Genomic DNA, 576,716 nt, shown 5'->3' on the forward strand with positions numbered 1-576,716 from the left:
ACTGAAGCTCCTAGGATATGTAGTATACAAAACTTTCTGAATAAAGTTGTAATTTAAAAACAGTCTCTCAGTTTACAATGGCTAATCTGAATTTAATTTACTTGTAAAGCAGCATTTCAGCTCGTTTGTTCAGTAGAATACTGGTAACATAATTAATGTAATGCATATCTAGAACTTTTCATGATGGATTTAGTGTAATGACCACTTCAGAAAATAGATTTAAAGCATGTGGGGTAGACAGCAGTGCACTGTTGGGAGCTGTACTAAGGTTTGGTGCTTTATAACTGATAATGATTTGTAGACTTTGCAAACACACACCTGTCATTCCTGTGCTACCACATGATCTGTGAAAGGTTCAAAATTAGAATTTTCCTTTATAGCCTTACAAGGCCACACAAGAACTAATCAATGAAATATTGCAATTCTATAGAAGGTGGACAACTATAAGCATATGAAGAGTGAAGATTAATGTTAGATTCGTTCTTTAGTGTTCAATTGCATTGATGCAACTAAGCTTCATCTTTGAGTTTGTGAACTTCAGGCAACAAATGGCGTATTATAGGTAGAAAATCTCGTTATATTACTGAATATGGTAAACCATACTTGTACAGCTGTGGTGTTAAGCAGATTGATTGTTTAGTTATTACATATGGATGTTCATCTTTTTTTTTTTTTTTTTCTTTCCTGCTTCTCTTCTTGCAGGGTTTTGGCAGGCAGCAATTAAACTGTCCTTATCTGTCAACTGCAGAAGAACCAATAGAAAATTGTTCTATAATTGAGACTATCATCACAGAAGAAGTAAATCAAGCTGATTTTACAGAATACAAGCATTCTAAACAGAGCAGTCGAGATTCAGGGAATTATTCTAACGATGATGATACTTCAGGGAGCAAAGCATCAGAAGAAATGCTAGAAAAGGAAATAGCATAACTTCTAAGAAAATTAACATATGGGACTGACAGAGTAATAAACACTTAAAACTTTTTTATGAAAGTTGCAGCCTAAGGAAGACAGTGTGACTTTGGGATCTTTGTCTCCAGGTTTCCAAATCTGCACTTTGTTAGTGGAAACTTCCACACCCTCTCTGCTGCAAACTGACTGGAGTTAAAATGCAGTTTACTCTTTTTGTGCCACTTTGACTGACTTTTCATCATATGATAAAAAGAATGCCATCTACATAAAGAGGAGCAGATCTGTACACTTTATATACTGAAACCTGGTAACCTCAGCAAAAACCTACTCTGTTCCACAAGCATTTCTCACTGTCCTAGAGGTTTATTTTGAATGCCAGTATGTACTGTGACAGAAGCCTTACATTCCAGGATTGGATCTTACAGTGTTTACACAGGCAGAAGGAAGTTGATGCTGGATACAATTTTAAGAACTCTTCTGACATTCTCTTCCAGCCCCCTTGGGGGAGGTGCTTTTTGGCTTAGCAATTCCAGAGCAAAAGATGCAAAGAAATGAACAGTAGCCTCAGTAAGATGGCTTTTCTGAGCCTTCTTGTAGAATTCCTTGTGGCCATGGCTGCAGGATGCTCCCAGTGCTCTCTTGCTTGTTCATGTATCTGTGTCCCTGCATCAGAGTGCTTTTCTCCCACAGCACACAGTAATCTGGGCAAGTATCGGGAGGAAAAAAGGCAGGAAGGAGCTTTGTTTCACTTTACTATGAAGAAAAAATTCATAGTGGAAGTTCTTTGTAAATAGAGGGTGGGGCAAATTGTTTTGTGCTGGTTTTAGGGTTAAAAAACCCCAACAAATATCCAACCCAGATGTACACCAAGAAGAAACTAAAGAATACTGTTACCTGAAATGACAAGGCGCGTTAAGAGGCTTGTTATTGATTATATTCCCTGCCCCGTCCTGCCCCCCCCTCCCCCCCCATGGCTACATAACTAGAATTGCAAAGTATTTACTTCCAAATACAATTCAATTAGAAACATGACTCTTTGAACAAGGAAGAAACTTATTTCTGTAATTAGAAGGATCCAAGTTGAATTTATAAAATGGCTTTTAACAGACTGGTGAGGATGCTTGTCATTCAAAGCTTTTTCACCGTAGTCTCGTTTTGTCGACAGACTTTTCTTTGTACAAATTATAAGGATACGCTGCAATACTGTTTCAATTTGCATACCACTTTCTTCTGAAGGAATTTTTTAAGTAGCTTATTTTTTTATGAATGGCTTCGAGCTTCATGTGGGCTGTTGTTTATTGTAACAAGCAACTATTGTTTATATATAATTTTTTTAATTTTGAAGATGTGATCTGATTTTACAAATGTTATGCTCCTGTGTACATTGAAGAACATAATAAATTTTGCACATTTACTTCTTTATACCTTTCTTGGTTCCATATATTTTTGACTTAATGACATTGAAGCTACACCATGTATACTTAGGAAGTTCCCGTAAGTCATCTTATTGTCCTTCCTAAAAAACCCTATGTGAAGAATATCATATACAAACTTAATTAGGGCTTATTTTGGGGGTGTTGTGTGATTTAGACAAATCAGAAAGAAAGTGCTAATCTACTTTCTAAATCGGAGCTTAAAATGAGACCACTGAACATGAGCATTCCAGTCATTGTGGTCTTTGCTAAATAGCCTCCATCTCTGAATTCTTGCAACATACTTAAATGAAAGATGATATGAAGTTATCTGTATTTGTGTGGTCTACTTCAGTATTACCTAAATTTGCTGTGGTGATGCAACTTGTTAATGCAACTGTTCCTCTTGGCTACTTAAGCTGTAGCTGGCCATCCTGGATGTGTTTTCTCCTGGACAACTTCAATTTCAGTCTATTTCTCTTATTTGTCACCTACTTCTACAGTAGAGTTTGGGGACATATTTTCATTTGGGGGATTTTCAAAAGTGAAGCTACTCTAAACATGTTTACTCAAGTAAGGTGTGGTGAGTTTTGGGTTTTGAGGTTTTTTTCCTTGCTCATCTAGATCAAAATGTTTCCTCTGATATTTCTGCAGGTAACTGTGGGCTATGATTTTAATAACTTGGTTTCTGTGGCACAAGATTTTGTTTGCCTTCTGGAGTTTCAGTATTCTGGAAGAAAGCTATTTAACCTGAAGGATTTCACTGTCAGATTTCAAATGATGGCAAAGCAGTCTGCAGTGGATGTTTCTGAAACAGGCAGAATTCATAGTTTGCAGGCAATCCATATGTTTCTTCAGAATGTAGAACCAAATTAGTAATGAATATATATATATGCTTGAAATTTGGTTATAAGACAGGTTACAGAAAATCTTGTATAGGTTGTTTTCAGTGTTGCCAGAAGAATCAAAACCAGAATTGTAAGATGGAATTACTAACTTTATTTAGAGAATATCTAGTACTTAAACTGAGACAATCACATTCTGATATTTCAGATGTATCCAGAAATACTAGAAAAATAAATTGACATAACTTGTACAGTTCACCTTCTAAAAGCAGTTTATTACAGTGCATAAAGGACCTTTGTTTGAATGTCTCTTCTCAATTTCCAAAGTTTTTCTGAAGAATAAGACCCTTGAAGTGTTTTCCCTGTTCAAAATATTTCTAACAATAGAAAGCTAATGCTTGTTAAGTGGTATGGAAGAAGTCTGAGCAGGAACTATATTTGACTCTTCACTGAACTTATCTGTGGGATGAGATACAGCCCTGTTAATAGTTGATACTTTCAACTGGACAATGTAGAGTTGGATTTCTCAGTAATAATGATAAAAATAACAAACAAGTTAACCAAATGTTGTTGAAACTAGAAGCATTTAACCAATGTCGATATTGTGGAATATGTGTAATATAATCAGCTTTAAGACTTGATGTGGGGAGGGGCAATGAAGAAGTTTCCTTTCGTGGGACTCTTTAGTTAAAAGGAAACCAGCATCTGGCAGTAATTTTGCACATTGGGTCGCACATGCTGTGACTTTCCCATGACTTCTGCTTTTGGAATGGATTTTGTTACTAGGATTGGGGGGGGTTAATTTATTTATTTAGGATCATATCCTTGATGTTGAAACCCGGGTAAGAACATACAGATATAAACATAGCCAGTAGAACCCTTTTGGTAAATCTTTATGGAATATTGAATCATTTCTGTATGGATGCTTTACTGAATGATGATTGTGCTGTGCTGTTAGCACTAGGCTGTACTTTGTACTAAAGTGCTTGTCATATTTGTGTTACGTCCTGCTGTTTGACTTCGGGATTTTCAAGGAAAAAAATCTGAAGTTGCATGATGGTAGAATTATTTCTCACTTTGCTAGGAATTTCAGTGTCTTTTGGGTCAGGGAAAGCAAAGGAGATTGATAGAGGAGGAATTGTACATAAACACCTGGAGGGAGGGTGCAAAGAGGACACAGCCAGACTCTTATCAGTGGTGCCCAGTCGGACCTGAGGCAATGGGCCCAAAGCGAAACACAGGAGGCTGGTTCCCTCTGAACATCAGGAAACACTTTTTTACTGTGGGGGTGACTGAGCACTGGCACAGGCTGCCCAGGGAGGTTGTGGAGTCTCCATCCTTGGACTTGGCATAGTCCTTGATAACCAGTTTGTTAGGGTTGCAAGTCAGCCTGGAGAACTTCTGACAGATAGGCTTGTGGCACTGAGAGAAATCATTTTTAAGGAAAAATATTGTCTTGTTGCAGGTTGATGGTCATCAGAATAAAATGAAAATTCTGTGACATTTAACTTGCATTTCTTAACTTTCTGCCTATCCTTCCCCCAAATTTCCCTATCCATAGCACCCAACTAAGAAGCGCAGTGATATGCATTAAGAATCCTAAGTCATCAGAAATGCCACTTTTTGACAAATGCATTGTTTGCCATTGCTGTCCGAGACAGGTATCTGAACTTTCAAAAGACTTGCTTAAGTGACTGATTGTGTGCTGAGTATTTTAAGTAAATTTCTGGAAATGTACGCAAGATTCTCTTGCTGGAAAACTTGCAAGCATCTTTTCCTGGGCTATCAACCTTTTATTTACTCCAAGCATTTGGGTTATAGAGCTGGGGATATGCATGCAGTAGAAAACACAGATGGGTTTTGTAGACCTTTTTCCTCTTGACATTGCTGGCATGTCTGATACTGCAGCTAGCTGGCAAATGAATTTCACACACATCCCAGTGATGAAGGCTTTCTGACTGCATTAGAGTAATGGTGGCCTTAGTCAATTTTTGTTTTCATCACAGATAATATTTCCTGCATATCTTCTTTCCCACTGAGGAAAACACAAACAAACAAACAAAAAACCCACAACCAAAAACCCTCCAACCTTTAAAACTGTCACTGTAACTAATATTCTATTTAAATGAAAATAACATGACATTGTAGGCAGTCAGGACAAATTATTTAGTTCCTTGGAAAATACTGTGGCAAACTTTACACTGGAAAAATTTCTATTGTCAAAGTATCTTGATTTCACAACAGAATCCAAAAGGTCTTGAAATCACTAACAGTAGCTTGTTGTCTTGTTTTCTTTGCAAAGAAAACAACTGTAATAACAGGAAATCCTATTTTTAAAGTAGATGGGTATGGACTGTGGGAGTTTATTCAGTGATGTTGAATTGATGGAGCCAAAATGACATCAGTTAGTAAGTGCAAAATTGTTGTAGTTGATGGGAGCTCCCATGGTGTAAAGAAGGCTTGATGTAGTTAGTCTGACAGGAAGTGGCATGGAATCAAAGGAACTCGTGCTTGACCATGTACCGATGTGTTGTCATGGAGACATCAAACTTGAAAAATCCCATACTTTTAACTAGTTTACTTTGTGCAGTGTCTGGCATCCTGAAATTATCTCATAATTCGTACCAAATCAAATTCTGTTGCCTTGCTGCTGCTTTTTTCCTAAGACAGCAAAGAGTACATGAAAAGAAAATGGTGGCAGTGGCAGCTTTGCTTAGCTTCCAGTAACTATATTTCCTTTCCTTCATTGAGTGTCACGTATTTACTAAACCTGCCAAGTATTGTTATCCAGTTATGTGAAAAGCGATTTTATCCCCCCCCCCCCGCCACCCCCGGCATCCCTTGCCAGAAGCAGTGCTTGTACCTCGTGTTTTGCGCTCCCTCTACTGGTTTTATAACAGCAAATTAAAAATCCTCACCCAAGAGTGAAGACGGGACGAGGGCAGGGGCAAATATTCAAACAGCCTTGTAAAAACACTTTTTTTCTTTTTTTAAATTCATTACACAGTCTCTTAGAAGAAGATCAACTTAAAGTTTAAATATCCAAACTATTTAGCCAGTAATTTTGTGCCACAATGATTTTATCCTTAGATCCTTGCCCATAATCCAAATATATGTATATACTTGTAACCGACTAGCTGCGTAGTAATGCAAGCTGTTGATTTAAAGTAAATCAGAATACTGGTATTTTTCTGAATTATTTTTTCTCTCCTCTATTTTCAAATGAGATTCAAGGTCAGTGTATAAATGTATAATTTTTTTTAAAAACACTTCTGAAAGAAACCTGTACTTTATGTATGGCAATTGTCTCTGTGCTCTGCACATTAATATCATAAGTATCGACAACCAGAAGGATGTTATTTTTCTATATTACCAAACAAAGAATGTTCAGGAATAAACAATAATTGACATAAAGCTCTTTGTCAATTATTTGAACATCATGTATCTGCTTAGGCACGTCTTGCCAATTTGTATCTGACTCTTAAGACTTTTGACTCATTAATGGATGCTCTAGCATTGTTTCTTTGAGGATATCCATTGAGGATTCTAATATTAACTCTCCCTGAAATAACATTTAAACTAGACTGATTGTTGAAAACACTTAAACTAGACTGATATGTATGTATCCATATTAGCTGATACCTACAGACGCTTCTCAGCCCTTTTGCTTCAACACTGTCATTTCCTTGGGTGTGGGGTGAGGTGGGGTGTCTGATAAGCATTTCTGCAGAAAACCCAGGGCAGTCCTTTTCCAAAAAAGTGTTTGTGAAATGAGTTGGTGTGCCACATAGTGTATGACAAAGGAAATTAAATTTCTGTGTTCATTAATGCTGTAGTAGGTTTCATGTATGTAGTTCACTTAGGTTGGCCAGTTTCTGTCTTTTGTTTTGTTTGGGTTTTTTTTCCAAACCCTTTTCCAGCTGCTCTGTCTCAGCACTCCCTCCTGCCCAGCTGCTGGAGCCCAGCCGTGGGACTTGGAGTCTCTGCCCAGGCTGAGGGATGTGGCCACTAGTCTCTTGTTTGCAGGGTCAACCAGTAGTGAAGCTGAGCACGCGTCCCAGGGGCACACACAGAGGACAGTGACATGGCTGGTTACACAGACTGCCATGAATGAGGTGTGCCTACGTATAGGACTCATAAAGCATAGACAGCCAATTCCTCTTCCTCCTCTCCAGCTAGCACAGACAGAAGCTTACTAGCAAAAGCACACATCCATGCATTGATCACCCAAGTACCAGCACAGCCCCTCTGCCTTGTTGGTATACCCCTACCCTGGTCCCAGAGCATCTTACGTCCTTCATCGCTCCTGCTCCTTGGCTAGTCCAGCCTCATGTTTGCTAGCACACTCAAATACTCATTTCCAAGTCTCCCTGGATACCAGCAAGAACCCTTGCCCCACAGCTTGCTGGCTGGTCTGGCTTGGAGTTTGCTGGTGAATACACATGCACACCGTGATTAGGGAAGATACAGACCGGTGTCACATCTGCCCCCCAACACCAGGCACATAGGCTGTGGCTCACTGTCCTGCTCCAGCTGCTGGTGCTGAGCCCCTCACTTGTCTCACTCTTGCTGTTCCCCCCAAGGAGCTGTACCATTCCTGCCCCGGTGGCTGCTGGAGGTTAAAGACTCCTATTCCAGTAGCTGACACCACAGCCCCCGTCTGACTCCAGGAGCTTGTGTCAAATCCACTCTCGCACAGCTCTCACCAGTAGCCGGCACTTAGTCCTCACCCTACATATACAGACGAGATAGACAATGGGATTACATGGAGAAATAAATAGTTAAGAAAAGATTTAATAAGACACAGGAAGATAGGCTAGGCTGCAGTGATTAGGCCCAGGCCTCAGCCCGACAAGCGCTGTTTTACATGCAGCCAGCACCTTTTATCTCCTTTTCTGTCTACCCCCAACTTTGTTCCTTCCTGCTCCCCCTTCCCCCTGCGTGTCCTTTCTACAGCTCTGTTGATTCCTGAACGCAACCCAGCCCAGTGTCTGGGATCTCCCTGTTTTACAGTCATAATCAGCTGCAAATTCCAAGTTGGGACTTCCCAGTCCTGGGAGAGTGCCTGTAGTTTCTGAAGAGCCCATCTATTAGTGTGAGTGACAAGGTTTGTTTTGTCAGGTCTTTGTCTCTGTGTACTTTGTTTCTGGTTTTCCTTTTTTATCCTTTGTTTCCTAATTGACAAGGTTCCTGATCAGATAACTTTGGTGGAGCAGCTTCTGGACCAGACACCCTTAAAGGAGCAGACACTCTCCCTCCATATAACCTTACACTGAGAAGATGATTAACTTCATAATATACAGAACAAACATCTACTGAGCTCCTAAATGCCTACACATTTGAGGGAGGTTGTCATACAAGCAATCCTGGAAAAGGTCTAGCTGTAAGACCCTACTTGATATCCCAAGAAAGATGCCTGTTGGCATTTTCAGCCAAAAGGTCTTTTACGACCCATGGAAAATGTATGCATAACCTTGCCAGAAAAATACCTACTAGGTGAGCTACTTCTGTTTGACCCCTGGTGGGATCTAAGTTGCTACCCTCCAGTCATCCCCACTGTCAACCTGTGTCCCCCCAGCCCTGTGTTCTTATGCAACTATGCAACTTGAGAATTTTGTTGAAAGGCTAGAAAAGGGGGGAAGAAAAAGGCGGGGGGCGCGGGGGGGGGACGATTTTGTAGCTCTGTATGATAACACATCTCTTCCTTCCTGCATATGACAAAGATCATAGTGACCACACAGTTTCTTATCTTTTTGTGTTAAAGTAAAACACACAGAGGAAATTTCATCATTGAAAAGCTGCAAAATATAGCAGATGTTAGCAGTTTTGTGTCTTTTCCCTATGGGAATGATGGTACCTCAAAACTTGTAAATCTTTCCATGAGAAGCTCAAAAAGATTTTTCTTAAACCATTACCTCTCTATAACTGTGTGTGGTGTATGTACATGCATACATACACCAGTATATCTGCCTTTTCCTCCACTGAAAGTTTTTAGGAGCCAATTTCTTCCTTTGAGTATACAGGTCATCTAAGGTTTTTTGCTGTAGCTCAGTCTGCAGGACTCGTGCCCTGTTCTTTTTTAATTTTTTAATTTGTGCTGGCATTAAGGTTGTAAACATATAAATGGGATACAATCTAAATTCTCCTTCAAGTACAAACCTAGATTTGCAACCACAGAAAGCAGCCTACACGTACATGCTGTACTGGCTAGACTACTCTTTACCATGACTGCATCAGTCATTCCTGTCTGTACATACCCTATAAATTTATAAAAGGAGCAGTGTGTGCCTCCTCTCAGTTCTTCTGAATTTCTTGACTGAGTCATAGCAAATTTCCTTTCATGCCTTCCTAGCAAACAGCCTTATTTTTTTGTAAGGCCCTTTTTGACCTCCTAAAAGCTTATTCACTTTGCTATTATGACCAGTTTTCCCTCATCCCCCACTTTCTCTTCATACTGATTTTTCTGCATGGGTTCTGTGTACTGCTCTGAAACTCTGGCTGCCTGTAGACATGTTTCTTGTGGCAGAAGGGTCTCCTCTCCTGCGCAGCCGCTGCCATGACTTTTACTGCTTAGATAAGGAATATCAAGCATATATTCATGTCCTGGTTTCAGCTGGGATAAAGTTATTTTTCTTCTTAGTAGCTGGTGCAATGATTGGATTTGGAGTAAGAACAATGTCGATAGCACATTGATGGTTTTGGTTGTGCTAGTTAATGTTTACACCAAGCCAAAGACTTTTCAGATTCCTGGGCCCTGCCAGCCAGAGGGCTGGAGGGACATGGGAAACTAGGAGGGGACACAGCCAGGACAAGGATCCGAACTAGCTAAAGAGGTATTCCATACTATATGATGTTATGCTGAATATATAAACTGGGGGAAGAAGAAGGAAGGAGGGGACATTTGGAGCAATGTTGTTTGTCTTCCCAAGTAACCGTTACGCGTGATGGAGCCCGGCTTCCCTGGGGATGGCTGAACACCTGCCTGCCCATGGGAAGTGGTGAATGAATTCCTTGCTTTGCTTTGCTTGTGTGCGCGGCTTTTGCTTTACCTATTAAACCGTCTTTATCTCAACCTATGAGTTTTCTCACTTTTACTCTTCTGATCCTGTCCCCCATCCCACTGTGAGGGGAGTGAGCCAGCAGCAGCGTGGTACTTGGTTGCTGGCTGGGGTTAAACCACGACAGTCCTTTCTGGTGCCCAACGTGGGCTCAAAGCGTTCGAGATAACAACTGATTTGATTGGAATGTGCTAGTTCAAATTCACAGCTGTTATTGCTGTTCAGCTGTTGGGGGGCAGGTCTCTGTGCTGGCCGTGGGGCTTGCTTGCCTTACTGTATATTAGGGCCCAGTGCTCATTAGTGGCTGCTTCTCGCTTTGGCTGCTTGCTGTGCTGCTGCACTGCTTATCATCTCACCGCACTGTGCCCGGGAACGTTCTGGTAACAGCCATGGCGATGTGCCTGGGCTGGCAGGTGGCCAGGGCATGGCTGCTGTTCTGTGCTGGACAGGCTGGAACTCCAGTGTGAACTCGGGTCAAGGGGACTGTGAGCTGTGGATGAGTCCACGTGGGAGCAGGACACCCCAAAGCCCCTGTGTCCATGAATAAGCCCATGCCTGAGCAGGTGTATCTCGGAGTGTCTGTGGCCATGGCTCTGTCTGTGCTGCAGCATGTATGCCTCTGAAGGAACTGTGGCCCAAGGACAAGCCCACATTGGAGAACGTACACCTCGAAGCATCTGTGGCTGTGGATAATTCCGTGCTGCAGTAGCATCAGTGGCTGTGCAGGAGGTCATGCTGGAGCACCTCAAAGTGTGTGGCCATGGATAAGCCCACGACACAGCAGGTACAGCCTTGAAGGGATTGTGGCCAGGGATAAGGCCATGCTGGAGCTGATTTACTTCTGAAGGGACTGTGGCTGTAGGTAAGGCCGTGCTGGAGCAGGTCTGTGGTGATGGCCCATGGATAAGGCCATGTTGGAACAGGTACACCTCGAAGTGACTGTGGCTGTGGCTGAGTCTGTGCCGCAGCAGGTACACCCCTGGAGAGACTGTGGCTCGTAGCCGAGGCGCCACTTGGAGCAGGTACAGCCCTAAGGGACTGCAGTCCGTGGGTAAGTCCAAGCCGGAGCAGGGGCAAGGGGAGGAGTTCACTGCAATGTTAAACCCTATGGGCTGGTACAAAGGGACCCATGGTGAAGATTTTAATGGATATATCTTAAATTGTTGTAAGCCATGATTGGAGTTTCATGATATAGGAATGACTATAGCAGGAACCACCAGAACCACTAGAGGACAAGCCTTACAAGAAGCAGTGCAAGTGCAGCAGTGACTTGACCTGAGCTGGCTTTGATGCCTGATCACCCCATACAAAACACAACTTCTCCTCTCCTGAGTGACCACCATAAGAGATCGTGTTCATGGACTAAATGAACTCAGTGGACATTTTGTGGACATTTGTGGACATTTTATAGACATTTTTACAAGGGTGGTGCATAGACTAGGGGAATGATATCTGTGTATTATATCAAAGGGCGTGAAGTGTGATGGTGGTTAATGAGGTTATATTGGAAAGTGTGGCATGATGTAAATGGTATAGAATAAAGGGTGGATACTGTCCTGGTTTCAGCTGGGATAGAGTTATTTTTCTTCTTAGTAGCTGGTGCAATGCTTGGATTTGGTGTGAGAACAATGTCGATAGCACATTGGTGTTTTTGGTTGTTGCTGGGTGTTTATACCAAGTCAAGGACTTTTCAGGTTCTTGAGCCCTGCCAGCCAGAGGGCTGGAGGGTCACGAGAAACTGGGAGGGGACACAGCCAGGACAAGGATCCGAACTAGCTAAAGAGGTATTCCATACTATATGACGTTATGCTGAATATATAAACTGGGGGAAGAAGAAGGAAGGAGGGGACATCCGACATTATGGCGTTTGTCTTCCCGAGCGACCATGACGTGTGACGGAACCCGGCTTCCCTGGGGATGGCCGAACACCTGCCTGCCCATGGGAAGCGGTGAATGAATTCCTCGCTTTGCTTTGCTTGCGTGCGCAGCTTTTGCTTCACCTATTAAATTGGTCTTATCTCAACCCTCAAGTTTTGCATTCCTTTCCGATTCTCCTCCCCTTCCCTCTGGGTGAGGGGGGAGTGACTGAGTGGCTGCATGGTGCCTGGTTGCCAGCCAGGGCTAAATCACAACACACCAGAGCTCAGTAAGCCAGCAGGAAAAAAAAAAAAACAAAACAAAACCAAAACCCCAGACCTGACAAAAGCAAATAGTTTCCTGTTATTTAATACACAGCTAAAAATGACCAGAATAAATAAGGAAAGAGAAGTAATGCAATAGCAGCCAGCAGCTGCATGGCCTTAGTCATGCTGCAAGAGGAAACACTTGGAGCAGCTTCTTTCCACCTTTATTTATGATGTCTGACTTTTTGGTAGCCATTATTTCCATTAAATGGGTAGGAGAGATTCAGGTCCTAAAGATGAACCTTGTTAGTCTTTTTCTTCTTCCTTTGTTTTTTTTTATAAAATATTTTAAGAACTATTTTATTTTAAGAACTAATTATCTGATACCAAATTTCAAACGGAACCTAAAGTGATGCCAGAATGTAATCATCTGGTTTAAGTGAACCCGTATGTTTTCCTCTGAAGTCTTATGAAATTTAAAGCTCTATTTTTGAGCCTTCCCTTACTTCAGGCAAGACATGCTTTGTCCTAGCTTGAACACAAGATGATTTAACCATCCCAGGCTGTTCCCAGAGAAGGATGCCCCAGGGGAAAGCTGCTTCTGAAAACTTTTGAGGGAGCCAAGGCAGAGTCTCAAAATCTGATCAGGACTTTTTTCATCAAGAACCTGAGCAGTGGTGGCAACATCCATTTGAAATTCCAGTAATAGGTGAGATCCAGAAGGTCATGCCATAGATCTCCACTTGTGCTTTTCAGCAAGCATTATGGTCTAGTTCAGGTATCAAAGAGGGATGTTGCTAAGGGTAAGGTAGTCCTGCAGGTTGAGATTTAACCTTACAGAAGAGCTAGTTTTACAGCTGTTGGACTGGATGAGTCTTGCTTCTCTTTTACCCCAGCCTCAAGCCTTCCTCTCCCAACTCCTTCCTCACTGCCTCATGTTGGATCTAGTAAGTGCATGGTGCTGGGATGCATCAGTTGTGTCAAATCAGCCAGGCCAGCGGGCCAGACCAGGGCCATGAGCCAGAGAAGGGGCACAGCCTCCTCTTTACAGTGCAGCTGACTGTGCGGCTGGCTTGGCTTTTGTTTGGGTAGGAAGTCGGGGATTTCTCCCAGGCATTTTAATGTGGTCACTGCCTGTACTTGCCTATAGTATAAATCTATATGTTAGACAAGAACTCAGAGGAGAAAGAGGAGTTATTTACATGCAACTGTTTGGGACAGTCATGTTTTCCAGAGGTGCTTTTGTAAGTCACCTCCCAGTGCTGCAAGCCTTCCATTACCAGAAATAATATTTGATGAAGTAATGTTCCTTAGGGTGTGCTCTTCAGAGAAGAATGACTTATGAAATTAATCTGTTTTAACCTCCCATCCCGTCCCCATGAAAATTCCCACACCAAAAGTTGTACCTTCTGAACAATTCTGCATCTAAACATCAATATTTGAAGAACTTGGTTTTTTTCTGTCACTGTGATCTTTCTGTTAATACAACTACCTACAACTATCAACAACATGCCCAGGCATCTTAAATTCATGATCAGTTTCAGACATCAGGACATGCCTTGTTTTAGAAGTAATGATCTGGAATACAAGTTTATCTGTAGCAGATACGGGGTGTTTAGCTAGTCACGTAAGCACATCTCTGTTTCTGCTGATTACAACTGCTCTAAGTAGGCATGCCATGACTAACTGATTATACTTCCTCTCTGTTTCTAGGAGACTTTATTTCATTAGACTGTTATGGAATGAATTGTAAAACTTGTTTTTTAAAATTTAAGCACCACAGCGTGCTGAAATGCACACACCGCAATGGGCTCAAATCCACTGGCCTCTAGGAAAGCCTATTCTAGCTCTCAGTTCACCAGTAAACACCCTAAATAATGCTCTCATCCAGAATATGCAAAAAAAATCAAGGGAGGGAGGCGTTTCTTTTTTTTCTTCCTGATCTCTTAGTCTTCTCTCCTTTTGAGAGGCACAAACGGTAGAACCTGAGTCTCACAGGAATACAGGTTGCTGCTGCACCTGTGAGTGGGAGAAGACAACCTGGAGAGAGTTTAGTGGGGCCAAGCTCCCACTGTAATATATTTATATTAAATACTAAACAAAAATATTTCCTACCTTTTGCCTGGATATGAACTAACTGATACGTCCTGCGATTAAAAACACTTTCCTGTGCTACAAGATTGAAATGCAAAGCATGACAGCACCAACTTTCCAATTAAAACTCAAAAACTATCTAAAGCAAATGTAGTAAGACATAACTTCCTTAACTCTCTTTTTCATTTTATAAACTTAGCTCAGAACATCTCAGAGAAATAAAGTAACTTTTTTCCCCCAAGGAGAGGGCTGATCTTTGAAACCTCACTTCACATGACTTGGGTGTTTTCTGGTTGTGTGACGCTGTGGGAATCCCCTTCAGCCAGCAGCAGAGCCTTCCTCCGTGGTGGCACTGAACCAATGAATTCCCAAACCAGTGTGCATCTACCTTACTGCTGGAGCTGCTGATTTCTGAGAGTCCTCCAGGTGCTGGCCTGGAAAACCTGTGCCCACTTGCCTGCTTTACCAGGGGCCTCATCAACACACACCCCCAGTCACCAGAATACCAAGTTTGCGGGGTCACATGCAAACTCAAGTATTCCTGACACTCCTCGAGGCAGGAGCAGGGTCAGACACTGCTGGTAGCTGTGGGGGCTCATGTCTCCTTGCAGGGTGAAGTCTGTGCTACCCAGCATTTCTTTCTGAGAACAGGCATTGCTACAGCCCACTTGCCATGGCTGTGCAGCAGTTTGTGCATGTTTTTTCTCCCAGTTGTGTTCCTGGCTCCTCTTTCCCAGTTTTGGATTTTTTCTTCTTTGCTCTTCCTCACCTTTTTCAAGAAGAAGCGTCAGAAATGGATCCTGCAGCAGCTGGAGGAGCATAAACACAGCTGGAAGAGCAGAAGAGGTGTGGATGCTAAAGAGCAACTGACAGGGAAGAGAGCTGTTGCACAGGGGACCAAGACTTAGGTGGCTGTATCAAGGGACAACAGAAAGAGAATAAACAGATGTTTATTAGCTCTCTAGCACCACCCCAAATGACCTCTTTCCATGCATTTGTGAGTAGATGGTAACACTTGTTCACTCTCAAACATTCAAAGACAGAGGGTGGTATATATGGCATGTGCCTGAATGCAACAATGCAATATAATCTTTATCTCAAATATCAAGATATTAGGAGCATTTTTTTAATATTGTGATTTGTTCTTAACTTTTGAGCTATTTGATGATAGCACCTCTGCCTTTACAGGCTGGAAATAAGAGCATGGGAAGGTAAAGAGCTCAATGTCTTCATCCATTAGCTATGCAATGATGTTTCCCATTACAAACCCCTTGTGAACAGAAGTGGGCTGCAGAAGGCTTACTCTGTCAGGTGCTGGGGACCAGAACATTTTAGTTATTGAAAGTTCCAGAGGGAATAGAACTTTTAAGAGAATGAAGATGTCTTGCTAAATTGGAGATGTCCCTTTATATGCCTAAATACCCTTCCATCTGCCTCCAAAAGGACCCAGGTTGCAGAGGAGGGTCCAGATCATTCCAGTTTTCTCCCACAAGTCAGTAGAGCTACCACAGCAAATTTTGCAGGGCGAAGAAGCTTTGTATCTGAACAGACCAGTACAGTTTTTCTATAAGATCTGGGGTTTGGTTTGGGGTTTTTTTTCATGTTAGGTAAGTATCAAACAAGTTAATTAAATTTCTCTTCCAGTAAGATTAAAAATCATAGCAGCAAACACCATGAGTTGGAAGCAAGGAGGGAAGAGTTTGAAGAGCTAGCTTTTGTCAAAGTCTTTAATTTGTTTAAGGCTTGCTGAAGTATAGTTTGAATAGCAGTGGGCTTTCTTGTGTGTGTTGATGCTTGTTTCCTGTTCTCAGTATACTTGTGTTGTTTCTTGCACATTAATGACATGTCTTGCAAGTGTCAATTCGTACTACTCAAAATATTGGCAGGGTAAATACCACAGATGAATTCCAGTGCCTGTTAAAAATTTTTTGTTATTTACAAACTGGGGAGGAGGGGGGATTCTTCTTTTTATCTTCTTCCTTTTTCTGGTTTCTTAACTGAGTTAGCCATGGTTCTTTACATAAGATGCCTAGAAGAGGGGTAATGGAGGAACACGAGGAAGTTGCTTGATCACTGCGACCCCAGAATTGTTCACCTACCAGTCACTAACTGATGTATGAGTGTCCCTGAATCTTACAGTGCATGCATTTCACCTCTATCTATGTGTTATTTTTGGAGAAATTCCTTATCTTTTGTGGATTCAAATGTGCCAGAAATTTGGCTGCAGGAAAATTATTGGCTTGATACTGATTAGCTGTCTTCTTATGGATGAGCTGGTTTCAGTTTTACAAGGGTGAACTCAAGCGTCCACATATAATAATCAGCCAGGCTGGGATTTTAGAGTAGCAAATAGAAAAATACACCCAAAAGTACTTACTATGCCAGTTTATTGCAGTTATGTGCCATAATGTATATTTTTTTTCTGCATATAAGACTTTTCAGTGATTTTAAAAGACTGTAACTTGCAGTGATAGATGGAGCTATTTCTCCTTCAAAATGTATTTCCTTCTACCTTCATTTGCTAGCTTCCACTTTCTTATATTGATAGTTTTTAGTGAGGGAAAGGGATCTGCAAGAAAAAATAATTTATCCCTTACTTTCTAATTTGACATTAACTTTGTTTTTTGCTCCCTAAGCTCAAAGAAAAGAAAACAATATAAATAATTATCTCTGAACCCCTGTAGGTACAGATTTCCCAGGTTAATGATTTTTTTTTCTTTTGGAGCCAATTGATAGGATCAGATGTTGCATTGACTCCAGTTCTATCTTCTCTTTGTCTTCATTAAATTAGCGTTTGTTCTCCGTTCTCTCCTTTCTCTCTTCAGCTCTCCTTAAGCTACCAGTCTTAAGAAGTCACCCTTTGTCCACTGATGGTGAAAACCATGTATTTCATAACCTTTTTCCATGAAGGCACAACCAGTCATTTCTACTTCCCTCCCAACAGCCTGCTAGACTGTAAGACAGTAATTTTTTGGGCTTTGACTTACTAGGAAGCTCCAGCTAAGAGAGAGATCAGCTGGAGCAAAACTAAAAGCCTGCAAGTTTCCTGTCTGGTTTGGCAATGGGAAAACACACATGATCGGTTATGGGATTTCTCTAACAGTTGCAGTAAATACGTGTCTTTCAGTGCAAGGGTAGAGGGGAACCCCACTTCAGAATTCATGTTTTGACTTGTTCTTTAACATAACTAATTTTCGTCTGTGAATGTGTGAATTAGAGATGCCACCAAAATTAACATGCCTTCTGGACATGCTGTTCTGATTTAAATTTCATACTTAGAAATTGCCAATGGCTTTCCCAGCTACCTGCTTGGCTACCTGCCACCAGAAATGCTTCACAAATCATGCAAACAGTGTGTGACTGAATTCCTCTGCTGTTTTCAGACATCACTATTAAAGGATCTGTGTCTCAGCACAGGCCTGGCACTGGGGAAATCCCAAAGAGAAGCTTGTGGAGTGGAGAGTTTCGGTAGAGCTCAGTTGCTCAACTGAGAGAGTTGAGTCACTTTTCCCAGAAGGGTTCAAAAACAGGTCAGGCGTGTTAAGTGCAGAGAAAACAGGCTTGGTCTCTAACTGAATTACTTTAATCTCTACCACCCTCTTCTAGCCTGCGTTATTTTGACAATCACCAACCAACCAGTTGTCTTTCCAGCATTTGCTTCCTCCCAACCCCCACCCCCACTTTGGTTTATACTCTTTTCTAGCTTTTATCATTTGTGTCAGTGTTAAAAAGCTTTGACTGAGATTCTGACCAGCTTTATTACTGTACCTCCCTGCAAAAGGAGGATCTTCGCCCTGAAAGCTTGCAGTTGGTAAGAGCAGGCCATAAAGGGCTAAGAGAAAGGGAGGAATCTCTCTGTTGGTTGAGGAAGAGCTGAACTACAGTGAAATCAAGTGATTCATCCAATCTTACTCAGAAATCAAAGCTGCCCAGTCCTTACCTAGTGCTCTGAATGCAAGATACTCTTGCTGTACTTGCCTGCTTTCCTTTTGTCAGAAATCCAACGGCAGTGGTGTAAACTTTGCTCAGGGAGCCTTCAGGTGGCCAAACGTCATCTTTATTAATATTAATTAAAGATGCGTTAAGTACCCTAACTCTGCATGGTTTCCTCTGTTGGTGGTTCTGCCAGTCATAGTTCTAATGACTGCCCAACCTTGTACTAATATATGAGAGTTTAATAGTATTTGACTTTTTTCAGGAGACGTATGAAACACTCCTCTGCTTTATGGCACTATTGTCTGAAGTAGAGTCAAAGCTCTTAAAAACAACAGACCCCTGCCTAGTGAATTTTAAAATAAGCAGTCGTTCTATTACAATAGTAGTAATCTGGGAGGAACGCTGTCCCCCGGCATCACCTCCACATTTTTCAATGGCAATACCGTGTGGAAGGTATGTGGTTAGGCTTAACCACGGGTTGGTGCTAGACGCAGCCAGAGAAAGCCGGGGAACTTGAACCACTTTAATGGAAAGATTTTTCCACATCAACCACACTCCATAACCGCGCAGGCAGCTCCCGGCCCCGCCGCATGCGGCGGTGACAGCAGGACCCCTCGCCGCGCCGGGCCGGGCCGGGCCGGGCAGGGCAAGGCAGGGCAGGGCCAAGCCGGGCCGAGCAGGCCGCGGGGCCACGCCGCGGCCCGTGGCCCAGCCCGGAGCGGGCGCCGCCGCCACCCGCCCGCAGCCACCCCGGCCCCCGCAGCGCGCCAGGCGGCGCCGAGGGCGGGCTCAGCCCCCCGTAGGCGGGGGTGGAGGCGAAGGCGGAGCGGGACCAGGAGGGAGCGGCCGCCCCGCTCGCCGTCAGCAGGCGCAGCCGAGGGGCCGGGCCGCGGGCGTGAGGCGGCCCTGCCAGGCCTGCCCGCCGCCGGGCCAGCCTCAGGCGAGTAGCCTCTGGCGGCGAGCGGGGCTGGGCGGCGGGGCTCTGCCGGCCGGGCCATGCCGTGTCGGGTGCCGCGCCTCTGCCTCCTCCGTCTCTTCCTCCTCCTGGGTTTGCTGCGGGCCTCGGGCGCAGGTAGGTGCTGCGGAGCGGGGGGCTGGCGGCTGCCACCGCCACCCAGCCGGCGCCTCTCTCCGCGCCTCCTCCCCACGGGCTTCCGGCCGGGCGGCGGCGGCCCGTGAGGTGAGGTGAGGTGAGGGCCCGGGCTGAGGCGGCCCTGGAGGCCTGAAGCAGCCCCGGCGGGTGCCGGAGCCGCCGGGGGGGATGCGAACAGGGCTGCCGCGAGTTTCCCCTTTCCTCGCCCGGCCCGCTGGAGCAGAGCAAGGCCGGCTTTGTCCAGCCGGCGCCGGGGCTGCCGCCGGCGCCCGAGCCGGCCCGCAGGCGGCTGCAGGCAGCGCGGCCCCGAACCGGCGTCGCTGTGCGAGAGGCCCGGGTGCGGCCCTGGGTGCAGCCCCGGGCGGGACTGGTGCGGTGTAAGTTGTTGATGTGGTACCCGCGCAACAGCCTCCTCCGTTTGGTTTTGTGAATTGACAGTTTAGGCGGGATTGGCTTTAGGCTTCGATGTAAATTTCTTGCCGTAAGGGGTGTGTGTGCGTGTGTTGCTCTTCAGGTCAGGTCTGAGCTATAGCTGTCTCAGAGTCAGAGGGTATAATCCTGGCTTCTGTATGTATTCCAGCAAGTGGGAAGAGCTGCTGTGACATGTTCTGAATGAGGTACGTGTGCGGCGTGGTCCTTGCTGGGGCAGGCGTGTGCCTCCGTGAGCTCGGCATGCCTGCTGCCATGCTCCCTCACGCGTGCCAGGGCCTGGCAGGGGAGCCTGGCGAGGCTCCCCGGCTCTCTGGGGTAGCTGCTGTTCCAGGCCTGCAGTCCGTGGCCAGACTTGGGAGCCCGAATGCCCATGGGTGGTTTGAGGGACCTGCTGCAGTCCGTGTTGCCCAGTCCCATCCCATCGGCATCAGTGGGATTTCACAGGGAGCCATTCCGGTGTTGGGCTTGAGCATGGGGCCCCCTCCCCCTCTGCACTTTCTCACAGGCATGGTGTGTTGTGTTTCTTCTGTTGCGAATGGAGATGCTAAAATCAAAGCCAAATGAATAGCCAGCTGTCGTCGCATGTCCCCACCTAGCCACAGGCTTCTGCTGTTCACCTTTTGCAGGCTTTGGTGCTTGTCTGACAGTGTAAGAAGCCAGTTTGCTGCACTAGAACAGCAAAAGTCCATCCAAAAAAAACCCCAGACTTCTTTTTTGCCCATTTAGGAAAACGATGTGTGCTCGGGCAGATGCAGGGGAAGGGATCAGTAACCATTCAGGAGCAGGAATGGAGGCTGCAAAACTGATGGCTAGACCAAGCTGAGCAGCTTTCACTCAGTGTAACTTGTGGCTTCACACTCTGCTATGTGGAAGCTTTGACTTGTGGCTTGAAGAGTCAGAAAGTCTGTGCATCAGGAAAAAACAATCTGAGCAGTGTTTGGCAGATGCCTTAGAAGAACTGGTTCAGCAAGACCACCTTCCAGATGAAAACAAAGGACAAGGCATTTGTACCTTTCCCTGACCTAGGTAGTTTTGGTTTTCTAGGATACTTGCATATGTAGGTGCTTTTTTCTGAAGAGTGCATCTTGTTACTTTGGGTCATACAAACTAAAATTGGTTAAGGAGTTCATTTTGTGATTTCAGAAATGTAAGTAACTTCCTTTGCCAGGTTGAGATATCTAACTGAAATACATATGTTTTCCCATAGTGTGCTATGAGACCAGATGCTCAGTGCAGCAGTAAATGCCTTGTGGCACACAGTATCTTGAGGATCAACTACAGTCATAGATCTGATAACATTTGCAGTGTTTTTGAAGCTGGTAGGGGAAATAATCTGTTTCTGAATGCTAATATAAGGCAAAATAATCAGTGTGTAGGCCTGACTGAGGAGGTGAACTAGCTGCCCTCATTCTTCATTTCTTTTTCCTTTTTTTTTTGAGAGAGAGAGAGAGAGGGAGAGAAGAAAGGAGAACACCAGTGCTTGTGTTTTGTTCTGAGGGGTTTCTTGAATTTTGTAAAATTAGTTTATAGTGGATGTCTGAGTGCACAGATTACTGATGGTGTGAGATACCTTGCCACATGCTAGACCAGCAGTGAGAGTGCAAGAAAGAATATGCATGACTGGACGGTGAAAACTTTTCTTGAATGAAGAAAAGGCTACTTGTTAGCCTTTAAAATACACCAGAGATTAGTGGTTTAGGTAGCCTTTGTAACTGTAAGGAATCTCAAATAGGTTTGCAAAGCTGAATGATTGGCCTGTAGCCTAAGGCGATATGTGTTTACTTAAGAGCACTGGTTAAAAGGTGAAGCTAAGGAATTAGTAAAATATGTAATTAAAACTTTGAGAGCTTAGCTAGTTATTTTGTATTTTGGGCTTAGGGTTCAAGCAGGTTTATAAAGATTTGTATCATCTCTTTCCTGCGCTTGGAGGATGTTAAGAGCCTGGCATGAGGCCTCTTCTGAAAGATAGTGCTGTCAGCATCAGTGTGCTTTTTACATCTGGCTTTGTTACACAGCACTAGAAATAAAAGAGAAAACTTTTTAACATTATCTCCATATTCCGAAAGAAGGATAGGGCCAGAATTTAGCTTAAGCGCTTGATCTTCTGATTTTATTTATGTAAAAATAAACAGACGATATTTTATTGTCTTAAGAACAACAAAAAAAGAAATCTTATCACATTGGATATCATATAATCTCTTGTCACAGTCTGTTTTGAGCTCAGAAGCTGTTGCCCCAGTATGTTTACTACATGGAGAAATAAAAGTCAAGTGTAGAAGGAAACCTGAACCTTTTTCCCTCATAGGGCAGGCAGGCAGTGAAGCTGTTGCCCAGCACGGCTGTGCAGGCTCTGTCCTCGGAGGTTCTGTGACCTGCCTGGAGAAAACTGAGCAGCTTGGTTTGATGCCAGAGCTGGCCCTGCTTGGGGCAGGGGCTTGGACTGGCCTTCCCACCTGAGTGACTGCAGTGCTGTGGTTAAAAATGCAAGGCTTTTCTGGTTTTAAAGGCATTTTGGTAACTGTGTTTTCCTGTATTCCTTGCCTCAGCCTCCTTCTCTTAATCTTAGTCTCTTTTGGCTATCCCAATTCCTTGCTGTTGGTCTCCTTGTCTTTCAGTGTTTTTTGGTTCTCCAGCCTGCTGTTTTGCCCACTTTGCCAGCTAACATCTCCTGCCAGCTGCTCTTCCACTTAACTTCTTTCTCATCTGCCTTCCTGTACTTCACCCACCCCCATTTCCCCAGCCCATGGTTCTCTGCCTTTTGGTGATCTGCCCTCCCACCCTCCGTTTGTTTTTTCTGTCCCTCTGCCCCCAGCTCGGTGCCTGGCCTTTGGCTGTGCTCCAGTCCCAATAGACAACTTCCTCCTCAGCTCTGCTCGGGCCGGCAGGGGAGTGGTTCTTCCCCTGTACTGGAGACACAACTGTTGGCTCTCCGCTTCTGTGTTGCTGACCTCCTGCCAAGCTGCTCAGAGTGGCTGCAGTCTTTGTTAACCCCCAGGAGTTTATAACTTGACCGAATTTGGGTGGACATTCCTACTAGTAGAAGGCACTCTCTAACAGAAGTTTCTGTCCTCTGTTTTGTGAGTTCTATTTCAAAAGTGATGAAACTTTAGGCTTGCAAGTGGAACAGCACACCATGTATTTGTGAATGTTTAAGTATGAGAATGCCTTTTTTTTTTCCCCCTTCACCTGTTTCTTTGAAAGTTTCAGTGAAGTGACCTCGACATTTTCAAACAGCTTAGCAGGAGGCAAATGGTCAGGGAAAACATGTTGCAAGTCGTTAACACAGTAAAATGTGAGATGCAGACCATTGAAACAGATGAGCTTCTGTGATGACAAGTGGCTGTAGACCTTAATTAATAATTTCATGAGGGAGCTGGGTGGGGTTTATTGTTTTGTGCTGGACTTGGTACTTTCAGTGCTGTGTTCTGTATGGAAAAAATAAAGGCAATAAGTTGCAATTCAGTGCTTTGTGGGTAGCAGCAATACTTAAATGTATTGGTACTAGTGCACCTAGAAACAGAACGAGGAGGAATGGTTTTGCCCGCAAAATGGTGAAAATGTAATGTATGATGACAGCATGTGGAGACCAAAAGTTAGTTACTGTGTAGTTGAATGTTTCAATAATTATATGGTTTCCTCTTCTTACTTTAGAATCTTCTTCCCATTTACTGGCACCAAAGGATGTGATGATTTATTCCTATAACTTTCATAGTGTGCTGAGGTGGTCTCCTGTTAAAGTGGATAGAGGGTTGGTGTTATATACAGTCCATTTTAAAACGTAAGTATATAGTTCTAAAAACAACCAAACTAATTTTGTTCAAATCCAGTAACACAATTGCTTTAAAACAATTCCCCCAAACCTAAAAATCAATAAGCACAGAAATGAAAGGGTTGTCTGTTACTGATGCTTTTATGTGTGTCCAAAAGCAGCTTCTGAAAACTGACAGTCTCTTAGCCTGGGATGTGTCCACTAAACTGCGAAAAGATTGAAGGCCTGAAGAGCACCCAGAAATGTTGCATAGTTTCCTGTACAATTTTAGCCTTACCAAATTCTCACTCACCAATTTTAATTTTTCCCAGATATTGAGGAGATGCAGGTGCTGAAATTCCAGGGCTGTGGAATTAAACCTGCATGAAAATGGTAGCTTTGTAACACATTCTTTTATTACAAAAATTGTCTAGGTGGGAGGGATTGTATTTTAGGTAGTTGCACTCTTCTGCTGATACTTTATTTGTCCTTTGTTTTGCATTGCAGGGGGGCCTTTAACCACTGGGATGAGATGAACTGCACCCGTATCGCCCAGACTGAATGCCGTTTGCCCTGGTCACTTAAAGAGCGGCGCTGGACTGTTGTTTTGCGCGTGAGGGCTGAGCTAGGGCACGTGACTTCTGACTGGGTGGAAACAGATCCATTTGTGGCAGAGAGAAACAGTAAGTGCTATTGATGATTTCAGTGTCTCTGTCTTAAAGGACGTTTCTTAAAAAAAAAAAATATCTGTTGTCTGTTCAAGACTTTTTTGACTCTGTTATGTACAAAAGCCAAGTGAGAGAATTGTAGGTGTTTGGTTAACGAAGACTGCAAGGCCTCAGTGTGTCACTAGGAATTTGATACTACTTAGTTCTTCTGTACTAGGGTTAGTAATGCACTCTTTCAACAGGTATTGAAAGAGATGAGTTTCCTTGGGTGGCTGAGCCTTGTATACAATGTTATTTTGGTAGTTTTCCGTTTTCTTATATCCTACTTAGCACTGCCACGTGCACGCATACACTCCCTTGATTTGTGGTAGTCTAAGTACAAAGTACCTGTTTCAATTGAAGAGATCCCTTTTCTAATAAATATAAATGGTCCTGACTACATGTGGAAGGGTCAAGAGTACACTTTAAATCCTGTTACATGTGTGAACAAGCGTATTGTTGTTCTGTATAAGGTCCGCTCTTTGCCTTGCTGTGATTGGTTTCAGGATTAGAAGTATGTAAATATTGAGTTAAAAAATATGTCTGAAATGGTAAGGAAGCAGAGGAACGGGTTTATTAACTCTTTAGCTCAAGCTCTCCCATACCTTTCAAGGAGCAGTGGTAGTCTCTGCTGCTATGACCATGACCAGATTCCCTGGGGACTGGTGGACTTCAGTTCTAAAAGTTGGATTTTCTCTAATAGTAGAGAGTGTGGGGTGAGGACTTGCCTGAATCCTGAATTGAAGTTTGCAACTGACGTATCCGTAGCTTGTGATGCAGGGCTGTTTAGGAGTGGCACGCTTTGGGGGTTGGGAAGGCACTGGGCTAATAGCAATACAAGACAAAGCAGAGGCTCGGTGTGGGAGAGATGTTTGTGTGTCTGTTCCTTGGGAGAGCAAGAGGTATGTTATGTGATCGTTCTTGTGTGACAGCCCTCGGGATCGGTTCCTAGGCACCGAGACCATGGACTACTAGTTGGGTATTCTCTTCTTTTAATGTTTAGATCAGTCCCACTCAAGAGGGGAGCTTTGGGAATCTGCGAGGGCACGCAACAAGGTGTTTAGAGTTGTACAGCAACAGGAAGTAGAAAGAAACTGAAATTTCTCTACCAATATAAAGATCATGGGGACCAGTTTTCTCTAAAGTAACAGTGGACAGCAGGTTCTGCTAGGTTTTTTGAGGTACAATAAGCAATGTTTGCATGCAAGGTTGATTTTTACTCTTTATAGTTACCCCTCTTTAATATGCAAGCAGCTGTTAATTACACTAGTATGTGCATGAGTGGGTTTTTTAAGATCCTGGAGTGCTTTACAAATACAAAGCTTAACTGGTGAAAGGAGTCAAGATACAACAGATAAATGACTGATGTCCATGTATGACCTGTGATCACACAAGTCTCATGCATTAGGACTGACAGTACTTTATAACATTTTTCATGGGTTAGACCTCAGAGTACTTCACAAAAGGAAGTTGTCACCTCTACCATTTAGGAAAGATGGATTCATGAGAGCAAGGAGGGGGAAACTAGTTATTCCTCTTCCAATGTATTGACCCAAACTGTGTTTTTTAGAGAACAAGGAATATGTATCAGGCTGTTTGAAGAAAAAAACCCACAAACAAAACAATATTTTATCACCATTAACTGCAGGTAAACTCAGATACATTCTAGTGAATATTTACTGAATATTCCAGGTAAAGTTAACAGGAAACTTTTGTATTTAATTATCTAGTTTCTTAGGCTTTTAAGTCTCTTTCCTTAGATTTGTAGTAAAGTAGGCATTTTAAATGCATTAAGTAGATGAGAAAATGTATTCGCTTTCTTGAGAAAAAGCTGTCAATGTTTAGCATGTTTGCTGAGAGCATCTAAGTAAAGCTGGAGATGGTATGATGAGCTGTTCAGCATCCCAGAGGTTCACTGTTCTTTCTGTGTTCATTTTCAGCTACTATAGGGCCCCCTAAAGTGAACAGCGTGATTGTAAGCTCTGACTCGCTTCTCATTAGTGTCACATCCCCTTTTGGATCTGAAGCAGGTGACTTTCTTCAGTATCATGTGTCCTACTGGGAGAACACAACAAGTACTACTAAAAAAGTAAGAATTCTCTCTCAATTATTTTGTTCATAGTGCCCTCATGACTAAGAGAGATGAGTCAGTGTCTCTTGGCAGTATCTTTTGGCAAAACAGCAGAAATGGAGGATGAAAACTAACTCTTTTCTCTAGCAGTGAAGACTACCATTTTGTGTCTTGAAAAAAAAGTTAATTTGGTCTTTGTACAAGTATTGCACATATTACAAAACTTCTGAAAGCACCTTCTTTTCCTCCATCTGAAACAAAGGTTAAATCACATTGCAGTTCAAGGGAGAGAATCCACAAAGTGTCAAAGATATCTTTAAATTTATATTTAGATTCCAAAGTTTGCTTAGGCAGTTTGGAAAACTCTGAAATCTCCTTCCTCCTTTCCTGCGCTGGGCTTGTTTGTGCTGGTAGCTTTAGTGACAGGCTGCTTTGGCCTCGTGTCACCTGTTCCTAGGGCGGAGAAAGGCAGAGTTGCTAGAAACATGCGCTGGACACAGCTGGAATGAGCTATCCCTGTTCATACTGAGACTTAGAGGTGTTGGTCTCATTGTGCACTTATGCTGCTGTCTGAGGCCCCGGGAACTGTGTTCTTGAGAGGCTAGCGTTGCAAGGGAGGGCTTAAGCTGCACTAAAAAAACCCCAAACCATCGTTCTGAAGTCAAATGTTTGAAAAACTGAAGCAGAAAAAAATAATTTATTAAAGAAATTTTCTGTTTCAAAGACCTTGCTAAATCTGAAAGACCACCACTTACTTCCTCTCTTGTACCAATGTGTATTTTTCTGACACACATAAAATACCTTCATGCTTGAGATTCAGACAAGAAGTCATGCTTGTAGGCTCCACCGAGGCCCTTATCTTAGTCCCTTACAGGTTAAAAATTCACAAGAGGCTGTGGTGGCTGTGTGGGGACTGTGGAGGTTTTGCACTGCCCATCAGCTGTTTTCAGTAGAAGGAGCTAAGATGGTGGAAGCTTTTCACTGAACTACACTTCCGTCAGTCTCCTCTGATGGTGGAGGCACTTCTCATGGCTTATTTTTTCCCTCCCACTTCCTATATTGTGCTCACTGCCTGAGCTGTTACAGAGGCCATGTCAAAGCATCCAGCAGCACATTGCTTCTCTTGTTTGGGAAAACTGAATTATGAAAAATAAAATCTGTGCTTTTTGAATGAGAAACTTAAACTGGGGGTGTGGGGTGGAGATTTGTGTTGAAGATAGGTCTGGTTTTTACAGTAACACTTTTTTTTTTCTTGCCTTTTAAACAGGAGACAAAGACAAGCAATACACTATTCAAAATCAGAAATCTAAAGGAGTTAACACTTTATTGTTTTAGAATCCAAGTAGAATTGATTACATATTCGGATTTCCAGTTGCTTGGGCTGCAAAGTGTCCCAGAGTGTTACAGGACTACAATGAGTGGTAAAAATCAAATTTTGTTGTTTTTTATATATAGTGGGGTGAGTGTAGACCATGAGTCTTAGATCATTTAACTGGGCACTTGCATACCCGTATTTGTCAGGAGTGCTAAGAGAGCGCCGCCAATAGTAGTTCACCATTGTCATTAATGGCAAAATAATAAGGAATTTTTTAATCGTTAATTGAGGGTCTGTGTTGTACTCTTTCCCCTTGTCCTTTTCCTTCATAAATACTGCTATGGGTAATGGGTATTACTTTCTAGAAATACGCAAAGAAAGAAAATACACATACTTGGTCTTTGGAGGAGGTCATTGATGGAGAAGATGGTATTACTCTTGCAAATCGTTTCCCCCATGAACTGCCTCCTGCAGGACAGGAATGTCCCTCTCCTCTTTCACCTGCTTCCTCCTCCGACATTTAAAGCTCCTTGTTTTTGTCCAAGATAGAGAAGGTGAGGGGAGGAGAGGGTGTGTGCAAGGTAATGGGAGTTTGTCCCTCTCTTGAATCTCTCTGTGTGATTGCCAGCACACAGGTACAACCGATTGTTAGCATGCTTTGAACACGCTTGAAGATGTGTAGGTGAAACATGCTGATGCAGTTTCGGAAGCCCCACAGGAGCTGACCTCCTGGGTAGTGTTGACCAAGTACTTGATCACAAGCCCCTGAGCTGTGATGTTGGAGTCTCTGATGCTCCCTTTGCAGAAAGGTGATGCATGTTCTGGAAGAGAAGCCCCTGGCGTTAATGGCCCTTGCTGACAACAGGAGGGTGGAAAGACAGATTGCATTCCCCACGGGCTCTCTGCCCGCCAGCGGCGATTCCTCCAGCTCTGCATTTGCCCTGCTAGCGTGTACAGTAGAAGCTTGCCTTAGGCTGCGTGATTAAGGGGTGGAAGGAAGCTCGTGGGAGCTGGTGACTTCAATGTGGAGTCACAAAACAAGCTACTTCTGAACACCGGTGTTCAGAGTGCATCTGTAGTAGGGTTGTGATCTTAGCCTTGGGAATTACTATACTTGGTAATCAAAGTGTAAATGTCAGCTTGCTGTATGTTGTTTTACATTTGATGATGTATAAATATGAACCTACCATATGTACATACATGGGGTTTTTTGTGGGTTTTGTTTGTTGTTTTTTTTTTTCTTTTTCAGAGGCAACCAGAGCTGGGTATAGTATACTAGTACTTCTGTTGGGGTTGCTTTTTGTAAGTCTGGTGGCAGTTGGTTTGCTTCTTCTGTGGAAATACCACAAAACAATTAAATATTGTTCTCAGCCACCTCTAGAAATCCCATCACACTTTGAAGAGGTATGTGTAGACATTTTTTGTTTCTTTCCTCCTGCCCCACTCCCCCTATAAAAGACAGCAATGGTCTTGGAGTGAATATGAACAAAGCTAGTTGTTGCATAACAGAAATAGATATAAACAATTGTTGACTCAGTGTAAACTGTTCTTTTCTCACCTATGATCTCCCACTTTGTTCCTCTCTTACTCAACAGATTTGTTTTTCTCTGCACTAAGATACAAATGCTGTCGTAATCCTGTTATGAAACTGGAGTAAGATTCTCTGTTCCTTGACTACCCCTTGTCCACCCCTTTCTAAGTCATCAGGCCTGAAACAGTTGCTCACTTTAAGAAAAAAGCTTTTTTGTGCTGCAGAACATGTACTTGGAACCTAGGTCTCTGATTGGAAATCGAATATGGAAAAGCAAATACTGATTAATTGCAAGGACTGACTTGAAGATGATGGACCACCTAGGAGAATGTTCTTGGGCTTTTTTTTTTTCCTTGTAGGTTAAGCAATACTCAGATGAAAAAGTCATCCTGGGATTTTTTTTTTTCCTTTATAGCTCACACATTTCTATACTAAACAGTTGTTTCAGTCCTGTTCATCTTCCTCTTTTAAAACAGGAAGTAGTCTTTAGCGAAGTTGTTGATTTAAAAGTTCTTGTTCAGTAAACATTCCATATTTTTAAAAGCTTGTATTTGTTTGCAGGTTTTTTAGGTGTATTTCTCTGTATATACCTGCATGTCAGAGTAGTCTATGTATTCTGGTAGTTCTGTGATTGTGGAGCTGTTTTTCCAGACTTTTACAGATGTATGGGTGAATGAACCCAGACTTTCTGCAGAGCCTTGAGTAAATTTTCTTTCTTCATGCTTACACAGCTTCCGTTTCATGGAGGCTCATTGGAGACAGCTGTATCGCATATCAAGCAATCCTTGTACAGTGTATTAAAATAGTGCAGCGTTTCATGCAAAGGACTTGCAAGAATAGAGTCTGTCATTGTGTTCTGGAGTTAATTGTATTAATCTAGAAAACATGCAGCAAGAGCAGGTACTCTTTGAACAATGGTGAGCCTGCTTTTGGGCAAAACATTTATTTTGATTTTAAAATAAGATATACGTGTTTCAGAAGAGGATCAACCAGCTTGGGGGTTCTCCTCTTAAAACACTGATTATTTTAAGGTAATATCATATGTACTCTTTTAGATTTTCAGAAAAAAAACACATGCTTCCTTCTTTTACAAAAGGATCTAAGCTTCTGGTGCCTGAGTTACAGGGAGCAGTTCTGCAGAAACGCCTTCACATAGCAAAGCCACATAGTGTCTTGAATTTGCTGAAGTGGATGTTTTTGAGTTCCCATATGAAACATTTAAGATGCCTGAAAAAATAATCCTGTTGCTCATTAGCCTTGCTATGGTTACAGAGGAAGTGGTGCCTTAATCGAAACTAAGGTTAATTTTATCCCACAACAGCTCAAGTCGAGCTGCAGTCCTATCTCAGCCAGATTATGAACCTCCGGCAGTACAGAACAAGCTTTTGAGTAAAATTACAAGCGACATCAGTCTCTTACCAGTGCAAAAGTGTCTGTGTTCCAGACATTTTATTTTTTCAAATCAAGGGAAGAGTGGTGGCAGATGACTTTTTGTTGTTGTTTTTCAGTACATGAAGTGATAGATGGCTTAAATTCCCAGTGAAACACAAGATCAGCTTGGTGATAAGGAGGGGGGGGGGCGGGCAGAAAGAACAGAAAGCTGTGGCCTACATTTTATTCTAATGCTCCTTTCTTTGATTATGCACTCATTGTAAAGCTGAGGACTTAATTCTGGAGGAAAGGGGAGCAGAGGAAGTCAAAGCAAAAAGTAACTACAAGAGAAGAATGCCACTGGAGTTTTCTGGTAGCAGTAACAGATGCAGACTGGACTTGTCTGACACTGAACAAACCAGAATCTTAGATCTCGTTTGCTCTGTTAGTGCTTTAGCCAAGCTGTCAGTCGCTAGATTCCTGCAGTTGGAGGATTATGTCCCCAGCTGTGTAATAGAGAAGAGTTTTCTCTATGGTTTGTTCTTAACAAGTGGGAATTTGCTTAAACATGAAAAGAGTATTAGCCAAAATTTAGTAAAAAAAAAAAAAAAAAAATGCAGGCTGCTTTAACTCACTTAAATGGATGCTTGCACAACTGATTACTTTTTTTTTTTCCCCACAGAAATAAGGTATTTTTAATTTTCACTGTGAATTCTGGTCTGAAGCAGTTTGCCTATAGGTGGTGATACCTGCTCTGTCTTTGTAATTTCTAATACATCTGTTTTGTGGATAGATACCTAAACTGTTGTTTCTGGCTTTTTCCAGTATTTGAAGGACCCTAGCATGCCTGTTTTAGAGGGGCTGGACAATTATGCCGAGGATGATCCCCACGATTCCTTATCTGTTGTATCTTGTGGAGAAGGAAGCCAAGCCTGTGGCAGCAGTTTGGATGGTCGAGCTCATCATTCACAAAGTATCTGCAGTGGCAGTGAAGTCACCTAAGCGGCACCCTCGTGAGAGTGCTGTACCACACCTTTGCAGAAACTCCTGCCTGTGAGCGATGCCGTGTGGCTGCTGGCAGGACAGATGACAAGCTCTGGACAAAATATGGCCACTGACAAATCCTGAGTGAGATGCTGCTTCCTGAGACTAGCGCGGAGCCTTTGTTTAAATGGCTTTTGCAGAGCTACAACAGCAGCTGTGTTCTGCCAAACGGACTTCAAAGGTGGAGCATGAAAGGGAAATGAACACTAAATTGCCTACAAACAGACGGTTTTAAAACTGTTATATTGACATCATCATATTTCCCAGCTCAAATTGAAATGAAGCTTTGAGAAGTAATGGCACTTTATGGTAGGATATAGAACAACCTAAAATTTTTCAGTGAGTGAATAATTGCACCATGAATTACTTTTATAATGGCTTTTGTTTTGTTGCCATATTTGTGCAGCCTGTTAGCACTCAACGTATATTATATCCACCCTAGTATGCTTTTCTGAATCATTTTAAGTACATGCAGTTTTCTGTGGCAGCTTCTTCCCTCCAGATAAAATTTCTTTAGGCTGTCATTTTTATAGTACTTCCCTCAACATGAACCTGTGCAAAGAACTGCTCCAAGAAGGACTTCCTAATGTCTGCCTCCTAACACATTCATGAGAAGCATTAATCTTCTGCTCCTGCAGTGAGACAGTCACTCTCCACAGCAAAACAAACTTTTAAGATAACTTTGCTCAGAATTTATATAACATGTATCAATAATTATCAGACACTAAAATCACTTGTTGACTATCAGATTATCCTGCAAATGGAAGTTGACTGAGGGTTCTGGTTGCAGAAGCAGAAGTTGTTAACCCTCACATCACAAGCCTGTGGGGTCTGGAAGGTATCTAATAAAGCACAAATTAACCACTTCTGTACTAGAAAGATTGTTTTTATTTGTTTGACTTTTTTCCTGGGTTTGATACAAGTTATTTTTTGGGGGAAAAGAAAAATCCAAGCATAAATATGCTTGTTTATTTGCAAATGACTTGTTCAAGTTACCTAGGTCTCTTAATGAAACCTGGTCACTGTCAGAGCTGTGGGTTAGCTGAGGTAATGCTGTTCCACCCCTTCCAGGAATATACAGGACTGCATGTAAAATCAGTAACTTTTTCCAAAAGCTTTATGAGGTTGTTTTCTCATAGAACTAATCTAGTCACTTGTGATCAGGCAACACACTAACAAATGTAGTTATCTGAAGACTTAGTGGTACTTGAAGTCTGGCAAGAATTTTAAAGTTGGCCACAAGCTGCATAATACCTACTTTTAAGTTCATCCGTGTTCTTTTTTATATACGGTGCTGTAAACAAACGAAGAATGACAGTCTTACAAAAGGAACAACCTAGCTGCATAACAGAGGGTGTAAATGAGAAGACAGTTGAGACTCCTCCTGTGAGTATTTAGCAATGCAACTTCCTGAATAAGCCTTACACAAGACTTCTGTTAGAGATAGTTGTTAACTAAATATTTTTTTACACAAATAGGCCAAAGTTAAAAACCTTTTGTTGGGGATAATTCAAGGGTTATTTTCACAACTGCCAGTTGTAGCAGGCCAAGCCATTACCTAAAATGAGCCATCCTTATCCACTCTGGCCTGTGCTGGAACTACCCGTGGTGTAGAAGCAGACCTTGGGCTGTTCTGAATGGAGCCTGCCTGGTTCTTGCACTATGCCATTTTCAGCCTCAGCTAGCAGAAAAGACACACAGAATCATAGAATGGTTGGGGTTGGACGGGACCTCTGGAGATCTAGTCCACCTCGCTGGTACACCTGGAGGCAGCTGCACAGGATCACATCCCGGTGGGCTTTGAGTATCTCCAGAAGCAATACTTGCATATATACATGTTCAAAGCTGTTTCTTTTCTCCCCTTGGCAGCTTTAGAGAGAGCACAACCATTCTGGTTCTCTAAAACCAGAAGGGATGGCTAAAAAATACTTGGAAGAAAGCAAACTTCTGGTAGAAAATACAGGTAACCTCAGAAAGAAGCTCTTGCCCTGCTCTTAAGAAAACTCCTTTCTTAACCGGGAACTTGAGTTAAAGCACACTGTTAAGAGTCAAACCCTCAGCTTATGCTGTTCAAGTGTCAGGTACAAGATACTGTAAATGGTATGAGTTACAGGCCACACTTGTTTCTCACTTAGTAAAAAAGCCAACAAATGTTCCCAATCTCCTAAGCAAGAAATCAACCAGTCTGAAAACAAAAACCTTGCTTTTACTTAATAGCTGGTGTAAGGCTTGCTGAAAGTCAGTACTACCGGCCTGTTACAGAGAGTACTGCTGTACAATTACCTTGTGAAATTCACTATTTTGAGAACATAAAAGTTTATTGCAGTTTTCTGAAATTACAGCCAGGACAACTTATGTACAAAGCTATGATCAACACCAGTGAATATATTGTAACTCACTGCAGGATGGCAAAATCAGGATAAAGTTAGTCTAGCCAGTAGCACAATTTCAGCTGCAGTATTTGCTTCATATTCTGTCCACTGGAGAGATTCCCACAAGGGAGCAATTAGATGACTAACAGTATATGGTAATCATGCACAGAAGTTACATTCTGCAGTTTAATACTATTTGGTCAGCAATCTTGATGCATGGAAAGTTATAAAAGCTTTTAAACACAAAGATTCAAATGCTTTAAAAACCACATAGAACTCCTAAATCAACAGCAAGATGAATATACAAGATCAGTCCAAAGCTATAAAACATCGCTATTCTTCCTTTCTGTATACTCCAGCTAGAAGAAACTGGATTTTAATAACGGAAGCATTCCCATAAAGTGCCCATGAAATTTAGGAGATAAATACATTTTTAACTGGGGCAAATGGCAGTCCTAAAACTGGCAATTATTTCAAGGTAAGTTTGTGAGCAATAAATACATCTACTATATCCCCACTTGAAATGCTCGCCTTGTAAATAGAAAAGATAATAGGTAGCAGGATAACTGTTCATTTGTCCGCAAAAAGCTTCCCCTGAAGAAAATTATGCTAGCATAATTTTAAAGATAGTAGTCTGACTCATTTATTCTTTATATTCCTTAAGTATGACTGGCATCAGTTTGTTGGGTTTTTTAGTCTAGTATCAGTAAATACATTAAATACTAATTGGTATCTATTACGCTCAACAGCATGAAATTAATTCTAAGAACTGTGGTGCTGCCAAATGTAATTTGTGCTAGCAATGAGAAGTCAAGAACGGTTTGATTTGCCATGCAGAACCTGCTTAATATAGGGCCTTGTTAAAAATTCATAACCTTTTACAAAAAAATAGCTACTTTGTATTTTTCTGAACAGTTATACAAAATTCTTAAAAGCAGCTCTTACCTCAGCACACAACAGAATCTGCCCTCGTTAAATACAGGTTTAGCTGCGTCACTTCCACGCGCTGACTACTCCTTCAGGTTCCACAGGCAGCCCTTGCTGCCAGCCCTTGCAAAACTGGCTCTAGCTCACCTAAGCATAAAATTAATAACCCCTTTTACAGGGCACGGGCTTTATCTTGCTTGTTCACTAACAGTTCCACTGAAGTCTCTGACACATGGGAAGGTTTGGAAGATCAGGTCCTGGGAGCTGACAGAAACCCACATGTTAGAAGAAATATACCTGAAGATTTCAGAAAGAAAGCCTGACATTCCCTTTTTAAGATATATACAGTTGTATGTACATATTCACAAATCCATCCTGTGAAAAGAGGGAGCTTATTACAGAACCTGTAATTTGTCTCAGTTCATACAGTTTAGAAAGCAAAACAAGAACAAATAAATGTAAATATTTCTACATACATAGTACGACATAGCAACTATGGAATAGACAACACTATACGTGATCTCTCATCCCCATAACTCTTCTGTTCTTCCAAACTTGTAGATCAGAGTACTAGAGAGAAAAAAAAAATTTAACAAATCAGACCATACATAAGATGGAAAAGGTAATTTTAATAGTATCCTTATAATCATCTACTACGTACACTGCAAATCAACAGCACTCCAGTAACCTTAACTTTTATACAAGTCGTTATCTGGTGTTTGTACTTACATTTCATTTACGATGCAGTGCTAAACCTATGAGATCCAGCTGAAGCAACTGCTCAAAAAGCAACCATTCTCACAGTAAAAGCATCTGCCCTTCTGAAGGAAAAAATTCCAGTATATAAGAGATTCTAGGACCAATACACAGTTACAGAGCAGCAAGCCTCATCCAGGCATCTGACAATCAGCTGAACATAACTCATCATGCTAGGATGGAATCTAAGCACTTACATTTTTATGAGCAAATCAAAAAGAATATTGATCCTGTGGTGGATAAGTGAGATCCAGATTGCAATTTGATTTCCAAAACTCCTTTATAAAAAGTTGGATGCAATTATATATTGTCACAAATTAAAAAAATGTTATGGGAACAAAACCAAGCATAATTTCCTTATTGCTCCCCCTATTTTTTTTTTCTTACAGCCAACAAACAGGCAGTAAAGAAGGGCACAGTCATACTAAATCTTAACAGAATGAAAAGGGAGGGAAATGAGAAACACTGACACTGAGAACAATAACAAGCAATGATAAGTAAAACAAGCTAGACACCTGGGCAATTAACTAGAGAAAAGAACTACTAATACAGCATGTTAAACTAAGTTAAAAAAACTGGTGGAGTAACAACCAGGGCTGAAGCACAAGTCCTGAAGGGGACACATGGTTCAGGGAATACAGACATTAGGGAACAACACTGATGGAAGAGAACCAGATTCAATCAAAACAAAAGTTTTGGATAAGGACATTGCGAAGGGCATTGCTGATTGACCCGGGTTTGGTCTAAGGAAAGGAGTCTGTGGCAATAGATGGACTTAGCAAACGTTACTGCCTAAAGTGCAAAGCGAGATTAAAAAAAAAAAAAAAAAAAAAAAAAGCATTTTTTTGTTTGTTTTAATAAAAAGGTTGTCCTTTCATAGTGCATGCCTAGAAAACAAGTTTTAGAAGACAAAAAGAAAAATAAACCTAAAATAAATCTACATATGCAGTACAATAGAAAACTAGGAAAGACACTTTCAGAAACAGAAAGCAGCTTCGTAAGTTCAACTACTGAAATAAGACTAAAGATTTCAGGCATGGTGAAACTATTCTCAAAAGTCAGCCTTCCTCAGTATCCCATTTCAATCGGGTACAAAAGAGCAGAAGAGATTTAGGAACTGCTATTTTCTGCAAGAACATAACTCCAAACAGGGAAGCACAGTGGAGCCAGTCAATCTAGGTCACTAGCAGAGAATTTGATATGGTCCTAGAAGGAAAATTGCTAGCTCAGTAATTTAAGTGGGGAAGAACTTGCAAAAGAGGAGGTTATGTGAACTTTTTCAGTGACTGATCTGGGAACTTACACTATTTGATGCTTTCATTGTCTTTTATTAATTAAATTTATGGATTGCAGAATGCATTATACATATAAAAAGAGTCATTACAGAACAGATATGTTCGAAGTGTCATACGATATACTTAATGAAATTAAGCTACATAAAAGAAATTGATTTAAGTGTAATATTACAAAATGTACCACATCATGCTCTTAGAAAAAATAAATTATCCCTCTTAATAACTGAGAGCTCATCCAGTAGAAACAAATCTAGGTGTATCAATTATCAGATAACTGAGCCATTGGTATGAAACAGTCAGGAAAAGGGCAATAGGGTCTCCTGCCTAGTGCTGTTAGGACATATGCCAAAGTATTTGTAATACAGGGATGAAAGCATTATTGCCATTATCCAAAGACATTGACAGTATCTCACCCAGAACACTGTCTATATTCTTGGTCATCCACACTCTAGAGCTGTAAATTCAGTGAGATCAGAAAGAGCTGGACTAACAGGAGCACAAGGGGGACTGAAGAGCCTTTCCTGGGCTGAGAAGGGGCAAATAAAACATCGTTTCTAAGCATTGGAGCAAAGGGAGTAGTAAAAAGTAGCAGAGTGGGGAAAAAAAAAAAAGAAAAGCGTTTTTAAGAAACAGTTTCATCAGTCAAGGCATTGATTATCACCTCAGTTCTCTGGCCAATGTCAGTTTACTCAGCGACCTAAGGGGTCCCTTTGACTTACATGCCACCATCCTCAAATAAAGGCCAGGGTGGGTAATAAAGTGAAATACGAAGGGTCCTGCACTGACAGCAGCAAACTCCATGCTGTGGAAGGTCCAAGCCTGGAGTCAGCCTCCAGCTTTCAGAACTTCTTTTCCAGGAGTATCAATGTGTGTGGAAGCAGGTAGGTCATATACCCCCTTGGAAGGAGGGAAATTTGCTGAGACAACTTACCTGAAAAATATCAATGCATTTTGGAAAAACACTGCTAATCCAGGGTAAACATTAGTGTCTGCAAAGTAAGTAACAAAGGAAATATTAAGTTCTTTTGTATTGGAAGGTGTATTTAAAACACTATTCATACTATCATTCTCTGCCTACAAAACTAGATGGTACAGCTCTGCCAAGAACAGACCACACATTTCCGTTCTACTGGGGTTTCTGCCTTTTGGCTGACAGCAAAAGCACTTTTCTATATGTGAAAATAAATGAACTTACTCTGTGTAACGTACGCTCCAAAAAGAATCCACATTGAAGCAATAAGTGAACCGAACATCAACATAAAGCCAATGAAGAGCCAGATACGAGCACCTGCAGGAAATATTAAAACCTCTGAGAGCCATGTAGACTGTTATCCATGGGGACAGATGATCCAAGCTATGACTCTATTATGATACAATATGTTATCTTGCTGAAGGCACAAAGGGAAAGGGTTAAACCCTTGCATCATGGACAAGATAAACCAAATTTGCCTTCTCTAGTAAAGCACATAGTAGCTTGGATTCCCCTTATTTTAGAGAACAGATACAACTACCATAAATTTCCCCTTATCTGTAGGGAATGCTTATAGTATTATTTAACACAACTTGGAGTGACTAATGATGAGGTACTTTGCCAAAACTATAGTGTTTCTGAGCTAAAGATGGCATTTCAACAGGTTACATAAAGCAAATACTTCCTGTGTTTACTTCAGAAAGATATATTCAGACGGGCAACATCTACCATAGCTACTAGATATTGTCTGCTGAAAAAGGAAGATGACACTCAAAAATAATCAACCTGCTCACTCATGGGAAAGGAATAATACTTCTATGCAAAGATTCTCTTGAGCTGACTTGTGAATGACACACAGAAAAGCCTCATACGCTAGTTCAAAACTCAGTAAATCCTACCAGATTTCCAGCATTCTACAAATCACATGAACACAGATGCTGGCATCTGCATGAGAAACAGTAAAGGAATTATGAATGAAAGCAGAGAGAGGACAGCAGGTCCACAGACACCAAACAGTAGGTGACATACAATGGAAACTGAATGCTTGTGATACCTTCTAAAAGAAGACATTCTGAAGGAATGTCTGCTCCATAGCCTACCACAAGGCAGAAATAAATTTCTGCCAACAGCTATGGGGGATTCGCAGAAGAAAGCTTAGGTATTCAAGATATACAGATGTCGAGTTTTTCTAAGTTCATCTTTTAGACAATACTTATCTCCAAGTGTTAATTTTGTAAAGAAATTACCTTCACAGAAGTTCTCTCCTACTCCTTAACTTACGATTATGATTTGTTTAACTACCACTTGGAAAAAACCACCCAGCACCAAAATAATCATTCATTCAACTCAGCCTGATTTTTAGTTAGTTTACCTGTTCTTCCTAAACATCCATCACTGTAGCTGTCTCCTCTCACCTGTGCATTTGATACAGCATTTATCCTAGGAACAAAAAAACGTGTATACACTTCAGATTATTAGAAAATAAATTTGAAGTTATAAGTAAACAGCTAGCTTTTTTTAAGATGCAACAAATTCTGGGAAAATTATTTGGCATTCTGTCTAGTAACATGTTATTACATGTCCCTTAATGGAAGGATTTCAACTGGATTTCAAGCAAATCCCATATTTGTTCGTAAGTTTTACTTCAATTTTTACATTAACAGACCTGTAAAACAAAAGAATTGCCCTTTGTAGTGACTGAAATATTCCTGGTCACTTTCTGGCTGTTTAAGTTTTTAAAATATCTAAAGCCACTTCACAGAAATAATAATAGCCATTAACACTGTGCTCTCATGATTATGATACAAGTTGCTTTCCTTCACAATGAACACCCTAAGTATTCAAGTGAGGACCAATGTATTTTCTTAAAAAGAGTTACACTGCTGAGGAAATAAAATCAGAAACTTTCAGACACCAAGTGTCAAGAAGGTTTTATGTATTTAAATGCATCCTTTTTTCTCACCAATGCTGTACAATTCAATAAAAAATATTACTTCTTCAAGCCTGCCATATTTACATCTTTGTAACAATAGCTAGAATACTACCACCTCTCTTATTTGAAGAGGTCTTGGGCCAGAGACAGCTGTAAAAATTATTTTAAAAGCAGGGAAAATGTTTTATATTGAGGTAAGTAACTGGGCAACATTACATTAATTTTCATCTAGGAATCTAACTACTTATTATAGAAAGCCACTTGCATAAAAGAGGGTCTGCTTTATGTTCAGCCGAAGTACATAGGAAAAGCAATTTACCCTAAACAGATGGGGGGGGGGGGCGGGGCGCAGAACAATGAATCAATGAATGAACAGACCACAATCAGAAACAAAGGTCACAGGTAAAAGGTAAAAAGGGCTTTCATTGCCATGCAAAAAAGTACAAGAAGATTATTTACAAGTAATTTATAACAAAGTTATTCAAAGTTTTATCATATATCATATTGTCTAGTAAAAACTGTGTTTAACAGCTCATGTTTGTTTTATAAGAACTCCCTTTGTATACACTTACATGAAAAAAGCTAGTGTTGAAAACACCCCACAGGTATGGAACGCATGGTTCATTTGTTCTGGCTTAGGGTAAACTACCGCAGCATCTATCATTATCCACCAACCTGTGAAAAACTAGAAATAAAATAGACCATTATTATGAGGCTGGAAGGGTACAGAGACAAAAAGTGGCAAACGTTCATGCAAACCATTTGTTTAATTGTCTTTTAACAATTACAAACTATTCTAGAAAGTCATTAGCTTCAAGTCAGACTCTAAATCTGTTTGATATGCAAGCTCTGCATAAACCTTAACAATGTTTTCAGAGGAGCACATGAAAATCAGTCACATTTTCTATTCAAATTAAGTATCAATGTATGGTTAAATTCTCTGTACAGCTTTAAGAACAAGAATCCAGGGTCTAAACACATGAGATTCATCCACTAGGAAAATCAATCTTTTATAAAGAAGAGATAGCAGAAATGGTGCGTTTTCTCTGATAATGACGTAAAGTTATTGACTCTTAAAAGAGCTGTCTAATAATTACACTTTACAAAATTTTTTTAAGAAATATACTGGATTGAACTGCAGTTAGGAGTGAAACTTCACAAAATCTGAAACAAAAATGTAACTGTGGTACTTGCAAATTTTTCAACAGTTATGATTTACCTTGTCTTAAAACTTACCAATACACCTGCAACGATTGAAGCGATGGCATTTCTTCTTTCACTCCAGTCAATACACTCACATTCTGGCCACCTGAAGTTGTCTAGGAATCCTGCCATTTCCTCAGAGATTAGACTGCTCTTCTGGTTTTGTACTTACACATTAATTTTCCCATTAACAACTGTGCCCTAAATACCTGAAACACAGCCAAAGTTGCATTTAATACACAGTAGCAAAATCTTGAGATGCTTGACAACTCTCATGAGGAATTTTTACCATGTGGGGTTGTGGGGTTTTTTTACAGAATAAAGTATTCCATTTACTCTATGGATTCTATATTGAGCTATATTTTAAAAACAACCAACCTTGCAAACAGAATTACAAAATAAAATCATCACACAAGTCAAAAACCTATGTATTACATATAAATCATCATATCTGAAACAAAAGAAATTAAATAGAATATATTGTTTGTTCAACTGTATGAAACACAAAAATAAAAGCAAGCAAAAACCAGGAGCAAAATAAGTTTCATCTTCAAACCGTAATGCTCTCTCTGGCATTAGCAGTTAGAAAAAGTAAGATACATACAACGGGGCTTCATATACAGACCAGAACTTGGGTCTTTCAGTCAGGCCATGGAATCTTGCATAAGATACCTGTATTTCCAGTCTCCAAATAAGATTGATAAAATAGTGCCTTTCTAACACAGGGGAAAAGGGATCAGCTCAGTGAATCAACTAATGACAAGGGTAAAGAATGTCCTGCTTCACAAAGAGAGGATCACACAGAACTTTAAATACATGAAGAGGAACGCAAGGTTAATTAGTATTACAAAGTGACTACTGAAACAACACAGTTCTCCATCAGTTTGGTGAGCGAGTAGCTACAAAGGGTTCTGCACTACACTACATCTATTCTCACACTGTAAGAGGATTAGCATATATAGTTTGAGCGTCAGAAGTTAGAACGTTTACTCGTCTTCTGTTCAGCAGTGACTCACAGCCATTCTTAATGCTGTTCTGTCCTGTTTCAGTATTGTCAGCTTCCGTATTTTCCCAACCTGCCATAAATAATTTCCAGATATTTGCTAAAGGCTAACAACAGCCAAATGTCCTTTATAATTGTATTACAGAACAGGATGATGCAGAACATTTTTCTGGTTAATAACAGTAATTAGCAGTCTACGCTAAGAAGTTAAATGATAATAAATAAATAATAAATAGAGTTTGCCTACACTACAAACACAGGCCATCTCCTATGAATAAGATAAGAAAGTTTGCCCTCCTGAATCTAGTTCCAGAAATCCATCCCTATTTATGATACCTAAAAGCATTAAAATCAATGCCTCAATTCCAAAAGTATTTTACTTTTTTATAGTATCTGGGCTCAACCATATAGTTATTTTCCTAGATTATACTTCTACCCAGCAATTTCCAGACCCCTATTTTTTCTGCAACCTTCGCACAAAATTGCTGTGCAGAGCTGTCTCAGCTTTACAACTGCTCCAACAGCCCTTCCTTCTTTTCCACTTTTAAAATGGTTCCATCTGTACTTTATCTGTTCCTCTTCAAACCATGAATGTGTCTCTTCCTCATCCTGCAGCAATGCCCCCCTTCCCATCCCAGCCCCTTGCCCACCCGCACTGGAACACAGCTCGTGGTTCCCACTGCTGCAGCTACTACAGGCTAGAGGGTTCTCATCCCGTGGGGTGGCTGGCCACAGGTAGGAGTAAGCTAACACACTGCACTACTCCTCCTCCCCACTGAACACGATGGTGGTTACATCAAATCTACAAAAGTTATGACTTTGCCTGCAAATACAGTTTCAGTCATTTTTTGAATGACTGAAGGCATATTTCTTCATAGCTATATTTTCCTTCAGATCTTTTTCCCCATAATGGACCATCTAAATAATATTAACATCTCTAAATAAAATCACCTCCTTCAAGCGTAACTTAAAGTACGACTGCAATTCAGAGAGGAGGTCAAGCAAAGCCACAGGAAAAAAGTTATTTCAAATATGGCAACAACAACAATAGAAATTATTTTTCACCCTCTACTTGGATGCCATCCAGAGGTGCCTCAACAGGCTGGAGAAATGTGCCCACAGGAACCTCATGAAGTTCAGCAAGGGGAAGTGCCAGCTCTTGCACCCAGAAACAACCCCACCCACCAGTATGTGCTGGGGCCACCCAGCTGGAAAGCAGCTTGGCAGAAAAAGACCTGGGGGTCCTGGTGGGCACCAAGTTGAGCATGAGCCAGCAATGTGCCCTCGTAGCAAAGAGGGTGAATGGTAGCCTGGGCTGCATCAGGAGTGTTGCCAGCAGGTTGAAGGTGGCGATTCTTCCCCTTTACTCAGTGCTCCTGTGGCCAGGCCTGCAGTAGTGTGTCCAGTTCTGGGCTCCCCAGTAAAGAGAGGCATGGACACACTGCAGAGAGCCCAGTGAAGGGCCACAAAGATGGTGGACTGTAGCATCCATGCTGTGAGGAAGGACCGCGAGAGCTGGGGCTGTTTAGCCTGGAGAAGAGAAGGCTCAGGGCGATCTTATCAATGGATATAAACACCTGGAGGGAGGGTGCAAAGAGGATGCAGCCTGGCTCTTATCAGTGGTGCCCAGTCGGACCTGAGGCAATGGGCCCAAAGCGAAACACAGGAGGCTGGTTCCCTCTGAACATCAGGAAACACTTTTCTACAGCGGGGCTGCCCAGGGGGGCTGTGAAGCCTCCATCCCTGGAGATACTCAAAAGCCATCTGGACATGGCCCTGCTCAACTGGCTGTGGGTGGCCCTGCCTGAGCAGGGGGGAGTGGACCAGGTGCCCTCCAAAGGTGCCTTCCAACCTCAACCAGTCTGTGAAAATTAAGAAATAGCCTGTTAAATCCTTGGATGACTTAATGAAAGAAATCTTCTTACTTCTACAAAATTGCTCTAGTTCAAAAGGCTGAAACAAAATGAAAAAAATCATTCCCTTCTATGGCTTAAAGGGTATATATAGTTTGTTTTGTCAGCTAGTATAATTAAACCAACTTCCAATACAATGCTGAGTAGCGTTTATTCCAGCAAAACTCTTTCAACTTCACAAAGTCAGTAATGATAAACATTATGGATGCCATACACTGCACAAAACCCTGTCTTAATAATTAAGTGTTTTTTAAACATTAGGTGACAAACCAGAGGCATTTCACTTACAACAGAAACTTGAGACAAAACCTCTCCCAATACTTCACTGGATATCAAATGGAGTTTTCACAGCTGCATTAGTGACAAATGAGTGAAGCTAGGGAGACCGGAAGGCTGATTTTTACTTTTTTTTTTTTAATACCTTCTAAGATACAGAGCAGCCTTCTGCCAAAGCATATTATTTTACCAGAAATTGTATTTTTGGTGCTTAATACAGGCTCACAAACCTGCACTTTGTTTTAACCTTATCTTTGCGTTCAGAAGAGAAGCACCCATAATGAATATGTGAATAGGTGGCAGTCTTTCTACAGCAAGAACCAGTGACTGACAACACAATTCTCCTGTTTCACTGGAATAAATGACAAACATGAAGAAACAAGGTGCAGAGAATTTGCAGCAGAACACAGACAAGAAGGCTAGAATTATTTCTACATGTGCCTAATGGCAGAAACTAGCTTTGATTTCACAAAGAAAGCTTGGTGATAGTGTTCTTGCATGTCAGCTCTATCAGCAGTAAAAGGAAACGGAGGTGCTGATGTGGCTGCCCTTTTCTAAGACAATCTAAACATTAATCAATGCCATTCAGAATTCTGGAAAGGAGTCTTTCTTAGAGGTATTTCAAGAGAGCCCCACTTAACACTAGAAATAATTAAAGATATCTCTCACCACTGGCATAGCTCCATGTGTACAGGACACATGACTAAAAAGCAGTGATACACCGTTTCTCCCAGCATTACTGAACGTGCCTATGTTCTGTGACCAACATGCAGATACTCCTCTTTCTATGAGAGGACAATGCCAACTCTGATCAAAGACACACCTGATCGAGGGCTCCCACACGTAGAAGGCACAACAAATAAGGGCCATGCGGTTTCCAAAAAAAAAGGATGGCAAGAAGCAGACTGCAGGATGCTGGAACAATTCATCCAGCCTGAAGTTCAACCAACTACTTTCCCGTGCTCTCATTTAAAAAGTAGGCACAGTGCCCATCAGACTTACTGGAAGGATGTACAGAGCCAACCCAAATGCAACAGGTTGGCCATCCTCTCACAAGCTGCTAAATAGTTAGCTACTATACAGTATTGGTATTAATATGCTAGAGGGAAGGGCTGCCATCCAGAGGGACCTCGACAAGCTTGAGGTGTGGGCGCATGCAAACAACATGAAGTTCAACAAAAGTACAAGGTCCTGCACCTGGCTTGGGACAAACCTCAATATCAACACGGACTTTGGGACAAATGGAATGAGAGCAGCCCTGTGGAAAAAAGGATGCAAGCCTGCAATTCACACTTGCAGTCCAGAAAGCCAACTGTGTCCCGGGCTGCATAAAAAGAAGCAAGTCAAGGGAGGAGATTCTCCTGCTCTGCTCTTGCTAGACCCCACCTGAAGTGCTGCATCCAGCTCTGGGGTCCCCAGTACAAGACAGACACAGACCTGTTAGAGTGGGTCCAAAGAAGGGCCACAAAAATGGGGGCCTCCTATTTGGGAAGGCTGGAACACCTCGCCTATGAAGACTGGCTGAGAGAGTTGGGGTTGTTCAGCCCGGAGAAGTTCTAGGGAGACCTTTATTGTGGCCTTTCACTATATAAAAGGGGCTGTCCTGGGTTCAGCTGGGATTGTTACGGTTTTTTTACGGCTGATACAATGCTGGGTTTTGGATTTAGCATGAGAATAATGTTGATAACATGCTGATGTTTTAGTTGTTGCTAGGTAGTGTTTATATTAAGTCAGGGACTCTTCTAAGACCCTGCCAGAAAGGTGGCTAGAGGGGCACAAGAGGCTGGGAGGGAGCAGAGCCAGGACAGCTGACTCGAACTAGCCAAAGGACTACTCCACACTGCAGAACATCACACTCAGTGTATAAACTGGGGGGAGCTGGCCAGGGCCCGCCAACCGCTGCTGTGGGACTGGCTGGGCATCCGGCAGTGGGTGGTAAGCAACTGTATTGAGCATCACGTGGGTTTTTTCCCCTTTTGGATTTTATTTCTCACTCTCTTTCTTTTCATTACAACTGTTATTTTTATATTTTAATTATTAAATTGTTCTTATCTTAACCCACAGGTTTTACCTTTTTCCCAACTCCCCTCCTCATCCTTTGGGGGAGGGGTTGGTACTTAGTTGCAGGCTGGGGTTAAGCCACAACAGGGGCTTACAAGAAAATTCAAGAAACACTTTTTACCAGGGCATGTAGTGCCAGGACAAGAGACAACAGTTTCAAACTGAAATGGGTAGGTTTAGATTGGGTGTGAGGAACACATTTTTTACAAGGGTGGCAAGACACTGGCACAGGTTGCCCAGAGCAGCTGTGGGTGCCCCATCCCTGGCAGTGTCCAAGGCCAGGCTGGATGGGGCTTGGAGCAGCCTGGTCTGGTGGCAGGTGTCCCTGCCCACGGCAGGGGGCTTGGACTAGATAATCTCTGAACATCCCTTCCAACCCAAATCATTCTGTGACTCTATGATAACATTCCATATATATGCAGTTCTCAACATGCCTAGCAAAGGAGGAAGAAAATAATAAGCTGTATTTCAACTGTGAAAGACCAGTGACATTGTGAATCTGAGTATCCACCGAGATCACAAGAGCTGGGCTAAAGTTTACCCTCATATGGACACCTACCTAGGTTTTAGCCCAATTGTGTCCTATTAGCCAGAAGATTCTGATGCTTTCAGCTGGACTTTCTTATCTGAGTAAATGTACAACACTCACTCTCTTGGCTTAAACTTTTACATCCACATACTTCACAGCAAGGAAACAGGTAAAACTCCTTACATTAGCTGTCCTTCAACGCCCTTCCTACAATCTATCTCCTCCCCTTTTCCAAGGGCAGACAGGTTCTCCCACTGTTCTCTGGAAACATTTATCACTCATGTCCAATAAACAGAAACACAAGAACGCTTGCAAGAACAAACCGGAGGCTGGAGACAGTTATACGTACTGTAAAAATAATACTTGGTAGGCGCTAGCACTCAGGTTAAAACAACTAGGATATTATTCAGGCAGGTGAAATAAAAACCCAAGAATCGGAGATCAAAATTTTCATCAGAAAATCAGTTTCTCTCTCCCCAAATGAATTGATTTCACTTGAACAAAATATTAAGAGCAGTTACAAAAAAATACAAAAAGAATCCGCCAAAAGGAATCTGTCTTAAGCCGTGCTAGGGCCCTAGAATACCATCAGGTTAGCAAAGAATGGAACCTCCTCTTTTCAAAGAAGAAAGTAAAAGATAGACACGAAGAGGAGAAATTTAAAGTCAAGAAGAAAACCCTATTTTCCTCAAACAAGACAACTTCCACAAGCAACCGATCAGAATATGCTTGAAGTCACATACTTTCCCCATATGCGTATACTATGAAAAGACTGTAAGCAGCTTACCTGAACATTTCTACTAAGCCCACTGGATTTTTTAAAGGGGGATCTTCAGACACTCACTCATTTCAGTAATTACATGCAGTTTCACTTTCAGTTTCCCCCACACCACAGCACTATGATGTATCTATAGTCTAGTTCAAGTATTACAGAAAGACAGAAGAAGGAAAGAAAGGAACTTTTCAAATGAGCTTATACAAAAACAAGGCTGCGTGGCAAAATTACTCAAGAGGCAACCACTTCGCACAGATCAGCCCCAGAGCAGCGTGACTGCTGCCTGCAGCAGGTATTCTGTGAGTGCGACTGAAGTTTGAGGACCTGAGAGGAATAAACCGACTCGGTCCTGCAGTTACCCACAGGCCCGGCGCCCCTAACCGCGCTGCGTGCACCGGTGCCGCTCGCACGGGCTCAGGCCGTGACGGGGCACTATGAGGCAGCACCCCAGAGCCCTCTACCGAGGGCAGCATCGCTTGGGAAAAAATAAGTTAATGTTTTTGTTCTTGCTTTTAACTTCCCCCGCGGCCCGCCAGCTCCCCGCGCGGTCCCACCGCTCCCGGGTGCGCGGCCGATGGCAGCGGCCCTGCAGAGGGGAGGGACGGGCCCTGCCGCCCCCCGGAGAGGCCCTGACCGCCCGCGGCGGGGCGGCGCTACGGCTCTAGCTCACGGCTCCGGCGGAGGGGCAGGGGGCGGCCGCCCCCGCCCCGAGCACGCGGCGCGCAGACCCCTTCGCTGCCCGCGACCGGCACCGAGCGCTGCGCGGGGGCGCCGGGCCGGACCGACGGCGCCGCCCCGGGCTGGGGCGCAGGCGGAGGGAAGGGCCGCCTCTCCTCGCGGCGGGGCGGGCGGCGGCGGGTCCCGCGCTCCGGGCGAGGCGGCACCGGGACGCGCGAGGGCCGCTGGCCGGGGGAGGCTGGCGGGCGCGCGCCCCCGCAGGCTCGGACAGGGGCGTCCCGCGGGCCCTCCCGCCCGCCGCCGCGGCCGCCCCCGGCTCCGGCGCGCGCAGCCCCCCCGCCCCTCGCCCCCAGCGACGCGGCAGGAACGCGGCGCCCGCACGTACCCCCCGTCCAGGGCGAGAGCCTTCCGCCGGCGGCGCGCGGGCGTGCGAGAGGGGGGCTGAGAGACCCGCGAGCGACGCGGCCGCCCGCCAATCGGCAGCGAGGGCCGCGCGTCACCGGAGGCTGGGTGAGGACGGGGCGCCGCGGTTGGCCGACGCGGCGGGGCACGTCAGAGACCGGAGCGGAGACAGGAGGCGGGGTCGGCGCAAGACCCGCCCCCCGCCCGGGGAGCGCCCCGCCCAGCCCGCGGGTGCGGGTGACACCCCCCGGAGCGCCGCGGGCCGTCTCACGGTGCGGCACGGCGCGCTAACCTTGCCGCTGCTCATCCGTATGGGAGCGAACGCACTTCGCCGCCGGACGCTGTTAGGCCTTAGCCCGCCGTGATAAACCCAAACAATAACGTTAACGAACCCCGTGTCCCTCCCGCAGCCCCCGGGAGGAAGCGGCTCCATCGCCGCTTTCCGCCTTCCCGAGCCGCCTCCCGCCCGGCGCCGGCAGCAGCGGCCCCGCCGACGTTCCCCGGAGCCCGCAAGCGAGCAGGACCCGGGGCCGAGCCCGTGGGGAGCCCTGAGCGGCGCTGCTCGCCCCGGATCTCTCCGCGCCCGCCGCGGCCGGGGAGAGCCGAGGGGCTATCTACCCGTTTCAGCGCCCGACGGCCGTGAGCTGACGTCTGCCGGCACCGCGGCGTTGAACGTGCCCGAGCCGTGCTAACCCACCCCAGGCTTTAGATTCTGGGTAAATTCCCTTCACGCTTCCCACAGACGGGATCGGTTCTTTTTGCCTGGCTTTCCGGCCCATTGCTTTCCAAAGCATTGGAAAGGCCACACCAGCACCAGAGGTGCCTTAAGAAAGATCTTGTAAAGCACACACAGTTGCCCATTATAAAAGATTTGATGTCAAGATACCAAGGGAAAACGCTGCAACTGAATTAATTTAAGTATTGAAGTTAGGAAAGTGATTAGTCTTGAAAATTCACGCTGTGGTAAGATAAAAAAGTACAGAATCAATCTGAAAAGTGTGAAGTAGAAATTAAAGAGTATGACAAGGATAAACAAAAGAAAAAAGAGGAAGGCATTTCAAGGATATTGCTCACCAGCAAGGAAGAGCAATATGGGGCACTACGAAGAGGAGCCCGGGGAGCAAGGCCTACTGATGCTACCAAATGGCAACAATATTAAGTTTCTTGTGAAAAGGCAGTTAAGCTGTCACCCCATGAAATCCCACTAAAAGGTAAAAGCTGTACTCAAAGCCTCTCCTCCTTTTTTGCCTTCAGTTACATGTGCTCACTGTGTTCCACCAGCGCTGGAGCTAAGCCACAGTCTTCCTTCGAAGCAGCTCATCCTTTCTCACTTTATCCAACCCAGAGAAGAGGCTCTCTGCTGCACACAGCATCAATGGGAACAGTTGTTTCTTACTCATGATGCTCAGAACCATACCATGAAGAAAAAACTTTGTAACAAAACTCTTGCCTTGCTGTTCACTGAGAAGGATCACAGCCATTTTTTTCTTTTTTTCTTTTTTTTTTTGTTATTCACACATGCCTACTCTCCAATCTCTATACCTGTTAAAGTTATGTGCCACCATCTTCTCACTCTCATCTGGAAGCATTACGTGCAGTTTACTTTCCCCCTAATCTCTTCTCCTTTCCAGGTCCTTCCTATCACCCCTCCCACCCCCAGTGCGTGCACACACACGTTTCTGTTTTCCCAACAGCTGATCTCAGCTGTGGAAAGGTAAACTGTGTGATTGCCACATCCAGGGAAACACAACTGGTAGGGAAACAACTGCAAGGGAGACACCACACATCCCCTTCTCCCTCATGGAGGGAGTTTCTCCCACTAAGAACAAAGATTTACCGCTTGTCTTTGTCTCTTACAGCATGCCCTGCTCTTGCTTCTCGTGACTTTTATTTCTTCTCCTCAGAGCCTTCTCTGAAACTCTAGGTGCATCCTGAGAGGCATTCTTGCTCTGAAACAGAAGGATATTCAGCAGGCCTCAACACTTACAGCATACATCGAAACTCTTGAGTTTATAGGACAGCCTGAGACATCATTTCAGACAGCCTACAGCTATAGGTCTTTTCCTTTAATTGGAAAGCACTAACATGTATAATTGTAGAGCTTACTAATAGTGCTTGAAAGAGCCATCAGATTGTTGGGCAAGAAACAGATTCCTCACCCTGAGAAAACCTGATACCTCACTTAATATATCCTAATAATGCATATAAATAATATTTTGCCTTTGTATTCAGATGTCATCTAGATAAGCTGTATGGTAATTAGACAAACACATAGGGAGTTCTGGGAATAAGCAACATGTATTTGTATCTGGAATCAGCAGTGATTTTATCCTTTTGAGGTCAGTAATAAGATAACAGTTATAAAATTCAAATTAACGGTCTAGTGTCAGACAGAAAAATTACTTCTGAAGGTCATTCTCTCCTGGGTTTTTCCAATTTGTATGCAAGAACTTGGTATTACTTTTTCTAGGACTAATGACTAAATTCTGCTCTTAAGATTTTGTGAGCTCAGTGCAACAAAAAAATAGACCAGCCCTGCAAAAATATACTCCTCCACACACCTGGGGAAAATAAAAATTTAGATAATTTTTTTCATCATCATTGCCGTAAGTGCTGAAGTAGATTTTTGTGCCTGGCAATTTTTCATGACAACAATGTAAGGCTGACTTAAAGTGCTGAGAGTCAGGTCACATCTGCTCTATTTAAAACCAAGTCGTTTTAAAAGGAACATAAAATTCACTCAGTATGTTGACTCATCCATTATGGCAATTTAAATATTTAAACTGCTGATACTTATCTTCATTGTGAGCCAAAGTGGGTGCCATTAAAGCTGGACTTACTGCAATCTGGTTTCTACTTACTCTTGTACAATGAATTCAGTTTGCAATTAGCTCTTTTTAAATCTGTCACTGGATTAGTTTAAACAGCAATTCAGATCCAATTCCTATAGATCATAATGAGAATCAAAATCTGATCTTTTTAAGAGTACTGTGTCAAAACACTTCCATAAAAGTATGTTGAATTTACAGTTTCCGTTAAAAGCAAGAATGCATAGATAAGTTATTGAAATGAACAAACATTCATACACATACCTACTAAAATGAGTGAGGAGCTCATGAAGTCAAAGATTTCTGGTATCCCCTGGTCTAACACCACCATCTCAATGAGTCGTATCCGTACCACAAAGAAGAGAAGGAAAGGAAAGCAATCTGAACTCTTACCAAGCCCCCAGAAACAGAGGACTGCCGTGTAACCTGATTGCTCTCTCCCAGCATTTAGAATGAGGCTACTGATATGGCAGATCAAGGCGACATGCACATTTTGTTCCCACTTGACCACTGTGTAACACTTCACTCCTAATACGCAAGACAGACATTATTTCTCACCATCTTTGCAAACTTGGGAGAGCCACTGAAGAGTACATTAATTACTGGCTGGCACAACCGATGCACGTACCCCCGCCTCCCAACGGAATCTCAGCGGAAAGGAACGAATAGCCACGATCTAACCCTTTCAGCTAGCGCCAGGGCACAGCACAGCACAAGCTTCCCAGTGGCATGACCTGGGGGCAACAGATCCATCGGCACATAATGCCCTTCTTCTTACTTCTGCCACCTTCATTCTTACAAAAAGGTATGTTAAAGGAAGCCGAGATTAGCCCTATGTCCTAAAACATGAAAAAAATCTTGCCATTATTATTTATTCGCTGTAACATAAAGGTTTGAAAGACCTATGGTGTTTACCAATAAATAAACTATATTCAGTTATATTACTAGATTATATAATACCCTCTGACAAATGATGGTTCAATTAATTCATTCTACCAACAAATATAAATAATGTTCTGCCTGCATGTTAAGGACTCATCTAGATGAGCAAGAGCACAAAGACCAAAAAGAGCACATGCAGCATTATCCACCCAAAAGCGAACACATTAAGCCAGACTGCCAGCACTGGGGCATCTGCCAAAGGATGGTTGTGATCATCATCACCATCATCATCATCTAGCTTTCATTTCTGAAACTCTGAGAGTGTAAATTCCCCCTCCGTTGCATACCAGAGCCTGTGGTTAGACTGGCAGGGCACAGCACAACTCTTGCATGGGTGGAGACAGTGACAGGCTGAGTCACAGAGGCATGAGTGAGGAAGGGGCCCACACAGATACTGATATATCCAGTGACACCTTTTCAAAGGCAGAGTCCTCCAGGAAAACCAGATGGTGTGGGGAGCAGAGAGGTTACTAAAGATAAATAAATCTTTGGCATCATGGAGATTTTCCCACCCTCCAAGCCACTGCCCAGAAACTTTAATAGTACAGCAATATTTCACAGTAGGTGCTTTGATGCCAGTATCCTAAAATACTTAAATGGTGCAATTACTTTTGAAAATGAATATTCCCTTCTCTCGACTCCAACTAGAGAAGGGTACAGTTTTGGCCACTCTTACTTATTTGCTCAGATGCTTTCTGAAACCTCCCTCAGTGTCAAAAGCCAGGTCCAAAAATGGACTTCTGCAGGATGCACAGTCCAAGCCCAGACATCCAGAACCCTCCCTTCATTCCCATTTAATTTAACCTTGAAGAGACGAATGTACTTTAAAAAAAAATGCATGAAACCTGCCAACAATTTATGAACTAGCTGTAAGCATTTAAATAAGAAAGGATAAAGGTCGAACAGGGCATAGCAAGACTTTTTCCTCCACTTTGTCCATAATGTTTTTGTTATGCCTCAGTTTCACCTTTTGAAACCGTGAGAGTGATTATGCGAAAGTGAAGCATTACTTTTGATTTAAGCAGAAGTAAAATGAGATGCAAGAGGATAACCAATTTGTTGCTGTTGTGGTTTAACCCCAGCCAGCAACTGAGCCCCACACAGCTGCTCACACTCCCTCCACAATGGGATGGGGAGAGAATCGAAAGGGTAAAAGTGAGAAAACTTGTGGGTTGAGATAAAGATGATTTAATAGGTAAAGCAAAAGCCGCGCACGCAAGCAAAGTAAAACAAGGAATTCATTCACCACTTCCCATCAGTAGGCAGGTGTTCAGCCATGTCCAGGAAAACTGGGCTTCATCATGTGTAACTGTTACTTGGGAAGACAAAATGTTATATAACTCTGCACATCCCCCTCTTCCTTCTTCTTCCCCCAGCTTTATATGCTGAGCATGACATCATACGGCATGGAACATCCCTTTGGTCAGCTGGGGTCAGCTCTTCCAGTTGTGTCTCCTCCCAACTTCTTGTGTACCCGCAGCCCACTTGCTGGTGGCATAGTGTGAGAAACTGAAAAGACCTTGGCTCTGTGTAAGCACTGCTCAGCAGTAACGAAAATATCCCTGTGTTATGAACACTGTTTCCAGAACAAACCCAAAACACAGCCCCACACTAGCTACTATGATGAAATTTATCTCTACCCCAGTCAAAACCAGCACAGTTTCTTAACAATATTCACAAACAAATTGATTAAGGACATGCAAATGCACATCAAACAACCCAATTCCTTTTAGTTGGTGTAACAGTGGAAAGCTCAATTTTACATTTTCAGTGTACATGAAAATTCTCCAGTGCTACAAGTTTCATTAATAAAGTGCATTCAAAATCTTGACAAGACAGATGAATTTGTATTATCTTATTTCAGTGTAAGGTTTAACCACTTCAATAGAGAAGACTTCCACCCAAACCTTTTAACATTTTCTGCTTCATTTTCCTTTGTGTCTGAATTAGAAGCCTCTCTGTTTTCCATCAAAGCTTCGTAAGTCTTTTGTGCTCGAACAATTTCTTTGTCTGCACTGAAGTGCACCATTTGTCTGCTCAGAATAGGAACAACTAAGTTGAAGTTGTCAATTCTTTTGTTTAATTTCTTGATATCTTCTATAAATTGCTCACAAATACGATTCCATTGCTTTTGCGTATATGGTGTCATTGGCCCTCCAAGCTTACATCTAGACGCCACTATACTCTTCCTTAACCGCTCGATAGTTTCCCGTATTTCTTTCTGCATCAGGATCCACTCTGGCTGGTATCCATTGTCTATCAGAATCCTGTTCAAATTGTGAGTCATAGGGTCGATATGTGGACAGTCTGAAAATTTCTGCAAAGGTTTTCCTTTGCCGCTGAGGTTGTCAAAGTCTCCTTTCGCCATCGATTCCTGGATGAGGTCCTCAACCAACCGTTCAACTGCCTGAGTTATTTTCACCTTTTTGCTCTGCTTCACATCTTTGGCTTTCATTAGGTCAGTCACAGTATACTGGCTTTCAAGTCTCTGCTTCCGGTACTCCAACACTTGCTCAGTAGCACGGTCTACTCGAAATTGCATGTATTGCTTTTCTCTTTGGCTTGGTGTTCCCAAACCCACACCTTCAAAACTCAAGTAGTGTCTATGCTGTGGTGCTTTTAATTTGAATGGATCTTCCTCCTCTTCATTGTTCTCCTTTGATTTCTTTCTAGTTGCCACATCACTGAGCACGACTCTGTATGCTTGTTCTACTTTCATAAATGCTTCGGAATCAGCTGTGGCAGAACCACTGTCTGGATGGTATTTTTTGGCAAGACTTCGATAAGAGTTTCTGATATCGTCAAGGGAACATCCTTCCTCAAGCTCAAGAATTTTGTAAGAGTCCTTGATGTTGCTTTTAGGTTTGTAACCTGACAACATTCTGGTGCAACAAACGTAGGGAAACGGCTTCAGGTTTCTTGGAATCATTGCTTGGCGTACCATTAAGTGATGCCCTATGTTGTTAGTCAGCATGACAGAAAGCCACTTTATGTTTCTTCAGATGCAGCTACATTATAAACAATGACCTATAAACACATTTTTATAAAAATTGTTAAATATGCTTTTTAAAAGAACTTAAATGATTTGTTTGATCTTTAACTTGTTATTTAAAGAAACCCCTACAAAATTTCAGAACAGTATGCAATGTTATTTTCTTTTAGATTGATATTGAAATCGGCATTTCTTATTAATTTCTATTGAAGTATTACAATATGAATTAAAATTAATTCACAATATACTTTCCTCCTGGTATAGCAACAGTAGCATAGCTTTGTTCTGCACTGCAGAATTCCCGAAAGGCCAAAGCTTTACTGCCTTTCTGCAAACTCCATGCAGCATAATACTTTATAGACGATTTTGTGATGGTGTGTTGAGTGGTAACTGCTGAAACAAACTTCTCCCTTTTCCTCTATACACTTACATTCAGTCATCAACTGAATTTTCTATTTACATACATCCTTGCCTCAAGATCTACTCCCTGGTACATTCTCAAAGGATTTCATTACAGTACCCTTTTGGTGTTACAGATTCATTTGGATTAACTCTTGTATCCCAGCAGGGTGATCACATCCTAGTGGCCAATCTCCTTCATTTGTGCCAGGTAAGGTTATAAATCTGGAATTCAGAACAAATTAACAGCAGACAGTATATCATCCTGTCAGCAATACCAGTGCTTCTGAATTACTTTGGGAAACAGCAGAAGGAACACCTTTAGCAAACTACGACATACGTAAGTCTTCATGTAAAATCAAAAGTAGAAAAATACCATAGAAACTGCACACACAATTTACGCATCAGCTAATCTCTTTTTATTAATGAAAATCCTAAGACAAACACTGCATACACGGTGCTAAGGAGTCTCATAGATTCACCAGTGACTGAAATATATCCTTTGCTGGCTTCCTTTCCAAACAAAAAACTAGGCTAAACCAAGCTTAAGGAATCAAGAGTGTTTTTACGTTCCGCATGTAACAAACTGTCCTTCTGCCCTAACCCATCTGAAAAGGGAGGGGAAAGGAGCTGTACTTTGGCCCGAATGGATCAATCCTGCATGTTTTCAATTGATTTTGATCCAGGTAATATATTAAATCATCAGCTTGTAGTTATTATAAATGGACCTGATTAACATGTTAAAGCTTCTCATGTATGATATATAGCGATTTCTTTCCTTCTAGGCAGTTTGCAAGGATGCTTACTTAGTTCCGCGTGGCCATAAAAATCCCCGTAACTAGTACTTACATGGAAAAGATCAACGGATGCACTTAATCACTTTTGAAATTCCACGCACTGATCAGAAGCGCAGACTATCGCACAACTGTAGACTCGATTTCAATGTATTTGTGCTTAAAAACCGTACCAAGCTGTACGTGTAGCACCCCCCCCCCCCCCCCCCCCCGCACCGAAGGGTGCCGGCTGCCGGGGGACTGGTATTCCCCCGCCGTTGGAGTCCAGCTCCCCGCGGCGGGGCTGGGGGAGGGGTGCCAAACCCGAGCCCCCCGCAAGGCCGAGGAGGGCGGCGGCCCCGCACGCCTTGCCCCGGCCCGCCGCGGGGCCCAGCAGGCCGGCCCGGGCCGCCCCGTCCCGCGGGCTGCGGGGACAAGGCCGCGCTCGGCGCAGGCGGCCGGAGCAGAGCCGCTGGCGGCACGCCGGGCCCCCGGGCCCCCTCCCCTCCCCTCCCCTCCCCGGGCGGTTACGGAGGGCGGGGGAGGCTCCCGCAGCGCGACACGCGCCCGTCCGCCCCGAGCCCCCTGCCCCTCACCGCTGCCTCACCTGTTCCCGCCTCCCGCCCTCCCCTTCCCCTCCCCTTCCCCCGCCCACGCAGCGGCGCGGGCCCGGGGGCGCGGCGGCCGCCGGCCGAGGGGCAGCGGGCCGGGAGCGGCGGAAGAGGCGGGGCGGCCGCCTGCACCCTTCGCTCAAGGACGGGCGCGCTGCCCCTGCGGCGGGGGGCGGTTCGTGCCGCTCGCCGCCAGGGGGCGCCCGAGGCCCGCCGTGACCGCGGGGGGGGCCTGGGCGGCGGGGCGGGCCGGCGCGCGGCTCGGTGGCGTGTGACGTGGCGCCGGGGCGGTGGCTCAGCGCCCCCCGGCCGTGCGGGAGGCGCAGCTGTCCCCATCCCCCCTTCGAACGGATGCGCACCCGCGTCGCCCGTACTGGCTTGTTCGCCCCCGTCCGGGTGGATTCTGCCCCAGCGGGCGCGAGCCCCGCTGCCTGCCGGCGCCCCGCCCCCACCAAGGCCTCGTGCGCGCGCTCGCCGCTGCCCCCGCCGCGGTTCTCGGGGGGCAGGGTGAGCTGCGAGTGCCTGAGCTCACCCAAACAGCAGTGGCAGACCTGCGGTGGCCCGGAACTCCTGTCCTCGGCCCCGTTGCTGCGGGGGGCTGACTCCTGGTGGGTTTCCTGTGGCCGCGGGGCTGTCGGGGAACGGCAGCTTCGGCCGCAGGATCCCCAAGCCCTGAAACCGTTCTGGTCCTCAGCCTGGAGCGGAGGGCCCAGGTGCATGACTAAAGGCCCAGCAAGTGAAACAACAGTTTGTTTCCTCCCCAAACACCAGTGTGCATTATTAAAAACCAACCAACCAACCAACCCACCCCTTGTGTTTTCTATATGGTACTTGGTGTGACGGGGCGTGCTGCGCACCCAGCCAGTGGCACGGTGGCACTGATGCCTGAAAGGCAGCAACAGCCACACTGAGCAACCTGCTTTGGTTTACAGCTTCCAGTATTATATTCTGACTGCTTGTCCTGTAATGGCTTTGGGGGTATGCTATCTTTGCGAATAAACAACACTAAAATACATCGTTTCACAGAGATTTTCTCTTCTATTCACTAGGTGATGGTTTTCTGCATTTATTTTTTTATTTCAGGCTTGCTTTCTGTAAAAGTCAGCTTTTGGTATTGAAAGTTACCATGTATATTGTCTTTCTCTGCTGCGTATTCACTTCATCACCTAAGGAAAAAAAAAAAAGAGGTTAAATAATTGCAATACAAATTGACCTGCTGGAATGAATGCAAGTTTAAATTATCTTCTTCTGGCGAGTTAGGTAGCAGAGAGACATTTCAGGGCTGTGCGAGTTCTGTTTCTGACTTTATTTGTCACAGCCTCCTGATGAGGAGAATAAAATGTGAAACAGCTGTAAAAGAGAGGAAGTTTATAATCTTGTAAGAAATAGGACTCTTCTTTGCACGTGGTCGTTTGCTGTTCAGTCACAGGTAGAAAATGTAGAGCTGTGACTTTGCAAATCTAAGGAAGGCAGGCTATGGATACGTGGTAAGAGATGCTTAACATTGTAGCAGGCAAGTCTCCTTAAACCAGGAGGTTCAAGTACAGCATCTGTTCGACAGTACACAACCCATTAATTCCATAGTTTTAAACAAACGTTGCAGATTTCCTTTAATAATTGTTCAGTGGTGTGAAAGGGATACTCTTGTGTTTTTATTAATGTATTTTATTATTTCTCACTGCCTGACTTTCAAGACACAGATTCTGCTCGGTGCTGTGTTGAGGTGCGTTGTTTTCAGTAGAGCAGTAGCATTGCACGCTTGCCTAATGTTAACCAGAGCATTTCAGATGCTGCCATGAGAGGATTAGGCTGTTGAGGAGGATGGTGCAGTAACCAGGGGAGAATAAAATAACACTTACTACATACATTGTATCTCTGGCATTGCTTGTATTAAATTTCTTCAAAAAGTAAAAAGGGTAGTAATTAAGGGGGACACAATTTCAGTGTGTGCTAGGTAGTAAAATAACCTTTATATATACATCTAAGGATCTGTTCCACTACAAAGAATAGGTCTGTGGGAGTTATGTGTGCAGGTTTTAAGTAGAGTGTTTCTGCTCAGCTATATTTTTATAAGTAGTCTTTAAGATCCTTTACTTGTCATAGGATACAAAATCGGTCTTAACATCTGAACTGAACAAGGATGTCAGCTTTTTGATACCACATTGTAGCTTTTTTTTTTTTTTTTCCCTTTTTTTTTTTTTCCCCAAAGGTTGAATACTTGTAGGACCGATGGGTGGGGAGGAGTTCTTTTTGCTGTTAGCTGAGGAAAAATGAGAAGACAGGAGAATGGTCCACACTGCTGAAGCCTGTGGGGAGGGTCTGTTTTGAAGGGCGGGTGGCATTACGGGGATCTTGCTGGGGATCCTCCTGGTAGATAGGAAGATAAAAGGGGACAGGGCAGCATGCAGGTCTGTCTGCTTCTTTCACCCTCTCACCCTTATACTTGGCCTTAGGAGATCAGAAATCATTTGGATCTGAAGCCGGAGCTGAAGGAAGAACTTGGACTGGTTCAGGAGGACTTCTCAGCCTTTTGTGTAGGCAAACAGCAGGGTCTGACAAAGGTAAGGGAAGACAATTCAAGTGATCAGTCCCCTTCTATAGCCTTTCCTCCAGGACCAACTGTCTTACCAGCTGTCTTTTCTTTCAACACACTTTTGAATTGCTTTGCAAAAAATGTCTTTAGTGTCCTCACTATGTTGTGGAATGAAAATTGCATTATTTCCATAGGGTAGGAGGCACTGCTTGGTTTCACTGTCTTCCCAGTCACTAACTTTAATTTATTCTGCCTTAGAAAACTTCAGTGAATTGTGAAATTATATTTAAGGGAAAAAATAATTTTGCTTTTAAAAAAACTTCACTTCTTGTTAATAATGGTTGGATAGCCATGCCTAATGAAGCTTTTTGGACAGCATGTTGATGTTTTTGTTTGAGATAAAGCAGTTGTAACCCTTTATTTTTAAGCTCCTAGCAAGTTCAGAATTATTTGTCAAGCAGTGACAAAAGGAAAGACAAAGTCTGACATATTGGATAGTTATATGGTATAAACATCTAGAAAAGTCTTTTGCAAGGAAAAACAATCTGGTGGTTGATAGAGCATTAAGCATATACTCTGTGTTTGTACATCCAGAGCACAATACCTAAAACTCAAAATTAGCCTCTTAGATAATCCATAATGGTCTCTATTCCCCAGGGACATGCTACTTAAGGTAGTTACATTGTACTTGGACAATTTAATAATTATGAAAATATATATAGTTAAATTTTATTTTGTTGGTATTAGGTTAAGGCATCTTAATACTGTCTCAGGAAATCTAAACATAATTATTGATTTATCAATGTGTTCTATGAATATCTTTTCTGAAATATTATACTTCAGTGTCACCACGTAGCTTCTGTTTTTCTTTGGAAGTTATGTAATGAATTCAAACCAGTGGTTATGATTTCTTGGGAAAAGACTGCTGACATGCTTCTTGCAAAGCTGGTGGTTTATGTTATCTTTAATTTATTGTCTGTTTCCTGGGTAAGGACTGGTTTACACCATTAACATCGTCCTTAAAGGTCATGTTCTGGGGTGTTTTTTCTTTCTGACATTGGTCCACATTCAGCACATACCGAAAAATTAAGTTTGGCAGATGTGACCTATGCTGAGTATGATAATATTTCTGAAATAAATCAAAACTAATTTGCCAAGAAATATTACTGAGGATCTGTTTTAAATGTCAGTGTGCTACTGAAATTAACAGTTGTTCTTTTATTGAGCATGCTGTTCTGCTGAAGTTGCCCTCTTAGCAATTTTCAAAGTATAAAATCTGTTCTGAAAATTGTCTCTGCCATTTATTACTGAGAATGTTTACACTCATAAAAGTTCCTAGGTTGATCTGAGTGTTCAGTATGGAATATATTTATCTGGTAAGTTACCCAGAGCACTTGTGTGAAACTTTCGGTCCCGCCCTGTGTAGTTGTGCAAAGGGCTTGATGTGACCTTCTCATGACAAGATTATTTCAGTCTGGATACATAAAAGTGGAAATCTTGACTATGCTGAAACAAGTGGAAAAGATTCTCAGTTACTCCATTGTTGACAGTATTGAAACCAAATGTGAATGATTCATCCATCCAGTGACACTACTTGTACAGTCACTTTGTTAAGATGTCTTATAGGTACCTTTCTAATACAAACTGGATTGATATTACTTGTCAAGTATAAGTGAGAGATATAATTTATGTATTTTTTGCTTATTTTTACATAGGTTTGTGAAATAAGTAAGTAGTACTATATATGATAATTCTGGGTTTGCACAGGTTAATGGCTGACCGAGTGCTTGTGATTGGCAGTGGAGGGAGAGAGCATGCGCTGGCCTGGAAGTTGGCCCAGTCCCCACATGTGAAACATGTTTTTGTTGCTCCAGGAAATGCAGGAACAGCTGACAATGGAAAAATTTCAAATTCAGGTAAAAAGTGGGGAAAAAATTAATTATTGTGCCAAGCAATCAGTAATACAGGTGTTGGAACTGAAACAAAACTGACCATATTTGTATTGAGTTGGTAGGAGATAACAATTACTTTTTTCTTTGACTGGTACCACAGATTATGTAAGGCACATATTTATTTTTTCTGTATGTTTTGTTTCTGAATTTTAGAACTGCCTAATAAAACATCATACTGTACCTATTTTTAGCCTAGCTTCTTAAGACAGTGAGGCTTATGTGAGACTGTATTTCTACACCTCATCTCTTTCTTCCCACTGTTATGCTTGAATTCACTGACCAATTTCAGCAAAACTTAACAGAGGAATAGAAGGCTCAGAGTTATTAACTTCTGGCTAGAAACTTCTCTGGTGCCTGCCCAGGCTGCTCAGCTAAATTTAGCTACATCATGCACAAGCATTGAGTAAATCTTTGCTCAGGTGTGGAAATTGAGTTTCCTTGTAAACTTAGAGGTTGGGTTTTTTAAACAGTTTTATTCTGTTATGATAATTATATTGCTTACATATAGCAAATAAAATGAATTTAATGAGTTAGCAGATGTGTATTAAAAACAGTACTGCAAACTGGAAATGTTTACTGTTCTTTCTGGACTCTGCTATTATTACAGTGTTTGTTTTACTTCACCCTTCATGGGCTGTTTCATTATTTCAATCATACTTCTTAGGGAGATGGAACAATGACATTATCATATCCCATCTCTTATTTAGGCTTTACAGTAGTAACTTCAGTATATTTCCTTTTCAGCTGTATTAGTGAGCAATCACACTATTGTTACCCAGTTCTGCAAAGATCATAACATTGGACTTGTGTTAGTTGGACAAGAAGCTCTTTTGGCAGCTGGTAAGGCTGAAATAAATTAACTTCACAGTAAAAATCAGCACCTTGTATTCTGCTTTAAAATGACCTCATTTGGCTCTTAGGACACACACTGACTTAATTAAACTGAAGAGCAAGACACTTTGGATTATCTTGTAAATGTAAATTGTAGTCACTTAAAATGTTTGGCTTCGTAGCTGTATGTTAGAAATCAGCAGGGAAGATCACACAGGATCGAGAATCAGTAATGGTTATAAGTACTCTTGTGTCTTCTCCTCTGTTTTCCTTTATATAAAGAGTTTTCTTGCAGTAGTCCTAACATTGTTGCTGTATGCAACAGTACTCAGACCATCACGTGCATTTATTGTAATGTGGTACAGTAAGATATCTACCTCTTAAACAGTGAACAGAAGTACCAGAGAGTCCTAACATAGTTATGGGCTGGTAACTGTGACAGTGCTTAGTAATGTAAAGAGCTAAAGACCTCTTAAAACTAAATAATGAAACGGGTCATTAGATATGCAGAACCTTATTTTAAGGATGAATTGGCTGTTTGGGACAAGGAAAAGTGTAACAGAGTGCCAGAATGGTTGTGTGGTTTTCCTTTTGTCAAAATTACTTGATGTTTCCAAAGAAACAATTTGGTTCCTTTGCCATTTTTGATAACTAGGGATTGTTGATGACTTGAGAGCAGCAGGAGTTAGGTGTTTTGGACCATCTGCAAAAGCAGCTCAGCTGGCATCCAACACCAGTTTTGCCAAAGCCTTTCTGGATCGACATGGGATCCCAACAGCAAGATGGAAAGCCTTCACCAATCCCCAGGAAGCTTGTAGGTTTATTATCAGGTAAATATTTTGATACCGGAAGCATCTCTCTTCAGTTATCTATGCATTTGGCCTTCACCCGAGACAGTTACCTAGAACTCGGTAATTTTTCAACTGTTGTTCTTCTCAAATAGCTACTGAATGAATCAGTTTTGTAATTAGAGACGGACGATGAAGGTGCAGGGAACTTTAACAAGTTGATTTTTCTGTTCACAGATCACAGCTCTTCTTCCCTTTGATCAGCTTCTTCAGGATGCTAGTTAGCCATTTAAAAGACAAACAAATTGTGACAAAGTATTTCAATCAATCTTTCTGTAAGAGTAAGAATAATTTATACACAGACAGATACCAGGAAAATGCTATCTGTGGAGTGATTTGGGACTGGTCAAACGCTCATTACTTAAGGAGGATACTCTTACTTCTTCAAGGCCGGACAGCATCTCTCTTACGTGGAGAGAGAAATGTAACTGCAATTGCTTTGAGCAGTAATGCCTCTGAAGTCATTGAGGATCCTTTGGGAGAGTAACCTACCACTGTGGCTATTTTGGTCCAGTCTCACAGCAGCTGCTGTGTTCAACTGTGCTGGTCTGTGGCTGTGTGTTGGTTTCACAGACTTTTTGTCTTTGCTGTCACATGCTACACATGGTATGATCTAGTGGAACTTTTTTTTTTTCTAAATAAAACCAGCCTTTTCACTGACTTCACTCTGCAACAGCATTTAGTCTGTATTACTGCCATGTACAGAAGCAGACCAACAACTTCTATGTCTATAAGCATGCCTAAGACTTGAAAAGGAAAGCTGTCTCAGGTCAGCACACTGAGATGTGGAGAAAGGGGGCCTTGTGTGAGCCTGCTTTGGCTGCTTGTATAAATCTAGAGTTGAGATTTATCCTGGTATAAATCATAAAGTGGAAAGGAGAAATGAGATGTTGTTTTAGAAAACAGGCTAGTAGTGTGTAGAATCAGCTCTTCAAAAGGAACATTTTGTTTGACTGTCCACAAGCCAGAGAGAGGTGAATGGACAGAGTGTAGTTAGAATATGTTGTTGTGCTGTTTTGTTTTGTGGTTGGGTTTTTTTTTTTTTTCCTTCTATATTTAGCTTGTGTTTAAGACCAAGTGGAGCAATTCTGGGGGTACAGTGTTAATACACTTGTTCTACCATGTCCTTTTTGTGCAAGACCTAACTCAGTCCTAACCTTACAACTCTAAACAGAACTTCCATAGTGGTTTATAGGATTATGTAATCTGGTTTTGCAAAACTATACATCATCAATGAGTTCATCTTTCCAAACCTATGACAGGCATAAATAGTAACCTAGCTCAGGGAAAAGAGGAAGAAACTGTAAGGTGTTAAAGTTCAGTGATTTGTCCAAAGATATACATTGAGTCAGAACCAACAACAGAATTCATAGATTTCTGGTTCACAATCCGGTGCTGGGTGCTATAAGAGTCCCTTCACCTCTATGACAGATAGGCTAGCAGGGAATGCATTTTTCTGATGTGATACTTTTCAACTGTTCAGAAAACAAAGAAGAATGCGGGAGGCACTCAGCTTAAAAATTACAATTTCACTGGATGCAGTAGGGATGCTTGAATTTCACCTTTGCTTTCATTTAAAGCACAGACTTTCCTGCACGAGTCGTACGGGCAAGGGGTCCTGCTGCTAGAAAAGAAGTGACTATTGCAGCCAGCAAAGAGGAAGCCTGCAGAGCTGTCCAAGATATTATGCAGGTGATTAAACCTTTAATTGACCAGTAGGAATGCAATTCTCGATGTTCTGTAGCCTATGAGTTTGTAATTTCGGCCACAGGAGGCAAGCATTTTCAGGAGAAATCTGCCCATTCAGCTTGGGAATTTCTCTGGGTATTATCCTCAGATTCCTCATGTTTGCTTCAGACAGGCAAGTGGGGCTTTGTAGAGTTTGTGACTGAGCTCTTGTACCAGCACTGAGTCCTGCTGCCCTCCCCCCCTGACTTTTTCCATTTTTCATTGGTTCCCAGGGTCTGATAAGGTGCATTTCAAAGTCTTCCTTATTTCCAAATGAGATTTTGTTGGCTTTGCTCAACATACCAGAAATTCAAGCAAGCTTGTACTTTTCATATACATTGTTTTTTCTGTTAAAAGAAAATAAAGAGAGGATTTAGCCAGTAGATGTCATGTTTGCTAACTGCAGGATTTTTTTTTTGGTACAGGACAGAATGTTTGGAGATATGGTTGTTATTGAAGAACTTCTTCAAGGGGAAGAACTTTCTGTATGTGATCAATGGTGTGGTTATATCCTTTTATTCTTTGCCATTATTGCTATGCTCTATGCATAAACATACAAGTTTATTGTTTCAAATAGGTTTCTTGTTTTATTTGCACTTAAATAAATATGCAGTCTAGGCAATTCGATGTCATACTCATCAATGTTTTCAGTAGAATTTTCTTCTACATTAGGCATAAAATTGCAGTTATGGTGATCTTTGTAGGTAGAAAATTATCTTTTTTTTCCTAAGGTGACATAAACCATGTTCGTATGGACTTTGTATTGGTAATTCTTGTTACATCAGTAATTTTGTGCTAATATGTAGTGCCTGTTTTAATAGTTCCCTTACCATGGATTATTACTCAGTGGCAGGATAAAACTTAAGCATGTATATTATACGCCACATGAAAACTGAAAATTATTTCTTTGTGCAAGGTTTGTCCTGCACTGAGAATACTTCACACTCATTCAGGCCCCAGATCTGCAAGCACACAGGTTTGACTTGAAGTATATGAATAATTCTGTCAAGCCAATAAAGACTATTCACATGCCTTAAGGTAAGCTTATGTCCGCATGACTAACAGGTCAAAATCTAATTAATCAGAAAGGAATTGTTATGAGGGCCACCATTTCTCTTGATTATTTAAAAATGGGAACGAAAGCTCAATGAATCCTTTGGGACAGTCTGCTTGCAGCAGAATAAATGGGTTTTACTGATTTCTGTCTTTGATTCCTAAATTTTCCTGGCAGAACTGAGCCTCAGCCTGTGTCCAGCAGTGTTAACTTCCCTTAGGACAGAACTTTGTCAGTGTTCCTATGTTGTGTGCATCTCTTAACAGTGCTTGTGCTTCACGGATGGTGTCACTGTTGCTTCAATGCCCCCAGCCCAGGCCCACAAACGATTATTGGATGGTGACCAGGGTCCAAACACTGGAGGGATGGGAGCCTATTGCCCAGTTCCTCAGGTATAGCAGTTCTCCTCCTCAGCCTGCAATATGGCTTATCACATCTGTGGTTAATAGGTCTCCCTTTGGGCTCAATCTTACTTCTACCACATAGGCCCAATTTCTTCTGGAATTGATTGATGCTTTGCTTGTGTAAGTGCAATACAGGGCTCAAACTTTAGTAGTCATTCTTTGGTATTTAATGAGCCAGTGTTCTGAGGAATGATCTCTCTTTTACCTTTTCCATTTTTCCTAAACTTTATATTTTTCTGCTCCTAACTAGCATCATCTGCAATGTCCTTGCAAAATTCCCTGTGTGCCTGGAGTCTTTGTGTCTTGAACATAACTTTGGGTTTCTTGTTGTTGATTCTTAAAGCACACTGCATCATTCTAAATATGCTACTCGAGTACGTTAGGAGTGGTTTTTTTTCTCTAAGTACAGAAACATCCTTACTGTATGCAGCCCAGGTTGGCAGTGTCTCAAACCTCCTTAAAACTGGCCTTTTAAAGAAAGAACCAAACAAAAAATCTTGGGAGACAGATCAGTGTATCTGTCCTTCAGGCAGCAGCGCCCTAATGGAGAGAGCATACTGGTTGAGGGTGGGAGAGCAGAAAACAGCTGAGGCATTTACTTACCCCAGTCCTTCCAGGTCCTATGAGCTAGTCCAGCAAATGTCATCACTGTCTCAATAAGTTTGATGTTGATCGTCAGGTTCCAGAAGTTCTTCTAGAGAAAATCAATGATGCTATCCTTCAGCACGTTGTTGATAGTATGAGACAAGAAGGAACAGCCTATGTAGGTAAGTGGGCATTCAACTGAAAAACAAGGTAAAGTCTTAGCAAGGTTATTTTCATTGTTAGAAAGTCCTTTTGAATTCCAAATAATATTTAAAAAAAAAAAAATAGTAGTTGATTTTTCATGTCATATTAAGCCTTACTTGTTTGGTTTATAGCTCTTCCTTTGGAGAGAAGTTTTGTCTTTTCTTCATAAAACATACTGTATTTTTATTAAATATTTTTTACTAAAACAGTTGCAACCAGACTCTTTGTAGTTCAGGGTATAATATATACTTAAATTCAGTTGTACTGTTCAGTTCTGTATACAACTGTGTAAGTTTTCTTAAGATCTTTGTCTTAAGACTTTTGAAAAAGAAAGGTGATGCTTACAGCTGTCACTTAATGCCAATGGCTGCTTTTGGTACCAAAGAATGTCTAGATCACATACATGTAAAGAGTTGGGTTCTGGTCTGTGATGTATTCTCTGCTATTTGGTAATTTTTTTACAATGCTCAAATCCACAGTAAGAATGTAGCGGGTGCTGAGCATTTTTGTGATGATGCTGGAGGACCTGATGCTTTGTGGGTTTTAAATTTAACACTCGTTATTCTCTGGGGATTAGTTTTCTGATTATACAAGGAAAGGTCTGCTTTGGGTAGCCACGTGCATATATATGCGTTGCAGTAGAAATTACCCAATACCAACCTCAGGAAGTTTTTGTTTGTTAGTAGCAGTAGCGAATTGTGGTTTGGTATTTTTGCCTGAAATACAGAGTTATACATCTATATTTATGCATAACAATAGCACACTTAATGGTAAGAAAATCACAAAGTCTGTGTAATGAATAGGGGTTTATGGGAACTGGTTGGGGTTTTTTTCATCCTGTCAATTCCTTCTGGTCTTTGAACACCTGCATCTAGAGAGCTATAGCACAAGGCAGAACTTGACTTTCTGATCCAGTGATCTGTTGCTTTCTGTTGTGTTCAATATAAAATGCAGTGCAATGTTCCTCACACTGCTGCTTGCCACTTTGTTGTTTTTTGTGTCGTTACTATGACTTGTGTATAAGTGCTTGCAGAATCCTTGCTCCTAATTCCTTATGATTTGCAGAAATGCATCCCTCATTCCAAAATACTGTGTTGCATTTAAAGGAGTTCTTGAAAAATAATGGTTAAAATTCATTTGCTTGGCTGTGTTCTTTCTGTTCAGGTGTGCTGCAAACAGGTTTAATGCTTACCAAAGATGGTGTGAAAATTTTAAACTTTAAATGTCAGTTTGGTGATCCCCAGTGCCAGGTGAGTAAAAGATACTGAAAACTTAAATATGCTTCATTGATTTACTCTGACTGTCCTAGCTTACCTCTAGGGAAATCTGCATGCTATATTTGGATTTATGTCTTCCTTCCCCTGAACATGCAGATTTGAATGTGAATTTCTTAGACAATGTATGACATAACTTAACATTTTGGCTGGTCAGCTTCTGTAAATTATCAGTTAAAGATTTTAAATTAAAGAGCTGTTCCTCAGATTTTATTTTTCTGGATAGAAGCAGAATGGGAGGAGCCTAAATTCCTGTTCCTTCTACATAATCTCACATCTCATGTTTGTAAATTTATGACTTGCAAAAAGATGCTGCAAGTTAATAGTCACCTATAGTTTCCAAATCTACCAGTATAAGCAAATACAGTGATTTGAGTTTGGCAGGTACAGATTTTACTCTATTAATTTAATTTTCCCTAAGTGGAATTTGAACAAGTCAACAAAATAAAAATTAACTACTATCACTATGAAATTTTTCTGCAGGTAATTCTTCCACTGCTTAAAAATGATTTTTATGAAGTGATTCAAGCAACAATTGATGGCAAACTCTGCAGCTTCATGCCAGCCTGGTCAGAAAATAGTACAGCTGTGTGTGTGGTCATGGCAAGTCCAGGATACCCAGGAGACTATGACAAAGGCATGGAAGTAACAGGTAACTGCAGTAGGTTGAGTACTACTTAATTTCAGCGTAATACTCCAGTAGGTTTGCACTTACCTCGTCTTCCAGAGATCTGTATAACTTTTGTCCACCCCACCCCTCACACCCTAACAGAGTCTGCCTTCGTCTGTCACTCCTCGTCCCTCTGGAAGGGATAGCTGTTCAGTAAGATCTTCAAACTAGAGTGTATGCCTGTCCAAAGTAGCACAGGGGCTAAATGTTTAAAGTTACTTCATTCTATAAAGCTCTGCCTGTAGCTGGGTGCTGAGATAAGAAGGTGATGGGGAATTACGTCCTCCTGGAACAACTCTGGTGCATCCATGTGGAGTACTTCTGCAAATTGTGCTGGAAATATGGACCACAATGTTCTCAGTACATGATTGCTTTTTCCTAGCTTTGGTCTTTTATCAGGAGGTCACATTATTTTAGCTAATGCCTGACCAAGTGATAAGGGTGAGACTTGAGAACCTCTGGCCTTTAAAATTGGAGCAGTGCAAGCCTCCACCATCAGCATGGTTCCTTCCCTTGTGAAAGCCAGCCAGGGTCATTGCTGTGTAGTACTAACGAGGACCTCTTCTTCATGGGGCTTGAAGGGTTTTTGGAAAGGTGGGCACATGGGCTTTAGATCAATATTAATTTTATGTGTTAAAATTCTTGTGCTTTATTACCTCATTAAGATTTTTAAAATGTTTAAAAACAGAAGGAAGTGTTGCAGACTGTTTCATTCCCCCTCAGCTACTGCTGTGCCTGTCCAACACCATGCCCTGTGTAAAGCTAACCAGACAACTGGTCTTGTATCAAGGCCACCTTATTTTTGTCAGAACTCCAGCTACCCTACATCACCCAGGGAGAAGGTCATGTTATATTGCTTTTTCCCTTTGTCAAGATTTCTGCTGTCACATTCTCCGCACCCACCCTCCTCTTCCAGTTCCCTCACTGCATTTATTTTTTTTCATCAGTGATATTCTGTAGAACTCCGCATTTCTGTAACTGCAAAAATCCAAACAACATAACTGAATGAATCCTTCTAGTGAGCTACCTTTCACTAGTCAGATTTGGGAGCTTAACTTTTTTCAAACTGATATTCATACCTTTAGGAGTGAGATGGTATGACCCTCTTGCTTGTTAATCACAGAAAAAGATAGTCAAAACAATGAAATTCAATCCATTATTTTATTATTATATAATCCAGCCTCAGGAGTTTTGTGGGGTTTATTAGTTTTTTCCTCTTTTTCATCTTGATTCCCACATTTTAATGGCTTAGCAAACTTTTTATTCTGGAGTATTCCTTAAAACATGATGGGAAGGGGTTAGGTTTCCATTGCAGCAAGGACAGCTGGGGCTTAGCTTCGACCTTGCTGGGGCAGTGCTGTGGCAATGTAGCACACACTACCTTCAGCAAGTATAAATGTCCTTTTTACTCGTTTATAAAATCTATCTAGCTGATAGCAAAGAGAAAACCGTATTTTGTTTTGCTTTTTCCAGGTGATGGCAGCAGTTCCTCCTTTTCCCTTATCCTTTTCTCCTCAAAATACAAATCTAAAAAACCTCTAAACAATTTTGCTTTCCTCTAACAGGAAAATACATGGAGACAAACGAAAAGAACAAAATACATCACTTGTGGTTTAGCTATTGGACAGCCACCTGTGAGTGTTTGTGGAGCAGGCAGGGTAGGGAACTGTGAGGAGTGCGCACGGCCAAATAGTTAGGGGAGTGCTGCAGTAACGTTAGCATTAATGGTTTAGTGTCGGGGAGAGGGGAGAAACCAGACAGTAAACTGCTATGAATTGTGATTTCATACAGGAAAGCCCTGCAAGACTATTCAGTTACAATATATAGCACAGCTTTGCCCTGTCACAGGGTAGTTATATGTCCTGTTACGGCTCCTGGATCCCTTATTTCTGTTCCTGTGTGATCTGTGTCCTTACTGGACATCTCAGAAGGGGAGCCTTAGGGCCAGCAGAGTGGGATGCTCTCCACTGGTAATGCTATTTCTCAGAAGAAAGGTAAGGTGGGTAGTTTTAGGGTTTTTCTCCCTTGACTGAAGAAAAACTTCAATCTTCCCTGCTTTGCCAACACAGTATGTGATTTAAAATACTCAGAGAATTCCTTTTGCTTTTGTAGGGCTGCTGCAAGCCAAAGAGTTAGGGCTGCAGGTGTTCCATGCTGGCACAACGCTGAAGGATGGCAGAGTGGTGACAAGTGGTGGCAGAGTCCTCTCCATTACTGCTGTGAAGGAGGACCTGATGAAAGCACTGGGAGAAGCCAACAGGGGTGTAGCAGCCATTCGTTTCAAGGGTGCCACTTACAGGAAGGACATTGGCCATCGGGGTATACGGCTTCTCAAACAGTCTCTGTATGTAAGCAAAGGCACTAGCAGAAACAGATGCTAGTCCAAAGCTTTATATCTATTGTTCCCATTTGTGTGATGAATGATAGTCTATGTGGAAAATGTTGCTACTGCTGCTAGCATGTCCTTTACTCTCCACAGGGGTCTAATATACAAAGAGAGACACCTGGAAGCTGTAACTGGTGATGTTTTGTTTCATCAGCCAGAAACATCAATTGTAAGTGGTACCAGATCAGGTAAGATTGGGAAGAATCTTTGAATTTTCTCAGTATACTGAATGGAACAGAACTTTTTTTTTCCCCAGAGGTCACCGTGAAGAAAGAAAACTCTCATTTCTTTCTCATCACTCCTCTTTTGCTTAATTAAAAAATAGTTGGCTTACTATGGGGATGATTGTACTTTTCCAAGGTTAATCTAGTGAACAGAATAACTCCTGGATTAATGGAATGGTTTTGTCCTTCACTGGATAGAAGTGATCCTATTAGCTGTATATATGAGTACCATATCCAGACAGTTATTAGAGTGTGGCTAACAATCATTAAACTTGATATTTGCTCCTCAGACCATGTCCTTTTAGCAGTGATCTACTGAGGAAAATTTCTTGCTGTTTTTTTTTTCCCCATTAGACAAAGGTAGCTATGTAAAGAAAAAAGGCAATCTGTTAGCACTTTGGTAAAATGTTTAACCTTTGCTATACACAATCCATAGGCCACAAATACAGAATAATAAAGATCTTTTACAACACGGTGACATATGTGACTCTGGGGTCCATGCTTTATAAAGCTGTGCATGTTTCTGTCAGTGGACACAGTGCTGTCTTTTCCAAGAAATCATAATTTTCAGTACTCGCCTCAGTGAGTGTTTTGGGTCTTTTTATTTCCCCTAAATTTGATCCTTGACATATTTGTGCTTGGCAGGTAGTCATTCAGAAGTAGGAGGCTTTGCTGGTTTCTTTGACTTGAAAGCATCTGGCTATGATGATCCTATCTTGGTATCTCAAACTAAAGGCCTTGGACCTAAACTGCAGGTAACTTGCAACTTGACTGTAGCAAAGTTTATGTTATCTCCTGAAACTGTTTTAAATGCCACAGCCAACAGCACCATCTGCATCCTTCTGAGCATTATAAATACATCTCAAGTCCACTGGAATGGTCATTTGAACCCTGTGGATGATCAGTTGAGCAAGGCCTGAGCATATGTCATTGAGAATGTGTAGGCATTGGATATTTTGTGATGAAATGATATTAACCCAAAGCATTTAGCTGAGCACTTGAGGAACTATGAACCAGAATTTATGCTATAAAATAGAGACTCCATTGGCTTTGAGAAAGGTCAGTTCAGAGGAGTACAGGGGAGTGTTGAAATGATAGCTGTCAGACTTAGCTTAATAAATTGTATGCAGAGAGGTAGTGCAATTACCTCTGCCAGGGCACTGGGGATTAGAGAATGCTAATTACACAAGAACGCATAGGAGAAGTTGAGTCAGGAATATATTTATATATTGATTCATGAGAAGGCTTTCAGCCATCAGAGGAGTGGAGGTGTGAAGCTGCCTTTCACTGATCAGGCATAGCAAATTAACTTGTTTCAAGTTGGTGTAATTATCTTCAGTAATGGGATGATACGGTGTGGCTTCCTGCAACAGCAGGAGACTGAACATTATAATCCAGCCTTTTGCAGTCTTACAGCCTTGGACACCTCTGAGCATGAAAAAGTGATTGGTGCTGGCTCTTGTGAGTCTTTGTTCCAACGGCTTGGCAGAGAGACATTCCCAACTGTGTTTACACAGACTGTTCTCAAGACTCTTCCTTGGCCAAAAAAAGTTGGCCGATGCCTATAGGAATTGTTATTAGATCAGTGGGAGGGAAATGTTATAATACAACAAAGAACGTGGGATGACTGGTTTCCATAGCACTTCTAAATCCATCAGCCAGTGAAAGAAATCCAGTGTGTAATGCAAACTCAGAGTGTTTAGCTGCTGATCTGTTACCATTTTGAAGCCAGTGATTGTATTTATCTGCATTTTTCCCTTGTCCATCTTTCTGTACTAAGCTTTTCTGCACAGGTATGAACTACACTGATACAGCTGTATCAGTAAAAGGTGGTTACCTTGAAAATTTATCCATACGTATGCAATCTTTGTCCTGCTTCAGACCCTGAAGTGGCAACTGACAGAGATGAATTGCACTGTGTGAGCTGGTGCTGTGCATCTACATCAGCAGTTGGCACAGGCAGAACTGCTCTGGTGTATCCATGACAGTGTAGAAACATCTGCTTATAATAAAGGAGTGTAAATGTCACCATTTGATAGAAGCCATGATGCCTGAATCAGGTTTCATTACTTGTAGGATGTAAACACCTTGATACATTTTTAAAAATCCAAATAGCAGCCTTCCTGACAGACATATTATTGCTTGTTGAAAGACCTGTCTTTCAAGGGATCCTACAGACCAGTCCCAGGTTGTTGCCTGTGACATGAGATATCTGAGTTCAAAAGACTCCTTGGGGAGGGTGAGAGTAAAGAATCTCATTCCCTGTGGTCTTGTAGAAGAAGAAGAAAATTAACAACAACCCCAAATGACAATTTCTGGGTAGTTGGAGCTAGAATTTGAATTATTGTTTCAAAAATCAAAATAGATCTTTCTCTTCTCTGCAAGAAAATGAGCTGGTTTCTCTTGATTTAGACTAGATGATGCACCAGGTTATGTTCTGCATGCATGTTCTATAGTGCTTCTTTTCAGGGAAAACAAGTTTTCTGCTCATTTGACCGATTAATATCTGAGTGTTGTGTATTTCTTGTCACCACTGCTGGTTCCCACTGTGTTTTGCAGATTGCACAGGTATGTAAAAGACATGACACCATAGGTCAGGACCTGGTTGCCATGTGTGTCAATGAAATTCTGGCTCAAGGAGCAGAGCCTCTCTTCTTCCTCAGTTATTTTGCCTGTGGCAAACTTGATGTTGAAGTGACTGAAACAATCAAAGAAGGAATAGACGAAGCTTGCAGAGATGCAGGATGCGCTTTCCTGGGTATGAACACTCCTATCCTCTGAGATTTAAAGATTCTGATGTTGAAACAATTTCTAGTGAAACAAACTTTGTAGACAGAGGCAGTATGTGATATTAGAACTGTTAGTTTCTGTTTGGTGGAAAAAACAATCAAGCATTTGGGCTTAAACTCTTCCTTATATCTGTAAAATGGGTCAGCATAGAGGGATGTTTTTTACAATTTATGCATTTGGATCCTAATTCTTGCCTATTTATCCTTGTACAAAGGAGAGCAAAACTGGATGCCTCACGTTCTTGAAGCCTTAACATGTTTTCATTCCCTCTCTGATACTCAGTCATAGCAGGGAGGTGCCAGATAAGTAGCATGAAATTTTTTTAAAACGTTTATTTTTTCAGTAACCTCAGAAGCCTTGTTTTGTTGAAGTCTTGAGGTGAAGTGAGAAACCAAGAAGGATTTTAAAAATGTATCTGAATACACTTCTTAAGCTGCATGTCTCCACAGCTGTCCTGGATATGTTGCTTAATTTAGGAGATGCTGTAGATTTAAAGTTAACAATAAAACATACTCGCAGCTAGTGCTGACTGCTTTCTCTCCCCACTTAGGCAGGGAGGTGGCTGAGGTGACTGGCATGTATTCTTCTGGAGAGTATGACCTGGTTGGCTTTGTGGTTGGCGCAGTGGAGCGAGGGCAGATGCTTCTGGGGCTGCAGAGGGCTGATGAGGAGGATGTTCTTATTGGATTGGCCTCTTCTGGAATTCACGGCTGTGGCTTTAGCGTCATAAGGAAGATTCTCTTAATGTCCTCCTTACGCTACTCCTCACCAGCACCTGGCAGTTGTGGTGACAAGACTCTAGGTAAAACATCTTTCTTCTCAAAAGCAAACCTGCAAATTAATTGTGTTCAGACATTTTCATAATTAGGTGCTGCCAAGGGCTGTTTACTTCAGGGTGGCTTAGGGTTTATAAATCTTTGGGGTAGGTATATGGGCTTGTATCCACAGCTTTGGAAGCGTGGACCAGCACTTTTTATTGCTTTCCAAGGTAGTCTGCCACAAAGACCAGAAGGGAATCTGTTCAGAGAAGAATTCCCACTAAACAAATTGATTGAACTGACACTCTTGTTTGCAGGAGATATATTGCTGACCCCAGCAAAAATGTACAGTCCATCTTTGCTGCCTGTCCTTCGCTCAGGGCACGTGAAGACTTTTGCCTTCATTGCTGAGGAGGGGTTGCTGGAAGGGATCTCCAGAATCCTGCCAGAACATGTCAGTGCTGTCCTAGGTAAATATCAAGGATCACTGTTTCTGTTTGACAAAATTTATATACAGCGTGGACTTGACTTCTCAGCTTCACTTATAGAGATACTCAGAAATGTATGTGTCTACACAGTTAGAAACTGAATGACTTGACATTCATGCTTTTCAAAGAGCCTAACAAGTGCATTCCTGTTTCAAGTAAGCATCACTGATGAGTACCACTTTCCCTTTGGAGAAGGGAAATTTAAGGAGAGTTTGAGGGCAGCTCATCTCTAGGACAACAGGTGTTTGAAAAGACTGTGTGTTCTGCAAAACACCTCTCCACGCTAAACATTTTGACAAAATGGTGAAGCTTGTTGAGAGAATTAATTTGCATGATTTTCTCCACAGTACATGTACACACACACACAAACATATTTAATACAGTTTTATGGTAGGTGGTAGCTTCCCCACAACAGACTAGTATTTGACATCTGTAAGTAAGGTAGAACTTCTTCTTTTGAAGCCAAAATTGGGCAAAGTATTAAAAAGTTCAAAATACTGAAGAAAACCATATTCACGTGAGTCCAAAAATATTGTGGAGATGAGGAGAGGGGGAGGAAGGCGTCTGTGTGCCTGTCTGTATTTCTTTAAAATAAAATTAGAAAGGAAAAAACCAAACTTAGCTTACTAAGGTGGTGTCTAGCTTGCTTGCCAGTGCCTGGAACCACAGACAAGATAACAAGCCCAAGGGATTTTTAGTTCTCTAAAATGAAGTCCATATGGCAAGCCTGCACCATTAAGCTTTTCACAGGCCACCTAAGGCCATGTCTGTGGAGTAGGATCACTGTGAAAGTCCATCCATGTTTCCCATCCATGTGTTGAACAGTCAGCCCTGTTCCAGTCTGCTCATCAACATAATTAAATATACACTCTTAGCTAATTATTGATTCTTTGAAACCGAAACCCAGGATCTGCTTAAGTAGTCCAAAAAAGCCAGAAGACGATTTGTCCCACAGCTCCTTTATCTCTTATGGAAGAGATGTAAGTCATCTGTAGCTTTTTCCCTGTGGCCAATGGGGGATGAATACATTTTAATTTGCCATCATTCCCTACATTTTCTCATTAGAAAGCCTAGAGAGGCCTTGGCTTACACAAATTACGGCTAGAAACCTCTAGCTAAACAGCAGCTATAAAGTTGACTGGAACCTGGGCCAGTGTCCTTCATATACTTCAACAGTACTCTTAGAACAGCAAGAATTGTTTTCTTACTAGCTTTCGTAATGTACCACTGTCATTCTATATAATAAAAGATGGGTAGCAAACATTTGTGCTGACCGTATACATATTTCAATCATTTTCAGATGCTCTCAGTTGGAAGATTCCTGAATTTTTTTGCTGGCTTTACAAAGAGGGAAACCTCTCTGTGGAGGAGATGGCTCAGACATTTAACTGTGGGATTGGTGCAGTCCTGGTTGTGCAGAAGGACCTGGGTCAGCATGTTCTCAAGGATATACAGAGACGTGAAGAAGCTTGGCTGATTGGGAAAGTTGTTGCCCCTTGTCACACAGGTTAGCAGGTGATGGGAAATTAAGACACAAAAAGAAACAGACTATGGTTTGATTCAAAGTGTAGCAAATTCATCTGTCTCACTTTAGAGGGGCTTCCACTTAAGGATGTGCTATTTAATTTTTAAGTTGATACAGTGTGCTTCTATGAAGTGCTGAGCATCTCCCGGGAGGCACCAGTTGTCCTCTTGTCCTCAGTTCTGTAGGCACTGAGAAGACTCCCTATTGCAAAGTTTGTGTAATTCACATCTTCTTCCTGTGGTTTCACTAGGCTGGAGGCTGCTTGACACCTTCACATCTAGATTTCACTATTAAATGAAGTGAGAAGTGAATGTCTTGTTTTCAGAGTGACAGTACTTGAATAATGTCTTACTTAGGTACCTGCTTGAGACTTGAGTAAATCACTCTGATGACTCTCTGTAAGGTCTTAAACATTAGGTGATTATATTTTGCCACAGTTGTGGTAATCAACCCACCTCCTTTCCAAGCCCTTCCACACAGATTCCCTGTAAAGACTGTGGATAGGGCACAGCTGTGTATAGTCATATATGATGATAAGTCTTCATTCTGGCATGTCCATCGGGTGACATACAGCAAGACATGAACCAAAATCTCACTGGAAACCAAAGAGGTTATGGAGCAGTTCGGGCAGCCAAAATGCAACCTCAGTTCTGTCTGTGTAATTTTGCAACACGAGAGGAAGAGGGAGATGGTTATAAAAGATGGGGATAATCCTTTGAGAAGACCCATACCTGGGCCTTTGTAAACAATTCTGCAAGTGACTAACACAAAAGAGATCAGCACAACTAGGGTGAGTTGGTTTGTTCTAGTAAATACATGTTTTTGCAGTTCAGTCAGTGCTAGCACAAATTCATTGCAGATAAGTTTTCTCTTAATCGAAACAAGATTAATAAACTATACAAAGTAAATATAGATGGAAAAGTAAAATCTGAAGTATTTTAACATTTTCCTCACATATTTGGAGGAGGTTCTCGCATCGAAGTCGAGAATCTTCTAGAAGCTTTGCAGCTGAGCAGCCCCCAGCATCTGCTGAATAACGCTGTTGTTGAGAGTCAACACCAACCCAGAAAGAGCAAAGTTAAAGTAGCTGTTCTCATCTCTGGAACAGGTGAGCTTTCATTTGTCATCACACAGAGAAATGTCCTTACAAGGGAGAGACTGAATTCAGCCCTGATACAAGTGCATCCACTTTGCCTTTCTTTTCAGTAGAGTCCGTGGAGCCCTCTGAAACCAAGGTTGCATTTTGACTGGAAATCAAGAAGTTGCACTGCTTAACAAATGAGCTTTATCAGTGCACGAATTCCTTTGTCCTCTTCTATTTGTGCAGTTGTTGAAAAAAATTTTTGTTACATAAACAGGATTGAGAGCCAATTCCCCATGACATAGGTGCTCATCTATTTCATCAATGTTTGCTTTCTCTTCATTTGAGGCACAAACCTTGCTGCGCTCATCAGTTATGCAAAAGAGCCAGGCAGTTGTGCTCAAGTTGTCCTTGTCATCTCCAACAAGTCTGGTGTGGAAGAACTACGAAATGCAGCCCGGGCTGGAATTCCCACCAGGGTAAAGACACCCATTTCCTTTCCTTTTTGTCACCAACTCACAGATTCTGAATCCATAGGTCTTTATGAAATGCTTGGTAAGAATTCATATTTCGCTTCTGTTTAGAACTTTTACTGGGGATAAGTGCATGTAGCACAAAGCTGTCAGAGTTATCAGCAAAGGCAGAACTGAAAAGCTGTATGGGCAGTGCTCGCAGGAGGCTGTGAGTCTCCCCCGTCTCTTCAGTGACTGCAACAGTCCAGAGTTAGGAAGGGACTTAAAACTGCAAGTGCTTCGATGATTTGGATCTGAGACTGTAGCCCATGGAGCTTCAAGCTTTAACTGAAATCAGTAAGACTTCATGCTCTGCAAAACACGTAAACGTGTGGTCTCCTTGGCTCATCCCTCTTACAGAAAGACCTTTGTCTCATGTTGTTCTCAGTCACTTCCAGCAGCACTCCACAAGTCTTTTCTCCTGCCTGTGGTCAGTAAAGTAGCATTGTGTTACAGAAACCTTCACTGGTTCGTTTCAATAAAAAAAGCTATAGAAAGGGACTACCATCACGCTATCGTATTTGTCAAAGTATAGAACATGACTTTTGAAAACATTCAACAACTTGGGGTTTCAAATGGAGCCCACCACCAGGAACTCCTCCTTCTAATGGTAAATGATTTTGAGCAGTTACCATGTTTGTACAGCTATGCACAGATGGAAATAAATACTGTTAGAGGCTCTTCATGCATTAAAAAGTTTTCAGCAAGCTTCCTCAGCAGCTGGGTCGGACTCGTTATTTTTTTTCCTGGCAGTGTAAAGACACATCTCTAGAGAAAAAGTTATGTTGAAATTCATTCACATTTTCATAGGCAAGAGCATGACAGCTTTGTTAACACCTTATTTGAATGTCCTCATAAACAAGAATCGACACCATGGGAGCTGAGGCTGAGAGGTGGAGTAGAAATAAAAAAGTTCCTGACTCCTCCTCCCCTTACACAGAATGCCTGGCCAGTTTGTTGGTCTTTTTAGCTAAGTTTGTGATTTTCAGTAAGCCACTACAGACTAACTGGTAGTGATATTGTCAATGCAATGAGTCACTACTATTTTTACTTTAGTCTTTGGCCAGACATTCTGGATTAAGAGGTCCATATCTTCTGATGCATTCCCTCTAAACCACATTTTCCTTTTCATAGTTGGCTTCTCTTTGTGCAGATTTTCTACACATCCTAGAAAGCATCCTGTGTGATACGTGTTAGCTAGTGATTGAGGTGTTCCCAGGTATGTTTATATGAATATGAAAAATCACAGATGTCCTGAATAATGTACCAACTTACAACTTTTTAAGGCCTCGAGTGTCCTAGAATGAATCCAGTTTGCTTTCTCTTTGTTGCCCAAGTAGCTGCTCTCATTCACACGGTTATTTCCTTGATATGGCTTTTGATGTGTTTTAATGTTTTAGGTGATTGATCATAAATTATATGGGAGTCGCTCTGAATTTGACAGCACGATCGACCGAGTTCTTGAAGAATTCGCTGTTGAACTGATATGTCTTTCAGGATTTATGAGAATTTTGTCCAGTCCTTTTCTCAGAAAATGGAAAGGTAAGAAACTCTTAAGTGTAAAAGAGAAATTACAATATGGGTGCTTGGTCTCACCAGAATTACACAGTCACAGTTCTTATCGTTTGGTTAAATCTCTCACAGCCTTGCTGATACTGAGGTTTGCATGTTAGACAGTGGGGCTGCCCTATGTTTTAATTTGTTCCAGCCAGTGGGACTGTGCTAGAATTCTGACCGTGCGTTGGCAGAGAAACACCTTGTGTTGGCATAATGAGTAGCAGAGGGGAAAAATCACTGAGTTGGTCTGTCTGCCTTCCTTCTGGGAAGGAGGAATGCCTGTGGAGCAGGCAAGAGTTCAGGCAGAGTTAACCGTGTCAAGGAGCTGTGCTGGGGAGTTCTGCTGAACATGCTCCTGCAGTTGTTGCTCAGAAACAAGCGAGTGAGAGGCTGATTTCTCAGTTCACCTCCTGCCTGTGCTGCGTAGCACTACTCTGCACTGTGTGCTGGGAATACAGCCGTTACAGACCCCGACTGCTGTAGGGCAGGGCTTTCTTTAGATATGTGCCAGGCCAGTGGAGGGGGGAACGCACACTCCTCTTTCCTCCTGGCTCTGGATGCCGAGTGCCAGCTCCTGAGACCTTGCTCAGAAGTTACTCCCTCGCTATGCACCTGGTACAGGCTTCTTTGGGGATGGTGTTTCCTGTGAGAATCACTTCCACCTGCCCGGCGGCTCTGCAGGAGGCTGCAGTGTGAAGTCCTCTGCTTCTAAGCCCGTCATCTGCAGCACGAGGGCTGGGCACCTGGGAGGGGAGAGACTGACCTGTCTGTCCATTCGCAGATGCAAAAGCAAATGAGGTTCTTGGCCTTAACTGAAACATGCTTGCCTGGCTACTGCCAAAGCCTGCACGCCATCACCTGTGTTTCTGGAAGAGCAGCCCTTCCTCAGATTTCTGCAGAGATCCGTAACCCCATGTATACATTTTGCTTTTTAACCTGGATCTGAACATGCCCTGTTACATTCTGACAGTAGCTGAGACCATTTAAACTCCCAAGTGGTGCTCACTGCTGTTGTTTGGAACTGATGATCACATCTCACTTTCGTTTTTAAAGGAAATTCAGTTCAAACTGATTTTTTTTTTTCTATTTTTTTCCTCCTCTCACACCAATGCCCAGGGAAAATTTTGAATGCTTCCCCATCACTTTTCCCACTGGTCAAGGATGGAAATGCCCATCAGCAAGCTCTGCAAAGTGGATTCAAAGTCACAGGCTGCACTGTGCATTTTGTCTTGGTAAGTGTCCTCTTGCCTAACATTGAGTAAGTTATGAAAAGGAATTTGCTTTTTTCTTTTCTTTCTGAAGGCAGAAACAGGAAGAGGTAACAGGAATGTGTGGAAATATTGGGATTGTTACCAGTAAAAACAGGAAGATGAGGCAGTTACATTGCATTTGTGGTTTCTCGAGGTCCTGTCTTCTTCCTTCATATCATGCATGGGGTTGGGTTTTTTTCCCAGTTTCTCCTACTCTCAGCAAACTGCTCTGTGAATTTTCTAGCCCATGTCTCTCTTCACACTGTACCCCCTAGCATAATGTAGGTGCCCCTAATGGAGGTGGCAAGCCCCTCCTGGCATCCTTTAAGCCTCCTGCACACAACTACACATGTGCTTGTTGAGATCTCTCATGAGGCTTTCCCTGCTCCATCCACATCATCTATAATCTTCTTGAGACATTCCATAACCTTCCAGCCTCTTCTAAAAGACTCCCAATATCCCCATTTTAGGAGGAATCTAGTCCAAAAGCAGTGATCCACCAGGAGCTGGTATCTGTGAAGTCAGATGACACTGAGGAGACACTGTCAGAAAAGGTTAAAGAAGCCGAGTGTCGGGCTTTTCCCGTTGCCCTGCAGCTGGTGGCCAGTGGAGCAGTGCAGCTGAGAGCTGATGGTAAAACCTGCTGGAAACAAGAGAGCCAGAGTCTTTGTCATCAAGAAGAGAAGAGAGCCTGCACACCACCTCTTGTGGCTCTGGAGCCTCCAGAAAACGATGTGGTGTAGCCAGGTTTCTGAGTGGTTTGCTCTCTGCTCATCTTTCCCTCCTCCCTCCTCCTCCCTGCCCTTGATGTGCTTTGCTTTGACTGCAGACGTATCACTGTCACAGGTTTCCATTCTGGGCTGTGATCCTCTTCCCTCAGCTTGCAGCTTTAGTTACAGTCCTTTTGCAAAATCGGCAGTGGAAGCCAAGCGATCATTTCAGATTTTGAATTTCTTTGTTCTGTTTTTTCATCTGTAAAGGAGATACTGTTGTTACAAATCAAAGAGGGGGCCTAAGCTGTAAAAATGGTCTAGTGCTTTGGAGAGAAATCAGTCCGAGGTACCAGTTTTTGTTGGCTGCATCACATTGCAGAGCACGAACAGCTTCACAAAGCAGCTACAAGCAGGAACTGTTCTGCTGCAAGAGGGTGACCAGCTCCTGTTGGATGGAAGAGGCCAGACGTGTCGGGGCAGAGCCGTGGGTTTGGGGGTGAACAAGCATTAGGGATGAATGCATTGCTCTGGGAGAGGAGGTGGGAGCCTACGAGGACCTTGTCCTTGTGAGCCCCATCACTGAGGGAGCACCTCAGGGTAGAGAAAAGGATGTGTAAACGTTCACCTGTGTGGAAGCCAGAGAGTAGTGAGCTGCCAAGCAGAAGACCCAAAGGCCAAAAAGGTGGGGAACTTTCAGAGGGTAAAATAAAATGAAACAAGCCCCCCCTCACAGATTGTCAGTATGTGACAGTGCATACCGAACAGACACCTAGGCACTTGCCCACACTCCTTGAAAGGGAGTGGTACATAGACATTCCCGGAATTTCATATTAAAACATTTGGATCTTGAGGGATGAATATTTGATTAGAGGAACTAGAAACACCAGATTTCAGGCATTTTTCTTCCTTCATCATTAGAATACGCAGAACAAAGCATCCTCAGCTTAACTTGCAGTAGCAGGAAAATCTCAGTTTTCTTTGTTGACTGAGTGATTGGCTTGGTCCAGAGAGTTCTGCTGTAAAATAAAAGCTCTTTCTGTGGAAGCTTATTTTATATCTGCCAGAATAATGACTTTCACCCAAGTAACAAATTGGAGGAAGAAAGCTACCTAAGAAGTTACTTGAACAGACTAGAAAAGAAGCAGCCAGCGCTGAACTTTCTAGTGGAGGGATCACTAACAGCAATTAAATGCAGTGAAAAAAAATGTATTTTTGTTTTGGTATCACATGTACTGTCCTAGAAACAGAAATACTGCATGTCTCGCTCTTGGCTGTATCAGGTTGTTCAAGCACATGAGTCAGCTCCAGTGAAAAAGTCTAAATTTTTCTTTTTTTATATATATGTACCTAGTGATTTTATATATGTACCTAGTTAGGGAGGGGAGAAAAGATTCAGCTTCCTCCAGAAAGCTCTGCCATTTATGTACAGAAATCTACATTTGTGTCTTGCACTTCAGCAACTGGAGCAAGGAACATGTATTTTTCATGATCTGGGAGAAATAGGAAGAACTGTAACAAGGCAAGATTAACAAATATTTGGTATATATAGATAATATTTCTGATTAAAGACATTGCTGAGTTTGCTTTTGGCTTGTTGTAACTCTGTAGTAACTTCCTGTTGTATACTATTTGAATTGCATAGCACGCATGACTGATTGTTCCAAACTTAACAAATAAAATGTTAACAGAGAATAGGGTGCTAGTTGTTGTGCTCTGACCCGTCTCCAGATGATCATGTCTAGAACAACTCACTCTGTACCTGTGTTCCTGGCAGCCCTCTGAGGCTGGGTGTGGTGACAGTCTGTTAATCTGTTTATTTTTTTTACAGATTGGCAGTGGAAGTAAAGCCAGCTAAGATCCAGTTCACTATGAAATTTCTTTTTATGCATTTGTCGAAATACAGCTAGGGGCTCAAATCCCATTTGTTATCAGCCTCCAGTGGCAAATTACCTGAGCCCTGCTAGAGCCACCTGTGACGGAATGGGCTGTTGGATTTTCCAGCAGCTTGTTGGCTTTTCTGGCAGCTATCAAACAGCTTTTATCACTGACATTACATTTACTAACTGTACAGGTAGCGATTTCACCCCTAGCAGCCCTACTTCTTCTAACGTGTGAGTTCATTGAAGTACAATTTCTTTTGACTTGTAAAATGTTTACTTTGTCATGGCTAAGGCACTGGACTCGAGCAGGCTGAACCCCTGCCAGAGCTGGACGCTCCCCACATCTTTTGCATTCTCCGAGACAGGCTGCATTTCAAGCCTCGGTGGGCAGTTTGCCCGCGGGGGAGGCCCTGCTGTGGGAGGGCAGGTTCCTACAGAAAAAAGTTGGGATGAAGACTTATCTTTTATTCTTTGCCTTTTACAAGCAAATTAAATTTGACCGTGTCATTTTCCTCTGTATTTGCTTCAGCTTTATCCTCGGTGGCAAATAATGACGGGAATATTCTGTCGGCAAGTTACTTCATCACGGACCATCTGGCCACTGAAACAGTAAGGTCACCACACTCGGCGGATACCACCTTAAGCAGGATTGCACATGGCTGTAACCTCACAAACTGGTTCACAGTTGCTGTACTGTAGACTAAGTCAAATTCTGTTTCACAAACTCCTCCCCCAGCTTATACCCTGGGTAAAGGAATTCCAAGGAAGGATTTTGATATTTAAATTTTTAACTTTATTAGACTTTATTTCAAATCCAAATTGAGATTATGTCAACACAGAAGTACCGTAAGGACATCAGTGCACAGAATACAAATCAGCTTTCTCTGTATTAAAGGGGAGCTCTAAAACATACATAATCAGCTTCAGTCAGATGCTTCTGGTTTGTATGGGGGAAAACTGATGATTTTAGTATGTACCTTCAAATGTTTTCACAACTATAGTAAAACATTAAAAGAAAACCAGGTGCTTTTTCATAAGAGTTGAGCTGTGCAAAAACCATTCTTGCTTTCAGAATAACATTTACTGTGTTTCCATCAGTATTATGTTTTAAGAATAAAGGCACTTATTTCAACAGAATTTTTGTATCTAGTCCTAACTCCCTTTCTGCTCATTCATAAAAAAAACCCAAAACTGAAAGAAAAAACCCAACCCAACTCCTTTGGCTCTGAACAAATCTCTGAGGGGAATTCACATGTGAATTCACATGGGGATGCTTGAAGGCAAATGGTCAGCAGACATTTAATTCTATTTAGCATCTGATTGACAGCAGATCCAGTATTTGAAATCATGGGATATATTGAGAATCTGGGCCAGACAAGATCTACCAACATTAAACCAGAAATTATATGGAAAAAAGTCTATTTCATTATCTGCAGAAATAGTTAGTGTTTTGGGAGGCCGGTTTATCTTGTTTTGGCTAGAGGTTTTGGTGAGCAAAGTTTTTTGCCTTTAGCCATCTCTTCCATTGTACTAGTTCCATTACTTTTCCTCACAGCACATGACAAGAGGAACCCTTGTTACAGCCTGTATGGTCTGTTAGAGGGTAATACTGATGTTCCTAAGTCAATCTCAGAGATGCTCAGATCTCTCTGTAACCAAAGGAATGTTTTTTTTTGTTTTTAAAAAAGTGATTGAGAACCGAAATGTCAGCCAAGGAAGTGATCATGGTTAGGAAGCATGTAACGGAGCCGTTGCTGAAACTACTGAGAACAGCAGCCCCCTTGCCTCAGTATTCCCATTTGTGGCTTTCTCCGGATTGTACCTTGAATCTTTAGCCATTTGAGTGAGAACATGACATGGTAAACTCTATGTTGAAAACTCTTTGTGAAGAGAATAGTGTCCATGTTATTAGTCTGAGATCTCTGTTTTGATCAATTAAGGCACCCCAGCCGTCCCATCTGAGGACATTCATGGACATGCTGCTCCTACTTCCAGTAGATCTTGCCAGCTTCCCCCACCTGAACAGCCCCGCTGGCGACAAGCTGCAGGGCAGCTGGGAAGGCTCGGTGCTCGGCCTCCTTCACCCTTTCGGACAGGGTCTCCACTGTGTCACCAACCTTAACTGGAACTGCCTCTTGGAAAATGATTGCTCCAGCGTCGACTTCCTCCTGCAAAAGCAACAGCCAGAAAGTCTGTACGGTTGAAAGAAGAGAGAGAAGGGGGCCCAGCTGTACGGCAAGGAATGTAATCCAGCTGCCTCGGGGATCTGTTTGTCATTAAGTTATTACAGGAGACACGAATTTGGGCTAATGTGAGAAATGCAGAAAAGATGCTGGCACTCACTCTGGCCTGTGAGGAACTAACAGAAATGTAGGGTTCAAAGAAACAGAGGAGGTAGACAGAACACCAGAAAACCACAAAAGCCATGTTAACAGGGGGCATGATGGGCTAAATTGGACAAAACAATGACATTTCATTTCAGAAGAGTGAATTAGCCAAGCCTGGGCACAGAGCCGGACTAGAGGACCCAGCAGATCTTTCTTTTGCATATTAATGAGGCAGATCCCTGCTGTTTAGTTATTGTTTCTCAGTACACTGCCACACATAGAAGAAACTCTTAAGTCGTATCATGAAGAAAGGAATGCAATTTTTCCTTCTATCTGGAAAAATAGCTTTTGTCTTTTTTTCCAAGATCAAGGAAAAAACATGAGAACAGATTTCAGGAGCAGTGGAAAAGGGGAAGATAATCTGAAGAATGCAGCAGAGGAAGGGAGAACGGTTACTGTCAAGCCTGAGAACTGAACAAGATGGGAAAAAATGCTCCCTGAACTGATAAAAACAGGCACCTTCCAAGTCAAGAGATCTCTGGCTTTTGTTTTCTTTGTTTTTGACTAACATAAATTGCCAAGATTTTTTCTTTTCCCACAAACACGGGATTATTTCCTAAGAAAACTAAGCTTCTTGTATCATTTCTAGTGTCATTTTGTTTTTTTATTTTTTCTCTTTTGGGCAACAAATAAGGAGGTTGTCTGATAAAATCTAAGTTGTTGGTGCTGTGTAAATATTTTGGGTTAGCCAAGGCCTTATAGGAATTAGTACATCCACTCCAACTGATGGAAGGCAGCAGTAGGATGTTCAGGGAAGAAGTTAACCTAGGTGAAGCTTAAACTGTTGTATAGATTATTCATCTCCAGTTGCTTTTCCAGGGACAGCAAACTAAGGCACTGTATTGTCTAATAATGTTATGAACAAAGAAGAAAAGGTAATCAAATGTGATAGTATAATGGTGTTCCAAGCAAGCTCTGAGGTGAAAATCTTAAGACTAATAAATTGTAAAGGGAGGGAGAAGGAAGTACTTACAGCTACAAAGTGTACAGTACAGCCTGTGACTCGGACTCCAGCTTGTAACACCAATTTGTGGGCATTTGCTCCCTTAAAAGAAGGCAGTAGAGACGGGTGGATGTTCAGTATTTTTCCTGTAAAATTGTAAGTGAGGCATTACTTACAGCATTCAGCCTTACCAGAGTGTTCCATGTACCATAATCAACAGAAGAACAAAAAAATCTGTGAAAAAGATTCTTCATGACTTTCACATATGCTCACTTTTTGATGACAGTGACAGATAACCAACCCAAAGCATTTCAGAATGTCTCACTATTTCAGAAAAATCAAGACAGCAATCAGTTATAATTAATTGCGTGGCTAAAGCATATTTCTCCAGTGACTAATAATAATTAGTTTTTTGATGTAGCTGTCCTTTCCCTCAGCATGTTGTTCTTCTCTTCTTTGATCACAAGCACAATCCTCCTTCTTACAAACTCAGCACCCAGAAGAAACTTGGTGCAGTTTAAAATGATGTAACAGACACTCCACCCCCACTCACCGCTCCCATGACAAGGCAAAAATTCTTTAGCCTGGACTTTTCCTCCACACCTGTTTCGGCTTAATAAAAGACAACAGCTGCTCACATAGGAGCCCTTCTCTCTGCCCTTCTGAAAAGCACCTGTCTACCACTGCTACTTTCCACGCAGAAATCTGGCTGGGGGATCCTGAAGGTAACCTCTAATGCTCAACCAGGTGTGACCGTGGCTGTAACCCTGGGAAGCCTGTACCATACATTGCCCTTAAAAGAGAAAGCATATACCTGAGTTCCTACCCAGACGTACAGTAAGTGAGAGTGGCTGCCCATGACCTCAGGGTCTCACCACTACAGCAATGCGATGGTTAAACGGTAAGAAAACCTTCTTTCTTCTGCCAGACTTCCCCGTCTGCTTCTAATATGTCTGTGACAACTCTTCCTGCCCATTCTGAACCAGAGTGAAGTCAAAAGGTGCCTGACAGCCCTAGATCTTCTCTTGGATTCAGTACAAAGCCTTACAGGATAAAAAAAAAGTGGCCATCAATACTATTTATACCACAGTATGCTACACCCACGCTGTCTCTGCATGCCTCCTGTTTAGGAAGAGTGTATGTCATCAGGATTCATTGAACACCACCTAAATGCCAAGCAGCGAGACTGAGCTGACATACGCTGGCGGAGGCAGCAGTGTACCAAAATAGAGGCTTATGATTTCATAATGTGCAGTGAAGGCCATTTCTGGCAGCACCATATGAAACCCGCACTCTCACTGCAATAACTTGTGCAGATACTGACCTATGCAACTTAAAGAGGTAAATGTATCAGCTGATCTTCAACAATATCTCAGATGTGTATTGTATCTCAAAAATACCCCTTTTTAAGCATCAGCATCTCCCTGTCTGCTGCCTGAGTGAAAAGGTACTGGGGAAAGTGAGCTGGAAACAACGCTCTGCACTTCTGAGTTTCCTCAGTTTCTCGTTACGTTCTCCCAGAAACTGCTCTAAAGGAATGTGGTTTTCTGTTTGCTTGTTTTGTTTTAGTTATCATGTGTCCTTTATTTTAAGATTCAAAATTAACATTTCAGGGCCGTTAAGCAAGAGTTTCACAACTAACTTCACACTCTACGTCCTCGTGACTGTGAAAGAAAGAAAACGTAACAGCTTTTAAGAGAGCAGCAGCAAGAATTGATTACCCATGGGTAATTTAGGGTAGTCAGTGCCTAGGCATGTCTGGGTCAGAGTTTTACAGCAGGCTCCTGTTAGCTGGCACAGATCCCTGAGCTGAACTGAATGTTTGAGCTCATATCTAAGACCTAGCTGAAGCATACCCTTGGTCAGAGCTCAGGTAGGTATCTATTTTCAAGCTCAGTTCTGGACATCTAAAAAATGAGTTACCCATCCTGTACCGAAGAAAATATTTTCTTTTGCTCCCAGGGCAGTCAAATATGTAACAAATCCTGCAGTGTGCAGGGCAATCATCAGCACTGGAAGTCCTCCCTACATGAGTGGGAGTTAAGCTCATCCTTCATTTGCACAGGATCTCTGCACCAGAGAAAGCTCTTTTCTATCCTCTGCACAAATACTCTACTCAATACACATCTCTTGCAGTGAGGGATTCCTCTCTCCTAACTACAGCTGTCTACACCAGACATCCAACATCTTCATCTTCTGGACTCTGTAATGAATGGAAAAAACCAAAAAGAGTTCATCTGACTTACTTTAGCTGACAGAAATAGCATAAAACGAATTGCCTCCTAGGAACGCCTGTTTACTCCCCTGATTTTAAAGAGGTTTGAAAAGCAGTTCAGGTGTAAAAGGCCTGTGTGACAGACACACCCAGCTAGCTCAAAAGTCACCATGTGAAAAACAAAGGCCGCCCAGAAAGCTGCAATGTGTTGGCTGACCAGCCTGTAACTGGTATAAGCAAGAAGTAGTTTAAGTAACCGTGACTGAATCCAAAGCAGCGCAAACAGTGAGAAGAGCAGCTGCCTGTGTGTGATTCAGGACTCCCTAAACAAAACAATAAGAGATAAGAAGAGGAATGTAACAACTAGGGGAGGGAGAGCAGAGTAGGCAGAGGTGTAGTAGGCTGCCTCTAACAAAGACATGGAAAAATCGTAAAAGATGACCAGAATGGAGACACTGTGAACACTTTGGACAAACAAGAGCTGAATCTGCCTGTGAAACGTGCCACCCTTGGATTCAGACAGCTCCTGGGATTTGAGACCAGAGGACTAGCAAGGTCTTCTTAACAGGAACTGCATAGTGCTGGCCAGTTTTGCAGTTTTATATGCAGCCAAAGCAGAGAAGGAATTCTCAGTGGCTGGAGGCTCACCTCTCCCCAACCAACATCTACTGCCTAGGCAACAATTTGCCCCGCACATAACATATGCAGAGGTCTAAAGTCTTCACAGCCTTATTGCAAAATATTTTCTAATAAATCAAAGACTACAAGATCTGTATTTGCCCTTGGCTTCCTTGAATCTCTGCAGAAATTATAGGGGGAAGGGGAAAAATACAGCCTTTCTCTTTTTCATCCTTTTCCTCACAAGATTGGAACATTCTAGTTTCCTGCAAACCTAGAAATAACATGGTCCCTTTTCTATATTTTTCCCATTTTTTTTCCTGAGGATAAGCTATAAAATAATTTTTTTTAAAATGCATACACTACTATGCTGTGCTTACCTTCCCATTTTTTGACAAAAGGACCTGACAGTATTCGCATAAATCCAGCCAGACAGATCAGTTCAACTGAGAATTCTTCAAGGACTTTGTCAACTGCACTGTCAAATTCAGTGCGACTTTCGTACAATTTATGGTCAATAACCTGTGATAAGCCAAAAGACAAAGAAATTTGGACACTGTCAATTTAATCTAAAAGCCCTAAGAGCACAGTGAAATGGTACCCTGGAGTAATAAAAAACAAGCAAATCTCCACATGTGGCTCAGGTTGGGTGCACATCCACAGCAAGAACATTTCATGAATGCATGCAGCTAACAGCCAAACGTGCAGTCTTTATTCCTATTCCCAAAGAGCAATCATCAGAATAAACAAGAATTTTTTTTTAATTGGCCCATAGCTGCAGGCCCTAGCATTCTGACACAATTTAACAACCTACAAATGTAGGTCATTAAGACAACCTAAAGCCTTGCAATGATTCCAAACAATTTAAGGCCTCTGATAGCTGTAAGCAGTTGAATCTTGCTGAAAATTGTAACACAAAACCTTGAAAGAAAGGCTAATCGCAAACTCCTGAAACAGCCCCTACCACATAAGGTCAATATACTTGAGTTATGTATTTCTCATCCAGGATACATCCCCTAATTTAAGCAGGAAGAAGGCAGTGCTACATAACTTAAAACATCCACAGTCTTTTAAATAAAAGTGCCTGTTAATCCCTACCAGGTTTACCACACTAGTTTTGAATAACAGAACGGGTTAGGTGAAAAGGTGGCAGAGGGCACTAGGAACAGAGCCCAGCTCAAGACTGGGCTGAACTTTGCCAGGAGCTACCTGGTAGTAACTGGCACAGCAGGTACTCCTCAGTGCCTGTTTCACCATTCACTCTCCATCTTAACCACTGAGACCATCAGCTCTCCCAGACTATAATTTTTTCCTCATTATATGTTTGTTCTTCCCCTGCGTACCATGGACATATTTCACTTGTGATCTTTGTGTACTCCCAAATAAGAGACAGCAGCACTAACATTCAGATCCTGCTATTATTCAAGTTAATAACAAAGCTTGCACTGGGCCCAGATCTTCCCTGTGTCTGTAATTATCAGTGAAATGTGACTGTAAAATGCTCCTAAGTCAGAACAGTAACATTTCACATCTGTAATACAAATGACTGCACAAAGGGCAAAGCAATGCTGCGCTAGGTCTAGTGACACTAAGAGGAACAGTTTGCTCTGAATGAATCCTGGAGAGCCTGAAGCAATGCCCAGGGAGTCAGTGGAAGGTCCCACTGAGTTTGACCTCTCTATTTCTTTCAAATGAACTACCATGTCTGTTCAGCATGTAATTTTAAAATTAAATTCAGATAAAATAGCTTGTTACTTTAGCATAAATGCACTGCAGCTAAATAAATGGCAAAGTTTAGATTCTAACTGTGAAAGTTTTGCGTTGGTTTAATATAATGACTGCTCCCAAAACCATCAGGATTGCTGGCAGCATTTCTGAGAAGGAAAAAAGGAAGTATTTTGCTTCCCATGTTAGGTAGTTTGCCCAAAGGCACAAGTTCAGGACAGACCAAAAAAGAAAAGCTAAGGCCTTATCAAACCATCTCGTACCCTAGCAAAACTCACTATCTCACAGTACCTTCCTGCTACAGTCAGAGATAATGATGGCTAATTTTAAAAAGATGAGAAATACTTACCCTTGTAGAAATACCAGCTCTTTCAGCTTTCCTTAACCCCTCCACACCAGCTTTGTTAGAAACAACAAGAACTATTTGTGCAAAACTGGTGGGCTTCTTTGTGCTATTTATGAGGGCTTCCAGGTTTGTGCCTATAAGTAAAAAAACTATTCATGAATATCAAGTTGTTCCTGGAGAATAAATACAGTTAACAACTAGAATAGGTTTTAAATAAGCAGCAATGTGGGTGAGACCCAATCTAAAACCCATTAACAATAGTCCTATTTTAATTGATCTTACTGGGACTTGAATTTGACAGCTGGAGGCTACAGGGTTTTTACTAGCAATTACATTTTTAAACTGCAATTTATGGAATTGGAATGATGGTCTACTTCTTAGCAAGTGAGAATACTGGAAACCCTAGGAGTACCTATATGGCAAGAAGAAATTCTGATATTTTTGCAAAATAATGCTGTTGTCCCTGTAGTGCAACACAGTGGTTACCTGAATCTGGAGATGTGCAGAAATTTCTAGATAATATGAACATAGATGCAATTCATTATCAGTTTGCAGAAGAGGTTAAAGATCATTCTGTTTGTTACTGAAATTAATCAAAATATATTCTGCCTGTTACTGAAGGCCTGTTAGAAGCCTACCAGAGCCTCCATGGAGAATTGCAAGGACTTAAGAGATTTTAAATTTGAGCTGAAGTTCCTTTTTCAATAGTCTGTCTTACACTGTAGGAAAGAATATAACTCTCACCTGTTCCAGAGATAAGGACAGCAACCTTCACTTTGTTTGTTTGGATTTTGCCTTGGATATGACTGTGCAGAGACAGTGACCTATTGGCTTGCAGGGCTCGAAGCAGATTATGGACTTTAACATGGGCAGAGCCTGAACACATAGAGGAAAAAAACCAACAACAACAAAACAAAATGTAAATAAAAGGAGAAACAGAGAGAAAAATTCCCATGAAAAGAGATTAATGGCACTGCTTTACTTCTCATTATTTATTTATAGTTCTGGTGACATCTCACATTGCTAAGCACGTGTTCTATGGACTAAGAAGTTGTAAGGACTGTCATTCTAATATGCTGTGCAAAAAAGCATGGAGGTTTCAGTTAAGAGATTTTCAGCTAACCTCCATGGAGACTCACCAGCTAAGGAGTTTAGCTCTGCATTTTTTTTTAAGGAAAATAAAAATTTAATAACCTTTTTGCAGGGAGACAACTTTCCCAATCAGCCAGGCTGCCTCGTGTCTCTGTATGTCCTTGAGGACCTGCTGAGCTAGCTCCTTCTGAACTACCAAGACAGCACCAATCCCACAATTAAATGTCCGAGTCATTTCCTCTTCAGAGAGGTTCCCTTCTTTATGGAGCCAGCAAAAGATTTCAGGAATCTTCCAGGTAAGAGCATCTGAAGAAAATTGAAAATACAAATGAAGCGTGGAAATCACTACCAATGGGCAAATACTACAATTATTAGAGTATCAAGATCTGGATGGAAAGCACAGACAGAGTCCCACAGCAGCATTAAGTTGAGTGAAATCAGCTTCCATGCATGGAAACACAATGTTTTTTCCTTCCTCACTGAACAAGACTTGGGAATAGAAGGAAGTGTCACTCTGGGAGGAAATTAATCATATTGTTCCACTGCAATACGTTAATCAGTAATTCAAAATGGGCTTTGAGGCAGTCTTTGGAAAATACTCTTCTCAAAGGTGACAACTCTGCTTCTAGAGAAACTATTGTACCAAAACAATAGCCTTAAAAACTGTCACAACAGTCTCACACTGCACCCAATTCCAACAAGGTAAGAATGATTTACAGCAGCATGAGAAATGCTTCTGGACAAGCCACTGTAAAGGAATTCCAAAAACAATAAGCTGCCTTCTTGTTGTGTTATCTTTAAAATGGTGTTATCCCCATCTACCTATACTAGTGTCCACTGTGGACAAGTGGGAGAACGATTTACATGCAGTTCTGGAGTGCAAAACTCAATATTAGTTCTACATTTATTTATTAAATTATTAAAATAAATATTTATTCTACAACCCAATGAACACTGCATAACCTCTAGTAAGTCATTCGCCTTTCCATACTACACTTTCCCCCTAAGTGAAATACTCTTTCTAGCATACCTGATGAGCTCATGATGAGGATTAATTAAGGTATGTTGAATAGTACGAGATGTACTTGAGCTATTAAACATATCTGAATGCTGAAGACTTTGTGAATATCATTTAATTAGCAATAATTCTGTAGGTTATTGCAAATGATGACAGCTCATTTTGGATTGCTTTTAAAGTTGTTTTATTTTTGCAAGCATGGAAAAAGTTTCCTAGAAAATCCAAACCAAAACACCTTCAGGGGAAGTGAATTTGATGGGTAGCAGTCTTAAGACTACAAAGTGTTTTGACTGGCTCAGGTTCAGCAAACATTTCTAGACAGACAAGTCCACCTCTTACAGCACAAGTCAGCTGACATGGCCCCATGTACACAGGCTTGCACATCAGTCCATATTAACATGAGGATGTTTCCACAGCTTGTCTTTTTACCTCACCTAAAACGACACCAAAGGACTCTGGGAGAACTCTGGGGATGTTTTCCAGCAAGCCCCCTCCAGTGATGTGGGCATAGGCTTTCACATGGCCTGAGCGAAGGACAGGCAACAGAGTCTTACTGTAGATTTTAGTTGGGGTTAACAAGAGATCTCCTGTAAATGGAAAGAGATGAAAGAAGACCAGTTACAGCACAGAAAGAAATGTTAATCAATACTAAATTGAGGAAATCTCAAAATATTAATTTGCTGGAATCTAATGAGCATTGTACCAGGGAGAAAACCACAATGTTCTATCTACCTTTTTTAACATGCAATTTTTCATTTATCCCCCTCCCTTAGTTTCTTTCCTGCATATGTGATTCACAGGAAAAACCAAGATGAGAACATGTCAAATAATGGAATAATTTTTCTAGCACCTTAGAAAAGTTACAAAAGCAAAGGCACAGATAAAACGATAGTGTGATGTTCAGAAGTTCAAGTTATAATGCAAGAAACTACATTATCAGTGGTACCTAATGTCTGATCACCGGAGACACCAACTGGAGAAGAGAAATCAAACGATGACTTTTCCACAATCTTCCTCACAAGGCTGTACCCATTGCTGTGAACCCCAGATGAAGCTACTCCAATAACCAGATCTCCATCAGCAATTGTCTCCAGCTGGGGCAGCATCTGCCCTCGCTCCACTGCACCAACAGCAAAACCAGCCAGGTCATACTCTCCAGGTAGATACATGCCTGGCATTTCAGCAGTTTCTCCTCCTGTGGGAACCCAAAAGAAACAGAAAGGGGGTGTTGGAAAACCAGTGGGACCAGTAGGCATGCAATTTTTCAAAGTTTTAAACTCATAAGGCATTAACAGATTAGGTTTTTTAATTGGATAAATAAACATTAAAAATAATTAAAAACGTGTTTAATACAGGCCCTTCAACCGAACAAGCAAGAGCAGACTGGGAAAGAACACTTCCTCCCTCACTCTGACAACCAGTACCAAATCATTATGCATTCACATTTTAAAAACAAAGCATATATTTAATTGTTCATATTTCCAAATTTCTGCCAGGCTTAATATTCTCCATGAAAAACCTACAAGGTGCAAGAGATACCAAGACATTCATACAAGAGCATCAAAGGAACCACACAGCTATTAGTCTTGCCCTCATGACGATTTTGTATATAGCGCTATCTTGCCTGACACTCCTGCCCACGGCCTGGCCATCATTATCACACCGACTTTGAACATCTGAGGTTTATAGACTGTTTTGGGAGAACACTGTAAAAGAGGGCCTGTCCTACCCATCCATGCAGTTGAACTGTTGTCTAGGCTATTAACTTATATCCTGATTATTAGAACATATTCTTGCTTCGTCCTGAAAATTATGTTTTATCTGGCTGACCTCATTAGAGTGCAGTCTGAAAGGGTGATTTTCCTAGCTTGCTATTCTCCGATAATAAATTTTACTACACCCAAAGCCCTTTGTAGTTATAAAGTCTTCCAATTGGGAATAAAATCTTGAAATTTCATAGCAAGATTTCACATAACATGTACTTAGGCTGAAGTATGAATTGTTTGATTATATTTGATAAACTGAGAGAACACCTTAAGACAAATGTAAAGCTAACTGTTCATGCAGAAGAAATTAAATGAGAACATGAATAGCCTCTTGGTCAAAGCTTGCAAACTACCTCAAAATGACACACTCCCGCTTAGGAAAGACTTCTGTTACCAACTTTCTTACAGAACTGGAAAAAAGGACAGAATTACTGTATTACCAGTTATAAAATGGTACCTAAAGTAAGACACTTCAACTGTCAGTTGTAGTGTCAATTTAAAGGTCTTTTTTGAAAAATCATGGTAGTTTTCCATGTCTGTTTTTATATAAAAAGAACGAAAAACAAAACCTATGTGAACAAACTGAACTTCTGGGTTTCGTTGCTTTAAAATTTAACCCCATGTTGTACTTCTTTTCTAAACTAAAGACTTATACAAAAGAATGTATTTTTCACTGACCTAGAGATATTTTTATTGAGTTGAACAGTGTTAAAGCTGTATTTTAAGCTTTATGTATGTAAACTAAAGATTCTAGACATGAAATACTATATCATTTTCATGGATAACTAGATTACTGTATACCAGAATACATATACAATTTGTTAGTAAAATGTATTAAGTACTTGTATTATAAGTCTGAAAAGGAAAATGTTTAAATTTGAGTCCTAACATCTTGGTGAAATAAACCTTCAGCAAGTCTTCACTAGACAAATAATTTTGGTATTAGTTTTATAACTAACAAAACCTGGTTTCTTTTATGTTTCTGTCTTGTGGTTAATTTCTGTATCCAAAGTAGTGAGCTCCAGCTGAAGCTTTTGTTGCATTCTTAAAAACATTCTCAGGCCTTCTAGTTTTATGAAGCTTGTGGGAACACAACTGAGAGATCTTTACCTTTCCTGTCCAATTTTGTTAAAATCAGCTAAAAGGTTTGAAGTTTAGTTACGTACACACAGAAGGACATGTGCATGCACAGTGACGCATATAAATCTTGTTTCTAGAGGAAAGCTTGAGGATTTCCTTCAGGATAAAGGATAAAAATAAACAAACCTATTTGGCATGTTTTAAAATTTACTTGAAAAATACAAAGAATTAAAATACACAAATTGCTGTTTTCTAGGTAGCTGTTAGAGTTGCAAAGTCAAACGAAAATAAATGAATATGAACATTTATGTGCAAGTTCCTGAGCTAATGGCATCATTTGTACTGTCTCCTTTAAGTGGGTAGAGATTATGTCCTCTGAAAACAAAGACATGTGATGCTTTGGGGTTTTTTTCTAAGATTCTTCAACAGAGTAAGAAAACAAACACATTAAAACCAATTATAAAGATATTGGATAAGATTTTTCATATCCTTCAAAGAAAAGTGTTCTTACCCAAAAGAGCACATCCTGCTTTTTTGCAGGCTTCAGCTATTCCTGCAATGACACCCTGAGCCACTTCAACATCAAGTTTGCCACAGGCAAAATAGTCGAGGAAGAAGAGGGGCTCTGCTCCTTGAGCCAAGATGTCATTGACACACATGGCAACCAGGTCCTGACCTATGGTGTCATGTTTCTTACACACTTGTGCAATCTGCAAAACACAGCGAGAGAACCTGTTGGTTAGCTTCAAGAAACTGAATCACAAACAGAGAGTCTGCAATGGAAGAGGACTGAAATCATGCTGTTCCTCTAGATGCTTTTTGAGGAGCAGCCTAATTTATTATCATGGCTGTGAGCCTCTCCTAACATTTCATTTTAGGAACTGTTACTTCCTTAATTGACAACTACAAAAGGCACTTTATGGAAAGGGATTGAACTGGAAAGGGCTCCATTGCAGTTTGCATAAACACAATAGCAACCGTATAATTAAATGTTTTTCCCCATGAGTAATCTTTTTGAGGGTGGAGATTCTACCTTAATGGAGTCCCTGATTACATAATTAAGATTAAAAATTAGTTATTTGAAGCATCATTTCAAGTATGGTTATTTACATGCCAGAAGTCAAATGTATTCTTGATTTTTTTTGCCTAAAGGAAGGCAATTTTATTTTTCATTGCCTTTTTAGAAAGACAAATAGCTATTTCTAGAAGACAACTGATATTTTCTGTTAAAACGTTTTCCCTTCTGTGCTATTTTCCTTCCTTTACATAAATTTTCACATTACCTTGAGTTTTGTGCCAACACCATCAGTTCCAGATACCAAGATCGGATCTTTGTAACCAGCTGCTTTCAAATCAAAGAGGCCAGCAAATCCTCCAAGTTCTGCATTGCAGCCTGCCAGCCAGAAAACAGGAAAAAATAATCATTTTTTACTTTCATGGGTTTCTCCAGGATCTCCAACACAAATTCTCTCCGATGTTTGTCAACATGACTTTGCTTTGTCACCAGGAAACTTCTCTGACATTTAGAGCCTCTTCACAGAGGCACAGGAGCTCCTAATCTTCTTACATTTGCTTTGTCTTTTTTCTTCGTTATTACTTAAGGCTAATAATCCAAAACTTTTTGATTGAACATTCAATAATCACTGTGACTGATATATTTCACACTTGCACTTAGTATTTTTCCAAAAAACAGAAAAGGAATTGTGGTAACAGACTGAAGCCCACTGCCTCCTGGGAACAGGTGATAACTAGGCATTTACCAACTGAAATTTATCTCTTTGTTAATACTGCTACTTACAGCATATTAAGACTCCTTGTTCCTAAAATTGGTTGTGATAGGTAAGTATGGTAACCTGAAAACTAAAATTGGTTAAATCCTAGAAGTGAAACAAGCATAAGTGAAAAATACTGTGCATGGTAAGAAATTACTAGTTTTACTAGTGTGTGTATATGTATTTATATTTTTCTCTCCATGTTTTTCTGACATTATTTGAAGGTTATCAGTTAATTTGAAGTAAAAGGGTTATTTCAGAAATTAATGATATTTTAAATCTATCAAGAGAATTACAGGGACCTGCTAGTGCAAGATGTGCCTGAGATCACAACAAAAAAAGGATTAATTGATTCTGGTTTAACCAAGCAAAAGATGTGTCTTCCATATCTATCTAAAGTATTACTGTCTCTGAGGAAGTCTATATCTTGTACGCTTTTCTAAACATCCATCTACAAAAACTCTAGTTCACTCTGCAAGAAATAATAATCCATGTAATCAAAAATAGCACTAAATTGTAGGATTTCTGCTTGCATTTATCCTTTTAGAGTGCTTAACTCTATGCTCTATCATTCATAACATTCAGGAGATACAGATTAGTCATTTTGGGAAGCAAATCTGTAAATTTAACAAAGTAAGTTTTGAAGAAATCACAGGCATTTGCTTACTGCAGATTTCTTGTGTAAGCTAGAAACACACAGAACACATAAATATGAGCTTTCATATCAAGATCAAATTATAAGCTTTATTGCTTGCCATGAACTGACTGAAATAAGAGTAGAAGATACAAGTCTTACCTGACCTTGATGTGGCTGCAGCCAGGGGTTTAATTTTCTGAACCAAAGTATTCCCTGCTGCAATGTCTACCCCACTGTTTTTGTAAGTCAGGCCTCTGAAAGAACGTTAAAAATGTTACGGCAATTGATAACTAAATGCATAAACATATATTTAAAAATATTTACTTCTTTACATTATTGCATCATTATGGGCATTAACCATTTAGAATCCTATTCTGCTGTCAAGTACCACTATTTTCCCACACGTACAGTAACTTTGCTCAAATAAAAACATTTCTAAGTATTGCAGTACTCATTTCAGGCAAGTTCAATGGTTCAAAGGTTATTTTTTTTTCCTGTTTGGAACCCGATCTCACACATATACCTGAAGATAGGGAGTATTATAACTAAGGAACAAAACTTCATGGATTTGTACCACAGTCTGCCATAAGCATTTTCCAAATAGTTCCAGGTATCTTGAAGACAGCATCAGAGCATCAGTATCATACATCACCCAGTCAAATACCAAGATAAAACCCAACCAAATGAAAAAAAAACATCAACAAGGTAAAGTAAGTGGACTAATGGATCTGATTTTGCAAGGTTCAAATCCCTGGCCTGGGTACTGAGGTATCTGTAGTATAGTTCCTATGCTCAAACCAAAATGTATACAAAAATGCACTGCTGAATCAGAACACCTCAGCACTGTGCAGGATCAAGCTCAAGTTAGCTTTTCAAAACAGAATTATCGCATAAATCAATAGTCCTCTATGATACTTTGAGATTTACAACTGTAGCTTAAAGGTTGCCTCTCCTTATCACCTGGAATGATACCATCACAAAACAAGCAACACATCTTTTTTGCTTAAATGGAATTTCTATTAAAGTATATATTTTAAAGTTTATTTTAAAAGACCTATGTCCCTGAGGTCCATTTCAGAAATCTGGAAAGAAACGTCTATAAGCTCCAGGTGGTTTTTTATATACAGCCATACAACAGAGAAAACACACTTAGTACTAAGTGGTGTCTGTCCATACGACTGACTGGGGATGTTAAGTACCATCCCATATTTACAGAAGAACCTTTTCATTTTGGAGATAGTGAGTTGATGACTTTTCATCACTACCTGTACCAAACATATCTCGCTCCAGTTAAGCAACTGTTATTTCTATGCTGTGAGTGGCATGAACCAGGCTACCTGCTGCATTCCTATTTTAGGTTCATACCTATTTTAGGTCTCTTATTGATGTGGTTCAGCGTTAAGTTTAAATGCTGAGGGTGAAACACGCTGTTGATTAACAAGGACAAATACAGCAAAACAGCTGGCCAAAGAGTGGCGCTACCAGGAAAATACAAAGGTATCTGCACACACGTATCACTGCTCAAAAATCTGCAAGAGGAAAATAATCATAAGAAGCAGCTGTTCAGCCTGTGAGTAAGACTCAAGGAAATACTAGCCTGTGGTAAGAGACCAAAGTCAGGCTCTTTCAGTCTGAACATGGTAAATATTCACCATATTTTCACTTTATTTTTAAAAGCATGGTATTTACCTTGATTCTTTAAATGAATCTTTAATTCTTCAGATTTTCTTAAACATATTTTATTAAATAAATATTCGGATATTTTCATGAAGTGTGAAATGCATAGGACTCAAATCCTGCTAAGTGCCAAGAGAAGGTGCATCCTTGAACTTACAGAGCCAACCATCACCCTTCCTTAAGCATGCGCAACACAGAGTCCACAGTGAAATGTGCCTGACTGCCTGTTTTTCCAATTTCGGGACGTCTGAGCAAAAGTTGGTACAGACTCAAGGGCAGTGAAACAGGCACTGATTGTAAACAGGTCCCAGGAGTCTCCTTCATAAGCCAGGGATCCTCCCAGCATACAGGCACTCCAGTCAAGAAACTTGCTGATTATGGCCACTGAACTCAAGTGTTTTCAAGAACCTTATAATTTAAAGTACCTTACTCTCTTGCCTCACACACACTGACCTGACTTTTTTCTACAATACAGATACCAATTACATATTTTCACATAAATTTCTCAAAAGATGCACAGTACTTGAGAGAGAAAGAACACTAAATACAAACACCCTTGTTCATTTAGTAAGTTCATTGATTATAATTTTACAATATACTAATCAGTATACGCTGTCAGCAAAAATGGAGCTCTTACTAATATGCTTCATAGACCTCAAAATCACCTGTTATCGAAAGTTATGTTTTGAGCTAACTGGAGCATAGGCAGGAAGATATGCTTTGTATTAGGTAAAAATTAGTCTAAAAACCTGTAAGAAGTTCTTACCATTAGTAATACCATTAGAGAGACAGCTGGACACACTGCTTTAAAAAAAACGCTGCACCCATATAATCTCAAGACTGTTAAACTGAATACTGTGACAATAAAAGACATAAGAATGAGAAGGAGCAATAAATCCTACCCACATTGTTAGCCAGTTATTCCATTAAAACGCATATGCCAACAAGGTAGGTGTTCCAAGATAATTTTAACCATTTCTAAAAACTCTAAAATGAACAAATAATGAAACTTTCTTCATATATATTTCATTATATTAATAATAGACTTCTGGACAATACAAACCTAGAGCAAAAGCTATGATTTAAAGCCCAAGAACCAGAAGTTCACCTTCCCTAACACAGACGTAACAGATAGCAACAGTACAAGTTATTCCTATATGCTTGTCACTGTAGTTTAACTCAGACTTGGGAGAATAAGAGCATGGATGAGAGCTCCATCAGCCTGTTCCTTCCTTGGCTGGTCTTGCTTAGATTGCTTACAAGGATGGTAGTTAAAACTTTCTAGATTTACAGATAATATAAACATCAGTTTATTAATGTAAACTAGTGATGTCTTTAAGTCCCTTTTACACCAGTTATTTCCATTTCAAGTATTTCAAATATCTACCTGGATTGTCTCAGGAAAGCTATAGCCCGATAACCAATGTCCTTTCTATAAATGGCACCCTTGAAGTATATGGCTGCTACTCCCTTGTTGGCTTCTTGCAGTGCTGTCATGAGATCCTCTTTAATAGCAGTTACTGTAAGGACTCTTCCTCCACTAGTCACTACTTTGCCATCCTTCAGGGCTGTGCCTGCATGGAACACCTCCAGTCCTAGTTGCTTAGCCTTAGAAAGTCCTGTGATTGTTGTTTAAGAAAATAAATGCAGGAAAAATCAATTTATTAGAACATTCTCTATTAAATCACAAATTAATAGATACTCAGCACTTATTGACTGTGTCTAGAAACCACAATCAAATTCAGTGTTATCATGATGGGAAATAGGAATAAATTTGTAAAAACTACGTTTTGAGGAAAGACAAGTCTGCTAGTTGCATGCTCGGAGACACAGAAAGAGGTATTTGGCTGAAACATCTGCATACAACATCTAATTCCAGCTGGATTTTATACTTCACTGGCATACAGACCACAAAACAGACCAGCATCAAGATTATGTAAGAATTAGTGATCAGCCCAGAACTACTTTACTGTAACACGTATTAAAGAAATGCTACAGAACTTAACACAGTACAGAGAATTGAAAACACGACAGGTGTATTACCAGTAAACTCTGAAGTGTGAAAATCCAGTTGTCTCTTGCTGACCCATAACCACAAGATCTACAGTTTCTATGAAGCCGAGTTACAGTGACTCACCTTCATCCAGCAAAAGAGAAAGGAGAGAGAGCAGGAGGGGAATCAGACTTCCAGTTTCTCCTGCTATATTTACCTGTTATTTCCAAACCCTTGGGATATGTTCCTGGATATCCTTCGCTAGCCATGACCACTGTCACAGCTGCACTGTCTTCAAACCAAACTGGCATGGAACTAGACAACTTTTTATTGATAACCGCTTGCATAACTTCATACAAATCACTTTTCAACAGTGGAAGAATTACCTACAAAAACACAGATTAGCAAATTATATAAAACAATGTACGCTGTTACATTTTCTTCACTGAGCTTTTAAAAATACTAATGTAACTGTAAAAATAACATTAAATAAGTATGTTCATATACTGTATTTTCACATATATATACATACTGTGCAGGATCTATGTACCTTTAAAAATACTCTTCCTTAAAGTTAATTTCTGTGGGTAAAAGAACTGCTCATGTGGAGGGGAAAAGGTAGAAACCAAAGAACCCTATTTTGTTCTGAAGGATAGAAATTCAGTGTTTGGTTCCATTTGTCAACAGGGAGTGGGGAAAAGAATTGTTCACCTCTTTATTAAAGTAAAAAACCGAAACCAATCCAACTCCATTCCAGAAAAGATAGGAAAGTGCTGAGTTTCACTCAAGCTTACCCTTGTAAAGCCCATATTCGAGTATGACCTGCTGAAATCTTCTCTGGAATAGAATCATTTCATAACAGAACTTCTGTCTTGAATAAACAAACCAAATACTTTAAAACTCAGTGCAATTAGCTAATTCTTGATCTGAAAGTTAGTTAGGAATAATGGTAGATGGTAACAGACTTTTTTCCTCCCATAATGCCAAACTGTATCTACACACAAAATAACTTACCTGACATTCTGGGTCACCAAATCTGCAGTTAAACTCAAGAACTTTAGGTCCATCTTTGGTAAGCATTAATCCAGCGTAAAGCACACCTAGAATAAAAAAAATTATAAAAAGCTATCTAAGCAGCTGCATAGATCATTTCTTTTGAATCTATTCATAATATTGTTTAAAAGGATGACACCTGTGCTCATTTAAAAGCAGGATGTTAACACTTGAGAAAAAGATAAACCAGGCAAAAATAGTTGTGGTTACAATTTTGCAGCTTATTTTCAAATGCTTTCCTTTCTGTTCCTCCTTACTTGATGATTATCCACCATTAATGAAAATATATATCCATTGATTTCAATGAACTCTAAATCAAGCCACTGATACCAAACACAGTTTCAAAAAAAAAATATCGAAGTTATCTTCCTTAACTTACAGTGTAACTTAGGCCCATAAAGAGGACAAAGTGAAAAAATATGTCTTTCTCTTTATGATTAAAAAGCCCAGACTTTTGTACATACCAAAATAGGGGACACCTTCTTTCCTCATGCCATCAACAGTTTTCTGAAGAACAGAATCTCTTATTTTCTGCAGTAAATCTTTAGAAATCTAATAAAACAGGATTAGAAAACAGTGTTTGTAAAAAGGTAGTGCATGATCTTTCCTACTGTGATGGCTAGCATTTTTAAGAGCCAAGCAGAACACTTGGATGGTCACTTCAAAACATTTCATACAATGAAAAGCTAATGCTATTTCTCTCTCCTCAGACAACATACCACAGCATTAAAACAACTGTTTGCATTTCTTCAGACACTTTTCCATGCTTAGATCTACATGTGCAAGCAATCCCACTGCCTTCACGGGAACAAACCACTTGCACAGACACTTGAATTTAGATAAGGCCTCCCAAAGACAAAATCACAGTTGGAAAGTATAGTGATCAGTGATTGAATTTTATTCAATAAATAAAAAGAATAGCTTTACGGAGGAACAAACACCATATTTTTTTGAAAGAAAAAAATAAAAATCACTGACCATGACATAGGTGAAGAGAAAGCAAAGTAAGTCCTTTTGCAAACAGAAGTTCCTTGCCACACAGAAACGAAACTACCTTAAGTCACAGCAAAAATCTGTCATTAGCTTAGTTTGGCCCAAGATAAAAACATGGTTTCAAGCACAAAACCAAATCAAAATACAAGGTTGCAGAAATAACAGCACTTCCACCTTTATAATTAAAAGTAATGCAGTAGTAATACCCTCCTCTTTAGAGAAACAGATTTATTAAGGATTTGACTGTGTTTCAAGCAACTCTTCCCATCCACAAGACTCACTCTCTCCTGTTCCTCGCGGTAGAACTAAAAATTCACATATAATTTCAATACTAGAGCTGTAGTACAGCTGCACTGAAATGTCTCCTTATCAATACATTTTTACCTGAGGTGCTGGGGAATAAGCTCCCATCCCTCCAGTGTTAGGGCCTTCATCTCCGTCCATTAATCGCTTGTGGTCCTGGGCTGGTGGCATGGGAGCAATTGTGATGCCATCAGTGAAACATAAGCACTAGAAAACATGGCAATAATTAAAACTCCAGTGTATGATTAAAATTGAAGTACAAAAAGTGCAAATATATTTGATTTTCAGTGTTGCAAGTGGATATTTAAGAGTATAAATTCTGTCTCCCTGATAAAACAAACTATAGTATACTAAACATTTCCCTTTTCCCTCAGTACCCACAGGGACCAGTGCCTCATTTTGTATGACCTTCCTACAGAAATTACCTTTAATATAACATATAAAAATAACGTAACATCAGTAGTTGTACTGAAAAGAGATACTCAAAAGGTTAAAAAAAAACCTAAAATACTTCACAACGGAAGCTGCTTCTTCCCTCCCTCTTCCTCCCCCCTGCCCCAGAAGGAAGGCATTACATTCCTTTCAAGATTTCCTTTTCCTTGTTGATAAAGCTATTTACTTTAGAAATATTAATAAATTACTTATATAGCAAATGCTTTTATCCTCAATATCTTCATAATAACAAGCCTGCTGGCATCTTCTGTAACTGGATGATGATGTTCACTGTGCAGACTACTGCTAGCAGTACTCAAAAACATTTTACAATGCTAATTAAAAAACAAGCAAGGATTCTGCTACAAAACCTGAAAATGCCAAAATACTAATAAATTAAAAACTCCAGTCATTTGCAGAATGTGAATTATTTTGACAGGCAAGGCAAGCAGTATGTTTCCTTCATTGTTGTCAGTCATCATAGAATAAAAACCTTTTAAACTGCACGTTTATATTATTGTGTTATATTACAGTAAGCCTGCTAGCATTCTAAAAACTAATTAAGAGCATTACAGGTTTTCCACCAGAAAATTAAGATCTGGATAACCCCTTAGTTCCTAAAAAGGTCAAGCCGTCCAGGAAGGAATAAGGATTGTAAGACCAGTATCTGCACATCTAATTTCTTCATATTGGGCAGGAAACCAGATTATGCAAAGATTGGCAACAGTTCAAGATGATCGCTTACTTTATAAATACCACCACCTCCAAGATGAATGTTTACAACATTCAGCATAAGTCAATTCCAGCTCCAGGACCCAGGAACCTGAGCTGGTGCTTGGCTGTTCTACTTTGTGTGATGCAGGTGTCAAGTTGCCCTGCCACCTCAAAGTCTAGGCTCTAATTCTCCTTTTCTCCTTCACACTCTGCTAATTAAATCAGATACACTTTTTTAAACAAAGGACTGAATCAGCTTAAAATGAAGGAAATGTTCTCTCTACATCTGCAGAGCACATCAACACATTCTACAGCCATTTAACAGTTCCAGGTCCTTTGTCCCCGGGTGCACTTCCAAGTTGCAGTATCTCTGGCAATGAAACTGGTTAGAGGATCCTGCCTGCGCCTGTCTTGAGATGATTGTTCTCTTGCTCCAAAGAAGTCTACTGCTCCCTCACAATGCAGTTCAACGTTTTCCCTTCCTCAGCAAAGCTGATTAAAGAAAGTCTCCATCCTCCTTTACTCCCAGCCACTCCCTGCCTTGATCTGCACTTCACCATCCTGTTACTCATACTGATTCAAATGGCACTGGGCTCTAAACCAGAACACAGAAAAGAAGCAAGGTGGTGGTGTTGATTTCTTTGAAAAAAGGTCTTTAGCTTGTAGCTTCACAAACAGCTAACTAGTATAACTGAACTATCAAAAGCAAACAGCAGTGAAGAAGTAGCAAAGGGGAAGGGAAGGGACACCTTATACTGTCTTTGCTGTCAGAGAAATCATAACACAGAACTACATGCTCAATGACATTCAAAATTTTTAAGGTGGTTTTTTTTTTCTCATGTGGCAACAACCACTGATGACTGTTGGAGTTATTTTTACATAATTTGAATTATTTTAACAGACTGCAGGAAATTTGATTCTTAACACAGCTGCCTAATTAATACAACTTTATTTATAAACAGGTAAACTTTTTAATTTAAGTAATAAAATCCTACACATCCCTGCTGTAGGTACTTACAGAGTGTTTCCTAAATAGTTTAGAACAGATATAATCAAAGTGTTACACTGAGATGCACACTTACAGAAACTTCTTCTCCTTCAAGAAGTTCTTCAACAACAACAGTTTCCCCAGCTGTGCCAAAAGTCTTATCCTACAGTAAAAACAAAAGCTCTTTAGTTCTGTTTCAGTTATACTACTTAAAAAAATAACAAGAAAATAAATTTTTCATACAGCAAGAAAAACGCAGCACAATTTTAAGACTATTAATCCATTCTCCACCCTGCGTATGTTAGCAATGGTATAATCTTTGCTCCTCTTTTCTGTTTATTCTTAAATAAATGCAGTTTTATGCTTGAACATTTTTAAATTGCAGATGATATTTATGACTTAGCAATCCCTCATGCTCTACTTTCTTTACTATGCGCCCATGATACTGAGACTAATAGCAATGACTGTCAAGTCCATAATCTGAACTTTTACTTTGTAAGAAAGTGCAATTCTATAGAATACATTGGAAAGGGGCAATATTTTCATATTCCAGTGCAATGTCTGAACACTGACTGCATATTTAGACAATTAAGAACATCGAACCCACACCGACAAGATGATTTTGTGGGTCTGTAAGACTCTAATATACATTTTTTTGTTCAAGACATTGGGCCACACGTTAAGACATGTATTTGTCCATAAACCATACGCACACACATACAGCAAAGTGTGAGTGCAGACCCTATATTCTTGATTCTTGAAGTACAAGAGTGTCAGATAACATCTCCTATGAATCAGCATAGCTCCCCTGAATTGTAAGATGCTGTGCTGCTGGCACCAGCTGAGGACCTGGCCTGTATATGCCTTATTTTCCAGCTCCATGGTCTTAACTGTTCAGATGAAATTGCTTCTTTTTGCTTCTCTTCAGATTTTGAAGGTCCTAATTATTTGTTGAATATCCTACCTAAATGTATACTTAACTTGTAATCATTCCACTGGAATTTCACTACACATTTAAGTGCTGTGTGACTAGAATCCTAAAGCTGATGTTGCTTGTCAAGATCCAGCTCAATTACCGTGCTAATATTACAGCATTGTAGTACCTGTTTGGCTGCAGAGGTTTCAAATGGTAAAAAACCAAAACCAAAAAAACCCAACCACCAAACCATATGGAAATAAGCATGGGTTTTCATTCAGAATTCTTTTATTTTAGCCTACAGGAACTATGCCTAAAAAGAGTACCCTGCCCCAAGCAATAAATATGATGGAGCTTCATAACTGTCCAAATAATGGGTAAAAGATTTGGTATCTTTTAGCCAAGTTCCTATTACATAGAAATTAGTATCTTTGGACTCTGAGATGGTTAATAACTTTTTGTGAGAACTCCTTCAGTTAGTGTGTGACATTTCTACTCACCTGCATGATTTCAGTAACAGCTTTGCAGGCCTCTTCCTTGTTGGAAGCCACAATTACTCCTTTGCCAGCTGCCAGGCCACTAGCTTTTACAACTAAAGCAGGGAAGTTTGCACTTCAAAGACAGAGGAGAGAGATTCAACAGTAAACACTCTGTATTGCAAATATATTCTGTAGACATTTTGAACATTTCAACAGCTGAAAGATCAAAATACTTGTCAGTTTTCATAGCAACCATTCTACTTTGTTGAATAACACACAAACACCAGGCTTCTCTTGTTATGCTATGCCTGTGAAGAGTTTCTGCTTCTTGTTTTTTTCCCCACCACTGAATTTCATTGCTGTTCTGGTAAGGTTGCTTTCTTTTTAATAATTTACTGTTGTATCATTTTTGAGTCACCTGGATTGTATTCTGATCAGCAGTTGCTAAGTCAGTCTCCAATGCAGAATTTATATTTGTGGAAAAGGTACAAAGAAGGCAGAACATATGACTATCAGACTGCAAGCTGGGTTTCCACAGCAGGCAATTCGAAAAAAAAAGAAAGCTTGCCCTATATTCTCCTGTGAACTGAACACTGAATTTATTTTCATTTTAGAGCAGTAAATAAGAACCATTTAATTATCAGACTTATTGCAGTGTGATAGTGTCATATTAGACTATCCTTCAAAACCTTTAAAGATGTTCTATCACAGCCAAAAGCATTGATACATTAGTAATCATGTGATTGTTTTGGATACCTAGCACACCATACATTGCTGTAAACAAAAATATTTCTAAAATTACGGTAATTTTACCTATTAATAAAGCTACATGCTGCTTTAGGATCAGTAAAAGATTTCCATCTTGCAGTTGGGATCCCATGACGATCCAAAAAGGCTTTGGTAAAGCTCTTACTGGACTCCAGCTGAGCTGCCTTTGCTGTTGGACCAAAACACCTTACTCCAGCTGCTGTCAAGTCATCAACAATTCCTAAAAATGACAACACAAAAGAATTTTATAAATCATCAGATGATTTATAGGAGTGAGTAAGATAGTCCAAGTCTACAGATGTACTGATTTGTTGGAACAAGTATTTCAGGAAAAGTACGGCATACATACCTATGTGCCTGTTTTACCAAACGGGCGTTACATGCATTGTTCACTGTAAACAGGAGCAGGTAACTCTGCAGCATTCTGGGCTAAAAAGATCTGCTGCATTTGATGACAATTCCCCCTTGTTTATATAGCTTTTAGCTAAAAGGTCAACATTAGTCTTTTGTGAAGACGACAGTTGTTGATCACGTAAAAGGTTAAAATAGAAAACTTACCAGCATGTTTATAAATGTGGGGTTTTCTTACCAAGTCTCAAATTATTATTATTTCAAAAAATGAAAACTCCATAGGAAAATCAAAATTCTAGTTAAGGTTCCTATACGGAAACACTTTGACACCTCTTTTTCTAATCACAAACATTTAAAAAGAAACTGAACATTTCAGGATATTTTAACTGTTATATTGCTCACACAATACCCTTCAAAAATTAATTTTCATCACAGCACAACACTGCATTTCAGGCAAACTGCCATGGAGGAGCTGTTTCCATTCCTATTGAAGACACTGAGACACTGTTGAGTGGTGCACAGAAGATAGGGACTAAAATCTATTTTCTTCCTACATTATGAAGGCTATGATTTTTTGTTTGTTTTCTCTTACCAGCAGCAAGAGGAACCTCTGGACCAACCACAACCAGCTTGATGTCCTGATCTCTGCAGAACTGGGCAAGTGCAGCATGATTGCTGACTGAAACAGCTGTTGAAGATACAAAAGGGCGGTAAGACTGTATTAATTACTGTTGTTTAGCACTTATTTATCACATAACACTGAAGCAGCATTTTCACCAGTCGCATACTCTGGAACGGCAGGTCACTGTGAATCTGGAATAGTGAGGCGCACACTGATATACAGACTTACACACAAGGCTTAGAACAAAATGCACCACCAAACCCTCAAGCAAAGGCTGTGGTTTGATATGTATTGTCAACCCACCTTCTCTTGAAGGTGAGGAAAAAAAGTTTGGGGCTATACAGTAAACTGATCTCATATCTAGGAACATCCTGTTTCCAAGCCCAAGAATCATTGTGAAGGATACAAGTGGAAAATAACTCACAAGCAAAATTACATATTTTTATATGTGTGTATATATATATATATATATATATATGCATTTTTCAGCCACTCTTCTCCCTGAGTAGGGTCACCATAAATGAAGCTTTACACATGCTTGTGCCAGCACAGTGTAGGGGACAGGAATGAGTGGCTGGTGGTGAGACTGCAACTGCTTTCTTTTTTCCTTCTTTCTGTAGCGCCAGCTAAAAATTGCCACACTAAATGGACCCTACTGAAACAAAGGGGAATCTGAACATTATTTTGCTGTAGGCTAAACTTAATAAGGGCAGGTGTTGTAATTACAGGTAAGGATATTTGGTCTTAGGCTTTTATGACCGACCATAAGGCTTTCCATAGACAAACATTTAATATGACGGTACTTGGGATGCCAAAACCTGTGTAAACAAAAGAAAAAGCTTGCACAAAAGACAATAATGTCAAGTCTCATGATAAAAAGTTTATGCAAAGGCAATGCAATTCCACTGCTTTTATCAAGAATAAATAAAGCCAAGGTCTACAGAGGATGGGAACACGATCCCAGAGAGAGCCAAAAAAGTGGTAAGCACAACCCGGGGTGGACTGGCTGACCCTGCAGGAAGGGGACTAACGCATCAGGGCCTGAAGTTGGCAAAGGGAGCACAGTACAGCACAGCACAGACCCTCCTTGCAGCTGAAATACTTTGCTTTAAGTTTTGCCTGTGATCTCCTGTTAGTGACTGTACTGGCAAGCATGCCGGGAGCTGATGGTCTCTTCCAACTGGTTTCCTGGGAAGTGATAAAAGAGAAGGGAGAGGCTGTGATTCAGCAGTTTCTGCTGGACAGACATATCTTGTGTCGGTACCCACTGTGCTCCTGCCATCCTGCATGAGTAAATTGCCTCCTTCCACAAGAGAAGCAGCTATTTCTGCCTAAGAGATGTCATAAAAGCAACTGTCAGAAACCTACATTTTGGTTATAGATTTACCCTATTCGGGTGGAGTGGGGGAAAAAACCAGACTGAACACTAATAAAAAGTTTCTCCTTGATACTCATTTAACAGTTCAATTATTTTGTTTCACCAATATTTGTAAGAAGCCAAGGCCTTTGACTTCTGGGAGCAATTTATGCCAGTTAACTTCTGGCTCAAAACAGCAAAACCAAAGGCATAACACACTTGGCTTTAAAGTACAGATTAACATGAAGGTCAATTGTCTTTCAGTCCCATGGGGCTGTTGTGAAAGCTGCTGGAGAACAGGAGATCCCAACCAAAGACAGCGGGAGCTCTGGTGGGCAACTGCAGAGGGATGATCTCTGTTACCCATGAGATCTATCCATGCAAAGGGGAGCAGGGAAAGGAATGAGTCTGTAAGGTAATTGCGCTTTTCAACCCAAATTGTCTTGCCACAGATCTGATCTACTAGTGATATGAACAGTGAATATGGCAGAGGATTTATATGACGTGGAAATGTCCTAGTAACAAACAGAAAGGAATAAATCACATTGTTAATACATAATTTCAATGTTGCCCCCAAACATCATTTTCCTCAGGATGTAGACAGAAAGGGGACATTTTTGTAGCTGTGTTTCATTTCTCAAAATGACAGCTGAACACTCCTTTTGAACCAGACAGAAGGACCTTGGATCAAGGTTTACAAAGCTAGAGCTTAAAGTTAAGAGTGTACGTTACATGGAGAGCTAAAATGTGATGGAAGGAGGTGTCAGGCCAGTAAAGTCCATTCACAGACATTCATATGTCTATCTCTGGGTTCATCAGGACATTCTGTGTGCTTCTGGCACCAAAATTGCCCTGCTAATTACATATAAGTTGACTATAAAACTAGTCACTTAACCTAAATCTGCCTTTATTGTCAGAAATGATTACTGACTCAAATTAACCATAAAACTTTTTTTTTTTTTTTTTTACTTAGATACAGGCAAGTTTTGAAAATGTAAGGTTATTTATAATTTTAAGCTCACCTTTATATGTCTCAGAAATCATCTGAGAACTAGAGTTGCAATGCTAATTAAAGGCAATCTCATCAACCATGAAGGGAGGATGAACTTGCAAAGTCAAATCTTGATTATACCAAAAAACCCAGAAACAATGGTAGCAGTTTCACAGATGTTGCTGCCCAGGCTCACACAACATAACAGGGCTTCTATAAAGCTGTTTTCCATTTTCTCCCCTGACTTAAAATCTAAACCCCAGTGGTAGGACTAAAATGCCTGAGCAGATATTAAAAACCAAAGAAGTCAAACACTTCACAAATTTTAGATTCTTCCCACCTCCTAGTCGGCTGAGGATTTCTCTCCCAAAGTACATGTGAGCCCATATTCTAGAAAAAAAATATTTTAGTACATATGGTAGATTTCATGGACCTGGCTCAAGCATGCTCAAATATTTTCCAGTTGAGGGTTCAGTATTTTTTATGAAATAACAAGGTGAGAGAAAAGTGCAGCAGTTTTTAAAAGACACCACTTGCAAAAAAATGCTGAAATGAACATTCTGCAAGCCATACAGGCTGGCATTGACTCCATTTAGCACAAGGGTAAAAATCTTTGTTTGACTTTCTGGGATGAGAAGGAAATGTATGACTTCTCTGTCATGCTCTTCCCTTGGGCCCTCTCCTCAGAGGCCAAATAGAACAAATAAAAATACTTACGATACTGTGACTAGTCAAAGAAATTAAGGACAAACAGCCTGTAATTAAGCATTCCAATGGAATTGAATACAATAATTACCTGCTGTACAAAGATCTAACAGGATTCATGTTTCCACATGAGATGGTAACAAAAAAAAGATTTTACTCACAAATAGGAATGCAGAAAGATAATGTATATAATTCATGCTCATATGCATACTATGTTAACTTTAATTCTGTATGTTATCACATGTTTTGAAGTGGAAACTTAAGTTGCTTGCTTTAAAGTACCTAATTCAGGATCTGTTATATAAAGGACACAACACAGGAATATCTGAGTAATCCCCCTGGGTTTGTACTGATTCACCGTGTGCCTCCAGGCAAGCACCTTAGACCAGTATTTTTTTTTAAATGCAGCACGTAATTTTGGATGATCAATTTGAAATACCTTAAGCTTGATTTCTCAAAATTATTAACTATTAATAGTTTCAACTACAGCTAGTCAGAGCTTAACATATTAAGCTAGAATCTCAAAACAGGCAGTTACAGCACAAAGAGAGAAAGATTTGAAAATAGCCTTAACTTCTTAAGGACACTAAGACAAAGGCATGATTTTTTTTTTTTTCTGGTTGAACATTTCAGGTGAGAAAGTATTCCCATCAAAGGCTGCAGGGATCACAGGGCTTCAACGCACTTCTGAAAATACAGTAGTGAATTTAGTACTTTAGGTGCTGGCATTTGCTTCAGGCACTTTTCAGCTGCTCACCAACCAAAGTTGTTGATCTTTAGTGTGTACAAAGAAACCACCACCCCTTCCCTGCTAGGCTGCTGGGAGGCGGGAACCGGAGCAGCTACCCCGAGCTGTATTCCTGAAGGAACATGCAGCAGACAGACGGAGTTTTAGCTGCATCCTCCAAACCTAAAAAATTAAGTATCACAACTGAGATCATATAAAATGAATGGCTGTTGCACCAGGCTTTGCTCTTCTTAACTGCATCTGTATAATCTATTTCACATGTCCAAACCCTTAAAAAATAGTAATAATAATCCTTCCACATTAACAGTTGTGATTTCAGATTGATGACTAGAGAACTTACTGGTTAAAAAATTTTAAAATGGTATATTTTTTTTGGTTTTACCTGAATTTGAAATTTTTCCATTGTCAGCTGTTCCTGCATTTCCTGGAGCAACAAAAACATGTTTCACATGTGGGGACTGGGCCAACTTCCAGGCCAGCGCATGCTCTCTCCCTCCACTGCCAATCACAAGCACTCGGTCAGCCATTAGTCTGCATAAAACCAGAACACAAGCGGAACAGCCAGAATTAGCTGCGTGAGGTTAGGAAAGCAAGAGCTTCACAGACCTTGGTTTTAAGTGCTGGGTGCAACACAACTCACAACAGAGGTGAAAGTCACTTAGTTTCAGGCAACAGTATTTCTATAAGGGTTTTGTTGATCAAAAAACAAAAGAGAGAGATATGTACATGAAAATGGGTATCTGACTTAATCAGATATAAACTAAATGTCAAAGACTGAAACGCTCCAGAACACAGAATTAACCCACAGGGCAATCTGTCCTGGTTTTCCTTTAGTCAGATTGGCAATTGCTCTAAGTCATTCAGAAGGCTGTGATATAGGAAAACCCCTTACGAGGGACCAGGCTGTGATTTGTGGCCTACAGAAATTCCTGGAGAATCCAAGTCTGCAAAGGGCAAAGCCTTTCTGATGAACTAACTATATGAACACAGTATTACTGTGGTAAACGCTGAATGGGGCCACTCGAGTTTTTAGAGGCAATATCTGAAAGAGCTCTAAATACTTTATGAGAAGGAAAGGCTACGAGCAACGGGAGAGGGAAATCAGCTTCCAGCTCTAGCTTTCCTTAGGAGAGAATAACCACGAGGCAAACAACAGGGAAGACCAGGTGTCACTAATAAAGGAGCTCACTCTGGGAAGGTACTGCTGGACATCCACTCCTCCCTCCCGTTCTACTGAGTTTTACAAAAACACATTAATGCTCCTTTGGCCTGCAGAAAGTAGGTGTATGAACAAAGGCCACAATTTCATTACAATTTTAAACTGTCCAAAACCTTTTCAGCAGTTTGGAAACAAAATGGTCACAAAAATGAAATGAACTCTGTTTTGCCCTCCCTATGTCGTTATCTCTGTGTGTACACATAACTTACACATATTGGACTGACATCAAGATTACATTTTTTCCTTTGAGCAGCTTTGAAAGTTAGCCTTTGCTTTTTAAGATATATTCACTTCTATGCATATTCTCTACATATTTGCTGACGTATGTCACCTCAGAATTGCTATCCCAACAATGATACCACACAGCTAACACTTTCACTTACACTGAAAAAAACTACTGGAATTCAGAAAACAGTAAATAAAGAAATAAAGTAGGTACATAATTTATAAAATAAGTACATACGTCTTTATTTGTGGAGTTCATTGAAAAGCAAAGGCTAGCTTCCTAAGCTATTCAAAGAATAAGCTGTTAGAGTCACATTAGTCCAGCCATATATAAATTACATATACAAATGACGCCACTGCACTGGTTAAAGTAAGAGTTTTATTCACAGAAGTCAAATGGTCCCTGAAGAACCTGTTCAACAAAGCAGAAAGCAAGCAGCTACAATTTGACAGGTGGTCCTAAGCCCAAGTGCGACATGCACTACTTGCAAAAAATCATCTAAAAACTTTAAATCTTAGCATATGCAAAATAACAATCGAAACCTATAAAAATGGCTTAAACTGTTATGTAATCAGAATAAACAAGAACAGGTTTGTGCTGAAAAGGGCACAATTTGTTCAAAGGCCTTTGCACAGCCAGTGAAGAGGAATGATGTGTCCATCTGCTATACAAATCACCTCCCATTCATCAGGAGGAGGAACACAGTCCAGATAAGAGTTTTAGTCAAACGGAACAACCAGTGTCCCTGTTGTAATCCCAGCACACGTAACACACAACCCTTGGTCGCTCCCTGTGCTTCTTCCATTAAGGACCTGGTCCTTGACCTGTGCTTGCCCATGTGTACAGTGCCTCCCAAGGCCAGCTCAGAGAAAAACCCCTGACACAAAATGCAGCTTGAATACACACAGGTGACAGCTCCATTTCCAAAAGCAGCAAAAAGTCAGATCTCCTCTGCAGTCCTCTCCTTTGTGGGAGGACAGAGAGACAACTAGCACAAAACACATCTTAAATAAAAGGAAAAAAAAAAAACCCTCAACAGATTTCTAAGGGAAAAGCAAAAAGACATGATAGAAGGCAAATTTTCAGCCAACTGATATGTCAGGGGCACGTGCCTCTCCCTCACATCAGCCGCTACAGCCTGACTTTAAAGCTGTTCAGATAGCTGTGACCCTGGAGAAACCTGCCTTCCTGAGGACCTGGACTACGCAGGAAAAAGCTTCTGCTCTGAAGGCACTATGCAATGCATATGGTGACCCTAATTTTTAAATCCAAGCCCTCTGTAATAAACTTCAGACAGAAAGAGCTCACGTGTTTTAGAAGGTATTCCTATGCCATTTGCTAATGTATTTTAATCCATTAAGGAAGTAAGGATTTGTTCAGACCGATACTTTTAGGCAAAACATCCAGTCAGAATAAAGACAAAATACACATGAATAGAAGGATAAAATACAGAAAATTAGCACAGAGTTGTTAACTATGAACTAAACACACTGGAGTTAAAATTTGATTGTAGTTTCAGGCTGGGGGAAGACCAGCAGCTTTTTAGTCAAAGTGTTAGACAAAATGTACATGTTGCAGAGATGTTTTAATTACAAAACTCCAGGATTACTTACAAACCAAAAAACTACGTTGGGGTAAGAATTATGAGTTATGATATACATATTTGGGACACCAATTTATGCTAAACGTCTTTTATATTACAATTCAAGCAAAAAGAAAAGATAACAATAAAGGACTGGCTACAACAAAGGGATGAATTAGATGAAGGCAGTAACCAAGGACAAAAGAATGCAATATAAAAGAATACACATTTATGATGTATCAGGCAGCTATCTCCTACACTAAAGTTAAACCAAAGGAGCATGTTTCACAGCGCTATCCAGAGAGAGTCATCATTAAATAGTAATTTTTAAGACAGATTTTGTCAGTAAGAGCTTGAACTATACACATTGCGTATTTTTCTTACAGGTACCTCAGAACTGAGTGTAGAGATTTAAACGCAAACAAAGAACAAACTTACTCTCTCCTATGTGCTGGAAAGTAGTATTCAAGAGTTCAGATGCGCAAAGAGAATGGAGATAAGCAGCCTCTGGTTAAAATGTAGTACCGTGTTCCATCATTACCGCCCCATTGACGACACCCTGCCGCTAGCCAATGAACAGGAAAGTCCTGCTATTCCAGCTGGGAAGAGGGGACAGAAAGTTATAAACAAATGGTTTAGGAGTGAGGAGCAAAAACTTTGCGGAGCAGAAGCAACACATCCTGTTGTTTCTAAACGTGCAAAATAAATTCTGTACCAATCCAGATATTTTTTGCAGTTAAAAAACATCTACTAAGAAGATTGTAAACATTCTTTTTTTATCTAAAAAAGAGGCCATGCGTTTTTGCTGTGCATAAAAATGAGGCTATGCATGGTCCTTTGCATATCAACAGTATGAAAGAACAAGGTGCATGGTGCATATTCATGCTCCATTAAGCCTACCGCTTAAAAATAGTAGGACAGGCTTGAAGATCCAGTGACACCTTGCCAGCTAAATTAATTCACCATGCTGGCAATTTAGTCAAAGAATCACTTCCTTTTTTTGCCTGAAGTAACATATTCTAATAGTACTGTCAGCTGGAAAAAAAAAAAAGAATAATATATAGCATAGTTTTATATGGAACAAGTAAATAGAACAAGCTGTGTATCATACGTTCAAATAAAATGTAACCATTTATAACAACATGTGAGTAAAAACCAAGTTTCAATCATTTGTTTTGAAACTCAGTGTTATTTGTGCATCCCGCAAGTGGTATCCTAGCAACTTTTATTGAGAGATGTAGCTTGAGAACTTCTGGTGGCAGTCCCAGTTTAGGAGGCTCAAATCTAGCAGTGGCAGCATTTCTTTTTCACACTAACATAGAAAGATGTTGTGTAGGCCCTCTGCTGCCCAGCAAGATCTTGCATTAAAAATAAAAATTCCGAGAGGTGACTTTTCTTTTTATTTTGTCACTAATCCAGGAGTCAAAAAATTGTTCTCAAAAGACCTAAAGCCATTCACAAGGTAGATGATTTCTTCTGTGAGGATTATCACGCACTCAGTTTTTTTGGAAGCAATAGGTGAAATCCTTAAAGATTCCAAAATATGGTACAAAATTACCTTCAGCAACCTTTGTCTGCTATTGTAAACAAGGAAGATATGTTTGCTTAAAAGATGTTTTAAATGAAAGACAAGTGGCATTTCAGGCAAGGGTCTATTACTAGGTCCTTATATGAAGTAGGAACAGGAAAGCAGAAACAAGCTAATCACTTTGTGTATCCAAGAAGAGGACAAAAATGGAGTGAAGACAAGTCGATTCCCAGAGCCTACCCCTGAAGTTGCCAGTAGTAAGTCACCAGCCTTACTGGAAGAGCATCAGCCTAGAGACCTTTATCCTCCACAAAAGGTATGGCTCACCAAGAAGCTGGGCAACTCTTCCACTAGGTCAGGGCCTGTGGAGCAGAGAAAATAAAATAAGGAAGGCAAACCCAACAGTATCTGATAGCTTTCCCCATCCTGACTCCTCCACAAGGCACTATGCGATTTTAAGTACAGGTAGAAGTGAGATGAGGTGACAAACTAACAGGGAAGGGACAGGAGTCACTGACTTTTTCTTGAACTGATCCTGTACACAGCCTTGGGAGTTAAACTCAGCTCCTTGGTTGCATTTACAAAGATAACTCTATAAGAAAATGTAAACTTAAGCGATTTTTTCCCAAGTTTCAGTTTCACGTCATAAGCGTGTGGTGCAAGTTATTGAAATATTTTATCTCAACTAAGTGGAATCTCATACTAAATTATTGCCTTATTACATCACCCCCTAACTAAAGCAGTAAAAAAAGGCACAATTAAAATAAGATCTATGCAATATAGTACAGACAGTAAAGGGTATGACTAGTGGCAGCTCACTGCTTCAGATAGTGTCTTTTTTATTTTTTTTAAATTAAGCTCCAGTGCTGTTGGTTTTCTCTGTGCTCCTTGATTGAAAGACCTGGGTGGAGTGTGTTTTGCTTAGGTGACACAACTATGCCAAATATTGACAACATGTGTGAAAAAGGTGCCACAAAACAAAGTAGTATAAGAAGAGACTTTGTAGTGTCTTACTTTCAAAAAAATCTGAGCTGAGGGTGTGTAGAAGAATGAAGCTGGGTTAATTAGCATTGATAATATACAGCTGTAGGCTGGCTTCAGGGGCGGTGGGTTGGCTGATGTAGAACAGGTGCAGCCGTGGCTGTTCTGTTAAGAGGTTGGGCAACCAATGAAGAGGGAGCAGCTGAGGAAGAGAGGGGAGGAAGAAGCAGAGAGAAGAGAGAACGCATGTCCAGGATGAGGAGAGACTAGGAGAGGCAGCAGAGGGACTGGCATGAAGAGTATGTTGGTATGAGATGGTAAAAGACCTTGTTGCAGCTGGTTAGTTTAGAGAGTGCTGCAACAAGGGTGGAGGGACAATGGGACATATAGATATATTTAAAATGTACTGTTCAGCATCCAAAGCGCTGCAGCCCTTCACTAAAATCTATTTGCTGATCAAACAGGTTTACACTTTGCAGCAAAAATTTACCCATGTTGGATCCATTTATATACCTTGACTGTCATTGAAAGGGGATGTCATGAACTCAGATACACTTTCCCCTTCCTTGTACTAGCTCTGGTGCTGACTTGAGCATAGTCAATTAATTGAGACTTCATAGAACTAACCTAAGCGGGGAAAAAAAACAACCCAAAACCAGATTTCTTTAAGCTCAACTAGCTTGAAGTGCAATCAGCCAAGGTCTAGAGACACTAAAAATGAATGGATGAGACAACAGAGCTGAGCAGAAGAATTTGAGGGCAAGACCTGCCTTTCGGGCAGCAACAATCTACTGTATCGCTGCAACATGTAACATCTAATATTTGCTGCAGCCTATTTGAAAGCTGAAATACCTTAGCTTCCTAACACTGGGATTTAGGAAACCTGATGCAGACATGTAAGTTTCTTTATACAAAAGATATGGTCCTTGCCCAGAGCACCTTAACTCCTACTTTTCCTAGAGCTTAGTCTACAAAATGGCCCAGCAGTGGCAGCACTTACCCCAAACACAGAGAACCCAAGCCCAGAGTCACTGAGAAGGTTCAGACCCACACACACCCATCCCTGGAAAAGAACTCTTATCACTTGGCTTTTGTACCAAAGGAGAAGGTTCACTCTTCTTCTTGAAGTTAGGCAGGAGATGAAAAAGAAAAGAAGACTCACAGTGGACAGAAAAAAACACAAAACTGGGGAGGCTGTGCAATTCTGCCACCACCCCATCGAGTGTAGTATTGGTTTCTAGCCCTAGCAGTCAGGACCATTTATGTGTTTTTTTCATAGACCTGTAACGGGTTACAAAATTTGAAAGAACGGACTGGAGAAGAAGTCAAAACCTAGAACTTCCTCCTCCCAAATTCAACAGCTAGACTGCTGCTGTACTCCCTCCCAGGAACTAGCCATCCTTTCCTTGGCTGCTGAACTCACCAGCAGCCAGGTCCCATGGTCCCAAACCCTCTCAGGCTGAATCCAGCTCTTTTGCTTTCTGAATTAACACTCTAATCATCAGGCCAAGTAACTTCTTGAGTCCGCTGCACATTATGAGTACGCACAGATCTCAGTACACGTGAAATGAGCTCCAGGCTGGCCTTCTCGGTGAACCTCTGCCAACTGCTGGACACCATCCAAGCTTGGAGATGAACTGGGGGGCTGAAATGTGCAAACTGCAGGTTCATTGACTGGTGTTTCACAACTGGCTTGTGCTGCCCTTTGCTGGTGCAGCTTCCCATTGGTTCCACCAACTTCTCCACCTCCAGTCTCTCCTTCCCTCTCCCTCCCATGTGTGCCAAGGGTGTGCAGTCACTTGAATCAGCAAGACAATAAATGCTGGAAAGCCAGCACTACAACAGCAACCAAGTCAGTAAAGTAAATGATATCTATATGCACATATAAAGGAAGTAGTTTTCTGTCAGCTTAGTGAGCTAAACTAACTTCCTGAGGGATGAAGTAATCACCACAGAGAGTATGAGGGAAGCAGCAGCAGCAGGCAGCCAGAGAAGGTGAAAAGAGCTTGGTTATGCCACAGCAAACTGCTTGCCAGACCGGCTGTCCTGTGCAATGCCATCCTCAGATAATTTTGATTGATCCAGAGACTGTAATGCAATCAGTGGCAAATGCTGCTTCACAATTTACCTTCTCACCCAACTACTCATTCCTACCTTTTGCCCCAGCCTGTTTACAGTCACAGAGCAGGCTGGATCAGAGAATCAAATAAGGGCTGGGGACAGTAAGAGTTCCATGCCTTGTCATGTCTTTTTCCTATGTGGATCGGTTTCCAGAGGGAATTCAACGTGCCAATTGTGCAGGCAGCTCTGCTGGTGCAACTTAAGGTACAAACAAACAGCCATGGCACCCAAAGTGGCAAAACGGCCAAAATATGATGACAGAACTGCAAGTTTAAGCTAGGGCTGCATCAGGCTCATCCTGAAAGAAAACATGGCCTTAGATAACTTTTAATTTCTACAAGGTTTCAGCATCATGAAGAATTAATTAAGGAGTTCAGAGGCCTCCAGAATCAGGTGGCAATTACAGTTTTTAGTTATAGCTTTGGGTTTAAACAAGCTTCTTCTGCTCATGTGTTTTATTTAGGACTAATTCCTCTCTCACCTGGCCATATAGTGTGGTATATCAGATCACTTTAAAAACTATATCACTATAAAACAAAATAAACAAAGAAAAGTCATTATTATCTGTGTTTCACCCCTGCAGAAAGCAGAGCATCACACTGAAGGCCTGAATCACAGATGAGAACAGAACACATGTCTTTCGCGGGTTAAACTGAGGCTCTGCAAGACACGCACCTTGCCTTCTGGTGCAATCTTCCACACAGCCAGGTTGTGCATTTCCTGGGCAAAACATTACCTGAAGTTTCATTGCTAAAAATAAACAGGATCATAAAGTTTTACAGCCACCCTCAAAGTACTAAATTTTGACACGTCAGGTTCTACCTAGGAAGCTGGAAGTGCTCAGTGTCTTTAACCATCGATGGATGCCTCAGCAGAAGCTACTACCAGAATAGGGGTGGGTGTGTGTGTGATTAGGGAGGACAGGGAATGATAACACCCTCTCTGTGTCACTATTGCAGTTTTACACACACGGTGAAGTAAGTGTTAACTCTGCTCGTTACTTTCAAGGGGGTAGATTAAAAAAAAATAAAAGAGGGGGCCGATGTTAACGTTGGTAAACCCCCAACTCTGCAAACAGCAGACAAAGAATCAAAGTGAGTCAAAGTCCAAAACATGAGAGGTTGTAAGTTTAATGTTTACTTTAAAGCAAATATTTCACCACTTTTTCAAAGCCAAACAGAGCTGAGGGGAAAAAAAACCAAACTCGTAAGAATAAAAGCCATGTGCATTTTAAAATCTTTTAAAATGCAGTACATTTAAAAACGCTACACATCAAGCTCCCCAGAAGCAAATCTGAGCAGGAGTCCCACAGTTTAAAAAAAAAAAAAAAAAAAAAGTATTCATATGAATAAGCCCGTTAGCAACCCGTCTCCACACGCCCCTTCATCGGCTCAGAACGGGCCGCGGACCACACCGGCGCTTCCCGGACCTCCAGGCAAGGCCCCGCTGCCCGCAGCCGCCCGGGCGCAGGGGAAGGCCGCGGGCCGCCCCGCCCCGCCCCGCCATTTTACCGCGCGGGCAGCGGGGAGCATGTGGCCCCGCCGCCGCCTCGCCCCTCCCGCGCCGCCGCCAAGAAGCCCGGCCGCGGGAGGTTGGCTACGGGCACCGGCACAGAGCGGCCCGCGGGGCACGCCATTCTCCACAGCGAAAGAAAAACTTACTTTCCTTCAGGGGGATTTTAAGGAGCGGGAAAGCATCCTCCGCCGTGCCGCGCCGAAAACTACAGTACCCAGCGGGCGCCGCGACATGGCGGCGGGTCAGCCCGGGGGCGGGGGCCGGGAAGCAGGGCGGGAAGGAGGGAAGGAAGGAAGGAAGGGAGGGAAGAAGGCAGGCAGGTAGGAAGGAAGGGTAATCGATGTCTCATCTCGGAGACTCACTAATTGGCTTTTGCACGTAATTCCTCAAGTCTCGAAATATCTTCCGCTGGGGGTGGCTGCTGTCTGGGGAGCGTGCTGAGCCGGGCCGCGAAAGTGCTAGAACCAGCTGAAAAACCTTATCTATATGTAGGTTATTGTTTTTACTTTTATCTAGGAAGTAGAGTATCACCCCAGAGGGTGAAGGTGATGGTTGATGAAGTTGGCTGGGCAGGACTGCACAAAGATTGGTTCTGTTTCTGTGCCCTCCCAGGGGGAAATGCTTTTATGGATCTTTAAGTACTGGGTAGAAGCAACTCCTTAGTTTCTACCACATCGCACTTTCTACTTTATGAAACCAAAGAGTACTGGGCAACGTGTAGTGCAATTTGGCATTACAGTTGTGCAACAATACTGTTAATAAAACCAGATTTGATCCATGGTTTTGTTATACACACACCACCCCCACCACCCCCAAGAGCTATAATGTGAAAACCTCACTGTTCTTCATAAATTGGCTTATGAAATACAGGTTTAATAATATTATTTCCATATTTAAGCACACCATTGACTCTTGCTTTAAGAGGGAACAGTCATGTGAATATTTATGATTGCAGCAGAACTGCTATTACTAAAGTCCCATAATACTATGTTTACAAATTGAACACTAAATGTATTGGCAACAATCACTGGTCTTGGCAAGGTCAAAGTAAAAGACGTCATTGAATTAATCTGAAAACTACGTAACACCTACCCAAATAAAATAGTTTGACTAAAGGGGTTTTTATACAGCAAGCAGAGATGGGAAGGGAGAGCAAGAATAGTTATTCTCTTGTCACAGTGGGGCTGTGGATCCTCATTTGTATGAGTGGTGACTTTTGTAGTTACTGCTTTGTGTTCCTTTTTTAAAGACCGGGAGGGAAATATGCAGCACACGCTAAAATCCCTCTCTGGCTTTTTTTGTAGCTTTCCTCATGGATTTCCTTGCATAGATGGAGGCCTACGCTGGCAGGGATATCTGTGTAGTTAAGTTACTTTGAATGAATTAACTGCAGTTGAAAAGGGTCTCTTTCCTAAGGGCAGTTTCGTGATGTGGGTTCCCTGTGGCCTGCATCAAACCTGTGTTCCTAACTGGAACACCTTTTCTGTCTGAAGCCCCTAACACAGGCCAAGTTACACGAGTCAAACCTGCTGTTCTTTTGGTTACAGCTGTTTTTTTTGGTTGTTTGTTTGTTTGGTTTGTTTTTTTGTTTTTTTTTTTTTTTTTAATGGGTGAGTTACCATTATACCATGCTGAAAGCCTTTGCAGCTTTGTTGTTACATCCAGGCCCCTACTAGCAAACTTATGCCTATGTAGATTATCACTACTTGTTTCTGGGTAAAAGCATGCCTGGTCTAGACAAGGCTGTTTGCATCAGGGGAACCTCAATATGTCTGAAATTGTTGAAGTGAAACATTTTCATTCTTTTGCTCACTGAACACCAGAAATTACATACAGTATTCTACTAGTAAGATCTAAAATATATCAGTGTTGGCATGGCATGAAAGGTACAGGTTATTTGTGAAAGGGCCTCTTAAATATAACTACTTTCTATTTTAAATGTAATGAATTCACTATGGTACAAAAGTAAGCAAATTGATCCAAGTATCAGATCCATTATTTTTGCAAAGTTAATATTTAAGGCAGACTGCCTCCCAGCAATACGCAGTAAAGACCCATGCTGCTTTCGAAGGGTCTTGAAATTGGTTATTAAACCACACTGAATTTGAGGCTGATGTTGCAGGTTATACTTAGTTTCTGAGGTATTTAAAATTTATTACATGTCAACTCCCCCCCAAGTTACTACTTCATGACACCAGAAGAAACTGGGGGTTGGGGTGGGCAAAGAGTCTTCCAGCTGGAGGATTACCCAGTTTTACAGGACTGAAGGTGAAAAGTCGCATTTGCACATGTATACACCCCCTGAGAATCGGTTTTGGGGCAGCATGAAGGGGATCCCCAGGGTGTCTGCAGCCAGGACAAACTGATTTTAGCGCGTCCCAGCTAAAACACCCCAGAGAAGGCACGGCTTTGCAAGTGGGCTGAGGCCGGGGCCGGCTTTCACTCAGGTGTCATTTATTTATTCACGGCAGCGGCGGCGTTTTCCTCCTCTTCCTTTGTTCCTTTAACTTTCCCCCATCTCGCGGGGCGCCCGCCTGCGCCGCCCGGCCCCGCAGACAGCCCCCGGAGCACATGTGCGTGTCACAGCCGGGCTGCCTGCTCGCACGGCGGAGGGGGAGGGCGCCTTTCGCATGGAGCCGCTCGGCAGCTGAGGGCAGCGCAGCGCCGGGCCTGTGATGCAGCACTCGTGTGCGGGCAGGCCCCCCTGCTAGGCGCTGCCTGCGCTCGGCACACGGGGCGGCGGAGACGCGGGGCTTGGCCCCGCTCCATGGAGACCAATGGCATCGCTCCCACCCACCCCCAGCGGCCCCGAGCCCGCCGCCACGCACAGCCGCACGCTTCAGCCCACCATGGCCCCGCCGCCGCCGCCGCCGCTCCCGCCCGCTGCGAGGTGAGTGCTGGCCGCCGAGCTTCTCCGCGGAGGCCCGGGCGGCTCCGGGCCCTGCTGGCCGCCGGAGACGGCCGCGGTCGCGGCGAGGGAAGCGGGGGGGAAGGATGCGTGTGTGTGCGTGTGGGGGGCACGGGACGGGCGCAGGGCCGCAGGGCCCGGCGGCCACCGGCCACCATGGTGCCCTCCACCGACTCCCCCTTCCTGGCCTGGCCTCCCCTCCCCGCGCTCCCGGGGGCTCAGGCGCAGCCCTTCGGTGTACGGGGCGCGAGAGGGGCCGATAATGGCGGGGGGGTTGGGGGTGGGGGCAAAACGGCCGTTAACGTTTGTAACGGGGGGGAGGGGGCGGCGGGGGGTGGGGGGCAGGGCAGCCAACCGGGGCTTTGCCGGTCGGAGGGGGTGGGGGTGGGGAGGCGCGCGGCCGCCTGCTTGTGGGCGCGCGGCCGGTGGGGTGGGGGTGAGTGCAACAACATGGCGGCGCGGCGCGCTCCTGCGGGGGGAGGGGGGACGGCGAACCTCTCCGAGACACGAGACGTGCCCCCGCCCCCCCCGCCGGAAGCAGCCGAGGCTGGCGCTCCGTAGCTCTTGCTGGGCGCTAGAGCCGCCGTCCGGAGGCCCGGGTTGCCCCCTCCCCCCTCCGCTACGTCACCCGGTAGAGGGCGGCCAATCGCGAGAGGGTTTATAGCGCGGACGTCAGCAGCGGCCCTCGGCCTCTAGTCGCGGCGGTGCCTTGTGGGATATTGGAGGCCTCGCGTCTCGGCAGGAAGGAAAGCGGAGCGCGGGGGGGGGGAGCAGTGCGGCAGGGCTGTCATGGCGACTAATATCGAGCAGATCTTTCGGTCCTTTGCGGTTAGCAGATACCGGGAGATCCAGGAAGAGCAGCAGCACGGCGGGTAACGAGCCTACCCGGGGAGCCGACGCAGTCGCGGCGCGGCCTAGCGCGGGGGGGAGAGGAGGGGTGTACTGGAGGAGGGAGGGGAAGTGCGCGGGCCCCGCCTCAGGACGGAGGGAGACGGGCCGGGGCCTAGGGCTCTTGCGGATCGTTTCGGCGTCAACATGGCGGGGCCCGGGGGCTCGCGCCCTGGCGAGCGCCTTGAGGGAAAATACGGCAGGGGGGGTGGGTGGGGGTGGAGTGCGGGGGAGGGGAGGGCGACGGACGCACGCGTCGTCTCCTGGCGAACGAGCACCCGTTTTCACTCATGGGTTTTCTGTGTTGGTATCTTGTGCTGGGGCAAGAGGAGAACGGGTGAGCGTCTCGGCGATTTGTCTTTTTGATCTTACCACTTTTAAGCTGGCCTAGTTTTTCGCAGCCTTATCTCGGAAAGCAGACAAAACTTATTGGAGAAGAGTGAGTGATGGGTGCTTATTTTGTGAGGGGAGCCTATAAAAGTTCTTGCATAAAGCATGGGGACTGGCACATTCAAGAACCTGTTTTCCTCCTTTGTGCCTCATAGTTCTGTTGTGAATAAGTGAAAGTTAATCAAAAGATAGATGTTTCACTGAAAGCATGGCTTGTTCAGGAGGCTAAAATAATGTTTTGAAGGGTTGAGTATAATAAATGCTTATGAATTTAAAAAAAGGTCAAAAAAGGCTCAAAATTGCTTGTATTATGTTGATATTTTTTTTGGTTAGTGGAAAGGTAGAAGGCCAGCCCAATGGTGACACAGTCCCAGCTGAGCAAGCCAACCCTTCAGATGACACTGTTGCTGGTGCTGGGAGTCGTCAGAATGATCAGATAGTGCAGAAAATAGAGGAAGTGCTCTCTGGAGCCCTTGATACAGAGCTGCAGTGCAAATCAGGTAAATGAAAATACATTTGGCAAATATGTTCTTGTTTAAAAAGGTTGTCATAGTGCTTAAAACTGCATCAGTTTTACAGAGATGGGAAAGTACTTCTCAGTACTGCTCCTCTCACCAAGCTTCATCTGACAAGTTGTATGTTTATTGTAATGTTTAAGGGTTTTTTTTGTCTATTGTGATTTACAACCATAGATGGACAGAGAAATACATAATGTAAAAATTTAAGCTAGTTATTGTATGAAAGCATTACTTAGTGTGCAAAATAGTTAATTTTTCTTTCCATTACAACAATGCTAAAACATATAAATAATAGCTATCTATATATAAAATCGTGCTTTATTTTGTATATACTTATTTCAGGGTCTCAGTGAGCAGTTCTTACAGCTGTTACTGATGGATAGAAGCATTATTTTTTGTGTTGTCTTGGATTGGTTTGCAAGATGGTTTCCAAAAGTCACTTACTAGAATTCAGAACTGTATGATTTACTGCTCTGTCAGAGTAAGATATATTGTTGTTTTAAAATGAATAATGCACTTATCTTTAAAATGTAGATACTCAAATTGCAGTCTTCCAAAGGTTAAGAAATTTTTATGTAGCCATCTCATAACTTCAATAAATTACTGGATTAATTATGCCAAAAGTTGCATATGAGTATGACTTCTCATGGAACTAGTCTTTTCTGTAAAAATTCTGAAGTGGGACATTTAGTGAGATGAAGGCATAATTCCTGTATTTTTCTAATTTTTTGGAGTTGAAACATCTGTGTGCTTGGTAAGTATAGTTCCAGAGTGATTTATTTTTGTTTGTTTTATTTTTTTCTTCAAGAAGCAGTGTAGGAAACTATTTCAGAGATTGTTTGCGAGGTTCTGGAATTGCTTTTTCTTTCTTATGCACAGCAGCTTCTTTACCTTGAGCATTTTCAACAGTCTTTCATTTATCTGCAGCACTTTGGGCTGGAATCTGGGGGGTGGGGGTGTTGGGTGGGTGTTTTGGTTGGGTTTTGGGGTTTTTTTTAGTTGTATTTTTCTGGTGTGGAAGAATGAGGCAAGCTAACGTAATAAATAAGTAAGACCTATTAACCTGGAAGTTAATAAACTTAACCTATGATAAATGTTCTCACTGTTTATATCTGGAAAGGAGTTAGTGTAGCTGTTGATCAACAGATATTATCTGAAAATGCTGTCATTTGACTCTGCTTCATTGTACTTTTTAATTGCATTCACAACAGTGTTGGTGGAAACACTTTTTTCTTTGTTTATTCAGTAAAAATGTGTGTGTTTAAACCCCCCTTAAGGTACTTGTTTATGAACTTCTAAGTCACGTTCATTTAGTAGTATTGCAATTAACTAACATTTTTTTGATCGTTTTGCATTGTTCACTTGAAAGAGTATGCTTTGTAATTGTGGCCAGATTATAATTGGAGAATCCTTATTGCTGCACTGGCCAGTATAAATATGGTCGTTGGAGGTAACATGCAAGTGGATTTGAATACATAGCTCGTCTTTGACAGAATTTAGAACAAGTTGCCTTATAGAAGTGCCTTTCTCATGAAAAGATAGCAGTAGTTCTAGAGAAGGGTAAGAACCTAATACAGGTTAAATTCAAGGGTAGATGAGGTATAGAATTAAAAGAAGGTGATCACTGCAGTCCCCTTGAGAACCTTCACTCGCCTTAAGAACCTCAGTGTTCCTCTTTTCTTGACCCCTCAGTGATTGCTTGTCCTTGCAGTCACCTGAATTTATTAGTTACTTTCCTGTTTGAAGCAAAAGCTCTATTAGGTACTTTTTTGTGGCAGCTGCAGTCCAGTCTGAGCAGCTGGTTGCCTGTAGTGCCTCAAAGCTTGTTTGGGATTGGGAAAGTAGATGCTGTTTCCCTAAATTTGTTTGAAGAACTTGGTAAGGAACTTAATCACTAAATATGCTTAGATAATGTCAACACAGTAGTAGTATTGGGCTCACTCACAAGTTAAAGCATAGCAGGGGATAATGGGTTAGCCACTTTTTTATACAGTAAGCATACCACTGCTTAGGTAATTAGTCTGGAAAATGGGAGTTCTTGTTTCACTTCCATGTGCAGCTTGGTGTGGTTTAAGAGCGCATTTCCAGCCTCTTGGAAGAGTGCACTGCCCAATTGAATGTAGGTAGAAGTATATCCAACTACTTCTTGGAAAGAGTCTTGTTCCCACTGGAGCTGACCAAGATGATTTGGTTAACTTTTTGAAAGCAGAATTAGAGGTTTTTTTACTTAGTGACCCCTGAGGGGGAGAGTAAGAGGACTCAGAAGGGAGTGTGTGCTATTTGTGTATGGTAGTGAAGAAAGCATGGGTTTCAAGTTTAAATTTTTTGTCCCTGTGTATTTGGTAACTAGCCTAAAAGAATTTGTAAAATGTAGTCTTAATAACGTTTACAAGGAAAATATCATTTTTTCTAGATGTAGACAAAAATACTGTGAAAAATAGTACTCAGTCTACAAAAAGAAGCTCTACTGGTGAAGATGAAATTCCAAGGAAAAAATCAAAGAAGAACAAGAAACACAAAAGTAAGAAGAAGAAGAAAAAGAAGAAGAAAAGGAAGAAAGAGAAGAAGCATAAAAAGCAGCCAAAGGAGTCAAAGTTGAGTACGCGTCATGGAGAACATGCAGACTTGCAGCCTGCTTCCCACTTGATGCCAGAGAAACCGAGCTCCACGTTGAGTGTACAGCATGGAGGGTTTGGAGATGTGAATCTGGCTGTCCACGTGCAGCCAGAACTGTGCTTAAAAGCAAGTGAGGAGCTTGATAGACAAGCTTTAGGACTTGTTTCTCATTCAAGAACTGATTCTCAGCAATCTACAGAAAATCTTGGAAGTGAGAAGGGGACTTTGTGTGCAACAAATCCTCCATTTAATTTAGAAAGCAGTCAATCTGATATCCAAGAAAATGCTAGTATAACTCAAATTTGCACTAGAGAAGAACAAATTAAACAGTCTCATGAAAATATTTATCCTACAGCTGTTGATGTGAGTGAAAAGGGTGTTCTTGTTGATACTGGAAATGATACTTTTTCTAGCATCCCATCTGGAGTTGCCAATAGATCTGAAATTCAGAAAGATTCAGCAGCAACTCTAGCTTCAGAGGTAATACAAGCACTGAAAGATTCAGAAGTTACTTTGAAATCTAAAGACATTGGGGAATTAAAAGCTTTGGATACAGCTCTTGGGTCTGAGACCAGGGAGGTGTTGAAGTATCATGAAGCATCTCTACAATCTGTGGCACAGGAGGGAGCAAAAGAGGTAGAAGCAGCTTCAGAATCTGTGTCTTTGGCAAGGGATGTGACAGCAATTCCTAAACCTGCTAATCAGGCAGATCTGAATACTGTGAAGGTAGCTCACATGCCTATAGCCATGGAAGAAGTGAAAATTCCAGAAGCAATGGAAAAATCTCTGCATGTGGGAAATGTGGAAAGATCTTTGGAATTAGGGGATGTGAGCAGACCTTTGGAGCCAGCCCTGAAGCCCTCAGTTATATCTGGTAATTCGAGAGTGATGCAGTGCAGCCCCATGGAGGGTTCAAGTGTCTTGAAGGCAGATGTATCTTTGCAGCATTCTTTAAAAATACCTGCAGCAAGTGCTGTGACCCAGGTGGAAATAAGAAGTGCTGAAGTACCCCTGGGATCAGGAGCTGTTACAAAAGTGAAGGATATTGAACCAGCTAGAAGCTCTGCACATACGGAAAACGTGAAAGCTTTGGAGGAAGCTCTGCAACCAACTGCTGTAGGAAAGCCCAAAGCTTTGGAAACAATCATAGAACCTGTGGGTGTTACAGCAAAAGATGTCAAAGCAGCTCAAGGAGGTCTGCAAGCTGAAGTAGTCAAAGGTATAGAAGGTACCACTGATCCTGCAACAGTGCCGAGTGCACCAGCAATGTTCCTACAACATAAAGTCTTGATAGAAACAAGGAGTGTGGATAGAACCCAGGAACCTGCACGTCTGGCAGAATTGACAGGTGTTAATGTAGTTGCAGATGCGAAAGGTTTAAAAGCTACTTCAGAACCTGTAGCAGTTGTGCAGACCTTTGTTCCCCAAACAACTCCAGAAATCCAGATGGTAGAGGGTTTTAAAGGTCTACAAGCAACCATGGAAGTTGCAGCACTATCAGGAGTAAAAGATCAAGAAACAAATCAAGTTACTCTGCAACTGGAGAGTACTAATGCATCAAAAATTTCAGAACCTACTCTCAAGCCTGTAGCTGTAACAGAGGCAAAAGATTCAGAAAGTACTTCATTACTTAGACAACCAGAGGAGATAAGAGAATCTAAGTCTGAGACTCAACCAAATGTGAGAGGTTTGGAAGCAACTTCCCTTTCTTTGCAGAAAGATGATGTGAAAAGTCCAGGAGGGGTCCTAAGACCAATGGTCGTGGTGGAAGCAAAAACTTTGAAAACAGCCTCACTGGCTTGGCAAATGGAAGGTGTGAAAGCTTCAGAAGGAGCTGCGCATTGTGGGACTGTGGCCAGAGCAGCACTAGATTCAACAGTGGTGTCTAAAGGTTCAGAAATAAATCTAGAAGCAGGTTCGGATACCGGTCTCCTAGCGATGAAAGTCGGATCTGTGAGACCAGTGAAAAGTTTGGAAACAACTACAGGACCTGTGGCAGATATAGAAAGGAAAGATTCAGAAGCAGACCGTGACAGGGCTGGGACAGAGATGGAGACATCTGCATCACAGCTCTACACCAAAGTTGTGAGAGACTTAGGAGATCCAGCATCTGTAGGTAGGGCAAATGTACAAGCTTTGGAAACAGTCTTGCAGCCTGGAACCTTTGCAGTGGCAAAGGGATTAGGAGAAAATGTGTGTTTTGAAGCCAAAATGGGTAGCAGAGTCTTGGAAGCAAGTCCAGGACTTCTTGCCTCAGAAGAAAGGTCAGAAAGAACTCCTGAATCTGTGGTTGCATGTGCAAGCATGGAACCAGTTATAGAGTCTGAGGCATTAGCAGGGAGGATGCATTTGAAAACCACAGCACAGAGAGAACCAAAACATGCAGAAACAGTTGCAGAACCTCTTGGTGCAAACAAAACAAAGAGTTCCATCATTTTGCAGTCCCAGGTCATGACGCATACAAGAACCTTACAGACTGAGGGTGTAGGGGAGATAAAAGATACTGAAGTAGCTACCAGTTCTGCCAGTGTAGAAGCGAGAGGCTTAGACAACTTGTCAGAAGTTGAGGCAGTTGCAGAGATAAAAGATGTGGAAGTGAGATCAGAAACTTCACACTTAACACAGATGAAAAATTTGGAAATGGTTGTGGGATCTGAAACAAGGACGCTAACGCAAGGCTTGGGAAGGATGTTGGCATCTGACGTGGTTAGAGAAGTGGGACATTCTGAAGTTGCTGCAGAAGATCCAAACAAATCAAAGGCAAGGAGCAAAGAAGCAATACTAGAACCTGTGCAAACTTCAGAAACAAGTTCAAAATCTGACCAGGAACAAATAGTAGGTCATTCAGAAGCAGTATTAGAGCCTTTGTCCAGAGCGGAAGAAAAAACTATGGCATCAGAGATAGTGACAGAAGTGAGAAATCTGATTTCAACAGATCCGAGAACTCAGGGACCTACTGTAGAATATATAATTGCAACAAGGAGGACAAGCACAAAAAGAAATGAGCCCTCGCTTATCAATGTAAAAGATTTGGAGGATGCTTCAGAAATGGAGAAAGCAATGGAAGCAAAATATTTGGAGCCGGCATCAGAAGTTAGAGAAGCGAGGTTGTTGGAACATATGAAAGAGTCTGCAACAGTAGAAGTGAGAGATTCTGAAACAGTTGAAGAGCCTGAGGTACGCATGGATATCCAAGGTTTGGAAACTTCCCAGAAGACTGAAAGTGTAGGGATGATGAATGTTCTAGAAGATGCTTCAGAAGCTGTTCCAGAACCCTTGCGCACTGAAAGGGAAGAACATCTGCAGGCAGTTCTAGAAGCAAAAACTGCTGCAGAATGGAAGAGTACAGAAGGGGCTCCAGAGATCTTGAGTGCTGCTGAAATGAAATTCTCTGAAGCAATTCCAGAAGCAGGGGATGTGAAAGATTTGGAAACAACACAGCAGCATGAAGTTGCAGCAGAAGTACAATATGCAGAAGGGGTGCAGGGTCAACAAATTGAGGATGTGAGAGTTCCAGGTCAAGCTCAGGAATGGGAGATGCTGCTTGAGAAGAAAGATACAGAGCAAACTCAAGCCAAAGCAATAGCAGAAACAGTTTTCAGTTCTTCACATACAGCAGATGAAAAAGATTCAGCAGGGGCTTCTGAGTGTGAAATAATCGGAGACACAAACCAGTTGGAAGCAGCTCCGGCTGATGTGGCAGAAACAAAAGATTTGAAAATAGCTCCTCTTCCTGAGACTGTTGTAGAGCTGAAAGATGCAGAAGCAGCTGTGGGGTTGGAGGCAGAGGCAAAAGATTTGGAAGCAGCTCCAGTACCCGAGACTGTTACAGAAGGAGTTCCGGTACTTGTGGCAGAGGCAGGCCAGTCAGGAGTCATTCCACAGGCTGAGGCTGTCAAAGAAGCAACTCCAGAACAGGAGTCAGAGAAAAGAGATTCAGAAACATCTGATGTGCAGCCTGATGTGGCAGCACGAATGAGGGAGACTCTGATGAGACTTGAGAAAGTTATTGAGAAAAGTAGCCATAGAAGCAGTGATAAAAAACATGATGCAAAGAAACAAAAAAGGAGTCGCTCCAAGTCTCAGTCCAGGTCTAGGAAGCGGAAGAAAAAATCCAGGTCACGTTCTACTTCCAGGCGTTTGACATCTAAAAGAGCACGTTCTAGGAGCAGAAACTATTCAGTTTCCAGAAAAAAGCATTCCAAATCTAGGTCCCGATCTGTGGAGAAGAGAGAGAGAAGAGTGTCTTCCCGGAGGTCCAGGCGCAGACGTTCCAGGTCATCTGACCGTTACAGGTCTAAATCCAGATCAGCAGAAAAAAGGGGGAGCAGATTGTCCTCTGGGAGGTCCAGACGTAGACGTTCCAGGTCATCTGACCACTACAGGTCTAAATCCAGATCAGTGGAAAAGCGACTGTCTTCCCGAAGGTCCAGACGTAGACGTTCCAGGTCTTCTGATCGCTACAGGTCTAAGTCCAGGTCAGTGGAAAAGCGACTTTCCTCTCGAAGGTCTGGGCGCAGACGTTCCAGGTCTTCTGACCGCTACAGATCTAAGTCCAGGTCAGTGGAAAAGCGACTGTCTTCCCGAAGGTCTGGGCGCAGACGTTCCAGGTCTTCTGACCGCTACAGATCTAAGTCCAGGTCGGTGGAAAAGCGACTGTCTTCCCGAAGGTCTGGGCGCAGACGTTCCAGGTCTTCTGACCGCTACAGATCTAAGTCCAGGTCAGTGGAAAAGCGACTGTCCTCCCGAAGGTCTGGGCGCAGACGTTCCAGGTCTTCTGACCGCTACAGATCTAAGTCCAGGTCAGTGGAAAAGAGGGGGAGCAGGTTGTCTTCCTGGAGATCCCGCCGCAGACGTTCCAGGTCCTCTGACCGTTCTAAATCTAGATCCAGGTCTTCAGAAAAGAGAGGAGGCAAAGAATACTCGTGGAGGTTCAGACATAGAGGGTCTGGTTCCTCTGATCGTTCAAAATCTAGGTCAAGATCTGTTGAGAAGAGAGGTCGGAAGGCATCTCTACGGAGGTCTAAACGTCAGCGCTCAAAGTCTTCTGACCGTTACAAGTCTAGGTCCAGATCAGTAGAAAAAAGAGATCGAAAGCAGTCATCACGGAAGTCTAAACGTCAGCGCTCAAAGTCCTCTGACCGTTACAAGTCTAGATCCAAATCAGTGGAAAAAAAGAAGGAGTCCTCACGAAAATCTAAGCGTCGCCGCTCAAAATCTTCTGACCGTTACAAGTCACGGTCTAGGTCTGTTGAAAAAAAACGCAAGGAGTCTTCAAAAAAATCCAAACGGAAACGTTCCAAGTCCTCTGATAGTATTAAGTCAAGATCCAAATCCACAGAAAAAAGAGAGAGTAAGTTATCCTCAGTAAAGGGCAGTAGCAAGCATATGGAGTCTTCTGAACTTCAGGAGTCAACCATATGTCTTGAAAAAGAAGTTCCTGAACCTTCTTTGGCCAGTGAAGGAAGCTCTTCAAAATCCTCTAATGGTCCCATGTCTATAGCTTTGTCTGCTGAAGGAATAAATGGTCCAGAGCTGCCTCCAGCATCTGAAAGTGGGTTTTCCAAAACTTCTGACAGTCTTGCGGAAAGCTCCTCATCTACTGAAAAAACAACAGGTCTGCAGTCTTCTGTGATGTCTGAATTTGATAGCTCCAAAACCGCAGGTGACCAGGAACTGAGATCCACATCTGTGGGAAAAGCACAGGTTTCAGAGCTTTCTGTGACATCTGAAAACGGATCAGCTGAAAAAGCAGTGGCTCTGGAGTCTTCAACGCTACCTGAAGTTACATACTCCACATCTGAGTCAAGATGCTCATCTGTTGAAAAAAGGGGAGATCCAGAAACTTCTTTGGTAACAGAATTTCAGCTCTCTGCATCCCATGAAGAGTCGAGATCTACTTCCCTCAAAGAAATAGAGGGTCCAGAGCCTCTTCTGACACTTGAAAGTGGATGCTCTGCATCTTCTGATGATTACAAGACAACCTCCTCATCCCCTGGAAAAATGGAGGTTCAGGGGTCTTCTCTGATGTCTGAAAATACACCCTCTGACTTGGCAGATGGTCATGAGGTGAGACATATCCCGGTTGAAAAAACAGAGCTTCAGAATTTTTTGCACGTACCTGGAAGTGAATCTTCCAATTTAGCTGACAGCCCTGAGTCAAGGTCACTATCTTTTGAAACACCAGAGGCTCAAAAATCTTTTCTAGCACCTGAAGTTACATGCTCTATGTTCCCTGATGTCTGTGAGTCAGCCTCCTTGGCTGTTGAAAAGGGCCAGATGCAGGAGCCTTGTCTGGCTTCTGACAGCGGATGCTTCAAGTCTCCTGATGGACATGAATCAGGATCCAGCTTTGCTGCACAAGTAGAAGAGCTTCCATTGATGTCTGAAGGTGGGTCCTTTAAATCAGCTGATGGAAATGAACAAAGATCTTTATCTGTTGAAAAAGTCAAGGCCCTGGATGTTTCCCTGACATCTGAATACGGTCCTGTTACAATCTCGGGTGGTGTCATTTCAGCAGCATGTTTTGAAAAAAGGCAGGAAGTTGTACTGACAACTGTAGGACAAAGCTTTAAGTCTTCTGAAGTTCATGAGTCCAGAACACCTGTTGACAAAGACTTGGATGGTCCAGCACTTTCACAAGTACTTGAAATTGACTGCTCTGAATCTTCTGAAATGCATGAATCAAGATACCTGCCTGCTGCAAAAATGGAGGGTACAGGATCTTTTTTGATGTCTAAAAGTGGAATTCCTGTGTGCCATGATGGCCATAAATCAAAACACAATTACTTTGAGAAAACAGAAGGTGCAGAACTGTTGCTGGCGCCTGAACTTAGGCATTCTGTCTTCCCTGAAGGCTATGAATTGGCATCCACTGCAGTTGAAAAAATGGAGATCCAGAAGCTGCCTCTCCCACTGGAAAGTGGGTTCTCCAACTCTGCTGATGTTTGTGAATCAGTAAGCGCATCTGAAAAACCTAAGGCCCCAGTGACTTCTCTGACATCTGAAGGTGGGCTTTTCCTGTTGCCTGATAGTCATGAATTGAGAGGTGTCCCTGCTGAAAAAGCAGAGGTGGAAAAATCATCTGAACTGAAATGCATTGCATCCCCTGATGGCCACAAGTTGAGATCTGCCTATGATGAAGAAATACAGGTGCAGGAGCCACCTCTGATACTGGAAAGCAGAGGTTCTGTTTCCTCTGATGGTCATGAGTTGACACCCACCCCTTTTGAAAAAGCTGAGGTAGAGGAGCCTTGTCAAATATCTGAAAATGAATACATAATAGGGCTTGATGGCCCAGAATTGACTTCAACCCCTGCTGAAAAAACAGAGATGAGACATCTTTATCGGATATCTGAAGAAAGATGTTCGATGTCCGTTGAGAGCCAGGAGTTGCAGTCACCCTCTGTTGATAAGGTAGAAGTGCAAGAGCCTGATCTGGCATCTGAAAACGAATATGCTGTACCTTGGGAGGGCCAGCATTTGACATCTAGCTCTCCTGAAAAGGCAGAGATGCAGGAGGCTTGTGTAGTTCCTGACAATGAATATGCTGTGTCTTCTGAAGATCATGATTTGCCATCTTCCCTTGCTGAAAGAACAGAGGTACAGGAGTGTTCTCTGCTATCTGAAAATGAATATGCTGTATCTCCTGAGGCCCAGGAGGTGATAGCCAGCCCTGCTGAAAAGGAAGTGCAGGAACCTCCTCTGATGTCTGACAGTGAATATGTCGTCTTTGATGAAGGCCAAGGATTACAGTCTACTCTTGCTGAAAAATCAGTGGTGCAGGAGCCTTTACTAATATCAGACAGCCAACATGATGTGTCCCCTGAACGGCAGGTGTTGCTTTCTGTTCTAACTGAAAAAACAGAGGTGCAGGAGTGTTCTCTGTTGTCTGAAAATGAGTATGATGTGTCCCCAGAAGGCCGTGATTTGAGATCCAGTCCTGTTGAAAAAGAAGAAATAGAGGAACCTTCTGAAACATCTGAAAGTGAAAGTTCAATGTCCACTGATAGCCAGGAGTTGCAGTCTGCTGTTACTGGAAAAACAGAGGTGCAGGAGTTGTCTTTGATGTCTGAAGGTGAATGTGCCATGTCCCCTGAAGGTCAGGAGCTGCAGTCTAGCCCTGCTGAAAAAGTAGAAGCTAAGGAACCTTCTCTGACATCTGAAAATGAACATGCCCTGTCCCCTGAAGAGTATGAATCAAGATTGACTCATGCTGAGAAAACAGAGGATATGGATTCTTCTTTGACATCTGAAAATGACCATGTTTTGTCTTTTGAGAGCCAGGAGGTAAGATTCACCTCTGTACAAAACACAGAGGGACGAGAGCTTTCTCCAGCACCTGAAAATGAACTTGCAGCATCCCCTGATGGCCAGGATTTGAGATTCCCCACTGATGGAAGAGTAGGTAGTGTTGAACCATTGGTGCTAAATGATGGAGCTTCCATGTCCCCTGATGACAGTGACTTGAAATCCATCCCTGTTGAAAAAATGGATGATGCAATGCCTTCTTTAATGCCTGAAAGTAGGTGTTCTATGTCCCCTGATGGCTACAGTGTGAAATCTGGCCCTGGTGAAGAAACAGGGGATCTCGAGCCCTCTTTGATACCTGAACGTAGACATTCCACATCCTCGTATCAGGAAGGTCATGAGCCAAATTCTCCCATGGAGGAAGAGGGTCTAGAGTGCTGTTTGACTTCTGAACATAGAAGATCTGTGTCCCCTGAGGGCCATGACCAGAAATCTACAGTAGATGAAGAGATCGATGATCTGGAACCCTCTTTGACATCGGAACATAGGCGCTCCACATCCCCTGATGAACATGAGTCAAGATCATCTAGCATTGGTGAAGAAGCAGAGTATCTGGAGCAGCCTTTGACATCAGAACGTAGATGTTCTGTGTCTTCTGATGAACATGAGTCAAGATCTACTATTGGTGAAGAGGTAGAGGATGCAGAACCGTCCTTGACAGCTGAACGAAGAGACTCCACATCTTCTGATGAGCATGAGTCGAGGTCTACCGCTGGTGAAGATATAGAAGATGGGGAGCCCTCTTTGACAGCTGAACGCAGACACTCCACGTCGTCTGATGACCGTGAGTCAAGGTCTACAACCGGTGAAGAAATAGATGATTTGGAACCCTCTTTGACAGCTGAACATAGACGCTCTGTGTCTCCTGATGGTTGTGAGTCAAGGTCAACCACTGGTGAAGAAGCAGAGGACCAAGAGCCCTCCTTGACAGCTGAACGTAGACACTCCACATCCTCTGATGACCGTGAGTCAAGGTCTACTACTGGTGAAGACGTGGAGGATATGGAACCCTCCTTGACAGCTGAACGAAGAGATTCCACATCATCAGATGAGCATGAGTCAAGGTCTACCACCGGTGAAGAAGTAGAGGATATGGAACCCTCTTTGACAGCTGAACACAGACGTTCCACATCCCCTGATGGGCGTGAATCGAGGTCTACAACTGGTGAAGAAGTAGATGATGTGGAGCCCTCCTTGACAGCTGAACGAAGAGACTCCACATCATCAGATGAGCATGAGTCAAGGTCTACCACTGGTGAAGAGGGTGAGGATATGGAGCCCTCTTTGGCAGATGAAGATAAACAGGATTCCATGCCTCTTGAGAGGCTGGAGGAACAGGACTCTTCCTTTATACCTGAAAGTAGGCATTCTGAGTCTTCTGAAGGTGAAAAATCTAGGTCCAGATCTGTTGATAAAATATCTGACAAAGAGTCTTCACGAAGATCTATAAGTAGACACTCAAAATCTCCTACTCGCCAAAAGAGCCGATCCACATCTGTTGAAAAAACGGCAGACAAAGAATCTTCACGGAGGTCTAGACGTAGACGGTCCAGATCTACAGCTCACCAGAAGAGTAGATCAACATCTGTTGAAAAAACAGCAGACAAAGAATCTTCACGGAGGTCTAGGCGTAGACGCTCCAGGTCCACTGTTCGCCAAAGGAGTCGATCGACATCTGTCGAAAAAGCAGCAGACAAAGAGTCTTCGCGGAGGTCTAGACGAAGACGCTCCAGGTCCGCTGCTCGCCAAAGGAGTCGATCCAAATCTGTTGATAAAACAGCAGACAAAGAATCTTCACGGAGATCTAGAAGCAGACGCTCCAGGTCTTCTCAGCGTAGATCCCAGAGATATGATACAGAGTCTCGCTCTAGACGGAATCGCTCCAGATCAGTAACACGGAGAAGAGCATCAAGATCAAAATCTAATCGTCGCTCTCGATCTAGTTCGTTGTCGCGTTCAAGGCACAGAAGGAGAAGTAGGTCAAGGTCAGCATCAAGAAGGCGGCGTTCTTTATCGAGAGATAGGCGTAAGAGATCTCAGAGAAACAGATCAAGATCTACTGACAGAAGAAGAAAAAGATCAGATTCAAGAGATCGTAGAATATCACTCAGGTTACGGAGCAGGAGTCGAACACCTATTCGTCAAAGGCGATCAAGGTCAAGGGGAAGAAGACGGAGCTCTAGTAGGTCACCAATTCGACTACGGCGATCAAGATCTTCAGGGAGAAGAAGATACAGCAGATCACCTGATCGTCGTAGGTCAAGGTCATCAGAACGATTTTCAAGCAGGTCGCCTAAACGTCTTACAGACTTGGGTAAGTGATAATTTTATTTTCAGTAGTTCCATGGTTAGGTGATACTGTGTTGGTTTATATAGCCTTATTTTAACATATCTCAATAGTATTCATAAGGAATTTCTTAGAAGTTGTGTGCGTTACTTTTAGTAGAAGTAATGACTTCCACTAGGAGCTTTTATGTTGGAGCTAAATCAGTGCTTATCATTTAGGTGGTGTATTTAGAGGAGATCGTATCTTGGTTATGGAGCTTTTATACAAAAGTAGTATGGTACAGTCTTGATGAACCCTGTCCATTGTAACAGTTGGTAAAGACCAAATACTCTGTAAGAAACTTAAGAATTTCTAGTTTTCCTGAGAATGAGGGCATGAAAGAACATTTGAAAGTAAGTGCCAGCTGGAGAGTTCTTAGCTCTGTTGTCGGCTGTAATGCTTTTTATTCATTATTCTGTCTTGCCTGTTCCCCGCAGTAAGAACTTAATGAGAACGAGACTGGTTCATGAAATACTCCTGGACCTAGCTGCTAGGAAAATAAAAGATCCTAGTGAACTGCACCTTGCCTCTGTGAGTGGAGAAAGAGAGGCCTGGTAGATTTTTTAGTTAGTAAGTTAACATAAGGAGAAATAAGGTTCTAATTTTGAGTGACAAGCTCTTGTGCAGTGTGTGAGGAAGTGTCTTTTTGTGGACCTTGCGTTCTGACCTTTTTAGTCTTGTCTCGTAAAGTTACCATGGAATCGCCTCTACCAGAGAAGTATTTTTGTAGAGACCATGAGAATTGATGAGCATCCTTAAATCTGTCTTCATGCTTTGATTATGCAGCAAGTGTGTATTTATACACTTACTGCTTAAGAAGTAAAGGAATGTTGGCCTTACAGGATTTTTGTAAAGCTGTATACTTCCAGAGATAGTAGTAACTAATTACTTGCAGACTGGCAGATCAGTTAATGTGTAGTTTATTTTCATTCCCTGTTTCTGTGCTTTTTTCCTTAGTAGGCAATACTGTTTTAGGAACAGTGTTGTATGTAACTGCATTTTATGCAAACGCACATTTTGTTCAGTGCTTATGTTTTTCTTTTGGTTGGTTGTAAGTAGCTTTCAGGCTATGTACTGGGGGACTTGAGGGGAACTTCCTCAAGAGCTTTGAATGCTTTTCAGAGATGGCTAGGAGTTAGACTTTGGAATTTGTGTTGAAATGACTCGGTATTTCCAAAAGTGGAATAAATTGGTGAAGTAAAATGGGCATCAGAACTTCTGGGATTTGGAGGGTTTTGAGTGCTGTAATTTGGAGTCCCTGTACTTTGTGTTAAATTTGCAATTTCGCTCATCTGTTGGGTAGACCAAATTTTAGAAAGTCCAGAGCAATGAAGTACAGTTCTAGTTATTTTCACAGAATAGAAAAAATGGGCAAAATATTGTGTTTTCTTTTAGTAATTTGTTTAGTCTGCCAGAAATGCATATTTATTATTAAAACAAGAATCTGTAAAAATAATGATTTTTCTTAAAAAACTTTTTAGACAAGGCCCAGCTACTTGAAATAGCCAAAGCTAATGCAGCCGCCATGTGTGCTAAGTCTGGTGTTCCCTTACCACCGAGCCTGATGCCTTTGTTATCTCAAAAGAAAGATGACAAAGCCAATCAAAAGTCATCAAGAGATACACTGAAGGAGCTCACTGAGGTAAGTGAGAGCAATAGTATAAAGTCTGAAAATAAGCCAGTTGGTCTTTTGTGACTTCTAGGCCAGCTGTCATTCTGTGTTCTTGGTTCATGTCTAAGCTGGCTTGTGGTTTGAGCCCTTACTCTCTGCAATGTTTTAAGTCATGAAAACAGGCTTTTTAATTCAATGGAAGTGCATGAAATCCGTTTATTTTTCTTTTTTTGTTTGTTTTGATTCTGTTCTAATTTTGTACGAATTGGTAGTTCTCCTTGCAGCCCTGTTAATAAAACCCAAAGCTTTCTCGTCACATTTTCGGTTTTGTTGTTGTTAGTTACTTATATACTTAGTTTAGTTAGTGAATTTCACATTGTTGAATGTTACCTCTGGGTTAAAAATCTAGTGCCCACTTGATATAGTTCTATATATTTTAATACATACTCCCAAGGTACTTTCAGAGGATTATTGTTGCAATTCTATTGCATTGCAATTGAAGTCTACAAATGGGATGTTTTTTGTTCTGATTTTGGGGAAAAAATTGTGAGTTGTCCTTTTGTTGCAGTAATGTCGCCTTGTTCAATTTGCTGATTTCTCTCTAAGTTCCACCCCCACACACCCCCCTGAAACTGGTGAAAATGTGGAATGGATTAAAAAAAAGTGCTTTGGGGATTTTTAAAATTTTTTTTTTAAATGGCATCATTAGCGTCACAGTTCTGAAATACCTGTTTATGGCAGTAACATCCTGAAATTAAGCAATGTCAGACTGCTGAAAAGTAATCCTGTAGTTGTGTGTGGGCTAGTGGAAGCAGCAGTACTTGTTAGTGAAAAAGCTGAGATTGTGCAGATACACTGTGCAGACATCTTAAACGGGTTTTTATGTAACCTGACCAAGATCCAGTGTAGCTAGTGCTAATCTGGAAGGCTGAAATCTGCCCCTTTGTTGCCCTTTCTAACTGTGAGAATCTGTTGGATGATGTTCCTGTTCTGCTGAATTAAAATGGGCCACAGAAGCAGCCCAGGCCATAGCGATATGGTAGTGTGCCCCAGTGGAGAACCCTTGCAGAGCCTGTTCAGCTTCTTGCAAAACTAGCTGTATTGTCTTTGCTCTCTGCAGTGTAGCCTGCAAACTGGACAAACTGCTTCCAGTTAGTTGGGAGCCAGCTAATTAAGTATAGATAATACATCTTGTTGAGTAGCTCTCGAAATAGTGCAGCCTTTTCCTGTTGCCTAAAGAATGTGCTTGAGTCACTTTTTAAAGGTGTCAGAGTGTCTTGGTTTTTAGTGATGGAGCTACCTGTTTGCTCCTTATATGCCAAGTCAGTTCATCAAACAGATGTGATTTACAATGGTATGAACTGGAACAAGAACCACATCAGATGATGGCACTTATGCTAGTATTATTTCCTCAAATATTATGTCCTCAGATGTCTTGTAAGTGTACTTTTCATGAATGGGGACATAATAGAAGCATGATACTAGACTATATTATTCTCAAATGTGTTTTGGACTGACAAGTTATAATTGCTGCTGATAAACAGTCTGTGCAGATAACCATGATTAGTAAAGCATTTTTTCATCATAAAATTCTAGCCTCTCTAGAACGTGTGTTTTGTTTTGTTTTTTCCCTGGAGGCTCTCTTTCCATTTGACTAGAGTATCCCCATAGCACCTATATGTTTTATATTCAGCTTCTGTTGAATACAAAATGAGGGGTGTCTTGTGTACCTGGCCAACATCAAAAATATTTCAGAAGAAATTTGCAATCTTTTGGAGCCATTGCTTCTGACAAGGTCCCTGCACTACCAGTGCACTTAAAATTAGTGACTATTAATTGTTAGATTTTCCTGTGCAGTACTTTAGTGAGTTAGATTGACGTTTCTGTCAGATTGCAATATACTAGTTACATTTGATACCAAATAGCCAGTGAGTTCCTGCTCTGGAACATTTGCAGCCTTAGACGCACATTCTGCAATAAGCACTGTGTGGCAGGTTTTGCAGCGTGCTGCTGAAATCCTGGGTCTCTGAAATTATTCACTGCATGAGTGCCTAGCAAACCTAGGTAGGTCTAGGTAGGTGATTGATAATGTGTGTAAAATGTCAGAAGTACATACGTTGATGACATAGCTGAAAGATTTTCGTAGTTTATACATCCTGCTTTAGAAAAGAAAAATTGTAAAAATGTGTTTTTTGTACGTTTTGGTTCAAAGTCCCAATGTTTTTCATGGCCATCATGTTCTGTTGTGTGCCCCCCCCCCCTTTTTTTTTTTTTAGAAATGTAAGAAGATTGCTCAAAGCACAGATGATGTGATAGTTAACAAACCTCATGTTTCTGATGAAGAGGAGGAAGAACGTCCTTTCTACAATCATCCTTTTAAGCTCAGTGAACCCAAACCTATTTTTTTCAATTTAAGTGTGAGTACTTTAATTTTCAGTATTTTAAATTGTGACAATTTTTAAATAATGCAAGTAATTTTACAGAATTTAAACAGGGATTGATAATCTTGGTGGAATTGCACTGGGATGTTATTAAAAGTGCTCTTGCTGCAATAAGAAACTCACCTGCAGTCTGAAATTGTGGTAGTTCCCATAATTGGATTGAAACTTAATTTTATTAATGTCTGTACAGCTTTTAGAGCTTCAGTAACATAAAGAGGATCACATTTTCATTTCAAAAATAACAGTATGAATTTGCAAACAACATTGGAATTGGAAAATGCTTTTGGAATGGCACTGTTTTTCTTCTAAAGCACAAACAAAATACCCCCACCAAAATTCTAAAATAATTTTGAGGTGTTCTGAATAAGATGATGGCATCAGCTTTGTGCAGACTCCAAGTCTTGTATGTTTGCTTCTTCAGTAGATATTAAGTGCTTGCTAAAGAAAAAAAAAATTGTTAGTTTTGAGATTAACCAATAGAGAAGTAAATGCTGTGTTAAGAGTGAGGATCAGTGATGTTGCCTTTTACTAAGAGGATCTAAATGTCCCATTAAACCCCCTCCTTGGGGGACTCTTTTTTTTTTTTTTTTTTTTTTTTTCACTCTGTCAGAGCTGGTGTGAGCATGTTGGGAGGAGTAAAATGAGGGAGTGTTCCTTTAAATGCGTCTGGGTTTCATATGCTTTCAGGTGTGGATTAGAATTTGTCTAGGTTTTGTTTGTGGGTTTTTTTGCGGGGTAGCTTTTGGGTTGTTTTTTGTTTTGTAGTTTGGTGGTGGTTTTTTACAGTATCTTGGGATTTCTTTGTGCTCATGAAAGTGCTCTGATTTTGCAGGGTATAAAGTGCTATAGAAGTACTAATATGCTAAGTGAAAATATATAGTGTTTATATTTTTATGGAAAATATATATAGGTTGTGGCACACAAAAAATTAGCAGTAATACATATTTATATAAGATGTAAGGTAGAAGTAGATCTACATTCTATGTTGTACTGTTAGAAAGTGGTAAGAATGAAAATCATGAGACCCTGGGAGTCTTAAAGGCTCTGAAGAGGAATGTTCTTTAGTAGTTGTGGGCTGCTCTGCCTGTTCTCCACAGCTTTGACTCTTCTAGTATCATTCTTAGCATTCTTCCTGGATTCTAGTCTTACTACTATTCCCATCCATGTTCCTTTGATAGTAGAAGCTTGCCTAATATTGTGAGCTGTCTTGGCTTCATTTGTGTCTTGGAAGAGGTACCTGTTGGAGATTTCTGCACTCTTAATATTTAGTAATGCTGTTCCAAGGAAAACAAGCTCATAGACTTAATCTACTTTGAGATTCATGCTGCTATTAAAAATAATCAAAACCTAGAAAACAAAATGTTGAAAACTTTTTTCTCTATGCATAGTAATATAGAGCTTTTTGTCATGATGTGGATATCACAGCTGATGTTTTTTATTGCCCAGGATTTTTGTTTTGGAGCTTTCCATAGAAAAACAGATGTGTGACAGATTAAGATTGTTCTCTTTATGATGGGTTGGAGGGAAAGCAAGCAGGTTAATTACAAGAGTGAAGTTTTGCATATTTTTGGCTGCTGAAGCTGATTTAAGTGATTTTTTTAGCTTCTAGGTGTTTCACCTTCTGTTATACTGCAATTTGTTGCTCACTTGGGTGTTTTTAGCACTGTGCTAAAATTATTTGTGAAAAGCTTTTGGTTTGATGTTAGTAAGAAGGATAACTTAATAAAAATGTAATACTGAGTGTATGCAATAAATTGTTTCTGAAAGACATGTATTTTTTTTTCTTCAAGTTTTAACTCTATAATTTTATTTCTTTAAGACTCCCAGCATAAAACCAGCACCACCACCACAACCAAAAAATCAGGTCAGCCTGTCAAAGGAATTTCCTGTTTCATCTGGGTCTCAACATAGGAAGAAGGAAGCAGATAGTGTCTATGGAGAATGGGTTCCAGTTGAAAAAGGCAAAGAAGACAGCAAGGATGATGTTTTCCCCAAACCATCCATCGAGGTAAGGAAGGGAAGGAAAGCATATCATATAAGAAAACCAAAACCGTTATCTGATCAGTCTGGTATCAAATTGCAGTCTGTGGGGAAAAAAAAGCAAAAAAAAAAAAGCTTAAATAGATAATATCTAACACTTTAATAAGCTACTTATCTGAACCTCTGGGGTCTTCAAGTTTCATTGCCATGCTCACATGGGCCACGATGAAAGCAACGTACACCCATACTTTTGTCAACTAGTGTCGTCTTTGTCTCAATAGAATTTAAACTGTAGCTTGAAGATGAAAAGCAAATTTCTTGTCCAGTTTCCTGCAGAGGTTAATACCCTAAGTTAAGACTTTCATAATAATGCCTTTAATAATAATGGAAATCATCCTACCAATCTTAGAGCAATAACATCAAATTGAAATGTAATACGTTAAAAACAGATATGATCGTAGTTTCTGAAACTGCTATTTCATCTGGTTGTATCTACAGAATTTTTAGCTTTACAGTCACATTTTCTCACATAGTTGTCTTCCGTGTGGCCTTCCAAAGGAAAAAAAATGAATTGTATGTATAATAAAATGGGAAGGGGGAAAGAAAAAAGCAAGCAACTGTTTTTCCCCTTGAAATGTCTTCAAAAGGATATTTTCTGGGGGGGTTGTAATTACGTAAATTAAGTATTTAAGACAGATGTTAATTTTTTTCAAGTTGTTGTTACCTTACTCTTACCTGAAGGCTTGTTCTCATACCTTTCAAAGCAACTAAACAAAAAAACCTTGGCATCAATTTCTGATGAAACAATCTTTTCACTTGGTGAGTTTTGTCTTTCAAGAACTTTCTGAGATTGTGCAGTTCATTTCCTGAAACACAGAAGGTACTTTCTTCTGGGTCTTCTACAGCACCAAAAGCACAGCGAATATAACTTACTCAACAGACATTTTCTTGGTATACCTCAGTTTGACAGTCAGGCACCCAGTTCATTGTTCTCTCAGTGTAGATGGTAACTGCTGTTTGGTCTTTGTCATGAACCACTAATAAGACAAACATTTGAAAATGTTTGTGCAAAATGTCATTCCCAGCTACTAGTGTATATGTAAAAAGTCCAGAGCATAGAAACATTGTATACTAACATCTGGCCATGTTTTTGCCAGGTGGTAAAAAGTCTTGTCCTTCAAATAATTAACGATAATGCTCATAGTTCAGGCAGGCTCTGTAGATGTCTGCATCCAGGTTGCCAATGACACTAGACTTGTGTTTTCACAAATTGGGTTACCTAAGCGCTAATGGTTTGTGTACTGATTTTGTAGAAGAGGCCTTAAAGATGGATATTGGAGTAAATATATTTAACAACTTTCCTTTTTGTCACTTGTATCATTATAAATGCTTGTAACAATGTTGTCTGTTTTTATATTTTGTAAATAAATATTTTTATTTGCATTTACCTTAACTTGGTTTGTGTTAAGGGTGATTTCAAGGGTTGTTAGCTGACAGCAGAGCATACCATCCCCTTGGGTTTGACAATCCTTAATTTTGAAATAAGAAATACTCTTGTAGTAGCAGGATCCCTGTATGTTTCTTCACGGAGTCTGAAAGGCAACAGAGTGCTTCTCTGCTTGTTTTTTTCAAATGGTTATGAGGACTCTTTGTGGATTAAATGGCTTCCTTTGAGCAAAAGAAGTCAGATAAGCTCCCTTGCTGTTGCAGTAGGGTAGAGGGGGAGTGTGCTTGGATCCTCAGGAAGTTTGACATACAATTTGCCTCCATTCATTGTTGCTAACTTTGAAATCTGATTGTGACAACTCTGATGCAAGTCTATATTGGCATTAAAAAATACATAATTGGTTTTATTGTTACGTTTTTATTCAAGTCACAGAATTAGCTATGGGAATAAGCAGTCTGAAACGGCCCAGCTAATACATTAGAGATTGTTTTAATAAAACATTATGCTCTTGATACAGTTGTTTGGGGTAGTAGGAGATACAGGAAAAAGTCTTGAGTAATCTCAAGTATCAGCATGTCTCTAGAAGGCAGAGAAACCTATGAGAAAGAAGCTGTATTTGAAAGTTTGAGTACAGAGTTGAAGTATTGTATTTAAGTTTGGAGTATACACACGTGACTGTTTTGCAGAGAAGCCGCCGTGGTCTAAAAATGTGGTAGATGCATTTGGTGTATCAGTGGATCTACCCAGCATGGTCAAAAATGTCTGCTTTCTATTGTTAGTCTCTTCTTGCTTCAATTTCGTGATTTGTGTCTGTGGGGAAATGTTATTAAAAGTCAGGATCGGAAAGGCAGAACTCTTACAGAGAACAGCATGCTGAACTTGGAACTGTTTTACTTGACTTTATAATAACAACTTTTCATACTTCAAGCAGAGATTTTTTTTTTTTTTTCAAGATCCAAAGCTGCCATCGAGTGTCTTGACATAATACAAAGCCACGATGGTCTCCAAAATGGTGACTGACTATGTGGGGAAAGTGTATGGGAATTCTAACTAACCAGGGTATCTACTAATAGGCCCCAGTCCGGTAAAGCACTAAAGTACACATGTATGTTTAAGTATGTGAGTGGTCCCAATGTGGTTTCAGTGGACTACTTGCATGCCTATGTGTATTGCTGGATTGAAGCTTTTTGGTGAGTAGAATAACTTTTATTTATCTCCTGAACCAGTTTTACAAACAAACAGTTAAAATAATTCTTTAATATGTAAGGGAAGCTTAGTAACTCAAGAAAGTATGTATTTTAAACAGGCATTCTTTTACGTATGTGACCATCGCTTTAGGTGATTGTTAGAAAGCCTTTTACTTCTTCTTGTGCCTTGTTTATGATTGTGTTTTTGTCAGCTGGGACAATAAATAAACACTGAACCTCTGTTTCACAGACATACAGGACTTCCTGGATTTTAAGTCTGTCTTGGTCAGTGCCAGATGTTTCAGCAATGATCCTCCTAACAGAAATAATTTTTCTCCTGAACAGTAAAAATACTAAAAAATCCCCCATCTTACGTGAAGATTTAATAGAGCACAAAACCAATTACTCTGTTTCATGCAGTTGCAGATATTCAGGTCTGTCCCTTACTGTTTTCCAGTATTTTCTAAAATCTTGACCTGGTTTTTGATACAGAGGTATTGCGGATTAACTGTATTTTTCTGTTTAGCAGTCAATTTTAAATTCTTTTCAGTTTTTTCTGCTGCCTCTGTAGTATAATGTGTGAGAGGCTAAGGTTATGAGGTAGCGACTAACAAAAGGTAGAAGTCTTTCGTAAAACAATAAAAACAGTGAAATGATTAACTTTATGTCTATATGCCGCCTGCTGTTCTGATTTTTCTTCCCTACCTCAAACAGTTCCAGCCCTTTGTCTCCTTAACATGCTCATCTCCAAAGAAATGTCACTTGTTTCTGAGCACTGTTCTTTTTGTCCTTTCAAAATAGAATGATCTGTAAAATGTGTATCTTCTGAAGAACAAGGCACAAGTAATTTTACAGAATACCTCTATACTAGCCATAATTTATTACATCTTTATACCCCCAAATGTTTTGGATTTCTCTTTTGATTGCTGTGCACACAGAGTAGAGGTTTGCATGGAGCTTCTTGATTTGCTCTGTATTTTTTTACACAAGTGATTCTGATTAGTATGTGCGAGACAGTTTCAAATCTCTTTTTCTTTAAACTTCATTATACTTTAGCAGCACAGATCTAAATAATCCTTACCAAATCAGTCAAATTTTTGAGTCTGGTTTTACTTCAGGCTGAAGATTTAGGATTTGAAACACTAAAGCCAAGATCATGGCATACGTCTGATTCTTGCTGTAATTTTTTTGTACCTACAACTTTGAAGCTTAAGTGTGACTTAATGGTAGAGTGCTCATGTGAACAGCTCTCTGAAGGCATTTTTTTTTTTAATAACTAAATTACATTTAATTCTGTTGGTTAATAAGATTCTGTTGGACAATAATGTGCTTCTCTATTTAAGTATTACACACCAGAACTTTTGGTGCCCAAAGCAGTTCTTTGAAAATAATTTTTCTGATATTTTGTCTGTACAGGTGATGCTAAATTATCAGGGTGTTATAATTTAATTTCAGATGTTGTATTTGTTTAGGAAAGCCTGTATTGTATATACTTAACAAATAGTCCCAGGATTTTTTTCAGTGTTACCTAATTGTATATCAAACTAACCATTTGATGTGTAAAATAACTTTGTAGCATTTGTAGCACTTATTCTACAACAGCATTTTCCAGATCAAATGAATGTTATTGTGGTCTGATGTATTTTTAAAAATAATCTTTTTCTTCCTAGGGTGTGGACATAACTACAGCTATGAATGATCGAGCCGTGGCTCAGAAAAGGCTTAATGAAAACACATTTGATTTAGAGGCCATGTGCATGTTAAATCGTGCACAGGAACAGGTATGTTGAAAATTTTCATCAGCATTTTGATGAACTTAAGCAAAGTAAATATTTACCATTCATACCAGCTGATTTTTCTTAAGGTATTTTAAGTACACGTTTTTGGAAGCCCAGTTTATAGGCACTTGTTGAAGAATTCTACCTTTCAGTTTGCACTTCATAACAGTGATTTTGAGGATAAGCAAACCATGAACCATAAACTTGCTAGACTTTCTGCTCAGGCTTTAGGGTTAACTTACAAAGATGCTCTGCTTTCTGGAGCATCTGCTTATAAATGAGTGTTAATGGACACAGCACTAAACATCAGTGAGGCATTGTCATGAAAATGATTGAGAAGCAACAGAGAATTGCAAAGGAAAAATATGGAAAATTTCTATTTTGGTCTTACATTCGATTTTTATTTTGTAGATTGACGCCTGGGCTCAATCAAACTCCATACCTGGCCAGTTCACAGGAAGTACTGGAGCACAGATACTGTCCTCAGATGAGCTGACCAACAGTGGTCCCCAAGCATGGATTAGAAAGGTAGAAGTTACGCAGACATACTTGTCTAACTGTCTCATTTTAAATAGCAGTGGAAGTATCGGAAAATGCAAAAAATGTGCCTTAAAAACCTATGGTAATGCATGTGTCAAGTACAACAGGTTGAGTTAAATCATTGTCTTTGATCAATTTAGATACTTGCTCCTGCTGTGTCCATTTTGTTGTGCATTAAGGTGTTGCTCATGGCAGAGTACTTCGATAAGGTGTGCGTCTGGTATTTGAGTCAGATTGGTTCATATATACTGTTACCTTACACTGAAATGACATTCATGATTCTGGTATGGTTGCAGTGGTAGGTCCATCACTACTTTTGTGGTATTGGAACAGATCAGGCAAGGTTTGATCCTGATGTTGTTGAAGTCAGTGATGTTTTGGCATCAACTTCAGTGAACCAAGTCCTGAACTGCCATTTTGTTTGACTTGGTTCTACCTGATCGCTACTTTGCCTCTATTTGTATCACCAGGGTTTTCTGGGAGCCAAAGATTTGGAGTATTGAACCAGGAGTTGCAGTTGGGTTAATAAGTTTAATGTCATCCTACAGTGAAGTAGTTACCTCTTACTCCAGGGTAATACTGGCTTATTTTTGGGGTGTGGTGCGTCATACATACATGCGTTTTATAAGTTTAATAATTCATGATTCATCTTTGAAAATGAATACTGAACTGGTTCTCTTCAAGAAGTAGAACTGAGGAATTCAAGCAATATCCACCTTTCAGACAAAAAGAATAATTAATTATGGTGGTCAGTCTTAACTAGTAATATAGTTGAGTATATGCTGTATCTGCTTATCCTTCCAGAACGTAGCGTTAAGACAACCCTCAAAACTGGTAGGTTAGATTTGAGGCTTAGGGTAGAATTTTCCATAAAACTTGGTGTAAACTGAACACAGAAGTCTGGAATTACAACATCCTAAAAATAGAAATATTTTTGCCAAGATTCACTAACTTGTTTTTCCACTTTATATAGCCAGGCAATACAGAGAGCCAGGCAACACAGACATCCAAGTTACTTGCTAGATGGGAATCTTTTGAGCTCTGCTCAGTATTAATACAAAGCATACATGATAAAGTCTTATTTTAACAATTATTAATTTCTGAGATGGTAACAGAATGTTGGCTTTGATGATTGCAATAATCGTCCCTGGTAGAGGAACTTAGAAATACAAAGCACTCGGCAGGGATGTATTGGTGAGAAAAGGAGAGCTTTTCTACCACGAGGCTTGTGAAAGGGATCAGCAAGCCTACGAGGGTTCTCCCTTCCTTGAGTGAGTTCCCAAGGCAGTGGAAAGGGAGCATCTCTGATTATCTCTTCCCCAAGCCTCTTCACCTCACTTTAATTCTTTGAGGTTCTGTGGTGTTTTTCTGTGCCTTACAGTAACGGGAGTGTCCACTAACAAAAAATAAGTGGAGAAGACAAGTGTGTTTTCCTCGGTCTTTCAACGTCATTCTTTGATCTACTTTAAAAAACAAACAAAACAAAAAAAATCAACAAAATGCTTTGTATGGGGAAAATGAGAGAAGAGTCTGGTCTTTGGGTTGTGGACATGACTACTGTGAGGAGCAGAAGCATATTGGAACGTTTTGTTGAATCTAGAAATAAGAGTGAGCCAGCAGAAGCACTTCTGTCCTTCCCATAGCTGTAAAAACGCAGAGGTTTGCAGTAGTAGGCATCCTCCCTAGCAAGCGTCATGTGGTTTGTCAGAAAGGAGGCTGCTACTGGAAACAAGAAGAGTTGTTGGGTGAAGAAGATGAGGACACAGTCCTCTTTTTCCTGCTCTGGCATTCCTCAGCTTGACTTCTTTTGCTCTTTCCAGGTTCCATATTTGCACACACATTCCATCAAACACATGAAATGACAAGTAGTGATAGTCATGCGCTCTCTACAGAATGCGTTAGGGGCTACACAAGACTCAACCTGGCTTTTTTAGGATGGTGGGGTCTGTGAAAGCCTTCACAAAACCTAGGTTTGATGAACTTAATGAGTCACTTACTGTGGTTAGAGAGTAATTTCACAGAAAAAAAAGTGAAGTAGGGATAATGGGTTATGAATGCATGTTATCTTTCTCAGTGATACGAATGCAAACTAACCATGAAATGCAAAGCACAGGTTGTATTCTACTTAGGCGCTTGAAGTTGTATAACTTCGTTCCTGTTAATTACACAGTGTAGCACTGAAGTCGGATTCATACCCCCTTTTTTGTCCTAGGAAAATGCGTTTTAATGTTTTTTAAAAAAAAACAATTTTTTTTTTTAATTTTTCATTTGCTAGTAGGGCTGTGGAGTTTCTTGGGCTGTTTTGTATGTGTAAATTAGTGCAGTTTTCTGACTGTAGGTATTTGCCATTAAGGCATTGTGTGTCGGCAATTACCTTAAGCGATTCCCATAAGAGGACTTGTGGTCAAGCACGGTTTAGCAGAAACAGAGCCCGTGTCAGCTAGTTATTTGTGTATCATTAAACAAAGAACATGTGCAGACATTGTGATTGGCACAAAACTGGATAGATGTAACAAAAGAGTGCTGTCAGGAGAGGAGGAAAACTGAAGTACTTGAGGAACCTGTTTGATAAGCGCTGTCTTCACTTTGCATTTCTTGGATTTCAGCTCTTTTTTTGTACTTTAAAAATTACTCTGGAGAGGTAATATGTACTCAAACCAAAATATGCCTGCAGTTTCAGTTTTATCTCAATGTAATTTTTGAGGGATTTAGTTACTGAAGTGGTTAATGTGGCATTCTTGAATGATCGGTATACCAATTAGAAGTATGGTTTATTTTTCTAAGTAATGTGCTTATTTTTAATGTTTATGCCTAGGGTTCTGAGCAGTATTTATAAAGGCATAATAATGCTGTTAGGTTTCCTGTATCATTAAAACAGACTTATGAACAGTATTATCTTTTTCTTTTGAAAAGTGGTTTCTGTTTCAGTTTATCATCATTGGTGTAATCAGTTCACAAATACTACTTACTTACTCTGGAGGTTGCTTCTTTTGTTTCTTTCCTTGTTTCTTACAAATACACTATGCCGCTGAATAAACGTCAGATCAGAGGAAGTGGTCAATTTTTTTTTTTTTTCTCAAGCAAATTCTGTTGAGGTCTACTTACTCAGACTTTCCCAGACTCACCACTTCTGTTCTGGATTTATCAGCCTAGTTCTATAGCCTAAACTTGCTCTCCAAAACAAGGTTTCCGCAACATTTTATGTGCACAGGGTAATGCCTCAGGATCAGTTTCATTTAGTGTTGTGCTAAAGCACAACGCAGTTGTGCCATGTATGGCACATTAGAATGCTCTGCTTTGTGTAGTAGGTTCTGAGGAGTTAAAGCGTTCCTTCCGTTATTCACAGCCATAGCAGATGAGTAAAACGCATGCTAATCATGGAGGTAAAACTAAGTCTTGTGGTTGTCACTTGGAGAAGGACTGCTGACCTTCTGACAAGGCCACTTGTATTTTCACTGCCTTATACAACACAATGAGCTTTTCTTGGAAATGAAGGCCACACGGCAAGGCAAATCAACTTGATGTGATGTTGGACTGGCTCCCTGTTCAGTACTCAAAATGTTTTTTCCTCCAGCTATCCTCAGCTTAATTTCTGCTGATTGTATGTACAAGCTGTGAACAGAAGCTCCTGAAGCTGATGGTGAGCGTAGGCTTTGTGAGGCATTTGATGGGATTCTTCAGAAAGGTATTCTTCCTCTTATATGGGGGAAGGAATGTGGCTGCTGCTTAAAGTGCCAGTTTATTTTATGGAAAATTCAGTTACTTTGCAGTTTTGCCAAGATAGATGCTTGTTCCTGGTACTTGACTTGGAGAAATTCTTTGGAGTTAGTCTTAAAGTAATCTTTAAGACAGCCCATTCTGCTTTAGCTGAAACTGTCCACCTAGTGCCTTTAAGGCTTTGTTGTCTTTTGCTTAATAAATTATTGCTCAAAAAAAATAAAACTTCCTTCTGACAGAACTTAAGTTTTAGAGCCATGTCAGCATTTTGAGAAGGAATGGGTATTTTCAGAGAGCAGAAACTGATGATGTATTTCAATATCTCTTACATAATTACGGCTTTAATGTTTTGGATGTTGCGGGTGCTGTTAGATTGTTAAGTTTGGGGAAAGGACAGCGTACAGCATTGAAGACTGCTGTTGCAGTTAATAACTGTGACTGTCCAACTTGTGTTCCAGAAAAAAACCCTGTAAAATCATCTTTGAGGTGTGATTTTTTTTTTTTTTTTTTTTTTTTTATTATTTGCTTGTTTGAACCCTTAAATGCTAATTCAGGCATTCATGTCCTCCCAGATTTGTTGCCCTCACATAGGTCTAAAAGAGGAATGGTCTTAATTAAAGTTCATTTAAAACTCTCTTAAGCGATTGGTTTTACTCTGTAGCCTTCTTGTTAAAGAATAAGTGTTGACACAAGAGTGTGGCTTGCTTAGTTGTGTCCATCTGCTGGCAGAATGGAAGTGTGCTTTATTTGGCAGACCTTTCATGGATTTTTAGAGATCAAAAGATGAGAAAAATTGTATTAAATTCTCATGCAGGCTTACTCAAATTGAGATCAATGAATGAAAGAAAACAATTGTTTTGTGAATAATTAGTTGATTCTGGCAACAGTAACCAAATAACTTAGAAACCTGGGGGTTTATTGTATTACATACTTTTCAATTTTATATCCTCCTTATGGGCCAGATCTGCAAGGGTACATAGCTTGTAAGTAGTTCTGCAAGACTTGGCCTTTTATGATTTTTAAAACTGAAAAGAAACGTGTGTCTTCCCTGCTCTTGTTAACGTTTCTACTATTTCTATGTTTTCAAATGGAATTACAAATACAGCACTAGTTCTTACCCATACTGTAGTAAGTCATGGGCTGGGTGAAGTATGTCATTAAATTATAAAAAAGTAGTTAGACAATATAATAGTGCAGGTGACATTAGAATTTATATTCAGTTTATTATTTAAAAAGACCCCAAACAACCAAAAAACCAAAACCAGAATGGAAAGATGAACTTTTTCCCCTGCTGCTGGTCTTCTCTGCTTCTTCAGTAAACTGAATCGAAGTAGGCTTCTCCTGGCTCCTTTCATGTTGGTACCAGAGTTACTTCAGTTAGCCTTTTAGTGTGATGCACAAGTACAGCTTTTCTGTAAAGAAACAAAACTTACATTTCTAATTCCTTGTTGTCTTGGTTCTGCTGTATGTGTTTGAGAGTCAGCATAGTGTAAAAAATTCACACTAAAGTTACCAGATAGGATTCTGAATTCACACATTAGAAGAGGTGTTTTTAGTAAAGTGCACTTCGGAATGTAGAACTCTATTTACAGTATTTGGAATTTGTTCAGGCTCTGGTAATCCCTATACAGGAGCTCAGGGCTTTGATTTTTAACTACAAATAGTAGTATTTTGGTTCCATTCTTCCTACACCAATCCTAACCCCACATCAGTGCATTTCCAGGTGTGGTGAGAAGGCTGTGTAACATTAAAATGACCTCATCAAGAAATTGCACTCTTATCATTTGTGAACTGAATACACACTGGTGATAACGAAACAGATGTTTATTTTGAAAATTCTATCATTGCAAAGCAGGTACAAAAGAGGAATCGGAACCCAGGGTGACATTGACTGGGGTTTGTATCATTCTCGGCATGGTTGCCCTTTTCTAATGAGAGGTTCCTGGAAAAGAGAGGGGAGGATGAAAATGGAAGTAAGTAAAAGTCATTTTAGGTGTATAGATCGAGGCAGTTCGTATCAAAGAAACTGATTATCTCTGTGTACACACACACTGCATGGTCTGCACCAGTCAGAAAAAAAGTTGAACTGGAGAGGTGCACTTAGCCTCTACTCTTCCATCAGACCACTTTGTTACTAAGTGCAGCATCCAGTTGCATGATTGATAGGTATTTACTGTTTAATAGATAAATATTTGGAGGAGTCCTACCACAATCTTCAACAGCTACTTTTTTTTTTAGAATTTTTAGAATTTTTTAACACCACGTGTGGTGGGGATTACACACATGCACCATTAGTGTGTGTCAGTTGCCAATTTGAAATCCCCTTAAAAATACATTATCCTTAGTCTCTGCAAAAGTAAGACTTCTGGTTTTGTTTACGTACAAATCAAAACCAAGGACCTCAGTCCTTTGTCCAAATCTGGGAAATGCTTACTTTTGCAACCACAACTCAAACTAAAGGAGGAAAAAAAAAATGTTCTATTAATTTGCTTTGATAGTAAGTAAAATTTTCACAAAACTACTAGGCATTGTATCATCTAACCTACTATGCAAAATAACTGATGGACTTATCAGTGCCAGTGTGTAAACTTGTATATTTTAAGGCAAGCAATTTTTTGCTGTGATGGAAATGATTGACTTACTTATTGGGTCAGTGGGGGGGGCAGAAGAGAGATGATAGTTCACAGAATAACCTGTGAACTTTCACCCCTCTATATGGAAACTTGTTTCAGGGTCAAATCCTTGTAGCTGCCTTCTTGCCACGGTCAATGCCAGCCCTACTATTCACAACACTGCGGCCATCGAGGCCTAGGTACGTAAACATTTAAGGAGTTTTTAAAGTTCTTTACATCAAAACAGATTTTTAAAATTTCTGTTTATAAGCTTTCACCATTTAACAACTATTATGTTAATGATGATTTGAAAGAATGTGAAGACTGCTGCTGCTAAACTGTGTGGCTAAGCGCCTTTTTTTCCTTTTTTTTTAAAAAAAGAGAAACCTGTATGTTTCATGTGGATTTTCAGAGTAGAACTTGAATGTGCAACTGCTGTGTAATAAAATGGGGAAGGTTTTTTTTATATTTAAAATATGCCTAAACACTATGTGAATGTCATTGCTAAATGTGCTTGTATTTTGTTCAATAACTAGGTACACTTGGCACACGTGTTGCCAGTTAAACAGTTAACACTGCCTCCTTTCACAAGATGAGAAGAGATGCATTGGAACCAAAGTAGCGTGTTTAAAAATGGACGGTTATCATTTTATTAAATACATATGTCTGCAACGGTCACTTGCCACTTTTGGATTGCGTTAGAATTTTCTTAAGTTGTTCTTTTTTGAAAACATTGATTTGTCTCGTGTGTCTGCGTGAATTCTGGTTTATACAAAATGTTAATGCATATAAAGCTAAGGTGTATTTTTTTTTAATTGAATCTGTGAAAGGTTGTTAGAAACATTTTTTTGGAAGCTCCCACTTATTTTTTACAATCCGAGTGCTAACTTTAGGACTTGTTTTACTTTTCTTTTTCTGGATAGGATCAGTTCTTAAGAGCAGCCCCTGTAACTGGAGGAATGGGAGCTCAACTGATGAGAAAAATGGGCTGGAGAGAAGGAGAAGGGCTTGGGAAAAACAAAGAAGGCAGCGTTGAGCCGATAATGGTTGATTTTAAGACAGATCGAAAAGGTAAGCCCTTCCTTAAATGTCTTATGGCAGTATAAACTTACCATGTGTGTTTTGGAGGTAGGCAAAATAACTTTGAAATAGTAAGCTTTTTCTGGGTACAGCTTCACTGTAAAAGTTAACAGAATGATGCAGATGATTTTGGTACTAGTTTTTTCAAGCCCTGGATTATATATATAGGCTTTGTCCTTACACCTGTGAACTCTTCCAGACATTCTGTGCCTTTCCTAACTTTCACTTTCCATTTTCAAAAGTGCTTCTCAGTGGTCCTTTAATTAGAGATGTGGTTTAGTTGGATGTATGGAGAATGCACAGACAGGGAAGTGAATTGTGGAAAAGTTGCCATGGTTGTTCTGGAGAAAGTGGCTGAAGCCAGGAATGGGGCGGTATAGGAGACTGAGTGGTTCAGTTGGTTCTCAACTGGGGTGAAGGACAGAGGTGAGAGCTAGAGTTGAGTTCCTGCTGCCTTTCAGCTGAAGTCCTGACATAAACGGGCTGGCATATCGATGGTTTTAGGTCTTAGAAATGGATTGTTTCCTTTTTTGTCCATCTGATCTCACTGCTGTTCCATCTCCTAGTTTGATCCTGCTGCAGGCAAGCACCTCTGCTCAGCTACAGTGATGTTTCTCTGATTGTTTCCAAAGATTGCTTTAGCAGTTCCCTCCTCTTCTGATTTTGTTGTGGGTTTGCTGTTTTTTTTCTTTTTTGTATAGTCCATGGCCACAGATGGAGAACTGTTGCACTTGTCTCACTTGATTCAAAAGAACTGTCCTTTTAATTACAGGCAGCGTGCTGCCGCTTAAGCTGGGGCAGCATGGTTTGTATGATTGGCCATCTTGCCAGCATATGTAGCAAGAGTTCTGTTTTCAGAGTGAATGTTTACAAACATTTTCTATCTGAAATACCTATACAAGTTCTAACCATTTTAAATACAAGATGCAGAATTTCAGCAGTCAAGATTTATAATTTAATTGTTCTATTATGCATGTTACCAAAATCAACAACACTGTTTGCAGGAAAACAAATTCTTACTATTGTTCTCCTAAATATTTTTATAAAACTGGGAATTTATTACTATATTAAATAGGTCACATCTAATATCAGTGCATGAAAATACTTTGAATTATGAGTCTGTGTTAGCTTTTTTCAGTGCTCGTAATTGAGCTCAGAAGAAAACAATGCATGTAAATGTATATGTTCTGAAGTCCGTTTGCAGAGATACTGTTGGATTTGAAGGAATCTTTAGCTGTCAAAATGGCTAGATCTTAACACAGAGGTAGTTCAGTACTGCTCTGGTGACCAAGCTAGTGGTGAAAGTATAATTTAAACAGTTCAATATTAAATGCGAAGAGGTAGAAAATGAGAAAACAAGCCTAGGTTATGAAAATACTCATGGCTTTCTAAATTCTGAAGACCTCCTAGCATTTATAAATGGAGAAGTGCAACAGTCTCAGAGTACAGAACACAATAATACAGACGACTTTGTTTTATATGAACAATGACCAAACTTACTTTTCAGCTGTTTTTCTTCTGTGTGCAACCTTTCTGTTTAAAGAAAGGAGAGGGAACAAAAAAATAAAAAAGATACTTCATGACAGAATGATTGCCAAGAAAACTTTTGAAAAACATTTTGTTCCTGTTATTAAGTTACTGTGATCTTTGTAGATGTTGTCTTGTAAAGTTCTCACTGCTGGTAAGAGTTCCTTCAATTTAGCTTGATTAATATTAGTCAGAGGGAAGAAATGGAAAACAGTCAATTTCAGTATTATTTTCTCCAGCAGGATTTTTGTGGTGAGGAGGAAAGAGTTAGCTCTGTTCATTATGTTGCTTGCTTCTTGTCACATCATAGGAAAGAGACCATGTTGCTACACAACCTGTGATTGTTTTGAACATTAGAAACATTTTGGTGATACACACCTGTGTCACAGCTCAGGTTTCCAGTTCTAGAAGTGTGCCCTGGGATTCTCATGTGGTTTCTGATATAAATTTCCTTAATGTCTGCAGAATTTGATACTGAAGTTTCAAGCGTCAAGCCCTAAGGCCTGAGACAGGATCCAGTCAATCCTCAATTTGCTAGGCATTCTGTAACAGAGTTTTCTCTTTCTGCTTCAGAATGCTCGGTCTTCAATAACAATTGAAAATGTTAGATGGAGTTAAAGGATGCCTCTCCCTGGCATGTGACAGATTTATCTGAAAATACTGATAACCCTAGTGATGGCCAGGCTTTGCATAATTTCAGTAGTTCTTAAATATTACTATCGTATATGCAGCCTTATCCCATAATTTCCACAAATAATATAGAGGTGTTCTGTGTTGATAAAGAATAATCTTTCATGTTGAGCCAACCAAGTCTATAATATAGGGAGACAGCTTGCACTATGAAGAGGCAGCATGCATGTTTCATGCGTTACAAAGAAGCAACTGAATAGTGACCGTACACGTATGATGGGTAGCTGAAAAGGTTATTCAAACATTAGTGTTTTTTGATGCTTAAATATATAAAAAGTCAGTTCTATTTTTTTAAAGTTCTGTGTAGAGGTTTAAGGAAAATGCAGAAATTTATACAAGGAGTCTGTTATTAAGTAAGACTGTAAGGAGTATCTGCTATGAAGTAACTGTTACTAAGTATTGTTTTGTAAGGGTTTTACACACGTTTTTAGAACTTACCCCCAAATAAAATACTGTTTCTAGATACAGGAGCTGGCAGTTTGCTGAGGAGTTACTCAACAGGCTGCACTAAGAGGTGAACCGCAAGGTTGTCTGCCTTTGCTTTCCCTTAGACTCTGTTTTTTCCAGATGCTGAGTGAGACCTGTAGTTCTCTTGCAGGCAGCACTGAAAACAAACCCTCCTTGACCTTTGCTGTCAGCCAGTAAATTGTTGGTTGTCCGTGTTCAAAGAATCTTGGTCCGTCAGCAAAGCTTGTCAGAGTCCATTGCAGCTTTTTTGAAAATACCTTTTGAGGTACCAGGTGTGGAAGACAAGTGTCAGCAACTTAGAGTGAGTGGGACACAGTATTAATGTGAAGAATGACATGAGAGCTTTTTCTTTGGTGGAAGTCTTCTGTTTATTTTGGATATAAGATTCTGAAGGAAAAAACCAACAACTTTGTTTCAATGATTGTTGTCTGTGAGGGTTTCATACCACTTGAAAAGTCCCTAATTAGGAGCTGCGTGAATATTAGGATGAAAATCCGGTAAGGAGGGGAGGATTTTCTTGTAAAGCAAAACAAATCAAAATGCCAACCAAAGATGAAGGAACAGGAAGAAACTGGAAAAATTGCAGTATCTCCCTGTCTTTATTCACACCAGGAACAGAAACAAATTGAGGTAAGAAACAAAAGTAATATTGAAGGATTGAAGTCCAAGAAACTCTGAAAAAATGGACAGGTATTTTGTTTGTGTGTATTTAAGATGAAGGCAAAATGAATGGAGAGAAAATTGAGTTGCTTCCTACGCATGGCATGGTTACTGGCATGTGATACGTTTTTGGCAATTACTACATTTTATTTCTTACTCTTGTAAGATTTTAAGAAGAAAAATGTCCAGCTTCCATGTTTCGCAGTGACTTCCACTGGAACTTGTGCTCTTTGTACTGACTTGAGGCCCAATCGGATGCTTTGTATTCAGATGTGATTGAGATTACGGTAATTGGGCTGTGAACTTGTACATAAAGGATAAGTATATGAATACCATTAAGTAAAAAGGGAATGTTACAAGAACACTGTATCAGTCGTATCGCAAAAGAACATACTAGGTACGCTTTTTACTGTTCAATGGACATAATGTAAATGCTTAGCATGTAAGAGGCAAACTGTTAAGGTAGTGGATGAATTTTGGGTTGCACAGAACAAATACTGCGAGAGAATTTTTTTTAGGTGTATCTCTTTGTTCAGTGTTTCTCCAAAGAGGGCACTGAAAGCTGGGTGTTTCCTGACTTGCATAAGGTCAATTAAAGTTTTCTACTACCTGGTTTGTTAAGAGTCTGACTAGAGCAGTTGAGAAGAATGTTGTGTAGTACGGAGGGGGAAAAAATGCTGGATGAAAGGGAGGTTTGAAAGACTTCTGAAAAGATAGTTGTATGGTGTCTCCAGGTTTCATCTCCACTGATAGATGTTAGTGCTTTAGTGATGAGAATACAGAAATCGGGTGTGAATCGTAAATGTAAACTGTATTGTGTTTTGTTTAGGGCTTGTTGCTGTGGGAGAGAAGGCACAAAAGAGATCTGGACATTACGTTGTGATGAAGGATCTTTCAGGTAAGATTTTTACTCATCTAAAATTAAACTCATTTAAAATGACTGCTTTGATAGTGGCATTGAAATTTCAAATACATTTTATCTTTAAGGTAAACACCCAGTTTCTGCATTGATGGAGATCTGTAACAAAAGAAGATGGTCACCACCTGAATTTGTGTTGGTGGATGATAGTGGGCCTGATCATCGCAAACATTTTATCTTTAAGGTATGTTTTGAGTTTCCTCGTTTGCTGTTGGCTTCCAAATTTGTGTTTGTATACAAACATGTGAGCCATCTCGGGGGTGGCTGAGGACTGCTAAGCACTGTTTCGATGCTAAGTCCTGTTTCTGTGCAGGCCAAATCAGTGCTCTTGAGCACATTAACCTGAAAATCTGTCAAGAAACACACCATTTCACTTCTTAATAAAATGATTAACCGATGTGGTGTCATATTCTTGCAGGTGTGATGTTAAGTCTTACTGTTGTAAAGGTAATGAGCAAAATGTAGTTGTTCTTTGTCCTTCAGTTTTATCTTAAGACGCGGGCTTTCTTTTTCACATAGTATCTTGTATTAGCAGTTACTTTTTGGAAACAATTCTGCTTCCAAACCAGGTGTGGATTTTGTCTACCGCTAGAGAGGAATTGCGTAGAGAATGTGCTTAAAGGAGCTGTGCAGGGCTGGCTCAGAACAGAAGTGGAGAGGCACTTGCTGACACTTTCTTCTTTCCTCCCTCTTTCCCAAACAGGTGAGAGTCAATGGAAATGAATATAGGCCTACTTTTGCCAGCCTTAATAAGAAGCATGCTAAAGCCACAGCAGCAACTGCGGCTCTCCAAGCGATGGGACTTGTACCAAAGGAAAGCATGGTTAATACCACCATGTTTAGGAGTGCCTCACACCGCTAGATATTGTTTTTTATATTGACATTATTTCAGATAATTTTACTCTGCACAAAAAATGGTATTTGCCCTTTCATGTTGTAAATACATTGGCAATTCCCACGTTGTAAAAACTGTACAGACACCTTCAGGTTTTTCTTTTGTACCATCAAAATGTATTTAAATCATACTTAGTTTTTGGTATGTTTATATTGTTTACATTAGTGATGTAATTATTTCTTAAATGACTAAATCAGACGACAGACTCTGGAGGCATCAGTAATCTAAACCCTTGTTTTAAAACTCATGCAATTTCTCTTCAATACGGAATGTTAACACTTTCATACTGTTTTGTACTATGCTGCAGTTTTCCCTGGTCTCGGTAAAGCTACTCGTGCACTTTTGCCTACAGCTGGTAAAAGGTTGTGCGGCTTACCTTAGTCTAGTCGAGGCTGGCGTGTACTGCTGGACAGATACCGGGCCAGTACTGTGACCCCTGCGAGAGCGTGCGGCGCTAGCCCTGTTGTACAGCGTTAACGCTGCGGCTTCTCTTTGAATTTTGCTCGGGGGTTTAACTTGGCGGTGCACTGCAACTGGCCATACAGCCCATACTCTAGGACATACGTGATTAGGCAAAAAGACTTGCTTTCAAAGGGATGGCAGAAAGTCCAGCAATGGAACCGATCAGACTTGCAATGTAAAGGTGACTCTCCCTGCATGTTCTAAGAAGGGGGATGATGGAGTTGTCTATTCCAAACAAATTAACACACTGCCTGATGTTGATTGTATGAATTTGTGGTTAATGTGAATTTTAAACTCTAACAGATCTACAACTGGATTTGGGGGGGAGGGAGGGGGTAGAATGACGCTTAAATTGTTGTACCCAACTTGGTCAATAAAGCAGCACAAGTTCATAATCTTAATCACTGGTCAGTAAGCAGTAATTAAAATGTATGCCAAAACAACTTTTTGAAGAGACGCACAGTATAAAAGTACGCTTTATGAAGATCACCAGCAGCTGTTAGGGTTGCAGAATCAGTTTTAGTCATTCTTGGTTGCTTTGGACGATTACCAAATTAACTCCTTGGGCTTAAATTTTGTGTAATGGTACTCTGCCTTCAAGGAGACGGCCTGATCCAGAGTTTTGGCAGTTTGACAAGGGGGAGGATGTCGAGAGCTTTTCCTTCCTTTCCCCCCTTCCCTTTTTTTCTTTTTAATTTAAGAAGTAGTAGTACTTTAGCTATGTGCACTTTGAATTGGAAAAGGCATTGTACACCTCTTGCCAGATTTGTCTGAGTTACGAGTGTGTTGCCAGGATTTACGGATTCTAGTAGTTCAGGTGCTTATTTCAGAAGTCTTTTTGAGGTCTCCTGTATCACCTACTGACCAGAGCTTCATCTGGGACAGGAACAAAACAGTTTGTCCACAGTCAGGCTGTGCTCAGGCCTAAAGCCAATGATCTTTGCAAGGGTGGTAGGAACATGGAGGTGAAGAACGACTAGTACCTCTTCTTCCACAAAGGTGACTTGTGTGTATTTTGTCAACTGTTACGAACAAGGTGTCTTGTCTTTACCCTGAAGGGACGAGGATCGATGTCTCATGTTGTGTACAGCAGAGAAATGGTATTTGGTTCTCCACACACACTTCCAAGGAACAAAGCCCCTTACTAGTCTGTCAAAGTGCTCTAGAAATGCTTAAGTTAATCTCAATTTTCATGGACATAGTTGTCTTGAATTAAACTTTTTTCCCTTTGGCTTCTCGCCTTCAGTCTCTGACTAAATATTTGAAGATCTCCTTGCCTTGCTTGCCGAACTAGTTGGAAGGTGTGTCTAAAAAGCCAGAAGTAAATAGGGTACAGTGATGGGAAGATCTACTCTGGGGAGAACTGGGGTCATAGCTGAAGTCTGGCTTTTTGATGTACAACTCAAAGTAATTAACTCGGGATGTGGGAGCAGCTCCCAGTTAGCCTCGTGCTTAAATGTCTGGTTTGATAGAGCTGCAACACCAGAGATGTTGATCATTCTTTTTAGTCTGTGGCGTCCATGTCAGCGCTGGTCTCACAGCTGTACAGTATCAAATCTGGGAACATACAATCTCTTGTACTTGTTGTTTTGTTCTTTTTTTCTTGGTCTGTATTCCCCATGTATAATGTAAAGATACATGTTATCTCACAGCAGCAAGGAGCAGATATGAATTCAGTCCCATTGAAGACTCCATTTAAAAAATAACTATTTAGGAAAGTTCTGGATTTCATGCCTTAAAGATGTGGTACTGTATGTGGATTTAATCTTTGGTCTTAAGGAAGACTTGTAAAAAAAAATAATTAAGGTCTGTAATGCCCTAATTATGACAGTTCTTGATTTTGAGGTTTCTGTTTTAGTTTCATTCCTTGTTGTTTAGAATGATACATGAATCTAAAGCTAGTGCAGCAATGTGTTTCTGTTAAATATGTAAATTTGAATTGGTTTGAGTGTCCTTTGCATGCAGGAATAGATAAGTAGTGATATATTAAAAAGAACAACTAGGAAACACTCTCTTGGAACCTGGTTATTTATGCAGCACTTCAGCTGTCTTAAAGGTGAATAGTCTGTGACTCCCGCTGATGGAAGGTGTGATCTGTTTGGCCATTTGATTTCCTTTTGCTGCAGAATTATTTTCCTAGAAGTAACCTTGTTGAAAGTGCTTCTGACTTCCCCGTCATGCAGGGGAGGAGCATTTTGAAACAGGTGCCTGAGAACTTGCAGCCAGCTTCCACCAGAACTATTTTTTTGGCAGTCTTCTAAGTTGTAGGTTTTTCATAGTTAGGACTGGAGGAGCAGGAAGGGGGAGTTCTTCTGTCTTGGAAAATTTGAAATTGCTTCTTGAAGTGCAAAAACCTCTATGAAGTCCCAATCGGCCCAAACAAATCATAGTTGTGATGAATACTCAGCCATTCAGACAGGTTTAAATAAAACTTAATGCTCTAAGAGCATCTGGAATAATGGTAATACCTACTGCAAATGTAGGTGGAAGAGCAGCAGGCTGGCTGGTGCGGTGCTGTAGCTTTTAGAGGGAAAGTTCACCCACGGGAGCCAAGTATGCGTCAAGGGGAGCACTGAATCCCAGAGCCGTTAGCAGCTGCAGTACGCTGCTGAAATCACAGGTAAAGCTGTGACTTAAACCCAGCGCGCACAGTTTACAGTGCAAGGAGCTGCTACAGCTCAGGTGATGGTGCAGAGCATCTGGTAAAGAATTTGGTGGCGCATTTCTGAAATTACAGTTCTAGACTACAAGAATGTAATTGCAATTCGAATTTGTTTTTTAATGACTGCAAGCTATTCCTTGGTGTTAGTGTCTCTCTGGCACTCTCACAGGCTAGATGTGAAAATAGAAACTGGAAGTGAAATTAATAGAAAAAAGTATTTCCTAGAAACGGGCTTGAGTCCCCAGACCAGAATGGTTATTAACTTGATTAAAATTGCTTTCCTGTTGCTTTCAGTTCACCTGTCCCATGTGCTAACACGCTATGAGCAGGCCTGTTCCTCAGGTGCACCTGGGAGGTGGTGCCTGTTTCAGAACCGGGGTGGTGGGCTCTGGGGCCGTGAGCAGCTCTTGGGGGCGGGAGGGGGGGGCTCTCACCTACAACAGCCAGGGAAGCTGCTGTCTGTCAGTGCAGCAGAACGTGGTTGCTTTGGGAACTGCTCTTGGTGACCCGTAGTGCTGGGCTAACAGTTCGTTTACAGCAGACTGCAGAACCCAGCAGCAGAGGCTGTGACTGACGGAGGCAGACAAGCCAGATAAAAAAGGCATTGAGTTGACGGCTACTGCTCGTAAAAAGTGACTGGAAAGGAGTGTTAACACACCAGCCACTTCAGAAACCTGGTCTTCTGGTATTCCTCATGATGCCCTTAGCACTGAATTTTCACTCTTGGTGTCTGATACTAATCAAAGGGGAAAAGTTGAGCAATTCCCTTTTTGATTAGTTAGAAGTGTAAAGATTTAATGGATTTCACTACCCTGAACTCCACTGGAAGCAAAAGTATTTGACATTATCAAAGTACTTAATATTCTAAGGTGCCTTTTTCCATCAAAAGAGAGGGGCTTTCCTTGAGCTTTTCTAGATGTCCTGTTCAGTGTACCACAAGGTGGACAAGTGTCATGGTAGTTACTGTCAAGTAAGAGATACTAACATGAAGTATTCCAGTGTAATTGTATACACACTGTATTCTTGGGGTAGGATACTTCAAGTGGTGTCCATACAAAGTAACTGGGAGGCCATGCCTCAATCCACAGTAACTTCTTCACCTGCCCACGTTTTAAAGTTTACCAGTTGTTTCTTCAAGACCTGGCTCTGATCTCCTACTGTTTCAGAATCACAGGTGGATTCTGAGAGGGCAGGCAAATGGCCCTGTAGTAACGGTGACCGTGTGGTGTGAGCACGGCTTTGTTTGGCCAGTGCAAAATACTGGCCAAACTGAGAATCTTTCTTGGAGCACACCAGTGTGACAGTATTCTACATGTTGCTCTTCAGATGCAGCGTTTGCTGCTGCAGGAGTCTGATCCCCTAAAAGGCAGTGTACACACCTCCAAAAGAACAGCTTTGACTACTCAACCTGAAGTGAAACAGACTCGATTAAACCTGTCAATAGGCTTCGCTATTGCTGTGAACACGCAGCGTTGGATGAGCAGACCCTGCTGCCTCTCACATTCCACATCTCCAATCACGTGGTGCAACTATTCTGTTTTTCCCAGCTTGGTCTGATTCAAGTCATGGTTTGTACCAATAGCTTTTTAAAAGTTTGGCTCGTTTTAATGTTAAGTGTGGGTATGGGAATGCTAGACAGCTATGCCCAGCTGTTCCGAGGTATCTTAACCTTTTAGTCTGAGTCGGCTGCAGCCAGAACTCTGCTTGTGTCCAGCTGACTTTCATCTATCTTTGTGGAGGTCAGAGCCAACTAAACCAAGAGGTGCAACATACCAAGCTGCAGCTATCAAGCTTCTCGCAAGGTGCTGGAAGCAGTTTTGAAAGGAGATGGGTGGAATTCTTGGAAAAACCAATGTAGTTATGAGTTACTGCACAGAGCAGCAGCGGGAATTCTGTACTTCAGAATCAAATTTGCATGTGTGTGAGAAATACAACCTTCTGGACCCAAGTCAGACCAATAAAACAGGTAATTGTGTTTTATCAAGTTTTATTTGAAAAAAGCTTTCTAAAATACAAAAGGAGATTTCCAAGACCTTTTCCTCCAAAAGTCCTTTGAAGTGTTTTTTGACAGGTGGCATGCAATAGTTGTCTGTGATGTGCAATCCCCCCCAGTACCGCGTAGGTGCTGCCCCTGTAGTACAGCGCCAGCACACTAGAGAGTAGTGTTTTCCATTAAATGGAACAAGCATACCTAGGACTTCCAGGTGTAAGCATAATCCTTCATTTCCAAAGACCGGATGGAAGACTTCCCCAGTGTTGGACACTGCCTCAGTTGATCCAAAGTCTTAGGATGCAGTCCATACATAGGAAGATCTTTGTATGCAGTTTCCTGCAGAAATTCACATGAAGAGAGACGGGGAATAGGTATTTCTGTTTGAAGTGCCTCTAGTTCTTAACGCTCATTTGTGTACCTCTGGGGAATTCCTGGATATAGTTTTCTGATTTTTCCATTTCCAAGGGAATGACAAGCCATGAGGACTGCCAGGCAGGATCACAGTAACTGGGTGTAAACCCATTAAGGGAAAGTTTTGTGCCACTCAGTGTCCTATGGTCTGTAATAAGATACTCTTCCTAACAGGGGAGACTGCTGCTGCTAGTTCCCTTACCTTATTTAAGGCGGGGCTTGCGCTGTCAAGATTTGTGTTAAACACCGCAGTTGGCTCGTGTGTGTATAGCACAGCTGAGAACGCTCCCCTCTGTGCGGACCCAAGCAGCATGGTCAATGCATGCAGGGAATGAGGCATGACAGGGCCTACAACCTCCAAACTGAACCGGTCCTCGTACACCAAGTGAACTCTGGCTTTGGCATTTATACTTCTAGCCTGAAGACAAGATAACATAGGATTACATTTTGACACACTACATCAACCCCTAATTCTCACGTACTTTAACACTGCAGTGCCACCTCCCATTAAAAATTCAAACTACTTTTCAACATTGTCAACTTACTGGTCAATACATGGTTATTTTGATGGGTTTACCGACTTTGGAACAACTCTTAAAATGTACTGACTGCCATACACAGGAATGCTGGGCAGTACTAAGAAAGTTAACTGCAGAAGAACAGTACAAACAACTACTCTGGTGGAAGACTGCCGCGCTACCTGTATTAACAGCGTACCCTTGAGCATCCACCACCTCCTTACAGTAACAGCTGGCAAGCCACAGTTCCAAGGTTCCCTCATTGCAAGTAGCTGTGATGGTTTGAGACCCCGTATGATCTCAGGAGAGTCTCTTAAGAACCATTTTAGTATCTGGGAAAACCTCTTACGTCTCAGGGTGAGAAGGATGGAAGTACTGGGATTTCAGTTTAGCAGCACATATTATGTGGATAGAGATGAGTTGCAGCCAAAATGCTAACTCAGGCTATAGCAACAAAAATTACTCTGCAGTACCCAAGGGAAACTATACCAAGTCAGTGTCTAAATCTACGGGCCGAAGAAACAACTTTCTTTTCCTTAAGAGAAAATGGGAGACGGTTGTTACTTACTTTGAGTGTTTGCATTGTACCACCTCGGAAAGCGACAGGGGACAGCAAAGTTGGTGGAAGCCCTGTTTGTGGACCCGCAACAGCCACAAGGCTCTTACAGTTTATCAAGAAGTTCAGCAAGGTGAATGTGTTTGTTCCTTTGACTAATGCAAGGGATTCGGGTTTGTGATCCATCTGCACCTCGTGCTTCTCCTTATGCCTGTATTGACTGGAGTCAAAGGACAACCATGAGGGAAGTGAAAAGCATCAATGCATCACAGGAAGAACTGGAGCAGTGCAAATCCACAAATCACCCCCTTGCCACTGCCCTGACCAATCAAGTCATTTAAACAAACAAAACCAAATAAACCCTCCAAGCTTTACACTGATCCACATTATTTCTTCAGCTGTTAAGCAGCATCTTAAACCTGACTTCTGATCTCATTATTAAAAACTTCAGGTACTCCAAGGGCAAATGAAAACACAGGAAGACAGAGTTAATCGGTCCCTCTGAAACATTCAGGTTCTCAGCAACAGCTGTTCTGGTCTACAGCTGCATCCTCACTATGCCACACTACTACCGAGTGTGAGCCTAGCCTACATGAACATACACCCTTTTCTTTAAACATATAAAAAAAGTCTAATGAGTCTTTCCAGTGAGCCTACATGTGAAGTGACACAATCAATTTGTGACCTAACAGATCTTACAGAATTACATTAACAATTCACAATGGCTTCTCCTTCAAGAAGAGAAGCATCTAGAAATACTTGTCATAAAGAAACCCCAAAAGACATGCAGAGTCTCTTAATACACAGCAGTATGAGGATTATTACTTGGAAGTAAGTTCCCAAAAGCTTTTATAAAACTCCTATATAAAACTATCTATACTGCAAAATGGTAACATCTGCATGGTTTTCCAGTGTCATACATCTTGTCATGCAAAGAAAGGATACAGCTTAATGGAAATAGCATCTGGTTTTTTAACCTTGTCTTGGACTCCCATCTCCTCAAGCCAAGAGAAACTTTCATCATCATCATCATCACTTGGAGCTGGTTGTCTGGGAAACACAGAATCAGTAATAAGAAGGCAATACTGCATAGGAAGGTTTTCCAAATGGAACATACAGGAGTCTGTAGATGCCCTTGAATTCTAGCATTGTAGAAGACTTATTACATACTCTCCATCTTCCATGCTGTTACCCACTTCAAGGCTGTTGGCAACTTCTGTTTCCAAGTTCACTTCAGAGTTTTTCTGTTTCCTGGTTCTATGTTCTTCTACCAAAGGTAAAGAAAACTCAATGCCTTGAACAAAGGAGGAAAGAAAGCAATGGGTGGTTTTTTAACACCATTGTAAAGCTAATGCACTTTATCAGCTATTCAAATCATAGCTAGACTGGTTTCACCTCACCTTCATTTTTCATGGCTTCTCTTAAACCTCTAGTTGTGGGAGAAATTACAGCTGTGATAACATCACTTCCTGCAAGACCGGCTGCACGGAACAGAACAGTGAACTGGTAGGTACATACATAGAAGTAGGGACACAGTTTGGCTTTGAGCAGATTGTACAGAGAAGTAAAGCTGACAGACCTGCAAATTAGAAAAAAACAACTCTATTGACACATCAGACTGGATTTGGCTGGGTGTTAGTGATGCACACTGAATGATTAGCCAGATTTTCAGACATGCTCAAGATTTAGGAAGCTGCACTCCTCTGAAAGGCAGCCTGTTTGTCAGTGCTGTGCTCTTCCACCGTACTTGCTTTGTAAGCACGTGGTTCCAAAGGCATCCTGTTTGCCAATGCTATGCCTTTCCAGTGTTACTTGCTGTCCAGCATGTGGTTTTACATGAAGCAAAGACAATCTGCTGACAGGATTTATAGAATTCTACCCAAAACTAGAATTGGAGACAAGCATTTAACACAAGAAGGTTGCTTCAATCTTGCATTTCCTTAACCTGGTCCTCAAAATAATGAGGATTCTAGCTGAGGAAAAAAACCACCCAAAATCATGTAAAAAGTTTTCTCATAAAACTGCAAAGAGCTTGTGCATTAATAAAATCCCATTGTCTTATTCTTGCTAAAGACGCTAGTTGTTTGCTTCCACTTACCAGTCACTCATCAGCACTTGTTGCAAGGTTTCATCCTGTGACCAAGGACTAGCCTTTCCAACTATTTTTCTATCTGCTCCAATCCGAGGGAACAGCTGCAGCCATGGCAGTGAAGGGTGAAGCCAGTAAACGAGGCTTTGCTGGAAGGCACAACGCAGTTCTGTTGACAGTTTTGGTTCCTAGAAGTCAAAAAAAGTATTTTATGAGGACAGTAATGCTTTACTTAAGGCAGCATTGCAAGAGACAGATTAAAAAAATACTAAGTATTAAACACCACTGCTGCTTCCCTGCCCCCAACTGCTCCACAGCTAAAGTTGAATGGCCACTTACTTATCACTGTCTGCCACTTCAGGTACAAACCACAGATGGAATTAGGTTAGTAGTCTAAATGAGCCTTATTCTTAATGCAAGACCAAAATAAAAAAAGAATCAATCCTTCACTGCCAGCATGTTTAAGGAAAGGTGCAAAGGTACATTTTCCTTTCTGAAGGTGAGCTTACAGCTACCCTCCAACACATTACCTGCACACTCTGTGGTAAGTTTATTTCTGTAGCTCTACAATGCTGAGCAAATCCTTGAGCTTCCTCTTGTGCTTTTAAATGTTCTGCCCATGTAAAAGGGTGGGAAGACACAAATAGAAGTCGTGTTTTAATACTCCAGTCTGCAGGAAATTCATGTCTTGGTGCAGAGGGAATTTCAGGTACAGCAACAGGTAAATGAAGGTCCTTACAAAACAGAAACAGCACCAGTTAATTCATAGAAAATTAAAAAAAACCAACAAAAACAAACCACCAAAACCACCTATGTCGCTACTTATTTATATTTTAGCATGGTTAGCTTTCCTCCCGTATTAATTTAATATGACTTTTGTGGCAGGCAGACCAGATACTGGACTACCACTACTATATATAATGTCTTGAGTTTAGCAGCCTGTAAAACGACAAGACAAATCTGCTGTCTCCTGCACGTTTCTGGCCAGTTCAGTGCAACAGCAAAAATGCCAGTTTTGGATCATAATGCTCATTCGGATCCTAAGGAAGTACTTGCATAAGAGGCATGCTTAAAAAAATAGCTCTGGCAGGGAGATTCCAAGTTACATGAAGTTTGACTGTTCATAGGCTAACCAAAGTCACAGTTTATACTCAACTGATTATTTTAATCAGTAATGGATTCCAATAGAAATATGGCATTATATTGCTTCCAAAACCACAAAGAGGGTTTTTGTTCACGGCTGTCTTTCCAGAAGTCATAAACTAAGAATGGGTAAAAGGACGAATGATTCAAAAAAACCAAAAACTCAGCCTGAATTTTATGAAGACAAGAATTTTCATGCCAAAACAGTTATTTCCCGTCGTCCTCTCATGGTGATTGTGATGTCAGGCGTTTCCTAGAGGATGCAAAACAACCCACTGAGGAGCTCTAGGACAGTTTGTTCTCTTTGAGAGATCATTTTTCTATTTTGCTACGTTAGTTTGAACTTAAGTTTCTGAACCTATAACGTTAGATGTTGCCTGCTTGAAACCCTCTTGCAAGGACTGGCCTTCAGGTATTCCCTCTTCCCAGTGTGTCTGGTGAAGTTGTTTGTTCCCCTTCTGTAGCTGAATAAGACTGCAGGAGATTTATTACTTTGAAGAACGTCCTTATCTCAACAAAACATAAAAACTAAGAAAGAAGAATTATAGTAAGCATGGTAATAAAACTGGCAGAAGACAACAACCTTTGTCATTTAGAACTACAACAGCAGTAAAGTCAGGCAGAAGACTGTCACTCAGTAAACGTTAAGGCAATTTAAGAAATTTTCCTGATTATACAGAGACGCGTCATCAAATATTAAGTGGTTTTTTGTGTGAACTGAGAACGGCTAAAAAAGTTTTCAGCAGCTCACATGGGTTAGGGCGAGGACGTCCATTGTTTCCGAGGGCTCTGCTCTCCTGGGGGGCTCAACTTCACCCACGGGCTCTAAAAGCTGAACAGGAACAGGAGTGTGAGATGCAGTGCAAAATAAGAACTAGGTCGATAATTTCAAAAAACGTCCCTGGGAGGGAAACGTCGAGGGCGGCACCAAGCGCGTCCCCGCCGTCAGCGTCCACCCTCCGGCCCGGCCGCAGCGGCCGCTGCGGCCGGGCCGGAGGGTGGGCGCTGACGGCGGGCCTTGCCCCTACCTCCCCGCCGCCATTCACCACAGGGAAGAGAAAACGCGACCCCCCGCGGGGCCGGGGTCGGTCCTACCTGCCAGAACGGTGCTACCAAGGGGTCCCCTCCAGCCGGCGGCGGCGGCCGGGCCCGCTCCACCGTCTGAGGGGCGCCGCCGGCCCGCGGCGCGTTGTCCAGGCTGGAGAAAGGGTTGCGGCGGGCTGGCGCGGAGGGGACCCGCGGGGCCGCGCCGCAGTGGGGGTTCGCGGGAGCGGCGGGCTCGCACCTCCGCAGCCGTTTGCGTTTCAGCCGCAGCATCGCCGGCGGCTTCTTAAAGCCGGGAGAGTAGCCGGGTACGGCGGGGGAGGCCATGGCCGGGCGGCGTGGAGCGGGGCGCAGCGGCTGGGCGGGAGCGGCAGTCGCAGCTTGGCGCCAAAAGGGCCGAGCACCGCCCCTGGGCGGAGCTGAGGTAACGCGGACGCCGCCATTTCTGCCGGCCCCGGGGTGTCTGAAGCGACGTTTCCGTGAGGCGGGGCGGGCTCCTTCGGCAGCTCGCCTGACACCGCTCTCCACCCCGCGTTGGCTAGTAAGTGAGGGGGGGAAAAAAAAAAAAAAAGCGTTACCGCGAAAACCCACAAACAGATTTCGGAGTCCATTCTGAAACCAGCCTGAATTTCTCAAGACGGGTATTGAGATCGCCGCATGGCTGCACCAGGACAAAAATCACCTGTGGAGATAGTAGAACGCGGTTCCAGTTGTGTGAAACGTGAGACTAAACACACTCCGTGTGTGTTGGGGGTAGAAGACTAGTTCTGACTGCGGTTCATGGCACTGGCTAGGGCCCATGCTGCAGGATTTTACTTCAGACAACTGCAGAAAGCCCATCCTCTCACCACCAAAAAACAGGCAGTAGTTTTCAGCTACTAGACAGATTATCCTTGCCAAAACAGCTCCGAAGGCCATTAAATAAAGCAATGATGGATTATAGCACTAATTTAGACACAGTGCTGTTTTTGAAGACGTGTGGCTGCCCTTAATAGCAACCCACATTACCTGCACATTCTGGTTGTGCAGGGCTTGAGCTCACCAGAGCAGAAGCATCCTCAGCAAAACCTGGTCAAAAGCCTCAGCTGGTGCAGCTCCTGGCATGCCTCTCGACATTATTAGCACTATGACAGACCACAGGCAGCCTTCCACTGGGCTCTCACAGCAGTGTACAGGTAACAGCGATGCATATGTGCCTTGTCCAAGCTATGAAGGAACAGGCAAGTAGCTGGCAGCCTTTACCCCCACAGCCGGGAAGCCTTGCTCACATTCAAAACTAGTTTCTGCTTTCTTTCATCAGGGGATGTAGGAAAGAGGAAGTAATCGCTTAGGCAGCCTCGTGAATCCTTCCTGTTCAAGCACATACAAACCTAAAGCTAGCATCATTGAAGAACATCACAAAATGCCGAGACATCTCAGGCAACTAAATGCACCCATAGGCCACTTAACACCCAACCGTGCAGAGACACTTGCTTCATAACTTGATCCAGCTGAAAGACTTAAACTAAGGCTAGCTATTGCTGAAGTGGTCTATGGTACCACAGGGTTCAAAAGGCATTTATACATGTAGTTAGGAGCAACACAGCTACTGACAAAAGATCTCATAAAATAAAAACTGTACGATAAAAATCTTACTTTTGCAGTTTTGTCAGTGGTTGTTTCTGTTTTATTAAACCTTATTTTTTAACCTGTTTTCTTTGCTCTGATCGACTTAATTTTGCAAACATTTCAGCTAAAATGAACATAATCAGTAAAAAATAAGTGGTTGGGTACAAGGCTTCAGCTAACTAAGAAGATTCACATGCTTCGTATGTGTGTGTACACACATAAGAGCACTGCTTATCTTCAAGGCTGCATTACATCACATTAGTAGTAAAGTAAGATTTACTCATGCTTTTATATGCTTCCCTTGTATCATTTATCAAGAACCTACTACAAGTTCTCTGAATAACAGAAGATAGATTAATCATGCTTCTAAATAATCTATTTGCACTCAAATATTCCAACTTCTTACACTGGTTTAAAGTGTTAGTATCTGTTTGAGCCATCCACAGAGTGAAAATGAATAGCGCAGCTGAATAGAAATATTTTTGCTCTCAAGTAAGAGCAAGTTTGAAGCCACATGCTTTGAAGAAAGAAACAGCAGTTCCTTCCCTACTGCTGATTAGCAGATGTCAGTAATAGAGAATGTTGGATAAACAGATTTGAGCCGTGCTAGGCATAGGACTGAGGTTGGAAAAGGGGAAGTGGAAGTGCAGAGTGTAGGAAGGTCTTACTGGAAAGATTTCAAAGATAACATTACAGTAACAAGATACATAAAGTGCCTCAAACATCTCAATGACATGATCGTATTGGCTTATGGACTCTAGATTTACTAGGTTTACTGCCTGGTTGCTAAAATGAAGAAAATCAGCTTGGGGGCAGAACTCCTACAGTCAGTACCTTACCCTTCCCCTCTAGCATCCTTGCCAATTCTGATGGTTTCGCCTGTCTTTCAATTAAATAACAATTTAAAATGTGGATTAAATACTTTAAGAGTATGGCAGAGAGCACTCAGTCTCAATGCAGTCAAAAACAAAAAGGTAAAGGTGACTATTGGTAGGGGGGCTGGAGAAGGGAGGACTAATAAAAAACACCAGAAAATTATTTTTTTTCCTTTAATTTCTTACAGTTGAAAAACAACAGCAACTGAGTTTGCCTGTAGATGTTACTGACATTTGTAATTGAGGCAGGGCAGACAAAATTTCTAAGTCAAGACTGCTTCTTTAGAAGTTGCTGATGGGAACATTCTGCTCAAGTGGATCAAAAAAACCCCAACCCTGAAGTCACCGGAGCTTCAGAAACCATTTGTGTTGAGGTACAAAGATCTTTAAATTCTGGTTACAGATCTATTTGAAAATGTACACTAGTTTACTTTTCAAATACATTACGTTTCTTTGTCTTCCACAGGCTTAGAAATCAGAAAATTTTGTGTCAGAACTGGATGACTTGTCTTTTTCTTGCTTGATTCTTCTGAACTATTTCCATAGAAACCTTGGCTTCATACAATGGGATCGGTTCATCCAGTTGAGGCCTAAAATGGAACAGTATGTCAGAAGCATCTGGTGAGCTTGCTCAGATAAACAGAAATATTGCAGGACTACTGCTATAGACTTTACTTTCAGTATGTAAACTTTACTCTTTAAACAGAATAAAACTTCTACAGCTTTGCTTCGTTCACAGAACAAGGGAAGAGCCCTACAGCAAACAGGAAACAGAAGTTAATTAAAAGATCCCCTTCTTATGGGAGGAAAAAGCCACCCAGATGGTGAGGTTTTTGCTCAACAGCAGTACAGCTATCCTGCATTAGAGAAAGGATCTTCCATTCCCACATTATTACGGGAATCTTTGTATCTAGTGAAGCCGTCACTCTTAGCGGAATATTAGACAATACCATCTTTTACAGCCAACACCGTTTCTCAGATACACTGCTGAGCAGCCAGATATATGCTCTTCCTCCACCAAGAAAAGAATGTGCTGCCTCTATTAAATTTTGACATACAGCATAATCGTGGGGTTAGCAAATTTCCTTGTGCTTAGCCTGCTATATTAAAAACAGAAATAGACCATAAACAGTTCCACAGAAACTGTGAGGCATCTTTTCCTAAGCATCCCAATAGAAATTTGTAGCACAGTGCTCGCAAGAATTTTTTTAATTCAACATTAGAAATGTAAATAAACAATAATAATTAAAAAACAATAATAATCACATCTCTCACCTGAAAATGCTACTTGATAATTTCTCCATGATATCTTCTAAGATGGGTATCTAAAAGGATTGTCAAGGTAACAATGTATTTACAGATAAATCCTTCTATAATCACGTTTGCTGGCAATAGCCCTGTACTGATACAATATGCAAAATGAAAATTAACCTTAATTTCAATCTTTAGATCAGATTTATGCACTTTTATATATATCAAAAATGTCCTTTCCTGCATCAGTAAGTAGAAATGAAATATGAAAAATGGAATTTGGAAAAATAAGGCAAAAGGGTTAAGATCAACAAGTGCAGCCCACACTAGTACAACATTAATTAGTGAGAATGGTAATTGTATTTTTTGTACAGAATGATGATGACAGACTTCGGTACCAGTTAACTATCCCTACCATTCAGACAGACATCTCAAGTAAAAATCAAAACAAAGTTGGGAATACAGCTGAGTCTGTAAATTCTTGGAGCACTACTGTGCATCTGCAAGGGATCTTTGCGTTAATGACTAGCATTCATGTCAATGCAACAGATGAGGCTGTATTTAGTCTCTTTACATGAAACCTAAAAAATAATATTCCTTCATTTTAAGAGCAATCTGGTTAATATTTGAAGCTCAATTAATTTTGAAAGTGGTCACCCTTGTGATTTCTTCAGATGATATTAATGCCATATGCTCAAGAATTTCACAAGATATACAGATTTTTTTTTAAAAAAAGCCAAATCAAACCAGATTTTTCCTTTCAACTTTAAAGCCTGTTGTGCTAAAACATGCTGTTGTTATTAGAGATACCCCAGGAGACAACAGAAGAATCTTACTTGTTTAGTCAGCTTACTTTTTATGTGGACAACTACTCAGTAAGCATTCAACCAAAATACCAAACTATACAATGATTCATGATAACCGGCATCCCATAAATATTTCCTTAGTATTCCTGACCTTGCCTAATCTACTTTGCAGTTCAGTGGAGGAGGGGAGGACTTCCTGGCAGCACAGTTAGTCGTTTCACAAGTATAATGACTTAATCCTCACCTGCCTCTGCTGTTCTGTTAAACTGCAAAAGTGATTCAGCAGATCTCGATCTGCAGTGCAGTAGAGAACAGGGAGAGTCCTTAAAGCCATAAACAGACAAACCTTCCATTACCTGAAGTGGTCCATGGAAAACTGTCACATTAGTACAAAGCTCAGAGTCTAGCTGCTAAGACCAAACGTAGGTAATGCAAATAATGAAGGAGGCATTCCTCTTCCCACACCCACATATTTGCCTAATAAATTTTATGTATGCAACATTGCAAATGATGAAGAGGTTATGAAGCCAAAATATTGTAACTTTTATGGTTAAACTGATAGCATTAAGATTTACAGATGATCCATCTACTGCCCAAAAGAACAAAAAGTAATTCCCCAGACATCAAACGCATAATATAAAAACTTAGAAGAATTAAATCTTCAATTAATTGGTTCAGTCTTGAACCAAAACACTGCATTTTCTCCAGAACGTGTTTTTTCTGTTTCAGCACTGCTTTTAACGAAGTATGTAGACATGTATTTAGAAGGCATGTGGAGACTAGCTTAAGTAAAACATGAGTGCATGTTAAATTTTAGTTATGCTGTATGCTTAACCGTGCTGACCTTTGAGCCTGTGGTTACATAACTGAGTAGAAAAGAACAATTTTATTAGTTGGTTTCTCAGTTGCATTTCCATACATTAGCTGTCAGTATTCAAAATGTCCATCGAAAGGATATAGAGATACTTCCCTTGCTGTATATTGGACAAGTTCCATATCTCATCATTCAGAAAGGAGACTGTGGCTCCTTTAAGAAACAAGGAACGGCTATCTGGAGGATCCAGCTTAAACAAATAGAAGAAAAACGTTATTTACACTTTCCTACCCAAAAATAAAGGTTTAATGGTTATTTTATATAGATGGTTAAAACAAACAAAAAAACATCTCCTGTCCATTAAAACTTAGCGAACTTGTAATATTTACAGCTTTAAGTATTTTTCTGTCTTGTCAAACAGGTTAATACCCCAAGCTAGACAAAATAGGTCCTTTAAAATTTGTCAGTACAGCCAGGCTATTAACATAACTTACTATCATCTCAGAGAAGAGAGCCCCAAAATTGTCCAAAAGGAAAATAAAAACATTTAGTATTAATGCTGTATACTTCCCATTTTCTGGATGTGAAATTTTTTATTTAAAACTGATACTGTTTAACAGTGAGGAACCATTTGGCCACAGCAGAAGCTCACAGACACATCCATAAATATATGGTGGTGCAAACTAACCTTACTCACACAAGATCTTTACCTGAAGATTTTTTTCTGTTGTTATCCAGTGTCCCCCAACACCAAGAAGGGTAATGATATCATGCTTATGAGGCAGAAACTGTGATTTTGAAGTTGATTCATCTTCAGCACTATATAATTTCACTGGGGGAAGCAGGGAGAAGAAATTTAATTTGAGCTCAGAAGAAAACTCTATTCAGAATGAAAAATCCATCTCTTCCTGTACTGAAACCCACATTATCTTGGGATTCTTCACAGTCCTATGTCTTCAGATACAAACAAGTTGCAATGTATGCATATGAATACACACAACAAAAGGTGGCTGTTTGGAACAGCACTACAACTAAATTTTGCTGTTGGTCACATGAGAAGATTTAGGAAAGTAGATCTTCAAGTAAATCTTCAAGTAGAAGATTTAGGAAATTCAATATATATTTCTTTTAATTCAGCAGAACTTTAAGAAGTTCCTCAGTTACTTCAGCTAAAAATAGTAACTTCAGAGTTTACTACTATTATGATTGTTTGAGAATACAGGTTGATAGTACTGGCTATTACGGCATAATTTTTATATTAAAATAAGGTACCGTAATTGATGTAACATTGATGTCACAGCTCTACTCTTCAAACACATTGTTTCTTTTCAGTTTTAAACAGGAAAATTTCAGATAAATTTAGCAGATGACTAACAGTATTAGATGCTTCCACTAGAGGGTGACATGAGGAGATCTTAAAAAGATCTTGCTTGAGGAGATCTATTGAACAGATGATACATAAAATTGCATGCAAACAAGCAACTAAATGTTATCTTTTGAGGTGATGATCCTTCACCTATATTACCTAGAAATAATAATAAACTCCCCCCCCCCAATGGTGCTCTGAAGACCAGATTTTCTTCAATTACATACCTCCAGCATCTAAAACAATATCCACTCCCAGGCCCCCAGTTTCTTCCAAGCAGCTTTCTGCCACATCTATCTTCCCATTTGACACATCTATCACCCGAGCTAGAAAGAGCAGTACATTTGGTTAACCACAATAAAAATGTAGAGCTTAGATGCAGAACTGAACAGAGAGTTTCTCGTTTCTGGAAGTATTACATAAGCAAGTTTGCAGCTAAGTCAAAAAACTTAGCCAATAGTCAGGGGTTTTTTTAATTTTCCAATGCAGTGCAAGATCAACACCAAAAAATATGTATGAACTTTATACTGATGCAGAACTAAAACTGACAAGTCTGTGTAGGCCAAAAAGGATAAACTATGCCACTGTAAGAATTAGAAATCCTTCTGTAAAGTTCATTCTTTACTATTCTACCTTTCTGAAAGCACCTTCAAAACTAGCAAGTTCTGGAGTGACTAGCCATGTTACTGAAGCAAAAAAAGAGTGGCCAAAACATAAGAAGACACCTTATTTCACATCTCCCTACTTTGCAATTACCAATCAAATAACCATAGCAGTCATGTATTGGGAGAGTTTTCCAAGCATAGCTTTCTTCCCTTACTTGACATAGAAATAACCGCTTCCTTCCAGTCCCTTGCAGAGCCTTTCTCTTAGTTCCACATCGAGGGAAACAAAAACCTATTCTCCCTGACATGGAGCTCTGTCTCCCAGTGCAAGTCAGAAGTTAACATGTAAAAACACAAATTCAGTGAATTATGAGGCACTGACTTGAATTTTCTTATGATTCCAGCAAGTCAAATCCATTTTTTTCTTTAAAAGAATGCTTAGTAACCTTGTTACTAATCCATAGCCCAGATAAACTTGTATTACTTTCTACATGATGTTTTTAACCTCTAAATGGCTCTCTGCATCATTAAATAGTTAGACGGAAGTATTTACATCTGTTCTTGAAATAGTTCTGAAGTCACTAATACATTTTCTTCTTGTATCTGGGATGATATATTTATAGATGGTTATAAAGATAAATCACAGAATCAGGAATAACTAGGGCAGAGAAGTAGCAGCTAAGGGTTTTAGCTTTGTTTCATAATTACGAGGTAGAATAAACATTTAGAAACTAAAGAGGCCAAAGACTTCTCAGCAAAACGGTAACTGAAATAATGTCAAATAAATCTGAAGTCATATTTCCAAAGCATAACAGATTAAACTCAAATTTGCAATGTGTACTTACCCACTAAAGGCTGCCGTATACCTTCTTGAGTTCAATTGCAGGGAAAGAAGGAGAGAAGAAAAATTGCAAGAAAATGGTCATTAAGAAGAAATACTCAGTTAATGCTTTGGGGTTGTTTTTTTTTTTTTTTTCTTCCAATCAAATCACAAGATGCATTCAGATTCCTAGGTCAACCATTTAATTTTTTCACTGAAGTCAAATTATCTGGCTAAAGAGAACACACACGGTTGCAATTTAATAGAGATGTCACATTAAATTAATAATGATAGTCATATTCCCTATATGCAAATAAAATCCCATAATATCCTTTTCTTATTAGTTTCTTCAGTCAAAAAGTTAAAAGGTTTTTCTTAACAGGGCAATTTGACATGGTATAAAATTTCTGCAAATAGTTTTACTTTTTGAGAATAATCCTGATTTAATAGACTCAAAGCCTGACTATCAAAAAGAAAGGCAACAGTATAATCAGTTTGACTATCTTCTGTTTAGCAAACATTTCCAGTTTTGCTACTTAATACAATAGTTATTACAGTACTCTTAAAAATCCTCTTCACTTTCTTTCCTAGCAAATTGCTGTAACAATTTCTCTCCACTGTGGAAAAGGCAGAGCATCAAATTATAATTTTATATAACCCTTTGTCATTTATTCAAAATTTCTCACAAAACATTTGTAAATTAGTTCAGTTTCTTCTTCTGTGACTTGCACAACTTCTAAAGTAACATTATTCTGATCGGCACAAAGGCTTTGGTTTCTCTCTCCTTTCACTCTTGGTGAGAAGTACAAATACCAGTATTTCCACAGCTACCAGAGTTTACTCTTACGCAGTAAATTCAGCTACAAAAATTTAAAAACTGTCATACAAAAGATCTGCTATTTGGTTTATTGAATATGCTCAAAAGCCATGAGATCACTGATGAGTTCTTACCAGCAATGTATCCACTGAAAGCTCTGCATTGGTTTTGAAGAATAAAAAACCCACAAGAAACCAAAAAACCTAAAAAAACCAAAACCCCAAACCCCAGAAAACCTCAAACAAAAAAAATAAGGAGGTAATCTAGAGAACGGGAGAAATATATCTATTTTTTTCTTCTGTTCTCTAACAGAAACTCATCCCATTGTTTATATAATAGTCTGTCTCTAGTTTGAAATGTGGGCATTAAAATTTCAAAATTTGTTATAAACCCCTCCTTCATATTATTATTATTATATTTACTCCAGAGATTACTGAAGATATGCAAAGACCCCATGCTGTTGGTCTGAATATGAATCCTTAAACATTAACAAGAACTTCTACTTTAGGCACTGGAATCATATTTATTAAAAACCAAAACACAACAAAACACAAAACAACCAAAAAAATCCCACAACTTCCCAACAACAATGAAAAACCCGAAAATGCAAAACCAGTGCCTTTTTGTTTTAACCCTGTTTTCTCTTTTTAGTGCTGTACCCAGGTGATAGCTCTTTATTTGAGGCTGCAATTAAATTTTTCCCCCATATAAGCAATGGCCTTTTCAGTGCAAGAGATGGCTATTTCAGCTATTTTATGAAGCAGCTAGTTATGCCATACACTGATAACACAAATTGCTGCTCAGTGACAACTGATAAAAAAAATAAACAAAACCCACTAAACAAGTACAAAATTGAAAAAACCTCCACCCATAGACATTAGAAACCAGCTTAGATATAGCTACCTACACTTGGTTTACTTAGTGCATTTATTTTATATTAACATTCATATAACTTCAAAACAGCACCAAAAAGTAAATATAAATATGACTTTGGGTTCCTTGGCGTATGGGCTGACAGGAATAACATTAATTGCAAAGTCCTTTCTTAGCTAATAGTTAAGTTTTCATATCCTTTGCAAAATATACCCATAAAACATTACAAAGTGAAGTTTTAGGTCTTTTGTATTTACTCCTTTCACCCTGTAACAGCTGGCATAACAAATCTCTACGCATCAGCCGCATTCACAAAAATGCTTTATGTTCTTATGTCTGTAATGTCTATTTATACGCTAAACAAAGACTTTTGAAATAAGAAAACAGAAAACCAGCTTTTTTTGTGGAGACAATATAAAAATCTAGAGAAATAAGCCTGCCGTGTCTTAGAAGAAATGATTACGTTCCCAACACAACACTTTGCAGTTCCCTGTTGAAGATCATTAAGTTCAGGCAGCAGAAGAAACGCCTTTCTCCCTGCTCTTGTGTAATAACCTCTCTGCACGACACTCCACTTCCTGCTGCATTATCAGCACTGCAAAGCCACTACTGAAGAGCTAAATACTCACTTGGTAGGCTGGAAGTGAATCACTCCCCAGCACTGCAGATGTGTGTGAACGTGCAGCCCCAGAATGCACATGCACACTGTGTTGTCTCTGTGCTTCCACTGCCAGTTCTGTTCTTGGGAGCCAGAAAGGAATCAAAATTCACAAGAACTCTGTTCTCTCTGTGTCTAAAGAGCAGCTCTCTGGCTTATTTCATCCCTCTGCTAGTTTACTATTCTTGAGTCAGCCGGGAGAACACAAGGACAATACTATGTGCACCTGCATATCAGCAATGCCTGGTTTTAGTGAGTCACCAAGATCAAGAGAGATTTGAAAACTGCTCTAGTTCTCAATTTGGAAAGCCAAGATTGCTAACAATATTACTATGCAAAATAACAAAGGAGAAAGGAGTCAGAGTCACAGACAGTTAACTTTGACATTATCTTTTTAATCAGATCTCATCTTAATGCATATATATTTTGGCTGATATGACTGTAATATATGTAGATGTGATAACGACTACACAATTATTTCTCCCACAAAGGCAGTCTTACAAGAGACCCAGCTACTCTTACATATACTTCTTTGAATGACAATAAAAAAATAATACACTGAAAAATAAACTTGATGATTATACTGTGACAGTCTTTGCATTTTGAGGAGGAAGTATCAGACACTGGTTTTAACCTTTTGTTCACTGTACAGCAAAGTTCACAGACTGCAATAAAACAGGACTTTGCAATACCATCCTTTATTTTAAAATAATAAAGAAATATTCTACTTTCCTCCACTTTGCAACACTGAAATAAGAAAATGTTTGATTGGGAAAGATGCTAGTAGCTTCAACATAGAGTACTTTGCCACAGTCCAAACAGCATTGTTACTTCCAGGGAAAAATCCCCAAAGACTTAAGTATCAAAGAGATGGAAGAAGTCATAGATAAATGCAAGTATTAAGTCTAATGCAAAGCTCATTTAGGAAATAGGAAAATGAAGAGCATTTGGACATCCAGCTAGTTATGACAGTACTTGAAACTGGGCTGCCACGCAGCTTGACAAAATACTATTAGAACTAATTTGAGTCTGATGAATACTGTTATCTCAAGTATGTGATTACACCTGAACTCTTTCTCAGGTACCTAGATCACATACTGTGATATATTGGTGATTTAGTAATGCTTTCTTGTTCACAAGCAACAGTTTTATAAAATGAAGAGACATCTTGAGTAGCTGGGCCAAAAGCCAGCACTCAAGCACTATTGGAAAGTACCAAGAGACAGTCAATTAAATTGTAACAATTTAAATGAAGAATAAAAATGCCATTAAATACACCTAAACCAGAAATTAAATACCTATGCAGTACAGAGCAAGTTTTAAAACGACTATTTATAGATTTGTATTTCAGTTTTCAGCTACTGAAATACATCTCTAGACTAAAAAGAAAAAAAATATTTTGAGACACTCTTTAGTGTAAACTTTAGCACTGAAGAATGTAACTTACCCACAGGAGGTCTAAGCCTCTCCAGGTATTGCTTATCTTCAAGACTGTATGCAGTAGAGATTACTTTAGCTCCTCTATGTTGTGCTAATTGAATAGCTATTGTACCAAAAGGCTGCAGAGGAAAAAAGGTAGATGACTTTATTTACAGCAACAACGTGATGCCAATTAAGAAAGATTATATTGCAAGGGACATTCAGGAGAACTCAGGAGAGTATCCAGAAATAAACTTAGTCCTTCAACAAAACACATCTGAACCAAGGATTTGGATATTCACAGATCTGCTTCTGCTCTAAGTAAAGCCAAAAAAAGTCTTTTCATTAACTGGGAAGCTCTGAACAAACTTTTAGTAATGAACTAGTTCTCCTTTTCAACAAAAGAGCTCAGATTCTACTTTCAATAATGCAAGTACCATAAATGCAATTGTAACTTGGAGCTTGGGGGCTTGCTTGTTGAAGGAAGAAGTGCTACCAAGGAAAAAGCCCCAGCCACATTTACATTAACGAATCTTGGCTAGGGCAAGCTCCACATCTTCATTAGCAATAAAGATTGCAGTAATGCAAATGAAATTATTTATATCTAAGAGAAGTTAAAAAGCAGTGGTGGGAAAGGAATAAGAAAATCAAGGCACTTTCCTCCAGTTATACCTGAGGGCTTAAGGTAGAACTATGTCAATGTAAAACACCAGAAAAGAATTACCTCTCTTCACTACCCGCACAACATGTAAAGGACTGTATTCTTGGCTCAGTATCTTACGTGGGAGGGCCCTTCCTATTAATCCATATAAGCATAAGGGTGCTGCCAGGAATAAAATACAAGACTTAAGTGTAGCATGTTGTAAGAAATCCAATTGTTCTGGTGATAAGACAGTTATTTATGGCAGAGGTAATCTTTCTGTTCTGAAATTATTACTGCACAGTTGTTACCTACACTTGCTCCATCCATTACAAGGACAGTTTTTCCAGGAGAGACTTGGGAAAGGTAGTGTAAAGCTGTGTATGCTCGGACACCATCACGAACAGTCCCGGCTGCTTCAACCCAACAAACTTTTTCTGGTTTACGAACTAAGTTTAGGGGAAAAAACAAATAAACAAACAAAACAGATGGGGAAAAAAATAGCAGCAAGCCCCTGACATTTCACTATTTTTTTAGACTTCACCAATTTCTAAAATGAAAGAAAATTATACAAATCAAATAGTCTACAGGTGTAATTATAATCTAGTTCACACAGGCAATACTCCAATGTTGTGGCTCATGGCAGTGTTAGGTCAGCTACATAGAGTCAAAATGGGAAAAGCAATCATTGCAAGAATAATCAGTTTACTTCTGCACCATTCTTGTGAGCAAGTTCAAATACAAATACAGTATTTAAACTGTATAAAAGTATAAAAAAAAGAGACACACACTCCCTACCATAACCTTCTGACAGAAAAGATCTGAAGAGCTCTTCTCCTTTTCACCAAGATAATTCTGACAAGAACACACAACGTGGGTTCCAACCCATGAGTTGCTTATTCTCTTTCTCTATAAATTAGAATCTTCTACTTCATAATCCATTGGTATGAACAGCTTCAGAAGGTTATACAACATTTTAAGAGAGATAAAGATCAAGATAACATTATTTGTCATCTGTTTTCTGTTGTCTCTACATAGAAGACACTTGTTTTCCCATTCGATTCATGGGCTTAAAAGGGAGGTAATGTTAATGAAGTATTCTGTTAACTAGAAATCAGAAGCTCAAACACCATTTTTAATGTAAGCCATTTACATGATTTAGCATAGACCTTGATATTAAGCTAGAAAATCATCACAGCCCAGCTGAAAGTCTAGCACAGAACCACAGTAAGTAAGCGCAATCCTCTTGAGGCACACTAGAAAGGAAAGACTGGAAAAGTTTGGTCTGTCCCTTTAAGCATAAGAATTGGCAGTTTAGCTTGAATCAGGGAAGCTATAAAGCAACATAAGCAATGCAATTATTTATCAGTGTGCTGCAAATGAATTCTAGGGGTCATCACTTTGTGTGCCACTTCATACTACTTAGTACGAAGTAAGCTACTGCAGGTAATATAAAGTCAGAGATATTTACTGCCTATAGTTACTGTAACTAGTGATAAGGCAGCAGAGACCTCTAGATTTCATTTTGCTTGATTTGTACTTTTAAGTGTTAGAAAGAATAAGCCTTATTTTTTCTTTCTCCATGAGTCCATGACTTAGTTTGCAAAAACTGTCATAGCTAGTCAGGAAGATTTCACCTTCAAACAAGTCAATATAAATAATACTCGTTTACTTCTCATATATATTAAAAATACACGGAGAGGATATTTTATCATATTTTATGCAATAGAATTAGATATTCAGTTTTGGTATAAACAGATTTGAAGGAGTCACCTCATAACTACAGAGGCTGAATTCATGGACAGTCACAGAAACACAATACAAACTCATTTGAGCAAAAGAGTAGTTTACTCCAAGTAACACAATGAACTACTGGGAGAGGCACAGAGATTCCAAAATGTAGTATTCTACATATTAAAGCACTCTATGCCCAGAAAGGGCAAACTGGAAACTCCAAATTGAAAAGAATATTTCAATGCCAGGTTTTCCCTGATTCTTATACCCTGAAAGTTCTTTTCTACAGCTTCTAGTCTGCTAATTTTATCCCATCTGTTAGTCTGGTCACAACTGATGCTCCTGGATTGAGTCAAAATGAGGAAAAAGTTGCCTTTTTCCTCATTTAGTTTTGTAAGAGATGAAATGAGGAAAAAGTAGAAAGACAACGAAGCAACAACAACGGAAGGGGGTGGTGGTGGTGGTTGTGTGGTGCAGGCAAAACATAACCCATTAAACAAACAGCAAAGAAAAAGCCCTTGAGAGTACACAGTATTCAAAGCTTCTATGAACAGGTTAAGTAAACAGAATGTCTGAATATATATGTGTATATATATATATATTTTCAGAACAAGCTATAAAGAACAAGTTTGCCCAGAGGTCCAAGTTAATTAGCTGCCTATTAGAAAAGCTGAAGTCTGAAGATATAGTAAATACAAATATTAGTAAAATATATGAACTACATACCCAAATAATGCTCATGAACTAGAATAACTTCACAAAGACCTGACTCTTCAGAATCCAGGGGCAAAATTCCTGAAAAAAACAATTGAGCATAGACTTTAATTTCAAAGAAGCATATGCTACAAAAAAGCTCCTAATGAAATTGCTATTCCCACTTGGTCTATGGTTCAGTTGCCCTCTTCTCAGGTTTATGACAAATTAAGAAAACTTGGCAAAGTAACAGCCTGTAATCTCCATGGGCACAGTGCACAAGATAGTTCCAAAGGTGCTCCAAACAGCATTTTGGGGTTGGGGGAAAGAAAGAATGGGGACACTACTGAGTGTTTTTTGCTACTGGCATGCTTAATTTTTGTCAGGTCATGTCTGAACTCATTTCACACTGCTCTCCCTCTGATGAGTGCTCCTGTTTCTACTCTGGGCCATGATTAACAAAGAATAAAATTGAGCTACCATATTGCAGACGGACACAGACCAAGCTGTGCTGCAGATAACTCCTACTCTTCTATCCTGATGCCTGTACATGTGTTGTTAGTAAAGGCAGCAATAAAGGGACAGAAAGAAGCAGAGGAAGAACAAGGAAGAATGTGTGGGTGTAAGTTTTTAAAAAGTTGGAATAGAGAAGAATTGAAGGGAAAAAAGCCCCACCCATGGGAAACAGAGAAAGTGAACAGAACAGGCAGAAATAAAAAGAAGAAATCCATCCTGGTCATAACAGTGCTTATTTCCTCCACTGGCCAAAGAATGAGATTCATGAACAGCAGGTTCTGGTATTTGATCAATCTTCTGACTATATGTACCCTCTATCCTCATAAAACAGCATTTTCTTTCTTCTCCCATCCAAATCTTATACTCCATTTAGACCAAAGCAAAAGCTTTGGCTTAAAATCCTCAGGAAATTTAGCCGTTATTTCCAGTCTTCCATAGTTTCTATAAAAAAATGGTTATCCTACAGTGCTTTTATATATCTGCAGACCTCTCAAGGGTTTATCTATAGTATAACAGTAAAAATTCTAAAACAGCTATTTACAGCAGCTATTGTGCAATTATGAAATAACATAAGAAGGGCAAGAATCTCAGAACAGAACACACTTTCTTACTATCTTACTCACTACTAGTTCTCTCTTACTTCCATAACTTAAGTCATCCCCTAACCCAGGGGTCCTCAAACTACAGCCCGCGGGCCAGATACAGCCCCTCAGGGTCCTCAATCCAGCCCCCGGTATTTACAGAACCTCCCCACTCCGCGCCCCGCCCCGCCGAGGGTTGGGGGGGGGGGAAAACTAAGCAGCTGCAGATGACTGCCTGCCACTTAATCCACACGCTGGCCCCCTGTTTAAAAAGTTTGAGGACCCCTGCCCTAACCCTTTAACTTAGCATACAAAATACAAGCATGTATGAAAGAATATCCCTAAGAAACACCTCTTCTGTCCTAAAACACCATTCAGATTTTTATGATTAATAAACTATTCTATTTCAAATGTTAAGAAAAATTTCCTTATAGTAAACTAAAATAGCCTTGGCACCTAAACCAGTCTGCATTCTAACACCTTACTATATAAAAATGAAAACACAGAATGAGTAATACATGAAGACATTCCTTTTCCTGACAGACACAAAAGTTCAGAAACAAGTCACTTTATCTCTTAACACTCCAGACAGGCTCCAAGGAGTCATTGTACATTGCTGCCAACTCCCACTGATTTCAGGGTCTCTAAACCATTCACAAAACCATGGTCCTTATACTAAGGGAAAGACATGGCATCTTAAAGAAGCATGCCTCTTAGTATACCTCATAATGTTTACGGAAACTGCAGCGTGAAGTATAGACTTTCATTTTATACATGCTACACACATCAAGTATTTGACAGAAGTACAAAATCAGATTTTTCATCGTACTTGCCAGATATACTCCACATAATCAAATCCAGGAAAGCACTGGACTATTTATGTATTCAGTAACAGGACATGTGGAAGAACTGACATGCAAACTAGCTAACCACCTAAATCTAAGCAGGTACGTTTATATTTAGGTTCATGTCTCAAAGTATTTGTGGCCAAGTGAACTCTCAGAATATTTTTCCCTGCACTTACTTTAATGAGGAACATGGCATAATTGATTGCTAAAAGATTCTGAGAGCAACAAGTAAAACTGACTGTAACTTGAGATACAGTATATTTTGTGACAGTTTGATGTTATTAAGCACACAAGTAACCAAATCATTTGGCAATAGTTCATTTTCTTTTTAAATCCACTCATTAATTAACTGTGGACAAACTTACAGCAATAGTAACTGGGAAGCGTGCTTGTTAGGAAAGATTTAGCATAATAGAAATATTTCACTCCTATCTTCTGTCTTTATAGGATCCATATTGGACGCATAAGATTGAACAGCTGTTTGAAAGCGAATGCTATGAGATTTCAGTATTTAAATAAGTGCGGTTTCTTTCTTTTAGGGCTAAAAATATTTAATGCTGTTTTCTTCATCTTCCCACTTCCATACATGTAATTCTGACTTTTCTGTACCTGCATTTGCAAACATCAGTATTCAAGAATAAAAAAACACAGACAACGTAAGTCTCAAACAAAATGCATCTGTGTCTTTATGACCGAAGTAGAGATTTCGTTCCCTTAATGTCAGATTTACTCTGAGGAAGCTCAGCTGACTCAAACTACTTATTCTGTATTTGAACTAACAAGAATGGAATGAAGTCCTAATGCACAAAAAAATCCAACCCTCCAACAGCCACTTAGAATGTCACTTTGATTTCTCAGGTCTTTTCATATTTTCATGACATATTTTCAGAGCGTTTTTTTTTGCCCTAACTACTTCCCGAAACTGTATTCCTTCAGCTACAACAGAAGGATTGAAACACAAATACTATTTTAAAATATTCAACAGATGCAGCATATGTCAGTAGGATATTTAATGAAATGAGCAATACTGTTCACAGTAATGATACTATTCATAGTTTGAAGTTAATTCACATGCAAGACCAGGAAATGCCTGGCCGTAACTGTTCTACTTTATATAACAAAGCAAGGCCACTTCTGTACCCCATAAAATAGAATATTAATTCCAACTTAAGGACTACACCTTCTGTGGTGAATAAATAACAATAATCCACACATTCCATTAGATTTAAGCTAATGATATGAAAGGTCTGCCCAAGTTTTACCAGGAAAAGAAAACCCCCAAACACTTTCCATGTGATTTTTGACCTGAAAGTCTGTTTTACAAACAAACAGTGATTACCACTTGCCCTTCTGATGGGTTTCTCTGACAATAATGTCATAGCAGAATCACAAAGCACAGACTCCCTGCAGTTAAGTTAGGGGGGAAACAAGTTCACTTTCAAGAACTCTAATGTGCAGTAAAAATTAAGATTCTGGAAAACTAGCAGCTTGAAACTGTTTCTTTTTCAACGTGGCCTTGTATTTAGCAAAACACCTGAGTACGTGCGTTGCTTTTGGCAACTCAGAAAATCAAGCAGAACTGGTGAATCTACTTGCATGTTTAAATTTAGGACCACTCGAGTTCTTTACTCAAACAGGAATTGAGATGACTTAAAAGAAACTAAACAGTCTTCAGTATGCTTGAAGAAGAGATTCATCACTAGCAGTTAAAAACATATTTTTATATCATCCTCAAGAAGGCAGGAAGTAAGCCTAGATTTTGTATCATCCACAGAAATCAAAAGATACTTATCAATTACATTAAGATAGTGTTATAAATACAAATAATTGTGTATGTACTCAGATGGTTGCCTTTAGAACACTCACTCCAATGGCTAATTGGACCCAGGGATATATTCATAAGGATTTGGTGAATGAATAAGGAATATGACAGATTACATTAGCTGGGGACCTGAACTTCCACTCTTATACCAAAAAGCTTCCTTACGAAAACACTTTTAGAATAGAACTCTCATTTGTAAGAGTTTATTCATGTGACACTAATTGAATCTTTGAAAATATATGTCAAACTGTAGCTTTAGCGATGATTATAACTTCAGCCATTCATTATAAAGATATTGCTAATTGTGCTAGTCGATAAGGCAAACAAGTATTAACTTACCCACCACTTCATCATCTGGCTGAAAGAAGGTCACCTTTCTTCCAACTCATGAAGAATATATAAAAAGGAGAAGTTATGAAGATAAGTCTTTAAATTTGAAAGCACTGTTTATTACTAGCTCACAAACCTAAAAATATAACCTGCTACTGAAAAAAAAAGTTTTTTCCTATTAAATGTGCACATACCAAACCCAAATGTTTGATTCACTAAACTCTGGCATCCCATCCACAACCACTTACATGCAAGTACACACATGTATGTGTGTTTGAAAGATCCAGGCTTTAAACTGCACATCAAAGGTGCATATGCCAGTGAATCATTGCCGAGATTCCTGAGTGTTATTTTGTCTTTACTATTCCAACAAATGATTTTTACAAATAAATTAAAAATGGTTATAGCATGTGCAGGATGCAGGTAATATCTTAAGATCTCAGTATATTTTATTTAGAAAGCTGCCATGCATTTTTAATTTTTTTTTAAACTCTGAACAGATACGCAGCAATTACAGTCCAGTTCCTTTTTTTACTTTCATTTCAGCATTTTACTGACTTGGGGAAGCCTCATTAAGAAAGCAAATAGTTCCTACTATTAAAGGTGTAGCATACAAAGAGTATTTATTTGTTCTGGATTACTAGACCTTGATTCTTGCTTCATACCCTCATAAGACAATTACATTAACTTACCTTCCAATACAACTCCAGAAATTTCTCGACCAACAGGTAGAAGCTCCTTCTCCAGTTTAATTTCTGACAGAAGCTAAACAAAAATAATGGTTACAACATTCTTACTAAGGCTCAAAATTTGCATATTTATTATCATCTTACAGTGTTTGATATTCACAGTAAGAAAGTTGGGCCATTACCAAAATGTTACCCAGGGAAAAAAAGTACACACACTCCTTATTTAATATTAAAACCTTTGCACTGATTTTCCCTATTTAAATTTAGAAGCATATAAAAAAACAGAGTTAGTAACAGGCAAGCCAAACTGTGACTTCAAGTCAGTATGCAAAGGAAGATAAAAGGGATTTACTGTAAGAAAATTCACAAATGACAACTGATCCTTCTCCGTAAGTTAGGAACTGAATTACAGGTGCTTTTTATTTAAAGAGATATGCAAGAATACCACATCAATCCTGTGCCCTCTTTCTCAGCAGTAAAGCTATATCCTCAGATGGCATGAATGGAATTGTGCCAATACCCTGGCTTAGATCTTCAACAAAAACTGTAAACACCTCTAGGTTTTATAAAAACAATAAGCAAATACCTTTGTATCTATCCAGCTCAGTGCACAGGCTCTAACTTGTACTTTCACATCATTGTCTCTCGTAGGAGGAAGGTCTTCCTAGGACAAATGTGCAGATGTTACATTATATAATGCAACATGAATGTGCTAGTAGGATCCCCTCAAACTCTTGAAAGCACTTTTCCACAGAGACTTTGTTTTAGATTGTGTTGTAGTCAGAACAAAATTTTTTTTTTCAATGAAAAGGGAACTGATACTCCAATGGATTTACAACACCATTCTGAGTGCATGTATGTTACTATTACAAACCGACTGCTAGATCTTACTAAACCTCAACAGACACTGACATTATTTTTCTGTTGTTTTTTTTTTCTGCAACTTAAATATCACACCCTTATTTGAAACAACTTTAGAATGTAATTATCCCTAATGTCTGTCTAACAGATCTTCAATATTAAAACTATATTGCAAGGGTGACAGAGAATATTAAGAGAATTTTGACATGAATGTCAGACATACTGTACTGAGGTAAATAATCAAGTAGTCCAGATGTCAAAGAAACAGCACAGATAAGAATTGGTGTTAACTCCTACAAAGGATGGCTACCTCACATATACCATAGTGTTCTGCTAATGAAGCTTCCCCTTACTATTTCAACTTTTGGTTTTGGGATTGATATCTGAAATGAAGTAGTTGAGTACTGCTACTTTAAAGTATCTAATTAGCCAAACTGAGCGCTGGACTGCTGACGTTACACAGCTCTTGAAGACCTCCCTCAGGTACTGGAGGCAAAAATGTATTTCCATGTTATACTGTAGTCTGCAGTGTAGACGCCTATTGGAACTGTAAGTGAAACACCTATCAGAGTGTCATAACAGCACTTTGTTTCTACTTCTGAAGTTAAGATTCGTAAGTATGTAAGCTTTCTTTGATTTTTTTTTAAACTCTTCCCAAGAAACAGTTGTTACTTTTCTCCTAGGCTTAGCAACATGAACAGTAACCTCTGTCCAAGGAATATTAAGCTGAACTTTTTCTCACCCCAGCTGAGTTAAATACATGCTGTTCCTTTAAAACTTCAAGGCATTTTGCCAGTTAGACTGACCTCCTGCTCCTCAAACAAACCAAAGTGGGTTCTGGCTCTTTGTTCCAGAAAACAGAAGAGCCATTAAACTGTTGAACTATACAAATACCACATCTCTGGTTTAAAAAAAAAAAAAATGTTAGAATCTAAGGAACTTACATAATTTATGTCAGTTTAAGATTATATTGTCTTTTAGAACTATCCTTTTGGTACGCATAGCTCAATGAACCCAAGTACTGCTACAATACTCATAATAAAATTGCTTTTCTTTATAAAAGAATACAAGACAATGAAATGTTTGTGCTATTAACTGGTTCCTGCCTTCACAGTTTAAATATGTCATTGTTAAGAATTGACCAAGCATCATATAAGGAAGGTTTGCTATGGAAATTCTTCATCTAAGCTGCTGACTTTTCATTATTCACCTTCTGTTCTATTAAGGTCTCCTCAGCCAACTGGCTTTCTTTTCCCTCAGTTTTTTCAATATTTATTTCTATTTAAGATGAGGATTCCATAGTGCTGGTCATTACACTGACACCTGCAGTGTAACTAACACCTTTAGTTTCTGTCTAAAGAGATTTAAATAGGCAAGTCTATGCACAGGAGTGCAGTTTCAAGATTGGCTTTACCTTACCTAAGACTGTGCCACAACTGCCTGGCTCACTTGTTGCCAACATCTACACATTCCCATCCTCTCCTTTGTGTTGGAGCTAGCACTCCTGGAGTCATCACAATGATGTGAACCAACCTGCAAGAAATTACTAGTTTTCACCTGGATAAAAAAGCTGATCCATCTCACCTAATAGCTGCATGACTCCCAAAACCATTACAACGAAGAGAACAAAAATGTGCCACTGAAAGGTGAACAAACCTTTTCAGCAAAAGCACAATTTCACAATCAGTTTAAGTAGATCTAAGACTACTCCGTGAATATGCACCTTGGTTGTATCAAAATCACCCATCTCTGCATCCTTCTCTTCAGGCGGTTCAACAGATGTGCTTCGCTACTGGGATTTTGCAGCTGCTCAAGCAAGATTGATTCTCACTAGCACTATATTGTTTCATTTTGATAAGTGACTCATAGGTATATTTATGTATCTATATTACATAGGTAATATGCATAGGTATATTCAGGTATCTATAGTACACAGGTATATATAGGTATTGATAGTGATTTATTTTGTACCTATAAAAGATTTAAGAATACAGGTTTGCATCCTCAGAACCACAGTAACCATTTTTCTACTGTTCAGACACCCATACTGCATCGATGTATAGTCACTGATAGCCTGCTTTATGCCACTAACTCATGTGTACACACTTATCCAATTAATGTTTACATCAAACTGACAAAGACTCTTTAGCACAATAGTTTCAGCTAAATTTGACAGAAAAATAGTTGTCATCTTGTTGTTCCTTTAAACTGTAGGAAAATAGGTAGCTAGAGACTTATCAGTGCCTCTGAAAAAAATGTTGCACTGTGATCTCAGTCCTCGCTAAGAGCAAAGAACATGTAAGAGGAAAGAAAGTAACAGTAGGAGTACTCCAAACGATAAATTTCTTAAGCAACATTTCTACTTTTTCTGTGACCAGGAAAGCCAACCAGGAGATTTTATCTATATGAAGCCAGGGTTCATTTGCTATGCCTGCAAAACTTGTTTTTAAAATATGGACACCAAAACAGCACAGGGAAATCTAGTACCGGTCTTGCCAAGTGCTGCATGATGATGGTAAAATACACCTCCCCTACTTTCATTTACCTGCCTGTATGTGCAAGGATTACACCAGTTCTTTTTCAAGTCTACAGAACAGTTAAGTGTTTCAGTTATCTTGTGGCATTCAGCCAACACTCTTTTCCCACTAAATGACTAACAGTGCTATTACAATCAGAACTCACTCTTTCCTGGAAGACAAATGTCATTTCCTCTCCAGGTGAATTCTGCTGACAATACAAGGCCTTCATAGCGATCTGGAAAAAGACACAGCAATCAAACTGTAACACATGCAGTATGTATAGAGCAAACATTTGCAAGCAACACAGGGCCTACGAGTCCTTCCAACACATAAGTTCTAAACCAGATCAACAGAAAAGGCAAGATATGGTGCTACCTGCAACAGGTTACATCAGTATTGTTGACCATAACATAGCAAATCCTAGGGACTGAGGATGTACAGCAAAAGGCAATGAATGATACGCAGGATTTACCAGTTGGTGGTCCAATGCAGTAAATGGGTTGCTTGCCACCCAGGCTGGAAGGCACACAATTTGACTAGCTCAAAGAAAGGCAGCGCAAAGGGCGATATAGGAACCTTACATACCACTTCACTAAAAATCACCACTTGGGTTTTTGGTCTCCTCTCACAGCTTGGTGTATGTTGTCATCAACAAACAAGAGCCTTTTGGAGAGAACAGAAATAAGAAAAGAGGTCTTTCCAAGTCGCAGGAAAAAGAAAAGCACAGAGCAGGGAGGCAGAAACCCACGCAGCCATTGTTTCTCGCAGCCGGCACTAACACCTCAGGGGCCGCCCTGAGGCACTCCGCCCCTTCAGACGGGCGGAGCAGCCGCAGCCGGGGCCCGGCGCCACCCTGGGCAGCCCCGCAGGTACCGGCCGCCCCGCCCGGCACTCGGCGCGCCCCGGCCCCAGCACCCGCCCGTTCCCCGAGGGCAGCTGCCAACCAGCGCCCGCTTCCGTTAGTGCCACCGCCACCCCACTGCTATTATTCCGGTGGTTTATTACACCGGAAAGCAGCTCGGCACGGGAGGAGAAGCCAGTGCCTCACAGCGCCCGCCTCTGCCTCCGCACCGTGACGCGGCGGCGCCGCAGCAGCTCCTCAGTGCCTGCGGAGGGCCAGGCGCGGAGGAACCTGCGCGGAGACGACGCCAAACTGAGGGGCTCCGACCCCACCCGAGACATCCAGCCTCCTTCGCCTCAGGGCCGCCAGCAGGAAGAGCCCCCCAGAGCCGAGACGACGCACCGGCGGCCCCCAGGCAGCGCCGCCACGCCGCAACCGGCAGTTGCCATGACAAACCGTTACTTCCACCGCGCTCCCACCTCAGCGCCCTGCAGACAGGGCGGGCACCGCCCCCACGCCGCACTCCTAGGCCCGGACGTCCAGAGCGACCCCGCGTGAGCTCGTGATTGGCCACGGAGGCCGCCACTCAGATGGAAAGCGGAGCGGGATTGGCTAGGGCGGCTGCCGCTCGGTACACGTGAAGAGGCGGGAGCAGGCCCCCCCGGCAGCGTGTTAGACTACGCGGCCCAGCAGGCTGCGCGGCGGCGCCGCTGGGCGGACTACAGCGTCAGGGACGCAGCGCCTGGCAGCTGCCGCCCTGTGTGACCTACCGAGAGCGGGGCCGGCAGCCGAGACATCGATGGGGGTCGGGGGGTCGGGGTGGTGAGGGAAGGAAGAGACACCGCCTTGAGTTACCCTTATGCACAATAAAGGGGCCACCCGCCCGCCTCTCGCAGGCGCGTCCCGCTGGAGGTGAGGAGGGAGCCCGGCCGCCCCCTCCCCGCGGCCCCGCTCCGTGCGCGCTGACCGCCTCGATGCGAGGGCGGGCTCGGCGGCGCCCGGGCTGGCCGGGGGAGGCCGGGTCTCTGCGGCGCTCCCGGCCTCTGATTGGCGGCACGCGTCTGCCCGTCGCGCGGGGGGCGGGAGGGAGGCCGCGGCCGCGCGCGTCAGTACGGCGGCTGTGAGGGCAAGCGCGAGCCAGGGCTCCTCCCCCCCCGCCGCCCGCCAGACGGTGGCTGAGGAGGCAGCGGGAGGGGATGGTGCGTCTGGAGGAGGCGGTGGCGGACGCCGCTCCGGCTCCTCCATCCCCGCCGCCGTCGCCATGGGTGTGAGTAGGGCCCCCCGGCCCGCGCAGATATGAGGTACAGCCCGCCGGCGGCGGGAGCGGGCGGAAGGGAGGCGGGAGACCCTCACTGGGAGGGGCGACGGTTCACCCCAGGCCAGCGGCGCCCGGCGGGCATCCGCGGGGGAGCGGCGGCGCCTCTGCCCCGCGCTCCCTCGGCCGCCCCCCGCCTCCGCGCGGTACCGGGGGCCGGGCGTGTCCCGGTACCCGGGCCCGCTGACAGGCGCCGGGTGCCCAGCACGGAGCGAGGCGCCCGGCTCATCCTCATCTGCCCCAGCAGCCGTGGTCGTCGCCGGTGTGGGCGGCCCGGGGGTGGGCGCGGAGCCGTGAGGCAGGCGCCCGCGGGATGCGCCCCCTGTGCGGGTCCGGCCCCGGCCGGCTGTGTGTGCACGCCGGCTGCTGCGCGCCGGGGCGGGCGCCGCTGCTTGCCTTCCTCGGGCTGGGTTTTTTTTACACTATTATTCTTTTTAATGTTTATTGGCACCTCACCAGGGTGGTTTTGGCCGATGCCGTTTTCGCAGCTACGGTTTTGTGGGTAGAGGAAAGCGGGGCAATGCGGCGGGGGGAGCGCCCCGCTTCGTGTGCGCTGGCTCGGCGATGGCACAGCCCCCGCCGTCACAAGACAGCCATCGCTCCCGGGGGGAGCCGTGTCCCGGCCGCCCGTGTCCTCCGGGGGATCTCGGACGTGGAATGCAGGGGGTGGGTTGTGCGGCCGCGGGTAGCGGGTTTCCCTTTACCGTGTTAAATAACGATTATTCCTGCCGCCTCCGTCCTCTCTGCTCCCTGCCCCTTCGACGCATACGGTCCGCCCTAGTGCGAAGGGAAGTAGGAATGCTATCCCTGACGGCTTGGAAAGGGCACACGACCAATTGAACGAGGGAATGTTGTCAGGGTGTCAGGGAAAGGAAACCGGTACATGGTCAGTTTTTTGTCCCTTCATTTCTGTTTGTCTCGGATTAGCAGACAACTTTGTGGATAATATTTCCTGTGGACATCTTTTGTTCTGGTTCGATCCAGCTGCTTCATTATTTTGAAAAAAATGTGGGTTTTGCTTTTAGAAAACAGTATTTTCTGTCAGCTCTACCTTTCTGTGGGGCATGGATGTCATGATAGGGAAAACACTTGCATAGTACATTAAAGGATATTGTTAGTAAATAATTTTTGTTAGGAAAATAACTAGCATTCCTGATGTGATGGTGTGGTACTCAGTAAAGCAAGAAACACTGTTTTCCTCCACCCCTTCCCACCGCCCAGTTCTAAAGTATGCTTTTTGTTTTGAGCTTGTATGGCAGTAATTATTTAAGATAATACCCTATGTATTTTAACAAAATATTTGAAGTCAGTTATTTTTTTCCTAAATCAAAAAGCAAAATTATATTTTAGATACTGATGACTCTGGAGAGTGTAGACTGCAGTGTTACTTCATGCTGTCTTAGACAACCTTTCTTTCTTTTGCCTTTTTGTTCTAGTAACCAGTAACTTCCCTCAATGAATACAGCCTGGTGATATTTTTATACAGTACACTTTATAACATACCAATGAATTGATTACTGAATTATGTCTGTTTAAAATGCTCACTTTGCATCTCCAAAGCCCTGCTTGAGTGAGTGAGGTATGGAAGGAGGAGTCTTGTATGTCAGCTGTATTCAGATTTCCAAGTACAGGAGTAGGGGGTGTACTTCCTTGTGGATGATGAGGAGGTGTATTGATTACATACAGAAGTACAGGTAAAGAAAACAGATGCATTCTTTTTGTTAACTTATAATTTAGGATATGTAGTCATCTAGGCGTTAGGCGTACATGTAAGTCAAAGCAGCTTGAGCCATTTTAGCTTGCGTGATTAGTACTTGTATGCTCTCAGTGATTTTGGCAGCTTTACAGGGGTCATGTTTCGTACAGATGAACTGTTTCTGAACAGTTTCTTCAGTGTATTAAGCTCGAACTTCATTTGAGCTGAGCAGGCTGCTCTTTGCACTTGCTGCTTGACAAACCATGCTTAATTCTTCGAGTTCTGGTGTTCTCTCTATAATATCCTTCTGTCTTTCGTTCCAGATAAGATCCTTTTCAGAGTAGCTGTGTTTTCTTGATAATTTTCGTTCATATCCTGGTTCAGTGAAATAACTACTTAGAGTAAAATAAGAATTGGTATCTGAAAATAAGCTAATGACCTGAAGTGCCTGCTCTGTTTCTTGCTGCTATTAGCTGTTTGGTGGAAAGTCTACGTGCCCTTTCCTTAATACCTCTAATCATGCAATTAGGATAGATTTGGATTCAGGAAAGAATGTGAATCTAGCAATTAAATAATTCTAAATTATGATGTTGTATAGCCTTTTCAGGTCCATCTTTATACTGTAATCATGGATTGTAATTTTAGTTTTCAGTACGATAGCACCAGGGAAAATAGGAATATAAGCTATTTGTAGAATAAAAGGGAAAATAAAAAAGTTAAGGAAAATGTGAACAATGGCTTGAGGAGTGGGGAGAAGGTGGTCATGGGGAGTTACCAGCTATGAACATTTCTTTATACTGTCTTTAGTAATAGAGTAGAATAAATCATAGCCAGACTGATTTGTATGTAGTACATGTTTCAGGTGGGGATGGCTAGGTAGTTAACAAGCATGGAGCCAAAAAGGTCAGATCTTTATTTTTATTTTTTACTGTAAAAATAAACAAAGATTGCTTCTGCTACTGTTATCTGCTAGAAACTTTGAATGCTTGTTGCTATTGTATTTAATACAGCTGCTGAACTTGAAATGCCCCCTACACAGTAAGTTGGTTTTGTTTTTACTTGCATAGCATGAAATTGGGTGGTGTGGTAGACAATTAGAAATTTGGTCCAGTCTGAGATCTAATGATAGATTACTTGTGAACACAAAACCTTACTGTGAGGTGCTAACATTTCTGTATGATATATGGCAAAAGTATTTACCCTGTCTTTAAGAGTACACTTTCTAAAATTGAAAAAAAAATGTAACGGGTTCCACTGATTATTTTTGGGTGTCATTTTGTTGTAGGTATGTCTTGGTATTTTAATTGCGGATTGCAGTATTCATAACTGTATTTGCCAATCCTTCATACAATAAAAAAAAAATTGTATAGTTTTGGAGTGTACGTTTAGATGTCTAGTTAGTCCATCTGTCTAGAACAAATCCCTAGCACTGTATGTGAGCAAGCGATAGAGGTGGTCAAGTTCTTGATAGTCCATGCATCATTTGTATAGGAGAGGTTAGTTTCTAATTACTTATCTTTAATGCTTTTCTACAACTGAAACTGGAATTTGTCTGTCTAGTTCGGTTTCAGAGGATTAATAGAAAATGTAAGGGCATTAAATAATTTTGTGTGGGGAGAAGTCAAGAGAGGTATCCTCTGTCTTCCCCAGGAAGAAAGTTTTGGTTTTTTTTTTTAAATTTCTGATGCAAAAGATGCATTTTTACAACATTCCCTTCAGTGCAATCAGTCAAAACGCAGAAAAATTAAATGATGTAGTACATACTTGGTTTGGTTTTCTCTTATTAAGTGTATTAATTTACATATGTTGGATATTATCTTTTTCATGCGCTGTTTCTAAGGTAATTGGCTTGATGCTAGGATTGCTTCAGGGGTCATCTTTCCTTTTCTCTGTAGGGTCAGCTTTTCACAAGTGTTGTGTTTGTAAAATGCATGTCTAGAGTTTTGAAATATAATTCATTTCCTGAAACCTAAATCTCTGCTGTATATTTATCTTTCGCAGCAGTTCTCGATCTCCCCCCATTCTGTCTCGCATGGTTGGTTGTGCCCACAGGATATCTGTGGTAACCACAGTTTTGACAGTTGAAGTCTAAATATTACGAACTTCCAAGAGTTAAGTTTTTGCGTGATGGCAATCCTTGAAAATCATGGGCTTGATGGTATGTTCTAGTATTATAGATAAATATACCAGTGCTAATATTATAGCAAGCCCTAGTAATTAAAATATTTCATTATTAAATTATTAAAATAATTTCAGTGAAGACCTGTTGTCTCAAGAGTTCAGGTTTTCCTTTGCATTTTGATGGGTAGCTCCTAATTTCCATGGGGTTTCTTTACCTAAATATCTTTTAAGGATCTAGACCTGAGGATGACTGATCTACTGTAAGTGACTGGACAGTGGTTTATCTTCGCATCATTTCAAGATACATTTTACATTGCTTCACATAAATGCATGGTTTGTAGTAATAGTTGTTAATATACTACCAAAATGTACATAACACGTGGGTTTAAATACATGGTTTCTGAGAGGGGGTTCATGGTGAGCCACCCCACCCGAAGCGATTGGGACTTCTTTGGAGGACTCATAGTGAAACTCCTTTGTGTAGTACATTGCTTTCTATACTTCCATACATAACTGTAAATAATATTTACAACAATTAAATATAGCCATGGCCCATGACCTTGAGGTATATGTGAGGACTTGTTTACAGCATTTAGAATATTTCTAACTCAAACCACACACAATAAATCTAAAATAGTATCTTTGGACCAGTTTACTGGTCTGCTTATCTTTTAGCCATACTTTCTAAAGGTGATTCTAAAGATTACAAAAGTAATTCCCACATTTTACAACTGAGAATAAAACAGTGGGAAGTCAAGTTTTTGATGGAATATACACTTCATAGTAGAAACTTACAGCTGGAATCGCATGTGCTGTGACGAGGTAGTCTGGGTTTCCCAACATACTTGATAGTTAACCACAGTTTTTATCTTTTTGTTCTGGTCCTACACTTTTTAGAGGATGAAGCAGTCAATTTCTGACTGTTTAGTGTTGTGATTTAGTTTTATTTAAGTTTTTACTCAACAGTGTGTTAGGCATAACAAAATTACCTTCACTGTATTAACTACCCACAGATAACTTCAACATAATTTTTAAGACTTAAAGGACTAAAATAAACATCTCTGCATTAAAATTAAAGCTGTGTTTGTGAGCACTTACTGAAGATACTGAGTGGCAAGTAACATGGAAAACAGTTTTCCAGTTTCTCAAATCTGACAGCCAGAGTTTCTGTGCTGATAGTTTTATTAGGATTTGAGGACCACCACTGTAATAGCTTATCGGCAGGCAGTTTTCCTAGTCTCTGATCACAAAGCAAGGGCAAAACCATGTGTAGAATCTTGTTAAGATTGTGAGGTGAAGACTGCATGCTAAGTCTTACATTAAATGTATCAAAACCTGTAAATCAGTTACAGTTTTACAACATGTTACAAAGGTTTGTCAATGGTAGCAGATATGCTAATTGAATTGTTGCATTCCTTTTGTGATTCTGAAAGCCTGCTAAGATCCAAAGGTACCCATGTTAAGAGTTGCATTGGAGAAAAAAGAACTTTTATTTATTTCTGATAGTACTTTTAAGTCTGTCAGTGAATACCTAGAAACAGTATATGAGAAAAATAATAAAATTATGTCTAGTTGTAAGTTTAAGAAAGAGCAACCACCCATATTGGGGCTAAAAGAAACAAAGGTATCTATTGTTTTCTAAATAATGCTTATCCTGGGAAGTATACGTTAACTTTTTGTTAGTTGCCCTGTCAGTTGAACTGTAAAGGAGAAATTCAGTATTGACTGCTATGAAGGTAATTCAACTGTATGTCCATACAGAATAGAACAGTCTTGGATGCCCATTTAGCTGAAGAAACTGTGCAAAGTGAGCTGAATGCTTAACTTTCAAAGGTCAAGGTGAATTTATACAAGGACACTTGGATGCTTATCGGTGATGGCTGTCTTCATATTATGGTATAACTTAACACTTATAGTTGGGTTTTGGAAACTTAGTGCTTGTATGTTAACTGTTCATATGACTGATCTGAAAGCTGAAGATACGATTGAGCTAATTTAGTGTTTTGAGGTGTTTAAATAAAAAAAGTCTCTTATTAGTAACTGTAAAAATATATTTTCATGTTTCCTAGCTATATATTACAATTTCAAATTCACAAGCCCAGGAATATGGACTGCCCTGTAAACTGTGAGGTATAATATTGTAAGTTTTTTAAAGTAAGTTTTTTGATAGGTCATGGCAGGATTGGTCAAAACTTCAGTGTTATCTTTTCTGCCAGTCTTGCAGCCGAAGATGAGAAAGGCTGAACAGATCCTAGTTGCAGTTATGTTACACAATATTTAGACATTAGCTTCACATTGTTAAGCCCTCATCCTGCAAGCTATTCTGTATGAACATGAGCTTGTGCTCATACAAAGCTGGCAGTTGAAGAGAATCTGTTGCAATATATAGATGCACCTGTGAAGAGTTCCCTGCAAGCATGCAGCCTTCAGCTGTGTACAGATGGATTCCTGTGTTTGTGGTGAGGAGATTGACAGAAGCTCAATTACCCAGTCTAAGGTTCTAATAGCTTCCATAAATCTTCAGGATATTTTTGGGAAGTAAGATTTCTTTCTTTCTTACAGAGAATCATAAACGAAAGCTGACAACTTCAGAGTTCTGTTTTGTAATAAAATGTCAGTAGTTTGGCCATTACCAAAGGGGATGGCATAATAGTTTGATTTCTTGAACAAAATACTGACTTTTTTTTTCTTTGAATCATGTGAGTCCCAGTTGGATAAACTTGGCGCTCTGGTTTTCTCAGGCAGACAGGTAGACTCCTGTGATATTCAAATTTGGGGTTTTTATTTGTTTTTGCATGGGCATCCAGTGTAATTGGCTTTTTTTAGATAGCAGTTCTCTGGTCTGGTCCTTCTGTGCACCTGCTATACCTGTGCTGCTGCGATGTTTGCTTTCCTAGCTCCCTGCTTTCACCAGTCAACATTCTTCTTATCTATTCTTTTTTTCTTCTTTTTTCTCTCTTATATCTGGGTTGGTTTTTTTCACTTTAATGGGCCTATATATGTCAGTAGTATCTGAAGGGTGGCAGGTGTTCTTTCCTACTTAAGCTTTGTTTTTTGATATTAATTGATTTTGTTCCATTGATGTTTGTAAGAGCCAATCCCAGCAAGGAAAGACTGTAAAATAAACTACTGGAAAGAGTTTGTAGAGCTGCCTGAAATACTTTTAAAATTTTCTCACAAAGCAGCATTCCATTTTAATACCTCTGTTCTTCAGTGTATGCTCAAATTGCAGAATAGCATAATAAACAATGAGAAGGAAGACTTTTTTGGTACAATGAAGTTGTGTGGATTTCAGTTGCTGTAGGTATTTGGGCAAATACTAACTTTAAAAACCAGACACGTAACAAGGTTCTCCCCCATTCTTTTCCAACTATTCCTTATAGTTGTCTCTTTTTAATTCTGGTTTGTAAAACTCTAAAGTCAGAGGAAGACGTCAAAACATAGAAGTGTTAAAATAGTAAGCAATCTAATAAGCTTGTAAAAGAACAAATACCAACCTACTGTTGAACATAATATGCTAATTTTAAGAAATATGATAGAAATTAAGTTTGTCTTGTAGATCATGTCTGCTGAAAAGTGATACTGCTTCAAGGAAATATTGCCAAACTGTGCTGAGTGGCCAGAGGAAAAAGGCAAATGCATTTCATTTTTTTGTGTGGTGTAGCACTTGCCTAGCTGTAACATTGGCATTACTGATAAGCTCTAACTGGCTGAGGTCAGGAGACATTGGCTTATCAGTATGTCTGTCTTAGTGTTCAAAATTCCTGTTTGCCAAGAGTCCTTCAGATGGCATTAGTTGTACAAAGAGGCTGATATTGGACTTCTTCAGAAGAGATCTTTAGTTGATATGGAACTAAAATAGTTGTATCCTCCCACTCTAATAGTGGGTTCCTCCCACTATTGTGCCATTATGGTCTCTGAACCAGGCTTGCTGATAGGAAGCTGCTGAGGGTGTTATCCCTGCTCAGAACATGCTTCATTATCAAGTTCTTATCAGAGTAATCTAAATGTTGTTGAGGCTTGTATAGCATTTTCACTTTAACAGTTCCATGCTTTTTTGATTAATTAGTCATCATTTTTGCAAAATCAGAAGTTATAGATGAACTGTAAGTCCCATAGCTCTGCACAATAACTGGAATCCACTATTGTGAAACAGAAATATGAAATACTCCAGATACAGTACTGATTTTAACATGTCAAATGCAGCAATGGATTGATTCCTTAAATGTGTTGCAAACGTACATTTGGTGCTACTATTTAAACTCAACATCTAAATCTGAAGGGATTGCTTAAAATGTGTGTTGTCTATAGATGATGCAAACAAAATAATTTTGGTTTGTGGTTGGTTTTTTTTGGAAGGAGCAAAGAAGATGCATCCTTTTGAGTCAAGTACTCAATGCTATTCTGAACTGCTGACATGCTATTGTATGACTCTTAAAAAATTAGCTTATTTGTATTAACTAGTTGGGTGAGTTTAACCTGAATGGTTTAACCTGCTGTTATTTTAGAACTTACAAACAAACCCATCAGTATTTACATAATAACCCAGAAATGTCCCTAAGTAAAGCTGTCTTCTAACTAAAAAACCCACAACCAAAGCCTCTCCGAACTTACCGGATGTGTTCTACAGACTTATGTAAGATCTTGATGGTTTGGTGCCCATTACTATTCTTCCTCTGTCTTAGGAAATCTGGCAAAGTTTTATTTTAATCTCTTCGTGTTACCTAAGACTTTTCATGTGATGTTATTGGGAAGATCCTGGTGAAGACTGTGGACTAGTTAGTGATAGCATTTGTACGGGCAGTTAAATGGAATTTGAAACCTAAATTTGCATTGGAAGCCTGTTGTCCAGAACCAAGTGGTAGTATTTGACATGCTGTGTGAATAAGAAAGAAAGAAAGGAATATTGGTTTAACAAAAGCAGCATAGTATTTTTTTGGGGGTGTGTGCATCTGAGACTAGCTGTTTTAGTATCAGAACATCTTAATGCCCCCAGATTAGAGCTACTGGTGTTGTGGGAGAAAAATAGAAAAGTTTGAAAATACTTGAAAGGCCTTTCTTCAAAAGAAGGAAGACCAAAACAAAGAAGCTGAAGGCAAGCCTTTCCAATTTGAACATCACATGATCCTATGGAGTCTAACTCTTAATTTGGGTAAGGTCTTTGGACAGCAAAGACTAATTTTGATGTGATATGGTATCTCTGGGTATTTAGGCACCATCATTTACATTGTTGCTTGCTTCTTTGTCAAACTACAGCATAAAACTTTAGGTTTCAATATGAGATTTCAGAATTTTATGGGCAGGTGACAAATTGGTAGGATCTATGCTGGTTTCACTCTGCTCCTGCTTGTTTCTTGATACAGACCTTGGAGTCCTTACTGGGAAAGAAGAATTGTGGGACTAAAAAGGGTAGGAATATGTAGAATCGTTTTTCTTTTTTCCTTCCTGGTCTCACCACTTGCTTGGAGGCAAGGATAAGAGAAATGGAGCTGTGACCTTTCTGCATCTTGGCTCTTACTAGTTGGCTTGAGGAATTGAACGTATTCCAGGGATGACATGTTAGCTGAAATTTCAGCAGACTGAAAGACTGTAGTCTTTTCAGCTGGTAGTTGTTTCTGGATACTTGGTAGGCTCCATTGATAGCGGAATAATAAACCTTCTGCCTATTGTGTGTTGTGGAATTTTAAGGACTTTTGTATAAGAGGGAGGATTCTTCCTTTGGTGGTTTTGATAGATGATAAAGTTTCTGTAACCAGCAAGCATATGAAGCTTCAGAAATAATTTTGCATTTTTTTTTCCTCCTTTACATGCTTCAAGCAGGAAAATGTTACACTGTAGCTCCAAGGAAAAGGGGATTCCCTGCTGGAGCTGCTTAATTCCTAGTTTCTGGAATTTGTTATGGCAATGCCAAGTTCCTGCTTTTCTTGGCTTACCTTGATGCAGTCCTGAATTAAACCACCTGGGTTTAGTTAGGAAAAGCAAAGTACAGGCTAGCTGGGGCAGGGCAACAACTAGATTAAAATAGCTTTCCGGAGTGTATGTAGGGAATATAGTCATGCTGAATCTCTTAAATGGTCATCTTCAAAATCAAAATCAGGCATTCTGCTTGGGAAGTTCAAAACAGTGACAGAAATGTAGTCTTTTTTTTTTTTTTAAAAAAAAAACAACCCAACAAAAACAACAAACAACACAAACTGTCAAAAACCTGCAAGAATGAATCAAGAACGTTGACTTTACTAAACTTTGTGCTCTGAAATGAAACCTAGGAAGACCACATATTGAAATTATTGTGAAATTTCATTTCCTTTTATATGCTTTATTATTCTTTCCTAGCTTCAAAAAGGAAAAAAAAAAGGGGGGAGGGGGAAAAATAATAAACTAAACAACAACAAAACCAGTTAATTGAATCTTCCAAAGAGAACAATGCGTGCAATTGCTCTCCACCTGAGATACTTTGTAGCTAGAAAGGTTTAAAAAGACAGTGAAAATAAAGGGCAAGAAAAGGGCAGAGGGCTAGAAATAGCCAGGGTACACCAGTATGCAGATTTCCAAACTTAGTTTGGTTCGATTCTCATTTTTAGGGTGGTAGCATCAATTTCCAGTTCTGTACAAGGCCATGAACAATAGGAAACCCTTGGCTTTTCTGGCAGTCCTCAGGTACTTTTCTGAAGTAAGCAGACATGCTCTACAGCTGGGAAAGAGAGATGGAAAAACACTAGGTTAACAAAATTAGCCAAAGAGGAAAAATGGGATCCTGTCCTAACTAAGGTATTGTAAATATCTGCCTGCTGAGTTCATTTGTTATCCCTGTACTATATTATGGAACCAGATGCATATAATTACCAATAATTCCATCTTGTATTAGCTTGGCTTTGTCTCTCATTAAAGATTAAAGACTTTGTTCTATGAAGATTTAGGTAGAAACAAAGCCCTATTGCGATGAAAAGAAACAGACAGGTTACCTAGTTAGGTGGCTTCCACCTTTCTTTTGGTTTGTAGACCTCTAAAATAAGTCTTCTGGAGTATACGTACTTTGGGACAATGTATATAAACTTAATATTAGGCTAGATTTTTCGTAGTTATTTTTGCAGATTACCTAGAGGTTTCCTGTGTCTTGTGTATGAGCTAAGGGTAACAATGCTTTTGAATTCTCATGGTCTCTCATTCTTGTTTTGCTAATAAAAATGCTTTAGCTGATGTGCTTATAGGCATACACTAGGGAGGTTGAACCTTGTTATAGATATGCACATCAGGAAACTTACAGCAGGAGTGTTTGCATCTAAACAAAGACACAACCAAATTACTGCTTTCTTTTGAGAGCTTACAGAATCCAGATTACTTATATGCGCAACTACCACTGTGGAGCTGACATGTTCATGTGACTTTTGAATCTCCAGAAGATTTCTTAATAGACTCTTACAGGGGACATAGAAGTATTAATAAAGTTGGTCTGATAGTCATGTGGTGATGGGAGTAACCAGTGTGGAAAAAAGTCTCACAGAAGTGCTACTTCAGAGGAGATGCTTTTTAAAAGAGTGATGGTTACAGCAACTTACATACCTACAATTTGTGTGTGTGTGTCTATTTACCTGTTCCTGGTTATCTGATTTGTTTTAAATTGTCCTAGTTTTGTTATGACCTCAGACTTGCACTGTGTCTTGAATCACAGCAGTGAACATACATTTCTCCTCCCACTAGGAACAGGTTAAATTTGTTGGGAAAGTATCTGGCAGTTGTTTTCAGTTCATTCTGTTTGAAAAATATCTCAGCAGCTGGTTGCTATAGAATCATTATCTCTTCCAGATTTTAATGTTTAGGGGGTTGGATACAGTGGGGAGGTTATTGGCAAGGTAACTGAAAAAATGTGTTAAGTTCTTTCTCTTGGGATGATGCTGGCTTAGTGCCTCTTTGTAGGACTTCTTTATTACTGTTTTTCAATGGTTTGCATGAACAGTGCTGTTGGTGGATGCTGTGACCTCTGGCACTGTGTATCAGGTTACTCATATTCTTGGCCAGGCTGTAGCATTTTAATGCTATGGCTCATTTTTTTTCCCCCCTTGTATCTTTGTGCATCAGTTCAGTTGGTACACCAAGCTAGACATAAGCATTTAAAAATGAGGTTTAACTGAGTCTGTTATAGGTCTGCAACACTTTGCACTAAACCAGTAACAAAATTGGATCTCTCTTGCAACTGTTAGATACCACTTGGAACAGTTAGGATCCCCCACCCTTTGGGTTTTTGGGTTTTGGCTTTTTTTCTTCATAGTGCATAATTCACAAATGATTTAGGCATGTCGCTGGGACTTGATGCTCTGATACTGCTGTTTTCCAAAGCAGATGAATTCTCCTGTTACAGAGAGAACCTTTTCCAGGGTTCAATTGAATTGCCATATGTAGTCCTCTAGAAGATGAAATCTTAAGGATTTGTCTATATAATAAAAGCTTTTTTATTATTCAGAAATAAATAATCCTGAAACATAGGCTATGATCAGGGTGGCTCATGCACTTCGTCTGTTATCCCTTTCGAATTTTTTTAAGAATGGCCTTCTCTCAAGGGTGTAAGCCATGTGTATGGTTCTAATGCCTGTATACTGTTTGTGTGGCCAGGCAGGTATGTTTAGTTCTGTCTTAGTATTCTAAATGTTTTAGTTCAGGAAGTGGTCTGATAGCTTTCTTGTCAGAAAGGAAATTAATTTCCTGGAAAGACCCATGGAAGACTACCCAAAATTTGAAGTATGTTAGTATAAGGGAACAGAAAACTTACTACTCTGTGTAGCCTGATGTCAGCCACTAGCTGTCATTTCTAGCTTTAGTTCTGACATACCAGTCTGTGTTTCAAGAAAGTTTTCCTCCCTCTTCCATTGCTGTTAGATGGTAGGTTTCTTCATAGTGTTTCCTGACAAGTAAATAGTACACATTGTCCTGAGGTATTACGTTTTCTTGTTAGTCTTCAATGTTTGCACTGTTACCCATTTCTTTGCCTTAACTTCAACTTTATTCTTCCAGCTGGTACCTTCAGTTCTCTTGGGGATTTTAACACTGCATGCTTTGACAATGTACCGGCTGCTGGCAATCAGATTTCTTGAGGCCTCTGTTAAGACTTCATTTTTGGGCTGTTAAACCAAGAGGAACTTTTCAAAAGGTGAAAGTAATGATTGCAGGGTTGGAAGATGCTGATTTTTCTGCTGGGCCTAATTCAAAATTCTTTTTTTTTTTAGCATCTCAAAGGAACTGGAGGTGCTGGTTTTTTTTTTTTTTCTTTCTCCCTACTTCTCAAGCATTCCAATTTTCAGCTGTAAAAGCAGTGATTAAATGAGCCATAGACAAATGTGTGTTGCAGGTACTTGTGTTATTCTCTCAATTGTCATCATGTGTTTGGCATTTAAGAACCAGTAGTCAAAATAATTAGTGAGATTTTTCAGCAGGTCTTGACGTAAGAACATGAACTGTTGCTATATGGTAGAACTGTAGCCTGAAACAGTTCTTGTGGACATTGCTGGAGAATTAAAAATATAAAGGAAAAAGAAAAGTGTGTGAGTAAATGGCTTGTTCAGTCTAGAATGTCAGTGCATCTCTTGGCAATGCTTGCTGGCGGGCTTTATTGAGGATTACTTGCTGCTTTTTTCTCCTTTAAGCATATGAACTGGCATTTTTTTACTGGAATTTTTTCTTGCATAATTTGGGATTTCCTGCTTAGAAGTTGCACTAAAACAGCTGTACACTGAAAGAGTACTTTGAGTACTTGGGTTCTGGAACTGTCAGCAGCAGTATTTAAACAGATGAGAACTGAGGCATGTTCATGTAATCCTATCTCTAATGGGTACTTTATTGCTTATTGATGTGAGAAAGTAAAGTTGAATTGACTTACATATCAGATTTATGCTAGTGGTGCTCTGTAAGCTTTAAAAGTGATGGAAAAGAGTACTGTAGCTTTAGGAAAATTAGTTATTGTCACTGGGTTTTCAGAGGAAATTAATTTAACAATCTTACTCTTGCTGTGTCCCACACTTATTATAATTTACTGCTTCACAGTACCTCTTAAGACTGTTCACAACTTTGGAACTGAAAATGCTGTATATCATACTTGGCATATTTAGTGCCTCCACTGGTTCTTGATTAGACATGTATTCATTGTTCTGATGCCAAATAATAGTTGACTATTACTACCTTTATCTTTCCCCAAGGGGGACAAGCTAATATTGAGGCAAAAGTTCAGATTCTTTCCCCTGCAGGTAACCAAATCTTCTTTCCAATAAATCCATTTTGTCTTTTGCCTTTCATTTCAAGTGCCAGTAAATGCCATGTATATTTTTCAGAAAACTAGACTGTTGAATTTTTGAGAGAGGCTTTTTTTTTGTCTGATGGTTTCATTGTAAGTGCTTTAGTATTAGTTTTTTGAGTAGCTGAAATATTGACAACTTAATTTTTAATGTAAAACACCTTTAGCCTACAATTTTCCTACAGACAAGTGACTACAAGAAAATCTTGCTTGCCATTTTAGAAGGTAACTTATTAGCTGTAATTATTGGTGAAGTAGATGCTTCATTATACTGGCAATTTTCTTTTTCAGGTCTTAACTTAGAAGGTAAATAATCAGAAATGTATTTTTAGAATCCAAACTTTATTTTTAAAATCTTGTTAGTTGCCAACTCATAAGAGTATGCTGTGCTGTACTGCAGCCAGCCAGTGTGAGCTGAAAAATTACTGCTGAATGTACTGCCAATTATGCTAGCCTCTGCTCTTTCAAGCTTCCTTCACAGCTGTCCCCAAGCCTCTTCTGATGATATCTCTGCTGCAGAAAATGGCCCTCAAGCTATCTTCTGTTGGAGTCATAAGACTCAGTTTTCAAGGTAAACTTGCCCCTATTTTTAACAAGCCAGATGGAGAAATAAAGTATTCCTGATTCAAGAGTGAAAGCACCCTAAAAGTTGCTGTAGCTTCTGGAGCAGGTTGAATGAATGGAGACTGTAATCATTTTAGCTGTCAGGTTTTAATCCTGTACTGCAAGTGTGAGCTATAAACTGTGCAAGCTTGTGTTTCTCCTGTGCTATAAATTCTACAAACTTTTCATATCTATCATACTTGCATGAAGGTATGTTAATGTATTTGTAATGAAAAATAAATCTCATTTGTAATTTTAAACTACAGATTTCTGCTATTTCTTCCCATATGTGTGTGTATATATATACACAGACATGTAAACCTGATTCACGACCTGCAGATGTGGTCCTGTTAGTGAGGTGGGTTCCTGTTCTTACAATACAAAGAGGTTCCCCTTTCTCTAAGCTGTTTTTGGTACCTAGCAATATTGTTTTAGAATAGATGAATACTAAGTGCCTGTTTGAATGACCAAAAAGTAGAGAATCTTGAAAAACTAATGTTACTTAATATATTTTTTAGAAGAAATGTTATTAGGGTACTGTTTTCAATTTGTGAGAAGTGATAACTGGATTAGGTATGACATATGTTTGCCATGGATACTGTACTCTCTGGGCTGGAAACCAAGTGACTTATGAGAACTGCTTAGTCAAATTAGATTAGTAGATTACAGTCACCTAAACAGCTAGAAAAAACTAGAATCCTCTATGCAAAGTCCCATTTCAAAATGGGAGGACTCCTATTTTAAAAACAGAACTTGAAAACTGGTCAACCAGAGTATAAAAAACGTACCATTTTAAAAGGCAGAAGAATTTCTTAAATCTACTTTTTAAAATTTGAGAAAGATTAAAACTGTTGCAAGTAAGAAATGTCCCTTTGCATCAGGAGAACTAATTCACTAAAATATTTCCAGTATGCATGGTAGCATATGTAGAACGTCCCTTCTGTTACATATAATCAAATGTTTTTTCAACCTTACTGCATGTGTGCACACGTATATTTTATGTGAGCTGTTTATTTGAGAATCTTTCTGAGCTTCAGCTGCATGCTTTATCCTGAACTTGAAATCAGCGTAGAAAGGAAGGAGCTGTCTTGTGGTTGAGCTCAAGGACTAGTGTTTTTGGGTGGGTTTTTTTTTGGTTTGTTTGGGAGACATACCAGTATATTGGTTGCTATCAGTGTGTGTCTTTCATATTATCAATCTTGAAACCATAAGAGAGAATAATATGCTGAAGATGCACAAGTTAAATCAGTTTTTCAGGAGCTTGAGCTGTAGTTGTTAACAAAGCATGGGAAATAACATTCTGTAATTTCTTTTATGGTGTTACTGATGACAAGATTAAAAATTGAGAGAAGGTAGACAGCTTCATAGCCTTTGTAATTATGTAACAAACACTACAGATTACATTTTTTAGTGTGGTTATTTCCTCTTTATAGACTTAGATTTTAGGCATGGGATTCTAATTTTAGTGAGGATGATACAAATTGCTTGACTTAGTCCCAGGATTTCACTCGTTAACTGTTTAAATTGATATTAGAGGTGGCATTTCTGCCTGATGCCCTGCAAATCGTGGTGTTGTCTTAACAGACACTAACTTTCAGTGAACCAAAGTAAGTTCATGGCAACAAACATACCAAGAGAAAACTGTCTGGTTGAGATTTAGTGCTGATGACTTTTGTAGGAATTTAAAGTTCATGCATTTAACAAAATGGCTGGAGTCTTGTTCAGCATCGGTGTCCTACAAGAATCTTGTTCAGGGCTTGTATTGTGATGGAAGATGAAAAAGAAGGGGTCTTGCAATCCTGTTGACTACTTTCAAAAAAGAAATACACTAATCTCTAGGCAAGTCAGATCCTGAAACAAAGTTCTGTGTTCAGATCATAATTTTCTGTCATCAGTGGGTGATGGGTGTAACATAATCTTCTAAGCATATTTGATCTCTTCTCCGAAGTGTGAAACTTGGAAAGCTTAATCTTTGTGAGATTCTACATGAGTGCTGTAAGAGCTGTGGGAGTTTGGTGGAGGAGGGGGATGAGTGGTGTTTCAGGTGGATGAACCGTGAAGTCCACTGTAGCATCATGTCCTTCCTACGCTTTTATCAGGCTTGTCTTGCTTCATTCTTTGTTGGCCCTCCTCTCTGTGACCTTTCTTTATTACTCTCTGTACGTTTCATCTCTTCACTTACTTTTTTCTGTGCCTGCCTTTGCTAAGGAAGTAAATCTCTTGAGGATGCAGAGTTCAGGGTGTCTCTTCATAGTAATCAACCTGCTGCCACTATGCGGCTTCAGTGAATTAAGGTTCATATTGTTACATACCAGCAGAACTGTACTTATGTGTGTAGTTGGGCACTGATTAATAGTTAACATGTTAAAAACTTAAAAATGTGAGGATTTGTAAGGAGTTCGGTAGGTCTGGTTTCATAGCTGTCTTCACTTTCTGCTGGAATCAAACTTGAAAGGTTTTCTAGATCTATTATGTTGGAAAATCAGAGCATTGTATTAAAATTGTGCATTTTTTTCCTAGTCGAAGGCAGCCCCACAACCATAATGTGACTTATAACAAATTGTACTGATTACTAGGTACTGAAAAACAGATGACTTCTGAAGTACCCACAGGGGAGAAATTTGTAAGCTACAGTAAATAAACTTTCCCATGCTGCAGATTTGTGACTTACAGTAAGTAAACCATTAGCACTAACAATAACGTTAATGTTCTTATCCTCTTTAAGGAAAGGAATTTTTATCCAGGAAACAGGTATTAAAGCATTTCACTACAGCAAAATTACTCTTTTAGTATTATACAGACTTTTTAGGTCGTTTACAGAAGGACCATAACAAAGCAGCCTGCTTTGCAGATCAAGCATGAGAGATGTTTGTGCGTATGGTGCTCTCCCCCTGTAACCTGCATTCTTCGGAGAAGCCATCTTATTAGCTAGAAATATTTATATAGTGAGAATGAGCACCTCTTTTCTATCTGCTTGATATATGTATCTTATTAAAAGAATGACCTGTCTTCTGTATCTAGTTTTTTTTCCTGGAGTTGGTTCTTTATGTGCATGTCCTGGTTCTCTCTTGCATAGGCTTTAAATAATTCCCAACCCTTGGCAGAAATGCAGTGTTTGTAGCTTGGAACTTGGTGACACTTTGAGTGATCCCATTGCTTCCTCAACTGCTCAGCAGTTAAAAAGTGCTGCTGTGGGTTAGTGTTTGCAACACTGTTTGTTATGACTGAAGCTGAAATCTGTCTATTCCAATAACCTCTTGCTTCTACCTGACTTTTTGTAGTGAGGAAAACCTTAACCTCAATGAATGTGTGCTTTGAAGGAGCCTGTGTTGGATAAATACTTGCACCTCAACTCTAGCGGAAAGCCTTTCTGTGTGTGTCTGTGTCTGTTTTTCTCATTTCTTTGCTGCCTCTGAACTCATCATTACCACCGGTAATATATTCAGCAGGATTATTGCTGTCCTTGTGTCTTAACATTTGAAGAATCTTTTACCCCAGTCAAGGATTGAAACTTTTCTGATCGTTGAGATGCTGGGGGCTGATTTACGTGGAACTGATAGAAAGCACACTTGTCATCTGCAAAGGAAACTTGTTACATGACCTTATACAATTTTTTTGTGCCACTCAACTGCACTTGCAGTCAATTGATAATTCTGTTTAATATAGAAGTAGGATTTATAAGTTGGAATATGCTTTTTAATATTTTTATGTATGTATTTACCTTTTGCTATTTCGTCTTGCAAAACACTTTTCTTTCCCTTATCCCATTGCATATATCAGCTGCCTAGCCTGGTGGACACACCTGAAATGGTTTTGCTCTTTCGTGAAAATAGCTTCTGGGCATTTTGGAGGGGAATCAGAAAAGGGAACCTTACTTCGGGATATACCCTGCCTTATGCAGTTAAGCCATTGTTACTTCAGTAGTATATTCTTAAGCATATAAATAGGAGACATTACCTCTAGCAATTGAACTTTAACATTTAATTCCTTGTTTAAGCTTCACAAAACTTTTGCATTCTTGACAATGTAAGAGAATCCTTTATCCTCCATATGCACTGTTATCTGATAAGCAACCTTTCTAGTGTAAGGAAGTACCTTAATTTTACAAATGCCCAAGGGTCTGTCCTTATCACTATGTGGAAAATAGCATAGGAAGCTTCACTTTCTGTTGGTCCAACATTTGCATTTCTTTCCAATAAAGCTGCTATTTAAAAGTGCTGTTTTGTCTTTTCATGGTCTGCTGGAAGCATATTTGTGTTAAATGGTATACTACTATTCTTAGGTAACATTAGGTGAATCTTTGGAATATTTTTTTTTTCCAAAGGTATCTTTTCCTTTATCAAGCTACGTACCATTGCTTTAATTGGGTTGGTTTTAAAAGAAATATTTCAGTTTTCTGTAAAGCTGAGAACTGGTGATCCTACTCATGGAAAAGAGTTTCAGATCTTGGCACAAGTAAAGCTTTAAATAAATGAAACTGTCTGCTTCATAAAAGAAATGAAACTTCAGTAACTAACTCCTTGCAATATGTCAGCTGCTTTAGACTCTAAAATGTTCTCTATATTCACCTGGGAACTATTATTTATATTGCTTTATTACTGAAGTTCTGTAAATATTCTGCTAAAAGTGCCTGCCTTCAGGTGCTCTCCTAAAGAAGATTATTAACTTGTGTCCTGTAGAGCAGGTACTGCTTATTGTATATGTTTCTTCTTTGAAGTAGAAAAGAAACTGTGTCCTCTTCTTTAATCTCTTTTTAAACCCAATTTATCACAATTTCCTTGACTAAAATGTAGCATTGGTAATTCATTCACTGTGTTACTGTTTTTAGAGAACTTTGTTGGAGTCATCTTAAAGCCTGTTGTATGCCAAATTGGTAGAAGCCAAAACCTGGTAATCTTTGTATGAGTCAGTCTGCACATACTTTTATTATTTATATTATATAAAAATAATTTTGTGAGTCAGAACAGTTTTGTCTGTTCATGCTTTTTCTAATTCTGTGACATCTCCTATGCCATCCCTAATATTTCCTAAGGGGTTGGGATCATCTATAGATGGAATACTGTTTTCTTCAAGTAACTTAGTATTTTATCATGAATTGACCTTGTCTGGCTACCAGTTGCCCACTCAGCTGCTCACTCACTCCCCTCCTCAACGGGATAGGGGAGAAGATGAGATGAAAAAGCTCATGGCTTGTGATAAAGACAGGGAAATTACATAACAGTTACTGTCATGGACAAAACAGACTTGACTTGGGGAAAATCAATTTATCACCAGTTAAAGCAGGTTTGGATAGTGAGAAACAAAGACAAACTGGAACATCACCTTTATCCCAGACTCAACTTCACTTCTTCATTTCTGACTCTTCTGCCTCCCTCAAGCCCCAGGCAGCACAGGTGGATGGGAAGTAGGGGCTGTAGTCAGTCTGTAACAGCGCCTCTCTGCTGCTTCTTCCTCTGTATGCTTTTCCTTTCTCCAGCATGGGTCCTCTCCACAGGCTGCAGTCCTTCAGGGTAAACCTTCTCTGGTCTGGGGGCCTCCATGGGCTGCAGTGCGGGTATCTGCTCCATTGCGCTTTCCATGAGCTGCAGGGCAATATCTGCTTCAACATGGTCTCTCCATGGGCTGTAGGGGATCCCTGCTGGGGCACCTGGAGTACGTCGTCCTCTCATGTGGGTGCTGGCAGAGCTGTTCCTCAAGCTTTTGCCCTCACTGCCAGGCAGCGTTTTGCCTTTTCTTACCCATGCTTTCCCTGAGGTGCCACCATCTTGACTGAGGGGCTCAGCTCTGCCCTGTGGTGGGTCTTTGGAGTACTGGAGGGCCTGCCTCTGCATTCCCCCACTGCTGGCACCTGCGCTCTGGATAACTGTTTGAACTCATCCTTGTAACAAACAGGGTTTAACCTTACTGTTTGATGCTAAGTTATGTGGCACTAGGTAGATACCCATACATATGAAGCTTGTGCTACATATATCTTATTTTTATAGCTATATACTTTTTACTACATATCTTGCTTGTGATGAAATCAAAAGGGTCAGGTAATGGGTGAATAGAGTGCTTAGATCACTACATTCTACACAAATATATTTAGTCACCTTACAGCGCTGGGGTCAGGACTGTACCTGTGTCTTAGTCCCACAGAACGGAAAATTTCCTGCTGTGTGCTGCATTGGTGACTTCATAGGTCAGTAAGATGTTTTTAGCTCAATATGAGAAGCCTCATGATTAAATCTTGACAATTTTGTTAAGTGTTTGCTTAGTTTAACCCCAACAACTGGAATAACTTTTTGTGGAGCATTTATGTGACCACTTTCCCTCAGAAGCTCTGTTGTTGAAGAAGAAAGTAACTTCCAAAAAAAGTTTGGAAAGCATCCTCATTTTCTGGATTTGTTTTAATGCCTGTTTTGTTCTTGCCTCAAAGAACAAGCTTCTGTCACAACATGCTGATCAGTGATGTTGGGCAATTCACTGATAAGAAATTTCTTTCTGAAATGATTTTTTTTTTCTTTTTGAAAACAAAACAAATAAATGAGTCTTTGCCATTAATCTTCATTGTTTTGGGGTCTTTTTTTCTTTCAGTGAAGTGCTGGGCAGTTAGTCATTCCTTAGGAATGTCACTTATGTTCAGAGCAGGTTCAAGGAACACTTAAATATTTTTATGAGGTCGTCTTCAGAGAGTTTTGCCCTGAGATCAAAGTTCTTGAATTGATGTTCTCGAGGAAATCAATATGACTAATTAGAAGATGAAAATAGAGGAGTAAGCCACAGAGAATGACAACTATCAACCTGTGTTTGAACAACAGCGTTAAGTTTGACGAGAAGGAAGGTGAATGGCAAGAATACTTGTCTAAGTGTCATAATATATGTCTGTTCTTGGATCTGAAAGTGCTCCTAGTGTGATGCAGAGGAGTTAGGAAGACAGAGGTTTGAAGAAATTCAGAGCAGAAGGTACATGGGTAGCAGATGTTGGCTGCTTCAGTCAATAGTGATGATGTCTGACATAAGTACTGAGATGCTGATAAGGCTTGGTAGATTCTGAGCACTTTCTCCTATTAAAGCACTGTTTTGAAATCTGCTTGATGAGTCTGCTATAGGAAACTACTTTTGCCTTACCTCTGCATTTGTGTAACTGATGAACCCCTTTCGTCTAGGAGTTCAGAAGAGTAGATGCTTATGATGGACAAACTGACCTATGCTGGATTCGTTCAAGGGACAGAGCCATCTGTACCTTCTTTTATATCGCCAACTTTCTCCTGTCTCTGTCCCGCTAGACCTTTTTATCTTATGGCTTTGCCTAGGAGGAGGGGAAAGGGCATGGACACACAGATCCTGAACTGTCTTGACTTACACTTGTGCTGACTCTGGGCTTTTTCTTCCTTCTTATCCTCTATTCAGCATAACTGTTACTTTGGGGTAGAGATGGAGAATGTGAAGTGAAAGAACTCAGGACATCTGATAATTTTCTTTTCCTCTTTTCTTTGTTCCCATTTCAAACGGTCATCCATCAAGTTCAGACAAGAATGTGGATTTGGATTTGCACAGCATTGCTACATGGGATTAGGTTACGCCTACAAGTAATGAAATCTTGGAGTAGAAGATTGTCACTGCTGTCCAAGAAAGACTTGATGCCTCTGACCTATTCCTTTGGCTGTCCTCATTCCTCTAAGAACATCAGACAGCTGGGTTATGAGTCTTTTGAGTCTGATTTGTCTGATGTTAGAGACTGTTATATTGGCCTGTACAGAAAGGGGGAGCACAGGTCTAAACTGTGTCCACAATTTCTTTGGTTTTTCAGTCCTGTGACTGAAAACACAGCTCACAAGTCCATCATCTCCAGCCCCATATCACTTCTGAGCTTATGCAGGGGTATGGAAAAGGGATCCTTGTGGTTAGGGTGGCTTCAGCTGCAGTGGAGGTAAGTAGCAAGGATAGATTCAAATAATGCATTGAGAAGGCAGGAACACTGGAGTAGTGCTGGACCAGTATGGTGAGACATGGGAGAGTTCATGCAGAGTTGTGTAGTGAGAATCTGTAGGAAAGTGAGGTAAGAAATTTATCAACTACCCTCTAGTATATTTACATTATCTTCTTGACTTATAAGCAATATAGCAGTGTTCACCTCACTGTAAGAGGTGGTTCGAGGGTGCATGGAAGCAGTTGTGCTGTGATAGTTGATGTAGGAATAAGGAAAGGGTTAATATGGGAGAAAAAAAAAAGGGAAAGAAAAAAGCACCTAATCATATTATTCTGTAGTTGGGCTATTTCTTGCCGAGGCTGTAAAGGAAGAAACAAGGTTACGTATTATGTGAACTGGAGAGATTAGAAATTTGATGAGGGGAAAACGTGTAGAGAAATAGAAATGATCCAGTACTGCATAGGGCTTTCAGATCAACTGTAGTCTACACTCTGACAAGCTAGAGTTGAAAAGTTAAGGGTGGCTAAGTTTAAGGTGTGATGTGACTATCAACCTCTTCTTAGAATAAAAGAATAATACACAAAGAACATAGAACTAGCACTTACGTATTGCAGAGCACTCAGACTTTGCTTTCCTTTGTCTAAGGCTGGACTCCACACTGTGGCCACTTTTTTCTTTTGTTCTGCAGTGTATCTTCTAAGCGCCATTGCTTAGCGATCCATGGAGACAGCCAGATTAACAGTTCCAAAATAAAGCATGACTGTCTTCGTTTTATGTAATGTAAATAGCAGAACCAATCTACTTTATCTGATTCTATTAGCATTCTGTAGAACTATAAACCATTACGTACTGGCAGTTGAGATCAGTGCTCAAGTTCATGTTTGCGAAACAAAATAGACTTTGGGGGTCTAAGGGAACTTGATGCTTTTGTATCTAGCAACAATACAATGCATTTACTTGTTCTCCTTACTGAACCATCCCTGAAGTTAGTGGTGGGTTACTGTTAAGGCTATCTTGTAGGTGTGGTGCACATTCCTAACCCTGTAATGCTTGTGTTTCAGATTTTTAGTTTTAGAACTTGTATTGAAGGGGGAGGCGTCAGAAGTTGCCAACTTGTGTTAATGTAGCTTTTTAACAAAACAAAACCAAACAAAAAAAGAAAGCAGCTTACTACTTCATCTCTGTAAGTAAAGACAACTAAAAAGAAAAAAAATGAAAGTTGTGAGTGCTAAGAAAGTACTGAAAGTTTTGTTTTGAAATATAAGAAAAGAATTCATACTTTACACAATCTGGTGGTTCAGAATGAAATCAACAAATATTCAACTGAAAATAAAACAATATATTTATTTTATTTCTTCATAAGGGTTTTAGAAACACTTCAGTGATGCAGTGGATTTTCCATCATGTTAAATCTTTTTAAATGAAAGCCAGTCATCTCTTTAAAAAAAGTACTGCGTGAACTGTGCCTGAAATATTAGAATTACTGGGTGAAATGCTGTCAAGATTAAAAACAGCCCATGTGTATACAAGATTAGAAACAGCCATTCAAATTGTGCTAGCTAGACTATACAACAAAATGATCTTATCATTGCAGCCTTTGCTTGCTTTCTTCCTGATGTTAATTCCACTCAATTAAACTGGGAACTCCTTAAGGACTTTTGCTTTCATTATATAGCCTGCACTGTCCTAAAATATTTTAACTATAGTGCTTGAGAACTGTTTGAGTATTGCTGGTAATATGTAGTCATCGGCAACATTTCTTATGTGGATGAAGATGCAGAATATAATGATACTGGAAGATCTCCAGTTCTTTAATTTCTCATTTCCAACCTTATCACTTAGTTTCTCTGCTGCTTGCGATACCTATGTGCAAAATATGTTCTTGTGGTTGATGATCAGACTGAATTAGATTTCTGTTCCAGGTTACAGTTGGAACAAGTTAACTTTTACAATGAATTAGAATACTTCCCTGTCAGTTTTCCTAGCTTTGAAATGGGAATTGTCATTCTCATTTGCTTCAGAGGGGTAATCCTGATGCCAGTAAGCATTCTCATTTATTGGGAGAAGAAAAGGACTAAATTTTCAAGGAGTTAATCTCTGAACTCTCTCTGAAGAAATAATCTTGTATGTCTGTTAAAGACAAATTCTAAGCACCTTGTTCATGTTAAATTAACAATTATTAATATTTAGATGTCAGTTAAAGAAATTAGAAATACCTTCACCCAGAAGTGTATGAGTTAATATAGTCTGGAAAACTCAGTACTGTTTTGATGAAAGACCAGCTGTGGAAAACAGCAAGCCAGCTGTTAATCTGAATGGCAAATAAGGCTGTTGCCTAGATCTTAAACTTGTCTGGGAATTTTTGAGCGGTATAGGTCTGATTGCACCAAAACTGTTCCTCATAACCATCCTCTTGAACTTTGATCCTAAGGTCTTGAAGTAGTAAAATGTATTTTGGACAGTGCATCTCTTCTGTAGTATTTCAGCAAGAACAGACAACAACCTGGTAGTTATTGTGGAAGCAGTTGTGGAGGGCTTTCCTGCAGAAACACTTAAAGCTTATGGGACAGAACAAGAGAGTGACAGTGCCATGGCAAGAAAATAAACAGTACTTAACTGCTTTCAGATTTGTTGTATGCAGAAGCACCATTTTTATTGTTAGTCTGGGGCTTCCACCACAGTTCTTGATAAATGTTAACATCAGGTTGATAAATCTCTCAATTTTTCCCGTTTTTAGGAAGTAAGGAATTTTTTCTTTGTTAGACTCTTGAGATGTCTTCTGAGTTAGAGCGGAGAAAAGAGTGCCATGTTACTACACCTATTGTCTGCTTGGTGGGTTTATAGTGATTTTTCTTCCTTTGAGATAGGTTATATCCTTTCCTCATAGAAGAGAGGGGAATTGTGAATACAGGAGTGATCTTAGAAGTTTAATCATTGCTACGGGTATTGAAAAGCATTTGCAGTGGTGAGCTTTGTCAGTCTCATTTGGGTGCTTAGCAAAAACCACAAGAAACAGTAGAACTTAACATTTGTGAAGGTTTTTACAGTTCAAAGTCATACCTGTAAAGAGCAGAAACTCTGAAAAGTTTGACTGAAATTGGTAACAGTATTAATGATCTGATCTCTAAAAAGCAAGAATCAAAATTACATGAATGGCTCAAACTGTTTTTGTTTTCCAGCATCTATTTAAAATTACCAGGCTTTGCTGAAACTATCAGAGTCCTTTTTTTTTAATACTAGTTCTCATGTAATATGGGAAAACAACAAAACCTGCTGTTAGTCTACAGTATTCTCACATGACATCCTGCTTGGGGGTGTTTTGTCATAATTTGGAATTCTTGAGAAGGATGTGGGGTTTTATCTGGTTGATTTTGTTTCTTTTTTTATTGTAGGAGGAGGAAGGTGACTGATAAGTTGCCTCAGGAATTACTTCTTGAATTGTATGCCCGAATTATCTTGTGAATGATTGTTTAAGAATAGAAATGCTGTGCTGCATATTGAGGCAAACAAAAAAATGATCTTTTTCATGTCAAACTTGTCCATATAAAGACACATAGCACCAAAATAGCTAAATTGCTCTTAATTAATACTTCCTGTGGCTTTATTGCAGTTTTCTTTGTAAACAGGTCCTTAGAAGAGCACAGAAAACTTTAGAAACTGTAATAAATTTTTGAGCCACATTGTTTAAGTCCATATATAATAGTGGAAGGAGTTTTCATACACCTGACTTTTATGCATAAGTGTTGTTAGTGTAGTTGTTTTCAACCTGATCATTTTTTCAAGGTAAAAACTTAGATAAGACATCAGTACTTAGATTTAGATTTGATCTGGGCTTTTATATGTATGGGGTTAGTTAACATATATGTTTCAGTTTTACCTTTATATGAATAACTTCTTGTCTAGAAAGCCCTCCTTTAAGGAGCAGAATGGTAAGAGTACTTGTGTATCTATAAAAGAGAGTACTACTTGTAGATAGAATTTTGGTTTATGAGAAGAAATTATTTGCAGTGAGGAATGGGAAATGAAATATTTCTGGACTTATCTACAATAGCATAAGATGGAATAGAGAGTGCTAACAGCTGAGACAGGTGTTTTCTTGTTCCCCTTGCTCAGAGCTGGGTCTAAGCAAATTTTTCTCATAAACTAACTTATGTATTTTAAATGTGTGTTTTAACACAGTCTGTGTATATAAAAATAATTGTGTAGATTATGAAAGTTCTAACTGAACAGAATGTAAAAGTTTTGTCTGTCGCAATGTCTTGGTCCTGATGTTTGTTCTACACTTCATGTCCATGTGCCAGTATCCCCCATGCTCAGCCTTGGGGGAAGCCTCGTGCTCTGAAGTCCATGTGAGATCATGGATGGTAGGACTGTATTTATTCCAGTAGGACTGCCACATTGGAAGACAATCAGGGCTGAGAACCTACCTCCAAGTGTTGTCTGTCTCCTTCCCTTTGCGAAATAGCATTATTCCTTAGGCTGAAAAATGTAGGCTCGTGGGGTCTTATCAGCCGCATAATTTTTGAGGGAGAAGGCTCTCCTCTTTCCTCACTTTCCTTGCCTGAAATGTTCACTCCCAGACTTTGTGGGCTTTCCACCTCCCAAGTGACAGAGAGGTAAAACCCCTGAACACAGTAGATGTTGAGTGAAACTGGAACAGTGTTTACAACCAGCATCCTTTCTACCTGCTTATAACAACAGAGCATAATAATTCTGAGCAGAAAAAAATTACAGAGAGCAGATGTGTATAATGGGTCTTGTGTGCATTTGCAATTTATTGATCTACTGGAACATCATTTGTTCGTTATGCTACTTTCACTGACCTAGGAACACAAGCACTCTGGTGCTGCACAGATCTTTGTGGGGAGAGAGGGCTCAGTATGATTGATGTGGGTACCACACTGAATTTGAAAGTTGGTGGTTATTTCTTTTCTGGAGAGTTGGGAAGTATGGAACTTGTGAATGATCATAGTGTTGAGTAGTTTATATTGTGTGTGGATTAGACATGTATCTCTCTGTTACTTATAGATTAAGTGATGTATGTTGAAAGGAAATGTTTAATGTTGGATGTTTGCAAATCTCAGTGTGGCCTTGGCTTAAGCTTTTTTGTGGACAGGTAAAGTCAAGTAGCTTAATGTTTTTTATTGCTCTTTCTCAAAGCAGTATAAAATATCCATTATATCTTCTGATTCTTGCAGAAAAGATATTTGATGGACTGTTCGTTACTAGTATAATTTTGCTTATGGTAAGAGTTTTGGGCTGGCTTTCTAAGGAAACAGTGCATACAATTGACTGACAGTGCAGTTGTGGTTCCTCTTATTGTCTCTTCCTCTTCCTGCTTGAATAATTTCTGAACTCATTGGTCAATGTCAATCAAATTTGTTAAGAGTTCGAAAAATTACTGAGGTATCTTAAGTTCCTACAAATACAAATATCAGTAGTTAGAAATTACTGCTTTCCTAAAGGGAATGGCACAGAGCTCGGTTTACTCATTCTGTTTTTCTCTCAGCTTTCTGGTCAGTTGGTTCCTACAAAATTTTTGTTTTCCCACTATGCATTCTTTCTTGTTGGAGGTTGTCGGGAGGATCAAGGAAGGCAAAGGAGTTAACACTGTGGTGGAACCCGTAGAGATTAGGGTACAAGGAACGCAGATCTAGAACAACTTGTTACTATTTCAAAATAATATTGCAAATGGAAATGTCAGTGCTTGTATTTCCATTACAATAATTTACAAATGTATGATGCATTTGTAATATAATGACAATGCCAGATGCCTTTTGGATAAATAATACCAGGTCTGCATCCCAGAGATCTTCAACCCAAAAAGAAAAATCACAGAACAGCCTGGGTGAGAACAGACCTTCAAAAGATTGTCTGGTCCAGCTTTTCATGGAAGAGGAAGGAGCCTAGATGAGGTTAGCTTAGCACCCTGTTCAAGTGCACATTGAAAACCTCCAATGATGGGGACCCTACCAAATACTTGGGGAGGTTGTTGCAATGATTGATTGTTCTCACTGTAAGAAATGGTTTTTTTATATTGAGAGGAAAGTTCTCCCAGTGTAACTTGTACCCATTGCTTCTTAGATTCTCCATGTCTCCTTATGACAAGAAAGCCTCTGTTCTCTTTGTAGCTGCCCTTTAAGTACTGGACTACAGTCATGAGGTCCCTGCTGAGCCTTCTCTTCTCCAGGGAAAAAAGACCTAACTCCTTCAGTCTTTCCTTACAGGGCAGGTTCTCCAGCTCTTTGATATGTAAATAAAAAAATGTGAAGTCAGTATTGGAATGCTGTGAAGTTCCTGCTCTTTTCTAACCTTCATTTTCATATATAACAAACTCTGAGCTGTTGGAATCAACTGTCCACATCCTGCAGAGTTAGAGCCCCTGGTGTCACCACAGGCATGTAAAATGAAACCTCTGGTTATAGAAGTTGGATGTTACATTGGCAATAAACAGCACATTTAAATTACTCTCTTACTGGAGTATGTTGATCTTTCTCTCCCTATATTTGCTTCTTATTGTATGTCTGTCTGCAGTCTATTTTATGTTGGTTTTCAGTCTCTCAAGTTTAAACATAGCTTTGTGTTCCTTTTCTCTGTTTTACCCATCACTATTTAATCTGTTTACTGCCAGGTCCTCCCCCCTCCCCCCTCTCTCCAGAAACTCTTTAGCTGGTTTTATGCTTTCTTTGGCATCCAGTGCAGGGCTAGTCTTGAGACTTCCCACTCCCTCCCCTCTTTCTGATGTGTTAAGGTAGAGGAGGAATAAACTACCAATTCCTTTGCAGAGGAGTATATTCTCTTAAGTGGCTAAACACTTTCAATCCTCTTACGCACTCTTCTGTCCCAGTATTTACAATATTAAAGTTTTCTTAGCTTGCAAACCCCCCCCCCCCCTCAAAAAAAAACAAATACCACTGCCCTTACCTAACTCACCCTCTAGTTCTCCTCAAGCCTCGTCCTCCCATTGCTGCCCCGAGTGCTTTTCCTGTCCTGTATACTCTGGGAAACTTAAATGTAATAGTAAGAGAATCTGTGCTCTGCTGGTCTCTCTCATGTTATCTCTTTAACACTTGTGTGTAAAAACTGCCTGTGCTGTAAGATTCAACAGTATGCACATGGAAGTTCAGAGAACTCTTCCCCCTGCCCCTCCCTGGGTTTACTTGCAGTTTTAAAAATCAGAAGCATAATAGAGGTATTGCATGCAACAGAGCATGATAACAAAACATAAGCAAAGATTCTAGCACTTAAATGCTTTTGGAAGAGCCATGCTACTGAGATAGCTTATTCTGAAAATGTTGTGTCAGTATGCATGTGATTTTAAACTTTTGAGATAATGCATGCTGTGCGTGAAATTAGTATGGGCTGTATTACCTGGCATTTGGAAGAAGTTTTCTGAGTCATGTACCATGCTTGGTTGCTGTGCCAAATTATGAGAAAAAAAAAAAAAAAGTGTTTTTTTCATTGTTCTCTAAATCAAAACTGATGGGAAGACTGGTTTACAAAAGTGCTGTGGGTTTCTCTGCAGTGACATATGTGGAGTGTATACATAGTAGGTTCCCAAGTTGGAAGCCAGAAGAGTATGTGGGAAGTGTGAAAGGGGGATGGGCAGGGGAGCAAACAAGAAATTCAGACAAAAAGAAATTGTTGATGCAAGTTAATGCCTTTTCTTAGTGATATTGATAAATTTCTGCTGCTGTTCAAGCACTCTAAATTATTCTTCTCCTGATTCTGTTTCCTTTTGCTTTTCTTCTGTTGCCTGGAAAACATGAGTGGAATCTAGTAGGAGAAGAGGCAGCTTTTTCATTGTTTTGTGGCTCTGTTGCTAGCTATTGTCCTCTTGGCTGAGGCAGTTCATGTCAGTCTTTGTGTGGAGTAAGAAAAATGTTTTTCCTTTTTTCTTTAAAGATTAAATTTCTAGACTGTGTAGATTGCTTGTATTTGAAAAGCAAGCAGTGCTGACTTCAGAGTATCTCCTACCAACTAACATATTTTTGCTTGCGATGTCACCTTTAGCGCTTTGTCAATTCGGATGTACTTATTAAATTTGTGGGGTGGTTTGGGGGTAAAGCAGTCTTGAAATTTAGTTTCATTTTTTAAAGTACTTTGTTTAAAACAAAGGAACTCTAAGCAAGACAGTGCGTTTAATGAATTTTTCTGTCAGGAACAAAAAGCAGATAGCTGCCAGTGTTGTATGTTTTCAGCAGCTGGAAATAGGGCCGACTGCTGTTAAGTAGGGGCAGAGCTCTAACACCCAGTAAAGTAATGCAGCCTTGGGCAGTGTCACTGAGATCTTGTGTGTTGTGGCTGGTTCAACTCTGTTCTTTACTACATCACTGATTATTTATAAATAAAGATTGTTTTTGAGGACATAATTGAAGCAGAACTATAATGTGGCTGTGTGCTAGTATGAAAACACACTCATGGATGCATAGGGTAGTACAAAAAATGAGACAATTCTCTTTTAAGTACCAGTTCTTGCAGTATGATCCTACTTCTTCATTGTCTTTATTTTTGCTTGACTAATTAATTTTAGGGGGGACAGAATATATATTGAAAATAGAAGATCCTGTAACTGTTTGATTGTTGAGGTTTTTTCTCCTTTTTCAGGCATCTATTAAGAAGCTAAAAGTGACAGAACCATGGCTCAGTTTCCAACACCTTTTGCGGGTAAGTTGTTTATAGTGTATTCTGAACTATTCTTACATGCAAACACTCCGCATAAACGTTGCTTTCCAAGTTGTATGGAAGTGTTTATGGATAGTGTGGATTTCTGAGATGATGGTTTATCTGATTTGCAATGTTTTTGAAGACCCATAGAACATAGACCCAACATCTCAGAAGAGTCAAACAGAAAAGCTGTGCTGTATCCCTTTTTTGTACATTGATCCATTACAGTCATATAGTATGTAACTGTAGGGCAGATCCAGGCCACTCAACCACTGGCAGTAAAGCATAGCCTCATTTTGCACTAATTGTGGCTAAGAAGTGGATATGCTTTTTCTTTGAGGGTTCTTGGATGTTTTTATTGTTAAAAAGTACAGCAGATGCCTTTGGATGCTATCACTTCAAATTTCTTGTCCCTTAGCCCGTATTTTGATTAGAACAAAGGTGCTGCATTTTTTAGCTCTCCATTTATAACAGAGGAAGGTATAGCATCTTGAACTTCAGTCTTTTTGAAAGATCCAGGAAGGGCCCTGGTGGTGCAATAGAGACATTACTCTTTGCTATTCATGTAAAATAGATTTTTTTAGGCCAGCTTTGCAACAAACCTGAAGAAAGATTACAAAGAAAAATTTCAGTGCTGAGACCTAGTAACTAGTTTAGTTCCACTTAAATGTTGTATCTGTTGAGGGCTTATCTCTGGAGATGCAGATATAATTCTTGTGTGTATATGTGTGTTTGTGTGTGATATACACATATATATATATATATACACACTTACATATGCATACACACATAGACAGAAAAAAAGTGTGTGTCTGTATATAAATATATATGGAAGTCTAGTTTTTTGGATTGGATATAGCTAGGAACTAAATTTATGTCTAGTGTTATTGTTTCCATGGGAGACTTCAGGAAACACGTGTGCTATTCAGAGTATGTTGTTAGAGATACCCAGTTCTTGCTAAACACAATTGACTGGATGCAGACTCTGCCAGTCTGAAAAAGTCCATGCAGCGCAACAGAAGAAACATCCCTTTACACACGGTAGCTAGCACAAACGTATAATTGGAGGCTGCCATGCATTGTCTCAGTTATCTTTAAGTCCAGCCCTCTAAGAATTAAACCTTGTTTGGTGTCAGACTTCGTCAGTTTGGGAGTGAAACTGGCTACTAGGTGCTTTGATCAAATAAACTCACTGGACAATTTTGTGTAGAATACTCTTTCAGGTCATGTACAAAGTTGTGAATAGCTTCACTGATTTTCACAATGTAAGGAAGTCATGATGTGAAAGAAATCTCATTCAGACAAGTATTTCCTTTTGTTTAGAGTCAGGGCTGTGCTTTGCATGTGCCAATATTTAAACATGTACATACATTCTTAATGGAAATATTGTCTTCAAAGCATTCTCCTCTGCCGTCTTCAGAGAGTTCTCATTGCCTTACAGATGGATAGCAGCTTTCTTTTTTCAGTTTTATATATTACCATTCGATCTTGCATCTGTTGTCCAGGATCCTCTTAACTCTAGTACATGGCTTTAAGAAGGAGGGAATTGATTATTTCTTCTCAAACAACTTTTTTCATCTGACTGCTCTACAAAGAGGAAGTTGGAATAAGTATGTGGCTAATGTAGTTTCTGGAGTATCTTTAATTTGTAATGCAGTGTGAGGGAAGTTTCTTAGGGTATTCATACCTGAACCAAGTCTGCCAGTCCCTCCTCTTAGACGATGACAGCAAAAGGCTAAGATTGTTGTAAGAGGAAACAAATGGTGTAAAGAAAATTCTAATTTTTATGGGGACATTTAGCATCCTTTTGAGAATGCAACATTTTCTGCTGCCTGTAGTTACCAATAAGAAGATTTATGCAGTCTCCATCTTCGGAAAGTCCTCATTCCAAATGTGCAGTATCTGGTATCACTGTGCTTGTGAATGCCAATAATGATAGTTTTGTTTTTATTTCACTTTCTTTCTTTTTAAAGGATCTTTCAAGCCAGCTTGGACAGTGGGTATGGAAAGAGCACAGCATCCAATATTATATTTGGGGTAACTCACTGATATTCCAGAACACTGCTTATTTTAAGGATGACTAAAAAAAAATTAGGCATGGTAGGATTTTGATAATTGTTGGAAGAATGTGTTATGCTTGATGTTGTGTCATTTTGTCCAGGAGAAGAAAATGCCTGTTCCATATATGAGGGCCCACTGCTTCACTTCTACAGATGAGGTTACTGCTAAGCCCTGCAAAAGAAAAGATGGTTAGAGGGCTTGTTGTTGCACTCAGGAATAGCTTGCTTATGAGTCGATTTTGTGGTTTGTTGACTGCCTCCTTTGTATCGAAATACACTGAAAAGCTCCACAACCTCTATATTGCCATCCAGGATCTGAAGCCATGAATGATGTCATAGTGTTGAGTAAGGTCCTGTTTCATGCTCTTGCGTAGGTCTTATTGTTTCCTCAAACAACAAAAGAAGGAAATAAGTCAATGCCAGAGATGCCGTTCATACTTTTCTGACTGAAGAGGCTACTAGGGTTGCTTGGTTTAACATTGGCTCTTTTGATGTTAATAATCAAGGAGACCTACTGTTCCAATACCAACCAAATCTCCATCTGAAAGATTAAATATTGACAATAATTTGTTCTAGCTACAGGGACTCCAGAGAATAAATCAACAAATTTTGTTTTGAAATAGTTACTATAATACATTTTTAGCTACCTCATGCCATGAGAGTTTTTAGTTCTGGGTTTTGCTGCTTTTTTTGCAGAGGATAGGGAGAGCTAGGTTTTGTTGTTGTTGTGTTTTTTGGGGTTTGTTATTTATTTATTTATTATTACTTATTTTTTTTGGTACTGAGTCATGCATACCTCAAATTGAGAGAGAGCAAGCCAGTGAACCATTGCAAATTTCATGTTGGTTTGTTGGTGGTTTTTTTCTTCCCCCATTACGTTCAAGAAATTCTCCCCCTTTGTGTAAGCTATCCCATCCAGCCTTAGGATCTCAGGCTGCAGTAGTCGTGTTTCCAATACAGGGAGATGTTCCTCTACTCCTAGTTGGCCTAGACTAGTCAGCCTAGTCTGCATATTGGTCATAAAGTCTTAACACTATTCCTTTCCTCCTATCAGGGGTTCACGAGACGATTAAGAGATAACTGGTTGCTTGAACTGTTGTGTTTTGGGATGTTCATATCCAGGAAGAGTCCTGTTCCATCCCCACAGGGAGCACAGCTACGAAATCTGTTTACAGTGCCTCTGTGAGCTTATCACTAAAATTCTGGGATTTCTGGACTAATCTTAAAATGTCCTTTCTTTGAATTAGATATTATTAGTCTGCTTCTAGAAATCCATGGTTTACCTGAAATTGAGATGATACTTTTTTACTAAGAATGTGGCTTTTCTTTCATTAGTGAAATCTGCTATTTAAAGGAATGTTTTTCTTCCCTTTGTCCATTTTCTTTTCTCTCCAAAGTACATTTTGCCACATGAAAGTAGATTTTAAATAGCAGAAATTCAGGAGGCAGGAAATTCTTATGTTCTTCATAACTGCTGAGTCTGATTCTGCCTCAGCGTGCAAGCAGTTTAAAATATTTGTTGAAAATATTTGTAGACCTTGTTACCTGAAATTTAATCTGAGAATGTAGTGCTGAGACAGAGTGAATGCTAGATCTCTTTATTTTTTCTGCAAGTCTACATTTTATCTTTTAATACTGCTTCAATAAAACAGTGTTTCCATTAACTTAGGTGCCTTCATATTGTTATGTTCCCATAGGAAGGTGCACCAGTGCCGTGTACTTCTACAGATGTTGAAATAATGATTTTACTGGTTAGAAATTGTTGAAACAAACCTGAAATGCAGTGTTAGAGAGCTTATTGGAGGTCTCAGGTGGAAGTTGAGATATGTTTACTCTGAGTACAGATAATCTGAAGGATGAAAGTGAAATGTCTGCAAGAGGAGAGAGAGGAGAGGAACTGGCACAAAAATGGAGCTAGAACTGGAAAAAGTGTTGTAGAAGCATGGCACTGTGGAAGGGTAATAAAACTCAGTGTAAACTAAATATTCATCTCCAATTTATGAATGTGGTGTGAAGGATCTGGTCTGTGTAACATTCTTATTCAGATTTCTCATTCTCAGAAGAATGAGGAGCATGCTTTCCTGTGGTATTGTTGCCCATGAAAAATGTTTACTATCTGGTTGAATCACACTTTTCCTAGACAAGTAAGGAGAGTTCTTCTCTTATAATAGTACAAGAACAGAGTACACAACTGATTGTTCAAGGTACCTTTTCAATTAAAAGAACTTGCATTTCAGCTGTATGTATTGTGAGAGGCAAATGGCCTCCCGCCTCCTAAATATCTAGTCTTACAAACCTTCTGCATTATATCCTCTGGTATGCTGATGTTGTCTTTTATTTGATTGCACTTTGAGCAGCCTGGTTGTAACTTAAATTTCTGTATGAGCCAGATAAGTGGATCAGTGCTCAGTAGTCATCTTAATTCAGTTACACTTAGTTCTGGTAAGTTCATTAAGTCCTAACTGGCTGTTTAAGGATTCATGGAGATACCAACTATAGACTTCGGATACTCTGTGTATGTTGTTTTCAGAGGTCCGGTATGATATGATATAATTACACTCAGAAACAAAAATAATGTACTTTTAAAATAATGTTTCTGAATTTTATTTCTCCATTTCTTTTGGGCTAGGCAACCTGGATATCTGGGCTATTACTGTGGAGGAGAGAGCTAAACATGATCAACAGTTCCATAGTCTGAAACCAACATCTGGATTTATCACTGGTAATGAAATAATTTTCACTTCTGACTTCATCTAATTAAATCTTGACTAACAAGCCTAAATATGTACAGAGTTGCCTGGGAAATATTTGAGTGCAGAGAATTTTAAAAATTGAGCAGATCTTACTCATTTTAAATCCCATTTTTCATATGCCTTGCCACATCAACCCCATCTTTTCTGATATTTTCTGTTATTTACCAGCTATAGAGCTGGTTTATGCCACTTGGTTGTTCTGTAAGCAGAAATAAAATTATTTATAATTGTGGCTCTACAAAGCAGTTCTATTGTAAAAACTGAAGGGTTAGAATTCAGGACACGGAGTCACCTTGATGCCTTATCATGTTTATCATGCTTTAATGTGCTTAGTGAATTAACTCACTGTACTGAGTCTGGCTGAGATGGAGTTAACTTTCTTCATAGCAGCCTGTATGGTGCTGTTTTGGATGTTTTTGCCATGGCTGATCAGTGCTTGCAAAGCCTAAAGGCTTTTACTGTTTCTTACTCTGTACAGACCCACACCCACACCTCCTAGTGAGTGGGCTGGAGATGGGCAGAAAGTTGGGAAGGGGGCACAGCAGGGACAGCTGAGCTGACCCAAGCTGGCTGAAGGGTTATCCAATACCACCATGCTCAAAAAAAAAAAAAAAAAAAGGGGTGGCTGTTGTCTTCCAAGCTATTGCTTAGTGAGTGACTGGGTCCTTTTCTCTGCCTGGGGTCAACCCACCATGCTAAAATGCTAATAGATTTAAAAGTCTGTTTAAATGAAATATATCAATTTAACTGAAATCTGTTTCAGAAACTGTTTAAACTGGTGAAATCGGCATGGATGACCTCTTTAAAAAATCTGAACGGCAAAATTGATTAAAGCTGTGGAAAGCAAAGCTGCAAGTAAAGGAATTGCAGTGATTCTACTAAATTTTCATTGAACACCACTGATTTGCTTTGATTTTAGAGGCAGTAGGATGCCTACTTTTTTGTTATTTTTTGTTGCATTTAATTTTCTAAAGTGCTATCTAAACTGTGATAGTGAATTGAAATGAAAGGTAGAGAAGTGTTTTACCTTTCTTACTGTCTGATCCATCAAGAGGATTTCCAGAGTGTGAAATCAGAATCAGATTCTTAGCACAGAATTCATCACAGCCATACATGGCTCCAAGTATACAATTTGATTGTTTCTGCTCCTGTTACATGACAGATTTGGTACAAAATACTGGTTTTTTGACCTCATTTGATGTTTAGTGCTCTTTGTAGTCCATTTGCAACTTTCCTTTACAGGCCACAATCTTTCCAAGTACTTAATGGTTTTGTAATGGTTTTGCTATACTTACTTTTAACTGTTAGTTGAAAAATGACACTGAAATATACCATTGCTTGCTTTAGTGGTGGATTATCAGGTTCACATCAGGGTAAAGACCATTTTATTTAATTTGTGGTAGCTGACTGGCATTGCACTTCGAAAAAAAACTAAAACAGACTTTATATTAGTACATACTTTACTAGAAGAAAAGAATTTCTTGTTCTCGCAAGGCATAGAATCCTGAAGAGAGCTGTTAACGCAGATTAGGGACTGTGAACCATGAATTTCCAATTGCACTAGAAGTTAATGTCCACTTGACTTCATGTGGTGCCGACTGTTGCAGAGTTAAAGAGTATGTGCTTGTTGGAAATACCTGGTAAGTTTACAAGTGACAAAATTGGTTTAAATCTCATACTCTGTTATGTATGCATAGAATTAAGTATTTATGATTTTACTATTGCTTCTGGTTTAGATATTTTTGACTCATGATTTCCTCTTTCCTCTTACAGGTATTCTTATCATTTTCTGAAATTGTCCTATTTATTTTATAGGTGATCAAGCTAGAAACTTTTTTTTTCAATCTGGGTTACCTCAACCAGTACTAGCACAGATATGGTGAGTAAGTGGGAGGTCATGGGAGAGTTGCAGTTACATCACAAAGTGAAGTTTATTGGCACAGATTTGGACAGTAATTATATTTCAGAATCTGGGGTTTAAAATCACTGATTTAGTGTGATTTCCAGAAGTCTACAAGGCAAATACTCTTTGTAGTGTGTTTTAGCTGAGTTACGATACTTGTACAGTTATTAGAAATAGGTAACTTTCTACAAATGGTATTTTTGAAGTTTGTGATTTACAACCCTCATTTTAAATTACTAAATGCTTTCAACTTTATTAAAAATGTACTAATGCAATTGCTAAGCACAGTAATTAGTATTAAAAATCTTCTAATGGGAAAGCCTATGTAAGACTTGGAAAAATTGTTATAAAAATTAAGGCTGGCATAACCGTTTCTGTTGTCGGCAATACACTTTGAAAGCTTGAAATTTTTACCATTCCTTTTTAAGTTTAGACAGATCATTGTCTCCACTGCTATATATTACACATCACAAACATTTCTACAATCTGCTGTTTCTTCATGCAGGATTGCAGGTGTTTCTGCTCCAAATTATATGACCCTGCCAGACTTGAACATGCTAACTTGCATAGATTATTAATAATTTACATTATATTGCTACTAAAACTTTTTTTGATGCTGGACAGAGTGAATAATACTGTTTTTCATTCTAGATTGCAAAAAAGCAGCAGAAGAATGGATAACTTGTGACAGATCTGTAACTGTTTGAAAGAGCTTATTGCAGTTATAAAAAATTTTTGTTGTAGTAAGGACTTCTAAAACCAGAATCTTGCTTTGACTGGAGAAAGAATAGAGTTATTTTCCACAAGAAAAACAGTTGCTCTGGAAATATGCATGCCTAAAAGAAGGGTTGGATTTACATGGCTTTTAAATAAATAGTTTATTTTCTTTTCAGACTATCTTCATCTTACAAATATCAAATTTGTTCTGGTTATCTTATTTGCTGAAGACTCAGCAAAAGTTCAGATGGCCCTTTGGAACTTCTCTTGCCTCTTAATTAAACAGGGAAAGACATTGTGTCTTAAACAAGACATCCTTTCTCCAAAAATGTTCCGTAGGCATTAGCTTTAAATAGGTGTTAACAAAACTAAACAGTTGTAAATAGTCTGACTAAAAATCTCTTCCTCTCTGAATTACTCAGTTTTTCAAGCCTCTTGAGAGGGAGAGAATCATTCCACTAGTTCTGTAGTTGTCATAGAGACAAGACCTGAACTTGCACATTTTTTTAAATAAAGCTGAGCTAAAACTTATTCATGCTGCCTTTATAAATCATAAAAAAAGCATGCAGACGTCCCTTTCTTACTGTCTGTCTTCTTTTTTTTGATTATGTCTGAATTAAGAGAAGTAAATATTTAAGTAAAAATCTAGATCACTTGTATATATTGGAATTAGAATAACCAAGTAGGAAAATAGTTGCATTGTATTAGTAAGACCCCTTAAAAGGCCGGGGGGGGGGGGGGGGGGGGGGGGGGGGCGGGGAAGGAAAACACCGTTCTTTTCCCACAACTCAAATGATTTAACTCTTTTGGTCTATCAGTGAATGTTTGTAACCTACCACAGATTACTGCTGTCCCACAGAAACAATAGAAGTTAGACTGTTTAGTGGCAAGAAGTCCTTTGCAGCATGAAAAATGTGAATCATTGTTTGTCTTAGCTCCCAGGGTTAAGAACTCATGGCCGACTTGCTTTGTGGATTAATAGCAATATTCTAATGTTGTCTATTTAAGTCTCTATTAATATTGATACAGATCTGGGAGTACTTTAATAGAGGGGGGAGTTTGGGAGTAATAAACCCAGAATATCTGAGAGAGATGGGAGCTGCATAAAACTTCTTTTCTGTCAGCATTCTTTATTTCTTGAATAGATTGAATTATTGTTGTTTTTTTTAGATAGCATTTGATTATTAGAGAGAGAAGGGGAGGTACAACATTATTTAAGGAAGGAAAGTTGTTTTTCTGAGAGCAACTTGTGAAACTTTTCAAATTCACTTTCTGATCCTAGTAATATGGAAGTGTATGTGCATTGTATTTTAGAAGTGTTTTCCTATTCTTAATGAGTCTGCTTTGAACACAGTTGATTGTATAAATCTCTCTGCAAGATAGGAGCCTAGCATTTGTTTCATAAAGGATTACCTACAGCTGTATGTAGACAAGCTTATGCTAATACAAAGTTTCATCTGTTTTGTTGTGGAGGTTCTTGTTTAGAAAAACACAACTGGGAAAGGAACTGCAGGGGGGATCGGCCTAATGAGTGATTGGCCATACTGCTTTCAGAGCTCTTTACAGTGAAAGCAAGCACTCTATGAGTTTCCAAATGTGTTCTCATGAGTGAGAGAATTTTGTTTGCATAAGTGAGCAGTATAAGGATTTTCATTGACTTACAGTTTAATTAAAGTTCAACTGCTGGTTTTGTATCATGAAAAAATAATTTTCTCTAGAACTTTAAGAAGTGCTAGCTACCTAGCTGAAGTACCAGTTAAATGTCTTCTGCCTCAAGAGCTGGTTTGAGAATATTCTGCAGTTGGTGTAATTCTGCAGTTTTTTAAGATGAGACTTAAGGATTAATTGTAATTTCTGCTATTAATCAAAGTTTGTTATTAATCAAATAACTAATATTTCTTAAAAATAGTAGCTCCATAGTTTTTAGCATTGACAATTCCTGTGTCCCTTCTACTCATCATTCATTTAAGAAAAAAGAAATTTCTGGGACCTAAGTGGAGCAAATTAGTGGAATTATTATGGTCTGTCATGACAACTTCTTTGCTATTCTACCCTTTGCAAGCTTTGGAGTTTGCCAAGCTGGTAATCTATTAAGAAGCCTCTAAGTAGGCTTTGAATTGAGACTGCAGTGGCTTGGAAGATAACTGTTTTTAAATAGGCAATAATCTGGCTTTCTTCTATAGCCCTTATGAATGGTGGCCTCAAAAAGCATCTTCTGTGTAGCCTGTCTCTCTGGAATTAAATGAGAACTAAAATAATCAATGCCATCTGTTTTTCGTGCATTTAGAGTTACTTATTTTTCAGGACAGACTAAAGCCATTAGCTGATTTACGTATTTCTGACATATGCTTCCCTCACACCCTTCTTAAATCTCTGTCCTAGTGTGGGAGTGAAAGATTATAGGTGGCAATTCTGAGTTGTAACTCTTAGTATGCATGCATTGATAAAGTGACTGATGCTAAAGACCTAATTTCTCCTCTCTGATTATGGCTGAGTTTTGTAATGCAGTATGGAATTGTATAATATGAGATTTTTTGAACTGCAAGGAATTTCCTTGTTTTAACACTCTGTGTTATTCTCATGGAGATAGATGTTTTGTAGGGTAATCATAAGCATATTTGACAGAAAAAAATGTGCATGCTCAGTTTCTGTGTCTCATAAATGCAAAAATAATCCAGTTGTCTTTGTATTCTGCAGGAAAGAGGAGAGAAAGGAGGAGGAAAAGATCTGTAGGGGAAAAATTTTGTCAGCACCTGAAACCTAGCATTGTGATGAAGCTCACTGCAGCTATTTTCATTAGAAAACACCTGTTATACACACAGGCCTGTTCTATAAAATACGATAAATATTTAGTCAATGTTTAGTCCATTTACTGCTCTGCACTGGTTTGAGCCAGACCTTAAATGAAACAAATTTAAGGACACTACATTCTTCCAAATTTCATTGGAAGCCAAACAGTGAAATTAGGTAGTGTTTACTGTCAGCCATTCACTGCATTTAAGGTGTTGTTTATTCAAAAGTAGCCCTGTAATCTAGCAGCATGGCACTAGATTCAGTAATTAGAAATGAAAATTTGTCCTATTTTTGCACTAAAGATTTTGTCAGACAAAAGCTGATTTGTGTTAGCATGCTGTAAAAATGTATGTAGATTCTGTAGTGTGTACCTGATTTTTCTCACTGAAATTTTTGCTGTTAATTTAAATAACAAAGCCATTGACATAGAGTAAATGAGCTGAACAGAAGGTCAGACATTAAACTTAAAGCTACTGATGATTATGTGAATAGGATTTCAATTAAAGCAATGAGACGGGTCCATATCAAAGTTTCTTATTACTGGACAATTAATATTTTCTCATGTAGAATGCAAAGATCTACTGTGATCTGGCTGTACACTCTGTAAATACGCCTGGAGAATCAAGGTCCTCTACAGTGTTATATTTACTCTTACTGTATTTTCATGGCCATGCATATAACAGGTTGAGGGACTCTGCCTGTGCTTTAGTAATGTAAAGGCTTAAATTTTATAAATCTAAGTATTTGCAGGTGTAGGAGCCACTTAGATTGAACAAATGAGACTATTAAACACAATATGTTTGATTACTTTGCTTAAATGCAAAGATGTAAGGAACATTGTGACTATTTATTTGAGGTGTTGGTGCCAGTTGGTCGCTACGGAGCTGAGTGGCTTCTCCTTATGTTGAGGAACGAGTTGTCTTTGGGAGGACCGTTGACTGCTTGGAGTGCAGTCAAAAATCTCCTAGAATAGGTTTATCTAGATCAGTTTCTCTAGCTTTGTTCCTATGGAGGTCCTCAGCTTGCTGGCTATATAAGCCTGTGTTTTACTGCCCTTTCCACTGGGCATCTGACAGAAGAATGGCTAAGCAAGTGTTGAACTAAACTTTGGTTAAAAAGCCCACACATTTTCCTTGTTGAAAATTTTTGAATTTTCTTTAGTTGCCTTCAAAAAGATGTGGTATCTGCTTGTAAGCATCAGTTAAGTGAAGCTTATTACCTGCTCCTGGTTTCTGTTTTCTTAATATTCTGATTTTCTGATGAGGCTTTCTTGGTATTCATTTACTGTATGTTGATTTACTTTCTAGTGCAAAACCCACAAAAGGGAGCACTTCAGAAAATACGTTTAGCCGTTAAGTTTCTGACATTCTAATATTCCAGACACCTTTTGCCTCTTGAATGTTTTGGGTTTGTAAGACTTGCATGTATTTCTCCCAAGTGAGACTTTTAGAAATCTAGCATCACTGTTTATAGGTTTGACTAATGGATATTATAGGAAGTGTTTTGGTTGTGAAAAGTAAAAGCTGTATAAAAAAGAAAATTAAAATCTACTGAGTAATGCTGTCCCTTGTAAGCCTAAGTGATGATTTTGGGCAGCAAAAATCCTACAGCGTGTTCTGGAACACTTCCATGCTATTGTTGAAAACTAAACAGAGTGGATATTCTTGATTGTCATAGTTTATGAATTAGTTGAAAATTAATCTGGGCTTTTAACAGGAATTTTAAGTTGATATAAACATTTCTGACGTAGAGAAAATTTTAGAGAGATGCAAACAAGTTTTGGAGGTTTATACCTGTTTCATTGTGTAAGAGGAAAAGCACTATGTACTGCATACATGCAGTCTGTTTGCAGGTTAGCACATAGTGGCTTGTGGTATGCATACCCCACTGGACAGAAAGATATGATGGAAGCTAATAACCTCAGTACTTTCATGTCTGAGAAAGTGTTTGTACTTCAGAGTTAACATAACCTCAGTAACAGTATGTGGGAAGCCTACTTTGTATTTTTAACTTCTTGCTAGAAGTAAGCATACCTTTTATTTTGTAATACATGTTAACAGCTATTGCAGTCTGTCCTTGCTATTGCTTAACGTTCATAGGAGAGAGGCTTCTCTGCCTTCATGAGGGTTCTCCCACTTGTCTCCACAAATTGCGTGAAGACAAAAACATTACATCTTCCACTTTGGCTTGGCCTGCCAGTACATCAAGAGGTACCAGTGTGTTGCTTGCTCTTTGTGGAAGAGTGATCAGAAGCTGAACCTCTAGAGCAGTAGTGTTCTGCAAGGAAGAGGAGATACCCATTCCAAATTCGTAATTCTCTTGGTCCAGGTTTGCCATGCTGGCCTTCCCTCTTCCTTCTTCTAGTTGGACTACCATATATCAAATCCAACTGCTACAGTACAATCTTTTAAAGTGATTATTTGTCAAGTGAACCACATACTGAGCAATCATGATTGAAACTTGAATCCAAATCACATTTTGCTATGTGGGACCCAGAATTAGCTTTGACTAAATTTAGGCTTCCAAAGACTTGCTGGTAGTGGGATTTGAGGAAGGTTTAAAGTTAGTGAAGAACAGACAGATTTTATATGTAAATCAAACTTCCCTGTGATACTGTGCTTCAGGAAACAACATCTAGAAATTCACACAGCCAAAACTTGTTCTTCAATGAAATATTTGTAGTAATTCAGCATCTTTCAGGGAGTGGTGTAATGTGTACTTTTCTTTTTAACTGTAAGCATCAGAGTCTACAGTTTTCTCACCAGACTTTCTTCTTTAAATACTGCTGCCAGATTTTCAGTAATAGTATTTAGCCTTGTGACGTCAAAGTTGGTGGATTTTTCAGTGGTGTAACTATCTTATGCTGTCTTATAAGTACTGGGAACGGTTGTATTATCTCCATTTTGGGGAAAGTGCTACTGATGATCTAAACCAGGGGAAACAAGATGTGTGATTGATCTGTGACAGCCTCTGCTGGGATCTGCCTCTTCGTTGAGTTTTTCTAGTGTTTTTTTGGTTGTGATGAGAGGGTATTTTGTGAATTCTTTGCCACTGCATTTGCCTGGCTGTCTACTTATTTAAGTATCAATTATAAATAACTGTCAATTTATTGCAGTGGTTTTTTTATAACTTTTCACATACTGGCATGAAAGCTTTCCTTGATAGGGATTTGGTCAGAAATAAAGCCCTAGTTTATCTAGACTGCCTGGGTCCTTTGTGTTGTCACATTCATGACATGTAAATGTACACATGAACTTAAAAAAATATATTATTCCAATACTGAAATGTGTACTTAATTCTTCAAATGAATGCAAAGAAATAAGCATAATGTTTTAAACTAAATTTACAATAATTACATTATTAATGTGCATTTGTTTTTTTGGTTTGCAATTGCAGGAGCTAACATTCTCCTTCCTGCTTCTCTCCTCCCAACCTCCCAACCCTATTCCCTGCTGAGTATGGTTTTCTTAACCATCAAATGAAGAAACAAAAAGAAGACTGTTTAAGTCAGACTGATTTACATGAAAGCCTATTCAAGGTCTAGGCTCAGTGTTTTATCTCGAGTACTATTGTTTAACTGAAAACAAATTTGTATACTTGCAGATGTAATGGTGTATGGTGTTTAGTAAAGAGCACAGATTTAAAGAACATTTTAAATGGAGCTAAAGTACAGGTTTGCAGACTAAGTCATTTGATTCTTTGTGGTGCTCTTTGTAGTACCATGTAGTTTCAGTTGTGTGATTTTGCAAAGTTTTTGTAGAACTACATTAATCCTTGTTCTCTAGATGCTTCACTGGAATTCCTCTAAGAGTTGAAAAGCTACTTTAAAAATATTTATTAATCACTGCAAGAGAAAGATCAAGAAGCTCTCAGTTTAAACAGTGTCTTGTTTCATGACCATTTTTAGCCTGGCATAATTATTTTGAGTGGAAATTAATTAGTCTTGAATATACATACTTGTGTGTGTACTCCTAGGTCAGTTTTTGAAGTTCATGCTTTCAGAATCTAACTGAAAATGGTGTATTTTGTAGGGCTCTAGCTGACATGAACAATGATGGGAGGATGGATCAGTTGGAGTTTTCAATAGCTATGAAACTTATCAAATTAAAACTACAAGGTTATCAGCTCCCATCTGCACTGCCTCCTGTCATGAAGCAGCCACCTATTGCTCTGCCTGCTGCACCAGGATTTGGTAAGTTCATTGTTTTCCTCCTTTTTAGCTTGTATTATAGCAACCTGAGTTGAATTTGATTGTGGTTTTTAATTTTCTAAAAGAAACTTTTAGGAAAAAGTACTCTAAAAGTACATAGACTCAACCCCCATATGCATGCACATATTAAAAACAAAAAAAATAATCTCAATGAGTTTTTAGTATCCAACCATACTGAATAATGTGAGTTGAGGTTCTGTTTGCTTCAGGTCTTATACTGCTCCCTGTACATTTGAAACAAAAGTGTTTGCAGGAAAAAAAAGATGGATCAGGTAGCAGGGCTAGTGCATTCTAAAGTGGTGGAGTTTTTATTTAAACTTTTGTCATCAAGGGATCTCCAGCTTTGACGAGATTAGCTATGTTTTTCTTGACTTTTTACAAGTCATGGTAGTAATGCCATCCCTCCGCTTTTTTATGAACAGTGCCACACTGGCATTAGCTGGAACAGGGGCTGATTCAGTTTCATGATCAAGTACTGCCAAGGTCGCCATCATTTCAAGGAAAAAATAGGGAAAATGGGTTGGTGAGAGGAAAATAACTAAATAAAGCTGAACCTCATTGTTGTGGTTTAACCCCAGCCAGCTGGTCGCTCACTCCCCCCTCATTCAGAGGGGTGGAGAGGAGAATCAGAAAGGAATATAAAACTCCAGGGTAGAAATGAGAACAGTTTAATAATTGAGATAAAATAAAAGAAAAAGAACAAGAATAACAACAGTTATAATGAAAAGAAGGTAGAAGGGGAAAGGAATGAAATCCAAAGGGAAGGAAGAAAAGAAAACTAGTGATGCGCAGTACAGCTGTTCACCACCCACTGACCAATGTCCAGCCAGCCCCAGAGCAATGATCTTCAGGCCCTGGCCATCGCCCTCAGTTTATATACTGAGCATGACGTCCCATGGCATGGAATACCTTTTTGGCTAGTTCAGGTCAGCTGTCCTGGCTGTGTCCCCTCTTATTTATCTGTGCCTTTTTAGCTCTGCTGCCGGCAAGGCCTGAGAAACTAAAAAGTCCCCAACCCCGTACACTATCCAGCAATAACCAAAACCATCAGTGTGCTATCAACACTGTTCTCACACCAAATCCAAAACACAGCACTGCACTAGCCACCAAGAAGAAAATTAACTCTATCCCAGCCAAAACGAGGACATTCGTCTGACACCTCAATGTCCTGCTGTATTCTGTAGTGAGAGGTTCTTTACGGTTCTGTTTTAATTGTTGCTGTGACTCAAGTTGATAGGTGCCTGTCCTTAAGAAAAGAGAATAGTGCATTTGATAAACTGTGTGCAACCATGTTGTTTGATCAGTTGTCACTTCCACAAGTTCTACAATGTTATTTCTGACTGTAAGAAATCAGTGACTTGAACAGACAAAATACTGGTTTAATTGAGAAACGGCTTAATAAAGTCAAACCTACAAGAAAACAAGAACAATATGTGATTTTCTTTTTTTCTCATTCACTATAGACTTCATCTCAGTTATTTGCATACACCCTTATTCTTCCCATTGGCATGACTGGACCTCCTTAACCTCCCTGTTATCCATGCAACTGTGCTTACACCTAAAATACCTCATTACTGTGCTTTACCCTATTAGCTTTGCACTGTTTCATCTTGACAATAGGCTGCAAGCATTTATCCTGAAACTTGTTCTTTTCAGCTGTGGCTAAATGTAGACTTTGGGTTCATTACTCACTGGAAGTTGACAGTGCTGCTCTTCATTTAGTTCAAGGCAAACAATTATTTTCTTCAGCAAATGCTAATAGACTTTTTTGGTCAGTGTTGCATCCAGTGTGCTCTTATATGCATACATTATAAAGTGTTATGTTGTGTTCTCTGCATTGTTTTATGTTCCCCGATATGCTAATGGTGCAGCAGACTGTAAGAGTTCTTTCAAGGGGTCTGTAGAAGTTTCCATTTCAATTTGCTCTTCAATTCTGCATTTACTGCTGGGTTGCAGGCTGCAGTTAAATGGTTGTATCATATTAGAAGTCTCTAATTTAGAAAAAATATCTCATTTTCTTACCCATAGGTATTGGGGGCATTGCCAGCATGCCATCTCTTACAACTGTTGCCCCAGTGCCAATGGCATCTATTCCAGTAGTAGGAATGTCTCCACCATTAGTATCTTCTGTTCCTGCAGCAGCAGTACCTCCCCTGGCTAATGGAGCTCCTGCTGTTATACAGCCTCTGCCTGCTTTTGCTCATCCTGGTATGCTACATACTGAGACTGTTTACTCTTTTGCTATTAACAAATTATTTTGCCACTTTTTTTGGATCTACAGAATAGTAGACAGGAAATCAGCCATTCTAACTTGCTTTAAAGAATGACTTTGGACAAGGACTGTACTTCAGTTTAGCCCAATGCAATTGGTTAGCAAACTTTTATAAAAGTTAAAAGAGGAAACATGGATATACCGTATTGTAACAGTCAGTCATGTTGAGCAAAGTATTAACCCTGTTATACAGCAGCGTGATAAATCCAGCTTGCCAGTAAACTGTTGCCTAGAAATTGGTCCTCTCCTATTTATAACCATTGAAGTACTGATGTTTGTTTGGGATTACTTTAAAATACTGGACTACATATGATTTCTAATATTAATCACAATATAATTTGGTATAATCAGGGTTTCCATAAAACTGCAAAAGTAAAAAAAGGCATGAGAGAGGTGCCTGTGTGTTTTCACCTATTTTGTTAGACGCTGTTACCTTACCTTAATATTTTTAAAAGGGATACCATCAGAAGAACCATACTACTTCTGTTTGATGTTGGGAACTAAATGAATGTAATGAAATTCTCTGGTTTAAAATGCTGATACTAGTAAACACATGTATTCTTTTATTTACAGCCACATTGCCAAAGAGTTCTTCCTTTAGTAGATCTGGTCCAGGATCACAGCTAAACACAAAACTGCAAAAGGCACAATCATTTGATGTGGCTAGGTAAGTTGGTGTGGAATTGGTGTGGAATTAGTGTATCTGGTTCCCCCGAGTTAGAAAAACTACTTCTCTTTTTCAAAGTTGTTTTCTGAAATAATATTTGCTTGCAGAAATTAGTTCCTGCTGAGATATTACTTCAGGATTTCATAGGATGCTGTGGTTTTACAAGGAGTGGTCCATGAGTAGTGTATCATTGAGATATCTTGATTTTCAGAAAAGCATTTTCTTCTGTAAATACAATCTGCATTGTGTAAGAACTGCACAGGCACTTCTTTTAGTGTGAAAATGTAAAAAGCGATGTTCTTTAAAATTAGCAACTCCAGGATTATTTTGAAAAGTGAAATGTTTAATAGTTCTTTTATTTTAAATGCACTTCACAGAATTGTTTCTTACATATTCTTCAAGCCCTGCATGAAAAATCAACTAAAATTATTTCAAGGCCTAGGAAAACATATGGTTAGGCAAAATGTATTTTACTATGGTCTTAAGTAATGTATCTAACAAAATAAAACTTTGAGGAGGTAAGATAGTAATTTCCTAAAGTCTTTGTAAATCAAACTTTTTCACAGGTCTACACTGCAGCTTTTTTTGCAAAAAGAAAATGGTTCGGGACATTATTTAATTATCTATTTTAAATTTTCTTCTGCAGGTTTTTCTTGTGCCCTGTTATTAGATAAGCAACACTACTGATTCTTGACAAATAGGATTAAAAATCTTTCAAAACAAACCTTTTTCTCTTTGAAATCTAATACTGTCAGGAACATAGTGGTGCTCTGATACAAATTCCAGAGGTACAAGACATTATCTGCTTTGTCTGTAACAATACTTTGTATTAATAATTAATGAAGTTCAAGAAACTTAGCTGAAATGGCTTCTAGATATTCCATGAGAGGGCTGTCATAGTTTTGGGGTTAATGATATCTCAGTCTTGCTGGTCACTTTTGTTGCCAACAGATGCCTGAACCTCAGGTGAAATGACGACTTCTCTGAGGTGAAAATGCATGGTTCTCTAAATCTGTTTGGGCCAGGGTTGGAGCTTCCTTAGCTCAATTGATGTTACTTCAGTAACTCTGAAATGTCTGCCAGCAGTGAAGGGGGTATTCCTTCTACAGACTGCTGCTAATGCTGAGTGATGAACTAGCATGTGTCTTCAGGTTTTACTCTGGAGAAAATAGATAGCAAAGTAATTGATTTGCAGAGTTTATGGAAAGGAAGCAAGAAGAGCTAAGTCCATTAAACCAAAATATGAAGTTGAAGTTGTTTTTTGGTTTTGGGTTCTTTTTTATAGCTTAGAATTATTTTAAATTTTGAGAAGGATGAAAATCAGTATGCCATTTGGAGTGCTTTTATCACTCTGCTGAGCCATGAGTAGTGAACTTTGGGCAGTCGTGGTGTTTGGCATACAAGTCAACTGTTTTGTCCTCCAGCATTTTTTCTTCCAAAACTACCATTTGAGTATTCGTGATGGAGAATTTCGTTACTTAATGTACCTTACTTCACATATCAAGTTATATATGTATGTAAGACAAAGGTAGACCTAATTTGTGGAAGCTCCAAATCTAGCAAAACTGATGAGGAAGAAATTCACATCTTTTTTGCAAAAAGAAAATGGTTTGGGACATTATTTAATTATCTATTTTAAATTTTCTTCTGCAGGTTTTTCTTGTGCCCTGTTATTAGATAAGCAACAGATAAAACTTAAATAGTCAGCTTTTTCCTTTCTTCTTCTTTTTTTTTTTTTTTCTTTTAGTTTCAATTCTCTTTTCCTTATGTAAGATACATCTTGTTTTTAGCTTTGCTCCCGTAAAAGAGTATTATTAAAGCACAGTGTTTTGGAAATAGAAATAGAGGTATTTGCTGTTTTGGGTCTTGTCATGTGAGAATAGGATATGAGGTCAAATAGCAGAGTATTTCTTTGCAGTTCAACTTTGAAAGATCTTACTCTGCTCAGTGGACCCGGGAAAAGGGATTTGGTAGTTTTGGTTCATTTTTTTAACTCTAGTTTGGTATGCTGTTACAAATACTTATTTAATCTGGCTGCTTTTTTTTTTCCCCTCATCTTTTTTGAACCGTAACAAAAAAGACAAAGTTTGAATGTGCCTAAAGACTGAGAAACTGCTCATTTTCAGTATGAAGACTTGTCAGCCTTCAAGCATGGGAAATTATAGCTACAAGTAACAGCACACACTTAGTATGTTAATGTATTAGAACTGGGAATATTACATTTGTCAGTCTGAGTTCCATTATGAGAAACTGATTGCTTTCACGTGTAGCTTTTTCACACTTTTTCTGTGTTTTCATTGTATTTTACATTTGTTTTCCTGAATCAGCTTATGAATTGTTTGGTTAAGACAAAAAGTTAAAGACAGGGTAAAATGAGACATTACTTCTGCTGACTGTGGTAAGGCATTTCCTATTATATGTTTAGGTAAAAGCTTTCAGCTCCTTTACACTGTTCAGGTAAATTAATTCTCTGTTAGTAAAGAAAAAAGCAAAACTCTTAGACCTATCACATTAAACTTTACCAAAAACCCATCTTCTAAGACACTGAATTATGGTGAATGTTTTCAAACAGGAAGTCAAAGCTGTTGTGGTTTCAGGGATAGAAGGAAATATTTGTGAAAAGTACCATTTCAGTCATAAAATTTGATCTCTGTGCAGCACCTCATGCTGTTGTACCTGTTAGCTTCATGTGATTAAATTTAATATTATATTTCCCTTTCCCCTTACCCTTTTTCTAATTCTAGTGTTCCTCCTGTGGCAGAATGGGCTGTACCTCAGTCATCAAGACTGAAGTACAGGCAGCTGTTCAATAGTCATGATAAAACAATGAGTGGACACTTAACAGGTACTGAAGCAGTTTTTGTTGTCTCCTTTTTTTGAACTGTAAAAGGCCAATTAGAATAGCATTTAGAATGCTGTTCAGATAGTAAGAGACTCATCTCTCTCCTCAATGTGTTTTTGTTTGAATCTTCCAACTTCTTTATGATCTTGTTTTGAAGCAAATATTCATCATAGCTTGGATCATTTTATCACCTTTATTCCTTTATTTTCTGTGAAATAAGTTGGCACTGGGGAAGGGTACAGTGGGTTATGTAAAAACTTGTGCAGACATTTACTCACTGTTCATTGCTTACGTTTTATTTTTACAGTTCACTCACTGATGAGGGTGCCTACCCAGTTTCAAAAAGAAACTAGAAGAGTACGCTGGCTTGGTTTTACTAGTTCTGGGAGGATCTCTTTGCTTTTCATAGCTTTTTTTTTTTTTTTTTTTAATTAATATTGCTGTAGAGAAGGGAAGGGTTATGTATTTTTTTAGCTTTTTCTTTTGGGGAGGGAGCCTAGGTTCATTCTGGTAACATCTCTTCAGTATTACCTATTCAGAACTAAGCTTGGCTTGTGTATTAGCTACTTGGTAATGCAAGAAAAGGAGAAAGTTGCTTATTTGTTTGTTAATCCTTATTTCACTTTGTTAGGTCCGCAAGCAAGAACTATTCTTATGCAGTCAAGTTTACCCCAGGCTCAGCTGGCTACAATATGGTAAAAATAAATCTATGAATTTCCATCAAACTGGAAAATGTACTTAAACCTCTATACTTTATACTGGGCTTTTACTTCCTTTTCAGTCCCCCTCCACTGATAAATTATTATACGTTGCTTTTTTTAATGTCTAACTTTATAAAAAAAAAAAACTGCACTGCTACAGTTATATTAATATTACTTCATAAAAGTAAAAAAAAAAGCATCTTTTATGCTAAGCAGATAGATGTTTTGTAAGCTGGGTTTCAATTATAGGATTTTTAGGCAGACCAGCTATTCAGTCTTCTACATCCCTAGCCACATGTGATATCAGCACCAGTGAAACTTACACATTTGCACAGGTAGTACAAAAGGAAGCTTGATTCAGAACCATACTTTCTTCGGGACTTGTCTGCCTTTTATGTGAGTTTCCAAGGGCTTATTTCCAAGAGGCTGGAGTTACATATGTTTAAAATAATGGATTTTAAAAGGATTTGTCTCAGCTTCTCTTTTTTCCTTTCAACTTCTGTTTGATTAAGTTTATTATGTTCTTATTGTTACATGGAAAGTTACTTCTAATTAACTTCTATACTTTATAAGTCTTTACTTGAAAACCATTGTCAACTCGCTACCCCATCTGACTTCTGTGTGGGGATGTCTGTTGTGTTGTTGCTTTAATAGCACTCTCTCCTCTGTTTCCTAACAAAGCTACTGTAAGGAAAAAAAAAATAAATCAACCCAATCGGCTAGCAAATGACTAAACAAAATACACTCTGCCTGTTGCCAGTGTTGAGTGGGCATGGAAGTGTTGTCAGCGTACTCTAGGAGTTCTAAACACAACTCTTTTAATTTTTGACATTAAAAACTGCCAAGTCTAATAAGATAAGGAATCGATTTTACATCTTTTATTGTCCTAAGTATTGCTCCCTTTCCTGATAGTTACTGTCTGGCAGTGGAACTGCTGTTGCTGTTCTCTGGGGCAAGATTTGTCAGACTGTATTGGGACTGGATTCACTGATTTATAGGCATACGAAGTGAAGTACTGATATGCAGCCTATCAGCTATTCTGTAGCAGCTGTTTCGATATTTCTGTAACAAAGATATGGATCCAGAGTATTGGGTTAGCTGATCAGTTATATCCTTGCATGCTAGATTTTTATTTTACTGGCTTGTTCTTGTGCCCCAGCCTGAGTAGTTCAATAACATAAGCATGGATCAAAAGAAATTAATATTTTTCCTCCAAATTTAAATTGCATAAACAAAGTCCTGTACCTTGTTTCAGTTGCTTACCTTTGATTTTCACAGTATCATGGGAGATTTTTCTGCGTGATTGGAGTGCAGCATGCTAGAGAAACAAAGCTGATGTTCAGGCTGTTAAATTTTGTCCAATACCACCTTAACATGAGTAAAAGCATTTTTTGCATCTGTTGGAATACTGATTTTAGGACATCCAGGGATGTTACTCCATAATTTTCAGTATGTGCATAATGCTAAAATGTTTTTGTGCTTATCAGGACTAGAATGGCTTTGATTTTTAATGCAAATATGTGCTCTGGAATGTGAGATAGGAGCCTTCATGGAAGAAGGAGACCAAACCATAAAGTTCTACCAAGCATCTTAAGCTGATTTTTTTCTAAATAATACTGTGAAGTGGATGTTCACAAGGTGTTCAAGAAAACTGCATTGGTTAATATTACTACTATCGCATATGGTACAGGCAGCACTCAAAAAGCAAGTGAAGTAGAAGCCATGGCTATAAGGATAGTTCCAAGGCAGATATGCATCAGAAATGTGGGAAATAGTGAAGCATTTGATTTTTGGTTTTTGCTTTCTGTTTCAAAGAAGTAGTGTGAAAAAATAGTGAAAAGTTGAATTAATTTGCAACTGAATACATTAAAACTATGCTTTTTAACAGTGACTTTTAATATTTAAGGATTTACTTACTTTGTACCTTCCCTTTAAAAAGGAATCTTTCCGATATTGATCAAGATGGAAAGCTTACAGCTGAAGAGTTTATTCTGGCTATGCACTTAATTGATGTAGCTATGTCTGGTCAGCCGCTGCCACCTGTACTGCCTCCAGAGTATATTCCACCTTCATTTAGGTAACTGGTTATAGTTCTGGAATCTTGCTCCTAAATTTTTATTTCATTTGGGAAAGCTGTCCTGTGAGTGTAAAGTACAAGAAATTGAAAAGTAACTGCTCTCTTTTTTTGTACTGCATCTACGGCACAGAGTGCTTTCTCATTGGGAAATGCTTGACTATCTTTTTGGTTTTATTACAAATACTGGATGCTGGAACTAGCAAGAATTCCTTGTAAGAATATAGTTTTGTTCAATGTTTTATGCCAACATACTTTCCAAAAACCTTAATCTGGCCATAGAAGTATGAAGTGTTACAGTTCAAGCTTATACTTTTGTAGAGCAAATTGGATGTATTGAAACTCAAAACATGCTGTGAATTTGCACTGTACCGAATTAGGATGTCTTTTGATACATTTTTATCTGTGAATAGTAGTGGTGGGTCATTACTTCTGTTTCTCTGTTTTATTTTTTTGTGGAGAAATGGGTGGGAAGACTGTAACAGCAATGGAAAGAAATGTTTGCATACAATCATAGCTTCATGTTCTTTAAGTATCGTCCTGAAGATTACAGGTTTTTTTTTTTTTATTTTCTGTGAGGTCCTGCTTTTAGCTTGACTGTGAGCTCTTCCTTTGTCTTTGCAACTTTTGCTGTAGTTTAAGTTGGCATTTCCCCAACTTCAGAGTGGTCACAAGTGAAAGACCCTGGAAACAGGGTTGAACACATCTGTAAATTGCATGGGACTGTGAACTCAGAATTAGATTTCTCAGGTCACCAGTGTGTGCTGTTGGGACTCTGGAGGATACTGTTATCTTAATGGCAATGGCTGAGTAAAATCCTCTGGGCAACACTGAAGGAACGTTAAATATCATTAAACATTAAACTGTTGCATTTAATTCATGATTTCATTGTTAAATCATAAACAAATTTGGCAGGCATAGGCTTTTTAAAGCAACTTAGAATTGTCATTTTATTGACAGAAGAGTGCGCTCTGGTAGTGGCATATCTGCTCTAAGTTCAGTGTCTGTAGACCAAAGGTTACCAGAAGAACCAGCATTAGAAGAAGAACAGCAGCAACTGGAAAAGAAATTACCAGGTGAGCAAGCAAAAATAGATTTGTATTTTGTGCTGTTACCAGATCTTATAATCAGGTCATATGCTGTGGAGTTATAAGGGCTTACTAAGAAATGTTTTCTTTCCAGATCAGTTTGTGACATGTCAGAGACATAACCAAGACATTGCTTGGTCCAGCTAATTGCTGACTGTTGTGTGATCCTTTGTGTTAGTGATAACAGAGGTATGAACAACATTCAGGCTGCCTATCTTATGCACTCTCAACAGAGGCAGCATTTTGCAGTCCTATAATGGGGCTGCAGGAAACCTTTTTACTACTTCCATCTTTTGACTTGGATGGAGTGTAGTTCGGTGTATGTACTCTATAAAAGATCACAGTATACATACAGAGACCTTTCATTGCAGTCTGTATAACAATGTTTCTTTTATACAAGCTTTAGAAGCCCTGCTTTTGGGAAAAGGAAAAAAGGGGAGGAGTGGGAGGGGGGAGAGTAGAAAGCCTCCTAGATGCTAAATGTTAGGAAACATCTTAACACTTCTGATCATCCCCTTGTTCTTTCTACTTTCTTTATTTTGCTCTCTTTTATTCTAAGATGACCAGAATGTCACACAGTTGAAGATGTAGCAATATGACAGATTTATACAGTGCCATAATAATGCTTTTCTGTTTTATTCTAAATTATTTTTCAATTTTTAAAATTGATTCCTAACACTGTGTGGCCTCTTCGATCACAGCTTAGATCTGAGTTGATATTTTAGAAGTCTTCCTGCAGTAATGCCAGCATCCTTCCCCAAATCTATTAACCATTTCAGAGCTCATGACTCTGTGTGTTTAGTTAGGATTATTTTTATTCCCCATGTCACTGCTCCGTATTCGTTAATATTTGAATTTTCTGTGCTTCTTCATTGCCAGATCACTCAGTTTTGTGAGATTCTTCTAAAGCTTTTCACAGTCAGGTTTTTATTTTAATATTGTGACTACCTGGCATAATCTCCAGAAGCTGTCTTGTTACTTTGTAGTCTCTTCCAGATCATTGTTGCACACCGAGTAGCACAATTGCTAGTAGAGAACTTTGAAGGAGGCTACTGAGAATGTTTCTGTCATTGTGAAAGTTGGTAATTTATTTCACCCTTCAGTTCTAATCTGTTAACTGTTAGTTCCCAAGGAGCTTCTGTCTCTTTCTATAACAGGTTAGTTCCAGGGATCTGCATGTGAGCTATTCAGATACAACTCTTGTCTTTGGTTTTTATTTTATAACTAACTGCTGCTGACAGTCTGCTGGGTAATAATGATAGGTTGAAGGGAGATAGCAGGGTCTGCTGAAGGGTCACAATTGAACATTTGGCCACGGGTGAGATATGACTCTCCTGCACTGGCTGTTTTGAGGCCCGAGTCTTGTGTCTCTGCAATCAGAGGATTTTGGTATGCAGTTTGTAGTGTCAGGAAGGTCAACCACTGCATTGGCTTAGTTTCTTTATTGGATTTTGACTGATCTTCTTTTTTGCTTTTTCATTGATACAGTTGGGTCTATTAGACTTGAGAGGTAGCTCTCCTGCACCGATTCTTCCATGGTATCATGTTTAGTCACGTCTACTAACTAAGTCTGTCTGGCACAGCCTCTGCTACTTTGCCCAGTGTGAGAGTAGACTGACTTTGTAGCTTTTAAGATCATTGTGTCATCTTTTCTTAAAGACTGGTGTTGCACTTGTCATCTTGTAGTCTTACAGCACTACGTTGATTAAAGGATAGATTGTACAGCACAGCTCGTAATTGATTAATGTTGTATTAGAACCATGGATTAGCATTGTCTGGGTTTGGCAAACTGTTAATCTTAATTTTTTGGTTTTATTTTTGTTTTAAAGCCATTTCTGATTTCAGTTAAAGAGGAACTAGAGTGTATAAGCCTTTTACTGTATTTGGTGTATAAATTTTCCGTTATAAAGATCACTTATAGTGAATGTCATCTTGATTCTTCGTTGGCTTTGCTAATCTGGCTCGTTATGTTTTTTTTCCTTTTGAGACATTTGAAAGAGTTTTTGTTGTTGGCTTTTATAAGCTTTTAGAAGCTTTCCCTTAATCGTAGTAACACAAGCCGATAGCTAGTTATTTAATTTGCTAGAAGTCATTCTCTTCTATTTTTGTACTTTGGATATGCTTTGTTTTGTTATCTCTGGTAGCTACCATGATTTTGCTCAGTGACCATACTAGCCTGTTGGGCAGCCATCTAAGAACCTGTTTTTTCTTCTTAGTGGTACATGTTTTCTGAGCCTTGAATGTGTTATCTTAATGTCCATACTACTTGCGACTGTTTTGCCTTTCTACCTATTCCTTGTAATTGACTTTCTTGACAAATATTTTTTTCTTTTTTTTTTTTTTTTCCCTATTTTTGCTTGGTTTTCTAAGTCAGTAGGGATTTTAGTCACATTGTCCATCAGTGTCTCTGATACAGATCAGCTCTGGATCTTAATATTCTTTGAACCCAGTGGCTAATTTTAAACAAACTTGACAGACAACAGAGTGGTTACATTTTTTCAAGTTTTATGAAAATTGGTGATAGGCAATAGGAAAGGGTGGGGCAGACTTAGAAAAAGACAAGAATTCAATTGGTTCAGCAGACATCAAGCCAACGTGTTAAACAGTGTCTGCACACTTTGAAGTAAATATGCGCTATCTCTTAACTTGAATTGCATGCCAAAAATGTACATGTTGGACATGCACGGAGAGCAATATCGAATATGGGATATGGCAATGGGACATACAGGGTATGAAAAGAATTATAAGGTGAAATGGAAAAAATAATTTTGAGATCTGTGAGAGAGGGCCCTAGGAATGTGAAGCAAGGGAAGGACAGTCTCTGATATTGTAGAAGGATGTCAGGGAACCTGTGCTGGAACTGAGGTCAATTTTTTAGGACAGTAAGTGATAAGGATGCAAATCTGCAGAAATCTAGTCTTTCTACTGCTCAGTTCAGCTGCTCAAGAACTTAAGCAAGCCATTTCTTTTCCTGACAGTAACTGAGTAATTTTCGTCATTTGCATAATGGCTTTTTAATTATATAATCAGCTGAATTTGTTGCCTTATAGTAATTGAAGTGTTGGTTCTTTTACTGCTACTACTATCAAATGTATAGAGGAACTGCAGATCCTGTGTCCTCACAGAGGATTAGGGGCAAGTGGTTTGTCGAAGTTATACCCACCTGTTGGGCTTTGTGGAGAAACCTAAAAGCCTGAGGAATAGGAACTGAAATTCACACCTTGGTTTCCTAAGGATGTGGGTTTAAGGGGATCTACAGTATGATCATGATAAAACCTAGAATTACCTGTAGAGCTATATGATTAGTAGTTGAGACCTACATCGACTATTGTTGAAAGGTTGTTTCACTTAGATTCAGCATATATGGATTTTAAGTTGTTTTTTTTTAAGTCAGTAGCAAAGTTTTAATTCTCCTTTGCTCCATGTTATCACACATTAAAGTTACGTTTGAAGATAAAAAACGGGAGAACTTTGAACGTGGCAACCTAGAACTTGAAAAACGGAGGCAGGCTCTCCTGGAGCAGCAACGCAAAGAACAAGAGCGTCTAGCACAGCTGGAACGGGCAGAGCAAGAAAGGAAAGAACGTGAGCGGCAGGAGCAAGAACGTAAAAGACAACTGGAGCTAGAGAAACAGCTGGAAAAACAACGGGAATTGGAACGGCAGAGGGAAGAGGAAAGGAGGAAAGAAATAGAAAGGAGAGAGGTAACCAACTGGATAAAAGGAAGGTGGTTATGTCACTGGCAGCTGTGTTTGATTAGAACAAAATGTAATGTGTACACTAAATATTTTGTTGTCATTTTTAGTAAGTAAACATTTAAAGAACGAACTTAAATTTTTGGGTTCTTGAAAGTAAGGAAAGGGTCGGCTATCTCTTTATTTTTCATGTGAAATGGATGGATGAGACATTTAGATCTAGGACAACGTGCTCCTAACCACTGACTTGTTTAAAAATAATAATTATTTTTTTCTTCGATACAAAGATATACTTGAATGAATGATGATAAACTCATGGGTATTGCTGACATTCATGATTTTCCTGTGATAATTTAACCAGCACACATTTTCTTTAACAAATTAACAGCTTTTTAAAATAATTGCTTTTTATTTTCTCACATTGCCAAATAATGATGCATTCAGTGCAGTAGCATTTGACTATTCTTTGCAAAGCTGCAGAATGTCTAATATTGAAGGTTTGAAAGATTTTTGATGCCATCTTGGTGAGTTCTTGAAGTCTTAACATGGAACAACTTGTTAAATCAGAAAACCGAATCTTGGGAAACTGGTTAAAATGGAGTGATAAACTGTTTAGTCACCTAAAGCGTTGGAACAGGCTGCCCAGGGTATTGGTTGAGTCGCCATCCCTGGAGGTATGTAAAAAAGGAAGTGTAAATGTGGCACTTAGGGACTTGGTTTAATGATGGACTTGGGCAGTCCTGGGTTAATTGTTGGAGTCAATGGTCTTAAAGGTCTTTCTCAACCTAAATGATTCTGTGATTCTGTCTGCTGTATGGTGAAGCCCCATTTCACCAGTGTTCTCATGTGAGGGTTTCAATTGAGCAATTTCTGTGCTTAGAGGCACATACTTAGTCCACAGTTTAGTGAAGTTTTTATATTGTTTTAATTGCACATTAGAATATGACTATTAGCAATTAGAATAGTTTCTCAAAATAGATCTTTCATATTTTTTAAAATAAAAAAATTAAATAAAAATATTCATATATTAATTAATTAATTAAATAAAAATTTCATATGCTGCAGGCTGCAAAACGGGAACTTGAGAGGCAACGGCAACTCGAGTGGGAGCGTAATCGTCGGCAAGAATTGCTAAATCAAAGAAACAAAGAACAAGAGGACATAGTTGTTCTGAAGGCAAAGAAGAAGACCTTAGAATTTGAGCTGGAAGCTCTAGTAAGTGATCGTGTTGCAGATAAAATACACAAGCACAGTAGTGACTGTTATATGGCCATGTTTATTTTCTATAATTTCAATTTTTAAATATGGAATATAAGTACTTTTTAGATCCTTACTTGCATGACAAACCATTCTGCTAAAAAAAGAGAGATATTTTTCTTTTTTTCTGAAGAATGATAAAAAAAATCAATTGGAGGGAAAGCTTCAGGATATCAGATGTCGGCTGTCTACCCAAAGACAAGAAATTGAAAGTACAAATAAATCTAGAGAACTGAGAATTGCTGAAATCACCCATTTGCAACAGCAGCTACAGGTGAGAAAATGTTCTTAGCCTTACATTTTGACTTTCTCAGCTGGATCAATATCCTAAGCAAACTTGCTACAATATATGATGTGTTGTTCCTTGTACATAAGGAATTGTTGTAGATAATTTGTCATTCTTTTAAATGAATCTTCTTCAGACGTGTCTAGGAATTGCTTCCTACATTTGCAGGTGTGTCTGTGATTATCACTTCTTCATGAAATCCTGTTGTGGGGAGCAGTAAGTAAATTGCTTGGCTGAAGATGTTAAAGGGTTTGGGGGGGGATGAGGGGGAAGAAATTTTATGGCATTAATTTTTGTTGGCAGTGATTGCTGTTTGTGTGCTGAAAGAAAGAACTGACTTCAGTGAAGTAGCTTGTTGATGATGCGTATTAGTGTTTTTTTAATTTATGAAATAATGAATTCTCAAAATTGAAGTTACCAGTTAAACCAGTTAGTTCTTAGTCTGACTCTGGCATTAGTCTTTCCTACTTCTCTAAAATTCTCTGTCAAATTAAAGATGGAATTGAGTAGATGTCTGCTTTTAGTGAAAGAATGTTCTTCGCAATTAGTAAAAGTTTCTAGATGAGTATTTGATTTAGGGATTTTTTTTCTTTATTAAATATTTTATATTGCTTGAAATTAATCCTTGGTCAGTAATGGGGCTCTCAGTGCTTTTCTACCACTTACATTATGAGGGCTTAGGTGTAAAACCTTTCTTAAAACCTAATCCTACTGTTCCATTTCAACTTTCTAGGCATAATTAATATAGTACATTCATTTGAACAAAACCAGAACTTGAAAGTTCAGATTTTTTTTGTTTTACGTATGAGGGTTTTTGACTGTTTTTTTCTTATTTCTTAAAACATCTTACATTTCTATTGAAGTTTTGTATAACAGCATTACACCGTTCACAAGACTTCTTTCTTTTGGCAGCAGCTTATTATAAAAGGTATAATTTAGGGGTCATATTCTTGCACAGTGTTTCTGTCCACTTGATGCATGCAATAGCAAACAAGAAATGCTACTAGGCGACACTTGTGACATAAACAACTGCCATAGTTAGGCTTGAAACCACTCTTCTCTCTTTCATGAAATGCTTCTGTATTGGCAGCTGAATATGAAGTCAAACAGAATTGAATCAAGTGTAGGAAATTAAGTTACACATAGCAGTACTGGCTCAAAGAGACAAAAAACTGACTATGCTTGATAAAATGCATGAACCCCCCCCCCCCATTTACCTGAGTAAGTTAAAGACTGCTGATCTTGTGTGCACAGCTGATCTCCATGTAAAAGCAACGACTACCTCAATTTCTTTGTAACCCTTCTATTCCAAAAGCTTTTCATTGAAATGGTCTAAGGTACTGTAACTCACTTCAGAAGAAGATAAGCAGCTACATAGCATTGATAGATAAATGCTATTTCAACAAATTGAATGGAATTAATTTCCTACTTTCGCATGTAATTTCTGTTAACTTGGTAACTTTTTGTCAGTTAGCCTCTGTAGTCAGAAAAGACAAAGTATGTTTTTGCTTTTGTCATAATATAAAAAAATGAAGAAGGAAAAAATTATATGTTACAGTAAAAAGCTGTAAACCATTTATATTATAGTAAATACCAATGTGCTACTGTTGGGATAGAGTCCCTTATAACAGACATCCTAAAAAACCATGAGAAATTACTATGATCAAAAGCTTGAATTAGCTTCCACAGCTGGTTAAGTAAATGGAAAGTGCAGAGGGAAGAAAAAAAAGTGAAACCAACACCAATGGGAAACAAGTAATGAGAAAGGTAATCCATCTACAACTAGGTGTTAAGTAGCTTATTAGAAAATGCTAAATAAACAAGGAGCAGTGTTCTCTGTAGATGCATTAACAATTTTTTGAATTTAGTCATGTCTTTGTAGATGTGCTTTTTCCCTACCTACAGCTTTTATGCATTGTGATTTATTTATTGCATGGTGATGCAACTACATCACCATGAAAGAGAAATTTCAAGGAGGGCAGGGGGATTCTTCACCTTCCTAACATTTGGCTTGTGCTACTTATTACCCAACCACAATAGTCAAAAAGCAGATGGCTTTTTAACACCATTCTCTGAAATTTAATTGAAACATCTGGCAAAGTACACAGATTTTGTACAGTTATCTACATTTTACTCTTGTTTTGGAATCACCACTGTATTTGTAGTGGTTTTTAACCATGTCTGGTCATTGTAATTGGTAGTAAGTGTTATGTGTCCAGCAGCTTCGTTAATGTCTGTGCACTTTCTAAATTGCTTTGTTCACAATAACTGTCAGAGCACTTCTGTAATGAAAACCATGCTTGTGTTTCTTGGTGGTTATTTTGTTGGATTTTTGGTTTTGAGGTGGTTTTTTTAGGTTGAAAGCATTGGCTGTGACTTTGTGGTATTATCTTCTCTCAGGTGGTTTTTAATCCCAACCACTCATATTTCGGTTAACGTCTCTTGAGGGTTTTATCACAGCTGTGATCCTAAAAAGAAGTGTCGCTACTTAGTAGAAAAGGCCAAACTTTATCTGGGAAGAACCTAAATGAGTGGATAGCTTTTTCCTGAAAAAAAGATGTTTCTCAAATATCCTGTAAATTTTACTGTCTAATTTGTAGAGGAAAGACTCAAGCAGTAAGTGACTTTTTAAAGGAAGATTTTGATCCTCTGAACTCTCCAGTAGATTAGAAAGTCAGTTGTGGTCTAATCCTGGCCAGCAACTGAGCACCACGCAGCTGCCCACTCACTCTCCCCCACTGTGGGATGGAGGAGAGGATCGGAAGAGTGAAAGTAAGAAAACTTATGGGTTGAGATAAAGACAGCTTAATAGGTGAAGCAAAAACTGCGCATGCAAGCAAAGCAAAATAAGGAATTCATTTACTATTTCCCAAGGGCAGGCAGGTGCTTGGCCATCCCCAGGAAAGCTGGGCTCCATGACGCGTAACGGTTACTTGGGAAGACAAACGCCATAAGGCCAGATGTTCCCCCCTTCCTCCTTCTTCCCCCAGTTTATATACTCAGCATGATGTCGTATGGAATATCCCTTTGGCTGGTTTGGGTCACCTGTCCTGTGTCCCCTCCCAGTTTCTTGTGCCCCTCCAGCCCTCTCGCTGGCAGGGCCTGAGAAACGAAAAGTCCTTGATTTAATATAGACATCACCCAGTAACAACCAAAAACATCCATGTGCTATCAACATTGTTCTCACACCAAATCCCAAACACAGCACTGCACCAGCTACTGAGAAGAAAATTAACTCTGTCCCAGCTGAAACGAGGACATCAGTATTGTTGATTATCTTTGTAGGATGATATATCTTCACTTAGAAATATCTTACTTTAATACATCTGACACTTGCTATGAAAAGATGAGTTAATTCAAAGGAGTAATTATTCTTCAACCTGTTAATTGGTTTCAGGATGGAGTTTGATTAAAATTGTGGAAGAAATTTATATAACAATTAATCCTGAGTGATGAAAATGTGCTAGCTATATGAATCCGTGATATCTAGTAGAGTGGTATTTCCAGGGAAGTTTGGAAACATCCTGCCTTCCAAACACCTGAACTGTATTATAATGTCTACAGGGCTTCTGCTAGTTACCTGCAGTGATTATTTGCCTCCTTGATGAACACTTTGGCTCCCTAGTAATTTGGCTTTCCTCTGAAGCACTGAAAGCAGGGTATGTGGCAGAGGCTTAAGACATATAGTGGTATCTCAGTTTCTCATGTGCCCTCTTGCTCACAGCATAGGATCAGAACTTTCCCTTGTTAGATTGACAGGAACTGCTTTTTGATTGCTTTGTTTGCCTTCTACTGCTATATGGGACATTATTCAGTTCTTGGAAATTTCTTGTTGCATGCAGTGTTAGTGATGCTTTTAATTTCTTCCATCTGTTTCTTCAGTACAACTAAAGGATGTGGAAAAGCATGTTGTGGATGCTCTGGAATAGATGCTTATTACATGGCTGCCTGTGCTTTCAGGAAACAGAACTTGACCATCATGATCCCTTGTCATTCTCTGTCCTTAAATACTCTCCAAACTATTCTGTCTATTAAGATTGCGTTATCTGGAGCTTAGAAGTATTCTGACCTTCAAAAATAAACAACTAAGGTTAGGATTACATTCCATGCTGAAATGTCCTATGTTACACAATTTTGATATCCTTGTGTCTTGAAAGGTGATTTCCTTTCCTCTTTCTCTAGAAGTTTATCTATCAATACATTTAGTCTACTAGATGCCACCTTTCTTGGGTTGTACTACTTGAAAACTTTATTTCCACAATGCCCGTGTGCTATACTAATTTAATAATACTGTTTATATTTTTCATCGCAAACTATGGCATGCGGGGCATGCAGGTATTTGGGTGGAAGCATGTGGTGGAAGGGAAAGTGTTTTGCACTTAGCTGAAGCACACGGTAATGGTAGTTGTTGTTAAGGAGGCAAGCCCCCTCAAGCAGATGATTTGGAAAATGGTGCATTATATATCGCTGTTTCTCATTTGGTTCTAGTGGGGAATATAGTCCCATGGTAGGAGTATCTGGCCTTCACGATATGCTTGAAGGGCTGGAAGAGATCTGCTGATGCTATAGGCAATGCATCTGAACAGTGAGGGACACGTGCGTTTGAGTATTAGGAGTTACATAGTTTATCTTATACTTTGTGAATTCATAAAGTCATTGACTCTGCTTTGCTATCTAAGTATGTTTTCCGGACCATAATGAGATTACAGTAGTTTCCGGTGATTGATAAGATGACTGCATAAGATCTGAGCTGTCCACCGCAGAGGCCCAATGAAAAGCTGCCATGAGTAAAGTGGGACAACTATGAAGTCACATCAGTATGGTCAACCATGTGTTCTTGTAACAAAAATTTAAAAATTTTCATGGCACTTACTCTGGAATTAAGTGATTAGGTGATATTTATTCTTAGGCTTATATTATGTCATTTGCAGTCCTTCATGACAAGTGGAAATTGTCAGGTGGTTGGTTCCTCAAAAGCCTGCAATTCAAGACAACTGCCGAAATAAATTACTTAGTTTGTCTGAAAGATAGGATGTTGACACTTAGGTGGCTTTTATAAAATAAGCTGTTTCACCTCATGCCTCTCTATTATGTTTTGACAACTTCAAGCTGGAGGTCAAGGCTTCTGAAAAGGTGTATGAAGTAGCACTCCTCCAGAATGAGCAAGGATTATGTTAGATAGATAGATAGATAGATAGATAAAATCCACCCAAGGAGGAATTTCTCATCTGCAGGGTCTCCTGCAATATATCAGTATGCAATCTTATGACTGTGTTGAAACTGAGAGAGATCATAATCCTCTTTCAAGAGTGCTAAATCAAGAGATCATGTATTTTCATCTAACAGAGCTTGTGTTGCATAGCATTTGTCCATAATATATTCCTTCACAGTGAAAGCCTTTATTTTCTTTTATTTATATAAACTTCAAATATTTGTCTTTCTATTCCTGATGAAAGATAATATTCATTTGTTAAAATGAGATTTAAACAGATAATAAGTGCTTTTTTAATGTTTCCTGAAATCTATCCTTGTCTTTTTGCCCTGAATTTCAAGTAATTCCAAGCCAAGTTACATATTCAATGAGGATCAATTCTTAAGTAATATGCTTAAATTTTATATGCTGGTTTTTTTGTACTGGCAGAGAACGATGTCTGAGTGGTAGTATCACACAGATAATGCTTGAATAATAGCAATAATACATAATTCAGTGGGAGAAAAAGTAAAGACTCATTTCAGAAGAAATGACAATGAGAGGTCTTATAGCTAAAGTCATTCCTCACCTTTCTGTCTGTTTCTTGTTTTCTCTCTCCTCCGTGTCCTCTGTTCAGGAATCTCAGCAGATGCTTGGGAGGTTGATTCCAGAAAAGCAATTGCTTAATGATCAGCTAAAGCAAGTTCAACAGAACAGTTTGCACAGTAAGTATGTTTTTGTATATGTCTGAGTTTGTATAGGACATGATACTGCATTGCACAGTGTACTGTGTAATTTCTTTTTTTGTTTTGCAAGATGCGTGTTGAAAAATGTTGCTTTGTGTGACCTGAAATTCTCTGTATAAAGCAATACTTATTTGACAATATGTTTTAAAACAGGAGACTCTCTTCTTACCATCAAAAGAGCCTTAGAAGCCAAGGAACTAGCACGTCAACAACTTCGAGACCAGCTAGATGAAGTAGAAAAAGAAACCAGAGCTAAACTTCAGGAAATTGATATTTTCAATAATCAACTGAAGGTAATCCTAGAATTTTTAACCATTTCTTCTAAATGTTCAGTTAATTATTTTTTAATTTGATTATGAGGAAAAAACCAGAATGATTGATTTAGAACGTCAGTTTTGGGAATGTTCTCAAATCTCTTTCTTGGGAGGTGGTTTGGGGTTTTTTGTTGGGTTTTTTTAAAATTTTTTTTAAGAAGGTACTACTTGGCATCCGAACTCAGAGTTTGAATCAACTTCATCTGCAGAATCTATGCAAGAATAGATTTGAGCTCTGATTCCGGATCCGTGATATGAAATTGCCAGTTTCTGCCCTTTTGCATCAAGGAAGTGCAAGCCTATAGCAGGTCAACAAATCTGCTGGAATCAGTACTTCAGATTGAAATCTTTGTTAGAGAGGCTTGATTTTCTGCTGACACACAGAATTTTTATCTGCTATTTGTAAGCTTATACTTGTTCCTGAATGTAGTTGTCTGTTGTTTGTGGTTTCATGCTTTATTGATCAGTCTTTTGTTAAAACGATGTGATTTGTTGTTTATTTCTGGACAAGAAAATGACAGAAATTGCACAAGTGAGTAGAGGAAGTGTTCTTTAGAGAGAAGTTATAAATCAGTCTTCAGTTAACAAACTTCTAATAGAATATTTTATGAAAAATAATGCTAATGTTAAGGTACTTCATCCGATGATTCAACTGATGGTTTCTCCTGAAAGCTGACAAGAAAAATACTCCATTTCCTGCAACGTATAATAAAATGAGCTACAAGTATTTAGAAGGAAAAGAACTATGATAGATACATTAATATTTCTGTAGTTGTTTTGAAATTAGATAAACTATTTTCTGCTTTAGAATAGAAGGTGTGTTTGAAGTTGACTAATGAATAGCTTGTTTTAATATCAAAGTTAATAATAATTTTAGGAAGACTGAAAAGTTGTAGACCATACTACCTGTTTCAATGCCAATTCAAAGATGACTCTCAGTATCTTAGGCAGGGAAGTAGGAAGGGGAGAACCTCTGCAGGGTCATAAGAGACACAAGACAAACAAAATGTGCACAATTTAATGTAAAAGAAAACAGAATGGTTTACCTTTTTTTTAATATATATATATACACACACACTTTTTGGACACATTAACAAATCGTGCTTTTTGGGTGCTTTTTTTTGTATTTGTCTTTTTTTTTGTTTTTAAAATTGAGTCTTTTTGAAGTGTTTTGCAGATAAATATGAATAAAGGTTATTAATTCTAAAATTGTCAGCATTCAGTTTGATCATAAATGACCTAAACAGTTTATAAGTGGGCAGAGGGATTAATAATCTTAGTACTGTCACAGTCACAAAAAAGCAACCCCAAACCAAAAAAAATCCAGTATTTTAAATATTGAAGGACTTGACTTAACAAATAAGCTAATGATAATTAAAAATTGAAGATCCATATTAAACAAAGACATCAGTTTATCAAATGTCTGCTATCTGTCCAAGAATACCTTGGCTAATTATAAACTGTTTTGCAGTTTAATGGGAAAATTGATTTCTGTTTTCAAATCTTAGTGTTTAGACTTACCACTTTAAATGCTGACAAGTAGTTATGTAGACAGTTCTTTGGGAAGACTTCAGCAAGCTTTGTTTGGCTTTTGGATATTGTGCTCTTCATTTCATAATGTGTAGGAGTGGTGCTTAATAGGAAGACCACTTTTTGTTGGTGTATGTTGGTGGTTTTGCCTTGCTGCAGTTTTCTTGCAAGAGATGAGTTTAAGAGGGGCAGTGCAGTTGTGCTACTGAAATTGAGAGGTGGGAGCTTAATTCAAAGAGAGTTATATTTTCTCCCTTTTGTAGTTTCACTAGATGTGCAAGATGTATTTTGAGGGGCCTGGATGGTTTTAATACTAGATTTAAATATCTACAAAAGCCTATATACCTTTTTGTGGACTCAGCATGAAATGATTGTAGTACTCCCAAGTGCCAGAGAAACTTCTTAGAAGGTGCTGTGTGTGCAGCAGTGATTTAATGACTTATTCTTTTGGAGAAAGCTCTTAGAATATTTTACATATGAGACTATGCACAAAGCTAGTGAAAGCTTTCCTGAGACTCATGGTTTTCTTAGGGTTTGTGTGAAGTGGAAGTTCTGTTCTTAAACCAAGGCAGAACACACCTATCTCTTAGGTAATAATGCTCAAAACAAAATCATCTAGGAACTTGCATAACTCTAAGGTACTTTTACCTAAAAAATCAAAAATCTGGGACAACTTTTAGGAACTGCCACTGGAAAGATGACTGTCATGTTTGTGATAGGTAGAAAATGGCTTATAAATACTTGCTAAATTAATAGCTTCCCCAATTAACAGAAGAACTTTTTGTTTACTTATTAGTAACTGGGTGCATAAATACAGCAGGCTCATTTGGTGCTACAGTACCTTGCAATTTGTGTAATTATCAGTCAACTGTATAATGCTCACATTTAAGTGTGATACTTTTCAAATAATATATCAAAAATTCCACCACATCTGAGCTCTAAATACATTAAAGGATTCTTATTTTGTAAAGTAAGAGAAAATATGTAAAGATGGGAAATACAGAAATATTTATATTTAAAATGTATTTTTATTAAATAGATACATTAAAACTTCCATTTTTAATCAGGGCTGTTTCAAAATTATCCTTTAATTTTAACTGCTTTTTTTTTTAACTGCTTATCAGTTTAAAACTGATAGGTAGGTTTTTTATGGTGATCTGCTGTTATTTGGTGCCTCAGTTTACTGAGAGATGGACATTTGGTGAGGTGGCTGCTAGGATGGCAGCACCATAATTGACACTGTCTTGTGCAGCTTTTGTTCTCTGACAAGTGATGGAGCAGCACTGGTGCTTGCCTCATCTTCTGTAATACAACTAGCTTCTGAACAAGAAGCAGAATGATGTGTTACTGTTTGTGAACTCCCAAGGGGGGGGAAAAAAAGCATATCTAAATACTCTTTAGATATATATGATCTTACAACATTTTGCATTTATTTCCTGTGGAGAGAGGGACTAATACATGTCTTTACTTAGTCAAAATGCTTAATTTAATAGAAAAAATAACCAAAACTTTAAATATGTAAGATACTGCTCTCTCGAGTATAAGGTATATGCCAAAGTAGTTTTGATGAAATGTTTAAGAGACCGTGAAGTTAACGGCAACATTAAATTATAACCTTTTGTCATCATTGCTGAGATTTATTCCTTATTGGCTATGAATGTTGATTAGATTATTTCTTACGTAAGTGTATCCTTAAATTTTGCAAAACTCTATTGCAAAACTATATTTCTGATTCATTCTCTTGAAATAGGCTATACTTGATCTACTGATACTGAATACAGAAATATGCTGTGATAGTACAAGATAAAATGAACAATTTCACTATTATCTAGTGTGCCTTTTCTTTGATGAGACCATAAGGTTTACCTAATATTCCCATATGGGTTAGGTTACAGGTCAGCTTGTTAACAGTGTAGTAGTATCCAGTGGATTGCACTGCATTTGCCTACATATTATATTTTTATGTTCTGCAGTGAGTACTTAAAATAAGTGTTAAATTTCCTCATCTTTGCTTTGTGTCTTAATAGCATATATGAGTGATTAGAGAGATAAATGAATTTTTTTTTTCCCCCTGAATCTTTTGTTATCCCTCCAAAACAACTGATTTAAATTTCTTCTGATTAGTCTATTGGAGCTCAAGTACTTCAGTTACTTTTGTTTCAAGTTAACATTTCAAAAGTTGGAAATGTTCTTAGAATTGGATTCCTTTCAAAAACTTTTTGGAGTACAAAATGTTATTAATTTTTCAAAACGGGTAGTTTCAGGAAACTTGTTAATACTTGTTAGTCAGAGAAATAGGCACCTTAGCCTGCAGCTGGTCAGATATCCTTTTAAATCAGAATTGAGTCATTTTATCAGAGAAGATAATAGTCTTGTGGGTTGTGCTGTATTTGGCTGTACAGTAAGTGACTGAGTTTGTAACAAGGTTGAAAGGTAAGCCACATTTTTGTGTCCTGAATTAGGTTGAAAGAGTCTTAACTTCCATTACTCTTTAAAAATTCTGGCCTAGAAATCTAATAGTTAAAATTGATACAGATATTAGTAAAATGTAACTGGGCACTTTTTTCTTTTTCTCTATTTCTTAGAATAATTCTGTAGAATAGGAGGCTTTATATTGGGTTTCCTGTTTGTATACCTATAGTCCTACTATAATTTACCTTTACAAATTCTTTTTATATTCAGTGTGAATTTATATTTAAATGTTACAAAGGTCAGTCATCACACACTGTCAAATAAAACAATAGTAATTTTTAATACAGTTTTTTTTCTCCAAAAAGAAAATAATCATTTCATATATCATAGAAAAATTAAGTATTTAGAGCTTATCTGTGTTATTGCATAGGAAAAGAGAACGAATAATACTGTTTCTGAAATCTGTTAGTCTTGCTGAGACGCTATTCTCAGTGCCTGGAAAAAGTGATGAACAAGGAGAATCAAGTTCTTAAAAATGTTTTACATTTTGTGTCATGTTCCAGTTGTTGTCAGTCCCTGTCTAGTCAGTGTGCACTGGACAAGTCTTGCATATGAATGCCTGTTTACATTTGAGCGTTTCTTTCTTCCAGTCAGTGGCAATGGAAGATGCAATGCTGCAGTGCCTGGCAGTTCTCCTGGGCTGCGTCAACTACTTAGACTCCTTTCTAAAGGTCTCCATGCCATACTCAGGCAGTACACAACTGTCTCAATCTGAGTGATGAACCTCCTCCAGTTATGTGCTTCACTTTACCATAAACAGATGAGTGTGCAGTGTTTAACTAAGCTAGTAATTAATAAGAGGTGCTAGCACTAAAACAGAATTAAAGGGAAGAGCTTATAATTTGATTCTTTATCTAATCCTTACTGCCTAGATGAGGAGTGTGCCTTGAATTGCAACTTGGACAAGGTACTAGTTAGTTATTTTTGTCTTTTGCTTATCTGAAACCTCAAGATTTTAAGTTAATTGTTTATTTTGGTCATGGTGTTCTGAATTTTTAAAAAGAAAACACTTTCACGTTAAGTGTTCCTACACAGCACTGTAATTTGTGATTCCAGGTATGAGAGAGATGACAATATATTCCCTTTATCAAAGCCCCCATAGCTATAATACAGGGTGAAAGGAGAAACTGTCTCTGTCAAGGACAAAGCAGGTGCTTTGGGAGTTGGGGAATGACATAGGAGAGTATTGCTGTGGGAAAGCCTCAGTGAGCACAGAACTGCAGGGTTCTTCCCTCTGGGATCAAATGCTCTAGTTTGTCTCAAGGGAAGAAGATTTAATGGAAACCTTGTATTGTAATCCCTCAAGTATCCTAAGTTCTATTGTCTTTCTGTCAAAAGGCAAAATCTGGGCTGAAACAACTACATTTCTAATGTTAAGGTTTTCATAGCGATATGACTTGTCTGTATATAGTGAATATTACTCTGCTGTATGAAACTCCTATTTTAATTCGTATTCAATATTATGTGGGTACCTAAATGTGGCTATTGTAACATCTCAAAATTATACTTGTTAGTCTGTTTGTGAATTAAGTGGAAAGGTAACAATTTCTCTCTAGTGTTAAGGTAAGAAGTCATGCTTTGTCCTGCACACCAGAAACAAGAAAAGCATTGTTATGTCTTTGGAGTTATAATATATGATTTGTACATCTCTTAAGTTGCTTGTGTCTGTAAAGGATGAGTGTAGGACTGTGCTGAATATTCAGCTGGCAAACGTTTCTTTCTGTTGACTGTTGAAGTGTTACTATAATTTTGTACAACTGGTGTCCTGTAGTGCTGTGGGACATGCTGATTCTTTCTCCCCCATCCACCCACTGGTACTTGGCAAAGCAACAGAGCATCTCCCTTTTGCATGAGACACAGATCAAATCTTTATTTCCTCCTAGCTAATACAAAGAAGGATATATATTGCATTTTTTAATCTCAAAAAATATTCCATCTAATGCTGGGATTATAAACTAGGTTGGATTTTCTTAACTGTTACAGAATGTATGTCACAGAAAAAAATCTTTTCACAAAATACTGAACTAGCACATTGGCTTAGCTGGGAGGGGATAATGTGTTAAAATGTCTATGGAAAACTTAAATAATTATTAAAATGTTCCTTGAGATACTAGTGTAGCTGAGCAACTATATAAATGGCAAAATAAGCAAACAAAATTTTATTATTTGGACTAAAGTTGGCAGCAGCACTTAACTGCTGTGATGCAGCAGTTGATGGTCCTGCTATATGTACTCAGAATAAGAAACTACTTGCTTCAGACAGACATGGAGGCACGGCTCATAGCTGCACCTTCCCCAGTTACCTATTGGCCATAAAAGTGGCATGTATCATACATTTAGCAGTGAGATAAACTTAAATGGCTAAACTACAATTAAAATACAAAGTTGGAGCTAGCCTTGTAGCTGGACTTCTAGTGGAAGTAAATGTTTGCTGCACAGATGTCTTGGAAGTTGTAATTTGGTTTTCTGTATTTGCAAATTCAGGAAGTTTTGCTGAAGGGGGCGGCGTAGCAATATTGTGAATTAGGTGTAGATTCCTCCTGATTCTGCATATATAGATGAACGGAATCACTCTTTCTAGTTTACAAATTTCTTGTTAAAAAGTAAACTGAGCTCAGATACTTGCGTCTGGGTTGTCTCACTTAAAGCTTTGAGATTTATTGGGGAGGGGGGTGGTTGTTTAACTATGATAAGCTTCGTACTCTTAAAAGGTTTTGGTTCTTCTTTCCTTGCCTATTGATTTTTTCTGTTTAACTGCTCAAACAACAGGGTTTGGGATAAATATGCAAAGGGGAAGAAGAAACAAACCTGGAAAGCACTGTTGTCTAAATAGCTTAAGATTTTGCAAGTAATAACAGGTTATCTTCAGTGTTGCCTTATTAAAAATGCTTGACTATCCCAGGTGTCTCTGTTCAATAGCAAGAGTTTTCATTGGCCAGGACTCAGAATCTGAGCTTCTTGGCATACAAAGTAAAGTGACAGGAGGGGACATAAATGTGAATGACAGCTAAAGCAAGTAGAACAACTAAGGATTTCTAGATGGAAGCCTGTGCTAAAGCTGAACTAAACATAGGAGTCAGAAACCTGTGATTTGGATAGCAGTCCTTTTAGCCAGAAAAGAGAAACTGCTTGTTAAAAATCATCAATGCTAGTCAAGATACTTGATATTTCACAGAAGCAGTATTTTGAGCTTCCAAAACTTTGTAGATACTTAGTTTTATGGATTTCTGCAATCTAAAAAGATTTGTAATACTGTTGGCCAGGGGGAAAACTGCTTTCAACTGTGCCATTCTATAATCTATGTCCTTTCAGATGAGTGCTTGTTAATCACTCCACTGCTAATGTTCTTATGCTTGTATATTTGTCCTTTGCACTTCTATGTATTTTTTGATATAAATAAGGGTTCAGGTGATCATGTAGAAAAGATGGGGACTGTGATTCCCCCATAGAAGTCAATTTGGAACAAGGGTCAAATCCTTTGTACCTTAATATATTACAAATGTAACAACATTAAAGAAGCTGAATTAACAACATACATTTATTGGAAATGACTGTTCACTCTAGTTAGCACTTCAGAAATTTATAGTCATGTCAGAGGTCACCTCTAGCTCCAGGTGCAGTTAACCAACTGTGTGTTCACTGCAATCTTCTGATACCTTTATTTTCGTTGTTCTTTATGGGCCAGCTGCTAAAACCCCATTATGTTTGGTACTGCTAATATATTTCCTTTATAGTAGCCCTTTTCATTACACCAAAATAAGGCTGTGTATGAATGTTTACAACCATGGGCATCAGGGTTTAAAAATTTTCCCAAAGGCAATATCCTGCCTGAATAATTCTGGTAATTATGTAAGAGTAGTTTATTTTACATCCTGTAATATCCATTCTAGATCCTAACTATCTGCTAAGCTTTAATGTGACTATGGAAATATGGTATTGCCCAAATTATCTCTGTATTTCAGTGACTTTCATGGCCTTAGCAGAGTTTTAATTAAAACTTGTATAAGAACTGATTATCTCTTTTAATTATGTTGAATTTGGTTTTCATTGAATTTAAAATTGATGATCATTTATTAAATGAGAATGAGAGCTAGGACACAATTTAAGTTTTTTCCCAACTTTCATCCATATATCAGAAATGTTTTTAATACCTTGCAAGGTCACGTGCTACTCCTCTTCATAATGTAGTTATTTTGATGTCTTGAAATTTGATATTGCACAGTGTGCAGTTGTTCAGCACTAATGCATGTATTTCTTCCACTAACTAAAATTTTTAGACACAGTGCAAGTACAGTCTGTAAACAAACAAGTATTAACTTTCAACTTTTATGAAACTATAGCTAAGAAGTTGCTAATAATGTTGTGAAATTAACTTACTGAAACTTTTCTCATTTTGGCCATTTGAATCACGTGATATTTAGGTTTTTTCTTTTTCTTTTGTGCAATTTTGTATGTTTCTGTCAGCGTATGAAGATAGTTACATGAAATCGTCATCTAGCTAATTTATAGATGTGAATTTCTGAAAAACTATTCAAATACTTTCAAGATTAATTGTTTCAATCCCTGAACAAATTAAGATAAAGTTTTTAAGGATACCAGGATAAACAAATGTGCATGATATGTCAAACATAGTTCAATAAAAGTAGACATTATTAAGATATGGATTTAGAAAGAGTTTCCTGCTGCAAGCTTTTTCTACATGTTTTTGTACTATATTTGCATTAAAATGTATTGATTTTTTTTGAAGTGAACTATTTTCAATGAAAAATTTCAGTTGGCATAGGTGAAGCTGTACTTTTTTCCCCCTTGTAAATCTGAGGAGTTCAGACACAACTCTAGGTCATGCAAATAGATTCTGGATAAAATTTGTATTTTGTTAATAGATGCTAAGCAGAAAACAAATCTTGAGTAAAAGATCATGGTTTTATTGTATTCTAAATGTTTCAGGCAATGCCCTTCCAGTTAGAGGAAAATTGTTTGTATATGGATGAATACTCTCTGTGCCACGATTCATCCCAAAGACATTGCATAAGTAATTCAGTCTCTTGGATATATAAAACAATGCTGAAGATTCTTTAGTAGATCTCCATTAATTGCAAAATGAAACCCATTAACTGAAACAGTTGCTATTACAAGCAGCTCAGAAAGCAGATTTTTGTATGGAATTCAATAAATGAATTTTACAAACCAGCAAACAACTTAAATATAAGGGACTTTCCAGATTAAGCTTTGTCAAACCTTGTCAATTTTTTAAAGTCCCATTTAAAAAAGGCTTTCTTGTTTCTTGACCCTTTAACATGTCAGGTTATATGAATAAAAATAGGAAAACATTAAGTGCTTTGTAGCCCTTTGAAATCTACCTTAAAGGTCTGCCAGTGCATTTGGCAATACTGTAAGTTTGAACAGAGATGCCTAACCATTTGCAAGTTTTGTTACTTCACAATGAAACATCTGGGACCATTAGTTATGATTCACATATAAATGTTTACACATATTTTACTCTTTTCTGTAGGAGTTGAGAGAAATACATAACAAACAGCAGCTACAGAAGCAAAAGAACTTGGAAGCTGAGAGGCTGAAACAGAAGGAACAAGAAAGGAAGACAGTAGAACTGGAAAAGCAAAAAGAAGCTCAAAGGTAACAAACTGCTTTAATTTAAGCCCTTTCTGTAGATGTGTTAGAGTGCAGAGCATTTTGCAAACAGGTAAAATAAACTTTGCATTCCTAGGAGCATAATCTCATCTCAAACAGTATATCACTAAATGGGAAGAATACCCAAGACCTAGACCAAGTTTCATTTCAGTGCAGGTGATCTCTTTTAAAGCTCAGGGAATCTCTTGATTTATCCTTGAATGAGAAGTGTGCTCTGGAAATGAGCTTCTGTATCCATCCGTCACTGTTACTTGTCAGTGATACATATAGATTTCAGCAGTTACGTAAATGTGTAGTGTGACGCTACAGCTTGAGAGGGTCTTGAACTCTGCAATTAACTCTCTGTCTTTTATATTAACATAAAATACAGAGCTAATGTTTTTCTGCTACACACTTGGAAATTTGTTTTCTATGTATATTTATAATATATTTATGTAAAATGAGTGGCATATAGGCTAGCAACCAGTTCTGTTCTGACATCTGAAAATCAGTAGCTGTTTGATTTAATTTTTAGTAACTGTGGGGGTTTTAAACTCTTAATGTAGACAGATGTGGGTCAAGAGATGAAAACAAAGGCCTGAGAACAAGAGGTTTTAAATTATTGGTTATAACATTACATGGACTGTGACCTGAAGTAAATAGATAGCCTGTGTTACTGTTTGGTGAGTTAAGTTAATTTTTACATTTCAGGCAAAACCAAAACAAGGTCTCAGTGAAAACTGTGTCTTCAAACAGAAATCTTATACATAGAAAGCAATTACATTTAGATAAGTCTTAAATAATTGATGTAAAACCTATGCCTTTAAAAATCTTAAAGATCAACTTCTTAAATAGCAAGCTTTCTAAGAAAACAGCTTCCTGTCGCAAAGAAATAATGACACTAAATATGGTAATTATGTTGGGACTTTTCCTTGAAAACAAGAAGGCTGCTGAGGTACTGGAAGTATAGAAATAGTAAATAATAAAATACTCCACTTCCTTCCAGAAAAGTGGAAATTTAAAAAACAGATTTAAAAAAGGAAAAACTTCTGCCATGGAAAACTTCATGTCTGACTTATCATGCTAGTTGAGCATTCAGACTTTATTGGTATTGCAAAACTTTGTGCTGTGCAGCTATTCAAGCTTCTAAATAATTGTAATTGGTATACCTCGTAACAAGCAGTCTACCAAGTCTTACTGATTTCCAACAGACACCAAAATGAATAAGGTAAATGATTAATACTCATAACCTGGATACTACACCATAATGGTTACAGACGTATGCTGCCATGTAGTAGTAGCTCTAGTGAAAGCAAAGAAAGAACGAATAATCTAAGATCATAATTATGTGCACTTAAATCTTTGGCTTAATGGATATCCACAGTCGCTTTACACTGAGAACAATCTTAGCAATTTTTTATTGGTAATTATGCACTGAATTGTGCACATACTTAATTGAGCAAACAGATATACAGACATACATATTTGGGGATGGTAGAGGTCTTTAAGACCTCTTATGGCTAATTAGTCTTTATTAACTTAACGCTAATTCCATGCAGATTTGTATGATTGTGGGAGTAATATACAGTTCAGAGGGAAAAAAACCCTACATTTGAGTAAAATGAATAAGGCTTACTCTTGGTGTTTGGGATAAGAACTGCACGAGTGGTATAATGCAGTTGGTGAGAGAAAAAAAATTGAAAGAGTAAAAAGCAAGTATAGGTAAATCCTAGCTTAGAGGCCATATCCACAATAATTAAAACATCAAGAGTCTTGAAGTAAGGAAAAGAGCAGAATGTCAAGTTTTCTGTTCCTAACCTTAAGCTCTGGTACTTGGGCCTGGGCTTCTCAGTCTCTTCTTACTATCTTTTTTGTCTTCAACTTGTGATATTAGCTTTCATAACAATCAAACAAGAAAATTCTGCAGGTTCTATGGAAGGAAAAACGAAATCAAACATACACCCCCCACCCCCACCCCCCGCTAGATTGTTGCCTGCTTGCTCCAGCAGTTAGAGCAAACGTGGTTTTTAAGTATGGGAAGATTTAATCACTTTTATTAGAAACATAATTAAAAACTCAGTTTCCCATTTAAAGCCCATCTGACTAAACTCACCAGGTAAGACACCATTCAAGTCAAAAGAAAACTGAGCTCTGTATGCCTGTGTGGTGCAGCTTCAGTGTTACAACAAAACTGCTGAGTAATTGGCTCTGAATGCTTTGCAAGTGAATATACAAAGGACAAATGCAGCAATTAAAATAAGTTGTCAGAACAGCGAATTTATTAACTTGTTAGATGACTTGCATTTAAGGCAGAAAAGTGTAACAGTATTTCGTAAAGGAGGAAGTGATATTCTTCACTCTGGTATCTTAACCTCTATTCATGGTGTAATGATCTAAAATATTGAAACGATATCAGCAGTTTAATTGACAACCAAAGATTTTTTTGAGCTTGTAAGTTAGTAGCTGCCATCTTAAACAGCTTGCTGTGATGCATTTGTCACTAATTTTGTAAGTATGAAGAAAGTATGAAAGTGGAATAGGTCGTGGAACAAAATAAAGCACACTGTGCATCTGTTATAGCCCTTTAGAGTTATATTTAATGGTGCAAATTGTTTCTAGCAGAGATGACTTATTCTTGTCTTGTCCTCTGTCAGAGGGGAAGGACTTGTTAGCTTTCACAGTTGGGAATGTGAAATTTTCTGAATAGTTCTACAGGAGTGCTGTATGAATCTTGCAGATGATTTTACTCCTTGCAACTCAACAGGAGGATCAGGACTACCATATTTTCTGATTACTACTTCTTTCTTCTTCTTCTTCTTTGTTTTTTTTTTCCCTGATTTGGCTGGTTTGAATCTTACCTAGGGATGTTTGTGGCTTTGAGAAAATAAGCAGAACCAATTTGTTTGGTGTTCTTGACTTCTTCCTGTATTTTTGAGCTGAAGTCCATGCTGAACAGATAAAAATTGAAGTGTGTAATTTGCTGCTTATTGGGTTTCAGGGAAAACTTAATGGTAAGAATTCATTATTGAAAATGTCTGGCAGTAGCTGTAGTTGATATCTACAGGCCTAGATTAAATAAAACGAATTGTGGAGCAAATGAAAATGGTAACTTGCAATGCTGATATAATGGAATACACAGATTGCTTAAATTGGACCACTTGGGAAGAGATTTTCGAAAGCAGCCTTATGTGGAACTGAAGGGCTTATGTCTGGGTTCTTGGGTGCCAAGAAGTTTTGTTTCTTCACACAAGGGAGAATTTTTTTCTTCCTCTTTTTCTTACTCCTTTCTCCATATGGTTCATCACTAAAACCAACTGCATAGGATTTATGAATGCCATGGAAAACAGTGAAAAGACAATACATAAAAGTATTGTTGAATCCCCAAGCTGAGACTCGGACGTTGTTGAGTTGAAGAGGTGGGACTGAAAGTGTAAGATACTGAATGTTATCAAGCTTATGATTTGCAGAGTAAGAGTAAGACCAAAGTAAGACACTGTTCCAAGATACCTGTGTGAGGTTTCATACAATAAATAGAAAAACACAGGTATATATTTATTCTCATGTTATTGTAGAGAAGATATTACAGCCTCAATAAAGTAAGTAAAGCATTTACAAATCTCTGAAGAACTCAGACAAGAAAAAATAGTGTTGAATAATATTTTTTCCCATCTTAGATTTAGCTCCAAAAGGTAAGTAGTTTATAACTTCTGTATGCTCAGGTTGCTCAATACCTCTTCTAGAGTTCTGTGAAATTGTATTGTAAAGGTACAGAATTGATATGTGAGTTAAAATAAAATTTTAAAAAAGGTATTTATTTAAATGCAAAGAAAAAAGCAGCTCAAGGCAATGGAGGCCTGCACTTAGTATTAGGTTACATTAACTAGTATTCTCTTGATTGTCTGAGAGTCACAGCTCTTTCTTTATGAATACATATGGAGTCATGCAAAAGTCATAGAGTGCACTTTATACTATAGATCACACACAAAGACAACTAATGTTTATGATCTTTTGTTTGACTGCCTTAAAAACACCCACCTTAACTGTCCAACAGGCGAATCCAGGAACGGGATAAACAGCGGCTTGATCGAGTACAACCAGAAGAAGAACTTCAGTGGCAAAAAAAAGTTCAGGAAGATGAAAAGCAAAAAAGGGAAGAAATATCTAAGAAGAAGGAAAGTGAGGATAAGGGGAAACAGGAAATGCAAGAGAAACTGAGTAAACTTTTCCAACCACATCAAGAGCCCGTCAAGCCAGCTGTCCAGGCTCCTTGGTCAAATGCAGGTAGGGTAAAAAAAAAATAAATCAAGAACAGCTGTTGCATGTGCTTCTTGAACAATTCTGTCTTCCATTTAATACAGAAGAATATTATGTTTCAAGGTTGGATTGTTAGTCTAGATAAAGTAAATCATGCATGGATTGAGCTCTAGAATCCAAAAAAAGTTTTTCTTTTAGGCTTCACTATTTTTCCTAAAAGTATGGTGTTTAGCAGAGTGTAAAGCACAGTTAATGAGACTCACAGTGCCAGCTGAAGAATCTTAACTGTAAGTTGTGAGATCGTGATGCAAGATGTCAAAAATTATTTCTTTGTTTTTCTTTACATTTTTTATTTTGATGTGGAATATATGCCTTGGGAATTTTTATAGTAGCAGTATGTAATTTAGTTATCCTTCTTCCTCTTCGCCCTTCCCCGTGCATGTTGTTTACCAAACAAATGACCTGAAGTCTAAGATTCAATCCCCTTTTTTCTTCTATGCACATGATCACTTTCAGCTGAGAGCTTTTTCTCTGCATTATAACCTGATTTTTGCCCCTATTGGGAATCATGGTTCCCCCTTAAGTGGCTTTGATACATACACAAGAGAACTGATTGGGAATGTGATACTTGTTTGAAAATTTGATCAAAGGATTGCATAAAGGGGAAATTACCTTCTGTCTTTTAGCCCAAATCTAGAATTGACTTGATCTAATATGTCCTCTTGCTAGGTTTTGTTTGTGCAGAGTAGCAGAGGGAACTTTTATGACTGAATAGACAAAATAGGAAGTGCATTATACAAAAGCAATTTAGCTTATACCTTTGGGGCTTTTCTGTATTCTTTTTCTAATAATACATCTTTAGCATGTAATTTTTTTAATACACCATCTGTAAGTGACCTCTTTTCAGCCAATCTATATGTACTAGAACATTTTGAAACATCTTTCCTGGAAGTATAGTCAGGCTGCAAATGAAGCTGCCACACAAGCAGGCTCCAAAAATATTCAGGATACCATTGATATATGCCAGAACATCACTGTTTGAACCTGTGGCTGATCAGATTTAACCTAAAAAATCATTGAAGCATTTGAAGAGTCATATATGTTGCATCATAAGTACATGAATCTTACTACAAAAATAGTTGTATATATCATAAAAGTTAAAATATAGTAATATTTTACCTGATATTTATAAAATAGTAATAAAATTGTATTTTAAATAATTCATTTTGATATTTTCCCTTGTGTAAAGAGAGGACAATATACTTCCTACAGACAATATATGGTTTGTTAATTTTTGTTGCCACTTTCACCTTGTTTTTCAAATATCTAAAAAATAATGTGTTGTGATATTTTATTTTTTCCTTAACCTTTATATCTGTGTGGGTTTTTTTTCCTTTGCTCAGAAAAAGCTCCTCTAACCATTTCTGCTCAGGAGGATGTAAAAATAGTGTACTATAGAGCACTGTATCCTTTTGAATCAAGAAGCCACGACGAAATCACTATTCAGCCAGGCGACATAGTCATGGTAAGAAGGGATTGTGATATTACTTGAAAAAATTACAGAAGTGTTTGTGTGATTGAAATTATATATGGCAAGATTTTTTTATAGACATGAGAAAAATATTTCAGTGAATACCAAAATTATGTGATATGACATAGTAACCCTATTATAATAATGGATAATTTCTAACAGTTCATTCTAAGTGTAAAATTTAAATATAATCTGAGTAAATAGTTATCACTTTTAGTATACTGAGCCAGGTGTGTCTGTCAATGTGTTTAAAAAGGTTCCTGTACAGAAGTTATCTCAGTGAGAGGTGTCTGTCCTCCAGGGTACCTAGGGAGTAAAGTTCCTGTTATTTTCTATTGAGACAGTGGCTATTATGTGTGGAATCAAAAACTAGCTTTGATGAAGTATGTTTTTATTAAGAAATTTACCTTTTTATAAGAATAGTAAAAGAGCGGTGTGAAGTTTTTAATTTGGAAAATTGCCTTTATTAAGAGAATGTGATGTCCAGTGTAATACTATGTGAAACTATTACAATAAACTACAAGATGACTGTACTTCCATCATGATCACATAAACAGTAACATAGTCTTTGTATGGTGCTGACACTTCTTCAGTAATATTGGAAATTTTTATACAGCTCTTCTGGTGGCAGTTCTTGACGTTATGATCTAGTGCAGGGGTCCTCAAACTTTTTAACCAGGGGGCCGGCGTGCAGATAAAGTGGCAGGCAGTCATCTGCGGCTGCTTGGCTTCCCCCCCCAGCCCCCGGCGGGGGGGACAGGACGGGGGGTTCTGTAAATAGTGGGGGCCAGATTGAGGACCCTGGGGGGCCGTACCCAGCCCGTGGGCCGTAGTTTGAGGACCCCTGATCTAGTGTAATTGTAACTTGAAATTTTTTGTATGACTTACTGTTTTTGGTTTTAATCTACTTAAGTCTTTTTTTGAGATACTTTTACATTTAAAGAGGATACACAGTAGGTAAAACGTCATTTCTAAAAGCGGAAACTTCAAAGGTTAAACATTTGGTTGCAGGTGTGTTGGTCCAGAATTATTTCCTTTCTTTTGTGTGTTTTGTTTTTTGGTTTGTGGTGGTTTTTTTGGGTTTTTTTTGTTTTTTTTTTTTTTTAAGTAGATGATGAGATACAGGGATGTGGTTAGCCTATAACTGTCAGGTTAAACTCTAAAGCAATATTCTGCTTTTGTCTTTAGTTATTTCTAAAATTATAGTTCTGTTGTTAATGACTGCAGTTATTAAATGTATATGTTAAGATCACACTAGTAATTTATTAATATTAACAAGCATATGTCTATTCATAATGAAAATTCCTAGTGTTACTATTAAATGAAACCTTGTTCGCTGTGGGAAGGTGTATTCATTATTCTACCCAGCAAAACAGACTTTAAGACCTATTGCGTTTTGGCACAATTTAGTAAGAATTGTTTTTTGAAAAAATACTCTTTGTAGACTCTAATAAGTTGTAATGATAACTATTTTTTAAAAAGCTTGTTTTCTGGGGAGATGAGCCTTCCTGTCTCAGCCTTTTTTTTGGTTTCGTTTTGGTTTTGTTTTTTTCATCGATTCAGCTGTGTTTCACTGATGTGTTTGTGAGGCATTAGAAGCGCTTTTGGAAACAAAAGGCAAATCCTGGATTAGTAGCACTACTGAATGACTCAGAGGCCCGATGCCATTCTGTATAACAGTGCAACGTATTGTTATTATGTGTCAGGAAAATAGTATTGGTCGGTCAGCAGTTAAATGAAAGAGGATACAGGTGCATGGGTCTCCTTAGGCTATTGAAAAATGCTGTGTTGTCTGGCTTTCTTGGGAAATAGATTGTAGCCTAGGCATGGAAACTGTTTTCATCCTTGAGAAAAAGCGATCACTATTAGGTAGACTTGCAGGGAAATAACATTTTTTGCCAGAAAAAGTATATTTTTAAAGAGCACTTCACACATTTCAAATAGAGACTTTGAGGTTATCTGAATCTTTCTATATGTTAATTTTGGACTTCTATTTTAACTTACCCTACAAAAGTAGGGTAACTACTCTCAATTTTCATTAACTAACTTCTGACTCTAATTAAACTTGATGACTAATTCTTGTGGGATTTATCTCCTGCTCTTAGTAATTGCTTAAATGGGCTACTCTTAGAAACGTTAATATAAGTAAGACACTTCTGTGAAATATGTTATAATTTTACCTTGCTTTAAATCATTGCTTTCCTGATGGAGGTTAAAAGGGAATGGGTAAGTGTGCTATATGACTGTTAGGAAGTCTATGCAATTTATTCATTTTCATAAATACAGATTTTGTTACCATTTAGTTTACTTGTTTTTAAATTCACCTTGGGTAAAATTAACAAGCAAGCTCACATTGTCAAAAGTAATTTAACTGCAATGGACCAGAACTTACTTTTGATAATGGGCATTTGGACTCCTAGACTCTTCTCTGTCTTTAAGTGTTTGTTGTGTCCTGTGGGTCTAAAAGGTTTGAGTTGATGTTTTTTGGAAATTATTAATTTACAAGCTTACATGTTAAAGTGTGTCTAATTTATGACATAAATGCAACTCTGTAGTTAAGCTGACCTATACAGTTAGGAGTTTGTGTGCAACAGAATAAGTATTGCTTAGAATAACTGTGTTCTAACTTAGGCAAATCTAACACTTCACCATTTTAACACTTATAAATGGCTTTGTGTGTGCTTGTGCAATCATGTCCTATAATCGTATAGCTGTATAGAAGGTACCACCCAAACTGTAACTGCCATGAGCAAAGAATTCAGCTGAAGCTCAAATCCATTACTGCGCACATGGAAACCAGGCCTGAATCCTGGATGTAAATAGGACTGCAGAATTCATTATGTCAGAATGACTTGTGGCTTTAATAGATGTATAGCTTGTAAATAGTTTTTATGACAGTGTAATGCACTTTTACACTGTGCATGAATCTTAAAACCTGTCTTGGTGGAAATGAGGGAGAAGGATGAGGGTTTATTCTGAAATAAGTATTTGCAAATTTGAGGAGGGCTTTCTTCTGTCTGACTTTCCAGTACACATTAGTTATCTGTAGCACTGGTGTGTCTTGTGTAATGGTTTAGCAAGTGCATGGGGTGTGGGCTGTATTTTTTTAATGCTTCTACTTTTTAATTACAGGACTTTTATATTTTCTCTTAATGTGGATTTCTGCTTTCTCAGCTTCTTACCTTACTATGTACTTTAAATTTATTTCGCTGTAAGATTGATTTATAATCCTAACTATAATTTAACCAAGCTTTTGTCTGGGAACAAATATTCCGAGCCCAGAAGGCCGTGCTTCTTTCAGGGCTCTGTCTGTTCAAGAGCTTAAGTTTCTATGATGTGTATGAATATATGTATACAATGTATGGAATTCTTTTCCTTTGGATAGCTCTTCTACAAAGCAAGTCCTGCTGGCATTTGCTGCTCTTAGGGTCCAGCTTGAAGTAAATGAATGGATTCTGTTGTTGCTGATAATATTTTGTATAATAAAGCTTATTTAAATAAACTTAAGCGTAATTTGGTGAAATACAGGTGGGTTAATGAATTACTGAACTGTAGTGGCTCTGATAGCAAGAGGACATAAGCTAAACAGGAGGTTCATGAAGAAGCTTCCATGGAAAGTCTAAAATTAATGATAGTTCCTTATGAGTTTGATGGTGAGAATTAGAATGAATGTTCTTTGTATTAGACACATAGACAGCCTCGTTGTGTTAGATCCTGTGTAGGCGTAATCAGCATATGGCCTCTGGCCCACGGTTGATATTCAGCATTATAACAGGAATTCCAGTAGTCTCAAAATATCTATATCAAAAGCCTACAAGTAGATTAGAATTAAAATTGTCATTGAATGGATAGATAGTTGAACAAAACAGATAATGGTACTCTGTTTAGCTTTGATTAAATACTTTTTGTTTGAATATTAGGGTGTTGCTTCATAAAAGAGGGCTTCTCTTACTGTGTGCATGCACTGCATACACAAGCCAAGTCAAAGTGGAGTAGACCACTGCAAAGCCAGTCCTTCTGTTGGCAGAGCTGCTAACTGGATGTGTTGATTTTGCTGCTAAGGTTTGGGTTGCTGTTACTCCTGTCACTTGTGTTCAGTTGCTGGAACTAAGTAGTTGTAAGCTGTGGCTCTAAAGCATATTTGAATAAATAAAACATAAAACAACACACGCTATAATTCTCTGTACAGGTGTACATTTAACATGTAGTTGTATTTTGGAAAAAAATCTGGGATAGTTTGTTGTAGGGGCTTGGGGATGGTAGGTGTAAAAATATAAGGAAATTAGAACAAATTCATTCAAAAATAATTCAAAGGAATTTATTTAAAGTTCCACTACTGTACTACAAAACCAGATGCAAATTATATTTTATACGAATAACTGAGAAGCCAGATTTTTTGAGTTACAGAGTTAAAATTATCCTTCAAAGTGCCTTTTCAGAAGTATACATAGAAAACATAATTGAACAAACATAAATTTGACTATCCTAATAGGCTGGTTTATGAATTATTTTAACTTAAAACTGTCTTCTAAAGAGACATTAAATTGCTTGGTTTTGACACCCTTTGGGAAGTGGTTGGTTTTTTCTCTGCTTGTAGAAAGCATTTCTTTCTGAAAAAATCACAGTGGTTTTTGTATGACTGATTCATTTCAAAGATGCCCTCTTTAGAATATCACCATAACAGATTTTTTAGCTTTTCAGTCCCTATTCTTTGTATGTCAGTGTTTCTAGTTACTACTTGACTAATTGAATGAGGGTAGAAACTATGTGACTACTCTTAGGTTTTTAGGATATTCAACTTGACATCAGGTGCTGACAATCCATTTCTCCCTCCCCCTTCCAAGATTCACCCTGTGCTGTGACCTTCCATCACTCATACTGCTGCTTTAACTGCAGTGGAAATTTTGCTCTGCACTGCAGTAAAACCACATTGAACCGGTCAAGCATGTAGTCCATATCTCTGGCTTTGCTTTGAGTTAATAGGGACTGAGAGAGAAGATGGACCCAACAAAAAGCAGGAGTAATGTATTGTTTTGCCTCAAAAGAGGGTTGTGGGATACAAATTACAACAGGAAGCAGTCAAAGAGTCAACAACTGGCCTAAGGCGCATTAGTCTATCAGCAACTCAAGTGAGTAGTCCATCAGCTTCGTAGGTATCAAACAAGTAATCAGAGGCAGAAACTTTGCTGCTTCCATTTCAGTCACTTCTAGGCAAAAGAATGGTCCCACTTTTAGTCTAGAGCGACTAGTTTGCACCATTACCAAAAATAATTTTTCTTGCCACTAATTTCCTTTCTTTCTCCAAACAGGCATCTGATGGTGTTCTATTTTGTTAAAATTGATAGAGTGAATTCATAGGTGTGTTTCAAACCACAGAAGCATCTAGCTCAAGACCCCCTACTATATGCTGGTTTTCCTGGTGTCATATACTGAAAACTCCCTTAAGAAAAGGATACTATTTCTTATTCCTTAGCTCATAAAGCATTATCAACAAATCCCTTACATTGATAATGGATTTTTAGGGAATGGTGTCAGGTGATTTACAAGTACAGATTTAAGGATCCTTGCCTGCCCTACTGTTATCTGCTACAGTCAACTCTTGAATTACACTGTTGTTTGAAACCCTTGCATATTTTGAAATACTGATTGCTACTGGGCTAAACAGATGAGAGAACTTCTTGCCAAAGACCAGCCACAGCATAAGGCTGGTCATCTGACTTTTCATTACTGGCCTGATTTTACTTCTGACTTGACCATTGCTGGGGAATCTGCAGCTACCACAGCAGATTGTTGCACAAAGTAGGTGTTATTTACATATCAAAGGTGCAAACCCTATTCATATGTAAGGATTTGCTTGAAAACTGAGATTCTTTTGACCTACCAAAGAGATCAGATAGCTAGAACACCGAATTTGCCAAAATTATTACTGAACACAATTACCGCCTTTTTTCTTCTAAAAAATTTCTGCAACTGACATGGCCTTGGAGGTATTTAGCCACCATATCAGTTCACCAGGGGTAGCATAGTGAATTATTTGTCTTCTCTGCAATTCTTGCTGAATGTAGTAAGCTGCAGCTCACAGAAATTAAACTAATCATTTTTGTTGAAATAACACACTAAGACAGTAGTCTGTCAGTAGAGCTTGGAGAACAGATGTGTGAAATGTTTAAGAAGAGTTCACAGGAAAGTGTGGAATTTGCAAAACCATAGCTTAATAAGATTATAATAATCAATAAGTAGGAATTAAAATGCAGTTGCAAAAATGGCCCTGTTTCAACCTGTCCTTTATGGCTTGGCAAAGATGTTGGAGTGAGGTGAAAGAACCAGAGGCCTGCAAATTTATGTATGAAATCTTGCCACAGAATTGTTCTGTATAAATACATCAGCAGATCTGTGGCTATGCTTTGTTGGATGGGTGTTTTTTGTAATATGCTGTGGGGTTTTGTTGTATTTTCTGTAAGAGAGAATCTAGGAATATTGTTTTAAACTGTGTTTTCTGTTAGTTAAACCAGAAATATCAATATTTAAGGGATTTCTGTAGAACTCACTTCTCCCAAATCTGCTGTACTATGACAGACTTTCAAGCAGCTGTTTAAAAAGCCTTGCCTGGTTTATGCATTAGAACTGAAACAAAACCTCTCTACCTCACCACCAATAAATCCTTTTAATTTTGGCTTGAGGGGAAAGAAGGAAAAGAAAAAAAAGAATTGCAAAGCAGTAGTACGTTGCAAAATATTCCTTTATGTATTAATATGCCATAGAAGGAATAGCTATCAACTTTCAAAGGTAAATTACAAAATTCTACCTAGGTGGAACTTGTATTTGTAATGAAGGTGTCACGTCTCTGTAACTAGAGAAAGTTAATTACTGTGAATGAGGTGGATTGTTTTAAGTAAAAATTCCATTTGTATGTTATGTTTCTTAACTTTCTACCTTAATGTGTCTACAGGTGGATGAAAGCCAGACTGGAGAACCAGGGTGGCTTGGTGGAGAATTGAAGGGGAAAACTGGATGGTTCCCTGCAAACTATGCAGAGAAAATACCTGAAAATGAAGTTCCAGCTTCTGTAAAGCCAGCAGTTGAGGCGGCTGCTGCACCTAAAGTTTCTGTGCATGAAACCACTACATCGCTAGGAACTCCTGCTCCTACAGAGTGTACTACAACTGCCAATAACTGGGCAGACTTCAGTTCAACGTATGTTTGGTAGTGGTCATTACCTTAAATATGGTGGAGTCCTTTTTAATCGATTTGACTGTGGTGGCAGTTAAAACAGAGTATCAGGATTGCAAAATAAAACCAGCTTGTTTGAAGTGAAGCATTTTTTCCATAACAAATAGCTAAAATCGCAGCCTTGTGAAACTTTAACCATGTTTCCATCGTATCTGCCTGAGCAATGCAGAAGGACATATCACAAATAGGAGACATTCCTAAGAGGATGGTGACATGGTGGAAATCCCAAAGTGGTCACCTTCCTCCTTTTAAATTAATTAACACCAGTCCTCATTGAAGGTTTCCAACTTGGATTATGTAAAATATGATAATAATAGTTAACATGAAAAGATGATTTATTAATTCCTTATCACAACATTAATAAGACTGATGCAAGTAGAACATGTGCCCTTCTCTATATGTCTTGTTAACTCAGTGTAATGCTCTGTGCAGTATTATCAACCCTATGTAAATGGGGTTGGGTATGTAATTGTCTTATCTTTGGATCATATAATACATATTTATAAATTGAAATCTAAATTATCTTAGCACAATATTATAGTACATGATATGTTCTATTTAAAATTTTTCATCAAATAGGTCACAGGAGCATTTCCAGTTATTTAAACTTTTTCTGGTTTACTACAGTCATTTTTCTGAAGGGGGGGGAGGGTAAGACTAAGTCTTGAGCTTTCTGGAGATGTCTGGCATGTACTGGATTTTTATCGTTTTGAATAAACTATACTTTTGGCAAAGCTGTTTCTACCCTAGGTGCATTAATATATGCTTTTACGCTTTTCATAAAATTAATGTTCAGTTTCAATACAAAGTGAGTCCAAGAGCATTTATAGTAATAATACTGTCCTTGATGTGATAGAGGGGTTAGGGATGGTTGTGGCCTTTGGACAATATTACAGTCTGGTGGACAACAACTGATTACTCCAACTAATAGCACAAGCAACAGGCAAAGGAAACTTATGTTTAAGATAGATGCTTTGTTTACACCCCTAGAGTTCAGGGGATTATGTTCATATAAGTGAGTATTTGGAGGCAGAAGTGTGGATTATGAGATTTAGTAGGCATTTTAAAGGACAAGAGATAACATAAAAAGATAAGAGGTTGCATAAAACTAAATGAAGTCAGTAGGAAACAATTTTAAGTAAAAGAAAAAAGATAAGGATTTGAATGAGAAACAGTGAAATGATATATAAGGGAAATGAATGTGAGAGGTCAGTGACATTCAGGTGTGAAAACTTCAAACTAGTTTTGAAGACAATAACGATTTTTTCTTTCCTTTTGAGTTACTTCTTTCCACTGTGTATTATATAGACTTCTGTTGTGTTGGGACATAGCTAAGAAATGAAATTAAATTATAAGAACAGCTGGCCTTAAGTAGCAAGGACAAGTAACTGTTTAGAGGTTGCCTTTTTAATATTATTGTTAGCCTATGTTTGATTGCACTACTTACACCTGAGAGTTATGATGCTCATGGAATATTCAATTAAAAGAAGTTAACCTAGAATGTAGAAATTTTTTTCTGCACAATCTTACTGCGTGAGTGTGTTTATTCAGTTGAAAATGGTAGGAATTAATGTCATTCTCATTTTTTTTCCAGATGGCCAACAAACACTAGTGATAAACAGGAGACTGATAACTGGGATGCCTGGGCAGCTCAGCCATCTTTGACTGTTCCGAGTGCAGGGCAACTGCGGCAGCGATCAGCCTTCACTCCTGCCACTGTTACAGGATCATCTCCCTCTCCTGTCTTGGGTCAGGTGAGCACTTATATTTGTTAAAACTGTTCTGACCCAGCATAAATGTTTGGAAAGCAAAGTATGAACATTGACCATGCATTAAAACAGCCCCCTGAGACAGGTAAGCTCTTTCAGTTCGGAGTGATGAACAGGTAGTGTACATCTACTTGCAACATTCATGGCAGAATTTAACATGAATCAGTTTCTGTTCTGGTATTCTGTGCTGGCTTTTTTTAGGCTTTGGTGGTCCAGTCTTAATGTTTTGGCAGGATGCCTGTTTTGGGTCATTTCTGTGGGGCTTTCCTGAATCACATGAAAATAACCCTCACTCCAAAGTGGATTATGTAGTTAAGTGGAATAGCAATGGACAAAGCCTCACATCAGATGAATTCTGTCCATCTGTTAAGGCATTTCCTCCTTCTTAACTGAACAACATAACTGTTCTTGTAAGCTAAAGTGTTCAAAAAATGCTAAATATCTTAGTATCTTAAAGAAAAAAAGAAGTTGGAATGTACAGTGAATAACTTGCAGCAAAGCATCATTTTCCATAAAGTTTTCTTTAAATCCTGCCAAAATAGCCTCATGAAGGTTTATTACATGTGCATCTTGTCAAATTTTATTTAACTTGTTAATATTGATTATGTGTTAACAGATAGAAATGTAGGACCGTAAGCATTTCTGGTATTTCTTTGTTTAATGGACTTTGCTTTAAACAATTGAGGGAGAATCTGTGTATTTTGTTGTTATATAAGTAGCATAAGAATATAATTCCTTAAGCAGCTTGCTTTATGAAAGGTGGTGCATGACTGACTTCTCTCTCATTTTTTTACAATTGCATTAGGGCGAAAAAGTGGAGGGGCTTCAAGCACAGGCCTTGTATCCTTGGAGAGCGAAAAAAGACAACCACCTTAATTTCAACAAAAATGATATCATCACAGTTTTGGAACAGCAAGATATGTGGTGGTTTGGAGAGGTTCAAGGACAAAAGGGGTGGTTTCCAAAATCGTATGTGAAGCTTATTTCAGGCCCCATTAGGAAGTCAACGAGGTATTTTATTTGCTTTTACTATACTTCTATACTGAAATAGTTACATAAATATGAAGAGTTGCATGCTAATTTTAAAGTTTAGAATCTAGTCTGTAAAAAAAATAAAAAATAAAAAATAAAATTCTTTGTATGGCTTTCTTCTGGGGAGTTCTGACTTCCAACCCTGGAAATTTGTATGAAAAATAAGAAAACTGACCTCTGTTCTCTGAGTCATATATCACCTACAGAAGATCTAAAGCTTAATGAACGGTCTTAATTTTATGTGACTTGCAACTCAAAAAATAGTGTATTAGATTTTATGAATTACAGCAATGTAAATCATAGCTTATCTTTCCCCAAAATAAAAAGGTATACCTCAAAACTTAATGACTTATCATTACTGTTGGATAATGAAACAATCAAAAACTGGTTCTGTGTAATATGAAAGCAACATTAACATTAGTAATACAAATGAGAATGATTTTAGATATTTTTTTTCTAAGGGAGAAGAGGAGGTGCAAAAACTTATGTATTTAAGGCAGTTACCGAAGTATAACCATGACTGGCCATTATACTTAAAAGCTTTAATTTGCACATATACTATCTCTTCTTTTAAAATACAGCTAATTGCTTGTGGATGCATATGCATTTGTTTAATTTTTAAATATGATAAAAAGATTTCTGAAGAGATTTAATTTCTTAAGTAACGGTTATTTTCTTCTAAAGCATGGATTCTGGTTCCTCAGAAAGTCCTGCTAGTCTGAAAAGAGTAGCATCACCAGCAACAAAAGCAACTATGTCAGGTGAAGGTAAGCATTTCAAACTGAATGGCACTAATAGTATATTACTATGTAATTAAATAGAATAATTCTGCTTATTACCAGAAACAAGCTTAGAATCGGATCTTAGTGTTTTAAGGTCAGGCCTGTTAACATGGAAATACAAATAAGTTTGCCTCTAGAATGATGTAAATTTATTGTAGTAAAAATTTATATATGTTGTGTATATAGAAGAAATAATTTCACATGCCATTACAGTATCTCCTGTAGTTTGTACTGTTTCTTGTATAAATATTTTAGTAACGATTCCCTGTCTGGATTGGGCTTTTGCAGGAGGCCAAATAAGCACATACGAACGTGTACTTGATGACATCAGGAATTTATTAATAAATGTCTCAGTTTCACCCAAAGCTCATTTCCAATGTTTCATTAAAGCTCTTAATTAAAGAAATTACAATTATATTTATGGAATGTTGTGATTGTTAATGTCAAGGCTACCCCTCACTTTTAAAGATGGAGCATGGGGCACAGACAGATAATTGTCCAACCTCTGAAGGGTTTTAAAAGATGTGCGTTCCTGGTTGTTACCACCCTACAGCTGGAGGTTAATGCCTCCACATGAGCTGTGTTAACAGACTGTGTGGGCACTCTTAATCCACTTCAGTGCAGGGTCAGCTAGGTTAATTTAAATCACAGTCAGGGTAAATCAGTGGATCTAAATATAGGTTACAGATGAGCATTTGTATATAATCTCTGCAGCACCTCTTAAGTTTTTTAACTACAATCCTACATAGAATTTTAAGTGAAAGTCTCTTTGGTTAGTGATGTATTTAATTTGCCACTGGCATGAGCAGTACAGAAATTAGAAGAAGGGAATAGTAAAGAACCATGTAACAAGGAAAGTGAGATAATCACAGTTATTTCAAAATACAACTAGCCTTGCTTACTACATATTTGAGGGACAGCAATTGTAGAAATGCTAAATCTTTTTTGTGAAGTATGGGATATCTCAGGTCATATGTTTGTATTAAAAAGAAACACAACTTTTATTAAAACATTTCAAAAAAGCTGTATTTTTAAGAAATAACAAAGCATGGATTTAGCACTTCCTATTACATTTAAAGGATTTAAGAAATATTGCATGTGTATAGCATACATATGATATTTAGTGTGTGTGTGTACATGCATACAGACAGACGTGTGTGTTTTTCAGCTGCAGTTGTTAGACAAACTATGCCTTAGCTTTCATTAAGGATAGTCATTGTGGTTTGAGTTCTTGGTGAACTTTCCTGAGCTAAGATTTTAGATCAGACTTAGTGTTCAAGCAAATAGAACAATTGCCAGCTGCAGTGGAATACTTGAACATTTTCCATAAGCGTGGAAGTCTTCTTGAAATATTGCTTGTAGGTCCAGAGCTGGTCTTAGAAGCAGAGTATGATATAATCTTCAGAAACCTGTTTTTGCCTGTATTAAGTGTGATAATGCTCAGTTAAATAAGAATGTATCAGGTCATATAGAAAATGTTACTGGATTGTCTGAAATTCTTCTTTGTAATCATTTATGTAAACATTTTTTCATGTAGTCCTGTGATTGAATTATGTATTGCATTTCTCAACATCAGACTACTTCAGTGTTTTTGCACTTGAATACTAAGTAGTTGACCGTGTTGTAACAAAACAGAACAAATTCAGGCTTTGTCTTAATAGTTCCCAGCCATCTGTTGCATAAGATGCAATGGGATGTGCACCCTTCATGCAAAGCTTCAATTAATGAAAGAATTCATTGTATACAGGAGCCAAACAGTATATGTAAAATGAAGGCTGTATGTACAGATATTTGGATACTGAGACTTCCCATCCCCAAGACTGAAAATTCTAGTCATCAGCACAGAACAGAAACCATTGAGAAACATGTTTCAAGAGTGTTTTCTAACATAAATAAATAGTTTATGTATATTTTAATTATACTATAAAATTATTTTTAAAAAAGTCCCCTCGAAGTAGCCTTTAGATTGTATTTAGTTCTGATAGACATAATTTAATGCAGTAAATATTGAGGTTTCTAGGAATAGCATTTCTCATCTAGGTAGCCCATGGATAGACTACATTATGTTATGTTTTGCAAATGATAATTGAGCAGTTTATCAAGTGTTTTCCCATGTTCTGTATTTATTTCCCTCTTACAGAATATATTGCTATGTATACTTATGAGAGTTCTGAACAAGGAGACCTAACTTTTCAACAAGGTGATATGATTCTTGTGACAAAGAAAGATGGCGACTGGTGGACAGGAACACTGGGTGATAAATCAGGAGTTTTCCCATCTAATTATGTGAGACTCAAAGATTCGGAGGTAGAGACATATAAAAATGTTATAACAATGAGCTGGGGGAGGTATATTTTATTTGGTGGTGTAGCAATAGCTGCAAGTCAGTGGATCATAAGGGAAGAAAAAGTATTTTGCAGTTTTACTGAATGTGAGATTGCAAAGGGAAGACAATAATAGTTGCATTTTACAACATAATGTTGTAAATAACTCTCTGGATTATATATTAAAATGAATCTTACATATGTTCTATAGAGACAGTTCTATAGAGACAGATCAGAATAGCTATGACTACTTTGCTCCCCAGGTAAAGTAATGACCAAATTGTGTCTTACTGCTATTATTTTCTTTTATAAAAAATAAACAGTAATATTTCAGTCTGTTACCTGCCCCCTGCCCCCCTTGTTGTTTTCTTGCAATCAAGGGGAACAAATTTTGCTAACTACCATATTTATTTGAAAGTTCTTGACTGAATAATAAAAGTTCTGTTTCATCTGATTTTTATCCTGGAGTAATCTGATAGAACATGTCTGTATTACATTTTTTTTTTCTTAAGCATTCTAAAGAAAGATGTTTTCTCATTTATATTCCTTACCTGTTTGAGAGGATAATTCATCTCCTAGTAGGAGTTATCTTAGACTCATGTTTGAATTCAATACTAATCTCTTGATGAGAAGGTTTTCTTGTTTATGTCTCTAAAAGTAATAGGATTTTTAAAAGTAAATTAAGTAAAAATTACTGGATTTTCAGAAATCTGTGTGATAACACTTTTTCAACAAGTCTCGAATTCTTATGTGTACATACATATGTGACACAACTCAATGAGAGACTATCTGCAACGTAGAGCTTGAGCAAAATCACTCTTTGAAATTATTTCTGTTGGTGGGAAAGCCAAAGAATAAAACTTGCAGTGAAATAGCTGTAAAAAGCCTCTATACAATAAATTTCTAGATAGTAGAGGAATAATAATAATATTATTTGAGACAGGATTATATAAAAAAAAAAGATATTTAGTAGTGCAATCCTTGGGAGAAATAGTGTTGTGATCCTGCTTTCAGAAATATTTTAGAAACTTTTCTCATCTATATTGTGCATCATGTAACAATTTTCTTCAATCCCTCCCACTACTAGTTCAAGAACTAATCAGTCTTATACTGGAGAAGTCCTGTCCCAGTCTTGATTAGTTGTTCCTTTGTGCTGTGAAGTACACTTCTCCGTGCAGATTAAGAGTGTAGTTTCATAGACTAGAATCATGGAATCATAGAATCATTTAGGTTGGAAAAGACCTTTGAGATAGAGTCCAACCGTTAACTCAGGGCTGCCGAGTCCGCCACTGAACCATGTCCCTAAGCACCACATCTACATGTCTTTTAAATACCTCCAGGAATGGTGACTCAACCACTTCCCTGGGCAACCTGTTCTAATGCTTGACCACACTTGCAGTGAAGAAATTTTTTCGTAATATCCAATGTAAACCTTCCCTGGCACAACTTGAGGCTGTTTCCTCTTGTTCCATCACTTGTTGGGAGAAGCTACCAACAACACCCACCTTGCTACAGCCTCCTGCCAGGTAGTTGTAGGGAGCGGTAAGGTCCCCCCTGAGCCTCCTTGTCTCCAGGCTGAACAACCCCAGTTCCCTCAGCCGCTCCTCATAAGCCTTGTGCTCCAGACCCTCCACCAGCCCCGTTGCCCATCTCTGGACACGCTCCAGCACCTCAATGCCTTTCCTGGAGTGAGGGGCCCAACACTGAACACGCCATTCCAGGTGCGGCCTCACCAGTGCTGAGTGCAGGGGCACGATCCCTTCCCTAGTCCTGATGGCCACAGCATTTCCGATACAGAATGATCACTTTTAGTCCTTTCTAAGTGAGCACAGGTCTGGTCCTACCTGCCACATTTTTCCTGCCACTGTCTTTCATCTGACCTGTTAGTAAGCAAGGTCAGGACACCAAGCAGAGCAAAAGCTAGTCTAGCAGAAGTAACATGTGCTTCTAAGATGGTACTCTGAATCAGGTCAGCAACGGTTACAAAAACGTCAGCACCAGAATTGGTATGGGTCGAGAGTAGTGAAGGAGGCAGGATTGCCTCAGCATCAGCTTAGATTAGCTTGAGCTGTTTTTTGAACTGCATTCTTAGCTGGCTTTTGTGTTAAATACTTTATTTTAGAAGCAAAACATCATACCTTACCTTTAGTATGAGGTTTTGGATATTCCTGTGCTCATTCCTACCTTTCAGTTGTGTCAAATCTAGTGACTATGGAGCAGCAGATAAAGTTAGATCAGGTCCCAGACTGGAAAAGGAGTAGTTAATGGTTCAGTTAGTGGAAGCACTGTAGCTGTAGCACTGTGGAGCCCATCACAGCAGGCTAGCTTGTCTTTTTGACAATTAGAATAAATTTTGTACAGTAGTAAGTTGTAGTGTTAGGCAGGGTATAGGTTTACCCTGACAGCTGAGCTCGGTGAGAGTCCAGACAAGAAATTCTGAGCTCTGAGTCCCCAAATCTAGCAGCTTGATTCTCCTTTGAGTGGTGCCAGTTGTAGCAGCGGAGATGTTTGTGGGTCTGTATCAGAGAATTTACCTGGTTAAGAAAAACACTCCTTTTTGCACTCCAGGAAGTGGATTATAGTTCAGCCCTGCCAGTAATTCTTCACACACAAAAGATGGTGATTTGCCCCACGGTGGTATAGGAGCAAATGTACTGATAATTGCCTGGCCCAGTGGAATATTTTGTGATCATGAAACTGTGCCCTGAGTCTCTTTATATTACCTGTAAGTTTGTATTGTAGTTGATGAGTTGGAGCTTGCACTGTCAGCCTCCTAAAATCCTGTGAGGCCTGTTTCATAGGTAGGTAGTAATAGCTGGTAATTAGTTACTTCCTCAGCTACATTCTTGTTAGTTAATGTTAAGTTTCCTTTGAACTTTTGTGAAGGAACTGTTTTTGTTTCCCCTTAATATATTCTCAACAGAGTTTAGTCTTAAAACCTGGAAATTTATGTTCACATGTGCAGAGCTACGTTTTGTGTGCCTTTAAGGACTGGATGCATGCCCTGTCTGGTAAGAAGACAGGTGTACATATTGGCAAATCTTCTTGGTAGAGCACTCTGAAGTAGATATTTAATACTGAAAACTGTTTTTATTAGAGAGGTCAGTTTGTTGTTTCCTCTGATCTCAGTTTGGGGCTGAAACGGCTCAGGGCAATTCATCAAAAAGTGCTCCAACTGCCCTTTTTGCTGGTGAAAATCACATCTTCAGATAAAACCTTGAAGAGAGGGAGGAAAAAGCACAGAGCTCATGGAGATCTTGATATTCAGGATGGTTATTTTCATAGTGATTCATATGCCCTGTAGGACATATTTCTTGTTCCAAGTGGATAATTGCCATTACATGTACAGCGTTTTGCTATTCAGCTTGTTCACAGAGCCAGTTTTTACAAAGGTTTTCACAACAGCGGCTGTCTGTTAGCTTTCAGATGTGCTGCTGTGCTTGGACAGCTGGCCGATTCTGGAAAATGTTAATGAAAGAGTAAATCAATTTAATGTGTTCTGCACTATTGGCTTAGACCTGTAGAAGTCAGGCAGTGCTGATCTTTCAACAGCAAGCGTAGAGTTTGTAGGAATGGTTATAAGCCTCAAAGCATCACTGGTTTATACATCAGAAGATTTTTTGGATCTGTTCTTCTGTTCCTAGTCTAAGGCTACCCATTCACCTCAAGTTGCTAAATTAAACTAAAGTTTCAACTTATTAATAGAATGAAAGTCTGTTCTTCAAACGATGACACTGGTTCGTGGTCCATTCTCAAGAGTTTTCATTAGGTTGAGGTAGATGAATACAGGTCTGTAATAGCTTTTTAATTCTACTCTGCATCTTTTAAGACTGGTAATAATTACCTCTGCATAAGGTATGGAGCTCATATGGTGGACTTGGAAACACAAAAATTTAGACATCTCTAATGATGTCTCTTATGAAACTTTGCATAAATGTTCTAAAAATAATAATAGTCTGGATGTATTTAATCTGGATTCTAAGGATCTTACTGTACAAGACAATGGGCAAGTCTGCTGTGTCTTACTGAATTAACAAAGCAAGTTCTGCTCTACTGTTTCAAGAGACTTCATCACTTGTCACAAAATACCCTCAAATGCAGTTGGTGTCTCAGGTGTGCAAAAGGGAAATAGAATGGGCTATGTCCTCTCCACTGTGTTTCTTTCAACACAGAGAACAGAAAATACTTCTCCATCTACTGAGTGGTCCAGAAGTTGGGTCCGTCTTAAACGCATTGTTTATTAATTTAGTTATTTATTGAAGTACTGCAGGACTTCTCTATGTATTTCTTCTGCTTTTTTACCAAGGATTCAGAGAATTCTCAAACAGAATTCAGACTCAGTCTGGTCAAGGTGATTTTGAATCTTCTTTCAAAATAATCTCTATATGTTTACTGGTTAACTGTAAAGATACAGTGTTACAACCTGTTTTATCTGTCCCTATGGTCCTAATCTGGCAACACAGTTATTGACTAAGATGTCTTGAAGGAGCGTTTTCTCTGAAGGATGTTTCTTTGCCAGAAACACTTTCCAAAGCAGAATTAATTCCTGATATTGCCATACGAGTGCCAGTTGTCACCTTTGGTTCCACACCTTTTAATCTTCCATACTTGGGACTGCTGATGGATACAGTCACTTTGTCTGGATCATCTTCTGCTTCTCCCCAGACCTAAACTTACTTTGTGTATCTGACCTCTGCGTGATGCTTTCCAATTTCACTTTTTTGTTAATATAGGTCACTGTCATTGTTGGGAAAGGTGGAGAACTGAAGAGAAAGGAACATAGGGATGAAAGGAAGATTTGCTGGTCTTGTAGAAAGTAATTATAATCAGTCTTTTACAATGATAAGAAAGTAGCGCTGAGGCAGCAATATCCAAGTATCATTTAAGTATCCACTTACCACAGTCCTTCCCAAAATTTAAGTTGGAAAATATCAGGGAGAAGTATGGTTTACTAGGTGTGTATAAGGTGCTTTGGTCCCAAAGTAAAAAATAAATAAATAAATTCTTCCCATCCCCACTCTTCACCACCAGTTACAGCTTGTGAGGTAGGCAATGCCAGCTGCTGGGTTTTCTGCTGTTACTGGGTGGGGCTGGCTTGGCTAATACAGTATTGTGAGGTGCTATAGTTCAGTCTGAAAGATCAGGCTTCAGGAAAGCTACTAAAAACATGGATGTCTTAAAGCAGCTGTATAGTCTTCAAGACAGACTTAAGATCTATCTAATCTATTGGTATAGAGGCATCCAAAACTAATGCATGTGTTTAAAATGGCTCTGTTCTCTCAGTTATTTAACTAGTTTTTTAGTTAATCCTTATATTAGTTTCTGCCAGAATCCCCAAGTTTTCAAAGTGTTAAGTTAATGTGGAGAATACAGAGGATGAAATTGTTCTTTTCCATAGAGGAATTAGGATTCTATGGAAACCTTCAGGTCGTTTGATGTAGGCTCCAAGTTTGTGTGGAGGATCCTAAAGAAGTTATGGGGAGGTGGAAGTGTTGTGACCCTTGCTTGAACACAAGAGGATATTTATGGTGGCTTAACATTTCTGACCAAAATACAGTTTAGAGTTGTTATGTTGCTGTTATCCATATTAGACCTTTTTATTACAGAAGATAAGACTGGCAATGTATCGGGAAGAAACTGAAGTAATTATTTAGAGGGCAAGGGGAAGCAGTCTTGTACAGGGATGGTGGGTAAAAGGGTTGGAAGATGACTGAGAAAGGGAGGTGTGCAAGGGGCAGAGCTGAGACCACACACTGTTTTGAATACTGTAATTGCATGTGTGTCAGTAGACCTGTGACTACATTAAAATAAAGAGATAAAGATAGTTCTTTTCAAATAACCAGTGGCATCAAGGGAAAAGTGTTTTGGGGTTTTTTTGTTTTTTTTTGTTAGGAAGAGGACTTTGAGTTTGTAAATTATGAAAGCTTTTCATGTTAAATTTTGTCTTTCAGTATTGCTCTTTTCCTATACATAACTGAACTGAACTAATTTCACTGCTTACTGGTTTTCTTGTGTCTATTCAAAGGTTTTTCTTGCAAATCTCTTGGGCTGGATGATGATGATGTCCCTCATCTCACCCCATCTAGGTTCAGAGGAAATAGCTACAGATGATGATAACACCTTGCTATTCAGTGTCCGATGCTTCTCTTACTCGGGCACAAAAGTGGTGGTGGGGTTTTTACTCTACTGCAATACGCACCACCTAGTTTAGATGACTCATCTTAAAGATGCAGTCACTCCACCAACTATGCTAGTATGCCATATGAGAAATTTTAGAACCATAGTATGGACAGTGTTGAAATAATTACATCCAGTTAGTTTTTAGGCATATTTGCAATCCAACTATTTGCAGAGTTGAAAACTACTATTGTTTTAACTCAACTTGACAGAATTCACATTCTGTAGATAAGCAGATTTACAATTCAAATGCTGTGTAATTCAGAGTTACATTGGTTTTAGTAGTCTATGAAAGGAAGAAAAGTTCAAGAAAGAAGTCTATGCATTTAGATAGTTATTCATCCACTTCCATACACTGCTTGGTATTTATTCCTACCTATTAATTGCCATCTAAAATATGAAGGGTTTCTGTAAGAATAGAATCATCTTGTGGGAGTTTTTTTAACTTAACATGCTTGTTTAATTTGTGAAAGTAAAGCATAGCAAATCGTTTTCATATACTGGAGAAATAAATAAGAGTGCTAAACTTACATCTTTCTATTTCAAGGCCCCTGGAGCAGCTGGAAAAACGGGAAGCTTAGGGAAGAAACCTGGTGAGTCATATTGTGACACCACCTTAGATCTGTTCTTTAAGTACTTAAGTTGAATGGCAACAAAATATTTTCTGTGAAAATAAATTATGTTTACTCTTGGTCACTTTATAATTTGCACTGGTGAAAACTGTTGTCTGTAATAAAATAATGCATAATCTGTCCATCATTCTACCTAGTAAGTATCAATCACTAAACAGCATGTAGGTGGTGCTCAAAAGTAAATGTAAACTTCATGATAGATTGCTAAACAGAACAGTGGAAGCCTACAAAAAGCCCAAGTTTGCCAGTGCCTCTGAAAATGAAGTACACATTCTTACACTGGTTTTACAGAATTTTGCCCAGAATGCTACACAACATGGTATATATAGATTCTGTGAGCTCTTGTGCCTCAAGAGCACATACCTTATATCCATGCTATGTAGCTTACTGCCTGGTCACAGTGCAGAAAATCATGTTGCAGGTTACTTTTTGGCTAGAAAGAGGTCCCCTGGCTCTTGGGGTAGTGGGGGCTGTCCTTCCAAACAGCCATTGTATTTCCAAAGATCATTAGTAGAAAAGCGCGTTGTCTGCCACTGGGAGACATTTGTAAACTGTCCAGGAGACACCTCTTTTTTTCTCTCTCAGTTTTTGCTCAGTTTTTTTTTTTCTCTCAGGATTTATTTTCTTTTGTAAAGAGATGTCTTTGCATTGAGCCGAACCAAACTAAATAGGGGGTGCTCCGTGCTTCTGTACTGTCCCTTTCTCTGAGCCTTGCTTAGTTGCATAGCGAGTTGGTTCAAGGGTGTGATCTGCCAAATGTTGCCTTATTTCCACACTCACGTGCATATGCATGTGCAGGGTTTTTTTTGTGGTGTTTCGTGGTTTTTTTTGGGGGGGTGGGGGGGGGTGGGGGGAGGAGGTTTTGCTTTGTCTCCCTGAACTGACTCACTGTGTGAGATGCGAGGACATTAGATTGCAGCAGCCCCAACTTCATTTGGCTTATTTTACCTTGACATGTGAGCAATGTTGCTCTTGTCAAATTTTACTGATCCATCTGCGGAAAGAAGAGCTTGGCAGTAAACTATGCCTGCCCTTTCCAAGTTTCATTTGCATGATTAAAAATAGTTATGTTAATAGATACAAAGTTCAAGAGGCAGACAAGAATAGAAATATGGAAAACCTCTAGAAGCGATACCTGGTAGAAATAGTGAGAAGATACCGACAGGACTGGCTGCTTCTTCCATGAGTGGGAGAATGGTGGATGGCAAGACTTCAGCCTAGAGTACCAGCCTTGTAATTGCTGGTCTCCTGGATTTGAGCTTTCAGTGGAGACTGGGGCAATGTTGACAAAAGCTGTGTTAACAATCTTTTGGAGTTTAAGAACAGCTTGGGAACAGTCCTGCCTATTTTTCAGCAAGAGATTCATGGATATTTGTGCTATAAATGAGCTGATAGTACTCAGCCAATGTAAGTGAAATGGTAATGAACGAGGTGAAATATTCCTGTTTGTTCTACAAGCAGCAGGATGAGTGGGTGGGAGTTGGTAACTGTGTGTTGAAGGGCAAGGGAAAAGAAACTCCTCTCTACAAATTATTTAAGCAGCAATATGAGGACAATTATATCTGTGAGAAGACTTTCCCCCCCCCAAATGTACCTGTGTTAGTAGAGGCCACATATTTTGGCCTAGACTGTAATTGAATTGGATCTCTTCTCAGTGTTTCAATATTTAAATAAATAAAAATTAAAAAGTTCTTCCTGGAAGGAAAGCTATTTCTGTTTTTTTAACTTTTTTGCTGAGTTGTTTTCTCTAACTTTCTGCTTCTCAGACGTGCAAGAGCTGAATGTTAACCTGTAACTTATTTAACATGCAGTCCGCAGTAAAAATTCTTTATGCTGCTGGCTGGCGAAAGAGGATGTCAGATACCTGGAACTTTGTAAATCCCACTTTTGTAGATAAAAGTGAGAAATTTCTTGTTCTGAGAGAGATGCAAGGTATAGGATTTTTGCTCTTTTAGTATGATATCCTGAATATTATAATTGCTGAGGTAGTGAGAGAGGTTTTTGCCTGATTTAAGAAAAAAAAAAAAAAAAAAAAAGTAATTGATTTTGACAAACTCCTACAGTTAATTTGTTTGCTTGTGTTCGTTTTGCCTCCCGAGTGGCTCTAGGGTGGCGGAATCAATGTGGAAAAACCTGCAAATGCAGAGAGCTTACAGATTTTCTAGCAGTATAGACATGTTTCCTGCCAAATAGCTTGGTTGCTTTGCCTTCATACAGACTGCTGCTGCTGGCTTTTCTCTGTGTAAACCTTTCTGCTCTCCTACTATATTTTACTTGGGAATTCTTTCGTCTGTCTTCTGCTTTTGCACCTTGTGTGCCAAGTTCCAGATCCATGTTTAAAGCATCTTTTTAACTTTCAGCTACTGGCCTTTTCATCACCTGTTTGGTTCCACCTCTGTGTGCCTGCCTCTCCCCTCTTTGATTTACCATGAGAGAGATTCTGCTGTAGTTAATTCTGCGTGTGTTGTTTGCAGTGACCTCAGGTTGCTTGTCATCTCTATGCTTCTTCATCCTCCTTATGCTGTTCATTTAAAACTTGTATGCTTCTCTGACCATTTTTAATTTTAGTAGTTGCACTTTTCTTCTAAATTTTAAGTAAACCATCTGATCATTTTCCTGGCAGTCTTCAAATCACTTTGTTGTTTCTTCCTGCAACAAAACTTCCCCTCTATTCCAAGGGAGTTGGCTTTGTGGTTTCCTCCGCCTACAACTGCCTTTTCAGTGATTGCTCCCTTTCTCTGCTTTACCAGCAGACTCCTCCTCTCCTTTCTCAGCCTGTGGGTGGTGTTTTGTTACTGAGCGCCTTTGCTGTTTCTCTTGGCCATGGGAAGTTTGGCGCTTGTTGACAGAGGGCAAAGCAGGATGGTACCCAGCACTGTTACTTTTTTAGTACAGCTCTCCGTGAGAAAGCTAGAGGCCACTTCTGCACACTTGCTCCCTTCAGCCTTAGTCCCTTTTGCAGTTGTTGCTGTGTTGACTGCTAGTTCACCTCACACTCACTATCATGTTGCTTTCTGCTGCTGTGTAAAGGGACAAACTGACAGCAGGTGTGACCTTCTGCTTAGATTTCCAGTGGCAGTTTTTTAGGATAGACTAGGTTGAAAATACATATACAGTCAGTAATCATAAATGAAAATAACTGATGCAGTTTTTTTAATCAAGATTTTCAAATAAAATCTAAAATCTCAAGCAGTGTACTGATCTGTGGTCAGATAATTGCAGAGGTTTTAAATTAAGCTATCTGTCTTTGCACTGAAGCAGTTGAGACACATTTATACAGTCTCATACTAGCTCTGCTGTGGGCTTGTTCTAGGATAGTCTTAGACCACAAGCATAACCAATCAAACTCAGTGCCTATATTGGCTGTTTGATGGTCCCCAGTTTTATTCGATGCGTTGCCGAATAAAATCCTCCTTTCTCTTAAACACAGGGTCAGAATGTACTATTCCAGGAAGAGTTTTTTCATAAAAACAAAAAAACAAATTCCCCCCCCCCAAAAAAAAAACAACAAAAAAAAAAACCAACAAAAAAACCCCAAACTAAATCAAAAACAAAACCTTGGATTATTCTGTTAAGGAGGATACTTAAGTGATGAATGACTGTGTGCTGGGATCCTAAAGTCCTAAAGTGGAGTTTTCAGCAGTAACAATACTACTGTTGTGCTGCTGTGGGTGTCTGAGACTGTTTACAATTAATTGAAGGCTAAAAAATATTCCCCATAGATACCCCTTAACTCGTGAGTAAAAAGGGACTGTGTAAATGTAGCAGCCTGAAAGGTTTAGCTTACCAAAAGCTATCTGCCATCTTCTGTTTACAAAATGTTCCCAGTTATCACAGTATTAAACATGTTCTTCACAATGCTAAACATGGTTTGATGACATGCTAAACCTGACTTAAAAGCTATCAGTAGGACATCAAAATACCTACAGTGGCTTATAAGCTCCTGTCAGTTCAAATTTGTTCCAAAAAATGGGTTAACCCTGCGACTTTGTGGTGACTAAGTTATCTCTTTCCACAACTGCTGTAAAATGGAGTAAACTGCACTGTTTGCTTAGGCTAATTTAATGGAAAGATAATTGTGAGCTCACGTTAGGTTACTCTGCATCAGATTCATGCAGGTAGGTGATATAAGGCACCAGTTTTCTATTCATGTTCATGGAATAAAGATTTCAAAATAAATGTTGTTTGCTACATTTTGAAAACATCCTTTCTTTTCTTCTAGTCTGGTGGCGAAAAGTTGTCTGCAGGCCTTTATTAGTTTGCACCTCTGTTACTGCAGCTTCTTCATGATATTGTCTCCTCTGTTTAGGGAGTTCAGTCTAAACTGATGCTGCAGAAATTTATTTATTGCAAAACAGTATTATGATACTTGATTTTAGGAGCCATATAGCTTTAATGATGGTCATTACTCTTCTCTGTTCATGTATTATTTTTTTTTATATATCCTACCCATAGAGCTGCTGCACCTCTGTTTTATTCCTGGAGTGCTATGAACTTCTGATCTGTTCTATAATTACCGTATGTTTTCATGGAGCTACATAAATACAGAACAATTTTATGAAAAAAATTTCAAAATGTGCCAGTCATAACAGCAGAGTTAATGTTGTATAGAATGTGTTCAGGTTTTTCCAATTTAACTTTTTTTTTTTTTTCCCTGCTTCAACAGAAATTGCCCAAGTTATTGCCTCTTACACAGCAACGGGTCCAGAACAGCTTACTCTTGCTCCTGGTCAGTTGATTCTTATCAGAAAGAAGAATCCAGGTGGCTGGTGGGAAGGAGAGCTCCAAGTTAGTTACTGGGTTTTTTTAAAATAAAATTCCATGTAAAAAGATTTGTAATTTTTAATGTGTCAGTGATAAATGAAGATGTTCTGCAAGTAAGCATTTACAAATGAAATGTCTTTACAAAAATACACGTACATTCCAATTCCTTGAACTTGGAAATAACTTTGGAGGACAGCAGGAGGAAGCCATTGTACCTCACTGTAAGTCAAGGAGACCCATCTTATGAATCAGACCCAGTGTGCATTCCACTCCTTTGTACATTTTCCTGGAGGCACTTCAGATATGAAAGATGAGTAGATTTTAGGGTGTATCATTTTGGCTGCTTTTGAATCCTCCAAGTCTTGTGTCCAGTAGTCTTCTTCATGTGAGCATAAAGGCAGTTGTCATGTCAGGTGGTGGGGAAAGCCAGCAATGCAACTGGAGTGTAAAGGACTGTTGGGTTAAGTGGCCAGGTCTACTTGTGTGCCCTGTTCCAAGAGTGACCATGCAGATCACGTGCATTTGGGTCAGCTGAAACCTGTCCGCAATGTGAAAGCAGGTGCACAGTCCTGAATGTCTTCCTAAGAAGCTTTCTAAATGGCTTCAGCCAAAAGTTTGGTTATCCCTTTTGTTGAAAGATTGAGAAGTGTTTAACAGCAGTAGTGTTTTTGTAAAATGGCCGCCACTTTTTCAGGTTGCTTAATGAATGTGACAGGGTGGAATACCAGGCCCCATCTCAGCAACAGTTTGATTTAATGTAGAAGAGTGAAAAGAATGGTGTCTGTTGTGAGCATTGGGTAGGAGAGAGCTTTGGTGTTGTATTAGAAGATAATAGATAATAAAATATTTTAACCGGTTGGTTTTTTGGTTGGTTTTTTTTTTTAAGAGTAGAAGTTGACAGTTTGGAAGCTTTGATTCTCAATGACTTTGTGGCAAATCTGCTTCCCTCCCACCTCTTCCCTTGTCCACTACCACCGAATGAGGTTTTGTTTGGTTTTGTTTTTTTAACAGGGAATGTTAAATGAAAGAATAGAATTTGTCTATTTTTGCAGTGTAGGTGCTCACACTAACTCAGATATTTTTTTCCCACATTACTACCTGCCCTTTTTGCCTCTCCTGGTGATTTTTTTTTTTTCATCCTTTGTGGAGAAACACAAAAGAAACAAGCTTTGGCACGCTGGATTGGACCTGCAGTTTGTCTGTCCCAGTATCCTGTCTCTGACAGTGACTCACTGCAGCTGCATTACAAACTGAGAGCGCTGCTGTAGGCCACGTGCAGTAACCCGCTGCTCGCAGCACACACACTTGTGGACCACACGCACACTAATACATGTGTGCACCGTGTTTTTGTACTGATATCCTCTGATTAGATAAGCATGAGAACATGTAGTGTACTTTGCAAAACCTTAACATCTGTTGATTAGGATCATTTGGACAGTGTCTGACCGTATGTATTTGTAGTTGTCAAAGCTTAGTTTTTGTTTGATGGGAATCTGGCTTTGGGATTTTGTATCTGAATCCAAACTTTGCCCATTTTTTCTCACCATAAGGTTTTGCTGTTCTTCTAGCACTTAGTTAATGTGACATATGTTTATACTCTGTTTTTTGGGCAGGAGAGACTATTAAAAAGTTTAGATACTGTTTCTTTAAAAGAGAAGAGGTAATTTGGATTCTTAATCCCTACTTAAACCATCACAATCTAGGTTTCTGTTTAAATGCAGTTCTTTGCATAATGAAAAAGCATTTAAATGCTGCCACTTATTAACGGAATAGCTAGCTTAATATTCTAGAGTTACGGTTTAAACAGAATCAGGAGAAATCTTTCAGAAGAATCAGGATTGTAGTATTGATTATAAAGCACACAAAGTAGCAACACTGTTAAGTGAAAAATCACTCAAATTAGTAAATAACTACTGTTCCAATATTATAAACTACTCTATATATTATGAAAGTTTACTTCACTTAATAGAAATATCATAATATTAAACTATTGCCACAGTAATAGCTGACTTTTTTGTTATAAAATGCATTTTTCTATTCTAAAATAGTCAGTGTGACTACAAGTAGTTAAATATGAGGATCTATTGATATGCTTAATTGTCTTAAAAGAATTGTGGTTTTGTTTTTTTTTTACTAGGCACGGGGTAAAAAACGGCAGATAGGATGGTTCCCTGCTAATTATGTAAAACTTCTGAGCCCTGGTACCAGTAAAACTACACCAACTGAGCTACCTAAATCAACAGCATTACCTTCAGGTAAGCAATGCAGTTGCATTAACAAAGTTACTTTTGTAATGTGTGTCATTTTCAATAGGACTTGAAAAATAATTATGGACATTCAGTAGAATATTTAGCATCTGTTATCCTAACCACTTTGTTAAACTCTAATACTATTTTTTTTCTTCTAAATGAGAAAACCTAACAGTTGGTTTGTGTATTTACAGTAGTGGTTCCTCAAGTATGAACTGTTGAATGCTAAAAAGCCATCTGTGACATTACATCTTAGAGTATAAGCATTCAAATTACCAGTCCAATTTCTTTGCACTAATTGTAGTAAAGGAGTTTTTAAAGGTTCAGGATGATCTGTGGGCTTAGCAGTTGAGGCACCTCTCATTCAGAACCTTTGATTTTTCAAAGGTGAGATGTGAGAAAACAACTCAAATGAAGATGTAGCTTTTTGTCTTGTATAGGTACTTACTTTAAGGTTTATGAAAGGATGCAAGAGTAGTAGACCTTTATATTTTTAAAGGTATTTGTTACAGCTCCACTGCAGGCAATATCAAACAATCCTGTCAGTCTGCTGTGAGGTATGAAGGCAGGCAGAAGACTGAGAACAAGAAGTTCATTCCTTGTGACTCAATCTTGAACCATTTTGGGCTTGTGAGCTGGTGTAGTACTAAGTAAAGAGGATTCTTGTTAATCAAAATAATGCAGAATGGATGTATCTTCTCCTATAAGCGACCCAGAAGACTTGATGTGGTTGTCTGTCATCAGTTTGGGTTTGGTTGTGAGTGGCAAGGGATAAAACCCAACGCTTCCCCAGGCCAATTTTTTGCTACCTATCATTAAAATGAAGTGAGTGTTTCTAGATGAAAAATGGTAGTGAGCATAATTTTCTCCTTTAAATATGTATGAAGGATTATCAAGCTGTTTAGGGAACTAGAGTAAAATACTGAGGTATTAGTTTCATGTGCTATTGGTGTAAATAAAAGATATTATCTTAGAAGGCAATTTTATATTATATTAAGAAGGGAAATGTTACAAATGGTGCTATTTGTCTCCTTTGATGGTAGTCATAACAATGCAGAAAATCAGACTTCTACAAAGACTCACAAGTTTGTGTCCTGCAGTTAAAGTGGTAACTCAGCATTGAGACACATACTTTTACAAATCAATATGATGGGATTTTAAAAATTTTATTCATGTTTTTAAATGATTTCAAATTTGACAGTCTGGGACTTTTCACACATGCTAATAAAACTTTACAAAATAAAATTATTAGCACTTTTTTTGTCGCATACAAACCAACAAAATCTTAATGACTTTCATTTTTATCAAGTTCAGCTTTGTTATAGACCTTTCATTTTGAAGGATGAGAAAAAGAATCTTGTCTTTCCATTAGGCTAGATGGCCTCACTAGCTCTGTGGTTGATGTGAAAGGTTAAGAGGTTAATGGTTGAGAAGCATCTTCATAGTGGAAGCACGTTTGTGGGGAGGCTTACTATAGCAAAAGACATGGGAAGCCTGAAGAAAAACCATCTGCAAGGGTTGAGTAATGCCCAAGGTGGTGCATTGTGAAGGCTCTGAGAGTGCCATGACTGTCTGAGTTTTGGAGGAAGGATATCTATCAGAAACTAGTATCATCAAAACCTCTGCTTCTTTTGTCATTTTGTTTTGATGTATATGCTCTCCATCTGCCATAATGTAATGCAAACTGCATGACTTAACAACTTCTTTTTTTTTGCCCCTTCTAAATTGTGTTGCATGGACACTTTTGCTTTATACTTTGAGGTTTTCTTAAACTTTGACTGCTTTGCGTGTGTCCCCTTCTAAACTTTCATCATGAACATGTCCTTCCTGGTGTTGAGGACTGATAAGAACTGTTAGTGCGACTTGAAGCTAGTCAGGCAGAAGGAAGTTTACAATATAGGAATAGTGGGAAATGTGTTTCCAACCGTTCTGCTTGTTTAAAGAGAGACAACATTATAGATGGTACTGATTGTGAGTGTTGTATGGGGACCTGGATTCCCTCTGCTGTTGCAGTAGGACTAGTATTAATCAACAGACAGTCCTTCTAAAAAGGAAACAAATGGATGAGAAGCACTGGAGCTCAGAGAAGATAAGCTATAGGTTGCTTCTCTAGCTAGCAGTGGCTTTTGGAGTTTAAAATAAGTGAAGAACTTCCTTTCTGGGACTACTATAAGAGCTTTGTACATAGGACTAAGGTGTATTCTAAGCTTTGTGACTAAGTGTAAGATCAAGATGGGGTCACTGCTTCAGGTTCAATTCAGGAGTCCTATCTCTTCAAGAATGCTCTTAAGATTATTTCCCCAAGCTTAAAGTGACTTTCAGGATCCCATTGGACTATTTAGATATTTTGATGATACTACTGGACAGCACCAAATTTCATAAAATGCTTTGAAGTAGAAGAGAATGAGCTCAATGAAAAATTCTTGAAAGAAATTAACTCTAGAATTGGTTACAGATCTGTTAGTGTATGTATTGTATTCAGGTGTGGTCTAGCTTAAAATTTGTTACCATTCTTGATGTTAGTGATAACCTGTAAACCTCTAACAGGAACGCTGTAAAACAGATTCACAGGTCTTCAAAGGGAAATGTGAACATCAGTGGTGTTCACACATTGGAACTTATGTTGGCATAAAACTGCCTAAGACAGGAGCACACCATAATATACATTCCTTTAGAAATGCTGGTTTATCTCCAGAATGCCAGAGAAATGTACACTTTGGTTAGTTGATGTGTTAGGTGTTACAAATGACAGTGAGTGCCCCTTTTAATTTTTTTCTTTTTTCCCCCTTTTGCAAGTAACAAACCTAAATATTGAGACATATGCAGATTCCTGTTAAATGTGGAGTTTATTTATGAACTTTGTGAACAGACATAAAGTTTTAGCTAAAAGTGGCTGAATAATTTCTGAAATATAAATTTTAAAAAAAGAGAGGAACTATTTGATGAATTTAAGTAAGTTGCTGGCTGAGTACAAGAATGAAAATAGAAGAAAATTTTAGGATTAATATAATGGCTGATTAGATAGTCTTACGTCTCAAGGCAAAATACCAGAAGCCCTGTGACTTGGCATAGAGAAAACTGAGAAGTAAAGGAAGGTATGTATTTAAGTAAACAGTTGTGCTGCTTTAGAGTATTAAACTGCTCTATTATAATTGAACAGAAAGGGCTTTTTTCTGAGAACCAGTCAGATTTGATGAGCTTCACAGTAAGGAAATAGAAAATAGGCTGCTGGAATCTGTCCTGTGGTGCCAGAAAGGCAGCCTAAATGGCCTAGGATGCTTTTTATTTATCCCATCCTTTCCAAGATCTTTGTGTTCCTAACACCTCAGTGTTATTTTAAGTATATCACCATTGGCTTTCTCTTGAATTACGGAGGTGTGTTGAGTGTGTCTGCTGCTAAATTAGAAAAGAATGCCTTTTTCAGGCTTCAGGTAGTGGAACTTAAAATGTTTCCCAGACAGAAAAGTCCATTGACCTGTTCTGGTGGAAAGGATATTTTTTCAGAACAGGATGGTGAGGATGCAATATGCAATTTTTATAGATGTACAACAAATTTGGTGCTTTTGTGGGCAAAATATATAAAAAGCAAAAGAGCAGTGCCAATAGAAAGCTAACATTCTTGAAGAGTTTGACGCTTTACTAGAATTCTAAATTTTTCCAATCTTCTCCTACTGTTAAGCACTTCCAAGCAAAAGTAGCTTGGGGACGGTTCCAGGCAGGTTACACCGTTGTCAGTTTGTACTGCTGTGCTCTGCCCTCTCTAGTGTGATCCTGACCCTTCAGTAAGCTGGAAAACTCTTTGGTGGTTTTTAAACTACCTTGAGCAAATTTGTCGAAGGCTTGGCTAAGCACCAGTACAGGGGCACAGGAGAGAGCGGCAGGACTACAGCAGGTCAGCGTAGTGTCTTGGAAACATACTGTGACATCTGTAGCGTTTGTAGTGGGTTTACGCATAGCTTATGTTTTGCTGAAATGTTACCAGTGCGATAGACCTCTTCCTTTATCTTACAGTGTGCCAAGTAATTGGTATGTATGACTACACTGCACAGAATGACGATGAGCTAGCATTCAATAAAGGCCAGATTATAAACGTCCTTAACAAGGAAGACCCAGACTGGTGGAAAGGGGAGGTGAATGGACAAGTGGGTCTCTTTCCATCCAACTATGTGAAGCTGACAACAGACATGGACCCAAGCCAGCAATGTAAGTGACCCTCTCTGCTGCCATGCTGTGATTATTTGTGTAGTACTTTAAGATGAAACATGCAGCATTGCTGTGATTCTGCTGTGGTTTGCAGAACTCAAAGCTTCACCACTGCTGCACTTGTCAAAGTCTCTTTGAAGACCTTCTGTAATGCAAACCTTATTTTACATTTGTTTTATTTTTAGTTCCCATCCCCTTTTTGTAGCATGTTACCCTTTATCATTTTTGCACCATGCCGTTTACATGCCTGACTCATTTTCCTAGCTTGAATTTGCTCATTGTTTTGTTTTGCTTATGTGTTGTTTTCCTCCTTTTTCTAGGAATCATATGTTGTCCATCCCCCACTCAGGCTTGAAAGTCCTCAAAGAGACCCACTATCCCATATCACTGCCCAGAGGGATGATGGGAGATGCAGCCTTGATCATGTGGCTTCCAGCATGATCATCTACTGCCTTCTGAGTAGAAGAACACACTGCAGAGCAGTTTACCTCATTTTACATTAGTTGCATGTAATCGCAATGTTTGAGTTAATTACCTACAGATATAGACACAAAATTAAAATGAAACAAACAAACAACAAAAAAACACACAAAAAAATCAGAGGATAGTGGGTCCTTTTGTGGCTTTCAGAGTTACCAAACTAATTTTTCCACCTTTGCACAGGTGCTTTCAGTAGTTTTGAAATTATTTTTAAATATATATTTTAGCCTTTTAAAGGAAAAGTATAAATGAAATTTCTTCATTGCAATTTTGTTTGTGCAAAAAGACCCACTATCAAGGAATGCTGCATGTGCTATTAAAATTGTTCCAAATGTCCATAAATTTGAGACTTTATGTATCTTTCTTTTTTATTGTTCACTTGTCCAGTGTTGTCAATATGTCTTCTTTTTTTTTATTTTTTTCTTCTTTTTTTTAAATTACAAAAGAGCAGAAGGAGTTAAATCAATTTAAGGAACTTTAAATGTGCCCAATTACAGATAAGGTATTTTGTTGTAGTTATTGTACTGTATGTATCAGGTGTTCCTTGTTGAGTGTGTAATACATTGTGGAGAGAAGAAATTAACTTCCTTCCAATGCAAGAGATATTAACCTTGCATAATGTTGTTATCCGAGTTATGTTAATTTTATTTTGCACATTACTTGTAGCTGCATACAGTTAGAAAACACCCTGGTTTGTGTTTGTCTCAGATATTTCTTTTTTTTGCATTTTCTTATCAGAACTCAATAGAATGCTACGTTCATGTGGGATTTGAGAATTAACTTCTTTATTTTCATCTTGGTTACATGAAGTTTGATTTCTCATTTTTACTTTCTTATGACTGTGGAACAACACATTTTGAACAAGTAATTTTCCTGACAAGAAAGAATGTATAGAAATATCTCCCTGCAATTAATTTCCAATGTTTACATTTTTTTAAACTAGACTGTGGAATTTATACAGATTAATATTAAATGGAGCTTACAGTCAAATTTATGTAGTAGATGTGCTGTAGCTAAGCCTTGTTTGTCTTTCCAGCATTAGTTACAAGCCTTTGATGAAATGCCTGGTGCTGTCAGTGCAGAAACCCTCCCTTCCCAATGCCTCAAGCACAATATAGCCATTCTACTAATTACTTTACCATTTAGTTATGTTCTGGTTTATGTATTTCATTTATTTCTAAATTTCATGCTGGCAGTGTTGTAGCGTTTTAACCCTACCCCATCTCCCACCTTCTGACCCGTCGTGCAGTGCAAAGAACAAGTGAAGCTCCTTATTCAATTGCACTTCAGTATTTCATCAATATGAATGTAAATTATATAAATATATAAAAAACTGCAGCTTTAACAACTGTAATACAGCCTTTAAAATTAGCTACATGTATAGATAATTAAATTCTTCATATAAAAGATAGACTAAAATGTGTTTGTTGTCTTGTTGCTGTGTACACACAGAATTCAGCAAGTGGCAATAGTGCATGTAATGAATATGCCACCAGAATAGCCTGAAGCCCGCCTGTTTAATTACAGAATGACACTTGTCTTGTTTCTTTGAATATTATTTCAATATAATAACTCAGATTGATCATGACTATCTGCAACTTTTTGCACCTTTCTTGCTTTATTCAGTGGTTTCTACGTGTTACAAAGCAGTTGATATTTTTTGACACTATACTGGTAGATGAATTAAGTATTCATTGTTGTTTTACCATGGGTTTACATTGACAGAGGCTCTGTGTTTTATGCCAGAAGCTCTAGTCTTAAAACATGCACAATTGCACAGATTTTCTTTCTTTTTAGGATAGTATTTAACATCCACAATTTTTTCCTTTACTGCTCTGTCATTAAAAAAAAATTCTTCTCCGTCATCGCCACTTGCTGAAAAATACGCTGTCTAGTATGACAGAAAATGAACAGAACGTAATACTTGTAATTTTCAGTGCCCATTGTTTTGCTTACTGAGGGTGATGTAGCCAGATTTTACTCCACTATTTCAATATTTTGTGCATTAAAATGTTATTTTAATGAAAGGATATCTCTATTTTCCCTTAATGAGCTGTTGTGTTGAAAGATTTATAATTTGACTAAAAGCCTTTGTCCTGAGGGACATTGTTTTTTGTGACTTAAGGCCAGAAACATACTTTCTCTATATATTGAAATATTGGCAATACTTTGGGTATAGGGATTCAGATGCTGCTTCCCCCCCCCCCCCCCCCCCCCCCCCGCCCCCCATTACTTCAAGTGAGAAGAAAAATAAAGCTGTTAATTATAATAATCTGCAGGCTACATGTTTTTGAACATGCTTCTTTAAAAATGCTGAGAGTGATGTCTCATCAAGGATTTTCAGAGTCACAGTGCCCTAAAAGTTCCTGGGATCAATTTTCCACTGAAGTGAAAACAACAGCCTGAAGTTGTCCCTCCTGTAGATGCACGCACGCACGCAGTGGTGTGTGTTGTGCCAGGACTCCTCAGGCAGAGGAGTACTGTGTGCTGCTCAACAGAGCAACGGCTTTATCAATCAATTATTGAGAATAGTTAACTCATGAAAAACACATTTAAGATGTCCTAGACAAAGATATTCAAACCGTTGTGGCTTATATCGACAGACGTTGTTGAAATACCTATAATGTTTATTTACTCAATTATTAAAGTTTTTAAGCGTACTGCTATAGCTTGGCATGGTAGTGTTTAATCTTCCTCATAATCAGTGATTTCTTGAGCAGCAGGGAACAAGATAATTGCACTTACTCTTTTTTACCTGTCTGCATTTTTGTTATATTTTTATATATATGTTTATGAGAAAGTGAGCATGAAAGCAGTTCTTTATTAAAGAAAATTGATGATTTCCATCCAAAAGAATAGTTTTTCAGGGTTGTGTCTCAATCCAGTTTTGACCCTCTCTCCTTCTGCCTGGTTCACCTGAAAAGATCTTTAACCTCCTAAAGCACAGGGTCCCCTCCCACAGCCACAGATCCAGACTGCAGCAAGCAAACCTGTTCCCGAGAGTACGCTTGCCTCCTGCGATGGAAATGTGCCCGCACGCTTGTTTCTTTGGGCCTTGAATTTGTGGCTGCAAAGCCAACAGTAATGCCAGTCAAGGCTGAAACAAGACTTGCGTAGACAAAAATAAGAAACCATTAGATGACTTTTGATTTTATTTGTCTCTTAAGTTAATATTAAGGAAAAAATAGTCTCACTGCTGCCTAGTCAACTGAATGCGTTCTGTTGACGTTAACTTTCGTGTGCCAAGTACCTTTTTCCTTTGCACAGGAGGTCTCACTTAAGGGATGTAGAGGAGACGGGATTTAGAGACTGCCGCTCCAAGTGGTAGTGGGACCTTTTGTTCACAGTTTTTCTGTTTACCTTGAGAAGAATTCCCTGTGTATTCAGCTGCCAAGGAAGAATTTCCATGAATGTTCTTTAAGGGAATTTGTTAATATCAATTCAAATACTTTAAATCTGTCCAAGACAACTTAAGAGTCTGAAATGCAGGTTTATCAAGAACACTTTGCTTTATATTCAGAGTCAGTTTTATTTAAATCTCAACTCTTTCGGATCTTCAGTCCCTGTGAGCTCACTGAACACATTTTAAAATGGCCTATTACCATAACCTTCCCTCAAGACAGCAAAGTAACTGCATGTTCTGGGTTTGTTCTCTGGTTTTAAAGCAGTTCTTTTTAGTTCTTCACGATTATTGACTCCAGCTATTTAATTTCTTGTTAAATAGCTCCTTCTGTGCAGTCCTCTTCTGATTACAATATTTGGTTTATTTAAAACTTTTTTTTTAGACAACTTCAATAAATCCAGGGACAATATATCTCAAGTACTACTTAATCAGTTGAATTGAAAGATAAGTAAATGTACACAGACAACTGGGTAATTGGCTGCTGTTTAGCCAAACAGAGAGCGCTGAGGTGACCTTATGCTTCCAAACCCTTAAAGAATGTTTTCAGAAGGTTGACCTGGATGCAGTTAAAAATTATTTTCACAAAGACTTCATTTCCCACATGTAGACTTTATGGGCTTTTATACTTGTTTGATAGCTTGCAAAGGGGTACTTTACCATGAATAAGGAATCATTTTGAGTTATTGTTCACGTGAGGAGAAATTGTGAGAGTTATCTGAACTATCTGGTGTAACCTAGTAATGCTAACAGTGTGCGTAAACCTACTTCTGATACACGCAACAGAAACTTGTTACAGCAAGTTTCATAGCTGTTTTGTTCCCCTCCCCTTTCCATAAACCTTAATTTGGAAACGTCATTAAAAAAGCTCTAAAACGCAAGAAGTAGCCTGGTGTAGTGCTCCTCCTCAGCACAAAAATCCAGATTACAATGTCTGCATAGAGCCAGATCAAACCTGTAACTCTTCTGTAACTTACTAGTCTTGTGGAGCAACACAGAGTAAGTCAGATTTTTTAGAACAAATTTAATCTTGTGGAATAGTTTTAATTAAGCATCTCATAGAGAAGGTAGCTGTTGGTGTCTAAAGGTAGAAAGATGTTTATACCCAAGGTAGCTGTCCTACAGCAAGTGGGTGTAGGGCTTTTAGAAGGTGTTGGATTCCCTGTGGCCTTGTGGAGGTCCTTGGCTCCGTTTTCTAGCACAAGTTTCTAATTTGTTTCTTCGTCCCCTCCCTACCTTTTTGAGCCTGACCCCTCGGCAGCAGCTGGCCCTAGCAGCAAGAAGGAAGCTCTGTGCCTACACGCCGTTCGGTTCCCGACTTCTATGTTTGATCTGTGCCGGTACCAGCTTTCACCCACAGAGTGCTGCTCTGACACTGCTGCCTCAGCTGAACACCCACCAGTGGACAGGTGTGAACTGGTGCCAGTGCTGGCAGACGCTAGCCTGAACTGGGCTCAAATCGGTGTCGCAGATAAAGGTTTTCTGTGCCCTGGTCAAGGTGACTGAAATGGGATTTGTATTTTTTCCATTGTACTCATCTCTGCTAAGAGCAGTTTTCTCTGCTGAATTGTTTTGTATGTTGGGGAAAATCTGGATCCGGATGAGTGCTACAATCAATCTCGTTTGATTCCTTTGCTTTCTTTTTTCTTTTTTTTTTTCTTTCTTTTTTTTTTTTTTGTGTGTGTGTGTGTAACCTGAAGCCAGGAAAGACGACATTGGGAGGTCTGCCCGATAAAGTGAAAAAGTAATAAAATGTTGTTTGTTAAAAAGTTTGGACTTTTGGTCACCACATTCCTGATTCCAAGTGAAGTACCTGTTCAGCATCTTTATTTTTGGGGAAGACAATGTAAAATTGGACTGTGCGGTTCTTTCTGCTTGGATCTGTGGCTGATGCTCTTGACTGGTTTGCTGTTACTGTACAGTAAGTGGTCAGGGGCTCAAGATAGGTCCCGGTTCATAAATCAGAGGTGAGATTTAAAGTTACCTGATGTGGTATAAACCAGTCCAGGAGTTGGTTAACTCTGTCGATTTATATTTTTAGATGCATCCATGCCCTCACATGTGTAGGATTTTATTCTCTCTAGACAGATTCTGGAAAGGGAGTGGTAGACATGTTCTGTTTTTTCCGGATTTAGTAGGTTTCCTTCCCAACTGTCTCGCCTGTTGCCTTCCCCTCCTTCCTTTGATTGAATACTAAAACTTTTCTTTTTTCCATAGAAAATAAGGTGTTAATCTAAAATACTGCAGAAAATTTTGCTACTGCAAAATCAAGATCGTGGTAATGTATCACAAGTCTATGTGTTGAGGACTACACTCAGGCATGTTCTAGAATTAAAAAAAAAAAAAAAAAAAAGGAAAATCAAAATTGTTATGAAAGATGCTTGGCCTCCTGCGTGGATTAGCAGTGGCAACCACCTGATGATAGCTGAGTGATGGAACAGGAGAAGGTGGCACATGTGTTAGTGGTGACTGGTCTTGGCAAAAACAAAGTAATCATAATATTTTGCAAGTGGGACTTTCCAGACTTGTTTCTAGATCCTATTTCCATCCATCTCAGAGGGAAATACTTTGCTCTAACAATAAACGGACATACTAGTCCATCTGAGAAATTCTAAACATGCTGAAGTCATTGAAAATAGCTGTGAAACGGGATTTTGCATCACAGAAGCTTGAGATGGAGAGATCTGTTTGGTACCAGACTCTGCTGTACTCAGCTAAAGCTTGAGAGTCTCTCAGTGGAGGGCCCGTCCCACAAGATATTTATGGGGAATTGGTGGTTGCATCTGAAGCTAGTTGATAAGAAGGCTGAATGGTGAAATGTTAGTTTGTCTGAGTAAAGGAATGCAATCATGGTGTGCTATTCCCTTCTGCTTAAGGATTTGGAGGAAAACTGTGACACAGTTTTTTACTGCTTCTGGTTCCCTACAATAGAACAGATTCCTCTCTACTGTGATCTTGTCATTACGGACTAGACCAGTGTGAGGTTTACAGAGAAATCTGGAGTTGTTTAGAAAATCTCCCTGAATTAGAAGAAATCAGAAATTGTGCCCATATATGTAGATCAGTGGGTTCCACAGCAGAACCATCCTTCTGAAAAAGCAGCATCTCTTGTGCATTGCTTTCAAGCTTAGTTTCAGGGCTGACATTGAAAGGAAAAGAAACATGTTTACTACTTAGAATGATATTTGAAATAATTTTTTTACATTTCTAGAATCCCTTAGTTCTGCAGAAACCAGGACAGTCCTATGGTGATAGGAGGCCAAAGCACGGATTTATAGTTACAGCATTTGTATGTTGGTTCTGTAAGTCCAGACAGAGTAACGAGTCTGGTGAGTTGTGGGCAAATGCCTTTGCTTGGGGTCGTACTGGTTATCCAGTTAAAGGGCAGAAATCCATTTATTCACAGTGCTGTGAATATTTCACGTTAGCTATTGTAATTTCCCCATTCTTTTCTGAGTTTACTAGATCATAGCTAAGGATTCAAATTCGGCACCTTCCAGATGGGATCCAGCACTGCTTTTCAGAGCAGGAGAGAAAATTGGAAAGAATAGGGCACTCAACAGCTGAAAAGACAAATGCCAGTGTCTCATTTTAAGTACCTGGGTGGCTGTATGCATGAGGAGCTATCTGTGCTTTAGGTTAGGAACATTAACCAATTCCACGCTGAGGTCGGAGCCCCGTACTTAACCACAGCAGAGCTTTCCCATCTGTCAGTGGAAATGTCTTGTATCAAGGGTGTTTTCTAGCCCCTAGCAGGAGCCTCTTAGTAAATTGAGTTAATGAATGATATTATTACAGCTGCGAGTGGAATTTAGATGTTCATCAAAGTACTTTGGCATCCATGAAAAACTAGCCAGAGCCCTGTGGCCTGACATTTCCACTTGGAAGGGGACTCAGTTCTTCTTTGGTGTTTTTAATACAAAGATGAGAAAAATCTTTGCGCTTGTGCACCTCATGAAGAAAATCCTTTCTCAGAAAAGTGTCTCCTGCATGTTCTGCTCAGATTGAAGCAGGCTATTTTCTCAAATATTTCATGTTCAAAAGTAGACCATTTGTTGAAATTCAGAGTAACCCATTTACAGCCCAGTTGGCTGGATGTCAAGCTAACCTCTAAAATGTATTATGATTAAAAATGTTAAATGCTTCCTCTGAAAGGTTGGTGGTTGGAAACCACACTTCAAACCAAGGTCATCAGCATCTTTGAACAGTAAACTTCCCTAACCTCTAGAGAAAAATAATTAAGCACTTAGTTTGCCTTTGATGAAGCTGACAGTGCGTGGGGAGAACTTGTTCTGTTTATTTGACCTCTGATTTACATGATAACTAAGAAAATGCTCTGAAAGCAGCCATTTATTAAACAAATGAAAGTTTTGGCTTTTGAAATGTGCCTAATGCTTTGATTATTTTGTCATAAAATTGATAATTTTCAAAACCTATATTTCAAGCAAAGTTTCAGTTGCATCTTCTAAAGGCCTGCAGTGTACTGTATCTCAATGGAACAACATGCTTCTGCTTCCAATCTGTTCTGTTATCGGCTTCTTAATCATAGAGGAAACTAGCTTGACTGTATCTACTTTTCTTCTTGGTTTTGGTTGGGTTTTTTTGTTTTTTTTTTTTTTTTTTTTATTATTATTATTTTTAAGTCAAATCTATCACTACCTTTTCAGGAGCACAGATCAGTTAAAACAACAGTTGAAGGTAGTCCACGATAAACTTACTTGTGATACATGGGGACCTTGCTAGCAGCATAGTACAGAATCAGCTCCTCGGTTATGTTCAGGAAGCTAAAAATGCAGTAAATACTATACAAGTATTAACTTTATACGCACAGAACTGGAAGAGTTGTCCAGATTGTGATGGGATTAGGACCACTAGTGGTTTACTTTGAACGTTTAATTAACCTCAACTGAAAAATACTGGCTTACAGAAAAAATTCTAATTATATGTAATGTCTAATTCAGAATAGGAAATAAAATTTGAGATGTTAGAATTTATACAAAAATTCTAGCGTCTACACAGGATGAACACAAGGGAGGTGGTTTGCAAAAATTAAAGGATGAAACTGATGGAAGATGAGTTCTTAGTTACACACTTACCCCATGCTTTTAAACATAAATGATAACAACAATCAGCCCTTTGGTTTGGCCTGTAAATTACTGAAATCTGTGGAGTGATCTCCACTGACCGTCATGTGTTCTGGCTCAAGTCCTTCAAACACTTAGAAGCAACGTTTAATTGAAGTGTGAAGAAGTAAATAAGCTCTGCAGTACCTTCTTGGTCAGGCTGCCTACTTTGACTAGAAGGATAAAGGTGAACCTTGAATTTAGAGTATCAATAAGTTGAGGGCTTATATAGAATTCTAAGGTGCCCATCAGACCATTAAGGTCACTATAGTGCTCTTGCCCTAATTCTGTTCCATTTTAGGGTATCGCTACATTTTCATTGGCAGTAATACCAGATGAAGTCTTTGCCTTTTTTTTTATTAGTAGTCATCCATTTGAGGTTTTGTTTTACAGCATGGCTCCAGTTGAATGACACAACTGAAGGGGACAGTGAACCTCAGAGTGAGGTTGGAAATGGGCAAGTGGTGGTGAGAGGGATTTTTAAGCTTTGCTGCTAGAGAGAAGATAGCATTTCAAGATGGGCTTGAGTTACCAATTAAAAAAAAAAAAAAAAAAAAAAAAAAAAAAAAAAAAAAGGCAAGCTGTTAAATAAAATGTTTTGAGTCACTGAGGGATGAAGTGTTGTTAGCGTTGTGCCATTACATGTGGATAATGATTAAGTGAGCTGAACAGGCAGTAGTTACAGGTCATTAAGTGTTACTTGAACTGCCACAGATCTGAATCAATTTGCAAATGACCGTAACTAAAATCTAGGATCCTTTTGTGTTTTCCAGGGTGCGCAGACTTGCATCTTCTGGATATGTTGACGCCTACTGAAAGAAAAAGGCAGGGATACATCCACGAGCTAATTGTCACAGAAGAAAACTATGTAAATGATCTGCAGTTGGTCACAGAGGTAAGACAGCACAGCAGCTTAAGTAGCAGGTTTTAATCACTCATCTTTATACATATATGTATGTAGACACATATGCATGTGTGTATGGGTGTGCATTAAATTAATGTTAAGCCCTTGTGTTACTGGCACCAAAGCACTGTCTAAAGTATCATTCTACTAAACCCTTTTTACTCTTGATTTTGAACATTTATTTCTCATGTAGAAGTTCTTGAAGCTTGATGCACATTTTCCACATTCATGGTGGCACTCGGTTATCACTGTGATTTCCTTTAAATGTTAAAAGGTGCATCTCTTATGTGGAAGAAAGGGAATTAGCACAGGCAACTGACTTAGACAATTCTTTTGACAGAGAAGGAAAGCTTTTTTTTTTTAAAAAAAAAAAAAAAGAGGTCAAGATATGCAAACCTGAGACACTGTGAGATAAATGAGAACTTCCATAAGAGTCCAAAGTAAAATGTATTTTCAGTAGTATTATCACAGCAATCGTGGGATATTTTGCAGGAGACCTCAGACTAAAATTCTCAAGTTTCAAACAGATTATCCAGGTCAAAACCAACACAAATTGAAATTGTTCTCTTAAAGCCATGCACTGCTCACGTATTATTAGGGAACACCATGGATCCCTAGGGCACAGTGCATGTCTGAAGTCTCTTCCACTGAGTGTCAGGTGCTACACTGATGTAAAATTTTCTCACCTCCAGGCTAAGGAAATGAGCATCATCAGTCTTAGTCACTTTGATTATACTACTATATACTTTCTAATTTGCTTAATTTTCTGAATCTTTAGATCTTCCAGAAACCACTAATGGAATCTGAGCTGCTAACAGAAAAAGAAGTTGCTATGATTTTTGTTAATTGGAAGGAGCTGATTATGTGCAATATAAAACTACTGAAGTAAGTGGGTTTTTCCCCATACTTAGCAATAACAAAATCATGGGCCTCTCCCCCTGCTTCTACTTTTAGCTGCATGAAAATATTTGCCACTTATGCAAATAGTAACCAAAAGGACCATGCATTTTTCCTTGTTGGAAAAAGCAAAATATTAACAACGTTTCCTATGACTTGTTGTTGTTGAGAAAAATCCAGCAGTTTTTTGCTGAGTAACTATTTGCATTTACTTTGCTCTGAGCATACATGTGCTTGAGAAGGCAAGATCAACTTCTCCTGCAGCATAGTGCCTGCCAAGGCTACCCACAGTCCTGTTGTAGGCTTTTACTTCCTGTGTCACAGCTCATACCTAGTTCCAGTCCTGTTACCCCTGAATGCAAAACAAGGGACAATAACCTCTGCCTCCCTTTATTCTGAGTTAGCTAATGCATTCCTTTAATTATTGTAAGCTTATAGCACCTGAATGAGCTGTTTTGTGAGAAGTGACGCCCACAAAGCCTGGTTTCTTATGGATTTGTGCCTAGTGTACCGTGCACCCTTCCTTTCAAAGTCTCCAGCTACTGCAACCCCAACTGTCTACCATGAAACTCCGTGCAGTGCAAGTACCCTTATTTCTCCCTTAATTTTCTGTGGCCTCTGATGGATCCAGTTCCTACTTGCATCCTTCTCACCCATCCCTATCGCTTTGGCAAGACACAGTAAATGCTGTGGCTGATTCAGAGGAGGCACATGCACACAGGTTGCTCATCTGGTCATTGCCAGAGCCAGGATTGAGTTAAACCTGCATCATCATAACCAAGAGGACTAACAAAGTTCCTTTCTTCCCTACTGCTGACTTTTGTTGAACTTACAGGAATTTTACAACTTTGAGGTATCTTCTTTTTTGTAACATGTATTTGAAAATGGCCCGCCCACAAGTTGAAAACAGTGGCAGTGATGGGACAGATATCCAAGGCAGCTCAATGTCAATAAACCCCCTTTCCTTGGGAAACCAGGCTAAAAAGTAGAAGTTGCTTTGAGCTTAAAGTAGTGAGAAGGTTTTTATCTCTCATTCACTAGCACATTAGTTAGTCTTTTTCTAAACTAATAGGAAAGGAAATTATGTTCTTTTTTATATTGTATCTGATCTGGCACTGCATTAAGTGATGTCAGATAAAAGTTTGGTTACCACAAGAAGGAAAAAATGTTGGCTGAGGTTGCAATCTTGATTATTGAATTCTTACAATATGCAATAAACCTTGTGGCTGATCTACTTGTTATTCAGGGGTCTATTTGTTTCAGTAATAAATAAGGATCTTGCCATTTATTTCAGAAATGAGGAATCATTCTTTAGTGGTCTACTTATACAACACACATGACCTTTTCGTGTTTAGGGCTTTGCGTGTGCGTAAGAAGATGTCTGGAGAGAAGATGCCAGTGAAAATGATTGGTGACATACTGACAGCTCAGCTGCCACACATGCAGCCTTACATTCGGTTCTGTAGCTGCCAGCTCAATGGGGCAGCGCTCATCCAGCAGAAGACAGATGAAGTCCCTGAGTTCAAGGAGTTTGTTAAAGTAAGAGAAGAAGCAATCACCGTTAATTTTGTACGCTAAATTTAGCTCATCATTTTGCTAATTTGCAGAACACAGTCTCAAATAGTGCTCAGTGTTAGGCTAGAATGAAGAGTCTTCAGACTTAAGCAGTCACTCAAGGAATACATTTTTTTCATTGAAGGACTACATGTTTTCAAAGAGCTCTGGAGCTCTAAAATAGTTTGTTTAATCATGGTTTTGCTGTAAAGTGCTGGGACAGTAAGAAGAGGCCCTTCTCTGGTACAGGCAAGGCAGGTGAAGAATACGTTGTAAAAAAATACTAGAAATTCTACTGCACTGACTTTGTGATCTAAGAACAGATTTAGCTGAGGCATGGTGTTCATTTATTGCCTTACCTTTTCCTTTCTTGGAGGGGCTCATTTTCCAGGGTTTTAAACAAACTGACTAACAACATTTTACCTCTCTAATGTTTCAGAGGTTAGCAATGGATCCTCGCTGTAAAGGAATGCCACTATCAAGTTTTCTACTAAAGCCTATGCAACGGGTAACAAGATACCCACTAATAATTAAAAATGTACGTTCTTTTGCAAAGATGATGTTTTTGATGCTGCTTTGCTTATAGCTTGATTAGAGGGTAGTTTTCCTATTTGTGCCAAGCTTTGTCAGTGTTAGATATCTGATGTGCTAGGGAACATGGGATAGCCTTTTATGTTTGACCACACTAGAGAAGATGCAGTAACTCATTTGGCTTCAGCAAAATGACTCAGTATTTCCATTAGAAACAGAGGTGAAACTTGAGCACAGAGAACTAGAAGGCAGTAAATTCTGAATGAAAACTTTGAAATTCAGGTAACAGGAGTAACAGGTCAATCTTAAGCTCATCTTTGCCTTTTTCCACAGTATCATTCCCTCCCTGTAGTCCGGTAAATGACATTCAGTGTGCAAGCCTGAATGCCAGATTGTTGCAAGTTACCTTACTGTGCAGCTTACATCACTGGATAACTTACAACCCTTTCCTAACTTTCATTTGTTGCCTAACACTTACCATCCTGAATAATGCTATTGAACTTGGCCCAAGACTTTTGCAGGAAATAATTATAAATTGGATGTTGACATTTAAGAGATTCCTTAGAACAGTCATTGCTATATTTCTGTGTATGGCTGGAATTTGTGTACTTATGTCAGAAGAGCGAGCAGTGTACTGATGCAAAGGCTCTGCAGGCAGGCGTTCATTTCAGCTGTTCGCAAACAGACTGTGAGATTGTCTCCTATTTTTCATGTTTGTCGAAGAGGAAAAGGAATGTGGAACATTCTGGCTCTGATGAAAATATAAAAATTATAGAGCTGACAATATGAATACATTTTAACTGCAGATAACGGAAAAGGCTAATGTATTTTATTTATCTATAGATAATAGAAAACACTCCTGAAAACCACCCTGACCACAGTCACTTGAAGCATGCTCTTGAGAAAGCAGAAGAATTATGTTCTCAAGTAAACGAAGGCGTGCGGGAGAAGGAAAACTCAGATAGGCTGGAGTGGATCCAGGCTCACGTTCAGTGTGAAGGCCTGTCAGAGGTAAACAAAGTGCTGTCTAGAGTAATGTAAATACAGGCACACTTCTCCACCAGTTGGGAAGATACCATGGCTCACTTGCAGCATTGCATCAGGGGACAAACAGTGTAATTAATCAAGTCATACAATCTTCAATCCTTTGTTTTCATCTTTCTTTGGCTCCCTTTCACTCCTGCACGTGATCCTTTTTGCTGATCGTGTTATGGCGCCTTCAGTATGGTAAATGCTGCTTTTGTTGCCTGGCTCTGGGCTAGTACCAGGTTCAATGCCGCAATTTTCAACCACAACTTTCCAGTTTCACAGCTCTTTATAATACAGTGGTTATTGGACTGCTGTATGCCATCCTGAAGCTATACCTGACCATTCTGGACTGGAGTGCTTTAAAACTCGTAACAGAAAATATTTTTTGCGATAAAACTTTGTAGACATTTTGACAACTCAAGAATACTGATCAAGTCTCTCTCAAGACTTTACAGAGAGAGCTACTGCCTCCCGTTACATACTGCTTTTTAAAGTAACGTGCTGAGTTTCTCTACAGAAGCTATAATGAAAATATTGTGTCAGAGTATCTTGCAAAAGAATGGAGGGTATTTTGATGGCCTCCCTATTACTGGTGAAGATAATAGAGGCAGACAGATCACAACTTAATTTTCAAAGCATGCACTGAATTTTCAGTTCTAGAAGATCAAAAATAATAATTACTGGTTGGTTTATAAACTGGAAAAAATTGCATTTCATCTTACGAAATCTGTTTCAGAATAAAGACATGTATGACAATGTCAGAAGGGTCAAAGACACATTCAGCTGTCTTACAACTACTGCCTGAAGGAAGATGGCCTCTTTTATCTTCTGTACATGATGTCTGGCCCTAGAACACCAAAAATATTACCTGGAAGACCAACTGGCTGCTTCAGTAATGCCAGTAGCAGCAGCCTTGAGTCCTGGGCAAGGGGCAATCCAGTTTTCCCCTGGTTTTCTGTTTGAGATGTTTCTAATCTGTGAAAGGAGCCACCCCAGATCTAGCTGCCCAGCCAACTAGGATGGTGAGAACTGTACCATCACCTAGCAAAAATAAACCTGACAATGACACTTTAGGAAAGGACAAGCCTCTAACCACCTGGTAATAACCTCCAGATGTCTTAAATTCTGCCAGTTCCAGCCAGCGGTCAGCAGCTGTCCTCTAACTCCAGGTATCTTGTGTGCACAAAGACAGGCTATCTGGAATTCCTTTGGTATGTTTTATTGGGTGAAACTCAAAGACAGTTCAGAAACCCAGGCCTTGTTAAGAAAGCTTAGCATTTGGAGAGGCCATTCGCATAGCTACTGCTAATCCAGGACAAGTCAGCATCAGCTCAGTTCCACTTGCAGAGATGCATGCGCATGGCAGAGAAACTCAAAAGGAATTTTTGGCTTCTCTCCGACTGTCCAGGCAATGCCACATGCAACTGATAGGCTGCCTTGAAGTTAATTTTCACGTGGCCTTTCTATGACTTGCACTGCTTATCATGCGCAAGGCAGAGACATTGCTCATCATCCCTGTGACACCAATTGAAACCAATGTCAGGACTCAAAACTGTATTTGATCTCTTTCAGGGGAACCTCGATTGTTTTACTTTATACAGTGCGTTGTTGTTCTTCTTCTACTTTTCGCAGCAACTCGTATTTAATTCTGTTACAAACTGCTTGGGACCACGCAAGTTTCTGCACAGTGGGAAACTCTATAAAGCCAAGAGTAACAAGGAGCTGTATGGCTTTCTGTTCAATGATTTCCTTCTCCTGACTCAGATCATAAAACCTCTTGGCTCTTCTGGCACAGACAAGGTCTTCAGCCCCAAGTCTAATCTGCAATACAAAATGTACAAAACTGTAAGTACCACTCTTAAGTGGGGGCTGAGACGGTTACACGCTAACAGTGCATATAGCGGGCAGCAGCTCCCATACCGGGTGTGTGGGCAATAGCCTTGATATAGAAAAGGTTTGAAAGCTTTGGTGTACGCTGGAGATTCCAGCAACTGATTGTGAGAAAGCTGGTTGTTTGCCTTAGTGAGGTAAGAAAGATGCTTTTGGAGTTTTGCTAAAACAACCTCTTCAACAAGAGGTCACGTGTGTCAGGGGGTAACGGGGAGAGTAGCGTTTGCTGCTCTTTGTGGGAAAGGGGAGATTGCGATGCTTCGTGAGGCTGCTTGCTTACTTCAGGGGAGGTGTTCCCAGAGTCTGGAGGCAGCTGTATCTTTGATAAGAAGAAAGTTTTTGAAAATGACATATCTGAAGAAAGGTGGGAGGCAGGCAGAAGGGGAAAGATACTGCAAGCACAAGATAAATCTGTTATAAATTGCTCTGTGTTGAATGCATCTCTTCAGATACCGTGCAGTAGAACTCTAGCTTTGCCTAATGTTTTACAGCCCATTTTTCTAAATGAGGTACTAGTAAAATTACCCACAGACCCTTCTGGAGATGAGCCCATCTTCCATATCTCCCACATTGATAGAGTCTATACGCTCCGGGCTGAAAGCATTAATGAGAGGTAAGTACCTGTATAGGCTGTGTTAGTACTGAAAAGTCTGGTGCAAATGTATATGATATACATACACATGCATAGCAGTCTCCAGGCGGTTTATCTTACAAGACTGGAGAATTGTAAGATAAACTTTTGCTTGAGAATACGGTGGTACTCAGCATTTGAAGAGGAGGGAGAAATAATGACGTTTCCTGAATTCTGGTAAGACCAACAATGAAATAGCTAGTAGGGCTGCAATACAGGCCCTATTTCCTAACATTTATGTTAGCGTAAGGAAGCCAAAAGATGCAATGCTATCTTCTTCGGTTGCCATCTGTTTGTGCCAGTGCAGGCATTCTTATGGCTGTAAGCTGAATTAGATTGAGGAAAAGGACAGAATTAGAACTTGAAGCAAAAACCTATCAAACTAAACCCAGTTAGTTTTAATCTGGTTCAGTCCAGACTGAAACAATCAAAGGAACAGCAACCTCAAAATGTCGGCTCGTGATTTTTATCTCTGGCAAGCTTACAGAGAGAGGACTACACTGACTTATACTGAAAACATTTCTCTATGCAAATGTAAGGTCCTGAAAGGTAACTTTTGTTAAAAAATGAAAGTTGGAAGTGCAGGAAACCTCCACCCCGCTTAGTATAGACATTGTATTATGTGGGCTTCAAATGTATGGCCCCTAAAAATTCTGATACATAAAAATATATAAAACATCTTTGCTCCCTGCCTGCCTGACAGTGTTGTTCATTATTATTTATACACACAGTTTTCCCTTGCAAAAGATTGTACTTTTGTGGGTCCCATTTGTCCTTTGGGATGCTGTCTGTCCATCTGTGCCACAGAATGAACGACCATCATGGTTAGACCCTTGGTGATGAAAACTGGCACAGCCTTTTCACCTTAAGATCTGTTGTGCGAATCAGACTCTAGCAATAATCATCTGTTCTGTGTCAGAGCACTCAGAGCAGCAGTCAGGAAGATTTAAACTCTGCACTGCCTTCATCCTACCTAGCTCGAGGAACATCAGTGAGATGCTTAGGCACACTACGCTGGACCATCAGTGGAAGGAGCCAGATCTTCACATCCTGAATGGCCTCTGGAGGTGTCTGTCTCTCTTCATTCACTGCAGAGAGAACCTGTGAAAACTGTTATCTGAATTTGGCCGCTCTAGTCAAATGCCTTTGACTTTCTTTTATGCCAGAATTGCTTACTAAATAAATGCAGCATTTTAAGTGAGATACTTTCAGGTTTTCAACATAAGAGCAAATAAAACATTAGCATTGATGGGTGCTTCATTTACCCATTTAATCTTAAAAGAACCTTTATGATCAAAGGCTTGGTATACTTCTTTAGGGCTGAGCTGGAAGGCAGAATTGTCCTGAAGTGTTTAGTTTCTTGAACAGCTCTCTGTGCAGCAGAATGTGAGTGTTCAGACCCAAATCCCAGCCAGTATCAGAGCAGCAGCTCTTCATTTTTGGATCAGAAATGGATCCACAACTCCTAGGTTCTCTCATTTTTCCTTGACTCAGGTTTCAGGCTCCCTTGTATGTCACATCAACTCTTCTAAACCCCTGAAGTCCCTTGATACCCCTTCTTCTGTACTTCTTTGTCAATCCTTCCACTCAGTCTCTGAAGTATGAAATGGTTTCCCAGGAGACCTCATAGGGAACCATGATCTTTTGTCATCCATATAGTCCTTGAGTTGTGGTTCATGTGTCCCGAGGCTCAGAAAGATTTTTGGTATGAAACCTCAGGGGTAAAGAAAAGGGGACAGCTCTGCAACATAGCTGTCTTGTATCTACTAGCTACAAGAAGTTTGTTTATTACAATAAAGCAGAAGGATTGGTGAAAGCAAGCCTGTCATCTATACCTTTTGGTTTCTCATCCAGTCCCCCTTGCTTGTGATTCTCTTGAGCTTTCTTTGTGTGGTGGGACCTCCTGGCTTAGGATGGTTACATTTCTGCAGGTGCTACACATTCCAGTAAGATCTCTTCCAGGCAGACAGCTTCAGGGTAGCAGAGCCTGTGATGGGGCCAGAGCCTTGGTTGGGAAGGAGGGACAGCTTTACTTTTGTCTGCTGTGCTCCGGGGAGGGAAAATGGAAATGGTATTTTGCAACTTTTTTTTCCCATTCCTTCTGAAGGACTGCCTGGGTTCAGAAGATCAAAGCTGCTTCAGAACTATACATAGAGACTGAAAAGAAGAAGAGGGAAAAGGCCTACTTAGGTACAGCATGGGATGTGGGCGTCTTATCTTCTGGGGAAAAGCCCATGGGCAGGCAAATACATTAATGACTTTTCTCTCTCCTCTTCTGTTTTGCCGCAGTTCGCTCACAAAGAGCAACAGGCATTGGGAGATTGATGGTGAATATTGTCGAAGGCATTGAACTAAAACCTTGCAGGTCCCATGGTAAGTGCCTTGGATTTTTCATAATATGCTCTATGAAGAAGACATTCCTATTTGTCTGACTGACTTTGAAGGAGGTTCTGTCCAAAACATGGTTTTGTTTAATGAAGCAGTTTTAGTGAACTTAAAATATGCAGAAGTGATTTTGTGCAGTTCAGTAGCCGTCATGCAGTTGTCCTGCATTAACCCATTTCTTTCAGGCAAACTTAGTTTCCACCACATAAGCCACAGCATAAGAGATCACAAGTCACCAAGTCCCAAAATGAAGAGTGGAAGGTGCTCAACACCTTGCAGAACCGTGTCCCTGTTCATTATAACGGCAGTGAGGCCACAGTCTTTTCCCCATTATATTTGCTGTAGGACTAAAAGGATATTTAGGAGGAAGATCACACACCTAAAAATGTGATTACCCTCTTCCCTTTGTTTCCATCTTCCCAGGAAAGAGTAACCCGTACTGTGAGGTGACAATGGGCTCTCAGTGCCACATTACCAAGACAATACAGGACACCCTCAACCCGAAGTGGAACTCCAACTGCCAGTTCTTTATCAAAGACCTCGAGCAGGATGTGCTCTGCATTACAGTGTTCGAGAGGGACCAGTTCTCCCCAGATGGTACGTAGGGGGCTGCCACCCTTCCAAGGGTGTTTTCAATCTCCTGTCTTGAAGAGATGCACGCCTGCTGAGGTCGATCATAGAAGCAGAGAATGGTTTGGGTTGGAAGGGACCTTTAAAGTTCATCTAGTTCCACCCCCAATATTGAACCCCTTTGGATATCGGGAGCCTACTCGTCCTTGCTCCCCAGTGGAGTAATGCTAGTATCTGCAAAAAGAATCAAGCTCTTTCTTTTTCTTTTTTTTTTCTTTTTTTTTTTTTTTTTTTGTTGGGTGGGGGTTCCTTCTTGTGCAACTTGACAACAACTAAAGTGTAGTTCACAGTTCTGCCAAGTCTTTAAAAAACTCTGGATGCTGTTTGGAAATGGATAGGTTCATGCAGGAGGGAGAGAAATGTCAAGTTCCTAGAACATGCAATAACTGGCAGAAATGAACCCAGGATTCCTAACCCAGTCTTAACCTGGGATAAATATATGGAGCACTGAAGAGTGTATTTTGGAGTCATAATCTCTCAGGAAGTATTTGGATAGGACTGTTGTTCATGTGGCCAGCGCCAGCTGGCCCGTTAACCTCGTCACTCATGTGATGCACTGCTTGGCTCTGTCATCTCCAGAGGGCTTCGCACTCGGTTTGAACTGTGCAGCAGCCTTTGGCCCCTTCTCTAACGTTTCAGAAAAGAAATAAGCTACTGAAGCAAGGCAGCTGTGAATTACATAGTGGATTTTTCTGCTTATGGGACCATTGTAATGCTGCTGCTGTCTCATATGGTCTAGCTAAAATCCTCTTCTATGCAGACTGGCAGCCTTTGGCCGCCTTCAGCTGCAGAAATGTAGTTGGACTGAAGACTTGTTGTCTCCTTTGGTTGTGCGTAGATGGAAGCTTAGCTCCTTCTGCAAATGAGCATTTTATTGCAACGTAAAACAGTTGTGTCATTTCTGAGCATGCTGTCTTTTTGCATTTCAGACTTTTTGGGCAGAACAGAGATCCGTGTGGCAGACATTAAGAAGGATCAGGGTTCAAAGGGACCAGTTACAAAGTGTCTCCTTCTGCATGAAGTCCCAACAGGAGAGATAGTCGTCCGACTAGACCTGCAATTGTTCGATGACCCTTAGAAGGAAAGGGACAAATGTTTTATTTCAGTCTGAGTTCACTGCAATAGGCGCCTGCAGAAGCTGTCACAAAATCCTTACTGGTGTGGTATGAAACTACTGCTTGCCCTTCACATGTAAGAGGGTTATCAAAGCAAACAGGAGCATCTTTGTGCCTTGATAATTCTCACTGAAAAATGAATCCCAATTTAGTGAGGAGATCTCCCTCGATTTCTCTATGTGGAACTTGATGTTAGTTTCCTGGGTTTATGAAATAACCTCATTGTTTATCGTGCTCCGGTCTGAAAGGCTGGCAAACCACATAGGTTGCTGTGCTTGCTCCAGTTACCCTACTCTTTAATTTACATGAAGAAGGCAACGTTGGTATGTTTTGGAGGCTTTCGGCAGAGTTTTCCCCCTTAAGGAATTTTGTGCCTATTGCTCAGCAAAGTGGTTTGTAAATGTTATGTGAATGGAAGGAGCAGTTACACAGTAAGAAGATCTTTGAAGATCTTCATGATGGTACTGAAAAGACTTAGAAAATAAATAGTCTATAAACAGAGAAGATTCTATTAACATACCACTTCATGGCTCATATTGCCCCTGAAAACAAATTATGTACAGGCCTTCTGCACAGAGATGCGTTGCACTTCAGAAGAGTCCACCCACTCAGTACCTTTGGAAGTTGCTGTTTTCTATAGCACAGTAAATGTTCGCACAGTAAGTGAAGGATTAAACATAGAGCCCTGCTGTATGTTGTGCTATACCACTTCAATACTTCTTTACTACTGCTGCTTGATTGTGTGACTGCAGATGGATGATCGGTCCCCTGCAGCAGGGAAGAGAAAACCCCATGGCTCTAGCTGAGGAAGCTAATTCCTACCCTGCAGAATCTAGTTTGCAAAGCAATCGTTGGTGACCGGTTATTAAATTGTACCGTGCCTAACTGTGTTCTTCGACATCATGTTACTGAGTTAAGGGCAGCGGCGTTCTGTACTCGCAAAGGTGTTTGTGGCGAGCCAGGGTGATCGCAGGTCTGGTGGCAGCGATACTGGACGCGGCCAGAAACAGAGTGCTTGTGACGGTGCCGAGTGGGTAACCCCAAAGCAAAAGCCTTGTCACCTGGGGGAACGGCAGGGTTTATATATCCATTTGACTCTACAAATACACACGTATAGGCCCACATCCAGCAAACTCCCCGTTTGGAAAGCACCCAGCTTTAAGCGTGCACTTACGTCTCGTTTCCCCCTAAGCACATGCGTAAGTGCTTTGCTGAATCTGGACTCGAGAGAGAATAGACCCCTAAGAGTAAAATTCCTCTTTGTTCTGCTTGGATTCATTTTGTTCATGACTTATCATGCATACACTGGTATTTTTGTAAGGATTTTATTTCCGAATGGGAGGTGTCAGCCTGTTTCATTAGCATGTGGACGTTCTTGTGGAGCCTGTTGTTAGGTTTTGGTGTTCCTTGCATGTCCTTTCAGTACTGGTTTCCACCTTTCCTGTATAGGCGGTGTTCTCTAGCACTACAAGTCTTATTGATTTCCATTAGGAAATTAGGATATATTCATAACAGATAGGTAGATACAGTATGGTAATAAGTGTAAACTGTGCTGGGAAGTGTCTGTGTATTATAATTTCCTAAAAGACCACTGTAATGTTTCAAGCAATGGGAAAAAAAATGTATGTTGGAGGGACAACAAAGTTTACATTTCATACTTTTCAGAATCGCTTTATTATTTATTTATTGAAGATAGTGTAGAATTTTGTATCAGAAATGACAGACATACTTATGTATTTTTTGAAACAAAACAGAGATACACACTTTAGTTAGAAACTTTCAACTGACCACATTTTAGAGGGAGTGTAACTTCCTAGGCATGCATTTGTTTACCACTAACTGGCTGAAAACACGATTAAGAGAACTTTAAGTTTCTATTTTTCAATGTTGTTAAGAAAATTGTTTCAATTAAAATATGTAAATAGTACTAAACCCATGCTTTCCTAATTCCATATCAATACATTTTATTAAATATAATGTATATGAAAATACACATTGTTGTGGTAGGATAAAAAAAAGTGATAAAATCTATTAATGGAGTAACATTAAATGTCATTGTCTAACCTTTTATCGCTGTCCTAATTTTACTCAGTAGCTGTAAATACAATGAACATTCATTTCAGTGTTTAAAAAGTACCATCACTTTTTAATGGTATCATTTCACCAGCATGAATTATGGTAACGACTAAATAGATAAACAGGACAAAAAAGGCCGTGGGTGTAACACAGAGATCCTGGCCAGGTTTTCAAACTGAGCCTCGAGCTGCATCTTCCTCTGAGACTCAACTGGTGTTGGAAGCGGGGGACCCATAGCTGCAGGGGCTCCTCTCAGATTGTGACCCTTGTTGTGGGCATGTACGATTGTAGCAGAACTGAGCACCTTCCCGAGCACCTTCCCAACCACCATCGCTTCTGATTTCCCGCTTACCCTCAATGCACAGCAGCGTTAAGCTCCTGTTAATGTCAATGGGAGTTACGCGAACATGAAGAGGATGAAAGGGGTTTGGCTCATGGATATCTAATGAATCCCTTGTAATCAGTCTAATCCTAAAGAGGAAGCTTGTCCTAACCCCTGTGCATCAAGGACAGAATGTATGTATACCCTTAGAGCCAGCCAACTGTGCATAGGGGTGTCGCTGTTTGCTCGCCCGCTTGCCCTCAGTGCTCTGTAGCATATCGGCACTGTTGGCTTCCCAGACTGAGCTGCTTTTCACCAGGGTTAACCAAAGGTTCTTAGAAACACGCTGCCTCCTGCCTGGTTTTCCCTGTTCAGGAATGCTGCAGTCTTGCACATCGCTTTCCGTTAACTCCACAGCTGCACAGGCTACAGGTTTCTGCTTTTCTTAGCCACCGTAGCTGCACAGGCCTCCTTCTCATCCAGGATTTGTGCTGTAAAAGCGCAGGCCTTTGACTGAAAAGAGACTCATTAGCTGCCTTCCTACTAATGCTTTCATAGAGAAAACTGTGAGCTCTCAGAGGCTTGTTTAAATACTGCCTGTGTTCTGAAGGGGCTGGGAAGGCAGAGGCACGCGGCGATACCTAGGCAGTTAGGCATCTCTGTGTGTGTTTACAAAGCCAGCTGACTTTCCCGCTACGTATGAAGGTTGAGCCATCTTAGGAGCGCCGCGTGCTGGCTGTCAGGCCAAACTCTGCTAGTCTGTGCTACCGCTATGAAATACCTGTATTGATGTAGACCCTGTCTTTCAGATCCTGGTTATTGATCTCTGAATATCTTCGTAAAGTAGCACGCCTAGGCTCACAGCTCCCTTTCCAGCCCCATCTAGATGTGTGTAAACCTTTCCTAATGTTATGCAAAACAACCACAAGAACAAAATTGAAGGGCAGATAATACTTGGTCCCATTTTGGATTTGAGCGCAAATTTATGCAGATAAGCATCCCCACTAAAACACAGAGGTTGTAAACCCATACATATTCCGGGACTGGCTGTCTGCATTTGCTTTGGTAAAATTTATCCCTGTAGAGGGGCCGAGTACAAGGTCTCTCCATTACTCGTCCTTAAAATGAGGCACTGGCAAGACTGAATTGGTATATGGGCCACTGGGACTGGCTCTAAGATGGGGTTTCTACTTTTAGGAGGCTCCACTTCTTTGGAGAAGATGTTTTGCTTTGAAGTAATTCTTCAGCATCAAACTTCTTGGCTGGCAATCAAGCCTTTCTAAAAATAATACTGTGACTTTTTAATGCATTCACTGCCTTCATGGAAACAGTGGTCTTGCTGTAGATAAATCGGGAGAAAAAAGCCCTGGGAGAAGAGCGAGCAAAACCTGCAGCTGTGAGAAAACATGCAATGGAAAAAGTTGAACTGTTAGTTTAGTTTTCAACCTGTAATTCTGGGAATTGCATTTTCCCCTTAGGCACATTAATTTTAACAAGGAGAATGAGAATATTGTTTCTTCCTAGTGTTTCCTTGGTTTTAAGTCTTGTAGTAGAACTGAGCCAATGGGTCAGAACCTGAAAGGGAACACCACTTTTAGAAATTACTAAAATGACTTTTGAAAGATGCTGGTAGCTGGGAACGGGCAGAACATCAATATTGTTGTGGTTGCAGACAGGACAGGATACTGAGGAGAAAGGAAAGGAATCTTTTTTAATTTTCTTTTTTTTGGGGGGGACGGTGGTGGTGTTTAGTTTAAAATCAGATCTGCAGTCTCACAGCAGAACTTCAATTTTCCAGGACCCCAAGCATCCATAATATAACAGCAGTGATTAATAAACCACGTGTTTGTCCTCAGCCTGGGAGAGCCACGCTGGATTTAGTGCAGCTCTGTATTTATGCGGGAGTTTGCATGCACTTTTTTATAGAAGTGGAGCTTTTTGGTGTTTGTGACAGCCCTCATACTCCTCTTTCCAGGAATTACCTTCTGAGATATACCTCTGAGGTGCTTAGGCACTGTGTTGTTTCAAGATGCTTTCACAGGGACTTTATAGGCTTGTAAACATTGCTGTCAGGCTCTTTGCTTTCCTGGTGCCATCCAGGTAGCTCTCGTGACTGACCATCCGCGAGGTACACGGTTACGTGCCCTTTCTGTACAGGGAACCGGCTGCACCAGCATCAATGTGCCCGTTTTCCATCTCTCGAAGGACTTGTTCCCCCAGCCTACAGTCCCACGAGGTATTTGCCAGCAATGCTGTTACATGTCGGCAGGGTGGATGTCTGTGCTTTCACCTGCATCCCTCCCCCTTTAGGATCCCCCCATCATTGCTCTGATTGCAGTAAGAATCAGCCTGGTCTTGTTGCTCTGCCTGGAGAGTGTTTTCTCCCTGTGGACAGGAGTCAGCCCTTCGAAGATGCCTCTGAGGGAAACCACCCGAGCTCATTGTCCTCTGTGCTTAGCCAGGTGTAGGTGGAAGCCACGCCTGGGGCAGGTTCAGCTCTCCCCCTTTCAGGGGTCCAGCCTGCCACCTGGGCATGTATCTGTGCTGTCCTCCCAGCAGCGCCAGGCTGTGAGCTCCCGCTGCCCACGTTGCGAGCCCATAAGCCTCCAGCTTGTTGCCGTTAGGGTTGAGGCTTATGTTGGAGATCACCCAGGTCCTCTCCCAGCCATGATTTTCCCCACCTGCTGAGCCTGTTGGCTCCCTCCAAGCCAAACACTGGCTGCGTTGCACAAATCGATGCAGTGGGTGACTGGAAAACACATCTCGCCTCATCTCACTGCCTTGCTCTGTTGCGGTCACACTAGGTTTTCCTTGTGCACATCTTGTGAGTAAACGGGCGCTTCTGGTTCTGTAACTAATTAAGTCCTTTGGAAAATTTCACTCTTTCCCGCCCTTTAACCCCAACTCCCAAAGCTCAGTTACGTAGAACAGCACTGTTTTAGGGACTCCTTTCCAGGCTTCTCCCTGACAGCTCCTCTGGCAGCTGCCACCTCTGCCACAGCTCCTGGCTCAACAAAGCACTTCAGCAGATGCTTAACTTTAATTCGTGCCCAAATTCAGTGCAAAGGCATATGTAAAGCCAGCGGGGTGCCTGTGTGCTTTGCTGGGATGCATGGAGGAATTCAGGCGGCTTCGATAACGTAGAGCCTACATTTTGAAGTCGGTTCAAGCTCTGTAAGGATTTGGAAGATTGCAATAGAGCATCAAACAAAAAGTCAAGACTAAGATGAAATACAGAAGTAGTCAATAGTCTTTTCAGCTGGATCTGTTTTCTTCCTTATCTTCCCAAAAGTGGTTTTGGCTACTGAACTCACCAGAATTGTATTTACCAGGCAAATCATAATTCTTATACTTACAGATTTGCAACACATTTGGAAGGACTGTAAAATAAAAAACCCACTAGGCTGACCTTGGCCTCGGAAATACCAAGTACCTTGCCAAGTACAGTGCTGGTAGAAAGCCAGCCTGTAAAGCCCTAAGAGGCTGCACACAGCTGGTGCGTTGACTTGAGCACCTTGAAAGACGGAGCATGTCGCTGAGCTGACACTAAGCCAAATAACTGATCAATTACAGAACTTTTTTCTAGATGCAATTAATTATTATATATTTTCTCAACATGAGCTTTTATGAGGGAACTTTTTAAATGTTCATTTTACAATTTTTTTACCCTTTAAGAAGAAATAAGCCACTTTTTGTTACATATGAGTAGGGTTGGGGGGGAAACGTGGATAATGCAGTTTTTGTAATATTATCAAATACATTTTCAAAACTAAGATGTGCCAAGTTCAGTCTTCTACTGCAACAGTGGTGTCTAGTTTCATATTGCTCTGCTTGCCACTGGGATATTTCAGTTTATTCAAATCCAGCAGTCAAAACCTTTGAAACACAGAAAAGCTGGGAATCAGGTTACATCACCTTAACTTTGAGGGGTTTGCTCTGTACGTACGTTCCACATGTATCCTGGCATTTGGTTAGCCCCAATACTCTTGTCCTACATGCATATCAATGTATCTATAGTTAAATACATGCTTATATATATATATATTTGTGTGATTATTTGTATATATAAAAACACAGCTGTTGTCATTGTCAAATACTGAGTAAATCTAACAGAAAAGCATTTATAGGCACCCTTTTGTTTGTTCATTTAAATATTTTAAAATAAGACTGTCCTTGGGAAATTATTTTTCTGTACATAGAAGGATATATTTAGGACCTAATTTAAAAGAATAAAGAACTGCAGGAAGAATATATTAAACTAGCCTAGTTACTTGATATAGTTGTCAAAGGCTCTGCTGTGACCATAGGTGAATTCCTTGTGTTGCTTGTAAAGCTGCAAAAGTGTCACTAACCCTGGATTTAGTGGTTGGTTCTGGGAACTTAAAGCATCATGCAAAGGGAGTTGGTGCTTCCTCTGAGACCCCTGGCAGCCCCCTGGCAGCAGCTCCTGCTTGCCATGGTGAGCACAGGTGAAAGGGGAGGGATGGCATGCAGGGGAGTAGGAGAAAAAGTGAAAAAATAGGGACAGAGCTAAAAAGTAAGAGCTTGGTGAGCAGCAGGATCTCTGCTCCCCCCAAAATCGTGGGTGGGCATCCATCAGGTGATGGATTGGAAGGGAAATCTCCCCCAGCTGTGGTGGCTGCACTGTGGGAAGGGCCTCATGGTGTAACCTGTTCTTGCCAAGAGGAAGAGGGAAGGTTGGGTGCAGGACTCTAGTGCCGGACCGGGTGCTTGGCCAGCTCGCTGCCCCTGCTCTCGCTTCCTCTTGCCCCGCCTCACTATGTCTTTTAGGCTCTCCCAGGTTTGCCACCACCACGCTCACCCCAGGATGGGCTGCTTTTTGGGGTGACTGGGCAGCACTGCCTGAAAGGTCACACCAGTGCAGAGGGATCTGCACCAACCCTCCTGCACCGCAGGCATCCATCCCACCTCGGCGAGGCCCACAGCAAGCTGCCAGCGCAGGTACGGGCTCCCCCCATGGTGAGACAATCCCGACCCACAGGGAAAAGGCAAAGCTGCCCCCAGCCCCATGAGGCAGGTTTTCCTGGGAGGCTTCGGCTTGTGCAGAATTACTCTATTCCAGTCCTCAAGTTGCTGAAAAGGAATTTAGATTCTGGCAGCCTTTGTGGCTGTGTAATGGGTAGTTTCTACTTTGTGTTGGTAAATTGTTGAAAAAAAAAAAAGATAGCCATAGTATTTTTTTCAATGTTAATACTTAGAATTGGGGAATCCCCCTCCCCGCTGGTGGTGATGTTACTTTTTAGTGCACTTTTTGCTGCCAAACAAATGGTATCAATTAGTTCCTTTTTCTTTTTTTTTTTCCCCTTAAAAAAGGAGGTATTGTACTGTCTCTAGTATTCATATGATCCTAAAAATTATAAAGGCATTATGAAACAAGACCTGACCAAATAGGAGAAAAAGTTGTTTGGTTTTTTTTTTTCCAGAGAAAATGGTATAAATTTGTATTGTTCATTTACATCACATCTAACTATTCTACAAGTGGAACATTCATAAAGTGAAGTTGGCTTCTTTTGGTTTTTTAAATCATTTGTAATAGGTATAATGAATAATTATGAATTGGACACCACTGTTTCTCATAAGAAAATTTCGACTGTACTTTGGTTGCTGTGAATGTCTGGTTTCCTCAGCTATACTTGGTTAAATAATTCTATTTACAGACACGGTCCAATTAAGCAGAAGTCCTTAAAATGTGTTCACCTGTTTGAGGAATTGTGCCACTTCCCAGGCTGCAGTCACTGAGGTGGAAACTGCCAATACGGTTTTGGGCTGTGCAGTGTGTTTGACACAGATGAGACTGTAGTTGTGCAAGTGAAATTATGCAAGAATAAATCCAGATTTTTTTAAAGTTTAACTGTGTACTGTTACATTCTTGAAAAGGACTGAAAAAGAGTGATACGGTGTCAGACCCATTAAGTAAACTGCCAGATGAGTATTTTTGATAAAAGACTACATAGGTATAAGCGAAGTGATAGGGAGGGAAATCACTTACCAGCATTTAACGTCTGACAGACGCCACCTTTAATCCCTGTAACGCATTATTTGCATTTTTTTCAAGAGTGGAAAATTGAGTTGAACAAATCTGTAGTAAGACAGAAAGAACAAATTTTCAAAAATAGTAAGACCCCATCCTCCAAAGAAACCCCAACCAAAGGCACTTGCTTAATGGGCCAGGTGCCATTACTTTGTGCGTATTATGACTTTACGTCAGCAGCAGTTCATGCAGCTTGTCAGCAACCGCCTGTGCCATTGCTGCGTGAGAATATAGCAAGTCTCACGCTGATCTCTCCCCTAATTTTTGTGAATAATTACTGAACTTGGCCAGCTGCCCTGAGGGCAATACCCTCAGTATCCTGTTAAGCAAGTGGGTCCCTTTGTCCAGCTCAGAGGATGCATTTTTTTCACTTCTTCACAGCTGTTTTGGCACTGGGTTGGCACAGCGGGACTAGCTGAAGTGCTGGCTTGTAGATCACAGCTGCTGTAGAAGTAGGTGAGACGGGACTGTCAGGAAGCTCGCCAGCTGTGTGGGACTGCTTTGTTGAGGCCACATTTATCCAGTGGGCAGGGGCTGGCATCTCTGCTGCACAGCACCGACCTCTGGAAAGCTGCCTTGCCTCTGGAACAGCTCAAAGCACCTCACCACTGCTACGGTGTGACACCAGGAGCGGAAAAGCAGGGTGCAAGAGGCCCCTTCGGGCCCACCGCTGCCCCACTGCCCGCAAGCCTCTAGCAGCCCCTCTGCTCCGCCTCTGGGCCTCCTGGGGGTCTCAAGTGCCACCCACCCTCAACACTGCCCCCTCAAGCTTCAGCGCTCCCTCCCCTGTCCCAGCACACACCCACCCTGCTGCTCCCACTGCCCCCAGGACAAGCATTTCATCCTGCCGCAGGGCACTTCCACCCCCAGCCCTGGGGGGCTGCTGGGAGGCTGAGCACAGCCTTTACTTCTGCACCTCCGCCCCCCCAGGCAGGACGCGTGGCCCACAGCCCTGGGCTGGCCCTGGTGGGGAAAGTACTTCCAGCCTGAAGCACCAGACAAAGCACAGGACTAAACAGTCTCCCCTGCTGGGGCTGCTGCTTGTTATTAAAAACATTCAAAAAAACTAGGTGGCTGGTTAACAGGTTTCAGTAATGCAACTGAAATGAGCTAGCACTACCAATTCCACACCCCACCCCTGCAAGAACAGTATCCATCCAAAATTAAGTCAAACTCAGTTCTCGGCCAAGGTCCAACAGGGAGAAACAGGCGGTTCACACCCCTTCACAAGCCTGGTGAGGATTATCTAAACAGAAGACAGAGGCACAGAACTTTAAGAAAAAAAATCCAAGTTCAAATGTTAACCAGGAAGCATATCCAGCTGGCCATGCCTAGGTGTGACCTCCTGTCCTGTTACAAATATTTTTGTATGCAGTTGGAAGTTAACAACACCTTAGCCTCTCACTAACAAGCTTTTCCAGGGTAATTTTAGTTTCTCTCTCCAGCAATACTGATGTGGAAGTCAACTGGGCCTGACATGGTGTTTGCTGCTGAGACACACTGATGACACAACCGTCTTAACAGCCGTTGTTGTACTTCTAAAAGCATCTACCAGCTACAGTTCCAGTGTCAACACCTTCCACACACAGAAACAGCACAGGCAGCAGCAGGACTGTTGCTCCACTATCCTGACAGTACAGAGTGTTAAGATTTCTCTGGAGACTTACAGAACCTCAGCAGCAGTGACCCCATTTATCAGCTTCTAGAGCATTTTTCTCCATTTCCTTCAGAGCAACGTTCACCTGCCTTCAGGATGAGTTAAGAGTTTTCAAGCTGTGTCATGAAGTGTTCGGTGAGAACTAAGTGGAACTCGCCGCAGCTTCATCACCTTCCTCCCTCAGTGCTGTGCTTCCCAAATCAAAATACTTTACACCATCTATTCAAGAAGAAGTATTTTATTGTTTCCATCTGACAGGTTTCACTGTGAGTGACTAGGACAGCTTTCTAGATAGTCTCTTTCATGATTTTGGTGAGTTTCTGGATCTTTGACCTTGTTGACATGTCCACGTACTTCTCCCCAATATTGACAATCATGCCACCAAGGATCGACGGATCAATCTAAAGAAGAAACATTGAACAGAAATTCTATTAGCAAAAAATTTGGTAACCTAGTATACAATTTTTACATTAGTGAAAAAAGAAAAAAGCTTTCAAAAGAGCCTTTTTTATGGTAACTTTGCAGTCCCTGGAGTTAATAAAATTGGAATACAATTTTATTAATTAAAGCAGCACCAGGTCTACAAGAAAGCACAGAACCATGTAATACAGCAACTGGATTCAGTAAAATAATTTAAAAAGCGCAGCTTAACAGGAACTTGATAAAATTTGTTTACGAATCAAAAATCCAGACCTTGGCTTCCAGCTTCAAGACCTCGCCCTTAGCCAAGAATCCATTCAGAGCACTTTTTAGCTCAGTAAGGCTGGCGTCATCCAAGGGCTGAAAAATATGAACAGAAGACAAGGAAAATTAAGGACTTGAAAATAATCAAATGATATAATGAAAACCCAGATTTTTTACTCAGATTCTTCTAAAGACAGACACTTCCACCAGCAAGGCAGTTTAAGCTGCCTTCTTGAACAGGAATAATCAGAGGACAGCACAGAAACAGCACTCACTTTGTGCCCTCCTAATTTCATGAAACATTGTGTTATTTGTGCACATATTCCCAGCAAAAGCTTGATGCTGACATCTTCAGATGGCAAGCGTCAGGAATCCATACTTGCCAAAGTAAGCAAGCACTTGATGGAAAACCTTGAGATCTGCCTTACAGCAGTATTCAGGCTATACAAGGAAAGTTTAATTTTGCTGCTTCTAACAATTGAGATAATCAGCTTGAGAAGAAGCATGGTTTCACGTAAAGCCCTGGGCGGTGACTGAGGATGCTGGCAGTGAGCTCCCAGCCCTGCTGCAGGCTTGCAGAATGCTCCTGGCTAAGTACATGTCTCCATCACCATGGAAGAACTCTGCATCCCTGTGGGAGAGACACTGTGAATCTGTCCTTGCCACCCCTACAAGTCGCTCAGATACCACTGAGACAGAAACAAACAGGACTTCACTGAAAAGTACTGGCTTTGTGTTATTGGCAATTTACATAGTTTCTATTTAATAGCTAACAGTTTGAGTGCCAAAAGAAACTAACAACAACAACAAAGCAGCAGGAAAGTAACTTTACATATGAAATATTTAGGATAGCTTGTGGAAAGGTTTGCACTGGCCTGTGAGTCCACATGTCCCTGAAGGCTACCGCTTAGACTGACAACCTGTGCTTATGGCCTGAAGGGAGCCCGTTAATCTGAAGTGGATCAGTCTCTCTATTTTGTCCAGGTAGGTAGCTCACTGTATCCCTACCCAAGGGCTATAGATTTACATCACACACCTAGCTGCCCAGCTTCCCACCCTAGCAGACCTGGGCATGGATCCGTTAACGAAGATGTTACTGAAGTGTCAGAACCACTGTGCCTCCAGCCTGTTATTTACAACTAAGAGATACCATCTTCCCTCTCGCTTTCCTGAGCAGCACCAGCCAGACTTGCCTTGCCTGCTACTTTTGAAAAAGTATTCCTACAGTTTCGGAGTTAGCTGCTTGTCCTGATCACTGCAGGTGGTGAATCAGGTAGCTGCTCCCTGTGAAGCACAGCACCAAGCACCACAGGCATTCTCAGTCCTATCAGATATCTGCCTTGCTCGAAATAATAGCTGATCTGTTAATTCTGACCTGATCTGTACGATCCTGATGACAGAAATAAGAATGCGGGCAGCTCAATCTGCAGACGAAGCTGACTTTTATCAGCCACTGGGTTCACACACAGGAAGGAAAAATGTAAGCTGTTAAGACTTAAATTGGAGGAACAGGTTTAATTTTTGACCAGTAATTGCTGGATATCAAAAAGCTATTTGCAGGAAAATGTAAATCTCGGTAGAGAGGAGATATTTCCTCACTACTCATACAGCAAATATTTAAACTAGAGAGAGCAAAATTAAGCTAAAGAAGTTTGCCTTTTATACTGCTACCCATTAAGCTCAGTCGAGAGGTTCCTAACTCACCTGTGCAGTGGTGACTGTGCACAGCACTTCTCCACGGTATGCGCTCATGATCTTTCCAAACGCAGAAACAATCTCTGGTGTGTAACGCAAGCGACCGTTTTCAGCAAGCAAATCTGGAAGATGCAGATACATTGAAAGGGTTTAAAGCTCCCACCCCGAGCAGATTTGGTTAGCTAACAGTAGTAAAGAGTAGCCTTAGGTGTTTTTCTGAAGTCAAATGGTTACTCACTCATCAGGTTGACAATAATAGGGGACATCTTCTCTTTCGCTATGGCATCGTTCACAGCTTTTTGTTTAACTGTGCTCTTGGTGTGAGGGTTCATAACAACACTGGATAGCTTGGGGTCCTTCAAGAGGGTCTAAGAGGATACACAAACGCGATAAAGGCCAGGAGTTTTCCAGGCGTTACAAGGTCTAACAGGACTACCCAAAGCAGGTGACACGGTCGTCCCTTGAGTAAGAACAAGGCCTGAAGCTGATGGGAAGTGAAACGGCAGCTCCAGGTGTAGCTCATTCACAGTGTATCTCCTTTAGAGCTCGCACTCCTCCCCAACAGTTCCCAAGCAGCTTAAGGCTGTAAGTGGGAGTCACGGCCCCCGGGAGCCGAGCCCACCCCCTCCCGACAAGCGGCTGCAGGGAACCCCGCTGCTCCCACGGCCGGGCGAGCCGGGAGGGCCGCAGGCCGCCTTACCCACACTCGGCTCAGTTCCTTCTCCACCTGCTCCAGCTTCTTCTGCTTGCTGGCGGCCGAGTACAGCGCGGTGGCGTAGCGCCCCTCCAGCCCGTACACCTGGATCGGGGGCTGGGGGCGAGAAAGCGGGGGGGGAACTGAGCGCGGCCCCCAGCTGGGCAGCCGGCGGCAGCCCCCACCCCCCGCTGCCGGCGGCTGCCCCCCGCCAACCCCCCCCGCTGCCGGCGGCCCCGCCGGCGCCCCCCGCCCCCCTCACCTTGACCAGTTTGGAGAGCGGCCTCGCCGCCGACGTGCTGAGCTGCCGCACCTGCGGGGCGCATAACGGCCGCCGTCGGCGCGCGCCTCGGGGACAGGGGGGCGCGCGCCGGCGGGGGGAGGTTCGAGACACCGACCCCCCCGTGCCCCGCGCGGGCCCCGAAGCCGCTACCGCCCCCCCGCAACTTCACCTTCAGGGAGAGCCCCGCCGCCGCCGCCATCTTCCCCGGCCGCCGCTCGAGGTCACCGCCGAGCCCGCTGCCGAGGCGCGGCAGTGCGCAGGCGCGCCCGCCCCCTGCCCGCCGGGCCGTCCCGCCGCGGGGCACGCTGGGAAGGGCCGGCCTCCGGCGCCAGCCCCGCCGCCTGCCGGGGGCTGTAGTTCTGGAGCGCGGCCCGGCGGCCCCCGCCTCCCCCTGCCCGAGCAGCCTCGCCGGGCGCTGCCGCTAGTTGGGGCGATAACCGGAGCGCCGAGGCGCCCCAGCCGCCCGGCCAGACCGAGAGAGGAGGCCGGGCCCCGTCGGCGGGCGGTTGTGCCGCCCGTGCTGCTCCCGTGGGCGCGGGCGGGCGGGCAGCCCTCGGGGGAGGGAAAGGGAGGGGCCCCTGTGGCACCCCTGCCCCGCAGGGGCCGAAGTCCCAGTTGCCGGGCCCCCCCTCCTTGCCCCTCCGCACATCATGGTGTTGCAGGTGGCTCCGCCAGGCGCTGCGGAGAGGCGCGGAGTGCCCGGGGCCATGGCTCCCTTGGGTTCGTGGCGGCCCCGGCTGCACTGCACACACGCAGCGTTACACCCGGCGCCGCAGCTCGCCGCGCCCCTGTCTGTGTCTCTGAAGGTGGAGGGCTCAGGGCAGGGAAGCGAGCTCTGGGTGACAGGCCGCTTGGCAGCCATGCAGCTCCTGTAGCAGGGTGCAGCGACCCTCCACCCCTTCTCACGTTCTTTAAGGGCCTGTAACTCGCACACCCCCGCACATCCCTCTGTTCAGATGCACCAGAAAAGCAAGTGACACATGAGCTCAACAGAGAAAATGTCAGCTGTGCTTTCCTCTGAGACATTTCTGCTGCCCCCTTAACACAGTGAAACTACTTCTGAAACACAATGAGCTATTTCCTCCTCTTAGATAAACTAGATCCAAATGTCTCCTGGGGCAAAGACACCATCTTCCAGGTAAAGCGTAGGGTAGGCGGCTTCGACTTTGTCAGTCTTTGCTTGACCTTGAGCAATTCACTCAGGTCCTGCCTACTACTGAACTATCTTGAATGGTTAAACTCTTTCTCTCCCTAATCCTTCCATCTGTTCTGCAAGAGAAGGTAAAGTGCCTGCCTGCTTTGCAGAGCTGTTACCAAGTCTGAGCAGCTCAGGTGAGCGCCGCTATGAAAACACAAAGCACGGCGTCAGTAAAAAGCGTGCTGCATGAGGTCCGCAGGGCAGACTGCAGACACTAGATGCTGCTGTTGCTACAAGGGAGAGCTTCAGCTACGTCAAAACCAGAGTATCAGAATAACGCTTTTTGGGGAATACTGTTTAGCGTCCCACCAGGAACAAGGCAGTGTCCCCAACAGGTCTAATTCCGGATGTCGTAATTCAGTTTCGTCCTCTATCCCTGGCTGCGTTTGCTGTTGTGGCATTCAAAAGTATAGTCCACGACAGGTTTAAGCCTGACATAACACTATGTTTCTCGAGAATTTTAATAACTACAGTACTTAGAAAAGCATATCTAAAATGTAAAAAAATATTCGGTTTTATTTTTAGCAAAAATAAAATTTACCTTTTTTTATGATAACAGTCGTGCAGGGAAGTTTTGGAATGGTACAAAAAATTGATCTATCTGGAATGAAGCTCTGTATCCCAAGTTTTGTTAGTATAACTCTGAAAGACTCCGTGATCTTGTAGCATTTTAATAGACAGAAAATCTGGCTTATTGAGGCCAGTCAAATCACTGAGAGCTGAGGGTACTTAAATGAACTAGGGACTGGACCAAATCCTGATAGTTCTTTCAAGAATTAAAATTGGAACACCTGTCACAGGTCAATTTTAGACAAGTAAAACCCCACAGGCGATAAACAGTTTGTTCCTTTATACCGTATACTAGAAGGAAAATGTAAATCCTCACGAAGCTGTTCTTGTATTTGGATATCCATTACCATAATTGATTCCTCAATGATCACTATATGGGAGGTTTTAGGATTTTTTTTCTCCTACAAAGCAATTAAACTCCCCATACAGCCAGTCACTCATCATTTGACATTTACCTCTGTCCTTGGTTTCAATTTGATCACTTAGGGAGCATTGGAACATTTACAAGCTCTTCTGTGAGAAACACCTGGAAGAACATTCAGTTGTGGGTCTGCCACTTTGGTGCTTGTAGGATTGTAACCTTAAAGTACTCATTCTTACTAAATGTGGTGATATTAGAAACATCACATTTTTCTCCTCTTGAGACAGACTAGAACGGAAATAATTCAAAATATGTGGTTTTTCCTTTTATTGAGAAATCTTGAAAAAAGTTAGTCTGAGTTTAGATAAATTTAGACACACCCTTGCACTTTTATTGAAGGCACATGGATTTCACACAGGTGTAACAGCCACGGAGTTTACTGTAATCAGCACTCACATGTCTTCAGAAAGAACGTGATGATGCTTGAACTGTGGTAGTGGTGGGCATGCAGTAAAATCAGGGCCCAGCTGCATAAGGTGTCATAAAACTTGTAGCAAGGCTCAGAGCATTCCACAAAGAACTTGCAACATGCAGAGGTAAAAAGGAGATGAGGTTTGTAATAATGCATCTGGGTCCTCACAGTGCTGAGAGCCTATCAGGTCAGTGCCACAAAATGTCCCAAACTTACCCTCCACCAGACTATGGCCAGCTCTTCCATAAGCACCACTCATAAAGAACTCTAGTAATTATAGCAGTGACTCAAATCTGTTAAGCAATGCTGAAAACACTGAATACTTGTCTCCCTCACCTTGCAACTCGCCTGAAATGTGAGCTTTTTGGCCTGTTTCGAATGCTGTTCTGCACCTGCTGGTCAGTAATTGCACCCGCCTGTTTCCCTTTGGCTGAGCCTGGGATTCAGCGTGGGGGAGTCCCAGAGGAGCCAAAGTATAGCTGCAAACAAGTTCCTGACAAGTTTCTCTGTAAAAAGTTTATGTTATTTACAAGAAATGGAGGAGTTTTTCTCTCATGGTGCTCAAGTTAAGCTCAGAGAATGCTGTGCAGAAAAGCTATGACCCAACTCACTTCCCTGTTGCTACTATGTTTTTGTTCCTCCAGCTGCTGAAGGAAGGGTTTTGTTTGTTGTTTTCTTTTTTCTCTCTCCCAGGGGCTGCCCTTTATCTTCTGCAGGAACAGTTGGTACTCTCGCTGAATCTAATTCACCTGGTTGTTTTCCATACCCATGCTCCATAAGCAGTTCCGCTCGGGCAGGTAAGTTCAAGTGCTCTGTCATGCTGACTCCTTAGGGACTAAGCCTTTACAGGCAGAGCGACCCACCCACTAAAATCTTGCTGCCTGGGGAAGACCTGATTCATTTTTCCGTTCAGAAAAGTTTTTTTTCACTCAGTGGCAGGGGACAGAACACATTTTTTTTTCTCTCCAAACTGGAAAAAATGGTTGCAAAACCACAAAAATGGTTAGGGGAATTCAGATTAGGAGCAAGAACAACGGTAATTGAATCAGGCGACTGAACTCACTGACCTTCGCATCAGAACAGTCTACTGAAAGCTCTTCATAGGGGTATTTGCAAAACCAAGCACCTATGCGTACATTTTCCTGCCCTCCAAGGGAGGTTTCCATCTAGCATTGTTATATGATAAAATGATTAATCATTAGGATTTTATTGTGCACATGATGCTTCTGGGATGCTCATGGTGTTAGAGTTCTATTTTCCATGCTACCATAGTAATCTGTTGTAAAAAAAGGAAGAGAACCGTAACAAGGTGCTTGTAGCTTCCTTGGCAAAATATTTACACTTCTTAATTGTAGACTTTAAAAAAATCTACACTCTTTTAAGATACCCTAGAAAGCCTGAAAAATTAATTTAAGGGTGACTTGTGATATGATTATTATAGGTTGGTGAAATAAGGCTGATCTGCAAGGCTTTGTACTAGAAAAGGTGATGTGGGCTCACTTGGACATTTGCCTGTTTTAGAGGTTGCCTGTGAAATATCAGTGGAAAAAAAAAAACTGGTTTGGGAAAATATGTGAATAATAGACATGCTTTGGTGTAGGTAGTACTAATTGAGGAGCTTTATCCTTTCACACATTGGCAGAGGAGCAGTTAGAACATTGCACTGAGACTCGGGTGATTTGGGATCTATTTTCAGCTCTGCATTGGGTCTTCTGATTGGCTTCTAATTATTCTGCACCTCAGTTCCCCCATCTGTAAAAAAGCAAGAATAAGACCAACATCCTTTATAAACAGCTTTAAGTTCTATTGTTGAAACACACTTTATTAAGAGCAATGATACCTTCTTACACATGCTGCTGTTAAAAAAAAAATAATTGTAAATTCACAAATGTCAGTCAAATTCTGGTAATGTGTAAGTGGCTATGGAGAAAATAAAGAAAAGGAAGACCATCATGCCAGCAGCATCACTGCCATGGAAAATGAGATGTTAATATAAACTCACCTCTGGAATCAGAATGGTGACATATACAGTGAGTTAGAGGTCTTGGTCCATATTGTTGAGGTCTGTCACAGAATTGCTCACTAAAGTGGCAGAATCAGCAGAGTTCATTGACTGAACAGATCTAAAACATGAACCATCCTCTACCCTCAAGTGGAAGACCACTCTTCAGTTTAAGCTTGGGCCAGATACTGGCCTGAGTCATAATGGGATAGATCTCAAAAATACTGAAGTTCGAGGTATTTCTGCAGAGCTGAGACCCCAGCCTGCCATCCACTCGCCACATGTAGATCTTTGTCTTTGCCTTGAACTGTCTTGTGCACAGATGCAAGTATTTTGCCCGATGAGCATATTGCAGCATTTTGTGCTAGACAGATACCTCAGCAGATTTTAGTTACATATTAGGGCTACAGCTTACTCATTACCACAAGAGGGAAGCCAATACTAATATACCTTTATTTGTATAATAACTGTGGTTATTGTGGCAAGGTTTTTATCCATTTCAAGGCTGTTGCATGTCTCTTTCTCTTTCCTTGTAGCAAACTTGCATTTGATCATATGTCAGAAACTAAAGAACATTATTCCACATTCCATTTGCTCAATGTCCTGTGAAATGAATTTCATGGATTTGCCTGTCTCATTTGAATGGCAAATATATAAACCTGAAACAGAAAGTCAGGACGAAACTAAGCTGGTCACTTTCTTTGCAAATTTAAACAGTCCACATGCAAGTAAGGGGAATTTTGGTGGGCATGGCACTTGAAAAAAATAAAGATGGTGTTTTCCCTCATTTGGGTGAAGATAAGAAATTAAAGAGTATTCTAGGAGTTATGGACTTAACTATTTCTAGTAGCTCTTACCCCATAGTAATGACAAATTAATTTGGCAAGGCTTCTGGCTCTTGTTAGCATGTTTTGCAATGTATGTGAGCACCTTCTTTACGGATTCATTACAGCAAACCTGATCTCATTTACTCTGCTGCAAACCAGAGTAATTCTGCTGATTATGGCAACTTCATTGAATCACTTATCTTGTGGTACGGTATCTGCAAAAGTCACCCTTGTTGACATCACATGTCGAAGGCTTAAACCTGATAGGTCAAGGTTTCTCATTACATTTCATTTTGCAGCCAGACATTATAATATGCGTGCAGAATTTTGAAAAAGATCTTTGTAAAGTGGTGAAAGCAAAATGGCAATTTTTAAAATAGTCTGGGTGTAATGCAGAAACTGAATGGGGATTCATCAACCAAAGAAATCTGGTTGATGTTTTCCTGATTTGTCTTCTAGATTGCTCCAAGATATAAGTATATGAGATGAAAGCTGCTGTTCAGAAGATTTCTGTAGAGCATTGCTGACATATGACACTGGTGAGACATCATAATTCTTGGTGTTAGGAAGTAATGATTTTGAAAGAACAGCAAGCAGAAGTGGGAAACCAGAAGCAATGCAGAAAAACACGTATGTTGAGGCTTCCTATGAAGACCCCTAGGGTGTTCCCTGCAAGTGCAGGGAAGGGAATCAGGGCAAGGTTGTGAAAGTCACAGACGTAGATTGCAGTCCCCAAAGGACATTTGCATAACTAGCTTCTTTGTTAATTTTTTTTTTTTAATACTTTAGGAGCATTTTGGGTATTTTGGTCTCCTCACCACCTCCTCACCACTGCCCCCCCACCCCCCCCACCCCCCCACCCTTTACAGCATTCGTACTGTAAAATGCTCTCCTAAAGATACTGCTGGTCTCAGAGAAATTGTTAAGCTTAAAAGGAGAAACATAGCAGGAAATATTACTGTTGCCCAAAGGGGCAGACACCTTGTACAGACCCTCACGGTATGTTGTTGTTCAGGTATTCCAATACTACTTTTCTTTGTTCTTTCCCTCCAATGCTGTTTTAGGCCCCAGTCCCATGTGTATATATGCATGTGTTCAACTCTAAGTACATGAGCAGTCACACTGCCTCCGGTGAGGATATTCACATGACTGAAATCATGCACTTGCATAGGGATTTCCTGAATGAAGGGCATAAAAGGAAATGGCCAGGTTAAAAATAATGGATTGGTTTTGTCCCTGATGTAATGCCTTTGACACCAGTGGAATTACACAGGGCTGAAAGGGATCCAGTATGTCCAAACAAAGAACTGTCTCCAGCTCCCTCACCTGCCAGTTTCCGTATCTATGTTTATGGCGTAATCAAAAGTCAGTCCTCCTCTCCCCATGCTTCGGTGGCTGAGGCTGGATAGAGTTCAGATTGCTTTGCACCAGCAGGAGATGTTCTCCTTCAGGATGGTATGTTTGCCTCATAGAGCTGTTATGCCCATAGAGCTTCACCAGAGCCTGTATTCCCTGTGTCTCCGTTGCCTGGTCACTGCCACAGGGGGTGGCCAGGGTGGCTAACAACAGAGCAGGACTTGTCTGTCCTGCCACTTATCTGCTCCTATCAAATGCTGAGCCATTCTGTGGCCTTAGCAGGAGCTGCTGGTTTTGGGGTGAGAGCTCCTCTTGTCTCCCTTGATGTCTACGTTGCTTCTTTGTCTCCTGCACCAGCACTGCTTTGTTCTGTGTGACTATTAAATGCTCCAGATGAATGCTCACACTTGAAAACAGCTGGTATGTAAACATAAAAAATCCCAACCACCAAACCCCCAAAGATTGCTTGGTTTAGAAGAAACTCCTCTTAAAAGTGTTTCTCCCTCCTTTCTGTGTCTGTCCTGCCCCACACACACGCAGTGTTTGGGAGTCCCCAGCCCGTGCCGCTGTGAAGCTCTGATCTGGGACCTGTGTGAGGCTGAACACACACCAGCAGCTAGACTTCTGTGCAGCCCATCTATGGTTTCCTCTAGATTGCCAAAAGTCTGTGCCATACCTGCCTGCACACCCAAATACGCACTAACATGGGATAGATCTCTGGATGTCAAAAGTTAGGGAGAAGAGGAACCCCCCCCCACCCCAAAACACTGAGCTGAATAACCAACCTCTAGCATCCAGGGCTCATGACTGCTTTTGACAAGATCTATCTTTAGTTATAATAGTGAGTCACATCATTGTGATCTGACTTTACGATTAGTTTGAGGCATGAGCCAGGCCATGGGATTGAGAGCAAGAACGAGTGAGAGCATCATGGGATGTAGCTGTAAAATTCCACTACTCGCTACTCCCTAAATCAGGTTTGAAGAGCATTAAGAAACAGGAAGCGTGGGGGGTGGGGTGGGGGGAGGTATTTTTTCAGTGGAAAATTATTGCAGCATGGTGCATCGTGATGTAGTTTGTCAGTGTGGGGAGAATAATAGGGGAGACATGTTAGCAATCAGAGATGGCTGTAATAGTCTTGAGCAAAGCACACCTCTCTCCGCTCTGTGTGCAAAGTGTCATGTCTAACCCACCCCACCAGCCACTACAAGCTAATGCAGGATTTTCTTGGATGGTGCTGCGTTGCTTAGCAACATCACTAGGCAGCATGCTATACATCACGCACAGCACTGGCTACTACGGTGTAGCAGGGCTGCTTCCAGTTATTTTTCTCTGCTATAAAATATTAATTTTCTGCTCACCAGCAGAGGTGGCACCAGGAGGTTGAGGTACACTGCCTCCCAGGTGGACGTGCGCAGCTCCCGTTGACTATAATGGGAATCACAAGCAGCCCCAGGCTGAGCTGAGCTCTGGGTATGTAAAATGTGGGCGTGATTCCTGAGATATAAACACTTGCCATGCCTGAGATGGAATACAGGTTGGCTTTAACATAAATAAGTAAATAACAAGGCAGTGAAAGTGATGTGACAGACAGAATAACACATGTAAGATATAACCCCCTACACTGGTTTTCTTTGGCATAAGCAAATCCTGTTGTGAGGACTGTATGTTTGTGTACACAAAGAGAGGGACATTTACTCGACATTCTGGGATATTTTTGAGGCTCCTCCACACCAGAGCACTGTTGGATGAGAGCTCATATCACAAACACCAGTGGCATTTTTTTAGACTGAGTGTGATTTCAGTGCAGTCTGCCTGCCAAGCCCCCTCCCCAAAATGATTGCATAACCAGCTGTTGCATGCACACACACAAAAGAGAGAAAACCAATCCCATTCCATAAGAAGCTGAGGTGTTATTACAGAAGGCAAACAACAGACAGCCTGGTCTCCAGAGCTACAGAGAAGATGGCATCTGCAGCTAGCTTCAGGTATGCGGACCCAGAACTAGAAGCTGTCTTGTCCGAGGGCAAAAGAGGCCTCTGCAAAGGCTCTACACAGGACAGGGTCTGAATAGTTCTGAAATCTCCGCACCTAAAATGTTAATTTTCTGAACATTTACTCCAGGTGTCAAGAAGGGAGGAATGCAAAAGAACTGAAAAAAGGCAGCAGATAGTTTCTGGCATCTGAACGCTGTGTTTTTCTTCTGCACATCAGCGGACAGACTCATTGTTTGAGCCAAGCAAAGAGGGAAGCAAGAGGGGAAAACCACACTGTCAAAATACACAACGGTTTGTGAGATGAACAGCTGCATTACCCTTCATTTACTGCAGATATGGCAGCACCGATGGAGTCAGCAAAACTGTGGTTTGTCCGAGAATTATTTTTGAAGAAAGCAGGAATTTAGTTGTAGCTTAACCCATCCTATTGTAGGCACACCTCACTGCATCTTGGGGTGTATGGTAGAACCAGATAAATCAAGACTTTTCTACACTAGAGTGATATGTCTTTGCACTACAGAACCCAGAGAAGCACAGTGACTGCAGTTTGATACAGAAACCATTCTCGTGGAGCTCAATGGCATTTGTCCAACAGCAGAACAAAGACAGCGACAGAACTTCCATTTCGCGTTTTCCACCAAATTGCGGCATAGTGAAGTGAATTCAGTGCCTGAGGCTCAGCTCCTCCATCAGGGTCCTCAGACTTTGTTTGTACATAAGGCCAATTTAATCCTAGGAGAAGACATTCAGAATTTGCACTGAGAGAGTATATGTATCTAACACTTTGGAGCAAAAACTACTGCTACAGCCAAGAGAAATATCATCCCTCTTGTACTTTCAGGCACATGTCATCTACAAGCCTGTCCTAGTTTGCAGCCATTTTGATCAGGTGAGATAAAAAACAATATTCATAATCAGTCTTTTTTTTTAACCTGAAGGACTGTAATTGGAATGATTGCCCTGTTTTATCGCTACATTTTTAGCAAGGTATTTCTTTTGCTTCAACAAATATTGACAGCAGTGACAGTAAAAATTAAGGTGTATGAAAAATTTGCAGAATTTCACCATACATTAATAAATCTTTCTGTCACTTCACAAAGCCTCTCAGCACTGATCACTTGACAACGGACAGAGCTGCTGTACTTTTGGTGAATGAAGACCAAGGGAGTAACTGTGTGCATTCACTGTTGTCTCAAGGAATGGCTTCCCCTTGTTACTCAAGCAGAGGTGTGAATTGCTTCAGGACACCTGTGAGCGGTAAAGAAAAGCCAGACCCAGCGCATGTCTAGCACAGCCAGGGCACCATGCCTGGTTCCTGCCAACGTGAGGGCTTCAGCAGCAGAAAGGTACTTTGCTATCATTTATACCTGCTGCAAGACCTTGGTAGAGTCTTAATACAAATGATGATCTGTCTCAGCCCTTCCTGAGGGCTGAGCGTCATCAGCAAAATTTAAAAGATAAATTACACCTTACCACAAAATAGTGCCAAATGCAGCACATGCAAGCGTCTAAGTCTGTATAGAAAGCAGAGTAGTGTTATGTTGGGCAGGAGTAAAAAAAAAGAAACAAGGTAATCTCTAATGAAATTGGAAAAGAAAAATAGCCGAAGGACTTTTTCTCTCTGGGAGTTTCATGGTAAATACCACTCAGTTTTCAGTATCATTAATATCTTATTATTATGACTACTATTAAGCAGTAGCCCCACCTACTTTTGTCTGTGTTTTATGGGCACACCTCAGCATTTTACAAGTTGGACGTTGTGCTAAGAGCTGGAAATATTGTGTCATCATTTCATTACCACCTGGCTTGAAGAGAGGATCCATTAATTGTAGGCATTTGCTGTGAGAAAGTAAGGGAGGAGGCTGCTACAAACTATACTATAGTTAACTGGAAAACTGCGATTATTTTTTTTTTTGAAGAAAAGGCAATATTTCTCTTCTACTTCCTTAAACTTATCATCATAGCTTCATTTCCCCCCCCTTCTATTTATTTGCAAGAACTAAGGTTTGTTTATTTCATGCTATAAGATGTCAGAGTCTTCTTTCTCTTGAAATGGCTCAGGGTCAACATAATCTGAAAAACAACTCTAACAGAACAAACTTTTCACAGATAAACTCACAAGAACTGAATCCAGTGCTAGTCTCCCCCAAAAACTATTTGCATGTTTCCCTTTCCTTTATACCTATCTAGTATGTGTGGATAAGGGAGAACATACTGTTACGTTCAGAAGCAGAAGAACTCTTCTGTAAAGATGTGATCAAATATATGTTATGTCAAAGAGGTTACATGTTTCTACCTGGAAGAACTCTTGAAATGAACATAATTGGGGAAAAAAGTGTAACCCAGCAATTAATAAAAATTAAGTGCAATCTGATAGGATGGGTATGTGTTTGTGGGGATATTGGTCTCCTTGACTCTCTCTGATACTTTAAAAAACAGTATTAAAGTTATGAGCCAAACCCCTGAGAACAGATAAATGAAAGAAAGAGACTAGCCTGATCATTTGACCTCTCTGCACCTGTGTTTTAGGACGAGCTTTTAATTAAATTGTCACCTGCTATTTGTTCATAGAATACTCACCTCATCCACTCGAAGCAGGTGGCAACCACTGAATGGTGTTTCCAGACCCGTGTCTGTCAGGGTGAAAGCAAGACAGAAATGCCTTTAAAAAACCTCCCAGTGAAGGGCTGGAAGCGTACATGGAGAGTATGACGCAGAAGTCACAAGCTAACTAGTGAAGATGAAAAGAAAAAAGTCAACTTCTTCTTTAGCTCAGTGCTGTTGGTCCTAAGCACTGAATGTGGTAGTTGTTCTTAAATTAAAAAAATATCTGGTCTTGTAATAGCAGTGTATAATAATCCAAATGCAGTAAAAGGCTAATTAAACCTTTTTGGACCATCATGTTCATCTCGGGCTTCCTGCAAAATGCAGGCCATTGATCCCCAAACTGCAGTTCCTCCCTCCACCCTCTGGCGACTCTTTGAGTGGTAACATATGTGACTTTGCTGTGACGGTATTCTTTTGATGCTTATTTAAAATGTGTTGCTTGCATTTTGCCTTGCACTTTTGAATTGATGTTGCAGAGTAGCCAGCCCAGGTTTGCTTACATACGCACAAAGGCTTTGTATGCAAAGTTTATTTTAAATGTTGCTAGAAGCAGTCACACATTTACGATGTTTTGGGGTTTTATATTTTCATTTAGATTTACTTTTAATTTTCCTTAAACATTTATTTATGTTTATATTTCAAATTGCAATACATTGAAAAATGATCAAAAAATTATGGGTTCTTTGTTTTGTGGGTTTTTTTGTTTGTTTGTTTGTTTGTTTGAAGGAACATTCCTAAGCAAAGAAGAAAAAGAAATCAGGATTTTTGTAGATGTAGATATTTCAAGACATTTTTCCTTTTTTAAATGAGGGGAAAATTCAATTAAAAATAGTATAACTCCTTTCTTTATTCAGTCATTTTTAACACCAGCATCCTAAAAGCTGGTTTGGAAGTTGAACATGCATTACAAAAATATCTAAGCATGCATTTTTTTGCCCTGGTCCTGGATCAGTGAGAGTAACACCCTCCTGGATATTTTTATATACAATACACGGGAGGCTGCTGATTGCTGGTTTATAAATGCTGGGACCATTTTGTTTGTTCCTAGAATTTGTGTTAATGTTGTTGCCATCTCACAGTATAAAACCATGCTGTTGCTATGAACTAAGAACTCACTGAAAAATTCAGTTATTGAACAACAGTTACAGCGATCTTTCTGATTCATGAACGTATCTGTACTGATTAAGGGTAATACCAGCACTACCATAGCCAGCTCACTGTCTGTCAATAAATCTGTTGTTTCAGTCTGGGTGAGTAATGTGATCTAGCTTTTGATATTACACTGTTGTTCTGCGTAGTAACGTTTGTGCTCCGGTGTAAAGTGAACCCGTTGTTGACAGCATGTCAATGAAAGTGATGCCAACCTATGCTTTAATCAGCATGTCATTGTGCTCCTTTAGTCCAGCAAATTGTACGCCCTTGTAATGTATGTTATGTAGTCAATGCTCTTTTTTGCTTTTTAGTTTAGAGAGTTTGAGTCTGATCTCAAGGGGCACATGGAGCTCATGGAGCTAAGATGCCCCGTGAAGATCACAGGTAATTTAGTTAGAACCATGGGAGCTGCATTGCTCTAAAAGTGGAGAAGGGCTTGATAAATTAACCCATAGTTTAATTTACATAGCGTTCCCTTGCAACTCTGTTCACTTTGTTGGTGTTAGGAGGACAGAAGGAAGACAGACAGGAGGACAGAAGTCCTCCTCTTTACCCAGGCTCCCTGTTGTATAGGCAGCTTAAAAATTGTTTCTGGCTTCTTGTCACACTGACTTCCCCTTGATGATCTTTGTGGTCCTGTTTCCAGCCTTGATACTCCAGTAAAAGTCAGGTTAAATTCTGCCTACAGGTTGGAGGGGCTCCTGTTCATCTTCAAGTTTCAAGAACTGTTTATTGCATCTAACTGTCACATAGCCACTCAGTCCTTCCTCCCAGATGTTTTCATCTTCCGTAGTTTCAGTTTGTATTTGATCAACAGTGACCTCTTCACAGGAATCTCATTTAATTTATCTTTAAAATGTCTTTCAAACCACTGCGGTGGTATAAACAAAAGATAAAAATTAATATTTATGAGTTGCATATTGTAATCCACTAAACAGTTCTGAAGAGCCAGTCACAGGAAACAGGGTAGGGAAAATCTATTTGCTCACCAGCCCCTGTCAGTGCTTAGCTGCTTCTCCACAGGATATTATCAAGTGCTTTTTCCATCTGATATTTCACTGGCCTGTTCTGACTGGCAGATGAAACATTCCCATGTGGGTTCCTGTTGAATAGGGGTGTCTATTGCAATAAATGCTGTGACTACCCTTGAGCTCAGCTAGCCTTCTGTGGCCTTTGCTGCCTTGTTGGAAGGTGCCAGCGAAGGAAAATCAATACAGAACATGTAAAATTGCTGACCAGAGGTTTGGAATAACTTGTAATGCAAAGAGGGAAGATAAAGACCCCATTTCTGGGAGAAATTTTTCCAGTATTTGCATTTAAACAAGGTTCATTTGGGAACAGAAAGTTCTAGAATGGACCTATCTGTTTCCAGGAAAAAAAAAAAAAAAAAAAAAAAAAAAAAAAAAAAAAAAAAGCATGTATTTCTCAATCAGCTAAAATGTCCCTGGCCATATGTATTGGCATTCTGACACCTCTTTCCACACAAAACTAACCCTGGATTTAAGAACGCAAGTAATTATTTGCTGAAAGTTAAGTCTAGAAATAAATATTTTCAGGATCCAAATCTTGTTAAATACTTTGTGGTGCTGGTGTTTGATGGACTGGACAGAAGAAAGCTTGCACATTTCAGATTTGTAGTTATAATTAACTATTAAGAGGGAGAAAATATTCCCTGATTTTCCTTCTTTTTCTTTCATTGTTCAAAGGCTTTGTATGGACAAATTCTACAGCTGCAGAGTTGTAGAAAATATCGAAACAGTGAAGATGGTTAACAACTGAAATGGTTCAAGTGCTCATTATATGTAAAGTGATATAGAGAAAAAGGACTGAACAATGGCTGCTAACATAACGGTCAAAACAATGAAATATAGGTTGGATTTTTAAGAAATTAAACAGGATTTTAAGACAATCTGTTTATTTTCAACAGAAGCATAACAGTTAAAATCTGCCACTGATTTCTGCATGCGCAACAGCTCATCCAAGAGCAGGACCATCACACATCCAGCTATACCTTCTTCCACCAAGAAACCTTGTGCTGTCACAAAAGGAAGAAGGTAAGCATCTGCCTTGAACTTCCAGCTGCGGGGCAGATGTTCCAAGTCCCATAGAGATGGCCACTGTGCCTGTGTAGAATAACTGTGCAAAGAATGTGTGACGAGTCCAGAATGTCAGGGCTGTGCTGAGCACTCTGCTGTTAGTCTACAGTGTTGATCTGTGTGCCCACACTAAGTCCAGAGCTGTTCTAGCACTGCATGATCTCTTTGTGGTGAGATTTCCCAGGTGAAAGGATGGGAGCCTGAGGTAGATGTGAAAGTAGAATAAAGGTTGTCTGGGTCTTCTCACAAGCCTGAGTGACATGCAGGTGAAAAAATCACCACTGAATAGCCATATATGCACACAGCAACTGTCAACCTGCAGTTTGTGAGCTTCTTGGTCTGTGACTGTTCCATTGCAGTAACTGAAAGGTGTTTACAGAAAGTGAGCCCACTGGAGTGGGAACTGAATCACTACAGAGGCATCTGCCCCTCCACTGGAAATTTTCTAGGGTTGCAAACTGGAAAACCTTGAAAACGTAAGTTAGGTAGAATTGGGTTTAAGTGTAAAATGCTGGGGCAAACCAAGACGGTAGACTTTGCAGTGCCTGTTTGTAGAATTTGGACTTTGGCAGAATTTGATGTTGTTTGAGGCAGTTTTCTGAAGAGAGTTACATGATGCTCTTAAGTACCTACCTCTTGGCTGCAGTACTTAATGCCTTCTTTGCCTCAGTCTTTAATAGCCAGATTAGTTATCCTCAGGGTACCCAACACCCTGAGCTAGAGGACAGGGATGAGGAGCAGAATAAAGTCCCCATAGTCCAGGAAGAAACGGTTAGTGACCTGCTGCTCCACTTAGATGTACACAAGTTTATGTGGCTGAGCGATATCCACCCAAGGGTGCTGGGGGAGATGGTGGAAGAGCTCATCACACCACTCTTCATCATTTATCAGGACTCTTGGCTAACTGAGGACAACCCAGAAGACTGGAGGTTAGCCTATGTGACATCCATCTACAAGAAGGACAGGAAGGAGGATCTGGGAAACTATGGACCTCGATGCTGGGGAAGGTTATGGAATAGATCATCTTGAGTGCCATCACACAGCATGTGCAGAACAAGCAGGTAATCAGGCCCGACTATCAATGGATTTATGAAAGGCAGGTCCTGCTTGACTAATCTGATTTCCTTCTATGATAAGGTGACATGCCTAGTAGGTGAGGGAAAGGCTGTGGATGATGTCTACCTGGACCTGAGTAAAGCCTTTGACACTGTCTCCCACGGCATTCTCCTGGAGAAAGTGGTGGCTCATGGGTTGGACGGGTGTACTCCATGCTGGGTAAAACACTGGCTGGGTGGCTTAGCGCAAAGGGTGCTGGTGAATGGAGTTCAATCCAGTTGGCAGCTGGTTGCAAGTGGTGTTCCCCAGGGCTCAGCACAGGGGCCATTCCTGTTTAATGTCTTTATCAGCAATCTGGACAAAGGGATCAAGTGCACCCTCGGTAAGTTTGTAGACGACACCAAGTTGGGTGGGAGTGTTGATCTGCTTAAGGTCAGGAAGGCTTTACAGAGGGATCCAGACAGGCTGGACTATGGGCCAAGGCCAATTGTATAAGGTTCAAGAAGGAGAAGTGCCAGGTCCTGCAGCTGAGTCACAACTCCGTGCAATGCTGCTACAGGCTTGGGGCAGAGTGGCTGGGAAGCTGCCTGGGGGAAAAGGACCTGGTAGTGCTGGTTGACAGCCAGCTGAACACGAGCCAACAGCGTGTCCAGGTGGCCCAGAAGGCCAACAGCATCCTGGCTTGTATCAGAAACAGCGTGGCCATCAGGACTAGGGAAGGGATCACGCCCCTGCACTCAGCACTGGTGAGGCCGCACCTGGAATGGCGTGTTCAGTGTTGGGCCCCTCACTGCAGGAAAGGCATTGAGGTGCTGGAGCGTGTCCAGAGATGGGCAACGGGGCTGGTGGAGGGTCTGGAGCACAAGGCTTATGAGGAGCGGCTGAGGGAACTGGGGTTGTTTAGCCTGGAGACAAGGAGGCTCAGGGGGGACCATACCGCTCCCTACAACTACCTGGCAGGAGGCTGTAGCAAGGTGGGTGTTGGTAGCTTCTCCCAACAAGTGATGGAATAAGAGGAAACAGCCTCAAGTTGTGCCAGGGAAGGTTTAGATTGGATATTAGGAAAACTTTCTTCACTGCAAGTGTGGTCAAGCGTTGGACCAGGCTGCCCAGGGAAGTGGTTGAGTCACCATTCCTGGAGGTATTTAAAAGACATGTAGATGTGGTGCTTAGGGACATGGTTCAGTGGTGGACTCGGCAGCCCTGAGTTAAGTTTAGACTTGATGATCTTAAAAGTCTTTTCTTACCTAATGATTTCATGACTCTATGTTATATGAATGTATGTCACTGATACTTATTATACGTACATATATATATAGATATACTTTGAAGTATGTATATGCACACACATATATGTACATTTACACATATATATACATAGCTATACTTATATCTATATTATTTATTTATATATTTTTATATATATATATATATATACACACACACATATCTCAATATGCACCTCTGATACTTTCCTGCCCATGTAATTTTTATGAGACATGGAAAGAACAGTGAGAACTGGTTCAAGGGATTCAAATGGTTACTGGTCACTGCTTGTCAAGAGATGGCTCCGTAAGCACCAGCTGAAGTGGTATCACCTCAAAAGCCATACCCTATCTTTTTTGTTTGTTTATTGTTTTATTCTTCTCACTTTCAGACTGAAATAGCAATAGCAGCCTCTGTGTAGCAAATTTTCTCTAAGTAACGGTTAACAAGGGTTGATGGGTTTCCACTGTTTTTCATGTCATCTGCTCCTCCCATCTGGTCCCTAAACCCCCAAATGCCTTGCACTTCAACTGTTCCCTTGTTTCCTGGAAGATGCTGCAACAGACCTTTGGTGTTTCAAAATGGATGAGCCACTTTGAATCACACCGAAATCAGCTATCCAATTTTAGCCTAGTCAACCTTACATCATGACATGAGTGCTTCACTTTCTTTCATTCCCTCCCTCTCTTATATATGGTAACATGTCTTTCATAAATGCCAAGAGAAACAGGATAATCACTTTTAGTTCTTCTTCCAAGGTTAGCAAATCATAGCTGACTCAAGTGTATCTGGTTCTTGTCCTCTCTGAAAGCAGCTACGATTGGGTGAGAATGTAGCTGTTTAAATTATTCAGATTGCTACTTGCCTGAGACAGTTCTTATATCAAGGCTTTCTTTTGTAGCTCTCAAAGCACTTGTTAGGGGAGGTTTTACAGAAGGTGACGACTAAGATAAAGATCTTGACCGAAGTCCACAGAACAGCTGGGAACTTGATCTCAGGAGCAGACTGCAATGTCCCAGTCATTGCTCCACTCTGCCTTACAGTAGGTAGGATGGCAGAGAAGCAGAAAAAGGTTTCTGAGGAGGCTGACAGTGTAGCTTCTGACACTGGTGTATGCTCCAGGGGAGTTGTGAGTAGCATTTACACATCCACTATTGAATGAATATCAGCGTGTATCTTTACAGGCAGGGATTTACTGCTCTCTGACATTTCTGCTGGTGTAAGTACAGGACAATTTCACTGCAACCACTGTAAAATTGGTGAGAGGCAGCACAATCCAGCCCACACTGCTTTTCTGGTGAAAATAAGGAAATGTTTTGTTGAGAAGCACCAAAGATAAAAGTGGCCATTTGTATCATTGAACTACAAAAATGAAATAGGAAAGAATTTGTTGGTTTAATTAGCATTCATATTGTTATTAGCCATGCTGGCTGTTCCAAGCAAATGGCAGGTTTTTACTCTGCCTTCACTGGGAGCAGGAAAGAGGCCAGTTTCACTCTCTGCTTTTTTGTTTTGTTTATTATCTTAGTAGTACATTGATCAGAGTATGTTGGCAAGTATGTAGCATAGATCACAGGCATTCCTGGTGTTGTTTTATTGAAATGAGTAAAATGACATCAGGGGGAAAGTTGACCCAACATGTTTTGGTTTGGTTTTAATCACAAAATCTTGCTGGGCACTGATCAATTCTTTTTTAAACAAGATTGTTCCAGATTAAACAAGAATAGTACAAACCAAACGGTGCAGGGTTTGCTTGTTTTGGATGCTGTTATTGAAGAGGTGTAGCTTATAAGCATCCTGCCAGTTTGATCAGTTTAACAGTGCACAGGAGAAAGCATACAGCAAGTTAACTATTTATTATGCCAGCTGCCTATGCAATTATTTGAAGCTCCTTAGTTCATCTGACCTTTAAAACACCATCACTTTTGATAAAGTGGAGCATTGAGGTTAGTTCTTCTTCTCAGCAAAGTAAAGCCTGTCACTGTTGTGCAAGCAGAACGGGACCTTTTAAAAGATCTAATTGTTTTACAACTGCAAGAGAAGATTACTTAAAAAATTAAAGGCTAAAGGTGATGTGAATTTAAACTATATTTTAGATCCCAACAAACAATGCCAAAATAGATCCAAATATAAAATGCTGTCATTTGGCCAGATCATCCTATGTCTCTTAAACTTGATCCTGGTTGTTTTGGGATACTCCCGAGTAAAATTAAACATGTAGAAAAACATGTGCAGAATTTGGCAGAATCTTCTGTGCTCACAGAAATGGACTGCTCTTAAGAAGAGGATATTTCAGCCTTATAGACCACCTGAAGTGCTTTTCAGTCATATAATAAGACTGAAATAAGATCTACATGGCCAGGGGGTAAATGTTTCCCTTGTTCTGCTCCCCGCTTCACTTTTCAGATTAAACTCCCGCTGACTTCATTGACAGTTTGTCTTAATGGAGTAATAAAGGAATAAATCTCAAGGTCTGACTCGTACAATAGCTGTGTGATCCACCCGGATACAGTGGCTTCTTAGTCTATTTAAAAAAAAACAGTCGGCCTGCTTTGGGTGACGTTATCTTTAAGGAAGAAGACTTTGCTATTTGGCAGCTGTTGTTGTGAGAACATTCACCTCTTGTGGATATTGGGATCTCAGATCAGGGCCTCGTGATGCCCTTCATTTGGAGATGTGGAAGCTCAAAGTTTAGCAGAGTGGCATGGCATGTGCCTTTATCTTGGCTTTTAGCTGTCTGATGCCAGCAGAGACGGGCCTTGGCCCTGTTGGTTTTGACCAGAGAGGAAGTCTACAATCTGTGCTGTGTTTCTTGCTAGGTCCTTGGTGAACTTTGAAGGTTGGACCAAATCTCACAAATCATCCTTACTCAATTGACAGAGTCAAGAACAAATTGTCAAGGGAGTAAAATACTTTCCACTTGTTTCCACTCCATGTCCTATGGTATCATTAACACCTTGGCTTAAGTCTTCTATCTCATTTTCAGCACAGAGGCTCCTTCTTTTTCACTCCTGTTTAGTGTTCAAGCCTCCCGCACCTGGTACCACACAAACATGTCCCTCCAGAGCAGCAATATACTTGTGTTACGGTTACAGTGTAGTTTTTCAGGGTCATGTGTTAGATGCAGCACATATCAGAGGTACCAGACTTTAGTCAGACTCTTATAGGGCCTAATTTTTACTTTGATAGCACAAATACACTGACCTACTAACCTTCTCACCTGCCAAATAAAGCATAAAATGCTGTATATTTTCCCTGCCTCAGTTTTCTGAGGGAGCTTTTTACTTGTGGGTGCCTATGATTCTTCTGCTGCAGCTTTTTGCTTCTCCTTAGTCCTGTCAGCTCATCTTGGTCAGCTTTTTCTGACTTTGGGCAGTCTGAAGTAGCCTGGACCCCACTCAACTGTGAGAGCATCGACTGACTGTTTCTATCTTCTTTCAGTGGACTTGGGAGTCTCCCTGTTTACATTCCTGTGGATATCTGAAGGCTACTCAGTATCTTGCTTCCTTTGCCATGTCTTAGAGAATTTGCTAATCTAAAACTGGAGAAAATTTGCTTCACATAGCCTTTGTCTGAGTGGACAAAGACTGAGGCTTGCAAACTGGCTGAAGGCTGGGCCCAGAGGATGGTGATCAGTGGTACAAAGTCCACTTGGAGGCCAATGACTAGTGGTGTACACCCGGGGTCAATTCCAGGTCCAGTCTTGTTCAACATCTTCATTAATGGTACGGATGATGGGCCAGATAGCAGATGACACAAAACTAGGAGGAGTGACTGATATGCCAGAGAAGCCTGCTACCATCCAGAGGGGCCTCTGGATGGTAGCAGGCTGGAGAAACAGTCTGACAAGAACCTCTTGCAGTTCAAAAGGGGAAGTGCAAAGTCGTGCACCTGGAAAGGAATATCCTCATGTACCAGCATGGGCTGGGGAATGACTAGCTGGAAAGCAGCTTGGCAGGAAAGGACCTGGGGGTCCTAGTGGGCACCAAGCTGAGTGTGAGCCAGTGATGTGCCCTTGTAGCAAAGAGGGTGAATGGTAGCCTGGGCTGCATTAAGAGGAGTGTGGCCAGCAGGTTGAGGAAGGCAATCCTTCCCCTCTACTCAGTGCTGGAGAGGCCACACCTGGAGCACCATGTCCAGTTCTGGGCTTTGCAGTACAAGAAAGACATGGACATACTGGAGAGAGCCCAGTGAAGGGACACAAAGATGATGAAGGGACTGGAGCATCTCTCCTGTGAGGAAAGGCTGAAGAGAGCTGGGACTGTTCGACCTGGAAAAGAGAAGGCTCAGGCGAGATCTTATCAATGGAAGGTGCAAAGAGGATGCAGCCAGGTTCTTTTCAGTGGTGCCCAGTGGCAGGACCAGAGCCAATGGGCACAAAGTGAAACACAGGAGGTTCCCTCTGAACATCAGGAAACACTTTTTTACTGTGGAGGTGACCGAGCACTGGCACGGGCTGCCCAGGGAGGCTGTGGAGTTGCTGTAATTGGAGATATTCAAAAGTCGTCTGGACACGGTCCTGGGCTACCTGCCATAAGTGGCTCTGCTTGAGCAGGGGGGTTGGACCACATGCCCTGCAAAGATGTCTTCAAACTTCAATCCTTCTGTAATACTGTGACAAAACATTAGGATTTATTTACTGGTCTTGCTCCTGTGTCTTGCAATAAGTGATATAGTCCTTGTCAGCAAATGGTGAATTCTAGAGCCACAGAATGGTAACTCACAACAGCTTGGTATTTCGCAAGTTGCATATAGATAAATGTCACAGGTTATCTCATTTCTATAATATTAATACATGTGTGTGGTAGAAGAGGGGTATAGATACAATGAAATGCTGTATGTGAGTGAATTTATACCTCATGATGAATAAGGAGGGGTTACTCAATGAACTAATCTGTAATGAGTCATAACATTTTGAGTAATTGCTCACTGTTCTGTGTAATGAAAGTGATAACCAAAGATTTATGGATAACTGAAGATTTACTGTTTGATAGCAGAGAGCAACCTAATGCCATTGGATGATACAGTTTGAATATGCTGGGGAAGATAAGCTCTTACCTAACAAGGCAGCCAGTGCAGGTACATGGCAATGTCACACACCAAGGAGACAAAGGACTGTGCTAGGAAGAGAAAGGTGAGGGTAAAGACCCTTTGCCCCACTCTGGTTAAGCCAATGCCTGTATGAGTCAGAAGTGACACTGATCCTCATTAGCTGTAACTTGCTTCCTTAAGGAATTGAGGTTTGTGTAATCACGGCCAGCCTCCTCTTCCCTCCCTACCACTTTGGACCCTTTTGGCTGATTGCAGCTATGAGATGGAGGGTCTGGGTTTTCACAGATACTGTATTCTTACCAGTTTCATGAAAATCAGAATCTGGAGAGAGAGAAGGCCAACTCAACATCACCATGGAGGGGCAGGCAGGAAGAATTCAGGCATTACTCACTCTGTTTGATAGTGAGCATTTTGCAGGATGATCAGCCTGTACGTAGCCCTGGACTAGCTGCATTGTGTGCTGTTTCTTGCTTTATAGGAATCTCATAGAGAAAGGTGCAGGGAATTGGTTTGGGTAGGGGATAAAGGGCAACAAGTAACAGAAAACCTGGCTTTATTCATACCACTGGTTGCACAATAACACATGGAGTTGTCCCCTGTGATGTTTTCCTTCTCTGTGTTTAATTTTTCTAATAAAGTGATTTAATTAAGGTCTCTAAGAAGACGAACTTAACGTAGTTTCCTGAATCTGTATTCAATCTTTTCTGATATATAAGGGAGTACAGTAGAGGGACTTATAACTAGAATTTGGAGTCTTTTGAGAAGGGCTCCAAATGACTGCTTTGGAGATGTGTCCTATTTGTCTCAAAATCTGAGTGTTTTCAGATCCAGAATTCTGGTTCTGACCTCTCTTGGACGTAATATTTTCCTACTGTACCAATAGGGAATGTTTTCCTGGCAGGCTGGGTGTTGGAGCTTGATGGACAAACTGCCTCATCTGTTATGGCAGAGCCTATGTTTCTGTTAGCATCTTCTCACATAAATATTCCATGCATCAAATATGTATGACATGCAACATAATTGCGTAAAAAGGATGACGTATGAAGAAAAATACACAGTGCCCGTGGGTAAGAATGTCTTAATCAGATGTTCAAAATGCACATCTACGCGCCAAGGAAATATTTTGAAGTATATTATCTAAGCCTGCTATGAATAAAGATTTTTTTCATGTTAAACATAATAGCTATCATCGGAGGACAAATCATTGGGATGTATTTGCAGTCCTCTTTTTCTGGGGCAGTGGAAAATTTCTGTCTTTTTTCCATGTACTAATTCAGACAAATCTGCTTTTTGGTCTTTCCAGACAGATTACTTCAGTAGTTGCCCTCAGGACAGCTTGTTTAAGCATAAACTTATGTAGAGCTCATGCTTTTTCTTAATTCCAAGGGCTTTTATGCTGGTTTCTCCATTAAAACTGAAGGAGAGGATGACTTTGTCATTGTGACCGTTCCCAGTGAAGATGAGATGTTGTTTGATCCCAAGCTGTGGAATTCCCTCACTTTAAGATCTGTAATTTGATAATATGGGTAACTTGTAGTACTTGAGTTTAAGAAGTGCAGGATACCATGAGAACCAGCTGGAGACAGAGAGATTTTGGTGCTTAAGTGCAGCATGGACTTGTAGGACCAAGGATCAAAAATCCAAGTAGGGTAGCTGGGAAAGAGAGAAGAGACTATGGTGTTGTATTGTTGTCATGTATCCTTAGTGAAGTGTGGTGGTGAATTTATGACTCTCACTAAGGACAAGTTGCTTTTGCCATAGCCTGTTAATTTCTAACAGGAATGAATGAATAGCTGAGTGGGTGAAAGCAGCAAAGAACAACAAACAAATAATATAAACTTAAAGGAAGCAATATTAAATAAATGAGATGTTACAGTATGTGACTACACAAGAGAACCTGGGGGAACTGCAAAAAAAAAAGGATTGAAAGGGAATGGGAGTTTGTAATAGAATTAAAACAAATTAATGCTAAGCTACAGTGAAATTCCCAAGGAATTATATTTTGCATCCACATGAATACTAGGGTAATTCATCATGATTAATGATGTTACAATGAATCCTGGTATGTGTTGAAATACTTTCCTGTTCTGAAAGTAGGAGAAAAATGTTTACTATGAATAGCTAAATATGGACATTAATCATTACATCTTTAATGCCAGGTCAAAATTATTTTCCTGCTGCGAATATTCTGCTCATTATTATAATATTTAGAGTTAATAGACTGACTGAGACAAGTGTAAAATGCCTAAAGAAATTGTGCAATTGAAGCTAGAGTTGCATAGAAAGTCTCAGACCCTCAAAATGTTTGGGTAGTCTTTTCACGAGGCATGGGTGCAAAATGGCTGGAGGAATAACAAATGTAACATGAGGTGTGTTGACACTGATTTCACAATATCCTTTGTAGTCGAGGCATGGGATTAAATTCACAGAGTCATACTTGCTCTGTGAAGGACAACATGGACTCTGGGTGAATGGTAATCCTCGTGACTGCAGCGGCATGCCCTTCAGTAAGTGTTTGGTTGCTACACTGACTAGGAGCCCAGGCATCTGGCTTTTCTGCCTGGGGCTCCTAGGTGCTGTGCATGTTCTTGGACAACTTCCTCTGAAGCCCATCCCGCTGCTCTTGCAGTCAGTGCCGCAACAACTGGTCTCACTGGAAGCAGGATCAAACTCCTAATTTCCCTCTGTCTCTGTACCCTATCTGGAGGACACGCTTTGAGCCCAGTTGTAGAAACCTTTTCCCACCCTCAGCCTCCTGACTTCTGCTCTCCTTGCATCTGAGAGGACAATGCCACTACCTGACCCTGGCCAGTTTGTGCTGCCCTTCCCCATGCAGGCACCAGTATTTGTGTGACAAGGGGTTGTCTCAGCTGCTTCGCGGGGCTAATTTTCAGGCATTTCAGTTCCCTGATTTGCCTCTTGCTTGGCCTCTGTGAAAGCTAGACTTGGATCAGAGGAAACAGCAGGACATACTACAACATCCTCTAGCAGCAGCCTGCACTTTGGGGCTGTACTATTGGCTGCTCTTCCAGCTTGGAAGGAATCGTAAACTACAGCCTGATCCTGGTATTCCCTTTACATTCACTCTCTCCCCGTCTGGCGCATCTGCACTGGCCTCCTCTGATGGAACAACTCATAAGTTCCCCTCCTTTTTGGTTACCTTATGATAACTTGGAGCCAAGCCAGCCCATCTGCTGAGCTTCCCCTCTGCTTAGCTCAAGGCTGTGCCGATGTTCAGTGAAAGAATTGCTCAGTGGCAACAGCCAGGAGGAAGGTTACGCAGGAGCTAAGGCTGCTGCCTGCATCCAGGTGGCACATACCTCCTGGAGAGCCAGACCCCTCTTGGGGAGGGCGTGACAGCTCCAGCAGCATAAGGGAGCACAGGCCATGGCATCCTTGAGTGCCAATGTCCCTGTTCAGAGCTGAGGGACCCAGGCTCTCTGGTAATCTTCTGTTACTGACATGTGGCAGGCTGGCATGCTCTTTTTCCCCAAGCTTGCCTCCTAAAATCATGCATTTGAGCAACTCTTCTTATGCTGGAGTGGTTTTATTTAGGGGAAATTACACTGGCAGGCACATACCTGTATCTGTTTACATTTTGAAGCTTCTGGGTCTGTGTTCAAAGTCCACTGAAATCAGTGGGAGTCCTTCCACTTATCCCAATGAACTCTGATCGGGCTGTGTACCAACACAGAAAAAAGACTTACACACACTTCTCCACCACCCACCCCCTTCCTCCCAGCTTCCCCTGCCCTGGCTTCTCATCTCCCTTGTCCTCTCCTTGGTGACACCATCACCACATAAACCAGAAAGGTTTAACAAAGATTTGTGATATCAGTGACATTTAAAGCTTCCAGAAATCAGAAGTCTTTGTAATCATGGTCACAGGCTTTGTAATCCTCCTGTGCCAGTACTGATTATACAGGTAACTGGGTGCTGTAGCAAATGTTATCACTGCCTATTCAGAGTCCTAATCCAGTGACTAGAAAATTAATGATCACATTACATTTACATGTATTTCTGTCTGTCTAAGGTATTGGAATATTGTGCTTTCTTTATTGGATTTACTTTTCTTGGTTTATATTCTCTTTCCCCAGAGGAAACGCAACCAGCTCCCTTCTATTGCCACACACAGTGAAAACGAAGTGGACAAGGCAATGTGGGCCGTCTGTGGCAGAACAGGGAATGGAACATGCGTTTCCAAGCACCAAGCTAGAGCAGGGAGTGTAGATCCCATGATTTCGAACAAAAAACCAATTTATTTATTTTTTAAAGGCCAAACTGGTGACTCTGCAACAGAAATGGCTGAAGTAATCATTACCAAGCAAACAAATAGAGGTAGGAAAAGGGCAGGGAGAAGAAAGTATGTATTTCAACATTTTTTAATGCTTCCAGTTCTTTCAGAGAACAAGGCTTCTAGCTTAATCCAAGCTATACTTGGAGGTGATGCTGGAGCAACTGAGTGGCTTATGTATGGGGAGCAGTGAGACCAACAGCACTTCTCTTATCTCACCCTGGCGATTCCTGCGCTATATTAGCCCTGGAAATAATTTTGCTGTACTGTGTGTCCTGTTTATAAGTGCTGTTAAGGGATGGTGATGTTTTATATGATGGAAACAGGACTTTCATCTGCCTCGGATGAGTATTTGGAGGAAAATTTCCCTGGAAAACAAGGCTTACCACCTTGTTCTGTCCCTTCGGCTTCCCAGCTATGCAGAGCTCACAGCCTTTGATAGGAGCTTGCCCCTCTGCCTCATGCCAGTGAGTTGGGAAGCAGGGAATGTAGCTGCTGTCAGCCTTCAGGGTGTGGGCACCAGCAGGGACGGCTCCTGGGCTGGTGAAGTGATTCGCTGCCACCCCCTGCTGCAGCCCCTGGCACAGGAGCAGAGCCAAGGGGAGCTGGCGGGGAGGGACCCGAATGTGTTGCAACCGGTTACTCTTGCTGACATCAGCCCCCCCGGGGGGCTGCCTGCAAGCCAGCGCAGCGTAAGCAGGCCTGGCACGGGTTATGAGACACGAAAGTGGCTTGAAGCCACCTTTGTTCCTCCCCTTGTAGCCCCTCTGCTGTGTCCAGGAGTGGAGGATCTCAGGGAATTGGGATGGAAGCAGCGACTGCCCAAGAACACATGGGGAAGAGAGAAACATTTTAGACAGTGATAATTTTGATCAGCTCTTCATTGTTTTAGTTGCATACTCCTTACAAGGAATTGCAAACACTAATGGCCTATGTGGTATGATACTGAGAAGAGGATTTTGTTTAACATAGTGGGGAGTGTATAAAGTAGCAGTCGACAGCTTTGAAAAGACTGGATTAAATTCAACAGATCTGGAGGAACTCTGTGTATGTATGTGTGTAAATCCTGGGTCCTTAGCTTTGTCTTGGGCTGAGCACAGACCGACTTGGGGCTGCAAAGTCTACATAAACTGTAGATTATCCTGATCTTATACTGTCAGTTTTTATCCTAAGTGTAGCTTAGGTTACTAGTAATTTCTAAATATTATCTAAAAGGCTAGTACACATATATTCAAATGGGTTTACTATGCAATAATCTTCACACTGTGGTTTCAGTGCTGGAAACAGCAGTGGCTTTCTGGAGTTAGTAACCTGAGCCATGTGAACACTCCTGTGTCATCTTTGGAGTTTATTGGCTCACACCAAGATTAGCAGGTATGCAGGAACGGGTCTAGTGGAGCTTCTATAAAGGGTTAATTAGATTCTCCCTATCATCAGGATATAAAACCATAATAAATAAGCTTTAGAATGAAAGAGAAAATAGGTTTTCCTAATTTAAAGCAAGAGGTAGTGACTTACCACAGCTTATTGCTTAAAAAAAGACTTGGTAAGCTAACTCAGTCAATGAAATGGTGACATTTCTCAACAGTGTATAGCATTGCCTCAAACAAACATTTATGTTTTTCATAAGCAGCTATGTTAAATTTTTAATCAATGTTTGGCATGTACTTTAATGTTTCTAAGCATTTCATTAACATTTCGGGAAATGTGTCATATCTTCTAAAGCAAAGCCTTTACGGAAGACAGGAATAATAGTTGAGAGTAAGCCCATGGCCTTGCATGGTTTTGAATGCCCTGGTGGGAACATGACATGGTGTGAAGAATGTGGAGACTCAGGGAGAGCCACCTTTGGGCAACCTGAAGGAGATGAAGCATCTGTGGGCTACTGAACCACAGGCAGTATGGGCTGAGGCATTGTTCCTTGATGGAGGGTGAAAATGAAAGGAGTTTGCTGGGAGAACATGCATTGGTGATATTTGTGAAGAGCATGCAGGCAGCAAGAGCACAGATGAGAGAGCAGTGGGGACTTGATGAGAAGGCCCTGGATGTGATGGGAAGCGGAGGAGCAGCAGGGTTGAACAGCAAATACATAATCTCCTGAGAACTGAAGGGTATTGGAAGGCTTAACTGTGGTCTAAGATAGAGCAGTTCAGGCATGGCCATGAGTGACTGAGATAATCAAGTGGGAGTGAGTGATGAAGGATTATATTCAGCAGGAGGGAAGCAGTTTGATTCTTTCATTGCTCATTCCAAAGCACTCTAATGTTTGGGTGGTATTTCAGTGGCAGGGTTTTTATAAGGAAAGTGTGATGTTGTTTTATGGGGTGCTAGCCAGATCCCACTGAGCCATACTCTCAATCTTCAGTCTTCTTAGTCACAGTTTTTTCAACAGAGCATTCATCTGTTCATAAAGTTGCCAGTGTTTCAACATTATCTTTGCTAAGGACTGGCCTACATTTACATTTTTTTGCCAATATAACTGTCTCAGAAGTGTGTGGGTTTTATGGTTTGGTATTGTTATAATAAAGGTATAGTCGTTAGTAGGAGTGCAGTTATGCCAGGCCAAAAATCACTTGTTGTGGTGAAAGTATCCCACTTAGTGTGTGGGAATAGCTGCATTACCCGCTACCATTAGCATGGAGTGCTAGTGAGGTGCATTGGTCTGCCATCCCAGTGGAGGTAGGGGATGGAGATCCATGTGGCAGCAAAGACACAAGGATTATTGGTGTGTTAGAAACAGCAGAAGCACCTGAGAATGGTCATGTAGGAATTAGGGCTTCTCCCAACAAAAAGGTGGCAGGATCAATAGTCCAACTGTAGTGCATCTACACCAATGCACACAGCATGGGCCACACACAGGAGGAGCTGGAAGCCATTGTGCAGCAGGAGAACTATGATCTAGTTGCCATCATGGAAACATGGTGGGATGACTCACGCAACTGGAGCGCTGCAATGAATAAACTCTTCAGAAGGGATAGTCAAGGAAGGAGAGGTGGTGGGGTGGCCCTGTATGTTAGGGTGTGTTTTGGTTGTCTAGAGCTTAATGATGGTGACAGTAGGGTTGAGTGTTTATAGGTAAGAATCAGGGGGAGGTAAGGGGGGGGGGGCAACAAGGCAGATATGGTAGGAGTCTTGTTATAGACCACCCAACCAGAATGAAGAAGCAGATGAAATATTCTATAAGCAGCTGGGAGAAATCTCACAATCCCTAGCCCTTGTTCTTGCAGGGGACTTCAACTTACCAGATGTCTGCTGGAAATGCAACACAGCAGAAAGGAAACAGTCTAGGAGGTTCCTGGAGTGTGTGGCAGGTGACTCCCTGACACAGCTGGTCAGTGAGCCAACTAGGGAAGGTGCCCAACTAGACCTGTTGTTTGCGAACAGAGAAGGATTTGTGGGTGATGTGATGGTTGGAGGCTGTCTTGGGTATAGCGATCATGAAATGATCAAGTTTTTGATTCTTGGAGAAGGAGGGGGTCAGCAGAACAGGTACCTTGGACTTCCAGAGGGCAGACTTTGGCCTGTTGTCTGGTTGACAGAGTCCATTGGGAGGCAGTCCAGAAGGGCCACAGGGTACAGAAGGACTGGACATTCTTCAAGAAAGAAATCTTAAAGGCACAGGATCAGGCTGTCCCCATGTGCCAAAAGACAAGCCAGCATAGAAGGTAACCAGCCTGGCTGAACAGAGAGCTTTGGCTGGAAGTCAGGGAGAAAAGAAGGTGTTATGAACTTTAGAAGAAAGGGCAGGCAACTCAGGAGAACTACAAGGATGTTGTGAGGTTATGCAGGGACAAAATTAGAAGGGCCATTAATCTGCTACTGCCATAAAAGACAATTAAAAATGTATCAATAAATGCATTAGCAGCAAAAGGAGGGCTAATGAGAATCTCCATTCTTTATTGGATGGGGGGGCGGAAACATAGTGACAAAGGATGAGTAAAAGACTGAGGTACTTTATGCCTTCCTTGCCTCATACCCCTGTACTCAGCACTGGTGAGGCCGCACCTGGAATGGCGTGTTCAGTGTTGGGCCCCTCACTGCAGGAAAGGCATTGAGGTGCTGGAGCGTGTCCAGAGATGGTCAACGGGGCTGGTGGAGGGTCTGGAGCACAAGGCTTATGAGGAGCGGCTGAGGGAACTGGGGTTGTTCAGCCTGGAGACAAGGAGGCCCAGGGGGGACCATACCGCTCCCTACAACTGCCTGGCAGGAGGCTGTAGCAAGGTGGGTGTTGGTAGCTTCTCCCAACAAGTGATGGAACAAGAGGAAACAGCCTCAAGTTGTGCCAGGGAAGGTTTAGATTGGATATTAGGAAAACTTTCTTCACTGCAAGTGTGGTCAAGCGTTGGACCAGACCGCCCAGGGAAGTGGTTGAGTCACCATTCCTGGAGGTATTTAAAAGACATGTAGATGTGGTGCTTAGGGACATGGTTCAGTGGCGGACTCGGCAGCCCTGAGTTAAGTTTAGACTTTATGATCTTAAAAGTCTTTTCCAACCTAAACAATTCTATGATTCTATGTTTCTCTAAACAGATCTCCACACAGTTTTGTAAAAGATGTATTAGCATGAAGGTTAATAGTATTGGAATGATAATGCACTACAGAGCTGTAATATAGAAAACAACTTGAAAAACAATGTTGGAAAGGTTCTGCTGAGCCTTCAGAATGTTTTTTCTTGCCTTTGAGTTTGAAGGAACTTTCTGATGCTCTAGAGCTTTTTTCTTTTTCAAGAAGACACCAATTTTCTAAATAGTCCATGTATTTCATCTATATTCATTCCTGAGCACTTAGTTTCAGTTATTTTCATGACACATGAACAAGGCATTTAGAAAACTTTTCATATTATTTTCTTCGATGGTGCAATGAGTTGAATTTGAAACAAACACATTGTTTTCCTCTTTCCTGTGATACCAGTCTACCAGCTCAAGATAGAATTATATTGTTGAGTAAGATGTCTGTAAGGTCTTCTGGCTGTTGCTTCCCCTTGAGCAAAAATAGTTCCAAATCCTCAGAAACAGCTTTTCCTTAGTGGCCTAGCTTTTAATCTGTGATTTTGGGCTCCAGTGGTTGACATAAGCCATTGTAAAAAACACTTGGAAACAAGATTGGCAACTACTGAAATTGAACCTATATGATTTAAAGCCAAAATATCTGTTCAGGGCAGAGGGCTTTAAAGCAGCAATAATGCGCACATGAGCAGGAAAAGAGCTTAAGGCAAAGGACAGGTCAACCTCTGCAGCAGCATTTTGGCTGGCATACTGTGACAAGGGTGCTTTAAGGCTTCTAAGCACATGCCATGCTAGCTTTGCAGGTGCCCAGTGTGGCACAATGATCCTTAATCCAGGAAGGTGCAGTGACAGTGATATTTGCATGGGCAGCTGGAGGCTCATCACCACAGTTGCATAAATAGAGGTGCTTGTTGCAAAACGTGCACATGCTGGAAATGAGCTATAGATATTAGTGGAGCACTGCTGACTTGCTCTGGTTGAAGGTCTTGAATATAGGTTGCTTAGGCAGTTTACCTTTTCTCATTTTGAATGTTTCGTCCCCTGCTCAGGGGGTTTTGGGTTGTACTCTGTATCATGACCTTAGCTGTAGTGGTCAGTCAGGAATAGTGTTCTCTCTTAGGACCATCGATATCCAAGGGGTTAGTTTACATTCATTGCTCTTCCTGACTGCAGAAAAGAAGTAGGTTGGATTTTATACCTGGAGACAGTGCTTCTGTTAGAGTAAACGTTAGGGTTGCTAGAGTAATTAGACATGTGCAACTTACCTATATCAACACTCTGGCCTTGCCCAGATTTCTTTCAGTAGCTACAGTCATATTCTGCATTGGCAAGGTCCAAAAATAGTTCAGATTTCAAATAGTTCATTTTCATTAATCCATAAAAGGGCACAGTGTGTTGTATCCTTGCACCAGTCAAGTTCTAAGCAGACTTGTCTGGGGATGAATTTGGAAAGTTTGGAAAGGTCTTTGCCAGCATTCTGGAGGCTCAATACATAACGATTCTTCTGATTTGCTCTGTAATTCAGATTCTAAATTTGAAGCCAAAGAATTCAACAGTTTCTATTACTTTGGGACTAAATTGCAAGGATCAAGTTAATAGAGTAGTTGCTTGTCAGGATCAAAGTGGCTTTGCATTCCCTCTAACTGTAGCCACTGCTTGAAGAATGATCATGTAATCTCGTTAATAAAATGAGGATTGGGGGTGAGCATTAAGGCTGGGAGGAGGAGAAGGAGGGAGAGGTTGGATAGCAATGCAAGTCATCCAGTGAGTCAATGGCAGGAAGGAGGGGACCAGGGCCCCCAGAAATTTATTGCCAGCTCTAAATGCAGGAGCAAAATACAAAAACAGTATAAAACCCCCTAGTTCTCTAGACAGACCTAGTCAGATGGAAATGTGGTCTCTGTAGCAGGCCTTGTTATATTCCGGACCTATGTTACATACTGAAATAAAAGTGACTCAGTGCCAGCTTTTATTTTAGAAATGCAATTAAAATGCTTTTTAAAAGCAAAATAAAACCAAGAGACACATGATCAGTATGAAGCAATTATTAGTAAAATTACACCGATACAGGATTAAAATACTTTATTAAATAAAAAGCAAATCAATCTTAATACTGAGTAAGAATTAAGTCACCAAAAGAATACCAGCTCTAAGCAATCCTAAGCTCAACTCCAGAAGGTAGAATATAAAGTTTTGCTATAAATCTCATGTACATTATTGTATTGAACACTTAAATTGATGATCCGGATCTGTTGGTTGTTTCATAGTTTGTTCAAAGGGTTATTTTGGGTGCCCCTTTGATGAAGATTGTATTTTTAAAATCTGTGTTACAGTTGTACACAGGACAACCACAGTGCTACATTTGTACTTTTGCACCTTACAAATTAAGAAAGAGATTAGGTTGCCCACACAACTGGTTAAAACAACAGATGAGAGTTGTTCCACAAGGAAGAAGCTTTGCTTCCTGTGGGTTTGTGCCCTCTCTCTCTCTCTTTCTCTCTCAATCATCGGTTTCCTAAATTCTCTTCCTCTTCTGCTGAGCAAGCAGCTGGCTGTAGGTGGGCTGACTGCCCCATCTGCTTCCCACATGTTGGCCAGCCAGCCAGCACTTCGTGGTGTACACAAGGTGCTGGCTTCTGCCTGCTCGCTCCCATGGGGGCACTGGTCCCACACCTCTCCCTTGCCAGATTAAAAGGAAGACATAAAACCCTCACCTCTCACCTCTTTGAATCCTCCCCTTCTCAGGCAGTTTTAGCAGAAATAGACCACTGGTTTGCAATATTATTGTGGGGACGAATAGTTGGGCGAACAATGGAATCGCTGTAGGTTTGTGCCCTTGGGAAACCAAACTAAGGAACAGAAAAGTAAGAAAGAAGATACTAAAAATACAAGGGCAGTGCAAGCTCTTCACTTCTCAGAGTCTTCTGCACACTTGTGTAGTAGGGGCTAGAAGTGCAGAGCAGATATGGCACTGTTTTGCTGGCATGCTGCTTTCCACTAGGGAGGGTTTTTTTAGTCTGGAGAAGGAAGATGATTGATTAGTCGGCTACTGAAGGAGCTTTTAAAATGTTAATGCAATTACTTGCTTTTCCCCAAATGGTAGCTGCTGATATTCTGAAACAGCAATATTCCCTCAGGTTGCTTGCTGACCCATAAGACAAGACTTTTCTGCCTCACCCTTGAATTTTGTGGGTTGCCTTGCACTATTTTCCTTAGGGCCAGGCATCTTTGTCCAATCAAGCTTGAATTAGGTCACTGTTAACTAGTGTCAGCTTGGAGGAGTCTTGCTGAAGCTGGCAGTCTAAAAAAAAATTAAATATTTTCCATGCCACAGAGACTATTGGTCTGTGACCCACCAAAATATCAAAAATCCAGATGCATAAGACCAATTCTGATGAAGTTGGCATAGTCTTATCTGGGTCAATTGTCTTAACAAGACATTATGTCACCAGTTAGGGAAAAATACAATCTAAAACCCCTAAAAATAACTAATGGGAAAAACCTTGCACAACAAAGCCAGTGGCACAGCATTTGATCATCAGAAAAATAAAAATAAATTCAGACTCATGATATATTTAATCATCTGTATTTATTCCTCTGCTAATCTAAAAACAGGCAAATGTTCTTTTTCTTCTTGGAAACAAGGCAATTCTGGGCAACTTCATATTTTAGACAGCTCTTCATACAGCTTTTCTCCTAAAACTTATATTTCCTTATTTTTTAGGAGGAAAGCCATTGGAATGAAAAAAATTTGAATTGTATATAAGCTTCTTTACCATACCAGCTATGCTGATGAGAACTGCTGTCTAGGCTCTCAGAATAGGCACCAGAGGAATATACTTTTTTTGTTTTGTCACAGGAAGAGAACCTGGATTTCATGACAGTCACTGTGGCCTGGTCTGAAGCAGACAGAACTGAAGACACCTGAAGAAATCTAGACCAAGTATCAGATGGGAACACATACTTAAGCCACATTAGATGCCATTTTTTCCCAGAAAAGGAGCGGCAGCTCCATAACAGCAATATCAAAAAAAGCCCAAGGAAGAAAGGGAAAGGCAGAGGAATCTTCAGATATGTTATGTGTATGCAGGGAGCATCCTGCACATGAAAATATTTTGTGGTGCTGATGTCTGAAGCCTTCAAAAGCACTGCTCCATTAGGACAGAAGTTATCTAGGCATTCTCAGCCACCAACTTCTAGGTCTTTTGTATGAAAAAGCCATGGAGGGAAAAAATTGAGGCAAGAGTACTCCAAAATAAGGTGTTGAATCCAACTACTGATGGAGTTTTTCAAGACTAGTGTGGATTTGAGAGGGAAATTAAAAAGCAGTGCAGTGAAAGGGCTGCAAAGAGGGTCTCTTAGTCTGATGCTGTGAAAACATGGAAAGGTCCTCTGGTCCTTCACCACAGCAGTATCCAGATAACCCAATAAGTTTTCATTGAGGGGATACCTTTGAGCAAGGAGATGAAGTAAAGCATTTCAGATGCCTTGGAGTTCTCGAGAATCTTGAAAATGGTTGTTTGAAGCTTTTTTCTTTTGCTAAGTGGATTAGAGATTTGGTTGGATTAGGGCCTTAATAAATACCTACAGTGTTTGTCTTTCATCTGTGAAATGTTTGCCTGCTTTTAAATAGACTATTCTTGTTTGCTCCAGTGTTGTCATGTTGATGTGAAACTTTGGAAACAGGAATTCTGCCCTTAATTCAATAAAAGGATTTGGAAACCTGAGGCTAAAACTCGCCTCAAATATAACTGGTATAAATCCAGGGTAGCAGGACTTTATTTCAGTGCTGGAGAAGCAGCAGGAGACTAGCTCCTTGACAATTTCTGATGTCTGGATGACTTGTTTATTTGCCTCATGACAGTTTGCGGTAGTGTAGCTATTATTTTTAAAGCTCAGCCCTGGCCAGAGGGCAGCTCTTCTGTTCCATGCAATGGGGAAACCCAGTGGTGCGTGCTTCCCTGGGCAGGAGACGCTTCCTTCGTATGGAGAGCAGAAGACCACTGGCTATGGCAGGGGTGAATGGAGAGGCGAAGCCTGGCCATCCTCATTAGTCCAGCAGCTGTGCGATCATAAAACGAGAGCAGGTCTTGTGAAGCAAGAGAGGATTTAATGAAATCTGTAGGTTGTACTGAGTCAATGGGGTACAAGGAAAGGTGCAGTCCAGCCATGCTTTTTTGCTCTCCTGCGCAGCACTGCTGCTGCTCTTCCCACTGGCTGTCCTTTTCGGAGTAGCTTGGGTGGCCTGGTGTGCAGATATGCCTGTGTGTGCATGGAGGAGATGCTGCCTGCTCTGTAGCCATAAACAGAGGATTCATAAAACCTGCTCCCTGTCACTCTGGCTATCCTTTGGATGCTGTTAACTGATGAACAATTCAAAGGTGATAACTTGATGATGACAATTTATTGCAGCAATTTATAACTTCGGTCATGTACAATTAACAACCTACAGGCAATAGGAGGGCAATGACGAAAATTTACTGCAGCTATTTGTCATTTATATTGGTGGCCAGAACAAAGTATGTCAAGGCACAAAGACAAGCCACAGACCAGGCAGTGGGAGCCAGCTGCAAGCCTTGCATATGAGGAGGGCCCCAGCTCCAAGTGCTGACCCACGGCACACCAACTCCGTTTCACGCCCTCTCCCACGAGTGCACAGCCACCTAGGTTTTATAGGCCTGGTTGTACCCTGGCATAATAGGGAGGGTTTCTAACTGCCTATGAGGCCAAGGCGGAAGCTGCCAGTGGGACTGTCAGGACTTGCTATTGCAAGGCGGGGTGCAAGGTGGAGCAAGAGGATGGGGAGATGTGAGAGGTGCATTTGTATGAAGGGGTTGTCATGGCAGGCCTGATTGAAGGTCTGAAGGTGATGTTCATCAAGATGGGCTGAGCTGGCTGACTCCCAGCAGGCTGGTACGGCACTTGTGCCTGCCCCTTCCCTCTGCCCTGCTCCCACTGCCCAGTCTGCAGGTCAGGGCTGCTCACCTGTCCTCACCAAGAGGTGGTAGTGAGTCACAAACCCAACAAAGATTTTTCTGATGGTGTAGTGAGGCACACTGGTTTGCCAAGGGCTCAGGTGAATGCTAAGGCAGAGTTTGGAGAACAGAAGGAAGTAATGGAGAAGAGGGAGCAAGACCCTTGCTCCTCTTGGTGGCAGTGAATAGGGGACCATCTGCGGTGACCGGAGGTGACAGTTCCAAGCCTGCTTCCCAGCCACCTAGGGAAGGGGCAGGGTTGTGCCTGCTCTGCAGGCAGAGGTCTGTTTCCAAGGGCATTATTGACAATCTCTTTGCAGAGCAGAGATTAACTCAATAATGAATGCCTCAGAATAAATCAATGGTGGGACAGCTTCTGGACCTGGTGATTTTCCACCCTCTGCAGCTTCTAGGCAGCAGACTAGCACAGGCTGCAGCCCAGCAGGGACAGCAGGGCATACTTCAGCTCCACCTTGCAAAGTGGTTAAGAGGCCCACTTGCTTTTGCTTCAATTGAGGAATGTGGCCTTTTTTCTTCAAGGTACCTCTTGGCAGCATTTTACATATCATCTAGGCTGGTGGTTTTGCTGCAAGGAGCTGTAAAGGTAACTAACTGATGGGACTGTTCAGATGCCATTACTCTCTCTTCAACAGTACTCTGTCCTTTGCCATCTGATCTTTCAGTATTTGTGATGATGGGACTGGTTTTCATTCGGCCTGATTAAGACAGCTGGTAGCTTGCAGTGTTTATTTCTGCTCTCATAAAATCTTTTAAAAGAACTGTATTGATCTTTAAAAAAGAGAATTACAAGGTCGTAAGACCATTACAGCGTGCTGAATTGTGTGGTCCACATCAGTACTGGAGAGAGGTCAAATCCTATGAGTGAAGGTGAATCTTAGATCTGGAGTATAATGGTAATTGGCCTACAAGTAACATCTTATAGGGTGATATAAATTAGTACGATTTATTGCTTGCATTTTAAGAATCCTGTTTCTCTGGTCACCACAGCCACAAATAATAAAGAGAGTCCTCTTTGCAAAGACCTTATCGTGGGCATCTACTCATATGACAAAAAAGCAGATGGGAAAAAGCAGTAAGAAAGGACGCAGGCAAAGGATGTGAAAGGACACTGATCAACCGCATGATCACAAATGTTGGTGTACTCTCTACCTGCCCCTTGTCAGATGATTTGTAGATATAAGCAGTTGTTCAGCCACCTGTCTTTTCAAAGAAATCTCTTTTGATACGGCCTTTAGTTGTCTTTTTTTCCTTCATATTTTTCCACCAGAGCAGGACAGCAGTAGACAAGTTGGTATTAGACACACACAGAAAGGAAGGAACAAAGAAGGAACCAGAAGGTCCATGCCAGAGTGGAGAGTAAACAGGGAAACTGTTTTGTGATCATGAGAGAAAGATGTCAAATGACAAGCTGAACAGTTTGGGCAAATGGAGGTGTTATTCTCCATGTCATTTTAACAGCTGATGATTAAATAAGAAGAAAGAGAGGGCAGGCAAGAGTACTTTACTATTAAAAGGGATAAGAAGGAAAAATTGTGTGATCTCCTAGGACGGATCACACACCCAGAGCTAAACTTGTCACAACAGAATCAGGTTGATTCATGAGTCTGTGTGCTGTGTGTAATTATACCTTACTTAAAAATAAAAACAAAAAAGAAGAAAAAAATTTTTAAAAGAATGGTCTTAAGGTTGAGCCGTGCTGCTCTTGCAGAGCTAAATCCTGCCTGAATTAGGGAGGAGGAAACACTGCTGAAAGGCCCTGAGTTGCAGGGCTCCTCCTGGCCAAACCAAGATTCTTTGGGATGGTTGAGGCAGTACATTCTGAAACAAAAACACACCCGGGCCTTCCTCCAAAGGCAGCTGTCGTGCTAGCAAGCCTAATAAACTGGCCACCCCCCCCAACCCAAAACCACACGCCGTGGTAAACTCTTGCGTGAGCTTGCCCACATGGTGAGCTGGTCCTCTGTGCTAGTGCTTTCTTGAGCGTGGAGAACCTGATCAGCTACATAGGCCAGAAAAAGAGGCCCCCTACATCTGCTGAACAGCACATGATAGGATTTAGCCAAGAGATGACTTAATTTCTGTGGAAATAGCCTGATTTTTTCCAAAGTGGCTGAGTACCACGCACATCCTACTGAGATGAGGGGAGGGGGAAGATGCAGGCACTCAGCCTTGCTGAAGACCGCTGAGAAGGGCTTTGCTCCTCATTGTGATGAGGAGATGGGAAAGGCTGTTGGGTCCTGCAAGTCTTGCAGATGTATTTTTTATTCTTGCAAAATTCAGCCGTGGCTGAAAGGATTCAGCGAAATCTTCTCTGACGAGGAGACAAAGCGAGGAAACTTCAGTCTGAGCAGAGAATTGCTCAGAAATGTAGGAATGGGTGATAATGGGATTCAAAAAAACAGTGTTGCAGCTGGAAGTGAAACCATCACTACCCCAGAGACTTGCGTATTCTGATCAAGAGTGGGAGGCAAATTAGGCTGGCAGTACCTCTGTCTAGTCACCCCACCTGCAGAGTTTCCGAGCATGGTATTTCCAAGCTTTCTCTATTAAACAGCTGAAGTTCAGCCCCTTCCACACTGCTAAAACCATTTCTCTCTCCCTCTCTCTCACGTCCTTAAGTGATGGCTACTGATAATGTTAATCCTCCTCTGCCAGATCCCCTTCATCTAAAATGCTACTCTTAGTGAGGTCTTCCAGTCCAGCTGGCTGACTTACTGTCTTCAAAGCTTCTGTTTTTTCTGACTCCCCCTGTCCAAGAGCATAGTGGGGAAAGGAAGGCAGCACTGCACGGAGGGCACCAACCAGGAAGGGACACAGACAGCCTGGGCTGCCAGGAGGCAGGCGCCAGGAAGTGTTGGGAAACACCCCGATCCTTCTTCATGCTCACAGATGCTGGCATCCGACAGGCTTGCCATACCCCACCAATGGCACTGTCGAGACTCTGGGGTCAGGTCAGTTAAAAATGTGCTAGCTAGAGCTACCCTCTGCCACACACCCCCCACCCCCCCACCCCCCCACCCCCAAGTTAATTGCACCAGTAAATGTTAAACAGTTTTTGTTACCATTTTCTGCCAACTGAGTGCCTGGTCTGAAAGTGTGTTTTGCCTACCTGCTCCATAAATTCTCACCATTTCCATCTTCCACAATGATTTCTCATTATCTCTTGCCCGACCTGTTTGGCTTTGCTGGTGTCATGGTTACAGCCCTGGAAGCTCCTCAGTCTGGGGCACGTGTATTTCTGAGGTGTGATTCGTTTTGCACAGACATTGTTCTCCCACACCCTGTTGACTTAGTCGGGGTGGCACCTCTACACTGAATAGCAGAACATTGGTCTCAATGTGAAACATGCTCATAAATAGTAACTTCATTGACCAAATGCCAGCTGATTTTGTAAGCCTAGAACGGATAAACCAGCAATAGGGTGGTATTCACTTGTCTGGTATGAGCTTCTCCATTTTGCAAGCCCAGTGTGGCATAGGCATGGAGAAGTAAACATTGGGCTCTTCTTTAACTCCATCTTTAGGGATGGTTTGGTAAATCAAAACACTCATGATACTGCCCTATGGACAGTTTTATGCTGATCTCAGTCCATGCAACCACCTTCCTCCATGCATGTTCCTTGTTGACGTTCCTCTCCACCTTGATAACCTCGTGGTTGCCCTAGTGACCATGATTATTCATGTGGGGAAAGAAGAGGAGGCAGGAATGTGCACCAGAAGGAAAAGATTGACTCAAGGGTGATCACAGAATCACTTTGATATACAGCTGATGGCGTGTGAGTCCACACGTCTTCGAAATCACAAAAGCCAAGGGGCCCTGGCCCAGCCACCTCTACCTCTTGCCATGTCACAGTTTTGGAGGTGGAGTAAAGATGCCCTGGAGGTTTAGTATCAGGGACAAGAGGTTTGTGAACACGACAGGGTTCTTCTGCCAGGTGGCTAAGATGGTTTTTCAGTCACTTTGCATCACGTGCATGGGGTACCTGGATTGAGCCCAGGTTGTATGTGCATGCTCAGGATGTCTGGCACTTTGGAGCACTGATGTTTAAACACCAAAAGAAATGTTGAATTTGGTCATGCTTTCTCCTTAGCACAGTATTGATCTTTAAATAGGAAAAGACCAAACCGTAAACTGTAAACTCTATATCCATGGAAACATGGAGCTAAGCTCCTACGACTCAACAAGCAGAACAGTAATTATTTTGCTGTCATTTCTACAACTTCATAGTTTAATGGTATTAAGAGACCCTCAGCTCCTCCAGTTGATTATTATCTGTCATTTGTGGTTAAATAATACTGTCAAAAGATTATCACTGACTGAATTTTTATGTTCCCATTTAAAAAATAACACCTACCACATACTGCTGTATTAAGTAATATTTGAGGTTTTAAAATTAGATAGATAGGCAGATAGATATTTTGTCTCTTTTTTCCCCTCTCATTCATTTTTTAAATGGAGATACAAACATGTTCTGTAGTTTTATTATAAACCTGATAGAGTCAGTCAGCTAAATTTCTTCTTTGCCTGCTTGTCAGGTTGGTCTTTCACTCAGTGGTGAAGGAAGCTTTTTGTAAATTGGAAACAAAAGCACTGTTTCAAAGCTGAAAAGGCAACCGGAATACCTCTGGCAGGACCAATTTATGCATAAAGACTGTTTTTTTACTGCAGCGTCAGTACTGATGGAACTGGTTTTAACGGAGAGCAGAATAGCTCCTGTTAATAATTGCTTTTTTGGCTTATGTCAGAGCTTTGGGGAACAAATGGGGGACCATATAAACAGGATGGGGCTGGGGTAAGTGGTTCTCAGCTGAACATGATCAAGCTTTGCGTGACAGGAAGTTTCATATTGTAAATAAAAGGTGTTTTACTGTATTGGAGCCCATGGTATTGTTTACTTCATAAATATGCACTTATTCATATTGAGGAATACTGTTTCATATCATGGGTGGAACAAACTATCTTTAGATAGAGTATTTTTCACTAGCTTTGCAATAAGTTGATGGCAGGCTAATGACAGTGTTGGAAAACCCATACTGAATCCTGGGGAGAAGGAATGAGAAGGTCTGATTTCCTTACCAGAGCCTGCAGGATGCTCCCTAAGTGTAACAAGTGGTACTGCAACTTGCAATACAAAGGGCTCATAAACAAGGGAACCTTTATTGCAGAAAAGTTTCCACTGCAGCGCGTTCTCAAACGGTCCATAAAAGGGCATAAATTGGCTCTTTCATTTCAGAAAAATGAAATGCCTTCCCACTTGATAGCACAAATAGTAGAACCCAAAACCAGCTCTCGTTTAAGGTGTTTACAGGATTAGGCATATACCAGAGAAGAGGAGTGGAGTAGGGCAAGGGAGGATCCCATGCCTCCTGGATTGCTGCATAAGGTACCTGAACCCAGAAGATCCATTCAAGTTTTATGTTAAAAAAGCAAACAAACAGCACCTTAACGGTTTAAAAAGCATTGGCAAAAGAGAAGCACCAGGAAATATGCTGGTTTTGTTGCAGCCTGACAAAAGGAGAGAAGGCCTTTAATTTTAAGAGTTCCAGGTTTTGGGTTTTTTTCCTTTTTTTTCCTTTTTTTTTTCCTTTTTTTTTTTTTTTTTCAGTTATTCGCATGAGAAAATAACTAGGCATTCCAACGACATCATTTGGCAGAAATGAAATCTAAGTGCTCCAATTTGAGTTTCAATAAATCAGTACTAGAATTGGCTCTGTCACTGTATAAACTCTTGGGCATTAGCTTTTATACCCTTTTGGAACTGGCTGGCTGCACTCTTAAGCACGCTGATCATGACGCAGTGATGGTTTCATCATGACACACTCTAATCCAAAAAAAAAAGCAAGAGAATATTTGTATCACCACCACCCCCCAAAAAAAACCCAAAAAGATAAGTAGGTTTTTAATGATTTTGCTACAGCCTAATGAAAATAGAATAGTTTGTTTAACATTTCCAGGATATCCTTTCTTTTCTTTCTTTTTTTTTTTTTTGTTGTTAATTATTTGGAAAAATAAAAAGGCAATATGATACCATGCAGCAGCCACTGCTGTTAACATGATCTTTCTGTAATGGTGTATGGAAAGAATGCACAACAAAGGAACTAGAAAAGCTTTGTAAATATACATTGCCCATTTTGGCAGAGAATAAACCTGTCTGATTATCTTTCTGCTACTGCTGTAAATGATATTGCTCTTGTATTGAACAGATGCAAGCCCTTCTGAATCCAATTAAAGGCTTCTCAGGTGTGCCCATATGAGCAAATTTTGGATGCATGTGCACTGGTGCAGCAGGTATTTCTGTGGCAAATGCTATGAAGGCTTGGGTATAAGTGTGTGTACATTGCGGGGACTATCTGTTTTTCCAGCATAGACACTGTCAGAGGCTCTTGGTATATGAAAAGAATTGTTGTTTCTCTAAATGTTATGGCAAAAGCATGAATGGAATTACAGCATTTCTAAATATTTTGTCTAATTAGTCTGTTGGGAAGAATTTGAACTCCACTTGTCCTGGATGTGAATACAAAGTATTGACTAAACCCAAAACATGCTGGCCATTGAGAAGACCCAGGGTCAGTATCACCGGACAGCTGCAAATCCCAAAGGATGCTTTTCACAAAACCCTCCTTCCTAGCTTTTGCATCTTTGTGGGTTTTTTGACTCTAAACCAAAATTGTCTCAGATTATGTCTGATATAAACAAAACTGTAGGCATAAACCATTTCGATAGAAAGTAACCCAGGAAAGGACTATATCCCTATAAAACAGCTATGTCCTCTTAGGCCTAGCCCCAAAACCTGTGCTCCCCTCTGCTCTTCTCTGGGAGGGGCACCCTTGGTACATTATTATCCAGTTTGTTCAAAATCAAAGTTTACTTTCTGTAGTAGAAAAAGTAGAAAAGCTCTTCCCTCAGGAGAGAAGAGCTGGAGCAAAGGACTCTGCCTGCCATTCTATAGCTGTTACTGGCAGGGCTGGGAACGGTGGAGCGACTGGAGATCAAAGGGTTTTATCATTGTGACACAGGTTTAAAAAAAAAAGGAAAGGTCCTTATATGCTCTCTCTGCCTTTGCTCCACTGCTACAGCTACCAATGCAGCCACCATAACTGTGGGTGGCAGTAGTTAGGTTTGTCAATGGACACATGGCCTTCTTCGTAGGGAGGTCTCCCTGGGATCTTTCCAGTTCTTGGGAAGCTCTGGAGGATGATGTGAGCCCTCCTCACTGCCTTTCTGCCAACACTTAGATATCTCTGTAGACCGTGGGTATGCTTGGGTGTGTCTGAGCAGGTCCCTGTACCTTTTCAGTGTCAATCTTATTTAAACAAACCCTGCATTCAGTTGGTAGGGCGCATTCTTTCCATATGCTTCATCACATCTTGTCTGCAAGAACTGGGAGCCAGCAAACAAGAGAAGCAAGATTATGGGGGAGCTCAGAGGTAGGGGGAAGATGTAGCAACAACATTAAAGACACTGTTGAAGCAGAGGCAGATTTGGCCTCATTCTTCTTATAGGGGTAGATGACAGACCTTCTGTTGCCAAATCCTCTTCCATCAGGAGAGACACTTGCTTTGCAGAATTGTCCTGGTCGGTTGAGAGAGGGTCTGTTGCTATGTGTGATACTCAGAGAGTCCTGGGTGGCAAAAGCTTTTCCAGGTACCTCTTTCTGGATGACACTTTGGTTGTCCATTAGGTGTCTGCCTGTTGCAGAACACCTGGGTTGTGGTCACCTGACACTCTCTCAGCTTAGACAGCCAATATAGGCACTGATCCTTTCCAGAGCAGGGAAGACCCAGAACTCAGAAAAAAAGAAGTCCCACTACTTCTTGTCCGTGGGCTAAGCCTACCCATGCAAGTGAAAAATACATGTGCTGTTGTATGTGGTGTGCAAGTCTACATGCACTTAACTGCAGTGAACACAGGCTAACCTGCCATCACCTGGTGAATGAATTAAAAATCTCCTAATTGTTAGGAGTTATTAATTAATTTTTTTACTAATTGTTAAGAGTTAATTAACATATGTTCCCACTGTGTTCACTTCTGCCTCCCACTGCTATTGCCTGACACCCCCACCCTTACCTCTTTTCTGTTTCAACCAGCCCTTTACCCAGCAGAGGAACAAAAAGGAGCCTCCCAACTCCTGCTTTTGCAAAGACTGCTTCCCCTCTCCTGCAGTGGGGTCCCAGTCTCACACCCTGACAGCCTTTCTGCCCTAGGCAGCCATGCTCCTGCCTCTCCAGGCTGAGGGTCCCACTAACTTGTGCCAGATGCAGGTGGTGTGAGCAGAGCCTGCTGCTGGCTAACTGGCTGGGACAAGGCAGCGCTATTTCACTGATAGTTTACAGAAAGGTTACCATGGAATTGCAGATTCAATATGCAGAGGAAGCAAAAGTCTCACTGAGTTCATGAGAAGTTTTACCTTTTATTGTGGAGAGGTTGGCTTATTTTCTGCTCACATTTTCACACCATAATATGAATGGGCTTGCAGGGCAATGACGATTCTTACAAGTCACCTTTTTAGGATTCTCTGAAAACATGTGGGATGAAGCCTTGGCTCTACAGAAGGCACACCTGGCACCAAGGGGGCACCTAGTGAGTTTAACTAGCAGCCAGCAACTTCCCAGGTATTGCTCTAGAGTCCCCTAGTTACTGTGCATCCAGGGACCTAACCTCCTATAATCCATTCTGGGTGTATTAAGAATCATGTATACTGTGAAGATGAATTTGTTACACTCAAATAAATAAATACCTAGAAAATCAGTAAATCAGAAAAATGAGTGTGAGGAATCAAAATTAGTGAGGAATCAAAACTAGCAAAAATGCCTACTTAAGGGAGAAACAGCCATGAAATGCTGGTTTAGTAAAGCTTGTTAAATTAGCAACCTGTTGTGTCTGATATTGTAAGGCTATTAGAAGGCTTCCCACTTGACTGTGGTAGCTGGGTTTGTTAATGCATGCTTCAGCCCTGTGATTACTTTTCCAAGCATTTTTAACATGTGAATTTATTCTTTATTTTACTGTGGCCAGGGATAATTCCCTGAAAAGAGAAGAGACGGTACCGTCAGGTAAGGTGTTCAGTATTTAAAAATCATCTTTTAGCCACAGCCATCATGTAATGGTATCAGTAAAATGTCAGTGTATTTTTATACTTAGAGAAGGAAATAATCATGAGATCTTAGATACCTCAGTGAGGTTACGGTTGCCAAATGCAGGCACTTTAGCAGACTCTCTGCCTTCAGAACCTCTTCTTCTTGAGTCAAGTAAACCACTGATCTGTCTTATTTCTAGACGTAGCCCACATTTGCGGTAAATTATTCTTTGGTTATATTCTCATGTGCCTGAAAGTTTCTACCTAGGAATTGAAATTTGTTTTATTTCAGGAAGTTGTCTAGCTAGGTTTACAGCAAATGGTCTGTGGCAATCCTTAATGCTAATCTTTCACACACTTCAGAACATTAGGTTAAAGGGAGGACAAATACTGAGCTTGCTCATGTAATTGATATGTTCCTCTTTTCACTTCCCAAGATTTTACTTGTAAAAGAGAGGATATGGCCATTATGCACACCTTTTCTACAACTTCTGGTAACCTTGCTCATGAACAGGCAGCACAAGTGTGTGTTGTGCCAACAGGTCTGCATGCGAGCCTTGTCCTTCAGGACAGGACTCAGAGGTGAAGTTAGTGTTCCTAGTGTTTCTCAGACTTCCCAAGTACACACTGACTTTGGACCATCTTTTCAAGAGTACCATGGTTTAGGATGCCTCATTTCTGAGCTATCAAGTTGAGATACATAGGGTTTTATTTTTTGGACCAAAGGAGTCCTCAGTCACCAGCAACTGGTGGCTTCCCAGCAGAAATTCAGGCTGAAGTGAACCCTGCTTGAAGGCATGTAGAATGGGTGGTGCTTTTGAAAATTCTGGCTTCCATCTTGCTTTTCTTCCTGCAAATTACTGCAAGTATTAATATCCCTCATCAGGGCCGACAGTCCTTCTAGTTTCTTTGAGCTGTTTCTGATATGCAAGGTGATGGAAAGTGTCAAACCTCATCAAATTTAAATTAAGCACAAACTGCATTTTCTTACTTGGTTAATATAGCCTATTTGTTAAGTTCAAAGGTTCTCTTCCGACTCTTTGGGCATGTGCCTGTGTTATTAAGTGAGGACATGCCTAGAAGTAGGGAATAGGAAACAAACATATAAACATGGGGAGGCATTGATTCATCTTCATTTATAAAATCAACTCTTTAACAAGTATATTTTATAACAGTGACTTTTGGGACCTAGTCCATCTGGGATGGGTAGCTTTTATGTAACATTTGGGGTCTAAATTAAGAGCTGAATTCTGCCTTTGGCTGCCCCACTAAGTAAGAGAGCTGAGAAGCACAGATGGTAGAAAAGCTTAGTGCAAAGTAGTGACCTTACATGCAGTATGACTGCCCAGCCAACAATTCTGCTCTTTGCCCTAGAAGATACTGCTAAGGTAGGAGACTGAACACTGAGGTAGCTCTTAGTAGCTAGAAAATAGCTAATGGGCTATTTCTTGTGTTAGCATATGCATGTGTTATCCTCAGCAGCAAAAGCAGCTGCTGTTACGGTGTGCTATCAGTTGGTGCTGGAAAGAGGAGCAAGGAGCATCCCATGGCACCAGGCTGCCTGGTACCAGTGATTGTGCTCTTTAGGAACTGGGGTCCCCAGTGTCTCTATTCTTTGCTGACTGGGGCAGGACACAGGGACAGGATGGTCCCTAACACTTCAATAACAACAATCGTTTTCAAAACTTCTGTGCAGAATTGGGCCCATCCTCCTTTCACTGGTTGGATTTCATTTTGAAAACTAGGGAGCAAGCGTACCTTCTGCTGGAGAAAGGCCTTCCAGTCCAAACAGTGTCCAAAGCAGGCAATTGAGTGCCCTTGCATGGTAGATCTTCACCAAACAGGGACAAAAGGGAAGGAATACGTGACCTTCCAACCTTAAGCTCTGCATGCCATGTGGCTGGTGGGAGGCATTAGCAAGGCTCCACTGTTCATTGTTGTGGGTGTCTTTATGAACACTAGTGACAGAGAGCCAGCGGGCTAGCAGTAAATACAGACACACATCAAAATCCACATTAACACTTCTCCACTCCAGTGACACCAGAAAAGATATTGGAAGCAACTGTTTTTCAAAAGTTATGTTTCGAATGCGGTCTGCTAAGCAGAGGTATTTAGGGCCATGGTGACATAATATATCCCATTGAGTAAGCAGTATTTGCAGGGGACTGTGTACAAGCCAGCTATATGTGTGTTCTAGCCCTACTTAAAATAAACCTACACATACTATCACTTTCTTATTCTGGGAACCATCTAAATGGAACGACGACTGCAGCAACTACATATCAGTATATGCTGCACATAGACTGATTACTCCCACTCTTGTCATGGCCATTTCTACTCAGCAGTTGCCAGTGTTGTGGAGAGGCATAACTCCTGATATTTTGGAGAATGCAGGAACCAGGTAGTCAATGTTTGCTTTGCACCATCACTGTGTCAACCTAGGTGATGGGTTTCCAGCGGTGTGTGTGCGTGTAGAAGCAATACATGCGCACAGAGGCAACTAGGTTAGAATTCCTTGCTGCTGTGGAAGAGGAGGGTGTATTTATTGACTGAGGGGCCCCTGAGCCATAATCCAAGGCTCATTGAAGTCAGTGGGAATCTCTCTGATGGTGTTACAGTTGTAGTGTTACAACCCTAGAGATGGCAAAGCAGCAGTGAAAAATATGCTCACTCAGCAAAGGCTACAAAACTAATGCCTACCTCCCCTCTCCCAGTCTCCCCGTTCTTTTCCACACAAGTGTGCTGGATAAGCTGGTAAAGATGAAAAAAATAAACACTTTGGTATAATGATGCTGAGTCATTAACCATGTGATGGAAACAATTCATCCAGTTATCACCAGCCAGCTCCACCTCCAGCCTCCCAGTAGCTGGGGGCTGCTGAAGTGCTGCTCTCCTCCTTCAAGCCTTTTGTGTTACAAGTCCCTCTGTCCACATGCAGGAGCGGCCACTCTGGTATATAACTCATACCCTGGGCACTGCATTAACTACGATAATACTTTCTTCTCAGACCCTTTCGTATCTAACAGTTGGGGAATTCTGAAATAAGTAAAGTGAGGAAGGAGAAAGATTAGCTCCCAATTTTTTCTCTTTTATATATTTAAATTAATATCTGAAAACTAACTTCAAAAGGGACCTCAGCTCGGCCTCTACAATTGTAAGTCTCAATTTTCCCATGTATTTCTGTGTGTGCACCATCCTGGATATAGGTACGTACATGCTGCAGATGCTAGTTTGCATATAGAAAAGCTATTTGTGCAGTTTAGGACGTGCAGGAGAAGCTTTTATATATGCAAACCAACATTTAAATTTTGAAATGTGTTATTAAGCGGTAGTTTATCACACATTTTTTGCCTGCCTTCCTTCCTTCCAAAAGACTTTATGCATATGATTGAAATACTGTGTGAGTGGCTAGTTGGAATAGGATTTTCTGACTCTTCAGTAATTTATATTTACTTCTATCTAACAATGAAAATTGCTTACAGTGCACAGCTTTCAGCCCACTATGGATTAAAGTGCATTTTGAAATCTCCCCAGATTCCTGGCACATTTATTACAACAACGCAAAAATATAGAGCATTTGGGATCTTTAATCTTCACATTCCTGTAATAAGAAAAGTTGTATAATCTATCTCTGAAGGACAAATCCTTACGAAAATATTGCGACTATATACTGATAGTAGGCTTTCTTTGTATTAAATCTCTCATCCATATTCAGTGAGGAAAAGCCTCTCATTTTCTCGTATTATAAGATTTGTTTGTTTATTTGTTGAAAAGCACCCATGAAAACTCAGCAGCCTGTTTCTGAAGGTCCACTTGCCCCCTCCACCCCCCTTTTCCCCCTATGCTGCTGGCTTCCTGTGCTGGCACAGCTTGTGGGTGGGCGATGACGGGATCAGAGCAGCACCTGCTGGAACGGCATGCCACCTGGGAGAGGGAGAGAGGCGAAGCCCAGGGGGTGGACGAGAAGGTGGAAAGGCAGGGTTAAAGTATGGTGCATTGTGCTTCCTATGCTTCCCTATTTGGTGTACTTAGCATGGTCCTGGAAGGAGCAATCTTTCTTTGGCAGAGGTCTTATGGGTCATTTCCATCTCAAACTTCTAGTGCTAAAGTTAATGACATTTTATGACTTCTCTTCCAGTTCACCTCTAATAACTTGGCCTCTGTACATTGCAACTGCAGATAAAATATATACATGAAGGAAAATTCCACAGAACATATTGTTTTTCACTTTCTCCTTGTTCCCAAACACCACTCTCACAGCATGCAATGCCAAGTTACATATTATATATTAGTCCTTCTTCTGTTCCTGGGTCCTGTACAGAAACCTGCTTGTCTTCTGTAAGAGCAGCTGAAGAGCAAGAAACAAATGGATCATTCTTTCATGTGCAGTCCAGATAGCAAACAGCTGAGCTGGTCTGTTGACAAAGACCTAGTATTAGAAAGCATACAATTTTCTGGAAAGGTGCGTTGTTCAGCGATCATCTGTCTAAGGAGCGATTTTTGGATGTGACACAACATGAAACAGTCTAGCTGTTACTTGGATTCTTTCAGAGTACAGACATTGTGTATTGCCTGCTGAATTTGAGAAACCAAAGAGAATCTCTTTAAACTGGAACACCCTACTATGGATAACAAGCAGTAATTGTTGGTCACATTACAGAAAAAACTGGGATTGAACCTATCAGAACTTCAACAGGTTCAGTTCAAAACTTGAAACTCATTTGCTGTGTGATATCTATATTTTTATTTTTATTTTTAACTATAGATATAGATAGACCTGTTGCTATCCTTGCCAAATGAAAGGATAGACAGTCCTACTAATAGGTAAGTCATACTAATTTTCTTGAAAGGTAATAAGTTAGAGATTTTGGACTCGGACTTCTATAAGAAATGATGCTGCAAAATGTTTTCATATGTTAGCTGTATCATTTTTGTCTCTTTTTTTGAGGTTGTGGTCCTGAGAGAGGTTTCTGTGGTTTTATTCAAAGTATGTAAGAAATAGCTGATCCTCCATTTTTACATGTTCAGATATTCTTGCTTGCAGTGTTTTCTTCCAAGGTTTTTGCTTTGTTACTTCACCATGAATAAAAAACCAGAGCCAACAAGCTAGAGCTTTTTCCCTCTTATAGATGACACAGAGTCGTTTACTGTACTACAGTGAGTTAACGCTCTTCAAATTCACTGATGGCAATGGGATTGCTAAGGTGCCATTAAGGGCATAAGAAGGCCAACAAACATTGTGACTCAAAATGGTGCATGTGCTATTAAAATACCCTGGGGCTGATCCTCAGAACCCATGCTTTTTTCAGGTCTGGAGGTCAGAGTATGCTTTCATTTCTTGGTGGAGCAACTTTCCTGCAAAAGTCATTGAGACAAAAATATGGAAGCCCCGATTCCTACTTCAGGCCTTTTTTCATGGTAGAATCCTAATTACAAATTCAGATTAATTGAAAGTTTCATGTTCACGAATGCAGAACTGGCCTGTAATTGTCACTAAGACAGACTTGTACTGTTCTGCCACTTCATTCACTGAGGAACTTGCAGTATATTGCGCTGAAGACTTACTACAAGGTTCATTATATTTTTGAAAGCCACCAAGTTCTTAATGTAGATTTGTTTGAATATACCCATGATTTAAATGCAGTAGATCCATGCACTGATTTTGTTTGCTGGGAATTGTATATATAGCTGAATATATTTACCACGCAGATAAGTTGTATTGCTTGCTATAAATAATTTCACAGAATCTCATATTTTACTTAAATTTAAAAAATATACTAAAAAGCAAGACAGCAGATTACTTGTTTAGTATTTGTGTTCACTATATTGTATTCTGTGAAAAAAATCAGTAAACTTCTATCAGTTCCTTGTCTTAAGAGAACTTAAATTATACTTTTAGTGGAATCGGACAGGTAAAAACAAAGTGATACCAAAACTGTGTTGTATACTCTTGCTTACATAAAGAGTTTCAATGGGATAATTTAGTAAACAATTAATTTTTTTGGAAGAAAGAAATTAATCTGGGTGATCACGACAGTTCATTCCAAATCAATCTACCCTAGCAGCAGAAAGAACATTGGCTTTCTCTCCTTTTTTGCATTAGTATTTCTGTATTGTGAAGATTTCCTATACTGTAGTTTTCTCCCAGTGTGGTTCTGTGCCATATCCACCAAGATGATTTAGCATTTGTAAAACTTTACTTTCTGGTGATCATTTTTTCCCACCTGAACACTTTTTCCTAGCTCATTGACTGTCTTCTCTTCTTGATTAATGTGACAGATGAAAACAAACAAAAACCTGAACAATTTTGGTTTTGTAAGATCTGGGTGAGTTATCTTGGCAGAGCTGAATCTGCCAGGAGGAGAAGAAGGGAAGAGCAAGTGGTTTAGAAATCTGTCAGGAGTCTTAGTTATTAAAGGTCAGGGATAATCCTGGTCTATCACCAGATAGCATCCCTGTGGTCTGTACATTTTATTAGGCACCTACAACCGCAAGACCTTAGGACCAAACACCAGTTTTGTACCCAGAAAAACCTTTATGTTAGAGATGATCTTCAGCTAAGTGTGTTTGCCACAGTTATGCTTTTCCTTGTGTGACTTGACAAGTGCAGAAAGATCAAAGTTAGACAAGAACGAAGCCCCACTCTCTGCTCTTGATTGTGCTGTGTGAGATTACTCTAATGATGCAGAGGTAAGTGGGTGAGTCAGATTGTTTCTGTGTTCATTGGGAGGAAGTGGAATGGTTTCTAAACTGAAGCCTGGAGAAAGCATTTCTTGCAACTTGCAGAATCTGGAGTGATTCTTCCATACTTCCTTGCTAAATGAAGGGGCAGAGCTTTAAACACTGGCAGAAGCTGGTAGACTTGCTAGCCTCTTACAAAGTTTTTCACGTCCCACCTGTGTTGGTCCTGCCTGATTTCAGACTGAGCTGTTCAGTGCTTCCTTAGCCAGCTGCTAACCTTCCGTAAGCTACCTATCATTTTTCTGTGACACAGTTGACTGTGTTTGTTGATGCAAGAAGAGCCAAGTGACTCTCAAAATCATTCCAGTGCAGTGTGTATTAGGCTGCCTCACAACTTCTTCAGAACTTGGATTTTTCTCTTGTGAGAAAAATCATATGATCCTTTATATGAAAAATAAAGGAAGATTCAGACATTGATGTACAGTTTTATTCCGAAACCCAAAATCTTCCAGATCCTGGGGGATTTCAGACAAATGTTCTGGCTTTTACTTTCAGTTTGGAAGTCTCATTATTGTGTGCATGTTTTGAAGCATTATCAAAAAGACATTTTGCTACTGAATTCCCATCCAGACAGAAATACAAATTACCAGATATTTCATAATAGTTTTAGAAAGGCTGTTACTATTAAATTCTTAAAACCTACATAAAATCCCAGGTGATCTCATTTCCAGCTAGATGATATGGGTAATGATGAACACCTGTAAGCAGCCTGACCTTTGTAAAGGATAGTATATTTGAACAAATATTAATTGTAGAAATTGAGTAACAACTGCATTAGTCATCTGTAAAAACTGAACTTGAAGCTTCTGGTTGTAATAGTCATCGACTGCAGGTTGCACATGCATGAATAACTATTATCCAAAAGATTTAAAATTCTGTAACTGAAATTATTCACGTTGCACTGAATAGCTTTCATAGTATAATATTGCTAGGACTAAATTCCTTTGTAGTATGAATCCAGTGAGCTCTGTTCACTGATGTTAATACTGGGAAAAATATGGGATCCTGTTTGTTATGGACAATTCTAAATTGTTGCTCCATAATAAGGAAACAAAGACTAATAGCAAGGCCTTTTTTCCTCACAGCAATCTTTCTCTGGCTGGCAGCATGAGAGGGAAACAGAGAAGGTGCCTGACGAATACTCTTTGTGTCATGCCAAGAGAGAATTCCTTAATCTTGTGGAATGAATGATGTGGGATATATAGCACTTCTCAAAGTGGGAGTAAAGCATGTCACAGCTAGCTTACTCGCCAGGCAGGCAGCCTGGGGAGGGGTAGATTTGCCTCCTTGCCTGCTAAACATACTTGGCATAAACTGACCATTTCTCACAAATATTCCTCTCTCTCCTCAACAGATTCTCACCTGCTCTTTCCCCTGCACCTTTGAAAAAACGTAGTATAAGTTATGTTTAAGTCTTAACTATTTCTTGTTTATTGAGTATTTCTAGTATCTCCACAGAGACCCACAGAAGCTATTTTTTTTCATGGGGATTTCTCAGACAAAAATACTTGTGCATGTTCTGGATAATACATGTGCACCAAAATTAGACTTGCTCTGCAAGGTGGTGTAGTTGGTCTACAAATGCACAGTAAATCCAAAACATCCCTGTTGCATCAGAAGTCCTGCACAGATGATAATCAGCTTTACAATATATGCATAATAGCTCTCAAGCTTCTTGGAAGAATCAGCCTCACTGTACATGAAGCATAGAGGTGATCTGCCAGTGTGCAATAGGTGAGCCCATGATAGTGAGACATCCATCAGCCATGCCCAAAGTCAAATTCCAGTCAGACTGTCTGATACCTGAAAATTCTGAAGAAACATACGAAATCTGTGTTTTCTGCCCAGACAGAATTTTTGAATGGAAAAAGAATAAACGTCCAGGGAAACCTGGGTATATGGTAACCTGGTGCAGAAGTTATTTTCTCCGTAAGAGAGGCAGAGACAGAAACATTCTGTTTAGAAGCTGGCTAAACATTCTTTGCTTTAATTAACTAGAGTTTGGGAAGAGAAAAATCTGAAGCAATGATGCAGGGCTTCCCCTGGGAATCAGGAGACAGGTGGGCTCCACTGAAACAAAGGAGTATTGTATTTGTTTGTTTATTTTTTGCTTTTCTTATATATTTACAAGATTATGAGCATACATATACATGTCAGTGCTATTAATAGCAATACAATAGCATGGGCTTTGCATGTGTGATTTATAAGGGTGATGGGATCAAACCTCATGACTTCTTTAATCTGGGTTAGGGATTCCTCTGAGAAAATGTAGGTTTAAACTAAATTAAACAATTGGATCAGTTTAGATTTCCTTGCTCATGTTATTATATTTCCACAACACAATTTATTATCAGCAAATGCCCTCACAGAGAACATGGCAAACAGCTGTAAAGCTAGGGAGTGGCATTATGCATGTAGGAGGCATCATTTTAATTGCACAGAATTACATTATCACTTTCATAGCACTAGAAGGATGCCTTAGCAATATACACAGTCTATGGTCATTGCCAACACAAAATGCAACCTCCGTACAAGTTTTGTCAAAAGGAAGTCTTACTGTTGAAATCAGTACTGTTACAGTAGGACAGCAGTGCAAGAAGATGGATGGTACTGGTGTCAACACCAGAAAGACCTAGGTTTTACTCCCATTCATGTTATACACGTTTTGTGCAGCTTGATGTGTGTCATTTCCCCCTCTTTGTACCTTTGCTGTTTCTCACACCATTTTCTTGGCTTGACTATTCAGAACAGCAGGCCCCCAGGACAAGGACAAGGACTGTTGCCTCCCAAATGTTTGCAAAGCAATGCAACAAAAACAGTCTTTCAGGTTCATGACAAAACCTTTCAGTCCTCTCATAAAGGAGAAATGCTAGTATGTGGTTGTCTCCCAGGTGATGGGATTTCAAGCTCCTTTTGCCAGAAATGCACATGATGTAGTAGATTAGTTTTTGGGGTTTTTTGGGGTTTTTTTTTTTGTTTGGTTTTTTTGGCATAAGTTACCAATGAAGGCTTAATATCTGTTTTTCACCTGTAACAGGAAACCACTGCAGCTGTAATTCAGCCATTCTGGCAAAGCCTATGTCTATTTACAATTGTAGAAGGTAGGAAGAGACCTCAAGAAATGATCTAGGGGTCAGAAATATTTGAAAGTTTGCATATTAGATCTGATATATTTTTCCCTGCTTTGAGGTTCCATGGGCTGGAAAGAACTTACTGGGAGCTGAGAGATGCTTTATCTGATGACGACACTCTCACGATGCTATGACTACATGCCATGCTACATATGCCTTTCAAACACGTGTCTGCAAATTATCATGTACACTTGCCTCACAAGCTGTTGGCCTTGGGTCTAGCACCCCCCTTCTCAAACATACCCAACAATACATAAATGATGCCTTTTTCAGCTGTGTTTAAAACCATCAGTGCTAAAGACTCAGTGACCTCCACTGGCATCAAGGCTTTCTTAGTCACCTACCTAGGAAGCTTTTCCTTACATATGTAGCAGAAACTGTAACTCTAGATACTATTTAAGCTCCCTGCTCCCCTCTAAGCATTGAGAGTTACCTACTGCCTTTCACTGAGCAACTACCTTTTACATATTTGAAGACTGTTATCATGTTTCTTCTCAGTCCTCTTTTCTCTAGATTAAACAAATAGTTCTTTCAGATTCCCTCCAAGGTCAGTTTTTAAAGAATTTTTGTACTTTTTGTTGCTCTCAGGACTTTCCCTAATTGTCCATTTGCCTCTTGAGTTTAGTGACCAAAGTGAATCAGTCCATTTTCCAGTTTGAGACCTCACCAGTGCTGAGTAGGAGTGGAAAAATTATTTCACATCTTTCACCTAGCCGATTTCAGCACAATACTTGGTTTTCCAAAGCAAGTATGGCGTTGTTAATTCTTAGCTTGAACTCTTCCAAAATCCCCAAGGCATTTTTGTGCAGGTCTTTTGCCTTGCTGGCTGCTTTCCGTTTGGGGGTTTATTCTTACTTAAGTGTAATAGTTTACACTTAACTAATAAAATAGTTTCTTAAAGCACCAAATCCTATTGTTTTCAGACCATTTCTTCAACTGAGCAAGATACTCATCCTGCCAAGGTGCTTATAGATCTTTCTCTACAAATTTGGTAGCCATGCTTGATATGCCATCTTCCAAAACACAATGAAAACAGTGAATGGTATGAGTCCCAGGAAGGGCATCTGTGGAACTGCTTTCTGTAATTCTTCCACTTCAACAGTGAACGGACAATAATTCCTCTTCTAGTTTTTTTTTTTTTTCAAGCAGCTATGAGTTCACCTTACAATAGTTCCGTTTTAGCTCGCTTACAAGAAATCACAAGAGACTGTGTTGAAAGCTTTGTTCAAGTCAAGATATGTAATATCTATTGTCCACAAGACCTGCTACTTGTCAGAGGAGGAAATTAGCTTGGTTCAGCATGATTTGTTCCTGGCAAATCTTTCTTGGCCTCTACTTATCATTTCATTATTTCCCATACACAAAAGAAAACTTTGTTTAATTATTTGTTTCAATATATTTCCAGCAATTCAAGTTAGGCTGTTTTCTCTGCCTATATTCCTCAAGCTGCTTTTCTTCTTTTTTAAAAATGCATACTGCAATCACCTGTCACTGGTCTTCTGTTCCCCAGGTGCTGTGGGTAAGGGTCCCTCATGGCTCTAGGATTGCTTCAGCCAGTTTCCCATGTGGTCTCAGTTGGTTTCTGTCAGGTCTGGCTGATTTGAAAATAACTGACTTACTGAAGTAGTCTGTTATGTTCTTTCTGTTATTTGGCCTTAGACATTATTCAACTGATAATAGTTTATTATTTCTGCTGAGGAGTGAGAGGAAAAAGACATTAATCACTTTGACTTTTTCTGTGTCACCTCTTACTAGCTTTCCATCCCTGTTGAAGGGCAGATCATTTTTTGGCCATTGTCTTGCTCCATCTTCTAACACATAGAAATGCTTTCTTGTTACTCTCTCTTTCCTTTGCTAATTATATTGAATTTTTTGCCTTGTGATTTCTGATTTTATTCTTACAGGCTCCTTTTATGCTTTTATTCTTGTCCTTAGTTTGCTGTAGCGTGTGGTCACATTGGAGGGCTAATGAGCCACTTAGATTTAAACAAGTTGCTACCTGTAAGCTGGGGCACAGAAACCAATGGTGTGCCTGCTGTGGCTCTGCAGCTTTCTTTCCAGGGTCCTTCTCTACCTGCTCATGCATTTATAGATGTTTCCTCGTCATCTTGTATTCCCCATAAACTACCATTTGTTACAATTACTTCTGGACTCATATTACTGATCTGCCAACCTCCTAGTTTAAAGCCTTAGACAATTGAACCTTCTCTTCCCACTTTTTTCCCTAGACCCCATTGGCACTCAGCAGTTCCTGAAAACTCACCTGAGCCCTCCTGGTGACTCCACCTTCCCAACCACACGTTAATTTCCAGTGTGCCAGAGCCAGGGCCTTTGACTGGAAGAACTGGAGCCTGTCAGAGCCCCTGCCCCCTCCACTGTCACTCCCAGCACCACGCAGCTGTATTTGACTTGCCCATGGTCTTACCTGGCAGAACCATTAACACACATTCAAAGAAGCAGTAGAGCTTCTCTGTGAGAGGGCCAGGTGAGGTACAACAACCTTAGCGTATCATCTTGAATTTAGGGTTTTGGTGGGCAGGACACCTCCTTGGGTATCAGACTGAACAGCAGAAAGATGCCTCTTCCTCTCCTTTCCATAGAAAAGAATCACCAGCCATAAATACATTTTGTTACCTCTTGGGTGTGATTGCTTTGGGATGGGCTTGGGTTAGAATTATCTGTAGTTTAAGGTTTTGTAGATTCTGTTTACTTGGTTTGACACAGTTAATATTTCAAGTGAACATTTCAAGAAGTTGATAGGCTCTTCATTCAGAGCACTTTATATGTCTAGCACCAACTGAGTTCAGTTTCATCTGTGATCATTCAGCACTTCTGCAAATTAGACCACAAAATGTCAATTCAGATACCCAGAAACTAGGAGAATGAAATCTGTGGCCACCTGCAAGAAGCGTGGTTTAACTGATTTATCCAGCATCATACAAGAACTATGTGGCAAAGGAGGGACCGAATCCATTCCTAAGGCAGAGTTCAGCTGTTTTAACCAAGAGCTTATCCTTTTTCACATGATCCTGTTCTGTCATTTACTGCACATCTTCCATTTGCTGAAACAAATGTGGAAAAAGTCCTGTAGACAGCAGTCTCCTCCACTATGTAGTCCTGACACAGCTCCAGAGCAGCTCCACCCTGAAAAATAAATGTGGCTGAGATCCCATGGAAAGAAAAGTATGCAATTATATACTTTGCATATGCATATCCAAAGGAGAGGAAGGAGAAAATAACACTCCTCATTATGTAGTATTGATTTTGCAACCTAATCCTCATTTAAAGCAGATTTTATATGTGCAATTATCTAGCTTTTAAAAATGCAAACAGCAAAAAAAATAATAATATCAAAACCCCTTCCATTGTGCAGCATCATGTTGTTGTAAATGTCATTAGGGCTGAAGCCTTTAGCTTTACCGCAGAGCTCTGACACTCTGAGCTAACAGGAAAACTGGTAAGAGCGGTGGGTTGTCATCCATGTGCGGACAGGAGGAATATCAGACAAATTTACTTTGTTGGGGGATTCACAGGTATTTGCTGACGGAGGAGGACTGGTGGCAGAGGGTGAGTGGGGGTGGGGAATCCAGAGAGATGCACTTTTATTAGGTCTGAAGTACATGATTCTTCCTGTTTACTTCCAGCACAGCCCATTCAGCTTCCTACTATTTTTCCTTCTCCTAGTCTTCTTCAAAACTGCCTTTTCTCCATCCTAGTCTCTTTCCATCCAGCCTTACTTCTTCCTTTCCTCTTACCCTCTCTTTTACATCTTCTCGTAAAGATGATGTAAAAACTCTAGTCCCAGTTTGAGAGCACCACATCACAGTCTGCTCCACATCCCACTTGTCCCTGCTCTGGTCTGTGGCCCATGCTCTACCCTGACAGTACCTACCACTTTTCCTTCATTTCTCAGCTCTTGTTCCCTTTCAACCCTTCCTCCAGGGCAACCCTGCCCGTGTGTCCAACAGCCAGATACTTGAGGGGCCTATGTACAAGCTTACAACAGCCCCACCTATCAATACTATGTCCTTCACTTCAGCTTCGCTCACTAATCTGCTTCCTTGAGACCAGATGACTTCTGGTATTTCACTGTTACGATGCGGCTCCACCAGTCAACTCTTTGGAGTATGCCTGGAGCACAATCGCTGCCATGACTGCAGAGCCATGAAGGTATTCCCATGCAGGCTTTGTATTCCCTAGTTCATCTGCTGTTATCTCAAACGTATAGTGCTCAGCTACAAACCTTACTGAGAAGGTGAGTAAATACTAGGGCAAACAGGCACGTATCTGTATCTACATCTTTATACCTGTCTGTAGTTTATAGACAAAGAGCAGTACAAGCAAACAAAACCACACTTGGCAGCGTAACTGCTCTTTCCACAGGCAATTCCTGTTTTCTGCTAACACCTCTGAGTATCTGTCCTGATCTGAAGTTCAAGACAGCCAAGATCCTAGTCCTAAACCTGTGTTAACTTCTGATTTTAGTTTGATATTGTGCAATGTATCACAGCTAGAAATTAAAGCTTTTATTAAAAGGAGAGAATTGGCTTTTCTGTGGTACAGAGTACTTGTTTCAAAACTAGGTATATTCCATTAGAAGAAAGAGATCACCAAAGCACAACATAGTTGTGCTTAGAGAGGCTATTAATGGCAATTTTGAGGTTTTAAAAGTGCAGTATTTTTTCTGTCATTTCCCCACTTAATCCTGCCATGCTGGGCTAACTTCTTTGTCAGAAGTCTATGAGATATTGCATGACATTTTTTAATTCCCTAAAATATTTGCAACAGCTTTTTCACAGAATAGGTTCTGTATTTACATATGCAGATAGAATGCATGAGGACATATTTTTATCTTGTGCTTTATTAGAAAGTGATATTATTCATTAGTGCTCCCTGTGCTGCTCTCTGGCATAGGGATGGATGTGAAAGACACCAAGATGCAGAGAGGACAGTTTGCCTTTGTAGCATGCCTAACCTCCAGCATGAAAAAGTCATGACCCGAGTCTCTCAAAAGTTCACACTTGTTACTTAAAAATAAAATAAAATAATGTCTATTAGGAGAGCTTGTATTTCCTCACAGAGTGTTTAGGGCATGGGCACTGCATGTTTTTCAGACCTTCCTCTATAATTGTGTGCTTTAAAATATTAAATGAGAGTTTCCTATGGTGTTTGGATACTTGTGGTTAGCACTTTGAGGGAAAAACAAACTTGTGAGACTTGAGGTAGCTCATACCTGGTGGACACACTACATCAGTAGTAAAAGTCAGAAAGCATTAGGAACTCTTGTCCCACAAAGATACGGGACATCGCAGGTGTATGCAGTGGTCAGCCCACGAGTGAGTGTGCAAAACTATGTGTAGGCATGATGCACAAGACCAGATGTCCATACGTGCATAGCATTACAGACATGGATAGATATATAGATAGACAGTCACTATACCTGTGTTGCTAATACGCATGAGAGACCCTCAGGCATACAGATCTCATTTAGTGAATATATATAGGAACGCCTGTCTGGGAGTGTGTTTATTAGATCTCATGCTCAAGTATTTCTGCATGTGTGAGCAAATCCCAGGCACAGATGTGAGTGGACTCAGGTTAGTCTTATGTTTGTGGGGCCCTGAGACCCAGCATTTAAGTACAGGTGTGGGTGGGATTCACAGAAAAGGGAAGGAGAGGTTGTTGGCCACATGCAGATGTGTATTTGTGGGGCTTGCATGTGGACTGTAGTTAGAAACGAGTATGAGTCGTGAATATAAATATATCCCAACTGAGAATCAAATATTGGCATTTGAAAGCAGCACTAGATATTTCAGTATATAGACTTGGGGATTTGCATAAAGTTCTGCATGCGAGAGAGAAAGACTTCAGGAACAGGGGCTGGATGAATACATTTCCTCTTTTCTGGCAGAGGAGCATTTTAAGCAGGTAAAGCATTGGTAGAGCGGCAGGGCGTAGGGGTTTCATGTTGTGGGAAGATAACAGAATGGCTCAGGCGTGACTGTGCCACCACTGGCAGGGCGCACTAGCAGGGCGGGAATGGCTGTCTGATCGTGTGTGTGCGGCAGGGCGGTATTCCTGTCTCCACTGGGGACCATCACTTACTATTTGGATTTCCTCTGGAACTGACTGGGCTCCTGTTCAGAACAAGGAAGAAGCTCAGGCCAGGCAACACCATATCAAAAAACCACCCAAGCAGAGTAACCCAGGGAGGGCTTGTAAGCGGTAAGCACCAACAGGCAGTAAATTATACCCGTCAGCTGACTGGCAATTACTGCCTGAGCACTGGGGGGGTGGGAGTTTGGGAATATGCGTAAACACTTCTGCATAGGCAATTCATCCTGAGCAGCTGATAACTTGTAGCAGTACACAAACCTGCTCCTAGCACCCACATAGGCTTTGTTGTGCCTGTAGGGAACTACCCAGAACTCACACCTGCTTAAGATGAGGAAGGGCCAAGCACTACTAGTGCTGGCTGTGCTGCAACTCACGATGGAAGGTGTAGTGAAAAGCTTTCAGTTAGCAGTACCTGGGATTCGTTCCACCAGCTACGTATGGTAAAAGCAAGCGACCCTGCTTGTTGGTGTGCAAGGGCATGGCTGGGGTTCCCGGGTGAGATGCTGAGGCCTCTCTTGATGTGCTGGGGCTGGTATTGCATAGATATGTAACGTTTTTTTTTTAATCACGGTATCTGCCTTCTTCCCTGCTTCTCCTTGAGCCACGATACAGTGGCTCTCTTCTCTCATTCCTTCTTTTCTGACAGCTGACAGGGCCAAGTGATGAGGGCTTCAAAACCTTGGGCAGAAGCTCAACACGAGCTTGCTCTCCTTAAAGCCAGCCCACCTGTTGGGCGCTCAGGGGTACGTGTGAGTGTGAGGGAAGGGGGTACGCCTGGAGGGACGCGTTCCTGCTGTGGAGGGAAGAAATGCTGTCCAACCCAGCCTGATGGACCACCAGGCTTTCCAAATGCCCCTCTCTGCTGGGTGCAGGTGGTTGCAGGCTTCTAGCACAGCCACAGCTGGACACCAGCGCTGGACGTGCTCCTGACAGGGGGAGTCTGTGTCGCTGACCTTGATGGCTGCGTGCAAGTACAATGCCAAGGGCTGAGCACTGCTGGCTGGGACACGTTCGCCCAGAAGCTCCCTCGCCGGGAACACCTGGGCATCGAGGCCAGACACCTTCCAGCCACGCAGCTTTACCTCAGCCATGCCGCCCCTCTGGCCCCTACGCCCAGCCACGCAGCTGGGTCCCATCCACCTGCGCTTCTGTCAGCGGGCGACAGGCACCCAGAAGCGCCGGGACGCGGAAGGTTCTGGAAGGGCTGCGGTGCCCCACGTGTGCAGCCCCGGCCCGCCACAGCTCCCCCACCCAGGTGCGTGGGGACGATGGCCGCTGCGCCGCGGCCGTGGGCGCCGTTGGCTGGGTGCCAGGCGCAGGGGCCCCCCGCGCCGCCGGCGCTGTCCTCCCCCCCCCGCCATGTGCGGTCTCGGGTGTGTGTGTGCGCGGAGGGGGGAGCGAGGGGGCGGACACAGTGGAAATTTCCACTCCCTGCAGCAGGCACGGCCGCCGCGGCGGGAAGGGGGAAGGCGGGCGCAGGCCCCGAGCCGCCGCAGGGGGGGAGGCGGCGCCCGTGCCGCGGCTCGGCCCGCCCCGCCCGGCTCGGCCCGCTCCCCGGCGGCGGGTGTCCCCCCTCCCGTCCCCTTTCTCCCCCGGGCCGGGGCGGCGGGGCAGCCCGCGGGCGGGCGGGCGGTAGCGGCCCCCCGGCGGGCGGGCGTGTGCGCGGGGGAGGCGGCGCTTGGCGCGGGCAGGGGGCGGCGCGGCGGAGCCTGCGTAGCTGCCGGCGCCCTTTAAGCCGCGCCGCCCGCCCGCCCGCCCGGGTGTCTGTGCAGCCTGGGAGCCGCGCGGGCAGAGCCGCTGCCAGCACCGCCTGCCGCCGGGGACGCGCCTTCCTCCTCCGGTTCCCCCCTCTCCGGCATCGCCGCCGCCCCCTCCTCCCCACCCTCTGCCCCGCCGCGTCCCCGCTCCTACCGCCACAGCCAGCTCTAAGATGCCCCGCTATGAACTGGCTTTGATCCTGAAAGCCATGCAGAGGGTGAGTGAGGGAAGGGAGGACGGGAGGGAGGGAGCCAGGTGGGACCTGACAGACCCCCGCCCCGGCGTCCCCTCGCTGCCTCCTCCTCCTCGCCGCAGCCGCACGGCCCGGCCCCGGGCGCCCGGGGGGCGGGGGGCGGCCCGGCCGGCCCCTTCCCCTGGGGCGAACCCTGCCCTCCCCGCCCGGCCCGCCGCGCTCCGGAGCGGCGCTGCGCAGCGTGCTTCGTTCAGGCTGCCGTGTGCCTTCCTCTGCTCTCTCTCCCCTTCCTCTTTCTGGCTTCCCCCCGGCTCCCTCGGCGAGTTTGCCTGGTTGCTGCCCTAGAGCCGCAGTCCCCCCCTCCCCCCTCCCCTTTGGTCCGCAGGTAAGCAGATCCCGCGCTTAGCGAAATAGATGCATTTACTCCTCTTTTATCTCCCTTCCCCGCCCCTCGTGGTGCCAGTGAACTTAGCCCTTGCCTTGCCTTTGCACACCGATGCCGGCGCGTCCCCCGTCCTCCCCCGCAGCACCAGCGCTTTCCATGGCCGTGTGCTCGCCCCCCCACTCCCAGCACCTGCCATGGCCGCGCTGGGTACCGCGCTGGGGGTCCCGTCGCCTCTGGGAGGCCTTGCGGTGAGCTTTGGTGGGGGAGAGCAAGGACTCGCTCTGGCAAGCATCCCCTCGTGGGATGGCAGCTCCCAGCCTCTCCAGCCCACCTTTCTGCCGGGGAAGTCTCAAGAATTATTCCCCCCCCTCCCCCCCCCCCGCCGTTGCTAACACCAGTTGAGCTCTGCTGATACGGCTCGCCGTATTGCCTACGGGAAGGGTTGCTAGCCGTTGCCGCTTTTTTTTTTTTTTTTTTTGGCGGCGTGATGATAAGCCGTGGCGTGAGCAAGTGAGGCTATATGATGCTCTTTCTGTTTTATAAGAGCTGAATCAGTGCGGGGTGTGTGTGTACTTGTGCGTAATAATAATAATACAGAAACATCTCTGTAGATGGGACCCTTTATTTGGAAAATAATAGCTGATACTGGTCCTTCTCTAGTACCTTCTATAGCCTTTGTTTATCTGCTACTTGCCAGCTTAATATGCAGTGCTGGTGTTGGAATGTAGCAGCACTTCTGCTAGGCTGTAACCCTTCTGCTCTGACCCAGCGTGGACATGCTTGCTGTTGCATTTAACCGTAATTTAAATGAACATGTATAGCTGTCATAGAATAGCAGGAAGCTAAATAGTATTACTGTGTTTCTTTTGTAGTTATAGGAGCATGTCTTCATGTATTATATGTGCGACACATACTAGTACATTTCCATTCATTTTACATGTACCATCCACATGTCAGGGTTGGCTTTTTTTTTTTTTTTAAACTTGGCTTAACTGCAGAAGCTGTAGTAGACCTCAGGTGAGTCCTCTAGTGGAGAAATACAGCAACAGAGAAAAATCTGGTGACATTGCTGCACCACCTCACGGAGCAGCATTTGCTTTGACAAAACATGCTGGCTGCTTTTGGGCTTGGGTTGTCAACATGGTAATTTTATTTTTTTCCATACCCCTCCCCATCAGGGTATAAGCCACAGGTAAGGTGATGAGATGCTTTTTGTATACATGCTGTTAATGTGGGAGGTGCATTATGCTGTGTGGGCAGTGTAAATGCAGAGCAGGACAGAAAGCATAGCAAGTCTGACATAATACTGAGACTAATAAACTGACTACTCTGAAAGGATACCATGGAGTGCTGTCTGGTGGAAAGGATCTTTGGTTCCTAGAATCTGACACAGAGATGCAGGGATAAGCTTTTAGCTGTAAGATGCTTCTAATGAGCATCGATGCACTCAGGATTTAACATCTGCAACCTTTTCCTCTTTGAAGTTTGACTGCCTGGTATATTCTTCCCTGATAGATGTATATTAAGGTGTTCTTTAGCTTTGTGATTTATGTTCAAACACTTACGTTTTGGCTCAGGTGTACCCTTGTTGTAACTCTAAAATTTAGATTCTATCTCTAGATGCTGTTGTTGCTGTTGACAGTACACCAGATCAAGGTGCTTTTTTTGTGTTCCAGTATCTTGCTACTGCTGCCTCTCTTGTCTAATGAGAACACTTGAAAAAATTTTCTGTAGTGGTTGTAAGCTATACAGTGCTGCTGAATCCTGGCAAAGGGGTTGCTCTAGTGACCCCCATAGCAGTGCATAATCTTGACTGTAATGCTAACTTAAATTAGTCAAAGGATGGACACCTGAATATGGGGTTAATTAAGCAGTCTGAAATAAGGTGACTGCATAACTCCTTCCTGTAGAAGTCTGAGAGATCATACACAGTCCTGAATAAATGACATTGCTGTTTAATGCTAGTGCTTCCTGAGGAAGCTGCCCTGGGCAGGTGTTCACTGTCCTGCCATGATGTCAGTCCCTCTCTGGTGGCTGTGTGCTCTGGTGCCCACTTTAGTGTGAAGGCTTGAGCAAGTGTTGACGTTTCTCTTGCTGTCTGTGGCATCCTTCCTCACCTCTGACGGCTCCCTTGCCTTGAAAAACAAAAACAAACAAACAAACAAAAAAAAGGCAGACCTTTGCTGCCTGGCTTTCTTGTGCTTTAGGGCTGTTGTCAACTTCTCTGAGCTCCCTGGCAGCTTGAGCACAAGCCGTCTCAGAGCTACAGGCCAGTAGACTTTCACGGCTCTCTTCAGAGGTAAACTTTGTGATTTTGTGGGGTTCCCCCCCCACACACTTAGTTTTAATAGTTACCTTGGTATTTTCATAGGTGTAGGCAGAATAAATCCCTCAAATTCACTTTTGTTGCTTTAAACTCTTTTGCTTCCTAGTACTGGTTGTGTTCAAGCCGGGGATCCCACCTCATTTTTTTTCTTCCATGTGGCTTCTGCCGTGAACCATGGAGTCTGTTGCGCAGCTGGTCTCCTCCCTACACAGCTAGCCTTGACATGGTTACAGGGCAAGCATGACCCCTCAGTCCTGCCTGGTGCTCCTGTGTCCCTTTGCTTCTTGGCAGACTTCCTCAGAGTCTCTTCAGCTTTCCTTTTGTGTCTTAAAAATGCAGCACCAAAGAGTTTGCGGGGTGTGTGTGTGTAAGGAGGAAAACTCTTACTTTCAAACTTTGTCACCAGTTGTCTGCATGTACTTTTCACAAAAGCTTGTGAGTTTATTCTGATGAGCAGCCATTCTTTGTCCTGTTTTGTAGGTAGGGTATGGTCGTGACATGTAGGTAGGTGATTGACATGCACTAGAGATACTGCATTTGTAAATTGCCTGTGGATGGAGTTCTTGATCAGCAGAGGCTCCAGTCAGTGCTTTGCAGGAAAACAATAATAAACCCTCCTAAAATACTCCTAAAATAAAGAAATCAAAAGCTACTTCTCTGTGGTATCGCTATATTTGAAGAGTAGCTGCAGTGAGGGACTTGGATTGTGTTACTCTGTGTGAGTATGTGGAAGAGATGCTTTGGGAGAAGGCTGGAGTATGAGGCCAGTGAAGTAACTGGAACTTGGGGTGGAAATAATGAATTTTGCTCGTGTGTGGCTTTCAACCCTCCAACATGCAAACAACAAAATTTGTATGGTGAGCTTGGGGAGTTTGATGGCAGACTTGTTATCAGTAGTGTACAGATAGATGTATGTAAACAGCATGTTTGGCTAACCCCAAGGGCCTGAGTCACGGACTGCAGTTGTAGTGAAGGTGCAGAATGAAGACAGTTGTTTGTGCTCTAAACTTTACTATTCATAGCAAAAGATGAGTTTCTAATTATTTCCAACTTTCTCCCAGGGGAGTCACCACTGGCTTTCAGCAGGGGGGTTATGGCAGAGCAGGAAAGGGTAGTGACCCGCTAGTGATTTAGCAGTTGTCGTCGCTTGCTGGAGAAAGGAGAGCTCTTCAGGGAGGCTTCTTCCCTACCCTCTTCGTCCTGCGGAAAGTCCCTTGAGAGCCTGGGGAAGGAAGTGGGGGGGGAAAGGGAAGGAAGAGCTGGAAATGGCTTCCTATTGCTCTGATGCTGTTTTGCAGACTGACCGCGGGGCGGCAATGTGAGACACCCGCCAAGGAGAGCTGGCAGCCGGCGGAGCCTAGGACAGGCAGAGAAGGTGGCGATATTCCCATGCGGTTCTTGCTGCTGCTCGACTCTTGCGAGCTGGGACACCTGTCTTCAACAAAACAACTTTGTAACTGGAACTGAAGCGAATGGACAGTTTGCAAATGCTTTGTTAGAGTATTTCACTAAAAATGAGGAAGCGTGTCAGTATTTTATTAGCAGCGTACTCTTCTCCACTACTTCATGTGTAACAAAGGACAAACATGTCATAGTCTAAAACCTAATTACCTCATTTCAGCAAATATCTGGACTCAGGGACCCATCTACCCACCTCTGTAGTACTGCAGTGAATCTGGGCTCTCAGTTTGACTGGCACGTTCACGCAACGTAATTTGTCTCCAGCATCTGTTTGTTGCCTTTGGAGTGGGTTGCCATGTTTCAAAAATTCCCTACCTGCGGTGGAGATTGTTAGCTATTTTAGGAAAGCCGAAGTAATGGGCAGTAGTGTTGCTTGACATCTTGACTATTACACTTAATTGCTGTGTAGGCAGCTGCAGCAATTGGGCTTTTGATATCTTAGTTGCTAGGAGGAAGCAGGGGGAGAGTGAAGAAGGCAGTAAGCAGGCAGATACTGTTTTTATTTATTGCCTTTCCTTTCCGGTGAACCTACCTGTTCTTACTGTTCAATTGTACATCTTTGCCACTCTGCTCCCCTACTTAGCAGGTTAAAATGACAGAAATGTTTTTCTCTGTTTTCCTTTGACTTTTTTAGTAGGCTGAAACGGGCTCCTCTTCATAGTATTATGCATAGCAGGGAAGGACCCTTGTGTTGGGGGTGGTCCTGGAAAGAAGGCCAAAGATCTGGATCTAAAAGCCAAAACTGGAAAAACCACATGATCTCGTGCTGACTGTCCCGTAGGAGTCAGCTTTTTGTTTTCTGTCTTAAGCATTTCCATAAGAATAACTTGATTTTGAAGTGTGAGATACAGACAGCATTTGAGAATGATACAGTCTTGGCTGATGCTTGCCCCTTTTCAATCTTAAGACTTGAGAGTGGTCCTCATCTAAGTTTCTGCCAGGTGTGGGATATGTAGCTGTCTTGGGTATGTGGAGAGGTAGAGGATTATTCTCTCTTGCAAAATAGTTTGTCTTTTTATAGCAGATAGTAGTTAGCTAGGTGGATTTGGCAAAGTTGTCCAAAGTGAGTGCTCTGTTGATGTCAAGAGTAAAGGCTTTGAAATCCTCTTGGTTCATGCAGGTTTCCGCAGTGTATCAAGTGATGTGCTTGAGTGTGTGAAATGGCATGCCCTGGGTTAACTGCCACTCTTGGTCCCTAGTCTGTAGGGTTGCAAGCCTTGAGTGCTGAGGCTGAGCTGTGGGCAGGTCCTTGTGTCCATGCTGGAACTGGCAGATTTCAGTGAGATTTGGCTAGCCCCTCTTCAGTGGGCAGGAATGGTGGCTTAGTCTTTAAAATACTTTTTCTTTGCCCCCGTTACCTACTTAGCAATGCGCTCTTCTCTCTTGGCTGTGTCTCTCTCCTCCTTTGTTCACTGTATGTATGTATACATGTGGATGCATCATGTATATGAACAGGGGGATGCTTATAAACTTCATAAGGGCAGACTGTCTGTCTGTTAACGTTTGAAGGAGGGAGAATGTATTCTGATAAAATTATTGCTTTCCATTGTTGTAAAAACCCTCAAAAGCAACTGACACTTTAAAAGATGTCCATCATATCACTTAGAATAAGCTGTTGAACTAAATCAAGTATGAACGTGTGTATATGTTTTCTTTCTTCTAATATATCATATATACCATATTTTCTAATGATGGAGCTTTTGCTTTCTGTGCTTATTCAGTGGTTTTCTCCAGTTCCCTTGTTCCAGGCTCATAACGCTGGCAGTTTCCACCCAAAGATTATGTTGGTGGTTGTTGATTATTGATCACGTAACTTATCTTGCTTTTTGTGAGACTCCAGCCAGAGCAGGCTGCTGTAATTATTTGAGCCACAGCTGCCTAGACCTTCTCTGCTACAAGTCTGTGCCCGTAAGAGATTTTACATCTGTTACAGAAGAGATTTTACAAAATTTCTGATGGTGTGCTTCTAACAGGGTGGTAAAGTTTGACTTCCCTGTCCAGAAAACTTGATTATGTGCTCCCAGATCCTCTACAGATATCAAATACTTGCCTATTTATGCTTGTTTTACCCATTCTCTTGCTGTTGCTGTTAGTGACTAAGTAATTCATCAAGTATGGCTTGTGTGGAAGCAGTTGCTTGATAGAGCTGCATATACCAGCCTCTGTGCTGCTTATCCAGGGGCAGCAGGAGCCACTGGGCACTAGGCTGTTCCTTTCAAAACTGGCTGCCCAGTGGACCAGCAGGAATATCTCTGGTGTGCATTCTGTAGAAGAGCTGATAAGAAGGTGCTAGGAGGAGGGGGGTAGGGTAATAAAAGGGAGGACAGATACACAAAATATAACTATTTTATGCAGAAGTGGAACAGGAAAGATGGGAAGTAGAAATATGGAAAGTAAGGCAAGATCGGTGTAAATGAAGGACCTGTGCTGTGGGAGCACTACTGCAAATAGCGGTGCTGGAAATGAGATACTAAAGAAAACGCATCACCCCTGGTGAGGGGAGGGGGAAGGGAAAGAAGCAGATGGAGTAAAGGAAAGGTCACAAACCCTAGAAACAGGATTGTGAGGAACTACACAGGAACTATTGTTCTATTTCTCGCATCTTATTTTAGTCCTAGTTTGTCCACTTATAAGCCAGTCCTTGTGCTTCAGTTATGCAAATATTTAAGGAATAATAATTAAAAACAAAGGTACATGCAGAGCATGGATGCAGAAGGGGAATGTGTTCAGTGGAGTTGATGTGTTTGAGACTACTAGAAAAATCAATGTTTGGTAGCTTTTAATAAAGGTAATTACAAAACTTGATGTAGACTAGCTAGTTGTTTTATAACCAAGATAACTTTATTTAAGCCTTGTTTTAGAGTCTTAAAAATCCCCAAGAAGAATTAGAAATCTTGTAAGAACACACTGCAGAGCAGGAAGCTTAGAGGGCCTTGAACTTAAATTCTAGGATTATGTATGTCCCTGAAACTTCTGTCTTGCCTTTCAATAAAACTTGTGATGCTTTATGTTCTTGTAAAGGTTGTGGGCAGCCATAAATGTGTTGGATACTTGGGGAAGTCCTAAATTAGCTAAAATGAGTCTGGTTTTAATTTTTTTTATTCTCCCTAGAAATTCTAGGAAGAAGTTATTCGTAGTATTTTGTCCGGTTGCATGTGACTAATGCTTCTGCTACTCCTTTGTTATTTCCTAAGTAATTTCTGAAGTCTGTACTCTCCTAGCCAAGATCCTCTTAAAACTGGGTGAACCAGCATGTTTTTCTAGGCTAGGAGTGGAGTATGCCAGTTACATCAGTTACTGCTGAATGGTGATAATCACTAACTGGATCACATCTTTGTACCTTGCAGCTGAAGAAAAGGTCATCTTTGGCAGCGGTAGAGATTTTACAAAATTTCCTGATGGTGTGCTTCTAACAGGGTGGTAAAGTTTGACTTCCCTGTCCAGAAAACTTGATTATGTGCTCCCAGATCCTCTACAGATATCAAATACTTGCCTATTTATGCTTGTTTTACCCATTCTCTTGCTGTTGCTCTTAGTGATGAAGTACTTCATCAAACTAGGTGAATAGTACTTATCAGTGACAGTGAATATGTTTGCACTTCTCACCTTTAGGTTGCCACAAAAAGGAATTTGAGTCTTTGGGCTAAGTGTCCCTCTGCAGTTTCCAAGTTAGTATGTTAGCTGATGTCTTGACACACTTACCTGGCAGGGAAAATTTGGCCTGGTGCTGCATGATACCAGAATTTTCTACTTTTTACCGTCTCCTGGAGGAGACACCCCCTCCCATCTGCATTAAAATGGCTTGCTTTCCCTGTTGCCCTCTTGTGCTCTTTAGTAACTGTTGACCACTTGCCTCCTCAGTATCCTCTGTCCTCTTCTGCTTCCAGTTCCTGTGTAAAAGGAAGAATGTCATTGTGTCTGCAGTTGCAAAGAAAAGCGTGTTTTCCTTGCTGAGGGATGGAGCTGCATATAGTGACAACCCGTATTTGAGCATCTAAGCCTCTGGTAGTCATCTGCTTGAGTTATGGCAGAGGCGTGAATGATTTGGCTTATTTGCCAGGGAAGGGTAGCCCAGTTCCTCAGCAGTGCTGAGCAGCAGCTGAACCTTCTGCTCTCTTCAGAGAACCCAGATAACACCTGTCACCTGTGTAAACATAAGCCAATTTTTTGGGCAGACAAGGGGAAAAGGAAGTACTTGCATACATGTTTTCTTTAAACTAGTAGTCCAAGTTAAACTTAAAGTCCATCAGCTTAAGACCAAGTAAGATGACTACAGTATGTCTAGGCAGGTGTGGAGAAGATAGTCTTTCTTCATGGTATCTATTTTAACAAATAAAAAGGAACCTTCTATCTCCTCTCATCTGTCCCCAGCTTAACACCCCACCCCACCCCCTTGTAGGTGTTTGGAGTTTCTGAAGAAGTAGAAGCCAATAAATCCACTGTTCCTGACAGTGCTGGGGACTGACTCATGGGGAGAGAAACCATCCAAATGTGAATGCCACAGGCAGTGGTATGAAGTGGCTTGCTGAGGCACTGCTAGTGATACTGGTTTCAGAAAACAAGCCACCCTCCTCTCCCTTTGCAATTAACGGTACTGGAGCTTCTGTTTTTGTGGAGTACTGAATAAGGACTCTGCTAGAGCTGCATCGTCTTCCTTCTGCCTTCTCTCCTCCCCCCCCCCCCCCTTCTTAATTTCTGACTTGGTGGGAGACCTAAATAGGTCTATACACTTGGGATGGGGGGGTGGGAAGAATGGTTAAAAACAAAAACAACTAATTGATTTATTACTCTAACACTGTCAGTCACAGTGCCCTTCGGCTTCAGTTGGCCTAAAGTACTCCAGTTTGCTTCTGTAATAGTTCACAGTAGCATTACATTTCCAACTGGGAAATGCAGTGTAGTTCTTTTTCTGCTGCTGAACTGCATGCTGTGAGGTTACTTATTTCTCTCATGTCTCCTTCAGCAGTCCTTTAGAAAAGAATCGAGAAGACTGTGTTCTGGAGCAAGCTTCTCTTTCTGATGCTGCAGTAAAATGAAGACCAGAACTGGAGCGATTCCTGAAACTCCAGACAAAAAGAAAATAAATAGTGTTATATGTTTGTAACAACTCCTTTGAGTGACTGACTTGAACATTGCACCTCAAATTGGACCTTTGTGGTAGTGATGGTTTATAGAGTTGTCTCTGTGGCACTTGTGTTCTTCAAGGCCAGCAGATGTATTGACGCAGTACCACTTTGGGGCAGCAGAGCATGTGTGGCAAACAGGTTAGTCGGGTTGCTGCTGGGTCAGCTCACTTGGAAATGTGGTACTCTTCTACTCCAATCTGTTGAGCTGCTGGGAATGCCAGTCCAGATCTTAACTCAAGTTATTTATTAGATGCTACAGGCCAACTTCTGCCTCTGAGCTTTCCTGCTTCCTACAACATAACCGGTTTGTCTCAGGTGGGTTTCCTGCTTGGCCTCTCTGCTCCAGCTCCTGGTTTACAAGGGAAGGTCCTGAAACTGTGGTCCTGGATGTTTAGGGCTCTCAGCAGCTGGCAGGGCTAGCCCCTCCTTTCTCAAGGGCATGTACTACGTAAGAGTAAGTTGGTGTGTATCAGTTACTCCATGAAGGACAATTGTGCTCCTTTTTTTTTTTGTGTTCTAGAGTGCTGCAATAAATGGAACAAAGCTTTTCCTATGTTTTTCCCCCTGAGAGATGGGCTGCCTCAGACAACCTTGTTTTTACTGTGGAGAAGTGGACGGGTAGGAACTTGCATGTCCGTAGCAGGTAGCCTGCAGTGTGAGCAGGCCAGACAACACACTTGAGGAGCTGGATGTTGTACAGACCTGCTCAAGGCATAAGACTCTTATTCTTTTTTTTTTTCTCATTCTCTACCCCCCCCCCCCCTCGGGAGAGCTATTGTTAATATTTGCATGTATCTGTTGAGCCTGACAATCTGGGTATACTCCTTCTATGCAAGTGAGTTGTTGAGTAGGTAAAATGCTATTGGTATGAGTTAACGTGCCCCTGCTTGAAGAAGATGAAGAAAAATGTTCTTTCTAAGAAAGAGCCTCAAAACTACTGTGAAAAAAGTTAAGTATGTTCTTAATTTGCTAACAGATGATAGCAGTGGACATTCCTGTGTCGTATGTGGGTGTTTGCATCCCCAGACTAACCCTTAAAGCAATGGTCATTGGGACTGACTCTTTAAGAGAAAAGGGAAGTCAACTGAGAAACTTCCCATCTGCTAAGAAGAGAAATAGGTTGAGCAGAAAACAAATAGTTGCTTTAGGGCTGGAGCAGTTTGATTCTGGCATATTAAAAGACACATCTTATTAGAAAAGCACTGTGGAGAAAGTTTTCCTTTAAAACAATCATAAAAATTTCTCCTAAAAATCCCACCCTAAATCTGCTTCACATTAGCTAATATCTCTTCAGGGAATTGCTTGAGACTTTTTTTTTTTTTTCTTAAAGGACAGGCTGCCTGTTGGAGCGACATATGCATTGTTTCACCAAAGCTGTAGCCCTCTATCTTCAGACAAGAGGGAAGCACATCATTTTGTGTCTTTGATATGATCCAGCCAGAAAACAGCCTTAGGGGAAAAAAAAACTTCAGTCCTTGGCAGCAGTGCTGTCTTTCTGTCTTTTTTTTTTCCTCTCAGTGCCACAATGTACGCTGTTCTAATAACTTGAGATTAAACTCACATGGGGCATCTCAAAAGTCCTTCTTAAGACTTGAGGTCATAACTTGCTGAAAGTTCAGAGGGACGAATCTCATTTTCGTAATGAAAAAAAGTTCCAGGGTTATTTTAGAATTAGGTCTAATAAGAAACTGGTACAAGAAGCTACTTTAGTACAGTAATTTAGTAACAGTGCAGCAAATTTGTAGCAGCTACTGAAAGCTTTCCACCTTCCTGCTAAAGAGAGCTAAACCCTGCAAAATTCAGATGTTGATTACAAAGGTGATGATTAGGGTCTCTGTAGACTGGTTATTTCAAATGCATCATCTGGCTGTACCTTCCAGTGGAAAATGCTCAAGAAACTTAATGTATTGTTTATTTTGGTTAGACTGAGCCCACTGTAGTTTTGCAAGTATCCTTATTGGGAAATGTCATGATTTATTCAAGAGAAGCTGTCTAATACTTGCACTTTTCAGAGTGCTTGAATGTGCTTGTAACAGTTGTGCTATGAGCTGGGTACCTTTTGTATCAACTAGATGTAGCTTTAAGAATATTTTTTTTTGTGATTCATAGATATTACTGTCTAGTATAGTTTGCCAGGTCATTGATTAACCTACAGGGAAGATGGTGGGATGTGAACTGAAGTTCAAGTCTGAACATTTTCAGTAATAAAAGAGGGGATAATATCAGTTATTACTGTTTCTTTAGCTTGCACTTTATTCTAATATTCTGTGTAGCAGTTTTTTCTTCTGTGTCTGAGTAAAATCGCTTCTTACCCTTTCATTACAATATTTATAGTTTTGGTATAAACATTATAATGTAGTTGCATTTGAAAATATAACCGAATATAGTAAAAGATGCAACAACACTGAAGTGTTGCTCAAAAGTGCTTAAAACTAAGAATAGTACATTATACCTGTATCTGGCATCATATGGTTGGAAGTGTTTATAATTCTGTGTTGGATTACACTAATAGACTATTTAACTACTGCTGCATTTGTGGGTGGGAATAAATGTGAATTCTTCTGTGGAAGAATTTAAAATACATCTGTGGTTTGAGGCTTATGAGCATGATAAATTTAGCACACTACTGTAATCAGTCCATTTTGTGCCATGTCTCCGTAGTCTCTCATTATTGGCTGTAACTCCAGCAGAATGAATATCTGTATTCTCATGTGGGTTTGTGGTGGTGGTGGGGAACCCTTATTATCTTTTTTGATTCTGAACTACTCTTGAAAAACAGCCAGCTTGTACAAATAACATGATTGTGAATTTCTCCTTAAGGCTGAAGTTGTGGTTTGCTGTAAGCTATGTTAAAAATACATTTGCCTTGGAGAAGTGCACTTTTTTTTTATATCAGCACTGTTGCTACCTTCAGTAATGCACAAAGTAAGGCAGAGGGGAGGGAGTGTGTGATTTTTCAAACTCAACTATAGTTTTTATTATTGTCTATCTGAGAATTTTTAATGGTTTTTTTCTTTTTTTAAAACAAAATGAATAAGCTACAGGAATGCTAAACAAAAACCCACCCAAATACTGGAATACGTTATCTGGGTGTTTGTACTAATCATAGATGAATTACTAGGGAAATGTGAGTTTCAGCATAGTGCCAGAGCACTTCTGCAAATGAAGTGGGAGTGCCTGAAGCTGATGCTTCTACAATTTCTAAGGCTGGTAGGCCTTATGGTCACAAAAAAGATTCAACAAGGTTTTTTGTTGGTGGATTTTTGTTTGGGTTTGTTTGTTGTTTTGGGTTTGTTTGGTTTTTTTTTTTTGGTGTGTGCCTACATTACCTTTACTGGTGGGTGGGATAGAGGAATGGAGGCAGACCCTGTTCACTACTTCTCTGTAATAATCTTGAATACTGAAGAGTTGTGTTCTGATCATTAGACTAGACTAAACAGATTCTTTGGTTTGGTCTTCTCTTCCTTTGCTGTGTACATTCGGTGTAGGAAGTAGAACTTTGTCCAGCACCCTCTAAATCCATTGAAAGGTTTCAGATGGGTATTGGTAAATGATACCTCCCAAAGCATAAATAGGAGATAGAGGCATCCTGTCTGTGTGGCAGAGGTAGGAGTCCCAGTGTGCAGCCCTTCAGACCCCCTTCCTTTCCCACCTGTCTGGTTGTCTGCTAGCAGTCTTTTTATTATCCCCTTCCCTCCACTCTGAGTGCTTCGGTCCTGCTTGCCTAAATGAGTACCTGTTTCCTGACATGCTTTGATAGAATTGGGTGTGATTGGGGCTTGAGGAATGGAGAGGCAGGGTATGCTTTGCCTCAAAACCTTCTGTCTCTGATGTTAGTGATCCTCTTCATGCTTGGATGCAGATAGATGGTGCTGGCAACAGTGCTCTTTGTCATCCTGGCAACTGTAACTGCTACCAAAATCCATCTGGTTCTCCCTCCTGTGTCTAGGGTGCTCCCAAAAAATCCTGAAACCGTGTGGGTATCAAAAAGCACACTGCAGACAGAAATATTCTTTAGAGTATCAGATGTAGTCAGATGTCAGGTGTAGCTTTGCTTTTGTCACTTGCTTGAATGGGACTTTTTTTTTTTTTCAGTTGGATTACATGGGATATGTATGAAGGACTTCCAGAGAAAAATGTAACCCTGTGATTATCTGTACCCCAGGCAGGTGCAAACTCATCTAAAACCTGTGGAATAACATTGATTTTTCCAGCTGATCTTAAATTTATGTTGTTTTTTGACAGCATTGTGACTTCCTTTTGATTTTTAGCTCTAGCAGCCAGCTGGTGTCTCAAGTGCATGCACGTGATGCCAGAATCCGTCAAGATTTGTGGGGTGCAGTGCTAGTAATGCTCCTTAGTGGTTGTTTTTTGTGTTTTGGTCGCCATCCCCCCCGTCCCCCCTTAGATCGCTTGATAGAGGAAGGCTTGTTTAGTGTCTTGAAGCAGACTTGGGCGATTCTAAAGTAAAGAAAAATAAAATGTCTGTTCCTTACCTTGGTCTGGGGAATTGGGGTCATTTAATACCGCAGAATTGCTGCGTCTCTTAAGGTACTTGTAAACATTGAAGTTGATTTGTAAAAGGCATTACTACTTAGTTCTACGAATACTTAATTATGTGTGTTACGGTTTGCATAAATGCAGCAGGAAATATAAGGGGGAAAAAAAATCTGTGGTGTTCAGTCATTGTTTTACTAGACTTCAAATTTTTTCTCATTACTTCATGAAATTCTTCTCTAATTCAATCTTTGTCTTTTGTCTTTGCTGCCTTGCAGGGTTGGTACAGTAGGCCTCACTAAACTTAGCTGCAACTAAGAATTTCTCCTACATCAACTGAGTTAAGGCTGATGCTCTTGTGGAATGTGGATTAAAAGTGCGTGCTAAGTTCCAAATTTCCATTTGAGAAGCGGAGAAAGTAAATGTGCCACAACCACCAGCATCAGGACAGCAAACCAAGGGACAAAGAATTTGATCCACAGTGTTGATATATGTTAACTGGTTCACGTGTTGCTTAACAGACGTTTGCTGGGGGGCGAGAAGTGGACGTCAGCTGTGCGAAGTCATTTTGTTTACAGAAATGAGGGCTTCTTTGGAAACAGCAGACATTGCCATTGTGGCACTGTACTTCGTGCTTGTAATGTGCATAGGTTTTTTTGCCATGTGGAAATACAATCGGAGCACCGTAAGTGGCTACTTTTTGGCAGGGCGTTCTATGACCTGGGTGGCTATTGGTGCATCTTTGTTTGTGAGCAATATTGGAAGTGAACATTTCATTGGGCTCGCAGGATCTGGAGCGGCGAGTGGATTTGCAGTAGGTGCATGGGAATTCAACGCCTTAATGCTTTTGCAGCTTTTAGGATGGGTCTTCGTTCCAGTCTACATCCGGTCGGGAGTGTACACCATGCCTGAATACTTGTCCAAGCGTTTTGGAGGGCATAGAATTCAAATATATTTTGCAGCATTGTCTCTAATTCTTTATATCTTCACCAAACTCTCAGTTGACTTGTATTCAGGGGCACTTTTTATTCAAGAATCGCTAGGTTGGAACCTCTATTTGTCAGTTATCCTCCTTATTGGAATGACTGCACTGTTGACTGTGACTGGAGGTCTTGTGGCTGTCATCTATACAGACACCCTTCAAGCTCTGCTTATGATTATTGGTGCCCTCACACTTATGATCATAAGTATTACGGAGGTTGGTGGGTTTGAAGAAGTTAAAAGAAGGTACATGTTAGCGTCACCAAATGTTACGTCTATCTTGTTAACCTACAACATTTCCAATACCAATTCCTGCAATGTCAACCCAAAGCCTGATGCTCTTAAAATGTTGCGTGAGCCAACAGATGAAGATATTCCCTGGCCTGGATTTCTGTTGGGACAGACCCCAGCTTCTGTGTGGTACTGGTGTGCCGATCAAGTCATAGTTCAGAGAGTTTTAGCTGCAAAAAACATTGCTCATGCCAAAGGATCCACTCTGATGGCAGGCTTCTTAAAGTTGCTGCCAATGTTTATTATAGTTGTCCCAGGGATGATTTCACGAATACTGTTCGCAGATGATATCGCTTGCATTAATCCGGAACACTGTTTTCAAGTCTGCGGGAGCAGAGCTGGATGCTCTAACATAGCCTATCCACGTTTGGTGATGAAACTGGTGCCAGTTGGTCTGCGGGGACTGATGATGGCTGTGATGATTGCTGCACTAATGAGTGACTTGGACTCCATATTCAACAGTGCTAGCACCATATTCACACTTGATGTCTACAAACTCATTCGGAAGAGCGCGACGTCTAGAGAACTGATGATTGTAGGAAGAGTCTTTGTTGCATTCATGGTGGTTATAAGCATTGCCTGGGTGCCGATAATTGTAGAAATGCAAGGTGGTCAGATGTACCTTTATATTCAAGAGGTAGCGGACTACTTGACCCCACCGGTGGCTGCTCTGTTTCTTATGGGTATCTTTTGGAAGCGTTGCAATGAGCAGGGGGCTTTCTATGGTGGAATGGCCGGGTTTGTTCTTGGAGCGATACGGTTGATACTGGCGTTTATCTATCGTGCTCCGGAGTGTAACCAGCCGGATACTAGGCCAAGCTTTATCAAAAATATCCATTACATGTATGTTGCAACAGCTCTGTTCTGGATCACTGGCATTGTGACCTTTGTAGTAAGCCTTCTCACGCCTCCACCTACGAAGGAGCAGGTTCGGACGACCACTTTCTGGGCAGTGAAAAACAGGAATGTGAAAGAGAATGCTGCAAAGGGGGAGCTGTACAAAGTGCAAGAAAAGAGCATCCTGAAGTGCAATGAAAACGCTAACCACATCATTCCAAATGGCAAATCGGAAGAAAATATTAAAAATATTAAGCCAGAGGATATCAATCTTCTGGTTACTTGCAGAGATGACAGCAACCCAGTGATTTCTGTGAGTCACTCTGAAGTTGAGACACCAGTTGATTGTTACTCAAACGGACAAGCAGCTTTGATGGGGGAGAAAAAGCACGAGGAAGAGACTGATGATAGAGACAGACATTTGAAATTCATAGATTGGTTCTGTGGCTTTAAAAGTAAAAACATGAACAAGAGAGCTCTTCGGGAGATGGAGGAAGAGACTGTTTGTTTACAAATGCTGGAAGAGACTCCAAAAGTTAAACTATTACTAAATACTGGACTGGTCTGTGTCTGTTCGCTTGGAATATTCATGTTTGTCTATTTCTCTTTGTGAGTGAATAGTGAACTTTTAAGGGTATGGCTAAACATACAGAAGTTGATACAGGTCTCTGGAGATTTTGTTTGTTTTGCGTTTTTGGTTATTTGTTTTTTTTCTTTTCAAATAACAGTAACTGCAACTGAGGCATTGTTTACGCTATAATTGTAAGATCAAATCAACTCTAGCCTATGTAGAGACCATTTGAGACATGTTGTCCTATCTCTCCTGAAAGCAGAACGTGTCATGTGATGTCTTTTTCTTTTTTCCCTTTTGTCCTCCCCCCCCTCCAATTGCAGTACTAACCTTTTGTTTTTCCATGTATACATGTATAAATATACCAAAGGCAGGCAGGTGGCTGTGTTTTAAGTCAGGCGGTTACAGAGCTCAGTCAGCATTAAGGTGATGCTAACAAGTAATCATTTACCAGTGTGTAAAATCTAAATGATTAAAACTGTGTCAAAATATTTTTTTTTAAATGTAGGGCTGTGATGCATATTGCTGTGCAGTTGTTCTTTGTAACATAGCTGTATTACTTTTGCCAGTTCGGCACTTTTTAATTTTGCTCACTGCTTCTAGGTTTGTTTTGTTGTTTTGTTTTTTTTTTTCAGTTTCTCATTTTTCTTATGGCAACAACAGGAAGATATTTTGTCTCATCTTTAGCACTTAAAACATGATAGCTGTTAGAGCTTTCTTTTTTTTTTTTACCTAAGAAAATTTGCCTTTTGACTTCTATCCACTGTAAATTCCATTACTGAAAAGTTACTGTATTTAAAAAAACACAAACAAAAACTAACCAAAAAAAATTCCAAACCCAAAAACCAAACCAAAACTCTGGAGGTGATAAGACTGGCAATGGAGGAGATGGGGAGAAAAAAAAAAAGGAATGCTTTTTATTTGGGTTTTGTACTATATTGAAATAGAAGAGTACCTATTCAGCTTCTTCAGTCTGCAAAACCTTAGACTATAATTAGGGTTAGCCTCTTCTAGAGAAAAAATTGTACATAGGTTCCATCATGGGGAGAAAAAGTGTGAGACTTCTAATGTCTTCACTTTGGTAAGCACACTGAAAAATAACTCTGCCTCTGCTGTGTATGTCTAGAAAGAAATACTCTGCAGCCCTACCGTTGCTGCGTACTGAGCCTGTAAGGCTAGAAAAACAAGTGGGAAGACAAGAGTAAGGGGAAGTGGGGAAAGAAGTGGAAGTGGTCCTTATTCTCCAGAGTCCTTTTGCCTCATGTCTTCTCCCACTTCCCCTTTCACCCTGTCAAACTTTTTTTTTTTTTTTTTCCCTTAAGGAATGACTACTGAGGGATTTTGTGTCAGGAGATAAGGAGCATGTGCAGTCATAATCTGTATTGGCAATTGAGGTCTGCCTTTATGATTCTTTGAAAAAAGTTAAACTTTTCCCAGGTGATCATAGATGATTGGTAGGCCTCGATCCTGAGGTTTCTTTCTCCTGAAGGATGGATGCCAGAGACAGGGATGAACAGTTTCTGGGTATGGAGGACATTCCAGCAGCTTGATGGAGGTTAGCAGACGGAAAGGTTGCGGAGCTTGGTCCCCTTCCCCCTTGGTAAAGCAGGAGAATGTGTTGCCATCCTGGGTGCTCACCTGCTTTTGGACACAGAGGGCAGCTGGCAGTGTGTGGATGCACTTACAGTATTAAACTCCTTTATCCTCCAGGACAGAGTGGTCGTATCCAGGCTTTCCATGTGAAAATAATCCCTCCAGTTGTCTTTGTTCCTGAGCTCGTCTTGGGACTTGTTTGAGAGAGTGTGAACTGGCTAGGCCAAAAACTGTCTGAGGGACCATGCTGACAGTTCAGCAACATCGATTCAGGGGTCCAACAATGTTTCCTTGGCCCACCAACAAGAAACAATTCCTATGGGTGAAGTAGTTCTGTAGAAATGAAACTTGCGTTAATCCTGCCTTTGACTGCTGGAGGAGGTTTGCTTTCCAGTACAATGGTGCCATAAATGGCAGGCCGTCCAAATAGCTTTTAGTAGTGTGATGTATAATGCATATTTTCAGAAAAAAATAACTTTTTACCATTTTTGTGGGGGGTTTTGTTTGAATGTCGTTTTTAAGCCAGTTAAATCCCATTCATTCCAAGACTTTAAACAGAGGCTGAGATGCCCCACCTTTCTCCACTTTTAGTTGTTGCTCCTGGAAAGTAGACTGCTCTTTAACTGGAAATAAGTGTAGGAACAGTGTTACAATATATGTAGAAGAGAAGAGTTACTGTACTGGAGTCTTGATGTTAGTAACGGTGTGACAAGACACATCTTCTTACTGTTTGTGTGGTTGGCTTTGATCAGAAAAAACATTTTGAATACTTCTTAATGGTAAAATCGTAGTATGTGAAATACATTAATGGCATCTCAAGGTATTTCATTAGTGGGCTTAGTTGGGAAGGTCAGTACTGTAAGAAAGGTGTAAAACATAGTTGATTAGTTTATCCTGCATAAAAACAATTTAGTACAAAATTTGATCTTGGTGGGATGAAAAATAACAACTTGTGGAGGGTAACGATAGTCTCAATCCAACAATATCTTCTTGAAAAGGCTGGGATTTGGTTAACATGCTTAACTTGGCACAGGGAAAGAGAGACTCTTGTACCAGGCACTGTCCCTTAGTAACTTGACACATTTTTCTATCAGTGACGGGTACTTGGATTTTTCTGGACCAATATTAAATGCAATGCCTCCTAACCTGTGAAGCCAGGTTAGCTCAGGGACCCTTTTGCTTGGCTTGGCTGCCATTGCATCATCTGTGCTTGCTTTTTTCCCAGGGTGCCTTACATGGTTGTGAAGCTGAAGGCATGGCTTTTATTGCCACCTGAAGAGTGATTTGCTTATAATAGCTTTTCCAGCTTGATCTTCCTCCTCTCTTCCACCCAAGTAATTTGATATTTTAAAGAGAACACTGTTTAAAGAGTTAATAAATAGGATGCTTGAATCCTGTTAAGTATAACTCCAGTACATCCATAGTGAAATTTTCCTTTACTGTGGTAGGGAGTCACAATCCTTCACAAATGTGCAGTGCAGCCTTTGACTATTGAATCTGAGATACTACATCTCCCAGCTAATGTATTCCCACTTTTGCTAAACTAACAAGTTGCTGCATTAATTAGTGTAATTAGCAGTCAGTCATGATGCCAAAACGGCACAGAGTAACTGCTCAGAGACTATTTTTGTCTTTAAGCAGCAAAGGTGATTATTTCATGCAACGTTGGGGATCTAGCCGGTTTGCACTGGACAGACTAGCTCCCAAGTTTTCAGTGAAAAGTCAGGTAATTTATACGGTTTTCATGAGAGGTTACAACATCTTTACAATATATTCATTTGATTTTGACATCTAATCATTCTGTTCATAATAGGTGGGATCTAGGTGGAGTAAACCTTTCAACTTTCTTCGTTCAACGATTTCCTGACTTATGGTTTCCTTATCTCCTTCAGGTGCCCACCTTATCTTTTCTAATTATTCAGAGTCCATTCCTTTCTCAACACAGAGCATCACCCAGAGCATTGTACCAAACTCATCCTGACTAATCTTTTTAAGACCTTGTTCTGTTTCAGTCAGGATCTGAATAAAGTAATACCTTGCATCCCCCCTATCTTTGGACCTGTTATTTTGAAGAAGCTTTTAAGCAAGTTATTTTTCTTTTCAGTTGTTTAAAAGTGTATTTCTATGCTACTCTCTGCCTAATGCCAGCCTCTTCAGTCATATGCTGTTTTCATGTCTTAGAGGTCATAAAAATTGCTGATGTTCTTTGCTGTGTATAACCACTTAATAAAAGGCCTTCATTTGAGGGGAAAAAAAAAAAGGCTTCAAGCAAACTGTCTATATTGGTGAGCAAGTACCTTGCCTAGTGTAATGGACCTTAGTGTAAGAAGTTGCTTGAGGATATTTTTTTTTATAGCGTAAACATGCCTTTGCTAATCTGCTGATCATGATCTTTGTGGAAGAGGTGTTAACCCAGGTTAATACATTTTGGTTTAAACACCAACTTTTCTGTCCAGCAAAACTACAAAGGGTCTCCCATAAGGACAATCGGTTGCATAAATCTTAATGCCTGGCCACTGCTTCCTCAGTGGGACTGGCTAGTCATGCAGGGGTAGATCCAGGAGGATGAGCGCTTCTGTCTTGCAGAGATTGGTTTATTTATTGCCTTGAGCTTATGAATGGCACTCTTGGAAAAACTTACTTTGGAATGACACTTTTTTTTTATTTCCCTTAACTTATTTTTCTGTTAAGATATTTGAATTTTCTCCCAGAAATTTATTCGAAGCCTTTTATTTTAAAAAAAAAAACCAAACCACAAAACAAACAACCCCCCCAAAAACCCAACAACAACAAAAAAAGGCTTCTTGGGAGCTTAGAAGTACATTCTGGGAGACTGTTCTTATTTAATTTTTTTTTTTAATGACTGATTTGATGCTATTCTCTGCCAAAGTTTAGGGATTTTTTTGTTGTTTTTGTGATTTATTTTTTTTTCCTGTTGGGTTTTAGTAATACCTGAAAGGAAACGGTGAGAGATTGTAAGAAACTAAAATGGCCTTCAGTATACCGCTTGTGTATTTTATACTTCTCCACTTCTGTGTTCCCCTTTTCACCTTAATCCCAGAAGGGCCAGCATGAGACTTCTGATGTAAGTCATGAGAGTACTGTAACTGAGTAGTGAAGAGGATTTATCACAAGGTTACAGTGAAGCGGGCAGAGCCATCAAAGGGTCTCTGCACGAGCACTTAAAGCTTACAACTTTAAAACATACAGCTTTATTTTTTTTATATATATATTTTTTTAAATCCTAAGATAAAGGAGGTGTTGGGAGATGCTCCCCTTCAGAGAACAGGATACATGGAAGAAGTCGGAGTTTCTAAGCTCTAGCTTTCTTGAGGAAATCTTTGGATTTAGCATGTATAGCAAAGCAAAAATACTCATCTGTTAATTTGGTATTCTGTATGTTCTGTGCCCTTAAACGTAATTGTTTTGAAAATAAAACTAACCTTGTTATGTGATGTTAAAAAGCAGACTTGTGTGCAATGTTTTACAAAATTTTTTTTAAGAAAATGTTTGTATATAATTAAATGGTTTAATGTGCTTTAATTGGCCTAAGGTAAAGAGTAGTCCTAGAATGTAAACATATATAATTAGGATTCTGATTTCACTGTGAGATCTCTGAACTCTCTTGTTTTGCAAAGTGGTTTGTTTTGTTTACAAAACACTTTCTATTATTTCTTTTATGGTGTTGGTTTAAAGGCATTTGCTTCACTTCTGTTCTAATATTGAATTCATGGTATAGTGACATCTGGTGACACTTAGCATTATCAGTTTCACTGTGTAAAGTCAGACACTTTGAGCAAAAATGGTAATGATATGACAATTCTCTGTGTCTATAAATACACGTTTTTAAATGAGGTGGTTATAAAAATAGTTGCTGTGCAAAATGTTAGTAGTCTTCTTCAAGAAGAAAGCAAATTTTCTAATATCACTAGGGCAGTCTCTTCATTCATCATCTTATTTTTAAAGCACAGTGTCAAAGTGATGCTGCTTTACCTTGTATCTCTGATATGTTTTTTTAGATATCTGTGAAGTATTTTTGGTTTTTGTTGCTGTTGTATTTTTTCTGCAGATTTTATATAAAATACCAGTTAATGAACTGCCTTTTTGGGTTTTTTTGTTGTTTGTTTTTTTTTAACTATTCAACTAAAATACATTTCAGACCAAAACCAAATGATATCATATAGCATTTGAAACTTGCCTTTTTGCTTGTCCCTTGTTTTTTTGAAATAAGCCAAATGGGCATGTAGATAAGATCACTATAATGGATCCAGGTCTCTTTTGGTAAAGTGTTATTTAAAGGTCTGTTAAGATCTTATAAGACAATATACTGAAAAAAATTACTGTAGTAGGAATATAGATTTAGAAGTGTTAATGAGATTAATACAGCTTAATTATATTGTAAGTTGCTACTGTCCTTAATGACAAGCTTTTTGTCATAGAAACGATGTATGATAAATTAATTTTGGTCTAGTGTATAGAATCATCATATTGCTATAAACCTTTGAAGTAAATCTGATGCAAAATTTTCATAGTTATCATTGCTGGCCCTGTGTATACTGTTCTTTGTATACTGTATGCATATTATTTTGCCTACTGCATTAGTCTTCAAACTAAAACTCTTATTAGAGAGTATTTGGATACTTCAGACTGTGTTTCTTGCAGTTTACATTCCTTTACCATGGCATTTTGTCCTGTCTAAAAGTATTGTATGGAAATGTTTAAAACTTCTGTACAAAGTTTCAATAAAAATAGAGAAAAAACCCAACAAACAACAACAGAACAGATATTTGTGAAGCTACTTTGGAGAACTTGTCTATAAGTGTCATACATATTCTTCCTTGTAGTAAGCCTTGCATCCCTCTATACAAAGATACCTCTCAATTTTTTTCCTGTTGTTACAAGGCAGACCTCTTCAAGCAGGGTGTGGGTGTTTGGTTAGAGGAAACAAAACCAAAGCAGATTCTTAGAACTGCAAGAAGAACTTAAGGATCCAAAATATGGGTGGAGAGTTTGACTGCAGAACCTTCAGGCCACCTGATGTTGTGGGGAGGTGGGGCTGGGGTGGCCTGGGCTGCTCTTTCTATGGCCTGAAGCTCAGGACGCTGGCAAGGCAAGGCTGAACGTCTGGAGCACCCTGCAGAGCAGCAGCCTGCATGCAAAACAAAATATGGGTGAACCCTCATTTAACGGAGCGGCTATGTTGGATATCATGCAAAATTACTAACTTTTTTCTTTTTTTTCTTTTTTTTTTTTTTTTTTTTTTGTTCTTTAAATGCCTTGTTCAGCTGCTGCTTAACCAATTCTTGAGTGGGACAGGCGCCTTCTTACTTGATTATGGAGTGTCCTTAAGTGCCTCCAGATGTGTTTTGCTGTCCCACTGGGACTGCCCCAGCTTGGATGCCTCAGTGTCTGTCTTGTGTTTATCTAGAAATCATTCCTGGTGCCTAAGTCCTCCAAGGAGCCTGTGCCAGCAATCATGCTCTAAGAATGATGCATGTGATGCTGTCTCCTCCCTTGTAGGAAGCAGTGACAGCTTGTGGTAGTCAGTACTTAAATAGTTGCCTTTGGGGAGAGAAGGATACCTTTCCGCAACTTTTATTTGAAAAAGATGTAAGCAGAGACCAAATGTGAGCATTCCGCCTTGTCAGTGTCCCCCGTAAGGACATATTGGAACTAACAGCCATGGGAAGTGTGGTGTGAATCGTGACTTCTTTGTTGTCCAGTGATGATGGTTCAACAAGGAGGTGGCCAGGCCTGGTGTTTAATCACTCGTGGGTTGGGGATTAACATACTATTTTAGGAATGGGATGCTGGGTAAAACTGTGAGAAAGATGCTAAACCCAGGTTTTTATCTGCAGAGGAAGTGCTGCATTCATCAAAGTTATTCTAGGTATTCTCTTCTTTTGCTGCTGTGTTGTAAAAGAAAAGTGAAAGCGGCAGTCTGTTGAAGGAATGGATAAAAAAAACGTTTTTGGAGGAGGCTTTGAATTTGGGATGAAAAATAAACAAGTGTTTCCTGCCTGCAGGCTTGGTTTAGCATTGTGATTTCTAGGAGGGAGTGGGACTCCTGTGTTTTCATTAGTTAGCTGTTGTTAATTAATTGGTTATCTAATTAGCTTATTAGGTGATTATTCGGTGAGCAGCTTTCCATTTCATTGATTTTAAAAGAGGTTCAAGAAGCCTCTTCATCACCAGCTGGTTTGATTTGTATTAGCAAAGACTCTGATCCCCAATTTACTGATGTCTGAGGCTTAATGTTTCTCTGGGTGTGGAGTCCCGGCCCAGGCAAGTTGCGGGCACATTCAGTAAATGCCACAGCAGCATTTATTTTGAGGGTTCACTGGAAAAACCCAAGGAGGTGCTGGTAGTGTGTACTCTTTGCGTGCTGGCTCTGATGAGAGTTCTGCCTGCTTGGATGTGGCTGTCCCAGTTTGCCCTGTACGAGTTCTTGTGCCAGGAAAGCGGACAAGCCAGGAGGTTTCAGCTCCACGCTTTTCTTCCTGCCTGTCTGGCAAGCCTGTTTAATGGGGTTGTACTTGATGATTTGGGTTTTTTTGATGATGGTTTGGTTTTGGGTTTTTTTGAGGTGTTTGTAGACTGATAGGAATAAGGTGATAATTTAACTTCATGGTCACCATGTTTATAACCTTTAATTTATCAGCAACTATTTTCAATACTTACCCGAACCATGAAGCTAGGGGTTTTTTTAAGTCAGCTTGCAGTATCCCAGTATATATGCTGTAGTGCATGTGAGAATTTGAGCAAGAAGTTGCAGAGGTTAATTTTCACTTGCGCACACCAGTTGGTGAAAACAGTGAAGCTTCCACATTAAATGCTACTCTGGTTCAGAGCCAAAGGTAGATAGTTTTCAGCAAAAGTGTGATGATTTAAAAATTGTGGCTATAGTCCTCACCACACTCTTTGGATTTTGCTAACCATGTTCAGGTTTTTCTTAGTTCTGACTCTTCTTAGTTCTACAGCAGTAAGGGCGTGCATGATGGGTGTGACAGCTACATGTCAGGAACCAGATCTCTAGTCCTTAAAAGGTTCTCTCATGGAAGAGAGCTCTTCAGTGGCTTAGTCTAGTCTGGACAGTGCTAGTGGTACACCCTAGGTCTGGAGTGTTGGGGACTTGGTTGGAATATATCCTGATGCCTGACTACTACAGTTGGTGCTTTAGACAGCTGCGGGTATTTCTCCCAAGACTGGACTGTTGCTGGCACTCTAAGGCTGGAAGCCTTCAACCCAGAGAATTTAAAAATTGACTGCATTTGGCCTTTGCAGCCACGACTCAATGGAACTGGTGTTTTTCTTCTGGAAGCTATGCAAGTGCCTATTTCCTTCACCACTGTGCAGATTTCCCCCAGTTAGAGAGGTATGAAAGTTGATCTGGAAAATGCTGAACGTTCCCAAGGCGATTACGCTGGAAGAGCCTCTGTGGGTTTAGAGCTGCCTGCGTGTGTGCCATGTTGGCCAGCAAGCTGTTCCCTGTGGAGAAACGTACCAGGCTGAGTATCGCGTGGCAGGGAGGTGGCTGGGGTTTTGAGCCCTGAGCATTTTGTGTAAAATGTATTGAAGCCTTCCTCCTTCTTGGTACCACCACTGACTTTGCCCCAGAAGCATCCAGGGAAGCAAGCGGTAACAGCAGCAGCGTGAAGGTAGTTTGATTCGTGGCCCTTCCCCAGCTTGCAGAGAAGCTTGTGAACGGAGGTGCCAGGCAGCTGAAGGTATGATAGCTCTGTGTTCAGGCAGTCTTTCCCTTTCAAACACTTGGAGAAAGGGGATGATGGGCTTCTGCTTACCTTGGAAATAGCAGCCATTGCTCTGGGACTCTTTCTGTCAGTGTCTGTAAGTTTTCCAAGCTGGTGTTAAGTATGTGGGTGAATAGAAGAGCTTAAAATAAGTTGATGAGAGAGAATTCTAGGGGAGCTGGAAACAAGGCTGGGTTAGAGGGAAGAGGATGAAAGAGTGAGCCTATTTGTGAATAGAGATCTTACCCAGAATTAAAATTCTTAAAATCAGTCTTGTCTTGAGAAGTTTGGTAATATAGGTGACATTCTTGAGAAGTAAGCTTCCAAACTTAAGTTCCGGCTTAATTCTGTTACTGAGTTGTATACATTATCTTCCATTTACAGCCTGTTTTCTTAGGACTTGCATCATATTAAACATCTTGGCAGGTAAAATTGCATCACAAGACCTATTATCCAGAGGAGGCATAACTAGCTTTCTCAAGAAAGCAGTAAACTGTAACAGTCAGGTATAATCTTGAAAGATGGGGAGGGAGAAAGAGCAAAACTTCTGCTCTCTATGGTGCTAAAATGCTGAATGCATCTAAACATACCGTTGTGCACAGAATTTCTTCTTTAAACTTGTTTAAGGATGGCTTGATGCAGATCTTCGTTGGACTATGCTGCACGTTAAGTCTGGCTTTACATTTTGCTTATCTCAGGGTCTTCTGAAGGTGGATCAGTGAGGCTGGGCAACTGCAGTACAAAAACTTGAGGAATCAATGGGAGAGTTTGAGAAGCTGAAAACAGTTCCAGGGTGTTTTAAAACTGGCATTTCATTGTTTCGGGGAGTAGAATTGATGACGTGAATTAGGAAACGGCAGCCATGTATCCCCTTGGAGTGGGCTCAGGAAGAGGTTTACCAGTGAGAAATACGGCGATGGTGAAGGAAGCACTGGCTTCTTGACTGTGGTTCCAGCTTCTGTATCACAAGATTGAAGAAGGCTTTTTTTCCCTCTCACTTTTCTGTTTTTCTGCTCCTAGTGTTATCTTTTTGTTCTCTTCATTGGAATGTCTCTTCTGTTTTTCATCTTGAAATACAACAAATGTGGAAACAACAGAAATTGTATGTGAGCGTGTGTGCATTTCAAAAGCCAGGGAGAAAAGGTGTTGGAAAATAACTCCCTCTGTTGTTTTTTCGCTTGTTGTTTGATTTGTTGTTTTTTTTATGTTTTTTTTTTTTTTTCCTTTCCAGTCTTGAAAATTTAAGCTTCAGGAATACATAAAATAAACTTGATGAAATTATTCACATCTGAAAGTGATGAGAGGAACAGAACTTACTTGTATTTTCTGGTAAGCTTGGTCGTAGCAAGTTTCTGATAAGTAGATTTTAGCTGACTAGGAGTATTAGACTGAAGTCCATAATATAATTTATTATGGTTGGGAAGAAGAGGGTAAGTTTCTAAATGGACTTTAGAAGATGTTTAATTGATTCGAAAATTGTGGCCAACTGTTATGTTAACTGTTTCTAGTAATAAACCTTTGAAATGGCCCTGAATCATGGAGGATTTGGTTGCTGTTCACTTCAGACTTAGAAGAGACCTTCTAGAGTTCTCTTTAGAAATTATCAAGAGTGTCAGCTCTAAACAAATTAAATTGAGCTAAGTTCAGAGTTGAGACAGATGTGTTACTTTAACTGTGACTTTGTATTTATAGGGTACTTGTATTACTTTTTTTTTAGTTCACTTTCTGTAATAATTTCCTTTGATCTTAAATGTTGAGTTAAAAATATATAAATATAGCGGAATTTTGATTCTTTGAAGAAGAAAGGTGGATTTTGCAACAAAAGAGATACTTGAATCACTTTGTCAAAAGTTGCTGCTTCCTCTGCATCCAAGCCCCCGGGCTTCATATTTGCATCAGGTGAAGTTGTTAGTTCCTTAGCTTATACCTCATTAAAATGTTAATTAAAGATCTGTTTTGAGGGTGGGGTGTTATTTTTAGTTCAGACTGAGTCAGTTTTGATCACTCCCTCAAACTTATTTTTGGTGACCTGCCTGCTATAACTTTTTTGCTATTTGCCAAATCCTCTTCTAGAGTAGTATCACACCTTTTTGTTCAATCACTGTTTGATGGAAATACAGAATGGTTATGTCGTTTGGGAGCACTTGGATTTCTCCCATTTGTTCCTTACTCTGTATCATTTAAATTGTACTGTCATACTTATGGAAAGCCCTGTCCCTACCTAGTGCTGCCCTATGTCCAGCTGTCCCTAGACTGGTCCTTCCCCACCCCTGCCTGGGTCTGAACTTCCAGGCAGGTGTCCTGAGTCCTCACATTTTTGTTGCTCGGTTTCTGGACATCCTGATTGTGCTCATTGGACACATGCAGGCCTTTAGCAGGGGTGCAGCACAGGTCCCACATCTTCTGTTCGCTTCATCTACTGCTTTTATCTTTATTTTGATCTTTTCTGAATAGTAGGTACCCTTCAGTACTTGTGCACTACTTAGGACTGCTGTTCTGTGTTGTTTATGCTTATATAGTAATTGCAGCTTTACATCTTGCACCAGCAGTTCAAGTTTGTTCCCTAGGCAGATGAAGAACAACCTGCCACTAGCTGTGTTGTATCTCTGGCTATGGTTTTTACTAATACTAGCGCTAATTTTTTCTTTGCTGTCCATTCCTAATCTGCTGATTATTTTTTTTCATCTGCTTGCTGTGTCTTCTTGTATGCTAAAAAAGGGTGTGACAATTAAATGACTCCAGTTTCCCCTTGTTTCTCATTGCAAAGCTCTTTCTTATGTTGGTGTTGATCTTGGCAAGTTCACAAATGTGCGTGTGGTTTTTTTATCATTTTCACTAATAAGTTTCTAGTGGTTTATTATGTAGTAAATGACAGTAATGAGTTGGTTCCCCCCCCCACCCCCCACCCCAGTTTCGCTGCTTTTCATTTGCAGCTCTCTTTTAAACATAGATTTTGCATTCTTTATTTACTGAGGTGGCAATTAATCTCAGAACAACCTTTTGTAACTGGTTAACAACCCAAAACCCCCATAATTTTATCGTACTATTACTACATTGAAAGGATAATCAAACTAATTATGATGGATTTCTTTCTGTTTATAATTCAAGGAGATGTGCCCGCTGACTTCAAATGCTTCCTGTTGAACCTCGTAAGTGGCCAGAAGAACTTGAGTATGGTCCTAGCCCTAAAACTTAAGTATTTGGTGTCTGCTTCCTTTTCTCTCTCTAAAGACTCTTTTTGGAGGAGCTTTGGTGGCTTGAGAAGACTGCTTTTTAGCCAGTTCTGGTATTTTTACCCCTTTGACTTTGTGCTCTCTCTTGAGCTCCTCTGGCCAGCTAACAAGATGGAAAATTGAGTAGTGGTGCAGAGTCTTTTCGCATGGCTCCAGTTCCAGCCACAGCGTTGCCCTTCCCTTTAGGTGGGTGTCTTCTTGTTTTTTACGAGACGTCAGCATTACCAATGCTTTATTTCAGGCCCTTGCCACATTTCTGGTCTGTCTCCAAGCTGTTCTTTGCAGCTTCATGGTGGACAAGCTCATGTCTCTTTGGCCTCCACTAGAACAGAAGATACTTTGCTATCAGAGTATTCACCATTTTTTTTTCTGTTTGCCTATTTTTAATACACTTGCTGGTTGCCATGTAAGTTCTGTATGACTGATAAAAACTGTGATACAGTTTTTACTCAGCTGTTGGTATATAGTCAAAAAGAGGTTGTTGGTGCTGTGTTTCAGTACTTGCAGGTTGTTCTACCGTGTGTTTGTGGCTTTGATCCTGGGTAGTAGTTGATGGTGCTTAGGGCATGGCATGCAGCTGTGGTTTGCATGGCACCTGGGGCTACGTATAACTTCATGGGAATAGTAGAGCTTTTAATGAACTGAACTGGACCCTTTGTGGAAAGGTGGCCGGTGATCTCAATGCGCATAGTTCCTGTGGCAGCAGCAGCAGCGTGGGGTATCCCTGGTAGTGCAGCCACCTGGTAAATGAGGCTGCAGCGATCCTCATCCGTGGAGAAAGCCAATGATACGCAGAAAGTATGTTTTGTAACGTACCCCATTGTGGTTGTTTTGCCTGGCAGATACAGGGTTGACATGCTAGTTATCGTGTTTCTTCTGGGCAGCTGCAAGTTGAAAAATGCAGGGGTAGAGGAGTAGGGTATTTTGACCTGTAGACAACAGTCCTTCAGGTACTTCTTCCAGGGGCAGTTTTCCAAGAAAAAGCCCTTGAACAGCCTGCAGTGACCTCCCTCCTTTTCCTTTCACGGCTTGGTCAGGTCCGTAGAGCTGTACCTTTCTGGGAACAAGGTAATACTTGTGGCTGAATGATACTGAAGCCGGTTCACTAACAGAGTTCACCAAGTTCGCTAAGGGTGAAGGCAGTTAAAAGGACTCTGGCTTGACAATGCAGACAGGAGGGGGAACCAGAGCTAGAATTACATACCAAGGCTTATGCACTCTTGCCAGCGCTTCCTGCTCTCTGGCATGGATATCCTGGCACTGCCTTCCATTTTCTCCTTTTTTTTTCTTCCACATCTTTGCTTCCCCACATCTGTGGTACTGGAATTAGTGCTGGCTGTTCAGGAAAAAAATGTTGTGGCTCCTGGGTTGGGAGTCAGGCAATACCATTTCCTATGTCCTCAACTGGTCTGGCTCTGAGGCAAACCAAGGAACCTGTGTCTGTGGATCTTATGGTTAGCAAAGGCTAGCCTATATATAGTTGGGTTGATGACTTTAGGCAAGCTATGATAAACCATGATCTTTTTTGGAGAGGAAGAATGAGAGGGATTACAGTGACAAGCTTTCAAAACCAACAATTAGTTTACGTTTTTAAAGTATGGCCACAAGCGGGGAGGTTGCAAAAATGTGTAATCTTTTACAATCCTTAGTGTAGAAATCTGTGGCTTTCTTTTCTTGTTCTTTTTGTTTTGTTTTTAAATACATGGGACTTGATCTTAGACTTCATTGTGTTTAGAAACTGCACATCATGTTGGACATGTAGCCACTTGGGGAATGTGCTGATCTGTTGGTGTGTATAAGAGACAAAAAGCTTTTATGTCATTTGAGGGTATCAGAGGAGTAAACTTACCCAGTAAGATATAACTTAAATCTGCTTGGTTGTTGAGAAGGGTATGTCAGACTGCTCCACTGCTGGACATACAGCTGTCTGTCTCAAGCTCTCAGTCAATTAAGAACTCCTTTGAACAAAGCTCTGTTTATGGACCAGCGTTTTTTACGCAAGTGGGAGACAAGTAGCAATAGTAAACTCAACAGTATTTTTATTCATTGACCTGACAGATTGCTCCTGTGATAATTGTCTGAGCACTGTGGAGGCTTCTGCAACCTAACCACACACAGCAGGCACAGTGGGAGATGACTTGAATGGCAGATCCTATTCCTTTCCAAGAGTGTATGTTAAAGCCTGGGGTCAGGAGCGCTACAGGTGGACTGCAGTACAGAAAATAGTAAAGCTGTTAAGTTAGCTGCCCTTTCCCTCCTAAAACTGCTCGTCTCCCTTACTAATGTGGGTAAGTAAAAGCCTAATGGTTGGTGTCAGTTTCTTGTTTAAAAAGCAAAACTTTCTAGATAGTAATGCATACTTTAGTACCTGCTTCACAAACTCAGTTCTTGTTTTTCCTCTTCTTTTTTGAAGCCAGGTTTCTATTGTGGTTCTTACAGCATTAAAGAATGGGTATCACTAGCGGCTTTGTTACCCTAGTTTTTGGCTTGCCTGTGTAAAGCTGCTGCTTGACAACAAATGAGAGTGTCTCAGCAGTAGCTCCTGATCTAGATGTGTTTGAGTGCTGAGATCATGGAGAAAGTCTTAAGAAAAGAGTCTCTGTTCCCCTCTCTCTCGGTGTTTTGGCATTTGTGGAGTTTGGAGAACAGGGTCAAGTAAAGCAGAGCTGCTACCTTTCTCTGGCTGTTACTGATGTTTCTCCAATAGCAGAAGGTTGAAAGAACACTTTCCACTATGGCAAAACATGTGGACGTGATGCAGAGTAAGATTTTGTTCTGTGTGCTCTCCTAGTTGCTGGCATTATTGTGAAGACACTATTTGATGTCCTTGCTTGGCTCTTCTTGATTCTGTTCCTCACCTTCAGTCCTGTCAGCTCAGCCAAAGGATTTCACAGTCACCCTTCCTGCTCCTTGAGTACTGCTCAGAGTACTGAGGGAGTAACGTGCCATAGCTGCTGCTTCCCCAGTTCTTCTCTGAGCAGTATTTGCTTGTCCTTCTGCTTGGGTTTGTGGAGAGAGAGAGGACTGCATGTGACTGCTTGGTGGTAGTTGTCAGACATATTTGAGGATGAAAAGTAATGCAGAATATGAGCATATAGAGAAGGTTAAGAATCCAGTCTTGGAATAAAATCCTTGGTTGACGGGATGCTCTCTAGTATTTGAATCTAGTATGCAGAAGTATTTGAGAGATGAGAGACAGATTTAAAGGGGGGAATGAAAGTATTAACGTGGACAGCATCATCAGCTGTGGCACCGACATGCAATGCCTACATGATTTATAGAATTGGTTTAATGCTATTTTTATAGCAAAGGGCTGTATAGTTGTGGACTGCCTGTCCATCTGTCAGTCTCTCCTTCATAAGTTTTCAATGCACTCTTTTTCTTCCAGGTAAGCTCAAACGACTTTTGGAAGTGTCAGAAATTGACCCCTGTAACACTTGTGGGAATGGCTTGCTTTGAGGCAAGAGGCCAAAACGAATTATAAGGAGATACAATTAGTTCTGCAAACCTTTTGGAAAAGGAGGTCCTAAACATGAAAGGTGCTTTCTTGAAAATCTAATGGGTGATAATGGAAGCAACCACCCCAAGTCAACTGAAAAATAGTGTTACTGCTGATTTTGAGCTAAAATATGATTTAAATATGAGCTCTCTTACTCCCTTCATCCTAACTTTTCACACTGTAACAAGAGGTACCTTTAGTATTTGTCTCTTGTGAGAAACAATTGTTCTAATGCATTGAAGGATTTTGGCAAGGTAGCAACATTTCTTCATGTGTGAACATTCTTGTCTGGTCCCCATAATTGTTTTATAACACAATCTAAACATACGTTGAAGAAGAATTCCGGGCGTTTTTGCTGACCTTAGAACTGTTCAGACTCTTCGTGTTGAAAATAAATTTTCCAAACAGTGTATGGAGCTGGAGACAGGATGATAAAATTTCTGATTTATTGTGAGGAGCAGTAGGTGTGATACGTGATTGACTCTTGACTGCCACAAAAGGCAGGTCTTTCACAGAGCAGTCAGTGTTGTGAAACATCATGTGCTGAACATCTCTGCTCTGCATTTAGTGACTCCTTCATATCACCTTGTATTGTCAGGAAAATGAAAGGGAAATTTCACGTGCTGGAGGATGTGGTGCACTGCATCTTGTGGGATTCTGATGCTACCTTTTCTCACCAATTTCCATTAGGGGATCTGGGCATTAAACAACCCTTTTTCTTAGGCAAGGTGTGCACCTCTTCCTTAGAGACTTAGGAAACTAACTTTCAGTTGTCTTGTACATAAAGTGGTGGAAAGCTTACAGAAGTTTTCTTCTGGCTGAGAAGGGATGATGAAATTATTATGGTGGTCTAATTTTCAGCTCAATTCAGATTTTATTTTGTTAAAATCAGTTCTTTCGCTACTTTTCCATTTACAGCTGTTGCCATCTCACTGGACAAGTAGACTTGGGAATGTATCTTGTGAAATGTTGCAAGGAACACCGAAGAAAGCTATAGTTTGGTTTGTGTTCAACTGGACATCCATTTAGTTTCCTTTCTCTGTATGAGATCTGTTTATTAAAATACTTTTTGTTGCTGAGAGTATGTAAGTTTGCAGTTGTTTTCAAAACATTCTAATTTGTACTCTATTAACATTTTCATAGATATTGTTGAGTGTCATTATCAAAATGATTCAGTGCTCTAAGGAGCCCTGATACACAGTGAGCAAGAAAATGTTGCATCTGTTTTACTTACTGTTTTTTGGCTGCCTGTCCCTCAAACTTGTTTTTCTAAGGAGTGAAATCTCTGCCTGTTAGACTAATTACTGCACATCAGTTTCTTAACCCTTAAAAAGGCTTGAATGTGGGCTGTACAAAAGTAATGAGATGCGCAGTGGTTTAGCCAAGGGTCCAATATGTATTACACGCGTGCGGTTGAAATGACAATATGAAATAAGTGCAGTGCTAATCGTTTCTGTAGCAAGGCATGGGTTAGTGTTCCCCCAGCACTGTTCATGTTAAATGTTGTGTTGAACAATATTAATGAGCATCGATGGTCCAGGGACCTTAAAACTGTTGCCAATTCATAATTGCTCTTTGCCACATATATTTACTTATACCTGTGCAAAGGTCAGCCAAAGTGATACCAGGTGAGTCAAATCCATTAACTGTTCCCTTTTTCCTGTTGTTGTTGGGGCCTGACTTCGAAATTTGTGGAAACTTTGCTGTTGCCATAATTCACAGAGGAATTGGCTGTTTGTTCTTAAAAATTTTTGTCCTAGGAGGAGGTCTGCTTCTGCTTCTACTTTGCCCTCTCAGTTTACAGAACGATCTCTTCTGGTGCTGAGCCATGCAAGTACAGGTATCCCTTTTAATCACATAATAAGAGTAACCAGATTTGTGTACATTTCCCACTTTTTTTTTTTTCTTTTTTCTTTTAAAGCCTGAGACTGCAGCTGTGCTGAAGCGCACTGTTGAGGCTCTTATGGAGAGAGGAGCCATTGTGAGGAACCTAGAGAACCTGGGAGAAAGGTCTCTACCCTACAAAATCTCCAGGCACAATGAGCGCCACAGAAGAGGAGGGTATGCATGATGTGTTTTTTCCTTAAAATCCTTTAAGTGCTCCTTTTAAAACGTACATAAGTAACTGTCATGGTTTGGTCTTCCTTGTGCTTTTTTGGGAGTACGCCTGTAATGTCTGTGATCTCAATAAGGTGTTGTGTGGCTGTTTCTGCGTGCGTGTGTTTTCGCTTTGAGTGTTTTGTGTCTTTTATTCTGTGGTGTTGGCTTTTTGTCAGCCTTTGGTTGTTGTGTTACAAGTAGCCTGAGTCCAGGCCTGCAGAACTGCTTTCCCCAACGTACACAATGTCATTTTAACATAACTGTTTTCCAAGGTAGTCAGGCTGTTTGCTGATAAAAGCCATACTTAATCTGCTGGCTGCTAATTGCTGGTCTGGTTCTTTTTCTTCGGTGCATCTGAACTAAATGTTAATTACTATGTGTACCCTGTAAGACTTGCTTGTGTTTCTGATGCACTTTTTGTTATGGGTGTTAAAAGATGACAGTGTGGTTTACGGGAAGTGCTGTCAATGTAAATGAAGCTGTGAACAGACCTCTCTGTCGCTGGGCTCTCCCCCGGGGCAGGAGGAAGGTGCTGTGGATGTATCCCTGCTTGCTTACCCCGTGTGGTGTTGCTCCTTGGGGCTAACTCCGACATGGATGCTGGCTCTGGGAGGATGGAGAAGTGTTGCTAGGCAACGCGCACTGCGCTGGGGCTGCCTGCCCTAATCAAAATAACAATTAGTGATGTGCGTCTCCTAATCCCAGTAATGCAACTGTGTGTCCATCCGACCTGCCTCTCCCATGGGGGGTGTTTGGCGCTGGAGGAGGTGAGGTGACTCTAGAGGTGCAACCTTCTACAAAGCCCTTCTTGAACCACCTCCCCAGGGGTGACTCATGGTTTTGCTCCCTCTTCTGTGGACCTCTTCATTCTCCTTGGAGTGGGAGTGGTGACAGCTGCCAGTTAAGGCAGACTGCCAGAAAAGGTAGGGGAAGAAATCTCCACCACGTGCCTCTTACTTAACCAAAAGCAATGGTGATGTGGCCGTGACTGTCTTGCACTTCTGCTTCTTGGTGACCTTCACAACAAGGCTTGATCCTGCCAGTTTTGCATTTTAGGATGAGGTCTTGCTGCCTACACACAGGAGCTAATCAAAGCCTTGCCTTAGGACAGAATTGCTAGTTACCTCATCCTGTTGGAGTAGAAGCATTTTATAAACATTAAAGTCTTTTCCAATGGCTTCAGCAGAAGAAGGAGCTGGTGTTACTCTCCTTGTACAGGTAGGGAGCTAAGGCAGAAGGACTAAGATCCACTAATTTTGGATGCTGAAGTCGAGACTTTTGGCTTCTGGGTTCCACCCCCAACAACCCCCTTTCCAAGAGTACTTAGTACTCTCTAACATTTCACCACTTTGGATGACAGTTCCTGCTTGGCTTGGGTGGCAGTACTCCTGCAGTTCAAGTCCTGGGTTCTTCAACAGGGAAACCAGGCCAGAAGACTGTAACCAGCATCACAAGTACCGTGTAGCAGACATGAATAGAAGCCATTTCTCCAGGGGATCTTTCAGATGTGTAAACTAGCTTAACTCATTTACTGTAGTAGATTAGCTATTTAATAAGCAGGACCAGGAGATCTGTAGGCTATAACCCTCTTCCTGGAAGAGTCCTCGGAGCAGACATATTTTGTGTTCTGAATGAGGCAAGGTTTTAGTAGCAAGTAATTGTGATTGTGTCTTGAAACACAGGTGGGAAGCCATCAGATTACTGTCACTATCGCTGTTCCTCTTCCACCTCCCAGTTCAGTTGTCTCCAGATACTGAGCAGTCATTCTGCTTGCCCTGGATTTGGATCCTTTGTATTTGAATATGACAGTTCCCTTCTGTAAGTTCCTTGGCTTCTTGAAAGGGAGAAGTCATTGAGAGAGGGTATTAGAGGAAGTGGTTCTTTTGTGTGCTTTTAATTGGAGAACTCAAGTTCAAGAGACATGAGATACTACAAGGTGAACCAGCAGGCAGTTTCAGTACCTGGTAATGCAGGGGAATTGTATTTCTGTAGATTTTGCTGGGGAGACTACAGTTCAGTGTACAGGCATTGTGGATTCCTGGTATACCATCCAGGATTTTATATGGTCTGGAGAGTAAGTTACTCAGGTTATTAAATATAATCTAGGAATAGGAAGTGAAAAGTCAGTTCTTGATCCACCTCGTAAAATCAGGCAGTTTTACTTTACAGCATCTGCAAGAAGTAATTTTTTAACAGGACTCAGTTAAAAAGGTGAGAAAAAAAAAAAAAAAAGGCTTTTCAAGATACCTCTCTAAACTGAATATACACCTGCACTTACTAAGAAATCCTGAGGTCTTTTCTCCTTCATTGTAGATTTTTAATTCTGTCTGTGTTCACTTTCTTAGCAGGTTGGTGTAGAGTGGTATATTTAGTACAGTGTGTGTCACCTTTTCCTTAGTCTGGACTTTTTCTGAAGTAACTGAAAGGGTTTCTATGAGAGTGCAAATGATACTCTTGTGTCTGGGGCGGGGAGCGTGTTAAATATTTCAAAGCTTTTCATTTTGAGGTTTTTTGTTTGCTGCTTTTTTTTTTTTTTTTTAATTTTGTGCTCTTAGCAGAGCTTCAGCTGGTTTATTTTCCAGTAGTATGGAGGTGGTTGGAGACTTAGAATGTACACTGAATCTGTTGCTTTGTTGGACCTCCTGGCTGGTGAATTATATGAAAAGTAGTGGAACACAATATTTGTAGCAACAACCTATGAAAATTAGTGTGATACAATAGTCATGGCATGGGTCACAGCTTAATAGTGTGTCCTTAGAGACACCGCTTGTCCTAATGACCACTGCATGAACTGTCTTCCCGTCACTCAGAATGGCATGGAATCCCCCCACCTGTTAGGGGTGTTTGCCTGAAAAACAGAACAAAACAAAGCAATCTTCCTCACCAGCATAATGAGGCTAGCTTTGCTCCCTTATAAAACTCCTGGTGCTGTCCAAGCTGTGTCTCTTAACCTCAAACCAAGGGCCATCAGTAGGCCAGCACCAGCTATTTGCAGGTCAGTTGAGGCCTGCTCTGTGGCATGCCTAGTAGTCGTCCTCCTCTCAGGCTTTTTCTGTATGTTTTTCTTCATTTAGTTAATTCCATTTTTAACTGTGTTTGAAGTCTTTATATACAGCATATCATAAAACTGAGTGATTGACAGTGAAAGGACATGCAAATACCATGTGCACGGCCAAGCTACTGCTGGACTTAGCCAGGTTTTGGTAGTGTCTTTAGTAAACAGTGAAGAATTACACTGGAAAATACATATTTATAAGTCAATAGGGAGGATAGTGTCTCCTTAATAAAGTGTTTTTTCCCCTCTGAGTTCTGTAGTGCTTCAGCATCATCTGTCTCAGATGTGCCTGTAATGCAGTATATTACAAATTTAAGAATATCCAGGAGACTTTACAGAGAATGAGAATTTTACTGCCAATTGATCTGTAAAGCTGTGATTGTTTCAAAGCCTGCCATAGGGGATTGTGGCCCACAGCTGTCACTGGAATGAGCACTTTTACTCTCTCCCAGGCAGCTCTGAAGACTTCAGATCATACATATAATTGACTTGTTTCTTCCTAGGAAATTATATTCAGCGAGCAGGTGGTGCATGTGCATTGAGGGTATATTAAAACAAATTCAGGTCTTTCTCTGAAATGCACCTCTTTTGGCAGAAAGCACCCTCCCTTTTTTAAAGACCTGATTTTAGACAGCTTTTGCATTTAAGTAAGCATGAAAATAGTGTGTTTCAGGAACTGTTTGGGTAAGTCTGAAGAATCAAACTTTTAAATCACTGGTTTATTGATATTTTAAATGGAAGTTGGTTTGGCTACTAATTCACATTTAGGGTATTAATTGCTGTAGTAGAGCATTAATATTTTAGTTTTAAAGTATTTAAGAGCATGATTCAAGTAACATCTCACAAAATTGTAGCAAATGCTATTCACCTTATAGATGAATAAAATGTGACAACCACATGTTGGTTCTAGTGTGGATTAGGTGTGTAAATTTAGTGAGGCACTGAGCCTGAGAAACTTGCCCGTGGTGGCAGTGTCTCTGATTAAAAAAAAAAAAGTGGAAGAATGTCAATAAGGATTACCAACTTTTTCTCTTACTGAGCAATAGATTTGTGCCAAGTATTTGTTTTACTAGCTACCACTTGTTTATAATTTTTTATGAGTTGTATTTAAATTGCTTTTCACATGATGAGTTTTTTTTGAAATATTGTATTACATGTATCAGGAGGTGCTTATTTCTGGAACAAATAGAACTGAACTGATTTAAATAAGGTGTGTACTAGTATTTGAATTCAAGGAATGTTAAACTCTGGATTTGTTTGCTGTTTAAGATGGTACAGAAGCATTGAATCCCTCAAAGCAGCTTTCACATAAAGGGTCCAGCCTGAGGCTGGGTGATGACATTGCAGAGCTGTTGTGCATATTTGGTTAGTGCTAAAGTGGAGAATATTGCAACTGCTTGTAAAATGATAGATCTCAGCAGCAATCTGGGTTTGCACTTTGTGGCGTACCTGTTTTCTTTGGCCTTCCCAGGGTATGCCTAATCATATGCTTGTGAGGCTTCATGCTTCAGGGCATCAGATAAAGGAGGTGGTTTGGGGGACGTGGTTGGTATGTAGGATATTTTTACTTTAGGGGAGATGGTACAAGGGTGGCTGCAAAACAGATTTGAATTTTATATTTTTTAAAAAATAACTCCTTTGGGAAGGTAATTTTTTGCAGACCAGGCATCTATTGAACTGGAAGAAGCTATGACAAGGGCTTTGGGGAGAAGAAAGTGTCCAGGTGTAACTGAGTTTTGAATACTGGATACCTGGCTATGCTCTAGAGATTTGTGGTTAGTGATTTTATTCCCCTCTGCCCCTCCAAATGTTGCTTCCATTCTTATTTCTGTTATTTCTATTAGAGAAAAAGATGATATACATCATCCTGGTCAGTGCTCAGATTTCGTAAGGCTTTGCAAATTGGTAGAGCACTGTGACCTTTCTCTTCTACTTTGTTTTGTGTATGTGTGTGCTTTCCCCTATTAAATCTACCTATAATACGGTAATGTTTTTAGAGCTTTGCCCCCACATTTTTATTATTTCATTTACTTCATTTGTGAGTTCTTCAGTTAAACTATAATTCTGATTATTCACAACAGTTTCCACGTTCTATTTGCCAGTTTTTCATAGCCTTGTTATTTTTCCCTTTCAAATTTGATTTCTAAAAGATGGCAATTTTCTTTTGTTATTTACTTGCTTGTCTGTTAATCTTTTCGTTTTGCTGTTCACTTCCAGTTATCTCATCAGCCCACTTGTTCTCTGAAATATCAAACTCAGGTTTTACTTTTGTTCTTGCTGAATTGTATTTTGGAAGCTTATCTTAACACCTGCATGGGGAATTTTCTGTAGGTGGTGTGTGCAGGGACCCTGGTGATTGCCAGGGTCCACCGGGGAGTGTGGGATGTATACCAACAGCATCTAATAGGATCAGGAGTCAGAAAATGCAGTTGCAGTTTTAGTTGTGCTGTGGACTTGTGTGATGGGGGAAAATGGCAAGGCAAGGAGCTCCTTTCCCAAGGGCGCAGCATGCTGAACTCAACTTGGCTTCGAGACCCTGCAGTGCTGCGATTGCTTCCCAGCAGCTGGGATTCACCAAGCTTCAGTACCAGCTTCCCCTCTGCTATGGCGTGGAAAGCTTGGACGCTGTCCTGGCCTTCCCACAAATCACTCCCACCTCCTCTGGCTCGGTTAGGGTCTGACGTGGTTGGCCCTCCTGCAGGAGCACCTTGTGTTTTGCCGTCATTGTGGCGTGTGATGTGACGTTGCTTTGCCAAAGCACGTGCTTAGGAGAGGGAGCGTGACCTTCGTTTCTTGGTGCCTCAGTGGGCTAATGCACAAGGAATAGATAAATGAGTATTTCACTAACTGAGCATCATGTTGTTTAAGACCTTTGAATATTTTGGAAGCATAGCTATGTAAATTGTTACATGGTCAAACTTTTCTTCTGTCAGTAAAGTACCTGAGCTTAGGAACCGTACTTACGCAGCGTAGTTTTAAACAAGCAGCTTGTGACACTGTAGTATTCCATGTGGACAAGAGGTGCTGAAGTGTCTTTCAAAAACTCACACTCTCTGAATAAAATTTTATTTATTTGTAAGAGTAAAATAGTAGTTACCCATCAGAATTGTTCTCCGGAGTGTTTACAAGATTTAACAACCCTTCTCTTCTCCCTACCCCCTAGTAAAATCTGAACTATTGTATAAAGGACTTCATCCTCCAGAAATGTACCGGCCTGTTTAGCTTCACTCTGGTGGAGTTTCTTGACGATTTTTATGGCTATTGAATACCAAAGAGGAGGAAAGAAAAACGGATGAAAAGGGTGGCAAGCTTTCCTTTTGTAATACCACCAAACTAAATGTACAGCTAATGCACAGCCTGTGTTGTTTCTGTTCAGATTTTAGAACACCTCGATCTGTTACGGCAAAAAGGAGTTCTGGGTCTGTTACGCGCTTGGATGAGAACAAAACCAGTTTGAATATTTGAGTATTATGCACATTTGTAGTATTTTCTGCTATATTGATTGTCTTCTTCCACTAGATGGGGCTTTCTTCATTGATGAGTTGAACCATTACTTTTCCTTCAAATGTTTTTATCTACATGCACATACATGTAAGTGCGGATGTGCATCAAGTATCAGCCCTAAAATGTCGAATTTTTTTTTCAGTCCACCTTACCTATGAGAGTGCACTTTGCGATTTTGATATGCAGCACCAGAAGACATGGTGCTGTGCAATAGTTTGTTATGTAGAGGCGCTAGTTCTGAGGCACTAAATTGTGTAGCATATGTGTGCAGGCACATGGATTAAATATGATGGCCGCTCTCAAATAGTGGACTTGGTGGGAGATGGGAATTAGTCACCATTTTTGGGGTTTTTTTTTTAAGCTGTAAATTATACAGGAGGCAGAGAAGTGACACAAGCAGAATTAATACTCGCTGTGTAACTTCAGCCCTGCTCATAAAAATTTTGCAGACTTCCCAAATGCTGCCCAGTGAGCATGACTTTTTCAAATACTCAGATATGTCATGCTGGTTTCTCTTTCGCAGTATAGCAGTATTATTTTTTTTTATTTTCTGCAATGCTGCAAAATGTCTTCCCATTAGTTATTTAGCTTAATAACAGGCATTTGTGTATAGAATTTGGCAAAAGAAATTTCTAAAGGCTGTGGATGGTAAAATGTATTTTTCCCTGGAGTACTTGCTCATTATGGATCATTTGTGTCATTGCTGTGGCACAGTCTAGTTACTAAGGTACCAGCCTTTGGTTTTGATCTGGTACTTGCCCATTGCTGTCCTAGTGATTTTCAAGGGACTTCTGTCTATTCCATATGCATTTTTCAAAAGCTAAAAGGAACACGATGTGAAAAGCTAAAAGGAACATGTGTACTAGTCCTTCCACCTACAAAGTTATAATCCTTCTGAGCATGAACTTGCTTGCCTGCCCTGCTGAGGAAGGGTAGTTACCATAGGAGTTGAGAAGAAAAACAAACTCTCTCTCTTCAGAGAAATGCAGTGGTCCCAAAGATGAAGTGATCATTCAGGTAGCAAAAAACTTCATTTATGTAGGATTACCTTAATGAGACGTTAATGAACAAGTGTCCAGCTGCTCTCACATGAGTGCCACAGTTTGCTTTCCTCCAGGTAGTTTCCTGTTTCCCTGTTCAATGCCTGAACACTTCCTTTCCTTTCTTATCTTCCACCTCCCCATTGGGGAGGCTTACGTACTCTTACTGCCACTATGTAAAGAAGAAATTTTAAGCATACAGACATTTTTTGGGCACAACCGTGGGACCATGCAGCCTCTTCCAAGTCCACCATACGTGTACTTTTCCCTTGGCTCCCCTGGCTAACAGAGTCGTATTCTAGGAGGATTTAAAAGTGAGTTTTGATCCAAGTGCTTTTCAGAGTTTTTTTGAAGTCATAGACTGTCCATTTGAAAGCAAAATATTTGAGTATCCGTAGGACTGAAGGTTCTGAAGCAGTTTCTGCCTTGAATATGTTAAAAAGCACAAATGAAACCTGGCTTCCCCTCCCTCTTTTTATTTTTTTTTCTTTTTTTTCCCCCTCTCATATGCAAAGGCTTTATTTGAGATCATGTGATATTGTATTTTTTTTCCAGCTAATGCATTGTTTTAATATGTCTCAGTCTGCTCTCCTGTATTTACATCATCCTTCTGTTTGCAGTTGAGCTGGATGACAAATAACTGTGGTCTCACACTGAATCAGTGGAATTTTCCTGCATTTCTCCCCTGATGGCCGACTCTTAGAAGCCCTAAATGCTTTTGCATTTTTGCTTGCAAGAATGAGGTGGTTTCCCTCCTGCATTCCTGTATTTTTCCCTGTCTTTAAGTCTCCCTGGGATTTGGTTTTGTTTACTACACAAACAGTAGCTAGTGTTGCGTATTGGGTCATAGATCACTGCCTGAAATTAAGGTTGCTGCATGACTTATTGAGGGTGGGTTAAAAAAACCCCGTAGCCTCAAGACAGCTGATTTAAATATGTGTATTTAGGGGGAAGGGGTTCCATATCTCCTCTGGGATTGCACTGTGAATTGTGTTTGGTTATTGCTTCTACAGCCGTTAGTTTCTTCTCTTTCTTTAATGAAGAAATTGTATTTTTTACACTGGCCCTCTTTTCCTCCTATCTTTTTCAGCACAGGAAGGCACTCGTTGCTTGTTAACGTTGAAGAGTGGTGGTTGTTTTTAAAAACTCACATTGTCCCCAATTACTGCAGTTTTGTATCCTCAGATAAAATACCTATTCTGCAAGGAGTCATAAAGATATGCTGTAACAGCTCATCCTCCCATCCCCCCCTTCTCCTTCAGTTAGCAACAGTGCGTCAGTGGAAATTTCCACCCTTTGCTAATGTGAGAGAAAGCACAAAGTTGCAAAGCAGCCTTTGGAGAAAAAAACCACCACACTATTGCTGTTTTAGGAGCACAATGAAAAGCAGCATACGACTTGCAAGCACAAGTGAAATTAAATGCTCGAGAAATGGGACTAAAATGGTGCAGCAAAGAGCCCAGATTGCAATACAAATAAATGCTCTTGCTAAGGGAAGGGGCGTGAAAGCGGTGGTGGATTGCCAGCTAGAATTTCTCCCCCATCCTGCTTTCTGTTAGTTGCACCTGTGAGGGGGTTTGGAAGGCTTCTCCCCAAGGTGAAGAGTTAAGTGTCATCTGTTGAATTTACCAGTGGCTTTTAAAGGCTTTAACAGAAATTACGACTTTCCCTTTTTAAGGGTTATGTATCCATCGGAGGCTGCTGTGCAGTATTTTGAATGAATTAGCCAAGATTAAAAATTGTTTATCTCCTTAAACTTTTAACCAGGTAGGATCTATTAATTCTTGAGAGCAGAAAATAGTAGGTGGTTCAGTCTCTCAAATATATTAAGTCAAATCCTGTTCCCCATTGAAGCTGGTGAGGATTTGCGAGGAGGACTGAGCCCATCACAGTTCCTCCAAATCCTTCTTGAGGCACGTTGTTCCTGTAGCTCTTGGTAGCCCTGCTGCAGTCAGAGGAGCAGCACCTTCACTGACGTGACCTGGCACTGCTCCCTTGGCTTCAGTGATGCTCGGCCGCAGCCCACACCAGCTGGGCATCTGTTCTGGAGGACTCGTTCCTTCAGCATGGGCTGCAGGGAGATATTTTTTTTTGCCATCAGACCTCTCACTTACAAGAATCCAGTGCTTCAATCTGGTCTTTCTGAAAAAGATTTCAGAGATAAATCATGTCTATTAATGTAGGCGCCTGTGTAAGCGTTTCAGGATTAGGATGTCTGGCTAAGGAGTAGCATCTTTGCTGTGTTTTCCACAGGTGGATTCCATGGCTGTGCAGTAATCCAGCACGTGCTGCTTGAGTCATTTCTGGCCTGATGGGTCTCCTCTGTGTGTAATGTTTTCTGATGTAATACACTTAGCTGGATGAAAATGAACTCAATGCAGCATGAAGAATATGAGTGTGTCTGTTGTTTATGACCCCATCTCCTGTTTTTTCTGTTCAGACTCCCATTTCAGCTTCTGGTCTTGGGGACTTGCCCTCCAAGATCACCTTTATGAAGGTGGACTGTGATGTTCATGCTATAGTTGACTTAGTAAGAATCCATATGCCTTGCAGAACAAAGTCCTCTCTGTGAGGTACAGTTTTTAAATCAGACTGGGATGCTTGATCCTGCTTGGGTAATACGACTTCATTTAAGGGATATCACGTTCAGGTTATACTGATGCTTTATGGGGAGGTGTGCTTGAGTGGACTAGGAGGAAAGAGGAGCTTTAATAAGAGGATGTGTAAAGATTAAAGTGAAATAGCTAGGTGGGAAGTGCTGTACTTTTAGCCTTTAAATTACTGATAGTCTTAAAATTGAGGTGAGGTGGTTAGTTGTCTTCAGCAGGATTTCTGAGAAAGTTGCAGTGTCCTTTTACTGTAATGTAGCTAGTGCCATGCCAAATGCTGGATACAGCTCTGTTGACAGCGCTGGTTTGGTTCATTCACAGCATTTCAAGGGAAGAGGGGTGGCCAGTGACATGGCTCACTCATCTCTTGCATTAGTATGATGGCTGGCACTAGGTCGCTTATAACTTGCAGAAACAGTAGATGTGATGTTGCTAGTGAATTTAAGGTACACCTCACATTAAGAGAAGGGATCTGAATTTGCATATCTGAGATCAAGTTAGTACACAGTTGTGTCCCTTGTCTGAAATGAGGGTCATGAAGTGCAGTACGCCTCTTTGCTTATTTGGGTGTACTGGAGATTTAAAAGCCTCTTGCAAAATTATAGTTGAGGTCATGAAGAAGGTGCAGTTCTTCAGGAAGGGAGTTTATTGCAGATGTAACCTGGGTGACCTACAGATATTCATGGGGAGCAACATTCTCCTTCCCATAGGTAAGCGGTTGGCTTTTTCTTTATGGACGTCAAAGATAGCTGTGTGGTGGACACAAAGTGTTTCCCTGGAGCAGTGTGTTTTAGACGTGCTGTGGATGTGTGGAAGTAAGACCCTTCCAGTCCCACCAAGGTCAGCACAGCAGTAGGCTCATCAAGTCCCAGCTGTGCAAGTGAGCATTGCCTGTACGCAGCTTCAAGGTCCTGCCCTCAGATTGAAAATTTAAGCCATGTTCACATCAAAGATGTGCCTAATTTGGGATAAGCCTATCTCCCTGGGTTTCTTTTGCTGTTTTTGTTTGGTTGTGGTTTTTTTTTTTTTTTAATACTTCCATTCAGCTCTGAAGCAGAACGTTAAAGGAAAAAATGTGCCTTTATGTATATAGGCTTGAGATGTTTCACGCTGGCATCTGTTCCGCAAAGAAACAATGTTGTGAATTCAAAGGAGGATGATGCATGTTGTAACTGAATGTGCCACCCTGCCTTTTTTTTAAGACTGTTCAAATCAAGATGTGGAAATTAATGGAATAGGTACAAGAAGAGAAAGCTCTCTTCAGTCTCCTTGGGTAAGCAGTGCCGTACAACAAAGAAGAGTTCAGGCTGAGCCTGCTTCAATTGAACTTCCCTTATTTGAAATCAAGATAACAGCTTTTATTTAAAACAATTGTGGTACCAAAATGCAGGGGAAAAAATAGAAAGGTTCATTTAAGGTATCCTACAGAATAGTTACTTGAATTAAAGTTGCTGCACTACAGGTATTTTTTTATTTTACTCTGTGTATGTTTCTCATTGCAGGTATTTTTTGATAGACTTAGAGGGTCCACCTTCGATTGTATCGACCATGATGGAACATTTAGGACGGGATATTGATGTAATTAGACGTGCTTTTGTAAAGTATCCTCCATCAAAGACAGAAGAATGCGGTGGCATAATCCCAGTCAACTATGAAGATAAACTAAAGGCCAAGAAGTGAATATTCCAAATAGCATGTTTGAAAACTTTACAGATTTTTTTTCTTTTTTGTTCCTGCTGTGGAAAACAATTATGATAACTGATGTTCATCAAAAATAATCTATTTTGGCCATGATGTGTGTGTGGCATAGTACATTATCTTAAATTACTGTAATATTTGAGAGTGTGTTTGTTTAAAATAATTTGAATAACATAATCTGTATGTTTATCTTGATATTTGACAACTCTGAAAATTGATTTTCTTTTCTCTTAGAGCATTACATTGATAATGAAGATTTATCCATCATCAGAATGCTAAAAATAGCATTCTTTTCCAAAGACAGATTACTTCAGAATATGCATATTTACATAGGGGATTAAGAAGTCTACAGTGTAAATATAGCAGTATAGGATGTGATTTGTTGGAGGTTTGGGGTTTTTTTGCTTGTTCTTGGAAAAAGGTAATAAAAGCGTGATTAAAAATAAAATGACTCATTTTTTTTTTAAAAGCAGAAAATGTACAAGAAGAAATAACTTACACTGCCAAAAGACATGTCATACTTCTTTCTTTAAGGTAATAACTCTATTCAAAGTACCGCCAAAAAATTGTTCTCTATAGAAAAGGCCAGAAACTGCCAGGTGGCAGATTAGAGAATAACCATGCTTATGTATGAACAGAAGATTAAAAGATCCTTTGTTTTACCATCAGCTAGACCCAGGTGTACATTTCAAACTGAGGAAAACTTCATGACAAAAATCCTTAATGTGTATTTTGTCTGTCTTTTGCTCTTGTGAAAATGGGAGAAAAAGCAATGCACGTGAAAGATGTCACTGATGTAGTATGACCTCCTGCAGGTCTGGCACAAATTCATTAGTTGCCAGAGGGTCTCCGTATTTCCCCCATGCTACTGAAGGAATGCACTGGTCATTTCTCCTGAAAGCTGTATCTGTAGAAGAAAGTAAGTTGACGGTTACGCAAAGAAGATATCCCTTACCTGAATGAGCTCCATCTAGAAGCTACCACCTCTGGTGCTCCAGCGTTGTGTGTTGCTGAAGGGAAGGCCAGCCTGCCAGAGGCCAAGGCCAGGTGCTTAGAGAGCTGTGACAGGTCTTGTTGTGACTACTCTAGCATGCTATTTCATCACAGGTTCGTCTTTATTTCTTTTTTTTTTTTTTTTTTTTTTTTTTGGTGGAGATAGCTGGGTCATTTTGGCAGGGGGATGCTGCTTTTTTTTTTTTTTTTTTTTTTTTTCTTTTGGATGCAGAACTTTGGGGGGGGGGGAGTCAACGTTTCTTCTGAGTATATTGGTTTGTTAAAGGAAAAAGTACATTAGAAAAATAAAACCTTCTGTACAACTTTATTTAGGAGACATGAATGTGTGTATTTTTGTAGGTTTGGATTTTTTTTTCTGGGTTTATATCTCCTTTTCTTTCAAGAGCAAACTGTCACATTTTGTCTCCTGTTTCCTGGACAAAAATGTTGGGAGAACAGAGGGATTGCACTACATGCTTACTGAAGCTGGGTTTTATATAAGGTGTGGTTTTATTTTTGTATTTAGTGAGTTTTGATCATGTGGTTGCTGTCTGCCCCGTTGTCTACTCCAGGCAGAGCTTTTCTTATTGATGATTTTTGCTTGTAGGACAGACCTTCCTCCCATACAGGTGTGAACTTAGCCGGGAGGAGCCATGGGTTTGTAAGTCTATGCCATGCGTTTGGCTCCCTGAGCTGCCCTTTTTCGTGGGCTACTGAAAATTTGGATTCGCAGCATAGGAAGTGCAAACTACTAGTAGGCAAATACAGAATGCTTTAAAAAATGTGTCTTACTTCGGAGTTTCTCAGGAGCTTTTCTTTAAGTGAAAAGTGAACAGAAAGCCTGTAGTTTAAAGTCACTATGCCTCTGGCTAGGACTTTGGGCCCTAGATTTCATTTGAGTAGAAAGGAGAATATATAAGCTTTCAACTTCCCAAAATGAAGGTGGTCAACAGAGGCTGTACAGATACAAATGTTGTGTGTTTGTCTTTATTCAATTTCCTTTAGCATGGTGTTAAATTTTGCATTTCATTTGTTCCAATTTCTAGGTTGATGCCTGCATTCAGTAGGAAAACCCTAGGTGCTTGTTAGGGATGGACCTGTCAGCTTATTATTAAATATGTGACATTATTTTTTTGTGAATCAGGACCGTTGGTCAGTCAGGCTTTTGTGCCCTTCTTTTCCGTGGAGCCCATTTCTGATCTTGACAGAAGAATGGTGGATGTTAAGGGCAGAAGACTTGGGCTCCTGTGTCCATCTCATCCCAAGAGAGGATCGGCAGTAGCGTATCTCTCAGAGCCACGGCAGATCCTGTTTTCTGAAGTACTGACCGTACAGAGGGGAGTGACTGAAAGTCTTTGCATTCGGGATGGAAACAATGACCACTGAAACCAGTGGCCACAAGCAGAGCCGTGCTTGCCGAACTGGCGCATGATTACATAAGTGCTAGTGCTTTCTCAGCAGCAGGATTTATTTATAAAAGGTCTGCTGAATAGCTGGCTCTCAACTGGATGTACTATTTTCTTCATAATTGATAGTTTCTAATATGAACTTTTTTTTTTTTTTAATGGGGGGTGGGGGAGTCTAAGGAAGGAGCCTTGGTTTGCAATTTGTTTAGCCCAGTCAGCCACCCAGACTGGTAGTTAGCTATTTTGGGAAGCTAATGCATAACAGTGTGCGCCTTCTCTCTCAACGCAGGAATGGACACAAGTCTATCAGAAGATCTGAACAGTTCTGGGCTTGAGCAAACAGTCTCAGTTGTGCCGTGGAGGAAAGTGCGTAACTGTACCATGAATGATCATAAATTCTCCCTGGAGAGGAAAGGAAACCATAGAACATCTTCCAGATGTATTTGCCTTTTTGATTGTCGATAGCTGGTTTGTCCCACTGGGCTGAGAGCAACTCTCCATCTCCAAGAATAAAATTTCAGGATGCTATGTGGTGTTGTTGGAGAGCCAAAATAATCTTGTCCAGCCAAACCATAGCCAAATAGCTAAAATGTCAAATTCCATTGGTATTCCCAGAGACCTAAACAGTTTGAATGCCAGTACTTTAAATTTTGTTCGCCAAAGGATCTGATAGGAAGGGTTGAAGAGCTTCACTTAGATTGTGTTCCCGAGTGTATAAAATCAGTAGTTTTGTGCTCCTAGATACTCTAGTTTTCTTGTTTGTGGATTGTGGAGGTACACAGAATTGGGGAAGTATTAAAATAACAACTGGCAGCTCTCCTGGCTCAGAAATGTTTTCTCTTCTCTGACTTAACCTTCAGCAAACAAATGAGCACACGTGGTTTTATGGTGAAGGTCTTAGGTATGTCTTCAATAACTCCTTTTTCCTGATCTTATCCCTCTCAGCTGAATCTTGCACTCAGGAGGTTTCTTCAGCAGACGGAGGGAGGGCACTGTGCTGTCAAAGCACTCTGCGGTGTGGCCCTTAGCTTGACACCAGGAAATTTGTGCTTGCAGGGATTTGCTCCCACAGACCGAGAGTGCATCTTCTGCACAGCTGGCTAGTCTTGTCAAAATCCTGTTAGTTGATAGCGTGAGCTTAAAGAATTTCATGATGCTCAGTGTCAGCAGAATGTTTCTATCACTAAATGTTTTAATGGCACTCTGAAAGTAATTTTTAGCTGGACTTCTGCTTTGGAGCTGCAGGCTGAGCTGGTTACAAGCAGCATGCAGGGATGTGTTGCTTTGGGAGTCATCCGAAGAGTAATTAGAATGGCAACAGTCGACATGAGTCATGGGCCCCTACTGTTGAATCTAGGCTTTGATAGCTGAAACATATCACCTGTCACTTAATGAGATCAGTTTCTGTTTAGCAAGTTGCTACACTTTGTTACAGAAGGAAGACTTTGAAATTTAAAGCGGTCCTGTTGGACTTAAGACATCGCCAGTCTGCCACACGCTATTTCTGCTCAGAGAGGCTTGTAGGATCTGTCCAGCACTGCCAGTGTGTCCAGCATAAATGTTCAACTGCCCCCTAGATATTTTGAACTTGTGGCGTGTAATCATGGGCTTAAAAATCGTAAGTATTGTTTAAAATATGAAGTTCCTTATATTGACATTTCAGATCTTATGAATCACTTTTTTTCAAACTTTGTTGCTGGCATGATTTTCGTGTAACATCTGACTGAAGAGCTCTCAGAAAACCACAAGCTATAGCAATGAGTTGGTTGATAAATTCATTGGGACTGGTGCTATGTCCACCCACTGAAACAGAACAAGGGAAACTAAAAAGGGAATCATTATTGTGTCCTTTCCTGGAATTCTGAAGTTCAGATATGATAAAAGTGAGAATTGGTGTGGAGCCAAAACATGCATTTTCCCAACTGCTGCACAAGGGAAAAATTAAAAATGTGTTACTCTGTGACCTATGTAATGTGTTGCTTGCTTAGTGCTGCCTCAACAGACCTTTAAAAACATGCAGGCTGCAGCTGGTGGACTACCTTTGGCTAATGATCTTCCTCTTTGCGCAGCTATTTGTGCAGTGCTGTGGAGGAGTGGGAGAGTCACCACTTATTGAATGCTGGTTAAGAGGGGGAGTGATGCATTGACAGATCCAGTTCTGGAGTACTAAAGGTTGCCTTCTAAAAGCATTTTTAATGGGAGGTAATGTGCACTGTAAACCTGGGAGAGTTTTCATCCCTGTTGTTTTTGCACTGGGCTTAGGCTGCCAAGTCAACCTTGTTTGGTGAATGTCAACAGGCACATAGAAAATCTGCCGTATTAAAATCTTCAGCACATTTATGTCGAGGATAGTTTTGGGCAATAGTGCGGCTCCACTGGATCAGAGGCCTCTGTAGAAGCCACATGTAGAGGCATGTGTATCCTGACAGTACAATACACTTTCTCCCAAGGGGAATCCTTTACCCACCTTAGGAGGGTCTGCAGACTTCTGAACTCCTGTTGCTGAAGGCTCACATGACACTTCTGCTCACGGGCTTGTTGGTGCACCTTGGAGAATGCCTAACGTGCAAGGCTCTCATGCAGACTGTGGTGATAAGCTAAGTTCAGCTCAATTTTCTGCTGAGACCTGACATGGAAGTTACATGCAGGGTGATAGAAAGCTTAAATTTTGAGTTTCCCTTCACAATTCACCTTGGAAGAAGCAGTGGGGTGAGGCAGGGTGGAGAAAGCCTGTTCCATACCCTGTGTGCTTGCAGGCTCTCTGCTCCACTCTTTTTGTATGTGATGAGCAGAATGAAAGTGTCATAAATAATCTGTTCTGTCTGTATGCATCAGTACCTGGGAGATACATAACTGAGGAAAATGGAAAGAGCAGGATGTTTATTATCTTATTAATGCACAGGCGGCATTCCCATTCTCTTGCTCAGTGAGTGGGAGTGTCGTGAAATAAACACTCTCACTTCTTAAATGTCAAGGAGGCAGGCACCTTAGAAGTGCTAATATCCGTAGCACTGGGGTGGAGGGGTGAGTTGGACTGAGCATCCCATTCAAGAGTAAGTGGCTGCAGCCATGGTCATAACAGACCACACTGGGTGAAAACTGTGGTGGAGAAGGGTGTTGGAGGAGTAAAGGGTCTGCGTGGAGAAGCTGAAGGAGCCCGTTCTAAGTACAGGCCACAGAGGCATGTAGGAATGCTGGGGGGGAGAAACCAAAGCGCATCCCTCCCTCCTGCCCTGAAGCAATCTGTATGTTTGCATAGAGGAGTGATGGAAGCAGCTGGTGGGTATGTGTCTGTGCCCAGCATGCTCAAAGGGTAGACACAAGACTTGTGCTGAGTCAGCATGCTGGAGGAGAATCAAACCTAAATTGTTTGATCCTCCGACTTGCCAGCTATGAGGCAGGATAAGATATTGCAAGTTGTACCAGCCACTGGAAAGTGCAAATGGTTTGCTTTAGTAATCCCTGTAATCCCCTATAAATAAAGCCCTCCCCTATACTGATGAAAAAAATCTACGTAACAGCTACACCCAGCCAAAAGGGAAAAAAAAACAAACAAAACAAGAAATGAACTAGTGCACTCATGATGCTGGTCAGATTCATCTGAGCTGCATTAGGAGAGCTTAGGATTTCTGCCAGAGGAAGGACGACTATCATTAGGAAGGTAAATCTGCGTAATCTTGGGCTGGAAAAGTAGTTTTCAAGAAACTCCAGACCCCGAGGCTTGCTTGCTTATGTGGGATGCAGGCTGAGCTGGAAGGTGGAGGGGCTGATGTATTGGGTCATGCTCAGCTACTCATTCAGGGGGACTTTCACCCTGGGGTTCCTACACTGACTGGCCTCCAGGTCAGTAGCAGCCACCTCCGCTTGGATGTAGTGGCTCTTCCATGTTCCACATGCGCAGGTAAATCACTGCTGGCTTGCTCTGGAACCCTTGTTAAGCTTTGGTGAAAAGTGATTTAGTGGATCAGGCGATCAAGCTGCAAAGGGTTTCTCTCCTGGAGGTGGATGTACTGGCAGAGTTGCTGGGAGATATTTGCACTGTGGCTGAAGGAAACTTTATTCTCTGGTTAGAGAACTGCAAAAGGACTGTCAGCTGTTGATTGATGAGCCCAAGGTTTGGCTTTTAAAAATGTGTGTGTATTCATTCAATGTGGACTTAGGTGCTTGGGGTTGTCCTGAGATCTTACCGTGTCTCAGCTGTGCTTTGGTCTGCAGTCCACAGGAGCTGGCAGAGCTGAGGTGACAGTAATGCCCGTTTGATGGTTCTTGGATATGCCGTAGGGGTCATGGAGTGCACAGAGGGACATAGCTAGTGAGTGCTGGTGCTGCACCTGCCTTTCTCCTTCCTCTTCCTCCTGTCCTGCCTCAGCCACCTCCCAAGAAGCACTCCCCCAATATCCTCTGCTACTGCTGCCCAGAGACTGCCAGCTCAGTCACCTGAACTTCTCGTAAGACCTGGGCTTAAATGTTGGCAGCAAGTGTCAGGGTTTCAGCTGGGATAAGGTTTATTTCCTTCTAGTAGCTGGTATATGCTGTGGTTTGGATTTCGGGTGAGAATAGCGCTGGTAGCACACTGGTGTTGCGGTTGCTGCTGAGCAGTGCTTACACCAAGTCAAGGACTTTTCAGCTTCTCACACTGCCCTGCCAGCAGGGAGGCTGGGGGTGCACGAGAAGGCAGGGGGGGACACAGCCAGGACAGCTGACCCCAGGTGGCCGAAGGGACATGCCACACCGTATGAGGTCATGCTGGACAAAAACCTGGGGGGGAGTTGGCGAGGGGGTGGTGGTGGCCTGCTGCCTGGGACCGGCCGGGCGTTGGTCAGCTCAGGTGGTGAGCAACTGCACCGTGCATCGCTTGTTTTGTGTATTCTTTTATCGTTATTATTTTCCCTTCCTTTGCTGTCCTATTGAACTGTCTTTGTCTCAGCCCAGGAGTTTTACCTTTTTCCCGATTCTCTCCCCCGTCCCCCTGGGGGGACAGTGAGTGAATGGCTGGGTGGTGGGTCGCTGCCTGCTGGGTTAAACCATGACAGTCCTTTTAGACACCCAATGTGGAGCTCAAAGGGTTGAGATAATGACAGATGTGACCAGAGCATGGTAAAACAAATTTGTTATAAGGATTCATTTTGTTTGTTTAATAGTCGCTTGTCACAGTGTTGATTTACTTGCTATCAGAGTTGTTGCACTATCTGACACCTTACTGCCTGTATGTGTTCCCTCTTGCGTTGTTTATCATCTCTGGCGGCTGGGTTAAGGTTATCATTTTGCTCTACTGTGTAACACTGGTTTATGATCTGATAAGATTACTGGTCACAAAACTAATGTGGTGTTTGTACCTGGCATTGCCATCATCTCTTTCTTTTGGAACCATCTTTTAGGAACTATTAATAGTTACACTTTTTACCTTTCCTCCTTGGAAAGCCAATCTGTGGGGGAGACAAGAGGGGACACTTTCCTCTGCTCCTTCACTTTCCCCTTTTCTTCGAGGCTAGTTACAATAGCTCTTGAAAATTTTTAATATCCTTGGATTTTCAAATCAGCATGTTCCTACTGCTATGTCTCCTGAATGTATTTCACATCTTGTTTAAGATTAAACAACTGTTTAAGAATACCACCCAGAGATCTGCCCTGAGCCTGGGTAGTTAAGAGTGGCAGGGTGTGTGGGATAGTTTGGGAAAGTACCTAGGACAGTGGACACCTCCAGTGTTTTGGAACTTCGCCCCTGAACAAGTGCAGAATCCTGAAAAGCTAGTAAAATATTTGGGAAAAGTATGCCGTCACCCTGGCAATTCCAGAGAGACACAAATCACTGCGACATGCTGGGGCCTGGCCCATGCCTACCAAGCCCTGTTCAACACTGTTGAGTACCCTCAAGGGGAAGAGAAGGTCTCTACATCAGAGAGCAACATGACAGGTACTGTGGCCACTCCAACCCCTGTGACAGGCACTGCAGCTGAGCCAGAGAACCAACCTGTGCCGGTAGCAGTTGCCCCTGTTCACAAGAAAAAATATTGGGTGCAGAAGTCAGCTCGTTTAGTAAGGGAAGAAGCTCCTATGAAGAAGGAAGAAGTGGACAAGGCAGGCTACTCTAAGGCAGGGCCATCAGAAGAAGAGGAGGAGGAAGAGGCAGAACTCATAAATGAGGCGGTAACCACCTGATCCCTGTCCCTAAGTGAGCTGTGAGATATGTGAAAATATTTCAGCTGTTGTCCAGGTGAGCACACTGTCACCTGGCTGGTCCGATGCTGCAATAATAAGGCCAGTAGCCTGGAATTAGAGGGTAGGGAAAGGGACACTGACAAAGCTGTTGGAAAAGGGGCACAAGCCCTCAGCCTCTGGAGGTGACTGCTGTCAGATGTGAAGGAAAGGTATCCCTTCAAGGAAGATGTTATATGTAACCCAGGCAAGCAGACCACCATGGAGAGAGGTATCCAGTACTGAGGGAATTAGCCATACTGGAGGTGACTTATGATGACCTGGACAACAAGCAGTTATCCAAAGATCCAGATGAGGTCCAGTGCACATGACCCATGTAGCAGAATTTTGTGTGGAGTGCACCATCATCATATGCCAACTCATTGGCAGTAATGACTTGCAAAGATGGAGAAGGACAAATGGTGGATGAATTGACTGGCCAAGTGTCAATACAAAGAAAGTCTCTCATCCTCCCTATGGGCTTGCATCTTGGCTGTGGAGAAACTGTCCCGGGAGTTCCAGCAGTTCAGAGAATATGTCCTACTCCCCACCTGCACGGACCCGTATCTCAGCTATTAGGAGTAAGTGTTCCTCTGCCTAAGAGGGAGGAGATAGTGGGTACAGCCCACAAGCCACCTTGTGGTTTTGCCTGCATGACCATGGAGAGGATGTAAAGAAGTGGGATGGAAAATCTACTTTGACCCTAGAGGCACATGTATGTGCGTTGCAAGGAAAAACAATCGCTAAAGGGGATTCTTTGGGGAAACTTGCTGCTCCAGTTTCCAGTGGGCAGTTCCCCAGGCAGGGTAGAAGGGTTGATCTTACTTCTGATCTTAATAAAGGGACTTCTGATTTTTATTTACAAGAAGTGAGTAATGAATACTATGACCAGGACTAGAGGAGCCCTGTCTCCAGCCAGGGGACAACTGGGTTTATTGGACTGTGTGGATTTGATGGCCTGGCACATCAGACCCACAGGAATATAAGGCTCTGGTGGACACCAGTGCACAGTGTACCCTAATGCCATCAAGCTATAAAGGGGCAGAACCCATCTGTATTTCTGGAGTGACAGGGGCATCCCAACAGTTAACTGTATTGGAGGCTGAAGTGAGCCTAACTGGGAATGAGTGGCAAAAGCACCCCATTGCGACTGGCTCAGAGAGTCTGTGCATCCTTGGCATAGACTGTCTCAGGAGAGGGTATTTCAAGGACCTGAAAAGGTACTACTGGTGGGGTTTTGGTACAGCTGCCTTGGAGATGCAGGAAATTAAACAGCTCTCTGCTTTGCCTGATCTCTTGGAGGAGCTTTCTGTTGTGGAGTTGCTGAGGGTCGAAGGACAACGGGTGCCAATTGCTACCACAATGGTGCATCAGTGGCAATATCTCACCAGCTGAGACTCCCTGATTCCCATCCATAAGCTGATCCACTGACTGGAGAGCCAAGAGTGATCAGCAGGGCCCGCTCACCCTTTAGCAGTCCCATGTGCCCAGTGCAAAAGTCTAATGGAAACTGGAGACTAACAGTAGACTATCGTCATGCTGCTGCTGAGTGCTGCCATGCCGGACATGCTAGAACTTCTGTGTTCTGTGAAATGGAGTTGAAGGCAGCCAAGTGGTGTGTCACAACTGATGTGGCTAATGTGTTTTTCTCAGTCCCTTTGGCATCAGATTGCAGATCACAGTTTGCTTTCACTTGAAGGGACATCCAATACACCCTGAATCAACTGTCCCAGGGGTGGAAACACAGCCCCCGTTTGCCATGGGCTGATCCAGACTGCACTGGAACAGGGTGAAGCTCCAGAACACCTGCAAGACACTGATGATATCATTGTATGGGGAAGCATAGTAGAAGAGGTTTTTGAGAAAGGGATGAAAATAGTCCAAATCCTTCTGAAAGCCAGTTTTGCCATAAAACGAAGTAAGGTCAAGTGACCTGCACAGGAGATCCAGTTTTTAGGAATACAATGGCAAGATGGATGTCATCAGATTCCAATGGATGTGATCAACAAAATAACAGCTATGTCTCTATCAACTAGCAAAAAGGAAACACAAGCTTTCTTGGACATGTGGGTTTATGGAGAATTACAGTCTGATTGTAAACCCTCTCTATCAAGTGACTCGCAAGAAGAACAATTTCAAATGTGACCCTGAGCCACAGCAAACCTTTGAACAAATTAAATGGGAGGTAGTTCATGAAGTAGCCGGTCTGAGCAGGACAAGATGTAAAAAATCTGCTCTACATTGTAGCCAGGGAGAATGGCCTTACCTGGAGCCCCTGGCAGAAAGTACCAGGGGAGACTTGAGGATGACCCCTAGGCTTTTGGAGTCGGGGATACAGAGGATCTGAGGCTTGCTGTGCTCCAGCTGAAAGAGAGATATTGGCAGTATATGAAAGGGGTTGAGCTGCTTCAGAAGTGGTTGGTGCTGAAGCATGGCTCCTCTTGGCACCCCAGCTGCAGTGCTGGGCTGGATGTTCAGAAGGAGAGCTCCCCCTACACGTTGTGCAACTGATGCTGTGTGGAGTAATTGGATTGCACTGGTCGATCAAACAACGGGCTCAAATAGGAAATCCAGCTAGCCAGGAATCTTGGAAGTGATCACGGACTGCCAGAAGGCAAAGATTTCTGACTATTGCCAGAGGAGGAGGTAATGCATGATGAAGAGGCCCCACTGTATAATAAACTACCAGAAAATGAGAGGCAGTATGTCCTGTTCACTGATGGGTCCTGTCTTTATTGTAGGAAAGTGTCGGAAGTGGAAGGCTGCTTTAGGGAGTCCTATATGACAAGTCACAGAAACTGCTGAAGGAGAAGGTGAATCAAGCCAATTTACAGAAAAGAAGGCCATCCAGCTAGCTTTAGACATTGTAGATGGAGAAGGGTGGCCAGTGCTCTATCTCTATACTCACTCATAGATGGTGGCAAATGCCCTGTATGAGTGGTTACAGCAATGGAAGCAGAGCAACTGGCAGCACAGAGGCAAACCTATCTGGGCTGCTGCATTGTGGCAAGATACTGCTGCCTGGGTAGAGAACCTGTTGCAAAAGTACATCACATAGATGCTCATGTACCCAAGAGTGGGGCCACTGAAGAACTGGCAGGTGGATCAGGCTGCTAAACTTGAAGTGACGTGGGTGGATCTGGACGGGGAAGATAAGGGTGAATTACTTCTACCTCGCTGGACTTGTGACAGCTCAGGGGCAGCAAAGAAGAGATGCAACATATTGAGGGGTGGACTTGACCATAGACACTATTGCACAGATTATCCATGAATGTGAAACGCGCTGCAGTTGAGCAAGCCAAGCAGTTAAAGCCTCTCTGGAGGCAATGGCTGAAATATAAATATGGGACGCTGGGCAGATTGGTTGTATCACGCTCCCACAAACTCATCAAGGCAAGCGCCATGTACTTACAATGGTGGAAGCAATCTCCGGATGGCTGGAAACATATCCTGTGCTCCATGCCACCACCCAGAACACTGTTCTGGGCCTTGAAAAATAAGTCTTAAGTCACCATGGCACCCCAGAGAGAACTGAGTCAGGCAACGGGACTCATTTTCAAAACAGCCTCATAGACACTTGGGCCAAAGAGCATGATATTGAGCGGGTATATCACACCCCCTGTCATGCACCAGCCTCTGGGAAAATCAAATGATACAGTGGACTGTTAAAGGCTAAACTGAGAGCAATGGGTGGTGGGACCTTCAAACATTGGGATACACATTTAGCAAATGCCACCTAGTTATTCAACACTAGGGGATCTACCAATCGAGCTGGCCCTGCCCAATCAGAATTTTACATACTGTAGAAGGGGATAAAGCCCCTGTAGTGCTCATAAAAATTATTCTGGGGAAGGCAGTCAGGGTTATTCCTGCCTCAGGCAAAGGCAGGCCCATCCATGGGATTGCTTTTTCTCAGGGACCTGGGTGCACTTGGTAGGTAATGTAGGAGAACAGGGAATTCTGGTGCATACTTCAAGGGGATTTAATTTTGGGTGAGAACAGTCAATAATTTGGATTGTATGATGTTAATTGCTATATAATACTGTATGTCATAACTACTATGGTAGCTATGTACCGTATCAATGGTGTTACAGTAAGAATTATCCAGATTAATGAAGAATGATTTCTGATGAAACTGAGCAAAGCGCAGCGATGATAGAACTGGACAAGTGCAGCAGTGATGGAACCAGAACTGGCTTCAGCATGCAACGATCCAACACCAAACACCATCCTGCTTGCCCTGAAGGGCTGTGGTGACAGGTGGAGCCTGAAGTCATGTACTAAATGAATTCAACAGAAATTTTAGAGGGATGACCTATGGACTAAGGGAATGATATCTGTATGTATATATCAAAAGACAGCAAAGGTGGTGGTGATTAATTGGGATGTATTGAGAAGTGTGGGACCTGGGTGTGATGTAGATGGTATAGAATAAGGTGTGGATATTGTCCTGGCTTCAGCTAGTTGTCAGCTAGATTTCCTTCTAGTAGCTGGTATATGCTGTGGTTTGGATTTCGGGTGAGAATAGCGCTGGTAGCACACTGGTGTTGCGGTTGCTGCTGAGCAGTGCTTACACCAAGTCAAGGACTTTTCAGCTTCTCACACTGCCCTGCCAGCAGGGAGGCTGGGGGTGCACGAGAAGGCAGGGGGGGACACAGCCAGGACAGCTGACCCCAGGTGGCCGAAGGGACATGCCACACCATATGAGGTCATGCTGGACAAAAACCTGGGGGGGAGTTGGCGAGGGGGTGGTGGTGGCCTGCTGCCTGGGACCGGCCGGGCGTTGGTCAGCTCAGGTGGTGAGCAACTGCACCGTGCATCGCTTGTTTTGTGTATTCTTTTATCGTTATTATTTTCCCTTCCTTTGCTGTCCTATTGAACTGTCTTTGTCTCAGCCCAGGAGTTTTACCTTTTTCCCGATTCTCTCCCCCGTCCCCCTGGGGGGACAGTGAGTGAACGGCTGGGTGGTGGGTCGCTGCCTGCTGGGTTAAACCACATGAGGCAGAACGAGGTGTGGGCAGGTGTAGAGGAATGAAGCTGGGTTAATTAATATTAATAATATACAACTGCCTTCAGGCTGCCTTCAGGGGCGGTGGGTTGGCTGTTGTAGACCAGGTGCAGCCATGGCTGGTTCTGTTACGGGGTTGGGCAGCCAATGAAGAGAGGGGAGGAAGAAGCAAGAGAAGAGAGCATGTGTGCCCTGGGTGAGGAGAGACTAGGTGGCAGAGGAACTGGTGTGAAGAGTATGTTGGTATGAGATGGTAAAAGACCTTGTGGCAGCTTGATAGTTTGGAGAGTGCTGTGACAGGCAGGTGGCCTGTGGCAGAGATCAGGGGTGTTACAGCTGCTGGTAAATGGGTAGGTCAGAGCTGGAGTCACTTCATGGATCCTTATATGCGTCTCCTTCCCTGTCCCCAGGGGACAAGTGTATCACCTTGGTTGGACTGATGATCTTAAAGGTCTTTTCCAACCTAAATGATTCTGTGATTCTATGAGCTGTGGTGTTCATGTGCCAGGAGGTACGCTCCCACACTAGATGGTCAGTGCCTGCATGAGTTGGAGACAGCAACCTGGCTTTGCAGCTTAGGTTCTGGGGTGGGTGGAGAGGGCTTGGCCAGGATGGAGATTATGGGGAGTAATAGCTTTGCACATGACAAAACAGTGTCCAGCTAGTTGCATGCAGTGCTGTGCCCGAAGAGGCTCACTGCGCTGCTGGCACTGCCCAGGCTCTCTGTGGGTGGAGGAAGTCTGTGGCCCTGGTGGCAGGACAAGTAGCAAGCAGGACTTGCCCCTGGCACTGGAGCTTGCTGCAGCCCTCCCACACTGGTGCAGCAGGTGATGTGTGACCTTGGAGGAGACACGCTGTCTGTGGCAGGATAAGGGAGCGCTTTGGGCGTACTGTGGTTTGGCCGCTGCTGGGTTACCTTGTGGGTGCATAAGGGGTTTGGACAGCTCTGGGAAAGCTACCGATGAGGTTCCCTGCCTGTCATACCAACCAACGGGCTCTTGTGGTATCTCTGCAGACAGTCTGAGGCCGGGGCAGCATGGAGGGTTCGGGAAGGGTTGTCAGGAAGCAGGCTGACAAGGCAGTGTAGGCACAGCCCATCTTTGCACTTGAAGAAGGCTGCAGCAGGTTTCTCTGAAGGCTTTCTGTGCTCGGTGGGTGAATCACTACTGAGAAGTGCGGTACTTCTTGTGTAGGTCTGTGCTGCTGGCTTCTCCACGGCCTCCGCTGACACTAAGTAATCACTCGGAGATGAGTGGGGCTGATGACTGTGAAGAGGATTGTAAATCAAGGCATTGTAATCACTTCAGCACGTGACATTCCTCTTGACCTCTGGGAACTCTAAAAACAGCTGTGGTCTAAAACCCTCAGTTAATTGCACTGTGAAGAGCAAAAGCCCCCTCTGAGTGTTATTATGATTTGAATTACATGGTCCTTAAATGCTGGCATTTAAGAAAATACAATAGTGGTCTTCCTCATGTGAGAATCCACAGAAACGCTATGGGTTCTTTTAATGATAAATGTGGCCAACCCATCGAAGCCAGCTGGAGTCCATGGTAGATGGTTTTACCAAAAGTATTTGCTAAGGTATTTTTGTGAGGATAAAAATTAAGAAGTCCAGATGGTCCTCGAGGTATCTTGTTCTTGCAAACACATGCACATGCTTTGTTTCATTCCTATGTCACTGATTTCTCCTGGGATCTGGGGGAGAACATGTTTACTTTGCTTGTCCTGTTGATTTCAATCTGTTTACTTGCACAAACCTAAGCGCATCCCTGAAAATTTGCAGGATCAACAACTTGCTTAATGTCATCCAGGTCCAAAAAGCAAAGCTTTTTGCAGAGCTCTTCTAAAAGACTTCTAAAAAACATTCTTGGAAAAATAATAGTCGGGTTTTTTGCAAATCCTGAAAATAAAGTCTAGCAGGTTACCGGCATACTAGTTATTTCCTCATTAAATTTCAGGTTTTTTCTCAGACCTGGGTGAAAGTAAAATTTTTGGAAGATTTTACTGAGAGTTCAACTGTTTTGATTTTGATCAGTGCTAACAAAAGAGTTGTTGTTGGGTTTTTTTTAAAAAAAAAAAAGAAAGAAAAAGCAGTTTTTGGCAGAGAGAAGACTCTCTAGGTGGGCTAATTAATGAGTTTTCTCCATTTTGCTATGTGTCCATTATTTGAAAATACCTTGTAGTGATCAGTTGAGAGCCTTCTGGAGTTTATGGAAAGCCTGCTGGCTTCTCCGGGCTGGTGTGTTATAGGCATGCGTAGGGAAAGATAAAGGCTTTTCCTGACTTCAGATAAACAGATGCCATTTGTTTCTGACATCTTTCAGAGTTCCATCCCTTATTTGGAGGTCAGACAGAATTTCAGTGGAAATGCCTGAATCCTCTATTATCCCTTGTCCAGTTCTTTGTAGGTTTTCCACAGTGCTTCTAACCATGAAGAAGTTCAAATTTATTTTTTAATTTGAGCCTCATTGACAGGGAATAAAGGAAGTACGTCAATCCTCTTTCTGTCATAGGAAACTGCAGTTTGGAGATATTTGCACTTACTTGATTTTCAAGCTGTTTCAGATGTCTTTCTATAAATAGGTTAATTTTCACATACTCTTTTACACTTCTCTCATCTCTTCTTCAGTGCATTCCTGAATCAATTTCTTCTCTTTTGAGCTTGTCTAGATAAGCACTTCTACCATTGTCCATGGCCAGTGAGCTGTTTGAGGAACACTCTATCATGCTCTTTGCAGAGATTGTGGGGGAGATCAGGTGAGGTGTACAGCAAGTCTCAAAACATTTCTTTAGAACTGCACTCTCCTGGCTTCATAGTCATACACACCTTAAAGGGCCAGAAGGTGCCTTACATCATTTAGTTTAATCTACTGGCTGTCACCGACTCCACTTACTGCTGTACTGCAGCCTGTTCTGAGTTGGCCCAACAAGTTCGATTTGGCATAGATTTTCTCTCTGAAAAGTAGCCAAACTTCAGATGAAGATTTCAGGTGAAAACTATTCTAGTCCCTCCTCTGGAGAGCCTCTTCCACTGGTTAATCACTCTTATGGTAAAATGAGTGTTGCTTCTGCCTGGCTTCCTACAATTTTCCATCTGTTTGATAGAGACAGGTTCCCACTTCTAGGTTTCAAAAATCCATGGATTTGGTTTCTGAAGTGCATCTTCCCCTCGCCCTTGTCTCATGTACCTTTAAAAAAAAAACAACAAAAAAACAACCCAAAACAAAAAAAAACCCAGGATCTCTGGTTCTCCACACTCCCAAAGACATGATAAAAGCAACTGATCTCTTTCAATATCAGTTGTTGCTAAGGTAGTGTTTTTTAGATGGAGGGCTTTTACAGATCTGCCCACTGTTCTTGCTACCATTCGTACTGTCACTGGTGTTGCTTTTGTAGACAAGCTTCTTTACATTCTCCACTGCTGGAAGACTGAAAGAAGCACAAAATGGAAGGTTTAAGCTCAGAAAAAAGGCAGCATGAGGCACTGTACCTGTCACCTTCAGAAGCAGAAGTCAAGATGTGTTTGTAAGAATACTCACTTTTAAGACTTACACTGCTCATGATTATGTGTCTCAGATGTACAGTTTCCCATTAGTAGAAACAGTCTTACGAGACCTTTTGCAGGAAAGGTCATCTATATTTATATAACTATTATGTTTATTTGTAGCTTTGTATATATTACCATCAAGCATCTATTCCTTCCAAGAGCCGTTCCCTGGAGGATCAGTAGAAGTCAAGATACCTCATCTAACAAGAGAAAAAGGGAGAGAGTCTGGGGAAACAAAAGATGCCAAACATGGAATAAGGGGAAAAGGGATGGCCAAACTTGATATTTTTCAGTTAAAAAAAAAGGAAAATAATGAAATAGTTTGAGAAAACACTTGACTAAAAAAAGCAAGTGGTCTAATCAGGAAGAGGAAATTTTAAAAGAGACTGAAGAAATAAATTTATTTGAGAGAAAAATCATTTGAATTATAGCCTTCAGCACTCTTACATGTGATTTCCTAAGTTGTCCATAAATTGTTTGAGATAAAAAGGTATAAACACAGAAAATGTGTGTGTAGCATCTAGTTGTTTTAGGCCATGTATTCACACTTTAGCTTGAACTCCCTGTTCACACTCCTTGTGTGTTGGCTGTCTCTGGCCATTGCTTGGAGTGCAGCAGTTTGCTCTCCAGGCAGGAAAGGGTAGGTGTAGGAGGGGGTTAGCTTACAGTCAAGCTCTTCCAGCTCACACCACTTAGCTCAGGTCTGGACTCCAGGCCAGCCACCTTGACAGTGTGGACAAAGTCAAAGTGACCGGGGGTGAAAATTTACTTACAGCAGCAGAGAGGTCTGCCTAACTAAGGTGGCTATTGTGTGGTCCACCGCTTCCACTTTGCTGGCAAAGAACTTTGTCAGCCTTTGGGACTGACTGCTGTGTATTTGGACTGGCATGGCCAAGAAAACCCTGTCCTCTGAAGATGAAGCTGCTGCAGGTCGGACTAAAGAAGGTAAGAACACAGAGCAAGGCCTGATGGCAAGAACCTGAATGGTTAATAAAAACCTAGTGTCTTGGTTTTGTATCTAATGACCTGGTATCTGAACCTGGGAGAAACTCTCCTGCTTCAGGTCACTTGTCCTTACACCAAACTCTTGGCACTGTTCTGAAAGCTTAGGCTTGCTTACTTGGCTGGGAACGGATACTTGAACTTGGCTGGGAACTCGGCTTTAGTTTCACTGTAAAACAAAGAGTTCCCAACTGTTTGGCAGCAGTAAGAAGTTAACCAAAATCTGGGCACCAAAGCCCATAAGCCAGGTTCTGATAGTCTTCTAACACCTTCCCACAGCAACAGGGGTCTGTGTTTTCTGGCTTTTGTACTTACTGCCCATTCATTGTCTGTATGCCTAAAGCTGCCTGTTGGCATACGCACACCTGCCTAGCATTTCAGTTGTTGCATTGCAAGACTCCATTTCCACACTGCTAGGCTCTCTGTAGCCAGCTGTAGATGCTGTCCCAGTCTGCTGATGATAGATCAGAAGATCAGGCTCTGGGCTGTAGCTAACTACAACAGGGAACATCCTTCCGGAAGGGTTGTTTAGCTTCCATACTTCTGTGGAAAATTGCCTGGGAAGGGACTGGCATCAGGATGGCATGAGAAGGGTGTGAGGCTGGAGGGTACACCACTGCAAGGCAAACAATGGTAAGTGTGGGCTGTGTGGGTCTCTGCCTACTAGCTTTCACTGCAGGGAGTTTGTTCCACTCTGAGTCCATAAGCTGTTCATCCCAGGATATCTGGAATTTAGAGCCTCACAGGCATGCAGACACCTGGCTTTTACTGGGACTCCTACCTACATATCTTATAGGGCCAGGACCTGAGTACCCTCTGAGACGCTGCATGAAGTCTGGGTCAGTGCAGTTCCAGTGTGGTCAGGGATGTTTAGATAAAATGTACAGGTAGCTCTGCAGATGAATACTCAAGAGCTGCTATGTCCCAGCAAGGGCAATGAAGATGCTTGAGGGCATTCTGTTACATTCCTTAAATTATCTCCTGCTTTGCACTGCTGCTTTAAAAAAGGGGTTTATTTCCTCTGCTGGGCAGCTGCACCTCAGGAACAGGCAGGAATGTGCTAATGTGCATGTGTGCTTATACAGTTTTGCAGAATCAGCTGAGTTTGTAAAACTCTTTGAAAAGCACTTGGCAATGAAAGGCTGCATCTGAGCATGTGTCATTGTAACCCATATGAGCTTTATAGACACACAGAAATGAAATTAGCTGCTTATTTTAAAAGCAGGTGCCAAGAGTTTCCCTTCATATAATGCTCCATCATTCTCAGGTTGGGAGAAAATTCCCCCTTGTCTTTCCTCATCGACAGCTGTGCTCAGGGTAAGATTTGTAGGGAGATGTTGTGACATGAACAAGTTTTCCCCCATCACACCACCATGTTTTAATGAAAAGGTTTCCTATTAAATCAGGGTTGATATTAAGATACACATCTTTCATCCTCCAGCTTCAAATGTTTATTTCCCCTGAGAAGATGTGGGGTTTTGTTGTCATTGCCAGATGTTGTCTCTGACCTCGGCCCGCTGTGGAGTATGTCTTGTGCAGGTTCTCGAAAACCAATCTTGAGCACAGCGGGAGGCTGCTTCTGGTGATGAAGCTGTTTTCTCTTCTCCACTCTTCATTAGGAGAATTTCTTCCATTGATGTAAATATGCTTCCTTCCATCTCAAGGCTCTCTGTGAGGGGGGGAGCGGGAGAAACCAAGCACCCAACCGACTCAGACTTTCTTCCTGCCAGCACCTTATGCTGTTCCCAGTGATAAGCATGAAGGTGTTCATCCTTCATGTAAGAGCAAAGGGTGGCAACAGTCATTATCAAAAAGCCTCATGTCCATCTTGCTGCAGGGCTCGGCAGCCAGTGGCAGGAGGGGACCTGGGCACGTGGCACCTTTGGGATGTGCAGGGATGGGCAGCCGCAATGTGAGTGATGCCTGTCTGCTGGTCTCCTGACAGTGGGGGCTTTAGACACTGCCAACCACCCATTTGGACCCTGAATCTAAAATAATCCCCGTTTTTTAATTTTACCTTGTTGTTGCTGAGGCCACCAGTTAGGTAAGTCCTGGGATGTACTGGCTGCCATGCACCACTGCGCACATTGCAAATGGCATGTCAAGGGCCCAGAAACCTGCACCCCCCATTTATTTACTTTTTTTTTTTTTTTTTTGAAACCTAATGAAATAAAATCTGTCTTGCAGTTCAGGCAACAGAAATGCTTGAGCGCTCTCTGAAAAATACCAATATTTCAGCATGTTGCTTTGGTGTGGGCCTGCTGCTGGCTCTGAGGAGCTGCCCACCGCAGCTCCATCTTCCAAGAGGAATGTGCTGCTGCGCGGCCGCAGCTTGTGGGTGTTTTGCCTCTTTTCTGCACTCCACAACTGCAAATTCCCGTTTTATCTTTGCTTGGCAGCTCGGTGGGTCCCTGTTGGGTCACTGGAACAGACAGGCGGCATTTTGGGCTTTTCCCTTTTGCTGCAGAGGCATCGGTGGAGCTAAAGATGTTGCATAAGTACGTTTCCCTACCAATGAAAAAGTCTCGAAGAAGCCATGTGTTGAATTCAGTTGTCATTTTAAGATGCTGGGAGCAATTTACTTGGGTATTATCCGCGTATATTACAGGTCACCTGAAGGTTATTAGAGAAAACTTAGAGATAAGGCATGATTGTTAATTAGTAGGAACACATAAGTGTATAAAAAACCAGAGGAATTTGGTATAATGTACTTTTTAATCACTTCTCTTTGAGAAAGACATTTTTGGAGCCTTTTTTTTTTTTTTTTCCTTCTATTCTTACAGAAGTGGTCATATCAGCTTCAAAGAAAAATGCTTTCATCAGTAAAATGGAGCCATATTTGGGCTCAAAAATTGCAGCAGGATGAAATGGATTACTACTCTTTTCCTCCTGCTGCACGTTTGGTTTGGAAAATAGCATAATTTTACACAATTGTAATGTTATTTTTTATTTCAAAATATTTTAATTCTGTTTTAATTTGTATTTTCCATTGTTTTAAACTATTTCTAGGTATTGTATATGCTGTTAGCATTGATGGAGTACATACAGTATGACATGCAGTTCAAACATTCTATCACTTAAATTTTATTTTTTATTTTATTCTAAATGCAATTTAGAGTAGCTTCTGCTTAGTGCTGACTGAAATATTTTATCTTCCTTTGTTTTCTGTGTCAAAGCATCAAACCATCCTGTAAGAGAAAAAAAGATGTTTTGATCGGTACTAGGCAGCAACTGCCCTTAATGGTTTTAAAAATAACACTTTTTGGTAGAATAGACAGATATTTAAATTACGATATGTCATATTATGACATGACGGTATTAGTCAGTGCATAATTCTATTGATTAGTCATGAAATAACAGGAAAATATGAAGTGAGAGAACTACCATAAAATAGAATACATTGTAAAATGAAAATTCAGTCTTAAAATTGGCTGTGGAAGCCAGATTTGATTTCACTAATTTTAACCAGCTCTTAATTCCTGTTTTCCTCCAGACTGTCCATTTTGTGAGAAATTGTTGAAATACTTTATCCTTGGATTAAAACCAAATTTCATAACGTCAAACTTGGACGAGAAAAGATCTGAGTTTTGATCAGCTCTGGAATTAATGTACGCTGTTGGAACTACAGTTGCAAGATGATCTCCGGTAATTTTCACTTTCTTGTCTGTATTTTATGACTTCATGCTGCTGATATTATGTGCAAATATTGCATAATATCAGTGATCGTTATACATCGAGAGATTTACTTCTGTGAAACTTGCCTGTACAGATTTTATGAGCCGAATAGAGTTTTATTTATAGTAGAGTTTAAAACTGCTAAAAAGGTTCTACACAGTGTCTGAGACACAAGATCATTTTTAAGTATGTGCCTAATTTCCTTCTGACAGCAAGAGAATTTGAGCCTATAGATAAGCAGATGATGATGCTGGGAAGGCCACCACATTCTCCTGACCTCTCCTTTCCACTGAAATGCTTGTGGTATTAATGCCACTGCACTTGAATGCTGTGCCAGGTTGCTTGTCTGAAGACCAACCTTACAGGAAAAAAAACTGTTTGCAGATGAGTTGGTTCCCTGATCTGGATCACTGTTTGGCTACTTGATTTCTTGGTGCACGAAAGCCCGGGGCAGGGAGCAGGAGCACATCGTGCTATGTGTGGGGTAAAGGCAAGAGCCCAGCAGCCTCAGCCAGTGGCAGCATAGGCTTGTATTGGATTGAAATAACCATGTAAGCACAGCCTAAGTAACTTCAGGCTTTGTTTACTTGTGTGCATAAGACTGTTTGGGCATACTGGTTCCTGGCTAACAGAGCAAGTATGTATAACGCTGTGGGAGAGCGACAGTTACAGCTGAACCTAACACCCGTTTCCTCCACCCCAAAACAAACAATTCCAACATACGTATCCTTTTGTGGCCAAAAAAATGTGAGCATTGAGAATGCAAAAATGGGAGTACCGTGTGATAGCCAATGCCTGCCTGCTTTTAACTCTTTCCCCATCCCTCTCCTGTGACAGCACCTGGTGAATTCGAACTGCTCCCTGCACATCTGTTAGATAGTGACCTGTGCAGCGTAAGTGAATGGAGAGTGCTGACGAGCCCAAGCCCTCTATGTACATGTGAAATGAGCTGCTGACCTAAGCAGATAAGGCTTTGCAGCTGCCAGGATGACCACAAAGTTTGCTTAGCTTCACTTCTGAGTGCTGGGACCACTGCCTGTCCCTGCCTGCATAGTGGCTAGATGACGGGAGTGCTACCTCGGCAGCCGTGGGTGCATTTTGGAGTTTCAAGTGACTGCGGGCATTTTGCCCTTGTGTGGTAACAGCTGGGACAAGTCACAAATGCCTTGCAGAATGTCTAAGGAGAGAGTTCAATGATAACATACTCTCCGTTTACTCTTCTGGATCCTGTTGGCTTAACATTTACCACACTAGGCCTGGAAAAATTGATTCATAAGACCGGTACTCAAAACATTTTATCTACCATCACATTAAAATGCATTAAATGCACTTAGAGTTAATGGTGTTAGATAACTGAATAGCCTTATTGGAATTACCTTCCCGTGTTTGGGTACAGTCAAACCTTCCTGTTTCTGGTGCTGCAGTTAAGTGATGTTGTATTCTTTACCCTGTCACACTCCTCCAAGCTTGTCCCCATCTATTTCTCACATCTCACTGCATAAAAAACTTATTTTGTCTCTGATTTGATGGCATAATTGCCTGTGTGCATACTCCTTATCATGTTCCAATCAAAGTGAGTCTACTGTGGCAGCAAACCCCTACTGTATAAACTATTTAAATTAACTTGGCTTCTTTTGATTGAGTTGGCAGATGAAAAGGACGACAGGAGGTCAGTGATCAGTAGTGACTTCTGTAATGCTGACTTTGAAATGAGGTGACCAGTGCCTTTTCCCAGCTGTGCCTGCACCTCTGCTTATGTAGGAAGCTGGAATTGTAGTTCTCTGCATTGTTTTGCAGGCCATTTCTTCTACAGCAAAAATATCTTTGACCGCACTCAAACTGAACTTATCTGAAGTGGCACACATAGCCCTTTGCTGAAATGATGCTGTTCTGGCAGTGGTCTGCAGCAATGAATGACAGTTTTCCTTTGCACCATGCATTATTTATGACCATTAAATTTTGCTTGGCATTATATAGGTACTGTCCATCCCTCTGGAAAATATTTTTGCTTGACTAACCTAAATAACTGTGTACCATTTGGAAATCCCTGCCTAATTCCCTTTCCAGGTCATCAGGGCCTATTCTTAAAGACAGCAGACCTAGCATGGCACTGGAAGGGTCTCCTTGCCACCTTTGGCAGTGAGGAAAATTAACTTTTGATTTTCACGTCATTGCTGCTTGATTCTTTTTTAGATCACTTTTGCTGCATGAGTCTACCTGGTCTCACAGCCTAGAATCATTTTGTGTCTGCAGAGCATAGACAACTGCGTGAAAGTCGCTCTATTACAATGGCATAGGGAGCCTCAGCAGATCAGCTGATGAGTACTGCCTCATTAAAACAATGTGACTCTTCTCACAGCCACCCCACACCTGTAGTGACTTCTGCAGGGCCTTTGTTGGTAGTCTTTAGAGTGCCTGAAAAGCTTTGTCAAACGGTTCTCCAGTGCCTTTACTGATATATTCTAGAAAACTGATGAGACATGACTTTTGCAGGACAGAAACCATTTGTGAGAAATGACCATGTCTGAGTGACCTTCTGGGAATATCTTGTTCTCATTTTAAACTATTTTAGCATATGAGGCTTAGTTGTGTGTAGCTCAGCTCTTTAGCTTTCTCATAAAAAGGTACAAAACTGTGCTGTCCTCCCAGCCATTAAAACAGGGACTGTTTTTAATGAGTTCACTTATTTCTGTAAGAACATGACTTGATTTCACCCAGACTCATGAAGGTAAACCTAGAAAGTGGGTGCTTTTAAAACTCATTCCTGTGTTGTAGCAGATGCCACTATTGCTGACACGTTCATCTCCGCGTCAGACTGTTTTAGGAGCTAAAAAATGCAGGTTTGGGTAAGTATCACCTCAACGTCTTTAGTGCTAAAGGTGGGTGCAGAGGAATCCTTGAGCTTCTTTGATATGTAGTCTCAGCTGTGCCTGTTTCCCTAAAGTCTCACCAATCTAGTTAAAGCCCAGATTACTTCACACATTTTCTGGTTCAGATTTCATTTCAGATTCTCATTTCAAGATTCAGAGACACTGAGGCTGTGTACATGGTGGTAGCACATGGTGATGGCCAGTAGGAGAAGGCCTGCAAAGCAGAATGGTTGGTGCTGATGAGGATGCAGGTTCCACACACCCTACACATTTAAAGGGGTTTTATTTTTGATTTGTTCTGGCCTGGTCCCATAAAGTGACCACCAGCTGGAGCACATTCAGTGCATTCCCAGAGTGTGACTTCTGGTTTAGTTTTGTCTGAGAAGAATCTAGATTGTCTGCTCTGAGACATGAACACAGCATGTTAAGTGAAAATGAAGAGATTTGCTTCAAAAGCATGCTCCTGATCTGAACTGAAGCACTAATGTAGACAAATCCTGACAGGACCTCTAGCTGATTTGTTTTAATGCTTCGGGCTATTTATTTTTCAAACTCTTATTTTGGCCCTTCTGATTTCCTTCTTGTTTTTTTGCTCACAGTCATTTACCATTGCCTCCATTATGACTGGTTTTCCAAACATGCAAGTGTATGCTAGTCCAGCCTGCATAGCCTCTTGAATTTTCCCATTTAGCCGTATGTTATTTCCTTAGGGAAAATTAATGAACTTTTATTAATGCACTACCATTGGTGATGATTCTGTGCTGGCCCCAGGTGGCTTGTTTCTTTTCCCTCTCCAATTTCAATGATTTCTGAGTCTGAGCACAGTACCTCTCCAGCTCCCCCCCCACCCCTCCCTCATGTAACAATTATACATTTATGAATGCATTTGTCATAGTTGATTATCTAAGACTTACAACATGCTTGTTTCACAAGTGTCATTTCTACTCTATTGTTCCTCAGGTCCTTGCTCTCATTTGCTTGGAAGCAAGGCAGAGCAAGCAATTACTGTCAGCTGCTTTACGATTGAAATGAGGGGACCAGCTTTCTGAACTGTTCCAGGAGATGGAACAGAGTTGGTGCACTTTACCTTGACGAAGAAACCTGAAGTTTATAGTCTCACAGCAGTGTGAAGGATGACTGTAGGGAAGGCAGTTTAGTAGCTAGGAAAAGTCACCTCAAAGTCAGATAGTCAGAAGTGGATTGAGAACTTAACTGAGTGCCATTTATTTTCATGATAAGGTTGTAGAAGACATTTGGAACTAGACCTTGCTGGCTGCTTCTCACCGTAGACCTTTTAAAGTTTGCTTTTCAGAATGCACATATTCATTTTGCAGGTGGATTTGCATATTCCAGCCTGGCAGTTGCACGCACAATTAGATGGCTGATTATATGTGAACAATTCAGTGAGTTATTATCTCGTTTGTGCTCAGCAACTGCAGGCAGGTATCATTATAAGAACTGGATCCTTTACTGAAAAATTCTTTTAGTTCTGGCATTTTCCTAGTCACCCTTTGCAGGCTGTGAAATCAAGAAGCATGTCAGCTGTCTAAAAGAAGCCTATATTTTGACTCCCGGATTCAGCCATGTTTAACGCCAGATCAAAATTGCCTAATTATAGGCCTGCCTACTACAGTGGCTTAACTAAAGTCCTGCTTGTGTGCATGAGAACATTTTCATGAGCACGTGTGGTCTGGTTTTCATGGGCGCAGGGCACGGAAAAGACAGTTCATGAAATTCTGGTTTTGGCCTGACTCGACAAATTTGTACCGCAGTAAAAACACCCTTAGGCTGAGAATAAATGTGCTCTGGCAGTGCCTCATCCTGGTGAGTCTGCCTGAGGTGAGGTGCCCTTCAGGAGGAGTCAATTCCTCGGATGCTTTCCCACCTCTGCCTGTTTTCAGCGCTTTCCCACCTCTGTGTTTTTTCACTCATTCCAGGGCAAAGGCTTTTTTTCTTTGTGGCACATGTGAGCCTTGCTGCTGTAGGATGGTTTGTGTACCAAACAGCGGGGGCTGCAGGGCAAGGTGGGTAGTTTTGGCTCCTGCTGTTCCTCCTTGACCCTCTGTGGGTGCCAGTATGTCCTTTGATCTAATTCCTGGGAATGCTGTCTGAGATAATCGTTCCCAATTTTCTTGAATATGCTCAGCTTCTAATTAAGGCTCAGCAGGCAGAGAGATCTAGTGCAGATAAGGTGTGCCTTGTTTATTCCTTACCCAAACGAGTGCACCAAAGGGGTGCAGAGCCGCTTCAGGTACAGTAAGCTGCCTCTCAGACCCAAGGGATTCAGAAGCATCCATCTTGTCTGAATTTTTCGTGCTGTTCAGTTACAAGCTCAGGTTTCCCTTACAGCTGAGCCTTCACTAAGGCAAAACTGAGTTAGTCTGTTCATTGCTTCTTTATGGCCTGATAAATGGCTATCACAGCAAATGGATTAGGACTTGCTAACACTGGATATTTTCTTTTTGCTTTTTTTTTTTTTTTCTCTTTATTTTGTGTGTGAGAAATCTCAGGCCTTGCATCCCCTCTCTCAGCTGGTTTTTTTTCTAAATGAATGAGGTATCACTTGAGGTTCAGACCTAAACTACTGTTCCCCTCCCTTACCCCCAAGGAGGGGAGACTAGTTGGATTAAGCTAATCCTCTTGACTCAAAACCTCATTGACTTGGATATTAAATGACATTCCAGATGGGACCACACTAGGAGCTCTGTGCTCTCTTCTGGGCATCGCAGTACCAGAATGGGGCTCTTCTCACTTCAATTTCTCTTGTAATGTGGGCTATGTGGTGCTGTAGGGCAATGTTTGACCTAAAAATGAAGGAATTATTTTCATATGTCCCCAAGAGTGGCACTTTCAGCCATGGTGAAGTAGTGTCATCTTAAAACAATTGATTAGAAGAAGTGGTGGCATCTTTCCCAGAAACTGTACTCCCTGGCATGAAACTGTAGGATGTTTCCTTGATGTAGTAGACTGCATGTGGGAACTGTGAGGGTACAGTGGGCAAGTTGAGTTTGGATTACTTTCAACGAGCTGAATCTAGGAAATTAGCTGGGAACTGAACGTGTCTGACTTGGTCAATGCAGACAGTGAGTACAAATGAATGGAGAAGGACTACAAACTTGCTGGGGCTTCCTTTATTTTTTTAAAAACGCTTTTCTGAGCTCACCTAGCCATGTGCCCTGGACGTCCAACCAGCCAGGTAACCTCTTTATCAGATGTGGGCTACTGGAAAGGACTGTAAGGGTTTTAGCTTGGTAGCTAGTGTTTGTCCCTGTGGCCTGGGCCAAATACCATGGGGCTATGTGGCAGGCTCAAGCCGTAAAGTGTAAGGTGTTTAGGGCAGGGATGTGGAGTGAAACGGGCTCTACCGAACACCAGCAGTTTGGTGGTTGAAGTCAGCAGGGCTCTGCTGCTTCATGATAAGTATTTCCTGAAACAGAGAAGCAGACCTCCCTTTGTTTCACAAAGTGCCACCTGCATTTATGGCAGCAGGAAAATAATGCAGAACAACCCCTCGAGGTGTTTTCATGGGGCTTGTGAGAGGTGGAGTTGCTGCAGGCAGACAACACAAACAGTTACTCTGCTCTCGGCACCCACCAGCAAGTTGGTGTGAACTCATGCCAGTGCATCTGGGCTGCTGCTAAGCAGGGGTAATGTTTTTGGCTGGGACAATGTGTTATGTGTAATCTTATTTTAAGGTTTGCTCTCCTAAATATTTAGATTCCCTTATTGGGACTACTGAGAAAACAGAAGCTTTATCTCCAAGGAAGTGCAACATTTCCATGGGGCTGAACCACCTTCCCTCCTTCTCTCCTTCCTTCTTTACTCCCTCCTCCCTTGTCTGCTTTGCAGCATGCTGTGGAGTTCAAAAACACATACTGCGCAGAGAAATTGAAACTGTCAGTGCATCAGAATGGGTAGCCCAGTGTAGTAAAACGTGGCAAAGCTTAGTTGCAGGTAGCAAGGCAGGGAATTAGCCTTGTGCTGCTAAGAAATAGATGTGTTTTCCAGTGAGGAGAAAACCAGATCTCTGTGATATGATAAATCCTTGCTGGGATGAAAACAGTTACTAGCATGGCACAGCATCTGGGTCCCTCCTTGGCACTTGCTCTTGGATGCATCATGATGACTGAACCAGGGCATGAAAACCAGGTGCAGAGGGGAGGGTCTCTAGGCTCCAAGAAGTGCTGGCCAGTTTGCAGGGGATGTGACTGCCCTTTTCGGGGAGCTTCAGCACTGCACCCACATGTGGGAAAACCTCCACGCTGAGCTTTCTGTTTGCTTTTATTCCAAGTGGTGGGATGGTTGAAGGGGGAGGAGTTTGGGGAGCTGCATTCAGGGAGCAAGGCTAACTGGTATTCTGCCTGGGTGCGGTCTTTGGGTCAGGGATGACAAATCTCTGGTGATCTATACACAGAGTGTGTTGCTGTAATTGCTTTGCAGACGCTGAGGTGAATGCCTGCAGATTTCGCACTTTCAGTGTCCCTTTGTTCTTCTTCCTTTTGTACGGCCAAAGAAGTGAACTGGCCTTCTCTGGCAGCAGAGCTGGGCTCAGCCTTGCCCCTCTGGTCTAAATGCTCTTTGCTATCAGTTCAGTGCTATTTCCTATCAATTCAGTATCAAGGTGATTGCTAATCAGTTGTTTGCAGCAGTGTTGAGCTAGATAACAGTTCCTAGCACCAGACTTGGCTGTCTGGGTTTTGGGTTGCGTTGTATTCAGAAACCTTCATTTAAAGCTGTTTTCACATGCCATTATAGCCCAAAATTGCACGAAGCTTATAAGAAAGATGATCCCGTAAGATTTAGCATTTACATGGATTCTCATCAGAGTGCTTATAGGATTTGCAGTCCCTGAACTCCATAAACATTTTAACTGTGATTCATGCTTGGCCTAAAGCTTATCTAGAGGCCTGAATCCTGCCCTAGGCTAGCTTTCTGCCAAACTCAGGCAATGGAAATTTTAAAGTAGGTTACTAAGAGACATGAGTATGGACTTAAGCACAGCAGCAGAACAGTGCTTTATTTCTGAAGCGGCATTTTTTCACTGAAGGCCACAGACAAGACTGAAAAAATAAGACTGTCCTTGGAAAGAATATGTGTGTTTCTATTTGTCCTTATCTTCACCAGCGTAGCTGCTTAATGTCCAGAAAATTTCCTGTTCTTTTAAAAAAGATGGTTGTGCTATTTACCACAATGACTTTCTGTTGCAGAAAATTCCCCAGACTGGCTCTGGACCTCCTTGAGAAGTATTTCCTTTTACTAGTTCCAAATGTATGGAAGTGTAATCTCATCAAGTGTGTGCTTGTTGCTTTTGTATGGTACTATGGTGCTCGGTAATGTGGGTATTAATGTGGGTATTATTATCTTCTGATCAGCAGCAAAGCTCAAATCTGTCGAGTAGCAAATTATTTTATCCAATTGAACGAAGTTCTTCAATCTTTCTGTAATCCCACTTTTAAATCTCATCAACCAGAATGATTTTTTAATATCATTTGTATTAGAAAGTTGAAATCTAGAAAATAACAGTTTTTCTTAGGGTGAGTGATAAGTTAGGAAAATGCCATTAGTTTACTACCTGAAGTGTGGCCATATCATGATAACTACCTGTGCATACTCATATTGCAGTTTTCAAACAAAATATAAGAATGGAAGGCCTTTATCAGATTATTCCTGATGTTTAAACTTGCAGCTAAATCAATTTCTGACCAATCTGTAACAACACAACACAATGCAAACTGTATGGGTTAGTGGCGAGATCTTTGAAGATGCTTTGCACTTCAAAAAGATGATCAAGAGCAAATAACAATTTTTGATGCAATTGGTTACAAAGTTCAAGTGCAGTTCAAGCATTATTTCGATGTCAGTCTAATGGCATGGTAATCAAACAAAGAAAAATGGTTCTGAACCTAAAGGCTTACACTAATTTTTTATTTACTCAGAGAGGTGGTTCTTCTCCCTTTGTACACCAGACATTGGCTTAGATGTGCTGTATAAAATAACTGTGAAAAAGCTATGAGCTATGTTGACATCTAGATCAGTTATGCACACAGCTTCTCTGCTGACTGTGAACTGGGGAATTTCAATGATGGTGTAAATTTCAGGTTAGTAGTGGGTTAGTAGCAAAACTGGCACAGTGAGCATGATCCACTGATTTTTCTTGCATTGTTTTATGTCCTTCCATCAGTTGCTGTTCTAACTCAATCCTTTCATCTTTATATGATAGTTGTACTCAGTTTGGGATGAAGGCATAAATTCAAATGTGTTTGTGTCCTCAGCCCATGGAATCATGATGATGAACTGCCTGAAGACCTGAATCTAGCATTTACCAGAGCAGTGGCTTGTTTAGCCTGGTGTGTAACCTTCAGCAGCTTAGCTGCAACTTAAAATACATGCATGTATGGAATACACATCAAACCTGCTACGTGCTTTTACAAAAGAGGAAAGGAAGACCTGGGGAAGTAGGTATCACTTGAGGTTCGGGCCTCCTGTTAGAAAGGAGGCTGCTGCCTGGAGTCTCATCACTTGTCACTGAAGTAGAAGTATGAGTAAAGGACAAAACATGGGCTTGCAGGTAGTGGAAGGACAACAGCCAGAAAAAGAAAAGCCTCATGCTGCTTTACTCTGGTGCAGGCTGCTGTCCACGTTCTCTGCCACAAAGCCTCTGTGTGATTCTGGTCAGTCATTCATGCAGCCACAGGTGGTCATGAATGGTGTGTTCCTTATTTCCTGAATTACTTGCTAGCCTAGGGGCTCATCTGAGGCGCATGCAGAACTGCTGCCAATAGTATGCTACACAAAGCAATTCCTGCCTATTTCAAATTGGGCACCCACTCTGACCAGACACTTTCATTGCTTTAGTTTCCTAACAAGGGAATAATATTGTCTGCCCTGCCCTCCGGGAAGTGTTGTGAAAATAAATGAATTGATGTTGTGCAAGCACAGAGAGCCAGATTTTCAAAGGTGTTTATTCAAATACAGACAAATATGTAGGGCAATATACCAAACACTCCCAGCAATGCTGGTCCTAATTATTTAAAACTCTATTTAAACGTCTACCTGCATTCTTGGGCCCCTGAAGAAACTATTGAGTGTTTAGGCCTTGGAAATGCCAACACTGTGAATGCCACAGAAAAGGAAATCAGTAAGAAGTGGATAAAGATATATTTAATGATATAAGCGGAAGGAAATTTACTGTGAGAGATAATTACTTCCTTCAGAGACGACTTGAATTGTGTGCCATAAATAATGTTTGCCACCACTGAGGGTTATGGGAAAACAAACTAGTGAATAGGTGTTTGTTAAGAGAGGGTGGCCCACTCCACGTGTGGATTGAGGCATGGGGCTAAAAGAAAAACGACACGTGGTTGTGTTGTTAAAAGCTTGTTACCTGAGCTTGGAGATGTGAGAGAGGTAAATGAGGCTTCTACAACAATGCTGCCAGTTTCGCAGGCATGTGCAAATTCCTTGGTTGCTTGGAAACAAAAGGAAAGCGATCCTGTGTCCAGCCCTAGCTAAGCGTGGGACATTTAGCTACACCAGGTACCTTTGCAGGTTCCCAGTCTGGACCAACAACAATGTGTCTCACAGGTGCACAGGAAAGGTGGGCTGTGAGCACCTTCAGTTCTGCACAGTGCTCAGCTACATGACAGCCCTTCAGTGTTGCTTCACGTTCCCCAACTTTCCTTGTCCTTCCTCACCGACCCACCCTCCTGCCCAGTCCCATTCTCTCCTCAAAGGTCTTGACTTAATTCTGTGGCCCTGCTTGTTCTCATCATTTGGCAAATTTGTAATTCTTCCCTTGGGAATTACTTTTGATGCACAACATGCTCCAGTTCTCTGTCTGATACGTCTCTCTTCTGCTATGATTTTTATTTGTGCCCTGCCTCCATCCTACAGCCCTGTCTTACATCCCCATTTTTATACATTGTAGTCTCCTTCCTTGGGCGGCTTCTTTAATCTTTGTCTTCTATTCCCAGAAGAATAGAAGACCTCTATTTCTGCCTGACCTTCTATCTCGGGTTCTTTGCCTGAACAGGCTCATGTTTCCCAGTGTTAGGTATACCCAGGCAGCAGTAAGATCTGACTCCCCTTTCTTCCTCTTCTTTCTTTGACCTATTCTTCCTCCCAGATGCTTCCTCTCTTAGTGTCTCTCTCCAGTCATTTGCTGCTAGTGTGTTTCCTCACCTCTAAGCTCTGCATCCATTTCTGCATCTTCCCTTCAACTATTTCCCTGTTTCCTTCCATGGCTCCCGCTCCTATCCCTAGAAGGACCAGATCCCCTGTTGCCTCCATCCTTGTGGCTGTCAGCCACATGCTCTTTGCTTTGTGGTCCCATTTCCCCCTTCCCGTACTGTCTCCAGCTCCTAATCCAAGGAACTACTTTCCTGATGTGCTCCAGTCCTTTCCTCCAATTCTCTGTCACAATTTCTTGTATATTGTCTCTGAATCTCTATATTCTCTTTCTTCTTCTCCTAAATCCTTTTTCTCTTTTCAGTGTCTGAGTGACTCCGCTGTTGGATGCCGGTAGGGGCAGCATCACAGTGCAGCAAAGCAGTTTCCTGCTCTCACATTCAGTGCTCAGCCTCATGCCAGCCTGAAAAATCCAAAAGTAGCTTTTGCTGGTTTACCCTGGTTTTATATACAACCTGAACAACACTAAGAGCTGTGGAAGGAACAGTTTCAGAGAAGAAGAAGAAAGGCTCAGAAGGAACTGACAGAATCGTCAGCTGTTGAAGTTGAAAAAATCTCTGCTAAGGATGTGTGAAGTGTGATTTCTCTGAGATTTATAATTAAATTCACTTGAACTTGTACGGCAGAAGGTAAAGCCATAACAAAGATAGGCTAAGTTTTAAGATTCTGCTAAATTTTAACATCCTCTCCAATGATATTGCAGTAGCAAAGCTCTTCAGAGGAAAGTTCATTAGAGCTTTTGTTTTAAGTGGCGACATAATTTATCAACTCCAAATCTCATTCTGGGAAGCATCACAATGATTTTGGCTGAACACTTCAAAGCAAACAACATGAAGAATTCCACCTGGGTTTAGTGCTTTTCATACAAACTTTAATCCCAAATTGAAGTTTGACTAGGTGATGGATGCACAAAAGAAAGGTGTTACCACAGACACATTGTGCTGTGTCACTAGTTGGCAGTTCCTACTAACCCCAGTTGGATTTTGTTAATATTTCATTTTCTAGCTTTCCCCTCTGCAAAACTATTAGCATTAGAAACGCATTTTAGAATTTGGCCTTCAAAAATCATGGCACCGAGTGGTACTGGCTGCCTACCAGGCTATGTGTGTGAGATTATTTTTTTTTATCCTGTTTGGAATTTGGTAAATTTATAAGATCTACCCACACCCTTTCTCTGCAGGAGTCATTTAATTTCTTTGTGAGCTTTGCTGCTAAACTGTGCATAATTTGGAGTTTTCATTCTTCTTAGCCTGCTTTTGAAGTTGCTTTGTGATTTTTGAAAAGATGTCAATTTTCCTTTTGTTGTTTTCTCTTGGCCACTTAATCCTTTCCCATTCTAATTGTTATTCTTACTGGTCTCCTCAAACTTTTCTGTTGTTTGAAATGTCTGTCATCTAAAACTTGCCTTTGTTCTTCCAACAATGATTTCGGGAGCCTCCCTGCTGAGCTGCATTCCAAATGTGTGTGTGTGGCTGTGGATGGGGGGATTTTGGCCTTCCTTGCTCTTTGACGCCTCTCTTTCCTATATCTGGGCTATCAGCAAATACAAGCAGCTCAGAGAAAACATGCCAGTTCTGCTTCCTTTGACACCGATTGTCAGACAGCACAGAATCACAAAAAGCTGAATGTTACTTTCAAATCCCGTTGCCATTGTGTTAGACTGTACCATGGTGCATTTATCAGATCTGTGTAATGCAGCAGTTGTGGGCTGACGAGTCTGACTGCACCTTAGTTCAGACAATCCTGTTAGAAAATTAATTTCTTTTTAAGTCTCTTGAGCCTCCCAGCTGCTGCTTACCAGCTCTGTAAACACTTAAGAGCTATGTACTTATCCTTGCTATGAAGTGGAAGCAAACCAAAATTATGAATCATTCCTTCAAAAATAGTTTAGAATAGGATGGTATACCTGAAGGTATCCCTGGAGGTATACACTGATCAGAGGGGAAGTCCAGATATTTATCGTGGACTAAATATTTTCATTTTGGTTCAGAGAATTTCACCTCGAAAGACCTTGGGCCCTAGCAACCATCTTCAAAGAAGATGTAGGAGTCATAGTTGTATTGACTTCTGAGAAACTTGGGATCTTCATGTCCAGATTTCACAGCTCTTTGGGTGCCGAGTGTTAGATACAGCTGTATAACAGCAATATTTGCTACCTAAGCTTAAAATGGAGATCCTTAGCTTTCAGTGGGTACTAACTCCATGGCCTGGAGAAATGCAATTAAAAAGACCTATTGGATGAAAATGGGATGTGGGCACTTCCTTTCTTGGCAGATGTTTTTTACTTTTTTTTCTCCAGATGGATGGATGTAAGTGCCAAATATGAGGAGAGGATTTGGGGCTGTTGACTTCTGCAGGGAGAGAGATGTCTCATTGCTGCCCTCTGTAAAGTGCTGGGTTTCTAGGGGTGGGAGGGATTTAAGGAACCTGCTAGTATTTGGAACTCCACTGTTGGCTGGGTTAGGCAGCTCCTTGCTCATTGAATTTGTTCCTGTGGATATCAAAGCAGCTCTTTCCTGAAGGCCTTTGTGTTCGCACAAAAATCATGGCTTCTATTCAGTGACTTAGCATCTCAGCACTCAGCATCACAGTATGGAAGTCCCCTCTGGGGATCTGACCCTGAAATGTGTGTGCCCTGTTACATTTACACATCTTTTATCCTGGGTGGAAATGGCTTAGCAACCTGAGTCACTGAGGTGCTCTGAAAAATGTGTTCATTTAGGAGAATTTGCCCCTTGCTGAACTTCAGGTCACCAGACATGGTGGAACTGTGACAAGTCTGGTCTTCTCATCAGTGACTGTGTTGTGTCCTGGTGCAAACTGGTTTAGTTTAAGTATTTGTGCCTGCAGAGCTCACTTAAAAGTATCAGCTATTATCAAGGAGAGGGCAAAAATGTAAGGAAATGGTCTTTGTGTACCATTTCATAAAAGCACAGTTCATCACTAGCTCAAGAGACACTGTCAAGTTAAAAAAGTTTCATATAGGGAAAACAGTTGCTCCTCACCTGAAATTGGTGTTCTTGATCAATGCTAGTATTCTTGATCAGTGCTAAATGTTTTCTCTTGCACTAACACAGTGAAGACTCGGACCTGCAAACTTTACTCATCAGTTTTTCAAGTTATTACAGCACAAAGTTGTAGCATGAATAGACCCATAAGTCATACTCTGTTTTGCTAACTATAGTCATACAAAGACTACTCAATGGCCTCTGTGGGTCTCTTGGAAGCCTTAAAGATCGAGGCAGCCTCTTTGCCACTTCCACTCTGTTTCTGTAAAGCCTCACCTCTTGGCTCCCTTGTGGTCTCAAGCCAGTGCTGAGAATTGGCTTTGAGTTTGCTGAAGATGCTAGTGTCTTGAACTGGCCGGTTTCCTGGCTGGCTGCTGGCCTAAGGAAACACTTGCTGGTCTCAGAGAGGTTTGCAGGACCAAAAATACTGGCCTGATGGCCGGATGGCACACACATTTTCAATTTCCATCCAAGATGTTTTATTTCCTGAGAAAGCAAGCTTGGAATTGAAAATGAGGCTTTGTGAATGTATGCCTTTTGACCAAACCACCTTGGACAAGACAAATCCCAACCTTAAAGGAATGCTGCAAAACATCAAACATTTCATTCATGGTCTGTCTAAATATGGCTGTATGTAACTGTGCTATCTTCACTCCTCCACCAAGGGAAATTAGCAATCCTGGGAGAAGTCCAGTGTTGCCAGGGTATGCAGGTGAAGGGCTGGGCTTGCAGCAACTGAAATTGTATAGTTGAAGGTCACATCTTACCATCCTGACTGTCTCAGCTGGCCCGTTGTAAGTCTACAGTGTCAGTTTAGCCTTACCCCAGCACCCCACCCTTTCCACAGCTGAGGATAGATAGCAGATAAACCAAGATCCACTCCATCCTACCTGCCAGAGAAAGGTCTCCTTCTCCGCAAGTATGCCAATTTTCTAATGAATCTCCCAGCCCTGATATGGGCAACAGTCTGTATTCATTTCCAGGTGAGAGGCAACTGTCTTCCATATATGAAACTTCTTAAACTTGATAGTGTCTCTCAAGCTAGTGACAAACTGCTTTTATGAAAACTAACCAGTAATTTTTCAGTGATACTGGTTTGACTGGAGGTGGTTTGCCCAGAACATATTGCTGGGAATCAGTACGCTGCTGTAGTTCAGTACTTGGTCTTTGTCAGATATGATCTTTACTTCAGTAAATTCATTAGCCTTGCAGTGCTGCAGTAACAGAAAGACTCCCTTTTGACAATTAGGACCGCAAGGGAGGGTTCGGAAAGATGATTGCTCCCTCCTGGGAAGAGATGAAAGACTACAGTGGTAAAGAGAAGAGATTTTTCATTATAGATCTTAAGATTAAACCCGAGGGACTGCTTGTACTGGAAGTCTGCCTTATGTTTTGTATCAATAAGTAAATTTCAAATGCTTGGCTTCTAGTCATGTTTTTAGGTAATGGTTCTCCTGTTTAGCTCACTCTGATTTCTTGGAGGTGGATTAGTACGTAATTAAATATGTGAAAGTGTAACAAAAAACATGATTCTATCAAAGCAAATTAATTGCTAGGTCTGGTTTTGAACTTAGTAGAATCACTGCAAACAATGAATTTGCTACATCTTCCCTAAGTACTTTCATACTGCCCTGTCTATTTACATTATAATCCTTGGCATTTACTGCAAGCAAACATAAAAGCAATAATTTTCTTGTGCAAATAAAAAACAGAGGGGGAGACCTGTTTCTTATTAAGTGTATATTAACACTTCTGTGTCACCTGGTGGAAACTAGTTGATGTAAACTACTTAAGCCCCTATTAGACTACTAGAGATGTATAAAGAAGCCTTTCTGGAAATGAAAACCAGGTCATATAACTTCTGTTGCATCTATAAACAGAGTTTTTCTTAAATGGCAAAGAAACCATTAGTGTCTAATAGCGCATCATCAAATATTTGCTTTTGTGCTAAGGAGTTCATGTGGAGGTGGAGATTTAGGAGAAATCTGAGCCAGAGGTGGTTTTGGTCTATGGTTCCATGGGCAGCTCCATCTTCCAGGATACATAACCCAGCACTTTTCAAGAGTGCTAAATGGAAAGGCAACACTGCTGCTTTGCAGAACGGGGCAGGGGGAAGTTTCTGCTAAATACATGTTTAAATGTGAGAAAAGCTGAAACCTCAAGTAATGCTGTGAAGGGTCTTTATGGTAAGAGGCTGCTTTGAAGGTCCATCTGTTCCCTACACACTTTCCCTGTAGTCAGCCTCAGTCTATCCTTCTAGGATTGCTACATCTTCTGGAGAAGCTGAAGAGCAGATGGAACAGGACAGAAAAGAGGGTCTGTCTACCCAAAAGCTATTTCTCCTCTGTTCCTGTGGCTGCTGGAATTATGTATGTACTTCTGTATGATTTTTAGGTGTGAGGTGTTTCTATTATGTTCATGCAGTTCTTTGGATTTGTTTTAATTTCCTTTTTGGTTGTTTCAGTTATTTTAAATTTTGTTTACAACGTGAGCCCTGTAACAGACCTGTTTAATCCTCTGCACCTTGTCCATCACTGCTGTGACCAAGAAGCTGTCCACCTTGGTTGCTGCTGCTGTTTGACAGTTCTTGGCATGCCTGGCTTTCCCAGCGGAGCAGCAGCCCAACTATTTACACTGTGGTTGTGTCTACAGTAGCATACTTGAGGAAACCTCCCATCATTTGACTGCTGGCAGGGACAGTAACAGTGGGAGAACTAACATTGGCAAGGCATTGGAGCTTTTAACCATCAAACTGGCTAATCCTCTGGGCGTTCTTTGTGCCTCTCTAAGTAAAAATGAGGGCAAACAATCCAATCCAATCCAATCCTATCCTGAATGCGGCTTTACTTTTCTCAACTTGTTTGCTGGGTTCACTTCACTGGTTCAATGCACACTAGTGTATAAGCCTTAGTGAGTTCTCAAGGTTTCCTCTTGCTTCATGCAAACAGAGATTTGCTGCTGAATTGTGAGAGAGAAGAATCAGGCTTTAATACTGAATTATCAGCCATTTATAAGGACAGAAACCAATTCTATTGATTATTTCCCCTTTGGCATAGCCTTGCTAAAAGCGCACCCAGTTAACCTGGTTTTCAGAGCTGTGATGTGTCCTCCAGCATGGAAAGAACAGTGCTGCAGTGGTAGTTTTTTTCTGTTTGCAGTCAGAGGCTTTTGTTTTTCTGGTCTCTGAAATACAGGCTCAGGGAGTGAAGAGCTGGGAGCATGGCATCACAAGAAAGAGGTTCAGTCATCAAGTCATTCTTACTCAAGATGCTAAGTCACAGCTTTTCTGTTTGTCTGATGTTTCTGGCTTGATGATATTTTCAATAGTTTAAAGATTTAGAAATCAGCTTCCTTTGCAGTAATATCTGAAAGCAATTCTAAAAGCTCCTTGAGTGGCAATAAGAGCTCTTAATCTCCAGATGTCTTACTTCCAGTTAACCTGGGTCAGTTCAGAGTTTTTCTCAAATGGCAAAGAAACCATTAGTGCATCACCAAATACTCACTTTCATGCTAAGGAGTTCATGTGGAGACGGAAATTTAGGAGAGGTCTGAGCGAGAGTATTGATGGTTTTGGTCTATGCTGATCTGCAGGGACAGAGAGGCACCTTTGGGTGAGTACTCACCAGCCTGCTCCTTTAGACCCCTCTGAACTGCTTGTGTCAATCTGAGCAGTATCCAGCACTGTTTCCTCTGTGGGATGTCTTTTTGTACCAGTCCAGCTAGCCTTGCTGTCTAGCTGTACCTAGGCTCTTCATCCTCATTCTCCCTAGGTCCTACACCTACCTAGACACCCACTTTCCGAGGGGTCCATCTGTGCTGTTCCTCCTTCCTGCTTCTTTTCAGAAGATCTTCCTGGACAGCCATTTGCTGAGCCTGTTCCTGTGATCTACCTTCAACAGAGTGTCTGCAGAAAAGTCACGCAAATTAAAAAAATAACCTGCCTAAGCACAGATTTCATCAGGCAGCCTACCTCCTGGAAGTGTGATGTCTGCGGTCAAAGTCCTCTGTATCAGATTTTCTTCTCAGTTTCTATCATACCAGATAACTTTATAATGATACTGTGCATTTTGGAGGCCTTTCAGGCTTTCTAACTTGCCCTAAAATACATTTCAAGAAGTTTCTTCCATTTGACACCAGCCTGCTGGCCGTGGTGGAGTATTTCTTTCCCTGTGTTTTCTAGCCCTCAGGTTGCTTAATTCAACTATTGTTTCATTATGAGTGAAACTCTTTAGGCTATCTCAGATATGGCTGATGACCTTGGTCATCCCACCTGAGGAGCTCTGATCTTCAATAGTCACCGAGCAACCTGAATAGTTTTCCTCCCTGGTTTTGTCTCTGCTGTTCAGATCCCTGCCTTTCACTGACAGTGTCGGGGTGGCTTGCTTCTTGGCTATACAAGCCCCACACCATATCCTTCAGAGAGCTGAGAGCAAGGGAAGCCCTGGTGCACCTCACAGGTGGGAAGCAGAGGGCTCCACACCAGACCCAGTGCTCTGCTGTGGGACTGGGCTGTACCTGAACCAATTCTTTTATTTATTTATCCCCTGAGAGGCCAACCCACATGGTGGGAGAAACGAGCCCAGTACCTGGTAGCTAGTATGCTCATGTGGGAGGGAGAGGTCTGAATCTCACCAGAAAAGGGAACTGGTCGTGGATCCCCTGAATGCTCCATCAGTTACTCTTGCTGGCTGGGATGGTGGTGGGACCCCATGCGAGACAGGAATGGCTTGGCCCTGCTCTTTCTGAAAGAAAATGCTGAGGTGCTTCAAGACAGGGGAGGGTTCAGAGAGTGAAGTGGCACGGAGACAAATATTTCATACAGCCAGAATCAGGCAGCTGAGCCTTGCGGTGGATGTAGGGCCTGTATGTATGTTCTTGGCACTGCCTTGGGCAGCTGAAGTATCTGTTGTCCATTGAATCACCTCTTGCGGATCCCTTTGTATGGGCAGATCCCTAGACAGCCTATAATGAACTTGGGTGCCTAGCTCAGTTCTGGGAATCCTACTGTACAGGTCAGCACCCAGACATAAAGCAGCTGCAGTGCTGACTGCTGTATGTCCTGGTACCTTTGTAGGTAGGCATCATGTTGTTAACCTCATTTAGAGAAGCACAAGGCTCTCATTGACTTCTGATTGATTTGTGGGCCTTCAGGATACTTTAGCATGTTATACATCCACAGCCCTGATTACATCATAACTGGGTGGACATGTGATAATATCCAATATAAAAAAATGAAAATGCATCTGCCATAGAGGGAAATACAAAGCGCATTTTCTGCAACACCCCCAAGCCTGTGTGCTGGCATTAACAGATAGTGAAGACCAGCTCTGATGTACTTTCTTCTCTTCTGTGTTACTGATTAATCCAGATCTAAACTGGCCTTTCTGTCTGTGGTAGTCATAGTCCATGTGAAATACAGCAGAACATAGAATGATGGGACTAACATAAGTCTAAAGAATATCTTTAACGAAGTAGCTATTCAGTTTTCATTATTCCAGAACTGAAGTTAGAATTGCTGAAACTTTGCTTCTTTATATGCATGTGATGTTCTCACGGGCTACAAAAACATCTCTATTCAGACTGAAAGGATCTTTACTGATGAATATGATGTGAATTATCCTAATTTGGTTGCTCTTCTTGACAATAAATTTTTTTTTTACTAATGTGTTGGTTGCTAATTCCTATTGCAAAGCAGTTATTCTACCTTCATAATACTCTCCAAACATTAGCTGGTTTGTCTATTAATAAAATGAATGTGTATTTTTTTAGAGAAGACTCCATTCATTCAGCTGATCAGTCTGTCTTGAGAAAGTATGTCTCAAAGTGACAGCATAAATCTATGATTGTCCTTTTCTGAGGCCTTAGAGGAGATTCAGCATCTTAGACGTGTAATTAGCCACCAGATGAGCTAGCCTGCAACTGTAAGCCAAATCAGCATTGTAGACATGAAAACTGGCGGTTTCCAAGTACAGCAAATGCAAAGGTGTTTGTGCCTATGTTTGCATTTTCTAGTGTAACAGCTACAGCATCCTGCAGTGTGTGTTCTCAGCAAAACTACTTGTATGGTCCGAGTTTGCTGGTGTTTAGGTATGCTGCCAAATCAAAGCGTTGACTTCTTTTTCTCCTGTCCAGTCTAGATATTTATACAGCACCATTGCCTGCAGTAGGAATCTCTTTAGAGTGTCTTTTCACTTGAATTTTTAACTTGAAATGGCTTTTTAAATGAAGACTGTAATGTTAGCCAAAATGGAAATTTCCTTGGTAAATATATCTGGTTTAATTACATTTTCATGTCTTCCATTAGGAAAACTGAGAGCTAAAAAATCTTCCTGTGCCTGGCAACCTAAACTTAAACAAACTGGCTAGTTGTCATCTGACTGGTTGAATTTTTTGGGTTATATTTTTTGATTGTAGAAAACTTGAAAACAGTTTGTGGAGGGCTTTCAGATTTGTGGTGGAAGTTTGAAAAATTCTGTGGATGACTGTAAATGAATTAAAATATTTGTATTTAGCAGGTATGTTTTTTACAGAAAAAAGACCTGAACTTCCAAATGTGTTCTGAGAGTGATCACTTACTTTGTTCTATTGAAACACATTAGTTCATACTTGCACTAATTTTGGGTATCTAATTCAGGAGGCTGGCTCCTAGGCTGTCTGTGTAATCCAGAGAGAAAACCTGCTACACAGCATGATTCTGGACATGTAAATCAGGCTCTTGCTCTCAATTTCCTCTTGGAGCAACCTCTCTCTGTCCCTTAACCATATGGTATGCCCAGGGAGAGAAGCTTCAAAGTTTGATGCTTTAAAATACCCTATATTGGTATCACCCTCTGACTGAAACTGGATTAGATAAAGAATATAACTAAGGCATTTTCTGGGACCATGGTGGTATGTGAGAGTAGCTGCATGTATTTGTTAATGTAAGTGGGTTGGATAAAAGGTTGCACCTTGTGTGTGTTTTTCTGTGTATGAGAGCAAGAGAAGGAAAGATTGCGTGAATAGCTAAATGAGGTTTCCAAAAATATTCCCTCCCCAGGAACGTGTGTCTGCTGGCTGTCTTTCTCTACCCATCGTCTTGAATTCTCTGTCATTTCTGGCATTTTTGTGTCTTACAAAGCATCCTCCTCCCACAGCATCATCATTCCTCCCTTAACCTCTCTTCCTTGCGTCTTAGGGCTGCATGCTTCTCATGGCATAGTCAGAATATCTCCTTCATGCTTTCATAATGTCTTTCTCCACTACCCTTCAAGCCCTCTTTCTCTAGTTTCCAGCTCCTCTACTGCAGAAAAAAAAGCTGTATAAGGACCTAGAAGACTGCCTGTCTTCTAACTCAGCTGATTGCCTGGCTATGGTCTATTGCTGAGGGTAACCTGAGCCAATGCAAAGTGAGGGGGAACACAGACACCACTCAGTTGGTGTGGATGATAAAGAAGGTACTTTGCTATAGAAAGTCAAAATGGCTCCGTAACACTGAAGGGGAAAAAAAGCATAGAAACAGTGAGATGAACAGCATCTTGAGAGGTCTTTTAGTCTCCTCCCTGTCCTGCACCAGGGAATGTAGAAATCATCATATTAGCTTTACTCCCCTTTCTGCTTTCCCTCAGTAAGTAAAGGAATTGTTCAACCCAAGTCTCCTGGGTGGTGGCTAGGTCTAGGGCCGAAATCCCAGTCCCTGTAGTATGCAGAACTGGAGCCTGGCTCCTGAGGAGCTCTCCTTTAATATTACCTCTGCTGTGTTTTCAGTTAAAAACCTGAGTGTTTCCGTGAGGTCAGAGTAAGAGAACTGTGGAGTTCCAACAGCACCTCTCAGCAAGTTTGTTTTCAAACTTCAGCTTCATGTCATGGAGCAGACGGTCCGCTCATGCCCGTGCCATGGCAAGGTTTGCAAGGGGCCTCGTGCTTCATTCTCTCCTATTTGAGAAGGCCCACCAGACAGACACATGGTTAGGCCTTGACCACACCATCTTTGTTGAAGAGAATGTAAGTCAGCATCCAGTGGCCAAACACCATTTTGTACCGTAATGTCCCTGAATCCACTAGGTCTGTTAACTTTTCTAAGGAAGGAATTGTATTAGTTTGGCACAATTTGTTCTTGACAGGCCCATTGTAACTGTTTGTTATCAGCTTCTAGGTACTTGGAAAATGGTTGTTTTATTTAATAAGAGTTTCTGTTTTTCAGGCATCTTTGTTTTGCTGACAGGTTTGTAATTCCCCCATCCTTTTTAAAGAGAATTACTATGTCTTCTATCTACCAGACGTTCAAGGTGATCACTCAAGGCTCTTGGATTACTGTAGCTAGCTCCTTATCATGCAAGGGAGGATTTCCTCAGACCCTGATGGTTTGAACATCCATAAGCTATTGAAATATTTTTAACCTGTGTTTTCTACTCTGTGGCCTATCTTGCTATTTCCTTGTTAATACTAAGTCATAGTAAACCCTTTTTTTTTGTGAATACAGAAACAAGTATGTTGTGGGCTCTTCTCTGTGGGCTCTTCTCCATTCCTGCATGGAAAAGCATTTTTACTCTTCTAATTTATTTCTTATTGCCATTATATCGCTTGTCACTTGACATTCACTTTTATTCCTATGTGTTTTATCTGTTCCACCTCACTCATCCTTCGTTACGTGCTTTTGCTTTCATTATTTGCACAAGCTCTTTTTGATATTCTTGTCACTGAGGAACTCAACATTGCAGACTCAGAGGTTGCATCAAGACCTTTCTTTTGAATCTTGTGGTTTACCACTGCACATTCCTTATAGTATCCTTCACTAGCTCACACTATCCCCAGTTATCTTCCTAGAAGACTCTACCAGCCACATGCTTAGCTGGTGAAGTCTGATCTCCTGAGATCTATTATTCCTTTTCTGCTGCTCTCATGGTTCCTTTCTCTTATAATACTGAACTCTGTCACTTAATTCAAATTACCTCTCTTTTTATCACTTGCCAATAAATTGGAATTGCACAAAAGGCACAGTCAAGCCTTAGCATCTTCCTCTACCTAAGATAAAACTTGGTGTGTTGCAGGCATTTGTCCCACTGAACTTTTTGTCCAAGAGATGCCCGTGTACCACCAGACTTTCTCTTTGGATCCTCCTGCTATTTGCTCAAGAAAATACTAATTTCCATTTCTAAGTGGTCATTCTAACATGATATTGGTGCCATTTTTTTCATCTCTATTTTTAACCTGATGTTCAACAAAGCCATCTTTTCCCTTGTTTGAGACTCATAGATTTCTCTGCTAGAGGGCAGATGAACCTCCCTATTTATTCCTGCCTTTCCTTCCTTTAGTGATGCTGTAGTCCAGAAGTTCTTCCTACCAGTAAGGTGTGTACATGTTAGGTTTTTAAGAGATGATCACTACACTGGGTAGTCTAAATCCTGCTCTACATCATGTCCCCAAGCTCTCCATTGACCCCACTGGAGTTGCACAGGCACAGCTGAAACTGATGTTTGGACAAATTAATCTCTGAAATACCCTCCCCCAACAATAATACAAGGATAACTGAACTATTCCACCAGATTTTCTGCAATATAGGATGTTTTATACCAGCCCTATGCTACCCTATGCTACTTCTCATTTAGTAAGCAGATTCCTAATTTGGGGGAAAATGGTTTCTTTTGCTTCTGGTTAAATATGTTCTTGGATACTTAAAAATGAAATCTGACTCCTAATTGAAAAGGTTCATTTCCACTGTGAATTTGCCAGTTTGCTGTGCAGAATTGCACGTGATTGCCAGGATCTGCCACTGCTGTGGATAGTGAGGGTAGGGGTGAAAGTCACTGAAGTATTTAATTTGAGGATAATAGTCTTGCAAATGAGTGTCATAGGCCTTGAAAAAGGCAACGGGAGCTCAGTCTACTCCACTAGGTTGTCTTCATCACGAACTACCTCTTGCTCAGGGTTATAGATCTGGGCCAATTATACTGCCTAATTAAGAAATCAGGTGATTTTCTTGTCTTTTTCTCTGTTAAACAATTAGAGCAAGAGCATGAATATGCCTCAGACCATGTCTGGGTAGGTGCTTTGTCATATCTCTGTTTCTGTTCACCTCTTTTCCATTCATACATGGTAGTAAACAATGTTGCTTTTAAAATATACTTTTATTGTGCCAATTCTGGGGCAGATTTATGGGGGCTCAGGGACTCTTTCACTCCTTTTTCATTCTCTCTATTTGTTCCCCAGTATTCCAGATTCTTTGAGTCAGGGTGAGAGAATATACCACCTTCTGTTCTGCATTGAGGCTGTATTTAAGTCCTGCTCTTCACAGTCACCTCAGGAACACTTCAAGCAAAGTATCCCTCATCTTGGGATTACACTTGCTGCATTTACTGTATGCTTTTTCTATTAGCTACAACTACTGTATAATACTGGCATAAGAATTAAGCAACTTCATAGCTCTGCTGTCCCAAACAGGTCATTGATGTTTTTCTTCTGGACTGCACCACCAGGCCAAAGAAGCTCTGTGCTGCTGACCCTCTTCCCTATTTGAATCAGGGATAAGGAACAGGGAGGTGAGGAAGGGGTTTGGTGGCAGCATTTTTACAGCTCAGGGAAAGACTGTTTGGGCATAGAGGTGCTTCCAGAGTGGTAGGAAACCTTAGAGCCTTCACAACTTTCTCTTTGTGGGAGATGTGAAGAGAGGCCTTCCCAGGTGTGTGAAATCTAAGGATTGTGGATGGATCCACCTGGGAAGGAAAGAGAAATGTGGACAAATGGCAGCATTCTCTATTGCAACATGCAGATATATTCTATCTACCTGAAGGCTGTTTGGTAACTGCAGATGTGAAAAAGAAACTTCAAGGCTACAGATGACCTCTGCTCTGTGTGAAAGCTAAGATGAAAGAAAAATGTGGAATAAGAAGGCCAGAACTCCCAAGTCATGAGCTCAGAGAGAGGATACACTTAGCTCTGTGTCCTACTTCAGAGCTTCCACATGTAGTCTAACTCGATACTTATTGTTCCCTCCAAGTAGTGCCTAATGTTCTCCGAATGGAAACTTCAAGTCTTAACACTTAAATGTGGAGGCATTACACAACTGTGCCTCCTGGATGCAGCCCCAGCAACTGTCCTGGCAGGCTTTGGGCATGATGATGATTCTTATCAGTTTCTGTGTTGTGAGAGTGTCTAGAAATCCCAGTGTGCCAGGCACTGTACAAACATCTCGGACAAAAATATCCCTGGCTGAACGAGCACATGGACCAAGTAGCTGAGGCTGACAGGGTGTTGCTTGGGACGTGGAGGCATGGGGACATGTAATGATTTTCCCAGCTCTGCAGTCTGATAGCAATGATGGGGACAGACTACTGTTCTCTGTGTCTCAGGAGAGCCTGCTACCTGTGCTGAAGGGTGGGAATGTTCCTGCTCAACCGCCTTTAGAGTAGCAGAGCCAGGAGAAAATGGGAGAATTTCTGCTTCCCTTCATCCTCCTGCACACCCATCTTTGAGCTTGTTTAGTGTAGCCTGTTTAATACTTTGGGAACTCAGCTTCCTGAAAAGATGGGAGCAGGAGTGATGTATAATACTGTAAATGCAGTTCTTCACTTGGCTGTGAACACCTTATCATCTGGCCTGTGATCATCCTGTGTACTCAGACTGACATGGTGAACTGTGGGATTATTTCTACAATCAACAGCAGTTTTACTCAATGTTGAAAATTTTATTTTCAGACATAATTTGCTGACACCCAGAAGGTTCCTTTCTTTGTAGTAGAGTGTACAATTCTGCTTTAGAAAATTAGAAAATTAATGTTTTTTCTACTTTTCTCCCAAAAACCATGATCCATGAAGTAGACTCCCTTGAAACAGAGTTGCCTTTAGGGCAGTACACGTTCATTATAACATGCTAGAATATGAAAGAACAAAATAAATATTATTTATTGTAAAACACATTTATTTTTCCTAGCCTAATTTTAAAATGGAACAAAATAATGGTCAAATCCAAATGTTCTAAGAACAACTTGTTTCAAAGGTTGTAATCCTCCAGCTCACTCACTCTTAATCCAGTTCAGCTCACTTTGTATCTGGTCTGGAGAAAAGACTTCAAATTCATAAATTTTCCTTTGGTTTCACTGGACTTGGGGCTGTGGTATAGGGAGCAGACCCTGTAGAGGCCAAAACAAGTGGCAAAACACCCGCACTGTGAGAGGGGTCAGAGAGTACCTTACTGAGCTCTTCAGGTACTTCTAGTCTCCAAATTCATTGGGACAACGAGTATTCATAGCATGCTTTGAGAATGACCTCTGCAGCATGGTATGTACTGGCTGAACAGAGGCTAACAGAAAAGATATGAAACTGCTGTCTGATTGATAGATGTTTCTGGAGAAAGAAAGAAGTATTATTGGGACTGACTTGAGCAATCCTGATCTGCTCTGCCGTTCTTAAATGCAGCCTTGATTCATGTCTGAGAGCATCTGGACAATGCAGTCGCAGCGTGGGCCTAAGACTTGTGTGCAGGCATAGCATGATGATTGGTTGAGTTTTTTGGGGATGCTGCGGGAGTGCGTGGCATGCACCCCAGCAGCATATTTTGAGTTTTTCTGAGTTTATTTGGATTCTTAAATGACATTATTGGAAAGAAAATTCACATAAAAATATCACAGAAACATCTGGAAAGAGACTGCTAGATGAGGAAAGAGCCACATCCCTAATGACAATGGATTTTACTGCTGCCCAGCTCATAACTTCAGACTACGATATGGGCAATAAGTATCTTCCAAAGGGCTAAATTTATTTGTAATTCTCACTGGGGTTTGCCTCACTAGGCATTTGCAACAGCTGTGTGCATGACTGTTGGCCACCTGCTGCACATGTTGCCACCATGTTGTTGAGCTTCTGTCGCCAATGCAATGGACAGAGCCTCACTGCTGCTTCCTCTGAGGGTCTCCAGAAGGATCAGTGGTTGCAGCAGACGGTGGCAATTTTGCCATGGCCTTCAGGAGGCATAGACTTGGGCCTCTAAATTGCACCTTTTAATATATAGTTTCCAGTGCTATTTTGCCTGGCAAACATTCAGAGCAAGTGTGGTTCCATGTGGCTCCTCCCTCTGTGTCGCAGAACAGCGCTCTGCATGTGAATATCTCCCAGATGTTGTGCGTTGGACAAATTTAGCACTCAAGATGGGATGTGGCATCGTAGCACGTAGACAGGATTTTCCTGGAGAGAATGGAGAAGCTTGTATTATACTTGAAAGAGTAGATTGCTATGCAATCCGCTTCACTTGGTTTTGTGCTGTGAGAACTATTTCTTTTTGCTTGACCTCCAGAGTGGTCATAACAAGGAGGCAGGAGTACACAACATCTAAATTTGGCACAGTCCTTGAAAATGTATCCCATTTTGTTTGACAGATGTCCACTGAGGCAGGAAAGGGAGAACTTTCCCCTACCCCTTAGGCTGGCTGGGGACTTCAGCAAGCCTTCTCCATGGGAATCCTGATATAATTCTCCAGCACTGAAATCAGGTAGTTTTATTTCAGTTCTCTATTGAGAATTTGAGCAATTTCTCCAGGGGCTCAAGCAATGAATTCATATCTTCATAGTTTGCCATTATATTTTTAATATTTGTATCCATGAGAAATAATTTGGAGATCCTATCGTAATAACCTACCAAAGTTGTTGCTTTGAAGTTGCACCTGGCATTTCTGAGTCATCAAAGTAGTCAGGGCTCAGGTTGGGAAAGAGCTGGAATATACATCTCATTAGCTTAACACAAATGTTTTTTGCATGGTGTGAAGGAGGACGAACAGAGGGAAATAAATGCCTTTGTGTGCATGGAGGTAACCAAGAGTGGAATCTCCCTCCTTGCTGATGCTGATGCATCCTTGGTGGTTTCATTTCCACTCTGTTGGCTTTGCATGGAGGCAAGCTTTGTCTGGTAAAACCTGCAAGGAGTTTAAGCCTTTTGCAGCTTGCCCCTGACTGTGTGCATCCACATTTTTGGGTATAGGCAAACTCAGCAGCAAATGGGACACTATTCCATTGAAGCCACTAGCGGTTTCTATAGTAGTAAAATAAAGACTTCAGTGGTCTGAGCTCAGGCACTGCAACTTGATTTTCTCTACTGTTTAATTATTAAGTTAATAATTTAGTAGTTCCTGGGGTGGTGGTGGCAGGGGGCAGCCAGGTCCCTCCATTCCTAACAGGCAGGTTGAATGTGTCTACCCTGATTTGGAGGCTAAGATAGCTTAGTAGCACAGATGTTGCCAGTCTGTGCCAGTTGACCTCAGGGTCAGTGCATGGGCCTTGCCCCTGTGCAGTCTACCAGTACAGGCGTAGCCAGTGATGCAGGGTCTGTTTCTATACGTGAGATCATGATAGTGAGCTTGTCAGATACTGTCATGATGAGGGTTTTTTTAAGTTCTTTTCATGACTGTCTCTCCATCACAACAGCGCTATCTACAAGTCCCTTCAACTGACCTGCTCATCTGGCAGTGTGGAAGATCAGGTCTGCATAAAATCTCTTTCTGCCCCAGGAAAGCAGAAGTGTGCAAACGCTACTAGCATATGACCTGTCAGTTCAAAAGCACTTATTTCCCTGACAATATATATCGAGTTTGCTGCAGGCTAGTTGGCTGCCTGCAGGGTTGCAGTGATGCTGCCCTGCCTTGGGTTATGCTACTGCTCTCACTGAAATCAGCAGTGACTTCAGCATTTCAGGACCGGACCACAAACTACAGCATTTCTGGGATCCTTCAAGATGAAAGGCACTCCACGTGGGTAAGTTATCATTATTTGTTATTATCCTCTCACTGATCCACTTTGGAAGACAGATGTGCATTCTTTCCCCCCACAGAGAACTGATGAAACATGAAAATCACTTCTTAGATAAAAAAAAGCTCACAAAGTCAACACAATACATTGCAAGTTATTTGGTTTCTAATCTCTGAAAATGAGCCAGGTCAAACAGACACAGCTCCTCTGATAAATTGTTATTCTTAGAGATTTCATCCCGCCATGGAAAAGTACTGAGCTGGCTCTCTGATCTCCTCTTACACTGTCATCAGCATACAGCATTGGGCCAGTGGAAAATTGGAGAAAACCAGCTGCATGTAGAGCGTTAAGGACATTATTTTTAGATGCTTCATTTCTTTCTGACTACACACACTTCCCTGTGGAAAACAAGGCTGTCTGTCCTAGTGACTTACTGGCAGCTGCTGCATTATGCACGGTGAAGCTGCTCCTTAGAAATGAGATGCTAAACAAAATAAATAGGAGGAAAACTGATCTATAAATTTGTGTAGTGCACAACAGGAGAGATGAGGGAGATTTGAGAATGAATGCATGGAAAGCATGCAAGTTCTCCTTTCAATGGAGCTGTGAGTTAGAGGGGTGTAACTCCCGTTGAATCTCCCTCTTCCTCTGACGGGAGTGTTTACTTTCTTATTTACACTACCCATTTGTGACATTTACCAAGTATCAAAGCTGAATGCCAGCTTTTCTCACAAACACCAGTCTGTCACAACAGGGCTGCTAAAGAGGGGAATTCCCAGTCCATATCTGCTGAGAACTATGATAACAGCTAAATGCATGACAGCCCTGATGCAGGTGGTGGTTTGAAACGTGTAACATGGATTGCTCCACTGCCTCCTGCTAACAGCCCGCCCATTATCTCCTAAGGATGATTTGCCAGTTAAACTGGGTGCAGTTAGATACACAATTTTGTCAGCGTGCTGAAAAACCTCAGTCTTACCCTTTCTTTTGGCCCTGCAGGGTCACACCCAAGTGGGAGAAGGAGGCATCTTCATGACTGCAGCAAAACCTGCACCTCTGAGTGTTAGGTCATCCTCTGTGTAGTGAGAGCAACACCTCCTAAGAAGAAAGGGCAAATGTGAAATCTGTGGGAGGAGGACAGTACGGAGAGTCTCTCCCCCAACTCAAAATCTGTTTTAACCACTCACACCAGTGATTCCAGTTATAAACCTTTCCTTGCCTAGATTCCTTAAGGGAAATGGGGAAGAAGAGTGCAGTGGGAATTGCACAGGCACGTGGCTGTGATGGCTCCATGTCTGGGTTTGTGAGGAATCATGTAGATCCTGAATGTGAGTAAAACAGGCTTTACTTGAATTTTCATTTGTGCCAGTGTTTCATATCTGGGATGTGGATCGATACAGCTAAGATAGCTTGTCAGAGGCCTATTGCTCATTATAGCACCTGGGACATGTTTGGTATAAGGCAATGTGTTCCCCCTGCCCCAGAAACTGTTATTGTCCTAGAGAAAAAAGTTTCATTTTGTCTGACTTCAAAGAAAGCTAAGTGTGTTAAACCTATCTGTTTTTCCAAACAGTCCTTCTTCCTAGCTTTTGGAGCGCTTCAGTTACTTCTAAATTGTTGACATTGGCAGTGCATCTTACCTCTGAGCACACATCTCTGTAAGCATCCTGACAGCCAGTGAGGGTGCAACCTGGTTGTGCCCCAACCTCACTTGCTACCAGAGGAAGCTGTTTTGATGACAAACTAGCGAAGAACTCAAATGGTGCCAGAGCAGGATGATGCCTGTTACTGAAAAATTAATTATTTTGTCTCATGACATGCATGAATATATGCATGCACATATATAGCATAGGTAGGTCTCCTGCATCATCCGAAGTTTAGACCTACACATTTTTTACTTGGTTTTGCCAATCTTTAACCATTTTAGTAGGTATTTCCTGGGTCAAGTAGCCAGTGCAGATTCATGATTTGGGGAAGACTTGCCTAGATTAGTTTAATCATTTCCAAGAATAAGGATATTAAAAATTGTTTTGTCCACACTGCATTAAAAATAAAATTCTTTCAGAGGTTTTGTTGAGAAACTTTGGTGTTTCCATGCTTGCAATTTCGCAATGGGATGCCATAGTGTCAGGGGCATGCCTTTTGCTATTTTTCCAAGATAAATTGCCTCTATTTGGCCTGCTTAGCAACTCTTGAAATTTGACAGGCATATGTAGTCAGGAGAGAGATTTAGAAAACTTGGCGCTGAGGCATGCTTCAGACCATGACTTCAGAAGCTAAGCAGAAGTTTATAGGTGGCTGTTTGGGAACGCTGTAGTTCTGGATGCAGAGGCTGAGAGCAGAAAGAGTGTTTTGTGAGGTCTTAGTGCTCTGGAAAGCACACCAGAAAGCAAAATAGAAGTATTTTTCTGGATTACTACAAAGGGAATATAAGGGCAGTACAAGTGGCTGAAAAGAAAGAGATGAAGGTTTGGTCAGTAGAGTCCAGCAAGTAATGAAGCTCTCTTTTCACAAAGTATGTAGAATACAACTGTCTACGACCTTCAGGCTCAGTATGAGAGTGAGAATTAAGGATAAGGAGGCAACTTCAGTTTAATCCCTGTTGTTTTATGTAAGCATTGCTGCTACCACCTATATTTACATGGGCTGTTTGATACTCACCTCCTCCACAACTCAGCCTCCTGGATGAACTGGAGTTGTGCACAGACTGAGGCTGGTGTTGGCTGCAGCTTGCTTGGAGAGCTGTTAAAATAGGGAGAGGCATTGTCAGTGATGCAGAGGGTGGAAAGCAAAGTAAAAACAGTCTGGGTCTGGGCAGATGAACATTGGCCTGGCAATATGGATTCTCTCCCTGACTCCTGGAGGAAGTGGCCGAGATTGACAAAGTGATATATTTTTTGGCTGGAGAAAAGTAACACTGGAGGAGTTCTATGCTACTTGGCATCAAGGCCCCCTGGTGTTTATGTTCTCATTGGCAGAAGTCAGCACCATCCTCCCCTCGTTCCTGCCTGACTGTCATACAGGAGGCCCATGCTATGCTCAGCTCCCCTCTCCAGCCTGCAGGAACAGGGACAGATGGACAGAGTGCTGCAGACTTGACCAAAATGCACTTGGAGCAGAGTTTGTAGTTCAGTCATTCTGCAGTTACTCATTTAACATCGTGAGGCTATGCTGGGCAAACTGGGTCTTGTGGGAGCACCAAGCCTTAGGGACACAGGTCCTATGCATGAGTGGCTTAGCACAAACATTTCTAGTGTTTGTTTCCTGTCTCTTTCCCCCCTGTGTAGATGTCGTTTCATTCCTGTTTGCAATCTAATGTGAACATGGGTCTGGGCTGGAAGTATTTGTGAATATGTGGAAAGGTCACCCACTATTCATCCCTCAGTGACTGAACAGTGACCTGGAAGCTATTCCCAAACCATTCAAAAGGCTTCTGATGCTGACTGAATAAACCCAGTGGTCATCATCTTGAGTTTGGAGAGGACAAAACCCCTATATGAAACTCTAGGGAAAAAAAGCAAAATGCATCTTACTTGTTTAGACATTGTATCTATGTCCTAGTATCCTAGGTAGCAGTGTTTTGACTCACTGAGAAGGTTCTGGAGCTTTCCACCTCGGAAAAGGACTCAAAAGTGCCAACACAGAGCAAATAGGTTAACTTAGAGAAGTTGAGGAGATTGGTTTTGTTTTCAGTCTTATAGTGGCCAATAAGATTAAGCCTCACCAATGTTTTTGCTGTTCTATCTCCATGATAAACACTGGAAACTGCTATTGCTGATAGGATACCTGGAAACTGCTTTGTTGTTGCAGTGCTTCAGAGCCTTCTTTTCCTTATTTACGGCTTTGCAAATGGAACATTGGACAGCTGAGAAGCTGAGAAAGATCGGGGAGGCTTGTATGCCTCAAGGTCGTTCCGATTTGTTTAGTCCCCTGTTTAATACACACTGGGACTGATAGCATTTCCCTTCCCATTTTGGTTATTTTCTATTCCTTCATCAAATCTCAGGAGCCTTTACCATTGTGTCCTAAGGGCAGCCTCCTGCCATGAGTCTGTTTATTGTGCTTTGTGTCATTATTTACAGGTCTAGTGTCTACTTAATGTGTCTAAGGCCTGATTTATACTTCCAGCTAATTTAAATTTACACCCCAATCTTCTTTAATCTCCTCCTGCCAGGCTCACACACTTGACTGCATAGTCACAGAACAGATTTCTCACTATTTGATCACATTAGGCTCTCCAAATTCAGAGCTTTGCCCTATTCAGCACCTTCTAACTGCAGACCCAGAAAGCTGGCTGGATAGGCAGGTGCCAAACTACTTGATACCATAATTTGGAAACTCATTTTGTTTATAATTCTAGGCTTGTGCAATGGCATGTTGTATATAAGCTCTCATATGAACTCTCTGTTAATCAGCAGAGGCAGCAATATGATTTAGCATGCTTTGAGGAGCAATAGAGGGCATTATATGTGTGAAAAAGCAATGGGCTGTGTCTTCACAGGAGATAAAACTTGGGAGTTGCATCTAAATACTTCTTTCCTTACTGTGCTATTCTGAGGCTGGCTGCTTTGCCCAAACAATGCAGGCAGAGCTGCCACTGCAGTATTTATGTCTCATTTCTCAAGGTGAGCTGGGAAGAACAGGCAATAATAATGCTTCTTTATTGTGAATTGCCTCTGCAGATCCTCAGTCTTGGGAACATGCCTCAGCACAGTCTATAGAACACCTCTGGCACATCACTGGGAATTGCTTCATGCATATTTATAAAGCATTTAGATACCTTTCAAGCAAAGGTGTGAAGCATGCATTGTGTTATTTTTAAAATATGGCAGATATGCTGCTCCTAGCACTGCACACTGACTATGCTAGGCCTTCAGAGTCCACAGAGTCAAAGCAGGCAATATCAGGCAGTAACAACCAGTAACAAGCAGTGCTCAGGTTTGAAAAAGAGTTAGAGCAGAGCACTGGCCATGCACGTGTGTAGGCCTCCACATGCATGTACCTTGCCAGACGGCTACCAAGGTCGCTCATCTCTGCTATTTGCAGAGTTGTCACCTGAAAGGAAGTCTCTGGCTATTTCTCTTCCTTCCTTCCTTCCTTCCTTCCTTCCTTCCTTCCTTTATGTTGTTTGGAAAATGCTGTCTCAGTCATGGGGAAAGTGCTGGTAATGAATGGCTTTCTCTGAGCACAAGTGGTGCCAGTGTATGGGGCAATGGCACCACTCATAAAGCCAGGCTGGGGAGCAGAGGTGAGCCCCTAGTTTCTCTAACTGTTGGGCTGCGGGAGACCTGATCCAAAGGCTGCCTATGCCTGGCTAGTGAGTGGCTTGAGCTAGGTGGTCCCATCTCTTTGGGCTATGTGATAACCCCAGGCATCTTGACTGCTCTGCACTCTGTGTTGAAATACCAAGTGGGTCTGTGGTTCTACCTCAAGGCTGAGATCCCCCACCCACTTCTGTGCTGCTGAGTCCTGGCCCAGGGAATACATTACACACAGCAGAACAGCTTTCAGGAGTCAGTGAGATGTACAGGAGAACAGCTTTCAAGAGCAAGTGAGATGTTGCCCAGCGGGGTTTTGAGCTGATCTCTGTCAAAGCTCCCCTTTTTCTGATCCTGCCTGACACTTGCCACCCCGAGGGAGCCCTCATATACATGTGAGCACCAGTGAGCTAATGCAAAGGGCTGATCTGACTGAAAAATTAACCCATAGATGAGATCACAGGCAGATCTGAGTTCAGGCAGTTCCCTGAACTCTCTGCTTGGTTGTTAGTACTGACAGAAGAGGTTGGGAAATTGAGACTCTGTAGGGAAAAGAGAAGGCTTGTGCCTGCGGGATTTAGATCATATTGCTAAATTTCTTCTATTGAATTTGTAGTGGCACATAAGGCCAGATTTTAGTCCAATAGTTCAAATGTCGTGCTCTAACTTTTCCCTCCTGGAAGCTGAACATGACTGTCTAAATTGAGCAAACTGGTGCTTGGTACCCTCACATGCAGTAAGATTAAAAGTAAATAAATAAATAAATAAATAAATAAATAGCCTCTGATATGACACTGAACTGTTGATTTTTGCAAAGGGCTCACTATGCCTTGTCATATAGGGTGTTACTTAGAAATATGGCCCATAGCATAACAACGTAGAAAAAAGAACTTACATATATGTGTATATATACATGTATATGTGTGTATATAAATATGTATGTTATATATATATATATATGCATATATACACATCCATAAACTTAAAAGCGGCATGGCTATTACAATTGTAAATCACTTGCCAGCTAGATTTACCCTATATTTCCAGTGACAGTGTTAGATGTACTTCCAGGTTGTAGTGATGGTAGGAGACAAGTTAAACCCACCGTTGCTTAGAAAATAATTTCCAAGCATTCTGGGGCACATGTTGATTGTATGTTGCTCAACTTAACTTGCTCAGGCACCACAGATCTCTGGGTGTTTGCCTTGTCTCAACCCCTCTTTGCCACTGCAGAGGACTGCTGCAAAACCCAAGCTGAGCTTGGTTCTAAGCAGCTGATGCAAGAGCTGAAACCTGAGCTACTCACTAGCATTTTGCCATTGACCAAGTCTTTTGCATCTATTCGTCTCAGAGTCCAGTGTTGGTGCTCTCTGCTGGTTTTCTGTTGCCCTCTGTATTCTGTTCTAGGAGATGGTTTTACAGGATGTTTATGTCCCGGAGGATGAGATTTCATTTTGAACTCAATTAGAAGTAAAGGGCTACTTCAGCACTGTCCTCAATAAACTCGTTTGACTAGCAGAAAGCTCTGCTTGCTGTGAGCCAAAGGGCTGATGTAGGAGTTGTCATCCTCAGTAGAGGACTGACAAGGTACAGAATGAGCTGAAGAGGGAAAAATTCAATCAGGGCAATGCTGAGGAAGAAGAAGGTTTTGAGCAGAGTAAGGGAACAAACACAGCCATTCTCTCACTGCTTGGGTATGTATTTGACTTAGGTGACAAACTGAAAGCTTTCTAGGTCTTTTCTTCACCTCAAGGATGAGTAAGAAGTCCCTCTCCATGGAAAGGGGTCCAGGATGCAGGGCTGTTCAGCTCAACCCAGACCCAGGCTGACATCTCCTCCTGGCGCTGCTCTGTGCTAAGGAGACAGATCAGCTCGAGTCACCGCTGGCATTGCAGTAGCTACACTAGGCTCCCTCCCCCAGAGGAGAAATGAACTTGGAGAGAGAAATCTTCACACAGGTCTTTGTTTTGTCAAGGGCCTCTCCTGCCTCTTTGGCTGACCATTGTCCACAGGCACAGGGATCCTGAGCAACCTGATCTAGCTGAAGATGTCCCTGCTCATTGCAGGGGGGTTGGACTACATGACCTTTAAAGATCCCTTCCAACCCAAACTGTTCTATGATTCCTCTGGGGCAGAGGTGCTGGCAATGCAATTGGTGTGGGTGTGGGCGTGCAGAGCCTACCTGCAAGAGGCAAAGAGGCGTGTTGTACACTCCCATTTGGGCTTGCACTGGCAGAGGCGTGAGGCACGGACTTGCATTTGACCACGTGCCTGATGTGAAGCTGCTGTACCAAACAGATGCTCAAGTGCCAAGGACAAAACAATACCATCTCTTCCCTTCTGTGCAGGACTTACAAAGAAGTCCTAATATGGGTGACCATACTTCTGCTGTGAAATAGCCGTGTTAGGCACCGATGAATGCCAATGGATTTGCCTTATTAACAGGAAGCTAAGATGCTGGAGATACCACAGGTTTAGGTATTTACGTAAGTAAAAAAATACTGAAAACAGAGAGGACCCTATATTTTAACCAGAAGATGGGTAAATTCACGTTAGAAGATGCATGTTTCATCCAGTGATGCTAGCGCTTCAGTTTCAAACTCATTTTATACTAGCAGAAACCAGTAAGTGGAACAGCCTTGCCCTTTCACTGCTTCTATGCTTACCTCAGTTCCCACACCACCCCTCCCTTGGACATATTAGCACAAGTGTTTTCCAGGCCATAGAGAGAACTGGATTGGGAACTGGTCTAAGTGACTTACCCTCTCAAAAAGGAAATGTTTGTTTTAACCCAGATCAGCATCCCAGTTTGATTCCCCGTGGCATCTCAAACACATAGGATAATGGGAAGAAATGAGCAGCATGGGGAAAGGACTGAGCAGCTGGGGGCTAAGGGCAAGAGCCCTTTTTGGAGTTCCATTTTGGCTGACAGTGATGGTTAAAAAATGGCGTAACCCCATCCCAACTCCATTACTTGCCTTGAAACCAAAATAAAATTTCTCAGAAGTACGTTCTCTCAACCAGGTGGACCAAGTCTGTGAAAATCACTGTTTCTGTGGTAACTGTTGACAAGCCTCACATTACTTTCAAAAAGGTGTCTTTCCCAGTGGGTTCATACATTAATCACAAGCAGAAAGTCAGTGTCTAACTGGTGACAGATTCTACCTCATCCTGTGGAAGAGGCCTGCAATGGAGACATTGCTTCTTCCCATGGTGGGTAGGGGAAGCCACTCTGGTTTGAGACATTTAAAATGATCCATGGTGGAGTGCTTGAAAATTTACCAGGTTTTGCCAGGCTGGGTGTAATAGGACTTTAGCAGTCCACATTTCTCTGGTACTCTGAAGTGTAACTTCTGATACATTTGTAGATAAATTGTAATGTTCATCTAGCCTGGCTTTTGGTTCTTTTTTCATTGGGTTACTTTTTTAGGAACAGAGGTGAATGTTGCTTAAAACCAAAGTTAAGCCTTTGAAACAAAAAACCGGAAGTGTAGTCTTCAGCAAACTAAGAGTTTCTGAATAATACTTTTATGACCAACAACAATGAACTGAGAAGATTTTAAGAGGTTGGGAAATCAACATTTTCTATGCCTACTTATTCTTTTAGATGAAGTCAATTGTAAAAAAAAAAAAAAAGTGCTTGGGTAATGAATGGTAAGTTATTCATGACTTTTTTGAAGAAGAAGTAACAATGTGCCTTCTGTGAATATTAAGTAAAAGTAACCTTAGGGGGGTGGGTTGGGCTGTGTGAGTCATACACAGGTTTTGAATTATTGATGTTCTACAACTGTCAGCCCTTACAAGCTTGCACTGTGTATCTTAGTCCCTTCAAGGCAGGTAGAATAAGTTTCTGCAGATCCATATATGTTTTCACAATAAGGTGCTATGGCAGCACACTGAGGAATTTGTAGTTGTGCTGATTTTTCAACTACCTCTCTGAAGAGTGCAGCCTCTCTTGCAAAACAGTGTGTAGCCACGCTTTTCCCAGGGGTTATTCAGGCACACTTTGTGCACTCCATCCCAGTACATTTCCATGAGCTACTTCCCATGTGTCTGTTTTGAATACCCCTTGATTACTTCAGGATGTGGTTTTGTTAGTTGTTTCCCAGAACCGAGTTTGATGAAGGTAATGCCAATGGTTAATAAGTCTCTTTCCTACAACGTATAGGTACCTTCAGTCTAAGAAATGAAAAAGTGTGAAGGCTGGGACATAAACTGCTCAAAAGTTAGAACGAAGAAGAATTAAATTGTGTGTTGTCCATCCCAGCTGCTTGCATATATGCAGTGTGATGTGGTTTCCAATTACATGCTCATGTGCTCTATTTTCTGTCACACGATGGCCCCTTTAGCGTGCTGGCCGGGTGGTGCTCATTGACTGGGTAGCAATTAGTTATTACTGGTTCATTCTCAGCATTCAGTGTGTGGCCCCAGGCCTTATTTACTGGAAACCATCTAAATCCTGCAGAGACTCTGTTCTAATTGATTTCCTCAGCTCCACTTTGATTTAATTTATGCCTCTATACAGTATGCAAACACTAGAGATAAAATTCACCCTTGTGCAGTGAGTGGAAAAGCTTATGCTCTGTTGAAGGGTTTACTGCAAGCTCTCTGAAGGGAGGTGGAGGGCAATTTCAGTGGTCAATAGTCCTTAGACTACTGGGGAGTTTCATCCCTGTGTTTTATGGCTAGTAGTAATGGGCTGGCACTACTCTGGCTTTGACTCTCATTAGGAGAATCAGCAGGATGACCGTACCAGAGTGACAGAGGGGGTTGTGCTGAGGTCCTGGCCTGCGTTTTAGATGAAGCTCAGGGAAACATCCCCAGGCTGGGGGATTTCAGGTCTCATCAAAAGGCCTCTGCATAGACATGCTATACATGTTTGCGTGGCTCCCTCTGCCTGTAGTTATAACCATGATGGGTAAGTCATTGGCATGTGTAGAACCTGTGTTGATGACTGGTCCCAATGGAGGGGTGTGACAGTGGTCTTGGCAGCTGTGGGAAAAGGGGATGTGTGCCACAACCTCAAGACTGACTGGGGGTAGGACAGAAGACCTCTTGCACGTGTGCTTTCTTCTTTTGAAAGACATTGGATGTTTTCTTGCTGGCACTGCTTGAAGCATGGTGGTAGCAGAGGTCCCGGTGAGTATTTTGGCCCCATAGTCAGTGGTCAGAGATTCCCCAGTCCCTTCCATTGCATGTTAAACCCTACAGCAGACACCCCTGCTGCTGCTGCAAGCCCATGTGCTGGACATAAGCTTCCAGGCATGCAGGCAAGGAGGGGTGGAAAGAGAAAGCAGAAGGAGTTGTCACCCTACTGTGCTTGTGCACAGCAACATATATACGTGAACAGCTGTCTAATAGGTGTGGTATGTCATTTAATCCTGTCTTGGTAAGGCTACATTCAGGATTTAGCATGACGTGATCTAAGTAATAATGTGTAATTACTACTAGAGACAGATTATGATAAGAATAACAGTAGTAATTTAGGATGGATGAAGAGGTGTTGCAGACAGCATGTGTCAGCATGAAACTAAGTATGTTAAACAGAGGTTTGACGATCAGGAGGTGCGGAGACAACACAAGTGGGCTGGTTCAAAATGTCAGAAGAAATTGACTGCTAGTCAGGTAGCCAATAAACATGTTTTTAACCTTATTTATAGTAGGTATCATATAGGTATCATATAGTATCATATGATTATACCCAATTATCATATTCAGATGAAGATATTTTATATTATTCATTAAAATAAATCAAAATTATTGTTATCTGTTACTGCAAAAGACTAATCTTGTCAACTGTTGTGTCTTCCAAGATCGTGCCTGGGAGCCAGCAGCCTGGGCAATGGGGGAGCTGGAAACCAGGTGGATAGCAGCTCTGCCTTCCATGCAGAGGGGCAGTGAGCAATCCCACCCTCTGTGCCACAGGTGCCCTCCTCATATGGCCCCTCTCTTCCCCTTTGCAGCAGATGGTGTGGGGCCCAGCCAGCATGGCTGGGGGCTGGCTGAGAGCAGGGAAGGACAGGGCTGAGCCCCCAGCGCTGGTGACATTCCCCACTGACATGAGCTTTTCTGCCTGCTGCCAGCCTGACTCCCTCTACTCTCCTGCCCAGCAGGGCAAAGAAATTTGGCCCAGGGGGCTGGAATCAACCTGTAGGGTTATGGGGAGAGAGACGCAGTCTTGGCATGGAGTGTTTCCCCTGCTCCTCCATGCTCCTTCCCCACGATCCATGGTGGTGCTGAGAGGGGCAGAGAAGAGCACTGCCACACTCCTGTCGTGCCTCTGTACGCCCCGCTGGAGGCTCCGCTGTGTCTGGCAAGGCACCTCCGGACTTCCCTCAAGCCTGGAATGAGCAGTAAATGTGGTGTCTGACTGCTGTGTCTTGCGTGCAGAAGTGCAGCAGGCAGAGAAGCTCTTCTCATCTCCTTTCCTCCTCGGCCAGGCTGCCAGCTATGGGGAAATAGAGTGGGGTTTTCCAAGGAAAGCCACCGCTCAAAGCGCCTTAGGAGATAACCTGGGAAGGGCCTGTGGTCCACGCTCCCTGGCTGCTAGCAAGAGTGGAGACAGCTCCTAAAGAGTTTGAATGCTCAAGTACATTGGTAGTCTGCTTAAAATAGAGTGGCAGGGAGTTTATGACAATCCTGCAGTCTCTTGGGAAACTTGGATGAAGGAAATGGTTCAATGCAAATAAAAACAGGCAGGTCAGGAGAAAGCTTTTCAAGCATAGAATACCAGGGCCAGAAATATCGACTGAAAAATGTACAAACTTTTATTTTGTTCTTTTTTTTTTAGTATAAAGTCTATACCAAATTATCCTTGCTGGTTGTAACCATTTCCTCAGCCCCCACACAGTAGTCTGTCTTCATTTGCTGCTATGTTTTGTTCAGATTCAAAGCTTTATTGACTGAGATCTATCTGCTTTATGTGCTTATAAAGCTCCATATTTGTCTTGGGAGCTGTTTGGACAATAATAGTAAGTAAATAGCAGGTAATTTGAGCTGAAATGCTGCAAAATATATACTTCAGAGTCCTGTAAGGTGCTTGATTAACTATATACTTGATTTGGGACTGCAGCTATGTGTGAAATCAGATGACAAAGATCCAGGTGATCTCTCAAACTGGAAGTCAGCCGTGTTGTGAAGATATTTCCATTCTTATTAAGCACCTGGTACTGTCTGAAGGGCTACTCTTTCCCAAACATCTGTGGCACAAACCTGGAGTTTTTGATAAAAGTACAGATGAAAGTGTCTGCTTTTTCCTGAGGTAAATGACAGCTGTTGATAAACTGGGTCAACTGAAAAGTGGCTGAAGGTGAGATTTATGTTACTGAACTTTAGATGTCTAGGGGTAGATGTCTACATCAGACCTGCTCCTCAGGGTCTTTCTTGCTTTAATTTCAATGCCTGCTTGAGGTTGGGATGAATCACGCCCTGCAAAGCACCTCAGCTGGCTGACTACAAAGGAAGCCTAGCTCAGTGGTTGGTGACTGCATTGGGGGAAGCCTACATTTGGGGTAGATTAATTCTGACTTGGAGGGTTTTATGCACAATGACAAGCTGGTGAGTGTTGTGAAGGAAAAAAAATATGTTTCTGTTTAGCTTCTATGGCAAGTTGAAGGGGATTGCACCTCCAGAAATGCAATACCTTGTTTTTTCCTGGGATGCTTTTGCTTTTCTGGAGTTGGTGCTTCCGGAAATGACACTAGGGAGAACTGTGCAAGGTAAGTTATTTTCCAGGATTGTATTTGGGAGTCAGAGGGCATATCTTCATGTGCAGGTACAAGCTAATTTCTACCCAGAAGTCAAATAGCTGCTTTAGGACACCTGGCCATGAAGGCATCCTGGAGCATACAGAAGACCTCAAGTCTGTCTGTACATGTCTACGTAGGCAGGATCTGAAGCAGTTATCTAAAAAAAGACAACACAAACCTATCGCTGTGATTGAGAAAGTTCCGAATCCAGCTTCTTTGTGGTACATATGCCTGTTACACACAGTGAGACACTGCATAATGATAAGGGCCCTTGATGTAGCCCAATGATCTAAATCACAGGAAATTTTTTAGGGATGGGGGAGGAAAAAAGTAGTTAGGGATGGAAATAGCAGAGAAGCAGCCTTGGAGAATCTGTCATGATCTATAATAGCTGTGGCATTACAGGGTAGGCAGAGTCAGAGCAGTCCTGCTGGCATCCTACTGTTCTTGGGAAAAACGAGTAGGGAGATGAGCATCAGGCACTCTGGGACACTCCTGTCAGTGTGTCCATGGCACAAAATCACTGCTGTGTGATCTAGCTAACAGCAGTGACCGTTCACAATCTGCCTACATGACTGTGCCTTCAGTTGCTACGTGACCTGGCAGTACAGAGCTTTCACATGACCGAGAGATGAACTGTGGCTTCAGAAGATGCAGAGTAGAATATAGCATGTGATACCAAGCTGTTTATAACAAGGTGTTACTAGCTGCCTTAAGGCAAAAATCTTTGCTCTGTAGTATGATACTTGCACAGTGAAATGGGAGGAAAAAAAATAGATGAGGCCTAGTCAGATGCTAAGAAATAAGGGCTGAGATAGTCTCTAATTGCCAAATGGAGGGTCTACCTCCACTGGCAATCACTGTACATGAGAAAAGGCAAGCCAACATACAGAAACAGTTAAGTATGTCATCATGAAAAAAAGCAGAACTGACAGAAGGAGGAGACTTAGTAACTGTGAGCAAGAAAATGTTCTGCTGTCATTTGTTTCTACTTTTTTTCTGGGGAACAGGACTTTGTGGGCATACTTTCTAAATAGGATCTAAACAAAGAATCTCTCTGATGTTGTCATTAATTTTTTCCTCCTTCCATAAACAAGCCTAATGGCAACTAGCTCTAATAGTGTGGTAGAATGTGCTCCTCAGGAAAAAAAACAAACAAGTTGCTTGAAGAAAAAAGTCTTCAAGACATGATTTATGGCACAGTTTTTATTTAGATCTGGATGTAGGATAAGATATATCCATATTTGGCTCAAACTTTTGACATGAGACCCCATCTGAGCTGAGGACCTGGGAAAACTTAGATTCCAGGCATATCCACATGAGACTTTCCAAGATGAATTGACAGCAGACCAACATGTAGATGTTCAGCTGGACTTACACTTACAGACCAAGATGTGAAAGGAGGCTAAGAACACTTCACACAGCTGTGGAATTTGCCAGGGAAATGGAACCTTCACTTGCAGCAGCTCACTGGGAAAGGAAGCAGACAAATAGATGGAACTGGATTGCTAGGAACCCTATTAGTCACAACTTGCTTCTGGTAGGCCTTAAAGACAGAAAGCAATTGTAGCTTGGTCTATGATGTTTTTTGACTCCTAGAAACATTATTAAATTTGATACAGAAAACAAGAGGATAATGCAGAAATCCAGGGAGGCTGTTCAGCTAATTGCTGGTGTGGTGATTAAAAAAAAACTGGCTACAAGAGGCTTGTTATAACTTTCAAGGTTGGCCAAGAGTGAGAACCACAGTTGCCTAGTGGAAGTTCCTTGGAACTATCTCCTGAGGTACATCTTGCATGTCCAAAGGTGGCCCGCATGCCTTTGGTTTGGATCTCTGAGTGGTGCAAGAACACCAGGTGTTTGTCTACTGAACGGGCAATGGACAGCAGTTCAAAGATAGCTCTTCTTAGAGCTGTTAACAGTTCAAAAGAGCACTGTTATTTAAGGCCTTGGGTTCTTGCCTGCATCTTGGACTGCAAGACACAGCGCAGTCCGTGTGAAAGAGAGGGAACAGTGTTTTAAGTTCTCTAATAAAGCTTTAGGCTGAAAGAGCTTTTTATTAATCTGTTATTCACTGTGCCTTCTTTTTATTGGCACACAGATGAAACACCTAAGATTTAGGGGATGAAGAAGTCCTGAAAGCTCTTGTTTCTCCCAGGGTACGGAGTCTATTTCTGCACATAATTGAAAATTGGCCATGACATCTGCTCTATCTGTCAGACACTAGCACAGACACTGGCAATTAGCAAGCTTTCTCATGTAGTAGCTGAACACACTGGTCGTCACCACAGCTGAGATTAGAACCAGGAACCACATGCTCCAGAGAAGCAACCCCACCACTGCATGATGTATGAAGCCAGGGAAAGCTTCTTTCTAACCTTGGCAGTGCTCAGCTCACAGAAGATGAACTTCAGCTATTTTCACACATTCATAAATCCTGATGTAACTAGATGTTCTTGTAGGAAGTGGGAGGTCTAGACAAATGAAAGATTTTAGGCACTCCTATTTGGGGAGCACCCGAGGGAAGGACTGTTAGAGTAATTTGTACAGTGACTAAAATAAAGGGGCCCTGGTCCGTAGTGTTAGGGGAATAGAAATAAAAACAGTAGTCTTTTCTTTTTCAGAGGGGGCTCCTCACAGGGTGGATGTAGAACACAGTAGCCTGGGATTTGACCTAAGAGCGACTTGTTAAGCTTTTTTTAAGTTCTGTGCGGATAGACCCTTTCTGACATCTGAATATGACTCATGCTTTATCAATGTGACAAGTGAAGAGGAATGTGTGAGTTGGCTCTGCCTTTACGTATAGGCAGATAGGTTTCCATTGAAGATGGAGGGTTGGACATGTGCACCCAAGTGTGGAATGTGAAGTACCAAAAATAAATCCTGTAGGTTTTTAGTACATAGTGCCCCCACTGCAGGTCGTTGATATCCAAACCTGTTTTATACCTAGTGGTTTTCTCCATGTGACAGCCAGGAGCTATCCTTTCCAAGGACTCTGGCAGCCCTGGCTTTGTGCAAATGCTACACCTTCAGAGAATGCCTGCATGTCGTGGGGCATTTACTGAGATGTGAAGGTGTTGACTTGGAAAGGAGCGGAGCACTCAGTGTTCTCAGCTCAGCTTGGCTCCCCACTGGTGCATTTGAGGCACACAGAGTGAAGGAATTCAGCTGTTAGGATCATCCTTTTTGTTCAAATAAGAAAACTATATGAGTGCTTTCAGACTGAGTGTCCTCTTCCTCCTCGGTAATGAAGGTGGCAGGTAGGCCAATGAAGTTTTTTCCTCCTTCAGCCTGGCTCAAGCTACAATGGAAGCTGCTCTCTGCTGAATTTCACTTGAGAGGCAGCTGCTTTTCACATGGTGGAGTCACCAGGAGTAGCAGCTGTCAAAACAAACTGGACCCGTTGGGGTTACAAGTTGCTTTTGACATGTTGTTCCGATCACCTCCCCTTGCATCTGACTTCCTGGGTAACAGCCGTGTAAGCACCTTGCTTCAGAACCTCATCTTTTATTTCCTACGGTATGTAGTCATTTTTTGGGTGGTAGTGTGGGCTAATGCTAAGATAATCTATTTACCTAATGTCAAGTGGTAAGGTCAGTGGTGCCTTCGGCGAAGAAAAGTTGCTGTACCCCAATTCTTGCTGTTTTATCCTGCAGTTTTTTCAGCTCTGATACCACAGAAGACTTCTCTTGCCTTTCTTTTTTCCTGATTCTCCTGTCACTGAATTGTGTAATTAATGCCTTTAATACAGCAATCATAACGTGAGGCAGTAACAGAGACACTCTGACAACCAAAACAAGTGAAAACCCCTGTAAGATTAATGCTCTTGTTCTTTCTCCCATGGTAAAATGTCAGTATTTTAGGAGAGAAAATGTTTTCAGCTGTGCACAGAAGGGTTTTTATTTAAGTGACCACAATTTCAGAGTTTCCATTGTGTTCTCATTCTCTGTCTCTCTTTCTTTATGAACAGGGTAGTATTATTTATTTAAAATTCTCCCTGTTTTCATTGGAATGTAGTTAATTGACTTGGAAGGAGTATAATCTCTTGAAGAAAAACATGCTTACCATGTAAATAGCTCCTTCTCAAAAGGTTTGCAAAAAAGCAGATTATGTACAAATTCTTAGAATGCTCCGTTGTGCCAAACACTGTTGAATTTACTTGAATTGGTCAAGTCCTGGCATCAAAGTATGACATTCATATGATTGTTTATGTTGTTTATTAACTAATGTACAGCTGTGATAGTCTAATTACTACTGCTTTTAGTATGGCCTTATAAGCTTTTCACAGCAATAGCACAAACCACACACAATTTGGCTGGTTTCAAGTTTAAGCAGGGAAGTAAAAATTACTGGGTTTCATGCAAAACTCTTTGGCCCATGAACCTTTCATCAAATCTGCAAGAATAACTTATTTGTTTTTGGTTCCCCCCCTCCCCGTCTCCCTACACACACCCCTATATTATGGAGAAGCTTAAATGAATGTTGTGTTTTTGTTATGTAACTTCAGGTCAGTGGCTGAAGATCAGGCATATGATAGGTTTCCTTGGTACTGATTGACCAAAACCATTGTCTTTGAGTATATATAGGCATAGCAATGTATCTCACTACTGTGGCTCATCCTTCATGAAATGATGAAAAAGTCCTTGACACCACCTTAACTTCACTGTAAATGTTTGGATTAAAAATATAGCTCTACTGCTAAGTTGCCTCAGGGCCAGCTGAAGTCCATGTTCATCTGACTTTCTGATACAAAAGCAGCTAAGATCCTGTTTCTGGGTGTTATGGCAGTAACAGTGTTTTGATGGGGTCAAAGCAACAAGCCCCTCTTTCCTACCCAACCTCCTTAAAGACTGTAAGCCTGGTGCTCCCAGTCTGTGACACCTGCTAAGCTCTGGCTCTGACCAAATGTGCCCAGAAAGCACTCCCTGCACCACATCACCCATCACAGAAATATGGATTGAGAGTACCCCTCTTATTTCCAGGATCCCGCCGTTCATCCCTGCTGTGGGACATTGGGGTCCATTTCCGTCTCCTGCCCTACTAGATATAGATCTGTGTTGCAGGGGATGCAGGGGAGCACTGACTCTACAGCCCTTTGGAGCCATGCCTGGGGCACACCATCCGCAAAATCAGCTGAAACTGCGGGAAGGTTGGGGACACTGTGTGTTTATATGGCTGTGGAAGCAGGTGAGGTCAGTGTCATGCCAGCACCATGCTGGCACTGGGCTGGTGGGACCTGAGCCAGTCCTACGAGGTATTTCTATGTGTCGAATCAGAGCTGCATTGGGACTAAAGAGGTCTGCTTTGCTCTTGGATGCACAAGGTAGGTGCAGTCCTGTGCTTAGTGGTGGCAAAGGGCTGGGACTGGCACCAACTTGCACCCTCTTGGCTTGGGCAGAGCTAACGTGTGGTCACATGCTGCATGTGACTGTACAGATGTGCCCTGTAACTTCCTAGCAAAGCTGTTAAGACAATGTTTAGAAAAGAGGAGCCTGGCTGCAAATTGTGATAGTGTTGTACTCTGAATAGGAAGACCAAGCACAGAGAGATAGTACAGGTATCTACAGCAGCAGTCTATGCAAGAGTGATGAGAGGGTAAACCCACCCTGCTGTTTCTTTGTCAGCCTTGGAAAGTCTCGGCAGGATGGTGCTGCTGCTACCCAGGGAAAAGTCTGTGTGTCTGGGACTGAATCGGCAAGAATCACTGCCCCTAGCTGTCTTCCTTGGAAGCCAGCAGGACCATTGAACCCTGGATTTCCAGTCTTCATTCCCTGATTCTCCATCTAGCACTACCCTTTTGTCTATCTCTTTCCTCCTTGCGCCCGTTAGTTTTGGAGCAGTGAAATTCAGTTTTGCCTACACTGCTGAGAAGCTCTTAGCTGACTTTGGGAGGGAGAGGCCTTTTCTGAAAACTGCTGATGGCATTTGCATCCTGGAGAGGGACAATATTGAGACATACCCATGTTTTTGGCATTTCCCTTGGCTGGCTCAGCAAACTGCTTTGTGGCTCTTGCTTTAAGGCGTGCTGTTCTCAAGCCTCATTGTGGGAACGGAGGCCCCGTATCTTGGATGCTGTGAATTTCCCATGGCAACCCAGCATCTAAAAATTGGGCATGGCCTCATGAAGTGTAGCAATGCCCTGGACAGCCTCGCTCAATGTCAAAGTATAATGGAGAAAGGCAGGTCAGGGAAAGAAATTCATGGTGTTGGAGTTATTAGGCTTTGACAGATATATGGTCGTTCCAGGTTTTGTCCCTGTTTCCTCAAAATAGGTTTACTCTACCATATTTTGAGCATTCCAGTTTTTTTTTTTTTTTTAAGCAGCAGTGTAGCCTCAGGGAAATGAATGGATGGCTCAGAAGGGTAAATTTGTTGAAAGAGATGGCTGAGGGGGGGAAATGAGAGCACTTGTCATTCGGTTCTCACAGATCAGGGATGTATTTAGCTGAATTCTGCAGTTCCACTGTCCAAAAGTACACAAACAAACATGTTTTATTCACACACGGAATTACTGTTTTTGTGCAGTTAGGGAGGGAGGCAGGCAGGGAGTGGCCGGACAGAGAAGGGCTTTTTTTCTCATTTTGCCTTTGGCAAATGCTCCACCACTCAACTCCAGCAGTGTTGCAGAATTGTTGAGATTCTCTGCTGAAAGGTGCAGAGCACTGGGGCACTGCAGCTTGTTCTGCAGGCACGAAGCTGATGTGTGAGCAGCATGGGCCTAACTGTGTTACGGGCGGAATACCAGGGCTTTCTGCCTATAGCAACAGTTTCAAAAAAGAAAAGGTGCAACCTCAAAAAGATTTTTTTTTCTCTCCGAGCAGCAGCATTTCTAACCAAATAATTTTTAACCTGCTAAAGAGAAGACAAATTAATTCTACATGTTCTCAGTCCATTGCCCTCAACCATCCATCATTCAGGATAATGATAGATTTTCGGTTTACAATTCAGTCAGTGTTCATTGATAATTCCCTCTAATTTGTTTGAAATACTATCCAGACCTTTATAATTGCTCAGCAGAGGGTAAAGGAGGGGAGTGACTAAGTTTTTAGATACCTGGTAGGATCTGAAAGCTTGGAAGAAATAGAAAACTGTTGTATTTGCATCAAGCAACCATGTAACACGTTATTTGAGAAGCAGTCTCTCCCACCACTCATCTACCATGGGTACAAGCTGCCGTTGACCTCCTGTGCTGGAGTTTTCAAGTCCTTCCAGTCTGTAGACCCCTACAACTTCTCAGGCGAGGTGCCGACTTGCTGATTTACAAGTGTTGCGAAGGGAGTGTAAGATGTCCTTTTGCAGATCCCCTTAAAAGTAGGGAGGAATGCTTCTGTCCACAGACAATCCTTTCAATGGGGTCTGCAAACCACAATTTGAAAACTGCTAACTGTAACAAACCTGCACCAAAAGTTGTCATGGCACAACATGTGACTGAACAGCATTGAGTCTGGCCAACTAGACCATCAATATTCTTGATTTCTGCAATAATAGGGGGTGGGTATGGTAAAAGCACCCAGATCATATTGAGAAGGGGACAGCCTTTGCTGGGACAGAGGAGTGGAAGAAAACCCAGATTCCTGCTTTCTGAGGAGAAAATCACTTAATGATCTCAAGCTCAGGAGTTGCTAGCAGATGTGCTAGGTACCCCAGTCAGGCACATCTGAGGTGCACTTTGCTTATCACCCCTGTCCTAGCATGAACTGTGAGGATGGGCTGAAGGGACAAAGGGGAGTGCTTGAGAAAGGAACATAAGCAGAAATGGCAGAAGAGAAGAAATAGGGGGATTTAGGGCATAAGGCTGAGTGTTTTATTACAGAGCAGTGGGAAACAGGACTGTGGAGAAAGACAGGGATAGCTGAGCTAGCCAGGTTGTTATGGGGACTGCAAGGTTGCTGTGGAGGGAGAACTTGGGAGAGCTCCTGGGACCCAAATTTGAGTTCAGCAATATGTTCAAGATTATTTATTAGGAGTATTACAGGCGTGCCCTGGAGCCCTAGGCTGGAACCAGGACTCCACTGTGCTAGCTGCTGTCTTTTCCTTCCAGAGCTAACAAATCATGTGGGCAGCCTTTTCTGCTGCATACTAACTGTGCCTTTCTCCCCTTCAAAGCCAGTGACTGTGTGAATAATTTCTAATGTAACTAATATTTTATTATTAGGTATTTGGAAGGAGACAAACTGGAGAAACAGCAGTATCTTGATTTGGCTCTTTTAATGAACTACTGAGAATGTGAATGTTTGCTATCCACATACAACGAGGCACTGGGAATCTGTGCTGTCCGACTGATTTACTGAATCATTTCATCTGTAGGTTTGTAACACAGGTTCTGGCACACTGGGAAGCTGTGCTGCGGTGGGAGGAGGAGGTCAGACAGGGGGAAAAAGGATGGTGCAGCCCAGCAACTGCCAGCAAGGCCTGAAGTCTTCAGGAGAGAAGGGATGTTAGCATGGGTCCAGCTCCATCCTTGGACTGCTAAACCCTGGCTTTTTTAGCAGGAGCCTGCTGTTGGGCTGTGACAAAGCAGTTATGGTTTTTGTTTGCCAGGTAACTGAAGTGTGAAGGAACATTCACAGCCATGTTTTATAGCTCACTGCATGCTCTGGAGCTTTCTAACTGCTCCACCTGCTCTTACCTCCTCCCTGGAGGTCACTGTGCAGCACTGCCTGGAGAGGGAGGAACATCACCCTCTTCTGGGAAAGGGATGAACTGAAGCAAATATAAGACAGGCCAGGCAGGGAGGAATGCGTGATTTGTCCTTGTCCAACGGTAAGGAAAGCAGGTCAGTGCTGCCAGCATTCCTCCCAGTTGTTATCTTTGTCATATTCACAACCTTTTGTGTTCACTTTTTGTGCCAATTACAGGGAGACACTACTTTTTGGGGTGGCTTGTCCCTTTTTCATACACAGACTTACAGAATGGTTTGGGTTGGGAGGGACCTTCAAAGATCATCTAGTCCATGCCCCCTGCCATGGGCAGGGACATCTTTGATCAGGTGGCTCAAAACCCTGTCCAGCCTGGCCTCAAACACTTCCAGTGATGGGGGACTCACATCTTCTTTTAGCACCCTGTTCCAGTATCTCACCACCTGTATTATATAAAATGTCTTCCTTACATCCAATCTAAACGTTCTTGCAGTTCAAAACCATTGCACCTTATCCTGGCACTACAGACCTTGGTAAAAAGTCTCTCTCCATCTTTCTTGGAAGCCGCCTTGTATACTGAAAGGCCACAATAACGTCTCCCTGGAGCCTTTTCTTCTCCAGGGTGAATAACCCCAAGCTTCTCAGCCTGTCTTCATAGGAGAGGTGTTTCAGCCTTCCCAAATGGGAGGCCCCCATTTTGGTGGCCCTTCTCTGGACCCACTCTAACAGGTCCATGTCTGTCTTGTGCTGGGGTCTCCAGAGCTGGACACAGGTAGGGTCTCACAGAGTGGAGCAGAAGGTAAGAATCACCTCCCCCGACCCGCTGGCCATGCTTCTTGTTAGGCAGCCCAGGATATGACTGGCTGGATACTTTCTGAGCTGCAAGTGTGTATGACTGACTCATGTCCAACTTTTCTTCCACCCATATCCCCAAGTCCTTCTTAGGGCTGTTCTCAATCCATTCATCCCCCAGTCTGCATTGATACTGGAGATTGCCCCAACCCAATGCACCTTGTGCACCTGGCCCTGTTGAACTTCATGAGGTTCACGTTGGCCCACTCCTCCAGCCTGTCAGGGTTGCTCTGGGTGGCAACCCTTCCCTCTAGGGTATCAACTACACCACCCAGCTCGCTATCCTCTGCAAACTTGCTGAGGGTGCACTCAATTCCACCATCTATGTCAATGATGATGATACTAAATAGTGCATAAGCAAGGGTATCTGTGCACAAATTATACATTGGGTATTTATCTGTCATTCCTTATTTACTCACCTGGGGTGAAGGCAGACTTGTTTCCTTTTCTGAAATGTTCAGTCCTAGAATCAGGAACAGGCTGGTTAGGCCCCTGAAAACATTTTCAGCTATTAGGTGCCACGTGAACAAAATTCCCCATGCTTGTTGAGTGTGGGTGACATGGCAAATTGGTGTAAAACCACTATGCTGGCTGTTCCTCAGTAAGAGTTCTCCCTTGAGCAGGAAAGATACTGGATTAGCCAGTTTATTCTGATTCATGGGACGCACTGGTCTCTATGGAGTCCTAGTAAGAGAAAGTGTCTATCCTACAGCTTACAGTGGGAGCTGAAGTCTGAGAACAGGCCACAGGGATGATAATAAGCAGCAATGGAGAACCTGCCATCACAAGGCTTCCCAGCCTTGATGGTCCTCAGGAAGTGATGAGAGAAATTAGTGAAATAAAAATTCACTGAGGAGCATAATAAATAAAAATAACAGACAGCCTGAAGCTCTGTCTTTACCTCCGGAGGTGTAGATTGCTGGAAACTGAAAGAGCATATCAAGGAAGCATGATGTACATGCCTCTCTCGTTCTGGTAGTTCTTTCTAGATGTATGCTGTTTGACATGTGCTGTAAGCTGCTATGGGCTGTTCTTAAGTGCCTCTACATTCCAAGTTTTCTGCTGTACTTTTAAGTACAGTGCTGCACCAAGTCTTTAGTAATCATTAAAATATTCTGAGAAGCCTGTGAAAGACACTTAATTTTGTTAATCATCATCATCATTGTCATCACCACAGTAGCAGAGCTCTGAGGCTTCAGTGGCATCAGTTCCTGTTTTATTAGTCGATATACAAGCATATACCATGCACATGGCTTGCAAAAAAAAAAATGGGGAAACTCAACTGCATATTATTGCTGATGTCCGGTGGAAATTTCATTTGGTACTGGCCTTGTGGGACTGGAAGTGGCTTCCCCTAAAGAGAGATAGCGGCCCCTGAGGTCCAACTGGGAGAGAAAGAGATGAGTGTCTTGCAGGTTGCACGGGTTCTTTGAGGACCCCAAGATCAATGTCCTCTCCTGATGCTTTCCTGGAGAGACACTCTCTTTTACACTTCTTGTGGGCCCTGGTGTGACATGGGAGGATGGCTTGCAGCAGAGCATGCCACGCAGGGCTGCTGCAGGTGGCCACAGTGGGTGGTGAGCAGGCACTGGGGCACTTGCCTGGGCACTGGAGAGCTGCAGCAGTGCCAGTGATAAGCTCCGTGGGGGGTCATTTAGTAATGTAACACCTGGGTGTCAGATGGGTGGAGAAGCAGCAAAGTGGCTGTTGCTCTGTTGTCTATGCCTGTGCTAGAGCCCTGGGGAGATGAAGTAGATTATGTTGACTGGTAGCTCCTGCTGGAGGGCAGAAGAGCGAGGGAGGAAGAGAGGGAGGGAGAGGAGCCCCCAACCCCTCCCCTGGTAATATTGGACTTCATCTCCTTAGTAGCAGCAAGAGCTGGACTCTTGTCCTTACCAGTCTGATTGATCAACCCTTGTGCCCACAGCCAGAGAGCTTGTCCACCCTCTCACACAGGAAAGACATGGGTCCTTCTGGCTCTCTTGAATAGGAACAAGTAATTCCCCATTCTTGCTGATGCAACATTCACTTTCGCCTCCCATGCTGGGACGCCTTGAGCATTTAATGCCCAGCTGTGTGTCTGTAGCGAAGACAGAGCCTGAGGACACCTTGTGAAATCTGCAGGCTTTTTGCAGGCAGAAGTTTCCAGGCTCAGGTAAGCAGGTCCCTGTTGTGAATCTCAGCACCTACCCCAGGTCCTAGGTGCTGACCAGCCCTAAAGCTTATGAGGCTTGACCAGTCCCCAGCAAAACAAATCTCATGGCTCCATAAAAATAAATAAAAGCAAAAAAAAAAAAAAAAAGGTGCTGGCACATGGAATTGCAGGTTCCCCCACGATGAAACCCCTCTTCTGCTGCAGACTGGTGTTTGCTACTTGGAGAGAAGCGGTAGCAGTACAGGTGAGAAGAAGTGAGTCCTCTGTGCCTTTTGCAGACTCTGTGCCCTGCTTCTGCCAGGCTTGCGGGCAAGTCTGTCAAGCTGGGCATGTGCTCAAGGGTTTTGGCGAGCCTCTGCTTGGACTTACGCAGCAGCTTAGAAAAGTGCTGTATGCACAAGTGCTTTTCTGAAGCAGAGCCCTAGATGCCACAAACATATTGGTCAGGAAGTGTCATGTTTTTCTTGCTAGGGATGTGCTTTGTCCCTCTCAGTGTGATGTTTTAAAGCTTCATAATTTCTTTAATAGGCCTAATGCAATAGGCCAGACTCTGCTCTTGAAGCACGTACATGATTCCCCTGAAAGCTAATGGAAAGTATATACAAGTTCGGCAGTTGGCCTGTCCTCTAAAGTCAGCTTCTTCATATCAAGCTAGATAAATATTTTATTCTCTCTTGCTGATTGGTTTGCAAAATACAAGACAGTTTGGTTTCACTCAAAAAAGCCTGTCCCCAAATTATGATTTATAATAATCTAGATTTATTTCATTTCATCTTTAAATTCATGTCAAATCAGAGGAGGGTCGTAGTAAAAACCAAACATTTTTCTGAAACAATAACAAGGACATTGTTATGATAATTGCAACATAATTTACTCCATCAATCACATAGTTCTGTGGGTTTTTCTTTTTTTCTAAAAAAAAAAAAAGGAGGATAAATGGTTAGAAAGCCATGCAAAAACAAAATAAAACAAACAAACAAACAAAAAAAAAACCCTCATGAATTTTTAGCCAAATGTTTGTCTGTTGTTAATTATAAGAATCTGAATTTGCTGGCTGACTTATGGCTATCTTTCCACAGAGAATAGCAAACCATATGCCCCCTAACTAGTACTAACCTGCCAAAGTTATGGTTTTTGCTGAAAGCAATCTGGAGTGGCTAGTGCACTCACTGCATCTGTTTTGCAGATTAAGAGAGGAACACAAAGAAAACTATTGTACTCCTGCTTTTTTATTGGCATGCCATGTAATAGCCTGGAGGAATATCACTATAGTTTAGAACTGAGATGAAAGTGATGGGAACCTGGTAGGATTGTGTTCAGTAAGTGTGCTAATTATAAGCCTGTTAACCCAGGTACAAATGTCTGGAAAATATGGGACTCTTACATTCCTTTTAGTCTTTTCTCCAGCCTGATTTTGTATCTTGATGAAATTCCTGCAAAACGAAATATATGCACGTACAACTGAACGTACGTTAAGTTCCAGCCCCTGAATTTGTGCTCCTTAAGAAAAGGCATACATTTTTTGCAAATTTCATTACTTTACGAGCTCAGCTGCCTTGTATAAGGCTATGGGCTTGACTTTTCATCTGTAACACAATTCTTGCAAGAAATTATGCCGTCTCACTAAGAAATACTTCTTGGTTAAATCTGTCCAAGGGGGAAATTGCAACATCACTAAAAAGAAAATATCTCTGTTAACTTCATTTTATAAAACTGCTGCTAAGCATCATCAGTTCATGACAACCCAAAGAGAACAGCCCTGGAAGCTAAGCCTGCAACGTTATTCATGTGAATGATCCTCCCTCACATATCCATGGGACAGCAGAGCTCTGCTTCTCTGAGCAGTGAGATCTGCAGGACTGAGTGTGGGTCCCCACTCATAAGCCAGAACAGCCTTGTTTTACACAAGGAGCCTTATGAAAGCCAACCATCTCTTCAGATAAAGAAGTTCTTCATAGAAATGAAGGATGGTAGCTTTCTTTGGTCCAGGGACCTATATTTAGGTCACATTGGTTCTGCTCACCCAAATTTCAGCCACTTGGTAACATTTTGCTAAAAACTGAATTCCGTTCTTCACTAGTAGTCACTTTTGGTTTTTTAGGCAACCAGCACTGTCCTGCTTTTAAGCTTTTTTAAATCTTTCAACCTTCTACCCTCCCACATAGGTTAGGGGAGCACTTGTAGATTTGTGTACTTTAAGCACTCAGACATGCTTACAGTTCAACTCCTGGTAGTGTGTTCAGCTGGATAAATTTTTCAACCTTGTCTCAGTGAAAGGAGAGTGAAAGCTAAATTTTCACTGACAGGACTCAAACAAAAGGCTAGCTCTTTGGCTACAGGTGTTTTCTTTGTTTCAGTACCATCTTCCCAAGTTTTTTGTGGTCCTTCTTGTGTTGATACTTAAGCACTGTAGGAATTCCTGTGATTGAACAGAATAAAGTTGAGTTTTTCTTCTTCATTCCCTTCTTTCTCTTCATTGAGACTGTGGGGGGATTGGAGATACACTTTTGAGAAGCTTCTTTAATTTTAGTGAAGAGCTTTTTTCCTATCACTTGTCTCTGGGTGGCAGATCCAAAGGGTGTTCTGCCTACAGAAAATATCCATGCATTTCTGTAGCAGCATCTCACAAGCCTTAGTAAGCTGCAGAGGAACACTTTTGTACACTGTTTTCTCCTGGACTGAGCAGGGCAACAAGAAGTTCTTTTGATGCCTCTACATGAAGTGACCACTGTCCTGTGAGTCCCAACTCCTGAGAGCCTTCTGCCTGAAGCAAAGGAATACCCGTCCTTATCTGGTTTGCTGCATCAACCTCACAGACTTCTCCTGTGGTCTCTCTTAACCTCTCTCCTCTGGTCTTTCATAATCTTTCTATAATTCCCTCTTTCCTGTAAATACTGTGTTTTGTTTTCAAGAAGAATATTGCAGGGCAAAAGTTATCGCTGCCATTGCCATCATTATTATCTGGTGAGCGTCCTCTCTCCCAGTAAGGGACCCAACACCTCAGTCTATAACAGACATCTTACCAAACATAACAAGAAGCCTCTTGTCCAAAAGAGTTAATAACTAAAAGCAGTACTGGAAAGTCCAAGTAGCAACTGGAGTAACCAGTCAAAGGAGCTCAAGGTTGTGCTAAGGCAATATTAAACAATATTAAGGGTTGATGACCTTGAATCTGTTGGTTGTTCTTAGCAGCCTGACTAGAGCAGTTGTGCAACCCTCTCTAGGACTCATAAGCTCACAAGATCTTATGTTAGACTACCTGTTGTTAAGAGCTCATCACACTTACAAGCTCTCACTGAGGTAAACACCACTTGAGAAGATTCCCTTCCCATGGTTATGACAAGCATGACTTCAGCATGCCAGGTGCCTAAACTCTGTTGTGCCTTAATTGAGGACCTTTTAGCTCAAAGGATGTTGAAATTAGGCCTGATTATTATTATTATTTTTAATCAGGTTTTCATACACTAATCCATGCTGTACAAGTACACTGCTTTTCCCAGGGGGCCTCAGCAAGCCCAAGGAAATGAGAAGAGTGGGACTGTTAAGCAGTAGGCAGGTGGTCTAGTGAGCAGCGTAGCTCGTGCAATCCCAGCATTTACCCAACTCCCACAGTCTAATGGGAATAATTTCATTTCCTTCTTACTCTAAGAGAAACAATAAACTTCGATATGCTGGTGGTGTAGCACAGTAATGTACTTTTAAAAGACAGGCATGTACAAGGGCATTAGGGAATGTTTCTGCTCTGAGAAGAAAAAAAAAAAAGAGATTTGTGGAGAAACACAAACAAGTGGTTATTTGACCTACTAAACAGAGAAGGAATTGTTTTCTCTGAGCCATCTTTTTTTTTTGGTGTGGTTTCTCTGGTGTCTAGTAATACCTTGTAGTAATCTGCACTAATTTAAGTGTCTCCTTCACTAGCCTGCCCATTTCCATAAAATACTGGGCAGATTTAATATCTTTGAAACTTCTGTCAGGTTTTGTAAATTGGCCAACAGCTTCAAAAGGCATCAGTGAGACTGGGTAGTTTGTGTGAATACATAAGCCTGGTTTCCTTAGAAAACCAGGATAAAAACCTCATTAGAAAAATGAATTCACCACCTGCAGCAGAGCAATTGCAGCCAAGGTGATTTACTCATTTAGAATTGGGCCTGATACAAACACAGTGTTTTATGGTTTATGTATTACCTACATTTCTCTGCAAGGTGTTTCTCCTATCCCTAGTTTCTAATATAATTGTTCCTAGCTGTAAATTGATAGCTGTAATCATTTTAAGAAAATGTAATGATACTTTATACACTAGGGTGACATTTACAAGAGGCTTTGTAAATTTAAGATAGACCTTGAATTTCCTCCCCTAAGAAAAAACTAAAAGTGTAGTACAAGAAATTTGCAAAATCATGAACTTGAAATTTGTCTGGTCTTAGCAAAATGTCTCAGTTGTTTTGAGTATGGGCCAGACAGCCTCAGCCTCAGCTTCACATATGCTTCACATAAAAAAATAATTAGAGAAGTATTTTAAAACATTTTTCAGTGGTAGAGGAAGAGCAGGTGTAAAAATGTGAGTTTCATTGAATCAGCTGATTCAGTTTATTCTAATACATACTCATCACAGGTAAGAAACAGCTGCTTTCTTTTGTCTTGTAGACTGCAAATAATCCTTCTAAATACTAGTTCATCAGGATACATGTATGTCTGGCTCTAAGCATGTGACAGTTTCCAGTGAAGTCACTCATGTGCTGAAAGGTCAGCTTATTTTTTTTAGTGTTTTTAAACTGCTTCTTCATAATTAAAAAAAACCCACAGTTAAACCACATAGAACTGATAGAACCGTGATATTCTTCACAGCAGTCACGTTACAAAAGAGTTAGCCAATTAACAAGTAAATTAAGCAATACATAATTTGGGCCAGCCTGATCTTCATCATCTTAATTTTCTAACTACTGTGCATGAGTTTATGAACTCTCTAGGATAGAAGAAGTAGGACCTGCCTTCTAAAATTGGATTTATGTCACCATATGGCTTTAATTGAAGACTCTGTATACAGCTCGCATCTTCCGTTCCATGTTGCTTATTATTTCAAAAGGGGATTGTTTCCACCTAAATTATTTTAGCTTCAGAAAAAAACATAGCAACTAATTCTCATATAAGAATAGAAAGTTACTAGAGTAATTTTTATCTTTTTTTTTGTTAGGGGTTAGAATTGTACCCCTTGTCTGAATACCTACTGAATATCAGAACTGGCTGTGAACAAGAGTGACATGGGTGTGAATCTGCATGAGGGGTGAGTATCGGTCTTGCTTTGTATGAATTTGCTTCAGTCAGAATTATTTGCCTTGCTGCTGAGCTTGAAGTGCTTTCAGTGCTATGTTTATACACTGGTGAGGCCACTGTTTGGGGACTGAAACATAATTCAGCTTTTATACCATGAGTGCTTTTCATGAGCATTATTTTTCCCCAAGGCTGATGCTACTGCATCACAGACTGTATCACTGGTACATTTTGTTTTTCATCTATCTGTGAGGGAACAAACGCATTCCAGCAGCATCCTGAGCCTCAGCCGGCTGGTCACATAGGGCTGTACCTAGCACCACTCGCCCCACATGGCAGCTCCCCTCCTAGCTCCCCTCCCCTCCTCCCAATTCCCTTGGATTACAGTTTGATGCCAGGCTGCCTGACACAAGGTGCACTGGCTAAATTAACTGGGGAAACTTCAGCTGCATTATCCTAGATGAAAAGTTGGTTTGCAAAACATAACCTCTTACTGAAGGTTAGGGAAGTCCTTAGAAGAGGAGAAACATTTGTATATGTGCCTAGGGGGAAAACCTGGAGGAAACATAAAAGGATCGTTTGTTTTTACACAAAATAACGAACTCAATTTAACCTGTCACTTAGAAATACAGCTGTAATTGTGTATTGAAGTATGTAATGTGCAGGACAAACGAAAACTTGTAATGCCTGGTCTGATAAAGCCCAGAAAAGCTGTAAGCAGAGGGATTCCAGTTTCACTTCGAGAGACATGGATCCTGCAGACACCTCATTGCCTTGTATTACACAACTGCCCAGAGACAGATGCTTGAAGACAAACATTGTGCCACAGGGGGATAAGGAATACACTGTCACATGATATCTTCATCTGCCTTAACCCTTGGGCCATAGCTACAAGGTCAGAGCTTGCTGGCATGTTTTGCACAGATTTTCAGGCTCTACTTTTTTTTTTTTTTTTTTTTTTTTTTTTGGTATTCTCACGAGTTTTATCGCATGAACACTTTTGACAAAGAAAAAAAAAAAGCCAGAGGAACTGTAGCTAAGAGCTATTAAAAAGACCAGTTGTAGTCTGTTAAAGTGGTGTTTCATCACCTCAAAGTTAGCTGAGACCTCATAAAAGTAAGGGTCTAAAAAACTGGGTGGAAGCAAAGGTGGATCCTGTTTAGTGTGAGTTTGAGGAGAGCTAATGATGGTTAAGCACTATACCATGCTTGTGTGTGTGTTTCTGTGTGCATGTCTTTTCTTTCTAATACTGAGGGTAAGCAATCTCCCAGCCTGTGGAAAACCATAGAAGAGAGCAAAGATACGTTTCTGTAATGTGAGTGGGAAGGATATAATGGTGTGAGCAGAGTATTACTTTACACAGACACAAATGGACAGAATTAGAAGTAAGAAAAGAATAAGTTACTTTGCGTGTAATTATGTTTCTACAGCTGCATTCCGAGAGTCACTGGAGATGTATCTTGTCCTGCTGAAGAGGACAGAGGGCTTTAGTAGTTTAAGCCTGAATACAGGGAGGAGCTAATTCCATTGCAGCATGAATAGCCTACTGCACACATTTTATTGTTTCTGTTATTGGAGAAGTATAGCTGTATTATATTTATCCTGTCTCTCCTGAGGACTAGAAGAGGCCTCTCACACAGCAGAGAAAAAAATCTGTATGAACTATATCTGAAAGAACAGGAGAAGACCACTAAAGGATGTACTGGTGTGTGATTAGCAACAGAAGAACCTCTGAGAGGCATGGTGTTTATTAGCAGTAGGTTGCAGTTTCTCAGCAAGACTTCTGACTTGTTCAGGAAAAAAACTTTATCAGATTCATGGGGTACAATTGCAAACAAAAGAAACAAAAAGAAGATAAAAACATCGGTCTTGGGAGTTTTGGCCACTTTCTTTTCTTTTTTTCTGCCTCTTTTCCCAATTCTCAGATATGTTTCTGGTCATCATCCAGCAATTCATTCTTTGCATCTGTTCATTGTTCGTTTGCTTGCTTCCACATTCAGTTATCTTTCCTCTTTCTCTTAAATTGCTTTCTCTTTTTATTTTTTGCTCTGTTTTCCCCTCCATTTCTGATTTTGCCTCAGTTTTATTGCCTTTCTGCCTCTGTCTCATTTTTTTTCTATGCTTGGTTCTGGTCTCTCCATGATTTCCTTGCATGTTAACCGAAGGCAGCGTATCAGCTGGTTCGAGTTGCCATAGTGGTCCTTCCTCTTACAGAATTCTTTGCTCACTTTTCCTGAGAACTCAGTTTTTTCAAATTCCTTAGAAACATAATGGAATTCTCCTTTACTGAGATGTGTTCAGCTACTTCACAGGAAAATGTGATCTGCTGTGGATCCACTGGAAATCAGCATCTCATGTTCATGAGGAATGCCTCATACTTCATAGGATTATGAATCACCTTTTAGCAAAGAATAATTTAGGAGGTTGCAATTGTTTGGCAAGTCCTGATAAATCCACAACTGTAGTGTGATTTCAACTGCTTTCAGAATCCAAGGGATCGGGATATCTGCCCTTCTTGCCTATTTTCATGCAATCTTCTCCCTGACCACCTGAATGCCAAAGGACCCGGCTCAGAAGAAAATCATATTTCTGCAGGGTATGTGTGCGGACATGCAAAATGCCTCACTGTTCAGTGGAGAACTCACTGTGATTTGAGAAGTGGTAACTTTATAACTCAGTACAGAGCCAGCATGTGCTCATTCTACCCTATGTTTCAGAGAAAGAAAACCAAGCAGTGAGCAGTTTGCACTTGTTTCTTAATCTGTGTAAGATCAGCAGTGTGGCCTCTGATAAATTTATGCCAATATTTTGATTTTGCTTTCCCAATTCCACAGTAGTTTCGAAGTGAGAAAAATTGCTCAGTACTTCAGAGAGTATTTATGTTACCTCTGCATCATCTTTTAAATGTTAGCTATACAGCCTAAGCTTGTTGATTAGGGACTCTCTGGGTGTCCAGGTTGAGAGACAGTTCTGTCCTTGGCTGTGTCCAGCTGCCTTTTGGAATGGTCTCTTTTTCCCCACTAATTGTACAGGCAACTTAAGTAACTCAGTCTAAACTACAGAGGCTTTTTTCCCAAGTGAGGTAAGATGAATCTCACTCTGCTCAAGCTGTCTGCAGAGCTGCTTCCTGCTCACCTGATACAGACTTTGTACATGGAATGATTTCTGTGGTGCATGAAGTGACGCCTGTGCAGGCTGAATCAATTACACAGATGTTGTCAACAGGGTTATGGTTATTATAGTAATATAAATGTAAGATTGTTCTTGAGAAATATTTTATTTCAGAACTCAGGAGCAGCTGATCTATAGTGCAATTGGGTGCTAAAGAAAATTAGATAAAAACAAAGAAAACTGATACAAAATAATTCAGTGTTGCCTTAGCCTTTAATTTGGCTTTCAGTACTTACAGTTTTACAGTACCTTCCAGTGCCTTCCAGTCATAGTTATATTTTTCAAAATAGGTAATTAACAAAGTCACTGTTGATAGCAGCTGAATTCTGGGCCCATTGTCCTCCAGAATTATGAGTGCCCTTTTGTAGGCCATTTCCTTGAAGGAATTATTATGGAGCTAAGTAATAGCTCTTCTGGCAGGTCAGGTTTTGGACGTTGCAAAAACTATAGGAATACCCACTGCTTTTGTTCACTGGTATCACAAATATCTCCCAGAGGCATTGGGTAGGTCTGAAAAAAACATCAACCCAGGTAAAGTTTTTCAATGAAACCAAAGCCAACTTATCAAGGCGTTACATTAGAAAGCAATTATTCTGTGTAGTATGGACAATCAATTTCTCCATATTTCCTTCACCAGAATTTAAAGTTAACGGCACATTGTACAATAGTGAATTGACATAATGATATCACCAAGCCTTCTTGCAATTGCTCACATACTTTTCCAAACACATTTCAATATAACTCTAGAAGAAGTTTTGGAACCTTTCTGGACATTGTCTGACAAGCCATTCTGCTGACACATATGCTAACTGCAAACCAGGCTCCTGGCCGCTGTCCCAGCTGGGGAGGCAAAGCGGTGCCAAACCCGTGGGTATCGCAACCGTGCTGCCCAGGTGGCTTTGGGCAGCTCCCTGGGACGATGAGGTCGTGCCACTTTCATCGGATTCATCTCCATCACAAACATTTTTCCCTTTTGGTTTTGCAAACTGGTGTTTGGCAAGCACATAGGGCTAAAGTGTACGCTGCTTTTACTACCTGGAAGTCCGCTTTAAATTAGATGTATTTAAGAGGTGTGATTTACAGCAGACTGTAATGCAATAGCCTCCATTCACTCAGTGCTCCTCTTCACACCTGTGCCCATGATGCGCAACAGCAGCAAGCTGTGCCTACCTGCTCAAGGCTCAGCTGCCTTCGAAGCCTAAACCAGTTTTTCCGATCATTGTAAATCAGAGGACCTCAGACTGAGATGAAATAGCTGGCATCCAAGTAGGTGGAGCTGTATTGGTATATAAAAGCTAACAAAGCTTTGGTATAGGAACACTGTTTGCCTGAAATAAAAATGCCCATGTCTGGGGAAAAGCTTGGGCTTCAGTCTGTACTCAGAAGAATTATCCTGAGGACGAATGGTGTGGAAGAGGCATCTGAAGGAGGTATCTGAACACAGATTTTGCCTTCCCATCATCTGGCATGGGAGAGGATGTGCAGCCCTCAGTGCTTCCCTGGGAGGACACGTCGCCTTCTGGAGGGAAGGTTTGTTGCTGTGATCCAAAACATTTTCATCTGATTCCTACTTCCACCTCCAGTGATTGCACATTATACAGACTAAAAACATTAACCCATGCCAACAAGCAAAAGATCATGTGCATAAGTTAAGTCACATCTGCTGTCACCAGGAAAGCAAAGTGCCCTGAATACTGGTGCCATGCACATCCTCTTGCTTCAGCCTCATTGGCAGGGACTGGTTTATCAAGATGAAGCTTTATCACTTTGTTTTGTATGCAGAAAACAGGAGACATTATTCTGCAACTGCAGATTTCCTTTTGATTTTACTGTGTTAGAAGATGGACTTCCCATATATAGTTAATGAATATCTGCTTGTATCATTCCTGATAAAACTCCTTCTTGACTTCTTTCTTTTTGTTGAATTCTGATTGTGCCAATTAAGACTTTAAAGGATTTCCATTCATTTCCCATTCAGAGCAGCTAGACCCTGAGCAAGTGTATATAGACTTGGTTACTAGATATATCTAAAGGCTTTTTGAAGTGTAGGTGAATCAGGGCTAAAGTCTGCTCTTTCCTGTGCCTTTATCCCTGCTGTAGTGGGGTTACTCTTGTGTAACTCAGAGCAGAATTTGGCCTTGCAGATGGGCGTAACTGTGTTATGAATTAGTACATGACACAATATGTAACCATAACAAATGCTCTATTAGGAGACCAGACCAGACTTTGGTGCCAACCTTATAATAATTTACCATCTGGCTGGTCACCTCAGGCTTCTTTGCAGCAAATTAAAAAACTGAAAAACTGAGATTGTACATTTGATGCTAAGTACTGAACTGCTGTATTTGCACAGAAGTGCTTGTGTGGGGGTAACTGCAAGCTCATTGACAGCTGGGGCCTTGCTTTATAGACACCAAGGCAACATTTTTGTGGTGCCTCTATACCATGATGAATAAGGGGAAAGAATAGCCTTCCAGCTCTAAAGTGTATGTCAAAGTCTTTTCCTTACCTGCTGACCAGTCCTTCTGCTGGGAAAGGGAGGATGTTGTTAGTGAAGGAGAGACTTCAGAAGAGCGTGGCTTGGTTCATATAAGAAGCCATTTCTGGTGTTCACACTTTGAATGATGACCCAGTTTGGTCTGGAAGATCTTCCTGGGAAGCCCAGAGCATCAGTGCAAAGTAGAGCTTCTATCCGTGGATAAACTTGGAATGGAGTTATGCCATCTACTATGCAGGTGGTTTCTATGGTAGATAGAAATCAATGTGTTTCTGCCACTGATTTGTTCTTCATGCGCTGTTCAACTGGTCATAACAGTCCCTTTGGTGTAAAAGAAAAGAAGAGATCTATGAAAACTTTAAAGTGGACTCGTGTTCCCTGAAAAAATGGAGAACTTTTGAGGGAGATGAAAGAGATACAAAGAATTCTTCTGGCAAACTAGCCAACAAAACAACCCTAGCATTGCAGGTGGCCTGGCTGCAGCCCTGTGTGTACTCCCAGCAATCCCCTGTAAGTCCAAAGGAACGGCTGAGCTCCCTCCCAGTGCTACAGCAGGAGCCAGGGCACTTCCAAAGGTGAGAATCATTATTCTCTGTGAACGCTTTACACGTTCTTCACACAGGAAATGAGGGTTCAGCAGTTTTATCTGCATGTTCCAGGTTCCCAGTTCCAATCTTATCCAGAGTCAGGACAGTGTGGGCGTACAGGAGAAAGGAAAAAGGGAAAAAAGGTTAGAAGAGATGATATAAAGTGTCCAGTGTGAGGCTTTTCCCTGACCTTAAGCTGCTCTGTGTTTAAGAGAAGCCTTCTCTGCTGAGGAATATCTGCCTACTGAGATATTTCTCATAGTGAAACACAAAGTTCCCTGGGCGGGGGGGTCTGGGTTTGGTGGCTTGTGGGGGGGCACAGCTGGGTGCTGCTGCAGCTCTGTGCAGGAGCTCACCGGACTTGACATGGGCTGGAATAGGGCTTGAGTCCGGACAGGATTAAATCAGAAACCACATTTCAGGCTGATACACATGCAGTCAGGGGACATACAGAATTATCTTTTCTGTCAATCTGAATGGGCTGTTACCTCCAAACAACTGGTTTTATTTTTCTGAATTTAGGAGATCTTCCTGAGGAGATCCAGCAATGTAATGTCTGAATCAGACAGTTAACTCCCTCCAAGAATCCTCCTCAAGGAGGCACGTAACAGTTTGTCCACACAGTTAGTACGGTGCCTGCGTTCTTAACAGCAATGAGGTACCACAATTTCCTTTACACCAGCAGGGCATTGTTCTGCTATATGACACTGCACTGACCCTTGTTCTAGTTATGCTGGGGTTTCTTTATGTGTTTTCATTTTAAAAGTATTAAGAGCAACTTGGCAAAATGATTTGGCTCAACTAAGAGCTACAATAGCTTAATCCAGATTTTATTATACTGAGACTTCATTACACGAAGTGAGTCACTGTGCAGTAAGAAGTGAACTTCAAGGAGCTGGAGGTTTTGCAAATCACAAACTAATTTGGGATTTGTGAATAGTGAGCCTTTTACCACTGTCACTCATTTATTTCTGCAAGGGAGTGGTGAATTAAAAACTCTGTCTAAAGTAAGCCTTACATGTGAGGGAGAAAACTCTTCCCCAGAGCTATGCTTGCTAGCAGGAATGCACACCCTACACAGGGCAGGTACACTGTGTTTTCAGATAAGAAATTCTGTCTCTTGCCCCCTCATCTTTTCTTTCATGTTCTGTGTGTATCGATTTTTGTAATACCTACATCTTGTTCCATTTTGATCATGTCCCCCCCCAGCTGGCTTTCTATTTCTTCCCGCTTTCTTCCAGCAAAACACAAACATAATAACATTCAAGTTCATGACTTAATATCTGAGCACTCACATGAGTTCCAAAAGGAGGAAAGTCGATTTACTCAGTCTGACATCAGAGGAAGGACGTGACTTGGGACCCTGCTCAGCAGAACAGTCATGTATGTGGCACGTGACTACAGGAATAATCCTGTGCTAGGAACTGGGCAGCTGCTTAAACATGTTCCCAAACCCTGCGAATCATGGCCATGTCTAACTAGGTGTAAACCTGCAATACAAACTGTTCCAACAGGTGCAGGATTTCATCCTTTCTTCTGCAAGGGTCACACCAACACAAGGGAAGCGATGCTGGTGAAGCTGGGCAGGGACCTGGGTGGACAGGGCACCAGCGTGCTGTGGGCAGGCAGGAGCTGTCTTGGTGCTGGGACTGACAGGCCCAAGCTGCTGCTGGACAGGCTCTGGGTCGGGCTGGTGTGTTATGTCTGCCTGGGGCTCCCAGAGTCCTGGGGCTCCCCAGCATCTGCTGCATGTCTTGGTTCTTCCACTCCTGACCATCCTGAACCACTTCCTAGCCACGAGATCTTTCTGTCTCTTTGGTGACAGGGATTAAAAGACTGGGTTGTTTTCTACTGCCTGTCAATCTTCCCTTCCTACGAGCTGGACAGCACGAGGTCCCAAAGCCTGCCATTGCAAGAGCTGTTTGCCAACCACTGGATCATTCTCAGGCCCTCTTTTTACTTCTGTTTAGCATTCCCACATCCTTCATGAAGTGTCATGTCAAATTCACCCAATTCCTTTAGCCAAAAGCACAAACAAACCCCAAATGGGGGGGGAAGGAAAAAAAAAGTGAAAAAGAAAAAAAGGAACATTTCACTTCAACTGTCCTAAAGTGAAACATTCCCATTTTTGAAATTCATAGCAACAAACAGTTCAGAGTGTGCCTGAATTTTATTTAAAAGAAAACGGAGTTGTTTCCCTTTTGATCAAATTAAACATCTCACTTGGCCTACAATGTTTTCTATCCTTAGTATAGTATTTTGGTTTACTACAAATAAATAAAGGAAAAGGTTACTATTTCAGATTGATTTGAAGCGATATGAGGATTTTATTATGACCTGCTATTTAACTGAAGTGTCAAGAATATGCTGCCAGTCTTGCCTGGAGTCCCAGAGGATAAGGCACTGCATAGACACAAGGAGCTAAGAAAAAATCCCCTTTATTTCAGTCAACTACCAAAGCAGCCTTAATGTTCCTAGCCATCCAGACATTATCTCTTTAAGTTTACAGACAATATATTTTATTTTCTATAATATTTCTGTTATATATATTTCTATCTTCTACCAAATGATCTTCCCCTCCTTTTTTTTTAACCACTTTACCCATCTTTTTTTGGTAAAAAGCAAGTAACTATCCTGGCTAAGAACTATTTACGTTAGTGCCAGTAGTCATATGAATTTCACATAATAAGAGAATAATTAACAAAAAGCTTTGAAGTTTCCACATGAGGAAGAGAGCCATAGGGCACTGGTCAGTCATATGTTTTGGTACTTTATTTTTAGAAACTTCCATAAATCAAACTATTAATAAATAAAGGGAAGACAGCCACAGCTTCCTTTTTTTATTTATTTATTTAGTCATTTTTTTTAATCACAGTGGGATTCACATACCAGATTTTCCCTTCAGAGATGGAAGACACTGGGATTTGGTGCAGCCTTTTGTGGAAAGTTTTCTTACTCAAGTCCAAGTAAGGGATAGCTCTGCCCTGCTCACACACTGTCCAGATCTTTGAGGTGTCCCTATCAGGTCTTTGTTAAGGATAGGTTGTTCTTCACAGTGCAATTACCAGAGTTTTGTTTCACCTGTTTTTAAATGCTCTGGTTAGTAGGAACTTGTGCTATTCTTCTTGGTGGTTACTTGCAAAATCCACAGCAGAATTTTCTTGCTCTTGTGGGTGGCAGCTGTTTTAGGACCTTCTTTTGCATCCTTGCATAGAGGAAAGAGTTCTCAGTAGCTAATGCAACCTGGTGATATAAAGATGCCTCCAAGAGTATCTGCAGTTACTTAAGTTCAGTGACTGCTGGCTGTGCCAATAGTTGAACATATGCTCAAGTGTTTTTCTGTGCTGTGGGCTATCTCTGGATGTTTTTATTGCTGGTGATTTGAGGACGGCAATATAAGCAGGAGGTAAGGTAACACCAGCTTGAATTCCTTATTTGTGATTTTCTTCTTTCAGGTCACCATTAAAAAGTGTTAAGTATTATGCAAAAATTCAGAAGCTATTTGAATTTATAGGGTGAGAGAATTAATAGCTCTCTCATTCCCTTCCTCCCTCCCAAACCTCAGCTCCTGACAATGAAAATATCAACACAGAGCAATATATTTCTGGGAAATCTCATATGATATTACAAGGAGAGTGAAGGAAAGATCTAAATGGCACAAAATGAAATAAAAAGCACAAGGTTTAACACTGACCTCTTAGATATCGCTAGCCCTGTATTTCAAGTGATGCTAGCTAGTATTTTTCTTTCTTATCCTCTAGCAGCTCTGATCTTCATAATATTTATTGCCAAACAAGGTTAATTTGACTAATTTTTTTAAAAAAATAAATTATTTGGAACTGGAACAAATGTTTTACTGAAAGGCTAATGTAGCAGTAATGCATGTATTGCTTTGAGTACACTGCAGTCATTTTTAAAATTGTGTCAAAAAAGACAGCTATATATTTTTTTGACCAGATTTATTGTGCTGCTTCTTGCTCAATAGTTTGTCATTTTCCAGATGTTCAATAATTTATTTTTCTTAATATTTTTTCTATTGCTACTATATTCAGTAGTCAGACTTATGAGGGGGCAATTTCTGGGACCACTGAATTTCTTATTAATTGCTACTCATTTTTGTTGTTATTACTATCAAAGCATCTAAAAGCCCCACCATGATCAGGGCCCATTGTGCAAAGCACAATGTGTGTGTTTAGGACAAGACAAGATTAAGCAGCCCAGTATAATAATGATACAACCTCCCCATTTATTGAAAACTGGTATTTTGCTTTTCTCTAGCACTGTAGTTCCCTCAGTGCCTCACAATGAAGGAAGAATTGTTGGCATGGCAAATTCATTGAGTAACTCCTTTGATACACTAGCATGAGCACCACACAGCTAAGAAAATGTATTAGTATCTCACATAATCCCTCTCACATTCTTTCAAAATAGTTTTTGCTGATTGGTGAGCACATAAATGGATTTTCTTAATGTTTCTAGTTAAATGTGAATCTTAGAAAGGGGTTAAGCACCTTTTTGGAGGGTTTACGAAACAGACCTACCCACTCAGCTATTGGTAGGTGTATTTTCTGCGATATGTCTTTAGCTCACTCAAGTTTTCGTTTTTTCTGTTTGTTCCTGACTTCACTAGCTTCAACAGCGTAGTGAGGGGATCTTGTTTCTGACAGCTCGTTTGAGGCTATCTAAAAGCTTGAAATGGAAGGCACTGAAGGAGAACACAGTTGTCCTAGTTGTGAGCCACATGGTGATGGTAAACCTACGGTAAACCTGCCAAATAAATGGCAGTGAAACACTGACGTTAGTTCTGGCTTGTTCTGCCAGGCCCAGAGCTGTTTGTTCAGGGTTATTCAGGTACCACCACAGCTACTTGTGATCTGCAGGGCAGATGCACCCTCTGTCTTCACCACCTCTCTTTACTTTTGTCTTTGTTTTCGCTTGATGTTTTGCCAGTTCCATAGGATGCTTGTGTCACCTGCCTGAGGAACACCTCCAGGTAACAACTGAGACCTAAGGTGGACCCTAAGCCACTCTCTCTGGCACATACGAGTGAGTTGTTTCACTGTGACCTTCAGTGCCTTAATTTAGAGCTAGGACCTTGGGATCCCATGCTGGAGCCCTTTGGAGCAAAGATGCCACCGTCTCTTTCTCTTAAACTCCTGTCTTGAAGATATAACCCATTTTGAGATGCAGAGGAAGGAGCTCTGGACTGTAACTCCCCAAGGGGAGATGCCGGTTTGCCCAGACTTGGCATGAACACCAAGTGGACAACTTGGCTTCACTGCCAGCCCACAGAGCTTCGCACTCACTCCTTTTGGTTGGCGCTCTTTGGGCTCTATCAGTAGTGCCCAACCTTTTCAGCCTGGCAGGCCACAATAACCTTAAGCTACTCAATAAGCTGTAGCTTGCAATAACCAAAGCAATTCTTAATACTCATGGACAGCTCTCGGGTAGCTCATGCGTTACTCAGCCCATGCATCCAGGCAAGTCCATGTGGCCTGAGCAGTGTCTAGGAAAGTAGGAAGCTGTGAGCATGTGGCTGCCTGAAATAGCTGCCTTCAGTCTGCTTCTGCAGGAGCAGACTGCAAGAAGTCTTCTTATGGCAGAAGCCTGTGTTGGCTTCCCTCTTTCTCCTGAGAGCTTCTTGAAGTCAGCACCTGGGTACATTGTGAGCCAGATGAATTTCTCTGGCAGTGGTGATAAGTTGAGAGAGGCTCTGTGCCCTGTGTGTCCCTAGGAGGATGTGATGGGAAAGGCCAGCAAATACCCACGAAAGGAGCCATGTGAATCTCTTAGGAGCTGGATGCAAAATGTTCAGAATTGTTCTGGTGGGCCATAGATCTTCACATTCCTGTACTGATACCCCCGGTTCCATAGATTTCAAACCTGCAATGCCAACAATGTGGGCAAAAAAGTACTCTTCCTGGATAAATCTGGTGTGTGTCAACTATTGCTTGGCTACGTAATTGTCGGTGGGGCCACCACCAAAATCTAATGGCTGTCTTGATATTTCATTTCTGAGGCAATTTCCTTGGAGGCAACGTAGCAAACTCTTTCAGTAAAGTGGGTCCATCTCTGCTCACCCAGTCTGACCCAACGTTAGCCACTGGGAGGTGCTCTCCTCCCAGCAGGAGAAAACCTGAAGAGCAGCACAAAGGAATGCCAGTTACTCCAGCCAGTAAGTCAGCTTCATCGGGGACCCATCTTAAATGGCTCTATGAAAACACATGTAGTGTGGGGAATAAACAAGATGAGTTAGACAGGTGTGCACACCTGCAGGGCTATGATCTTACTGGCATCATGGAGACATGGTGGGATGGCTCCTGTGACTGGAGTGTTGGAATAGAAGGATGCAGGCTCTTTAGGAAGGACAAGGCAGGGGAGACAAGGAGGGGGTGTTCCCCTCTATGCCAATGACCAGCTGGAGTGCATGGAGCTCTGCCTGGGGATGGATGAGGAGCTGACCAAGAGGTTATGGATCAGGATTAAAGGGAGGGAAGGGACAGGTGACATTATAGCAGGGGTTTGCTACAGGCTGCCTGATCAGGAAGACCAAGTGGATGAGGCCCTCTACAGACACACAGAAGCAGCCCCAGGTTCACAAGCCCTGGCGGTCATGGGGGACTTCAACCATCCCAATATCTGTTAGAGGGACAACACAGCAGGGCATAATCAAGCCAGGAGGTTTCTGGAATGTGTTGATGATAACTTCCTTCTCCAAGTGACAGAGGAGCCAAAGATGAGAGTTGCTATGCTGGACCTTATTCTCATCAGCAAGGAGGGGCTTGTGAAGCTCAAGGGCAGCCTTGGCTGCAGTGACCAGGAAATGGAGGTCAAGATCCCTACGGCAGTGAGGAGGGTGCACGGCAATCTCACTACCCTGGGCTTCAGGAGAGCAGACTTTGGCCTCCTCAGGGTTCTGCTTGGTAGAGTACCATGCGATATTGCCCTGGAGGGAAGAGGGGCTGAAGAAAGCTGGTTAATATTCTAGGATCACCTCCTCCAAGCTCAGGAGTGATGCATCACAACAAAGAGAAAGTCAGGCAAAAATGCCAGGAGGCCTGCACAGATGAACAAGCAGCTCCTGGGAAAAGAAAACACAAAAGGGAAGCCTGCAGAGGGTGGGAGCAAGGACAGGTAGCCTGGGAGGAATACAGAGACATTGTCTGAGCAGCCAGGCACCAGGTTAGGAAAGCTGAAACCCTGATAGAATTAAATCTGGCCAGCGATGTCAAGGGCAACAAGAAAAGCTTCTATAGGTATTTCAGTGATAAAAGGAAGATTAGGAAAAATGTGGGGCCCTTCTGGAAGGAAACAGAAGATCTGGTTACCTGGGATATGGAGAAGGCTGAGGTACTCAGTAACTTTTTTGCCTCAGTCTTCACTGGCAATTGTTCCAGCCAGTCCGCCCAAGTCACAGAAGGCAAAGGCAGGGACTGGGGGAATGACAACTGCCTACTGTAAGAGAAGATCAGATTCAAGACCCTCTAAGGAACCTGAAGGTGCACAAGTCCATGGCATGGACTTTAGGAGATGCATTAGTGGTTCCTGAGGGATCCTGAGGTGGATGAAGTGGCTAAGCCACTATCCATCATATATGAGAAGCTGTGGCAGTCCAGTGAAGTTCCCATGGACTGGGAAAGGGGGAACGTTACCCCCATTTTTAAAAAGGTAAAAAAGGAAGACGCAGGGTACTATAGGCCGTTCAGTCTCACCTCAGCATACAGCAATATCACAGAGCAGATCCTCCTGGAAACTATGCTAAGGCACATGGAAAATAAGGAGGTGATTGGTGACAGCCAACATGGCTTCACTAAAGGCAAATAGTGCCTGACAAATTTGGTGGCCTTCTACAACTGGGTTACAGCATTGGTAGTTAAATGTAACTCATATCATCTACCTGGACTTCTGCAAAGCATTTGAAACTGTCCCACATGACACCCTGGTTTCTAAACTGAAGAGACATGGATTCTATGGATACACTTAGTGAATAAGGAATTGGCTGGATGGTCACACTCAAAGAGTTGCGGTCAACAGCTCAGTGTCCAAGTGGAGACCAGTGATGAGTTCCTCAGGGGCCAGTATTGGGACCAGCAATATTCAACATCTTTTTCGGTGACACAGATGGTGGTTTTGAGTGCACCCTGAGCAAGTTTGCCAATGACACCAAGCTATATGGTGCAGTTGACATGCTGGAAGGAAGGGATGCCATCCAGAGGGACCCTGACTCGCTTGAGAGGTGGGCCCATGCAAACCTCATGAAGTTCAACAAGGCCATTTGCAAGGTCCTGCACATGGGTCAGGGAAATCCCAAGCACATATACAGGCTGGGCAGAGAATGAATTGGGAGAAGCCCTGAGGAGAAGGACATGGTTGACGAGAAGCTCAACATGAGCCAGCATGGTGCACTTGCAGCCCAGAAAGCCAACTGTATCCTGGGCTTCATCATAAGAAGTGTGACCAACAGGTCCACAGAGGTGATTCTCCCCCTCTGCTCTGCTGTTCCCACCTGCAGTACTGCATTCAGCTCTAGGACCCCTCAACGTAAAAGGGACATGGACCTGTTGGAGTGAGTCCAGAGGAGAGCCACAAAGATGATCAGAGGGCTGGAGCACCTCTCCTATGAAGACAGGCTGGGAGAGTTGGGGTTGTTCAGCCTGGAGAAGAGAGGGCTCTGAGGAGACTTTATATCAGCCTTCCAGTACCTAAAGGGGCCTACAAGAAAGCTGGAGAGGGACTTTTTAAAAGGGCCTGTTGTGATAGGAAAAGGGGTAAAGGCTTTGAAGTGAAAAAGGCTAGATTTAGATTGGATTATTGGGAAGAAGTTCTTTACTGTGAAGGTGGTGAGGCACTGACACAGGTTGCCCAGTGAAGCTGTGGATGCCCCATCCCTGGAGGTGTCCAAGGCCAGGCTGGATGGGGCTTTGAGCAACCTGGTCTGGTGGCAGGTGTCCCTGCCTGTGGTAGGGGGGTTGGAACTAGATGGTCTTTAAGGTCCTTTCCAACCCAAACCATTCTATGGTTCTATGGTGAAGCTCATTCTGTCATGGCAGCTGAAAGTCTTTGAAAAATCTCTTGACTTGAAATCATGTCTAGTAACTATATTAGCCGTGTTAAATGAGATGGCAAATGTATGGGTCTTCTCAGGTTTCTTTTTTGTGAAAGGAAACCAGTACTAAGAGTTTCTTGTGGTCCAAGAAATGTGTTTTCCACATCTGTAAATTTCACACAAGAAGCAGTGCACTCGTAGTAGCCCAAGTTTTGTTCCCCACGACTTCTCAGCAGTGGTTTTGCATCCATAATTAAGATGTCTGTTCCTACCACATAACTTCTTATATTATCTGCTAATGACCCTAATGTTTCATTTTTCTGACATGGAACCCAGGGATACCAGCATTATTTCTTACAAAGAGTATGAAACCATGTGTCAGGCCTCAAAAAATATGTGGGATTTGCCTCTAAGTTAGACCTGTGTTCAAAAGCTAAGATGTGCCACTTCCCTGTGTCGTTGTCAGGACCATAAATCAGGCTGGCTGAACCCCAGGGCTAAGAAAGGCTGCTGTTCCTTGCCGGATTCAGGTGGGTGGTAGCTTGCATTTTTGGTGAGTCTGTCTGAGGTGCTCACTTTGGTGAAAGAGCTGTGAACAGATTCACAGTGCCCAGGAGCAGCAGAGCTGAATCTCAGCTAACAGCAGTCGAAAACAACAGCAGGGAATATTAAAATTATAAGTAAGTGAAAGGGTATTACTCTGTTTACTCCAGGACCTGAAAACATTGATCACAGGGGATTATCCACATATAACCTCTGAAAGGGGACTTGCTTTCTGCTGGTTTGCCTCCAACATGGCCTGTGAGCATTTAGGTATCATTCCTGCTGTACTGGTGAAAGTGGGGTCTGCTCCCAGGGTTACCACTTGCATTTTCAAAGAGCTGGTGTTGGCTAATAGCTTTCTTGAGGAAATGTGCCTTATAGGCTGGAATCCTTTCAGCTGACCCTCTCTGGGCTGTGGGTATTTTTGCTTGCTAGGATATCTGGAAATGTGCTCAAGTGTACGTTCCTTGTTTTGTAGCACACTGCTCAATGCCAAATGCTGCATGTTTTACTCGTCTCAAGCTGTTACATGTTGATCTCTAAGGGTTTGGACTAATATTAGTTTTTTAATACCCCCTCCTTTTTGTTCTTTCTTTTTCCTTTTTTAAAAAAATTATTTTTAACCTGTAAGCCCAACGAAATGATTAGATGTATTTTAGACCTTTTTTAATTTAGTTACCCAGACTCTGCACATACAGTTCTTATACAAAAGATTTTCAAGTAATTGGTGATTAAGTCAAGAGCTGATTGATAAATTTAGCCACTTTGGCTAGACATTGGCAGCAGCAGCTAACTGGGGCACTGCAAGGATACGACAAATATCACAGAGAGGTCATCTGCTTAGGAAAATCAACTCAAATTATTGTAAAATGAAATAATGAAATTGTAGATTATTTTCTTGACGTGGATTCCATTCTGGCTTGATATTCATCTACTATTTGCCTGGCTTTGTACTTTCAACAGTTTATAACCTTTCTTCTCCTTCCTCAGGTTACCTGGTATTTTTCCAGGACACTAAAAGCCACTGAAAACTGCAAGGATTTTTTCTGTTCTGTTGTTTTTTATTTTTTCTTTAAAATGTTTTTAATCCTGTCTGACTGTAGCTGAAGAATCCAGAGTCCAGAGTCTAGAGTCAGCCTCTCCTCCAGGATGCTATAATTCTCTGACAAAAGCTTTTGCAAGTAACTCAACCCAAGATACAGAAACACAAACAAATTAACTACTTAACATGTGGAACAATTCCTCAAGCGCTGCCCATGTGCAGTTTCTTACCCTGTAATAAGCAAGCGTGGTTTCCCTGCCTCTCAGTGGAGATGGGGCCAGCTAACCTGTGCTGGCTCTGGGAAAGGCTCCGCATGTGTGTGCAAAGCCTAATCAGAGAGCAGCTGACTGGCTGGAAATGCACACCCTAGTTTACGTTGTGGTAACTATTCCTGTGCTCGTTCCCCTAGGTGTTTTTGGAACCACACTTTTCCCTGGTTCCTGCTCCTTGTCCCCATGTGGTGCTCATATGGATGGGATTTGTTTCTTGGCCAGCTGCAGAGATGTGCTGATGGGCTGAGCCTTCCCTCCTCCCACCCCCTCTCCTCTTCATCAGCACCTCATCTGTGTTGACATCCTCAGCCTCTTCTGTTTCTCCTGCATCCCAGGCAGCTGACTTTCCTTGGTTTCCTTCCCGCTCAAACCACTGGCTGCCTTCCTCACCTCCTGTGCAGTGCAGGGCTGTTGTGTTTGCTCTCCTTTGCTCCTTGCCCAGGAGAGGTGGTGGTCTCTGAGGAAGCATGGTGGAGCCTGGACCCTGTGCAGTGCCACTCCATCTTAGTGCCTTACAGCTGTGCTGCTGTGGACTCAGGAAGATTCATACATGACTCCATCCTCCTCCTTTGTTCAACAGCTTTTTTCTGACAGAAAAGCAACAGCTTTTTTTGTGCTGTTAACGCACTGAACAGGCAATAACTGTTTTAGAGTTTCGCTACCCTTGCTATTAATGGAGAAGTCTTAAGTGTCTGTGTATTCTTAACTTGGCTACTGGCCACCCTTTCAATTTCTAGTGCAATTTTTCATTTGACATTAAAAATTGCTCATTGTAAAAACAGACTAGGTATGTTGCAAGTTTTGGGGAAGCCTTAAATCTTATTGTGACTTTTAGCATATTCCAGCCTTTGCTAACGGACTTATTGTTTCCTTCCATTGCAGCTGATTCTTTCTAGTCTGACTGCCAGTTGCCAGTCAGCCCTGTGCAAGTCTCCAGCTCCAACAGGGATTCTCAAAGGACTGAGAAAGAAGCCAGAGCAGAGGTGACAAGAGAGACATGCAAGGTGAAAGGGACAGACAAGAGAACCTGAAGTAGGTGGGTGGCGGAGAAGTTGCCTCTGATGGTAGTTGTCTTGCATAGGAAAGAAAATACTTTGTTTGATTGTTCACCTAAGCTGCCTGCTGATATTTCAGACATGTCAGTGGGTATCTTCTCATAGTGGCAATCTGGTACATAGGCCTACATGTGGCAGGGAGTGTGAGGAGGCAACTGACCTTTGGAATCAAGATGATCAGCTATCAGAGGAAAAACAAGACCACTGTATTATCTGTTAATGTGGATATAGAAGGATATAGAACCGTATTGGCCAACCCAGTCTTAGAGCTGTTTGGGGGCCACCTTCTGCTATGAACCTTTCAGCAACAAGAAGGCCTGTTCACAACCTTATGAGAAGGACAGATGTTTTCAAAAGCCCAGAAGTAACTCTGGGCTGGGGTGATCCCATGGAGATCATGACATGTCTAGCTGACCATGATGCTCACCTTCATTTCCCAAGCTGTTGCCCAGGGACTCAAGGAAAGGAAGGGTTTAAATAGAAGGTCAAGTTGTCCCAGCAAAAGGGTAACTCCCTCTCCCATGTCCCAGATAAATTCTAAGCTCCAAGGACTTCCATTTTCACCTCAAAAGCAGCATTGGTTGACTACTCCGTTGCAGAGCTTTCATAAGACTGTAGGTGTGAACATCCGGTGAGCCACCTTGCAAAACCAACAGAAGAAATGATCCATTAATGTACTGTTCACAGCACTGTCCACTTTCCTGTGTCCTATCTGTTGTACAAGGAGCTTGTGGCAAGCAAGGACAATGTGGTCTCTTGCAGGTGCCTCAAATCCAAGTGGGCCGAGTCAAACTGCCCCCAACAGTCCTGTGGAGGGACTGTTGGGATGCTTCAGCTGTTCCCATTAGAAGGAGCTGGGTGAAGCAGCACTAAGTTTCCACCAGCCAGCTAGCTTGTGAATAATTTATAGTCTTGTTTCATTTGTGTATTAGCTGGTTGTTTAGCTGGTCTGGCAGATAAGCAGGAAATAACTGAGCAGCAACACTCCCTTATGCACAAATTATTTGTCCATCTTTCCCACTCTAACATAGCACGGAGGATGACAAGTGCTACAATACCTCACCTAATACTGCTTATTCTTAGATGGCAAAGGGTTATTTCTACTTGTCCTGCTATTCAAAATCTCTCACAGAGATAAGTGTTTGCTCTTATCAGCAGGGTTTACAATGAAAAATGGATATTGCTTGCAATAAGCTAAGCTTTTTATTCTTTTGCTTAAATCTCTTGTACTTATTTTAGGCCTTTGTTAATGAGACACATATTGAGAATTTTAGTGATGTTAAATATGCTCAGTTGCCACTAGCTATGCATGAATGTGGGTATCTCACGCTTTTAAAGTTCAGCCCTTAAAGGAACATGTGTGCAAACAAATGCATACAGTGATAAACAATGAAAAAGAAGTATGCAAAAAGTGGCTTGACTTCTGGTCTCAAGATCTCTTTTTATCCAGTGGAAGTGTTCGCCTCTAAAATTATTGGTACCTGGAAATCTTAAGCAAGACCTCAGTCGGGTGACTTTCCTGATCTCTCCTATTCCAAGATTAGATGCACTGGACTGTTGCAATGCAGGCAGAGGTGATAAATTTGTGCATCACTGGCTAATTCTTCAGCCAGAAGGACGAAGGGACTTTGGATGGAAGCATTTTTAAACATGAGTCATCCAGACACAGTGATGATTTTCTGTTCATGCTGTGCAGGATCTGCTTTCTGCTAGAAAATACAAACATGGAAACCATAGATCTATCTCTATAAGAAGTCATTTTTGTCTGATCTAATGGCTGTATTTTTCCAGTACCATGTGTTCCAATGTTACTGCAATTATTATAGTGTTTATTGAATACTTGAAAAATGGTAGATTTCCGGTATATTGAAATAGTTCTTATGTTACTGGAACTCAATGAGTTGAGCACCTAGCTTTAACAGAACTAAAAAAACCTTGGTTCCACCTGAGTAGTCCAAGTTAATCTAATAGACTTCATGCGGTGAACATGTAAGACAAGAATACCCCCTAATACACCCATGATACCCCCTAATACACCCATGTCTGTCAGGTCAGGGTGGGAGAGGAGAAAGCACTCAACTGACCCAGACCTTCAACTGGTGAAGCTTGCATTGGGACAGCTCTTCAAGAACCAAGGATGTAGTGTCAGGTATCATGAAATCAAAAGTCAGTTTGCTTCCTGTTGCAGTGATTAGAACTGGGTTGGAAGATTCCTCCCACAGTTGCTTTCAGGGTTGGTTGGCCCATGGACAAGACCTGTGTGTGTGATCCAAAGCTTGACAGTTGAGTTACTGGCTTGACACATAGGAAATTTGGTTTCAATTTCCTGCCTTGCCCAAAGCAGACTTGATGTTTTTCATTCCAAACCTTTACTGTGTTTCAATCTGAGTTACTTGAGTTTAGGACTCCACATGCCAAACGCAGTACCACAACCATCAGGGTATGGAGCATTTGTCTTGAAATGGAAACATTTCTATTAACACCCTAGCACTGCTGACAAAGCAACCTACTTAGATGAAATTATGTTCATCGATGAAGGTAATTTCTGAGACGAAATTATTTTCTTGAGTATAGAGCTGTTCTGGATCTGGTGCCAGCTGAAATACGAATTTGCTCATGCCTTTTGCCTTGCTGGAAGCTGGGAAGAGTCAGTGAAGACCCTGGTGGGAAGAGCTCTTGACCCCTTAGATCATCTGTGGCCCAGGACAATTTTTAGGAGGAGAAGCACCAAGCAGCTGCAAGTCAAGTGATCATTTGTCCCTTGGTCCAGTGCATTAACACAGTCCTTCCTTTGTGCAAAAGAACAGACCACCTCACCTTTTATATCTGTGCAGACTGGCCAGCCTGTCATAGGTTGCCTGCTGAAATGGCAGATAAATCAATCTGAAGTCAAGCTATTTTGTGGTGAAATTCATTAGTATGAGTTGTCTGTCCTAAGAATAAATCATCTCTGGACAGATCCTGTAGTCCTCTCTCAGCCTGTTTTTGTTCAGTTTTTAGTGAGGCCAAACCACTGTTGAAGACAAGATGATTTTCTTCTCTCAGTGGAAAATGGCAATGATGTCAGAATTTGGCCTGGTAAAATAATGATAATTCTCTGCATTTTACAAGCTCTGTTTATATGATGATCTCAATCTATTTAAAAGATGTTAATCAGGCTTCAGTACCTGTGTGTGAGCTGAATGGGAAGAGGACATTTTTGCAAGGTAAGGCAGAAGTAGGCTAAGGGCTGCATCAGTGGTCATGTCATACACTGACAACTGTTCAGTCATTTTTGCCAGTCTCTTGGCTTCAATTGACTCTCCTCAATATTGATGAGCCAAGGAAGAAAACATGAGGAGGTGTGCATATATATTATATTTATATATTCTTATATAAAATGGTGGCTCAGCACATCCATGTACAGGCAGGTTTTAGAGAAAAATGTAAGGATTCAAAGGGCCAATTTTAACTTTGCTAAAAGCAGCTAAATGATGCCCCTGCCCTACATTAAACTATGCTGCGATCAAAGAGGGCAGATGCCAAGTACTTGTGGGTTTACAGCTTTCAAATAAATATTGCTCAACCTCATAAAAAAGAGCATGAGAACAGTGAGTGGATTTTTCCTTTTTTGGTTTTTTTTTCTTCCCCGTTTTATTTTTTTTTTAATCTATTTATTTCCAATATGCTTTACAGGTAAAGGGGGTATTGCTGCTGGTCCTTCTCAGGGTGTCTGCAGAGCATTCAGATGTGAATGCCACTTGACCTCAAATCTAGTTAATTTAGGTTGGCACAGTGGATCACAAAACATTTTATGGGCTGGCAGATACAGCAACCTGGCAGATCTGCCGTGGAGCTGCAAAGTTCCATACCCAGCTCAAACCTTTTTTAATTCAACACTGTCATTTTTAAATAACAGTGCAATTGCAAAACAAATTAGCAGGTACTTAGGAACTGAATACTGCCTGGGGTTCTGTCTTTTCATTTTGCTGACCAGTGTGCCTGGTCTTCAATTTAGAAAAGCACCCGGTAGTTAAAAAGCACTGGTGAAACCTTGTAATGCAGAGCTAACCACATTGTTCATGGAGAGGGAGATGCTTGCTCTGACTTGTTGATTCTTACAGACTAGTTAGCTTCATGGTGGAGGGCAAGATCTAAAAATAAAAGTGTTCCAAAGTGTCTATCTATTACAGCAACCACCTGAGCATGAGCCTTCTTTGCAAAGTTTAAGCGTTCTGCTCCAGGTCCTATGTGAAGCTTCAAGAAAATTTGGAATATTAAACTGGAAGGACCCTGCTGGGTAACTAACTTCCAGTGCTCTGTTACCTTCAGCAACGATCTCATATGACCTCTTTCCTGGACAGTAGATTGCATCAGATACGTGTGGGCCACCTCCTGTAAATCAACATAGCTCTGTTGAAGCTTATCTGTGGAGCTCTGGCTTTGTAAAAGTCATTGCTGCTTTACCTATACGTTTGCATTGCTATCTCCCTAAACATAGTAACCACAGATTGAACAGGTTGTTTAAAACAAGTAGAGGCATTCAAGTTATCTCACAAAGTTCTGCATCACCACATCGCTGCATGAAGCCCTTAGGTTGTCAGTCTTCTATCAGCAAATGAATTAATCAGTTATCTGCCCAAAAGCCAAGGTGACATGTAAAGATACAACCCAAAAGCCACCAAAAAAAAAAAAAAAAAAGTGCTCTATTTGAAATGTCGCCTCACATGGGCTTTGCTAACCCATTGGAGGATGCAGCTTTCGTAGTCTGGGGTTTTCAGCTGGTTGTCTTGTAGGATAGACAGAACCCAGGAAGCACCAATACCAGCATCTTTGAAGACATTTCAGTTGCTATGAACCAAGATGATCCAGGTGTGGATCTACTAGAAGAAGGACCACCTCAGAATCATATAAATATTGAGCCATTAACCCTGAGTGACATTCACACACCTTACGGTCATGTGTCATATGGTGTGGGCCTGAACTGTGCCCTGTTTAGTGGGCATCTTCTGTTCACACAATTTACTCCGCAATGTGGCCACAGAACAGAGGATGCCTTGCAAACTCTGTGAACATCTCTAGTCATGAGACTCTGTGAGTTACACCGCTGAGATGTGATGTTGAGCTGGGGGGACAAGGAAAGTATATCTATGTTATGGGTTTCCACTTCCCTGTGAGCCCTCCAGGTCTTACCACTCACTGTGGCCATGATAAATCCTGTTGTGGATGCTTTGAGGATGGTGTCTTTGCTTAAGTAATGCAGTCACTTCCTTAAAGGAGATCTGTCCAGGGCATTTACAAACACCTGTAACACTGCAGTAAAAGCAGCTGTAGTTTTTGGGCCACTGACGTCATAAGTGATCTATTTCTGAACTTGTCTGGAAACTCAAGTCTGCCACTCTGCTCAGCAGAGATGGGAGCATGAAGATATGTTCCTCAAAAAGAGTTTCAAATAAAGCCCTAGGTACTCTAACCCAGACAGAAGAGGCAAGGATAACTCAAAGGACTATCCTTGCCTCTTTTCTGTCAGCTAAGGGCAGCAAAAATGTTTTGAAAAGTGGTGTCAGGCTCCTCTTCACAATTCGCAGCACATCTAGAAGCAGTGAAGAATCCAGTCAGAATATAGGAATCTATATTCTGTGTTTGAAAGTCCATAGTACTTGCTGCTAGTATCTATATTCCTAAAACCATATGAGATAAGATACTTACCTTCCCTATTCCAAAAAAACCTCCATTGTATATTCATCTTGAGTGAGTATGTCTTCAAGACTAAAGATTTTTTTCAGTAGGGCTTTGCTCACCGTAAAAGTCAATTGCATTTAAAATATAAGTTAAGACAGGCAGAATCATTAGGTCCTCCTCCAGAAAAGTAGCCTCTGTAGCCGTGAGATAAGAAACTTAACTTGAAAGGAGACAAATATACAGTTTCTGGACATAAAAATCTATGTGAATAGGAGATGTACCAGACAAAAAGATGCTAGTTGTTGTCTTCCAGCAGGACAGAAGTGTTTGTGAGAATATTTGTGCAAGACTGTTATGGCTAAGTGTGTAGGATGTTGCGGTTTTGGTCACCTGGTGTGTACTTGTCATTTTGCCAGCACTGAAAGAAATGTCTGGACATACTTCTTCATTAATTCAGTTATGTTGGTCCTTGTAATCATGAAAGTTCATGCGGTATGTTATGACTCTAAGAAAAGTTAAGAAATCCATTGCTTTTTAAGGCAAAATCTTTTGTTTCATGGCTTTCTCAGAAATGTGAATCATCTATCATTGGTGAGTCTTTTGGTCAGTTGTCTCTGCACATTGACCAGTTCAGCTGATTTATGGCCACATGAAGTCTTTTTGAAATTTCTGGCTAAGAGCCATAAAAGTTCTAAAACAATCTTCGAGGTTTTGACTCCCTCTCCTTCTCCTCTTGGGATGGGAAGCTTGTATAAATGTGGTTATTCTGGGAAAGCCTATGGTTTTAATTTCTCTCCCAAGGGGGTAGAGATGCCTTCCAAACCTAGTATTGAGGAAAAGGGCTAAAGGACTACCTCAGGAAAGAGATACAACTTGGGAGGCTGGTCTGCATTTTCTCTTTCCAAAGTTTTTTGAAGGAGAAGATACAAAGTTGTGAATATCTGGAACTCATAATCTGGATACTTTCCTTTACAGGGATCTTTCTTGCAAGTGAAATATTAGAAGCTAGTGAAATCGTTCCAGTGCACCCACGTCGAGTGGGTGGAAAAGGTATGTGAAAATTAAATCTATTATTTGGAAGCTTCTCTGGATGCTTCTGGCTTTCCTGGGGGGAGGAAGGACCTAGAACTGTTTGGTCCTATCTTTTTTATCCCCCTTATTTGGCCTTGGTAAGATTTAGCAACTATTTCTGTCCAAACAGCATGCTAACACGTATGCAAAACCAGTTCTGTTCTGAGGGCAGGCTGGTACTTGCTGGCAGGTAGGATATAAAAACATTCTGTAGCTCTCGGGTTTGGGGCTCTTTTCACAATACTCTGGTATTCCCAACAAAGCCCTCGTGCATCTCACATGTCAGGCATATCAACACACACCAGAATTCTTGTTTTCACAAGTATCTCTCTCAAAAGCCTGACACCATGTACACTCATTGCTTTCCCCATCTGACACAGTGTGAAGCTCTTCAGAAAGCCCAGTTCTGCAGCCAGGTGGTTCCCTTGCCCTGGCTAGTCAGGCAGTGAAACCCCTCTGCTTTGAAAATAAGAGCCAAAATGTCCTTGTGGCTGCTCCCCTAACAGGCTCAAACTATCTCATACTGTAAAGAACTCTTTCTTTGTGGATGCTTTGAGTGCGACACCAACTGATGTGGTGGAAAAGAGTGAGACTACTTGTACTTTTGAGAACATTTCCCAAAAGGTTAATAATTTTGCTGATCTGGGGCTTTAGTTGTAACTCAAAGACATTGACTATCCTGTAAACAAGGGATCAGATTGCTGTAATGGAACATCATTTATGAACTGGAGAGCTTGGCTGCAGATGAAGAAAGTGAGAAACACAGAAAAAGTAAAAAATACCCAGGTCTTAGCAAATTGCTGTGGTTACTGAGGTTCACATACTTAGCTGTAAATTGGGTCAGCGGTTCCCTCCTGGCTCAATCATGCAGAGGCAAATAAGGCACCAGGTAGATGGAGGTATTAGCCTCAAGCAGTCTTAATGCTGGAATAAAATTGTACTGCCTATGTACTGCAGGGTAAATGATCCCGACCTGCTTTCCATTCTTAAAATCCAAGCACTGACCTTCTCAAATATATGACTCATCTATTGCCAGGAAGGCGAAAGTGCAACTATTAATGAGTTGCTTCACTGTATACAGCCTTCAAAGCCAGGCCTCTGCAATCAGCTCATCTGAACACTTTGGACGTCTTCCCATCACTTGATCCTAATCATGGGTCTGCACCTGGTCCAGCTTTCTGTTTGGGACAATATGTTAAAAATTCATTGTTGCACTTTTTTTCTTTTAATTGACTTTTTCTTCCCGTTTGAGTTAAATGAATGCTTTATAGGATGAGAACTGAACAACGTCAATGGAATTAATTGTGCGGGAGAGCCACAGGCACAGCTCATATTCAAGAGAAAGCTGGAGTATTCAGCTGTATCCTGCTTGCCTACTTTGATGTCTTTGGCTGAGAGAGCGATGCATGATTCAGACCACCTACTCTCCAGGCCCTGGCTCCCTAGGTGGTCAAAGAGGAGAAGAAATCATAAACTTGGCACAGCACACCTGTAGCATGCCTTGTGCATCCTTCTTCACTGACTGCACAGGCAGCAGGCATTTGGCAGCCCTGGCACTATGTGGTTTCATGTGTTTGACCCTTTCTTGACCTTAAACACTGCAGTATGAGCCTGTGCCCACCTGAGACACCATAGGATGCAGTTTGTGTGCACTTTGCCATGAGCACGCTTGTGCTTGTGTTTGCCTTGCCGTTTCTGAATAGGACTAGGTGATGATGTGTATGCTTTGCCTACAAGCATTAGGCAGTTCCAGGACCATCTCCACCTGGCCTGGAGGGACCATCTCTGGAGATGAATGTGTCTGAGGTAAATCCAGGCAGCACTTCAACTTTCTGCTGTTATATTAGGGTTTTTCATGTTTTGCTTTAAACCCTCCTTGGCTGTTTTGGTTGGGTTTTTTTTCAAGTGGGAAAGGCATCAGGAGGCATGTGGAGGCTCAGAAGGCACTTTGGAGGTGATGCTTACACTGTATTCTTCAGCCTTTGGAAGTAATGGGGACTTCGATCTCCATTGTAAGCATCTCTGTGTACTTGCAAGTGAAGTGAGTGGCAGAGAAAACCACTATAACAACTGTGGACATAAAGGAAACCCATAATCAAAGGCAGCTTATCTGCTAGGGCTTGCCCAGCTGCTGGTTATCATCTATGTTGCATCTGGCTTTTCACAGTACATCTGTTTAGCATAAATAACTTTTTTTTGTTGGTGTCCTATGGTACATCCAAACAATGAACAGAAGAAAAAAGAGAAACTGTAAATAAATTTTACAATGTCAGTAAGAGCATTCACATTAAGGGAAACTATTTTGAGTGAATGCCAGTTCTTAATAAATTGCTATTATTCTGGTGTTTTTACAAAGACCACAAAGAAAAAAAACAAGAAGAAAAAACCAGAAACAATTGAAAAATGGAAACACTGAATGTCACTGCTCTATCAATCCTTTTAATAATAAATACTTCTAGGCTGTTCTGCTACCAAATAAGATTCCAAGATTTTAATATTTTTTTCCCTTTGGGTGCCTATCTAAAAGCCAGTGGCATAAAAAAAGACCATGAGTCAGCTGGCTGAGCTCCCTTTCCTGAATGCTCCCTGGGCAGCTGTGTTTCAAACCCTATTACCAGCCCTGGGTCGTGCAGGCTTTCTGGCACCTTGGGGCTCCCCTGCTCAGCCCAGCACTCCGCAGAGGTGCCTGCACTGACTCCAAATGCACAAGCTCAGCCCTCAGAAGGAGGAGAGCCTGCCTGCCATTGCTCAGCTCGTGTGTCACACTGAGGACCAGCAACACTTCTTAAGACAGCAGGTTTTGCTAAGAAACGTGACTGTGCTTGTAATTCCCATAATACTGATCCCTTGTTTGTTGTAATCTCTCAGAAATGGAACCTTACAATCTACTTTACCAAGAACTCTGCTCAACAATCCAAATCTCCCCTGGACCTAAACCCCACCCTTTCTGAAACGCTATCTCCTGGGTACTCCTGGTTTAACTCTCTAGGACTGTGTGGACTTTGCAAGGAAATTTCTAAATCTCGATATCAATGAGGCTTCACAGCAAACCATAATCATGGGCAGTACACTGCACAGTGAGAGTAGACTTCTCCCACAGTGTTCCTGTCACTGAGCATCATGGGGAATAGGGGTTCATGGTTCAGGACAGTTCACAGACAGTCTTCTTTTTTTTCTCTTTTAATTCCCCATCCCCCCACCCCCCACCCCCTTTTTTTTTTTTTTTTAGGGATCAGGCTATTTTATCTTTTTATCTGTGACATTTTTTTACAGGATTTTACAGTTCCCATTTGTTTCCTGAGTTAATTCCTGCCTGCAGGGATTCTGGGAAGTTGCTGTTTTTGTCTGGCGTCTCCACACCTAGAGGAGCCCTTCGCTGATAAAAGCCTCTGGCAACACAAGAGTGGGGTACGTAATGTGTGGCTGTCTTGGAAATCTTACATTAGAAATATGGATGCCCCATGTGGTGTTGGAAAATCAGGTGTTAGGCTGACCATGAGAGATGCTGTTGAAGGTCATGTCCCAAGAGGCAGGCAGGAGCAGGACCAGACTGGCAATAATGCCAGAGGATGGGGGTTTCAAGCAACAGGGCTGCAGTCATTTGCCTGTCAAAGGTTTGCAAAACTTGCAGATGCATTAACCACAACAGGTACTGCTTCCTTGTGGGAGGATTTCCTGAGCAACATGGCCATGCTCCTGCATGGTGGTATGGATGGCACTAAGGTCTGGGGAGATCAGGTGCCTACAGACAAGGAGAAGTTGGGCTGTATTCCGGTGACACAGGCACCAGTAGCCTGGGACAGTCTAGGGAGGATCTTGCCATCCTCTCTCTTTCTGACATGGCACCTGGAGCTGCACCCAGAAAGTCTGGATTTTGTGCAGAAAAGGCAGTTTTGCCAGCAATGAGAGGGCTCATCCTCCAGGAGCGTGAGGAAGCCAACTCTCCCAGTCATGGTCTGCTGTACCCACCGCAGTCTGCCAGCCACGGAAGCGGGCCCGGGGCCTGAATGAGCTCTTTTGCCTTTTCGCACGCCCCAGAAGTGCTTTTATAGTGAAATAAGAGCAGAACCCAGTGAGCCAAAGGGAATTAGAGACATTGTGTGCACTCACATGCTTGCTTCATGGGGCAATTTTAATGAGTATTTGATTGCTAATTATGTGTCCTGCTTTGTGGTGAAACATCATGCTACTTTGATATCGACCAAGAACTGAAAGTTTCTGTTGTGCTTATTTTTTAAAAACTTTTGGCCTGATGATCTATATGGAGTGTTTTGTGCCTGATTAATTTAATGTATTGTCTTGGGCAAGTGTTGATTTACTTGCTGAATTCAAGATCAATTTTAATGAAGCTCTTAGTGCATGCTGGTTTGGGGACACAGGGTGCCATGTTACTGGTTTGTCTAGATTGCTCACTGTTTTGTTAGACTTCAATAAGAAAAATTCTGGCATAGTGACAGTTTCCCACTTCCCTACAATTGAGAAGACAACAACAGAGCTTAACAGACAACAAATTTTATTAAACTCACATGTACAAACTTAACAAGTAGAAAAGTTAGAGCAGGCTAGTCTGACCTTCGGGCCAATAGCAACAAAAACTATGCTCTTTTTTAACTTCCAAACCAGGTGCAATCAGGGAAATAGCAACTGCAACTGAAGTGCCAGGCCATAAATTAAAAGGGAAAAGAAAACTTAGACATCATCAAGGATATTAATACTTGCTCTGTTCTTCACCACCACTGTTTCACTCCACGCCTCCTCTTTTCCTTCATCTGGGGCAGGACAATGCAGTCAAAAAAGTCTTCCTGGGAGAAGGATGGGGAAGGGGCTCAGAGTGCTGGGAAATGCCTCACAGAGCTCCGTGTAACCAGGGCATAGGGCTCAGATGCTACTGCACTTCCAGTGTGCAGCCAGCCATGGCTCTTCAAGGTGCTGGGGCCTCCCCAGGTACCATACCCTGCTGTGGAGGCACTCAAACCTGGAGGGCTTGAAATGGCATTGCAACCACGACTACCTGTATCGATGCAACTGAAACTCTAGCATTTATTTTTTTCCTCTTCAGCAGGGTATGGCTGTGCTCCCTAGATCAGTGGCTGCATGTTTGGAAAAACATCCTGCTTGGACAGAGCAGAAGTTAACCAGGACTTTTGGAGCTGGTAGTGGTTATGCTGGGAGCAGATCAAGGGGAATATTTGCTTTCCAATTCCAAACAGGAAACTATAAGCAGATCCAGCTTGCAGGGACTGTGGTGTGGGAGGACTCACAGAGACACGGGAACAGGAAGATGCAGGAATGTTGGTGTAGGACGTTTCTACCCTTGAAATGCACAGCCACGATTAGCTCCCCTTAGCAACAAGGTAAATCACAGCTCCACACCTGGGACTGGAGAGCACCTGTGAGCTGTTCTCACCTTGGGAAATGGCATTTGGGCCTTCCAGGGTAGACAAGTGGGTGGTGCTGGCAGGAATGTGAGCATCAGTTCTTTTTCATTCTTTAAAGAAGACACAAGCTAACTTGTCATGCTCTCTTTAATTTGATTTTGTATGACAAACAAGCTCAACTGTTTAATGTCCTGTGGACAAGGAGAAAGCAATTATTATGTTATTTGAGGGGGAAAAGCTATTTGCTTTGCTTCTGTAAGCAAAATGTGAATTGGCATTTATAGGGTCCAAAGGACCACAGAATTTTCTACAGTATCAGGTTCCAGAATGCTAATGTTTCTTTTCCAGAGAGATCTAATAGCAGGATGAGACAAGGATAAGCAGCAAGCCTGAAAGGTCCTTCCTTGCCTGAGCAGTCCCCATCAAGCCAATGGGTAAATGTCTGCAGAAGAGGACCACACTGAAGTTCTCTTGGTAGGTGAACAGCAATGCTTGACGAACAAGGCACCCCATTCAATCTGTTTTCAATGATTTAAAACTGAGCTAGAAAATGTGAATCCAGGCAGAAACTTGGCATTTAAATTATACACTTGAGATGACTGAGCCTTTTTTTTAAAATACAATTTAAAAAATTATAATCCTGAGGGATGTGAAAGGAGTTAGGGCATGGAGACGACATGAAAACAGAGTCCTTTCATGTGCTGCTTGACATGTCAATAATTCTTCAAGCAGCATTTTTTACTTCTTTTAAATGTAGAGTTTTCTTAGCCAAGTTTGCAGCATGAGAAGAATTTAGTTTAAACTTTTCAACATATAGAGTCTCAGTATAGACTTAGCTCTTTCCTGTATGTTTGTGCTGCTACCAGTGTACACATATACATGCTTGGCTTCAAGCCTGGAGGATAGTAGCATTAGAAATGTTGCAGATGATGCAGTAACTAAGGCATTTGGCTTTGTCACAGACTCAGGTAATCTTGAATGAAAGGGATATATATATAAATATAAAATTAAAGTGTAATTTACAGACTGGGTATTTACAAATGATAGGCTATATACGTAGCATATATAAAATGTAAAATAAGTGCATTTAGAAGCGTTACTAGTAATAACCTGTCTCATGATTAACAAGATTAGCAAGAAATTGGTGCAAATTTTCTTCTTAATCAACAGTGCTAGGAGATAATAATTAATGTAATAAATACATATTAATAGTGGAAAGCTGACTTAGGCATCAGCGGATTAACCTGGGCCTCAGAGGCTCTCTTCATTTCTCTGCACTCTTCTTAACTGACTGCTAATAGTATCAATTTAGTATTTGGTTATCTGACTGTTATTAAAATCAATGGCAGGTAATGTTTCAGAGTGCTGCCAGGGGAACCAGGAGTGAATAATATCCAAGTGGTTCTCCAAAAATGCGGGCTGAGGTAACTATGAAGCATTTAGCCCAGGGAAGTTGATGTTCCTGATCTTCAAGCACCTAAATCTATGTGTTCAGTACTGGTGACAAAAAAGCCGCCTTGCCACCACCCTTTCTCCCAGCTACCCCTCCATCACCATATGACCATTGTAGGCACACCAAGATGCTGTGCATCTCTCCTATGCTATGGCCGGGGGCAGCTCCACTACCCAGCCCAAGCCAAAGTTCCTCAATAAGAGTCTTAGTTTCATGATTCTAAAGAGCTGCCATGCATCTGTTGTTTTTGTTATTATTTTTCGTTTGGTTTCCCCCTGGGTATGGCCCTTTTCCCATCTGGAAATGGTGACTTGGCAGGTTCTAAGTTTTCCTGAGAGCTTCCAGCTGCCTGGTTGTCAGCCTTGACATCTAGAAGGTGATACTTCATTTTGACTGGGCATAGGATAAATCAGCACAAAAGCTCCTTGCGTTATAGATTGAAATCATGTTTTTTTCCTTCTGCACTGACTCCATGGAAGCTGTGTAGTGTATCTCCACCACTTCAGGGTGCAATGGATGGATGTGGTGCTTATGTCCTGCATGTAAGTGCTAAGTTCAACACTTTCTGCTGTCAGGCACAGAGTGGATGCTGAGACATCTCCAGAGTAATGTTGATAGCTCTAGTGCTGGTCAGTGGCTCTGGGACCGTGTTCAAAGCACAGAGCATGAAAAACACGTCGGGTGGGAGTGCAAATGTCCTACATATGTCCTGCTCAACTCCTCGGGTCCAGGCACTATGCTTTGTTCCTCTGAGTCTCAGTTCATTTGTTTTCAAGGCCATCTCCCAGAGCTATGTAATTGTCCCCAGGCTCTCTGCAAGGAGCCTGTATGCCCAGGCACTTGGGTCACAGCAGGAGGGAGCCCACAAGCCGTCAGGGTCTCTCAGGGCTAGATGTGACCACAGGGCACAGTGGCAAAATGCCAAGAGTTTTGCCATATGAGCAACATGCACACACTGCGCTGACTGTCCCTAGAGACTGAGGATGAAAATTTCCCCATCTTTGGCTTTCTCCTTTCTGCCACACTGGAATGCTCATTTGTCTTGGAGGCTACAGCTTTGAGCGGCCCTCCCAAAGGTCCCCACCAGTGAGCTAGGTGCTCAAAGCCATTTACAATTGTCACATTGTCTGGTTCTGCTCATATGTTTTAAGTCCAAGGCTAGTCTTCCTCCTCTTATCTGGTCACAGTCCCCCAGCTGTGCAGTATGTGCCACATATAAATTCAGAGAACATAAATATTTTGCTTTGTGGAAAAGCAGCCCATGATACACTCATTGCCTCTTCCTCTTTCAATCCGCACTTGCTCACAGTGCCCTTCTTGCCCCTCAGTGCTTTCTGCTCCCTCAGCATGAGCATGCATCTTCATTTTTATCCCACTTTAGGACCCACTAATAACTCTCTCACCAGTGCACCATCAACACACTGGAGGAGAGCACAGGAGTGGTAATTCAGGGCTGTGATGCAGTGGTACGCTGGGAGGGGATGCGCAGATCGCTGTGGCATGCCAGCATGCTGCTGGCAGCTGTGCACCATCTACCGAAAGCAAGTAGCCCTGCTGGCACTCAGCTGTGCTGCTAGTGCTTTAACACAAGGGTATCACAAACAAAATGGTAGTCTGCAGGCTTTAGTTGCAAGATGATACCAGTTGTGCTGCAGTTGTTTGCCACTTGAAGCAGGACGGTGGGCTCAGGTATAATGGTGTCCCAGCTTTTTGCTGATCTTGCTGTACTGTTATCAGTCATTGGTTATGGCTGATGGCAGATCTTGTGAGAAGTTACCCTTGTGCAGTAAGATCTAGTAACTCAGAAAGTTACCATTGTCTGAAGACTTTGAAGTGAAGCTTCAGGAGGACTTGATAGTGAGCAGAACATCTGGCAATTAACTGACCAAGTCAGTGAATTTTGTAGCTCTTTGCATCAGGGGAGGATTTCTTCTGCACTTTTTCATCATTTTGCTGTTACTAGTAAAATTACTTCCCTCTGATAATCTTTTTAGGTGATGCAAATAGTGGGAAGTTTCACTGGACTTTGGATCAGGCCCTTAGAAAAGACAGTGATCATAGCAGTCACCTGTCCTTAGACTCAGCTTTCTGACCTACTGACCTCTCTGTATTTCATATAAGACATACACTCCCCCATGTACGGAGGGCTGGATAGATGTGGTGAGCTCTTCCCCTGTACTGTGATTCAGTCTTATCTCAGCCATTGCTCGTGGGAAAACAGCTCATTCAGCCCCTCTGGGCATCTGCCTTGAATGCTACCCACGCTAGCTTGAAACATCAGTGGGATTTGTTTAATCAGGAAACAAAAGCAGGGTTCGACAAAAGTAATTTTTACCCCCTGTTTCTAAATGCACGTGCGCTGGTGAGTGTGAAACTGAAGTGGATTAGCCCCTCTTTCTCTTTGTGCTCATCCACATCCCTTACCTTCCCTGACTCCCACAGAAAGTCCTCTTTGTTGGCATGCCAACCATTGTTTCCTGGCACACTTCTCCTAGAAATCCCTCTTAAGTGTATGTTGTTGTATCCCCAAGAAGGTACAAGTGCAGCAGAAGGTACGAGTGTGGCAGTGCGCAGTTACAGGCAATGCGTATATGCACAGCAACTCATTAGCCAAAGGTTTTTTTCAAATAATTTTTAACTTCATCTTTGGTTGCTTCAGCTGAAGGGAAATGCAGACAAAATGAAAAGCATACAAAAGTTGGAGTGGCTTTGTGCTGCACTGAGAGATCTTCTATGCCTTGCTTGTTATGTAAAAATCATCAGAAGGAGGGGGGAATAAACAAAAGAATTTTCTTCTCAGCATGTGCTGGGACCCAGCACTGCAAATAAATGCATTGTTAGTTGAAATCAGTGTTTTGGTTTCTCCCTTCCTTTGTGAGATGCTGTAGAGGAAGCAGATTAAAGATTGCCAGCTTTCTGGCAAAATATACTGGTGGCATCATAATGACTTCATTATGGTCTCTAAATGAGCTAAGAGACTAATAATGTGTTCAGGAAAAAATACACATTATGAACATGCACACAGGTGTAGGGTTAACCCCTTCTTTGGCACCCCTTACTTTGAATCCAGCTACTGCAGCTTAAGCCACAGTTCAGTGCTCTATTAGCTGGGCAATAAAGGATTTAATTCAACAGCTGTGTGCCAACTAATTGCAGCTGTATTTTCTTCTGAGTTCATCTACAATGCAAACAACATGGCAGCTGTTTGTTTGTTTGTTTGCTTGGCTGAATGCTGCTGCTGCTGCTGCTAGGTGGAAATGCCAGCAGAGCGGCGTAGAGGCTCTGTGAGGCCCTACAGCTCAAAGCTCCTGTTATTAAAAAGGCTTTCAAAAGTGGCTTAAATTACATACCCTTCCTTTGGTTTTCCCTTGTTGTTTTACACGCTGCATAAAGCATGTTCACTGGAGGAAATGGAGATTCAGCAGTAGGCCAAATCCCTCTGTCCACACTAATTCTCTGCCTGCCTTGCTGTTGTCTCACCTTCAGCATCACTGGACCCAGACTCTTACTGTCTTCATCACAACTCCTGTAGCCCTCCTGTCCCCTCATCTCTGCCTTCATCACTTTCTGCCTCTACTCATCTGTTGCATAAGTCTCTACATAATTTTTCATTTCTGGATTGTGCAAAATCTTCCAAAATTTCCTTGTTAGCCAAACATAGCTCTTCCACGTTTTATCTTGAGGTTTTCTGGACATTAAAACATGGACATTATGGTTATAGAATGAGAGCAAGGAAGCACGGGATACACAGGATGTTCTGCACATGCTTGGCAAAGCCAACATTTCCAAAACACGTAGAACTTAGATTATGTGTGAAGACCAGCTATGAAACAGTTGTTCAGGCATCTCTGATATGGCTCAGAAAACAGGTCTTGTACATGATAGATACTAGTCAGGCACTGCTGCTGTATGGTGCGGCATACTCATATGGTGGGAGTATCTGGGGTGTACAGAAGTCTGTCAGCTCTGCTGCCCATGTCTCCCTGCATCTACCAGAGGCCCAGAAATCAAAGCAAACATAGGAAGTCCTGAAATCTCCTAAAAATAGGCAGAATTTCTAGGCAGAGGAAGAACATGGGTTCCTGAAAATATGAGCACATGGGAACAAAGCTATCTTTAATGTAAGCCACCTTTAATGTACAGACATTGCTACCCTGTTCCATGAGTATTTGAACTTATGTATCCTGTCTCCTGATGGATTTGTATTTGGAAGCTGACTTCGGTATGAAGAAAGATGCAGTATCGGATAGAAGCTCTTATGTCATTTGGATCATTTACATGGCCTCTGTCTCTCCCATATGATGTTTGATACAGTGTGAATTCGTACCACAGCCCATGAATGGTGTGGTCAAGGCAAAGACACTTCTAAGGCCTCTGTCTTCTGCCTGCCCTCTATTTTCACGAACTGTGTAGATGTTTTATATTTTGAGATGCCTGTTAATCTGCCAGATGTG

General features: G+C 41.2%; 13 protein-coding genes across 49 annotated transcripts in view; 7 read left to right on the forward strand and 6 right to left on the reverse strand.

The window, feature by feature from the left end:
• The window catches only part of IFNAR1 (interferon alpha and beta receptor subunit 1), a 22,457-nt gene extending 20,123 nt beyond the window's left edge, over window positions 1–2,334 (forward strand). Inside the window, exon 11 of the mRNA XM_080374715.1 lies at window positions 703–2,334. Within this exon, the coding sequence (XP_080230841.1) occupies window positions 703–930 (228 nt within the window). The 3' untranslated portion in view covers window positions 931–2,334. The remainder of the gene's footprint in view (window positions 1–702) is intronic.
• A 16,861-nt stretch (window positions 2,335–19,195) lies between these two features.
• Window positions 19,196–32,560, forward strand: IFNGR2 (interferon gamma receptor 2). Of its 2 annotated transcripts, none has more exons than XM_080374750.1 (7): window positions 19,196–19,452; window positions 23,557–23,683; window positions 24,161–24,336; window positions 26,301–26,449; window positions 27,699–27,852; window positions 28,996–29,150; window positions 31,474–32,560. In XM_080374750.1, exons 1-7 carry the CDS (start codon window positions 19,377–19,379, stop codon window positions 31,648–31,650), a joined length of 1,014 nt encoding a protein of 337 aa, XP_080230876.1. In that variant the 5' UTR covers window positions 19,196–19,376; the 3' UTR covers window positions 31,651–32,560. The 2 variants fall into 2 exon arrangements, with proteins under 2 accessions (XP_080230876.1, XP_080230877.1); XM_080374751.1 differs by lacking the exon at window positions 19,196–19,452 and adding an exon at window positions 20,069–20,090.
• Window positions 32,561–33,989: 1,429 nt separating this feature from the next.
• On the reverse strand, window positions 33,990–53,572 carry TMEM50B (transmembrane protein 50B). 5 transcript variants are annotated; one of them, XM_080374757.1, is made up of 8 exons: window positions 51,878–53,572; window positions 50,623–50,734; window positions 41,182–41,357; window positions 40,518–40,630; window positions 39,385–39,452; window positions 38,238–38,330; window positions 37,974–38,031; window positions 33,990–35,561 (listed from the first exon to the last, which is right to left on the reverse strand). In XM_080374757.1, the coding sequence occupies exons 3-8, from the start codon at window positions 41,278–41,280 to the stop codon at window positions 35,516–35,518; spliced, it is 477 nt and encodes a 158-aa protein (XP_080230883.1). In that variant the 5' UTR covers window positions 41,281–41,357; window positions 50,623–50,734; window positions 51,878–53,572; the 3' UTR covers window positions 33,990–35,515. The 5 variants fall into 5 exon arrangements, with proteins under 5 accessions (XP_080230883.1, XP_080230885.1, XP_080230882.1 ...); XM_080374759.1 differs by lacking the exons at window positions 50,623–50,734; window positions 51,878–53,572 and adding an exon at window positions 48,769–48,926 and having other exon boundaries at window positions 33,990–35,366; window positions 35,468–35,561; XM_080374756.1 differs by lacking the exons at window positions 50,623–50,734; window positions 51,878–53,572 and adding an exon at window positions 48,769–48,926.
• A 155-nt stretch (window positions 53,573–53,727) lies between these two features.
• DNAJC28 (DnaJ heat shock protein family (Hsp40) member C28) lies at window positions 53,728–57,460 on the reverse strand. Of its 4 annotated transcripts, none has more exons than XM_080374735.1 (3): window positions 57,327–57,460; window positions 56,068–56,171; window positions 53,728–55,582 (listed from the first exon to the last, which is right to left on the reverse strand). In XM_080374735.1, exon 3 carries the CDS (start codon window positions 55,527–55,529, stop codon window positions 54,411–54,413), a length of 1,119 nt encoding a protein of 372 aa, XP_080230861.1. In that variant the 5' UTR covers window positions 55,530–55,582; window positions 56,068–56,171; window positions 57,327–57,460; the 3' UTR covers window positions 53,728–54,410. The 4 variants fall into 4 exon arrangements, with proteins under 4 accessions (XP_080230861.1, XP_080230860.1, XP_080230863.1 ...); XM_080374734.1 differs by lacking the exon at window positions 57,327–57,460 and adding an exon at window positions 56,796–57,306; XM_080374737.1 differs by lacking the exons at window positions 56,068–56,171; window positions 57,327–57,460 and adding an exon at window positions 56,796–57,307.
• Window positions 57,461–57,617: 157 nt separating this feature from the next.
• LOC308058632 (trifunctional purine biosynthetic protein adenosine-3-like) lies at window positions 57,618–84,035 on the forward strand. 2 transcript variants are annotated; one of them, XM_080374701.1, is made up of 22 exons: window positions 57,618–59,891; window positions 61,631–61,779; window positions 62,560–62,655; window positions 63,302–63,476; window positions 65,075–65,186; window positions 65,648–65,707; window positions 66,543–66,668; window positions 67,360–67,447; window positions 68,634–68,719; window positions 69,227–69,395; window positions 71,526–71,757; window positions 71,893–71,987; window positions 72,669–72,778; window positions 74,583–74,781; window positions 75,364–75,615; window positions 75,889–76,041; window positions 77,360–77,566; window positions 78,549–78,692; window positions 79,014–79,144; window positions 80,578–80,719; window positions 81,851–81,966; window positions 82,455–84,035. In XM_080374701.1, the coding sequence occupies exons 2-22, from the start codon at window positions 61,635–61,637 to the stop codon at window positions 82,725–82,727; spliced, it is 3,111 nt and encodes a 1,036-aa protein (XP_080230827.1). In that variant the 5' UTR covers window positions 57,618–59,891; window positions 61,631–61,634; the 3' UTR covers window positions 82,728–84,035. The 2 variants fall into 2 exon arrangements, with proteins under 2 accessions (XP_080230827.1, XP_080230826.1); XM_080374700.1 differs by having other exon boundaries at window positions 57,618–61,779.
• A 1,331-nt stretch (window positions 84,036–85,366) lies between these two features.
• On the reverse strand, window positions 85,367–126,556 carry GART (phosphoribosylglycinamide formyltransferase, phosphoribosylglycinamide synthetase, phosphoribosylaminoimidazole synthetase). Of its 7 annotated transcripts, none has more exons than XM_080374704.1 (24): window positions 124,585–126,556; window positions 120,149–120,183; window positions 118,732–118,892; window positions 115,649–115,797; window positions 111,436–111,531; window positions 110,538–110,712; window positions 109,746–109,857; window positions 108,424–108,492; window positions 106,277–106,402; window positions 105,364–105,451; window positions 104,861–104,946; window positions 104,064–104,232; window positions 103,241–103,472; window positions 100,336–100,430; window positions 99,051–99,160; window positions 98,279–98,477; window positions 95,868–96,116; window positions 95,356–95,508; window positions 94,006–94,209; window positions 93,556–93,687; window positions 92,815–92,945; window positions 91,121–91,262; window positions 87,938–88,053; window positions 85,367–86,745 (listed from the first exon to the last, which is right to left on the reverse strand). In XM_080374704.1, the coding sequence occupies exons 4-24, from the start codon at window positions 115,791–115,793 to the stop codon at window positions 86,563–86,565; spliced, it is 3,012 nt and encodes a 1,003-aa protein (XP_080230830.1). In that variant the 5' UTR covers window positions 115,794–115,797; window positions 118,732–118,892; window positions 120,149–120,183; window positions 124,585–126,556; the 3' UTR covers window positions 85,367–86,562. The 7 variants fall into 7 exon arrangements, with proteins under 7 accessions (XP_080230830.1, XP_080230831.1, XP_080230832.1 ...); XM_080374705.1 differs by lacking the exon at window positions 124,585–126,556 and adding an exon at window positions 123,599–124,578; XM_080374706.1 differs by lacking the exon at window positions 120,149–120,183.
• Window positions 126,557–127,078: 522 nt separating this feature from the next.
• On the forward strand, window positions 127,079–167,640 carry SON (SON DNA and RNA binding protein). 9 transcript variants are annotated; one of them, XM_080374675.1, is made up of 12 exons: window positions 127,079–127,328; window positions 128,958–129,124; window positions 131,556–142,382; window positions 143,876–144,036; window positions 146,283–146,423; window positions 148,267–148,455; window positions 152,732–152,842; window positions 153,251–153,367; window positions 160,632–160,779; window positions 164,963–165,031; window positions 165,121–165,236; window positions 165,756–167,640. In XM_080374675.1, the coding sequence occupies exons 1-12, from the start codon at window positions 127,216–127,218 to the stop codon at window positions 165,912–165,914; spliced, it is 12,318 nt and encodes a 4,105-aa protein (XP_080230801.1). In that variant the 5' UTR covers window positions 127,079–127,215; the 3' UTR covers window positions 165,915–167,640. The 9 variants fall into 9 exon arrangements, 7 of the variants coding, with proteins under 7 accessions (XP_080230801.1, XP_080230803.1, XP_080230804.1 ...); XM_080374676.1 differs by lacking the exon at window positions 127,079–127,328 and adding an exon at window positions 127,994–128,218; XR_013925921.1 differs by lacking the exons at window positions 160,632–160,779; window positions 164,963–165,031; window positions 165,121–165,236; window positions 165,756–167,640 and adding exons at window positions 158,949–159,069; window positions 159,829–159,908.
• A 3,401-nt stretch (window positions 167,641–171,041) lies between these two features.
• DONSON (DNA replication fork stabilization factor DONSON) lies at window positions 171,042–177,156 on the reverse strand. The gene is made up of 10 exons (XM_080374716.1): window positions 176,877–177,156; window positions 176,533–176,613; window positions 175,169–175,372; window positions 174,648–174,826; window positions 173,950–174,128; window positions 173,720–173,843; window positions 173,495–173,599; window positions 172,562–172,760; window positions 171,678–171,893; window positions 171,042–171,400 (listed from the first exon to the last, which is right to left on the reverse strand). The coding sequence occupies exons 1-10, from the start codon at window positions 177,150–177,152 to the stop codon at window positions 171,263–171,265; spliced, it is 1,701 nt and encodes a 566-aa protein (XP_080230842.1). The 5' UTR covers window positions 177,153–177,156; the 3' UTR covers window positions 171,042–171,262.
• Window positions 177,157–177,252: 96 nt separating this feature from the next.
• On the reverse strand, window positions 177,253–201,728 carry CRYZL1 (crystallin zeta like 1). 10 transcript variants are annotated; one of them, XM_080374743.1, is made up of 16 exons: window positions 201,042–201,207; window positions 200,556–200,633; window positions 200,134–200,205; window positions 197,177–197,254; window positions 196,593–196,666; window positions 195,911–195,957; window positions 191,838–191,906; window positions 189,693–189,826; window positions 188,766–188,877; window positions 184,996–185,019; window positions 183,773–183,871; window positions 182,890–183,011; window positions 182,324–182,429; window positions 180,584–180,629; window positions 179,756–179,898; window positions 177,253–177,363 (listed from the first exon to the last, which is right to left on the reverse strand). In XM_080374743.1, exons 3-15 carry the CDS (start codon window positions 200,197–200,199, stop codon window positions 179,799–179,801), a joined length of 1,077 nt encoding a protein of 358 aa, XP_080230869.1. In that variant the 5' UTR covers window positions 200,200–200,205; window positions 200,556–200,633; window positions 201,042–201,207; the 3' UTR covers window positions 177,253–177,363; window positions 179,756–179,798. The 10 variants fall into 10 exon arrangements, with proteins under 10 accessions (XP_080230869.1, XP_080230870.1, XP_080230873.1 ...); XM_080374744.1 differs by lacking the exon at window positions 177,253–177,363 and adding an exon at window positions 177,374–177,507; XM_080374747.1 differs by lacking the exon at window positions 177,253–177,363 and adding an exon at window positions 198,871–198,984 and having other exon boundaries at window positions 179,469–179,898; window positions 197,177–197,250.
• Window positions 201,617–342,795, forward strand: ITSN1 (intersectin 1). 4 transcript variants are annotated; one of them, XM_080374684.1, is made up of 39 exons: window positions 201,617–201,723; window positions 233,345–233,404; window positions 238,094–238,186; window positions 240,033–240,096; window positions 247,662–247,822; window positions 249,869–250,048; window positions 250,686–250,779; window positions 253,524–253,624; window positions 254,253–254,316; window positions 256,262–256,399; window positions 257,357–257,472; window positions 260,926–261,188; window positions 262,245–262,394; window positions 262,570–262,710; window positions 268,551–268,638; window positions 268,813–268,952; window positions 278,488–278,612; window positions 282,658–282,887; window positions 284,264–284,385; window positions 291,341–291,585; window positions 293,216–293,375; window positions 294,196–294,401; window positions 295,107–295,189; window positions 297,345–297,511; window positions 304,253–304,298; window positions 309,004–309,125; window positions 311,239–311,356; window positions 315,362–315,553; window positions 325,330–325,451; window positions 326,239–326,345; window positions 327,713–327,896; window positions 328,351–328,449; window positions 329,286–329,453; window positions 331,104–331,316; window positions 331,853–331,974; window positions 334,100–334,182; window positions 334,282–334,365; window positions 334,801–334,974; window positions 335,937–342,795. In XM_080374684.1, exons 2-39 carry the CDS (start codon window positions 233,377–233,379, stop codon window positions 336,083–336,085), a joined length of 5,142 nt encoding a protein of 1,713 aa, XP_080230810.1. In that variant the 5' UTR covers window positions 201,617–201,723; window positions 233,345–233,376; the 3' UTR covers window positions 336,086–342,795. The 4 variants fall into 4 exon arrangements, with proteins under 4 accessions (XP_080230810.1, XP_080230809.1, XP_080230811.1 ...); XM_080374683.1 differs by lacking the exon at window positions 201,617–201,723 and adding an exon at window positions 201,960–202,112; XM_080374685.1 differs by lacking the exons at window positions 201,617–201,723; window positions 249,869–250,048 and adding an exon at window positions 201,960–202,112.
• Window positions 342,796–346,451: 3,656 nt separating this feature from the next.
• ATP5PO (ATP synthase peripheral stalk subunit OSCP) lies at window positions 346,452–349,874 on the reverse strand. Its single transcript, XM_080374773.1, has 7 exons — window positions 349,755–349,874; window positions 349,565–349,615; window positions 349,309–349,419; window positions 348,847–348,976; window positions 348,618–348,730; window positions 346,923–347,009; window positions 346,452–346,630 (listed from the first exon to the last, which is right to left on the reverse strand). Exons 1-7 carry the CDS (start codon window positions 349,782–349,784, stop codon window positions 346,517–346,519), a joined length of 636 nt encoding a protein of 211 aa, XP_080230899.1. The 5' UTR covers window positions 349,785–349,874; the 3' UTR covers window positions 346,452–346,516.
• A 63,417-nt stretch (window positions 349,875–413,291) lies between these two features.
• SLC5A3 (solute carrier family 5 member 3) lies at window positions 413,292–435,830 on the forward strand. The gene is made up of 2 exons (XM_080374714.1): window positions 413,292–413,432; window positions 427,482–435,830. The coding sequence occupies exon 2, from the start codon at window positions 427,784–427,786 to the stop codon at window positions 429,923–429,925; it is 2,142 nt and encodes a 713-aa protein (XP_080230840.1). The 5' UTR covers window positions 413,292–413,432; window positions 427,482–427,783; the 3' UTR covers window positions 429,926–435,830.
• Window positions 413,298–523,061, forward strand: MRPS6 (mitochondrial ribosomal protein S6). 2 transcript variants are annotated; one of them, XM_080374771.1, is made up of 4 exons: window positions 413,298–413,432; window positions 447,881–448,020; window positions 459,770–481,764; window positions 509,205–523,061. In XM_080374771.1, exons 1-3 carry the CDS (start codon window positions 413,388–413,390, stop codon window positions 459,945–459,947), a joined length of 363 nt encoding a protein of 120 aa, XP_080230897.1. In that variant the 5' UTR covers window positions 413,298–413,387; the 3' UTR covers window positions 459,948–481,764; window positions 509,205–523,061. The 2 variants fall into 2 exon arrangements, with proteins under 2 accessions (XP_080230897.1, XP_080230898.1); XM_080374772.1 differs by lacking the exon at window positions 413,298–413,432 and adding an exon at window positions 442,166–447,799.
• The last annotated feature ends 53,655 nt before the right edge of the window (window positions 523,062–576,716 follow it).

This window comes from Falco punctatus (assembly GCF_963210335.1).
Source record: "Falco punctatus genome assembly, chromosome: 2".
Classification (NCBI taxonomy): Eukaryota; Metazoa; Chordata; class Aves; order Falconiformes; family Falconidae; genus Falco; species Falco punctatus.

Bases quoted from the DNA above. Each gene is read 5' to 3' on its own strand.
- MRPS6 (XM_080374771.1), top strand. From the start codon at position 413,388: ATGCCCCGCTATGAACTGGCTTTGATCCTGAAAGCCATGCAGAGG. The intron at 413,433-447,880 runs GTGAGTGAGGGA...TTTCTTTTAAAG, and splicing joins TCCTGAAAGCCATGCAGAGG to CCTGAGACTGCAGCTGTGCT. The intron at 448,021-459,769 runs GTATGCATGATG...TTCTCATTGCAG, and splicing joins GAGCGCCACAGAAGAGGAGG to GTATTTTTTGATAGACTTAG.
- ITSN1 (XM_080374684.1), top strand. From the start codon at position 233,377: ATGGCTCAGTTTCCAACACCTTTTGCGG. The intron at 247,823-249,868 runs GTAAGTTCATTG...TCTTACCCATAG, and splicing joins GCCTGCTGCACCAGGATTTG to GTATTGGGGGCATTGCCAGC. The intron at 334,366-334,800 runs GTAAGTGCCTTG...CCATCTTCCCAG, and splicing joins AAAACCTTGCAGGTCCCATG to GAAAGAGTAACCCGTACTGT.
- LOC308058632 (XM_080374700.1), top strand. From the start codon at position 61,608: ATGATAATTCTGGGTTTGCACAGGTTAATGGCTGACCGAGTGCTTGTG. The intron at 66,669-67,359 runs GTATAGCAGTTC...GTTGATCGTCAG, and splicing joins CCTATTGCCCAGTTCCTCAG to GTTCCAGAAGTTCTTCTAGA. The intron at 80,720-81,850 runs GTAAGAAACTCT...ACCAATGCCCAG, and splicing joins TTTTCTCAGAAAATGGAAAG to GGAAAATTTTGAATGCTTCC.
- CRYZL1 (XM_080374743.1), bottom strand. From the start codon at position 200,199: ATGAAGGCCTTGTATTGTCAGCAGAATTCACCTGGAGAGGAAATGACA. The intron at 185,020-188,765 runs GTAAGTTACATT...ATTGAACTCAAG, and splicing joins GAGGCTTAGACCTCCTGTGG to AAGGTATACGGCAGCCTTTA. The intron at 182,430-182,889 runs GTAAAGATCTTG...TATTTGTTTAAG, and splicing joins CAACAGAAAAAAATCTTCAG to CTGGATCCTCCAGATAGCCG.
- DONSON (XM_080374716.1), bottom strand. From the start codon at position 177,152: ATGGCCTCCCCCGCCGTACCCGGCTACTCTCCCGGCTTTAAGAAGCCG. The intron at 174,129-174,647 runs GTAAGTGGAAGC...TCTAATTTGCAG, and splicing joins CAAGTGCTGATGAGTGACTG to GTCTGTCAGCTTTACTTCTC. The intron at 172,761-173,494 runs GTATCCTTTCTT...CAGTCAATACAG, and splicing joins GATGCTATTTCCATTAAGCT to GCATAAGGAGAAGCACGAGG.
- DNAJC28 (XM_080374735.1), bottom strand. From the start codon at position 55,529: ATGCTGACTAACAACATAGGGCATCACTTAATGGTACGCCAAGCAATG.
- GART (XM_080374702.1), bottom strand. The intron at 95,509-95,867 runs GTACCACTGATA...TTCCATTTACAG, and splicing joins CTCCGGTGATCAGACATTAG to GAGATCTCTTGTTAACCCCA. The intron at 94,210-95,355 runs GTGAGGTAAAAA...AATTTTCTTCAG, and splicing joins GTCCTTTGGTGTCGTTTTAG to ATGCTCTTACCTGGAAGATT.
- SLC5A3 (XM_080374714.1), top strand. From the start codon at position 427,784: ATGAGGGCTTCTTTGGAAACAGCAGACATTGCCATTGTGGCACTGTAC.
- ATP5PO (XM_080374773.1), bottom strand. From the start codon at position 349,784: ATGGCGGCGGCGGCGGGGCTCTCCCTGAAG. The intron at 349,616-349,754 runs GTGAAGTTGCGG...TGCGCCCCGCAG, and splicing joins CGGCGGGGCTCTCCCTGAAG to GTGCGGCAGCTCAGCACGTC. The intron at 348,977-349,308 runs GTAAGGCGGCCT...GTATCCTCTTAG, and splicing joins AGGAACTGAGCCGAGTGTGG to ACCCTCTTGAAGGACCCCAA.
- TMEM50B (XM_080374757.1), bottom strand. From the start codon at position 41,280: ATGGCAGGATTCCTAGACAACTTCAGGTGGCCAGAATGTGAGTGTATT. The intron at 40,631-41,181 runs GTAAGTTTTAAG...TTTTATTTCTAG, and splicing joins CAATCGTTGCAGGTGTATTG to TTTTTCACAGGTTGGTGGAT. The intron at 35,562-37,973 runs GTAAGTTGTCTC...TTTTCTCTCTAG, and splicing joins AATGCATTGATATTTTTCAG to TACTCTGATCTACAAGTTTG.
- IFNGR2 (XM_080374750.1), top strand. From the start codon at position 19,377: ATGCCGTGTCGGGTGCCGCGCCTCTGCCTCCTCCGTCTCTTCCTCCTC. The intron at 19,453-23,556 runs GTAGGTGCTGCG...TTCTTACTTTAG, and splicing joins GCTGCGGGCCTCGGGCGCAG to AATCTTCTTCCCATTTACTG. The intron at 24,337-26,300 runs GTAAGTGCTATT...GTTCATTTTCAG, and splicing joins ATTTGTGGCAGAGAGAAACA to CTACTATAGGGCCCCCTAAA.
- SON (XM_080374675.1), top strand. From the start codon at position 127,216: ATGGCATCGCTCCCACCCACCCCCAGCGGCCCCGAGCCCGCCGCCACG. The intron at 127,329-128,957 runs GTGAGTGCTGGC...TTTTTTGGTTAG, and splicing joins CCGCTCCCGCCCGCTGCGAG to TGGAAAGGTAGAAGGCCAGC. The intron at 129,125-131,555 runs GTAAATGAAAAT...CATTTTTTCTAG, and splicing joins AGAGCTGCAGTGCAAATCAG to ATGTAGACAAAAATACTGTG.